This window comes from Dendrobates tinctorius, unplaced genomic scaffold, assembly GCF_039654945.1.
Source record: "Dendrobates tinctorius isolate UK_male_01 unplaced genomic scaffold, ASM3965494v1 ptg000113l, whole genome shotgun sequence".
Lineage (NCBI taxonomy): Eukaryota > Metazoa > Chordata > Amphibia > Anura > Dendrobatidae > Dendrobates > Dendrobates tinctorius.
In genome coordinates this window covers 15332041-15908756 of record NW_027361781.1, presented here as the reverse complement: position 1 = coordinate 15908756, position 576716 = coordinate 15332041, and the positions used below count along the sequence as shown (strand labels likewise).

General features: G+C 46.2%; 3 protein-coding genes across 8 annotated transcripts; 2 read left to right on the top strand and 1 right to left on the bottom strand.

Moving 5' to 3' along the window:
* The first annotated feature begins 136141 nt into the window (after positions 1 to 136141).
* Positions 136142 to 185632, top strand: LOC141101014 (aquaporin-7-like). The gene is made up of 6 exons (XM_073589805.1): positions 136142 to 136396; positions 169316 to 169442; positions 170429 to 170566; positions 172170 to 172288; positions 179222 to 179439; positions 185050 to 185632. Exons 1-6 carry the CDS (start codon positions 136289 to 136291, stop codon positions 185222 to 185224), a joined length of 885 nt encoding a protein of 294 aa, XP_073445906.1. The 5' UTR covers positions 136142 to 136288; the 3' UTR covers positions 185225 to 185632.
* Positions 174813 to 242265, bottom strand: TPGS2 (tubulin polyglutamylase complex subunit 2). 6 transcript variants are annotated; one of them, XR_012234850.1, is made up of 10 exons: positions 242184 to 242265; positions 224516 to 224606; positions 219516 to 219595; positions 213179 to 213266; positions 212767 to 212898; positions 206964 to 207068; positions 206077 to 206271; positions 196391 to 196601; positions 180350 to 180964; positions 174813 to 176821 (listed from the first exon to the last, which is right to left on the bottom strand). XR_012234850.1 is itself a non-coding variant. In XM_073589800.1 (9 exons), exons 2-9 carry the CDS (start codon positions 224586 to 224588, stop codon positions 180891 to 180893), a joined length of 927 nt encoding a protein of 308 aa, XP_073445901.1. In that variant the 5' UTR covers positions 224589 to 224606; positions 242196 to 242261; the 3' UTR covers positions 180786 to 180890. The 6 variants fall into 6 exon arrangements, 3 of the variants coding, with proteins under 3 accessions (XP_073445901.1, XP_073445903.1, XP_073445902.1); XR_012234848.1 differs by having other exon boundaries at positions 242196 to 242261; XR_012234849.1 differs by lacking the exon at positions 206077 to 206271 and having other exon boundaries at positions 242196 to 242261.
* Positions 242266 to 242497: 232 nt separating this feature from the next.
* KIAA1328 (KIAA1328 ortholog) lies at positions 242498 to 452633 on the top strand. The gene is made up of 11 exons (XM_073589787.1): positions 242498 to 242625; positions 252898 to 252933; positions 259658 to 259803; positions 287541 to 287638; positions 306903 to 307018; positions 342675 to 342781; positions 397569 to 398164; positions 402872 to 402967; positions 418610 to 418758; positions 424321 to 424417; positions 448744 to 452633. The coding sequence occupies exons 1-11, from the start codon at positions 242502 to 242504 to the stop codon at positions 448949 to 448951; spliced, it is 1773 nt and encodes a 590-aa protein (XP_073445888.1). The 5' UTR covers positions 242498 to 242501; the 3' UTR covers positions 448952 to 452633.
* Positions 452634 to 576716: the final 124083 nt, after the last annotated feature.

The following is a 576716-nucleotide window of genomic DNA, read 5'->3' as shown; positions in this document are numbered from 1 at the left end:
GGAGCCCCTTAGGGTCCGATTTTGTGGTTGGGGCCCTCAGGGTCCGATTTTGTGGGTGGGGCCCCTCAGAGTCTGATTTGGTGGGCGGGGCCTCTCAGGGTCCGATTTTGAGGGCGGGGCCCCTCAGGGTCCGATTTTGTGGGCGGGCCCCTGATGGTCCGATTTGGTGGGCAGGGCCCCTCAGGGTCCAATTTTGTGGGTGGGGCCCCTCTGGGTTCGATTTTGTGGCCGGGGTCTCTCAGGGTCCGATTTTGTGGCCGGGGCCCCTCAGGGTCCGATTTTGTGTTTGGGGCCCCTTAGGGTCCGATTTTGTGGTTGGGGGCCCTCAGGGTCCGATTTGGTTGGCGGGTCCCCTCTGGGTCCGATTTGTTGGGCGGGGCCCCTCAGGGTCCGATTTTGAGGGTGGGGCCCCTCAGGGTCTGATTTTGTGGGCGGGGTCCCCAGGGTCCAATTTTGTGGGTGGGGCCCCTCTGGGTTCGATTTTATGGCGGGGCCCCCCATGGTCCGATTTTGTGGTTGGGGCCCCTTAGGGTCCGATTTTGTGGTTAGGGGCCCTCAGGGTCCGATTTTGTGGGTGGGGCCCCTCAGAGTCCGATTTGGTTGGCGGGGCCCCTCAGGGTCCGATTTGGTGGGTGGGGCCTCTCAGGGTCCGATTTTGAAGACGGCGCCCCTCAGGGTCCGATTTTGTGGGTGGGGCCCCTCTGGGTTCGATTTTGTGGCCGGGGTCTCTCAGGGTCCGATTTTGTGGCCGGGGCCCCTCAGGGTCCGATTTTGTGGTTGGAGCCCCTCAGGGTCCGATTTTGTGGTTGGGGCCCCTCAGGGTCCGGTTTTGTGGTTGGGGCCCCTCAGGGTCCGATTTTGTGGCCGGCGCCCCTCAGGGTCCGATTTCGTGGTCGGGGCCCCTCAGGGTCCGATTTTGTGGCTGGAGCCCCTCAGGGTCCGATTTTGTGGTTGGGCAGCTCAGGGTCCGATTTTGTGGCCGGGGCCCCTCAGGGTCCGATTTTGTGGGTGGGGCCCCTCAGGGTCCGATTTTGTGGCTGGGGCCCCTCAGGGTCCGATTTTGTTGGTTGGGCTCCTCAGGATCCGATTTTGAGGGTGGGGCCCCTCAGGGTCCGATTTTGTGGTTGGGGCCCCTCAGGGTCTGATTTTGTGGCCAGGTCTACTCAGGGTCTGATTTTGAGGGCGGGGCCCCTCAGCGTCCGATTTGGTAGGCAGGGCCCCCAGGGTCCAATTTTGTGGGTGGGGCCCCTCAGGGTCCGATTTTGTGGTTGGGGCCTTTCAGAATCCGATTTAGTGGGCGTGGCCCCTCAGGGTCCGATTTGGTGGGCGGGGCCCCTCAGGGTCCGATTTTGTGGCCGGGGCCCCTCAGGGTCCGATGTGGTGGGTGGGGCCCCTCAGGGTCCAATTTGGTGGGCGGGGCCACTCCAGGTCTGATTTGGTGGGAGAGGCCACTCTGGGTCCGATTTGGTGGGCGGGGCCACTCTGGGTCCGATTTTGTGGCCGGGGTCTCTCAGGGTCCGATTTTGTGGCCGGGGCCCCTCAGGGTCCGATTTTGTGGTTGGAGCCCCTCAGGGTCCGGTTTTGTGGTTGGGGCCCCTCAGGGTCCGATTTTGTGGCCGGCGCTCCTCAGGGTCCGATTTCGTGGTCGGGGCCCCTCAGGGTCCGATTTTGTGGCTGGGGCCCCTCAGGGTCCGATTTTGTGGTTGGGCAGCTCAGGGTCCGATTTTGTGGCCGGGGCCCCTCAGGGTCCGATTTTTTGGGTGGGGCCCTTCAGGGTCCGATTTTGTGGCTGGGGCCCCTCAGGGTCCGATTTTGTTGGTTGGGCTCCTCAGGATCCGATTTTGAGGGTGGGGCCCCTCAGGGTCCGATTTTGTGGTTGGGGCCCCTCAGGGTCTGATTTTGTGGCCAGGTCTACTCAGGGTCTGATTTTGAGGGCGGGGCCCCTCAGGGTCCGATTTGGTAGGCAGGGCCCCCAGGGTCCAATTTTGTGGGTGGGGCCCCTCTGGGTTCGATTTTGTGGCCGGGGTCTCTCAGGGTCCGATTTTGTGGCCGGGGCCCCTCAGGGTCCGATTTTGTGGTTGGGGCCCCTCAGGGTCCGATTTTGTGGTTGGAGCCCCCCAGGGTCCGATTTTGTGATTGGGGGCCCTCAGGGTCCCATTTTGTGGGTGGGCCCCTCAGGGTCCGATTTTGTGGTTAGGGGCCCTCAGGGTCCGATTTTGTGGGTGGGGCCCCTCAGAGTCCGATTTGGTTGGCGGTGCCCCTCAGGGTCCGATTTGTTGGGCGGGGCCCTCAGGGTCCGATTTTGAAGGCGTGGTCCCTCAGGGTCTGATTTTGTGGGCGGGGACCCTCAGGGTCCGATTTGGTGGGCGGGGCCCCCAGGGTCCAATTTTGTGGGTGGGGCCCCTCTGGGTTTGATTTTGTGGCCGGGGTCTCAGGGTCTGATTTTGTGGCCGTGGCCCCTCAGGGTCCGATTTTGTGGTTAGGGGCCCCTTAGGGTCCGATTTTGTGGTTGGGGGCCCTCAGGGTCCGATTTTGTGGGTGGGGCCCCTCAGAGTCTGATTTGGTGGGCGGGGCCTCTCAGGGTCCAATTTTGAGGGCGGGGCCCCTCAGGGTCCGATTTTGTGGGCGGGCCCCTGATGGTCCGATTTGGTGGGCAGGGCCCCTCAGGGTCCAATTTTGTGGGTGGGGCCCCTCTGGGTTCGATTTTGTGGCCGGGGTCTCTCAGGGTCCGATTTTGTGGCCGGGGCCCCTCAGGGTCCGATTTTGTGTTTGGGGCCCCTTAGGGTCCGATTTTGTGGTTGGGGGCCCTCAGGGTCCGATTTGGTTGGCGGGTCCCCTCTGGGTCCGATTTGTTGGGCGGGGCCCCTCAGGGTCCGATTTTGTGGTTGGGGCCTTTCAGAATCCGATTTAGTGGGCGTGGCCCCTCAGGGTCCGATTTGGTGGGCGGGGCCCCTCAGGGTCCGATTTTGTGGCCGGGGCCCCTCAGGGTCCGATGTGGTGGGTGGGGCCCCTCAGGGTCCAATTTGGTGGGCGGGGCCACTCCAGGTCTGATTTGGTGGGAGAGGCCACTCTGGGTCCGATTTGGTGGGCGGGGCCACTCTGGGTCCGATTTTGTGGCCGGGGTCTCTCAGGGTCCGATTTTGTGGCCGGGGCCCCTCAGGGTCCGATTTTGTGGTTGGAGCCCCTCAGGGTCCGGTTTTGTGGTTGGGGCCCCTCAGGGTCCGATTTTGTGGCCGGCGCTCCTCAGGGTCCGATTTCGTGGTCGGGGCCCCTCAGGGTCCGATTTTGTGGCTGGGGCCCCTCAGGGTCCGATTTTGTGGTTGGGCAGCTCAGGGTCCGATTTTGTGGCCGGGGCCCCTCAGGGTCCGATTTTTTGGGTGGGGCCCTTCAGGGTCCGATTTTGTGGCTGGGGCCCCTCAGGGTCCGATTTTGTTGGTTGGGCTCCTCAGGATCCGATTTTGAGGGTGGGGCCCCTCAGGGTCCGATTTTGTGGTTGGGGCCCCTCAGGGTCTGATTTTGTGGCCAGGTCTACTCAGGGTCTGATTTTGAGGGCGGGGCCCCTCAGGGTCCGATTTGGTAGGCAGGGCCCCCAGGGTCCAATTTTGTGGGTGGGGCCCCTCTGGGTTCGATTTTGTGGCCGGGGTCTCTCAGGGTCCGATTTTGTGGCCGGGGCCCCTCAGGGTCCGATTTTGTGGTTGGGGCCCCTCAGGGTCCGATTTTGTGGTTGGAGCCCCCCAGGGTCCGATTTTGTGATTGGGGGCCCTCAGGGTCCCATTTTGTGGGTGGGCCCCTCAGGGTCCGATTTTGTGGTTAGGGGCCCTCAGGGTCCGATTTTGTGGGTGGGGCCCCTCAGAGTCCGATTTGGTTGGCGGTGCCCCTCAGGGTCCGATTTGTTGGGCGGGGCCCTCAGGGTCCGATTTTGAAGGCGTGGTCCCTCAGGGTCTGATTTTGTGGGCGGGGACCCTCAGGGTCCGATTTGGTGGGCGGGGCCCCCAGGGTCCAATTTTGTGGGTGGGGCCCCTCTGGGTTTGATTTTGTGGCCGGGGTCTCAGGGTCTGATTTTGTGGCCGTGGCCCCTCAGGGTCCGATTTTGTGGTTAGGGGCCCCTTAGGGTCCGATTTTGTGGTTGGGGGCCCTCAGGGTCCGATTTTGTGGGTGGGGCCCCTCAGAGTCTGATTTGGTGGGCGGGGCCTCTCAGGGTCCAATTTTGAGGGCGGGGCCCCTCAGGGTCCGATTTTGTGGGCGGGCCCCTGATGGTCCGATTTGGTGGGCAGGGCCCCTCAGGGTCCAATTTTGTGGGTGGGGCCCCTCTGGGTTCGATTTTGTGGCCGGGGTCTCTCAGGGTCCGATTTTGTGGCCGGGGCCCCTCAGGGTCCGATTTTGTGTTTGGGGCCCCTTAGGGTCCGATTTTGTGGTTGGGGGCCCTCAGGGTCCGATTTGGTTGGCGGGTCCCCTCTGGGTCCGATTTGTTGGGCGGGGCCCCTCAGGGTCCGATTTTGAGGGCGGGGCCCCCCAGGGTCCAATTTTGTGGGTGGGGCCCCTCTGGGTTCGATTTTATGGCGGGGCCCCCCATGGTCCGATTTTGTGGTTGGGGCCCCTTAGGGTCCGATTTTGTGGTTAGGGACCCTCAGGGTCCGATTTTGTGGGTGGGGCCCCTCAGAGTCCGATTTGGTTGGTGGGGCCCCTCAGGGTCCGATTTGGTGGGTGGGGCCTCTCAGGGTCCGATTTTGAAGACGGGGCCCCTCAGGGTCCGATTTTGTGGGTGGGGCCCCTCTGGGTTCGATTTTGTGGCCGTGGTCTCTCAGGGTCCGATTTTGTGGCCGGGGCCCCTCAGGGTCCGATTTTGTGGTTGGAGCCCCTCAGGGTCCGATTTTGTGGTTGGGGCCCCTCAGGGTCCGGTTTTGTGGTTGGGGCCCCTCAGGGTCCGATTTTGTGGCCGGCGCCCCTCAGGGTCCGATTTCGTGGTCGGGGCCCCTCAGGGTCCGATTTTGTGGCTGGAGCCCCTCAGGGTCCGATTTTGTGGTTGGGCAGCTCAGGGTCCGATTTTGTGGCCGGGGCCCCTCAGGGTCCGATTTTGTGGGTGGGGCCCCTCAGGGTCCGATTTTGTGGCTGGGGCCCCTCAGGGTCCGATTTTGTTGGTTGGGCTCCTCAGGATCCGATTTTGAGGGTGGGGCCCCTCAGGGTCCGATTTTGTGGTTGGGGCCCCTCAGGGTCTGATTTTGTGGCCAGGTCTACTCAGGGTCTGATTTTGAGGGCGGGGCCCCTCAGGGTCCGATTTGGTAGGCAGGGCCCCCAGGGTCCAATTTTGTGGGTGGGGCCCCTCAGGGTCCGATTTTGTGGTTGGGGCCTTTCAGAATCCGATTTAGTGGGCGTGGCCCCTCAGGGTCCGATTTGGTGGGCGGGGCCCCTCAGGGTCCGATTTTGTGGCCGGGGCCCCTCAGGGTCCGATTTGGTGGGTGGGGCCCCTCAGGGTCCAATTTGGTGGGCGGGGCCACTCCAGGTCTGATTTGGTGGGAGAGGCCACTCTGGGTCCGATTTGGTGGGCGGGGCCACTCTGGGTCCGATTTTGTGGCCGGGGTCTCTCAGGGTCCGATTTTGTGGCCGGGGCCCCTCAGGGTCCGATTTTGTGGTTGGAGCCCCTCAGGGTCCGGTTTTGTGGTTGGGGCCCCTCAGGGTCCGATTTTGTGGCCGGCGCCCCTCAGGGTCCGATTTCGTGGTCGGGGCCCCTCAGGGTCCGATTTTGTGGCTGGGGCCCCTCAGGGTCCGATTTTGTGGTTGGGCAGCTCAGGGTCCGATTTTGTGGCCGGGGCCCCTCAGGGTCCGATTTTTTGGGTGGGGCCCCTCAGGGTCCGATTTTGTGGCTGGGGCCCCTCAGGGTCCGATTTTGTTGGTTGGGCTCCTCAGGATCCGATTTTGAGGGTGGGGCCCCTCAGGGTCCGATTTTGTGGTTGGGGCCCCTCAGGGTCTGATTTTGTGGCCAGGTCTACTCAGGGTCTGATTTTGAGGGCGGGGCCCCTCAGGGTCCGATTTGGTAGGCAGGGCCCCCATGGTCCAATTTTGTGGGTGGGGCCCCTCTGGGTTCGATTTTGTGGCCGGGGTCTCTCAGGGTCCGATTTTGTGGCCGGGGCCCCTCAGGGTCCGATTTTGTGGTTGGGGCCCCTCAGGGTCCGATTTTGTGGTTGGAGCCCCCCAGGGTCCGATTTTGTGATTGGGGGCCCTCAGGGTCCCATTTTGTGGGTGGGGCCCCTCAGGGTCTGATTTCGTGGTTGGGGCCCCTCAGGGTCCGATTTTGTGGCCAGCGCCCCTCAGTGTCCGATTTCGTGGCCGGGGCCCCTCAGGGTCCGATTTCGTGGCCGGGGCCCCTCAGGGTCCGATTTTGTGGCCGGGGCCCCTCAGGGTCCGATTTTGTGGTTGGGGTCCCTCAGGGTCTGATTTTGTGGCCATGTCTACTCAGGGTCCGATTTTGTGGGTGGGGCCCCTTAGGGTCTGATTTTGTGGGTGGAGCCCTTTGGGTCCATTTTGGTGGGCGGGGCCACTCTGGGTCCGATTTGGTGGGCGGGGCCCCTCAGGGTCTGATTTGGTGGGGGGGCCCTCGGGGTCTGATTTGGTGGGCGGGGCCCCTCGGGGGTCTGATTTGGTGGGCGCGGCTCCTCAGGGTCCGATTTGGTGGGCGTGGCCTCTCTCTGTCCGATTTAGTGGGCAGTGCCCCTCAGGGTCCGATTTGGTGGGCGGGGCCCCACCGCTTCCGATTTGGTGGGCGGGGCCCTTCATTGTCCGATTTGGTGGGCGGGGTCCCTCTGGGTCCGATTTGGTGGACGGAGCTCCTCAGGGTCCGATTTGGTGGGCAGGGCCCCTCTGGGTCCGATTTGGTGGGCGGGGCCCTTCAGGGTCCGATTTGGTGGGTGGGGCCACTCTGAGTCTGATTTGGTGGGCGGGGGCCCTCAATGTCCGATTTGGTGGGCTGTGCCACTCTGGGTCCGTTTTTGGTGGGCGGGGCCACTCTGGGTCCGATTTGGAGGCCACGGTGGCTCAGCCTCCGATTTTAAGGCCGGGGTGGCTCAGCCTCCGATTTGGAGCCTGGGGTCACTCAGCTTTCGATTTGGCGCGTCGGCCCTTTAAGACTCATTTTGGTGCGCTGACCCTTTAAGAATCACTTTGGCGCTTCGGCCCTTTAACCTCTTCCCGACCGCCCACAGTAGATAAACGGTGCTTGCTGGGCTTTGTGCAGCACCGACGTTTATCTACTGTCGGCGGTTTTGTGCCCCCCGGGACCCCCACATACCTTACAACGCGGGGATCCCAGTGCACAATGCATGCTGGGATCCCCAACGTCATCGAGACCTGATTGGTTCAGGTCCTGATGACGTCAGCGTCACAGCAGCCAATGGGAGCGATCGCTGGGAAAGCTGCTTGTTTCCCGGCGATCTCACTCATTGTAACGGGGCTTCTCCCTCTGATCTCACACTGACAGATGATCAGAGGTGAAGCAGCGTTACTGTGTGACTAGATCGCTGCCTGGCACAGCTGATCGCTGCCTGGCACAGCTGTGCCAGGCAGCGATCTTGTCACACAGTAACGCTGCTTCACCTCTGATCATCTGTCATTGTGAGATCAGAGGAGAAGTCGCGTTATTATGTGCCAGGCAGCAATCTTGTCACATAGTAACGCTGCTTCTCCTCTGATCATCTGTCAGTGTGAGATCAGAGGAGAAGTGGCGTTACTATGAGTCAGATCGCAGGGCAGCGATCTTGTTACAAAAATAAAAAAAGTAAAGAAAAAAAAAAGCAGGTACACAGGTTAGGGCTAGGGCTAGGGCTAGGGTTAGGGTAAGGGTTAGGGTTAGGGCTAGGGTTAGGGCTAGGGTTAGGGCTAGGGTTAGGGTTAGGGCTAGGGTTAGGGCTAGGGTTAGGGCTAGGGTTAGGGCTAGGGCTGGGATTAGGGTTATGGGTGTGTTGGTGTTAGGTTTGTGGTTAGGGTTATGGTTAGGGCTGAGATTAGGGCTAGGGGTGTGTTGGGGTTAGGGTTGGAATTAGAATTGGGGGTTTCCACTGTTTAGGTACATCAGGGGCTCTGTAAATGCAATATGACGCCCGCAAACCATTCCATCAAAGTCTGCATTTCAGAACGCCACTACTTCCCTTCCGAGCCCCACCGTGTGCCCAAACAGTAGTTTTCTCCCACGTATGGGGTACCAGCGTACTCAGGAAAAATTGGACAACAACTCTTAGAGTCCAATTTCTCCTGTTACCCTTGTGAAAATAAAAATTGGGGGCTAAAAGATCATTTTTGTGGAAAAAAAATGATTTTTTTATTTTCACGCCTCTACATTATAAACTTTACTGAAACACTTGGGGGTTCAAAGTGCTCACCACACATCTAGATAAGTTCCATGGGGGGGTCTAGTTTTCAAAATGGGGTCACTTGTGGGGAATTTCCACTGTTTAGGTACATCAGGGGCTCTGCAAACGCGACATGACACCCGCAGACCATTCCATCAATGTCTGCATTTCAGAACTTCACTACTTCCCTTCCGAGCCCCACCGTGTGCCCAAACAGTAGTTTTCTCCCACATATGGGGTACCAGCGTACTCAGGAAAAATTGGACAACAACTCTTAGGGTCCAATTTCTCCTGTTACCCTTGTGAAAATAAAAATTGGGGGCTAAAAGATCATTTTTGTGGAAAAAAAATGATTTTTTTATTTTCACGCCTCTACATTATAAACTTTACTGAAACACTTGGGGGTTCAAAGTGCTCACCACACATCTAGATAAGTTCCTTGGGGGGTCTAGCTTCCAAAATGGGGTCACTTGTGGGGGATTTCCACTGTTTAGGTACATCAGGGGCTCTGCAAACGCGACATGACACCCACAGACCATTCCATCAAAGTCTGCATTTCAGAACGTCACTACTTCCCTTCCGAGCCCCGACGTGTGCCCAAACAGTAGTTTTCTCCCACATATAGGGTACCAACGTACTCAGGACAAATTAGACAACAACTTTTAGGGTCCAATTTCTCCTGTTACCCTTAGGAAAATAAAAATTGGAGGCTAAAAGATCATTTTTGTGGAAAAAAAATGATTTTTTTTATTTTCACGGCTCTACATTATAAACTTAAGTGAAACACTTGGGGGTTCAAAGTGCTCACCACACATCTAGATAAGTCCCTTGGGGGGTCTAATTGTCAAAATTGGGTCACTTGTGGGGGGTTTCCACTGTTTAGGTACATCAGGGGCTCTCCAAATGCGACATGGCATCCGATCTCAATTCCAGCCAATTCTGCATTGAAAAAGTCAAACGGCACTCCTTCCGTTCTGAGCTCTGCCGTGTGCTCAAACAGTGGTTTAGCCCCACATATGGGGTATTGGCGTATTCGGGAGAAATTGCACAAAAAATTTTGTGGTTCATTTTCTCTTTTTACACTTGTGAAAATAAAAAAAAATGGTTTTGAGGTAAAATGTTTGTGAAAAAAAGTTAAATGTTTATTTTTTCCTTCCATATTCCATTCATTCATGTGAAGCACCTGAAGGGTTAATAAACTTCTTGAATGTGGTTTTGAATACATTGAGAGGTGCAGTTTTTAGAATGGTGTCACGTTTGGGTATTTTCTGTCATATTGACTCCCCAAACTCACTTCAAATGTGAGGTGGTCCCTAAAAAAAATGGTGTTGCAAATTTTGTTGTAAAAATGAGAAATCGCTGGTCAACTTTTAACCCTTATAACTTCCTAAAAAAAATAAATTATGTTTCCAAAATTGTGCAGATGTAAAGTAGACATGTGGGAAATGTTATTTATTAAATATTTTGTGCGATATCACTCTCTGATTTAAGGGTATAAAAATTAAAAGTTTGAAAATTGCAAAATTTTTTAAATTTTCGCCAAATTTTGATTTTTTTAACAAATAAGCGCAGATCATATCTAAAAAATGTTACCACCATCATGAAGTACAATATGTCATGAGAAAACAGTGTCGGAATCAGTAGGATCCGTTGAAGCGTTCTAGAGTTATGACCTCATAAAGTGACACTGGTCAGAATTGAAAAAATTGGCCCGGTCACGAAGGCAAAAACAGGCTCGGGTGCGAAGGGGTTAAGAGCCAGTTTGGCTCACTGGGCTTCTAAATACACTTTGGCGCACATTCTCTCTCAGGGGCATGTGTCATGTGATGAAGCTAGATTTGCATTTGTGCTGTGGGTTTCGCTTTAAGAGCTGATATTATGTGGCAGAAGCTCTGTTCTGGAGATGACATGTGACGTTCGTAGGCGTTGGCATAGTAACTGGTTCTGCCTGCGCATATCAATGAGCGTAACTGCCATTTCAATCGCCTCAGGGCACGTCTTGCCATTTCCCCATTCAAATGCATTGAGACAATTCATTCTAATGACGGGAAAAAAAAATTTCTAACGCAAATTGCGCAAAAACTACAAATCTGATCGACACGAAAAATACTTAGCACACCTCTCATGGACGCTGGCTTCGAAACGGAGTCTGTGCGTGTAGCGGTTCGGGCTGTAATAATTGCGGAAATCAACTTAATAATAATAACTAGATGTGTATTTCCTGAAGGAAGTACAGATAGTGGTTTGAAATGCTGCCCGGGCTGCCCCTTTAAGAGAGACTTGCCTGCTGCACCTGCAAGACTTTCAACTCAGGATCCGTTTTAACTGTGGGTGCCTCTCAGGGGCCACTTTGGCCTCAGGGTCCGATTTTGTGGGTGGGTCCCCTCAGGGTCCAATTTTGTGGCCGGGGCACCTCAGGATCCGATTTGATGGGTGGGGCCCCTCAGGGTCCGATTTGGTGGCCGGGTCCCCTCAGGGGCTGATTTGGTGGGTGGGGCCCCTCAGGGTCCGATTTTGTGGCCGGGGCCCCTCAGGGTCTGATTTGGTGGTTGGGGCCCCTCAGGGTCCAATCTTGTGGCCGGGGACCATCAGGGTCCGATTTTGTGGGTGGGGCCCCTCAGGTTCCGATTTTGTGGCCGGGGCCCCTCAGGGTCCGATTTGGTGGGTGGGGCCCCTCAGGGTCCAATTTTGTGGCCGGGGCCCCTCAGGGTCCGATTTGGTGGGTGGGGCCCCTTAGGGTCCGATTTGGTGGGTGGGGCCCCTCAGGGTCCGATTTGGTGAGCGGGGCCCCTCAGGGTCCGATTTGGTGGGCGGGGCCCCTCGGGGTCCGATTTGGTGAGCGGGGCCACTCTGCGTCTGATTTGGTGGGCGGGGCCACTCTGTGTCCGATTTGGTGGGCGGGGCCCCTCAGAGTTCAATTTAGTCAGCGGGGCCCCTCAGGGTCCGATTTTGTGGGTGGGGCCTTTCAGAATCCGATTTAGTGGGCGTGGCCCCTCAGGGTCCGATTTGGTGGGCGGGGCCCCTCAGGGTCCGATTTTGTGGCCGGGGCCCCTCAGGGTCCGATTTGGTGGGTGGGGCCCCTCAGGGTCCAATTTGGTGGGCGGGGCCACTCCGGGTCTGATTTGGTGGGAGAGGCCACTCTGGGTCCGATTTGGTGGGCGGGGCCACTCTGGGTCCAATTTGTATGCCAGGGTTGCTCAGCCTCCTTTTTGTAGGCCAGGGTCTATCAGCCTCCGATTTGGAGCCTTTGGTCACTCAGCTTTCGATTTGGCGCGCCGGCCCTTTAAGACTCATTTTGGTGCGCCGGCTCTTTAAGAATCACTTTGGCGCGTCGGCCCTTTAAGAGCCAGGGTGGCTCACTGGGCTTCTAAATCCACTTTGGCGCACACATTCTCTCTCAGGGGCATGCGTCATGTGATGAAGCTAGATTTGCATTTGTGCTGTGGGTTTTGCTTTAAGAGCTGATATTATGTGGCAGAAGCTCTTTCCTGGGGTCGTCATGTGGTGTTCGTAGGCGTTGGCATAGTAACTGGGTCTGCCTGCGCATATCAATGAGCTCAACTGCCATTTCAATCGCCTCAGGGCATGTTTTAAGCTTCCCATTGACAAGCATTGGAGACAGTGCATTCCAGTGACGGGAAAAAAATTTTCAAACGCAAATTGCGCAAAAACTACAAATCCGATCGACACGAAAAATACTTAGCACACCTCTCATGGACGCTGGCTTCAAAACGACACCTCAACGGAGTCTGTGCGTGTAGCGGTTCGGGCCGCATTAATTGCGGAAATCAACTGGAAAATAATAAGAAGAAGAACTAGATGTGTATTTCCTGAAGGAAGTACAGATAGTGGTTTGAAATGGTGCCCGGGCTGCATCTGCAAGACTTTCAACTCAGTATCCGTTTTAACTGTGGGTGCCTCTCAGGGGTCACTTTGGCCTGTGGGGCCCCTCAGGGTCTGATTTGGTGGGCAGGGCCCCTCAGGGTCCGATTTGGGTAGCGGGGCCCCTCAGGGTCCAATTTGGTGGGCGGGGGGGTCCCTCAGGGTCTAATTTTGTGGGTGGGTCCCCTCAGGGTCCGATTTTGTGGCCTGGGCCCCTCAGGGTCCAATTTTGTGGCCAGGGCCCCTCAGGGTCCGATTTTGTGGGTGGTGCCCCTCAGGGTCCGATTTGGTGGGCGGGGCCACTCTGAGTCCGATTTGGTGGGCGGGGCCACTCTGGGTCCGATTTGGAGGCCAGGGTGGCTCAGCCTCCTTTTTGTAGGCCAGGGTAGATCAGCCTCCGATTTGGAGCCTGGGGTCACTCAGCTTTCGATTTGGCTCCCAGGCCCTTTAAGACTCATTTTGGTGCGCCGGCCCTTTAAGAATCACTTAGGCGTGTCGGCCCTTTAAGAGCTAGTTTGGCTCACTGGGCTTCTAAATCCACTTTGGCGCACATTCTCTCTCAAGGGCATGCATCATGTGATGAAGCTAGATTTGCATTTGTGCTGTGGGTTTCTCTTTAAGAGCTTATATTATCTGCCAGAAACTGGAGAGGTCATGTGATGTTCATAGGCATTGGCATAGTAACTGCGTCTGCCTGTGCATATCAATGAGCCATTTGAATCGCCTCAGGGCGCATGTTTTACCTTCCCATTGAAAAGCATTGAGACAGTGCATTCCAATGACGGGGAAAAAAAATTTCAAATGCAAATTGCGCAAAAACTACAAATCCGACTGACACGAAAAATACTTAGCACACCTCTCATGGACGCTGGCTTTGAAACAAAACCTCAATGGAGTCTGTGCTTGTAGCGGTTCGGGCCGCATTAATTGCGGAAATCAACTGAATAATAAGAATAAGTTAGCAGCATTCGGATTACAACATTAATACTAGATATGTATTTCCTGAAGGAAGTACAGATAGTGGTTTGAAATGGTGCCCGGGATGCCCATTTAAGAGAGACTTGCCTGCTGCCCCTGCAAGACTTTCAACTCAGAATCCGTTTTAACTGTGGGTGCCTCTCAGGGGCCACTTTGGCCTCAGTGTCCGATTTTGTGGGTGGGGCCTCTCAGAGTCCGATTTTGTGGCCGGGGCCCCTAAGGGTCCGATTTGGTGGGTGGGGTCCCTCAGAGTCTGATTTGGTGGCCGGGGCCCCTCAGGGTTTGATTTGATGGGTGGGGCCCCTCAGGGTCCGATTTTGTGTCCGGGGCCCCTCAGGGTCCGATTTGGTGATTGGGGCCACTCAGGGTCCGATTTTGAGGGTGGGGCCCCTCAGGGTCCGATGTTGTGGCAGGGGCCCCTCAAGGTCCGATTTGGTGGTTGGGGCCCCTCAGGATCTGATTTTGTGGCCGGGGCCCCTCAGGGTCCGATTTTGTGGCCGGAACCCCTCAGGGTCCGATTTTATGGGTGGGATCCCTCAGGGTCCGATTTGTGTCCGGGGCCACTCAGGGTCCGATTTTGTGGCCGGGGCCCCTCACGGTCCGATTTGGTGGGTGGGGCCCCTCAGGGTCTAATTTTGTGGCCGGGGCCCCTCAGGGTCCAATTTTGTGGTTGGGGCCCCTCTGGGTCCAATTTGGTGGCTGGGGCCCCTCAGGGTCCGATTTTGTGGGTGGGGCCTCCTGGGTCTGATTTGGTGGGCGGGGCCACTGAGTCTAATTTGGTGGGCGGGGCCCCTCAGGGTCCGATTTGGTGGGTGGGACTCCTCAGGGTCCGACTTTGTGGTTGGGGCCCCTCAGGGCCTGATTTTGTGGGTGGGGCCCCTCAGGGTCCGATTTTGTGTCCGGGGCCCATCTGGTCCGATTTTGTGGTTGGGGCCCTTCAGAATCCGATTTGGTGGGCGGGGCCCCTCAGGCTCCGATTTGGTGGGCAGGGCCACTCAGGGTCCGATCTGGTGGGTGGGGCCCCTAAGGGTCCGATTTGGTGTCCGGGGCTACTCAGAATCCGATTTGGTGGGCGGGGCCTTTTAGGGTCCGATTTGGTGGGCGGGGCCCCTCAGGGTCCAATTTGGTGGGTGGAACCCCTCAGGGTCCGATTTTGTGGGTGGGGCCCCCCAGGGTCCAATTTGGTGGTTGGGGCCCCTCAGTGTCCGATTTTGTGGCCGGGCTCAGGGTACGATTTTGTGGGTGGGGTCCCTCAGGGTCCGATTTTGTGGGTGGGGCCACTCAGGGTCCGATTTGGTGGGTGGGGACCCTCAGGGTCCGATTTGGTGTCCGGGGCTACTCAGAATCCGATTTGGTGGGCGGGGCCCCTAAGGGTCCGATTTGGTGTCCGGGGCTACTCAGAATCCGATTTGGTGGGCGGGGCCCCTTAGGGTCCGATTTGGTGGGCGGGGCCCCTCAGGGTCCAATTTGGTGGGTGGAACCCCTCAGGGTCCGATTTTGTGGGTGGGGCCCCCCAGGGTCCGATTTGGTGGTTGGGGCCCCTCAGTGTCCGATTTTGTGGCCGGGGGCCCATCAGGGTCCGATTTTGTGTCCGGAACCCCTCAGGGTCCGATTTTGTGGGTGGGGTCCCTCAGGGTCCAATTTTGTGGGTGGGGCCACTCAGGGTCCGATTTGGTGGGTGGGGACCCTCAGGGTCCGATTTGGTGGCCGGGGCCTCTCAGGGTCTGATTTGGTGGGTGAGGCCCCTCAGGGTCCGATTTTGTGGGCGGGGCCCCTCAGGGTCCGATTTGATGGCCGGGGCCCCTCAGGGTCCGATTTGGTGGCCGGGGCCCCTCAGGGTCCGATTTTGTGGGCGGGGCCCCTCAGGGTCCGATTTGATGGCCGGGGCCCCTCAGGGTCCGATTTGGTGGCCGGGGCCCCTCAGGGTCCGATTTGGTGAGCGGGGCCCCTCAGGGTCCGATTTGGTGAGCGGGGCCCCTAAGGGTCTGATTTGGTGGGCGGGAACTCTCAGATTCCGATTTGGTGGGCGGGGCCCCTCAGAGTCCGATTTGGTGGGCGGGGCCACTCAGGGTTCGATTTGGTGGGCGGGGCCCCTCAGGATCCAATTTGGTGGGTGGAACCCCTCAGGGTCCGATTTTGTGGGTGGGGCCCCCCAGGGTCTGATTTGGTGGTTGGGGCCCCTCAGTGTCCAATTTTGTGGCCGGGGGCCCATCAGGGTCCGATTTTGTGGCCGGAACCCCTCAGGGTACGATTTTGTGGGTGGGGTCCCTCAGGGTCCAATTTTGTGGCCGGGGCCACTCAGGGTCCGATTTTGTAGGTGGGGCCACTCAGGGTCCGATTTGGTGGGTGGGGACCCTCTGGGTCCGATTTGGTGGCCGGGGCCTCTCAGGGTCTGATTTTGTGGCCGGGGCCCCTCAGGGTCCGATTTTGTGGCCGGGGCCCCTCAGGGTCCGATTTGGTGGTTGGGGCCCCTCAGGGTCCGATTTTGTGGCCGGGGCCCATCAGGGTCTGATTTTGTGGCCGGGGCCCCTCAGGGAAAGATTTTGTGGCCGGGGCCCCTCTTGGTCCGATTTTGTGGGTGGGGCCCCTCAGGGTTCGATTTTGTGGGTGGGGCCCCTCAGGGTGCGATTTGGTGGGCGGGGGCGCACTTTGGCGCACATTCTCTCTCAGAGGCATGCGTCATGTGATGAAGCTAGATTTGCATTTGTGCTGTGGGTTTCGCTTTAAGAGCTGATATTATGTGGCAGAAGCTCTGTCCTGGGGGCGTCATGTGACGTTCGTAGGCGTTGGCATAGTAACTGGGTGTGCCTGCGCATATCAATGAGCTTTACTGCCATTTCAATCGCCTCAGGGCACGTTTTAAGTTTCCTATTCAAATGCATTGAGACACTGCATTCCAATGACAGGGAAAAAAATTTCAAACGCAAATTGCGCAAAAACTACAAATCCGATCGACACGAAAAATACTTAGCACACCTCTCGTGGACGCTGGCTTTGAAACGACACCTCAACGGAGTCTGTTCATGTAGCGGTTCGGGCCGCATTAATTGCGGAAATCAACTGAAAAATAAGAATAAGTTAGCAGCGTTCGGATTACAACATTAATACTAGATGTGTATTTCCTGAAGGAAGTACAGATAGTGGTTTGAAATGGTGCCCGGGCTGCCCCTTTAAGAGAGACTTGCCTGCTGCCCCTGCAAGACTTTCAACTCAGGATACGATTTAACTGTGGGTGCCTCTCAGGGGCCACTTTGGCCTCATGGTCTGATTTTGTGGGTGGGGCCCCTCAGGGCCTGATTTTGTGGGTGGGGCCCCTCAGGGTCCGATTTTGTGGTTGGGTCCCCTCAGGGTCCGATTTTGTGGTTGGGTCCCCTCAGGGTCCGATTTTGTGGCCGTGGCCCCTCAGGGTCCGATTTTGTGGCCGGGGCCCCTCTGGGTCCGATTTTGTGGCAGGGGCCCCTCTGGGTCCGATTTTGTGGGTGGGGCCCCTCTGGGTCCAATTTGGTGGGCGGGACCACTCTGGGTCCAATTTGGTGGGCGGGGCCTCTCAGGGTCCGATTTTGTGACTGGGGCCCATCAGGGTCCGATTTTGTGGCCGCGGCCCCTCAGGGTCTGATTTTGTGGCAGGGGCCCCTCTGGGTTTGATTTTGTGGGCGGAGCCCCTCTGGGTCCAATTTGGTGGGCGGGACCACTCTGGGTCCAATTTGGTGGGCGGGACCACTCTGGGTCCGATTTGGTGGGCGGGGCCTCTCAGGGTCCGATTTGGTGGGCGGGGCCCCACAGGGTCCGATTTGGTGGGCGGGGCCACTCTGGGTAAGATTTGGAGGCTGGGGTCGCTCAGCCTCCAATTTGGAGGCTGGGGTCATTGAGCTTCCGATTTGGAGGCAGAGGTCAAAGAGCCTCTGATTTGGAGGCCGGGGTCGATGAACTTCCGATTTGGAGGCCGGGGTCGATGAGCCTCCGATTTGGAGGCCGGGGTGGCTCAGCCTCCGATTTGGAGGCCGGGGTGGCTTAGCCTCCGATTTGGAGGCCGGGGTGGCTCAGCCTCCGATTTGGAGGCTGGGGTGGATCAGCCTCCGATTTGGAGGCCGGGGTGGCTCAGCCTCCGATTTGGAGGCCGGGGTCGATCAGCCTTCTATTTGGAGGCCGGGGTCGATCAGCCTCCGATTTAGAGGCCGGGGTCGATCAGCCTCCGATTTGGAGGCCGGGGTGGATCAGCCTCCGATTTGGAGGCCGGGGTGGCTCAGCCTCCGATTTGGAGGCCGGGGTCGCTCAGCCTCCGATTTGGAGGCCGGGGTCGCTTAGCCTCCGATTTGGAGGCCGGGGTGGCTCAGCCTCCGATTTGGAGGCCGGGGTGGCTCAGCCTCCGATTTGGAGGCCGGGGTGGCTCAGCCTCCGATTTGGAGGCCGGGGTGGATCAGCCTCCGATTTGGAGGCCGGGGTCGATCAGCCTCCGATTTGGAGGCCAGGGTGGCTCAGCCTCCTATTTGGAGGCCGGGGTGGCTCAGCCTCCGATTTGGAGGCCGGGGTCGATCAGCCTTCTATTTGGAGGCCGGGCTCGATCAGCCTCCGATTTGGAGGCCGGGGTCGATCAGCCTCCGATTTGGAGGCCGGGGTGGCTCAGCCTCCGATTTGGAGGCCAGGGTGGCCCAGCCTCCTATTTGGAGGCCGGGGTGGCTCACCCTCCGATTTGGAGGCCTGGGTCGATCAGCCTCCGATTTGGAGGCCGGGGTGGATCAGCCTCCGATTTGGAGGCCGGGGTGGATCAGCCTCCGATTTGGAAGCCGGGGTGGCTCAGCCTCCGATTTGGAGGCCGGGGTGGATCAGCCTCCGATTTGGAGGCCGGGGTGGCTCAGCCTCCGATTTGGAGGCCGGGGTGGATCAGCCTCCGATTTGGAGGCCGGGGTGGATCAGCCTCCGATTTGGAGGCCGTGGTCGATCAGCCTCCGATTTGGAGGCCGGGGTGGCTCAGCCTCCGATTTGGAGGCCGGGGTGGCTCAGCCTCCGATTTGGAGGCCGGGGTGGCTCAGCCTCCGATTTGGAGGCCGGGGTGGCTTAGCCTCCGATTTGGAGGCCGGGGTGGCTCAGCCTCTGATTTGGAGGCCTGGGTCGATCAGCCTCCGATTTGGAGGCCGGGGTGGATCAGGCTCTGATTTGGAGGCCGGGGTGGATCAGCCTCCGATTTGGAGGCCGGGGTGGCTCATTGTCCGATTTGGAGGCCGGGGTGGCTCAGCCTCCGATTTGGAGGCCGGGGTGGCTCAGTCTCCGATTTGGTGTGTCGGCCCTTTAAGACTCATTTGGGTGTGTTGGCCCTTTAACAATCACTTTGGCGCGTTGGCCCTTTAAGAGCTAATTTGGCTCACTGGGCTTCTTTTAAATCCACTTTGGCGCACACATTCTCTCTCAGGGGCATGTGTCATGTGATGAAGCTAGATTTGCATTTGTGCTGTGGGTTTCGCTTTAAGAGCTGATATTATGTGGCAGAGGCTCTGTGCTGGGGTTCAAGTGAAGTTCGTAGGCGTTGGCATAGTAACTGGGTCTGCCTGCGCATATCAATGAGCTCAACTGTCATTTCAATCACCTCTGGGCACGTTTTGCCATTTCCTATTGAAAAGCATTGGAGACAGTGCATTCCAATGACGGGAAAAAAAAATTTCAAACGCAAATTGCGCAAAAACTACAAATCCGATCGACACGAAAAATACTTAGCACACCTCTCATGGACGCTGGCTTCGAAACGACACCTCAACGGAGTCTGTGCGTGTAGCGGTTCGGGCCGCATTAATTGCGGAAATCAACTTAATAATAAGAAGAAGAAGAAGAAGAATAAGTTAGCAGCGTTCGGATTACAATATAGTGGTTTTTTCAAACCACTATAATAAGTTAGCAGCGTTCGGATTACAATATAGTGTTTTTTTCAAACCACTATAATAACTAGATGTGTATTTCCTGAAGGAAGTACAGATAGTGGTTTGAAATGGTGCCCGGGCTGCCCCTTTAAGAGAGACTTGCCTGCTGCCCCTGCAAGTCTTTCAACTCAGGATCCATTTTAACTGTGGGTGCCTCTCAGGGGCCACTTTGGCCTGTGGGGCCCCTCAGGGTCTGATTTGGTGGGTGGGGCCTCTCAGGATCCGATTTGGTGGGCGGGGCCACTCTGGGTCCGATTTTGTGGGTGGGGCCCCTCTGGGTCCAATTTTTTGGCTGGGGCCCCTCAGGGTCCGATTTTGTTGGTTGGGCCCCTCAGGATCTGATTTTGAGGGTGGGGCCCCTCAGGGTCCGATTTTTGATTTTATGGTTGGGGCCCCTCAGGGTCTGATTTTGTGGCCGGGTCTATTCAGGGTCCGATTTTGAGGGCGGGGCCCCTTAGGGTCCTATTTTGTGGTTGGGGGCCCTCAGGGTCCGATTTTGTGGGTGGGGCCTCTCAGAGTCCGATTAGGTTGGCGGGGCTCCTCAGGGTCCGATTTGGTGGGCGGGGCCTCTCAGGGTCTGATTTTGAGGGCGGGGTCTCTCAGGGACCGATTTTGTGGCCGGGGCCCCTTAGGGTCCGATTTTGTGATTGGTGGCCCTCAGGGTCCGATTTTGTGGGTGGGGCCCCTCAGAGTCCGATTTGGTTGGCGGGGCCCCTCAGGGTCCGATTTGGTGGGCGGGGCTTCTCAGGGTCCGATTTTGTGGTTGGGGCCCCTCTGGGTTCGATTTCGTGGCCGGGGCCCCTCAGGGTCCGATTTTGTGGCTGGGGCCCCTCAGGGTCCGATTTTGTGACCGGGGCCCCTCAGGGTCCGATTTTGTGTTTGGGCCGCTCAGGGTCCGATTTTGTAGCCGGGGCCCCTCAGGGTCCGATTTTGTGGCTGGGGCCCCTCAGGGTCCGATTTTGTTGGTTGGGCCCCTCAGGATCCGTTTTTGAGGGTGGGGCCCCTCAGGGTCTGATTTTGTGGCCGGGGCCCCTCAGGGTCCGATTTTGTGGTTGGGGCCCCTCAGGGTCCGATTTTGTGGCCGAGTCTACTCAGGGTCCGATTTTGAGGGTGGGGCCCTCAGGGTCCGATTTTGTGGGCGGGGCCCCTCATGGTCCGATTTTGTGGGCGGGGCCCCTAAGGGTCCGATTTAGTGGGTGGGGCCCCCAGGGTCCAATTTTGTGGGTGGGGCCCATCTGGGTTCAATTTTGTGGCCGGGGTCTCTCAGGGTCCGATTTTGTGGCCGGGGCCCCTCAGGGTCCGATTTTGTGGTTGGGGCCCCTCAGGGTCCGATTTTGTGATTGGTTGCCCTCAGGGTCCGATTTTGTGGGTGGGGCCCCTCAGAGTCCGATTTGGCTGGCGGGGCCCCTCAGGGTCCGATTTGGTGGGCGGGGCCACTCTGGGTTCGATTTTGTGGCCGGGGTCTCTCAGGGTCCGATTTTGAGGGCGGGGCCCCTCAGTGTCCGATTTTGTGGGCGGGGCCCCTGAGGGTCCAATTTGGTGGGCGGGGCCCCTCAGGGTCCAATTCTGTGGGTGGGGCCACTCTGGGTTCGATTTTGTGGCCGGGGTCTCTCAGGGTCCGATTTTGTGGCCGGGGACCCTCTGGGTCCGATTTTGTGGTTGGGGCCCCTCAGGGTCTGATTTTGTGGTTGGGGCCCCTCAGGGTCCGGTTTTGTGGTTGGGGGCCCTCAGGGTCCGATTTTGTGGCCGGGGCCCCTCAGGGTCTTATTTCGTGGTTGGGGCCCCTCAGGGTCCGATTTTGTGGCCAGCGCCCCTCAGGGTCTGATTTCGTGGCCGGGGCCCCTCAGGGTCCGATTTCGTGGCCGGGGACCCTCAGGGTCCGATTTTGTGGCTGGGGCCCCTCAGGGTCCGATTTTGTGGATGGGCCGCTCAGGGTCCGATTTTGTGGCCGGGGCCCCTCAGGGTCCCATTTTGTGGGTGGGGCCCCTCAGGGTCCAATTTTGTGGCCGGGGCCCCTCAGGGTCCGATTTTGTGGTTGGGACCCCTCAGGGTCTGATTTTGTGGCCGGGTCTACTCAGGGTCCGATTTTGTGGGTGGGGCCCCTAAGGGTCTGATTTTGTGGGTGGAGCCCCCTGGGTCCATTTTGGTGGGCGGGGCCCCTCTGGGTCCGATTTGGTGGGCGGGGCCCCTCAGGGTCTGATTTGGTGGGCGGGGCCCCTCAGGGTCTGATTTGGTGGGCGGGGCCCCTCAGAGTCTGATTTGGTGGGCGAGGCTCCTCAGGGTCCGATTTGGTGGGCGTGGCCTCTCTCAGTCTGATTTAGTGGGCAGTGCCCCTCAGGGTCCGATTTGGTGGGCGGGGCCCCTCAGGGTCCGATTTGGTTTGCGGGGCCCCTCTGCTTCCGATTTGGTGGGCAGGGCCCTTCATGGTCCGATTTGGTGGGCGGGGTCACTCTGGGTCCGATTTGTTGGATGGAGCTCCTCAGGGTCTGATTTGGTGGGCAGGGCCCCTCTGGGTCCGATTTGGTGGGCGGGGCCCTTCATGGTCCAATTTTGTGGGTGGAGCCACTCTGGGTTCGATTTTGTGGCCGGGGTCTCTCAGGGTCCAATTTTGTGGATGGGCCGCTCAGGGTCCGATTTTGTGGCCGGGGCCCCTCAGGGTTCGATTTTGTGGGTGGGGAACCTCAGGGTCTGATTTTGTGGCCGGGTCTACTCAGGGTCCGATTTTGTGGGTGGGGCCCCTAAGGGTCTGATTTTGTGGGTGGAGCCCCTGGGTCCATTTTGGTGGGCGGGGCCACTCTGGGTCCGATTTGTTGGGCGGGGCCCCTCAGGGTCTGATTTGGTGGGCGGGGCCCCTCAGTGTCTGATTTGGTGGGCGGGGCCCCTCAGAGTCTGATTTGGTGGGCGGGGCTCCTCTTGGTCCGATTTGGTGGGCGTGGCCTCTCTCAGTCCGATTTAGTGGGCAGTGCCCCTCAGGGTCCGATTTGGTGGGCGGGGCCCCTCAGGGTCCGATTTGGTGGGCGGGGCCCCTCTGCTTCCGATTTGGTGGGCGGGGCCCTTCATGGTCCGATTTGGTGGGCGGGGTCACTCTGGGTCCGATTTGGTGGACGGAGCTCCTCAGGGTCCAATTTGGTGGGCAGGGCCCCTCTGGGTCCGATTTGGTGGGCGGAGCCCTTCAGGGTCCGATTTGGTGGGTGGGGCCACTCTGAGTCTGATTTGGTGGGCGGGGGCCCTCAGTGTTTGATTTGGTTGGCTGTGCCACTCTGGGTCCGTTTTTGGTGGGCGGGGCCACTCTGGGTCCGATTTGGTGGGCGGGGCCCCTCAGGGTCCGATTTTGTGGGCGGGACCCTCAGGGTCCGATTTGGTGAGTGGGGCCCCCAGGGTCCAATTTTGTGGGTGGGGCCCCTCTGGGTTTAATTTTGTGGCCGGGGCCCCTCAGGGTCCGATTTTGTGGCCGGGGCCCCTCAGGGTCCGATTTTGTGGCCGGGGCCCCTCAGGGTCCGATTTTGTTGTCGGGGTCTCTCAGGGTCCGATTTTGTGGTTGGGGCCTCTCAGGGTCTGATTTTGTGGCCGGGCCCACTCAGCGTCTGATTTTGTGGGTGGGGCCCCTTAGGGTCTGATTTTGTCGGTGGAGCCCCCTGGGTCCATTTTGGTGGACGGGGCCACTCTGGGTCCGATTTAGTGGGCGGTGCCCCTCATGGTCCGATTTGGTGGGCGGGGCCCCTCTGGGTCCGATTTGGTGGGCGGGGCCCTTCAGGGTCCGATTTGGTGGGCGGGGTCACTGGGTCCGATTTGGTGGGCGTGGCTCCTCAGGGTCCGATTTGATGGGCGGGGCCCCTCTGGGTCTGATTTGGTGGGCGGGGCCCCTCTGGGTCCGATTTGGTGGGCGGGGCCCTTCAGGGTCCGATTTGGTGGGCGGGGTCACTCTGGGTCCGATTTGGTGGGCGGGGCCCTTCAGGGTCCGATTTGGTGGGCGGGGTCACTCTGGGTCCGATTTGGTGGGCGGGGCCCCTCTGGGTCCGATTTGGTGGGCGAGGCCACTCGGTCCGATTTGGTGGGCGGGGTCACTCTGGGTCCGATTTGGTGGGCGGGATCATTCTGGGTCCGATTTGGTGGGCGGGGCTCCTCAGGGTCCAATTTTGTGGCCGGGACTCCTCAGAGTCCGATTTGGTGGACAGGGCCCCTCAGGGTCCGATAAGGTGGGCGGGGCTCCTTGGAGTCTGATTTGGTGGGCGGGGCCCCTCAGGATCCGATTTGGTGGGCTGTGCCATTCTGGGTCTGATTTTTTTAGCGGGGCCACACTGGGTCCGATTTGGAGGCCAGGGTGGCTCAGCCTCCGATCTGGAGGCCGGGGTGGCTCAGCCTCCGATTTGGAGCCTGGGGTCACTCAGCTTTCGATTTGGCGCGCCGGCCCTTTAAGACTCATTTCGGTGCGCCGGCCCTTTAAGAATCACTTTCGCACGTCGGCCCTTTAAGAGCCAGGGTGGCTCACTGGGCTTCTAAATCCACTTTGGCGCACATTCTCTCTCAGAGCCATGCGTCATGTGATGAAGCTAGATCTGCATTTGTGCTGTGGGTTTCGCTTTAAGAGCTGATATTATGTGGCAGAAGCTCTGTCCTCGGGGCGTCATGTGATGTTCGTAGGCGTTGGCATATTAACTGGGCGTGCCTGCGCATATCAATGAGCTCAACTGCCATTTCAATCGCCTCAGGGCATGTTTTAAGCTTCCCATTGAAAAGCATTGAGACAGTCCATTCCAATGACGGGAAAAAAAATTTTCAAACGCAAATTGTGAAAAAACTACAAATCCAATCGACATGAAAAATACTTAGCACACCTCTCATGGACGCTGGCTTCGAAACGACACCTCAACGGAGTCTGTGCGTGTAGCGGTTCGGGCCGCATTAATTGCGGAAATCAACTGGAAAATAATAATAATAAGAACTAGATGTGTATTTTCTGAAGGAAGTACAGATAGTGGTTTGAAATGGTGCCCGGGCTGCCCCTTTAAGAGAGACTTGCCTGCTGCCCCTGCAAGACTTTCAAGTCAGTATCCGTTTTAACTGTGGGTGCCTCTCAGGGGCCACCTTGGCCTCAGGGTGTGATTTGGTGGGTGGGGCCCCTCAGGATCCGATTCGGTGGCCTGAGCTCCTCAGGGCTTGAATTGGTGGCCGGGATCCCTCAGGGTCCGATTTTGTGGGTGGGGCCCCTCAGAGTCCGATTTGGTTGGCGGGGCCCCTCAGGGTCCGATTTGGTGGGCGGGGCCTCTCAGGGTCCGATTTTGAGGGCGGGGCCCCTCAGGGTCCGATTTTGTTGGCGGGGCCCTCAGGGTCCAATTTTGTGGTTGGGGCCCCTCAGGGTCCGATTTTGTGGTTGGGGCCCCTCAGGGTCCGGTTTTGTGGTTGGGCCCCTCAGGGTCCGATTTTGTGGCCGGCGCCCCTCAGCATCCGATTTCATGACCGGGGCCCCTCAGGGTCTGATTTTGTGGCTGGGGCCCCTCAGGGTCCGATTTTGTGGCCGGGGCCCCTCAGGGTCCGATTTTGTGGTTGGGCCGCTCAGGGTCCGATTTTGTGGCCGGGGACCCACAGGGTCCGATTTTGTGAGTGGGGCCCCTCAGGATCCGATTTTGTGGCTGGGGCCCCTCAGGGTCCAATTTTGTTGGTTGGGCCCCTCAGGATCCGATTTTGAGTGTGGGGCCCCTCAGGGTCCGATTTTGTGGCTGGGGCCCCTCAGGGTCCGATTTTGTAGTTGGGGCCCCTCAGGGTCTGATTTTGTGGCCGGGGCCCCTCAGGGTCCGATTTTGTAGTTGGGGCCCCTCAGGGTGCGATTTTGTGGGTGGGGCCCCTCAGGGTCCGATTTTGTGGCCGGGGCCCCTCAGGGTCTGATTTTGTGGGTGGGGCCCCTCAGGGTCCAATTTGGTGGGTGGGGCCACTCTGGGTCTGATTTGTTGGGCGGGGCCACTCTGGGTCTGATTTGATGGGCGGGGCCACTCTGGGTCCAATTTGGATGCCAGGGTTGCTCAGCCTCCTTTTTGTAGGCCAGGGTCTATCAGCCTCCGATTTGGAGCCTTGGGTCACTCAGCTTTCGATTTGGTGCGCCGGCCCTTTAAGACTCATTTTGGTGCGTCGGCTCTTTAAGAATCACTTTGGCGCATCGGCCCTTTAAGAGCCAGGGTGGCTCACTGGGCTTCTAAATCCACTTTGGCGCACATTCTCTCTCAGGGGCATACGTCATGTGATGAAGCTAGATTTGCATTTGTGCTGTGGGTTTTGCTTTAAGAGCTGATATTATGTGGCAGAAGCTCTGTCTTGGAGAGGTCATGTGACGTTCGTAGGCGTTGGCATAGTAACTGGGTCTGCCTGCGCATATCAATGAGCTTAACTGCCATTTCAATCGCCTCAGGGCATGTTTTGTCTATAGCAAAATTTCCCCATTCAAATGCATTGAGACAGTGCATTCCAATGACGGGAAAAAAAAATTTCAAACGCAAATTGCGCAAAAACTACAAATCCGATCGACACGAAAAATACTTAGCACACCTCTCATGGACGCTGGCTTCGAAACGACACCTCAACGGAGTCTGTGCGTGTAGCGGTTCGGGCCGCATTAATTGCGGAAATCAACTGGAAAATAATAATAAGAAGAACTAGATGTGTATTTCCTGAAGGAACTACAGATACTGGTTTGAAATGGTGCCTGGGCTGCCCCTTTAAGAGAGACTTGCCTGCTGCCCCTGCAAGACTTTCAACTCAGGATCCATTTTGACTGTGGGTGCCTCTCAGGGGCCACTTTGGCCTCAGGGTCCGATTTTGTGGGTGGGGCCCCTCAGTGTCTGATTTTGTGTGTGGGGCTCCTCAGGGTCCGATTTTGTGGCCGGGGCCCCTCAGGGTCCGAACTGGTGGGCGGAGCCACTCTGGGTCTGATTTGGTGGGCGGGGCCCCTCTGGGGCCGATTTGGTGGGAGGGGACCCTCAGGGTCTGATTTGGTGGGCGGGGACCCTCAGGGTCCAAATTGGAGGGCGGGGCCCCTCAGAGTCCGATTTGGTGAGCGGGGCCCCTCAGAGTCCGATTTGGTGAGCGGGGCCCCTCAGAGTCCGATTTGGTGAGCGGGGCACCTCAGGGTCCGATTTGGTGGGCGGGGCCACTCTGGGTCCGATTTGGTGCGCGGGGCCGCTCTGGGTCCGATTTGGTGCACAGGGCCACTCTCGGTCCGATTTGGTGGGCGGGGCCACTCTGGGTCCGATTTGGAGGGCAGGGTGGCTCAGCCTCTGATTTGTAGGCCATGGTCGATCAGCCTCCGATTTGGAGTCTGGGGTCACTCAGCTTTCGATTTGGCGCGCCGGCCCTTTAAGACTCATTTTGGTGCACTGGCCCTTTAAGAATCACTTTGGCGCGTCGGCCGTTTTAGAGACAGGGTCGCTCACTGGGCTTCTAAATCCACTTTGGCGCACATTCTCTCTCAGCGGCATGCGTCATGTGATGAAGCTAGATTTGCATTTGTGCTGTGGGTTTCGCTTTAAGAGCTGATATTATGTGGCAGAAGCTCTGTCCTGGGGGCGTCATGTGACGTTCGTAGGCGTTGGCATAGTAACTGGGTGTGCCTGTGCATATCAATAAGCTTTACTGCCATTTGAATCGCCTCAGGGCACGTTTTAAGTTTCCCATTGAAAAGCATTGGAGACAGTGCATTCCAATGACGGGAAAAAAAATTTTCAAACGCAAATTGCGCAAAAACTACAAATCCGATTGACACGAAAAATACTTAGCACACCGCTCGTGGACGCTGGCTTCGAAACGACAACTCAATGGAGTCTGTGCGTGTAGTGGTTCGGGCTGCATTAATTGCGGAAAATTAACTGAATAATAATAATACTAGATGTGTATTTCCTGAAGGAAATGGTGCCCGGGCTGCCCCTTTAAGAGAGACTTGCCTGCTGCCCCTGCAAGACTTTCAACTCAGGATCCGTTTTAACTGTGGGTGCTTCTCAGGGGCCACTTTGGCCTCAGGGCTCTATTTTGTGGGTGGGGCCCCTCAGGGCCCGATTTTGTGGGTGGGGCCCCTCTGGGTCCGATTTTGTGGCCGGGGCCCCTTAGGGTCCGATTTGGTGGGTGGGGCCTTTCAGGTTCTGATTTGGTGGGTGGGTCCCCTCAGGGTCCGATTTGGTGGGTGGGTCCCCTCAGGGTCCGATTTGGTGGGTGGGGCCCCTCAGGGTCCGATTTGGTGGCAGGGGCCCCTCAGGGTTCGATTTTGTGGCCGGAACCCCTCAGGGTCCAATTTGGTGGGTGGGGCCCCTCAGGGTCCGATTTTGTGACCGGGGCCAATCAGGGTCCGATTTTGTGGATGGGGCCCCTCAGGGTCCGATTTTGTGTCCGGGGCCCCTCAGGGTCCGATTTTGTGGTTGGGGCCTTTCAGAATCCGATTTGGTGGGCGGGGCCCCTCAGGGTCCAATTTGGTGGGCGGGGCCCCTCAGGGTCCAATTTGGTGGGCGGGACCCCTCAGGGTTCAATTTGGTGAGCGGGGCCCCTCAGGGTCCGATTTGGTAAGTGGGGCCCCTCAGGGTCCGATTTGGTCAGCGGGGCCCCTCAGGGTCAGATTTGGTGGGCGGGGCCCCTCAGGGTCAGATTTTGTGGCTGGGGCCCCTCAGGGTCCGATTTTGTGGCCGATGCCCTTCAGGGTCTGATTTTGTGGCCGGGGCCCCTCAGGGTCCGATTTTGTGGGTGGGGCCCCACAGGGTCCGATTTTATCGCCGGAGCCCCTCAGATCCGATTTTGTGGCCGGGGCTCCTCAGGGTCTGAATTTGTGGGTGGGGCCCCTCAGGGTCTGATTTTGTGGGTGGGGCCCCTCAGGGTCCGATTTTGTGGCCGGGGCCCCTCAGAGTCCGATTTTCTGGTTGGGGCCCCTCAGAGTATAATTTTTTGTCCAGGTCCGCTCAGGGTCCTATTTTGTGGGTGGGGCCCCTTAGGGTCTGATTTTGTGGGTGGAGCCCCCTGGGTCCAATTTGGTGGGCAGGGCCACTCTGGGTCCAATTTGGTGGGCGGGGCCCCTCAGGGTCCAATTTTGTGGTTGGGGACCCTCAGGGTCCGATTTAGTGGGCGGGGCCCCTCAGGGTCCGATTTTGTGGCAGGGGCCCCTCAGGGTCCGATTTTGTGGCAGGGGCCCCTCAGGGTCCGATTTTGTGTGTGGTAACCCTCGGGGGCCGATCTGGTGTTCGGGGCCACTCGGGGGGCCGATTTGGTGGGCAGAGCCACTCTGGGTCCGATTTGGTGGGCGGGGTCACTCTGGGTCCGATTTGGTGGGCGGGGTCACTCTGGGTCCGATTTGGTGGGCGGGGCTCCTCAGAGTCCGATTTTGTGGCCGGGGCCCTTCAGGGTCCAATTTTGTGGGTGGGGCCCCTCTGGGTTCGATTTTGTGGCCGGGGTCTCTCAGGGTCTGATTTTGTGGCCGGGGCCCCTCAGGGTCCGATTTTGTGGTTGGGGCCCCTCAGGGTCTGATTTTGTGGTTGGGGCCCCTCAGAGTCCGGTTTTGTGGTTGGGGGCCCTCAGGGTCCGATTTTGTGGCCGGGGCCCCTCAGGGTCTGATTTTGTGGTTGGGGCCTCTCAGGGTCCGATTTCGTGGCTGGGCCCCCTCAGGGTCCGATTTTGTGGCCGGAGCCCCTCAGGGTCCGATTTTGTAGTTGGACCGCTCAGGGTCCGATTTTGTGGACGGGGCCCCTCAGGATTCTATTTTGTGGCCGGGGTCCCTCAGGGTTCGATTTTGTGGGTGGGGCCCCTCAGGGTCCGATTTTGTGGCTGGGGCCCCTCAGGGTCCGATTTTGTTGGTTGGGCCCCTCAGGATCCGATTTTGAGGGTGGGGCCCCTCAGGGTCCGATTTTGTGGCCGGGGCCCCTCAGGGTCCGATTTTGTGGTTGGGGCCCCTCAGGGTCTGATTTTGTGGCCGGGTCTACTCAGGGTCCGATTTTGAGGGCGGGGCCCCTTAGGGTCCTATTTTGTGGTTGGGGGCCCTCAGGGTCTGATTTTGTGGGTGGGGCCCCTCAGAGTCCGATTTGGTTGGCGGGGCCCCTCAGGGTCCGATTTGGTGGGCGGGGCCCCTCAGGGTCCGATTTGGTGGGCGGGGCCTCTCAGAGTCCGATTTTGAGGGCGGGGCCCCTCAGGGTCCAATTTTGTGGGCGGAGCCCCTAAGGGTCCGATTTGGTGGGCGGGGCCCCTCTGGGTTCGATTTTGTGGCCGGGGTCTCTCGGTCTGATTTTGTGGCCGAGGCCTCTTAGGGTCCGATTTTGTGGTTGGGGGCCCTCAGGGTCCGATTTTGTGGGTGGGGCCCCTCAGAGTCCGATATGGTTGGCGGGGCCCCTCAGGGTCCGATTTGGTGGGCGGGGCCTCTCAGGGTCCGATTTTGAGGGCGGGGCCCCTCAGGGTCCGATTTTGTGGGCGGGGCCCCTCAGGGTCCAATTTTGTGGGTGGGGCCCCTCTGGGTTCGATTTTGTGGCCGGGGTCTCTCAGTGTCCGATTTTGTGGCCGGGGCCCCTCAGGGTCCGATTTTGTGGTTGGGGCCCCTCAGGGTCCGATTTTGTGGTTGGGGCCCATCAGGGTCCGATTTTGTGATTGGGGCCCCTCAGGGTCCGGTTTTGTGGTTGGGGCCCCTCAGGGTCCGATTTTGTGGCCGGCGCCCCTCAGGGTCCGATTTCGTGGCCTGGGCCCCTCAGGGTCCGATTTTGTGGCTGGGGCCCCTCAGGGTCCGATTTTGTGGCTGGGGCCCCTCAGGGTCCGATTTTGTGGTTGGGCCGCTCAGAGTCCGATTTTGTGGCTTGCGCCCCTCAGGGTCCGATTTCGTGGCCTGGGCCCCTCAGGGTCCGATTTTGTGGCTGGGGCCCCTCAGGGTCCGATTTTGTGGCCGGGGCCCCTCAGGGTCCGATTTTGTGGTTTGGCCGCTCAGGGTCCGATTTTGTGGCCGGGGCCCCTCAGGGTCCGATTTTGTGGCTGGTGCCCCTCAGGGTCCGATTTTGTGGCTGGGGCCCCTCAGGGTCCGATTTTGTTGGTTGGGCCCCTCAGGATCCGATTTTGAGGGTGGGGCCCCTCAGGGTCTGATTTTGTGGTTGGGGCCCCTCAGGGTCTGATTTTGTGGCCGGGTCTACTCAGGGTCCGATTTTGAGGGCGGGGCCCCTCAGGGTCCGATTTTGTGGGCGGGGCCCCTCAGGGTCCGATTTGGTGGGCGGGGCCCCCAGGGTCCAATTTTGTGGGTGGGGCCCCTCTGGGTTCGATTTTGTGGCCGGGGTCTCTCAGGGTCCGATTTTGTGGCCGGGGCCCCTCAGGGTCCGATTTTGTGGCTGGGGCCCCTCAGGGTCCGATTTTGTGGCCGGTGCCCTTCAGGTTCCAATTTTGTGGCCGGGGCCCCTCAGGGTCCGATTTTGTGGCTGGGGCCCATCAGGGTCCGATTTTGTGGCTGGGGCCCCTCAGGGTCCGATTTTGTGGCCGGGGCCCTTCAGGTTCCGATTTTGTGGCCGGGGACCCTCAGGGTCCGATTTTGTGGGTGGGGCCCCTCAGGGTCCGATTTTGTGGCCGGGGCCCCTCAGGATCCGATTTTGTGGTTGGGGCCCCTCAGGGTCTGATTTTGTGGCCGGGTCTACTCAGGATCCGATTTTGTGGGTGGGGCCCCTTAGGGTCTGATTTTGTGGGTGGAGCCCCCTGGGTCCATTTTGGTGGGCGGGGCCACTCTGGGTCCGATTTGGTGGGCGGGGCCCCTCAGGGTCTGATTTGGTGGGCGGGGCTCCTCAGGATCTGATTTGGTGGGCGGGGCTCCTCAGAGTCTGAATTGGTGGGCGTGGCCTCTCTCGGTCCGATTTAGTGGGCAGTGCCCCTCAGGGTCCGATTTGGTGGGCGGGGCCCCTCAGGGTCCGATTTGGTGGCCGGGGCCCCTCAGGGTCCGATTTTGTGGCCGGGATCCCTCAGGGTCCGATTTTGTGGCCGGGACCCCTCAGGGTCCGATTTTGTGGCCGGGGCCCCTCAGGGTCCGATTTTGTGGCCAGGGCCCCTCAGGGCCCGATTTTGTGGTTGGGCCCCTCAGGGTCCGATTTTGTGGCTGGGGCCCCTCAGGGTCCGATTTTGTGGCCTGGGCCCCTCAGGGTCCGATTTTGTGGTTGGGCCACTCAGGGTCCGATTTTGTGGCCGGGGCCCCTCAGGGTCCGATTTTGTGGCTGGGGCCTCTCAGGGTCCGATTTTGTGGCTGGGGCCCCTCAGGGTCCGATTTTGTTGGTTGGGCCCCTCAGGATCCGATTTTGAGTGTGGGGCCACTCAGGGTCGGATTTGGGCCCCTCAGGGTCTGATTTTGTGGCCGGGTCCACTCAGGGTCCGATTTTGAGGGCGGGGCCCCTCAGGGTCCGATTTTGTGGGCGGGGCCCCTCAGGGTCCGATTTGGTGGGCGGGGCCCCCAGGGTCCAATTTTGTGGGTGGGGCCCCTCTGGGTTCGATTTTGTGGCCGGGGTCTCTCAGGGTCCGATTTTGTGGCCGGGGCCCCTCAGGGTCCGATTTTGTGGCTGGGGCCCCTCAGGGTCCGATTTTGTGGCCGGTGCCCTTCAGGTTCCAATTTTGTGGCCGGGGCCCCTAAGGGTCCGATTTTGTGGCTGGGGCCCATCAGGGTCCGATTTTGTGGCTGGGGCCCCTCAGGGTCCGATTTTGTGGCCGGGGCCCTTCAGGTTCCGATTTTGTGGCCGGGGCCCCTCAGGGTCCGATTTTGTGGGTGGGGCCCCTCAGGGTCCGATTTTGTGGCCGGGGCCCCTCAGGATCCGATTTTGTGGTTGGGGCCCCTCAGGGTCTGATTTTGTGGCCGGGTCTACTCAGGGTCCGATTTTGTGGGTGGGGCCCCTTAGGGTCTGATTTTGTGGGTGGAGCCCCCTGGGTCCATTTTGGTGGGCGGGGCCACTCTGGGTCCGATTTGGTGGGCGGGGCCCCTCAGGGTCCGATTTAGTGGGCAGTGCCCCTCAGGGTCCGATTTGGTGGGCGGGGCCCCTCAGGGTCCGATTTGGTGGCCGGGGCCCCTCAGGGTCCGATTTTGTGGCCGGGATCCCTCAGGGTCCGATTTTGTGGCCGGGACCCCTCAGGGTCCGATTTTGTGGCCGGGGCCCCTCAGGGTCCGATTTTGTAGGTTGGGCCCCTCAGCGTCCGATTTTGAGGGTCGGGCCCCTCAGGGTCCGATTTTGTGGCCGGGGCCCCTCAGGGTCCGATTTTGTGGCCGGGGCCCCTCAGGGTCCGATTTTGTGGCCGGGGCCCCTCAGGGTCCGATTTTGTGGTTGGGGCCCCTCAGGGTCTGATTTTGTGGCCGGGTCTACTCAGGGTCCAATTTTGAGGGCGGGGCCCCTCAGGGTCCGATTTGGTGGGCGGGGCCCCCAGGGTCCAATTTTGTGTGTGGGGCCCCTCTGGGTTCGATTTTGTGGCCGGGGTCTCTCAGGGTCCGATTATGTGGTTGGGGCCCCTCAGGGTCAGATTTTGTGGTTGGGGCCCCTCAGGGTTCAATTTTGTAGGTGGGGTCCCTCAGGGTCCGATTTTGTGGCCGGGGCCCCTCAGGGTCCGATTTTGCGGCCGGGGCCGGTCAGGGTCCGATTTTGTGGCCAGGGCCAGTCAGGGTCCGATTTTGTGGTTGGGGCCCCTCAGGGTCCGATTTTGTGGGTGGGGCCCCTCAGGGTCCGATTTTGTGGGTGGGTCCCTCAGGGTCCGATTTTGTGGGTGGGGCCCCTCGGTCCAATTTTGTGGGTGGGGCTCCTCAGGGTCCAATTTGGTGGGCGGGGCCACTCTGGGTCTGATTTGGTGGGCGAGGCCACTCTGGGTCCGATTTGGTGGGCGGGGCCACTCTGGGTCCGATTTTGTGGCCGGGGCCCCTCAGGGTCCGATTTTGTGGCCAGGGCCCCTCAGGGCCCGATTTTGTGGCTGGGGCCCCTCAGGGTCTGATTTTGTAGGTTGGGCCCCTCAGGGTCCGATTTTGAGGGTGGGGCCCCTCAGGGTCCGATTTTGTGGCCGGGGCCCCTCAGGGTCCGATTTTGTGGCCGGGGCCCCTCAGGGTCCGATTTTGTGGCCGGGGCCCCTCAGGGTCCGATTTTGTGGTTGGGGCCCCTCAGGGTCTGATTTTGTGGCCGGGTCTACTCAGGGTCCAATTTTGAGGGCGGGGCCCCTCAGGGTCCGATTTGGTGGGCGGGGCCCCCAGGGTCCAATTTTGTGGGTGGGGCCCCTCTGGGTTCGATTTTGTGGCCGGGGTCTCTCAGGGTCCGATTTTGTGGTTGGGGCCCCTCAGGGTCCGATTTTGTGGTTGGGGCCCCTCAGGGTTCAATTTTGTAGGTGGGGTCCCTCAGGGTCCGATTTTGTGGCCGGGGCCCCTCAGTGTCCGATTTTGCAGGCGGGGCCGGTCAGGGTCCGATTTTGTGGCCAGGGCCAGTCAGGGTCCGATTTTGTGGTTGGGTCCCCTCAGGGTCCGATTTTGTGGGTGGGGCCCCTCAGGGTCCGATTTTGTGGGTGGGGCCCTCAGGGTCCGATTTTGTGGGTGGGGCCCCTCGGTCCGATTTTGTGGGTGGGGCTCCTCAGGGTCCAATTTGGTGGGCGGGGCCACTCTGGGTCTGATTTGGTCGGCGAGGCCACTCTGGGTCCGATTTGGTGGGCGGGGCCACTCTGGGTCCGATTTGGATGCCAGGGTTGCTGAGCCTCCTTTTTGTAGGCCAGGGTCTATCAGCCTCCGATTTGGAGCCTTGGGTCACTCAGCTTTCGATTTGGCACGCCGGCCCTTTAAGACTCATTTTGGTGCGCCGGCTCTTTAAGACTCACTTTGGCGCGTCGGCCCTTTAAGAGCCAGGGTGGCTCACTGGGCTTCTAAATCCACTTTGGCGCACACATTCTCTCTCAGGGGCATGTGTCATGTGATGAAGCTAGATTTGCATTTGTGCTGTGGGTTTTGCTTTAAGAGCTGATATTATGTGGCAGAAGCTCTCTCCTGGGGTCGTCATGTGAAGTTCGTAGGCGTTGGCATAGTAACTGGGTGTGCCTGCGCATATCAATGAGCTCAACTGCCATTTCAATCGCCTCAGTGCACGTTTTAAGCTTCCCATTGAAAAGCATTGGAGACAGTGCATTCCAATGACGGGAAAAAAAAATTTCAAACGCAAATTGCGCAAAAACTACAAATCCGATCGACACGAAAAATACTTAGCACACCTCTCATGGACGCTGGCTTCGAAACGACACCTCAACGGAGTCTGTGCGTGTAGCGGTTCGGGACGCATTAATTGCGGAAATCAACTGAATAATAATAAGAAGAACTAGATGTGTATTTCCTGAAGGAAGTACAGATAGTGGTTTGAAATGGTGCCCGGGCTTACCCTTTAAGAGAGACTTGCCTGCTGCCCCTGCAAGACTTTCAACTCAGGATACGATTTAACTGTGGGTGCCTCTCAGGGGCCACTTTGGCCTCATGGTCTGATTTTGTGGGTGGGGCCCCTCAGGGCCTGATTTTGTGGGTGGGGCCCCTCAGGGTCCGATTTTTTTGGGTGGGGCCTCTCAGGGTCCGATTTTGTGGCCGGGGCCACTCAGGGTCCGATTTGGTGGCCGGGGCCCCTCAGGGTCCGATTTGGTGGCCGGGGCCCCTCAGGGTCTGATTTTGTGGCAGGGGCCCCTCTGGGTCCGATTTTGTGGGTGGGGCCCCTCTGGGTCCAGTTGTCCAATTTGGTGGGCGGGACCACTCTGGGTCCAATTTGGTGGGCGGGGCCTCTCAGGGTCCGATTTTGTGGTTGGGTCCCCTCAGGGTCCGATTTTGTGGTTGAGGCCCCTCAGGGTCCGATTTTGTGGCCGGGGCCTATCAGGGTCCAATTTTGTGACAGGGGCCCATCAGGGTCCGATTTTGTGGCCGCGGCCCCTCAGGGTCTGATTTTGTGGCAGGGGCCCCTCTAGGTCTGATTTTGTTCGCGGAGCCCGTCTGGGTCCAATTTGGTGGGCGAGACCACTCTGGGTCCAATTTGGTGGGCGGGACCACTCTGGGTCCGATTTGGTGGGCGGGGCCTCTCAGGGTCCGATTTGGTGGGCGGGGCCCCACAGGGTCCGATTTGGTGGGCGGGGCCACTCTGGGTAAGATTTGGAGGCTGGGGTCGCTCAGCCTCCAATTTGGAGGCCGGGGTCGTTGAGCTTCCGATTTGGAGGCCGAGGTCAAAAAGCCTCTGATTTGGAGGCCGGGGTGGCTCAGCCTCCGATTTGGAGGCCGGGGTGGCTCAGCCTCCGATTTGGATGCCGGGGTGGCTCAGCCACCGATTTGGAGGCCGGGGTGGCTCAGCCTCCGATTTGGAGGCTGGGGTGGCTCAGCCTCCGATTTGGAGGCCGGGGTGGCTCAGCCTCCGATTTGGAGGCCGGGGTGGCTCAGCCTCCGATTTGGAGGCCGGGGTGGCTCAGCCTCCGATTTGGAGGCCGGGGTGGCTCAGCCTCCGATTTGGAGGCCGGGGTGGCTCAGCCTCTGATTTGGAGGCCTGGGTCGATCAGCCTCCCATTTGGAGGCTGGGGTGGCTCAGCCTCTGATTTGGAGGCCTGGGTCGATCAGCCTCCCATTTGGAGGCCGGGGTGGCTCATTGTCCGATTTGGAGGCCGGGGTGGCTCAGTCTCCGATTTGGTGTGTCGGCCCTTTAAGACTCATTTGGGTGCGCTGGCCCTTTAACAATCACTTTGGCGCGTTGGCCCTTTAAGAGCTAGTTTGGCTGACTGGGCTTCTTTTAAATCCACTTTGGCGCACACATTCTCTCTCAGGGGCATGTGTCATGTGATGAAGCTAGATTTGCATTTGTGCTGTGGGTTTCGCTTTAAGAGCTGATATTATGTGGCAGAGACTCTGTGCTGGGGTTCAAGTGAAGTTCGTAGGCGTTGGCATAGTAACTGGGTCTGCCTACGCATATCAATGAGCTCAACTGTCATTTCAATCGCCTCAGGGCACGTTTTGCCATTTCCTATTGAAAAGCATTGGAGACAGTGCATTCCAATGACGGGAAAAAAAATTTTCAAACGCAAATTGCGCAAAAACTACAAATCCGATCGACACGAAAAATACTTAGCACACCTCTCATGGACGCTGGCTTCGAAACGACACCTCAACGGAGTCTGTGCGTGTAGCGGTTCGTGCCGCATTAATTGCGGAAATCAACTTAATAATAATAATAAGAAGAAGAAGAAGAAGTTAGCAGCGTTCGGATTACAATATAGTGGTTTTTTCAAACCACTATAATAAGTTAGCAGCGTTCGGATTACAATATAGTGGTTTTTTCAAACCACTATAATAAGTTAGCAGCGTTCGGATTACAATATAGTGGTTTTTTCAAAGCACTATAACTAGATGTGTGTTTCCTGAAGGAAGTACAGATAGTGCTTTGAAATAGTGCCCGGGCTGCCTGTTTAAGAGAGACTTGCCTGCTGCCCCTGCAAGACTTTTAACTCAGGATCCGTTTTAACTGTGGGTGCCTCTCGGGCCACTTTGGCCTGTGATTTGGAGGCCGGGGTCGATACATAATACATACAGAATTAACTTGAGTAAATATAACCTACTTTCAAATCTGCACACATTTGCAGCTATCACCCCCTAAGGCTGGAGTCACACTAACCTGCGCAAAATACGCTCCGTATTTTACATGCGTAATACGGATCAATGACCACAAAATAGTGGTCCGTAGGTCATCCGTAAGCAAGGTGAGGTCGCGTATTTTGCGCATGTGTGCCTCCGTATGTAATCCGTGTGGCATCCGTATGCAATCCGTATGGCGAGATTTTCTCGCAGCCTTGCAAAATGGACATTTAACGGTTTTGAGGCCTGCAAACTATTTAAATCATTAGCCTGCACCCTATTTAGACACTCAGAAATAGGTGGCTGCCTACATTCTGTACATTTCTCACCTTGCTTTCACGAGGTGTGTTGGTGTTCTTTGTGCAGCATGGCAGAGGGTCTGACATTCAATACAACCGAGCAGGTTCTCTTTACCTGGCTTTTGTCACGGCGCTTTGGCCAACCATATCCTGTGAAAGTGGATCAGTGGAGGAGGAGACGCATGTGGTTACATCCACTTTTGAGGCAACGACTCACAAGAGGTCATTTTCACCGCCTCTATTCGTCTCTGCGGGAGCATCCGGAAAAATTTTACCAGTACAGTCGAATGAGCATTTCCACATTTGATCGCCTCTTGGAGACAGTGCACCCTGGGATCACATTTCAGGACACTAGGATGCGCCAAGCCATATCTGCAGAGGAGCGACTTCTACTCACAATGTGGTATGTACTCCACAACCACATTCTCTATGTTCATAATGCGTGTGTTAATTTATGTTTTTTGGCCTTCTTGGACAATGTTTAATACCCTCATCTTACTCAAAATATGTTTCAACTGACACAGCAGAATGTTACATCTAATATGTCCTGCATATCACTTAGTCATTGTGCCACCAAATATGTGTGTGTTGTTCTCTCTCATTTCCTACCAAGTTTGGTCGGCATGTAACTGATTTTTTTTTACTTTAGCCATTCTAACCTGGACTATTTCTGTTGTTCTACAGCTTCCTGTCCACTGGCCTGTCTTATGCCGCCCTCCACCATGAGTTTCTCATTGGAAAGTCCACCAATTCAGGCATAGTGAGGTCTACATGTGCACAAATCTGGACAAGACTCCATCAGGTGGTCCTACCCGAGCCCAGGATGGAAGACTGGTTAAGGATTTCAAGGGACTTTGAGGAGGACTGCCAGTTTCCAAATTGTATTGGGGCCCTGGATGGCAAACATATCAGGGTGCGTAAGCCGCCGAACTCAGGGTCCCAATTCTTCAATTATAAGCAATACTTTTCTGTTGTATTGTTGGCTCTGGTAGACCCTCAATACAAGTTTATAATTGTTGACATTGGGGCCTATGGAAGGACGGGAGACTCTAGAGTCTTCAATACTTCCATAATGGGTCGGCGGCTACGCACCAACCAGTTTGAACTACCACCACCACGCCAGCTACCAGGCTCCCCGAACAATCAGTCCCTTATGTCCTTGTGGCAGATTAGGCCTTTCAGTTATCACGTAATGTCATGAGGCCATATCCCCGGCGCAACCTTGACCACAGGCGCAGAATTTTGAACTTGCGCCTATCACGTGCTAGGCGACTGGTGGAGTGTTCCTTTGGGATTCTTTGTGCCAAATGGCAGGTACTCCAGTCTGCCATTCAGTTGAGTGAGCAAAATGTGAATGAAGTTGTGAAAGCCTGTGTTGTTCTGCATAACTTCACCAGGATACATGATTGATCCTCCTCTGATGGTGTTGTGCGTAGGCCGGACAATGTGCGCAGAGTGAGACCACCTATCATCCCTCAACGCAGACCGCTCTCTGGCCTCAAAGTGCGTGATATATTCACGAATTACTTTATCTCACCTGAGGGGGCTACTTCTTGGCAAGAGAATGCTGTGTCTATGTTCTAATTATTTTTGGTTCAAAGTGTGTCTAAATATATATTACTCAAGCCTTGTTATGATTCTATGAGTGTTTCTTTGCATTGGTTGGTGTCTGTTAGTATGTTGTGAGGGATAGTGAGAAATCACACAGAGACGTTAACTAGAGTAGACAAATTTTTAGTTTTGCCTTTTGGTTTTTTGGTTTTTGCTTAAAGGCAAACATAATTTTGCCATCACACAAATTTGGCAATGGCCAAAATGACCCTTTGGGCCTTCGTTAACTTGATGTAACATTAACATAACAGAAAATAACTGCAACAAACATTATGCAATAACAACATTGCTGCATGCCTACATTAACCTGGATTAGGCAACAAAGGGTGAGCTCCATCACCAAAATAAAGTCAATAAGATAACACTCACATTTCCTCATAATGTTTTCCAAACATAGAAAGATTCCACCATGACAGGCAAGGCTACCTCACATCTTTCACACAGATATTACCTGTCTGTAGAACAGACAATATTTAAGCATGCTATACTGGAAAGGATGAAAATACAAAACTCACTTGTTAAGACATAGAGAGAGCGTGATATTGTGAATGCTGGTCGCCTCAAATTGGTTTACTAGAGAATGCTAATAACAAAGTTGACTACTTAACTAAAGGCAAGCACACCTTTCCTATGCATTAACAAGTGATTAGTGTATTTTCATCCTTTCAGGTAACAGTTTAGCGCATTTAAATATTCTCTTTTATACACACATGTAATATCTGTGTGAAAGGCGTGAGGTAGCGTTGCCTGTCATGATGGATTGTTTCATATGTTTGGAAAACATTGTTTACAAATGTGAGTGTTAAATTATGTTCTATATGTTGGTGATGGAGAACACCTGTTTTTTTCTCTAGATTAGAAGCACCAGTTACATGTCACTGGACATCTCCAAAGTTTGGATTCATAAATCCTCATATGTAGGGGATGGGGAACGGGGAGGAACAGCCTGGGGGTGCTGCTGGACATTGTGGCCAACATCGCCGTGTGGGGCCATACTGTTGCCCATGATGCTGTTGTTGTCCAGCCTCCTGGGCCTGTTGGTGATACTGCCCAGAGTAATAATGATGATGGTGTGGGGCTTCTTGTTGGCTATGGTAGGCCCGTGGATCATACCCACCAAGATAGCCAGATCGTCCCCAACCAGGTTGGGACCAGCCTCCAACACTGGGTGGGTATAAGTGGCCATATTGGTGGGGTTGGCTTGCTGAAGATATTTGGGGCTGCGGAATAGAAGGATGGGTAGGGGGAGGAAGGGGTTGAGGTGTTGGCCCACGTATTAGGGGCTGTTCAGACCCTGCTTGAGCAAGCATCTGTGTGGATGGTCTCATGCGCATTAAATTTCTTGGTGAGAGCTGCCACCTCTCCAGAAATTCAAACACCTCATATGGGGTATTGGGGGGGTGCTTGCATCAAGCAGGATCTGAATACACCCCCTAATACGGAGCCTGACCTCACGAGTAAGGGCACGGAGATAAAGGGTGAGGCTACGTGCATAGGCCTCCATCATCTGTAGTGACTCTGGACAGGTAATTCAGCACCCCAGTGTCCACATTGGTCCTGCTCTCTTGAATGGCGACCTGGCGCCTTCTTCTTATTCGCCGTGTTGCTAGAGCAGCCTGTGGGGACGGCCTGATCTGGGCAGTTGGGCTGCTGCTCAAGTTGCCCATCTCTTCCAGGATGGGTGAGGTTGCAGCTGCAGACCGTCCTGGTGGTGTGTTTTGTCGGGCAGCCATTGTGTGCTCTTGTGATGCCTCCTCTTCAGACATCCTTCTTGTAGGGGGAGAAGATGGGCCAGCCACCTCATCCCCTACAGGATCAATAATGGGCTCTGCCTCTGAGGCCGTTCCTCGATCCGTAAGGTTGGATTGAGTTCTGTTATGAAATAGAACAGAGGCAAAAATACATCAATATTTTTGTCCCTGTAAAGTATTTGTGTAATGTTTTTGTGTCATGTGGTGTGAGGTATGTACTTACGGTCTCAGAGCCAGAATTGGGGCGAGGAAGTTCAGCCGGTCATAATATATATATTTCCGCTTTACATGGCCAGCATCCCCACTCCTGGACCTCTGCTGGCGTTCCCGGCGGTATTGGTCCCGGATGCTTCTCCACCGTTTCATCACATCTTCAACTGCAATGTGACAGGAAAGATTGTCAAAATCACATATTTGAGAGGTCACATTTTCAAACAGTAGTCTAGGCATGGGGCCTTATGGGGTGTGCGTTCTACCCATGGTGGCATATGTAATTGGGCCGATACCCAGGGTCTCATTATCTCCCCTGAAAATAATTTTTGTGGCTAGGAGGATGAGGAGCTTGTGGCCTAACCCCTAATTATGGCTGTGTGAAGCCACGTGTCACATCCTAATGTAACGGCCTCATGAGGCTAAAATTACATGCCCAGGAAGGGGGGGGGGATGATTGTAGAGTCATTTTATAGCGCGCGCTAACGTTAATTATATTTTTATGGTTGCACTTACGAATTTTCTGCTGCTCCTCACGTGGTCTGTTACCGAAGTCATGGTACATCTGGCGACAGATGCGCCTCCATGACGCCTCCTTTCGTGTGCGGTTCGCATAGTTTGCGTCGCGTGGGTCCCATATTTCTGGACGCTCCTGCACCAGCACAATTAGCATCTCCACATTTATGTAAGTGGACGCCATGCTGTTGCTGTACTCCGTGGAGGCGTACTTCCTGGATGTCTGGAGTGCTTTTTGAGCTCATTTGCATGTCTACGCTTCCTGATGATGGATTGGCCCATTTCCTGTCACCAGCCAAAAGACCTGCGTATTGCTCGCAGGTCACACGTGTGGTCAGTGTGTAATCCGTATTTTTTGCACACCCATTGACTTGCATTGGCGTGCTACGGGCGTAGTACGCTGACAATCGCAGCATGCTGCGAGAGGCACGGAGCGTAGGATACGGAGGAGAAATATATGCCTGGTGCGAGTGACCCCATAGAGAATCATTGGTCCGTGTTTAATGCGTGCTTTTTGCGCCTCGCACGCACCCGTATTCCTCGCCAGTGTGACTCCGGCCTAATAGTGACCCCCAGGGCTTTCATTTCCCTCTGTCGCCCATTGATCCGCACTCCAATAGTTTGAATGCTGTTAGTCGGTATGCTCAGATCACCTAATGACTGTGTAATAAAACATCTGACAGCCGGGAGTAGCACTGCTCAGCTATGAAGAGCCCACTAATAAAACCAGCTATATATTAAAAACCCTTAGTGTCCACCTCATATATAGAAATAAAAATACACTGCATCTATTGCTGTCAAGAAGAGTACAGGAGAGCAGAGTGAGGGGCGTGCAGCACTGAGGAGAAGCAGGGTGCTTTTATGAAATGTAATTTTAGCAAATAAGGCTGGTTTCACATTAGCGCATTTTCAGCGCGCGCACGGCCGGGGGTAGCTCCGCCCCCGAGCCGGCTCTCTGCCCGGCGTGCCCGCCCCTTGCTTGTAGCGCCGCCTACTAGCGGACAGCGGCGCCTGCGATCGGCGCACCCTATCTTTAGCATAGGGTGCGCAGATCGTGCGCAGGTCGTGCGCTAGTTGCGCTTTGACCTGCGCTGCGCACTTTTGACGGTGCGCCGTGCGCGCCAAAATCAAACTTTTCGGATTTTGGCGCGCACGGCGCACCGTCAAAAGTGCGCAGCGCAGGTCAAAGCGCAACTAGCGCACGGCCTGCGCACGATCTGCGCACCCTATGCTAAAGATAGGGTGCGCCGATCGCAGGCGCCGCTGTCCGCTAGTAGGCGGCGCTACAAGCAAGGGGCGGGCACGCCGGGCAGAGAGCCGGCTCGGGGGCGGAGCTACCCCCGGCCGTGCGCGCGCTGAAAATGCGCTAATGTGAAACCAGCCTTAGAGACACTTTTTGAAGCTGGGTGCACAGAGGGGCGGAAGAAGGTGAAGAAAGACACAAAGTTACAATAAGTAAAATATAATGGGCTTGGTTTGCTTATTAATATCAGACATGCAGACACTGTGCTTTGTGAAAAATATTGCCAATGATGAGGAAAATAATCAATACAGCTATTGTAATCTATACTTTGCTCATATGTTATATTCCTTGTTACATGTCAGCTATACAAAATCAGCTTTCGTCAATTTCAGCCAAAGAATCCAGATGGGTCTGCAGACATCTTGGGAATGTTCAGTAAGTTATTTTTCTCTAGATAAAACGCACCAACAGAAATCGGTTGTCTTGATGTTTTTGGAGGCCAACAATCCTTGAAAATGATTATTTATATTTTGCTTGTGACTTTTTTAAAATTATTACTGATGTGCAACATTCTCTAATTTGGGCAGACGCAGAAACTCCATAGATGTGTCAGAATATTGACTTTAAGGCCAGGATCAGAATTGTGAGAAACTCGCACGAGTCTCGCACCTCAATACTCGGCACTGCCGCTCTGGCGCCCCTGAGGCTCAGTCGCCACAGAGGTACTGCACCTTCTCCTAAGGTGTGGTGCCCCACCATCCAGGTAAGTTGGAGGCTCCTGACCACGCTCCAACACTCTCACCCCACACAATAAAGTAGTTCAGCAAAACCACATTGCGGCTCCTTGCTTAGAGAGTAGCAGAGCACCTTTGGTGGTTCCCTGCTTGGAACACTAAATGTGCTGGGAGGTGGGTGGAGTTGAGAATACACATAAAAGAGCTCGATGGTTTAAGATTACAGGTCAGTCAGTCAGAAGGACAGTAGGAGAGAGGAAGCCACTCGGAGACGAGTGGGGATCCCTGGAAGAGGGATGGAGGAAGGAGTGCTGCAGCTGCCTCAGTGACCTGAGCCAGATGGCACGGGAAAGGAAAGAAGGAGAAAGACATTGAACTGAAGCCTGAGCTTCCATAGGAGATAAAGACAAGTACGGAACGTAGGAGTGAAAGGGAACACAGAGGACGTGGGTTAGAGGAAGAACCCTGCCTAGAAGTTCTAAGTGCAAGGCCGGGGCCCGATCCCCGAGGTTGTATGGACACTAATGGTTCTGCAGCAGACACCAGTGGAGTAATGGGCTGTAAATGCACTACTCCTATCTAAGACTTGAGGGCACAACAGCAACACGGATAGAGAGCCGGGACTCAGGAGTAGAGAGTCCTCAAAGCAGGCTACAGCTGTCTGCCGTACAAGTAGAGTTCTTGGGAACATCTGTCAGGAGGAGCTCCAGTGTAACTCAGTACTAGGAGATCTTCACACTTAAAGGCGCTATAGAGGAGACGTTCAGAAAAGGCACATAAGGTGGCAGAGTGTGGAAGGGAGCATTCCATCTTGCCTGGAGGTTGACTGAGTCCCTGACCCGGAGGACACGGCACAGAAGTGGGCACCACAGACAGTGAGTAAAGCTTTGGAACTACATGCCCTGGTGTCCTCCATTCCTTCCTGCGTCCATCCGCCTGGCACTGCTACATCCCCTGCGCCAAACACTACACCATCTAAGTGTCTCCACATCTACACTGCCCTGGTGTCGGGGTAGCTATTGAGGGAGGGCTAAATTAACCCTTCACGGTTGAGCCATTGATGTCCAAATTATTCCACAGAGTGTTGCTAGCAACTCAAATGACCACACGGAGACGGGGGTCTCTGTACGGGAGGATCGAGCCAGATCACTAAGCCCCTTTATTTTAGTCACTTCTTTTATAATCTTTTGCTTAATTATGCAAAGTTCTCAACTACCAATAGCATCATTTCACTTTATAAGCCAATAATATTGCAAGAAAACTGGAAACTGCATATATGTCTGTATCCAAATAGGAAATAGTATAATGGCATATTCTTCAGAGTTCTACACCCCTGCCTCCCTTATTTTGCACCTGATGGGAACAGTCTGGTTTCATGACAGTTTGAACTTTTACCTAATTACAAAATTTATCTTACAGCAACAAAAACGGAGAAATGAAACCTTCAGGAAAAATGGAGAAGTGAAACTTCAGCTCTGATTTTAGTATTAACCCTTCACATTCCCCCCTAGATAAATTTTGTTAACACATATGCAGCATCAGAGGTGCTATCCCAAGCTAACAGCTTGAGGGGTGCTGGTCTTCACATGACTGATGCCGTGTTACCAGTCATGGCTGTCACGGCGCACCCGTCCCCCTGTATACTGCAGTTCACAAATAACAATTTTTGATGATGGTGGTGGAGATCTTTTATAGGTAGCAATGTGCTTGGCTTCGACATCTTCATCAAGTAGCCTTTTGAGATCGGTGCAGAGAAGAGCAGGGGCAACGACGCCTTTGGTATCATCATTAGCTGGCTTAGTGTAGAATATCCTAATACATACAGAAATACACCAAAAAGCAAGTTTTAGTATCACATATACCACAATGACACAGGCAGCAATGTGTAACAAGCTCTGTAAGATCCCAGCTATCCAGCCCCCAATTCCCTTAAACCAATTGGCTAGATTGAGAAAGGAGAAGGTATCTGACTACCAACTGTCCTTATTACGATCATTGTCTTTATTGTATTGATCTCTGAGTCTTTGAATATCTTCTAAATTTAACTTTTATCTTCTACCAATAATAATATGAAAAATGCGAAAAACTAAAACATTATGCCCCCTTCATTTGCTATTGGCTTGTTGGGTGATGAGGAGAACTTGATAGGGACCGTCATACAAGGGTTCTAGTTTGTGCTTCCTGACATGCCTCTTAACGACTACCAAATCACCAGGCTTCAGGTTATGACAGGTGTCGGTTTCTGCTGAATCTGGAAAAGAAGAGAAAACTAGAGCATGGGTGTTAGCAAGATTTTTACTAAGCTGAATAACATATTGAACAGCACGGTCAGTTTCTTCTGATAACTGCTGAGGCTGGAAATTCGCAACTGGGGGCCTAGCACCAAACAATATCTTATATGGGGACAGGCCATATTTTACAATAGGGGTTTTATAAATATGGTATAGTACAATGGGTAGGAGCTCTGGCCATGGAGCCGTAGTCTCCTGCATTATTTTGGTCAATTGTTCCCTCAGTGTGCCATTCAGCCTCTCAACTTTGCCACTGGATTGTGGGTGGTACGGAGTATGGAGGGCTACAGTGGATCCAAGCATTGTCAGAACTTCATGGCAAACATGAGAAGAAAAGGCCGGGCCTTGATCACTTTCAACAACTTCTGGAACCCCATATTTGCATGTAACTTCAATCACCAGTTTCTTCGCTGTGATCTTCGCAGTCATGTTGGTAACAGGGAATGCTTCCGGCCAACTGGAGAACCGGGACCAAGTAGAATTTTTGCACCAGTGCGAGGGCCTGATTCTTTCCTCGATATATAGGTCCATGTGCCCATATGGCAATGGCAGGGTACATCCGCTTAGGGAGACACACAAGTCGGTCCCTTTTCCAGAGACCATTATCCATTTGTGCCCCATCAGTCTTCCATTGCTTCACCTCTTCCTTTAGAGACATTCTCTGCATCGTCATTAAGTGGTCTCGCGGGGTCCGACAGAAAACGTCTGTTGTAGATCACAAGGTTCTTGTAGGGTCAGTGCTTCTTGTAACTGTTTACGCTGAGAGCGTGTGGTCACCACAGTTGGTATGGTTGGTTCAACGGGTAAAAGAGCGGCGGCTTTTGCTTGCATATCCGCAAATGTGTTGCCAACAGTCTGTGGGCTGTTCCTAGGACCGTGCGCCTTAACTTTGATAATGGCCACCTGAGTAGGTAATTTGATCGAGTCCATGAGGGTTTTAACAGCTTCAGCATTTTCACTGGAGTTCCGGCAGTAGTAATAAACCCTCGATTGGCCGATAGAGCCCCAAAATCGTGATCAATACCAAATGCATACCGTGAGTCCGTGTATATATTAGCCCGTCTGTTCTTGGCCAAAGTACATGCAGTAGACAGAGCCTGGAGTTCTGCTTCTTGTGCTGACTGTGAGGGCGGGAGTGCAGCTGCGTGCACTACAGTGTCCTCTGTGGTAACAGCATATCCCGTGTGGAATCTACCAAACTCGTCAGCATATTTTGAACCATCCGTCTATAACACCAGATCAGGAATTGGGAGTGGGTTCTCACTGACATTTGGTGGAGTAGCTGTTTCTTCAGTCAGAAGTTGGGAACAATCATATTGGAGGTAATCCTCATCACTGCCATCTTTCCTTATAGTTCATTATACCGTCTTTCAAGGCACTGTAAAGAAGTTGCATTATGCGGGATGCATCCGGTATCCACTGACAAAAATAAGTGCATAGTCCAAGAAAACGCTGGAGTTCAGCTTCATCTTTTGGGAAAGGAAGGGAACTGACAGCTATTTTTCCTTCTTCTGTGAGGTGTCTGACACCCTGAAGGAGACAGTGACCCAAGAATATCACTTGACCAAGGCAGAACTGGAGTCCCGAGGCCGAAACCTGACAGTTCAGTGCTGCCAGATACTTAAGGAGGCTAACAGTGGCAGCAATGGCAAAAGACACCTGCTCATATTTTTTATTTTTTTTTTGCAAACTGGTTGGGACTGTTTTGGGCCCCTTGTGGCATCTGTGGGAAAGGCATGCAAAATACAGATTTCCTCACTGTCTTCATCTACATAGGGATTACATAACGTAAGAGCCATCTGACTATTATCTTGGAATTGTACTCTGGAGCGGAACTGTGATAATAAATCTGCCCCCTAGTAAATTTACTGGACATATGGGAGAGATTACGAACTGAGTAGTAACCTCGGGGAAGGGTTTTATGGGGTTTATAAAAGTAATTGGGTCTGCCATCAACTCCGATTAAAACAGCGGCCTGTATGACAATCTCTCTGAAAATGTCCGAATCGGACACAGCGCCAGAATTGCTGATGAGAATTAGCAGGGTTCCCAGTCATAGGATTGGAAGAGATATTGGAGCACGGGAGCTGGAGTTTGAGGGGGGAGCTGTGTGTTCACAGCTGCAGTGGGGGTGATGGGAGGGGGCTGGAGCAGCTACGGCTGCTAGCTTGTTTTTTTTTCCTTTTTCTGCTGAACAGAGCGGGTTAAAGTCTTCTGAAAACTTTTTTTTCTTTTTTTTTTCCTCTGGATCTTGTGAACTACTACTAAGGCTGGCGGCTGATGATAATAGGTACCGTCAGCAAATGTTGGGGCTGCTACTCCCAGTCTCCTTGTACAATTGTCATCTAGCAGGAAGACCTCTTCTTTCAAATCATCACTTTTAACTAGAGTTGAGCGACTTTTGGTTTTTTAGGGTCGCGTTTCGTTTCGTGAAACCCAACTTTTCCAAAAGTCGGGTCGAGCAAGATCGTCCGATTATAGGGAAAAGTCGGGGTCGTCCCGAAACACGAAACCCAATGTAAGTCAATGGGGAATAAAAGTCGGCAGTGAGAGGAGGACAGGAAACACACCTACAGTGCCCATTTGAATGCCAAAAGCATCAATTCTTCTTTCTTAAGCTTGTCAACCTTAATTAACTTCATATTACAAGTTACGCACTGAAAAATGGGGGTTATTTGGCTACAAACTGTGGGGGGGGAGGGCTGGCTCCAGGTTTTCATGTGCCCTGGGCGAAAGAGCGCCCCTTTAACACATACCACAACTCATCATGCTCCGATACGGCAGAGAAATAGCGGTATAGTACAATGAAAAAAACCTCACTTTTTACATCTCATGACGAGGCCCATCTATTTCTCCATACAGAATCATTGGTCCCATATAATGTTTTAAACAGTATATGATGAGCTCCACATAATGCTACAGTATATGTTGGTCCCCATGGATGAAGCTCCACTGTCTTATGGGCCCAAATAATGCTCCAAACATAATGGGCCCCATTTCTAATGCTCTAGTGTATAATGGGCCCTGTAAATGCTGCTCCAGTGTCTGATGTCCACCTTTGGAATGTTCCAGTGTATGGTGGGCCCCATCTATCATTCTCCAGAGTATAGTGCTCCCCAAAAATTGCTGTCCCAACATTGAAAACAATCAAATAAGTCTCCTCGCTAGTGAATCCCTTCCTATTCTGGACAGGTGCTGTAGCTTGCTTAACAGCTCGCCAGCCGTTCTCACGCCCAGTATGGATTGCACGTGATTGCACAAAGGTTAGAAAGGGTACCGTATCCCTGAATAGCATGTATGGATAGCGTACACATTCAAAATATATGTCTATACAGCATGAGGCAGGCTCAGACGGTGTTAGGCCCAGTATGGATTGCACGTCATTGCACAAAGGTTAGAAAGGGTACCGTATCCCCGGATAACATGTATGGATAGCGTACACATTCAAAATATATGTCTATACAGCATGAGGCAGGCTCAGACGGTGTTAGGCCCAGTATGGATTGCACGTCATTGCACAAAGGTTAGAAAGGGTACCGTATCCCCGGATAACATGTATGGATAGCGTACACATTCAAAATATATGTCTATACAGCATGAGGCAGGCTCAGACGGTGTTAGGCCCAGTATGGATTGCACGTCATTGCACAAAGGTTAGAAAGGGTACCGTATCCCCGGATAACATGTATGGATAGCGTACACATTCAAAATATATGTCTATACAGCATGAGGCAGGCTCAGACGGTGTTAGGCCCAGTATGGATTGCACGTCATTGCACAAAGGTTAGAAAGGGTACCGTATCCCCGGATAACATGTATGGATAGCGTACACATTCAAAATATATGTCTCAGGAGGCAGGCTCAGACGGTGTCAGGCACAGTATGGATTTGACGGCCCAGATTACACAGAGGAGGAGCAGGGAGAGGTAAAGATTGCAAATGCTGGGGCCCTGCCCAAGCAAGGGGGGCCCACTCGTGGGCGTCGGTACTGGCACTGGGCCCCTCATAGTACAGCGGTGTGTCTGACGGCGGGTGTGCACCACCGCCGTCAGAGACACTTGATTGCACTATGAGGGACCCTGTGCCAGTGCCCGCGCCCAAGAGTCGGCCTACCCACCTGTCCAGGGCAATGGCACTCGCACGGTGTCGTGCGGTAGGTGGTGACCCCGGCCATGGGGGGGGAGGCAGCACAGTTAGGGAGTTTTAGAAAGTGGCATATGTTGATGTTGGACATTCAGCTGATGCAAAAGGCGAAATAGGTGAAGTACCAGGAAGAGGTGGACCAAAGCAAGCCATTTTTCTGTCACCCTATGTGTCATCAGGGGAAGGTGGGACAAAATCCTTGGAAACCCATGCGTGGTTCATTTTAATGAAGGTTAGATCATCCACATTTTGGGTTGACAGACGGGTCCTTTTTTCTGTAAGGATTGATCCAGCTGCACTGAAGACTCTTTCCGATAGCACACTTGCAGCTGGGCAAGCGAGCTCCTGTAAGGCATATTGGGCCAATTCAGGCCAGGTGTCCAGTTTAGCGGCCCAATAGTCAAAGGGGAATGACTTGTGTGGGAGAACATCGATATGGGAGGAAAAGTAGTTTGTAACCATAGTTGACAACTGCTGTCTCCTGTCACTTTCCATCGATGCAGTATTACCAGTTGTGTGAGCGGTATTTGAAAAATCAGTCCACAACATTGTCATGAAACCCCTGTCTCCAACGCCACTTCTGCTGTGTGCACCACGAACACCTCTGCCAAGCTGCCCCCGGCCCGTACGGCTCGTGTGAGAACCATCACCGCTGCTGTGTGCTGGGAATGCCTCAAGCAACCGATTTACCAGAGTTGCTTGTTTATTAGCCAATATTAGGTCAAGGTTCTCCTGTGGCATGATGTTTTGTAATTTGCCTTTATAGCGTGGATCCAGGATGCTGGCCAACCAGTAGTCGTCATCGTTCATCATTTTGGCAATGCGGGGGTCCCTTTTTAGGATCCGCAAGGCATAATCTGACATGTGGGCCAATGTTCCCGGTGTCAATGATGCACTGCGAGTGCTGGGTGGAGGAGCACTTTCTGGCAAATCCACATCCCTCCAGTCACGCACAAACCCTGTACCAGACCTTGCCACGCCAACATTTTCACTTGCCCCACGAGATGCATCCTCCTCCCCTAAGTAATCATCCCCATCATCCTCCTCCTCCTCTTCTTCCTCCACTTCGTCCAGGAGAGGTCCCTGAGCAGACAATGGCTGAATGTCATCAAGGATTCCCTCCTCCTCTTCCTCCTCATCAACATTGGCTACAGACGCCTGCTCCTTAAGGTGCGCCAAAGTTTGCATGAGCAGACGCATAAGTGGGATGCTCATGCTTAGGATGGCGTCGTCTGCCGTGTGCATTCCTCAAAACACTGAAGGACTTTACAAAGGTCTTTCAGCTTCGACCACTGCACGCCTGTCAACTCCATGTCTGCTCTCAAAGTGCCTGGCCGTGTATCCTCCCACAAATGCATTATGGCCTGCCTCTGCTCGCACAGCCGCTCCACCATGTGCAGGGTGGAGTTCCACCTTGTTGCAATGTCGATAATGAGGCGGTGGTTGGGAAGGTGGAGCAATCGCTGCAGCTTCTGCATACGAACGGAGTGTACAGGCGACCGGCGGATGTGCGCGCACAGTCTTCGCACCTTCTGGAGCAGGGCTGTTAACTCCGGATAATTTTTGAGGAAGCACTGCACCACCAGGTTCAATGTGTGAGCCAAGCAAGGTATGTGGCTGAGTTTTGAAAGGGCTATGGCTGCCACAAAATTACGGCCGTTATCACTAACTACCTTGCCTGCCTCAAGATGTACACTGCCCAGCCATGACTCAGTTTGTCGCTTCAAGTACTCGGCCAGCACCTCGGCGGTGTGTCTGTCGCCCAAACACATCATCTGCAACACAGCCTGCTGACGCTTTCCACTAGCTGCTCGATAGGGGGACACATCATGTGCAACAGTGGCAGCTGCAGATGGAGTGCTCGTACGACTGCGCTCTGTGGACGAGCTTTCGCTTCTGGAGGAGGAGGAGGAGGAGGAGGGTCGAACGCCTACAGCCAACTGTTTCCTATACCGTGGGCTAGGCAGCACTGTCCCACCACCGCTGTCCCCTGTGGACCCTGCATCCACCACATTAACCCAGTGCGCAGTGATGGACACGTAACGGCCCTGGCCATGCCGACTGGACCATGCATCAGTTGTGAAGTGCACCTTTCCGCTCACTGACTGCTTGAGTGCATGGACAGTCTTTCACATGATGGTGGAGGGCTGGGATGGCTTTGCGAGAGAAGAAGTGGCGACTGGGTAGGTCATAGCGTGGTACTGCATAGGCCATGAGTTCGCGGAAAGCTGTGCTTTCCACCAACCGAAAGGGCATCATCTCAAACGAGATTAGTTTGGCAATGTGGGCGTTCAAACCCAGTGTACGCGGATGAGAGACTGAGTACTTTCTTGACCTACTCATAGTGTCTGGGAGGGTGAGCTGGACTTGAGAGCTGCATATGGTGGAAGTAGCGGTGGACTGGGCGGACTGAGAGAGGGTTGATGATGGTGATGGAGTTGGTGTTCTTTCTGATGGCCTAGAATCAGTCTTTCGTTGATATAACAGTGGGATTCCCTGACTGCTGTGGCCTTGCAACGACACCTCAACATTTGCTGCTGTGCTAACCGGTGGGCTTACAGTGGGGGAAACAATGTAGCGTTGCTGACTACCTTCGTTGTGATCAGTTGCACATGTGGCACTTGAGGTTTGGTGTTGTGTCCACGCTTGCAAGTGCATGCTGGTTAAATGTCTAAGCATGCAACTGGTATTCAAATTTTTCAGATTTTTCCCTCGGCTAAAGGTCTTTGCGCACTTCTTACAGATAACCTTGGCCTGATCATGAGGATTTTGTTCAAAAAAGTGCCACACTGCACTCTTCCTACTTTGGCAGACATTTTGCGGCCTAGCACGCTGTGATCTTTTGACCCTCTGGACAAGCTGTCCAGCAACTCTTTTGATGTTTGGAACCTGTCTTTGGAGTGCTCCGGGCCTGCCAGATAACAGCTGTTGCGATGTCGATGTCTGCTGTGGATGCTCCTCATCTGAGCTATTGGAAGCAGCACCCTCTTCCCCCAATGGATGCCAATCTGGGTCAACAACTGGGTCATCCATCACCTCCTCTTCTATGTCATGTGCACCTTTCTCTGTGTCACCGTGTATGGTGGTATAGTGTGCGGGAAGGGGCACCTGAGTCTCATCAGGGTCAAAATCTGGCTCTGTACACTGCGAGGACAATGTAGTGCTCTGAGTGAATGTACCAGCAGAATCATACATCAGCGGCTGTGCATCAGTGCACTCCATGTCAGATTCATCTTGGCCTGGGTAATTCACCATTTGACTTGATAATCCAGGCATGGTATGTGAAAACAGCTCCATGGAGTAATCAGTAGTATGGCCTGCGTCATCCTTCAATCTTGGTTGGGGTGAAGGACACAAGGAAAGGTGTGGTTCATGAACATGAGCCTCCAATGACGACTCAGTGCTTTTACTTTTTACAACTGAAGAAGAGGAGGCGATAGAGCTGGAGGCTGAGTCAGCAATGTAAGACAAAACTTTTTCCTGATGCTCTGCCTTTAAAAGCGGTTTGCCAACTCCTAGAAAACTAAGCGTTCGAGGCCTTATGTAGCCAGACGATGACGCAGGGTCAGCACCTCCTGCATTCGGTCCTATTTTGCTCTTGCCACTACCATCAGATCCACCACCAACACCATCATTACCAGCTGCCAACCCCCGCCCAATTCCACGGCCTCTTCCACCAGCCTTCCTCATTTTTGGTAGAAATGTAGACAAAATCCAACAAACTATATAGTAATGTAAAACAAGGTAAAAGGTGTCTATAGGACAGGGGAGATTTAGAATTTCTGCACACACTTGTGGACAGTGGACACTTTTGGATTGTGTGAGGCCCACTGATATCTGAGCGCTATGTGACACGCTCGATGGCACAGCTGCCTGTGACCAAAGTGACGAGAGGATAATGGAGATTTTGAATCTCTGCGTACACTTTTGGACACTGGACACTTGTAGATTGTGTGAGGCCCACTGATATCTGAGCGCTATGTGACACGCTCGATGGCACAGCTGCCTGTGACCAAAGTGACAAGAGGATAATGGAGATTTTGAATCTCTGCGTACACTTTTGGACACTGGACACTTGTGGATTGTGTGAGGCCCACTGATATCTGAGCGCTATGTGACACGCTCGATGGCACAGCTGCCTGTGACCAAAGTGACGAGAGGATAATGGAGATTTTGAATCTCTGCGTACACTTTTGGACACTGGACACTTGTGGATTGTGTGAGGCCCACTGATATCTGAGCGCTATGTGACACGCTCGATGGCACAGCTGCCTGTGACCAAAGTGACGAGAGGATAATGGAGATTTTGAATCTCTGCGTACACTTTTGGACACTGGACACTTGTGGATTGTGTGAGGCCCACTGATATCTGAGCGCTATGTGACACGCTCGATGGCACAGCTGCCTGTGACCAAAGTGACGAGAGGATAATGGAGATTTTGAATCTCTGCGTACACTTTTGGACACTGGACACTTGTGGATTGTGTGAGGCCCACTGATATCTGAGCGCTATGTGACACGCTCGATGGCACAGCTGCCTGTGACCAAAGTGACGAGAGGATAATGGAGATTTTGAATCTCTGCGTACACTTTTGGACACTGGACACTTGTGGATTGTGTGAGGCCCACTAATATCTGAGCGCTATGTGACACGCTCGATGGCACAGCTGCCTGTGACCAAAGTGACGAGAGGATAATGGAGATTTTGAATCTCTGCGTACACTTTTGGACACTGGACACTTGTGGATTGTGTGAGGCCCACTGATATCTGAGCGCTATGTGACACGCTCGATGGCACAGCTGCCTGTGACCAAAGTGACGAGAGGATAATGGAGATTTTGAATCTCTGCGTACACTTTTGGACACTGGACACTTGTGGATTGTGTGAGGCCCACTGATATCTGAGCGCTATGTGACACGCTCGATGGCACAGCTGCCTGTGACCAAAGTGACGAGAGGATAATGGAGATTTTGAATCTCTGCGTACACTTTTGGACACTGGACACTTGTGGATTGTGTGAGGCCCACTGATATCTGAGCGCTATGTGACACGCTCGATGGCACAGCTGCCTGTGACCAAAGTGACGAGAGGATAATGGAGATTTTGAATCTCTGCGTACACTTTTGGACACTGGACACTTGTGGATTGTGTGAGGCCCACTGATATCTGAGCGCTATGTGACACGCTCGATGGCACAGCTGTGACCAAAGTGACTAGAGGATAAGGGAGATTGGATTGCTTTTAAAAAAGCAGTTTGCGGAGCAGTGGGTAAACAGCAATGCCAGCGTGTCAGGAAGCCTTAGAAGGCAGCCCAACAACCAACACCACTGATACACCACAATATAGCCTCCCCTTGCACTGCACACACAGTGACTTGTGTGTTGTGCAGGCCAAATCGCTAGCAGCAGAAGCAGTTCTTTTGTCTTCTTCCCTGCCTAACGCTCTCCCTACAGAATCAGCAGCAACCTCTCCCTATACTAAGATCGGCAGAAGTAAGATGGCGGTCGGCGTGCACGCCCTTTTATACCCCCTGTGACGCCCACCAAAGCAAGCCAATCACTTGCATGCCCTTCTGAAAGATGGTGGTGACCCGTGCCTAGGTCATCACGTTGCCCACAGTGTCCGTGGATCCTGATTGGCTGAAAAAGAGCGCAAAACAAACTTTTGAAACGCGACTTTGGCGCGTAAGTCGCCGACCTCGTGGCCGACCTCATCCTAGGGTCGGGTTTCGTTTCATGAAACCCGACTTTGCCAAAAGTCGGCGACTTTTGAATTTTTTCGACCCGTTTCGCTCAACTCTACTTTTAACTATTTGTCTGCCTGACACATTAGTATCAATCTTTGTTCCTTCTTAACCAATCACTTTCTCACACCACAGTCACTTTCTTGAACCACAATATATCCTGTCCTTGCCATAATAATAGTCAATTTTTCCTTCTTCAACATAGCAGTAACAGAAATAATCAGAATTCACTTCCTCTGTTCTTCCTAATACCTTCGTCACACAATTCATGTGCCAAGCCACAAAATTCTTCTTTTCCTTCCACGGATTCTCTCATTTAGAGCTAAATATCCTTACTTCAGTTGTGCACAGTACTGGCGGCCGTATCAGTCTCTGTTCCACTGGGTCAACCCCATCTGGGAAGCCCAAAATTCAACGCGGTACTCAGTGAAAGGAGGAGGGCGTCTCAGACTATCCCTCCGGACACCTCTGGTTATATATATCTATCTATATCTACCTGAGATACGTATCCTACCCAGTCTTCGATCTCATCACCACGCCTGACTCTAACAGTGAATTCAGGATTTCAGGATATTTTGACTATAAAGAGAGTCACAATCACTGGTCAATCCGGGGTGTCCGTCCCTTATGAGGTACGGTTCGAGCACTGGGCCCCCAACGGGACTGTACCTCTATATGATTCCACCCATGAATCACCCCACCATCAAGGACAAACCTCAGATCCTCTTTGCAGCAACAAGCACAGGAAAACCACACCAACGGTCAGTCTGAACAGTATAACTGCCAACTTACCGTGGTTGTTGTGGGGGATGATCAGTCCCAATTTTCCAGCACCTGTGTCCGCTCCGAGGGTCCTTTGTCTTGTTGTCCTCCAGGGGCAGAGGCGTCCCTGCTTGGGGGCCCCACGTTGGGCTGCCAGCTGTCGGGGTAGCTATTGAGGGAGGGCTAAATTAACCCTTCACGGTTGAGCCAGTGATGTCCAAATTATTCCACAGAGTGTTGCTAGCAACTCAAATGACCACACGGAGATGGGGGTCTCTGTACGGGAGGATCGAGACAGATCACTAAGCCCCTTTATTTTAGTCACTTCTTTTATAATCTTCTGCTTAATTATGCAAAGTTCTCAACTACCAATAACATCATTTCACTTTATAAACCAATAATATTGCAAGAAAACTGGAAACTGCATACATGTCCGTATCCAAATAGGAAATAGTATAATGGCATATTCTTCAGAGTTCTACACCCCTGCCTCCCTTATCTTGCACCTGATGGGAACAGTCTGGTTTTATGACAGTTTGAACTTTTACCTAATTACAAAATTTATCTTACAGCAACAAAAACGGAGAAACGAAACCTTCAGGAAAAATGGAGAAGTAAAACTTCAGCTCTGATTTTAGTATTAACCCTTCACACTGGGACAACAGCCCTGCCTGTGGAGGGCTATAACATCATTGCTGCACCACACCATCTGTCCTGGAGGATCTGTCTACAGCGTCGGCTTAACACCTCCCTTGCCGAACACCACAGGTGGCGTCACGAACTATTCATCTAATTACATTCTACCATTCACATCTTCCTTTTACTTGGGCACCCAGGGCCATGGTCCGGGTCACCGCTGCAGTGACACATCACGCTGACACCGGCCCGGCACTGAGTACCCCACGGCCCTGGGAGGGCGACCCAACTTGGCATCACGAACAGGATGACGAGACCCGATGCCATCGGGTTCTGTGTGCCTAAGATTTGTTGGACTTAAAACTTTTGAGAATGTGCAGAAGACCCAATTTAATAGACTGTAAAATGAACATTAAAAATGGCCGTTGGTGTGGAGAAGAAGGGTGTGACGAGATGGGAGGTCCTAGGAAAAGACCGCGAACAGTCTTGGGCCTCCCCTGCCTGAATTACTATGTGACAGCAACATGGCCCACCCCCCGAGGGGTTCGTATACTGGCTTGGTATGGAGGCGCTGGAAGAAGACGCCGCCCCAAGAAGGAGGGGCAGAAGCCAGTGGCGGGAAAGGGGCCAAGAGAGGAGGGAGAAGAACGCCAGAATGCCATCTTGGAGAGAGACGGGAGGAGGCCTGCGGAGCGCGGGGAAGTGAATCTCCCCGGCGCCATGGCTGATGGCTCCAACCCAGTGTCCGAGAGGAACCGCCAGCAGCTGGAGGATGAAATTGCCCAGCTGACACGCAGCTTGCAACTGAGGCAGGAGGCCTTGTGGAGGCTGAACTGGCAGCACGCCCGGGAGGGGCCTACACCGGCAGTAACCGCCGAAGCTGCACCGGAGCTTCCCCAGGCAGATTCCGTGGAGCCTGCCGCCGCCATCACACCACCGGCAGCATCCGAAGCCCCTTGCTGCAGCCACAGGAAGACTTGTATGAAGCCCCAGAAGCCGGAGCAGAGGAAGAGGAGCTCCCGTCTGGACCTGACATGACTGCACAGGTCCCACCAGAGGCCCCCCGCGGACCCGGAGCCACCACCCACTGCCACCGGCCCACTTTCACCGGCACCGGAGCAGAGACCACACCGCCAGGAGGCTCCAGGTACGTCTGATGCCCCGACACCTGGGAAGGCCCTGGGGTGTACAACGGTCGCAGCCAGGTCGTGCTAGATTTGGTCTGGGACCGGGATACCAGTCCCCGGGGGGAACACCGGAACCCCTGGAGGTGGCGCCGCGGTACCAAACCAGCCTGGATCGGTCCCGGGAGGAGCGGGAGGATGATGAGAACTGGGCTAGTTGTCAAGCTACCATCCGGCAACTGGCAGCTGAACACCAGGAGAAGGAGCAGCGCCAGCAAGCGGTACTAGGCCCAGATTTGGACCGGAAGGAGCGGGTCCGTGCCGGTCATTGTGGTCCCAGAGATGCAGCAGGTTGGGGCCACATCCTGAATGTGAATCACGAGAGGGGGTTCGGTTTTATCCATGACCCTAGCCGAATCTCCGATCTGTTTTTCAGCCGGAGAGATGTAGAGCCACACTTGAGGAAGGGGCACCCTGCCAGGAACCTGAGCCCGGGAGATCACGTAACATTTACCAGGCACAAAGGTCTGAGAGGCTGGTATGCGATGAACATCAGGCGAGTCCCGGAGGATCTCATCAAGACCTGCAGGCAGAAATCACCTACTGCCCCCATGTGCCAAGGTGTGCCAAAAGCAAAGAAAACCACAAGTTTGACCCCACTGGAGGAGGAGTACCTGAGAACTGCCCATGCATTCCTTACATCTGGTAGCAGTTCCCATTAATCAGCTTCCAGAACCCCAGGAGGGGACCATCACTAGTAACCTATAGTAAACTAACTCTCGTTACCTAGGATTGTATTTGCACAGTTGTGCTTTGTTTTTCCATTATGTTTTAGTTTTGTTTTTCCAGTGTTGCCCTGTTTTGTTGGCAGCCTTTCCATTGAACTAAGGAGATCATGAACGCTGAATGGTCCAGAACTGCAATTGTAAATAGTTTGCACCTTTTTAGGTGTCCTCTCTTGGTTTTACCTAGGACACTTTGCGAAGATAATGTCTACCTCATTTGGAGCATGACTCCAATCAAAGGGCACTGCAAGAGATCCCGGCTGGGAGCGGTGTCCCGCACTTACAAGAATTATTGAAAAGTTTAATGTGAAGTATTTGATAATGATGTGTCTTATGAGAGTAAATGGCTTTTATATATAGAATGTTTAAATAAAGAGATAAGAGATTTGGATAGAGACACCATGGTTCTCACTCAGAGTTAAGAGAAAAGAAATGTGTTGATGAAGAATACTGAAGTGGTAGTGAGTAACAGACAATAGCACTTTGAATTAAGTATTGTATGGAAAATTGCACTTTTGACTTAGGATTTTAGGTAGTAATTAAGAATTGTTTGCAACGTTCAAGAATGAGTGCCTCTCACATTGGGAAGTTTAGTATAAGAAATGTTTGTTTAGCATTACAAAAATTTTGTGTAGTCAACTTTGCTTGCCTTGCAGCCTGCGGATATGCTGTGTTTAACAGGAGGGTATGTGGCACCCCTGAGGCTCAGTCGCCACAGAGGTACTGCAACTTCTCCTAAGGTGTGGTGCCCCACCATCTAGGTAAGTTGGAGGCTCCTGACCACGCTCCACCACTCTCACCCCACACAATAGAGTAGTTCAGTAAAACCACATTGCGGCTCCTTGCTTAGAAAGAAGCAGAGCACCTTTGGTGGTTCCCTGCTTGGAACACTAAATGTGCTGGGAGGTGGGTGGAGTTGAGAATACACATAAAAGAGCAGGATGGTTTAGGATTACAGGTCAATCGGTCAGTCAGTCAGAAGGAGAGTAGGAGAGAGGAAGCCACTCGGAGAGGAGTGGGGATCCCTGGAAGAGGGATGGAGGAAGGAGTGCTGCAGCTGCCTCAGTGACCTGAGCCAGCTGGCACGGGAAAGGAAAGAAGGAGAAAGACATTGAACTGAAGCCTGAGCTTCCATAGGAGATAAAGACAAGTACGGAACGTAGGAGTGAAAGGGAACACAGAGGACGTGGGTTAGAGGAAGAACCCTGCCTAGAAGTTCTAAGCGCAAGGCCGGTCCCAGTCCCCGAGGTTGTATGGACACTAATGGTTCTGCAGCAGACACCGGTGGAGTAGTGGGCTGTAAATGCAGTACTCCCATCTAAGACTTGAGGGCACAACAGCAACACGGATAGAGAGCCGGGACTCAGGAGTAGAGAGTCCCCGAAGCAGGCTACAGCTGTCTGCCGTACAAGTAGAGTTCTTGGGAACATCTGTCAGGAGGAACTCCAGTGTACAGTAACTCAGTACTAGGAGATCTTCACACTTAAAGGCGCTATAGAGGAGACGTTCAGAAAAGGCACATAAGTTGGCAGAGTGTGGAAGGGAGCATTCCATCTTGCCTGGAGGTTGACTGAGTCCCTGACCTGGAAGACACGGCACAGAAGCGGGCACCACAGACTGTGAGCAAAGCTTTGGAACTACATGCCCTAGTGTCCTCCTTTCCTTCCTGTCCCCTTCCGCCTGGCACTGCTACATCCCCTGTGCCAAACACTACACCATCTAAGTGTCTCCACATCTGCACTGCCCTGGGACAACAGCCCTGCCTGTGGAGGGCTATAACATCATTGCTGCATCACACCATCTGTCCCGGAGGATCTGTCTGCAGCATCAGCTTAACACGTCCCTTGCCGAACACCACAGGTGGTGTCACGAACTATTCATCTAACTACATTCTACCATTCACATCTTCCATTTACTTGGGCACCCAGGGCCACGGTCCGGGTCACTGCTGCTGTGACACATCCCGCTGACACCGGCCCGGCACCGAATACCCCACGGCCCTGGGAGGGCGACCCACCGCCATTACTCTGGACCGGAGTGTGGATCTGCATAGAAATACATGCAGCCGCACAGTCCGGTCCCGAGTGCCAGCAGCAGTGCCGGGCATTGAGGTGCGAGGTATCGCAAATCTGATCCCGACCTAATACTGCACCTTTCGCAGAAAGTCAGATCTGTCTCATACAAGCAGAAAAAACTCACCAGCACATCCCAACTAGTGTGAATGGTTGCCAGCTAACATAACAACTCTAAGAAAATAAAAAGCTGCACTCTGGATTGTTTAGACTGGTAAATCTAGAAAATTGGAACTGCATTACTGCCATAAAACACTGGTTAGGTGCTATGTTATGTACGTATGGAATTTTGGAAAATTGAAAATGCAATATTGCTATAGGAAAATTTACAGTAAAAAGAAGGTACTTAGCACATAGATTGGCCAATGTATATGAGCCCAACTGCAACGTCAATGCCTACCTTATTGTGGGGTCCCTGTCCTGATAAGACATCTCTCCTGTACTAAAAAGCCTACAATGTATGGGGCAGGAAGGAACCAGCTAGTTAAAACCACCTGAATCTGATGGAATTGGGAGTGTGAGTGCACATAAAAGGCCGGAGTCACACTACCGTAGAATACGGGCGAGTGCTATGCGAGAAAACATGGCGTAGCACTCGGACCACTGTTACTGTATGGGACAGCTCACATCACCGTATTTTTTCTCAGGCATATTCGATGTGCATGTAAAATTGCAGCATGCTGCGATTGTATGTGTATATCGTCCGAGACTCGCCAATGCAAGCCTATGGGTGCGAGAAAAACTCGGACACCACACAGACCCTGCGTGTAGCTTGCAGCAAATACGCACACGTTTTCCTCATTTCAGCCCATTGAGCCATTAAATTCAATGGGGAAAAAGTGAGAAATGTAAAGCCATACACACGTCATACGGATGCCTTACGGATACATAGGTGCGAGAAAATCGCGTCATCGCATTGCAAATGCATTACACACGGATGACCATATGGAGAACACTTTGCGACTCTCGGCAGGGAGATTTGGACCGATGTTCCATCCATTTAGTGTGACGCAGGCCTAATACTGTACCTTTCGCAGCAGATCAGATCTGTCTGATATTCATAGAGCTCTCCACATACTTACCTTGTTACCTTTTATCTCTTATCTTTATCCATCCATTTTTAAATTGTGATTCTTATTCTAAAGCTATTTATTTTTTATTCAAATCACCTGTAAAGACCAGATCTTTGCTTGTACAAGTTCCCATAACAGAATAATTCTGTACAGAATAAAAAAGTAAATAAATTTTAAAAAAAATGTTCCCAGCACATCAGCCGATTTCAGGCTGACATTCAGGGAGCAGTCAGATGGATAGCACTCGGCCCAATGTTTTACTATGCGGCAGAGCAGATCTGTGATTATTTTCTCATGCTGATTCGGCTTCCCCAATCTTGATTTAGTGCTACCAAAAAAAATTTGACTCCACACTTTATCATGACTTTCATATATATATATATATATTTTTTTTTTAAACTGGTGATGCTGGCATGACATTTAGAGTCAGGACAAGGTAGGACATGCAAGGGCAAATTATATAAGAACTATAAACATGGACACTCCTGTAAGAGAGAAACATGGAATCTTGCTGTGAGAGAGTCTGAAAAATGCCAATGGCACAACAGGAGCCTCATCTATACACAGTAGTCACAGCCCGTAATATAACAAATTAGCCATTAGTCACTGACTCCCAGACTGGTTCTCACAGCAAGCTGCTCGTAAAGCCGACACATTGCTCACTAAATATTCATTTTATTACTTATCGTGAGTATGTATGTATCAACCTCTACTATATCCATACACAGAATTATCCATTGTTTTATGTAAAAACTTGACATTGTGACACATTACAATTACTATCATACTGTCTCTTATGTACAATAATATAACTACTATAATACTGCCCCTATGTACAAGAATATAACTATTATAATACTGCTTCCATGTACAATAATATAACTACTATAATACTGCCCCTATGTACAAGAATATAACTATTATAATACTGCTTCTATGTACAAGAATATAACTACTATAATACTGCCCCTATGTACAAGAATATAACTACTATAATACTGCCCCCTATGTACAAGAATATAACTACTATAATACTGTCCCCTATGTACAATAATATAACTACTATAATACTGCTCCTATGTACAAGAATATAACTACTATAATACACCCCCCTCTGTACAAGAATATATAACTACTATAATACTGCCCCTATGTATAAGAATATAACTACTATAATACTGCCCCCTATGTACAAGAATATAACTACTATAATACTGCCCCTATGTACAAGAATATAACTACTATAATACTGCCCCTATGTACAAGCATATAACTACTATAATACTGCCCCTATGTATTTGGGCACCACATTTTAAAAAAGACATCAACAAACTGGAGCAAGTTCAGAAAAGGGCAACCAGAATGGTGACTGGTCTGCAAACCCTGTCTTATGAGGAAAGGTTGCAGGATTTGGGATTGTTTAGTTTGCAAAAGAGAAGACTGAGAGGAGACTTAATAGCTGTCTACAAATATCTAAAGGGCTGTCACATTGTAGAAGGATCAACTTTATTCTCATTAGCACAAGGAAAGACTAGAAGCAATGGGATGAAACTGAATGGGAGGAGACACAGATTAGATATTAGAAAAAACTTTTTGACAGAGTGATCAATGAGTGGAACAAGCTGCCACGAGAAGTGGTGAGTTCTCCTTCAATGGAAGTCTTCAAACAGAGGCTGGGCAGACATCTGACTGGAATGATTTAGCGAATCCTGCTTTGAGCAGGGGGTTGGACCAGAAGGCCCAGGAGGTCCCTTCCAACTCTACAATTCTATGATTCTATGATTCTACAAGAATATAACCGATAATACTGCCTCTGTGTACAAGAATATATAACTACTATAATACTGCCACTATGTACAAGAATATATAACTACTATAATACTGCCCCTATGTACAAGAATATAACTACTATAATACTGCCCCTATTTACAAGAATATAACTACTATAATACTGCCTCTGTGTACAAGAATATATAACTACTATAATACTGCCCCTATGTACAAGAATATAACTGCTATAATACTGCCCCTATGTACAAGAATATAACTACTATAATACTGCCTCTGTGTACAAGAATATAACTACTATAATACTGCTCCTATGTACAAGAATATATAACTACTATAATACTGCCCCTATGTACAAGAATATAACTACTATAATACTGCTCCTATGTTCAAGAATATATTACTACTATAATACTGCCCCTCTGTATAAGAATATAACTGCTTTAATACTGCCCCTATGTACAAGAATATAACTACTATAATACTACTCCCTATGTACAAGAATATAACTACTATAATACTGCTAATATGTACAAGAATAAAACTACTATAATACTGTCCTTATGTATAAGAATATAACTACTATAATACTGACCCTATGTACAAGAATATAACTGCTATAATACTGCTCCCTATGTACAAGAATTTAACTACTATAATACTGCTCCTATGTACAAGAACATAACTACTGTAATACTGCTCCTGTGCACAAGAATATAACTACTAGAATACTACTCCCTATGTACAAGAATATAACTACTACAATACTTCTCCCTATGTACAAGAATATAACTACTATAATACTGCTAATATGTACAAGAATATAACTACTATAATAGTGCCCCTATGTACAAGAATATAACTACTATAATACTGCCCCTATGTACAAGAATATAACTACTACAATACTGCCCCTATATACAAGAATATAACTACTATAATACTGCCCCTATGTACAAGAATATAACTACTATAATACTACTCCCTATGTACAAGAATATAACTACTATAATAGTGCCCCTATGTACAAGAATATAACTACTATAATACTGCCCCTATGTACAAGAATATAACTACTACAATACTGCCCCTATATACAAGAATATAACTACTATAATACTGCCCCTATGTACAAGGATATAACTACTATAATACTACTCCCTATGTACAAGAATATAACTACTATAATACTGCTCCTAGGTACAAGAACATAACTACTATAATACTACTCCTGTGTACAAGAATATAACTACTAGAATACTACTCCCTATGTACAAGAATATAACTACTATAATACTACTCCCTATGTACAAGAATATAACTACTATAATACTGCTAATATGTACAAGAATATACTACAATATTGCCCCCATGTACAAGAACATAACTACTATAATACTTCCCCTAGGTACAAGAACTACTATAATACTGCTCCTATGTACAAGAATATAACTACTATGATACTGCTCCTATGTACAAGAACATAACTACTATAATACTGCTCCTATGTTCAAGAACTTAACTACTTTAATATTGCCCCTATGTACAAGAATTTAACTACTATAATACTGCCCCTATGTACAAGAATATAACTACTATAATACTGCCTGTTGTGAACTCATTTTCTGGTCTGCCTCTGGTTTCTGGTGAGGGAGCTGGTTGTGCTGACAGAGGAGTTTTGAGTTCTCTTTCCGGGCTCCCTCTGGTGGTGGCAGGAGGTAGTGAAGCTGATCTAATTAACAGAGACCTGCCACCTGATAATGAGGAAGAGGAGTGGACATCTGGAGTCTCAGACTGGATTTAAGACAGCCGACTCCCTATTCCCATGCTGGTGATTTTTTCCTGCCTCCTGAGGTCTTAGTTTCCAGCTCAGTTCCTGCCATCTCAAGCTAAGTTGTCTTTGCTAATGTTCACATTTGATTTGGTTTGGTCTATTCAGTTTTTGTGTGGTCAGCCAGCCCCGGCTGGGGCTGTGCTGAATTTCCACACTTATGTCACTGTATGTGCCAGTTTGCTTTTTGTCCCTTATTAGATTGGCCTCTTTTTGCTCTATTCTCAGAATATGCCAGAGTGCTGATATAGTGGGAGAAGTCTAGTGACTTCAGGGTATTTTTTGCTATCAGAAGTGTTGGACATTTTTTCAGGGTTTTTTGACGTGATTGCAGACAGTATCTTTCCTTTCCTGTCCTTTCTAGCTAGTGTGGGCCCCATCGTTTGCTCAGCCTATTTTCATGCCTGTGTTCGTGTATTCATCTAGTCTCACCATCAATACATGTGTGGGAGCTGTCTATTCCTTTGGGGTCTCCTCTGGGGCAGTTTTAGATTTCCCCTTTTCTTGCTTTAGGCTTATTTAGTCCTCCGGCTGTGACGAGGCATCTAGAATCATCATAGGTACGCTCCACGGCTGCTGTTAATTGTGTGGTTAGGATCAGGGGTCTGCAATCCGCATAGTTACCAACCTCTCTGGTTTTCTTTCACTTGGCTTGGTCTTGTTTTCCTCCTCGGTGACCCATTCATAACAACTGCCCCTATGTACAAGAATATAACTACTATAATACTACTCCCTATGTACAAGAATATAACTACTATAAGACTGCCCCTATGTACAAGAATATAACTACTATAATACTGCCCCTATGTACAAGAATATAACTACTATAATACTGCCCCTATGTACAAGAATATAACTACTATAATACTGCCCCTATGTACAAGAATATAACTACTATAATACTGCCCCTATGTACAAGCATATAACTACTATAATACTGCCCCTATGTATTTGGGCACCACATTTTAAAAAAGACATCAACAAACTGGAGCAAGTTCAGAAAAGGGCAACCAGAATGGTGACTGGTCTGCAAACCCTGTCTTATGAGGAAAGGTTGCAGGATTTGGGATTGTTTAGTTTGCAAAAGAGAAGACTGAGAGGAGACTTAATAGCTGTCTACAAATATCTAAAGGGCTGTCACATTGTAGAAGGATCAACTTTATTCTCATTAGCACAAGGAAAGACTAGAAGCAATGGGATGAAACTGAATAGGAGGAGACACAGATTAGATATTAGAAAAAACTTTTTGACAGTTAGAGTGATCAATGAGTGGAACAAGCTGCCACGAGAAGTGGTGAGTTCTCCTTCAATGGAAGTCTTCAAACAGAGGCTGGGCAGACATCTGACTGGGATGATTTAGCGAATCCTGCTTTGAGCAGGGGGTTGGACCAGAAGGCCCAGGAGGTCCCTTCCAACTCTACAATTCTATGATTCTATGATTCTACAAGAATATAACTACGATAATACTGCCTCTGTGTACAAGAATATATAACTACTATAATACTGCCACTATGTACAAGAATATATAACTACTATAATACTGCCCCTATGTACAAGAATATAACTACTATAATACTGCCCCTATTTACAAGAATATAACTACTATAATACTGCCTCTGTGTACAAGAATATATAACTACTATAATACTGCCCCTATGTACAAGAATATAACTGCTATAATACTGCCCCTATGTACAAGAATATAACTACTATAATACTGCCTCTGTGTACAAGAATATAACTACTATAATACTGCTCCTATGTACAAGAATATATAACTACTATAATACTGCCCCTATGTACAAGAATATAACTACTATAATACTGCTCCTATGTTCAAGAATATATTACTACTATAATACTGCCCCTCTGTATAAGAATATAACTGCTTTAATACTGCCCCTATGTACAAGAATATAACTACTATAATACTACTCCCTATGTACAAGAATATAACTACTATAATACTGCTAATATGTACAAGAATAAAACTACTATAATACTGTCCTTATGTATAAGAATATAACTACTATAATACTGACCCTATGTACAAGAATATAACTGCTATAATACTGCTCCCTATGTACAAGAATTTAACTACTATAATACTGCTCCTATGTACAAGAACATAACTACTGTAATACTGCTCCTGTGCACAAGAATATAACTACTAGAATACTACTCCCTATGTACAAGAATATAACTACTACAATACTTCTCCCTATGTACAAGAATATAACTACTATAATACTGCTAATATGTACAAGAATATAACTACTATAATAGTGCCCCTATGTACAAGAATATAACTACTATAATACTGCCCCTATGTACAAGAATATAACTACTACAATACTGCCCCTATATACAAGAATATAACTACTATAATACTGCCCCTATGTACAAGAATATAACTACTATAATACTACTCCCTATGTACAAGAATATAACTACTATAATAGTGCCCCTATGTACAAGAATATAACTACTATAATACTGCCCCTATGTACAAGAATATAACTACTACAATACTGCCCCTATATACAAGAATATAACTACTATAATACTGCCCCTATGTACAAGAATATAACTACTATAATACTACTCCCTATGTACAAGAATATAACTACTATAATACTGCTCCTAGGTACAAGAACATAACTACTATAATACTGCTCCTGTGTACAAGAATATAACTACTAGAATACTACTCCCTATGTACAAGAATATAACTACTATAATACTACTCCCTATGTACAAGAATATAACTACTATAATACTGCTAATATGTACAAGAATATACTACAATATTGCCCCCATGTACAAGAACATAACTACTATAATACTTCCCCTAGGTACAAGAACTACTATAATACTGCTCCTATGTACAAGAATATAACTACTATGATACTGCTCCTATGTACAAGAACATAACTACTATAATACTGCTCCTATGTTCAAGAACTTAACTACTTTAATATTGCCCCTATGTACAAGAATTTAACTACTATAATACTGCCCCTATGTACAAGAATATAACTACTATAATACTGCCTGTTGTGAACTCATTTTCTGGTCTGCCTCTGGTTTCTGGTGAGGGAGCTGGTTGTGCTGACAGAGGAGTTTTGAGTTCTCTTTCCGGGCTCCCTCTGGTGGTGGCAGGAGGTAGTGAAGCTGATCTAATTAACAGAGACCTGCCACCTGATAATGAGGAAGAGGAGTGGACATCTGGAGTCTCAGACTGGATTTAAGACAGCCGACTCCCTATTCCCATGCTGGTGATTTTTTCCTGCCTCCTGAGGTCTTAGTTTCCAGCTCAGTTCCTGCCATCTCAAGCTAAGTTGTCTTTGCTAATGTTCACATTTGATTTGGTTTGGTCTATTCAGTTTTTGTGTGGTCAGCCAGCCCCGGCTGGGGCTGTGCTGAATTTCCACACTTATGTCACTGTATGTGCCAGTTTGCTTTTTGTCCCTTATTAGATTGGCCTCTTTTTGCTCTATTCTCAGAATATGCCAGAGTGCTGATATAGTGGGAGAAGTCTAGTGACTTCAGGGTATTTTTTGCTATCAGAAGTGTTGGACATTTTTTCAGGGTTTTTTGACGTGATTGCAGACAGTATCTTTCCTTTCCTGTCCTTTCTAGCTAGTGTGGGCCCCATCGTTTGCTCAGCCTATTTTCATGCCTGTGTTCGTGTATTCATCTAGTCTCACCATCAATACATGTGTGGGAGCTGTCTATTCCTTTGGGGTCTCCTCTGGGGCAGTTTTAGATTTCCCCTTTTCTTGCTTTAGGCTTATTTAGTCCTCCGGCTGTGACGAGGCATCTAGAATCATCATAGGTACGCTCCACGGCTGCTGTTAATTGTGTGGTTAGGATCAGGGGTCTGCAATCCGCATAGTTACCAACCTCTCTGGTTTTCTTTCACTTGGCTTGGTCTTGTTTTCCTCCTCGGTGACCCATTCATAACAACTGCCCCTATGTACAAGAATATAACTACTATAATACTACTCCCTATGTACAAGAATATAACTACTATAAGACTGCCCCTATGTACAAGAATATAACTACTATAATACTGCCCCTATGTACAAGAATATAACTACTATAATACTGCCCCTATGTACAAGAATATAACTACTATAATACTGCCCCTATATACAAGAATACAACTACTATAATGCTGCCCCTATGTACAAGAATATAACTACTATAATACTGCTCCTATGTACAAGAATATATCTACTATATTACTGCCCCTATGTACAAGAATATAACTACTATATTACTCCTCCTATGTACAAGAATATAACTACTATAATACTGCTCCTATGTACAAGAATATAACTACTATAATACTGCCCCTATGTACAAGAATATAACTACTATAATACTGCTCCAATGTACAAGAATATAACTACTATAATACTGCTCCTATGTACAAGAATATAACTACTATAATACTGCCCCTATGTACAAGAATACAACTACTATAATACTGCCCCTATATACAAGAATACAACTACTATAATGCTGCCCCTATGTACAAGAATATAACTACTATAATACTGCTCCTATGTACAAGAATATATCTACTATATTACTGCCCCTATGTACAAGAATATAACTACTATAATACTGCCCCTATGTACAAGAATATAACTACTATAATACTGCCCTTATGTACAAGAATATAACTACTATATTACTGCTCCTATGTACAAGAATATAACTAACTGCTCCTATGTGCAAGAATATACAGTTAGGTCTATATATATTTGGACAGAGACAACATTTTTCTAATTTTGGTTCTAGACATTACCACAATGAATGTTAAACAAAACAATTCAGATGCAGTTGAAGTTCAGACTTTCAGCTTTCATTTGAGGGTATCCACATTAAAATTGGATGAAGGGTTTAGGAGTTTCAGCTCCTTAACATGTGCCACCCTGTTTTTAAAGGGACCAAAAGTAATTGGAAAGATTAATTGTAAATAAAATGTTCATTTCTAGTACTTGGTTGAAAACCCTTTGTTGGCAATGACTGCCTGAAGTCTTGAACTCATGGATATCATCAGACACTGTGTTACCTCCTTTTTGATGCTCTACCAGGCCTTCACTGTGGTGGTTTTCAGTTGCTGTTTGTTTGTGGGCCTTTCTGTCTGAAGTTGAGTCTGTAATAAGTGAAATGCATGCTCAATTGGGTTGAGATCAGGTGACTGACTTGGCCATTCAAGAATATTCCACTTCTTTGCTTTAATAAACTCCTGGGTTGCTTTGGATTTATGTTTTGGGTCATTGTCCATCTGTAGTATGAAATGACGACCAATCAGTTTGGCTGCATTTGGCTGGATCTGAGCACACAGTATGGCTCTGAATACCTCAGAATTCATTTGGCTGCTTCTGTCCTGTGTCACATCATCAATAAACACTAGTGACCCAGTGCCACTGGCAGCCATGCATGCCCAAGCCATCACACTACCTCCACCGCGTTTTCCAGATGATGTGGTATGCTTTGGATCATGAGCTGTACCACGCCTTCGCCATACTTTTCTCTTTCCATCATTCTGGTAGAGGTTGATCTTGGTTTTATCTGTCCAAAGAATGTTCTTCCAGAACTATGCTGGCTTTTTTAGATGTTTTTAGCAAAGTCCAGTCTAGCCTTTTGATTCTTGATGCTTATGAGTGGCTTGCACCATGCAGTGAACCCTCTGTATTTACTTTCATGCAGTCTTCTCTTTATGGTAGATTTGGATATTGATACGCCTACCTCCTGGAGAGTGTTGTTCACTTGGTTGGCTGTTGTGAAGGGGTTTCTCTTCACCATGGAGATTATTCTGCGATCATCCACCACTGTTGTCTTCCGTGGGCGCCCAGGTCTTTTTGCATTGATGAGCCCACCAGTGCTTTCTTTCTTTCTCAGGATGTACCAAACTGTAGATTTTGCCACTCCTAATGTTGTAGCAATTTCTCGGATGGATTTTTTCTGTTTTTGCAGCTTAAGGATGGCTTGTTTCACCTGCATGGAGAGCTCCTTTGACCGCTTGTTTCCTTCACAGCAAAACCTTCCAAATGCAAGCACCACACCTCAAATCAACTCCAGGCCTTTTATCTGCTTAATTGAGAATGACATAACGAAGGGATTGCCCACACCTGTCCATGAAATAGCCTTGGAGTCAATTGTCCAATTACTTTTGGTCCCTTTAAAAACAGGGTGGCACATGTTAAGGAGCTGAAACTCCTAAACCTTTCATCCAATTTTAATGTGGATACCCTCAAATGAAAGCTGAAAGTCTGAACTTCAACTGAATCTGAATTGTTTTGTTTAAAATTCATTGTGGTAATGTCTAGAACCAAAATTGGAAAAATGTTGTCTCTGTCCAAATATATATGGACCTAACTGTAACTACTATAATACTGCCCCTATGTACAAAAATATAACTACTATAATACTACCCCTATGTACAAGAATATAACTACTATAATACTGCCCCTATGTACAAGAATATAACTACTATAATACTGCTCCTATGTACAAGAATATAACTACTATAATACTGCCCCTATGTACAAGAATATAACTACTATAATACTGCCCCTATGTACAAGTATATAACTACTATAATACTGCTACTATGTACAAGAACATAAATACTATAATACTTTTCCTACAGTGCCTTGGAAAAATATTCACATCCCATGCACTTTTACACATTTTTTCACATTGCACCCACAATGTATTTTATTGGGATTTTACGTGATCTATCAATACAAGGTAGCAATTATTTGTAAAGCATAAAGGAAATAATAATACATGGTTCTAAAATATTTTAAAATATGTATCTAAATATTGGGACATGCATTTGTATTCAGCTCCCCGTAGTCTGATACACCTAAGCAAACTCCAATTGTCTCACATAAGAAGTCACATAATTAGTACATTGAGTTCACCTATGTGAAATTTAGTCACAGTATAACTACAGCTGTTCTGTGAAGGCTGCAGAGGTTTGTTTGAGAACATTAGCGATCAAACAGCATCATGAAAGTCAAGGATCACACCAGATGTAATGTCAGTCAACGATTTAGATGAAGGAATTGAGGGTAAACTGATTAAATTTGCTGATGACACAAAGCTAGGAGGGATAGCTAATACTAGAGAAGAGAGAGAGAGGATTCAAAAAGATATAAATAAACTGGAGAAGTGGGCAGCAACTAACAGAATGGTTTTTAACAGGGAAAAATGCAAAGTACTACATCTGGGCAATAAAAATGAAAAAAGCATATACAGAAAGGGAGGAATAGGGCTAAGCAACAGCACATGTGAAAAAGACTTGGGTATACTAATAGATCACAGACTGAATATGAGTCAACAGTGTGATGCAGCAGCAAAATGGCAAATGCAATTCTAGGATGTATTAACAGAAGCATACAGTCTAGATCACGTGAAGTCATTATTTCCCTCTACTCCTCTTTGGTCAGACCCCATCTGGAATATTGTGTCCACTTTTGGGCACCACATTTTAAAAAAGACATCAACAAACTGGAGCAAGTTCAGAAAAGAGCGACCAGAATGGTGACCGGTCTGCAAACCCTGTCTTATGAGGAAAGGTTGCAGGATTTGGGAATGTTTAGTTTGCAAAAGAGAAGACTGAGAGGAGACTTAATAGCTGTCTACATATATCTAAAGGGCTGTCACATTGTAGAAGGATCAACTTTATTCTCATTTGCACAATGAAAGACTAGAAGCAATGGGATGAAACTGAATGGGAAGAGATACAGATTAGATATTAGAAAAAACTTTTTGACAGTTAGAGTGATCAATGAGTGGAACAAGCTGCCACGAGAAGTGGTGAGTTCTCCTTCAATGGAAGTCTTCAAACAGAGGCTGGACAGACATCTGACTGGGATGATTTAGCGAATCCTGCTTTGAGCAGGGGGTTGGGCCAGATGGCCCAGGAGGTCCCTTCCAACTCTATGATTCTATGATTCTGTGATTCTACTTGCACACCCCTAAACATCTGATAGCACTCATCCGATGAACACGCTTGTGTGAGTGAGCCCCTAATCGTATCCTCCACAACTCTTGCCTTTATGTAAGAGTGGTTAAAAAAAAGCCATAAGAAATCCTGTTTGCAGTTTGTAAAAAGTCATGTAGGAGACACAGCGAGCATGCAGAAGAAGGTGCTCTGTTCAGATAAGATTAAAGAAGAACTTCTTAAGTAAAATGTTATGCGTGGCAGATATCTAACACTGCATATCACACTGTAAACACCATACCCACCATTAAACATGGTGGTGGCATCATCATGCTGTGGGGATGCTTTTCTTCAGCAGGGAAACTGATCAGAGTTGATGGGAAGATGGATGGAGCTAAATACAGCCTGGAGGAAAGCCTTTAGAGGGTGCAAAAGACTTGAGACTGGGGCGTAATTTGACTTTCCAGCAGGAAAACGATCCTAAACATACTGCCAGAACTACAATGGATGGTTTAGATCAAAGCATATTTATGTGTATGAATGGCCCAGTTAAAGTTCAGACTGAAATCCAATTGAGAATCAATGGCAAGACCTGAAAATTGCTGTTCACAGATGCCTCCATCTAGTCACACTGAGCAAGAGGGAGTGTGCAAAGAAAAGGGAAAAATGTCACCTCTAAATGTACAAAGTTGGCAGAGACAGACCCCAAAGACTTGCAGCTGTAATTACAACGAAGTGTGTTCCTGCAAAGTATTGACTCAAGGGGGCTGAATACAAATGCACATCACAATTTCCAGATTTATATTTTGAAAATAATTAGAAAACCATTTATCATTTGCTCTACACTTCACAAATACTGTCTACTTTGTGTTGATATCACATAAAGTCCCACGAAAATTTATTTAAGTTTGTGGGTGTCATGTGAAAAATTATGGAAATTTCATGAGGTATGAATACTTTTTTAAGGCATTGTATGTAATGAATTCAGGCTTTTGCCTCAGCCCCATTGTCCCCTGTGTATAACCTTCGCCTCCACCCACAATACCATTTGCCTTTACTAACATGTGACGGAATGGCTGGTGGTGCAGAACTCACCGATACCAACGCGGTTCCGTAATAGGAGCCTCCGGGTTTACAAGTCCATTCAGGACATTTTGTTAGGGCTGGCGGAACGCACCAAATTATAAAATAATAGTAGGTGCGTTCGCAGCCCGGGGTCCACTGTGCAGAGGTGGTACACTGCTGCTAAGTAATGGCGGAAGAATAGAGCGGCGTAAAAACAGTCACACGTGGGTTACATCACCCAATGTGAACAGGTGCGAACTCTGTTAATGCACAGAGTCGCACAACCGCTGAACGTAAATGCCGGAGCCTGTTTAGCTCACAGAGCCCGGCCAACAGAGCGCACAGTGTACGGCCACAGAACTCTACCCCAAGGACACGGAGTTAGAGTCCCTCTAGGCCCACTGAGCGTGCGGCGTCGCTGCCGCGGCGCCGCTATAGATGCTGGCTATGAAGTGGAGCACGTGCACTGAGGCGTGCGGAGTCCCTGGTGAGGACTGATGCCTGACTCAACCTCTGTCCTACCTACACCTAAGCCTGGGCGCTAGCAGGCTAGGCTGCACAACACATGCATACCAAGGGTAGGGGTTTCTTAATGAGTCATTCACCAGAGACATTCATACGTGCATCCATCACTCACTCTACATAGTCTGTAAATACAGTCTATCCTAGCGCATGGCCGAGCGGCCATGCAAACCTTTTATAGCCACGAGCGTCCGGGACCTTCCTGGCTTCTCGGATGGGCCAATCTGAAGACGAGCAGGACCTGAGCACGTGACCTTCGATCTCCAATGGGAGATCACTCCACGGCCATGCTCAGTGGCCTGACATGGGGACTTAGTCCCTGGAGAATCTCGCTGCTGAGCAGCATGTCTTGCCATAGATGTGCCAGAGTTGGCAGCAGCAAGCAAACCCACGGAGCTGGTCTGGGCAGAGCGCCTGGACTGATGAGTTTGCTGAGCAACCTCCTTTGTGGCTGGAGAGGAATGGGAGACCGCTGGAAGTAAGGCTCGGGATTCTTGCTGTGCAGTGTCAGAAATCTGATGCCTAAAACATTTCTTACCTCCTAAATCTTCCCCCATCACCTGTGACTATCAATGAGATTTGGAAGGAACCACAAAGTGGTCATCATGTACATTACAGAATGGGGTCATTGAGTGCCAGGCATTGTGTGGAGTGCTGTAATATTACCCTGAGTGTTTAGGTAGTTGGAAATCATGCTACTACTTTGCCTGCATTAGCTTTGTTACATTTTCCAAGTGTGCTTCCTGACTACCCCAGCTCTGCTTCAATATTTGGCTCTGTACAACTTTAAAGGGGTATTTCCAATTTTGGAAGTTACCCTTTAACCAAGTGACAGGGGATAAGTTCCCGATCGCTGGGGTCCGTTCTTGAGAACCGTGTAAATGGGGATGTGAGCAATCATATGCACTGCCGCTCGATTCATTCTTATGGTAGTGCCAAAGGCCAGCTGAATGCTGCACTTACAAGGAAAACCAAGGTTACGAGAGTGCCGACTCACCTAAGGCTACTTTCACACTTGCGTTTTTTTGCTGCGCGTTTTTTCCGCACACAAACGCATGAAAAAAACGCATCATGCGTTTGTGTGCGTTTTTTTGCGGGTTTTGGTGCATTTTTTAAAAAAAAGCATGCTTTTTTTTGCGCATACGTGCGCATTACAATACGCACGTATGTGCACCCATAGACTTTAATGGGAGTTTTGCTGTAAAAAAAACGCATTGCGTGCGCATGCGTTTTTTTGGGGCAAGTCAGAAGCACAAAAAATGCAACAGGATGCATTTTGTGCGCCCGAGCGCACACTACAAAATAATGCATGCACATACAAATGCGTACAAACGCATGTGTATGCGCACATATGCGCACCCATGTTAAAGTATAGGGAAAAACGCATGCTTTTTTTGCGCTAAAACACAGCGCAAAAAAACGCAAGTGTGAAACCAGCCTAAGGTTGACATCAATGTGGGTGGTGAGTGGATTTTTTTTTACATTTTCTATGGGGAACTGTTTTTAAAAAGGAGGTTGTCCAAGTAGTGGACAAGCCCTTTAATGGTGTGCCATGATTCAGGATTTAAGGAGTAAAGTTTCTCATTATGGAGAGCACCATGTTGGAGGTGGGAGACCTAAAGGTCATGCCCCCCGAACAAGTAGACTCAAATTGCTACCTGAAATAGGAAGCACTAAAGTCCCAGTTCTCTTCCAACTTGCACATGAATTGGGATTGAAATGACGATGACCCACCTTTACCAAGGCAAACTTCTGCTTACAAAAATAAAACTTGGCCATAACATTTTGCTTTGTAATTCGATGTGTAGCCTCCTGTACAGATACAGTGGGGAAAAAAAGTATTTAGTCAGTCAGCAATAGTGCAAGTTCCACCACTTAAAAAGATGAGAGGCGTCTGTAATTTACATCATAGGTAGACCTCAACTATGGGAGACAAACTGAGAAAAAAAAATCCAGAAAATCACATTGTCTGTTTTTTTTTCATTTTATTTGCATATTATTGTGGAAAATAAGTATTTGGTCAGAAACAAAATGTCATCTCAATACTTTGTGATATATCCTTTGTTGGCAATGACAGAGGTCAAACGTTTTCTGTAAGTCTTCACAAGGTTGCCACACACTGTTGTTGGTATGTTGGCCCATTCCTCCATGCAGATCTCCTCTAGAGCAGTGATGTTTTTGGCTTTTCGCTTGGCAACATGGACTTTCAACTCCCTCCAAAGGTTTTCTATAGGGTTGAGATCTGGAGACTGGCTAGGCCACTCCAGGACCTTGAAATGCTTCTTACGAAGCCACTCCTTCGTTGCCCTGGCGGTGTGCTTTGGATCATTGTCATGTTGAAAGACCCAGCCACGTTTCATCATCAATGCCCTTGCTGATGGAAGGAGGTTTGCACTCAAAATCTCACGATACATGGCCCCATTCATTCTTTCATGTACCCGGATCAGTTGTCCTGGCCCCTTTGCAGAGAAACAGCCCCAAAGCATGATGTTTCCACCACCATGCTTTACAGTAGGTATGGTGTTTGATGGATGCAACTCAGTATTCTTTTTCCTCCAAACACGACAAGTTGTGTTTCTAAAAAACAGTTCCAGTTTGGTTTCATCAGACCATAGGACATTCTCCCAAAACTCCTCTGGATCATCCAAATGCTCTCTAGCAAACTTCAGACGGGCCCGGACATGTACAGGCTTAAGCAGTGGGACACATCTGGCACTGCAGGATCTGAGTCCATGGTGGCGTAGTGTGTTACTTATGGTAGGCCTTGTTACATTGGTCCCAGCTCTCTGCAGTTCATTCACTAGGTCCCCCCGCGTGGTTCTGGGATTTTTGCTCACCGTTCTTGTGATCATTCTGACCCCACGGGGTGGGATTTTGCGTGGAGCACCAGATCGAGGGAGATTCAGTGGTCTTGTATGTCTTCCATTTTCTAATTATTGCTCCCACAGTTGATTTCTTCACTCCAAGCTGGTTGGCTATTGCAGATTCAGTCTTCCCAGCCTGGTGCAGGGCTACAATTTTGTTTCTGGTGTCCTTTGACAGCTCTTTGGTCTTCACCATAGTGGAGTTTGGAGTCAGACTGTTTGAGGGTGTGCACAGGTGTCTTTTTATACTGATAACAAGTTTAAACAGGTGCCATTACTACAGGTAATGAGTGGAGGAAAGAGGAGACTCTTAAAGAAGAAGTTACAGGTCTGTGAGAGCCAGAAATCTTGATTGCTTGTTTCTGACCAAATACTTATTTTCCACCATAATATGCAAATAAAATGAAAAAAAAACAGACAATGTGATTTTCTGGATTTTTTTTTCTCAGTTTGTCTCCCATAGTTGAGGTCTACCTATGATGTAAATTACAGACGCCTCTCATCTTTTTAAGTGGTAGAACTTGCACTATTGCTGACTGACTAAATACTTTTTTTCCCCACTGTATCTTCTACACTAGAGTCCATGCCAATGGTGTAATATGGTAGACTTCAGGCCAGGAACTGTGAGACTATTAAGCGCCCATACACATTGGATTTAGGTTGGTCAAACGTACGGAATTAGTCAGGAATCACGGACAGTCTCATATGTACGGTGGATTCCTGACAAAAGAGAAAACGATCAGGTAGCTGGAATTGTCAAAGCTTTCTAATCTCCCAACATTAAAAAAACATGAACACGCAGTAGAGCAGTCATTTGTATGGAGTAGAGATGGTGCCAATCGATTCACTTGTCCCATTTGATCGGCTATGACAGTAATCTGTGGCTGCTGAATGGGAACCCTGAGAGCTGCCTATTACCCGCCATAATCCCTGGATCTTCTTTTCATCAGCCAGCCTGATGAGACATCATGGTTGCAGTTTGACTCACATGTGACAGTTTACCAGGCTGGTTATTGATGGAAGGATGCTGGGAGGTAAGAGAAAGGTCTCAGGGCTTATTGATGGCAGGGATGCCGGGAGGTAAGAGGCAGTTCTCAGGGCTTATTGATGACAGGGATGCCGGAAGGTAAGAGACAGTTATCAGGGCTTATTAATGGCAGGGATGCCGGGAGGTAAGAGACAGTTCTCAGGGCTTATTGATGGCAGGGATGCCAGAAGGTAAGAGACAGATCTCAGGGCTTATTGATGGCAGGGATGCCGGGAGGTAAGAGGCAGTTCTCAGGGCGTATTGATGACAGGGATGCCGGAAGGTAAGAGACAGTTATCAGGGCTTATTAATGGCAGGGATGCCGGGAGGTAAGAGACAGTTCTCAGGGCTGATTGATGGCAGGGATGCCGGGAGGTAAGAGACAGTTCTCAAGGCTTATTGATGGTAGGGATGCCAGGGTGTAAGAGACAGTTCTCAGGACTTATTGATGGCAGGGATGACGGGAGGTAAGAGACAGTTCTCAGGGCTTATTGATGGCAGGGATGCCAGAAGGTAAGAGACAGATCTCAGGGCTTATTGATGGCAGGGATGCTGGGAGGTAATAGACAGTTCTCAGAGCTTATTGATAGCAGGGATGCCGGGAGGTAAGAGACAGTTCTCAGGGCTTATTCATAACAGGGATGGTGGGAGTTAAGAGACAGTCCTCAAGGCTCCCATCCAGCAAATACATATTAAAGTCATGCCCAATGGACCAGGTCCGGTGAATCTATTCACACCTTCTCTATAGCGGAGAGATATCTGTCAGGTGATCATCCGACAGCCACCTATGGTGCATTGGCATTTTTACACCATATTATCCCTTTAAAATTCAGCCGATTGTCAGTAACAACGTCTCATCTTCATTTCCAATAAATTAATAAATTAAAAACAGCTATAAAATCCTGTTTACTCCACTCAGACCATTACACATGGGAAAACAAATGAGCTATTGATTTCATATGAAAGTGTTGGTGTATCATGTTTCACACAATTACAGACAAATTTGACATAACCGGAGCGATCACATATTGTCTCCAAGAAAAGAAAAGATGATAATGTTTTCTGCTTTTCTCTGGAGCCCTGAGATGTAGAGATGGAGGCTGAATCCGTTGTGGAATGAGAGGCCACGTGTTGCAGATTAGGTATAGTTAGTTTATCATAAACCTATAAATGTTCAACGTCAACTAAAAAATGCAAAGTAAACACTGACTGTCCATTTCTACATTTTCATTAAATTCTTATTTAAATAAATGCCCATTAATAACTTCAATAGCATGTGCATGCAGTGGATGACTGTCAATGGTGGCAGACCAGGCAGCTGCTATAGGGCCCGTGAGTCGGGGGCACTGGTGTCAGAACCGGCACTGCCCCCCCAATCGCACTTTTAACTGTATTGGCATCCTGGATGCAGGATGGTTGGTTTGAGTAGGGTTATCACTCTGCTATGAGGCCCCATGATTTCTATGTATGCCTCTGTGTACATGGCTATAGTGAGTGCATAGGTAATAATAATAAAAATATTTTTTTATTTGTATAGCGCTAACATATTCCACAGCACTTTCCATTTTAGAGGAGACTTATACAGACAATAAAGACATCACAGAATAACACATAAATCGACAATTACCAAAAGGAGTGAGGGCCCTGCTCGCAAGCTTACAATTTATGGGGAAAAAGGAGAGACAAGAAAGGTAAAAGGTGCTAGTACTAGTCAAATGTGTGGTCGGGCCATCGCTACAACAAATAGGGTAATCACATAGTGCTGCATGAAGCGGTAACCAGCCAGTATATGTACAGTACAGACACAGAGGGCTAATAAGTTATGGAGGGTGTGTCACAATTCATTTTTGGATCTGTCAGATTCGGGATTCTATGATATAAACTTTTTTCCTTTCAGGCCATCGGGGGTTAATATCAGTTTTTGCCGCTGGTGTTACTACATGTTTAGTCTGCTAGTGGAGACCACTCCCGCCTTCCTGTATAAGGTCTCCTGGTACACCAGCTAACTGTTGGTAAAAGCAGGTCCTTTGCAAACCAACCTTTGAGAAGAGGGGAGCTATCTGGAGCAGTTCTCTTTGCAGCCTATATGGAGCAGTGGTGTTTCTGCTGAAAGCTGAGTTTGGGTGCCTTACTCTGCTGCCTCGGAGCAATGGCAGCAGAGAAAGCTATGTTGTTTGTTTTTCCCTGTCCGTTATTTTCCCTTGTGTTGTATTAGTGCAGCGGTGGGACTAGTGTCCGCACTTACCAATTCCCTACTGAGGGATAGGTGCAGGGTGAGTGAGGGCTGAGGTATCCTGGTCGGCGACGATTTGAAAGAAGCAGTATAGGGACATCAGGCTAGTTCATGGACACAGCCTCAGGGGAGTGCAGGAGGTGTCCCTTTCCCCGTTCCCTATTGAAGGGCCCACCATTGTAATTGTGTCCCTGGTGTCCCCTTATTTTGTCTTGTTGTTTGGTGACCGACCAATCGTCAGGTCGCGTCACGCAGGGCCAATTCACAGCGTGACAGGGTGTTTGAAAAGATGAAGAAGGTTTTGTATGGGCAAACCAGGTATATTTACATAAGTGAGGTGAGGTGATAGGTCCATCTAAAGAAATATGTTTTTAGGCCACGCTTAAAACTTTGAATATTGGGGATTAATTGAATTGTCCTGGGTAGTGCATTCCAGAGAACTGGTGCAGCACGTGAGAAGTCTTAGAGACGGGAGTGGGAGGTTCTGATTATTGAGGGTGTTAGTCTTACATTATTAGCAGAATGGAGGGCATAGGAAAGGTGGCAGACTGAGTTGAGGGAGGAGATATAGGGTGGTGCTGAAGTAGGGAGAGGTTTGCAGGTGAGAGTGATAAGTTTATATTGAACTCTGTAGTGGATGGGCAATCAATACAATGAATAGCACAGGGTAAGAGTTACTTCACTCCTAGTGCTTAGAGGAGCCCAAATGTCCAGACACATAGGAACATGAGTATTAGAAATGGCACGTGGTCGATGGCGGGCACTGCTACACATTTTGCATTGGTGTCCATGATCTACAGGTTACACCTCTGCTTAAATGATCACCCAATCTATAAACAAGGGTTAGTTAGCAACACAAACTGGAGTGTATTGAGTCTAAAGACACTGCTATTGTATGGACAGGATACATGCACATGAGTTCAGCAGAATCATTGAATCATAGAATCATAGAGTTGGAAGGGACCTCCTGGGCCATCTGGTCCAACCCCCTGCTCAAAGCAGGTTTCGCTAAATCATCCCAGACAGATGTCTGTCCAGCCTGTTTGAAGACTTCTATTGAAGGAGAACTCACCACCTCTGGTGACAGCCTGTTCCACTCATTGATCACTCTGTCAAAAAAATTCTCTAATATCTAATCTGTGTCTCCTCCCATTCAGTTTCATCCCATTGCTTCTAGTATTTCCATGTGAAAATGAGAATAAAGATGATCCTTCTACAATGTGACAGACCTTGAGATATTTGTAGACAGCTATTAAGTCTCCTCTCAGTCTTGTCTTCTGCAAGCTAAACATTCCCAAATCCTGCAACCTTTCCTCATAAGACAGGGTTTGCAGACCGGTCACCATTCTGGTCGCTCTTTTCTGAACTTGCTCCAGTTTGTTGATGTCTTTTTAAAACTGTGGTGCCCAAAACTGGGCACAGTATTCCAGATGAGGTCTGACCAAAGAGGAATAGAGGGCAATAATGACTTCACGTAATCTAGACTGTATGCTTCTGTTAATACATCCTAGAATTGCATTTGCCTTTTTTGCTGCTGCATCACACTGTTGACTCATATTCAGTCTGTGATCTATTAGTATACCCAAGTCTTTTTCTTTTTTTTTTTTAAACCAGTTATTTTTATCAGGTTTCAAAAGATTTTAAACAATAAACAGTGGATATCAATATACATGTAACAATTCACATATCTTGTAATAATACAATCAAAGCCATCCCCACCACCCCCCTCCCCCAATACTCCTTATGCCGGGTATACTTGAGAGTCTTAGCAATCATATCACCGCCATCCAGGCGGACCATATTTTTTCGAAAATTCTTTCACCATGCCTTCGCCTGTAAATGCTTTCCTCTAAATGCATTACCATACGTGTCTGAGCAATAAATTCCCTCCTAGTGGGGGGTTCCGAATCCTTCCATTTTCGTGCTATTAGTTTGTGTGCCACATACAGCAACCTCGCTATTGCCACCTTGTAATGTTCTGAGACAGGTATCCCATCCACCTCCCCCAAAACACACAGCACTGGATTCCTGTCGAGCGTACATGCATAAGCTCTCTCAATTTTGTTGATAACGACCAGCCAGTATGCCACCAGCCGCGGACACGACCATAACATATGTAACAGTCCGGCCTGGTCTGTGCCACATCTAGGGCAGCTAGAGTCTCCCCTCAAGCCCGCCTTGAATAGGACCAGCGGTGTTTTGTATGTTCTATGTATTACATATAATTGGGAGAGCCGTGCCTGCTCGCTTAGAGAGATCTTCGGGACATATTCAAGAATAGCCTCCCATTGTTCTGTTGTGAGGGTACCCACCTCCCTTTCCCATTTACTCTTTGCAGTGAGGTGATTGTCCCCTAGATAAGAGTGTAGTAGATCATGATATATGCTCGATATAACTCCCCTCGTCCCTCCCTTCATACACACAAAGTCTAGTACTATGTCGCCCTGAACCGTCATGGCTCCCAATCTACACTGTGACCTCCAAGCATGTCGAAGCATATAGTATTGAAACCCCCATACTGAAGGCAAACCAAATTCCTCTCTCAATGTCTCAAAGGCCTTCAGATCCGTTCCACTCTGCAGCTGGCACACATATCTCACTCCTTTCGCCTTCCAATTGCCCATTTGACGCAGCTTATTAAGTTCCGGCAGATGCTCATTGTCCCACACCGGTGAGTACCTAGTCAGCTCATCCACCCCTCTGATCCTTTTAATGGTGTCCCATACCTTCTGAATCATGCCTATGGTAGGATATGGTGCTCCCAATTTCTTAAAGGTACCATCCTCTAGACCCTGGATAAGTGGGCGTCTCCCCGTCACATGTACCAGCACCCGGTGAGCTGCTCCTCCACAATCGAGCTCTCTCCACCCCCTGACATGCTGGCGCTGTACTGCCAAGAAATAGACCCATGGACTTGGTGCGGCCAGTCCTCCCTCTTCCTTCCCTTTTTTCAGAGTTCCAAATTTAATCCGTGCCTGCCTCTTGCCCCATATCAAGGATCTGAAGATAGAATCAATGCCCCGAAACCGTTTTTTTGGTAGCCATATCGGCGAATTGTGCAAAACGTACATTAGTTGTGGCATAAGGACCATCTTAATCAGGTTAGTTCTACCCGTTACCGTTAAAGCCAATTTGCACCATGCACTTATTTTCCCTTTAAATTTCTCTAGGAGAGAAACCAAATTCAGATCCGTGAATCGGGACAGTGGAAGAGCTACCCATATCCCTAGGTATCTAAACTGTGAAACTAGCTGGAGTTGTTTCCCCCTCTCATCTATCTCCTCCGCTTCTATTGCTCTATCCACAGCCATGACATAAGACTTGTGCCAATTTATCTCCAGTCCCGAAATGCTTCCAAATTGTTTAATTACATCCATCATTCACCACAGTGTCTCTCCTGCACTTTCCAAAAACAACAGGATGTCGTCGGCATACAATGATATTTTTTCTTCCAGCTTCCCAAATTTAAATCCGACCACTCCCCTCTCAGCTCTGATCTTGGTCGCCAGGGGCTCCACTGCCACCGCGAACAATAGCGGGGACAGCGGACACCCCTGCCTTGTGCCCCTATGCAAGTCAAACATCCCAGACTGTTCTCCATTCACCTTAACTACCGCCTTTGGGGATGAGTACAATAACTTCACCCAGGCCATGAACGCGGGGCCGAATCCCATCGGTTCCATGATTTTCCATAAGTATTGCCATTCCACGCTATCAAATGCTTTTCTAGCGTCCAATGACATCACTATTCTCCTGCCACCATTATCAGCAGGCAGTTGCATATTAAGAAATAATCTTCTTAAGTTAACAGCCGTGGAGCTGTTAGGCATAAAGCCCAACTGGTCCTCGTGTATAATGGTATGCGCAACCCCGGTGAGCCGGGTGGCCAGGATCTTAGCGAGTATTTTGACATCCGTTGTCAACAACGAAATGGGCCTGTACGACTCCGCATCCATGGGATCTTTTCCCTCCTTCGGCAGAACTACTATCACCGCTTCCTCCATTGATCTCGGCAGTGCCCCCGTCACTAAAGCCTCATCAAACACAGATTTCAATTTCAGAGCCAGCAGTTCCACTAACTCCCTGTACAAGCTCTCTGTGATTTGTTATTGGGCATAGACAGTATTGCACATTCCACCTCCTTCACACTCACAGGTTCTTCCAACCTCAACCTGTCTTCCTCAGACAATTTAGGTAGTGAAATGCCTTGCAAAAAATTCTCCACATCCCCCTCTGTGTCCCGTGCTCTCGAAGTGTACAGTGCCATGTAATATGTCTTGAAGACCTCCAGTATGTCCTTTATGTCTGTCAGAGTCGCCCCTGTTTGATCTCTCAGTTTATACACCCTGGAAGACTCCCTCTGTGCCACAGATATCACCGCCAACAAGTGACCCACTCTCTCTCCTTCTTCAAAGAATTGGGCTTGCTGAAATGCCCTTTTCCTCTCAGCTTGCATCATGTGCAGTTTATCAACTGCCTCCTGAGCCAATTTTAGTCTATTGTGAGCTTCACTCGTTGGCGCCAAAATCATGTCTGCCTCCGCTCTTGTCAGGTCATCCTTTATTTGTTGATCTGCCAATTTAGTTTTGGTCTTACACCTCGCAATCTCACTTATAAAAAGTCCCCTCGTAAACGCCTTCATGGCAACCCATACCGTTGTGGCCTCAGTACTCCCTTCGTTCATTTGGAAGAAGTGCTCTAGCTCTTTGGTTATGCCACCCATGTCCACCACTTTAAGCCACGTCGGGTGAAGACGCCAACCTCCCCTCTGACCCTGAGCAGATCTCACCAGAAGCGTGACCACCACAGGACCATGATCCGAGAGAGTCCTCTGTAGGTACCATCCCCACCATCCCGTCCATAGCGGTATCCCCCAAAGCCAGGTCTATCCTCGACAGTGTTCCATGTGTTGCCGAATGACATGAAAAAGTCCTCTTACCCTCATTTCGTACTGTCCACAGATCTACCAGCCCAAGTTCCCCTACATACGTGCCAAAGGCAGTCATCCTGTCCTGTCCAGCTTCCGTACCTGCCGGTCGTACTTTATCCCAATAATCATTCATAGTGTCATGATCCAGTGTTGGATCTGGCGGTATTAAAAGCACAAAGTGAACTTTTTTTACTTTGGTTGAGTTCAAAGGTGTTTTGACTGTCCCCGGTGGTGGTTAGTGGTATCGCACCTTAGGTTTAGGTTAATGTTCACTTAATTATGGATCAGGTGTGACTCCCTATAAAGGTGTGCTCAGGGTGTTCACTCACGGCTGGTGATATTTCTTGCTGAGTTGTTGGAGAGCCTGGTGGAAGGATGGAGCTGGATAGGAGTCCTGCGCAGTCAGCCAGAGAGAACGAGTGCCAGCTAATGGTGTCTGCAGGAAGGACTGGCATGGCCTGGTGGAGTCGCAGTTTATGGTGTCGGCTGGAAGTGCGTGCATGGCTTGGAGGAGTGGCGACTAGGAAGAGAGTTGCACTCGGCATGCGCGACTTGGTTGCTGAGAACTGGACTTGAGCATGCTTGGATTCTTGGCAGAGGCTGGACTCATCTTGGGACTCTGTGTACTGGACTGCTGCAAGTGGTGATGGACTCTGCTCCCAGGCTGCACGATGGTGATGAATCCAGTTATGGTGATGGATCAGGGTGGAGGAGAAGATGCACACAGGTGGTGGGCTCTGTTGCTAGGAGCGTACGCAACAGAGCAAAGATAAGTGGTGTTTCCCCTGTATTGTCTCTTTCCTCATGTGTGTTGTTAGTGCAGTGGTGGGATTAGTCTCCGCACCGACCTATTCCCTAGTGAGGGTTTAGGCTCAGGGCGAGCAAGGGCGTTAAGGTACGCGTGCGGCGACAGGTGCGGAGCCTGTTTAGGGAATGTGAGGAGTGCAGGGACACTGGCTCAGGGGAGTGCAGGAGGTCTCCATTTCCCCATTCCCTATCGCAGGGCCCACCATTGTTAAAGTTACCCAGGTTCCCCCCTTATTATTTAAATTCGCCGTACTGGAGGCGGTGTTTCCAGAAATGTATATGTTAACGTGTAATTCCTAAATTCGCCAGGTGGAGGCGGCGTATCCACCTGCACGTTCTATTATTTAAATTCGCCCCACTGGAGGCGGTGTATCCAGGGTCACGTGTGTTATGGGTTCACCTTGCGGCATCATCTGCGACCAGACACACGTGATCATGACATTATCACCAGCCCTACTTTTTTTTTCTGGTGAGCTTCGGCCATGTGGAGACCTGTGGTAATTGATGCCGGGCCTCACTGAGGAGAGTGGGGAGCGGCATGGTGTGTTAGAGCCGCTGCAGCAGCAGTTATCAGGGTCTGGGGCCTCTGCTCAGATAACCAGAGAAACAAAAATGGCGGCTGCGGTCTGGCAAAATCCCCTAGAGTCGCTGCTGGGGAGCGGGACTTGCTCATGCACGGGGAGGTACCCAGGCAGGTGGGAGGAATGGTGCCCCACGGAGCTGCCTGGTATTCCCCGAGGTGAAGGGGTACATCCCTGTGGTGAACAGACTAGGTATGTAGTCGCTGCTGGGGAGCGGGACTTGCTCATACAGGGGACGCACCCAGGCAGGTGGGAGGAATGGTGCCCCACGGAGCTGCCTGGTATTCCCCGAGGTGAAGGGGTACGTCCCTGTAGTGAGCAGATTGGTGAATAGTCCGCGGGGCTCATGCCAAATCTTCGATGCCGCCCCTCCTGGTCGTGTGGAGGCGACCAGCGAGTGTATATATTTTCCTCCATATTCCTGCGGCTATGGTACTAAAACCCCCTAGAGTCGCTGCTGGGGAGCAGGACTGGTTTATGCAGGCGGGCGCACCCAGGCAGGTGGGAGGAATGGTGCCCCACGGAGCTGCCTGGTATTCCCCGAGGTGAAGGGGTACGCCCCTGTGGTGAGCTGACTGGTGTGAAAGTCCGCGGGGTTTTACGCCAAATCTTCATACCATCGAAGAAGCCGCCCTCCTGGTCGTGTGGAGGCGACCAGAGAGTGTATATTTCCTCCATTTCCCGGTCCCCTTCTCCTCCTGATGTGTGCAGCAGGTGTGCTGCGGGGGAGTAGGGACAAATCTCAACCCTCGCCATTAGCCAACCCTAGGAGGCGCAGTCCTCATGGTGAAAGGGTTGGAGGGTGGTGTCCCTTGGTGAATAGTGGGGGTGTGAGTGAGGTGACACAGGGGGACGCCTCTGTTGTCAAGTCCAGAGTGAGTTCACCAAATTTATGACAAACGAATGTGTGCAATAAACGTTCAGGTCCGGACCTGTGTGTGAACGAGCATGTATGGGTGCCACCAAAAAACATCTTGGAAATGTGTTGTGGAGTCTGATCAGCTCTTAGCAAACATATACATACATAAACTCGTTCCCCAGGTCGGCGCTGTGGAGATGAGTGGTTTCTCCAAAAGGAACATATATTGCCAATATCAGCGGTGTTTGTCATAAACCTGAAGAGTCAGGGAATGGTGGGGTGAACTCGGGGGCTGGGCGTCCCCGCTGTAGGTGTTTCCCTAATGAGGGGTGGTCTTGAGGGTCCAGAGGCCCCTCATTAAGGAGGGGGTACTGTCATGATCCAGTGTTGGATCTGGCGGTATTAAAAGCACAAAGTGAACTTTTTTTACTTTGGTTGAGTTCAAAGGTGTTTTGACTGCCCCCGGTGGTGGTTAGTGGTATCGCACCTTAGGTTTAGGTTAATGTTCACTTAATTATGGATCAGGTGTGACTCCCTATAAAGGTGTGCTCAGGGTGTTCACTCACGGCTGGTGATATTTCTTGCTGAGTTGTTGGAGAGCCTGGTGGAAGGATGGAGCTGGATAGGAGTCCTGCGCAGTCAGCCAGAGAGAACGAGTGCCAGCTAATGGTGTCTGCAGGAAGGACTGGCATGGCCTGGTGGATTCGCAGTTTATGGTGTCGGCTGGAAGTGCGTGCATGGCTTGGAGGAGTGGCGACTAGGAAGAGAGTTGCACTCGGCATGCGCGACTTGGTTGCTGAGAACTGGACTTGAGCATGCTTGGATTCTTGGCAGAGGCTGGACTCATCTTGGGACTCTGTGTACTGGACTGCTGCAAGTGGTGATGGACTCTGCTCCCAGGCTGCACGATGGTGATGGATCCAGTTATGGTGATGGATCAGGGTGGAGGAGAAGATGCACACAGGTGGTGGGCTCTGTTGCTAGGAGCGTACGCAACAGAGCAAAGATAAGTGGTGTTTCCCCTGTATTGTCTCTTTCCTCATGTGTGTTGTTAGTGCAGTGGTGGGATTAGTCTCCGCACCGACCTATTCCCTAGTGAGGGTTTAGGCTCAGGGCGAGCAAGGGCGTTAAGGTACGCGTGCGGCGACAGGTGCGGAGCCTGTTTAGGGAATGTGAGGAGTGCAGGGACACTGGCTCAGGGGAGTTCAGGAGGTCTCCATTTCCCCATTCCCTATCGCAGGGCCCACCATTGTTAAAGTTACCCAGGTTCCCCCCTTATTATTTAAATTCGCCGTACTGGAGGCGGTGTTTCCAGAAATGTATATGTTAACGTGTAATTCCTAAATTCGCCAGGTGGAGGCGGCGTATCCACCTGCACGTTCTATTATTTAAATTCGCCCCACTGGAGGCGGTGTATCCAGGGTCACGTGTGTTATGGGTTCGCCTTGCGGCATCATCTGCGACCAGACACACGTGATCATGACACATAGTGTTGTTAACATCTCCCATAATCAACAATGGAGTCTCCCCTCATCTGCCCGTCAGTACCAGTAATGCTTGTAGTTTCTTTTTAGAGTAAGGAGAAGGGATATATAAAGCCACTAAAATCATTTTGTGTCCGAACAATCTGCAAGCAATCCATACATACTGCCCTTCACTGTCTACATGCACTTCCAACTCTTCATAATGTGTGTTTTTGTGTATTAGGACTGACACCCCCCTGGAGTACGAGGAAAAAGTAGAATGATATGTCTTTAGCATCCAGGCTCTTGACAACCAGTGCATAGTGTCTCTAGTGAGATGTGTCTCCTGCAAGCACGCGATCATAGGTTCACAGGATTTGATATGATTCAGAACAGCCGCCCTCTTAACCTTATCAGATATACCACGTACATTCCAACTTAACATCTGAACAGTACGGTTACTCATTGTGCATTATAAAAAACAATCCATCATCATCAAGTAACATCATTACATTGTGGTCTCAATCATACCCGGTCAAACAGAATGAAAACCCCCATCTCCCTACAAATCCGCCCCACCCACCCCCCCATCTCTCTCCGCTTCCCCTCCCCCCACCCTTCCCCTTTTGCAGTTGTCACTCTCTCCCCAACGTGAGAGTGGGAACTCAAAGAACCTGAGCAACCTCTCAGTATTCCGCACTTCAACATGCGTCGTGTCCTCCTCCATCATTGGCAGCCTCTCCGCCATATTGTCAACAGTATGCATAGACCCGAACCATTAGTCAAACAATTAACCATAATACATAGATCCCAATGGGGAGTTCTCCCCCTCCTCTGCGCTCCTATTTCGCAGAGTAAAGCAGCGCCACGACCCTGTCCAGTGATCAGTCTAGCAGGGTCATGTGGTCATATTGCCATTATCTTCTCTCAATTTGCTCCGGTTGCGCTCCAACCACGAAGCAGCCTCAACCGGTGACAGGAAAAAAATGACCTTTCCAAAAGCTTCCACTCTTAATTTTGCAGGATACATTGTAGAGTATTTCAAATGCAAAGAGCGGAGCTGTTTCTTCACTTCGCCATACCGCAGTCGTAACTTTTGCACCTCGGCTGAGTAATCCGGGTATATTTCGATTCGTTTGCCCTCCAGGTTAAGATCTGTCAACTTTCCAGCCTTTCGTAAGATAGTGTCCCTGTCTCTGCAATTCAGGATTCTAGCTAGCATCGTGCGAGGTCCATCTCCCGGCACTGGGGGTCTCATGGGTACGCGATGGGCACGCTCCACCGCAAACACTCTCGACAAGTTATCAGCACCAAACTTGTCCAGCAGCCAGGTTTCAATAAAGGCTGTGGGGTCAGCACCCTCAGCTCTCTCAGGGATGCCCACAATGCGCAAATTGTTCCTACGTGATCGGTTTTCCAGGTCATCATTTTTATTGGCTACTACCGTGATGCTCTGAGTGTGCTGTTGTTGTGTCTTTTGCACTGAGGTTAAGTGATCTTCTGTTACACCAACTCTGTCCTCCACCTCAGTTAATTTGGCTGTAACTTTCTGCATAGATGTTTTTATGCCTCCCATTTCCTCTTTCAGGCTATTCACCTGCTTTGTCAGAGCAGTTAAGGCAGTCTTGCAGTATAAGACAGCTTGGAATACATCCCGCAGGGTGGGCTCTGCTACATCTGCACTTTCAGCTGCCTGCACAGTGTCACCATCCCCCTCTTCCTGCTGCTCCAGCTCTGCATTCAGCACAGGCATCTCCTCATCGTCTTCCTCCTCATCTCTGTGCTTCTCACTCCCTCCATTTCCTTCTTCATCTGTCTCCATGCCCCTTACATACCTGTTCAGCCGGGCTGAGACTTCCAGCTTCTGTGCATAGGCTGTGTTTCTTCTTCCCGCCTCCTCCTCTCTCTCAGCGCCATCTTGGACTGGGGCACTGCTGCAGGCTCCGGCATCTTTCTGCCTTTTGCGGCCCATGTCTGTCTCTCTGAGTCTGGCAGAAGCTCACCCCTGACTCCTGGGACCTTCAGACATCTGATCCTGGTAAAGGAATTAGCTAGTTCGGGCTCTGTGCAGGATAATTGAGGCTAATGGCGGCAGAGAAGCACAGCCACCTGACTTCTCATATCAAGAGCTAGGCCCCGCCCCACCCAAGTCTTTTTCACATGTGCTGTTGCTTAGCCCTATTCCTCCCATTCTGTATATGCTTTTTTCATTTTTATTGCCCAGATGTAGTACTTTGCAGTTTTCCCTGTTAAAAACCATTCTGTTAGTTGATGCCCACTGCTCAAGTTTATTTATATCTTTTTGAATCCTCTCTCTCTTCTCTTGTATTATCTATCACTCCTAGCTTTGTGTCATCAGCAAATGTAATCAGTTTACCCTCAATTCCTTCATCTAAATCATTGATAAAGATGTTAAACAATACAGGGCCCAGGACAGAGCCCTGTGGTACCCCACTTGAGACATTCTTCCAACTGGATGTGCAGCCATTTATGACCACTCTTTGGGTCCGATCACTAAGCCAGTTATGAATCCACCTAACAGTTGCCTTGTCCATTCCATACATAGTCATTTTTTCAATAAGGATTGTGTGAGATACTTTATCAAATGCTTTGCTGAAGTCAAAATATACTATATCTACAGCATTTGCCTGACCCACCCAATCAGTGATTCTGTCATAGAAGGAAATTAAGTTAGTCTGACATGACTTATTAGTTACAAACCCATGCTGACTGTTTAATCACTTTATTCTTATCCAGGTACTTACATACATGTTGTTTAATAATTTTTTCAAAGATCTTTCCTGGTATAGAAGTCAGCCTCACCGGACTTTAGTTGCCTGGGTCCACCTTCTTCCCCTTTTTGAAGATAGGAACAACATTTGCTCTTCTCCAGTCTTCTGGGACTTCTCCTGTTCTCCATGAATTTTCAAAGATTATGGAGAGAAATTTCTTCTGCTATCTCCTTCAGTACTCTGGGGTGTAATTTATCCGGACCTGGAGACTTGAATTCATTGAGGTTAGCTAAGTGTTTCCTCGCTATCTTTTTGTTTATAGATATCCTGGATTCTTCTATTCCCTTAATATGACAGTGAAGAACAGTTGATGTTACATTTCCTTTCTGAGAGAACAGATGCAAAATAGGAATTTAAAAGTTCGGCCTTCTCAACATCCTGTCTTACCATTTCATCATTTTCATCCTGTAAAAATCCTATAGCATCTTTGACTTTTCTTTTACTTTTGACATATCACCAAAATCCTTTATTATTGCTTTTGACGTCTCTTGCAAGCCTCAATTTATTGTCAGCTTTAGTAATCTGATTTGTGCCCTGCAGGTTCTGCAGACAGCATTATATTCTTCTTTAGATATGCCTCCCTCTTTCCATTTTATAAACATTTCTTTCTTCCTTTTTAGCATGTGCTTAAGTTCTGTGTTTATCCATCCTGGTTACCTTAAATGCTTCCTATTCTTCCCTCTTTTCGGAATTGTTAACAATTGTGCTTTGAGAATTTCATTTTTCAAGATTTCCCATCCTTCCTGGACATTTTTGTCCTTAAGGATATCCATCCATTGTATCCCTCCAATTCTCTTTCTGAATCCCTGAAAATCTGCCTTTCTGAAATTTAACTTTGAAGTTTGAGTCTTTACAGGTCTTCCGCCTCTAGTTATCCAAAATTCTAAAATAGCATGGTCGCTACCTCCTAGGGTCCCAGCCACTTTTACCTCCTCAACCATTTCCTCCCTGTTTATAAGGATTAAATCCAAGGTAGCAGATCCCCTTGTTTTCTCCCTTACCTTTTGAAAGATAAAGTTGTCAGCAAGAGAGGATAAGAATTTCCTTGACCTGTTAGTTTTGCCTGAGAGAGATTCCCAACAAATGTCAGGATAGTTGAAATCTCCCATGACAACTATGTCATATTTTTTGGAGAACTTGGCCATTTGATGCATAAAGAGTTCATCCATATCTTTAGTTTGCACAGGCGGCCTGTAGTAAATGCCTACAATGGTGTCCTTTCCATTGTTCTGTCCTTGTATTCTTACCCAAACAGTTTCCACAGAACTCCCAGTCTCTGAAGCTTCAATCTCTGTGCAGATATATGCGTTTCTAACATACAATGCGACACCTCCTCCTCGTTTATCAAGTCTGTTTCTTGCAAATAAGTTGTAGCCTTCTAGTCTTGTATTCCAATCATGTGTATCGTCCCACCAAGTTTCAGTGATTCCAATGACATCATATTTCTTTTCCTGCGTTAGTAGTTCCAATTCTCCTTGTTTGTTGCCCATGCTTTGTGCATTAGTATAGAAACATTTTAGTTTGTGATTGGTTTCTCTTTCTCCAATATTTTTATTACTTAGATTCTTTTGTCTTTGTTCTTCCTTTCCACTTCTAATAGCAGAGTTCTCAATAGCATTTGTCAGGTGTTTGGCTTTTTCTGGCCTTTTGCTTCCCTTCCCGCATTGTTCTAGTTTAAAGCTCTCCTGATGAGTGTAGCAAGGTGACTTCCAAATACATGTTTTCCAGTCTTCGTAAGGTGCACCCCATCTCTAGCAAGTAGTCCATCATAAAAGTAATTCACTCCGTGATCCAGAAATCCAAATCGTTGCTGACGGCACCATAGACGTAGCCAGTTGTTCACCTGCAGAATATTATTCCACCTCCTTGTTCCATGGCCATCCACTGGGAGGATGGAAGAGAAGACCACCTGCGCTCCCAGTTCTTTCACTTTCTTTCCTAAGTCTTCAAAGTCACTGCAGATGGTTTCCAGGTCGTTTCTTGCGGTGTCATTTGTCCCCACATGTAGTAGCAGGAATGGGTAGTCATCTGTATGTCTGAAGAGTCCTGATATGCTGTCAGACACATTTTTAATTTTTGCACCTGGAAGACAGCACATTTCTCTTGAGGTTATATCCGGTCTGCAGATAGCGGCCTCTGTTCCTCTCAACAGGGAATCCCCCATGACCACCACTCTCCGTTTCTTCTTCACAACATTCTCTTCAGTACATGTCAGTCAGGCAGGTATTATTATTACTATTCAGCCAGAACACAGAACATGTTTCCATTGATACAGAGTCCAGTGGTGGCGGCTTTACACCACTACATCCGCTGCTCAGTATTGTGCTTGGTGATGTAAGGCTGACTGCAGCTGCTCGGGCATGAAGCTCCAGGCTTCAGTGCAGTGTTTGTGCTGATGTTTATACTAGGGGAGGTCTGGACTCTGCAGTTATGGAGTTAGCAGAGCGTGCTCCTATTATTTTTGTCCATATAATGTATATAACTATACAAATATTGGGTCTGTATCCAAGTTCTTGAAACAAAGTGGTTTAGTACAATTCAGTTGCACTAAACCTGCCACAGAATGTCACGTCATGCCACATTACAAAGCTATACAGTGCCCGAATAAGTAAAAAATATGCGGTCATAAGGCTGCGTTCACACGTTGCGTTTTTTTTTGCATTTTTGCGGCGATTTTCCGCTGCAAAAACGCTAAGAAAACGCATCCCATACAATCCTATGGGATTCCGCATTGCTATGCTAATCCCGCGGATTTCACCGCTACGGAACCACATCACGGTAAAATCCGCAGCATGCTCAATCTTTTTGCGGAATCGCGGCGATTCCGCACCCATAGGCATGCATTGATCCGCTTACTTTCCGCATGTGGCTATGCCCACCATGCGCAAAGTAAGCGGATCATGTGCGGATGGTACCCAGGGTCTGGAGGAGAGGAGACTGTCCTCCAGGCCCTGGGTACCATATCCCTGTAAAAATAGAATAAAAATAAAAAATAGTGATATACCTACCCCCGGCGGCCCCCGAGTCCTTCCCGACTCTCACCACGCTCCCGGCATCTTCCGGTCCCAGTAATGCTTTGCGCGAATGACTGCGCTCTCGCTAGCGTGACATCATCTCACCTCCTTCGCACAAAGCATTACTGGGACCGGAAGATGCCGAGAGCGCCGCAGAGCAGATCGGGGGCCGTCGGAAGGTGAGAATAACAATATTTTTTATTTTTTTATTATTTTAACATCCTACCTATCACATTCCAAGCGATGCGGAAAACGCTTGCAAAACGCCTGTTTTCGGCGGGAAAACGCACGCGAATTTGCATGCGTTTTACCAGCGGCGGGAGTGTGGAAATGATGACGAAATTTCCGCAGCATTTCTGCAACGTGTGCACATAGCCTAATGCTATCCAATAAAAGATGTCATAAATTGCCACATAGCAGTATTTAATGCCACATAATGCTGCAACATAGTGCCTGTATGGTAGTGCTATAAAGTGCTGAAATGGTAGCATGACAAATAGTAGCATGCAGTGATTAATAATAGTGTCATAAAAGGTCACATAATATCCAATGCAAGAGCACCTAGCATCCATGTACAGTGCCAAATAACAAAAAGTCAAATTATAATATCATTCAGTATTTATTTTACTCATTTATATTGCGCCATTAATTTCCACAATGCTTTAAAGACATCATAATCACTGTCCCCATTGGAGCTCACAATCTAGACTATCAGTATGTCTTTGGACTACATAATACCAACATGCGACACTATGTCTACTTATATGTCAGTGCCATACAACGCAGCATATTATGCACACACAATATTAGATATTAGTATCATACAGTAGCAAATACAATTACCATACAGCCAAGTAACAGTATCATACAATGACAAATAATACTCCATAGGCCTGTTTCACACTTCCGTTTTTGACCATCAGTCAAAATCCGCCGTTTTTGCAAAAAAACGGATCCGCCATTTTTTTTGGTGGATCCGTTTTTTTTCCCCATTGACTTGCAATACCGGCGGATCTTGACGGATGGCCATCCGTTGGATCCGTTTTTTTGCGGATCCGTCAATTTTTTTGCGTCCGCCGGCATGCCTGGACGGACCCTGCAATGTTTTTTGTACTGCAGGATCCGCATTTTGATACAGCGCATGCCCGGAGGAATGAAGTCAGGCGGAAATTTAACCCTGAAATCATTTCTGGCGTACAGAGAAAAATTCTCTCTCTCTCTCCTCTCTCTCTCTCTCTCCTCTCTCTCTCTCTCTCTCTCTCTCTCCTTCCCGGGCAGTGGTTCCTTTAAAATTCTTCATTCGGCGGATCCGTCAAAAAAACGGATCCGGTGTCATCCGTTCACATCAGTTAGGAACGGATCCGCTTTCCACCTTTTTGGCGGATTTTAACTGACACAAAAAACTGAAGTGTGAAACAGGCCATAGAGTTCCCAAATAGTGGCACTATACAGCCAAATAACAGTACCACAAAATGCCAAATAATGTTCCCATACAGTTCCCAAATATTGGCATCATAAAGTCATCTAACAGTACCATACAATGACAAACATTCACTTACAGTTCCAAAATAATGGCACGCTATAGTCAAATAAAAGTACCGCAAAATGACCGTAAAATACCTAGATATTGTGCCTAATAATATTCATACAATGCCTAAACATAACAGTCTGTGAGTACCTACACAATACCGTCATACAGCGCCCAATAGTCATGCCATATAGGGAGAGAATATATATATTTCTATTAAATGTTGCCCCTCCGTGATACTACAGTATGAGAGAACGCCAAGATAAATCCTCCATACACCGGGAACCTGCTGCTCTGCGTCTCCGCAGTGTTGTCCTCTTTCCTCAGTAGTATTTTCTTCATGAACCGCCCAGTATTTCCTATACAGCTCCACTTATCATAAAATCAATATGTAATTGCTCCATAAATGAGGCGTGCTTAATGACCCCATAGAAATAATCATATAGCCTCGTAATAATGTGTGGACGCAATAAAGAGTCCATTATAGGAGTGATAAGTCCACGATCGGGTCACAGGCGGAGGGCACGCTCAGACATTTACTGCTCCTTGTAGGACTGTGTACACAGCATCTATCGGGTACATGAAGCGGCTGCATTGTAACAAGTCAATATGGTTTTATGTCTTTATTGCTCGCAGTGATCTGCCATTTCCTGATTGACGTTCATTATGTGCAATGACTGCTGACATGTCGTTAATATCTACCACCTCGGGGTCAGACGTGGCGACTTGTCGCAGTCAGGCTGGAAAATCAATGTGGTTGTATCACTTTACGAGTAACTATTGCTTTAATTCTCGTGACATAAATCCATAGTAAACACATAAAAATATCGGAAAGAAAGGGGAAAAGTTCCGTCTTCCAATGGTGGAGATCCAACCATCTTTATTTAATTAAAAGTTCAGATCAAAATTAGTAAAGTGCAGGAGACTCAGACAAGCGATGCGTTTCGATCGCAGCCCAGCGTTCTTCGTCAGGCTCTGGTCTCTGTCTCCCTCACCTTACTAATTTTTATATCCACCGATCTCCACCATTTTACCAGAAGCTGGAAATTTTCCCCTTTCATTCCGATCATCGCCATGTCTGGTCAGAACGACATTCCCTGCACACTGGATTCCGATCTTCATCGGTGAGCTGGCGCTTTCTCCATATTTGTTCGTTGCACATAAAAATATGCAATAACGTATCAGAGAAATCTGCTTCTTTCACCTCCTGGACTCATCTATTACTCTCAATTCATGGATGAAATCTGTATCCAGTAAAGACAGACTTTCCCATTAGTGAGATAGGAGATGACAGTTGGTGCTTATAATATTCTGTGGAGGGGGAGGAGCTGGGGCAGATACAGAGATTCTTCTGCATGATCTCCTGAAATGACAGTTACTTTGACTGCCATATGGATATATACACTATACTAGTTCCATGTGCAAGGGGACATTACACAACCCATAGGATTTATCTTGTAGCAAAGGATAGAAGCACTTGCCGGCCCACACTGCAGTCACATCATTTCTTTAAATTGACTACATATCTATAATTTCTAGATGAACCCAAACCTTAATTCCATTGGTCATCCCCGTAAAGGCAAGCATCCCCTTTATTAAACATTGTCATTGTATCTGCCATTACAACCAACGGGTAGATCATCCTTTACCTTTACTGCTGTAACTGTAAAGAAGCCTTTCCTAGAATGATGTCACTTTCCTTCTACACATTATTGATGTGGCCAAGTCCTTTGTACAGTTCCGAGAATGAATAATGGGGGCAGTGTCACAGATTCGGAAGCCACAAAAACATGTCTGACTGCGTAAAGGGAGTTCATACGACAAAGCAAAAGGATAATGTGATGCCAACGTAAATCTCCAATGTAAGAATATATGGCATCCCGAGAAGAGCTTCCCTGCTTGCATCGTCTGGCTCTAGCAGATAAGTGTTATCATAGGGACACCAGGCTTTACATGATCCAATCAGAATCAAGATTTCAATTTCTTTTTACTCTTCTACCATTTGTAAAAAAAAAAACAAAAAAACAAAGAGAAGTGATGATTAATTAATTATAGCAACATTGGTTTGCCATGAAATAAAAGTACAAGAGGGGAAGGTGGACCCAGAAGAAGTTTATAGTCCATGATCTCCATCAACTCAACACTTGTGCCTAAAGCCAGTGTTGATGCCTGACGGATGGAGAAACATTCGTTTAATAAACTGTTCTTCTATTTCTGACCAATCCCTGATGTTCTTAACATGGATCCAGCTGGTTATGGTGCCGCTATGCTCCTCCGATGCTGCAGAGGCAAAGCTGTTTCAGCTTGTTGCTTTGAAGATTGCACAGTGGCACAAGGATGCTGCTGGAGTGGGCTGTCAATCAATCAGGAGAACTCCGCCCCCGGGAAGCTGAAAGCTGGGAGGCAGAGGAGGATCACGAAGAAAAATAGTGGGAAAACTGCTTTAATTACTAAATAAAGAACCATACATATATGCATACAGTATAATTATATATACAGTTAGGTCCATATATATTTGGACAGAGACAACATTTTTGTAATTTTGGTTCTAGACATTACCACAATAAATTTTAAACAAAACAATTCAGATGCAGTTGAAGTTCAGACTTTCAGCTTTCATTTGAGGGTATCCACATTAAAACTGGATGAAGGGTTTAGGAGTTTCAGCTCCTTAACATGTGCCACCCTGTTTTTAAAGGGTCCAAAAGTAATTGGACAATTGACTCCAAGGCTATTTCAAGGCTATTTGTCTCTGTCCAAATATATATGGACCTAACTGTATATGTGTGTATATATATATCTATAATATAACAGGTTAAGCGTCACTATGTCTGAAGCCTCTATAGAATGCGCAAGCGTGACGCGCCTGCGCACTGCGCAGTCTTGCTCCGGACAGAGTGACACATCCCCACAGAGTGATGCAGCACTGAACGCATACCACGATCTCTGCAAGACCTTACCGAGCCGGTGTTGCTGTTGCCGTGGGGTCTTGCGCCTTCATGTGACGTCAGGAGAGGGTGAGTTGTGGCACCGTAATCGCATGCGCAGTCCGTGCTTACCGCTGCCATTTTGTAGAAGACACTTCTACCTACAAAATGGCGGCGGAAAGCGAGGACTGCGCAGGCACCAAGTCCGGTACCACAATACCCCCACTGCAGACATGAATCGGCGCCTGCGCAGTCCGTGCTTACCGCCGCCATTTTCTTGAAGACACATTGCAGTGGAAAGGTGGGTGAGGGGACCATGCGTACCTGGATTGGGGGGTGAGAGGACCATGCATACCAGAATAGGGGGGTGAGGGGTACCATGCATACCAGGATTAGGGCGTGAGAGGACCATGCATACCAGGATTGGGGGGTGAGAGGACCATGCATACCAGGATAGGGGGGTGAGGGGTACCATGCATACCAGGATTAGGGCGTGAGAGGACCATGCATACAAGGATTGGGGGGTGAGAGGACCATGCATACCAGGATTGGGGGGTGAGGGCACCATGCATACCATGATAGGGATGAGGGGGTACCATGCATACCATGATAGGGATGAGGGGGTACCATGCATACCACGATAGGGATGAGGGGGGTGCCATGCATACCAGGATTGGGGGGTGAGGGAACCATGAATACCAGTATATGGATAAGTGGGTACCATGCATTCAAGGATTGGGGGGTGAGGGTACCATACAAACCAAGATAGGGATGAAGGGTGCAGCACATACCAGGATGGGAGACCATATACCAATAAAAATGCCCACCACCCGGGCGTAGAATGGGTTCATAGCTTATATATATATATATATATATATATATATATATATATATATATATTATGTTTGTGTTTTCTGCAGGCAGCAGGAATACTATGTGGTGAAAGGTCATTGTCTGTCACCAGCTGATAAGATTATTCTAAGGTCAGGTTTGGCAATGAGCGTGGTATGTTCTCTTTATCAGCGCTGGAAGGTCATTGTCTCAGTAATTAGTTTGTCTTCTGTCAATTAAAAAACAAACCCTTGTATACCTAGAGAAACTCTGATCAAAGAGCATTTAGGAAAAATTCATTAGTAAATAAATGTCAGATTCATCATCTCATATGATTGATTCTGTTCAGTTTTTACTCTACGCAAACTGCAGACTGGTTCTGTATTACAGCCAGTAGAGCGGCACGTGTGCAGACCTGTAGGGTATTCAGCTTTATGTAAATTAGGTATATAACATAACTGACGGGATGTGCACACACTGAGTATTTGCAGCAGGAAAAATTTCAGCATAAAAAACACTATTTAAAATACATGTGTTTTGTGTGCTTTTCTGATGCGTTTCTTCCTATTCATTTGAATCATAGAATGGTAGAGTTGGAAGGGACCTCCTGGTCCATCTGGTCCAACCCCCTGCTCAAAGCAGGATTCTCTAAGTCATCCCAGAGAGATGTCTGTCCAGCCTCTGTTTGAAGACTTCTATTGAAGGAGAACTCACCACCTCTCGTGGCAGCCTGTTCCACTCATTGATCACTCTAACTGTCAAAAAGTTTTTTCTAATATCTAATCTGTGTCTCCAGTTTGTTGATGTCTTTTTTAAAATGTGGCGCCCAAAACTGGACACAGTATTCCAGATGAGGTCTGACCAAAGAGGAGTAGAGGGCAGTAATGACTTCACGTGATCTAGACTGTATGCTTCTGTTAATACATCCTAGAATTGCATTTGCCTTTTTTGCTGCTGCATCACACTGTTGACTCATATTCAGTTTGTGATCTATTAGTATACCCAAGTCTTTTTCACATGTGCTGTTGCTTAGCCCTATTCCTCCCATTCTGTATATACTTTTTTATTTTTATTGCCCATTCTGTTAGTTGCTGCCCACTGCTCCAGTTTATTTATATCTTTTTGAATCCTCTCTCTCTTCTCTAGTATTAGCTATCCCTCCTAGCTTTGTGTCATCAGCAAATTTAATCAGCTTACTCTCAATTCCTTGTGATAAATGCTGCAGAAAGACTGAAGGAATTGACATGCTGCAGATCTGAAACTGCTTCAAATCTGCAACGAAAAAATAATCAACATCTGCATGAGACTTCAGAAATTTTATTCACTTTGCTAGTACTGTAAAACACGGCAAAAATGCAGTGTGTGAACAAGCCACAACTGTGCTTATCCGCAACTAGTCTTGAATTAGATGAGTAAGTACAAATCTGGAAGCTGCAGATGTTCCCATAACAGTGTATTATCCACAGATCCCCCAAAACAGTGTGTCTTTCACAGATCCCCCATAACAGTGTATTATCCACAGATCCCCCATAACAGTGAGTCATCCATAGGCCTCACATAGTCCACCATACAGTATAACGAGCACTATATATAGCTTCTTAAGGTATAACGAGCCTTATATATTGCTCCAGACAGAATAATGGGCCCCATATATTGCTCCATTCAGTATAATGGGCCCCATATATTGCTCCAGATGGTGTAATGGGGCCCATATAATGCCCATTTCAGTATAATGGACCCCATATATTGCTCCATTCAGTATAATGGGTCCCATATTTTGCTCTACGCAGTATAATGGGCCCCATATAATGCTCCATACAGTCTAATGGTCCCCACATATTGCTCCATACAATATAATGAGCCCCATATATTGCTCCAGATGGTATAATTGGCCCCATATAATGCACAATACAGCATAATGGGCCCCATATAATGCTCCGTACAGTATTATGGGAACTACAGAGTGCTCAATACAGAATAATGAGCCCCATATATTGCTCCAGTCGGTATAATGGGCTCCATATATTGCTCCATTCAGTATAATGGGCCCCATATAATTCTCTATACATTAAAATTAAACAAATACTCAGTTATGTCCATTCCCTGCTGCTGCTCCGGTCTCCTAAGCGACCTCTGACCCTCTGCACTGTTCAGCACAGAGGGCGCGCTGTAGTGGAGAGGGAGTGTTAGCACTGGTTCCAAGCCCCCCAGTCTCATGTGTCCCATAGCGGCACACTACTGAGTAGCCCCCCCAGTTTGTCCAGGGCACTTAACGGGTGCATCGGATAGAGACGCTGGCCCTGCACAGATCCCCCGATAACAGTGTGACATCCACATATCTCCCCATAACTATGTTATTCACAGCTCAATGATCGTACTTAAAGAGTGGTAATAACTGGTTGCACATCTTATTGGAAGAGTGTTTCAAGTTTGGTAGCATAAGGCTCTGTACTGGCCCAGTGTTGTTCAACATTTTTATAAATGATCTAGATAAGGAAACTGAAGGTAAACTAATCAAATTTGTAGACGATGCAAAGTCAGGAGGGATAGCTAACACTAGAGAAGACAGAGAAATGATTCAGAAGGATCTAGATAAGCTTGAACAATGGGCAGTGACTAATAGAATGGTATTTAACAAGGAGAAATGCAAGATTCTACACCTAGGCAAGAAAAACAAAGATTACATCTACAGAACTGGAGGAATAGAACTAAGAAACAGCATGTGTGAAAAAGATTTGGGCATACTTACTCATTTGCACATGGGTAAACAGTGTGATGCAGCAGCAAAAAGAGGCAAACACAGTTCTAAGATGTATTAAGAAAAGCATAGAGTCTAGATCACGAGGAACGGTTACTGGATCTGGGAATGTTTAGCTTGCAAAAACGAAGACCAAGATGAGACTTAATAGCTGTCTACAAATATCTGAAGGGTTGTCACAGTGTAGAGGGATTATCCTTATTCTCATTTGCACATGGAAACACGAGAAACAATAGCGTGAAACTAAAAGGAAGAAGATACAGATTAGATATTAGAAAAAAAACTTTTTGACCGTGAGGGTGATCAATGAGTGAAACAAGCTGCCAGTGCCACAAGAGGTGGTGAGTTCTCCTTCTATGGAAGTCTTTAAATAGAGGCTGGACAGACATCTGTCTGAGATGGTTTAGTGAATCCTGTATTGAGTAGGATTCACTCTCAACTCCAACATCCTATAATTCTATGATATCACCTAACATTGAGTCATTGACAGATCCCCCCTCATAAAAGTGTGTCATCTACAGATCCCCCATAACACTGCTGTCATCCACTGATTCCCCATAACAATGTTGTCATCCACAAATGTCTTTAGAATGGTATGTTATCCTCTGAAGAACTTTACTCAAAAGGAGGCAATTTCTGATGCAGCCTTGTATGGGACTATGGGTTAAGCTGCACATATGTAAATTGCTGACACAATTTGCTGTCAATTGCAACAGTGTGCAGGCAGTTCCCTAAGGAGCACATCTATTCCTTCTTTCTATCCCAGGAACTCTGCTAACACTGGCATTTTGCACTTGCAGTTTATTCTTCACTTACTCCTCACACTCAGGCATCAGTCCCCTTTCCATCTCTGTCACGGCACTCTTCTTCACACCAATGCACCATTTTCCACAACGCTTTGTTTTAGCCATCGTCTTGCCCCCTTACAGTTTGATGCGCCTCAATAAAGCAAAACAAATTAAAAAAACAAAGAATAAGCTTCCATGCAATTGTCACCCTTCTATTGGCTTTCTCCAGCACAGGTGGGCAGGTTTCCTCCACCCACGACAGATCTCACATGACCATTGCTCAGGTTGGACCTCTTCTTTGTTCCTGTTGGGGCCCTACATTTGGGAATGCAGACATGATGCTCCTGCTAGATGTTGCTCCCAGCAGTCAGCGGATGCAGCGCTGACTTCTGAGGAGTGTAACTGGTCTAGGAGGTGAGTCAATTTTTTGTGTCTCCCTCGGCCCATTAAAATGGGGTTGTCCAGTAGTGGACGGTCCCTTTAACTGAAACAAAAGAAAGCATAGAGGTGTTTTATACTTGGAAATGTGAAAACCTGCCCCACTTACACCCATTAGTGTGTAAACGATAGTGTGAGTACTGTATGGTGCACACGATTCGTCAGTTTATTGATAGTGTAAATCACAGATGACATGAAACACTTTACAGTGTAGCATGGATCTAATGCATCTGCAGGAGATCCAAATGGAAGAGATCCAAGGCATCGGAGGTTCCAATCAAATTCAAGCCAAGGTACACACCAGCTCTCTAACGATCAGCATTGTTAAGCATTTTCTCATGATTTGAGAACTTTATCCGAAATTTAATTTTTTTTTATTATTTGTATATTTTGGGTTGCACACAACTATAATAAATTCCACAGCTTCTGTTGCCACCTAGTGTTCATTCAGAGGTAATGCCAGATAAAGGTGTACAGAAAATTATATAAAAAGTTCTAAAACTTGCTAATATACTTTGTGTTTCAATTACTTGCATTTTACAAGATCTCTATATATTTATACAGAAGTGTAACACAAAAATGCTTAAATAATTGATGAGTTGCTGCACAGTAGCGTAACAGGAAGCTTGAGGGCCCCAATGCCAAAGCTTTAACGGGATCATCAATTATTGCAAATCTGTTATAGTAATGGTCTTTCATATGGGCCAAAGCGATCTTTTTGGCCCCCAAGGTTCCAGGGCCCGGATGCAATTTCAACCCCTGCACCTACTATAGTTACACCCTTACCCCCACATATTACAACCAATAACTTGGAGTCCTCACAGCAAGTCCTTGTGATTTACTAATATTTAGGCTTACCATATATTACCTTCATACCATCAGATCAATACTGCCAGATACCACACACATAATACTTCCATATAGTATACATTAACCTCTTCACATTCCATGACATACTATCATGGCATAAAGCACGTCAGGGACTTTACAGTGGGGAAGCAGAAGGCCGCTACACAGTGCAAATGCCAGCTATGTTTTATAGATCTTCCCAGTCTCCATTGCTGCTCTAGGTGCAGCACTCCTCAGGCCACTGCCACTAGCCCACAAGTGAGCAGCATAGATATGGTGAGGCTAATAGCTAAGTACATGATGAGTTTACTACCGGTGTTCAGTGGTTCAAGATGGTTGAGATTGAACGCTGTACTAAGCTTCATAATCTATTCATGTCCTGATGGTGGTTTTGGTGCTGTATTCGTGTACTGATTATTGTTCTGGTGATTTGTTCTATATATGCCAATAGTTTGCATTGCATTTGATCACTGCACCAGTATCAGCACAGGGCCGTCGACTGCCTGTGTTTTCATCGACCAAGCTGGCACTGTGCCTCTACAGTCCTGCACTGCCGCTTTCTGCCGGGGAGGAGATTCAATGAAGCACATAGGCCAGAAGGGAAACAAGCCATGGAAAGGTAAAAACACCCCTAATATGTGTGTATGTCTATGTTTGTGTATATGTCTGTTTATATAAATTTTTGTATATACAGTATGTCTTCAAATATATATATGCCTGTACATGCAGTGGGATACAGTGTGAGGCCACATCAACGAAGGTACAGTACACTGAGGAGGGGGTGTGATGAGCGCACAGTACAAAGACTGGTCAGTATATGGGGGACACAGTGTGAGGTGACAGTCTGAAGAGGAGTGAGGGAATAATTTATTTAGGGGCTCAACCTAAGGCAGATATTTTTATTCAAGAGCGTTATAATCACAATGATATTTTTAATGGCACCGTGTTGGGATGTGCCGCAGAAGACTGGGGATTATGGAAGTCTGCAGAGAAGAGCTGTAGGTGTGAAAAATCATCAAGCCATTTGGATAAGATGGGGATGAATAGATAGAGAATGTCTTCAATCAGAGACGGTGACACCTATAAGGTACCTGGATATAAATGTATATTTGTGATAATGCCTGCATCTCATCAGTGCTGTGGTTCTTCTATGGTCGCAGTCTGATGATGACTTGTAACTAACAACAACTCCCAGGACACCCAGACCATTTTTAAGGACATACTGGGAATTTGACTGACCTGACATTACAATGTACCATGTACTGATGATGGTTCAGGTGATGTATGCATGTATGTCTGTGTATCTGTGTTAGGGAATTTCACCTGCGGCTTCGCTACGCACACCTCATACATACGTGGCTCCGCACACCTCGTACACACACAGCTCTGCTCCATACACCTCGTACACACACGGCTGTACTCCGTACACCTCGTACACACACAGCTGTGCTTGTACACCTCGTACACACATGGCTGCGCTCCATACACCTCGCACACACGGCTGCACTCCGTACACCTCGCACACACGACTGCTCTCCGTACACCTCATACACACACGGCTCCGCTCCCTACACCTCGTACACACACGGCTGCGCTACGTACACATTGTACACACACCACACAGCTCCGCTCCGTACACATTGTACACACACGGCTGCGCTCCGTACACCTCGTGCACACATGGCTCCGCTCCATACACCTCGTACACACACGGCTGCACTCCATACACATTGCACACACACCACACAGCTCCGCTCCGTACACATTGTACACACATGGCTCCACTCCGTACACCTCGTACACACACAGCTCCGCTCCGTACACATTGTACACACACGGCTCCACTCCGTACACCTCGTACACCTCGTACACACACAGCTCCGCTCCGTACACATTGTACACACACGGCTCTGCACACCTCGTACACACATGGCTCTGCTCTGCACACCTCATACCCACACAGCTCTGCTACATCCACACTGTAAACCCCTCCTGACCCACACATAAACTTACCTCATCCATCACCATGACAACCAGTACAGCAGAGTCCTGCAGACACTGAGGCTTCTGATCATGTGACCCCTGACTCCTCCCCTCCTGTGACCTCATCACAGGTCCTGTGCACAGAACAGCCGCCTTCCCCCTGCACTCTGTAGTCACGGCGCTCCATGTGACTGGTCACAAAGAGGTGTTGGCAGCAGGTCTCATCCTCCATCACCTGAGACACTGGGTGGTGGAGTTCAGAGCTCAGGGAGAGGGGAGGAATAACCAAGTCCATGCTGGAGGAGGAGGCACAGGACGTGATAGAAGCCCAGGTCCCACATGAAGCCGGCTGCTTCTTTGCTGGAGTGAGCGGGCCCTAATTACTCCGCGTCCCCGCTGCCACTGCGACCTCCTGCAACCTCAGGAGTTACGCCCCTGCCTCTGTGCACCTTAACAAACATACCATGTGCTTGTATGGAGCAGGTTGAGGAACAGATGCTGGCTGTGATACATAGCCAGCATCTGCCTGTAACAGCAGTGATTAGGGATGAGCGGACCTGTGGAAGTCTGGGTTCTGGTACCCAACCACACATAGATATTATATTATATACAGCGCTGGACTGGGATGTCTTGGGCCCACAGGAGGAATTGACCCTAGGGGCCCACCCTACAGCTATATGGCAATAACTGTTAGCCTTTAGCCGTTTCATATTTCAGCATCGACTGTAAAACACAGGCAGCTCCTGCACATCTACTATACGCCACCATAACTGGGATGTATAATTACCGTATTTTTCGGACCATAAGATGCACCTAGGTTTTAGAGGAGGAAATTAGGAAAAAAATTAAGCAAAATATGTGGTCAATTCGGTTCTTAATATCTCCTATCTTGGTATATATGGTCCCCTGATCCTTATCCTGGTATATATGGTCCCCTCATCCACATCCTGATACAATGGCCCCCTCATCACTATCCTGGAATGCATGGATACCTCATCCCTATCCTGGCAGGAATGATCGCCCTCATCCCTATATTACTATGTATGGCCCCATCCCCATCCTGGTAAGCAGTGCCCCCATCTCGTCCTAGTATGCATGGCCCCCATCTTTATCCTGGTGCGCAGGGCCCCATCTCGTCCTGGTTTGCAGAGCCCCCATCTTGTCCTGCTATGTTCCAATGCAGCGTCCTGCTCCGGTGCCAGCAACTGCTTTATGCTTGTAAGCAGCGCATGGCAGGTGTTGTGAGTTCATTCTCTGGTTCACCAATTGTGAGTTCCCCTTCTGGACTCCCTCTGGTGGTGACGGGAGATGGTGCGCCTGGTTTAATCGGTGGAGATCTGCCACCTGAGAATGAGGATGACGATTGGATCTCAGGATTCTCAGATTGGATTTAATACAGCTGACGCCCTATTCAGTTGCTGGTGATTCCTTCAGGCTTGTCAGCTCTTTGTTTTCAGCTCTGTTCCAGTCATCTAAAGCTGTTTTTCTGCTAATGTTCACACTTGATTTTGTTGGTCTATTCCGATTTTTGTGTGGTCTGCCAGCCCCGGCTGGGGGCTGAGCTGAATTTCCACTCTTATTTATCAGTATTTTGCCAATTGGCTTTTTGTCCCTTCTTGTTCGGTCTCTTTTTGCTCTGTCTCAGAATATTTCAGAGTGCTGATATAGTGGGAGAAGTCTAGTGACTTCAGGGTTAATTTTGCTATCAGAAGTGTTGGACATTATTTTTGTAGGGTTTTTTGCAGGTTGCAGATAGTGTCTTCCCTTTCCTTTCCTGTCTAGTTAGTTTGGGCTCCATCATTTGCTCAGCCTATTTTCCTGCCTGTGTTTGTGCCTTCATCTTGTTTCACCGTCAATACATGTGTGGGGGCTATCTATTCCTTTGGGGTCTGCTCTGGGGCAGTTAGTTTTCCCTTTTCTTGCTTTAGGCTTATGTAGTCCTCCGGCCGTGACGAGGCGTCTAGGTTCATCGTAGGCACGCTCCACGGCTACTGCTAGTTGTGTGGTAAGATCAGGGATCTGCTATCTGCATAGTTACCAACCACTCTGGTGTTCTGTGGCTTAGCTTGTTTTGCTTTTTTCTCCTTGGTGACCCATTCATAGCAGAATCACCAGCTATACCGCAGATCCTAGGGTACTCAAAAGCAGGAAAGAATTGTTAAAAAAAAAAGAAAAAAAGTGTCATAATTTTTTTTTAGATGTATATTTTTCCCTCTTTTTCTCTGGGGCCATAGGAGGATTTTTTTTTTTTTTAAATGGAGATTAAGCAATTGTCTGATCGTGTGGAGCAGCTCACTGCTGAAGTGCGGGGAATTTCCGCCTATCTCACTCATTCACATGCTGCTGAACCAAGGATCCCTACTCCTGATGTGTTTTTTGGGGATCTGTGTAAATTTTTGAATTTTAAGAATAATTGTAAATTATTTCTTGCCTTGAAGCCTAATTCATCGGGGAGCTCTGCGCAGCAGGTTAAAATTGTCATCTCTTTGCTGCGCGGAGACGTCTCTCATATTATTTCTGTCTGCCCAAAACGAGAGAAACGTTTTGCACACACATTTGTTGTGGGCAGTATACAACCTAAGTTTCTTTTGGCAATTACTCTGATCTGCTCCTTATCCACGTTTTCCACTAAGGCTTTTGTGGATTCAGGAGCAGCGTTGAATCTGATGGATTTGGACTTTGCTAAACATTGTGGTTTTTCCATGACGCCTCTGCGGACGCCTATTCCTTTGAGGGGTATTGATGCTACTCCTTTGGCGGAGAATAAACCTCAGTTTTGGACCCAGGTGACGATGCGGGTTGCCCCAGACCACCAAGAAGATTGTACATTTTTGGTGCTGCATAATTTGCATGATACTATTGTTCTGGGTTTTCCTTGGTTGCAAACTCATAATCCAGTTTTGGATTGGAAATCTGGGTCTGTGGTGAGTTGGGGTTGTCAGTGTGTTCTTATGGACGCTCCTGTATTCTCCACCTCTCCTCAGTCTCATGATATTTCTGATTATCTAGCCGATTTTTCTGATGTATTTAGTGAGAGCAAGTCTGTGTCTTTGCCTCCTCATAGGAGTTATGCCTGTGCAATTGAGTTGATGCATGGGTGTAAGTTTCCCAAGGGTCGGCTTTTCAACTTATCAGTACCCGAACATGATGCTATGCGATCCTATATTAAGGAGTCATTGGAGAAGGGTCATATTAGACCATCCTCGTCACCTTTAGGTGCTGGGTTTTTTTTTGTGGCCAAGAAAGATGGTTCATTAAGACCGTGTATTGATTATCGTTCCCTTAACAAGATGACGGTTAAATATCAGTACCCGTTACCTCTGATGTCTGATTTATTCTCCAGAGTTAAGAGTGCCTGCTGGTTTACTAAGCTTGACCTCAGGGGGGCGTATAATCTTATTCACATCAAGCACGGGGATGAATGGAAGGCGGCGATTAATACTCTGGAGGGACATTTTGAGTACCTGGTGATGCCTTTTGGGCTCACTAATGCTTTATGAATATTTTCTGTGACTTTGTGGATAAGTTTTTGATCATCTATCCGGATGATATTTTGATCTTTTTTAGTGATTGGGATTCTCATGTGGAACACGTCCGGACTGTGTTCCGGATTTTGAGAGAGAATTCCCTGTTTGTTAAGGGATCGAAATGCCTCTTTGGTGTACAGAGGATTTCATTTTTGGGATTTATCTTATCTCCATCGACTATTGAAATGGACCTGGCCAAGGTACAGGCCATTTATGATTGGGTTCAGCCTACTTCTTTGAAGGCCCTCCAGAAGTTTTTGGGTTTTGCTAATTTCTATCGTAAATTTATAGGTAATTTTTCTGGTATTGTCAAACCACTGACTGATCTGACCAAGAAGGGCGCTGATGTGCTGAATTGGTCTCCTGAGGCTATCTCAGCATTTCAGGAGCTTAAGCAGAGATTTACTTCAGCTCCAGTTTTACAGCAACCTGATGTCTCACTTCCATTTCAGGTGGAGGTAGATGCTTCTGAGATTGGTGCAGGAGCTGTTTTGCCCCAAAAAGACCCTGTGACTTCTAAGATGAATCCCTGTGTCTTCTTTTCTTGAAAGTTCTCCCCATCTGAATGCAACTATGACGTGGGGAATCGGGAATTGTTGGCCATGAAGTGGGCATTTGAGGAGTGGAGACATTGGTTAGAGGGAGCTAGAGTTGTGGTCCTCACCGATCACAAGAATTTGATTTATCTGGAGTCGGCCAAACACTTGAATCCTAGACAGGCTAGATGGGCCTTGTTTTTCACGTGTTCTAATTTTGTGGTTTCTTTTCTTCCGGGCACTAAGAATGTTAATGCAGACGCCCTTTCTAGGAGTTTCTTTGCCGATTCTCTTAGTGTGACCGAGCCTACTACCATCCTAGGTGAGGGGGTAGTTCTTTCTGCCATTTCGCCCGATTTGAGACGTGCCCTGGAGGAATTTCAGAAGGATAAACCTGAGCGTTGCCCTATGGGAAAATTGTATGTTCCTGACCAGTGGAGAAAGAGAGTGATGTCTGAAATTCATTACTCCGCATTGGCTGGTCATCCAGGTATTTTTGGTACCAGAGATTTGGTGAGTCGGTCCTTTTGGTGGCCTGCCTTATCTCGTGATGTCAGGAATTTTGTACAGTCCTGTGGGACTTGTTCTCGGTCTAAACCCTGTTCTCGTTCTAGTGGGTTGCTGATGCCCTTGCCGCTGCCCAAGAGGCCATGGACCCATATCTCAATGGATTTTATTTCTGATCTTCCTGTCTCTCAGAGAATGACTGTTATCTGGATGATTTGTGATAGATTTTCAAAGATGGTCCATCTTGTACCACTCCCAAAGTTGCCATCTTCTGCTGAGTTGGTGCCCTTGTTTTTACAACAGGTGGTTCGGTTACATGGGATTCCTGAGAACATTGTGTCCGACAGAGGAGTCCAGTTTGTTTCCAGATTCTGGAAGGCCTATTGTTCCAATCTGGGAATTCAGTTATCCTTCTCCTCCGCGTTTCATCCCCAGACCAATGGACAGACTGAGAGAACAAACCAGACCTTGGAGTCTTATTTGAGATGTTTTATATCTGCTGATCAGGATGATTGGGTCTCATTTTTTCCCTTGGCCGAATTCGCACTGAACAATAGAGCTAATTCTGCCACTTTGATGTCACCCTTTTTCTGTAATTTTGGGTTTCATCCTCGATTCTCTTCAGGGCAAGTGGAATCTTCGTCCTGCCCAGGTGTGGACACTGTGGTTAAGAGAATGCAGCAGATATGGGACCAAGTGGTGGATAAGTTGTCACTCTCTCAGGAAAATGCCCAGCGATTTTCCAGCCGGCATAGGACCATTGGTCCCCAGTTTAAAGTGGGTGATATGGTTTGGTTGTCGTCTAAGAATATTCCTATGAAGGTTGCATCTCCTAAAATTAAGCCGAGATTTATTGGTCCTTATAATTTTTTGGAAATTCTTAATCCTGTTTCGTTTCGATTGGCTCTTCCAGTTATGTTCAAGATCCATAACGCATTTCACAAATCTCTGTTGAAGAGGTTTGTTTAGCCAGTGGTTCCTATGGCAGCACCTCCTGACCCTGTGTTGGTCAAAGGCAATGTGGAATATGAGGTAGAGAAAATATTGGATTCTCGTTTGGTTAGACAGAGACTCCAGTATTTGGTTAAATGGAAGGGTTATGGTCAGAAGGATAATTCTTGGGTCTCTGCCTCCGATATTCATGCCAGTAGATTGGTTTGTGCTTTTCACCGGGCCCATCCTGATCGGCCTGGTGGCGTGGATGAGGGTTTGGTGACCCCTCCTCAAGGGGGGGGTACTGTTGTGAGTTCATTCTCTGGTTCACCAGTTGTGAGTTCCCCTTCTGGACTCCCTCTGGTGGTGACGGGAGGTGGTGCGGCTGGTTTGATCGGTGGAGATCTGCCACCTTAGAATGAGGATGACGATTGGATCTCAGGATTCTCAGATTGGATTTAAGACAGCCGACGCCCTATTCAGTTGCTGGTGATTCCTTCTGGCTTGTCAGCACTTGGTTTTCAGCTCTGTTCCAGTCATCTAAAGCTAAGTTTTTCTGCTAATGTTCACACTTGATTTTGTTGGTCTATTCAGTTTTTTGTGTGGTCTGCCAGCCCCGGCTGGGGGCTGAGCTGAATTTCCACTCTTATTTATCAGTATTTTGCCAATTGGCTTTTTGTCCCTTCTTGTTCGGTCTCTTTTTGCTCTGTCTCAGAATATTTCAGAGTGCTGATATAGTGGGAGAAGTCTAGTGACTTCAGGGTTAATTTTGCTATCAGAAGTGTTGGACATTATTTTTGTAGGGTTTTTTGCAGGTTGCAGAGTGTCTTCCCTTTCCTGTCTAGTTAGTTTGGGCCCCATCATTTGCTCAGCCTATTTTCCTGCCTGTGTTTGTGCCTTCATCTTGTTTCACCGTCAATACATGTGTGGGGGCTGTCTTTCCTTTGGGGTCTGCTCTGGGGCAGTTAGTTTTCCCTTTTCTTGCTTTAGGCTTATGTAGTCCTCCAGCCGTGACGAGGCGTCTAGGTTCATCGTAGGCACGCTCCACGGCTACTGCTAGTTGTGTGGTAAGATCAGGGATCTGCAATCTGCATAGTTACCAACCACTCTGGTTTTCTGTGGCTTAGCTTGTTTTGCTTTTTTCTCCTCAGTGACCCATTCATAACAGGCAGGCATGTGATGTGCTGCTCACAAGCAGAGCACAGCTGCTGCATTACTCACTGGGACTGTGCGTGCTAAGAGCAGAGATTATTCATTGCTCTTCAGTAGTGCGCAGTGTCAGCCACCGGCTTCCTGCTGCAGCCGGTCGCTGACACTGCGCGCTACTGAAGAGCAATGAATACTCACTGCGCGTGTAACAAAGGCGACCGGGGGTAGTTATGGCCGAGTTATTTAAAGGCACAGTTCACAAAAAGAGTCCACTGAGCAATCGGTCAGTGAGCACCCCCGGCCCCTTGCACATAAATAGACAAGACCGACACAGCTTTTCCCACAGTTTACCTTGTTGTCTCTCTGGCCACGGTAGTCCAGGCGAAATAGAGTCCAATAAGGCAACTGTTGTCCAACAGGGAATAATGTTTAATGAACAGGGATGGAATAGAATGAAAAGAGTACAACACTGGATTTCCTGATCTCTCCCTGCACTCTCCATAGCCGCACCCACAGCAGCTGCAGCAGCCGAAGATCTGCAGTAGTCCGCAGAGACCTGGCGAGTATTCCGACAGCTGTGCTCTGCTTGTGAGCAGTGCATGACGTGTCTGCCATGAGCTGCTTACAAGCATAAAGCAGTTGCTGGCACTGGAGCAGGACGATGCGAGGGAGCGTGGGGTATGTAAGTGTAATGGTCTGGTTTTCTGATGGGGCCATGCATACCAAGATGGGGGTGACGGCCAATTATAAGGATGGGGCCATGCATACCAGGACCAGGGTTGGGGCCAATCATACCAAGATACTATTATTAAAGAGAAATGAATATTCATTGCCCTCCACGCACATGGGAATGGAATGCAGTGAATATTCATTTCTCTTTAGCAGCGGGAACAGGAGTTACCCGCAGCCACCGGCTCCTGCCTCCTGTGACCTGCTGCTCCGCCAATGCGGATCCCCCATCTCCCTACCACAGCAAGAGCCGGCACATCTGGACTATAAGACGTACCCCCCATTTTCCTCTGAATTTTTGAAGGAAAAAAGTGCATCTTATAGTCCGAGAAATACAGTACATTAGTTTGCATTAACAAAATCCTTTGGTTAAAAGACACCGATCCATGGGCTCCACAGGATATGTGATAACTTATTGATCATTTTGGGTCTGACCATTGACACATTCTGTACAAGGGAGAATTACCGCCACACCATGACCAAACCACAGATTACCAGCGTAAAGCAACCAAATAAGTCCACATACAAGGGAGAAATACCGGCACACCATGGCTGGACTACATAATACCACCACTTAGTGACAGAATAATACCACATACTGCTCAAGGGAGAATTACCACCACATCGTGACCAGACCACAAAGTGACCACATACTGTACAGATAGAAATACCGCTATACCATGACCGGACCACATATTACAACGTAGTGACCAAATATTGTAATACTGATCATTAATAAAAACCACAATACTAACAACACTGTTATTACCACCAGTTATATTATACACAGGATTTCTGTATACAGTATACAGTGTATAGTGTCAGTGTACAAATAAGCACATGTACAAGTAATGTCACATTTGCATGTAGCTAAAGTTTGGGCCCAGGAGTTGGTTACTGGTGGTCCCTTGACACCCCAGTCCGACACTGACCACCGGTGACATATTACACAGGAGCTCTGTACATAGTATACAGTGCAGTGTATAGTGTAAGTGTACAGGTAACACACTGACTTACCAGTGACATCTGTAGTTGAAGTCCTTCATCTCCGCTTTTCTACTTCATCCAGTGCAGACCACAATCACTTCTTCCAGCCAGGACTCATCTCTGCAGAAAATAACACACAGTCATGAACAGCTAATAGCTTCCAGAGAACATTCCCCACTTATTCCCTGTCTTATACACAATGCCAGATGAATAAAAAAGGCAACATGGTGCAGTCCTGCACAGTCACAGAACCCACCTTTTGTTCCCCCCATGGAAAACAGTATTCTATACAGTAAATTATATTATAGCAGTAATGTTCCCTAATTGGCCCCTACAGTAATTATGTGCATCCACTTGCCACTATAAACTCATAATGTAAGTTCCTCATTTTGGAATTTTACACTATAATTAAGTCCCTCAACCTGGCCCCTTTCATTAATAATGTCCCCCATCTTGGGCCCCCGTGTCCTTGGTCCTGGACCCATATAATGCATCCACAGAAGAAAAAAAAAAGATTTGTCTTACCTGCTTGCACTTCCGGCGTTCTCTCCCTTCAGATCCAGTTCAGTTGTGTTAACATGGCCGCCGACCTATTAGAAGCCGGCGGCTGACATCAGTATGCCTGTCAAGGTCACTTTCATGTGCCGCCTACGGCGGACGCACTGACGTCAGCCGCTGGCCTCTAATGGTCGGTGGCCATGTTAACTATTGTGGTGGAGACTGTCTCGGAAGCATATTCAGTTGAAACCATGTCCCCTCTTTGTCCCGCTCAGGGGCCCCCTGAGGACCCCGGCTCACCGGAGAATTGTCTGGTGTCCCTGTGCTCCAATCTGACCCTTATTATATACAGTGGGGGAAATAGGTATTTGATCCCTTGCTGACTTTATAAGTTTGCCCATTGACAAAGACATGAACAGTCTATAATTTTAAGGGTAGGTTAATTTTAACATTGAGAGATAGAATATCAACAATAAAGTCCTGAAAATCACATTGTATAAATTATATAAATTTATTTGCATTTTGCAGTGAGAAATAAGTATTTGATCCCTCTGCCAAACAAGACTTAATACTTGGTGGAAAAACCCTTGTTGGCAAGCACAGCATTCAGATGTTTTTTGTAGTTGATGATGAGGTTTGCACACATGTCAGAAGAAATTTTGATCCACTCCTCTTTGCAGATCATCTCTAAATCATTAAGATTTTGAGGCTGTCACTTGGAAACTTGGAGTTTTAACTCCCTCCATAAGTTTTCTATGGGATTAAGGTATGGAGATTGGCTAGGCCACTCCATGACCTTAATGTGCTTCTTTTTGAGCCACTCCTTTGTTGTCTTGGTTGTATGTTTTGGGTCATTGTCTTGCTGGAAGACCCGGCCACGACCCATTTTTAAAGTCCTCGCCGAGGTTGTAACTCAGGATTTTACGGTACATGGCTCCATCCATTCTCCCATTGATGCAGTGAAGTAGACCCATGCCCTTAGCAGAGAAACACCCTCAAAACATGTTTCCACCTCCATGCTTGACAGTGGGGACAGTGTTCTTTGGGTCATAGGCAGCATTTCTCTTTCTCCAAACAAGGCGAGTTAAGTTAAAGACTTCAATTTTTGTCTCATCTGACCACAGCACCTTTGTTAGGCATCGGGTTCCTGTCACTGCACAGCGGGAATCCCAAGCCTTGCCTACGGCGGTCTCCCATTCCTCTCCAGCCGCAGAGGAGGTTGTTCAGCACACTCGTCGGTCCCGGGGCTCTGCCCAGACTAGCTCCATGGGTTTGCTTGCTGCTGCCACCTCTGGCCCAACTATAGCAACGCATGCTGGTCAGCAGCGAGTCTTTCCAGGGACTAAGTCCTCCTGTCGGTCCACTGAGCATGCCCGTGGAGTGCTCTCCCATCGGAGATCGAAGGTCACGTGCTCAGGTCCTTCTCCAGCTCGGATTGGTCCATCCGAAAAGCCAGGAAGGTCCGGGAAGCACGCGGCTATAAAAAGTTTGCATGGCCACTCGGCCGTGTGCTAGTGTAAGCTGCATTATCAGACTATGAGGAGTGACTGTTGTATGCATGTATGAATGTCTCTAGTGAATTTCTCATTAAGAAACCCCTACCCTTGGCATGCATGTGCTGTGCAGCCTAGCCTGTTAAGCGTCCAGGCATAGGTGAAGGTAGGACAGAGTCAGAGACAGGCACCAGTCTCCATCAGTGACTCAGCATGCCTCAGTGCACGTGCTCTACACTCCGTAGTCAGTTTCTATAGCGGCGTCCGCAGTTGCGACGCCGCGCGCTCAGAAGGTCTGGGGCAGAGTTCTGTGACCGCTTTCTGTGCGCTCCTTGGCCGGGCTCTGTGAGCTAAACAGGCTCCGGCATTTATGTTCAGCGGTAGTGCGGCTCTGTGAGTTAACAGAGTTCGCTCCTGTTCACACTGGGTGACGTTAACCCACGTGTGACCTTTCCACACCGCTTTATACTCACGCCTTTACCTAGCAGCAGTGTACCACCGCTGCACAGGGGACCCCAGATTATTTTATAATTTGGTGCGTTCCGTCAGCCCTAGCAACCTTCTCCCAATCACTCACAGAATCATCCAGGTGTTCATTGTCAAACTTCAGATGGGCCTGCACATGTGCCTTTTTGAGCAGGGGCCTTGTGGGCGTATTGTGTTAGCAATAATTTTCTTGGTGACTGTGGTCCCAGCTGCTTTGAGATCATTAACAAGTTCCCCCCGTGTAGTTTTAGGGTGTGTGCACACGCTGCGGATTCTGCTGTGGATCCGCAGCAGTTTTGGTCCTGCAGATCCGCAGCAGTTTTTGCTGCGGTGTACAGTACCATTATATCCTATGGGAAATGGAAACCGCAGTGCAGACGGTGCAGATTTTTCCGCGCGGATTTGCTGCGGTTTCTAATCCGCAGAAAGAATTGACATGTCAATTCTTTCTGCGGATTCCGCTGTGGTTTACCATCTCCTCCATTGTAGAGATGATAAACCGCAGGGCAAAACTGCAGACTAATCCGCAGATAAACCGCCGGTCTTTTGACCTGTGGATTTACCTGCGGATTTTGCTAAATCCACGCGGATCAATCCGCAGCAGAATCCGCAGCATGTGCACGTACCCTAAGGCTGATCTCTCACCTTCCTCATGATCAAGGATACCCCAAGAGATGAGATTTTGCATGGTGCCCCAGATCGATGATGTCGATTGACAGTCATTTTGTATTTCTTCCATTTTCTTACTATTGCACTAACAGTTGTCTCCTTCTCAATCAGTGTCTTACTTATGGTTTTGTAGCCCATTCCAGCTTTGTGCAGGTCCTATGATCTTGTCCTTGACAGCCTTATAAAGCTCTTTGGTCTTGCCCATGTTGTAGAGGTTAGAGTCTGACTGATTAATTGAGTCTGTGGACAGGAGTTTTTTTTATAAAGGTGACTATGTAAGACAGCTGTCTTTAATTCAGGTAACGAGTTGATTAGGAGCGTCCTAACTGGTCTGTAGGAGCCAGAACTCTTAATGGTTTGTAGGGTATCAAATACTTATTTCTCACTGCAAAATTAAAATAAATTTATATAATTTATGCAATGTGATTTTCTGGATTTTATTTTTGATATTCTATCTCTCAATGTTAACATTAACCTAACCTTAAAATTATAGACTGTTACAAACGTACAAAATCAGCAAGGGATCAAATACTTATTTCCACACTGTATATATCATGTTTAAAGCCTGTTACATCTGCTGCTTTAATGAGTAGACTAAAGATGGGGCCCTGCAACTTAAGGGCCAATACTTTGTGCTTGCCCCGCCAGGCCAAAATTTCCCACTCAGCCCCTGGGCGTGGGGCACCATTTCAATGTTTGCCTCAGGCAGCAGAAAAGCTAGAATTGACCCTGACTTGAAGTAATAATAATAATACAATTTAGTTACATAGGTTGGAAAGACGCCGGTCATCAAGTCCAAACTTCCTTCCTCCACCAAGAGTACATTTTGTCACAAAATTAACTATTAACTATATAACCCACAATGTTATGTGTAATGAGGAAATCATCTAGTCCTTTTTTAATAGCTGTTATAGCGTCTGCTATTACTACATCTTGTGGTCGGCATTCCCACAGTCTGACTGCTCAAACTCTAAAGAGCCCATTCCAGTTTAGCTGCCGGAATCTCCGTTCTTCCACTAATAATGAGCCCCCCCCCCCCGGTCCTTAGTATGGTATTTGGAAGGAATAACTAGTGCGCCAGTGTTTTGTACTTCACACACATATATTTATACATGTAAATGAGATCTCCTCTGAGACGTCTTCTTTCTAAGCTAAATAAGCCCAACTTTTCAAACCTTTCATCATATGAGAGGTCTCCATCCCTTGTAAAAATTTAGTTACCCGCCTCTGACTGGTTCAAACTTCTGAATATCTGAATATTTTAAAACTTGGAGTCCAAAAGTGGATCCCATATTCTAGATGTGACCTCACAAGTGATTTATAAAGGGATATTAATACGTTGAGATCGTGGGATGTTTTCTCTCTTTTTATACACCCTAAAATCTTGTTTGCTTTTGCAGCTGCTGCTTGACATTGAGTACTGCTGCTCAATTCTCAGTACCCAAGAATTTCTCCTGTTCTGTTCTGTTCCATCCTAGGTGCATTGCTCTACAGTTACTGTATCTACATTAAACCTCATCTGCTAAATATTTGCCCATTCAGACATCTTATCCAGATCGTTTTGCAAAATTGTAATGTCACGGTCAGATTTTAGTATTCTACATAGTTTGGTGCTATCAGCAAAGACTGACACGTTACTCTCAATGCCATCCACAACGTCTTTAATAAAGAGAATAAAATATTTGGTCCAAGTACAGATGCCTGCGGTCCCCACTGCTCCCAGTACAGATCTCTGAGGTCCTCACTGCTCCCAGTACAGATCCCTGAGGCATAGCTCCCAACCATCCCAGATTCGGCTGGACAGTTCCGTTTTTGCCCCGCCCACCCGCTGCCCTACCCGGGACTCTATTTTTCCCGCACTGCAGGGAGATAAGCCGCACGCCCCCCCATGCACCCCATCCTCGCCCTCCCAGAAACACACCTCAGCCGCTCACAGTCTGCAATGACGTCGCTAGACTGTTCTATTCTGTGCGCACAGGACCTGTGATGAGGTCACAGGAGGGGAGGAGTCAGGGATCACATGATCAGGGGCCTCAATGTATGCAGTACTCTGCTGTGCTGTTCGTCATGGTGCTGGATGAGGGAAGTTTATGTGTGGGTCAGGAGGGGTTTACAGGGTGGAAGTAGCAGAGCTGTGTCTGTACAAGGTGTACGGAGCAGAGCTGAGTGTGTGCAAGGTGTACGGAGCGGAGCCGAGTGTGTGCGAGGTGTACGGAGTGGAGCCGAGTGTGTGCGAGGTGTACGGAGCGGAGCCGAGTTTGTGCGAGGTGTACGGAGTGGAGCCGTGTGTATACGAGGTGTACGGAGTAGAGCCGTGTGTGTACGAGGTGTATGGAGCGGAGCCGTGTGTGTACGTGGTGTACGGATTGGAGCCGCGTGTGTACGTGATGTATGGAGCGGAGCCGCATGTGCACGACATGTACGGAGCGAAGCCACGTGTGTACAAGGTGTACGGAGTGGAGCTGCGAGTGTATGAAGTGTATGGAGCAGAGCCGCATGTATACGAGGTGTAAGGAGCCGTGTGTGTATGAGATGTATGGAGCGGAGCCACGTGTGTACGAGGTGTACGGAGCGGAGCCGCAAGTGTACGAGGTGTATGGAGCGGAGCCGCGTGTATACGACGAGTATGGAGCGGAGCCGTGTGTGTATGAGGTGTACGGAGCGGAGCCGTGTGTGTTCGATGTGTATGGAATGGAGCCCTGTGTGTACAAAGTGTATGGAGCTGAGCCGTGTGTTTACGGAGCTGAGCAGAGCCGTGTGTGTACGGGGTGAACGAAGTACTGCTGCGTGTGTATGAAGCGGAGCAGTGTGTATGGAGTGTACGGAGCTGAACTGCGTGTGTACAAAGTGTATGGAGCAAAGCCGCATGTGTACAAGGTTTACGGAGTGGAGCCATGTGTGTACAAGGTGTACAGAGCGTGGCCACATGTGTACAAGGTGTATGGAGCAGAGCCGCATGTGTACGAGGTTTACGGAGTGGAGCCATGTGTGTACAAAGTGTACAGAGCGTGGCTGTGTGTGTGCAAGGTGTATGGAGTGGAGCCGTGTGTACACGAGGTATACAAAGTGGAACCGTGTGTGTATGAGGTGTGTGGAGCCATGTGTGTACAAGGTGTATGGTGGGGAGCATTCATACCTCCCAATCGTCCCGAATCCAGCAGGACAGTCCCGATTTTGAGTCTGCCCCACTACCCCGGCCGGGAGGATACTTTTCCCACGGGCACAGGAGTACACGGCGGAGCCCCGAGGAGCACTTTAAAATTCACACGAGACGTTCCACCACAAGTGACGTGCTGGAAGCTGACCAGAAATTAGGTCATTTCGGGAGGAGATTGTGACGGAATCATGGAGGCACTTCAGGGAATGCTTCAGATCCATCACCGTGTCCTCCTCCGACAGCACGGACAGCGGGATCACCTTGGACTCGGGGCCATGTGAGCGGATTATGATAGGTCCTGCATCAGGAGGCTCAGGTGAGCACTACAATGGGAGACGGTCTGCTATAATATCTTATAGAATCTTTCTTTCTCTCTCTTCTTTCTTTCCCCTCTTCCTTTCACTCTGTTCTTTCGCTCTGTTTTTTCTTTCTTTCCCCTCTTTCTTTCTCTCTGTTCTTTCTTTCCCCTCTTTCTTTCTCTCTCTGTTCTTTTTTCTGTCCCCTCTTTCAGCCTCTCTGTTCTTTCTTTCTTTCTCTCTGTTTGTTTCTTTCTTTCTTTACCCTCTTTCTTTCTCTCTCTGTTCTTTCTTTCTTTGTCTTTCTGTTCTTTCTTTCTCTCTCTGTTCTCTCTTTCTCTCTCTGTGTTCTTTCTTTCCCCTATTTCTTTTTTCTCTCTGTGTTCTCTTTTTCTGTCGCCTCTTTCTTTCTCTGTTCTTTCTTTCTCTCTTTCCCCTTTTTATTTCCTTCTTTCTTTTTTCTCTCTGTTTTCTTTCCACTCTTTCTCTTTCTCTCTGTTCTTTCCTTCGCTCTTTTCTTTCTCTTTCTTCCCCCTCTTTCTTTTTCTCTCTAATATTTCTGTCTTTCTCGCTCTAATATTTTTCTTTCTCTCTCTGTTCTTTCTCTCTGTTCTTCGTTTCTTTCTGTTCTTTCTTTCTGTGTTCTTTCTTTCCCACTTTCTTTCTCTCTGTTCTTTCTTTCCCCTCTTTCTTTCTCTCTATCTCTGTTCTTTCTTTTTATCCCCTCTTTCTTTCTCTCTCTGTTTTCTTTCTCTTTCTTTCTCTCTCCCCCTCTGTTCTTTCCCCTCTTTCTTTTTTCTCTCTCTGTTCTTTTTTCTATCCCTTTTCTTTCTCTCTCTCTGTTTCGTTCTTTCCCCTCTTTCTATCTCTGTTCTTTCTTTCCCCTCTTTCTTTCTCTTTCTTTCTCTCTCTGTTCTTTCTTTCTTTCCCCTTTCTTTTTTTTCTCTCTGTGTTCTTTTTTTCTGTCCCCTCTTTCTTTCTCTCTTTCTTTCTCTGTTTCTTTCTTTCTTTTTTCCCTTCTTTCTTTATTTCTTTCTTTCTGTTTTTTCTTTCTTTCCCCTCTTTCTTACTCTTTCTTTGTTCTTTCTTTCACTTTGTTCTTTCTTTCTCTTTCTTTCTCTCTAATCTTTTTCTTTCTCTCTGTTCTTTTTTTCTCTCTCTCTGTTCTTCCTTTCTTTCTCTCTGTTCTTTCTCTCTTTCTCTCTCTGTTCTTTTTTTCTGTCCCCTTTCTTTCTCTCTCTGTTTCTTTCTTCCTCTTTGTTCTTTCTTTCCCCTCTTTCTTTCTCTTTCTCTGTTCTCTTTCTTTCTTTTTCTCTCTCTGTTCTTTCCCCTCTTTCCCTCTCTGTTCGTTCTTTCTTTCTGTTTTCTTTTTTCTCTCTCTGTTCTTTCTTTTCCTCAGTACCAGTCAATGTGCCAACAGTACCAGCCACTGTGCCCATAATGCCAGCCACTGTACCCTCAGTACCAGTCAGTGTGATCAGCAGTGCTAAATGGGTGTGGTTGGGATATGGACATGGGTGTGACTAGTTGTGAAATGGGTGTGGTCGGGGTGTGGCCTAAAATTTGCTGCAGCCTTTATCCCTCTTTCCCTTCTTCAAAAGTTGGGAGGTATGCCTGAGGTCCCACTGCTCCCAGTACAGATCCCTGCGGTCCCCACTGCTCCCAGTACAGATCTCTGAGGTCCCCACTGCTCCCAGTACAGATCACTGAGGTCCCCACTGCTCCCAGTACAGATCCCTGTGGTTTCCACTGCTTCCAGTACAGATCCCTGCAGTCCACACTGATGACTATAACCCATTTAGAGAAGGTACCATTTATGACGTATCTTTGTTTCCTGTCATTTAGCCAATTCCTTACCCATCTGCATATACTTTACCTCAGTCCTTGCTTGTGTAGCTTCAGTATAAGGCCGTTGTGTTGTACAATATCAGATGTCTTTGCAAAGTCCAGAAAATCACATTAGCCGCATTGCCAATATTTTTTTAGTACTTACTTCCTCATAGAAACCCAACATGTTAGTTAGACAGGACTTATTTTTCTTGAATCCATGCTGGTTGTCAGTTATGATATTATTCTCTGCAGTACATTTCTGCAGGTCATTTCTTATGATGTCCTCAAAAACTTTGCACACTATTGATGTCAGGCTTACCGGACTGTAGTTGACTGTATTCACCTTCTTACCTTTCTCAAATATCAGTACCACATCAGCCATCCTCCAATCCTGTGGCACTGCCCCTGTTACAAGAGAGTCTAAGAATATGAGATACAGTGGTCTGGCAATTACTGAGCTCAATTCCCTCAGTATCCGTGGATGAATGTTGTCTGGGTCGGGGAATTTGTCAATGTTTAATTTGCTCAGATGTAGGTGTACTTCTTTTTGTGTTAAACTAGTTATATCAGGTGATGAACTTTGACTTTTGCCTTGTATCATTAAGATACATGGAGCAGTCAGTTCATTGGTAAACATGGATGAAAAGTGCCTGTTTAATATCTCAGCCTTCTTTTTCCTCTATAATTATCTTGTTATTATCAGCTTTTAAAGGGCCGATACCATCCATTTTTTTCTTTTAGATATTGATGCATTTGTAAAAGTATTTGGGATTTATTTTAATGTTGCTGGCGATTTGTTTTCTCCGTAGATAACTTTGCAGCTTGATTTCTTTTTTTATTTCTGCATTGCCGGTCTTCAATATATTGAATGCTCTTTGTTTTAGTCTTTTTAAACTTTGTACTGTCTTACAGGATTCTAGTAATATATCCTTAAGCATGCTCTATTTATGGTCGGTATCCTCAGTTATCATGAGATGGTCCAAGCCTAACAATTAAGCTCTTACCTTAATTTGTTGAAATCAGCTTTCCTAAAATTACAGGATTTCCCATTACCCCTTTTGAATGTTTGATTGAAAATTACATTGAAACTTACCATATTATGGTCACTGCATCTCAAATGCTCCCTGACCTGTAGATCTGAAATTGTATCTGGTTTATTTGACAGAACAAGATGCAGCAGATTATATACTAGAGTTTAAGCCAAGATTTTCAGCCCATGTTTTAAGGCTGAAAGTGCCCCCTCACAACTTATACTCGAGTCATATACGCCAGGGGATCGGCAGGGGAGGGGGAGCGTGGGTGCCAGATCATACTTACCCCCTGCTTCTCACACGGTCTCTGGCGCCTGTATTCAGCAGTCACGTGGTACCGTTCATTAAAGTCATGAATATGCGCATTCACTGGTAGAGCTATGGTGCCGGAGACCGTGGGAGAAAAAGGGGCTGCAGAGACACGCCAGGAAGGGGTAAGTATGACGGGGAGGATGGGGGGAGCGATGCGATATTTACCTGTCCCCATTCCACCGCCGCATCCTCTGGCTGTGACGTTCAGGTCAGACAGCACGATGACGTGCTTACTGCACGTCCTCTGCCTGAACAGTCACTGACAGAGGACCCAGAAGACAGAGCAGCACGCGGCGGTGGAACGGGGACAGGTAAATATCGCAGGTGTCGGGGCCCTGAGCCAGCAGCGACATCGTCACCTTGCCCCTATAGCGCGCTGGTGTCCCCGCCTGCTCAGGATACCGGCACCTGGCCCCCAGCAACGAGAGGTGAGTATGTCATTTTTTCTTTTTTATTCGCAGCAGCAGCATATGGGGTCATAACCTTTATTGAGCAACATATGGGGCATAATCTATGGAGCATCTTATGGGGCAGCATATGGGGCATAATCTGTGGAGCATCTTATGGGGCAGCATATTGGGCATAATCTATGGAACATCTTATGGGGCCATAACCTTTATGGTGCAGCATATGGGGCATATTCTATGGAGCATCTTATGGGGCCATAACCTTTATGGAGCAGCATATGGGGCCATAACCTTTATGGAGCAGCATATGGGGTATATTATATGGAGCATCTTATGGGGCCATAACCTTTATGGAGCAGCATATGGGACATATTATTCTATGGAGCATCTTATGGGGCCATTATTAACCTTTGTGCAGCATTATATGGGGCGTATTTTGTATGGCGCATCTTATGGGGCCATGAACTGTATGGAGCATTATATGGGGCTCCTGATTCAATATGGATATTCAAAAACATTTAACCTACTGATGTCTCAATTAATTTATTGGTATCTATTTTTAATTTTGAAATTTACCATTAGCTGCTGCATTTTCCACCCTAGGCTTATACTCGAGTCAATAAGTTTTCCCAGTTTTTTTGTGGTAAAATTAAGGGCCTCGGGTTATACTCAAGTTTATACTGGTTCATCTACCAGCTGAGAGAGGTAGTTGTCCTAAACTGTGGATAAAAACTTGTAGCTTTTAGCACAACTAGAAGATTCTATGACCCATTGAAGGTCTGGATAGTTAAAATCCCCCATAATGAGGGCCCTAATGTTATTTGCTGCCTTTTTAATTTGTTGCAGCATTTCTTCCTCTACCTGTGCATTTCTTCCTCTACCTGTTCAGCTATATTAGGAGGCTTGTAGCAAACTGCAATTAGCAGCTTTCCATTATTGCCATTCCCATGTGCATTTACTCATAGTGACCCTACATTGTCGCAGCTCCCCCCAATGTCATCATTGAGCACAGGTCTTAAGTAGTGTTGAGCATTCCGATACTGCAAATATCGGGTATCGGCCAATATTCGCTGTATCGGAGTTCCGATACCGAGTACCGATATTTTTACAATATCGAATACCGGAATCGGAAGTTCCAATAATGCAATGAGCCAGTTGTGTTAGCCATGTTAACTAATGGCATGGCTGTGATTGGCTGCTAAAATGATGTCATCATGATGTGCGGTCTGTGTGGGCCTGCCAGGGGTCTGTGCGGGCCTGCCGGGGGTCTGTACGGGCCTGCCGGGGGTCTGTGTGGGCTGCCGGGGCTCTGTGCGGGCCTGCCGGGGCCCTGTGCGGGCTGTCAGGGGTCTGTGCGGGCCTGCCGGGGGTCTGTGCGGGCCTGCCGGGGGACTGTGCGGGCCTGCCGGGGGTCTGTACGGGCCTGCTGGGGGTCTGTGCGGGCTGCCGGTGGTCTGTGCGGGCTGCCGGGGGTCTGTACGGGCCTGCCGGTTGTCTGTGCGGGCCTGTCGGGGGTTGTGTGTGTGTGTAGGCATCGTCCGATGGGACTACAAGTCCCATCGGGCTATGCCTGCTACAATGACAGTGATTGACACATTAGCCAATGATGGGACAGTAGAAGTCCCATCATCCGGCTAATGTGTTGAATGTAAAAAAAACAAAAAAAAACATACATACTACATACATACTACACATATACAACATTCATACAACATACATAATACATACATACTTCATATATACTACATCCATACAACATACATACATACTACATACATACTACATATATACTACATTCATACAGCATACATACTACATAATACATACATACTACATATATACTACATTCATACAACATACATACATACTACATACATACTACATATACTACATTCATACAACATACATACATACTACATAATACATACATACTACATATATACTACATTCATACAACATACATACATAGTACATACTACATACATACTACATATATATTACATTCATACAACATACATACATACTACATACTACATACATACTACATACTTACTACATACTTACTACATACATACAACATACAACATGCTACATACATACAACATACATACTACATACAATACATTCATACATTCATACAATACATACATATAGACATACAGTACATATAACATAGAGTACATACTCGCCATCACTTGTCACTTTGATCCCCGAAGCCAGCGTCATCTCACTGCAAAAAATATTAAAATAACAAACAACCGATATACTCCCTGATCCACAGAAATCCACGAGTGTCCCACGACGATCTCCTGCAGTGCATCACTGAGAAGTTACTATAGTTCACTGGTCTCACTTTATGGCAAAAGCTGCTTGGGAACTTTCTCACACAGCAATGCCAAAAGTGAGACTAGGGACTATTTTTTTACAGTGGCGGAGGAATACAGTGCGGAAGGATACCTACCTCCCGTCATTGTATTCCTGGTGCCCCTAGAGAGCGGTCGCATCAGCTGATGCTGCTGTTCTCCACGGGAGATCGTCGTGGGACACTTGTGGATTTCTGCGGATCAGGGAGTATATTGGTTGTTTGTTATTTTAATATTTTTTACAGATGACACTGACTTCGGGGATCAAAGTGACAAGTGATGGTGAGTATGTACTCTATGTTATATGTACTGTATGTCTATATGTATGTATTGTATGAATGTATGAATGTATTGTATGTAGTATGTATGTTGTATGTCTGTAGCATGTTTTATGTATTTTGTATGTCTGTAGTATGTATGTAGTATGTACTATGTATGTTGTATGAATGTAGTATATATGTAGTATGTATGTATGTTGTATGAATGTAGTATATATGAAGTATGTATGTAGTATGTAGTATGTATGTATGTTGTATATATGTAGTATGTATGTATGTTGTATGAATGTAGTATACAGTATATGTAGTATGAATGTATGTATGTTGTATGAATGTAGTATATATGTAGTATGAATGTATGTATGTTGTATGAATGTAGTATGTATGTAGTATGTAGTATGTATGTATGTTGTATGAATGTAGTATATATGTAGTATGAATGTATGTATGTTGTATGAATGTAGTATATATGTAGCATGTATGTATTATGTAGTATGAATGTAGTATGTATGTAGTATGTAGTATGTATGTATGTTGTATGAATGTAGTATGTATGCTTTGGTTTTTTTTTACATTCAACACATTAGCCGGATGATGGGACTACTACTGTCCCATCATTGGCTAATGTGTCAATCACTGTCATTGTAGCAGGCATAGCCCTATGGGACTTGTAGTCCCATCGGACGATGCCTGCACACACACACAAACCCCGGCAGGCCCGCATAGATCCCCGGCAGGCCCACACAGACCCCCGGCAGCCCGCACAGACCCCCGGCAGGCCTGCACAGACCCCCAGCAGGCCCGCACAGACCCCTGGCAGCCCGCCCAGACCCCGGCAGGCCCGCACAGACCCCCAACAGGCCCGCACAGACCCCCGGCAGCCCGCACAGACCCCCGGCAGGCCCGCACAGACCCCCGAGAGGCCTGTACAGACCCCGCTCGCACAGACACGCACAGTGTCCGCCCACGCACCGCCCACACTCTTCCCCCTTCCCGAACTGGATGTGCAAGTAAAGAAAGGGTTTATTTTCATTCCTATATTTGTGCCCATTGACTTGCATGGGTTTCCGGTATTGGAATCGGCGATACCCGATATTTTCGGGGTATCGGTCCGATCCAATCCGATCCGATATTTCCCGCTATCGGAAGGTATCGCTCAACACTAGTCTTAAGTTAGATTTAATAAAAATACACACACTTCCACCTTTTCTTTCTTTCCTGGTATTTCTGAATGTAGAGTAACCCTCTATGTTTGGCACCCAGACATGGTTTAGGTCCAACCAGGTTTCAGTAATGCCCATCACATCGTATTCTGTGACCAACATAAGGGTCTCCAGTTCATTCATTTTGTTTTCAAGACTTCTTACATTTGCCAGCAGACATTTTATACTATTAGCATATGTATTATTCCTTCTCACCTTCCTATGTTCCTTGCATGTCCCAACCCCTCTAAATCCTCATTGACCCGTACTGTCTTCCTCTATCTACTCTATCTATCCCCGTTTCAGCACATCTACCCTTCATTGAAGGTTTAAATCCCATCCTCGACAATATCTGTAAGGATATTCTCCCCGTGTTTGCGTGGGTGTTCTCCCACACTCCAAAGACATACTGATTGTGAATCTAGATTGTGAGCCCCAATGGGGCAGTGATGTCTGTATAGTGCTGCAGAATTAATGGCGCTATATAGATGAGTAAAATGAAAATAAATACTATGTTAAATACAAATAATATCATATCAGACTCACCTTGTAATTCAAAATTAATTCAGTCTCCACAATTAGTTATATCTCTAGACGGACCCCATACTCAGACTTCCTAATTACTTCATGCCCAAAGTACACCCGAATATGAATTCAGTCACCAAGACTGAGAAAGAACATTATTCATCCTGAGCACAGGCCCCCTGGATTTTACACCACCGTTCACTTCCCAAACTGCTAGAAAGGCAACTAATAATCTTCGAACAAGGTGTCATGTCAACAAAGTGTCCTGTAGCCAATTGTAAGTCAATTCCCAGTACCCAAATGTCAGTGTCAGGGTGTTGTCCTGTACCAAAAATGTCAGTGACATTGTTCTGTACCCCAAGTATCAGTGTTATTATCTTCTACCACAAGTGTCAGTGTCATTACCCCGTACCCAGAAAGTGTGCGATTATCCTGTACACCGCATGTCGGTGTCATTATCCTGCACCCAAAGTTTCAGTGCCATTATCCTGTTCCCTAAGTGTCAGTATCATTATGATGCACCCCAAGTGTCAGTGTCATTATCCTGTACCCCAAGTGTTAGTGTCATTATCCTGTTCCCCAAGTGTCAGTGCCATTATCCTGTACCCCAAGTGTCAGTGCCACTATCCTAGACCCAAAGTCTCAGGGTCATTTTCCTGTTCCCCAAGTGTCAGTGTCATTTTCTTGTACCCCAAGTGTCAGTGCCATTATCCTGTACCCCAAGTGTCAGTGTCATTATCTTGTACCCCAAGTATCAGTGTCATTATCCTGTTCGCCAAGTGTCAGTGTCATTATACTGTACCAAAGTGTCAGTGCCATTATACTGTACCCCAAGTGCCAGTATCATTATCCTGTACCCCAAGTGTCAGTGCCACTCTGCTATACCCAAAGTGTCAGTGTCATTATTCTGTTCTCCAAGTGTCAGTGCCATTATTCTGTTCTCCAAGTGTCTGTGTCATTATCCTGTACTCCAAGTGTCAGTGCCATTATCCTGTACCCCAAGTGTCAGTGTCATTATCTTGTACCCCAAGTGTCAGTGTCATTATCCTGTTCGCCAAGTGTCAGTGCCATTATCCTGTACCCCAAGTGTCAGTGTCATTATCTTGTACCCCAAGTGTCAGTGCCATTATTCTGTTCTCCAAGTGTCTGTGTCATTATCCTGTACCCCAAGTGTCAATGCAATTATCCTGTACCCCAAGTGCTAGTGCCACTATCCTAGACCCAAAGTCTCAGGGTCATTATCCTGTTCCCCAAGTGTCAGTGTCATTTTCTTGTACCCAAAGTGTCAGTGTCATTATCCTGTACCCCAAGTGTCAGTGCCATTATCCTGTACCCCAGGTGTCAGTGTCATTATCCTGTACCCCAAGTGTCAGTGCCATTATCCTGTACCGCAAGTGTCAGTGCCATTATCCTGTACCCCAAGTGTCAGTGTCATTATCTTGTACCCCAAGTGTCAGTGTCATTAGCCTGTTTGCCAAGTGTCAGTGTCATTATCCTGTACCCCAAGTGTCAGTGCCACTATCCTATACCTAAAGTGTCAGTGTCATTATTCTGTTCTCCAAGTGTCAGTGCCATTATTCTGTTCTCCAAGTGTCTGTGTCATTATCCTGTACCCCAAGTGTCAGTGTCATTATCCCGCACCCTAATTGTCAGTGCCATTATCATGTACCCCAAGTGTCAGTGTCATTATCCTGTACCCCAAGTGTCAGTGTCATTATCCCATACCCCAAGTGTCAGTGTCATTATCCTGTTCGCCAAGTGTCAGTGCCATTATACTGTACCCAAAGTGTCAGTGCCATTGTACTGTACCCCAAGTGCCAGTATCATTATCCTGTACCCCAAGTGTCAGTGCCACTATCCTATACTATACCCAAAGTGTCAGTGTCATTATTCTGTTCTCCAACTGTCAATGTCATTATCATGTACCCCAAGTGCCAGTGTCATTATCCTGCACCCTAATTGTCAGTGTCATTATCCTGTACCCCAAGTGTCAGTGTCATTATCCTGTACCCCAAGTGTCAGTGCCATTATCCTGTACCCCAAGTGTCAGTGTCATTATCCTGTACCCGAATTGTCAGTGTCATTATCCTGTACCCCAAGTGTCAGTGTCATTATCCTGTACCCAAATTGTCAGTGTCACTATCCTGTACCCCAAGTGTCAGTGTCATTATCCTGTACCACAAGTGTCAGTGTCATTATCCTGTACCCGAATTGTCAGTGTCATTATCCTGTACCCCAAGTGTCAGTGTCATTATCCTGTACCCAAATTGTCAGTGTCATTATCTTGTACCCCAAGTGTCAGTGTCATTATCCTGTACCCCAAGTGTCAGTGTCATTATCCTGTACCCCAAGTGTCAGTGTCATTATCCTGTACCCGAATTGTCAGTGTCATTATCCTGTACCCCAAGTGTCAGTGTCATTATCCTGTACCCGAATTGTCAGTGTCATTATCCTGTACCCCAAGTGTCAGTGTCATTATCCTGTACCTGAATTGTCAGTGTCATTATCCTGTACCCCAAGTGTCAGTGTCATTATCCTGTACCCGAATTGTCAGTGTCATTATCCTGTACCCCAAGTGTCAGTGTCATTATCCTGTTCGCCAAGTGTCAGTGATATTATACTGTACCCAAAGTGTCAGTGCCATTATACTGTACCCCAAGTGCCAGTATCATTATCCTGTACCCCAAGTGTCAGTGCCACTATCCTATACCCAAAGTGTCAGTGTCATTATTCTGTTCTCCAACTGTCAATGTCATTATCCTGTACCCCAAGTGCCAATGTCATTATCCTGCACCCTAATTGTCAGTGTCATTATCCTGTACCCCAAGTGTCAGTGTCATTATCCTGTACCCCAAGTGTCAGTGCCATTATCCTGTACCCCAAGTGTCAGGGCCATTATCCTGTACCCCAAGTGTCAGTGTCATTATCCTGTACCCGAATTGTCAGTGTCATTATCCTGTACCCCAAGTGTCAGTGTCATTATCCTGTACCCGAATTGTCAGTGTCATTATCCTGTACCCCAAGTGTCAGTGTCATTATCCTGTACCCCAAGTGTCAGTGTCATTATCCTGTACCCGAATTGTCAGTGTCATTATCCTGTACCCCAAGTGTCAGTGTCATTATCCTGTACCCGAATTGTCAGTGTCATTATCCTGTACCCCAAGTGTCAGTGTCATTATCCTGTACCCCAAGTGTCAGTGTCATTATCCTGTACCCGAATTGTCAGTGTCATTATCCTGTACCCGAATTGTCAGTGTCATTATCCTGTACCCCAAGTGTCAGTGTCATTATCCTGTACCCCAAGTGTCAGTGTCATTATCCTGTACCCGAATTGTCAGTGTCATTATCCTGTACCCCAAGTGTCAGTGTCATTATCCTGTACCCGAATTGTCAGTGTCATTATCCTGTACCCCAAGTGTCAGTGTCATTATCCTGTACCCGAATTGTCAGTGTCATTATCCTGTACCCCAAGTGTCAGTGTCATTATCCTGTACCCCAAGTGTCAGTGTCATTATCCTGTACCCCAAGTGTCAGTGTCATTATCCTGTACCCGAATTGTCAGTGTCATTATCCTGTACCCCAAGTGTCAGTGTCATTATCCTGTACCCGAATTGTCAGTGTCATTATCCTGTACCCCAAGTGTCAGTGTCATTATCCTGTACCCCAAGTGTCAGTGTCATTATCCTGTACCCGATTTGTCAGTGTCATTATCCTGTACCCCAAGTGTCAGTGTCATTATCCTGTACCCCAAGTGTCAGTGTCATTATCCTGTACCCCAAGTGTCAGTGTCATTATCCTGTACCCGAATTGTCAGTGTCATTATCCTGTACCCCAAGTGTCAGTGTCATTATCCTGTACCCCAAGTGTCAGTGTCATTATCCTGTACCCGAATTGTCAGTGTCATTATCCTGTACCCCAAGTGTCAGTGTCATTATCCTGTACCCCAAGTGTCAGTGTCATTATCCTGTACCCGAATTGTCAGTGTCATTATCCTGTACCCGAATTGTCAGTGTCATTATCCTGTACCCCAAGTGTCAGTGTCATTATCCTGTACCCCAAGTGTCAGTGTCATTATCCTGTACCCGAATTGTCAGTGTCATTATCCTGTACCCCAAGTGTCAGTGTCATTATCCTGTACCCGAATTGTCAGTGTCATTATCCTGTACCCCAAGTGTCAGTGTCATTATCCTGTACCCCAAGTGTCAGTGTCATTATCCTGTACCCGATTTGTCAGTGTCATTATCCTGTACCCCAAGTGTCAGTGTCATTATCCTGTACCCCAAGTGTCAGTGTCATTATCCTGTACCCCAAGTGTCAGTGTCATTATCCTGTACCCGAATTGTCAGTGTCATTATCCTGTACCCCAAGTGTCAGTGTCATTATCCTGTACCCCAAGTGTCAGTGTCATTATCCTGTACCCGAATTGTCAGTGTCATTATCCTGTACCCCAAGTGTCAGTGTCATTATCCTGTACCCCAAGTGTCAGTGTCATTATCCTGTACCCGAATTGTCAGTGTCATTATCCTGTACCCCAAGTGTCAGTGTCATTATCCTGTACCCCAAGTGTCAGTGTCATTATCCTGTACCCGAATTGTCAGTGTCATTATCCTGTACCCCAAGTGTCAGTGTCATTATCCTGTACCCGAATTGTCAGTGTCATTATCCTGTACCCCAAGTGTCAGTGTCATTATCCTGTACCCGAATTGTCAGTGTCATTATCCTGTACCCCAAGTGTCAGTGTCATTATCCTGTACCCCAAGTGTCAGTGTCATTATCCTGTACCCCAAGTGTCAGTGTCATTATCCTGTACCCCAAGTGTCAGTGTCATTATCCTGTACCCGAATTGTCAGTGTCATTATCCTGTACCCCAAGTGTCAGTGTCATTATCCTGTACCCCAAGTGTCAGCGTCATTATCCTGTACCCGAATTGTCAGTGTCATTATCCTGTACCCCAAGTTTCAGTGTCATTATCCTGTACCCCAAGTGTCAGTGTCATTATCCTGTACCCGAATTGTCAGTGTCATTATCCTGTACCCCAAGTGTCAGTGTGCTGTTGATTTTAGACTCCAAGAATGATCTCATGGCGGGATCCTCCACAGACTTAGATTTGTATAGTTAGGCTGTATGCACACGATGCAGATTTGCAGCGGATCCGCAGATTTTACCGCGCAGAAACGCTGCATATCCACATTGTGATGTACAGTAGCCTTAAAATCAATGAAAAAAAAAAAAACGCTGTGCAGACACTGCGGATTTTTCCGCACGGTTTTCCTGCGGTACAAAATCCGCAGCATGTTACTTCTTTTGTGCGGTTTTCCATCTCCCCTGTCACCAAATCCGCAGGGGGAAAACCGCAGTGGAAAACCGCACAAAAACCGCTGGATAAATGTAAGAAATCCGCAGGAAAAATGCAGGTCATTAGACCTGCGGATTTCTTCCATTCTGCACGGAAAAATCCGCAGGGCTAAAAAGTCCGTCTGCACTCAGCCTAAGACGCCTGATACCACTGATCACACGTGGTCGGCCAGGACCAGCAACTCTATATTTATACTTGTGCTGGATCCAGGAGGGAGTGATCAGATTCTGTCACCACGTTGTGTCATTAGAAATGCTTCCAAGTTGTGGAAAGCCTTGTGTCTCTGTGAATAGAAGGAGCGTTGAACCTTGGAGCTATCAGGAGCGGAGGGTGGAGCGTTACCGCCTGATCAGCAGATTGATTGCACTAATAATTTTCCTTCCAGTAACTCTTTAAGCAGCGCTGGGTCTTCTCTGCCGCACGTGTCCCAGTGTTTAACCAACACTGCAAGTAGGTATCAAAGTATAACATCAGTTCTTCAGCCGCCGCAGCGCCAGGCGTCACCATGAAGACTGGGAGCTTCATCGCCAACAAGATCCGCTCCGCTATATCTATCCGCAACCACTGGGTGCGAGAGGCCATGGCAGAGCTGCTGTCCACATTCATCATGATGGTAAGAAGCACGGCATCATTATCTCAGGGAACCACATGGTACTACAAGGCAAAAAGTGCTGCTGAGATGGCGTATCTAAGCCTGTCATGTCTGATGCTGTCTGATGAGAGAGTGTAGCAAAGCCTAATTGTATGTGATACTGTCTCCTAAGGCCTGTTTCACACTTCAGTTTTCTGGCGTCAGTCACAAGCCGTCATTAGCAGAAAAAAACGGATCCGACGGATTGCCGGTGTATCTAAGAATATTGTGCGTGATACTGTCTACCAAGCTGGTGTATCTAAGAATATTATGTGTGATACAGCCTGAAGAACCAGTGTATCTAAGCTCATTATGTGATACTGTATTGCTGAGCTTGGGTATCAAAGCCTATCACTTGTCATTCTGTATGATGAGCCAGCGTACCTAAGCTTACTGTGTGAGACACTGTCTATCAAGTTGGTGCATCTAAGCCTATTATATTTGATATAAGCTCGTGTATCTGAATTTATGATGCGTGATGATGTGCTGCTAAACCGATGTATACAAGTTTCTCCTGTCTAAGGAAGGCACTGTAGCTGCATATAACACATAGTATTGTTTCAGGCAATGTATCCAAGTCAATAGGTGTGATACTGTCCTGCTGAGCTGTTATATCTAAGCCTGCCATGTGTAATACTATCCAATGACCTTAGTGTGTTAAATCCTTTGATGCATGATGAGCTGGTGTATCTGACCCTATAACATGTCTGCTAATCAAGTATATCTTTGCCTATCATGTATCACACTATCTGCAGCACTACTCTACCTAAGATGTCGTATCTAAGCCTGTTATGTGTGATGAGCGATTGTATCTAATCCATGTATGATACCAAACTACCAGTGTCAGACTAAGGCTGGGGTCACACTAGCGTATGGCATCAGATACGAGAGCATCGGATACGATATGCTAAGCGGGAGGCCAGTGTCATGCGACTGTGCTCCGAGCTTCTCGCACAGAGAAGTTCGGAGAACAGTGTGGAGAAGGCGGAGAAATTAATTTCTCCATCTCCTCCATTGCCAGAGTCGGCGCATATCGCACATCACTGGCAGGATATCCAAGTGATGTGCGCGGTGTCACTCGCACCCATATGCTCATATGGGTGTGAGTGCACCGAGACTCAGCCGAATGTGATCAGCTCATATATTGTATTTTTCGGACTATAAGACCCACCGGACCATAAGACGCACCCCAAATTTTGGGGTGGAAAATAGCAGAAAAAAGATTTTTATGAGATGGGGGTCCATCTTATTGTCCGAATTTAAGGTATTTTACCTGAGGGCCAGTGGTGGTAGATCAGGGTCACAGGAGGCATGGTCCCTTCCTCAGGAAGCCAACGGTGGCAGTAGTGGGGCAATGCTGCAGTTCCGGGGTGCGATGCTGTGGGTCCGTTGTCAGCGGTGAGGCAGAGCACCAGAGCAGGGTCCCTTCCTCAGGATACTGGCGGCAGGAATGTGTCCACGGCGAGTGCATCACCGATTCCCCTGCGGCCATCTTCCTGAAGCCGTGGGCCACTGAAGGCTTCAGGAAAATGGCCCCCGGAGAACTCAGCGGCCATCTTCCTGAAGCAGATTGTCGCCGAGACTTCAATCTGCGCACACGCGGCCTCCGGCGGCCATTTTCCTGAATCCTCCGGCGGCCCACGGCTTCAGAAAGACGTCCGCAATGAAACGGTGATGCATTCTCCGTGGATACTGAACAGCAGCGTGGACAGCGGACAGCAGCATGGACACATTCCTGCCGCCGACATCCTGAGGAAGGGACCCTGCTCAGGTGCACTCCACACCGCCCACCTGCTGCCCCAACCCACTGGTAAGCCTGCGTTCGCACCATAAGACGCACCCCCCATTTTCCTCCCAAATTTTTGGCATAGTATGTGAAGGAAGATACGTGTCACTGCGCATACTGCTCTAAGTGCTGAGAGGGTTAATAATAACCTATGTTATGGGCTGGTTTTCGTGGACCTTCATAAAGTGGGTGGGCGGAGGACCACCTGTGAGGTCAAGGTCATGTGACCATCACATGGGTGTTAAATACCTGACCATGTGAGTCAGTGGGGTGTTGTGTAAAGGGAGAGCAGGAACTCCCACATAGCTCCTAGAGGAGCTAAAGGAGTGTTCGGGATAACTGCAGGTAAACCCTGCAGGGAATGGACTCATAAGGACTATGTTTTTGTTTGTTTTACTGTTATGCCAGCAAGGCTCTGTTTATTTTGCTGGACCCTGCCAAGGTTTATGCCATCCTCAATAAACCAGCAGGTGATTCTCTACCAGAATGGTTCCTGTGTCTACCTGAGGAAGCAGCCAACTGTGTCAATCCCTTTACACGTGGTGTTTTGAGTGCGGGCAGTGTTCCAGGAACAAGCTTGGAAGAGCTTGTGAAACATCTTGTCCAAGTAAAGCAGCAACATCAGCTCGCCAAGCGGCACAGTAGGAGACGAATAAGCTGTTAGCATGTAGGAGGAGCCGTCCCCGCTGTGTGTCCGTGTTGGAACCAAGGGGGCTGTCACCAAGGTTCCTAGGGAGACTGTTTCCGGGGGACAGAATTAGAGGACGGGACATAGAGAGTTTCAGAGAGGTTGGGGGAGGAGCCACTATAAAAAGGACTGAGTACGCCAGGAGGAGTGAGTCAGCAGAACGGGAGAGGAGGAGGAAGGAAGCCAAGACGCGCCAGAGAGCCAGAGCAAAAGCCAGAGCCAGAGCAGAGCGGGGAGAGCAGTGACCAGAGAGACTGCAGGGAGACTCACAGTGGACAAGTGTACAGCAGGGAGACGACACCGAGCTGTCCAACAGAGAGACAATGCCCGGCTCCGCCCCGTGGGTGTGGCCCGTCCGCTCCCGCCCGCGGCAGCCGCCGCCCGACTCCACCCCGCGGGTGCAGCCCGTCCACTCCCGCCCGCGGCAGCTGCCGCTCGACTCCACCCCGCGGGTGCGGCCCGTCCACTCCCGCCCGTGGCATCCGCCGCCTGACTCCACCCCGCGGCTGCGGCCTGTTTCCGCCCGCAGCCGCCACCGCCCCACTGCAGCCTGCTGCTGGGGCCTGCCCCTCGCCCTCAGTGGGACTCTCCGCACAGCCCCAGGCTGCGCCCGCGGCCTACCAACCGCCACTCCACATAACTGCGGCTCGCTGTGGTCTCCTTCATCCCGATAGCAGGCATAACCTCGCTGCCCTCACGGGGGATTGCTCCGCCAAAGGACTCGCCTAGGGCCTGTTGCGCCCCCACCTCGCCTGGGTGTAGGAACGCCCGAAGACGTCACCAGATCCTCGCCGGTTGGGCCCAGCGGCTGCAACACCAGAGCATAGCCGAACAACACTCCGCCGGACATCACAAAGATAAGTGACACATTGGAACTAAGGACCCGCAGTCGGCCATACCGCGGCCCTATAGTGACCGGCCTTTGCCGGGTTAGTCGTGTTCGCATTATCAGTGTATTCTTGTGATTGGTCCCTGCGAGGACAATTATTGTTAGCTTGTTTCTTGGTTGTTCAAGACAGCCCCAAAGGCATCTATAGATCTAAAAGTTACACCTTAAAGCCCAAACCGTCTCACGCCTCGTCACTGCATCCCCCGTACCTGTGATTACTACAAGCACAGCATCTTCAACACAAGCTGCAGCAGCAGCGACAGCAGCAGGATGCGCTAACACGGCAAATGGAGCTTCTCGCAGAGGTGATTTGTGTAAAGTCGGCGGTCTCCTCTCCATCTCCAGGTGATGAAGCGCACCTCCTAAAAGCCGTAAGATGAGCCTTACAGAAAATGACCACGGGGGATGACGTCAAAGCCTTTTTGACTGTGTTCGAGCGGGTAGCGGAGCATGAGAGGCTACCACCAGAGCAGTGGACAGAGGTGCTGGTCCCATATTTGACTGATGAACACCAAAAGGCGTATTACGACTTAGCCCTCCAAGATACTAAAGAGTATGGCAAATTAAAAAATTAAATTCTGGCACGCCTGGGAGTGACAATGTCTATAAGAGCTCAGTGAGTCCAATGCTGGGCGTATGCTGGCGACAAACCTCCACGCTCCCAGATGTTTGATCTGTTGCACCTGGTTCAAAAGTGGCTGCAGCCAGAGACTTCCACTCCAGCCCAAATGGTTGAGCGTGTGGTGATGGACAGGATTGTCCACTCCCTCTCCAGGCAAATACAGACCTGGGTTACCCAGGGCGACTCCCAGAATGCAGATAATTTGGTCGGCCTGGTTGAGAGATACCAACTTGTGGAGAAATCCCTAGGGAAACCAGACCTCATTATTTCCCCATACTGAGGGTTAGGAGTCACCTAAGCCTATTATGAAGGAAGTGGTCTGTTGGTGGTGTCACAATTCTGAAAACATTGCAAAGTGATGCAGGAGCTGGGTAGAGTCCTCCAGATTGCCCAGCTACGAACCTCCGTTTACCATCCGCAGACCAAAAGGCTGGTAGAGCGCTTCAACAAGACCTTGAAGACCATGCTCAAGAGGGTCGTTGAGAAGGACGGATGGGACTGGGACTATCTACTCCTGTTCTTGCTCTTTTCTATCAGAGAAGACCCACAGGCCTCCACTGGCTCCTCGCCGTTCGAGCTCCTGTATGGCCGACATCCACAAGGGCTACTGGACATCGCCAAGGCAACGTGGGAAGCCGAGGTCACACCCCACCGGGTGTCATTGAGCATGTCGCCCAGCTGCAAGCAGGATGGCACACGTAATGCCTATCGTAAGGGAACATCTTCTCCAGGCACAGGAGGCCCAAGCGAGGGCATACAACCCAGCGAGGCTAAAGCAATTCCAGCCCGGGGACCTAGTATTAGTGCTAGTACTTATCCCTACGGCGGAGAGCAAATTTTTGGCAAAGTGGCAAGGCCCATATGAGATAGTGAAAAAACTCGAGGACGTGAAATACAAAGTACACCATCCCGGTCGCAGGAAGCCGCACCAAGTATACCATGTGAACCTACTCAAACCTTGGCGGGACCATAAACGGGTGGGAGCTCCTTGCCTGGAGGCCTGTCCAGAAGCCAAGATCAAGGGGATAGTGATTGCTGAGATGCTAACGCCAGCCCAGAAGCAACAATGTCAAGAACTGCTGCAGCGGAACCATGACCTGTTTTCGGAGATGCCAGGGCGCACACAGGTCGTGGAACACGATATGTTAACAGCCGCATGTAAGGGTAAACCTCAAACCCTACAGGATCCCCGAAGCACTCCGGGGGATACTCTCCAAGGAGGTTAAAGAATGCTGGACCTCGCGGTGATAGCGGAATCAAAAAGTGTCTGGTCAAGTCCCATCGTCCTCATACCGAAGCCCAATGGCAAAAGACAGTTTTGTAATGACTACCGCAAGCTCAATGTGGTGTCCCGTTTTAATTTGTACCCGATGCCCCGCGTGGATGAACTCATTGAGTGACTGGGACCCACTGGTTACATCACAACCCTCGACCTGAAGAAGGGGTACTGGCAGATCCCCATGTCCCAGAGAGTATTCTTGATGCTGGATGAGTCTTTTCAGTACACCAGGATGCACTTTGGACTGCAGGGGGCCCCAGCTACCTTCCAGAGGGCAATAGATCAAATCATGGCTCTACATAAGAAATATGTCGCAGCCTACTTGGATGACATTGTCATCTTTAGCCCTTACTGGAGCTTGCACCTGCCCAAGGTACAGGTGATCCTCGATGCATTGAGGAAAGCAGGATTTACCATAAATCCAAAAAAGTGTGCCATAGGGAAGGAGGAGGCCAGGTCCTTAGGCTACATCGTCGGGAGAGGCAAGATCAAGCCCCAGCTGAATAAGATAGAGGTAATCCAGAAGTGGCCACAACCGCTTTCCAAGAAACAAGTGATGGCGTTTCTTGGGATTGAGGGGTATTACCGGTGATTTATCCCGAACTTTGCCATAATTGCCACACCGTTAATGGATCTCCTTCTGGGCAGCAAGTCGACGATGGTGAAATGGACTCCTAACACAGAGATGGCGTTTCAAGAATTCAAGCAGGCTCTGTGTAAGCACCTGGTTCTGATTGCACCAGACTTTAGTAAAGAATTTGTGGTCCAGACTGATGCTTTAGAGGTTGGGTTGGGAGCTGTGCTGTCACAGGAAATAAATGAAGAGCACCCCATCCTGTACTTGAGCTGAGAAGAACTACGCCATAGTTGAGAAAGAGTGCGTACCTATAAAGTGGGTCGTAGACATCCTGAAGTACTACCCGCTAGGTCGTAGATTTAAGTTAATATCGAACCATGGCCCTCTGAGATGGTTGAGAGACAAGAAGGGTAACAACGCCAGGGTGACTAGGTGGTTCTTAGCCCTTCAGGACTTCACGTTCCACATAGATCATAGGCCAGGGAAGTTACATGGCAGATGTTCTCTCCCAAATTCCCACTCTGATATCTGAACGTATCAAAACCCTCGGCTTTGGGCAGAAGGGAGAATATGTGACAGTGTCACTGGCATAGTATGTGAAGGGTGATACGTGTCACTGCGCATACTGTGGTCAGTGATGTAAAACCACAGTGTTTTTGCCTCCAGCATGCTCAGTGCTGAGAAGGTTAATAGGAATGTTATGGGCTGGTTTTAGTGGACCTTCATAGAACGGGTGGGTGGAGGTTCACCCTTTCTCTACATGCAGAGTCCTGACAAGACCTGTGTGAGGTCGAGGTCATGTGACCATCACATGGATGTTAAATACCTGACCATGTGAGTCAGTGGGGTGTTGTGTATTAGAAGAGCAGGAACTCCCACATAGCTCCTCGAGGAGCTAAAGGACTGTTCGGAAGAATTGCAGGTGGAATATTTCATTCAGAGATATCTAGGATGTGGTATTTTAATGTTCCTTTTATTTTTTTGAGCAGTGTATATACACTACATATACATGTGGCGCCCCTGAGGCTTCAGTCACCACAGAGATACTGCACCTTCTCCTAAGGTGTAGTGCCCCACCATCCAGGTAAGGTGGGAACTCCTGACCACGCTCCACACCTGCATTCCACACACAGGATAGTTCAGTGGGGCCACCTAACAGCTTTATGCTGGGGGTTAGCAGAGCACCCCTCGTGGAACCCTGCTTCGTAACACGAGATGTGCTGGGAGGCGGGTGGAGTAAGATGATACAAAAGAGTGGAAAGAGTGAAAGTTAGTTAGTTGGTTAGAGGAGAGAGAGGAGGGAAGATGGGTGTCTGAGGGACGTGCTGCAGCAGGTCCCAGTGATCTGGGCTGCTGGCACGAGAAAGACCACAGAAAGAGACTGATAAGATTGATAACCTAACCTTCCATAAGAGAGAGAGAACAGATCGGAACGAAGATTAGAAGGACGGTGGGAAGCAGGTTGAGAAAGAGAGAGAACCCTTCCAGTCCAAAGAGCGCAAAGGCCGGGGCCCGGTCCCCAAGGTTGATTGGATCTTTATGTCTGGCAACAGACACCGGAGGAGTAGTGAGCCGCTAACGCCTTGCTCCCATCATAGACTTGGGACACAACAGCAACTGAATGGAGAGCCGGGACGCAGTGGGGAGTCCCCGAAGCAGGCTACAGCTGTCTGTCATACAAGTAAAGACTAGGAACACCTAGAGAGAGGCATTCCAGGGTAACTAAGTACTGGAGTGCTTCGCACCTAAAGGCGCATTGGAGGAGTCGTTCAGTAAGGTACATGTTGGCGGAGTGTGGAAGGGAGAGTCCTATCCTGCCTGGAGGTGGCTGGAGCCCTGACCTGGAGAACACAGTACGGAGGCAGGCAGGTGTGTGAACTGCAAACAGTGAGTAAAGCTTTGGAACCGCATACTCTGGTGTCCTCCAGTTATTCCAGCACCACTACACCTGGGAACCAGCCTCCATACCATTCTGTGCCATTCTGCACCTCTCCTCATCCATTGCACCTACACTGCCCTGGGACTACAGCTCCACCTGTGGGGAGCTATACCATCTCTGCTGCACCACACCATCAGTCCCAGTGGATCTGTATGCAGCATTGGCTTACCATCTTACTTGCCAAACACCACGGGTAGCGTCACAAACTATTCATATAAACTTTAAAGGCCCCGTCACACTAAGCGATCTCGGTAGCGAGATCGCTGCTGAGTCACAACTTTTGTGACGTAACAGCGATCTCACCAGCGAGATCGCTGTGTGTGACAGCGATCAGCGAGCGGCCCCCCTGCCGGTATCGCTGATCGCTGGAAGAAACCTCTGGACATTTCTTTGGTCGCTGGTCTCCCTCTGGCCAGCACGCATCGCTGTGTGTGACAGGCGGGAGACCAGCGATCAGCTGTAAAAAAATAATAAAAAAAAATAAAAAATATAGTTATTCTCACCTTCCGACGTCCCGTTCAGCCATCCTGCCTCTCTCCACGCTCCGGTCCCAGTGATCCTTTGCACGAATGAACGCGAGACTTTGTTATACCTCTAGACCGTGACATCTCGCGGTCATTCTCGCAAAGGATCACTGGGACCGGAGCGTGGAGAGGCAGGATGGCTGAACGGGACGTCGGAAGGTGAGAATAACTATATTTTTTATTTTGATTCTATTTTTTACAGGGATGGCCAGCGATGCCGGGCGCTCGGCATCGCTGTGCTGATCGCTGGTGAAGCTGTCTGTAACAGCTCACCAGCGATCACATAGCAACTTACTAGCGATCCTGACACCTTGATATCGGTGTCGGGACCGCTGGTAAGTCGCTTAGTGTGACAGGGCCTTAACACCATTAACATCACCGCCATTGATATTGGGCGCCCAGGGCCACGGACCGGGTCACCGCTGCTGTGACACATTCCCGCCTTGACACCGGCCTGGTACCGAGGGTGTGCGAGGGCGACCCATACAGATACAGGCTGGTGACCGGACGATCTATGTACACTACATACACAGATACAGGCTGGTGACCAGATGATTTCTATACACTACATACACAGATACAGGCTGGTGACCGGACGATCTATGTGCACTACATACACAGATACAGGCTGGTGACCGGATGATCTATGTACACTACATACACAGATACAGGCTGGTGACCGGATCATCGAGCTTTACATGAATATCTGTTGTGAACACTTTGGACCTGACTTCTGACTTTGGGCTCTCTCTGGTGGTTGTTGTGGGTAATGGAGCTGGTCGGGTTGACCGAAGTCAATCACCTGAAGAGGATGATTGGAGGTCAGGTGTTACAGACTGGGAGGATTTAAGTGAGCAAGTTTCCCTCAATTGTTGCTGGTGATTTGGTTTTCTTCCTGTGCATTTTGAAGTCCGCTTGCCCCCTGCTTGGTCCTGCATCGTTCAGATAAGTTATTTGTTTGCTGTAATCTTTTTGCATTTGATTCAGTTTTTGCATTTCTCTGCTTTGCTGTGTGGGTTCAGCATTGTTCCCAGCTGGGACTGATGCTGGACCCCGTTCCATATGCCACAGCTTATGTCAGTCTGTTCAGTATTGCTAATCCCCTGTTATATCAGTATCTTTTGTTTTGCTTCCAGTTCACATCAGAATTCTGATCTAGTGGGGGATAAGTCGTGTGGCCTCAGTATTTTTGCATATCAGACGTGTTGGATTTTTCTTAGGGTTTTTTGCGTGATTGCAGACAGTATCTTTTCTGTCCTGTTCTATCTAGACAGTTTGGGTCACATCATTTGCTTACTCTATTTTCTGCCTGTGTTTGTGCCTCATCTTGTCTCACCGGCAATATATGTTTGGGGGCTATCTATTCCTTTGGGGTTCTACTCCGGGGCCGTTTAGCTTTCCCCTTTCTTATTTTAGGCTTAGTTAATTCTTTGGCTGTGCCGAGGCGTCTAGGGTATCGTAGGTACGTCCCACGACTAATTCTAGTTGTGTTGTTAGTTTTAGGGGTCTGCAATCCGCTAAGTTACCAACCTTTCTGGTTATCTGGTTGCCTAGCTTATTCCCCGGCTATCCTCCTCGGTGACCTAATCATAACAAATATCCCCCCTATTTATTATAAAATTTCCTATGTTTACATTATGGTGTCCCCTTCGGTTTCTTATGGATTGTAAGCTTTTGGGAGCAGGGCCATCACTCCTCTTCTTTGACTTGTTGAATTATTTGTTACTCTGTACTGTCTGATACTGTCTGTACATGTTGGAATTACATAAAACTATGATCACTGTCACCGTCTGTGCTTTCCGTGCTGGCGGGCCGTGTCTGCACTGATATCTTCCTTACATTGCTCTGTTATCTATTAACCTTTGCTTTCATTCTTTATATTGTTGCTCTCATCCTAAATTGTTACTCAGAGATAAATGTTTTTCCTGCAGAGTGTGTGTGTATAAACAGCGACTGTGACACGTGTGCTGCCGACCTGCAGGGAGACGTCACGGAAATCAGTGTCTCCTTATGGAGGTGACATCCAGACACGGAGATGGTTTTGGGGAGGGTTAGAAGTTGTTCTATATGATCACTGGGCGTCCTAACATGGGACCCCCCAGCGGGTGAGGACAGGACTGGGTATACATAGGTGATAACTCCTAAGCTTCTGAGCTGCAATAGAAAAATCAACAATAAAGCCCCTAATCACCACATGCCATTTATAGTACCAGGAGACCCATATGCTACAATGGAACGTTCAGGGGTAATGAGCCCCTCTGTGGCCCCCATAAGTTGGACTCAGTGTCAGACTGAAGAACATTGTGCCCGCCAGAGGATTTGATTCTGAGGGCCCACCTTTCTCCCCCACTCAAGAGCCCCAAAGCAGCTGCAAAGTTTGCACTATGAACTCTCCTGAAGGAGAAGGCAGGGCCCACCGGTGGATTCTCCAGTTCTCTGGTGGGCCAATCCAACCCTGGTTGGACTGCAAGTAACTGGAGAAGAACGAGATGAATGTAGCACATTTATCAATTTATAACCAGTTTCCAAAACTTTCAGGACAGAGTCTATGGTATGAAAATGATTGCTTTCAACAAATTAAAGGGGATGATATTTATGACACATACACAAGTTTTCCCTTCATTGACCGATAGATGGGGAGGTCACTGTTGGGCCCGCATCTATCTCAGGAACAGGTCCCTGTTACGTGAGATCTGCATTCAGACATCTGTGGCTTATCCTATCCTGTGGTTATGCAATCAATGTTGTAAAAAGGAAATAACCCTTTAAATTTGTTCTTTTAATTCATCAGAATTTTTTTTTTTATTTCAACATTATTCACAGTTCATATTTTTTATATTCTAAATTTAATATTTTTCAAAGTACTGAATGCATGTACAGTATGTGCTAAAAAAAATCATCTTTGCAATAGGGTTTTATAAAAAAAAAATTTAGAATGTTTGTTTTTTCCTCTATGTATCACTGTAAATAGCATGCTGCAGAATGGGTTACCTGTGACTCTGGCAGTGGGTGCTTTAAGTGGCAGAGTTTGTAATTCTTATCTTTCTCCCCCTGAACTCTACATAGGCGATATAGAATCATAGAATCATAGAATCATAGAATCATAGAATCGTAGAGTTGGAAGGGACCTCCTGGGCCATCTGGTCCAACCCCCTGCTCAAAGCAGGATTCGCTAAATCATCCCAGTCAGATGTCTGTCCAGCCTCTGTTTGAAGACTTCCATTGAAGGAGAACTCACCACTTCTCGTGGCAGCCTGTTCCACTCATTGATCACTCTAACTGTCAAAAAGTTTTTTCTAATATCTAATCTGTGTCTCTTCCCATTCAGTTTCATCCCATTGCTTCTAGTCTTTCCTTGTGCAAATGAGAATAAAGTTGATCCTTCTACAATGTGACAGCCCTTTAGATATTTGTAGACAGCTATTAAGTCTCCTCTCAGTCTTCTCTTTTGCAAACTAAACATTCCCAAATCCTGCAACCTTTCCTCATAAGACAGGGTTTGCAGACCGGTCACCATTCTGGTCGCTCTTTTCTGAACTTGCTCCAGTTTGTTGATGTCTTTTTTAAAATGTGGTGCCCAAAACTGGACACAATATTCCAGATGAGGTCTGACCAAAGAGGAGTAGAGGGAAATAATGACTTCACGTGATCTAGACTGTATGCTTCTGTTAATACATCCTAGAATTGCATTTGCCTTTTTTGCTGCTGCATCACACTGTTGACTCATATTCAGTCTGTGATCTATTAGTATACCCAAGTCTTTTTCACATGTGCTGTCACTTAGCCCTATTCCTCCCATTCTATATATGCTTTTTTCATTTTTATTGCCCAGATGTAGTACTTTGCATTTCTCCCTGTTAAAAACCATTCTGTTAGTTGCTGCCCATTTCTCCAGTTTATTTAAATCTTTTTGAATCCTCTCTCTCTCTTCTCTAGTATTAGCTATCCCTCCTAGCTTTGTGTCATCAGCAAATTTAATCAGTTTACCCTCAATTCCTTCATCTAAATCGTTGATAAAGATGTTGAACAATACAGGGCCCAGGACAGAGCCCTGTGGTACCCCACTTGAGACATTCTTCCAACTGGATGTGCAGCCATTTACGACCACTCTTTGGGTCCGATCACTAAGCCAGTTATGAATCCACCTAACAGTTGCCTTGTCCATTCCATACTTAGTCATTTTTTCAATAAGGATTGTATGAGAGACTTTGTCAAATGCTTTGCTGAAGTCAAGATATACTATATCTACAGCATTTCCTTGATCCACCCAATCAGTGATACCGTCATAGAAGGAAATTAAGTTAGTCTGACATGACTTATTAGTTAGAAACCCATGCTGACTCTGTTTAATCACTTCATTCTTATCCAGGTATTGACATACATGTTGTTTAATAATTTGTTCAAAGATCTTTCCTGGTATAGAAGTCAGACTCACCGGCCTATAGTTGCCTGGGTCCACCTTCTTCCCCTTTTTGAAGATAGGAACAACATTTGCTCTTCTCCAGTCTTCTGGCACTTCTCCTGTTCTCCAAGAATTTTCAAAGATTATGGAGAGGGGTTCAAAAATTTCTTCTGCTATCTCCTTCAGTACTCTGGGGTGTAATTCATCTGGACCTGGAGACTTGAATTCATTTAGGTTAGCTAAGTGTTTCCTCACTATCTTTCTGTTTATAGATATCCTGGATTCTTCTATTCCCTTAATAGGACAGTGAATAACAGTTGATGTTGCATTTCCTTTCTGAGAGAAAACAGATGCAAAATAGGAATTTAAAAGTTCAGCCTTCTTAACATCCTGCCTTACCATTTCATCATTTTCATCCTGTAAAAATCCTATAGCATCTTTGACTTTTCTTTTACTTTTGACATATCCCCAAAATCCTTTATTATTGCTTTTGACATCTCTTGCAAGCCTCAGTTCATTTTCAGCTTTAGCTAATCTGATTTGTGCCCTGCAGGTTCTGCAGACAGCATTATATTCTTCTTTAGATATGCCTCCCTCTTTCCATTTTATAAACATTTTTTTCTTCCTTTTTAGCATGTGCTTAAGTTCTGTGTTCATCCATCCTGGTTTCCTTAAATGCTTCCTATTCTTCCCTCTTTTCGGAATTGTTAACAACTGTGCTTTGAGAATTTCATTTTTCAAGATTTCCCATCCTTCCTGGACATTTTTGTCTTTAAGGATATCCAGCCATTGGATCCCTCCAATTCTCTTTCTGAATCCCTTAAAATCTGCCTTTCTGAAATCTAACCTTGACGTCTGAGTCTTCACAGGTCTTCCACCTCTAGTTATCCAAAATTCTAAAATAGCATGGTCGCTACCTCCTAGGGTCCCAGCCACTTTTACCTCCTCAACCATTTCCTCCCTGTTTATAAGGATTAGATCCAAGGTAGCAGTTCCCCTTGTTTTCTCCCTTACCTTTTGGAAGATAAAGTTGTCAGCAAGAGAGGATAAGAATTTCCTTGACCTGTTAGTTTTGCCTGAGAGAGATTCCCAACAAATGTCTGGATAGTTGAAATCTCCCATGACAACTATGTCATATTTTTTGGAGAACTTGGCCATCTGATGCATAAAGAGTTCATCTATATCTTCGGCTTGCACAGGCGGCCTGTAGTAAATGCCTACAATGGTGTCCTTTCCATTGTTCTGTCCTTGTATTCTTACCCAAACAGTTTCCACAGAACTCCCAGTCTCTGAAGCTTCAATCTCTGTGCAGATATACGCGTTTCGAACATACAATGCGACACCCCCTCCTCGTTTATCAAGTCTGTTTCTTGCAAATAAGTTGTATCCTTCTAGTCTTGTATTCCAATCATGTGTATTGTCCCACCAAGTTTCAGTGATTCCAATTACATCATATTTCTTTTCCTGTGTTAGTAGTTCCAATTCTCCTTGTTTGTTGCCCATGCTTTGTGCATTAGTATAGAAACATTTTAGTTTGTGATTGGTTTCTCTTTCTCCAATATTTTTATTAATTAGATTCTTTCGTCTTTGTTCTTCCTTTCCACTTCTAATAGCAGAGTTCTCAATAGCATTTGTCAGGTGTATGGCTTTTTCTGGTCTTTTGCTTCCCTTCCCATGTTGTTCTAGTTTAAAGCTCTCCTTACAAGTGTAGCAAGGCGACTTCCAAATACATGCTTTCCAGTCTTCGTAAGGTGCACCCCATCTCTAGCAAGTAGTCCATCGTATAAGTAGTTCACTCCGTGATCCAGAAATCCAAATCGTTGCTGACGGCACCATCGACGTAGCCAGTTGTTCACCTGCAGAATCTTATTCCACCTCCTTGTTCCATGGCCATCCACTGGGAGGATGGAAGAGAAGACCACCTGTGCTCCCAGTTCTTTCACTTTCTTGCCTAAGTCTTCAAAGTCTCTGCAGATGATTTCCAGGTCGTTTCTTGCGGTGTCATTTGTCCCCACATGTAGTAGCAGGAATGGGTAGTCATCTGTAGGTCTGAAGAGTCCTGATATCCTGTCAGACACATCTTTAATTTTTGCACCTGGAAGACAGCACATTTCTCTTGTAGTTATATCCGGTCTGCAGATAGCGGCCTCTATATATGACAACATCAGAGCGGAGTTGCACTTTGATTTGGTTATATGCCACCTCAGACGAATTCAGAAGTTGAAAGATAAGGGTTATAGACCCTTTACAAGAGCAAGCTCACCGATAACTCATTCTGCACTGTTCTGTGTATTGTGATACATAGAGGCTGTAGAAGACAAATTTTATTGAAACCAAATGCAAAAACTATTGTTAGTCAAAACGAATGTATTTAAGTAAAATAAATCTTCCTGAGGTGTTCCTTTAAAGTAGAAGCAAAAATAAGTTTTCCAACATTTTATTTAAGTCACTATCCCTGGATAACACTTATAATGTGTACTTCCTCAGTTTTGACTTATCAGTTTACTAATGGAGCATTCCTCAAAACAACTATGATCATAATAAACTTTCTCTTTCTCATCAGAAGTTTATATTTAGGTTGTGTCCTTCCTTCGTGCTTTACACTGCAGCTCTGCTTGCTTTGAACATGGAAAATGACAACCAATTATGGTAAATGGGGCAAAAGAGTATTTACTAAGGGGATAAATAGGGGCTACTTCTTCTGCACTAGTAGCAGTAAGACTTTCCTAGCAGAAGTTTGGAAACTGACAGAAGTTTTGAATTCATCTGTTTTAGTAAATATCTGTATTCTCTATAAGAGCAATTCTGTTGTGCCGTTCCTCTATTAACCCCCTGGAAGTGGTTGCCGTCACACTTTACAGAGACACACAACAAAAATGGTAGAGTAACACCTAGTTGTGCACTTACAAGTATTATTTCCAGGAGGAATAACAGAGGAAACAGCACAACTCACTGCGAAAATATTGCTCCACAATACATTGGATCGCAGGCATTTAATAAAACAGACACGTGGTCGTGTTCCCTTAGATGACAGTATGGACCCCAGTAACAGTAACCATTAATGCATGGCTAAATTACCCTGAATATGGACTTTAGATAATTGTTATGGGGAAAAACTTCCACTGACCACAAAGTGTCTGCAATGTGGCCTGAATATGTTTTGCTTAATCAAGAAATTAGTCCTTACCTTTCCCTTACCAAAAATGTGATATATGGGAGAGGGATTTTATTATTTTAAAGTGACTTTTAGGGGAGTTTAAAGAGTTAAAAATAAAGAAAAAAAGTTGCAACCCCTGCATGGTGGGATTTAGTTACTAAAAAGTGCCAGTCATCATGGATTCAGTGCAGGAGATGACTGGTGCCTAATGTGAGGATGTGTGATAACGTTATGTTAGGGTGTGGCCACTTATGCAATGCACTAATATGTTTTTTTTTTTTTCTAAGTGTCTACAAAGGTGAAGTTTCATTTTTAAGATCTGCTTTCATCCAAAAACATTGCCACGCCTGAGTGTGGTAGTGTAAGGCAGTGTCGGACTGGGGAGCCAAGGGCCCACCAGTAATCATCTCTAGGGTCCCACTTTTCAGCTACATGCAAATATGACATTATCCTCAATCACACATTTATAGAACAATGACTTGGTAGATTGATAAATGAATGAGATGCTGCCTGTGTCTGTACATAGTGATTCATGTATATTGTGCCCAGTACTTCTCAGATTAGAGGGTGGTGGCCTACTCTTGCAGAGGGGCCCACCGGAGGATTCTCCTGTTCTCCTGTGGACCAGTCCAAGCCTGGGCAGAATTGTAACTGGCACATTAAAGGGTACAGCTAAAAGCAGAATGGTCACTGAGCTGCAAATATAAGAGGCCAACTGTGGTGTAGAGTAATGTAAAAAAAGGCGCTGTTCAGAGCCGCAGTATTAGTGGTGGCACTGGCAGTGGATTTTCAGTGATACACGGGAGATATAATTACCTATACAGCAGAAAGGGGACCTATAAGTTGATCAGTGACATTATTTGCACCACTGCTATTTTCTACAATGTCCGGTGCAGATTGTCTGCGGTGTTCTATCACCTCCCCGTGCAGTTTCTCCTGTGCATCTGTCTGATCAGTGCATGTCTCTATATATTTAAAGGGAATTTGCCAGTAGAACTCTCCTAATCCATTTTATGGTTATAAAGGTCACAGAAAGTTGAAACAAACGATACCTTGATAATTGCAATCCGATTAATAGTTCCTGAGAAATCCATGATTTTTCTGATAGGCAAATGAGCTGAAAAGATCTCTGTGCCAGATTAATTTGCCTCTGGAGATCTTTTCAGCTCATTTGCCTATCAGAAAAACATGGATTTCTCAGGAATAGTGTTGAGCATTCCGATACCGCAAGTATCGGGTATCGGCCGATACTTGCTGTATCGGAATTCCGATACCGACTTCCGATATTTTTTCAATATCGGAATTCGGCATCGGAATCGGAAGTTCAGTTGATTGACGGCCTGACGTCATCATGATGCGCGGTGTGTGCGCATCATGATGCGCCGTCATTTCGGGCCTTCCGGGGGTCTCTGCCGGCCTGCCGGGGGGCTGTGCCGGCCTGCCGGGGGGCTGTGTGGACTGCCCGGGGTCTCTGCCGGCCTGCCGGGGGGCTGTGCCGGCCTGCCGGGGGGCTGTGCACCCTGTGGGGGTCTGTACCGGCCTGCCGGGGGGCTGTGCCGGCCTGCCGGGGGGCTGTGCTGATGTCCGGGGGTCTGTGCAAGCATCGTCCGATGGGACTACAAGTCCCATCGGGCGATGCCTGCTACCATGACAGTGATTGACACATTAGCCAATGATGGGACAGTAGTAGTCCCATCATCCGGCTAATGTGTTAAATGTTAAAAAAAAAAAAAAAAAAAAAAAAAATACTACATACATACTACATGCTACATACATACTACATATATACTACATACATACTACATACATACTACATACATACTACATGCATGCTACATACATACTACATATATACTACATACATACTACATACATACTGCATGCTACATACATACTACATACATACTACATGCATGCTACATATATACTACATGCTACATACATACCACATACATACTACATGCATGCTACATATATACTACATGCATGCTACATACATACTACATATATACTACATGCATGCTACATACATACTACATGCTACATGCATGCTACATACATACTACATACATGCTACATATATACTACATACATACTACATATATACTACATGCATGCTACATATATACTACATACATACTACATATATACTACATGCATGCTACATATATACTACATACATACTACATATATACTACATACATGCTACATATATACTACATACATACTACATATATACTACATACATGCTACATACATACTACATACATACTACATATATACTACATGCATGCTACATATATACTACATGCTACATACATACCACATACATACTACATACATGCTACATATATACTACATGCATGCTACATACATACTACATATATACTACATGCATGCTACATACATACTACATGCTACATGCATGCTACATACATACTACATACATACTACATGCTACATACATACCACATATATACTACATACATACAATACATTCATACAATACATACATAGACATACAGTACATATAACATAGAGTAACATACTTACCAATACTTGTCACATTGTTCCCCGAAGCCATTGTCTTTCCGGAATAAATATTAACATAACAAACCACAAAAATACTCACCCACGATCCGAAGCAGTCCACGAGTGTGTCCCACGACGATCTTGGGTAGAGAACTGCAGCATCAGCTGATGCTGCCGTTCTCTACGGGCTGCAGGAATCCAATGACGGAAGGTAGGTATCCTTCCGCACTGTATTCCTCCGCCACTTAAAAAAAAAAAAGTCCCTAGTCTCACTTTATGCCATTGCTGTGTGGGAAATTCCCACACAGCAATGGCATAAAGTGAGACTAGGGACTTTTTTTTTTTTTAAGTGGCGGAGGAATACAGTGCGGAAGGATACCTACCTTCCGTCATTGGATTCCTGCAGCCCGTAGAGAACGGCAGCATCAGCTGATGCTGCAGTTCTCTACCCAAGATCGTCGTGGGACACACTCGTGGACTGCTTCGGATCGTGGGTGAGTATTTTTGTGGTTTGTTATGTTAATATTTATTCCGTAGACGACAATGGCTTCGGGGAACAATGTGACAAGTATTGGTAAGTATGTTACTCTATGTTATATGTACTGTATGTCTATGTATGTATTGTATGAATGTATTGTATGTATGTAGTATATATGTGGTATGTATGTAGCATGTAGTATGTATGTAGCATGCATGTAGCATGTAGTATGTATGTAGCATGCATGTAGTATATATGTAGTATGTATGTAGCATGCATGTAGTATATATGTAGCATGCATGTAGTATGTATGTGGTATGTATGTAGTATATATGTAGTATGTATGTAGTATATATGTAGCATGTATGTAGTATGTATGTGGTATGTATGTAGCATGTAGTATGTATGTAGCATGCATGTAGTATATATGTAGTATGTATGTAGCATGCATGTAGTATATATGTAGTATGTATGTAGTATATATGTAGCATGTATGTAGTATATATGTAGCATGCATGTAGCATGTAGTATGTATGTAGCATGCATGTAGTATATATGTAGTATGTATGTAGCATGCATGTAGTATATATGTAGTATGTATGTAGTATATATGTAGCATGTATGTAGTATGTATGTAGCATGCATGTAGCATGTAGTATGTATGTAGCATGCATGTAGCATGTAGTATGTATGTAGCATGCATGTAGTATATATGTAGTATGTATGTAGCATGCATGTAGTATATATGTAGTATGTATCATGTAGTATGTATGTAGCATGCATGTAGTATATATGTAGTATGTATGTTGCATGTAGTATGAATGTAGCATGTATGTAGTATGTAGTATGAATGTAGCATGTATGTAGTATGTAGTATGAATGTAGCATGTAATTTTTTTTTTTTTTTTACATTTAACACATTAGCCGGATGATGGGACTACTACTGTCCCATCATTGGCTAATGTGTCAATCACTGTCATGGTAGCAGGCATCGCCCGATGGGACTTGTAGTCCCATCGGACGATGCCTGCACAGACCCCCGGAGCCTGCACAGACCACCGGCAGGCCGGCACAGCCCCCCGGCAGGCCGGCACAGCCCCCCGGCAGGCCGGCACAGCCCCCCGGAGCCTGCACAGACCCCCTGGCAGGCCGGCACAGCCCCCCGGCAGGCCGGCACAGCCCCCCGGAGCCTGCACAGACCACCGGCAGGCCGGCACAGACCACCGGAGCCTGCACAGACCCCCTGGCAGGCCGGCACAGACCCCCGAAAGGCCCGTACAGACCCCAGAGAGGCTGTACAAGGGCAGGAAAGGGTTTTTCTTATTCCGATACCGGAAGTCCCATAGACTTGAATGGGACTTCCGGTATCGGAATCGGCGATACCGATACTTTTTTTAAAGATCGGCCGATACCATCCGATACGATACTTTGAAGTATCGGATGGTATCGCTCAACTCTACTCAGGAACCATTAATCGGATTGCAAATATCAAGGTACAATTTCAATCAACGTTCTGTGACCTGCGTGCCCATATAGATGGCTGAGGAGGGTTATTTCTACTGACAAATGCCTTTTAATTTTCTGCGTCATCTTATGAAGTCTCTATAGTCTCCATAAGGGCTCAAAAAACTCAGGACTTCTAGGGTGAAAGGAAGAAAGACTAAGGGCGCAGTCAGATGGCTGTATAAATCGGACCGAAATCCAACTGCAATGCATGGGCTGACTTGTGACTTCCCGACCCAAACGTGACAGCTTTAGGGTATGTGCGCACATTGCGGATTTGCCATTTTAAAATTCCGTGCAGATTCTTCCTCTCTTGGCAGAAAACGCAGTTGAAAATCCACGCGGATTTGATACAGATTTTCATATGGTTTTCTCTGCGGATTTGAATGCGGATTTGCAGTATATATACAGTCATATGTAAAAGTTTGGGCACCCCTATTAATGTTAACCTTTTTTCTTTATAACAATTTTGGTTTTTGCAACAGGTATTTCAGTTTCATATGTCTAATAACTGATGGACTCAGTTATATTTCTGGATTCAAATGAGGTTTATTGTACTAACAGAAAATGTGCAATCTGCATTTAAACAAAATTTGACCGGTGCAAAAGTATGGGCACCCTTATAATTTTCTTGATTTGAACACTCCTAACTACTTTTTACTGACTTCCTGAAGCACTAAATTGGTTTTGTAACCTCATTGAGCTTTGAACTTCATAGCCAGGTGTATCAAATCATGAGAAAAGGTATTTAAAGTGGCCACTTGCAAGTAGTTCTCCTATTTGATTCTCCTATGAAGAGTGGCATCATGGGCTCCTCAAAACAACTCTCAAATGATCTGAAAACAAAGATTATTCAACATAGCTTTTCAGGGGAAGGATACAAAATTTTGTCTCAGAGATTTAACCTGTCAGTTTCCACTGTGAGGAACATAGTAAGGAAATGGAAGAACACAGGTACAGTTCTTGTTAAGCCCAGAAGTGGCAGGCCAAGAAAAATATCAGAAAGGCAGAGAAGAAGAATGGTGAGAACAGTCAAGGACAATCCACAGACCACCTCCAAAGACCTGCAGCATCATCTTGCTGCAGATGGTGTCACTGTGCATCGGTCAACAATACAGCGCATGCATAACGCCTTTTTGTATGACCAAACAACTCAATCTTTGTTTCATCAGTTCACAGGACCTTCTTCCAAAATGTAACTGGCTTGTCCAAATGTGCTTTTGCATACCTCAGGTGACTCTGTTTGTGGCGTGCTTGCAGAAATGGCTTCTTTCGCATCACTCTCCCATACAGCTTCTCCTTGTGCAAAGTGCGCTGTATTGTTGACCGATGCACAGTGACACCATCTGCAGCAAGATGATGCTGCAGGTCTTTGGAGGTGGTCTGTGGATTGTCCTTGACTGTTCTCACCATTCTTCTTCTCTGCCTTTCTGATATTTTTCTTGGCCTGCCACTTCTGGGCTTAACAAGAACTGTACCTGTGTTCTTCCATTTCCTTACTATGTTCCTCACAGTGGAAACTGACAGGTTAAATCTCTGAGACAACTTTTTGTATCCTTCCCCCTGAAAAGCTATGTTGAATAATCTTGGTTTTCAGATCATTTGAGAGTTGTTTTGAGGAGCCCATGATGCCACTCTTCATAGGAGAATCAAATAGGAGAACTACTTGCAAGTGGCCACCTTAAATACCTTTTCTCATGATTTGATACACCTGGCTATGAAGTTCAAAGCTCAATGAGGTTACAAAACCAATTTAGTGCTTCAGGAAGTCAGTAAAAAGTAGTTAGGAGTGTTCAAATCAAGAAAATGATAAGGGTGCCCATACTTTTGCACCGGTCAAATTTTGTTTAAATGCAGATTGCACATTTTCTGTTAGTACAATAAACCTCATTTGAATCCAGAAATATAACTGAGTCCATCAGTTATTAGATATATGAAACTGAAATACCTGTTGCAAAAGCCAAAATTGTTATAAAGAAAAAAGGTTAACATTAATAGGGGTGCCCAAACTTTTACATATGACTGTATAAAGATATACTATTTAACAAAAAAAAATTGTGATGTCATTTCCTTGCAAGCCTCTTCTTTTACATTCTCCATTGAAGACTATAATATCATTATACACCATGTTCAAATATAATGTTTCACACACAAAACAAATTAAAGTGAATATAATATACTGTATATACTCATGTATAAGCCGAGATTTTCAGCACATTTTAACCTCATCGGTCCACAGGACTTGTTTCCAAAATGCCTCTGGCTTGTTTAGATGCTCTTTTGTATAATTATGATGCTAAATTTTATGGTAAGGATGCAGGAGAGGTTTTCTTCTGATGACTCTTTCATTAAGGTCATATTTGTGCAGGTGTCTCTGAACAGTAGAACAATGTACTGAAAGTGAAAAATTACAGATTAGATATTAGAAAAAATCTTTTTCACATGATGATCAATGAACTGGCTGTCATGTGAGGTGGTGAGTTCTCCTTCAACGTAAGTCTTCAAGCAGAGACTGAACCGACATCTGTCTGAGATAGTTTAGTGAATCCTGCCTTGAGCAGGGTGTTGGACACGATGACCCTGGAGGTCCCTTCAAACGCTAACATTTTATGATTCTATGTACCACAACTCCAGAGTCTGATAAATCTTTCTAAAGGTCTTTTGCAGTCAAGTGGGGGTTCTGATTTACCTCTCTAACAACCCTACGAGCAGCTCTCACTGAAATTTTGCTTGGTCTTCAAGACTTTATCTTGACATCCATTGTTCCTGTTAACTGCCATTTTTTTAATACACACAAAACTGGGGAAAGGGCAACTTGAAAACGCTTTTCTATCTTCTTGTAGCCTTTTCCTGCTTTGTGGGCATCCCTTCACAATGTTCATTTTCAGAGTGCTAGGCAGCTGCTTAGAAGAATCCATGGCTGCTGTGTTTTTTTTTTTGACACAAGGTTAGAGGAGGCTGGGTTTTTATATACTGTACTTGGAAAATTTCCATCACCTGGCCTTTCCTAATGATAATAGTGAACTAGTCATAACCATAACAGGCTAATTAATGTCTGAAACCTTGGTCAAAGTTATCTGAGCACACAAATCTCCAAGGGTGCCCAAACTTTTGCACTTTCCCATTTTCCTTTTTGTAATTTTTAAATTAAAAAAATGACTATTTTTATGCCTGAAATGCAAAGGAAATGTGTCATCTTTAACTTTAGACCTTTTCAGAGATTATTTTATTTTCAACTTGCTCATCTGTTCACAAACTTTAACACTGATGACCTATCCTTAGGATAAGTCATCATTTTGACCAGGGGTGCCCAAAATTTTACATGCCACTGTATATAATTCTATGCTGCGGTAACACTTGGGTTGGGAGAGTTGCGGCCAGTTTGAGCACTGTGGTCCTATTTTATACGGCCATCTGACTGCGCCCTGACAGTGAGCCACAGACTGCACTTTTGGGTATTCGAAAAATGTTGCTCCCTACAAGCTTTGTGACATACAGTTTGTAGGTATCAGTTCACACTGTCAGTTTCTGCCCTCGCAATGATGTTAGTAATTAAGTTTATAAAAAAATATTTCCCATTATTATAAAGTCTTACAGGGCATGATGACATTAGATCTGGTGGTTGTCATGGAATGGATTTGTACTCACATTTGGCATGCAGTGCGGCTTATCATTTATTTCTAGGATCATGTGTTGTGGGTAAAAATCTGGCAGCAGAAAAAGGGCGATGGTAACCGACCACCTGTCACATACTGTTCCCGGTGTGACATAAGTGGAATATTGGACATCCATTCATGATTATTTATATAGAACACGTGGATGTAATGTGTGATGGTTTCCGCAGAGTAACTCCCGGATAGACTTTGAAATGCTGCGTACTTCATCGGAACATTGACCTTTCTTAGAAAAAAACAACAACTAACGTTAACCAAACCAACTAAGGAGGCAGCGGGCGATGCATTCCTTTGGAGGAAAATACAGTGTCAAGTTTCTTTTACAACATCAGTTCCCATCATTTCACATTGTGCAGCCCCTCTTATATCAGCTCTAGAACTATAAGTAATGGGTGTTACCATTCACATTGTCAAAGGGGTGTGTCCCTGCACAGTCTAGTACTGGTAGGTCTGATTGGACAAAATCAGTATATGCAGAAACACCCCCCCAAATGGTAACAACTAGTTGTCAATCCTCCTCCACAGGTCCCTGTGCAAATGAACCGGCTGCACATGCAGAATGCCTGCATTATCCAATGGCTAGCCTGCTCTGAACTGTAATTCCGCTCTCTCTGTTACTCCTGTATGCGGTTTGACAAATAGGAAAGCAGGAGCAGAGTCGAAGCTCCGCCTCCACATGCTGTGATCTGTCTACAAGTCTCGGCTGCTGGAAATGGATTATACCTGACAACAGGCAGTGGGCAGCAAGTTACATAGAAGGAAAACATCTAGTGGCAAGCACTTTGGAGGGATTTTTGTTTGGGGAAAGACAACATACTTATTAAAAGGGTTGTCCGAAACTTTAACACTGATGACCTATCCTTAGGATAAGTCATCAATATCTGCAGTAGGGGTTCGACAACCGGCACCCCTGCCGATCAGCTGTTCCCATTGGAACTGCTCGGTTGCGGAGCTGCACAGCACAGCTCCATCAGCTGTATAGTGGCCACGGCCAGGTACTGCACATTTTTCCCCCTATACAAATCAATAGGATGTGGATGTGCAGTACCCAGCCATGACCTTTAACCTCTATTCAGTCTACGGAGCTGTGCAGCTCCACAACTGAGCAGTTCCAGCCGCTGCCAACACCGGGAACAGCTGGTCCGTGGGGGTGCCGAATGTCGCACCCCCGCCGATAAGACATTACTGACCTACCCTAAGGATAGGCCATCAATGAATTTAACATTGGACAACCCCTTTAAATAAAATAATTTGATGATTGTCTATTTATCACATCAAATGAGATCAAGCTGTCTGAAAGGACAAGAAGCATTTAACTATAAAATACAGAAAATACATTATTTACACAGAAAAATGAATAATACAGAAAGTAGACTGCTTCTACCAAGGTCAGTGACAGGCCTCCAGCAACATGCCCGATTTGCATACATCTTCTACACTAGATTTCTTATAACTTGCACATCGGATCTCTGCAAAAGAGGTATAGACTTTATTGGGGGAGAAGAGCCTACACAGCCATACCCCTACTTGTATATGTAAAAATCTACTGACAGCTTCCCTTTAAGACACATTCACAAAAGTACACTGAAAAAGAAGAGATTAAAAAAAAACCTAGATTGTGGTTCCAATATGATCACTTTACACCTATAGTATTAGCGCACTTGAGGTTTGTACAACTGAAGAGCAAATGTCACACGGCTACACAATGTCATTGGAGTTTTGCTTTTCCTCCTGTGATTGAGTCCATTAACCTTTTCCCGAGATGTGTCATTTCCTGACATTTTTCTTCATTATCTGACAATATTTTACCCTTGTTATGATCTGCCTTCCCTGCTGGGACATGTTTTGTATTTACCTATATTTTACATAGCGCTCATTAGCTCTACTCTAGGTCTCGGAGTGCCGTCGTCTGCTCCATCAGGTGAACGAGCAAATAAAAGGTTTGCAGAAAAAAAAGAAGCGTCAGCGACGGCCGTCAAAATATATTCTTTACAAGTGAAGAACTCCGCTTGTCACTTGGGCACCGTGATAATAAACATCAGAAATGTATACTGGAAGATCATGTGGGGTTGGTTATACTGCCTCGTGTCAGATATTTCAATTTAATACAAAGATGTAATTTGTTCAAAAAATCAAGTTTGAACGATGTACAGTAAATATTTTGTCCTGTCTGACAGTCTGGTTCCTAATCGTACTCTTTTTCCATTGGCTTGACAGTCTCAAGGTACTCAAGACTTCCGCTCAGAGCAGGAAAAAGGACTTGGCAGTACTTAAAGGGTTAATCCAAAATAGAAAGTCCTGAATGGGGCGGTTGCACATGCTTAACCTCTGCTTCATTCATACTCTATAGAACTGCTGAAAACAAAGCTTGATAAGTTATCCCCTATCTTATGAATATGGATAGGAGATAATTGCTATTTTAGGAATACAACCCTTTAAAGGGAACGTATTTAATTTTATTTATTAGATGTGTTTTTCAAGGGATATTCCAGTCTGGAACATTTATGGCATGACATTTACGGAACATCTATAGGGTATTTATGGCATATATACAGATTTTATCCAAGTGCCATATTTTTCTAAGTGTCAGGACAGTTAGACAAGGCAGTTGGACAGGGCAGGAGATAGATAAGACATGCAAGACACACAAACAAACTTGCTTCCAGGTCTTCTGATTTGCAAAGAGCATTCACCATATGTATTTATATTCTGGCTGCTGCAATCACATCTACCGCCCTCTCACAAACTCGGCACACTCCATCCATATCAGCCCCTCTCTACTCTCTTCTATATACAGCTCTCATCACAATGCTAAACTGCACAGATCCATTAATTTCCACCATACACAACAGAAGAGATGCTCTCACAAATCACTCAACCATCAGCTCATGCTCTAGTTTCCTTCTCCTAGTCGCAGGAGATATCGCTCCTAATCCCGGCCCTTCTGGTGATAATAAGACTAAAGGGCCTGTCACACTAAGCGATATCGCTAGCAATATCGCTATAACGTCACTGGTTTTTGTGACGTTATAGCGATATTGCTAGCGATATCGCTGTATGTGATACTTACCTCCGATTGGCTCCCCCGCTGGTTATCGCTGATCGCGCGAGATCGTCCTGGACCGCTTCTCGTCGTCAGCTTCCTGTTGGGCTTCCTGTGGCGCCGACGAGCGACGCGTGGACGCAGGTGGAAGGACGTCAGGATCGCCTCGTCTGACAGGTAAGTAGCGACCCCCGACCCCTGCGATGTCGCTGGTGAGATCTCCCTGTGTGGCAGCTCACTAGCAACCACTTAGCGATGCACCAGCGATCCTGACCGCGTCATATCGATGGTCGGGATCGCTCGTACATCGCTAAGTGTGACAGTACCTTAACTCGTTCCTACTACACTCAGAAACCCTGCTAATCGTATTAATATTCCTTGCATGCCTGCTGTCTCTTTTAGTTGTGCCATTTGGAACAAGCGGTCAGCGTGTAACAAACTCTCCTACATCCATGACTCTTTGCTTTCAAATGAACCTTCTGGCTCACACAAACTTGGATCCAGCAGTCGGACACTGCTGCGCTCGTATACCCCGAGACCTGACAATAGGTCAGGTGGAGGTTTTTGCCTGCTTTCCACAAAATGTATTTTTCAGGTCATCCCCCAGTACCCTCCCTTCTCTTCCCTTCTTTTGAGGTTCACATTGTCAGACTCTTCTCCCTGCGAGTGGCGGTTGTGTATCGCCCTCTGGGCTCCTCCCGTCAGTTCCTTGATCAATTTGTTTCCTTGCTTCCCCACTTTCTATCCTGTGACATCTCCACTCTCATCATGGGGGACTTTAACATCCCCATTGGTGATCCCCTGTCCCCATCTGCCACTCATCTTGTATTGCTAACTACCTTCCTCATCCTTTCACAGGTATCTACCTCTCCAACGTATGAAGACAGGCATACTCTGGACGTGGTCTTCTCCCTACTCTGTTCAGCATATGACTTCACTAACTCCCCTCTTCCGCTCTCTGACCACAACCTTCTTTCATTCTCTGTCAAGAATTGTCATATCGCTCAGGACACACCCATTTTCCACATATGTAGAGATATACGTGCCATGAACACACAGAAGTTTATGAAGTAGCAGTCATCATTGGCCCCAGTCTCCTCCTTCTCATGTCCTGACTCTGCACTGAAACATTATAATGAGACATTGTCCTGGATGAAACTACACCTCCTACATTTAGCAGAACTCGGCATAGAAGGTGTCAACCCTGGAACATGCTGCTAGCACGTTTTCTCCAGCGGTGCTCCAGGTGCGCCAAACATCTGTAAAAAAATCCAATCTGGCTGAAGATTTAATCTATTATAAGTTTATGCTTAAAACATACTACTCTGCCCTTCACCTCGCCAAACAAACCTACCTCAACACCCTCATCACCTCACTATCCAATAATCCTAAACGACTCTTTGACACTTTTCATTCTCTCCTCAATCAAACAGTACAGGGCATGACCAACGACCTTGGCGCTAATGATCTGACCAATTATTTCAAAGAAAAAGTTGACCATATCCGACAGAAAATTTTCTTCCAATTCCCTAACGTAATGCATTCTCCTGCCTCCTGCACTGCACCTTGCTCACTTTCGGTCTTTGAAGCAGTCATGCAAGAAGACATTACCAGGGTCCTTGAATCCTCTCGCCCTACTACCTACACCAGTGACCCTATTCCCTCACATCTCCTACAGGCCCTTTCCCTGCTGTCACCACTCACTTAGCTAAAATATTTAATCTCTCCCTCTCATCTAGTATTTTCCCCCTCCTCGTTTAAACATGCCAGCATACATCCATTACTTAAAAAACCATCCCTGGACCAGAACTGTGCTGCTAACTACAAACCTGTCGCCAATCTTCCCTTCATCTCTAAACTCCTGGAACGCTTGGTCCGCGCCCATCTAACCTGCTATCTCAGATAACACTCTTTTTGATCCTTTACAATCAAGTTTCCGCTCTTTACACTCTACTGAAACTGCCCTCACTAAAGTCTCCAATGATATACTAACAGCTAAATCTAATGGTCACTACTCTTTGCTGATTCTCCTGGGTCTCTCTGTAGAATTTGACACTATTGCTGACCAGCTCCTCTTCGCTATGCTCCGCTCTATCAGTCTCAAGGGCACTGTTCTACCTCTCTGACCGCTTTTTCACATTGTCTTTTGATGGCTCCTCTTCCTCTCCCCTTACTGTTGGGGTTCCTCAAGGCTCAGTCCTAGGCCTCCTCCTTTTCTCCTTGTACACCACCCCTATTGGACAATCAGTAGATTCGGTTTTCAGTACTGTCTCTATGTTGATTATACACATCGTCTCCTGACATCACCCCCCCGCCTTACTGCAAAATACCAGTGACTGTATTTCCGTTGTCTCTAACACTGTCTCTATCTAAAACTGAATCCGTCAAAAAATGAACTCCTTGTGTTCGCACCCTCCTCTAACCTATCTAAGCCCGATATTTCCATTTCCGTGTTACTCCCCAGCAACATGCCCGCTGTCATGGTGTCCTCTTTGATTCAGATCTTTCCTTCACCCCTACATAAGATCACTCACTCATGTTCCCTACACCTCAAAAACATCTCTAGGATTAAACCATTTTTTTTACCTTTGAATCGCTAAAATCCTTTACTGTAGCTTTTATTCATTCTCGTCTGGACTATTGCAACTCTCTAGTAATCCTAGTCCTTCGCCAATCCGTCCTGAATGCAGCAGTCAGGATTATATTCCTCGACAAACGTTACACCGATGCCTCTTCCCTGTGCCAGTCGTTGAACTGGTTGCCCATCCAATACAGAGTTCAATATAAACTTATCGCTCTCACCCACAAAGCGCTCCGTGAGTCAGCACCAATCTACATCTCATCCCTCGTCTCAGTCTACCACCCTACCCTGACCTTCATTCTGCTAAAGACTTAAAACTAAAATCCTCAATACTCACAACCTCCCACTCCTGTGTCCAAGACTTCTTGCATATTGTGCCAATTCTTTGGAGTGCATTACACAGTAAAATTTGATTAATTCCCAATACCCACAGTTTCGAGCGTGGCTTAAAAATGCATGTCTTTAGACTGGCCTGACTTATCTAACTATCCCCTTTTGGCCCATACAAATTTTTCTTCAAAATTGGGACCCTCGTAGCATATGTTCACACTCCCCATGCACGTAATAGCCCTCTATATCTGTACTGTACATATACTGGATATGACCGGTTCATGCAGCGTTATATGAATACCCTATTTAGTATATTATGGCTGTATTGTACAAAATAAGCACATTTTACCATTTACCTTTCGTGTCTCCCATATTTCCTCGTATACTGTAAGCTTGCGGACAGGGTCCTCACTCTTTTTGATATTGGAGTTATGTTTATTCTGTAATGTCTATTGTCTGTACAAGTCCGCTCTAAAATTGTAAATTGCTGAACAAGCTGGCGCTATAAAAATACAAATTATTATTATATTATTCCTATCAATATGTTATCAATGACTCACATGGGTGGAGCCCTTTAAAGGGTTATTGCCATCTTCAGAAATGGGTATTGTCAGATAGTGCTGAATAATGACATTTGTCTGTTTTTTTTTTCCAATGTGAATAGTCATATTAAAAAAGGGTCTGTCTAGGTCATCAAAATAAGATCAGTTCGGTCTGATGACTGGAAATGAGCACTGTATGGAGCAGAACCGAACTTTGTTAAATATTTAATGGCTTCTACTGGGTACTGTGGTTTAACTCCCTTACAAGTGAATGATGAACATAAGACTTGCAGAATTTCGATTGGTGATCAGCTGATCGTCGCAGGTCAAGCTTCTTTAACCCTTTGCAATCAACTGTACTAAGACATAAATGTAGCGGCCTCTACAGGTGAAATGTAGCATTACATGATGACCATTGAAATGAATGGCAATCCATGTAATTCATGGACATACTGGTCGCTCAGTGCCATTCTGGTAAATAGAGGGGGATCCTCACCAGGGAAAGAGTGAGACAGCTCTTATAAATTGCTACTCATCTATTCATGAAGAAACATGAAGCTAGGACATTGAATGTTTACATAATTAGGGTTTGCTCACACTGGCGTGTAATACGGAGACGTGCACTGTGTGAAAATATTGCATTGCACTCTGTTATTAAATGAGTCCGTGCTCATCTGTGAGCTTTTCTTCAGTTATAATTGAGCTGAGAAAAAAAAAAAAAATCGCAGCGTCCTGCAATTGACTGCGTATATCGCCAATGCAAGTCTACAGGTGCGAGAAGAGGGGGGGGGGAAATCAGATGGCACATGGGCCAAGCGCATGCCGGCTGATTTTTATGCACACATCTCAAAGAAAACCTTTCCTCAGCCCAGTACAGTAATTTGCATCAAGAACCATCAGAATGGAGAGATGATAATATAGAATAGATATAATAGATGGACATCCTTTAGATGTTTAATGTCAAAAGCCTCCTACATATATTAAACTTGCACCCTATAATTTGTTTCATGTGGCGCTAGGGTGTTTAAGCCTTATTTCACCTATTAAATAATTGATAAATGACGTGGGGTCCCCCCTATTTTTGATAACCAGCCAAAGTAAAGTAGACAGCTGATGGCTTACATCATCAGGTTTGGTAGGTCCATGATTATTGGGCCCTTCCCTGCCTAAAAATACAAGCTCGCAGCCACCGCAGAATTGACGCATCACATGAGATCTGGCATTTTGCCCGGCTCTTCCCGATTGCCCTGATGCAGTGGCAATTGGGGTAATGGTAGTTTGGGCTGATAATAGTTGTGATTTATCAAAAATCACAGCAGCCATCAACCACTGGGGTTAGTAATGGAGATGTGTCTATCAGACGCTCTCATAACTAACTGAATAATCAAAAAGAAAAAACACACATAAAAAATAGCTTATTTGAATAAAGACTCCCCCTACACTATCCCTCATGCAGGTATGAAGTCATCCACCGAATACGAAGTCGTCCAGAAAAGTATACCTGAAAAACATAAAAAGACAGAAATAAAAACAATAGACAGTCCCTTGTTCACCAATTTATTACCTAAAATGTACCCATGAAGCTCTGGCGTAGTCCATGTTCGTTGAACCTGGCTCTGGCCTGTGTGAATAGCAGTAAAGTGATCGCTATTCACAGGCACTGGGTAGTGACGACAATGCTCACAGCCGACAGGTCTCATGTGATGCGCCAATTCTGGGGCGGCTGCGGGCTCATATTTTTAGGCTGTGAATTGCCCAATAACCATGGACATTCCCATCCTGATAATATAAGCCCACAGCTGTCTGCTTTACCTTGGCTGGTTATCGAAAATAGGTGTAACCCACGACTTTTTTTTTAATTTGGTTAAACCAGACTAAACACTAAAGTAATTTCATGTAGGCAGCTTGTGACATTAAATATCTATACAGGACATCTGCTGTATATATTATTTATCACTGTATGTATCTAATATCTATCTATAACTGTATATAACATTGCTATATTAGTTTGTAAACTAGCTTTAGGCTACATAGAGATTCACTGTATGTAAAAGAGGATGCTAATAATGCAATGAGTATGCATGTCACATGGATGCCAGGTGAGAAAAAAAAAACAGCACGCTCGCTTGACATACATTGAACCATATGGATTCCGCTTGTCCAATTTTTCAGGTGCAACATCGGAGCTATTTGTCAAATGCGAATGTGAGCGAGCCCTTAATCTACGATAGTTACGACCCTGTGCCAAATATGGAAAGCAAGGAAACTAATTTGCTCTTAGTAGATTTGAGGTCTTTAGTTTGCAGTTGTTTGAGAGTGGGATTATTTAATGATTGCTTCTGTCCATCTTCTCAGACATTCGGTTTGGGAGCGGTGGCGCAGGTGGTTCTCGGTAACAACGCATTCGGACAATACCTGAGCATTAATTTATCTTTCGGGATTGGAGTCACAATGGGTATCCACGTGGCTGGGGGAGTATCTGGTAAGTGTCACAATTATGAATGGGATCTAATACTACATCCGAGTGAGGCTCGCTCCACAGTGACCTGCATGACAGGAGGCGGTCACACCGCCTATCCCCCTTACTGCAGAGGATTAACTCCAAAACTTGGTATCAAGTACAATGAGGACCAGTAAATGCGATCTGTCTTTTATAACTAAGGGGATCTGTGACTCTGCAGTCCCTGCAAGAAAAGGTAACGACAATGTGTCCTCCAGCTCAGACCCGCAGTGATCAGCCATAATCTAGCGGGATGGGTACATTGCACATGATTTATGGCACAGTTTGGTAAGATCTTGCCGTTTATGATGCATTCTTCCTTACAATGAGTTTTGTTTTTTTTTACCACATTTCTGCAGCAAACAACACAAACACACTTGCCATAAAATACATAAAAAAAACGCAATAAAAACAGATTTATATTTGGAAAAAGACACTTAAAAGGACAAGACGCATTAAAAACGCTTTGAAAAAATGCGATAAGAGCAGGTTCACATAAAAGTATTTATTTTTTTTATATGGATTTTAGCATGGAATCTAAGCAAAATAAACATTAGAAAAATTCAATCAGTACATTGTCAAAAAAAATCCACCGAAAAATTTGGCAATGTTTACTGATATGGATTCTTTTTGCTTTAGCAGGCAAAGTCTTAGCAGTTTTTCCCTATGAAATGACAGGCTTATTTTATCATCATGGTTTCCCATTGAAATAAATAGTACGCTTATTCAAAGAGGATTTTAAGTGTTTTGCATGTGGATTTCGGAGCAGATTCTGCTCCAAAATTCATGTAAAAAATCTCAAAGTTAACAGCAGTCATGTAACGTCGATCAATCATAGTTTGAAATCTGCGGGTGTCACAGTAATAGGATATATAAACATTGCACATATCTCCCCACACTGAGCCCAAGAGTTAGATCTTCTGATGAAAGAAGTTCTACAATTATTTCCTGTATATTGTCTGTTTCAGGAGCCCATATGAACTGCGCCGTCTCACTAACGAACTGCATCCTGGGAAAACTTTCCTGGAAGAAACTCCCAGTGTACATGATTTCTCAAATTGCGGGAGCATTCCTGGCGGCTGTGATTGTATACTTCTTATACTATGGTACTAAAACGTGTTATGTCATGAATGTCACTTGTAAAAAAAAAAAAAGGCAGAGACAGCTATTTTTCAACTCTGTAAACCATTCTCTATGCACATATGAAAAGATTAAAAGATTTACAATGTCCCTCAAGGGCAGTATTATAGTAGTTGTATTCTTGTACATAGGGGCAGTATTATAGTAGTTATATTCTTGTACATAGGGGCGGTATTATAGTAGTTATATTCTTGTACATAGGAGCGGTATTATAGTAGTTATATTGTACATAGGGGCGGTATTATAGTAGTTATATTCTTGTACATAGGAGCGGTATTATAGTAGTTATATTCTTGTACATAGGGGCGGTATTATAGTAGTTACTGTATATTCTTGTACATAGGGGCGGTATTATAGTAGTTATATTCTTGTACATAGGAGCGGTATTATAGTAGTTATATTCTTGTACATAGGGGCGGTATAAAAGTAGTTATATTCTTGTACATAGGGGTGGTATTATAGTAGCTATATTCTTGTACATAGGGGCAGTATTCTAGTAGTTATATTCTTGTACATAGGGGCAGTATTATAGTAGCTATATTCTTGTACATAGGGGCAGTATTCTAGTAGTTATATTCTTGTACATAGGGGCAGTATTATAGTAGTTATATTTTTGTACATGGGGCAGTATTATAGTAGTTATATTTTTGTACATGGGGCAGTATTATAGTAGTTATATTTTTGTACATAGGGGCAGTATTATAGTAGTTATATTTTTGTACATAGGGGCAGTATTATAGTAGTTATATTCTTGTACATAGGGGCAGTATTATAGTAGTTATATTCTTGTACATAGGAGCAGTATTATAGTAGTTATATTCTTGTACATAGGGGGCAGTATTCTAGTAGTTACATTCTTGTACATAGAGGGCAGTATTCTAGTAGTTATATTCTTGTACATAGGGGCAGTATTATAGTAGTTATATTCTTGTACATGGGGCAGTATTATAGTAGTTATATTTTTGTACATAGGGGCGGTATTATAGTAGTTATGTTCTTGTACATAGGTGGCAGTATTATAGTAGTTATATTCTTGTACATAGGGGCAGTATTATAGTAGTTATATTCTTGTACAGAGGGCAGTATTCTAGTAGTTATATTCTTGTACATAGAGGGCAGTATTCTAGTAGTTATATTCTTGTACATAGAGGGCAGTATTATAGTAGTTATATTCTTGTACATAGAGGGCAGTATTCTAGTAGTTATATTCTTGTACAAAGAGGGCAGTATTATAGTAGTTATATTCTTGTACATAGGGGCAGTATTATAGTAGTTATATTCTTGTACATAGAGGGCAGCATTATAGTAGTTATATTCTTGTACATAGAGGGCAGTATTATAGTAGTTATATTCTTGTACATAGGAGCAGTATTATAGTAGTTATATTCTTGTACATAGAGGGCAGCATTATAGTAGTTATATTCTTGTACATAGGGGCAGTATTATAGTTATATTCTTGTACATAGAGGGCAGCATTATAGTAGTTATATTCTTGTACATAGCGGCAGTATTATAGTGTTTAGGATGTAAATCAATATTTGACCAGAATGCAATTCTTTTCTCTGACAGAGGCTCTGTACAACTATTGCAAAGGAAACTTTACTGTGACAGGTCCTCTAGAAACAGCCAGTATATTTGCCACCTACCCACAGCCGTATCTTTCCATAGGGGGTGGCTTTTTGGATCAGGTAAGTACAGTAAATAACCCATTAGGTAATTAGATTAACCTGATTTGCTTTATGTAGAAAGATCCTGTAGATGCCAATTTCTGATGCATTCATATAAAACAGATCCAAAAATGCCTCTACTGGTATGTGTGGGCAGATATCTAATATTTCACTCCCCTTGCTTTCTGGGAGATTTTCACACGTTCATTATTTGAGTGTTTTTTTTTCCAGCAACCAAAACGTGCTTCTTGGCAGTAAAAACGATGCCTTCAAACCCCCCGTTTTTCAGCGTTTTCTGGTGTGGATTACTTGTCTGATTGGTCTACAGTACATATCAAAATAGGAAAATGGTTGCACTAAATCATGTTAAAACATGTCAATGTGAAATACGTGAAACGTGAACGGCAAAACAGCTTTAGAAATTTAGGAAAATAACACGAGACGCTTTGCACAAAATTTGGCCAAATAATGTGAGCCCACCCACCATCGTCAAGGTAATCTCATGAATCGGGTGGGTCCCGGACCTCCCCTGTCCGGTGTGAACACTTACCCAAGGCTGGAGTCACACTAACCTGCGCAAAATACGGTCCGTAGTTTACTTGCGCAATATGGATGAATGACCACTAAATAGTGCTCCGTAGGTCATCCGTAAGCAAGGTGAGGTCGCGTATTTTGCGCATGTCTGCATCCCTATGTAATCCGTGTGGCATCCGTATGCAATCCGTATGGCGAGATTTTCTCGCAGCCTTGCAAAATGGACATTTAACGGTTTTGAGGCCTGCAAACAATTTAAATAATTAGCCTGCACCCTATTTAGACACTCAGAAACAGGTGGCTGCCTCTATTCTGTCCATTTCTCACCTTGCTTTCACGAGGTGTGTTGGTGTTCTTTGTGCAGCATGGCAGAGGGTCTGACATTCAATACAACAGAGCAGGTTCTCTTTACCCGGCTTTTGTCACGGCACTTTGGTCAACCATACCCAGTGATAGTGGATCCGCGGAGGAGGAGACGCATGTGGGTCCATCCACTTTTGAGGCAACGACTCACAAGAGGTCATTTTCACCGCCTCTATTCTTCTCTGCGGCAGCATCCGGAGAAATTTTACCAGTACTGTCGCATGAGCATTTCCACATTTGATCGACTCTTGGAGACAGTGCGCCCTGGGATAACCTTTCAGGATACAAGGATGCGCAAAGCTATATCTGCAGAGGAGCGACTTCTACTCACAATACGGTATGTACTACACAACCACATTCTCTATGTTCATAATGTGTGTGCTAAATTATGTTTTTTGCCCTTCTTGGACAAAGTTGAATGCCATCATCTTACTCCAAATATGAAGCACCTGACACAGCAGAATGTTAGATGTAATATGTCCTGCATATCACATAGTCATTGTGCCACCAAATATGTGTGTGTTCTTCTCTATCATTTCCTAACATGTTTGGTCGGCATGTAAATGATTTTTTTTTACTTTAGCCATTCTAACCTGGACTATTTCTGTTGTTCTACAGCTTCCTGTCCACTGGCCTGTCTTATGCCGCCCTCCACCATGAGTTTCTCATAGGAAAATCCACCATTTCAGGCATAGTGAGGTCTACATGTGCAGAAATCTGGACAAGACTCCATCAAGTGGTCCTACCCGAGCCCAGGATGGAAGACTGGTTAAGGATATTAAGGGAGTTTGAGGAGGACTGCCAGTTTCCAAATTGTATTGGGGCCCTGGATGGCAAACATATCAGGGTGCGTAAGCCGCCGAACTCAGGCTCCCAATTCTTCAATTATAAACAATACTTTTCTGTTGTATTGTTGGCTCTGGTAGACCCTCAATACAAGTTTATAATTGTTGACATTGGGGCCTATGGAAGGACGGGGGACTCTAGAGTCTTCAATACTTCCATAATGGGTCGGCGGCTACGCACCAACCAGTTGGATCTACCACCACCACGCCAGCTACTAGGCTCCCCCGAATAATCAGTCCCTTATGTCCTTGTGGCAGATGAGGCCTTTCAGTTATCGCGCAATGTCATGAGGCCATATCCCCGGCGCAACCTTGACCACAGGCGCAGAATTTTTAACTTGCGCCTATCACGTGCTAGGCGACTGGTGGAGTGTTCCTTTGGGATTCTTTCTGCCAAATGGCGAGTACTCCAGTCTGCCATTCAGTTGAGTGAGCAAAATGTGAATGAAGTTGTGAAAGCCTGTGTTGTTCTGCATAACTTCACCAGGATACATGATTGCTCCTCCTCTGATGGTGTTGTGCGTAGGCCGGACAATGTGCGCAGGGTGAGACCACCTATCAACCCTCAACGTAGACCGCTCTCTGGCCTCAAAGTGCGTGATATTTTCACTAATTACTTTATCTCACCTGAGGGGGCAACTTCTTGGCAAGAGCATGCTGTGTCTATGTTATAATTTGTTGCTTTAAGTGTGTCAAAATATATATTACTCAAGCCTTTATGATTCTATAAGTGTTTCAGTGCATTGGTTTGTGTCTGTTAGTATGTTGTGAGAGATTGTGAAAAATCACACAGAGACGTTAAGTAGAGTAGACAAATGTTTAGTTTTGCCTTTTTTTTTCGCTTAAACGCAAAATTTTGCCATAACAGAAATGTGGCAATGGCCAAAATGACCCTTTGTGCCTTCTTTAACTTGTTGTAAAATGAACATAACAGAACAAAACAGCCACAAATATTAGGCCAAAAAAACATTGCTGCATCACTAGGTTAACCTAGATTTGCCAACAAAAGGTGAGCTCCATCACCAAAATAAAGGCAACGAGATAACACTCACATTTCCTCATAATGTTATCCAATCATAGAAAGATTCCACCATGACAGGCAAGGCTACCTCACAGCTTTCACACAGATATTACCTGTCTGTAGAACAGACAATATTTAAGCATGCTATACCGGAAAGGATGAAAATACAAAAATCACTTGTTAATACATAGAGAAAGCGTGATATTCTGAATGCTGGTCGACTAGAAATTTTGTCCTAGAGATTGCTAACAAAAAAGGTGACTACTTAACTAAGGCGAGCACGCCTTTCCTAGGCGTTAGCAAGTGAGTAGTGTATTTTCATCCTTTCAGTTTACAGCATAGCGCATTTAAAGATTCTCTTTTCTACACACATGTAATATCTGTCTGAAAGGCGTGAGCGTTGCCAGTCATGATGGATTGTTTCATATGTTTGGAAAACATTATTTAAAAATGTGAATGTTACATTATGTTCTAACTGTTGGTGAAGGAGAACACCTGTTTTTACAATTAGATTAGGAGCACCAGTTACATCTGACTGGACATCTCCAACCATCAGAATCATAAATCCTCATATGTTGGGGAAGGGGAACGTGGATCAACAGCCTGTGGGTGCTGCTGGACATTGTGGTCAACATCGCCCTGTGTGGGGCCATACTGGTGCCCATGATGCTGGAATTGTCCAGCCTCCTGGGACTGTTGGGGATACTGGCCAGAGTACTGATGATGGTGAGGGGCTTCTTGTTGGCTCTGGTAGGCCCGTGGCTCATACCCACCAAGATAGCCAGATCGTCCCCAACCAGGTTGGGACCAGCCTCCAACACTGGGTGGGTACAAGTGGCCATATTGGTGGGGTTGGCTTGAGGAAGACATTTGGTGCTGCGGTATAGACGGTTGGGTAGGGGGAGGAAGGGGTTGAGGTGTTGGCCCACGTATTAGGGGCTGTTCAGACCCTGCTTGAGCAAGCAACTGTGTAGATGGTCTCATGCGCATTAAATTTCGTGGTGAGAGCTGCCACCTCTCCAGAAATTCAAACACCTCATATGGGGTATTGGGGGGGGGTGCTTGCATCAAGCAGGATCTGAATACATCCCCTAATACGGAGCCTGACCTCACGGGTAAGGGCACGGAGATAAAGGGTGAGGCTACGTGCATAGGCCTCCTCACCATCATCTGTTGTTACTCTGGACAAATAATTTAGGACCCCTGTGTCCACATTGGTCCTACTCTCTTGAAGAGTGACCTTGCGCTTTCTTCTTGTTCGCCGTGATACTACAGCAGCCTGTGGGGAGGACCTGATCTGGGCAGTTGGGCTGCTGCTCAAGTTGCCCGGCTCTTCCAGGATGGGTGAGGTGGCAGCAGCAGACCGTCCTGGTGGTGTGGTGTGTAGGGCAGCCATTGTGTGGTCTTGTGATGCCTCATCTTCAGCCATCCTTCTTGTAGGGGGAGAAGATGGGCCAGCCACCTCATCCCCTACAGGATCTATAATGGGCTCTGCCTCTGAGGCCGTTCCTCGATCCGTAAGGTTGGATTGAGTTCTGTTATGAAATAGAACAGAGGCAAAAATACATCAATATTTTTGTCCCTGTAAAGTATTTGTGTAATGTATTTGTGTAATGTGTTGTGAGCTATGTACTTACGGTCTCAGAGCCAGAATTGGGGCGAGGAAGTTCAGCCGGTCATAGTAGATATATTTTCTCTTGACATGCCCAGCATCCCCACTCCTGGACCGCTGCTGGCGTTCCCTGCGGAACTGGTCCCTGATGCTTCGCCACCGTTTCATCACATCTTCCACTGCAATGTGACAGGAAAGATTGTCAAAATCACATATTTGAGAGGTCACATTTTCTAACAGTAGTCTAGGCATGGGGCCTTATGGGGTGTGCGTTCTACCCATGGTGGCATATGTAATTGGGCAGATACACAGGGTCTCATTAGCTACACTTAAACTAATTTTATTGGCTAGGAGGATGAGGAGCTTGTGGCCTAACCCCTAATTATGGCTGTGTGAAGCCACGTGTCACATCCTAATGTAACGGCCTCATGAGGCTAATAAAATTACATGCCCAGGAAGGGGGGTGCTGATTGTAGAATCATTTTGAAGCGTGCGCTAAGGTTAATGATGTTTTTATAGTTGCACTTACGAATTTTATGCTGCTCATCACGTGGTCTGTCCCCAAAGTCATGGTACATCTGGCGACAGATGCGCCTCCATGACGCCTCCTTTCTTGTCTGGTTCGCATAATTTGCATCGCGTGGGTCCCATATTTCGGGACGCTCCTGCACCAGCACAATGAGCATCTCAACGTTAATATATGTGGACGCCATGCTGCTGCTGTACTCCGTGGAGGCGTACTTCCTGGATGTCTGGAGCGCTTTTTGCGCTCATTTGCATGTCTAGGCTTCCTGATGATGGATTGGCCCATTTCCTGTCACCAGCCAAAAGACCTGCATATTGCTCGCAGGTCACACGTGTGGTCCGTGTGTAATCCGTATTTTTTGCGCACCCATTGACTTGCATTGGCGTACTATGGGCGTAGTACGCTGACAATGCTGCGAGTGGCACGGAGCGTAGGATACGGAAGAGAAAAATATGCCTGGTGCGAGTGACCCCATAGAGAATCATTTGTCCGTGTGTAATGCGTGCTTTTTGCGCCTCTCACTCGCCCGTATTCCTCGCCAGTGTGACTCCGGCCTAAGGCTAATATCTGCATGCATGGTTAAATGTGGACACCTCTCTTGGCAAACCCTACATAGATGGACTCACATTATTTGGCCAAATTTTGTGCGAAGAGTCTCATGTGTTATTTTCTTAAATGTCTAAAGCCATTTTGCCGTTCACGTTTCACGGATGTCACATTGACCTGCTTTAACATGATTTAGTGCAACCATTTCCTATTTTGATATGTTAGTTGTATTTTGGTATGCACTTGTTCAGACTAGTTCTTGGTGTTTCAGTCAGTTTTCTTGTTATTTTGTCTACACTACAGTTAATAAAGTTAGTTTTATTCACCAAGAATGCTTAGTTGTGTATTTATCCTTTACTATTACTTTCTATGGGTGAAAAAAATGCTTAAAACGCTGAAAGAATTGACATGTGGCAGATTTAAAAAAAAATGCTGCAGTTTTCCAATTCAATTCTGAAACCTCATAACTTTTCCTGGTACTTTAAAAAGCAGCTTTTAATTTTCATAAAAAAAAAAAAAAATCTGTAGATAAGCCCCCAATGTAACCTGAAAGAGAAGTAAAAAAAGAGTTATATTATATTCACCCAGGGGCGGTCCCGGGTCCGGGGGGTGTCGCGGTCCGTTCCGGCGCCTCCCATCTTCATACGGTGCCGTCCTCTTCTTTCCTTTCCGTCGTGGCTCCGGCGCAGGCGCACTGCTCTGCCCTGTTGAGAGCAGAGCAGAGTACTGCAGTGCGCATGGTCAGAGGTCCGGCGCCTGCACACTGCAGTACTTTATTCTGCCCTCAACAGGGCAGATAAAGTACGCCTGCGCCGGAGCCACGACAGGAAGCAAAGAGGACGTCACTGTTACAAGATGGGAGGCGCCGGACCGGACCGCGACACCCTCCGGACCCGGGATTGCCCCTGGGTGAGTATAATATAACTCGTTTTTCTTCTCTTCCAGGTTACATAGGGGGCTTATCTACAGCATTACAGAATGCTGTAGATAAGCCCCTGATGGCGGTGCCGGCAGCTGATAGTCCAAAAATGGGGTGACAGATTCCCTTTAATATGATGGGTAAAGTTAGGGTGTGTGCACACGCTGCGGATTCTGCTGCGGTTCCGCAGCGGATTTGGCCGCTGCGGGTCCGCAGCAGTTTTTGCTGCGGTGTACAGTACCATTATTCCCTATGGGAATAAAAAAACGCAGTGCAGACGGTGCGGACTTTTCCTCGCAGTTTTTCTCCGGTTTTGAAACCGCAGAAAGAATTGACATGTCAATTCTTTCTGCGGATTCCGCTGCGGTTTACCATCTCCTCCATTGAGGAGATGAAAAACCGCAGGGCAAAACCGCAGAGCAATCCGCAGGTAAAACCACAGGTCTTTTGACCTGCAGATTTACCTGCGGATTTTACATAATCCTTTCGGCCAAATCCGCACCCCAATCCGTAGCGTGTGCACGTACCCTTATAGTTTTATGGGGCGACTGACATGTTCCTAGAAGTCTTTATCTTGTACTATTGCAGGTGATTGGCACTGGAGCCTTGCTGCTATGTATCCTGGCTATAAATGATAAGAAAAACAATAGCGCTCTGGACGGGACACAAGCTGTGGTTGTCGGCCTCCTGGTTACAGTTATTGGGATGTCTATGGGCATGAATTCGGGATATGCTATCAACCCTGCCAGGGATTTGGGGCCACGTCTCTTCACTGCGGCTGCTGGATGGGGACTGGAAGTTTTCAGGTAAAGACTAATCATATAAATGTAGCAGAGCTGAATTTATCATTGAGCTGGGTATTTTATGCAGAGTGAAAACCCAGAAGGGATAATGTTGTATGAATCATGGAAACTTATTTGCTGCTCCAGGTCATGTAAGAAACTATGAAAATGCTCTTAAAGAGGACCTGTCACCAGGTCAAAAGTGACCAGACTTTTCATTTTATTTGGATTCCTGCTGCTCCCCTAATTATTCCGTTTGCTCTTCTATAAATCCACCGTACAGTTCCAGAGCTATTGGGCTTTTTTTTGCTCAATTTTATCATCTTTACCAAGGGGTGTTGCTTATAGGTGTTAATAATGCAGCCTAAAGACACGCCCAAGAGGATCCTGTGAGTCACGCCCTCTTGGCAAAGATCATAATAACTAACACTAAAATAGGCCCATAGCGCTTTAACCATATGGTGGAATTAAAAAAAATAAAATAAAAAAAAAAATTAAAAGCATACTCGGGGGATCAATGAGAGGAAAAAAACTAGCGACTTTACCTGGTGACAGGTCCACTCTAAAGGTGCAATACCATCTCAGCATTAATGGATGAGACAGGAAGCAATAGGAGCCACGTTGCGGACTGAGACACACTTTTTCTGTAACTCCCACTGAGTTTTATTAAAGGCTGAGGCAGCCATACCCTTTTAATCAATAAAATCTTATTGTTTTGTGTACAGCTCCTATTTGTAGTTATGTGTTTCCATGGTAAAAGACGACTAAAAGCATTGTGTGGTCTGACCATGCAGTGCTAGTATCCAAATGTCTCTTTATAATTGCCAATCTACTAAATATATGTTCATAAGAATTAGGGGATAGAATGAAGGGAGTAAAGCCGCATTGGGTTTGTTTGCAGTCTGTTACCAAGAAACATGAATGTTTGTCTCACCTGGTGAGGTGGATCCTCCAAGCCCAAGGTCCAGGTGGGCAAACGGGCGTAGGTGCAGCAGGCAGGTGAGGCACAAGGAAAACAGGTAGCAGAGGTAGTGGAGACCGCAGGCAGACAGGAGATCGGGAACAGGTAGCAGAGGTCCTGGAGACCGCAGGCAGACAGGAGATCGGGAACAGGTAGCAGAGGTCCTGGAGACCGCAGGCAGACAGGAGACCGGGAATAGGTAGCAGAGGTCATGGAGAACGCAGGCAGACAGGAGACCGGAGAACAGGTAGCAGAGGTCCTGGTGAACGCAGGCAGACTGGAGACCGGGAAAAGGTAACAGAGGTCATAGAGAACACAGGCAAACAGGAGACCGGTAAAAGGTAGCAGAGGTCCTGGAGACCGCAGGCAGACAGTAGATCAGGAACAGGTAGCAGAGGTCCTGGAGGCAGCAAGCAGACAGGAGACCGGGAAAAGGTAGCAGAGGTCATGGAGAACGCAGGCAGACAGGAGACCGGTAAAAGGTAGCAGAGGTCCTGGAGACCGCAGGCAGACATTAGATCAGGAACAGGTAGCAGAGGTATGGGAGGCCACAAGCAGACAGGAGACCAGGAACAGGTAGCAGAGGTCCTGGAAATCAAAGCCAGACAGGAGATCAGGAACAGGTAGCAGAGGTCTTGGAGACCGCAGGCAGACAGGAGACCGGGAAAAGATAGAGGAGGTCCTGGAGGCAGCAGACGTCCTGGAGGCAGCAGACAGAGAGGGGAACAGTTAGTAGTGGTCTTGGAAATCGAAGCCAGACAGGAGATCGGGAACAGGTAGCAGAGGTCCTGGAGGCCGCAAGCAGACAGGAGATCGGGAACAAGTAGCAGAGGTCCTGGAGCCTGCAAGCAGTTATGACTCTGGAGGACCTAAAAGTTTTAATACCAAGACTCCGGTGTGTGTCTTGGTAGGACATATATAGGCCCAGGCAGACAATAACATGGGATCACGATAAATCATCTGCAAAGCCCGACATGGAACACAACACAGCTGACTGGGGCAAGGGGAGCAAAACCAGAATCTGTTTTCCCAACATTATAATAGATTTTCAGATTAATATTAAAAATATGAGATTTAATTCTTGATAGACTGGATCAATTAACAAAAATTGCAAAAGTAGTTTTCCCCCAAAATATACATAATCATCCTATTCCCTGTTCATCCTCAATTAGAAAAAAGCGATTGGGAGGCCATGAATACCACGGCTACCATTAAAAGTGGTGTTCGCAGTTACGTAAGAAGTCTCTGGCATTGTGATAACACTTGCTCTTAGTAAATCATGACTTTGCATTGTGTTTATTGGGCAGTTAATAACAATTACTTGAGTCCTCGGCATGACAGCTATTACACAGAGCAGGATAAGGAGTCCCGGTGCCTGCACCATGTCTGCTCCATGGATTTGCGGTCACGCCTGTGTTATCACACGTGTGATTAGACCCTGCCAGCAAAATATTGTGTTTCCATTAACTAGAGAAGGGTTGACATAGGTTTACTTTAAGGTGCTGTGATCACATCTAATATCATCCTCCATGAAATCGACCTGAGATAAGGAGGGTCTGATAGGAGAGGCGTAGGCACAGAGATATCACCGGATGGAGAATTCATGGAAAGGCACTGACAGGCCACTCATATCCAGGTGATGTCTCCAGGTCAGTCACATAGAACCACTATTATAGCTGCACCCAAAGTGGAAAATGCAGTTATTTTGGGGGACTTTCATAGGGTAAAAAGTTTCTCATCACTACCTTGAGAACGGGTTTCCCTGGCCCCTGCTGTGGAGAGGTGGACGCACATGCGCAGCTCTTCACATTGATTTCTAGAGTAGCTCCAAAATTAGCTGTTGAAAAGCCGCGAGACATGCAGCTACGGGGGTTCAAACATAGTTTTCGAGCATGCCAAAGACACTCTGTTATCACCCAAGCATGGCGGATAAAACCTTATCACTGCACGTTCGCTCATCACTACTCGTAACTACTAGTCTATGGGGCTGTTCACGTAAGTGTATCTTTGTGAACTGAGCAGTCTCCACAAAAAATATTGGAGCCATGTCCGATTTTGATCTGAACCTTGGATTAAACTTGTCAATGCAAGTCTATGTGAAAATCAGAACTCAGATGCGTTGTTTATTTTTCACAGACTGTTTATTATGCAAAGATTGAGAAATCTACAAAAAAAAAAATAATGAAACTCTAAAGCCTGAAGCACTGGCCAATCTCTGATGAAACCAAATGACTGTGACCGTATGAGAAAAATCACTGATGTGTGAATGAGACTTTAGGTGGGGTCCACACTACTACCCCGACCACTGTCAAGTTAAAGCGGTGTCGCCTAAATTCCAATTCTCAGACCAAGTTCACACGGCCTTATAAAAAATAACTAATTTTCATCCAGTAAAAAATGGATGACTTTTCATCTCCGTGGTCATCCATATGTGATCCATAAGGAATTAATTTGTATCCATCAGCGGTTAATAAAGTCTACAAAAACAAGTTAAGAGTTGCAGTGTTATGTGAAGGATCCTTATGGGATCCCATTATTTTGCGCTTTCGTAGACTTTGAATGGGTAAGTCTTATTGGAAGTATGGAAGTGACTAAGTGCATGCGGTGAGTTTTTTTCACGTGGGCATTTGGTCCAAATCTTAGCACGCCAACTGAATAACAACAGTCCGAGTGCGGTCAGCGTAGGATCATTTTTACCATGGACAGGGGGCAAACCAAAAACACGGTAGTGAGCATGTAACCCCCAAAGAGTAGCATGAGCATGTGCTGCATGGAAGAGCCAGAAGCAGATGAGAGCATTTGCTCATTTTACTTTCGGGCACAGAGCCGGGATTTGGGGTGGAGAGTTTCTTACCTTCTGCAGCTTCTAAGGCTAGTTTCACACTAGCGTTTATGAGCGCAGCGACGGCCTGCGCACGGCCGCCGCTAAGCCCCGCCCCCTGCTGCGCCTCCGCCGGTAGCTCCGCCCACCGGCGCATGACGCTGCATGCGCCCTGCGTCCCCTATCTTTATCACTGGGGGCGCAGGCCGTGCGCAGTATGTGGTTGACGGCGCATGCGTCCTTTTGACGGTGCGCCGACCTGCGCCAAACGCAACCTGCTGCAGTTTGGTTGCGTCGGCGCACCGTCAAAAAGGCGCATGTGCCGCCAAACGCATACTGCGCACGGCCTGCGCCCCCCTGTGATAAAGATAGGGGACGCAGGGCGCATGCAGCGTCATGCGCCGGTGGGCGGAGCTACCGGCGGGGCGCGGCAGGGGCGGGGCTTAGCGGCGGCCGTGCGCAGGCCGTCGCTGCGCTCATAAACGCTAGTGTGAGACTAGCCTAACCCTTTTATTACGCTCTCTACTTTGTACAATAAGGTTGCAGTCAGAGGGCCGTATAAATCGGACTGAGATCGGATCGCATTACTCGGACTGGCCGGCGGCTCTTCTGACTCAGTTGTGACAGATGCACAGAAATATATGAGGCTGTCACGCTTGGGTCGGGAGAATCTCGCCTACCAGTCCACACACTGTGATCCCATTCAGGCTGCACCCTAAAAGGAAGCAATTCGGCTTACATGGAGAGACGCTGTAACAAGCCCCGTGTCAGTCGCACAAGACGTACTTTAAGGCTGTGGGCCCAAGATGCGATTTTTAAGCGTTTTTGCCGCGATTTTCGGCGCGAAAATGTTTAAAAATCTTGTACATGACGCACCCCATGCATTCCTATGGCATTCCGCACATGCTGTGCTAATGCTGCGCTTTTTTCCGCGGCGGAATCGCATCGCGGAAAAAATCGCAGCATGCTCATTCTTTTGTGCGGAATCGCAAAGAATTGCAGCGATTCCGCACCCATAGAAATGCATGAGAATTGCTTACTTCCCGCATGTGGCTATGCCCACCATGCGGGAAGTTAAGCGTCTCATGTGCGGTTGATACCCACGGTGTGGAGGAGAGGAGACTGTCCTCCAGGCCCTGGGTACCATACCCCTGTAAAAAAAAAGAATAAAAAAAAAAAATCGGGTTATATTTACCTTCCGACGTCCTGCGCTGCATTCCTGGCCTAGCGTTCCCAGAAATGCCTTGCGGCAAGGTCCGGTGATGATGTAGTCTCGCGTGACTCTAGCGGTCTCGTGAGATCGCTATAGCAACGCGAGACCAACGTTATCACAGGTCTCGCAAGGCATTACTGGGAACGCTGAGGCCCGGGAATGTAGCGCGGGATGTCGGAAGTTAAATATACACCGATTTTTTATTTTTTTATCATTTTTTACATTCTTTCTTTTACAATTGATGCCGCATAGGCGGCCTCAATAGTAAAAACCTGGTCACACTTGTCAAACACTATGTTTGTCAAGTGTGACCAACCTGTCAATCACATTGACATTGATTATGATCGCGATTTTGCCGCGATTTTCGCGTGCGATATTCAAGCACTTTCCAAGCGATTTGAAGCATCGCTTGGAAAGTGCTTGAATATCGCACGCGAAAATCGCGGCAAAATCGCGATCATAATCGCGGTAAAATCGTGCGGAAAAAACTGCGTGATTTCTGGGAAGGAGTCCGGTTTTCAGTGTCCGGATTTAAACGCTACGTCGGCACATAGCCTAAAAGAATTTTCACATTCACTGACAGCAAGCAGAAATGAATTATGATTACCGTAAAAATAAAATGCTTGTCTATTCTTCCAGGGCTGGGAATTACTGGTGCTGGGTGCCAATTGTAGCCCCTATGGTGGGTGGCCTGACCGGTGCTTTCCTGTACAAGCTGCTAGTGGGGCTCCATCACCAGCCGAAAGTGGAGGAGAAGAAGCTATGTGAGATGGAGAAGGGGAATGCAGAGATGGAGGCCTGTGAATATATGTGACCTCCACTATAGCACTGGCAATAAAAAAAGGACACAAAAATCAAGTCAAAGGACCCCTTCTGGCACCACTGGATGACTCCAGCATTGTTATTACAGTTTTTATGTTTTATTTTTTCTAAACTTCACCACTGTGTCACTGAAGATCTAGTGAGACGAGCCACGTGGTGGGAAATCCATACAGAAGACTGATAATGTTTACCTGCATATGACTATTCTATTCTGTAAGGTGTAAAATACAATGTCCTCAAAGTAAATTCCAGTGTGCAGGATGTGCGGGGGCTTCCTTCACCGATATGTACCGTAAATTACCAATATTGGAGACAGTATAAATAACAGTTACTCACCTCTTTCGTCTACATTTCAACAACTTTTGTCTAATTTTGGTTCTAGACATTACCACAATGAATTTTAAACAAAACAATTCAGATTCAGTTGAAGTTCAGACTTTCAGCTTCATTTGAGGGTATCCGCATTAAAACTGGATGAAGGGTTTAGGAGTTTCAGCTCCTTAACATGTGCCACCCTGTTTTTAAAGGGACCAAAAGTAATTGGAGAGATTAAATAATTGTAAATAAAATGTTCATTTCTAGTACTTGGTTGAAAACCCTTTGTTGGCAATGACTGCCTGAAGTCTTGAACTCATGGACATCACCAGTCGCTGTGTTTCCTCCTTTTTGATGCACCGCCAGGCCTTCACTGCGGTGGTTTTCAGCTGCTGTTTGTTTGTGGGCCTTTCTGTCTGAAGTTTAGTCTTTAACAAGTGAAATGCATGCTCAATTGGGTTGAGATCAGGTGACTGACTTGGCCATTCAAGAATATTCCACTTCTTTGCTTTAATAAACTCCTGGGTTGCTTTGGCTTTATGTTTTGGGTCATTGTCCATCTGTAGTATGAAACGACGACCAATCAGTTTGGCTGCATTTGGCTGGATCTGAGCACACAGTATGGCTCTGAATACCTCAGAATTCATTTGGCTGCTTCTGTCCTGTGTCACATCATCAATAAACACTAGTGACCCAGAGCCACTGGCAGCCATGCATGCCCAAGCCATCACACTGCCTCCGCCGTGTTTTACAGATGATGTGGTATGCTTTGGGTCATGAGCTGTACCACGCCTTCACCATACTTTTCTCTTTCCATCATTCTGGTAGAGGTTGATCTTGGTTTCATCTGTCCAAAGAATGTTCTTCCAGAACTGTGCTGGCTTTTTTAGATTTTTTTTTAGCAAAGTCCAGTCTAGCCTTTTGATTCTTGATGCTTATGAGTGGCTTGCACCGTGCAGTGAACCCTCTGTATTTACTTTCATGCAGTCTTCTCTTTATGGCAGATTTGGATATTGATACACCTACCTCCTGGAGAGTGTTGTTCACTTGGTTGGCTGTTGTGAAGGGGTTTCACTTCACCATGGAGATTATTCTGCGATCATCCACCACTGTTGTCTTCCGTGGGTGCCCAGGTCTTTTTGCATTGATGAGTTCACCAGTGCTTTCTTTCTTTCTCAGGATGTACCAAACTGTAGATTTTGCCACTCCTAATGTTGTAGCAATTTCTCGGATGGTTTTTTTTCTGTTTCTGCAGCTTAAGGATGGCTTGTTTCACCTGCATCCAATTTTAATGTGGATACCCTCAAATGAAAGCTGAAAGTCTGAACTTCAACTGCATCTGAATTGTTTTGTTTAAAATTCATTGTGGTAATGTCTAGAACCAAAATTAGAAAAATGTTGTCTCATATATATGGACCTAACTGTATATTACATTACTGATCCTGTACTGATCCTGAGTTAGGCTACTTTCACACTTGCTTTGTAGCGCGTTTTTCCCGCAAAAAAATGCATAGAAAAAACGCATACAAATGCTGCGTTTTTTCAAGCATTTTTATGAGCATGCATGAAAAAAACGCAGCGTTTTTATGCGTTTTTAGTGCGTTTTTACCGCGTTTGCATTTTTTTCCAACATTAGTTGGCCCCTCACACGAACCCAAACCATGACTTTACTAACCCTAACCCTTAACCAAACCATACCCTAACCCTTAACCAAACCATACTAACCCTAACCCTTAACCAAACCCTACCCAAACCATACTAACCCTAACCCAAACCCTAAACCCCCTTAACTAACCCTAACTCTAACCCAAACCCCTTAATTCCATTGTCTAACTAATGGTCAACAAAAAAACGCATGCGCAAAAAAACGCATACATGAGCATGCCAATGCGCACATATGCGCACCCATAGACTTATAATGGGTGTCTTGCTGTAAAAAAACGCATTGCGCGCGCATGCGTTTTTTTGAGGCAAGTCGGACGCCCAAAAAATGCAACAGGATGCATTTTGTGCGCCCGAACGCACACCACGAAAAAACGCATGCGCGGAAAAACGCATACAAACGCATGTGTATGTGCACATAAGCGCATCCCATGCAAAATATAGGGGAAAAAAAGCATGCGTTTTTTAGCGCTAAAATACAGCGTTACATCCAGCGTTACAGCCTTACATCCTGTATTATACTCCAGAGCTGCACTCACTATTCCGCTGGTGCAGTCACTGTGTACATACATTACTGATCCTGTACTGATCCGGAGCTACATCCTGTATTATACTCCAGAGCTGCACTCACTATTCTGATGGTGCAGTCACTGTGTACATACATTACATTACTGATCCTGTACTGATCCTGAGTTACATCCTGTATTATACTCCAGAGCTGCACTCACTATTCTGCTGGGGCAGTCACTGTGTACATACATTACTGATCCTGTACTGATCCTGAGTTACATCCTGCATTATACTCCAGAGCTGCACTCACTATTCTGCTGGGGCAGTCACTGTGTACATACATTACATTACTGATCCGGAGTTACATCCTGTATTATACCCCAGAGCTGCACTCACTAATCTACTGGTGCAGTCACTGTGTACATACATTACATTACTGATCCTGTACTGATCCTGAGTTACATCCTGTATTATACTCCAGAGCTGCACTCACTATTCTGCTGGTGCAGTCACTGTTTACATACATTACTTATCCTGTATTGTATGCCAGAGCTGAACGCACTATTCTGCTGGTGGAGTACATGCATTACTTATTCTACTTCTACTTCTGAGTGACATCCTATACTTTACCCCAGAGCTGCATTCACAATTCTGGTTGGCTATTTGGAAACAGTCAGCAAGCCTGTTAATATCACCCATCAATGACTTGGCTTACAGTTCTTAAAGGTTTTGTGTAAATTTCAGTACAGTACAAACTGCAAATCCCCTGACTGAGCTCTATGCAGACACCGATCACTCAGGGAATATTGCCATACAGAATTACATATCAGGATACATATTATCAAATGAGGAACAAGATCATAGTTAATATATTTCAATTTTGAAATGCAATGTGAGACTTGTAAATATTTGTATATTGTTAGATGTAACGTCATATACTGTACGTGTATATAATATAGAAATAACACTGTGTGTAGCGCCTATATTGTACAGACAAATGTTATGATAAAACTATCTGTCTTTAGAGGCTGTTTTATATTAAAGTGGGGAGGAACTGATAAAAAAACAATTCCACTGTTTTTTGGGGTTTTTATTTTGTGATGTTCACTTTGAGGCAAAAATGACCAAGTAACTTTATTCTACCCGTTAGTACAATTTTTCTTTTTTAAGGAGTAAAGAAGAAAAAAAAAAGCCTACATTCTCCATATTCTCAGAGCCATAACTTTTTATTTTATGGTTTCAAGTTGCATCAGGGCTTGTTTTTCTTGCAGACAGTCCTAATGGTACTGCACTGTATTGTACAAAAGTCTGCACACCCTTGTTACAAATCAAGGTTTTTGTGAGGTTTAAAAAACAAAACAAAAACAAACATCCTACCAATAATCATTTCGGAACTTTTTTCCACCTTTATTGCCACTGATAATCTGTACAATTCAATTGTGTAATAAACTGAAATCTTTTCAGTACAAAAATAAAGATCTAAAAAGTTGTAGTTTCAGAAACATGCACACCGTGAAACTAATACTTGGCTGAAGAACCCCTTTGAATATATGACAGTCTTTTTGGGTAGGAGCCTATCAGCATGCCATCTAGAATTGGCAATCTTTTCCCGTTCTTCCTTGCAGTAGCTCCACATCTGTCTGATTGTGAGGGCATCTCCTGTGTAGCACCCTCTTCAGGTCACCCACAGATTTTCAATTAAATTCAGGCCTGGGCGGTTCCAAAACTTTGATCTACTTTTGGTGAAGCCATTCTTTTGTTGATTTGGAGGTGGTTTGAAAGGTGAAATTACTCACCTTCAGCTTTTTTAGCAGAGGCATGAAGGTTATGATGTAAAATTGACTAATATTTGAACAGTTTACAATTTCCTCCACCTTGACCAAAGCCTCAGTTCCAGCTGTTGAAAAACAGCCCTAAAGCATAATGATGTCTCCAACATGCTTCATTGAGGGTATGGTGTTCTTTGATGATGGGCACTGTTGACTTTGGGCTTAACATGCCTTTTGGAACTGTATCCAAAAAATTCCACCTTTCACTCACCAGACCGTAAAACATTTTCCCACATGCCTTTGGCAGGCCTGATATATGTTTTGGGAAAACTTAGCCGGGCTTGGATGTTTTTCTTTGTAAGAAAAGGGTGTGTTGTCACTCCACAAGTCACACATATGAAGAATACAGGAGATAATTGTCATATGCAGTACACAAGAATTACTTACCAAAAAAGCCTCCCAGACCAATTTTCTTCTTATATTTTCATCAATTTATCTGGGACATCAAGTTCAAGGTAAAACCACTATTGTGCCAAATTTAAGCCACTTCTTGATGACGTCTTCACAGTGAAGTGTGGTATATCGAATGCCTTGGAATTTTTTTTGTTCCTTTCTCCTAACTGATAACGTTCAACAATGAAATCCCTATGCAGTGTTGTCAGCTGTTAATGTGACCATAATACTAACTACAATTTAACGTGAGTTTAAATGTGATTGGCTAATTCTGAACACAGCCATGCCCCCAATTATAAGGTGGTGTTCAGCTACACTATTTTACTTCTGTTATTTTAATTTTCACCCCCTCAAAATGAACTTCAGTTTATTCCTCCTTATTCCTGTTGGCAGCAATTGTATGTTCTCCCCGTCTTTGCGTTGGTTTCCGCCGGATACTCCGGTTTCCTCCCACATTCCAAAGACTACTGATAGGGAATTTAGACAGTGATGATAATGTCTGTAAAGCGCTGCAGAATATGTTAGCGCTATATAAAAATAAAGATTATTATAATTTATATAGAGTGATAGTAAAAAGTCCTGCAAACCGAGATCTGGTTTTGGCTTTCATCCTAATTTATGTGACAAAGCTTGTCAAAGGGTTGACACTGACTTGTAGGATTGCTACTTCCAATAGGTGGCACTAGAGTTCTAGTCCTCTTCCTCTCTGAAGAGACAATTTGCATTAAGTAGTTCTGAAATGATTCGTCTTGGTATGATTTTTTTTTTTTTTACCGGACAAAAAAAACTAGCATTTTAACAGAGGTGTGTAGATTTTTTACATCCACTCTATGCTATCATGCAGATAAAAATATCACTTAAATGTTTAGATATAAAAAAAATATGAAATTCTCTTGTGTCTCACTTTTAAAGTTTCTGCCTTGTTTCTGTCTTGCTCTGGGGTAAAAGGAAGAGGAAGGAAAAGCAAAAAAAAAACCTATGGGAGACATCTAATGAGCCTGTCAGATGCTGGGTGACAAGGCCCACATTAATATCCTGGGTTGTCGGTCGAGAGATGACCAGACACACAGCAGAGAGGACGGAGAACTGATTGCTTTGAGCCAATGGATAACGACTATCGGCCCGGACAGCACAGCATGGACCCTTGTAACTCGGTCCATGCAGTATGTCCACCCCCTCATGACAATGCAGAGGTGGCAGCGGTGCCTGATCACCCTGCTTTGCTCGGTCTCCTGACACCTGTGGTGTATACTATTTCCGAGCCGCGTGAATTACACTTACAGCATTTTTTTTCTATGCAAAAATTCATGTTAACTCAAGGGCGCTCACCTGAATATTTGTCCAATATCCTTAGGTGACCAATGTTTACTATGATACGGTGGAGACGTCAGGGCCGAACAGTTATCAACGGGCAAATGGGTAAGGATAGAGACTCCTGTATGAAACCACTGGCGGCGTTCGGTTCTCTTAAAGGGCCACGACCTTTTGTTTTCTGGCAATGAGTGCAAGGAATATTTAACAGGAAGTATTTTCTCATTACTCATTCTAGGAGTAGTTCTTTGCTGAAAGAGATCCAGGAGGTAATGACACAGAAAAAACTTTGCTCCTTTTATGACATAATTTCAAGAGATTGGCAGGAACAACTGCATAAATTGAGAACATGTTTCAGCGCTTGATAACACCAGATGTCAAGACTTTAAAGGGTTTCTCCACCACTGGGCATCCTAGTCTTAGTCGCTAAACTGCCCATCAGAAAGTAAAAATACATCCTACATACCTCCTGGAATGGTGCCGTTAAGTTGATGGCAGCATGTGTTTCCTCGTGATCATGTAACGATGTTACGTCAAATGACCACTGCAACCAATCAATGGATCATTGTGTCGAGATGCACGTGACGTCGCACCAGCCTGGCTATTCGGAAGAAACGTCGCAGATGCCAGGTTAGTTCTCAGCGGCCAGAGATCCCGTGAATTTAAAATGCACCAACTCTACTAGTGACCGCTGCAGCCTATCATTCCGTCAGCAAGCAATGATATCCTGACAATTAGAAAAGGCTGCAGCCAATCAATAGCTGCAGTGGTCACAAGTAGAGTTGGTGCAAATCAATGGGATCAGTGTAAATCATGGGAGAAAAAGCCAGAGCCTCTGAAAAGTCAGAAGTGGATTTCGGCCTACCTTGGGCTCCACAAGACAATGCAACTAGGCTCTAGTCACTGATCATAGCTGTATTCTAATACGGAAGTGAAAAAAAAAATCCAGCTTTCACTGAAAAATATTAACAGGTCTGAACAAACCCCAATAGTGCAGAATCACGTCATTCACAACGGAGATGGATTTCATAGCTAAAGCTTTATGGAGAAAGATGGAAAACGGTGTCATTGCTCAGCAGTTAGGTTTATTTTCAGGTGCAATAAATAGAAAATAAATTAGAAAAAAAAAAGATGTAAAATTTACATCCAATAACCACAATGTATATACAAATCTAAATAAATAAGACAGAAAGTAGAAATGATGAAACGAAAAGTTGGTTTTTTTACATGGTGTGCATTATTGTAGGAAATCGAAAAAAAATCTGTGGGTTGGAAAAGAAAAAAAAAAAACAGTATTCCATTTTTTTTTGGGGGGTGGGGATAGATCGTTTTTTTCAGGGTTGTTTTTTCACAATGTTCCCTATGCGGCAAAAATGTCTTATTACGTGGGTCAGTAACATCACAACAATGCAATGATTATAAAAATCTTTGAAATGTTCTCTTATTCGTAGATAAAAAGGGAAGCTTTCTTAGGTGTCTCCTTATTTAGAGGGACAAACCTTAGTTTCTTACTTTTCCAGCAATGGATCAGTGTGATGATGTGTTTTACAGAAGGGTAAACTGCTATTTATTTTTTGCGGTATATGCAAGCTTTTGATCGCTTTTTAGTTTTACTATACCTGGAAAGAAAAGTGGCCACAAAAACAACAATTCTATCATTTTTCTTTCATGACATTCACCATGCAAGATGAATAATGTAATATTTGACTAGTTCTTACTTTTAAGGTCATGGAGATACCCATTTTTTTGTTTTGCTTTCCTATGTTATAAACGGGAACATTTTCATGTTTGTTCTTTTTTTAAAATTTGAAAATATGTTTGATCTCGGTTATAATACACTGTATTAGTCTGTGCTTTCCTATGAAGTCCTTTCCCCTGGATGAGCTTATTATTAGTACTATGATGGCAGAATTAAAGGTCTTTATTAGGTTACCAGCTGGCACTAAACGATCATGTTTCGCAGAGGCCAGATTGGTGACTGAAGGAGCATTCTCCTTCTGTCTGTTTAGATGCTGGGGTTGCTGGACTGTAGCACCTAAGGAGGTCAGTTGTATATTACAGTGGATCGCTCTGCATTTCAGTGAGTGCAGCGCCTGAGCGTGCTCCATAAAACTCATTTCGTTGTGAATACATGCTGAATGTAGAAATAAACTTAAGCTCAAAAGTTTACATACCCCGGCAGAAATTTTGCTTTCTTGGCCTTTTTCAGAGCATATGAATGATAACACCAATTGTTGTGAGCTCTCTTGATCCAACTTTTGAGGCAAGGCTCCCTCTGGTGGACACTGCTGGTAGTGGTGCTGGTCAACATGATGTTAACCCAACAGCTGCAGAAGATAATTGGAGGCGTGGTGGTAGTGACTGGGACTACATAAGTGAACAGACTTCTCTCAGTGACTGCCGGTGATACGCCTTTCTTTGCTTACTGAGGATTTCTGTCTCATGCCTGATCCTGCATTTTTTCAGCTAAGTGTCATTTGCTAAACCCTTTGCACCTGTTTTTCTCCTTGCTGCTGGCTCCTGCCCTGTATTTTTGTATCTTGTGTTTGTTTGCTCAGTCCCCTGCTGTATTAGCCTGTTGCTAGCCGCCAGTTCACACCTGAGTGCTGATAAACTGGGGGCGAGGTTGTTCAAACCTCAGTATTTTTGTACTTCAGTCGTGTTGGAATTATTAGGGTTTTTGCGTGATTGCAGGCAATCACTTTTCTGTCCTGTCTAGTCAGTGTGGGCCCCATCATTTGCTCAGTCTATTTTCTGTCTGTTTTTGTGCTTCATCTTGTCTCACCGACAATATATGTTTGGGGGCTGTCTATTCCTTTGGGGATCTACTCCGGGGCAGCTTAGATTTCACCTTTCTATCTTTAGGCTTAGTTAGTCCTCCGGCTGTAACGAGGCGACTAGGGCAACGTAGGAACGCTCCACGGCTACTGCTAGTTGTGTTGTTAAGATCAGGGGTCTGCAATCCGCTGAGCGACCAACCTCTCTGGTGTTCTGGTGGCATAGCCTATTGCGCTTTCCTCCTCGGTGACCCATTCATAACAACCTATATTTTTTCTCCACTCATGGTTAGTGATTGGGTGAAACCATTTATTGTCAAACTACTGTGTTTTCTCTTTTTACATCATAATGACAGCCCAAAACATCCAAATGACCCTGATCAAAAGTTTACATACCCTGGTGATTTTGGCCTGATAACATGTACAGAAGTTGACACAAATGGGTGTGAATGGCTACGAAAGGTGACATCCTCACCTGTGACCTGTTTGCTTGTAGTCAGTGTGTGTGCATAAAAGCCAAGTGAGTTTCAGGGATCAAGACAGACTCTTGCATCTTTCATCCAGCCACTGACGTTTCTGGATTGTGAGTCATGGGAAAAGCAAAAGAATTGTCAACGGATCTATGGGAAAAGGTAGTTGAATTATATAAAACAGGAAAGGGATACAAAAAGATATCCCAGGAATTGATAATGCCAGTCAACAGCGTTCAAACTGTGATTAACAAATGGAAAATCAGGGGCTCTGTAAAAACAAAACCACTGTCAGGTAGACCAACAAAAATTTCATCCACAACTGCCAGGAAAATTGTTCGGGATGCAAAGAAAATAACATCAGCGCTGAAATACTGGACTGTCTGAAAACTAGTGGTGTGGCTCTTTCAAGATACACAATAAAGAGGCACTTGAAGAAAAATGGGCTGCATGGTTGAGTCGCCAGAAGAAAGCCATTACTGCAGAAATGCCACAAAGTATCTCGCTTACAATATGCAAAACAGCACAGAGACAAGCCTCAAAACTTCTGGAACAAGAAGTTTTTGGCCACAACCATAAATGTTACATTTGGAGAGACAACAAGGCCTATGATGAAAGGAACACCATTCCGACTGTAAAGCACGGAAGTGGAACGCTGATGTTTTGGGGATGTGTGAGCTACAAAAGCACAGAAAACCTGGTCAAAGCTGAAGGAAAGATGAATGCAGCACGTTATCAGCAAATACTGGGGGCAAATTTGCAATCATCAGCCCAGAATCTGCGCATGGGACGTACTTGGACATTCCAACATGACAACGATCCAAAACACAAGGCCAAGTCGACCTGTCATTGGCTACAGCAGAACTAAGTGAAGGTTCTGGAGTCGCCATCTCAGTCACCTGGCCTCAACTCTGGGGAGATCTCAAGCGCGCAGTTCATATTAGACAGCCCTGGAATTTACAGGAACTGGAGGCTTTTTGCCAAGAAGAGTGGGCAGCTTTACCATTTGAGAAAATAAAGAGCCTCATGTACAACTACCACAAAAGACTTCAAGATGTCATTGATGTTAAAGGGGGAAATAAACAGTATTAAAAAATGGGGTATGTAAACTTTTGATTAGGGTCATTTGGATGTTTTGGGTTGTCATTATGATTTCTAAAGAGAAAACACAGTAGTTTGACAATAAATGGCTTCACCCAACCACTAACCATGAGTAGAAAAAAAGTTTTGGTGTTATTCATATTCTCTGAAAAAAGGCTAAGAAAGCAAAAATTCTGCTGGGGTATGTAAATATTTGAGCACAACTATATATAATGCTCCATCTAGTGTTGATTCCAGATATTCAAAATGTTAGGTTTTAAATCTATGTTTAACAGAAAGGGTCCAAGTTTGTTTTTTCTCCCCATAAAATATGCATCTCATTACCTTATAATGGAGCGGAGCAGGAGTTTCAGACACAACCAATGGACAGGTGATGTGCTTTTACGTAAAGAACACTTTAAATAACCCTTTGACTGAAAATTTTGCAGCCAACTTACATTTTAGATTGCACTGCCGATCATTTTAGATATAGAGACAGGTGAATTAACTCACAGGACTCAAGTCCAGAGGTTTTGTCCGTAGTCCGCCCTCACCGGAAAGGAGCCCTTCAAGCTGTCTTCTATCTACTGGAATCCCCGGCTTCATCATGTGTGTCACTCCAAAAATATGATGTCAAGCCTACAAATAAGAAGAGGCGACGGGGATCCCAGCAGATAGGAGGCAGGTCTCCCATCTAGTAGACACGGACTACTGATGTGACTGCTTGATCAGGGTCATGTGAATGATTCGTTCCTCTATTTTGCAACCATCTGGAACCCTTCATGATGAGGGGCAGGTAATGATCACTTACGAGGCACACCAGACTGTTCTGATTTTTTGGAGGAAGGAAGAGGATTCTTCTGATACCCTGTGGGTGGTCCTGGTAATTTCTTCTTGGTTACTGGGGTCTTGTTTTTGCCCTTGAAAATCTTGTTTGGGTCCAGTTTGTTGATGAAAGAGTCCGGCTCCTCGGACAGCTGCAGCGGGCAGAACGTGATGGGTTTGTATATGTTCATCCATTGCTGTCAGGAGAATGACAAAGTTCAGGGACAAATGATCAAAATCTGCACAAGATAAACGCTGGCATCCCTGTACTTATGGTCTCATACGCCAAAGGTTCACATAACATGCAAGGACCTAGTGATCCCGGATATCAGCCATTTCAGGCTCAGGAGAGAATATCTATCATGTTCTTCACCAGGGTAAGTGACTCTTCACTAAATTAACTGCCTCCACACTCTCTGAAGATGCTCAGATATAAACCAAAGTACACTACCGTTCAAAAGTTTAGGGTCACTTAGAAATGTCCTTATTTTTGAAAGAAAAGCACAGTTTTTTCCAATGAAGCTAACATTAAATGATTCAGAAATACACTCTATACATTGTTAATGTGGTAAATGACTATTCTAGCTGCAAGCGTCTGGTTTGTAATGCAGTATCTTCATAGGTGTTGTGGTGTAGTGACAACTGTGTCCGCTAGGGGGTGCTGTGTGGGTGTCCCAGGACGAACGGATAGCCTTGTCCAGAGTGGTAACAGGAGCAGGGTGCTTAAGGATCATTATGTATCAAGGTAGGTGGCCTTGGGATGGAGGCTTGCTTATGTGCTGATCAGCAGAGTTGATCTTTCGTTCCAATGTGTCAGGGAGAAGTCTCCAGGTATCTGGTGAGACGGGCAGGACCAGTTACCTACAAACACACCCAGGGGGTTTGTTTTAGAACGCTATTATAAAGTGTGTATGAGTGGTTGAAGGACCTGTGATGAGGACATAGCCATGTGACCCGGTGGGCGTGGCTACAGACCATATAAGGTGGCCAGGGTAGGTCACATGGAGTGAATGCTGGGACCTGGTTGGTCCGTTTTGGAAGGTCTCGTCTGGGAGAGATGGGGCTGTCTTCCAGACAGCAAGTGATCGCTGTGTTAATGGCTGCACGTGCCTGATGCAGCGTGGTGAAGTGGCCATGAAGTAAACCCGGAGAGGGGATATAACTGTGAGGCTAAGAGAGCCTGCGTATGGCATAATCTGTGTGACCACAGGCTTAACAGAGTGAAGCTCTGTCATGGACGCTATGCTGTTAATATGAACTTTATGTTGCTGGTCATGGTTTATGATACCTAAATAAACCGCATGGACTGTGATTGTTTTTATGGAAAACCTGTGCCGGATGTGATTTATTGGCTGCCAAGCGAGTATCCCCTACCCGAATGACAGCGCTACCATACAGTGTATAGACCATGTTCCAAATTATTATGCAAATTATAAGTTGTCAGTCAGAAACTCCATATACTTTGTAGAGGTCATTTTCACACCTTCAGGAACCTTGAAGAGCCCTACCAGCTGCTTCCCCATGATTCCGGCCCAAAACATGACTCCTCCACCTCCTTGCTGAAGTCGCAGCCTTGTTGGGACATGGTGGCCAACCACCAACCATCCACTACTCCATCCATCTGGACTATCCAGGGTTGCTCAACACTCATCAGTAAACAAGACTGTTTGAAAATTAGTCTTCATGTATGTATGGGCCCTCTGCAACCGTTTCTGCTTGTGAACACTGTTTAGGGGTGGCCAAATAGTAGGTTTATGCACCACAGCAGGCCTTTGAAGGATCCTTGAGGTTCGAGGGACTCCAGAGGCACCAGCAGCTTCAAATATCTACTTGCTGGTTTGTAATGGCTTTTTATTAGCTGCTCTCTTAATCCGATGAACTTGCCTGGCAGAAACCTTCCTCATTCTGCCTTTATCAGCACGAACACGGCTGTGCTCAGAATCAGCCACAAATCTCTCAGGCCTCTTTCACACTTCAGTCTTTTGCCGTCAGTCGAAATCCGCCCTTTTTGAAAAAAAAAACGGATTTTTTTTTGGCGGAATCCGTTTTTTTTTTTTTCCCATAGACTTACATTAGCAGCGGATTGTGACGGATGGTCGTCCTTTGCATCAACTTTCTCTCTCTCTCCCCTTTCAGAGTTCTGTTCCTTTAAATTTTCATACACTGGCGGCTGCAGCAAATCCGTAAAAAAAACGGATCCGGTGCATCAGTTTTTTGCTAAGTGGAAACATCCGTTTTTTTACACTTTGACGGTTTGCAACTGACGTCAAAAGACTGAAGTGTGAAAGAGGCCTAAACAGTACTATGATCACGCTTAAGTTTTCGGGAGATATTTAGTGTTTTCATCCCTTGACCAAGGCACTGCACTATTTGATGCTTTTCGGCAGCAGAGAGATCCTTTTTCTTTCCCATGTTACTTGAAAACTGTGGCCTGCTTAATAGTGTGGAACATCCAGTTTTCCTTTTATTGGGCTCACATGGCAAACTAATTATCACAGGTCAGGTCACAAATTTATTAATTCATCACATAAGACATTTTTTATTTAAAAATGTTACATAAAAAGGAAAATCTAAGCGAAGGACACACGACAATGGGTCTGACACATTTACACAAATATATGGACTTGGGATTCAAAGACCCTGGAAAAATATCATGATGATATAATATACTCTGTATGTATACATTACAACATTATCATAGTGCCAAAATAAAATCATAAAATGGCTATGGTTGTAGCAGGATCAAATAAAACTATATCACCATAAATATGGCCCCATAAACACCCTAAAGTTTCCAAAAGAACAAATCCAGCACTAAATAAAGTCTCACCCAAATCGGTCCAAGTAAGCGGTCAGAGCATGCAGCCCCAACGCGTGTTTCACGTGGGCTTCCTCAGGGGGCATAGCATGTTCTGACCGCTTACTTGGACCGATTTGGGTGAGACTCTATTTAGTGCTGGATTTGTTCTTTTGGAAACTTTAGGGTGTTTATGGGGCCATATTTATGGTGATATAATTTTATTTGCTCCTGCTACACCCATAGCCATTTTGTGATTTTTTTTTGGCACTATGATAGTGTTATAACGTATACACACAGAGTATATTATATCATCATGATATTTTTCCATGGTCTTTGAATCCCAGGTCCATATATTTGTGTAAATGTGTCAGACCCATTGTCGTGTGTCCATCACTTTGATTTTCCTTTTTATGTAACATTTTTAAATATTCTTCAATTTTGGATAATATGTCTTATGTGATGAATTAATAAATTTGTGACATTTTAAATGGGTATTTTGTACTCCTTTCCTTTTTTGTGAATATAGCCCTAATTGGAGTATACCTATTTTTATTAGTGTTAAGTTTTATTGATTTAACCCTTTTTCTGGATTTTTATTTATAATTATCATAGGTATCGGAGATTGAGTTCAGTGATCCAAAGAACCCTGAGACGCAATACCATCAATGGGTTTCATTGAAAAAAAAAACCCAAAAAACGCTATGACACTTAAAACCAATTTGCATATTAATTTGAAACATGGTGTAGAGGCCCATTTCCAACAACCATCACTCCAGTGTTCTTATGGTATTTTGTGTTTGCTAACTGTAAAAGAAGGTTAATGGATGGTTAGAATACCCTTGAATACCCTTGTTCAAGAATGTTATTAGCACAGCTGAAAACAGTTTGGCTGATTAGAGAAGCTATAAACCTGACCTTCCTTTGAGCTAGTTGAGAATCTGGAGCATTACATTTGTTGGTTCCATTAAACTCTCAAAATGGCCAGAAAAAAAAAAAAAGAACTTTCATGTGAAACTCAACAGTCTATTCTTGTTCTTAGAAATGAAGGCTATTCCACGTGAGAAATTGCCAAGAAAGTGAAGATTTCCTACAAAGGTGTGCACTACTCCCTTCAGAGGAGAGCACAAACAGGCTCTAACCAGAGTAGAATGAAAAGTGGGAGGCCCAACTGCACAACTGAGCAACTAGACATGTACATCAGAGTCTGTAGTTTGAGAAATTGACGCCTTACAGGTCCTCAACTGGCAGCTTCATTAAATAGTACATGCAAACTGCCAGTGTCAATGTCTACAGTGAAGAGGCAACTCCGGGATGCTGGCCCACAGGGCAGAGTGGCAAAGAAAAAGCCATATCTGACATTGGCTAATAAAATGAAAAGATTAATATGGGCAAAAGAACACAGACATTGGACAGAGGAAGATTGGTAAAAAGTGTTATGGATAAAAGAACACAAGTTTGAGGTGTTTGGATCACACAGAAAAACATTTGTGAGATGCAGAACAACTGAAAAGATGCTGGAAGAGTGCCTGACACCATCTGTCAAGCATGGTGTAGGTAACGTGATGGTCTGGGGTTGCTTTGGTGCTGGTAAAGTGGGACATTTGTACAAGGTAAAAGGGATTTTGTATAAGAAAGGCTGTCACTCCATTTTGCAACGTCATGCCATACCCTGTGGACAGTGCTTGATTGGAGCCAATTTCAGCTATCAGCTATTGACACGGTCGCCCCTCTGGTTCATGGCAGAATGCGACGTACCAACAGACAACCCTGGCACAATAACACCACTAAAAAGCTCCGGCAAGTGTCCAGGGCTGCAGAGCGGCATTGGAAGAAAACAAATTCGCAAGACGACTTCACTGCATTCAAACAGGCAACTGTTGTGAGTTCATTTTCCCCTTCATCGTCGATGTCTGATGAACTCCCTCTTCTGGTAAAGGAAGGTAGTGAGGCTGATTACCAAACACCTGATCTGGTAGATGATGACTGGGTAACGAAATTCTGACTGGATATAAGGCAGCCGACGCCCTTCTGAGTCGCTGGTGATTTCTCTGCTGGATTCATGGAGACCAGTCTGATTCCTGCTTCCAAAGATAAGTTTTTGCTCTGCTTTTGAACTTATTTGTTTTGTTTTCCTTGTTTTTTGGAGTTCAGCCATCCCCGGTCTGGGGTGTGCTGAGTTCCATTTTTGTCTCTGTTCAGTTTGTCTCTTTGCTCTGTCTTCAGAATTTACCTGAGTGCTGATATAGTCTTTTTGAAGTCCTAGCGACTTCAGGGCCTGTTTTTCCTATCAGACGGTTGGGACATTTTTTGGTAGGGTTTTTTACGGATTGCAGACAGCAGCTTTTCTATCCTGTCCTTTTTAGTTAGCTTGGGCCCCATCGTTTGCTCAACTTATCGTTCTATCTGTGTTAGTGTTTTCATCTTGCTTCACCGTCATTATAGGTTGGGGGCTGCCTATTGCTTTGGGGTCTGCTCTGGGGCAGTTTAGATTTCCCCTTTCTATCTTTAGGCCTATTTAGTTCTCCGGCTGTGATCGAGGGGTCTAGGGCATCGTAGGAACCCCCCACGGCTACTGTTAGTTGTTGTGGATAGGATCAGGGGTCTGCAATCCGATAGCTGCCAACCTCTCCGGTTTTCTGGACTTAGCTTGTATTTTTGTTTTTTCCTCCTTCGGTGACTCAATCATAACAGGCTACACTCGCTTTCAAATCTGCCCTCACCTCTGCTAAACAGGCCTACTTCACAACCCTCGTATCTTCCCTATCCTACAATCCAAACAGTTATTCAAAACTTTCAACTCCCTCCTCCGCCCACCACTGCCCCTTCCAACCTCCCTCATCTCTGCTGAGGACTTTGCCACACACTTCAAAAATAATATCGACCAAACAAGGCAAGTCTTCATTGTTCAACCATCACAACCCCTTTGTATACCAGACCAATGCCCAAACCCCATAACCTCCCTCTCCAACATCACTGAAGGGGAGCTTAATTGCCCCTTCTCTAAATCGCACCTCACAACCTGTGCACTTGACCGCATCCCATCTCCTCCCCAACCTCACCACCACACTAATCCCATCCCTAACCCACCTCTTCAACCTATCGCTAGCGTCCAGTACCTTCCCTTCTGCTTTTAAACATGCCACAGTCAGGCCTATCCTTAAAAAGCCAACCCTCAACCCAACCGCTATGTCCAGCTGTCACCCAATATCACTGCTCTCATTCACTTCCAAACTCCAGGAGCTGCACGTCCACGCTGAACTTTCCTCCCACCTCTCATCTAACTTGCTCTTTGACAATCTACAATCTGGTTTCTGCCCCCATCACTCCACTGAGACAACCCTGACCAAAATTACTAACGACCTACTTAGGCTACTTTCACACATCCGTTTTTGCTATTCCGGCGGCGTGCGGTGAAAAGCCGGAGTGCCGGAAGCGGCCCAGAACAGATGCACGGAGAGAGATGCATCTGAAGTTCTGGCGCTCTGTTATGGGCATGATGAGTCGCACTGAGGATGAAACGAAGTCGCGCAGTGCTGAACTGGGTAAGGAGAGAGAGAGAGATCCGGGCATGCCCAGAGGGAAAATGCCGGAAAGCGGTGGCCGGATCAGGCGAAAGACTGATCCGGCGGCTGGAAGTCCTCATTCGCTTTCATTGTGACACAGTGCCGGGAGTGCTGCATCCACGCGTGTCCGGCTTTTTACGCCGGACAAAAAAACGTTACAGCATGCGTTCTGTCCGGCCGCCGGACACCATGTTTTCGCCGGATCCGGCAAAAAACGGAACAAACGCTGGCACATGCGGCGCGATTCAGCGCATGTTATGATCTATGAGAAAAAACCGCACCCAACGGTTAAAAAAAAACGGATCCGTTTTAACACACACATGCCGGATCTCGCCTGACAGCGAGAACTGGATGTGTGAAAGAGGCCTTACAGCCAAAGCAAACGGACAATACTCTATACTCCTGCTTCTAGACCTGTCCTCTGCATTCGACACAGTTGACCACTGCCTCCTACTACAGATCCTCTCCTCCTTTGGCATCAAAGACCTCGCCCTATCCTGGATCTCCTCATACCTCTCAAACCGCACATTCAGCGTCTCCCACTCCCACATTACCTCCTCATCTTACCCTCTCTCTGTTGGAGTCCCCCAAGGCTCTGTTCTAGGACCCCTACTCTTCTCAATTTATACCCTTGGCCTGGGTCAACTCAAAGTCCCAAGGATTCCAGTACCACCTTTATGCTGATGACACTCAGATCTACCTCTCTGGCCCAGACGTCACCTCTCTGCTGTCCAGAATCCCGGAGTGTCTATCACCATATCCTCCTTCTCCTCTCGCTTCCTCAAGCTCAATGTGGACAAATCCAAACTCATCATCTTTCCTCCATCTCACAGATCTTCCTTACCTGACCTATCACAATTAATGACATCACGCTTTCCCCAGTACTGAAAGTCCGCTGCCTCGGAGTAATCCTTGACTCTGCCCTGTCCTTCAAACCACACATCCAAGCTCTTTCTACCTCCTGTAGCCTCTAGCTCAAAAATATTTCCAGAATCCGTCTTTTCCTCAACCCTCCAACTAATAAAATGCTTGTGCACACCCTCATCATCTCCCGCCTCGACTACTGCAACATCCTTTTCTGTGTTCTCCCTGCTAACACCCTCGCACCTCTCCAGTCCATCCTTAACTCTGCTGCTCGACTAATTCATCTCTCCCCTCGCTACTCCTCCGCTTCTCCCCTCTGCAAATCTCTTCACTGGCTTCCATTCCCTCAGCGTATCCAGTTCAAATTACTAATACTGACCTACAAGGCTATCTATAACCTATCTCCCTCATATGTCTCTGAACTAATCTCCCGATACCTTCCCTCACGTAATCTCCGATCTTCCCAAGACCTCCTTCTCTCCTCCACACTTATTCGCTCCTCACCCAACCGCCTCCAAGATTTCTCCCGAATAGCCCCCATCCTCTGGGATTCTTTGCCCCAACATGTCCGACTATCAACCACATTCGGATCCTTCAGACGGAACCTGAAAACCCACCTCTTCACGAAAGCCTACAGCCTGCAATGACCCCACTACCTCCTCACCACTACTGGAGATATCACCTCAACCTACACCGGAACTGCTGCAACCCTCCAACCTAATGTCTCCTTCCCCACCATCCTGTAGCATGTAAGCCCGAAAGGGCAGGATATTCTTCCCTCTCTATCAGTCTGTGATTGTAAGTTTGTTTACTGTAAGTGATATCTGTAATTTGAATGTTATCCCTTCTTATGTGCAGCACCATGGTATAAAATATAAATATAAATAAATAATAATAATACTAATAATAATTTCATCCTACAACAGGACAATGACCCAAAGCACACCTCCAAATTATGCAAGAACTATTTAGGGAAGAAGCAGGCAGCTGGTATTCTATCTGTAATGGAGTGGCCAGTGCAGTCACCAGATCTCAACCCCATTGAGCTGTTGTGGGAGCAGCTTGTGGAAGCGGCTCCTGGAAGTATGGGGGGAAATTTCTCCAGATTACCTCAGCAAATTAACTGCTAGAATGCCGAAGGTCTGCAATGCTGGAATTGCTGCAAAGGGAGCATTCTTTGACAAAAACAAAGTTTGAAGGAGAAAATCATGATTTCAAATAAAAATCTTTTTTTGAACCTTGTCAATGTCTGGACTAGATTTTAAATTCATTTGATTAATAAAAGTATGAGTTTTCATGGAAAACACAAAATTTTTTGGGTGACCCCAAACTTTTGAACAGTAGTGTATAGCAACTGTGCACACAGAAGAGGAAAGGATGCTTTATCACCATCACCGGGAAAAACAGTTGTGTCCCACTGAAAAAAAACACCCTGTATTATACTCCAGAGCTGCACTCACTATTCTGCAGGTGCAGTCACTGTGTACATACATTACATTACTGATCCTGAGTTACATCCTGTATTATACTCCAGAGCTGCACTCACTATTCTGCTGGTACAGTCACTGTGAACATACATTACTGATCCGGTACTGATCCTGAGTTACATCCTGTATTATACTCCAGAGCTGCACTCACTATTCTGCTGGTGCAGTCACTGTGTACATACATTACATTACTGATCCTGAGTTACATCCTGTATTATACCCCAGAGCTGCACTCACTATTCTGCTGGGGCAGTTACTGTGTACATACATTACATTACTGATCCTGTACTGATCCTGAGTTATATCCTGTACTATACTCCAGAGCTGCACTCACTATTCTGCTGGTGCAGTCACTGTGTACATACATAACATTACTGATCCTGTACTGATCCTGAGTTACATCCTGTATTATGCTCCAGAGCTGCACTCACTATTCTGCTGGTGCAGTCACTGTGTACATACATAACATTACTGATCCTGTACTGATCCTGAGTTACATCCTGTGTATTATACTCCAGAGCTGCACTCACTATTCTGCTGGTGCAGTCACTGTGTACATACATTACATTACTGATCCTGAGTTACATCCTGTGTATTATACTCCAGAGCTGCATTCACTATTCTGCTGGTGCAGTCACTGTGTACATACATTACTGATCCTGAGTTACATCCTGAATTATACTCAAGAGCTGCACTCACTATTGTAAGTTGTTACTGGAAGCAGATACATTTGTGGTTAAACACACAACATGCTGGCGAAGTTACTTTTTCTCACATCAAATTACTGTACGGTTCCTGGTGTAAAGGTGACGTTTACAAAATTGCAAAAATACTAGTACAAGCTCCTGTAAATTGGAGCATAATGCAGGCAGTAGCCCAGGACCACACAGGTAATGTCAGTGAGGACGTCATGTAGAATTATACTAAGCTCTAATCTCTGCATTAAGGACAAAATTACTTTTTGCACAGCGAGATAAGAGACTGCAGACCTTGGCAGTTGGACTCAGTCCGTAGCTGGTGAAGGAGTACTGCCACTGTGGTAGCCCCAGGTGACACAGAAGTAAGCGGTAATAAGCCGTAAATGTGTCTGTAAGGAAATGCCAGAAGAGCGCACGGTCCAGGAACCAGATGGTAGGCTCACATGTCGTCTGCCCTGGTGGAAGAAGAACACAGGACCAGATTCTGTGTGATCAAGCCCAAATTTACTGCTTCGTAGGCAAATGTTATAATACATTATGTAACCATGGATCTCTCAAATACGATGAGATGTTAGAATAGCTACATTACATGCCACCCCATTGGGGCACAGCAGGTCCCTCTTGGGGCACACGGACGTCTGGCCGCTACCCGGGGACGGAGCAGACGTCCGGCCGCTACCCAGGATGTCCAGTGGCTAAGTTGAAGGATCACTATAAGGTGATGCAGACCTTCCCAGACTACATACAGATATAAGCAAGATCAATTATACATGGCAATACAGATGTCCACTCATTACACAGGGTGATTTGCTCACTAGTTAATTAGGGGACTATGAACACTAACTGATTACAATAAGTGATACAGAGACCATTGAGTAGAGTGGGCGCACTACATGTGACAGCTGACTTCCGGCACTGACCTCACTCATCCTATGTTTCTGGAGAGGCACATGTTACCGCAGGTCTGTTGCATTAGGCACAAGTCCCAGCACAACCAGTATACAAACAACAACCAGAGACATTACAATGGGACGCGCTCATCATCTGTCATCAGTCCAATGACAAAATAACCCCAGCGATCGCCCCCCTCGCTGTGGAGATCAGGTCGTCTGTTATACCACACACACAATATGAAGCCTCTGCCAACCTGCTGCGTGTTTTTTGTAAACCAGACACACTTTCCCATTTCCATCACAAGAATCCAACTCAAAGATCATGTTCCGGGAATCAAAATGTGGCTTTTCCGAGAGCCCTTAAGGAAGAAAGGAGAAGAAAAGAAACATTAATAAGCTATTTATGTGGCAAAACTGAGTTTTACACTTAGTGTAGTTCTAAATGTGCTGCTGAATGATCACATAAGATGAAGGAGTACATAAATAGATAAAAACATCAGGAGAAAAGAGTCTAACAGACAGGAACGTCAACAGGACATGGAGCGTCACGCGACAGGTTAGATCATGTTCAAGCGGGTTACGGGACCAAAGCGTATTCACAAAAGAAAGTGTCAAGTGACTGGCGATCACGTCATTTTATCATTTAATCATAATTAATTGTTGTGCCATTTTGCATTTACATTAATATTATTATGCATTTATATAGCGCCATTTATTCCATGGCGCTTTACATGTGAAAAGGGGAAATATAGACAAGTATAGTAAACATGTGTAAGACAAGGGACACACAAGTACATAAGGAGAGGGGACCCTGCCCGTGAGGGCTCACAGTCTACAGGGGTGGGTGAGGATACAGTAGGAGAGGGTAGAGCAGGTCGTGCTGTGGTTCAGTAGACCGAGGATCATTGCAGGCTGTAGGCTTGTCGGAACAGGTGAGTCTTCAGGTTCTTCTTGAAGGTTTCCGTTGATGGCAAGAGTGTGATGTGTTGCGGCAGGGAGTTCCAGAGCATGGGGGAAGCACGGGAGAAGTATTGTATGCGGTTGTGGGAAGAAGAGATAAGGGGGGAGTAGAGAAGGAGATCTTGAGATGATCGAAGGTTGCGCGCGGGTAGGTACCTAGAGACCATGTCACAGATGTATGGAGGAGGCCGGTTGTGGATGGCTTTGTATGTCATGGTTAGGGTTTTGAATTGGAGCCTCTCGGCGATAGGAAGCCAGTGAAGGGCCTGGCATACGGGGGAGGCCGGGGAATAGCGGGGAGACAGGTGGATTAGTCGGGCAGCAGAGTGTAGGATGAACTGGAGCGGAGCCAGAGTGCTAGAGGGGAGGCCAGAGAGTAGGAGGTTGCAGTAGTCGAGGCGGGAGATGGTAAGAGCATGCACTAGTGTTTTTGTGGTTGAGGAATGAGTGGATCTGGGAAATATTTTTGAATTTGAGGCAGCAGGAGGCGGCGAGGGCTTGGATATGTAGTTTGAAAGAGAGCGCAGAGTCAAGGATCACCCCAAGGCACCGAGCGTAAGGGACTGGGGAAAGAGAGCAGCCATTGACATTGATGGAAAGGGCTGGTGGAGGGGTTGAGTGAGATGGGGGAAAGATGATGAATTACGATTTGTCCATGTTCAGTTTGAGAAAGCGAGCAGAGAAGAAGGCTGAGATAGCAGACAGACATTGTGGGATTTCATTCAGTAAGGAGGCGAAGTCGGGTCCAGATAGGTAGATCTGCGTGTCATTGGCATAGAGGTGATACTGCAAACCGTGGGATTCTACGAGCTGTTCCAAGCCGAAGGTATAGATGGAGAATAGTAGGGGTCCTACGACACAGCCTTGGGGAACACCGACAGACAGAGGGCGAGGAGAGGAGGTGATGTGTGAGAGGAAGACACTAAATGTTCGGTCTGTTAGGTATGATGAGATCCAGGATAGGGCCAGGTCTGTGATGCCAAGAGATGAGAGAGTCTGTAGTAGGAGGGAATGGTCTACGGTGTCGAAGGAAGAGGACAGGTCCAGGAGAAGTAGTGTCGCTAGCTCTTGGCGGTTAGTAAGTCGTTAGTGACTTTAGTTAGGGCAGTTTCAGTTGAGTGATGCGGTCGGAAGCCAGATTGTAACCGGTCAAAGAGGGAACAGGAGGAGAGGTGGGAGGACAGTTCAAGATATACATGCTGTTCCAGTAGTTTTGAGGCGTAAGAGAGAAGAGATATTGGGCGATAGTTAGACACAGAGGATTGGTCAAGGGAGGGCTTTTAGAGGGTGGGTGTGATTGAGGCATGTTTGAAGGATGAGGGAAAGACACCATTTGTAAGTGAAAGGTTGAAAAGGTGTGTTAGAGATGGGATGAGGACTGTGGCCAAGTTAGGGATGAGGTGGGACGGGAGCGGGTCGAGGGCACAGGTGGTGAGGTGTGATCTTGACAGAAGGGTGGAGAGCTGATTTTCTGTCATGGTGGAGAAGCTGGCTTTTACAGAACAGGGCTGAGCGGCTAACGGGCATTGGGGGCCGCGGGCCAAAGTTTTGTCTGATCGTGTCGATCTTCTGCTTAAAAAGGAGGCAAAGTTTTCGGCAGAAATGAGAGGAGGGGGAGGAGGTGCTGTTGGACGGAGTAGAGAATTGAGGATATGAGAGATGTGAAGTAAGTTTGTTTTGCGGCAGAGAGCGTGGACTTAAAGCTGGCAAGGGACTGCTTGTATGCGTTGAAGTGCTCAGTAGAATGGGTTCTCTTCCATCTCCGCTCAGCGGCCCTGGAAACCCGTCTCAGTTCTTTGGTCAGGCTGGTCAGCCAGGGCTGCCTGTTGATTGTTCGAGTTTTGCTCTGCGTGATGGGGGCAGCCGAATCAAGAGTTGCTGTTATTGTGGCGTTATAAAAGGTGGCAGCAGCATCTGTGTCATGAAGGGAAGCTATGTCTGTAAGAGGGAGAAGCGATTCAGAGAGTGATTGTAAATTGAGGTGTTTGAGATTCCTGCGAGGGTGAGCAAGTTTATGTAGCGGGAGTTGCGCTGTAGGAGAGGAGAGGGAGGAGAATGTTAGTAGGTTGTGGTCAGACAGGGGGAGGGGTGAGTTATTGAGATTAGTGAGAGAACAGAGACAGGTGAAGATAAGGTCCAGTGTGTGACCATCTTTGTGAGTGTCCGCAGAGGACCATTGAGTGAGGCCGAGGGAAGCCGTGAGTGATAGAAGTTTAGAGGCAGCCGGGGTGGAAGTGTCAATGGGGATGTTGAAGTCACCCATGATGATGGTGGGGATGTCAGCAGAAAGTAAATGGAGTAGCCAGGTGGTGAAGTGGTCGAGAAAGGTGGAGATGGCTAGTTCTGGGGGGCGGTAGATGACAGCCAGTTGGAGGTTGGAGGGGGAAGAGTAGTGGAGGGTGGCAAAGGAATTGGGGTAAAGGAGCAGGTATCAGACAGGAGCAAGCCAACTCCTCCACCACGTTTGTTGCTGGGGCGAGGGATGTGAGAGAGATGGAATCCGGCATAGGAAAGCGCAGCTGGAGAGGCTGTGTCAGAGGGAGTGAGCCAGGTTTCAGTGATGGCGAGGAAGGAGAGTTTGTTGGTGATAAAGAGGTCATGGATAAATGATAGCTTGTTGCAGACAGAGCGTGCGTTCCATAGGGCTCCAGGTAAGGGGGTTGAGGGCGTGGGGGCTGGATGAATGGGTATGAGGTTATCATGGTTGCAAAGACGTGTAGAGGATCGTGGCAGGGTGGTAGAAGTGAGTGTAGGGAGGTGTTGAGGAGGGCCAGGATTTGGGGATACGTCGCCAGCAATAAGGAGTAGTAGACAGAGCATTAGAAGGTGAGAGCAGGATAGGACATGATGTGGCCGTGAGTGTCTGGAGAAAAAGGATTGTATGTGGAGGAACAGTTGTGACGAAGCCATCTTGTTTGTAGTATCCTATTCCCAGCTGTGTGGGATGAAATGTGGCTACGTCTGTCAGCACGCCCAGGCCGCCAGCCACGCGACTATTGCTTTTCTGCATAGAGTTTGGTACCTTAACCCACTTTGACAGGATGGAATCTGTTACTTGGCACAGAAGACCTTCATGGGCATGCACCGGCTTCCTCCTAGTATCGGTGAATGACCTCTGGATATATGTGTTATTAATAACATTTGATTGGTTACTGCATGTTTCAGTTGTTTTGACATCAGACACGAGAGAAAAAGAGAAAAGGGAAGAAGGGACACACAGCCAACAACAACCCCAGGTGAGGCAATTGGCGAAACATGCACCAGCGTGTGTGTTGGTTTGTGATCCTTTGCATGCCATTTCTTTTTTTAGACTTTAATGTGTTGCTTATCTTTATTTGTTGCGGGTTGGTTTTTCAATTTTACAACTTTTTCAGGCAAGTCCTCTCTTTCCTCTTATCTACATTTTGCTGGCTTTGCGATCCATAAACCAAATACTGTTTCTCCATCTTTTCATTGGGCAACACAGGAACCATGGGTGTATGCTGCTGCCACTAGGAGGCTGACACCATGCACATAAAAAAGTTAGCTCCTCCTCCGCAGTGTACACCCCACCGACTGGCACTTGATTAATCAGTTTAGCTTAGTGTCAGTAGGAGGTGGACACGGGTCTTTCATTAGACCCTTATCTACCTCAGTGTGCGTCGTTCCCTTTCAGGTTTCCGGAGGGATACAGAGTGAATAGTCACATCTGTACTCCCACAAAGAGACTATGAGTACGGCGTGTACTGCCACCCCGTATCCTCATATGTCTACCCGGCAGGATCAAGAGCCCCTAACACGGATGCATGTCCAGGCGACCCAGACCGATCCTGGCGCCCGTCTCCCACCCACTCGCCCACCAGAGCCTGTCGGTCGATGGAGACACAGATGTCCACTAAGGGGGTTTTCTTATGGACGTCCTGATTTCTTCACCTGGATGATTAGGTACCTTCTTTTTGCCCGGCTCCAATTCATCCCTGGGAATGCTCCTTGAACAAACTAGACCTGGTCAGGGCGACGAGGGTCTATTTGGCTAGAACTGATGCGTTCCGGAAGACAGACTCCCTTTCCGTCATCCCAGATGGTGCGCAAAAAGGCCTGCCGGCCTCCAAGGCGTCTATTGCTCGCTGGATTAGATCGGCAATCTTAGAGGCTTACCGGGTCAAGAACAGAGTGCCCCCTCCTGGGGTTAAGGCTCACTCCACCCAGGCAGTGGGTGCTTCCTGGGCGATGCACCACAGAGCTTCTGCGCTGCAGCTTTGTAAGGCTGCAACCTGGTCTTCTGTCCACATGTTTGCAAAATTTTACAGGGTCCACACCTACGCTTCGGCGGACGCCAGCCTAGGAAGAAGGATCTTGCAGGTGGCGGTGGTGAGTCTGCTGACCTAATGGAAGTTTGCTTTTCCCTCCCCAGGGACTGCTTTGGGACGTCCCATGGTTCCTGTGTCCCCCAATGAAGCGATGGAGAAAACAGGATTTTGGTTGCTTAGCATAAAATCTGTTTCTCGGAGCCTTCATTGGGGGACACAGCACCCTCCCATGTTTAAACGTCTGTTATTTGTTCTGTGTATTATGGTTACAGTTGAGTTGTCTGTTTGTTCTCTATTCTATTGCTTCTCCTACTGCTTTCTCACTAACTGATTAATCGAGCGCTAGTCGGTGGGGTGTATACTGCGGAGAAGGAGATAACTTTTTTATGTGCACAGTGTCAGCCTCCTAGTGGCAGCAACATACACCCATGGTTCCTGTGTCCCCCAACGAAGGCTCCGAGAAACAGATTTTACGGTAAGCAACCAAAAAACCCTGTTTTTGTATCATTTGTCTTATTTAATCATTCAGCAGCACATTTGTCTCACCCACCTCTCTTTTTTTAGTGGTTGTGTACTTTTTTTTTTTTTTTTCCCCTTTTTTATACAAGCAGTTTTATGCATTTCTGAACTTCAATAAAGTAACATGTCTTTATTTTCACGTCATGCACATTGTTTATTGGTTTGGTCTGTTTTGCTGTGTGTGTAGTGACTGCCAAGTATCAAGATTCTGCAAGAACTTATCAGAGGTGGCAAAGGATCCCCAACCCTGGAGCCAAGAGAGAATCCACATAACCATTAGTTTCTGTACCTTCCTCGTCAGAGTCATCATCCAGGTCTGCGAGGGTCGGGGAATTGGGCAGTGAGTAGGATGAGGATCCTTTTAAGTGAATCAGATTGGAAATGCTATTGATTACCATCGAGCCAACTTGAACTGGGTTATCTGTCAGCGGGAAAAGGGAAAAGAAATCTAGATATTGACTCAAAAAAAAAAAAAAAAAAAAAAAAAAAAAAATCAATAATTCTCCAAAACTATGGCCGGGAGCACGACGAATGGAACAGAGGAGTAGACGAACGGAGCAGAGGAGTAGACTCGCAGAGCAGAGCAGTAGACGCGCGGAGCAGAGGAGTAGACGCGCGGAGCAGAGGAGTAGACGCGCGGAGCAGAGGAGTAGACGCGCGGAGCAGAGGAGTAGACGCACTGAACAGAGGAGAAGACGCACCGTCCAGCTTCACAGACCAGGACATGCGGAAGCCATTGGTCATCAGATAGAAGTTCTTCAGATCTTCCGGTAACATACAGGAGTATTTCTAGACAAGAAAAAGGCAGGCAATCATTATTACAGCAGTAATGCCTGCACACTGTGACGCATGATCAGCAGTGTAAGTTCATGGATTATAAAATACAATTTTTCTGTAAAAAGGTTGACCCCTCTTCCCCAGTTGTGGTGCGTTTTACTCACCCTCCTTGGGTCCAGTGCTGAGTCATCACCGCTGCTCCCAATGCCCGTTATTGTCTGCAGTGCTGATGTCAAGTCAGCAGCGCTGCAGACAAATCGTTGAGGTCAGCGGCTAGTGCTGTCTACTTAGTCCGAGCAACTGAGCTCAGGTATAGGCAGCAGCATTGTTGATGTGACACCTGGCAGTGGCAGAGACTCAACACTGGACCTGGGGAGTGTGAGTATAGGACACACATTGCAGCGGGGAGAGGTGGGAGCAGGGGTTTAAGTAATTGTAAAACACGGTCTCCATACAGACTAATAGGTTGTATGTGCAATGCAGGCAGGACGGCAGATGCTTTTTGTGACCTTCTCCACTCAGCAATACGATGCGGATCCTGAATGGGGACCTCCGCTCTACTGACTCCCAAACAGGGAACATGCAAAAAGGTTTTGTACATCCGATAACCCCTTTAAGATAACTCCTGAATAATGGTAGGCAGATTTAGTGAGGTCTGCCTGCGCTCTTGGTCGTCTCGCTGTGTGACTGACTCACACGGCTGGTTACACAATGGGTTACATAACCCTATAATCTCACTTTTGTTTTGCAGGTTCAGAGTCTAGTTTTCTTTGCTCACCTGCACCGAATTATACACTTAGGATTGCACACTGTAACAGAAAACCATCTGTCCGTAATGAACCTGATCCACTACTGCCACCTTGTGGTAGATTTTACACCATACAGTTGCATCCACTGACATGCCGCTCATCCGTACTGAAGAGAAAGATGGTAAAGGAATCCATTTACAAAGTTTTTTAATCAACCAAAAAAATAAACGTAATAGAAAAAAAAACCCTGATGGAACAGATGATATCCGATGCACGTGGCCATCAGCTTGAATTCTGCAGAAATGAATGGGATTAGTGTTTTATAAACTCAGAACTTCTCCTGGAGAAGGGGGGTATCATAGGTGATTCGGGCACGGACACAGAGTGTAAGCGTCCATTTACATCACACATCAAACTCTGGCCCACAGGGTGAATCTGGCCCACAGGGTGATTATATTTGACCAGCGATGCCAGCACGGCCCACCCGTTATAGAAGACTTTGTAGAGCCCATTATACCGTATGGAGGACTATGTTGGGCCCCTTATAGTGTACGGAGGACCATGTGGCGCTCATTATACTGTATGGAGGACCATGTGGCGCTCATTATACTGTATGGAGGACTATGTCGGGCCCCTTATAGTGTACGGAGGACCATGTGGCGCTCATTATACTGTATGGAGGACCATGTGGCGCTCATTATACTGTATGGAGGACCATGTGGCGCTCATTATACTGTATGGAGGACTATGTCGGGCCCCTTATAGTGTACGGAGGACCATGTGGCGCTCATTATACTGTATGGAGGACCATGTGGCGCTCATTATACTGTATGGAGGACCATGTGGAGCTCATTATACTGTATGGAGGACCATGTGGCGCTCATTATACTGTATAGAGGACTTTGTGGGAACCATTATACCGTACGGAGCACTACGTGGGGCCCATTATTCTGTATGGAGGACCTTGTGGGGCCCATTATTCTGTATGAAGGACTATATGGAGCCCATTATAGTGTATGGAGGACTATGTGGAGCCCATTATACTGTTTGGAGGAGTATGTGGGACCACTACACTGTATAAACCACTATGTGGGGCCCATTATACTGTATGGTGGACTATGTGGAGCCCATTATACTGTGCAGAAGGCTGAATTGGGATCACAGTTGGGGCATCATACTGTGTTGAGGTCATTTGTGATTATAAGTAGAGATGGGTGTGAAGACACGGGGGGTTAGCGGGTGCCCTGGTCCGCTAGCCGAAACCGAATGGACCAGGGATCATCCCACTGAACGCTTCCCTTCTTTTTATTGTGAGTGTAATGCAGGGTGAGGGTAGAACAGTGTGGCAATACTTTATTGAACCACAAAACAGGCAGATAAGACATAGAACAGTCCCAGCAAAATACCAAAGATGGTGCACATTACAGAGTGTCAACCTTCTGCTGAATACCCCACCTGTGGCACGCACAGAGAGGAGGTAACGACAAGCTTGAGAAGATGACAGTCCATTGAGGTACAAGGTCCGTTGACCAGAGGGTCACAATCTGGCTTCTCTGATCATCCCCATGGAGCCAGGTGACCGGCAGGTCTCATTCCTGGCCCCCACAAATATATCCATGGGGCTCAGGCGACCGGTGGGTCCAAATCCTGAGTACGCCCAAATGTATCCATGGAATTTGTAATGGTCAATGGAGTATATCTGTAACCTTCTAGGCGGGGCTGTGGTCGCCTAAACTGGCATCCTGTAGAATGACACATCTGTGTCCCTCGTGATGGAGCCATGATGTCTTGGCTGCTGTCCTGTAGAGAGTCTCTAGTTCTTTGAATGTTTGGATGTCTTAGCTGAATCTCTGTCTATGGAGGTATCTACCCTTTTTATAGTTAACAAATGTCCCCCAAGCCAGCATTCACAGTTAAAGGGGAAGAATGGTGATGAGGCCAACTTGCATTGTTTTATTAGATAATCAATTTGCATAGTTTTTCCGCCTCTGTTGAAGGCTATGTGCACACGCTGCGGATTGGTCTGTGGATTTTGCAAAATCCGCAGGTCAAAAGACCTGCGGTTTATCTGCGGATTAACCTGCGGTTTTGCCCTGCGGTTTATCATCTCTACAATGGAGGAGATGGCAAACCGCAGCGGAATCCGCAGAAAAGAATGACAAGTCAATTCTTTCTGCAGATTGGAAACCGCAGCAAAAACCGCGTGGAAAATTCCGCACCGTCTGCACAGTGGTTTTCATTTTCCATAGAAAATAATGGTACTGTACACCAGGGCTGTGGAGTCGGAGTCGTGGAGTCGGAGTTAGTTTTGGTTGGAGTCGGAGTCGGTAGAAATGTACCGACTCCGACTCCAGCTTAAAAAAAAATGTATTAATATTTCATAATTGAACTTTCATATGAATTTTATAAATGTTACTCAAATATATATGTTCTATCAAACTATGAACAACAGTGATAAGCAGTTCTGTTTGAGATACAGACATTTCTTACTTCTTGTGTGTCACTGTTCTCCACTGCCCTTATCTAATCTTATACTTGGTTAACCTCATGCTGCCCCAACCCCCCTACTTACAATGTATGAAACTGAAAGTGAAAATGTGTTGCAAATTCTTAGTAGTAAAGCTCCTCCTCTAGACTAGATCATACTAGGTGTGCGTCTTCCAAGCATCTCACAGCTGCCTGCTACTCAGAAGAGGAAGACTGTAAGAAGTATTATCCTTTCAACAAACTTTGCATCAGTTAACTGTGAGTACATGAGGAATAATAACAGTATTACTGACCACTATATCAGTTGTATGACCTGGCAATAATTTTGTACAATTGTTTTTAGGAAAAACAATTGTCATTTGGATTGTGAATGCAGAATTAAAAACCTGAGAATGTCAAAGAAGCATCACATTAAATCAGCTGTATTTGAACATTTCACCATCACTCAAGATAGAAAACATTATGTCTGTCAGTGTATGACAAATGATCCAGACGAAAACAAATGCTGTGAAGCCAAGATGAGTGCATATTCAGGCAAAGATAAAAATGCTCCTACCAGAGCTTCTAATCTAAAGAGACATTTACAGCGCTTTCATCCAGAAGTACTGAAAGCAGTGGATGAGAAAGACTGCATCCAAACCAATGAACCAGTGCCCAGCTCTTCCAGCCAAACAAAGGAGCAGAGAACTTTGCAGACATCAGTTGCAAGATATTTTGTCAGTGACAAAGTTACTGTGACAATGACAGTAGATACATTTAAAAAACAGATCATAGAGCTTGTTGTAAAGGATAGTGTGCCTATTTCATTATTTTCACGACCAGCTTTTATGTGTCTGAATGGGGAAATGGCCCGCAAGCTTGGTGTTTCTCTGGAGAGAGAGAGAGAATTAGAAAATTAGTAATCGAAGAAGCTTTTAAACAAAAGAAAGAACTTAAAAAAACTCTCAAGGGACGCTTTCTGTTTCTTAAAATGGATGCCTGCACACGTCACAGAGTGAACTATTTTGCCATCAATGTCCGATTTGTTTGTGACAAAAATGAAATAGTTACCAAGACATTGGCAGTAAAAGACACCAAAGCTCATCAGACCAGTGAGTTTCTCCAGGTCTTGGTGGAAAAGGTTCTGCAAGACTATGAACTTAAAAAAGAGCAAGTTCTTTCTGTCGTAACTGACAATGCTTCAAATATGATAAGTACTATTAAGCTAATGAATGAGAGTAATGATGGTGACCAGCAGCTAGATGAACATTCTGGGTCCACAGACACAGAAATGTTTGAAATAGAGGAACACAGTATTGTAACTGAGGAGCAAACTCAAGTTGCTTCAGATGAACAGCAACATGATAGTTTAGATGATCTTGTTGAAACTGTGTCAATATGTTCTTTCATTCATCACATGCGCTGTGTTGTGCATACGCTACAGCTGGCTATAAGAGACAGTCTGCAAGAAGGACATGCTGCTGCACTGATTGGCAAGGTGAGAAAATTGGCTACTGTTGCCAGAACCCCTAAAGTTGACTCAATTTTGAAGAGACGTGCTGGAAAAGGGGCAATTATTGATCAAGCCACACGATGGGGCAGTACTTACTTAATGATTCAGCGCTTGGTTGAACTGAAAACCTTTCTTGTAGACATGGCTAACCCTCAACTGACGCTAAATGAAAGTCAGTGGAATCAGGTGACTGAGCTGGAAAAATTGCTAGAGCACCCATTTACAGTGACTAAAAAATTACAAGCAGAGGACTTAACTCCAGGTATTTTCTTAAAGGAATGGAAGAACCTGATGTTTCGCCTGTCCCAAAGAGGAGGGTTAATTGCAAGTGGCATTGCTACATCAATGAAACGGAGAGAGGAGCTACTATTACAAAATAACATTCTTTTGGCAGCTGTTTATGTAGACCCAATGCATCGGATTCTTCTAGATGATCAACAGCTAAGTAAAGGAAAAGAAGCTCTGTTTGAAATAGCAGTAAGGATGAAAGGGTTGCAGAACAGTCAGGAGGAACAAGAAGAATTTGGTCGTCCTGCCACATCTTCACCCTCATCATCAACTGATGAAGAATTTAATTTCGAAAAATATTTGGATCACAAGGACCGTGCAAAGCGTTCCCGCATAGAAGAAGAGTCATCCCCATCAAGGAACACAGCCAGTACATTTCAGCAGAATTTTTCATGTGCACTAAAAGAAATTGAGAAATTTGACCGTTCATCAAAAATAACAGTGCAACAAGCGATTCCTCTGTATCCTGACATTGTCAGAGATGTTGCCAGAGTGGTTACTGCTTTGCCACCAACACAAGTTAGTGTAGAGAGGTTGTTCTCTGCTCTCAAAATAATTAGATCAGATTTAAGGGCATCCATGAAGGAGGATCTGACAGTGGCAATACTTTTTCTGAGGACAAATTTATAGATTTCTTCTTATTAACTGCATAAAAGTGTTTATTGCATATTTACTTACAGTTTAGAAAAGTTTATAAAAGTTATTTGCTATATTCTAATTGTATTCTAATAAATGTAGTTTTTGCTCTAATTGGTCTGATTACTTATATGATGGTGAGAAACTGAATAAGCACGATGTTTAATATTTTACAACAGTAAATTTGTTGTTATGAATTGGCCATTTATGAAGGAGCCGGAGTCGGAGCCGGAGTCGGAGCCGGAGTCTGATAAAATCCAGGAGTCGGAGTCGCAACTGTGGCTTACCGATTCCACAGCCCTGCTGTACACCGCAGCTAATTCTGCTGCGGATCCGCAGGGCCAAAACCGCTGCGGATCCGCAGCAGAATCCGCAGCGTGTGCACATACCCTTACAAGTCAGCAAATTGGCTGTAATGTCATGCATTTACAAAGTTCTGCTCCTTTTTCTGTAGGCTCCTTCTTTAGTTACACAACAGGAATATGCTGCTCAGAGGTGAGTGTGCCTTATTTATACAGTATCCAAGACCGATACACTTATTTTATCTCTGGAGTATAGTAAAGGATAAGTAATGCATTTCCATTGGTTATGCTGTATGATCTCGCTCACCTGCTCCCAAGAGACCAAAGTGTGACGCTCAGCAGGAGGCTTCTCCTCAATCTTCACATCAGTCACACCAGGAGAGGACTCTAGTAAATAACAACATCATGATTACTCGTCTCCACATTTACAGGAGCCCAAAATGCCACGATTCATGAAGAGACTGAAGACTGAGCCTTCCCAATGATAAGAAAACAAGGATGCATCAGAAGGCAACCAATATATTTATTCCCTTTAGCAGGGCTGTGATGTCGGTATAAAATGGACAGACTGCAAAAATATATAATAAGTTTGGCACAGTAGTACAATGCAGGATGTGCTGTAAATGTTTCATAATAATTTGGGAAAGTTATGAAATGTCCTATAAATATATGTTCTGTCCCTGATCCAAGGATCACAGCTTTTAGTGGAGATGAATTTGTGCTGCACTTTATGCACAAAAAAATATACAGTATAAAGTGCTCTCAGTGAGAGAAACAAAATAGGAATCTTGTGGGTATGATACCTTTTAATGGCTAACAAATAATAGTGAATGTTGTTACAAAGCAAGCTTTCGGGACTGCTTATGTCCCTTCATCAGGCTGCTTTGTAACAACATTCACTATTATTTGTTAGCCATTAAAAGGTATCATACCCACAAGATTCCTATTTTGTTTCTCTCACTGAGAGCACTTTATATATTTTTTTTCTACTGGCTAACACGGTACCAAACCACTTTTTTCGTTTTACTTTATGCACATGCTCAGTAGTGACCAGTGCTGTTGGGTTGGAGTTGAGATGAATCTGTGCTGCACTTTATGCACATGCTCAGTAGTGACCAGTGCTGTGGGGTCATAGATGAGATGACTCTGTGCTGCACTTTATGCACATGCTCAATAGTGACCAGTGCTGTTGGGTTGGAGTTGAGATCAATCTGTGCTGCACTTTATGTACATGCTCAGTAGTGACCAGTGCTGTGGAGTCGGAGTGGAGATGAATCTGTGCTGCCCTTTATGTACATGCTCAGTAGTGACCAGTGCTGTGGAGTCGGAGTGGAGATGAATCTGTGCTGCACGTTATGCACATGCTCAGTAGTGACCAGTGCTGTGGGGTCGGAGTGGAGATGAATCTGTGCTGCCCTTTATGTACATGCTCAGTAGTGACCAGTGCTGTGGAGTCGGAGTGGAGATGAATCTGTGCTGCACTTTATGCACATGCTCAGTAGTGACCAGCGCTGTGGAGTCGGAGTGGAGATGAATCTGTGCTGCACTTTATGTACATGCTCAGTAGTGACCAGAGCTGTGGGGGGTCAAAAAAAAAAAAAAAAAAATTTAAAGAAAGAGCTACTGACCAGAAGGCAGGGATCACCTCAATACAATAATTTTTATTAGGTACACATAGACAACACCATATAAAAACATTTAAAAAGTCATAAACATGACATATATACAAAACACCAAGGAAAGCTCATAATAAAGCTCTGAAGACACACCCCTAAGAGAGCAGTGATGATTATACTACAAATGGCCAAGGCTAGTTTCACATTTGCGTTTCAGGGCGCAGCGACGGCCTGCGCACGGCCGCCGCTAAGCCCCGCCCCCTGTCGCGCCTCCGCCGGTAGCTCCGCCTATTGACGCATGACGCTGCATGCGTCCCCATTAACACTGGGGACGCAGGCCGTGTGCAGTATGCGTTTGGCGGCGCATGCGTTCTTTTGACGGTGCGCCGAGCACAACCAAATTGCAACAGGTTGCGTTTGGCGCTGCTCGGCGCACCGTCAAAAGGACGCATGCGCCGCCAAACGCATACTGCGCACGGCCTGCTTCCCCAGTGATAAGGATAGGGGACGCAGGACGTATGCAGCGTCCTGCGCCGGTAGGCGGAGCTACCGGAGGAGGCGCAGCAGGGGGCGGGGCTTAGCGGCGGCCGTGCGCAGGCCATCGCTGCGTCCTGAAACGCAAATGTGAAACTAGCCTTAATGTTCAAAACAACATACGTACAAAAATAGCACAGTATAAAATATTATTTATGTGCAAATTGTTATAGAACACTTCATAAAGAAACTTGGCATACTTGGTAATAATGTATGACTATACAAGGGAAACCTGCATGAAAACTATTAGGACAACAAAGCCCATGAAAATGAATGGGCAATCGTGATCATTGACAATAGCCCACAAGCTCCCCCTATCTGAGCGGTATTGTATTGGGACAGAGAGTGCAGGACTCATTCATTTTTTTTTTTTTTTGAGATTTCTTTTTGCAGGCAATCCTTATTGGTGTCCTGATCCATTTCTATTGTGCCCTTCTCCTGCACACTGCACATATTTTTGACTGTCCATTTATGTCAATACCTGTGGCTCTTTTTTCATTATCTTGTTGGTCCAATCATTTTCATGGGCTTTGTTAGCATATGACATATGTCTGGGTATTTTCTACAAGCCTTTATTAGCATATGGTACTGCACTGGGATATTGTGTGCAGGATTTACACCTAGATTTTGTGTGATATATTTTTTGGATGACTCTCATTGGTGCCTGTGTCCATTCTCAGAGTGTCTTGACCTGCACATTGTGTTTTTTGGATATCACACCAGCACATTTGGCTATTGTCAATGATCACGATTGCCCATTCATTTCCATGGGCTTTGTTGTCCTAATAGTTTTCATGCAGGTTTCGCTTGTATAGTTATACATTATTACAAAGTATGCTAAGTTTCTTTATGAAGTGTTCTATAACAATTTGCACATAAATAATATTTTATATGGTGCTATTTTTGTACATATGTTGTTTTGAACATTAAGCCATTTGTAGTGTACTCATCACTGCTCTCTTAGGGGTGTGTCTTCAGAGCTTTATTATGAGCTTTCCTTGGTGTTTTGTATATATGTCATGTCTATGACTTTTCAAATGTTTTTATATGGTGCTGTCTATGTGTACCTAATAAAAATTATTGTATTGAGGTGATCCCTGCCTTCTGGTCAGTAGCTTTTTCTTCATATTTTTTTTTTGTACTTGTTTATACTGACTGCAGAAGTATCCCTATGTCTATTTAGTGGTGCCCTCCCTAGCTCATATTATCACAGCGCTGTGGGGTCGGAGTGGAGATGAATCTGTGCTGCACTTTATGCACATGCTCAGTAGTGACCAGTGCTGTGGGGTCATAGATGAGATGAATCTGTGCTGCCCTTTATGCACATGCTCCGTAGTGACCAGTGCTGTGGGGTCGGAGTTGAGATGAATCTGTGCTGTACTTTATGCACATGCTCAGTTGTGACCATTTTTGTGGGGTCGGAGTGGAGATGAATCTGTGCTGCACTTTATGCACATGCTCAGTAGTGACCAGTGTTGTGGGGTCATCGATGAGATGAATCTGTGCTGCACTTTATGCACATGCTCAGTTGTGACCAGTGCTGTGGAGTCGGAGGAGATGAATCTGTGCTGCCCTTTATGCACATGCTCCGTAGTGACCAGTGCTGTGGGGTCGGACTGGAGATGAATCTGTGCTGCACTTTAGGCACATGCTCAGTAGTGACCAGTGCGGTGGAGTCAGGAATATTGAGGGGTCGGAGGTTTGGCTTACTGACTCCACAGCCCTGCCCTTTAGTATTACTGGGAGACACGACCACACACAGGAGATAGGATCCTAGAAAACTGATGATGGCTACAATGGAGCAGGACACAATCAGCAGTGATCGTGGGAACGTCCTTTGCCATCAGTGATATTTGTACAGCAGCGATTTTCACTTAGGCAAGGAGCGAAAAGGGACTCGAAAAACGTGCAGAGGTGTAAGAGACAGAAATCAGAGTGGTAGATGCACTGGAACGCTTATTATTGGCTTTAGGGCCCTAAAAACGTTTCACAAATTTCCTAAAAAGTCTGAAATATGTCAGTCAGCTGTGTGGCATCTGTGGAGCAAAACTAACTGGTGGTCACATGTAGCAGCTCTGCCAGGAAGGCCATATTCTTTGCTTAGTAATGAAGGCGATCATCCCCATCCATAAAAAGGGGGTACTCCAGCAACATGCATTTATGTTATAGCCATGGGATATCTGATCAGTGGTGACTTGGTTTTTAGGTACCCAGGCAGAAATAGGAGGTGAGCAATCCACTCCTCTCATACAGGAAAATATGGGAAAAGTCACAACAGAGTGATCGTTTCTAATCCTGGAGAGAAGCGGCAATGGCAAAATTTACATACCGCTTATCTCTTACTGAAATAAAACAGGGCTCTGTCCAAACTAGACATATACATGGAAAGTGAGGTGGGGAAGTGATGTGCAGCGCTGGCTTCTCTTATGCATACGACTAACGTTACAGAGCATCCTCCATATATGCTGTACTGTGCAAACGTTTAAGGTGTGGTGAAAAATCTGAAAACTAAGAATGCTTTCAAAACATAGAAGTGTTAAAAAATAAAATCTTAACAATTAACAAATAGCAAAGTGAAAGAAGAAAAGAAAAAAGGATCTGTAAATCACATCGATATTTGGTGACCACCTTTTCCTTTGTCATCATTTCTTCTAGATACACTTGCTCACAGTTTTTGAAGGAACTCGGCAGGATGTTGCTCCAAACATCTTGGAGGACTGACTACCGATCTTCTGTGGATGTCACCTGTGCAGATCCTATCTTTTCATGTGATCCCAGACAGACTGGATGATGTGAGATCAGGGCTCTGTGGGGTCTGTATCATCACTTCCAGGACTCCTTGGCTCTTCTATACATTGATGGATGTTTGGGGTCATTGTTCTATGGCAGAATAAATTTGGAGCCAAACAGACGCCTCCCTGATGGTACTGAGTGATGAATAAGGGTTTTCCATCAAAAATGGAGTACAAGTGTAGCTAGGAGAACTGGAAATGTTTTGAAGGCAAAGGGATATTGATGTGATTTAGATTTCTATTTTGCTTATTTAATTGTTAATTCAAAATAATAAACTATTACCACTTCCATTTTGTAAACCATTCTTACTATGCAGCATAACTTTTGTTCAACACTGTAGGTCCGGCCGCACATGGTCACTCACCCAGAATCTTGCTTATTCCCAGGGTGATTTTCTCGATGTGAGAAGCCATTAGGTTTTCATTCTTCTCTCCCATCTGAACACAACACTGGACCTAGAGAGAACAACAGGGTCACTATTAGGAGATGAAGCTGTGTACACAAGGAGCGACTACCATCCTACCAGTAAGAGAAGGTCTACTAAACCCTTCCAGTCTCCTGTTTACCACAAGAGGTTTCCAGGATTTTAATATTAAAGAACTACAAAAAAGAATCCGAAAAACTGATGTCCAATATTGAGGAAAAAATGAATATTTTATTCACAAAATTGATTACATATAAAATGGCGGGAATACAAATACCAAGATGGAAAGAGCAGATGCTGAAACGCGCGTCGGGGTCGGGCGCATCCTAGGAATCCTGTATCACGGGCACCAGGTATTGATTGGGCTCTTTTTTAGTTATGAATCTTGATACCTTTTGATATAGCACTATGCATTGAGGCTTTGAGTAAGCAGCCACTGGGCCTGTAGCATATGAATTGCCACTTTATAATCTGGTATATCCTGCTGTGATTTATTCAAGCCCTATCACTACAGTGACAGATCACATTATATATATAGATCTCAACCTTTGAGACTATTGATAGTCTCTACTGGCACCTTATTGTATCTTGATACTTTTTACCTATAACGCTAATATAGAGGCTTATATTAACCAGCCACTGGGCCTGTATCATATGAGTTTATATACATTCAACATACAGTTCAATTACCCTTTTTTGCATTTGGCACCTTACTGTATATGCTAATATATTCAGCTGGGATCTATTTAACATGCATCTGGCACTTTATTGCTTATTTTAACACCGATTTGCTCTATTCACCAATTTTTTTGCACTTTGGCACCTTATCAGTTTATTTATAATTGCAGATCTCAAATTTTTTGGCTATTTTGTATATATATAAAATTTTTGATATCTATTTGTGATCACATATGGCCGCATTATTTATTATTTTCTCCTATGTGCAATATATTGGTGCCACGTGGATTCCTAGTTTTGACCTTTCCATCTTGGTATTTGTATTCCCGCCATTTTATATGTAATTAATTTTGTGAATATTCATTTTTTCCCTCAATATTGGACATCAGTTTTTCAGATTCTTTTTCGTAGTTGTTTTGCTCATTTCCGATTTGCCCTTCAACTCTGATTTTGTCCATTTGTGCACACAACTGTATTATATTTCAAATCTTACAACATATATATTTAGAAATAACATGCACATTTGCCTTAAATTTTTGCTGAATTTTATAATATTAAAGTCATATCTGTTTCTGTGTGACACCGGGCAGATCCATTAATCAGTGTGATGGTGAAGCACAGGGAGGTGAGGAGGATGGCGTTCACCAGCACTCGCTTCCATCAGCCAAGGTTCTTACTTCTCAATAATAAGGACCTCACCAAACATATTGGGGGTGCACTCCTACACCAGATGTCAGCATCAACAGTGGAAGGGTGAGGCTGAAAAGCACCGTTAATTGTGGCATAATAGTGAGTGCAGCTCTGGAGTATAATACAGGATGTAACTCAGGATCAGTAATGTAATGTATGTACACAGTGACTGCACCTGCAGAATAGTGATTGCAGCTCTGGAGTATAATACAGGATGTAACTCAGGATCAGTACAGGATCAGTAATGTAATGTATGTACACAGTGACTGCACCAGCAGAATAGTGAGTGCAGCTCTGGGGTATAATACAGGAGGTAACTCAGGATCAGTAATGTAATGTATGTACACAGTGACTGCACCAGCAGAATAGTGAGTGCAGCTCTGGAGTATAATACAAGATGTAACTCAGGATCAGTAATGTATGTACACAGTGACTGCACCAGCAGAATAGTGAGTGCAGCTCTGGGGTATAATACAGGAGGTAACTCAGGATCAGTAATGTATGTACACAGTGACTGCACCAGCAGAATAGTGAGTGCAGCTCTGGAGTATAATACAGGATGTAACTCAGGATCAGTACAGGATCAGTAATGTAATGTATGTACACAGTGACTGCACCAGCAGAATAGTGAGTGCAGCTCTGGGGTATAATACAGGAGGTAACTCAGGATCAGTAATGTATGTACACAGTGACTGCACCAGCAGAATAGTGAGTGCAGCTCTGGAGTATAATACAGGATGTAACTCAGGATCAGTAATGTAATGCATGTACACAGTTCCTGCACCAGCAGAATAGTGAGTGCAGCTCTGGGGTATAATACAGGATGTCAGGATCAGTAATGTAATGTATGTACACAGTGACTGTACCAGCAGAATTGTGAGTGCAGCTCTGGAGTATAATACAAGATGTAACTCAGGATCAGTAATGTATGTACACAGTGACTGCACCAGCAGAATAGTGAGTGCAGCTCTGGGGTATAATACAGGAGGTAACTCAGGATCAGTAATGTAATGTACGTACACAGTGACTGCACCAGCAGAATAGAGAGTGCAGCTTTGGGGTATAATACAGGATGTAAACTCAGGATCAGTAATATAATGTACTAGCTGAAGAGCCCAGCGCTTCCCAGGCATAATAACTAACTACGGTAAGTTATAACAAATTATTATGTATATATATATATATATATATATATATACAGAGAGAGAGAGAGAGAGAGAGAGAGAGAGAGAGAGAGAGAGAGAGAGAGAGATAGATATGAGGAAATGGGGATCCAGCAAAAGGATGAAAGTTCACCAGATTTGTAAAAACTTCTTCTTTATTAATCCATTATATCATAAAAAGTATAAGGAACTCCAATCAATTAGTAGCATTCCAGCAAGGGACTACATGTTTCAGCACTATGTGCCTTCCTCACGGTCCTATATATATATATGAGTGTAGATCCCCACCCATTCCGCATAGCCGCATTCACTATAATATCCCACACCATCCCGTCAGCCAGAGCTACCGGACTACTACCACTAATATCCCACATCATCCCATCAGCCAGAGCCACCGGACAACTACAACTAATATCCCACATCATCCCATCAGCCTGGAGTCAGAACCAGAGTGCTGAGTGGAACGGTCCTAACTTCCATACCGGGGATCCCTTTAAGAGAGGCCTGGCGTCAGAACCAGAGTGCTGAGTGGATTTGCCCTGACTTCCATACCAATGATCCCTTTAATAGAAGCCTGGGGTGAGAATCAGAGCACTGAGGGATTTACCCTAACTTCCTTACCGGAGATCCCTTTAAGAGAGGCCTGGGGTCAGTACCAAAGAGCAGAGCGGATTTTCCCTCACTTCCGTACCGAGGATCCCTTTAAGAGAGCCTGGGATCAGAACCAGAGCGCTGAGTGGATTTGCCCTGACTTGCATACAGGAGATCCCTTTAAGAAGGGCCTGGGGTCAGTACCAAAGCGCAGAGTGGATTTGCCCTAAATTCCATACCAATGATCCCTTTAAGAGACCCTGGGGTCAGAACCACAGAGCTGAGTGGAACTGTCCTAACTTCCATACCGGGGGATCCCTTTAAGAGAGGCCTGGGGTCATGAGATATCTCTTCCAGCGAGAGGGTGTATACTGCAGGGGAGGAGTTAACTTTTTTTCTGGTTTACTTAGTGTCCTCCTAGTGGCAAGCAGCATAACACCCACTGTCTGTGTGTCCCCCAATGAATGGCTCGGAGAAAAGGATTTTACAGTGAGTACACAAAAATCCCTATTTCTCCTACGCCTCATTGGGGCACACAGAGACAGTGGGACGTCCTAAAGCAGTCCCTGGGTGTGGAGCATACATCTGCTAAAACCCCATGTACCACTGAGTCAACACTGAGGTACTGCCGAGAGCTGAATCCGCAGAGGCCTGAGAATGAATTTGGTAATGTTTTGTAAAAGTATGCAGACTGGACCAAGTTGCAGCCTTGCAGACCTGTTCTGCCGAGGCCTGGTGCCGAATAGCCCAAGAGGCGCCCACTGACCGGGTAGAGTGCGCATTAATCCCCGCTGGGACAGGTGCGTTCCTGACACGGTAGGATTCCTGAATCGCTAAGCGAATCCACCTGGCTAGCGTTGCTTTTGAAGTGGCTAGACACTTCCTATGCCCCTCTGGAAGTATGAACAGGGCACCTGACTTGCGGAAGGGAGCCGTCAGCGAGATGTACCGTCTCAGCGCCGTAACCACATCCAGGGTGTGGAGGGCCTTCTCAATGCGATGGACTGGCGCCGGACAAGAGGAAAGAAAAACAATTTCCTCGTTGAAATGGAAAGAGGAGACAACCTTGGGCAGGAAGGACGGGGATGTCCTGAGAACTACCTTGTCTTGATGAAAATTCAGGAACGGAGAACGGCAGGACAGGGCTGCCAATTCCGAAACTCGTCTGATTGACGTAATTGCCACTAGAAAGACCACTTTCCAAGAGAGGACTGTTGTGAGTTCATTCTCTGGTTCACCAGTTGTGAGTTCTCCTTTCAGACTCCCTCTGGTGGTAACAGGAGGTAGTGAGGCTGATTTGATCGGTGGAGATCTGCCACCTGAGAATGACGATTGGACCTCAGGAGTCTCAGATTGGATTTAAGACAGCCAACTCCCTATTCAGTTGCTGGTGATTCCTTCTGGCTGTTCAGCTCTTGGTTTTCAGCTCTGTTCCAGTCATCTAAAGATAAGTTTTTCTGCTAATGTTCACACTTGATCTTGTTGGACTATTCAGTTTTTTGGTGTGGTCAGCCAGCCTCGGCTGGGGGCTGTGCTGAATTTCCACTCTTATTTATCAGTATTTTGCCAATTTGCTTTTCGTCCCTTACTAGTTTGGTCTCTTTTTGCTCTGTCTCAGAATATTTCAGAGTGCTGATATAGTGGGAGAAGTCTAGTGACTTCAGGGTTAATTTTGCTATCAGAAGTGTTGGACATTATTTTTGTAGGGTTTTTTGCAGGTTGCAGACAGTGTCTTTCCTTTCCTCTCTAGTTAGTTTGGGCCCCATCCTTTGCTCAGCCTATTTTCCTGCCTGTGTTTGTGCCTTCATCTTGTTTCACCGTCAATACATGTGTGGGGGCTATCTATTCCTTTGGGGTCTGCTCTGGGGCAGTTAGTTTTCCCCTTTTCATGCTTCAGGCTTATTTAGTCCTCCGGCTGTGACGAAGCGTCTAGGAACATCGTAGGTACGCTCCACGTCTGCTGCTAGTTGTGTGGTAGGATCAGGGATCTGCAATCTGCATAGTTACCAACCTCTCTGGTTTTCTGTGACTTAGCTTGTTTTGCTTTTTTCTCCTCGGTGACCCATTCATAACAGAATCACCAGCCATACCGCAGATTCTAGGGTACTCAAAAGCAGGAAAAAGTTGTAAAAAAAAAAAAAAAAAAGTGTCAGAATTTTTTTTTTTATATATTTTTTCTCTGGCGCCGTAGGAGGATTTTTTTTTCTTTTTCCTAATGGAGATTAAGCAATTGTCTGATTGTGTGGAGCAGCTGGCTGCTGAAGTGCAGGGAATTTCCACCTACCTCATTCAGTCACATGCTGCTGAACCTAAGATCCCTACTCCTGATGTGTTTTCTGGGGATCGGTCTAAATTTCAGAATTTTAAGAATAATTGTAAATTATTTCTTGCCTTGAAGCCTAATTCATCGGGGGAGCTCTGTGCAGCAGGTTAATATTGTCATCTCCTTACTGCGCGGCGATCCCCAGGTTTGTGCTTTTTATCTGACACCTGAAAATCCTATTCTGACTAATGTGGATGCATTTTTTCAAGCCTTGGGGTTGTTGTATGGTGAACCTAATGCTGTTGATCAAGCTGAGAGAACCCTGTTGGCATTAAACCAGGGTCAGGATTCTGCAGAGTTATACTGTCAAAATTTCCGAAAGTGGGCGGTCCTTACTACATGGAATGATAGTGCATTGGCAGCTCTCTTTCGGAAGGGTTTATCAGAGACCGTAAAAGATGTTATGGTGGGATTTCCTGTTCCCTCTGGTCTGGATGATTCTATGTCATTAGCCATTCAAGTTGATCGGCGTTTACGTGAATGTAAAACGACACGGGAGGCGCTGCCACCTTTTGAACAAACATCTGAACCTATGCAATGTGATGGGGTTTTGTCTAGGGCGCAACGTCAAGAGTTTAGAAGGCATAATAAGCTGTGTTTTTTCTGTGGAGACGTCTCTCATACTATTTCTGTCTGCCCAAAACGAGAGAAACGTTTTGAACACACATTTGCTGTGGGCAGTATACAACCTAAGTTTATTTTGGCAATTACTCTGATCTGCTCCTTATCCACGTTTTCCACGAAGGCTTTTGTGGATTCAGGAGCAGCGTTGAATCTGATGGATTTGGACTTTGCTAAACGTTGTGGTTTTTCCATGACGCCTCTGCGGACGCCTATTCCTTTGAGGGGTATTGATGCTACTCCTTCGGCAGAGAATAAACCTCAGTTTTGGACCCAGGTGACAATGCGAGTTGCCCCAGACCACCAAGAAAATTGTAAATTTTTGGTGCTGCATAATTTGCATGATACTATTGTTCTGGGTTTTCCTTGGTTGCAAACTCATAATCCAGTTTTGGATTGGAAATCTGTGTCTGTGGTGAGTTGGGGTTGTCAGTGTGTTCTTAGGGACGCTCCTGTTTTCTCCACCTCTCCTCAGTCTCATGGTATTCCTGATTATCTAGCTGATTTTTCTGATGTATTTAGTGAGAGCAAGTCTGCGTCTTTGCCTCCTCATAGGAGTTATGACTGTGCAATTGAGTTGATGCCTGGGTGTAAATTTCCCAAGGGTCGGCTTTTCAACTTATCAGTACCCGAACATGATGCTATGCGATCCTATATTAAGGAGTCATTGGAGAAGGGTCATATTAGACCATCCTCGTCACCTTTAGGTGCTGGTTTTTTTGGGGGGGGCCAAGAAAGATGGTTCATTAAGACCGTGTATTGATTATCGCTCCCTTAACAAGATGACGGTTAAATATCAGTACCCGTTACCTCTGATGCCTGATTTATTCTCCAGAGTTAAGAGTGCCTGCTGGTTTACTAAGCTTGACCTCAGGGGGGCGCATAATCTTATTCGCATCAAGCACAGGGATGAATGGAAGATGGTGTTTAATACTCTGGAGGGACATTTTGAGTACCTGGTGATGCCTTTTGGGCTCACTAATGCCCCTTCTGTCTTCCAGTCCTTTATGAATGATATTTTCCGTGACTTTGTGGATAAGTTTTTGATCATCTATCTGGATGGTATTTTGATCTTTTCTAGTGATTGGGATTCTCATGTGGAACACGTCCGGACTGTGTTCCGGATTTTGAGAGAGAATTCCCTGTTTGTTAAGGGATCGAAATGCCTCTTTGGTGTACAGAGGATTTCATTTTTGGGATTTATCTTATCTCCATCGACTATTGAAATGGACCTGGCCAAGGTACAGGCCATTTATGATTGGGTTCAGCCTACTTCTTTGAAGGCCCTCCAGAAGTTTTTGGGTTTTGCTAATTTCTATCGTAAATTTATAGGTAATTTTTCTGGTATTGTCAAACCACTGACTGATCTGACCAAGAAGGGCGCGGATATGCTGAATTGGTCTCCTGAGGCTATCTCAGCATTTCAGGAGCTTAAGCACAGATTTACTTCAGCTCCAGTTTTACGGCAACCTGATGTCTCACTTCCATTTCAGGTGGAGGTAGATGCTTCTGAGATTGGTGCAGGAGCTGTTTTGTCCCAAACAGACCCTGTGACTTCTAACATGAATCCCTGTGCCTTCTTTTCTCAAAAGTTCTCCCCATCTGAACGCAACTATGACGTGGGGAATCAGGAATTGTTGGCCATGAAGTGGGCATTTGAGGAGTGAAGACATTGGTTGGAGGGAGCTAGACATCAAGTTGTGGTCCTCACCGATCACAAGAATTTGATTTATCTGGATTTGGCCAAACGCTTGAATCCTAGACAGGCTAGATGGGCCTTGTTTTTCACGCGTTTTAATTTTGTGGTCTCTTTTCTTCCGGGCACTAAGAATGTTAAGGCAGACGCCCTTTCTAGGAGTTTCTTTGCCGATTCTCTTAGTGTGACCGAGCCTACTACCATCCTAGGTGAGGGGGTAGTTCTTTCTGCCATTTCGCCCGATTTGAGACGCGCCCTGGAGGAATTTCAGGAGGATAAACCTGAGCGTTGCCCTATGGGAAAATTGTATGTTCCTGACCAGTGGAGAAAGAGTGATGTCTGAAATTCATTGCTTCGCATTGGCTGCTAATCCAGGTATTTTTGGTACCAGAGATTTGGTGAGTCGGTACTTTTGGTGGCCTGCCTTATCTCGTGACGTCAGGAATTTTGTACAGCCTTTGGGTCTTGTTCTTCGTCTAAACCCTGTTCTCGGTCTAAACCCTATTCTCTTTCTAGTGGGTTGCTGATGCCCTTGCCGGTGCCCAAGAGGCCATGGACCCATATCTCAATGGATTTTATTTCTGATCTTCCTGTCTCTCAGAGAATGACTGTTATCTGGGTGATTTGTGAGCAATTTTCCAAGATGGTCCATCTTGTACCACTCCCAAAGTTGCCATCTTCCGCTGAGTTGGTGCCCTTGTTTTACAACAGGTGGTTCGGTTATATGGGATTCCTGAGAACATTGTGTCCGACAGAGGAGTCCAGTTTGTTTCCAGATTCTGGAAAGCCTTTTGTTCCAATCTGGGAATTCAGTTATCCTTCTCCTCCGCGTTTCATCCCCAGACCAATGGACAGACTGAGAGAACAAACCAGACCTTGGAGTCTTATTTGAGATGTTTTAAATCTGCTGATCAGGATGATTGGGTCTCATTTTTGCCCTTGGCCGAATTCGCACTGAACAATAGAGCTAGTTCTGCCACTTTGATGTCACCCTTTTTCTGTAATTTTGGGTTTCATCCTCGATTCTCTTCAGGGCAAGTGGAATCTTCGTCCTGCCCAGGTGTGGACACTGTGGATAAGAGGATGCAGCAGATATGGGACCAAGTGGTGGATAAGTTGTCACTCTCAGGAAAAGGCCCAGCGATTTTCCACCCGGCATAGGACCATTGGTCCCCGGTTTAAAGTGGGTGATATGGTTTGGTTGTCGTCTAAGAATATTCCTATGAAGGTTGCATCTCCTAAATTTAAGCCAAGATTTATTGGTCCTTATAAGATTTTGGAAATTCTTAAACCTGTTTCGTTTCTATTGGCTCTTCCAGTTACGTTCAAGATCCTTAACGTATTTCACAAATCTCTGTTGAAGAGGTTTGTTGAGCCAGTGGTTCCTATGGCAGCACCTCCTGACCCTGTGTTGGTTGAAGGCAATATGGAATATGAGGTAGAGAAAATATTGGATTCTCGTTTGGTTAGACGGAGACTCCAGTATTTGGTCAAATGGAAGGGTTATGGTCAGGAGGATAATTCTTGGGCCTCTGCCTCCGATATTCATGCCAATAGATTGGTTCGTGCTTTTCACTGGGCCCATCCTTATCGTCCTGGTGGCGTGGATGAGGGTTCGGCGACCCCTCCTCAAGGGGGGGGTACTGTTGTGAGCTCATTCTCTGGTTCACCAGTTGTGAGTTCTCCTTCCAGACTCCCTCTGGTGGTAACAGGAGGTAGTGAGGCTGATTTGATCCGTGGAGATCTGCCACCTGAGAATGAGGATGATGATTGGACCTCAGGAGTCTCAGATTGGATTTAAGACAGCCGACGCCCTATTCAGTTGCTGGTGATTCCTTCTGGCTGTTCAGCTCTTGGTTTTCGGCTCTGTTCCAGTCATCTTAAAGATAAGTTTTTCTGCTAATGTTCACACTTGATTTTGTTGGACTATTCAGTTTTTGGTGTGGTCAGCCAGCCCCGGCTGGGGGCTGTGCTGAATTTCCACTCTTATTTATCAGTATTTTGCCAATTTGCTTTTTGTCCCTTACTAGTTTGGTCTCTTTTTGCTCTGTCTCAGAATATTTCAGAGTGCTGATATAGTGGGAGAAGACTAGAGACTTCAGGGTTAATTTTGCTATCAGAAGTGTTGGACATTATTTTTGTAGGGTTTTTTGCAGGTTGCAGTGTCTTTCCTTTCCTCTCTAGTTAGTTTGGGCCCCATCGTTTGCTCAGCCTATTTTCCTGCCTGTGTTTGTGCCTTCATCTTGTTTCACCGTCAATACATGTGTGGGGGCTATCTATTCCTTTGGGGTCTGCTCTGGGGCAGTTAGTTTTCCCCTTTTCATGCTTCAGGCTTATTTTGTCCTCCGGCTGTGATGAAGCGTCTAGGAACATTGTAGGTATGCTCCACGGCTGCTGCTAGTTGTGTGGTAGGATCAGGGATCTGCAATCTGCACAGTTACCAACCTCTCTGGTTTTCTGTGACTTAGCTTGTTTTGCTTTTTTCTCCTCGGTGACCCATTCGTAATAGAGGACGGTCAATGATACATCCTGCAGCGGTTCGAAAGGAGCCTCCTGTAAGGCCCCGAGAACCAGGTTAAGGTCCCATGATTCCAATGGCCTTCTATAAGGAGGCGCCACATGGGAAACTCCTTGAATGAACGTCTTGACCTGAGGTTTGGTGGCAATTTTGCGTTGGAAAAACACTGACAAGGCCGAAGTTTGGCCCTTGAGCGAGCTAAGCTCGAGGCCTGATTTTAATCCGGATTGAAGGAACTCCAATATAGCCGGAATGGAGAACACCAGAGGGGATCGACCATGACCCTTGCACCATGAAAAGATTTTCCAGGTGCGGTGATAGATACGCCTGGACACAGGCTCCCTAGCACTAATCATGGTGGAAATCATGTCGTGAAAGAACCCAGCCTGTGCTAAAATCCAGGATTCAATGGCCATGCCGTCAAAGACAGGGCCCCGGAGTTCTGGTGGTAAATCGGGCCCTGAGAAAGCAGATCCGTGCAATCTGGAAGTAGCCAGGGGACGTCGGCAACTAGTTGCATTAGTTCTGCATACCATGCTCGGCGCGGCCAATATGGCGCGACTAGGATCACTGGTACACCCTCCGCTCTGATCTTCTTGATGACCCTCGGAAGCAAGAGAAGAGGGGGAAAGATGTACGGGAGCCGGAAAAGGTGCCATGGCATAACTAGGGCGTCCGCTCCGATGGCGCATGGATCGGGCAATGAAGCGAGACACCTTGTTGTTTAGTCTAGAGGCCATGAGGTCCAAATCCGGAGTCCCCCAACGATGACAAATCTGCTGAAAGACTTCCGGATGAAGAGACCACTCTCCCGAGGGAATGCCTTGGCGACTGAGAAAATCTGCCGCCCAATTTTCTACGCCCGGGATGTGAATTGCTGAGATGGGCGAATGGTTGGTCTCGGCCCAATGGCGGATGTGACTCACTTCGTGCATGGCCATCCTGCTCCGGGTACCTCCCGCTACAGCCATGGCATTGTCACCCCATCAGGATCCAATCCGACCTGCGAGGAGATGGTGGAAACTCCGTAGAGCAAATCTGATCGCTCGTATCTCCAAAATGTTGATGGGGAGACATGATTCTCGGGTCGACCAACGACCCTGTGCCGTGTGGTGACGAAAGACCGCACCCCAGCCGAGAAGACTTGCGTCGGTGGTTACTACCAACCATCTTACTGGGAGAAAAGACCTCCTTTGATTCAGGGAGGACCTCAGTGTCCACCACCTGAAGGCTTGCCTGAGCCGCAGGGACAGAAGGATCCGACGGTCCAGGGAGAACGGGTTCTTGTCCCAAGCTAACAGCAACGCATGTTATAAAGGACGGAGATGGAACTGTGCAAATGGAACTGCTTCCATCGCAGCCACCATCTTTCCGAGAACTCTCATGCTGAAACGAATGGAGTGAGAAGCTGGTCGGGAAAGAGTCCGCACTGCCTGTTGTAAGGCTTGCGTCTTTTCTGGAGGGAGAATGACCAACCCGTGGGAAGTGTCCAAGATCATTCCTAAAAAGGAAATCTGCTGAGCCGGTTTCGGGGAAGACTTTTCGAAGTTTATCTTCCAACCCAGGCGTCAAAGTGTATTTACTGTTATATCCACGGATTCCTTGCAGGCTGGAAGGGATGGACCCTTGATGAGCAGGTCGTCCTGATACGGTAACACCACTACTCCCCGAGAGTGGAGAATGGCCATGACAGCCGCCATGACCTTGGGAAAGATCCTGGGGGCAGTGGCGAGTCCGAAGGGCAAGGCAACGAACTGGAAGTGTTCCTCGTGAATTGCAAAACGCAGGAACTGCTGGTGGGACGGGCAGATCGGAATGTGAAGTTAAGCGTCCTTGATGTCGATGGATGCTACGAACTCTCCTTTTTCCTTGGAAGCGACAACTGATTGGAGAGATTCCATTCGGAATCGCCGTACCCTGACAAACTGATTTAACAGTTTGAGATCCAGAAAGGACGGGACGATGCGACCCATCTTTGCAACCACAAAAAGGTTTGAATAAAATCCTCTGAACCTTTCGTGATGAGGGACTGGAATGATGACTTCGTCCCTTAAGAGAGCCTGAACAGCCCGAAGGAAGGCTCTTGTCTTTCCCTTGGGGGGAGAGGAAAGGAAAAAGAGAGTTGGAGGGGGAGAGGAAAACTATCTTGTATCCAGAGGACACCAGCTCCCTGACCCACTTGTCATGGACGACCGCGAGCCAGGTGTGACTGAAGGAAGGTAGGCGATCGCCTACTCTGTTGGTGTCCTCCGGATACCACAACAAGTCATTGGGTAGATCTATGAGCTCTGGCTCCCCTAGATCCAGAAGCCCTAGGCTTGGGTTTCCAAGAGCGGTTAGGTCTGTATGAGACCTGGAGGCCTCTGTCTCCGTGCGGGGACGGACCTGATCCGGAAGAGAAAGTAGAGGAGGACCAACAGGAATTGTTGCGAAAAGATCGAAAGCGCGTCGGCTGTTGGTTGAGAAACGGCCGAACAGCCTTTTGTTGAGGAAGGAATTTACTTTTTCCCCTGGTAGAATCAGAAATGAGCTGATCCAGTTTCTCTCCAAAAAGACGACCCGTTTGAAAGGGAGAGAAGGCCACGATCTTTTAGATGTGCATCCGCCCGCCAGTCGCGGAGGCATAGGCGCTTCTAATGGAGATCGCATTAGCGGCAGTTTGAGCAGCGCAATTGGCGGCATCAAAAGAGGCCTCCACTACAAAGTCCGCTGCGTGAGTTATCAGCCTGGCGACCGTGGTTGCCTCCGGTGGAAGATTGGTGCCCTGGAAGGAAGTAATCAAGACTTCTGCCCAAGCGGCCATTGCCTTAGTGACCCAAATTGTCGCGAAAGATGGAAAAAGCGCTGCTTCTGAAGCTTCAAAAACTGAACGGGCAAGGTAGTCAATCTGACGATCGGAGTGGTTTCTGATTGAGGAACCCTCAGAAACAGATAGGAGCGTGTTATGAATGAGTCACCGGAGGAGGAAAAAACAAAAATACAAGCTAAGTCCAGAAAACCGGAGAGGTTGGTAGCTAGAGGATTGCAGACCCCTGATCCTATTCACAACAACTAACAGTAGCCACGGGGTGTTCCTACGGTGGTCCTAGACACCTCGTTCACAGCCGGAGAACTAAATAAACCTAAAGAAAGAAAGGGAAATCTAAACTGCCCCAGAGCAGACCTCAAAGCAATAGACAGCCCCCAACATGTATTGACGGTGAAAACACAGACAGAAAGACAGGCTGAGCAAACGATGGGGCCCTCACTAACTAGATAGGACAGGAAAGAAAAGCAACTGTCTGCAATCACGCAAAAACCCTGCCAAAAATAATGTCCAACACGTCTGATAGAAAAGGCCCTGAAGTCACTAGACTTCAAAATCACTATATCAGCACAGGTATATTCTAAAAACAGAGCAAAGAGATCAACTGATCAGAGACAAAAATGGAGTTCAGCCAGTTCCAACCAGGGCTGGCTGAACAAAAACACTAAGTAAACCAGACAAAATCTCATGGAACAATAGCAGAGCAAAAACTTAGCTTTAGTAGCAGGACTAAACTGGAGGCCAGAGCTCAGAGCAGAGAGGATCACCAGCAACCCAGCAGGGCATCGGCAGCCTTATATCCACTCAGAGATTCCGGATATCCAATCACACTCCACCTGTTCAGATGACAGGTTTTTCCCATCCAAATCAATTTCACTACCTCCTTTCACCAGCAGAGGGAGTTCATCGGACATCAAAGGTGAAGGAGAAAATGAGCTCATAACAGGAGCGTTTTTGAAGCAAGACGCGATACAGGAGGGTCCATCGGAGTGGACTGTAACCAATCATTCATTAGGTCTGGATCAAAAGGGTATTTAGCCTGAGTATACTTTTGCCCTGTGAACCGCTTATGCGGACGATCCCTATGTTTCTGGACAATTTCCTTAAAGTCCGGATGGCTGGTAAATAACCTGCGCACACGCTTGGTTTTCTTAAGTGAGATAGGATGTGCTGGAGCGGGAACATTATCCTCATCCAACTTCAGAATCCTGTTGACTGATTCTATAAGAGAATCAAGCGACTCTTGATCAGTTGGGGGATTCTGAGGGGCTGACGTGTCAGATTCAAATTCGGAGTCATGCTCGCTGAGAACTCCTGGAGAGGGAGAGAGAGAGAGAGACAGGAGTAGCAGATGCTGAGGCGCGAACGGGACTAGGGGACGCGACATGGGTCCGCTTTCTAGAGACCTGACCATCCCCTGAACGAGTACAGCCCCTGCTGGTGGACAGTTCCCGGCCGACGCCAGAGCCTTCCTGGGGGGGTAAAGACGCTTTCCGGCTTAAAGAGTCCTCCCGGAGGGAGAATATAGCCTGGGTCAGAGATTCCACCGACCCTGACAGGGGCGCAGCCCACTCAGGGGTACTAAACGCAGGAGGCTCGTCAGCAGCTGCGGCAAGGGACGATTGAGCGCAGTCCGGGGCGCAGTCCGTGCATAACGGGTTAGTCTGTGCACTGGGTAAGGCAGACTTGCAAGTGGTACGGTAAAAAACGCAGTCTGTTTAGCCTCCTTAGACTGAGACATAGCGCTCCTGAAAAAGTTAACGGCAGAGTGTCTGCAGCTGCAGGGAATGTGCCGGGAAGGGGTTAAGTGTTAATCGGAGGGCAGATGCAGCTTACCCGGTCCTGTGCGGTGTCCACCGGGAGGAATAGTGGTGGCCCTGCGGTGTCACCCGGAATCCGTCAGAATGCTCGCCTCACAGCTCGTGTCCAGAGCAGACTGAGGTAAGAAGACATGGCCCCCTCGTCTTGGCGCCTCTCACCCCTGACGAGACGCGCCAAGACGAGGGGGCAGCGATAATAGCGCGGGCGGCGCTATTCAAATTGCGGCCGGAAAAGCCGGGGGCTAAATTTTTGAGCCTACCCGCGGTAGGTGCCGGGGCGGCGCTATTGAAATTGTGGCATAGCAGGCCAGGAAAAGCAGGGGACTAAGTTTTTCAGGCTACCGCGGTAGCACCGAGAAGGGGGGGGGGGGGCGCGATGGGGGGCCGGTGCACCGCCGCTGACGCTAAGTCAGCGCTTCCCCCGGGGGCCAGGACCCGACCCCATACCTCAACTCCAGTGCTCAGCGCTGTCCGAGCCATCCATGCAGGCTCTCATCCTCCTGGGCTGATGTAGCAGAGCTGGAGGAGTTCTTAAAGAGGCATGCTCAATCGATCCTCCCTATGGTAGGGGGATGGAGAGCTATGGGGCTGATTCAGGGGCTTCGGAAGTGCGCTGTCCAGTCTTCTCCATTCGTACGCCTGCCCTCATATCCGTGGATTACCAGAACTTTTCCCCCTTTCGTAAGGATCATCGCCATTATTGCCAGAGGAATCAGCCCCAAACGTCACAGGAAAGTGTACAGGGAGGTATACTCTGCGTGCTTGCCTGTTGTTGGTTCGGGGGAGAGCGGGCCGTAGAAAGGAACCGTCGCCCCCTTCACTCCGTTAATTAAAAAATAAAAATTTACAGAAAATTAAAAAATAAGATAAAAACGGTGCGGTCTGAAACCAGACCCAAGTGCCTCCTACAGACACTAAATAAGAACTGGAGAATCTCAGCCAGCGAGAGGGTGTATATTGCAGGGGAGGAGTTAACTTTTCTTCTGGTTTCCTTAGTGCCCTCCTAGTGGCCAGCAGCATAACACCCACTGTCTCTGTGTCCCCTAATGAGGCGTAGGAGAAAAAAATAACACTGCCAGATTTACCACATTAATGCTAGATGTTGCAGGCGGGGGCAGACAATGCTGAAGTTGGTTTCTTACTCAGTTAATTATCTGTTTCTGTTTAATTTACAGGTTTAGCAACAAAAATTAAAATAATAAAATACAATGCAGCAAGGATCTCTGATGTGAAAACACTTAAAAGGCAGCTACAAAAATGATAAAACTGGCGCAAAAGAGGGCATCAAAGTGGGCACCGAAAGGCGCTATTGAAGGGTTTAAATAACTCTGGGCACTGATCTCACAATGCAGACACACAGATAGTGAGACTCCATATCTAATTCAGTCACTCCAGCCCGGCCTAAACTGGTTCCGGGCATGAGAACTGGCAACAAAGTGGGTAGACAGCCAATATTAACGATTTGAATAAGTAACTGGTGTTTTTAAGGGGATAAATGACTATAGGCCACTGATCTCACACTACCATCAAAAATAGAGATGGTCTGCATCAAAGTCAGGTCACTCCAGCCTGGCTCTAATAGCTTCTGGGCATCCGAACTGGCTTCAAAAGTGGCAAAATAGCCAACTCTCCCAGATTTTAATAAGTATCTGGTGTTTTTAAGGGGTTAAAAGACTTTGGGCCACTGATCTCACACCGCCATTGCATACATAGTGATGGCCGCAGCCTTTGCCCAACTTTGATGCCCAGAACACATTTGAGCCAGGCTGGAGTGATCTGAATTTGATGACGGACATCACTATGTATGTCATGGTGGTGTGAGATCAGTGGCCCAAAGTCATTTAACCCCTTAAAAACACCATATACATACTCAAATCTGGGAGAATTGGCTATTTTGCCACTTTTTATGCCAGTTCTGATGCCCAGAACCTATTGGAGCCAGGCTGGAGTGACCTGAATTTGATGCGGACATCTCTATTTTTTTGATTTGATGGTCATGTGAGATCAGTGGCCTATAGTCATTTAACCCCTTAAAAACACCAGTTACTTATTCAAATATCAGAAAAATTTGCCATTTGCTCACGCTGATGCCAGTTCTCAAGCCCAAAACTGGTTTGGGCCAGGCTGGAGTCACCTGATTAGATGTGGAGCATCACTATCTGTGTGTCTGCATTGTGCGATCCGAGGCCCAACGTCATTTAACCCTTTCAGTACCGCCTTTCGGTGCCCTCTGTTGGGCCAGGTTTAGCATTTTTGTAGTTGCTGATAAGTGTTTTCACACCGGCGCTCCTCGCTGCGGTTTTTTTATTACTGTGATCTTTTATTTTTGCTGTAGAAGCTGTAAAAAAAAAAAAACAGAAAAAAAAGGAAACAGGAAACCATTTTCAGCATCGTCAGGGGCAGCACAGGAGCAAAATACTGATGGAGCCGGGCCCCAATCCCCCCCCACCGGCCGTTCATGGAGGAGGGGGGGGTTGCCTTGGATTACCTATGCTCACAGATGAGGCTTGCATAGGGCGCTGGTCACACAGGTACGTGTGGTGCGTAGTGTCAGGGGTGCTATTAGTGACACCCAACATTATGTAAGTGCACCCAACAAGACAAAAGCACCATTTTACCCAACCAACACTGAGGATCTGACTGCATCCTGCAAGAGATAAAAACAATCCTAAAATACATGAGGTATCAGTTACAAAACACACCAGACCACTCACACACGTCCCCTGCCAGCCTGCAGCGTCTCCACTACCGTCCTCCTCTTCTGTAACCAGGATATACAACCCTACCGTAAAGCACGATGGGAGACGCAGTCTACACCCTGTCAACTCTTCTAAAGTTTTGCATGCCGGATATTGTAGTTTACACAACTCTTCCTTCACTAGGACCATAAGGTAAAAAGAACTTCAACTCCCAGAAAGCATTGCACCGTGAGCGTGACGTCAATAACGTCTACGTTTTCTCCTCCTATGTGTGATCTAGTTATGGACCAATAGAAAAGAAACTGGCTGGAACTGCAGCCAATGAAAAGGACAGGAGAAGAGGAGGGCGGAGTTTGGAGCTGGTTGCTGGGCGCCGTGGGTGGCGGGTGTTTGAAGATGGCGGATGTTGCCGGGGAAGAAGCCGCCGCGTATTGGAGTCAGGACGGTATCCTTTACCTGAGAGTGTGAGGAGTGGACGGGATAGTGGTGTGCGGACCGTAATGCGGGTGGAGGGTCGGTGTACCATGTACATATGTGTTATCAAATGAGAGACGGTGTCCTGTGTGTGTACAGCTGTTATAGAGAGAGAGAGACAGCGTCCTGTGTGTGTATACAGCTGTTTTAGAGAGACGGCGTCCTATGTGTGTGTATACAGCTGTTATATAGAGACGGCGTCCTGTGTGTGTATACAGCTGTTATATAGAGAGACGGCGTCCTGTGTGTGTGTACAGCTGTTATATAGAGAGACGGCGTCCTGTGTGTGTATACAGCTGTTTTAGAGAGACGGCGTCCTATGTGTGTGTATACAGCTGTTATATAGAGAGACGGCGTCCTGTGTGTGTATACAGCTGTTATATAGAGAGACGGCGTCCTGTGTGTGTGTACAGCTGTTATAGAGAGACGGCGTCCTGTGTGTATACAGCTGTTATATAGAGAGACGGCGTCCTGTGTGTGTATACAGCTGTTATATAGAGAGACTGCGTCCTGTGTGTGTACAGCTGTTATATAGAGAGACTGCGTCCTGTGTGTACAGCTGTTATATAGAGAGACGGCGTCCTGTGTGTGTATACAGCTGTTATATAGAGAGATGGCGTCCTGTGTGTGTGTACAGCTGTTATATAGAGAGATGGCGTCCTGTGTGTGTGTACAGCTGTTATATAGAGAGACGGCGTCCTGTGTGTGTACAGCTGTTATATAGAGAGACGGCGTCCTGTGTGTGTGTGTGTACAGCTGTTAGAGAGAGAGACGGCGTCCTGTGTGTGTGTACAGCTGTTAGAGAGAGAGACGGCGTCCTGTGTGTGTGTACAGCTGTTAGAGAGAGAGACGGCGTCCTGTGTGTGTGTGTACAGCTGTTAGAGAGAGAGACGGCGTCCTGTGTGTGTGTACAGCTGTTAGAGAGAGAGACGGCGTCCTGTGTGTGTGTACAGCTGTTAGAGAGAGAGACGGCGTCCTGTGTGTGTGTACAGCTGTTAGAGAGAGAGACGGCGTCCTGTGTGTGTGTACAGCTGTTAGAGAGAGACGGCGTCCTGTGTGTGTGTACAGCTGTTAGAGAGACGGCGTCCTGTGTGTGTGTACAGCTGTTAGAGAGACGGCGTCCTGTGTGTGTGTACAGTTGTTAGAGAGAGAGACGGCGTCCTGTGTGTGTACAGCTGTTATATAGACGGCGTCGTGTGTGTGTGTATACAGTTGTTATATAGAGAGACGGCGTCGTGTGTGTATACAGCTGTTATATAGAGAGACGGCGTCCTGTGTGTGTGTACAGCTGTTATATAGAGAGACGGCGTCCTGTGTGTGTATACAGCTGTTATATAGAGAGACAGCGTCCTGTGTGTGTACAGCTGTTAGAGAGACGGCGTCCTGTGTGTGTACAGCTGTTAGAGAGACGGCGTCCTGTGTGTGTGTACAGCTGTTAGAGAGACGGCGTCCTGTGTGTGTGTACAGTTGTTAGAGAGAGAGACGGCGTCCTGTGTGTGTACAGCTGTTATATAGACGGCGTCGTGTGTGTGTGTATACAGTTGTTATATAGAGAGACGGCGTCGTGTGTGTATACAGCTGTTATATAGAGAGACGGCGTCCTGTGTGTGTGTACAGCTGTTATATAGAGAGACGGCGTCCTGTGTGTGTATACAGCTGTTATATAGAGAGACAGCGTCCTGTGTGTGTACAGCTGTTAGAGAGACGGCGTCCTGTGTGTGTACAGCTGTTAGAGAGACGGCGTCCTGTGTATACAGCTGTTAGAGAGAGAGACGGCGTCCTGTGTATACAGCTGTTAGAGAGAGAGACGGCGTCCTGTGTGTATACAGCTGTTATAGAGAGAGACGGCGTCCTGTGTGTGTACTGCTGTTATAGAGAGAGACGGCGTCCTGTGTGTATACAGCTGTTATAGAGAGACGGCGTCCTGTGTGTATACAGCTGTTATAGAGAGAGACGGCGTCCTGTGTGTATACAGCTGTTATATAGAGACAGCGTCCTGTGTGTATACAGCTGTTATATAGAGAGACGGCGTCCTGTGTGTGTATACAGGTGTTATATAGAGAGACGGCGTCCTGTGTGTGTACAGGTGTTATAGAGAGAGACGGCGTCCTGTGTGTGTACAGGTGTTATAGAGAGAGACGGCGTCCTGTGTGTGTACAGGTGTTATAGAGAGAGACGGCGTCCTGTGTGTGTACAGGTGTTAGAGAGAGACGGCGTCCTGTGTGTGTACAGGTGTTAGAGAGAGACGGCGTCCTGTGTGTGTACAGGTGTTAGAGAGAGACGGCGTCCTGTGTGTGTACAGGTGTTAGAGAGAGACGGCGTCCTGTGTGTGTACAGGTGTTAGAGAGAGACGGCGTCCTGTGTGTGTACAGGTGTTAGAGAGAGACGGCGTCCTGTGTGTGTACAGGTGTTAGAGAGAGACGGCGTCCTGTGTGTGTACAGGTGTTAGAGAGAGACGGCGGCCTGTGTATACAGCTGTTATATAGAGAGACGGCGTCCTGTGTGTGTACAGCTGTTAGAGACGGCGGCCTGTGTGTGTATACAGCTGTTATAGAGAGAGACGGCGGCCTGTGTGTATACAGCTGTTATAGAGCGAGACGGCGGCCTGTGTGTATACAGCTGTTATATAGAGAGAGACGGCGTCCTGTGTGTGTATACAGCTGTTATAGAGAGAGACGGCGGCCTGTGTGTGTACAGCTGTTATATAGAGAGACGGCGTCGTGTGTGTATACAGCTGTTATAGAGAGAGACGGCGTCCTGTGTGTATACAGCTGTTATAGAGAGATGGCGTCCTGTGTGTATACAGCTGTTATAGAGAGAGATGGCGTCCTGTGTGTGTATACAGCTGTTATAGAGAGAGACGGCGTCCTGTGTGTGTGTGTATACAGCTGTTATAGAGAGAGACGGCGTCCTGTGTGGGTATACAGCTGTTATAGAGAGACGGCGGCCTGTGTGGGTATACAGCTGTTATAGAGAGAGACAGCTGCCTGTGTGCGTAAACACCTGTTAGGAGAGATGGCGTCCTGTGTGTGTGTGTATACAGCTGTTATAGAGAGAGAGACTGCGTCCTGTGTGTGTATACAGCTTGTGGCAGGGCTAAGGGTCGTCTAATCGATGGGCGTTGTCTCATAAATGGCTTATCTCCATAATGTAAGGCATAGCAAATATTGCTGTATTATTATTGTTTGAAGGTCCTGTGGTGAGGTCACAGTCATGTGACCAGTCAGCTGCTGGGTTCGTGGGTGTGGCTACACCCTTATAATGTGGCCTGCTCTTGAACCAGGCAGCTGAATGTGAGGGGGTATACACCTCCTGTGTGCGCTGAGGCTTGCGGCGTGTTATTTTGTTGCCTGAGCTGAAGGCTGTTTATTTTGGTGACGTGCTGTTTGGTTTATGACGTAATAAACCGCATGAACTTTAAGGGAACCTGCCTCCTGACTGTCTCCCGTCGCACCTAAGCGAGTAGAATTCCTATAATTGGTGATAGACGTGCGGGCAGAGTTCCCAGCAGAGATGTGAGACCGTTGCTGCATGTCCTGGGTAAAGTTTTCAGCGAGGCAGCAAGTTCTACCTGGAATAATGGAGGACCTGCTGAAACACCTGGTCCAGGCCCAGACACAGCAACAGGAGGCCAACAGGCTGTTCTTACAGCAGCTCCAGCAGAGCCAGCAGGAGCAACGTCAGCTGATGCAGCTTCTGGCAACCGCCATCCAGGAGGGCAGGACGAGCGCCCCAACCCCAGGTCCGGCTGATGCCACCCACGTCACGAAGGCGGTAAGACGCGCATTGCAAAAAATGACCCCTGAGGATGATGTGAAGGCCTTCCTGACGGTGTTTGAGAGGGTGGCTGAGAGGGAAAAACTTCAGCCAGAGCGGTGGGCAGAGGTACTGGCCCCATACCTAACGGGGGAGCCCCAGAAGGCGTACTTTGACCTGACTGTACAAGACGCCAGAGAGTATCCCAAATTAAAAGCGGAAATTCTCTCACGCTTGGGGGTAACAATGACTACCAGGGAACAGCGAGTTCATCGCTGGACCTATCACCGGGACAAACTGCCGCGCTCCCAAATGTTCGACCTGTTGCACCTGGTCCAGAAATGGTTGCAGCCAGAGACGTCTTCCCCGGCACAGATGGTAGAGCGAGTGGTCATGGATCGGTTTGTGCATTCTCTGCCGAGACCCCTACAGACTTGGGCGGCCCAGGGTCATCCCCAAAATGCCGATGAACTGGTTGGGCTGGTAGAGATATCAGGGGATGGAAGGTTCCTTGGGGAAGCAGCCCATTCCGTATTGGGGTCCCAGCAGGGGGCGGAGTCAGAAAAGGGTGGTGCGTCCAAGGTCAAAAGGGGCGGGGGAGGCGGTGCCCAAGGTCCCCTCGGGTGATATTATTTGCTGGGAGTGTCACAGGCCAGGACATATAGCTGCCCGTTGTTCCCAGACCACCGAGCAGATGGACTGCAGCATGGGACGCCGTAGTTCATACTACGCATATCCAGCTTGCAGTGTGAATTCGCCACCTAGCGAGGGGCCACATGCGTTTCCCGTGAAGGTGAACGGGCGAGCAGCAATGGTGCTCCTAGACTCCGGGAACCTGGTGACCCTTGTGAGGGCCAGTTTTCCTCTCAACATACTCCCGGGCGTGGAAAAAACGCAGGAACGGATTGTACAGAGGCTCTATTGGCCGGGAAATGGCAAACTATTGCAGGTCCTGCCTGACATGTCGGTTAACTGCCCCCACATCTCATTTTTGGAACCCTCTTGTGCCACTGCCCATTATTGGGGTGCCATTTGAGAGAATTGCCATGGTCTTGGTCGGTCCCTTAGTTAAATCAGCTCGGGGCCATCAGTATATAATAGTCATACTGGACCATGCCACACACTATCCTGAGGCCGTTCCTCTGAGAAACTCCTCTGCGAAGAGTATAGCCCGTGAGCTGGTCCATGTGTTTTCCCGGACGGGTTTGCCGAAGGAGATCCTGACCGACCAGGGGACACCTTTTATGAGCAAGGGGATGAGGGAATTGTGCAGAGTCTTGCAAATCTCCCAGTTGAGGACTTGAGTGTACCATCTGCAGTCAGATGGCCTTGTTGAGAGGTTTAACAAGACACTGAAGAGCATGCTGAGAAAAGTCATAGAGAAAGATGGTAGAGACTGGGATTGTCTTACCGTATTTACTGTTTTCTATCCGTGAAGTTCCCCAGGCCTACATTGGGTTCTCGCCCTTGGAGCTTCTGAACGGCTGGCATCCGCGAGGTCTCCTAGATATAGCCAAGGAAATCTTGGAAGCCGAAGTCACGCCCCACAGATGCGACATTGAGCATGTGGCGCTGATGCAGCAGAGGGTTGCGAAGGTGATGACCATTGTTAAAGAACTTCTCCGCCAGGCGCAAGAGGCTCAGGCCAGGGTCTACAACCGGTCAGCCAGAGTGAGGCAGTTCAATCCGGGAGACCGAGTTTTCGTGCTAATCCCGACGGTGGAGAGTAAGTTCTTGGCCAAGTGGCAAGGGCCATATGAGGTGGTGGAGAGGCAGGGAGACGTGAACTACAAGATCCACCAACCCGGAAGACGGAAGCCATACCAGGTTTACCATGTCAACCTCATCAAGCCGTGGCAAGATAGAGAGCCAGCAGTAACTCCGTGCTTGCTCGGCAACCTAGAAGGGGAGGTTGGAGCGGTTACCATAGCGGAGACGCTATCGAAGGCCCAGAAACGGCAGTGCTGGGAGTTACTCCAGAAAAACTGGGACCTGTTCTCAGAGTTGCCGGGATGCACGAAGGTGGTGGAGCACGAAGTTCTGACCGAGCCACATGTGCAGGTGAACGTGAAACCGTATCGTATTCCTGAGGCCCGGCGAGAGGTAATCTCCAAGGAGGTGCAACGTATGTTGAAACTCGGGGTCATTGAGGAATTCAAAAGCGGCTTGTCGAGCCCAATTGTCCTGGTCCCAAAACCTGATGGTGAATGGAGGTTCTGCAACGATTATTGAAGCTGAATGAGGTCTCCAAGTTCGACGCTTATCCCATGCCACGCGTTGATGAGCTCATCGAGAGGCTTGGACCTGCCAGGTACATAACCACCTTGGATCTGACAAAGGGATACTGGCAGATCCCCATGGCACAGGAAGCCAAGGAGAAGACAGCATTCTCCACACCAGACGGGTGCTTCCAGTGTGTCCGGATGCAGTTTGGCCTGCAGGGAGCTCTTGAAACCTTTCAGAGGGCTATGGATAGAATCCTTGCACCTCATAAGCTATACGCTGCCGCGTACCTGGATGATATCGTCATCTTTACCCCGGACTGGGAGTCTCACCTGTAAAAGGTCCAAGCCGTGTTTGACTCTCTAAGGGAGGCGGGGTTTACAATAAACCCGAAAAAGTGTGCCTTGGTTAAGGAGGAAGCCAAGTACCTCAGATATGTAGTGGGGCGTGGCGAGATCAAACCCCAAATCAATAAAGTGGAGGCAATTCAAACATGTCCGAGACCTCTGTCAAAGAAGCAAGTTAAAGCCTTCCTGGGGATTGTGGGATATTACAGGAGGTTCATCCCAAACTTCACCACAATGGCTGCACCTCTAACTGATCTGCTTCAGGGGACAAAGTTAGTGATGGTCAGCTGGTCCAAAGAAGCAGAGTCAGCCTTCCAAGAAATGAAGGGAGCTCTTTGTAAGCAACCCGTTTTGGTGGCCCCAGACTTTAAATTTGAATTTGTCCTCCAGACAGATGCCTCAGATGTCGTGGTAGGAGCAGTCCTTTCCCAAGAGATACGTGGGGAGGAGCATCCTGTTCTCTACTTGAGTAGGAAGTTGACTTCTTGTGAGAAATTACTCAGTTGTATAGGAGTGTTTGGCCATAAAATGGGCAGTGGATACATTACGGTACTACCTGGTGGGACGGAAGTTTAGATTAATATCCGACCATGCCCCACTCAGGTGGATGAGGGAAACAAAGGGTAAGAATGCTAGGGTCACCCGCTGGTTCTTAGCCCTACAAGACTTCAGCTTCCATGTAGAGCATAGGGCCGGGAAGCTACATGGGAATGCCGATGCCCTCTCCAGAATCCCTTGCCCGGTAGGTGAAAGTGCCAAGCCCCACGGTTTTAGGCAGAGGGGGGTGGAATGTGGCAGGGCTGAGGGTCGTGTAATCGATGGGAGATATGTGTCTCATAAATGGCTTGTCTCCATAATGTAAGGCATAACAAATATTGCTGTATTATTGTTTGAAGGACCTGTGGTGAGGTCAGTCATGTGACCAGTCAGCTGCTGGGTTCGTGGGTGTGGCTACACCCTTATAATGTGGCCTGCTCATGAACAAGGCAGCTGTATGTGAGGAGGGTATACACCTCCTGTGTGCGCTGAGGCTCATGGACTGAGCCTGAAGGAAAGGACATTTTGATGTTATTTTGTCTCCTGAACTGAAGGCTGTTTATTTTGGTGACATGCTGTTTGGTTTATGACGTAATAAACCGCATGAACTTTAAGGGAACCTGCCTCCTGACTGTCTCCCGTCGCACCTAAGCGAGTAGAATCCCTACAAGCTGTTATATAGAGAGACGGCGTCCTGTGTGTATACAGCTGTTATATAGAGATGGTGTGTGTGTGTGTGTGTGTGTGTGTGTGTGTGTGTGTGTATATACAGATGTTTATATAGAGAGACAGCGTCCTGTGTGTGGATACAGCTGTTATATAGAGAGAGACGAGCCGCTTGGTTATTAGGAAGCAGTCGTCATCCCCACATTGCTCTTGGATCATTGTGAGAAGTTCCTCTTGGAGACTGTTTAGATCTCATTCTTTATTCATGGCAGTTTCTTGGGTGACACTCAGCAAGCCCCCTCCATGGATGAAAAGCCCCAAAAACATGAAAAGTCTCGGGACGCTTTACTGTTGGCATCACACAGGACTCGTGGTAGCACTCACTTTTTCTTGTCCGGACAATAAATCTTACAGATGTCCCAAACAGTCTGAAAAATTCTTCCTCATAGGAAACACCACTTTACCCCCATTCTCTGCAGTCCAAACCCTGTACATCCAGCAAAATGTCAGAGTCCTTGATGTATTCTTGGAGAGAACTGGCTTCTGCCCTTCTTGGCACCAGCTTAGTCTTGCGCAGCCATAGAGTCGTTATAAAGATGCACTCACACCGGCCATTTCTGGGTAAGCTCTGATCTGCAGTTGTAACGATCTTGTAGCTGAATCGTCTTGTTGGACTTTCATGGGCACCATGAAGCCTTTATCGTAGCAACTCCGCCTCTCTAATGTTCAAGATGATCCTTTAAATGGTTAATTTAGGAGCAATCTCACAAGCAGAAATGCCCTACAAAGACTTCTTCATGCGAGGCAACCATGGTTAACGAAAGAGGGGATTGATTTCAAGCAGCAGTCTCCTTTTAAATCAACCAATCAGTAAAACAGAATATCAGCTGCCTTGTCCTGGTTAACACTTTCTCCTGAGCTAGTGAGAGGATCATTGATATTCAGATGTTACAGAAAATCTGCAACATCAAAACTCACCAAATACTGATTGTGGGAACGCATTAAGTGTTTGCATAAACTTGTATAAGTTAGTAAACGTAAAAACACTGAAGCAGCAAACTGAAAACCAAAACTTGTCACTTTTGGCCTCTGGTTTATATTATATAGAGAGATGGTGTAGAGTATAGTGAAACCTCTGTATAACCCCATGGCTTTGGGAAGACCTTGCCTTTGGCCATAGCCTGAGGGACACCGAGCTGCCATATTTATTGTCTCTAGGTATTGGGGTTTATGAAAGGGGTCAAATGTATTAAAAACGCAAATTTTTGTTCAAAAATTGTCTAAAATTACGCCAACTAGTTGGTACTGTAATAGAAGGCCAATTCCAGTATTCCGCATCAGTATTTGTAAGCCAAAACCAGGAGTGGGTGAAAAAATCCAGAAGTGATGACGTGTTTCTATTATACTTCTCTGATTGTTCTGTCCTGATTTTTGGCTTACGAATACTGAACGTGTGAATGTGACCTCAGTCAATCTAGTCATCCAGCAAGAGCAGCTGTCAGACATTCGCTGATGGCCTTGATGTAACTTTATAAGGTCAGTAAATCTTCCCCTCTGTCTTTATGGACCTTACTATGTGCACTGGCACAGTCATGCCGCACAGGAATGACTTTTCCCCCAATTGATGAGGCCATTGTCTGAAGGGCATTTTGCCCAGGGCAAGGACTGGCAGATCATGTGTTCCTGACCATTGTTTTATGTAAATGTTGACCGCCGATTTTATGCTAGCATAAAGATTATTGGCCAGCAGCATTTTCCCAGGTATACTCAGGTATGTGCTGCTGAAAGGAGTAGGGAACCAAGGATCGTCCTGAGGAACAGTCCTCCAGATCACCGCTACGTCTAAGTGACAATGGCCTCCTCTATCTTTGATCACTGCTTGTTAAAAGGATCCCGACTATAGTCTAACAAACTTTACCCTCCAGTGATACTCTAATGGCCGGTCTGATGTAATGTGTGCAGCGGGGAGACTACTGTGGCAAGTGTACTACGTTCACCAAGTATGATTCCTCCAGCTTTTCTCACTTCTACGTTCAGAAATGAGTGTCCCATCCAAGGATACCTTCCAGAACATGTATCACGCTGCTGTCCTATGCTGAAGTGGAAGTGACCAGAACTGGAGTAATCCTTTACTATAGATCATGTCCAAACCTGGAAAACTGCCCCATACCTCGATCCCTCCTCTGACCATTGTTACTTTCATTCATCACTCCAGGATCACGCTTCCACTGCTCCATAGTACAAAGGTTGCTTTACACCACTCCTTCTGACACTTGGTGCTGTCCCTGGTAATCTAAGGCTTCTGTGCATCCACCTGACCATAGATAGTCCTTTTATACTGCTGGATCATCTACATCTTCATGGCTGAACGTTTGTCTCCCCTTCCTCTTCTCAATAATAACTTACCGGTGATCATGGCCTATCTATCAAATCCCAATTTCACAAAGCGACCCATGTCTGTGCCGTGTATAAAAAGTCACCAAGCTTACCAGTGCACCTCATGCTACCAACATTGTTTGTGGGATTTTATGCATCTGCTTAGAATGTTTATTGATGCACCTCAGTTAAGAATGGGGTCCACATACTTTTATCCATACAGCGCATGAGTGCTCCCATGCTATTGGTAGTGGTCACGGCTGTCCCATTATTTAGGCCTTGCGCTATGACATGAGGGTGGGCCTCTTGCATTGTCAGTTTTCCTGAATATCTTCCAGAGTCTGATGTGGAGCAGCACATGGTCTACATCCCAGGTGAGTCTTCTCAGCAAGCGCTGCTGTTCATGTCCTATGGCCTCCTGGGTCAAGTGTCTGTGAGATCTTGCATAGCCATGCTGCAAACAAGGGCTTCCTTACTTTCTTGATCGTTAAGTGCCAGATGAAAGGGTTAGCATGAGGTTCGTGCTTTAATTCCTCACCAGATCTCTGCTTGCGGTCAGTAAGTTCTTGTTTAGAATTAGACGTTGGACACTGCTGATTTTACAGGGGTTGTATCATCACAAAACCATCTGAATAAGGAAGCTGCTGAAGAAAGACTTAGCCCACACAAATTGGCCAGTGCAAGCTATCAACAGTCACACATGGCATTGTATTGTGTGACTACCATTTGAAAACCATTAGAGTCAAAATGAGGACTGGCCTGTATCGACTGCCAAGTAGAGGTCTTCCTACTAATATTCCATATGGACAGAGGTTCCCTTGATTTGTATTTTCCAGGACGTCCACCTGACCGCACCATGGAGGACGTCCTCCTCCTCCTTACAGGGACAGGAAAGCACACGAGAGGTTAAAAGGCCATGTCCCACCCCCTTTCCCTCAGTGTTTTTCCTGTCCCTGCACGGAGGGACACGCGAGAGCTTACCGGAGGGGCCCAGGGGATCGTGCGGCCGGTCCAATCCTTCCCCTGTCAAGAGGTCCCGGGGCCGAAACTTCCCGGTGGGGAGTCCCTCGGCTCCAAAGGCCAGGAGCAGGACGACGCTCCTGGAGGGAGCCGTTCCTCCCGGTGGGGGGGCTCTCGGCTCCAGGACGGGTCGGCTCCCCGCAGGCGGCTGGCCGTGCGGGCACCGACAGAAGTGGGCGCAATCGGCCGCGGCGGGCCGAGTACCCGCAGGACGACGCCGACGGCTGGGCATTGGAGGCCGGAGCGCCATAGCAGGCGGGGAGGCGGCTCCCTGCACGCGCCGAGCGCGGTCGCGCGCAGATGCCCGGCAGGAAGTGGAGGCGCGGCTTACCAGCGTCACATGCGGTGACGTCAGACGCCGGTTTCAAATCCAGGGCGCGCGTGCTCCTGGACCACAGCGTTCTCCAGAGTTGTCACAGGTCGTTCCAGGCTGTGTGACTGCATCGGACGCCAGGGGATGGAAGGCAACACTGCATCTGGTGGAGGGGTAAGTGCGCATAGCGCAGACCACCCGTCCCCACAGCCCAGATCTGATGAGGTGCCCCTTATGTTATCAGGAAAAGGGAACCCCGGCAGAGTCCCCCTCGGGGAAGGACCCGGCGAAAGCCACCTCCAAATCAGTCAGATGTCCGGTGTGCAGAGTAAAGCTGCCAGACACCTATAGCAAGACCCTATGCGGTCCCTGTACCTCCAGGGTCATAGGCGAGGAACAGCCATCTCTACTTTCCTAAATGAGGTCGCTGGTAAGGGAAGAGATTCAGGCCTCTACAACCCGGCGTCGATCCCCCAGCCCTGGGCCAAGTCGCAAGCGTCCGAGGTGGGAACCAGTCCCAGTATCAGAAGCGAGCCCTAGCGAGGAATCCGATTTCCGGGACTCAGATCAGGAGGAAGAAGGCGAGATCCTGGGGGATAGTCAGGAGCAGAACAGAAAGTACCTATTCAGACTGGAGGATATGGACGAGCTGGTACACACGGTCAGAAATACCATGCAGATGGAAGAAGTCCCTAAGCCACAGTCCAGACAGGACTTAATGTTTGGAGGACTGGTGTCCCGCAAACAGGTGGTGTTCCCTGTAAGCGAGCACATCAAAGCAATGATCCTGGAGGAGTGGAAAGAAGCAGAGCGTCGGTTGACACTCTCCCGAGACTTTAAAAATAGACTGCCCTTCGATCCCGAGGAAACTCGGGCGTGGGAAGAAGTCCCTAAGATCGACGTCCCAGTCGCCAAGGTTACTAAGAAGTCGGCTATCCCAGCCGAGGACTCATCCGGTCTTCGAGACCCGATGGATAGAAAGGCGGACGTCTTGTTAAAAAGAGCATGGGAGACGTCGGCGGCCCTGATTAGAGCCAACATAGCAGCCACCTCGGTGGCTAGGTCTATGTTCCTGTGGTTGGGGCAGTTGGAGGAACACCTAACCAACAAGACCCCGAGGTCAGAGATACTAGCATCTCTTCCTCTCTTGAAATCAGCCACGGCGTTCCTGTCGGATACGTCGGCGGAATCAGTTAGGTTTGCGGCCAGAAACAGCTCCCTCTCTAATGCGGCCCGGAGAGCAGTCTGGCTTAGATCCTGGTCGGGGGATAACCCTTCTAAAGCAAAGTTATATGCCATCCCTTTCTCGGGTCTGAGGGTGTTTGGTCCAGCCCTGGATAATATCCTTGAGCTGGTGTCCGATAAGAATAAGGGATTCCCGGAAGAAAAGCCCAGGCGGTCCCAGTCCTTTCGGAGAGGCTCCTTCTTCAGAGGACAGTCAGAGTTTAGGGACCGGGCGAGGTCTAATAGAAGCTCCTTCAGCCAAAGTGGGAGGAACAGAGGTCCCCCATTTGCATCGACATCTAGATCGAGGAGACAATGACGCCATAGGCATTGGGGGGAGACTTCGCCACTTTGCAGCAAACTGGTCACGAGTCACCAACAATCAGTGGGTCCTCAGAACCATCAGGGAAGGTTACAGGATAGAGCTCTAGTCTCCTCCCCCCGACAGATATATTGCCCCCACTGTCGTCCGGGAGGACTCCGCAATGTGGTCGGATCTTCAGGACATGTTACACTCAGGGGTCATAATACCAGTTTCACCGTCAGAAAGAGGGAAAGGGCACTACTCTTCCCTGTTTGCAATCACAAAGAAATCCGGCGAGGCCCGCACCATCATAAACCTGAAGCCACTAAATACTTGGGTCAGATACAGGAGGTTCCGGATGGAATCAATCCAATCCGCAATTCCTCTGATAGACAGGGACGCAGTTATGTGCACCCTAGACCTAAAAAAGGCATACTATCAGGTTCCTATTCATCCCTCATCCCAAGGCCTACTAAGGTTCGCGATCAGTTCACCAGCCCGGACCTGCCATTTCCAGTTCCAGGGTCTTCCATTCGGGCTGGCCTCAGCTCCCAGGATCTTTACAAAGCTGGTTGTAGAGGTGGTGGCCTACCTGAGAGATCAGGGTATTGTGATTGTGCCGTACCTGGACGACTTCTTACTGGTGGCAAGATCCAAAGAAGCGCTCATCCGAGACAGGATCCGAACAACTACTGTGATGGAGTTCCTGGGCTGGGTGATCAACTGGGAGAAGTCTGACCTCACACCAGACACCAGAAAGGTATTCCTGGGAGTCCTCCTAGACTCAGCCGACAGAATATCCTGGCTACCTGAGCAGAAGCAGAAGTCCATTCAGGCCAGAACCAGAGGCCTGTTGAAGCGTCAATGCTCCATAAGGGAAGCAAAGGAGGTCCTGGGCCTCAGGACGGCCTGCATCCAGTGCGTCCGTTGGGCCCAATTCCACTCGCGGTTGTTACAAAGAGAGATTCTCGCGAGGTGGGACAGGAGTCAGGCGTCGCTAGACAAACCCCTAAGGCTCTCAGGACGAGTAAAGGAGTCCCTTCGCTTGTGGTTACAGGCCAGGAACCTTCAGGTGGGCGTGCATTGGACAACCTCTCCATACGTGGTAGTCGCCACAGACGCAAGTGCGTGGGGATGGGGAGCCCACATAGAAGGGAAGATCTTCCAGGGGAAGTGGCCAGCAAGCATCAAGGCCAGATCCTCCAATTTCAAGGAACTCTTCGCGGTCTGGGAAGCGTTGCGGAGAAACCGGTCGGTACTAAAGAGTCGTCATGTTCGCATTTTATCCGACAATACGACAGTGGCATTCCTGAAACACCAAGGAGGAACCAGACATCAACCACTACAGGCACTGGCGGAAAAGATATTCACGTGGGCAGAACGGACAGTTCGATCCGTGACCGCGGTACATCTAGAGGGTTCCCAAAACGAAGTGGCAGACTACCTGAGCAGACAACAGATCCACCCGACAGAGTGGGAATTGAATGTAGAGATCTTCGACCAGCTTTGTCAGCGCTGGGGGACCCCCAGTATAGATCTCTTTGCAAGCCGGAAGAACTCGAAGGTTCCCAGATTCTACTCCCTAAATCCGATGGACCATCCAGAAGGCGTAGACGCCCTGAGTCAGACTTGGGGAGAATCCCTCTTATGCGTTCCCACCACTGGCCCTCATACCGGCAGTGCTCAGAAAGATACGCGAGGACCACGCAAGAGTGATAGTGATAGTGCCATACTGGCCGAGGAGAAGCTGGTTTTCCCTTCTGGGAGCCATGGCAGTAGAAGATCCAGTCGAGCTGCCCTTGTGGGAGAACATCATCCACCAGGGCCCGATCCACCACCCGGACCCAGCAAGACTCCATTTATCGGCTTGGATCCTGAGAGGGACATCCTGAAGGCAAAAGGATTGTCGGAGCAGGTCATATCCACCCTACAGGCCAGCAGGAAGCCGGTGACGTCGGCAATTTATCGGAAGATATGGAAAAGATTCTGTCTGGAGGGTGGCAGGTCCGAGCTCGTGGCAGGCACCCCTGATCTCCCTAACATACTAGGGTTCCTGCAGGCAGGTTTTAATAAAGGCCTCAAGCCCAGCACTCTAAAAGTCCAGGTTTCAGCTTTGAGCGCCGCCTTCGATTATCAGTTAGCTGCACATCCCTGGGTGATAAGGTTTATAAAAGCCACACAGCGCCTGCGCCCCACGATTAGGCAGCTCACCCCGCCATGGGACCTGGGCCTGGTACTTCGGTTCCTCAGCTCGGACACTTTCGCCCTTAGTGAGAAGATAGCCATCCCTGCTCTCACTCGTAAAACGGCCTTTCTAGTAGCCATTACCACGGCCAAAAGAATAGGGGAGATCCAGGCCCTATCCACTAAGGATCCATACCTCCAGATAAGAGAGGATAGTATAATCCTAAGGTTAGACCCGGCATTTACCCCGAAGGTAGCCTCTACAAGAAATCTGAACCAGGAGGTAGTGTTACCCTCTTTCTGCGATAATCCCCGAAATGAGAAGGAGCGGCGGCTCCACTCGCTAGACGTGAGGCGCGCAGTTATAGAATACCTAGAGGCCACCAATAGTTGGCGTGTCGACTCGAACCTGTTCGTTCTCTTTGGAGGTAGGAATAAAGGAAGAAGGCCTCTAAGGCGTCCATCGCACGTTGGATTACCTCAGTAATCTCGGATGCCTACCAGGCTGAAGGCGCCAGCCCGCCTGATTCCTTAAAAGCCCACTCTACGAGGGCGGTATCGGCCTCATGGGCCGAGCGGGCGGGGGCGTCAGTTGATCAAATTCGTCGAGCGGCAATCTGGGCTAGTCTTAATACATTCTGCAAACACTACAAACTAGATGTGTTAGCTGGCCAACAAACCGCATTTGGGAGAAAAGTTCTCCAGGCAGTAATCCCACCCTGAGGAGGTGCTTTGGTACTCTCCATGGTGCTGTCAGGTGGACGTCCTGGAAAATAGGTATTAGACCTACCGGTAATGATGTTTCCAGGACTCCATCCTGACAGCACGGGTAGTTCCCTCCCTGTTATGTTATACTATGTTGTATTATGTTATGTCATATGCTGTAATATGATTGTTTCATTAAACCGTTACTAGTATCATCCACCTTGTGGTACTTGTCAAATCACTGAGGGAAAGGGGGGGGGACATGGCCTTTTAACCTCTCGTGTGCTTTCCTGTCCCTGTAAGGAGGAGGAGGACGTCCTCCATGGTGCTGTCAGGATGGACTCCTGGAAACATCATTACCGGTAGGTCTAATACCTATTATTTTTTTTTTTCTGTCAAGTATGGGAAATCTAGATGCCGGTGTGTAATAGAGATATCTCTCTATCTCTCGTTTTGCATTGCTTTTCTATGACCAAAGCATACAACTGGTTGGTTCATATGTCCCCTAAGGCTGTGTACCCACGTAAGCATTTTTGAAGCGTTTTTCCCAGTAAAAATGCTTCAAAATCGCATACAAGAAGCATCCCATTCTTTTAAATCTGCAATTTTTGGGCACATTGATGTGTTTTTTACCATGAAAAAAAACGCATTGCGGTAAACGCTGCATGCTCATTAATTTTGCGGAAAAATCCGCATTTCTCACTATATTCTGAGCAGGAGGATGCACCTGTAAAAAAAAAACAAAAAAAAACCAAAAAAAAAACGCGTTTTTCCTGGGAAGACATCGGGTTTTTTTTTCTGCATATGTGGGTACATAGCCTTAAAGAGTTTTTCCAGTCTCCAAAAAAATTTAGATCAAGTTGTTCCTACCACCAGGATTTTTCCTGATAGCTGGAAATGGGGTCTCATCTCCTGTGTTGCCTTGGTTGCAGGATTGCTTCCAGTTGCACATGCGTCCTGTCGCTCCATTCTTTCCTTATGGAGGTGATGATTCTAGCGCAGCAGCGAGCGTGTGAGATTGATCGCTCCTGTCCATGGTCGGGGAAGAATTACAGAATTACACCTGCATCATGGAGACTTCTGGTCCTTTGCTTGTCAGTCCTAAGTATGGGGAAGTAATCTTATGGCATCATTCAGATGTCCGTGCAAATCGGTCAGATATCAGACAGCGATGGACCGTCTGGCCATGGGTCTCCCTACAGTGTCATGTATTTCTTTGAACCTGTCCTGACCCGAGCACGAGACCCACGGGCAGTCTTTGCATTATCAGACAGATATGTACACATGCCTGAATGCACCTCATTACTGAGATGTTTTCTGATTTCTTCCTTTTTTTTTCATTATACAGGACTCTGTCAAGAAGGAAACTACAGACCGGCTCCTAAGACGAAGCGCTCAAAAGCTACCTGTGCTAATCCAGGGAACACACAATCAAACCCTGCTGCAAGAATGGATTTATTATCGGGCTGGGGGCAAAATCATTATGATCCGCAGGTAATGTGAGCAATTGTACTGGATATATCCATCTGAAATGTGGGACCCTATACATGAGGTCTTACAGAGACTTGATCACTAAGTACATCCTTCTACTGTCACAAGTGTTTCAAAGCGGTTTCCACCACTTCAATATTGATGACCTGTCATGAGGATCAGCAAAACGTGTATGGAAACAGGACACCGCTGCTACATACACTGTGTGGAGTGATCTTGTGAACTCAGGTTCTGCCACTCGGCTCCTGTTCACTATAGCAGGAGTTATGATAGTCTGGTTCCTTACATTGGTTACGTCTGGCTGCCTTGGAACCTGCAAACAATCTGATTGGTGGGGATGTTGGGTGTTTGACTCCCAACGGTATGATATTGATGATCTTTCCTAAGGATAAGTTGTTAAAGGTAATCCGGCTATGATCACTGCCACATTGGAGAGTGAGCAGGGCCGGTGTAATCACGTGTACAGATATCTGCTGTGTCTTGCTCCTCAATTGCATGGATCATGTACCTGTGCTAGCCTGGGGAGTGGGACATGTGCACCATACCTGCTGTTGTACAGGTGTTAGTGCATTGGTCATTCATCCATTTGACGCCGTCAGGACCGACAGATTGCAGACTACATTGCTCGGCTATACATTGACGTTTCGCAGGACCCCTTCTTTCAATGTCTCTTCAAAATAGGAACCCCAGAGATCATACATTTATGGGGCTGTGATCTCCAAATCTCCGCGGACATAGCTGAGTGACACGTAAGGTGAAGCCATATCCAAAGATTGAGACCTGTTGCTTAACCCCTTCCCGATAGCCACTTTTCATCTTCCTGACCAGGACAAATTATTTTACATCTGACGTTGTGTTGTAATTAGCAATATTTCTGCGTATCCCAGTGATTCTGATTATTTTTTTTTTTTTTTTCATGGCACATTGCACTTTAAGTTTGATGTTTAGGTTATGAATTTTACAAAAATATTGAAAAATGATTTTAAACTTTGAATTTTTATGCCCTTAAATCACACGGTCACACCGCACAAAATAATTAGTAAACATTTTACCATATGTCTATTTTTGTCCATGTATTTAATTTTCACAAGGGTAACAGGACAAAATGGACCCTACAATTTGTGTAATTTCTCCTGAGTAGTGCGTATGCCTGTAACCCAATTTGTGGTCAGAAGCAGTTTGAGCCACAGCTCGTTATAGAAGGGAAGTTGCGCTGTTGGATTACTGGCATGCAAATGTGTCTGGAGTAGCGTGGACGCCATGTTGCACTTGCAGAGCCCATGATATGCCAAAATGGAAGAAACCTGCCTCTACCCTTACAAGTGACCCCATTTTGGAAACTGCACCTCTAAAGGAATTCCTCTTTGAGTGTAATGAGCATCTTGAGGTGCGTCACAGATTTGGTCTGTGAAAGTGAAATATGCCAAATATGTTGTTGGCCACCAAACTTTTCATTTTCATAAAGGTAAGAGGAGAAAATGGACCATACAATTTGTGAAATTTCTCCTGAGTATGCCCTTACCCCCCATATGTGTTAACAGGTTAAATCTAGTAACCCATTCATGTGTGCTTGATTTTGAAAGTCTTTTATGCACAAGATAAGTTTTTCGGGGCAGGTGTCCTACGGGCCACTGGTTGTCCTTTCTTGGTCCTCTTTTGTAGCGCACTCTACACCTTCCTCTTTTTTTCTTCTTTGTGGGTTTCACCGGGGAAATGTTGCTTTGGTACCATACAGGCACCTTCAATTCCAAAAGTACTGGGACCGTCCTCTTTCTGACTTCTAATTATTAGGCTGAGTTCACACGTGGCGTTTTTTTCGCGTTTCCGCGGCGGTTTTTACCGCGAAAAATAAGCATCCCATGCATTCCTATGTGATTCCGCAATGCTGTGCTAATGCTGCGGTTTTTACCGCGGCGGAATCGCTTCGCGGTAAAAACCGCAGCATGCTCATTAATTTGCGGAATCGCGGCGATCCCGCACCCATAGGAATGCATTGTTCCGCTTATTTCCCGCATGTGGCTGTGCACACCATGCGGAAAGTAAGCAGAACAATTGCGGATGGTACCCATGGTCCGGAGGAGAGAAGACTGTCCTCCGGGCTTTGGGTACCATATCCCTGTAAAAAATAGAATTTAAAATAATAAATATTGTTATTCTCACCCTCCGACGTCCCGCGCAGCCTTCCCGCCTCTCTCCACGCTCCCGGTCCCAGTAGTCCTTTGCGAAAATGCTCGCGATGGCGTCCCTTCTCGCGGGATCGCGAAGTCTCGCGGTCATTCGCGCGACGTCATCGCGAATTACCGCGCGACGTCGCGATCCCGCGAGAACGGACGTCATTGCGGCCATTTTCGCAAAGGATTACTGGGAACGGATGCGCGGGATGTCGGAGGGTGAGAATCACACCATTTTTAATTTTTTTTTTTTTTTTTACATTTTATCTTTTACTACTGATGCTGCATAGGCGGCCTCAGTAGTAAAAAGTTGGTCACACTCGTCAAACACTATGTTTGACGAGTGTGACCAACCTGTCAATCAGTTCTCCAAGCGATGCTACAGATCGCTTGGAAAACGCTAGCATTCTGCAAGCTAATTACGCTTGCAAAATGCTAGTTTTTCCGCGGGAAAATCGCGGGAATTTAAAATGCGATATATATATATATATATATATATATATATATATATATATATATATATATATATATATATATATATATATATATATATATATATAATTTTTTTTTTTTTTTTTTTCCTGCAGACTGAAATACCGGAATTCTCGCGGTAATTTCCGCGAGAGTTCCGGTACGTGTGCACTTAGCCTAAGGGTCTTGATCACTACCTCCTGGAGCTGTAAGAATGTGTCGGTTTGGCCGGATCATCGTTATGGCATGTGCATGGCCAATTTTTTTTTTTTTTTTTTTTTTTTTTTTTGTCAAGCTTGTTTTGTGCATGGCTTTGTGGGGCTGGAGGACTTGATCAGAGATCAACTTTTTCCATGTTCTAATTGTACCCCAGAACTTGGTCTGGCTTTGGGGACCTGTCTAATGATATACACGGGTGAGGGTGCTGCCATCTCCATGCATTGTGGTCAGCATCCCTCCATTTTTTTTTTTTATACTCTACCACCATCATGTTGTCGCTGCATTGGGCTCTGCTCTCACCCATGCTGAGCAGCTGCCCAATTATCCACCTATGGAGCCTCTCTGATTTCTGCGCACAGTACTGCATGCTGCGTTAGCTTGGGCAGAGATGGTCGTGAGGGTGTACGCTGAGGTACACTTGCATAGTTTGTACATTTTGGATATGTACCTGGCCCTCTTGCGGGGTAGGAATTGCTGGAATTCAAGTCCTTTGGGGAATGAAGACGTCAGCAATCTTTTTGCTGAAGTGATCAGGACTGAGAGTCTCTTTGAAAAGTTGATCAAAAATTGGCTCCTCTCTGGGTGGACACTGTGCACAATCATAATGCAAATACTTGAGTGTCTGGTTGACGGCCATGTGGAAAACCAGAGTATAAAATATCAGCACTCATTTTTTAGCTGAAGTTCTGGCTTCTTCACTGTCCCCATGAAGAGGGCAAGGCCCCAAAACTTCATCATTTCTACCCAATCTATAGGGTCCAGTTAGCAAATGGTGATGTGAGGTTTTGAGCAAGAAATAGTTGGGCATATAAACTTTTGCCTGGGCCACTACAAGGTTTACGGAATACTCTATCAAACTGGGTCCCTGATCTGCCACAAAATCAAGAATCTGAGGCTCATAATCTTCAGTGAGGAGGTCCATGGGCTCTGCCTCATCTGCAGTCCTGGGGTGTCTACGTGGGGGTTATTTTTACTGGTGAGTGAGGAGTGGTAAGAATAGAGGCACAAGACATCGTCTCAATCACCATTGGTGTCAGAGGTAAGGAAGGTGTATTCCTCCTCCTATCTGAGTACAGTTTTTGGGATGATTTGGCCATTTTTCCACAGGATAGTGTTTTATCACTTGTATTGTGCAATTTAATTTTACTCAAGCATGTTTAGGATGTACTTTTATTAGATTTCCATTAAAAGAGCAAAAGGAGAAAAGAGGAAACGAATAGTGATGAGCGGTGGTCCTCATCACTCGAGTTTGCCGAGGGTGATCGGGTCTGCACTGAGTATTGCGGGTGCTCGAGCCCGCATGCTTCGGGGCTGTTAGACAGCTAGAAAACACGCGGGGATTGTTTTACAAACACGGTCAGTCCCCTCCTGTTTTATGGCTGGCTAACAGCCCTGTAACATGCGGCCACGGAGACTTGAAGGACATGTCACTCGAGCACCCGCTCTACTCGGGGCATACGTGAGCACCCTCGAGTATGGAGCACTTGCGCTCATCGCTAGAAACAAACAAAATATAAAATTTAAATGTAAGATGTACTCGGCAAACATCAGTACAGACAAACATCAGTACAGACAATTACTGAACACTCACAACTAACTGGTGTTGACCGTGCTTCTTTGAATTAGTGGGAAAGAAAACTAGTAAAATAATTACCACTGTAACTTTCTGAACATATACTAAATACAATTTACTATGAAGACATCAGTATAAACAATTACTGAATGCCCGCAACTCACACGAACTGTAATTCTTCACAAAAACATACCATAGTATATGCGAGTTACTACAGTAAATTTGGATTCTGCTGTAAATATGCCTAAACCTATTTAAAGGGAGTCTCACCCCAAAATGATATTTAAACTGCCTAAAACATTTGTATAGGGCACTTGGTCCTATGTAAATCCATACAAGGCAAGTATAGCTTAAGTTAATTAGAAATCCAATTTTATTTAATATGCGAATGACAGCGCTTTAGTGCATGCTTGGCCTATGCCATAATAAAGCTGGTACTTTACTTTGACTTTTTTCTCTCAGGCCCAGAGTGAACACTGTGTCTCCTGCCTGCACACTGACACCGGATGATCGCGGTGACATGCACACACACATGCTGAGGGTGTGCTCACTTCGGGTATAGCGAGTGGCGACCGCAGGGGCCAGACATCAAATCGAGCCTACACTGAGCGTGCCGCCGATCACTCTGGTCACTGATGTCACACATCCGCTCTGCATGTTCTTTGCAATGGAGACGTGCAGATTGCGGATCAATATTTCACTCCTCACGTTTTTCTGCGATTGATCTGCAGCACTAGGGCATCTGCGGCAATACTTTTGATTAGCTGGCATGACATCAAATGTTGCACCACAACAGTTGCACTTTGCTGGCTAATAGAGAGAGCTGCGGATGATGCCAGGTAAAAGATGGCACTCCTGATACACCGTATTTCACATCTGTGTTTCTCAGTCGCTGACAGTCATTGACAGCCGCATTTAAATGGATTGTGCCTGCATGGCTGCACAGACTTCTATCGGGCAGCATAGCTAGAAAGTGTCTGCCTGTTCAGACATGTTTTTTTTTTTTTTTTTTTTTTTTTTTTTTTTTTTCCCTCCTTTCCTTCTAGCATTTACCATACTGATAATTTTATAACTTCACTTTTACAGATTTAATTCAAACGTCTATTTTTCCAAAATTTTTTTTTTTTCTTTTTTTTTCCATATACCGGTAGTTCTTTTGACGTTAAACTTGTGATCCATTAGTTCTGTAATTCACTATATAGCAAAGCTGGCCATCTCCTGTGAAGCTTGGCCAAAGGCTGTACTCTATAGGAGTACACTCCCTGACTGAAGTTATGTCGCTTATCCATGTTGCTTAAATAAAAGCTTATAACCTGACATTAAATTCATCCTTTTGGTTGTATAAATTATTCTTTTGAAAGCTGAAACCCTCCGAAATGTGGTTTAAGTTAAGAAAACTAATTGGCATCAATGCACAAATATTGATCATTTAATGGACACAGACTGGTCAGATTTTGGCAAGGCAAAAGTTTTGTCGCCTGGTCATATAATGCACCGAATCCTAGTTTACATCCTCACCCGTGCTCAGTAAATGATCGGTTAATTAGTGGGTGTGTATAAAAAGAAACCCAGCACCCCAGACCTTCACTTGAGCTCTGACAACATGCCAAAAATCCACCCTGCGACCAAAGCCTGGATTATCAAGAGGCTGAAGACCAGATCCACTGCAGAGGTGGCTAGCACCTTTTAATGTGTGTTAGCATCAAGTACAAAGAATTAAAAAAAGATTCAAAGAGATTGGAGATGTGTTTGACAAGCCCAGGTCCGGCAGACCCCGCAAGACATCTGCTCAGGAGGAACGTTTGTTGGTTAGAAAATCCAAAGAAAGCCCCTCTTCCACTACAGCAAAGCTCCAACAGGCCTGGTCACCTCAAGTCCCTGTGTCAACTAGAACACTTTGTAGGATTCTGTCTCAAAATGGCCTCCATGGTCGAATCCGTGCCCAGAAGCCAGCACTGAACAAAAGGCAAATAAAAAAATCGTGTGGCATTTGCAAAGTCCCACAGCCTGCTAAACAGATGGAAGCTGGAAAAGTGGTAGAAGGTGGATTTCTCTGATGAATCTTCAGTAGAATTACACTACAGCCGCTGCAAGTACTGCAGGAGACCTACTGGAACCTGTATGGATCCAAAATACACTCATTAAACCGTTAAATTTGGTGGTGGAAAGATCATGGTCTGGGGTTACATTCAGTATGGGGGTGTGCGAAACATTTGCAAGGTGGAAGGCAATATCAATAGCCTAAAATATCAAGAAGTATTAGCTACCTCTTATATGCCAAATCATAAAAGGGGTCAAATTCTGCAGCAGGATGGTGCTCCATCTCCTACATCCATCTCTACAACAAAGTTCCTCCAGGCAAAAAAGATCAAGGTGCTCAAGGACTGGCCAGCCCAGTCACCAGACATGAACATCATTGAGCATGTTTGGGGTAGGATGAAAGAGGAAGCTTGGAAGACAAAACCAAAGAATCTAGATGAACTCTGGGAGGCATGTAAGCCTGCATTCTTTGCTATTCCTGATGACTTCATTAATAAATTGTATGAATCATTGTTGAACTGCATGGATGCAGTCCTTCAAGCTCATGGAAGTCACACAAAATATTAAATATGACTCTAATAGCACCACAACTTCATTCACCAATGTTATGCAACATATATTTGTATTTTAAGTTAATTATTTGTTTGAATATCACATTACTTTCTATGGCCGACAACACCTTTGTCTTGCCAAAATCTGACCATTCTGTGCCCATTAAATGATAAATATTTCTGAATTGATGCCAATTTATTTTCTTAACCTAAACCACATTTCGGAGGGTTTCTGCTTTCAAAAGAACAATTTATACAACCAATGGATGAATTTAACGTCAGGTTATAAGCCTTCATTTACATAACATGGATAAGCGACACAACTTCTGTCAGGGAGTGTCTAAAGATGGCGTCAGTGGAGAAACGGGGGCTTTCAGTAGGGCCCATGGCTGCCAACCAGCACAGCACTCCGATATTGTGTATGTGTATGTGTGTGTATGTATGTATGTGTGTATATATATATATATATATATATATATATATATATATATATATATATATATATATACACACACTTACAGTCCATTTCCTTATGATCCTCCTTAAGATGGTTCTACTCCTTCATTGGAGTACAGCTGTGTTTAATTAAACTGATAGGACTTGATTTGTAAAGGCACACACCTGTCTATATAAGACCCCACACCTCACAGTGCATGTCAGACTAAGGCCTCTTTCACACTTCCGTTTTTTACAATCAGTCACAATCCGGCAGGTTTTGAAAAAAACGGATCCTCAATTTTCTTTTGAGGATCCGTTTTTTCCCCTATTGACTTACATTAATGGCGGATTGTGACGGATTGCCGTCCGTTGCATCCGTTTTTTTTTGAGGATCCGCCAAAAGTTGCTGTCTGTCACGATCCTCAAAGATTTCAAAACGGAGCTTGCAACGTTTTTTTTTCTGGCGGATCCTCCAGAGACTAATTTAACAAGAAATTCTTTCTGGTTGCCGGACAAAAAAACTTCTCTGCCTTTTTGGCGGATTTGAACTGATGCAAAAAAAAACTGAAGTGTGAAAGAGGCCTAAATGAGAATCATGAGGTCAAAGGAACTGGCCATGAAGCTCAGACATAACTGTGGCAAGGCACAGATCTGGCCAAGGTTACAAAAGAATGTCTGCAGTACTCAAGGTTCCTAAGAGCACAGTGGCCTCCATAATCTTGAAATGGAAGAAGTTTGCGACCACCAAAAGTCTTCCTAGACCTGGCCGTCCAGCCAAACTGAGCAATCGTGGGAGAAGAGCCTTGGTGAGAGAGGTAAAGAAGAACCCTAAGATCACTGTGGCTGAGCTCCACAGATGCAGTAGGGAGATGGGAGAAAGTTGTCTATGTGGAACTATCACTGCAGCCCTCCACCAGTCGGGCCTTTATGGCAGAGTGGCCCAACGGAAGCCTCTCCTCAGTGCTAGACATATGAAAGCCCGCAGAGTTTGCTAAAAAAAAAAAAAAAACACATGAAGGACTCCCAGACTATGAGAAATAAGATTCTCTGGTCTGAGATGAAGAGACCTTTTTGGTGATGATTCTAAGCGGTATGTGTGGAGAAATCCAGGCACTGCTCATCACCTGCCCAATACAATCCCAACAGTGAAACATAGTGGTAGCAGCATCATGCTATGGGGGTGTTTTTCAGCTGCTGGGGCAGGACAACTGGTTGCCATTGAAGGAAACATGAGTGTGGCCAAGTACAGAGAGATCCTGGATGAAAATCTTTTCCAGAGTGCTCTTGACCTCAGACTTTGCCTAATGTTCACATTCCAACAAGATAATGACCCTAAGGACACAGCTAAAATAGCAAAGGAATGGCTTCAGAACAATTCTGTGACCATTCTTGACTGGCCCAGCCAGAGCCCTGACCTAAACCCAACTGAGCATCTCTGGAGACACCTGAAAATGGCTGTCCACCATCCAGCCTGACGGAACTGGAGAGAATCTGCAAGGAAGAATGGCAGAGGATCCCCAAATCCAGGTGGGAAAAACTTGTTGCATCATTCCCAGGAAGACTCGTGGCTTTACTAGCTCAAAAGGTTGCTTCTCCTCAAAAAAAATAAAATATATATATATATATATATATATATATATATATATATATATATATATATATATATATATATATATATATTTTCTAATTGACCCTAAACTTTTGAACGGTAGTGTGTAAATAAATATATACACATATATAATGTGTGTGTACACTCACCGCTTTGAAGAAAACCAGGAATAAGTCCAGCCTGTGGTAGCAGTTCGCACGGAAAACGGATTGGGATAAATCCTTGCATGTAAAAGAAATGGTATGGTTTCTCCAGCGATCAGTCCAATGGTGGGGTAAAATATATAATTTTTTTTTTTTTTTTTTCCCATTAAAAAGGTTCCATGTTTCTTCAGTAACAATTTTGCATATAGCCAATCCCTTTTGGACCATAAATATATAACAAAATAATGGAAACGGCTAATGTTTTGGCATCATAATTTTCAAACATCTTATAAACATGCAAACCGTGACATATAGTAATGTTTTGTTGTTGGTTATTTGGGTTATGGGATATGTGTATGTAAATTAACTGTTTGTTTTGCAGAATTGTAAGAACATTGATGAAAACCTGATACCAATGGCAGACCTCTCGGATTTTCAAAGAAGCCAAATTGTTGATGCTCCTATGGCAGGCGCTAGTGTAACAAAGTGCCCGAATGCTTGGCGTGTCAAGAGGTACTGTCTCCAAAGTAATGACTGCGTTTGAAAGAGAAGGAAAAATGTCCGCAGCGCAGCACGGGTCCGGCCGAAAGTCGAAGTTGACAGAGACCGTCGGACTCTAAAGCGAATTGTGATAGAGGATCGCAAGACCACAGCTCTGAAAATCACTGCTGCGCTCAATGAACATCTACAGAACCCAGTTTCTATGAAAAATGTTCGTCGGGAGCTGCACAAATCTGGATTCCAAGGAAGAGCTGCAATTCGAAAACCGCTGCTCTCAATGACAAATGTTTCCAAGCACTTAGAGTAGTGTAGAAACCTCCAGAAATGGTCCCTCGAGCCATGGAAACATGTGATGTTCTCAGACGAATCAGTTTACCCTATTTCCGACCTCCAGCCGAGTGTACGTTTGGAGACAGCCGAAAGAAGCATTCCATCCAGACTGCCTTCTCCCAACCGTAAAACATGGCGGAGATTCTATGATCTTGGGTGCTATTTTGTGGAGATCCGCCAGGCCAATGATATCCCTTCATGGAAGAATTAACAGCCGAGATTTGGGCATTTTGGGCGACCAAGTGCATCCTATGGTTCAAGCACTGTTCCTGGAGGGGAATGCCATCTTTCAGGATAATGCAACAATTCATACAGCTAGAATCGTTCAAGCATGGCACGAGGAACATTCTAATGAAGTTGAGCATCTCATCTGGCCCCCACAATCCCCAGACCTCAACAATATTGGGCATTTATGGCCGATTTTAGAGATTCAAGTTAGACGTCGATTTCCGCCGCCATCGTCGCTCAAAGAACTGGAGGGTGTTTTAACTGAAGAATGGGCTAAAATTCTTTTGGAAACAATTCACAACTTTGTATGAATCCATACCTCGGAGAATTGAGGCTGTAATAGCTGCCAAAGGTGGACCTACACCATATTCAACAAACTTTTGTTGAGGTTTCCATTATTTTATCCAACCCGTGTGTGTGTGTGTATGTATGTATATGTATGTATGTATATGTATGTGTGTGTATATATATATATATATATATATATATATATATATATATATATATATATATATATATATATATATATTATACACACACTATATATTTGTGTGTATATATTTATTTACACACTACCCTTCAAAAGTTTAGGGTCAATTAGAAATTTCCTTTCTTTTTGAAAGAAAAGCAGTTTTTTCCAATGAAGCTAACATGAAATGGTTCAGAAATACACTCCATACATTGTTAATGTGGTAAATGACTATTCTAGCTGCAAATGTCTGGTTTTTAACCCCTTCACGACCCATGACGCCTACGTCATGCTATAAATAGCCCCCCTGCGGGTCGGGTGAGCGGGGTTAATGAAAGGTCACCCGACCCGCACACAAAGGACCCTTTATGCTTCACCACAGGGGGGGTGGCTTAGCCCCCACGTGGCTACGATCGCTCTGATTGGCTGTTTCACTTTCAACAGCCAATCAGAGCGAAAGTAATATTTCATCAATGAAATTTGATGAAATATTACAATCCAGCCATGGCCGATGCTGTAATAGCATCGGACATGGCTGGAGACACTAATTTAACCCCCCCCCCCCCCACACACACACACACACACACCGGCTGGCAGGGGCGATCGGCCCCCGCCACGGACTGACAGCAGCGATGGGCTGCTGCTGTCACGATCTGCCCCCCCTCACCATCCCCGGTACTTGTCGTGTCCCGCCGTCCCTCCTGCATGGGCGCCGCCATCTTTGAAAATGGTGGGCGCATGCGCAGTACGATTGCAATATTTCACCAATTAAATTTGGTGAAATATTACAATACATCCATGGCCGATGCTGCAATAGCATCGGCCATGGCTAGAGATGGCAATCAGATCCCCCACCCACCGACTGATGGCGCCGATCGGCTGCCGCCAACGACTGACGGCAGCTGCAGTCATCATCAGGTCCCTCTCTCACAGTGATCAAAATAAAAAAAAAGTAAATAAAACCACCCTTTATCACCCCCATAGGTAGGGACATATAATAAAATAAAGAAAATATTTTTATTTTTCCATTAGGGTTAGGGCTGGAATTAGGGTTAGGGGTGTGTTGGGTTTAGGGTTGGAGTTAGAATTGAGGGGTTTCCACTGTTTAGGCACATCACAGGGTCTCCGAACGCGACATGGCGCCACCATTTATTCCAGCCAATTTTGCGTTTTAAAAGTCAAACAGCGCTCCCTCCATTCCGAGCCCCGAAATGTGCCCAAACAGTGGTTTACCCACACATATGGGGTATCAGAGTACTCAGGAAAAATTGAACAACACCTTTTGGGGTCTAATTTCCCCTGTTACCCTTTGGGAAAATAAAAAATTGGGGGCTAAAATTATTTTTGTGGAAAAAAAGATTTTTATTTTCATGGCTCTGCGTTATAAACTTCTGTGAAGCACTCGGGGGTTCGAAGTGCTCACCACACATCTAGAGAAGTTCCTTGGGGGGGTCTAGTTTCCAAAATGGGGTCACTTGTGGGGGGTTTCTACTGTTTAGGCACATCAGGGGCTCTGCAAACGTAACATGACGCCCGCAGACCATTCCTTGAAGTCGACATTTCAAAACGTCACTACTTCCCTTCCGAGCCCCGACGTGTGCCCAAACAGTGGTTCCCCCCCCACATATGGGGTACCAGCGTACTCAGGACAAACTGTACAACAACTTTTGGGGTCCAATCTCTCCTGTTACCCTTGGGAAAATAAAAAATTGTGGGCTAAACATTTTTTGAGGGGAAAAAAATATTTCTATTTTCACGGCTCTGCGTTATAAACTTCTGTGAAGCACCTGGGGGTTCAAAGTGCTCACTATCCATCTAGATAAGTTCCTTGGGGGGGTCTAGTTTCCAAAATGGGGGAATTTGTGGGAGAGCTCCAAAGTTTAGGCACGCAGGGGCTCTCCAAACACGACATGGTGTCCGCTAACGATGGAGCTAATTTTTCATTCAAAAAGTCAAATGGCGCTCCTTCCCTTCTGAGCCCTACCGTGCGCCCAAACAGTGGTTTACCCCCACATATGGGGTACCAGCGTACTCAGGACAAACTGGACAATAACTTTTGTGGTCCAATTTCTCCTGTTAGCCTTGTGAAAATAAAAAATAGTGGGCTAAAAAATCATTTTTGAGGGAAAAAAAAATATTTTTTTATTTTCTCTGCTCTGCGTTCTAATCTTCTGTGAAGCACTTGGGAGTTCAAAGTGCTCACTACACATCTAGATAAGTTCCTTCGGGGGTCTAGTTTCCAAAATGGGGTCACTTGTGGGGGAGCTCCAATGTTTAGGCACACAGGGGCTCTCCAAACGCGACATGGTCAAATGGCGCTCCTTCCCTTCCGGGCCCTGCTGTGCACCCAAACAGTGGTTTATGACCATATATGAGGTATCGGTGTACTCAGGAAAAATTGCCCAACAAATTTTAGGATCCATTTAACCCTGTTGTCCATGTGAAAATGAAAAAAACTGAGTCTAAAAGAAAATTTTTGTGAAAAAAAAGTACTTGTGAAGCACCTGGGAGTTCAAAGTACTCACTATGCATCTAGATAAGTTCCCCGGGGGTTCTAGTTTCCAAAATGCGGTCACTTGTGGGGGAGCTCCAATGTTTAGGCACACAGGGACTCTCCAAACGCAACATGGCAATGCTAAATATTCCAGCATATTTTCCATTCAAAAAGTCAAATGGCGCTCCTTCCCTTCTGAGCCCTGCCGTGCACCCAAACAGTGGTTTATGACCACATATGAGGTATCGGGGTACTCAGAAGAAATTCCCCAACAAATTTTAGGATCCATTTTATCCTGTTACCCATGTGAAAATGAAAAAAAATGATGCTAAAAAGTTTTTGTTGGAAAAATTAAAATGTACATTTTTTTCCTTCCATGTTGCTTTAGTCGCTGTGAAGCACCTGAAGGGTTAATAATCTCCTTGAATGGAGTTTTGAGTAGCTTGAGGGGTGCAGTTTTTAGAATGGTGTCACTTTTGGGTATTTTCTGCCATATAGACCCCTCAAAGTGACTTCAAATATGAGGTGGTCCCTAAAAAAAAAAAAAAAAATGGTTTTGTAAATTTCGTTGTAAAAATGAGAAATCGCTGGTCAACTTTTAACCCTTATAACTTCCTAACAATAAAAAATTTTGTTTCCAAGATTGTGCTGATGTAAAGTAGACATGTGGGAAATGTTATTTATTAACTATTTTGTGTCATATAACTCTCTGGTTTAACAGAATAAAAATTGAAAATTGCGACATTTTCAAAATTTTCGCCAAATTTCCATTTTTTTTTTCACAAACGCAAAAATTATCAACCTCAATTTACCACTAACATGAAACCCAATATGTCACGAAAAAACAATCTCTGAATCGCTAGGATGTGTTGAAGCGTTCTTGAGTTATTACCTCATAAAGGGACACTGGTCAGAATGGCAAAAAATGGCCAGGTCATTAAGGTCAAAATAGGCTGGGTCATGAAGGGGTTTATGCAGTATAACCAGTGTTCTTATGGTACTTTTGTTTGCTAACTGTAAGAAGGCTAATGGATGGTTAGAATACACTTGAAAACACTTGTGCAAGTATGTTAGCATAGCTGAAAACAGTTTGGCTGAGTAGAGAAGCTATAAACCTGACCTTCCTTTGAGCTAGTTGAGAATCTGGAGCATTACACTTGTTTTCATTAAACTCTCAAAATGGCCAGAAAAAAAAAATTAAAGGGTTGATTGTGACTTGTAGGATCGCTACTACCAATAGGTGGCGCTGTAGAGTAAAAGTCCTCTTTCTTTCTGAAGAGGCAATTTGCATATTATTTTCCCAGAGGAGCATTGCACGGCGAATAAGTCTCCTTACCTTGACAAGCCACAGCTGGCATGTCACTCTCCGCAAGGAGAAACCTTACTTCTTAGACCCTAGTCCAGAGCCTCTCACCTTGCCAAATCAGATCTCATACTTTGCACTGACGAGAGCCAACAGCTCGAAACACCGTGTCTGCAAATTGAGATTCTGATTTGGCTTGTATCCTAAGTCATACTACAAGACTCGTTAAAGGGTTGATTGTGACTTGTAGGATCGCTACTACCAATAGGTGGCGCTGTAGAGTAAAAGTCCTCTTTCTTTCTGAAGAGGCAATTTGCATATTATTTTCCCAGAGGAGCATTGCACGGCGAATAAGTCTCCTTACCTTGACAAGCCACAGCTGGCATGTCACTCTCCGCAAGGAGAAACCTTACTTCTTAGACCCTAGTCCAGAGCCTCTCACCTTGCCAAATCAGATCTCATACTTTGCACTGACGAGAGCCAACAGCTCGAAACACCGTGTCTGCAAATTGAGATTCTGATTTGGCTTGTATCCTAAGTCATACTACAAGACTCGTTAAAGGGTTGATTGTGACTTGTAGGATCGCTACTACCAATAGGTGGCGCTGTAGAGTAAAAGTCCTCTTTCTTTCTGAAGAGGCAATTTGCATATTATTTTCCCAGAGGAGCATTGCACGGCGAATAAGTCTCCTTACCTTGACAAGCCACAGCTGGCATGTCACTCTCCGCAAGGAGAAACCTTACTTCTTAGACCCTAGTCCAGAGCCTCTCACCTTGCCAAATCAGATCTCATACTTTGCACTGACGAGAGCCAACAGCTCGAAACACCGTGTCTGCAAATTGAGATTCTGATTTGGCTTGTATCCTAAGTCATACTACAAGACTCGTTAAAGGGTTGATTGTGACTTGTAGGATCGCTACTACCAATAGGTGGCGCTGTAGAGTAAAAGTCCTCTTTCTTTCTGAAGAGGCAATTTGCATATTATTTTCCCAGAGGAGCATTGCACGGCGAATAAGTCTCCTTACCTTGACAAGCCACAGCTGGCATGTCACTCTCCGCAAGGAGAAACCTTACTTCTTAGACCCTAGTCCAGAGCCTCTCACCTTGCCAAATCAGATCTCATACTTTGCACTGACGAGAGCCAACAGCTCGAAACACCGTGTCTGCAAATTGAGATTCTGATTTGGCTTGTATCCTAAGTCATACTACAAGACTCGTTAAAGGGTTGATTGTGACTTGTAGGATCGCTACTACCAATAGGTGGCGCTGTAGAGTAAAAGTCCTCTTTCTTTCTGAAGAGGCAATTTGCATATTATTTTCCCAGAGGAGCATTGCACGGCGAATAAGTCTCCTTACCTTGACAAGCCACAGCTGGCATGTCACTCTCCGCAAGGAGAAACCTTACTTCTTAGACCCTAGTCCAGAGCCTCTCACCTTGCCAAATCAGATCTCATACTTTGCACTGACGAGAGCCAACAGCTCGAAACACCGTGTCTGCAAATTGAGATTCTGATTTGGCTTGTATCCTAAGTCATACTACAAGACTCGTTAAAGGGTTGATTGTGACTTGTAGGATCGCTACTACCAATAGGTGGCGCTGTAGAGTAAAAGTCCTCTTTCTTTCTGAAGAGGCAATTTGCATATTATTTTCCCAGAGGAGCATTGCACGGCGAATAAGTCTCCTTACCTTGACAAGCCACAGCTGGCATGTCACTCTCCGCAAGGAGAAACCTTACTTCTTAGACCCTAGTCCAGAGCCTCTCACCTTGCCAAATCAGATCTCATACTTTGCACTGACGAGAGCCAACAGCTCGAAACACCGTGTCTGCAAATTGAGATTCTGATTTGGCTTGTATCCTAAGTCATACTACAAGACTCGTTAAAGGGTTGATTGTGACTTGTAGGATCGCTACTACCAATAGGTGGCGCTGTAGAGTAAAAGTCCTCTTTCTTTCTGAAGAGGCAATTTGCATATTATTTTCCCAGAGGAGCATTGCACGGCGAATAAGTCTCCTTACCTTGACAAGCCACAGCTGGCATGTCACTCTCCGCAAGGAGAAACCTTACTTCTTAGACCCTAGTCCAGAGCCTCTCACCTTGCCAAATCAGATCTCATACTTTGCACTGACGAGAGCCAACAGCTCGAAACACCGTGTCTGCAAATTGAGATTCTGATTTGGCTTGTATCCTAAGTCATACTACAAGACTCGTTAAAGGGTTGATTGTGACTTGTAGGATCGCTACTACCAATAGGTGGCGCTGTAGAGTAAAAGTCCTCTTTCTTTCTGAAGAGGCAATTTGCAGAAAAAAAAAAGAACTTTCATGTGAAACTCGACAGTCAAGAAGGCTATTCCATGTGAGAAATTGCCAAGAAACTAAAGATTTCCTACAATGGTGTGTACTCTTCCCTTCAGAGGAGAGCACAAACAGGCTCTAACCAGAGTAGAAAGAGAAGTGGGAGGCCTCGCTGCCCAACTGAGCGACAAGTACATTAGAGTCTGGAGTTTGAGAAATCGACGCCTCACAGGTCCTCAACTGGCAGCTACATTAAATAGTACACGCAAAACGCCAGTGTCAACGTCTACAGTGAAGAGGTGACTCCGGGATGCTGGCCTTCAGGGCAGAGTGGCAAAGAAAAAGCCATATCTGAGACTGGCTAATAAAAGGAAAGGATTAATATGGACAAAAGAACAGAGATTGGAGAGAGGAAGATTGGAAAAAAGTGTTATGGACAGAAGAATCCAAGTTTGAGGTGTTTGGATCACGCAGAAGAACATTTGTGAGACGCAGAACAACAGAAAAGATGCTGGAAGAGTGCCTGATGCCATCTGTCAAGCATGGTGGAGGTAATGTGAAGGTAAAATGGATTTTGAATAAGGAAGGCTATCACTCCATTTTGCAACGCCATGCCATACCCTGTGGACAGCGCTTGATTGGAGCCAATTTCATCCTACAACAGGACAATGACCCAAAGCTTACCTCCAAATTATGCAAGAACTATGTAGGGAAGAAGCAAGCAACTGGCATTCTAACTGTAATGGAGTGGCCAGTGCAGTCACCAGATCTCAACCCCATTGAGCTGTTGTCAGAGCAGCTTGACTGTATGGTACACAAAAAGTGCCCATCAATCCAAACCAACTTGTGGGAGGGGCTCCTGGAAGCATGGGGGGAAATTTCTCCAGATTACCTCAGCAAATTAACTGCTAGAATGCCAAAGGTCTGCAATGCTGGAATTGCTGCAAAGGGAGCATTCTTTGACAAACAAAGTTTGAAGGAGAAAATTATTATTTCAAATAAAATTCTTTTTTGAACCTTTTCAGTGTCTGGAGATTTTAAATTCATTTTGGCAACTCATTTGATAAAAGTATGAGTTTTCATGGAAAACACAATTGTCTGGGTGTCCCCAAACTTTTTAACTGTAGTGTGTGTGTGTGTGTGTGTGTGTGTGTGTGTGTGTGTGTGTGTGTGTGTGTGTATACTAGCTGAACAGCCCGGCGTTGCCCAGGCATAATACAATGCCTTGCGAAAGTATTCGGCCCCCTGGAACTTTTCAACCTTTTCCCACATATCCTGCTTCAAACCTAAAGATTCCAAATGTAAATTTTTGGTGAAGAATCAACAAGTGGGACACAATTGTGAAGTTGAAATTAATTTATTGGTTATTTTACATTTTTGTGGAAATTCAAAAACTGAAAAGTGGGGCGTGCAATATTATTCGGCTCTTTTTTACTTTCAGTGCAGCAAACTCACTCCAGAAGTTCATTGTGGATCTCAGAATGATCCAATGTTGTCCTAAATAACTCATGATTATAAATATAATCCACCTGTGTGTAATCAAGTCTCCGTATAAATGTACCTGCTCTGTGATAGTCTCAGGGTTCTGTTTGAAGCCCAGAGTGCATCATGAAGACCAAGGAACACAACAGGCAGGTCCGTGATACTGTTGTGAAGTTTAAAGCCGGATTTGGATACAAAATGATTTCCAAAACTTTAAACATCCCAAGGAGCACTGTGCAAGCGATCATATTGAAATGGAAGGAGTATCATACCACTGCAAATCTACCAAGACCCGACCGTCCCTCTAAACTTTCATCTCAAACAAGAAGACTGATCAGAGATGCAGCCAAGAGGCCCATGATCACTCTGGCTAAACAGCAGAGATCTACGGCTGAGGTGGGACAGTCTGTCCATAGGACAACAATCAGGCGTACACTGCACAAATCTGGCCTTTATGGAAGAGTGGCAAGAAGAAAGCCATTTCTCAAAGATATCCATAAAAAGTGTCATTTAAAGTTCACAACAAGCCACCTGGGAGACACACCAAAAATGTGGAAGAAGGTGCTCTGGTCAGATGAAACCAAAATTGAACTTTTTGGTGTAAAGGCAACACAGCTCATCACCTTGAACACACCATCCCCACTGTCAAACATGGTGGTTTCAGCATCATGGTTTGGGCCTGCTTATCTTCAGCAGGGACAGGGGAGATGATTACAACTGATGGGAAGATGGATGGCATCAAATACAGGACCATTCTTGACGAAAACCTGTTGGAGGCTGCAAAAGACCTGGGACGGAGATTTGTCTTCCAACAAGACAATGATCCCAAACATAAAGCAAAATCTACAATGGAATGGTTCACAAACATATCCAGGTGTTAGAATGGCCAAGTCAAAGTCCAGACCTGAATCCATTCGAGAATCTGTGGAATGAGCTGAAAATTGCTGTTCACAAACGATCTCCATCAAACCTCAGAGCTGGAGCTGTTTGCCAAGGAAGAATGGGCAAGAATTTCAGTCTCTCGATGTACAAAACTGATAGACATACCCCAAGTGACTTGCAGCTGTAATCACAGCAACAGGTGGCGCAACAAAGTATTAAGTTAAAGGGGCCGAATAATATTGCACGCCTCACTTTTCAGTTTTTGACTTTCCACAAAAATTTAAAAACCAATAAATTTCGTTCAACTTCACAATTGTGTCCCACTTATGTTTGAAGCCTGCTATGTGGGAAAAGGTTGAAAAGTTCCAGGGGGCCGAATACTTTCGCAAGGCACTGTAACTGTGGTTATTTATAACAAATTATGATCATATTGCACATTAAAAACATTTCACATCATATATTCAACACTACAAATTTGCAACACAGTGATTTTGTATTTTCTTTTTTCTTTTCAATGTTCTTTTTATTAAATTTTTAAAGCATGACATCAAATGTAATAGAACAGTATTACATTTTCAAGTTTCAGCGCTTAACATATATACATACATTTAGTTGGCTAGTCAAAACCATTGTAATACACGTCATTTACTTATGGCTAGCATTATGCAGCCAAATTGAAGAAAGTGGTTTGACAACTGAAGAATTCAAAATACAATAATGCATAGTATCGAACTAAGAGTCCCAGGTTCAATCCAACACTTGGCCTTTTCAATATAGCTATCTGGGACAACAGCGAACCAATTAAGAGATAGTTAGAGTAAGAGAAGAGAAATAGGACAGACAGAGTGAGAAGGGATGGAGGGGGGGGGGGAGGGGATGAGTCTTCACTGTGTGGCATCCTGCGTAGAATCCGAGTGGATGTTTGATCTGAAAAGAATCCAAGGTTTCCAGGAGTCCTGGAACAGCGTAAAAGAGAGATTCACGTGTGCCACCAACTCAGCCGTGTGATACAGTTGATCTATCTTATGGAGCAATTGCTGGCGTGTGGGGTTATTCTCAGTTTTCCAATACGTGGGTATTAAAAGTTTGGCTGCCGCTATTATGTTGTGGACTAATATGGATAATTTCTTGTTACCCGGCCACACCGGAAAATTCAATAGTGTTGTTTCAGGCGCTAGAGTTACTGTCTTTCCAGTTACCTCTTGAATGACATTTTCAGTGAGTGCCCAGAAGCATTTTATAACTGGACAGGACCACCATAAATGGAGGTAGTCACCATCTCCAGTACCCCATCTCCAGCATTTCGTGTGGTGATTCACCCGCCAGGCCTGGTATTGTGTTTGTGAGATGTACCATCTGGACACTATCTTATAGGAGTTTTCTTGGGTTTTAACGCATTTAGTCGGACTGTGGGAGATTTGTATTTTATTTTCAACTCATTCAAGAACCTTTTGATTAAACATTTTTGGTTTTTCCTTTCGGTGCAAAGATTAACAGATTTTTGGCAGTTCCAACTGTTGAACAGGCCACGTAAATTTAACCATGAGAAAAGCATGGAAATTGCAAATTGATCCCTACTACTTTCAAGAACTGTCCCTGAGCCTTGTTAATGGACATTGCAAATGCCAGTCGAACTACAAACTGGAGGCGTTTAAAATCAAAAGGCAAATCAGATGGAAGGAGTGGAATTCTTGGAATGAAAAATGTCCTCTCCTTTGGCACATCCTGTTGCTGAGCTGTGTATGTAATCCAATCCTGTGTCATAATGGGCTCCCCCTGCAGTCTGTCAGAGGGTGGTCTGTCGGCACAGTAATTATTTCCAGCTTTACTGAAGGACGATAACACCATATAAATAAGAATAATAGGCCTTAGTTACAACAACTGTCTGCAAGGAAAACTGTTGCTCATAGCAAGCAATCACAGCTCAGCTTTCCTCTATTAAACAGCTCTGGTGAAATGAAAAAAAGCTTAGTGATTGGTTGCTATGGGCAACACAGGCAGCGTACCTGGTGTGGTCAAAAAGATGTGCCTATGGGAATATAGGATGGAGGATGTGTGATGGGTATATGGGCACTGGACTATGGGATGGAGGAGAGAAGGGGGGGATTCATTTGTCATGTACTCTCTGCTCCTTTCTGGGGGGCAGACAATGGCTGTGAGCTCATGTTTCTTGGGATGATAGATTTCTCCCGCCCAGTCAGTGTCTGCTGAGTTGTTGTGGAGTGGGAAAACTGTTGCTCATAGCAACCAATCACAGCTCAGCTTTCATCTATTAAGCTTTGGTGAAGTGAAAGATGTTTAGTGATTAGGTGGGGCTATGTGGTGGGTCTGTCTGATAACATATATAATTTATAATATCTCCGTAATTATAGAATATAAGTTTTTCTCCCCCCATATGATGGCACCACAGAAAGAGGGGATCCGCCCATCAAGGACAGGAAACCTACAGATAAAAAGGTGGTACCTCTCCTCTCTCCCGCATCAGTTTCCTGCTCCAGATGGGGAACCTACAGTCGACACTAGGATCATACCTAAGGATCGTCTTGGGATGCCAGCCCAATCCAGGCAGTGGGGGTTCCCTGCCTCGGCTGGCGCTGTATCCTGAGGCGCCATCGCTGGGGTTAGTGGACCTTTAAGGTGTGCGGGGAGAGGTGACAAAGAGGCTTGCATGCTGCCTTTCCCGGGATGGTCTCCGGAGCAGCTCCAACCCTGAGACTCCGGGACTTTTGGAAGCTAGTGTGCACACGTGGCGTGGGCGCGCGCCCTATGACGCGAGCAGATGCCACGGTGCATAACTGGGTAATCCGATCTGGACGCACGTCGGACTCGATGTGGAGGCGCCGCGATGCATGACTGGGTAATCCAGTCGTATCAGCCGTGCATCGGTTTCCTAAGCCTTCCTTGGTGGTAACAGTGGAAGTGGGCATTTGGGATCCCAGCGCAGCAAGTACTCCAGTGTGGCGTCGAGCGAAAGAGGGTCCATCTAGGAGACTGGTTCCTCCTTTAAGCCCCCTTCTGTCAGGATGGTAAGTGATCTACGTGAAAGTTCATTTTGTAATTGGGTTCCCCTGTTCCTTTTTTTTTTTTTTTTTTTTTTTTTTTGTTTGAAAAGGTACGGGCAAAACTAAGCAAAGGATCTGTGCACTCTGTATGGGAGAGTTACCCACTACGTGGGGGAAAAAAAGACGACTCTGTAACTCCTGCATAGAATAGACAATCTTTGAAGAGACCCTGAGATTTGCTTCAGATCTTAGGTCTTTAATTTAAAACGCAGGTAGGAAACACCTTCAGGTCCCTTCAGGATGCGGGGAAGAAACGTTGTAAAACCAGACACAGGTCCCCTGAACCCGGGTCCAGTCGTTCGGAGAGTGAGGGAGGGGTCTCAAATACATCCAGTTCATCATCGTCATCTTCGTCATCATCCGGGGGTAGAAGTGGATGCAGCTGTTTTCCTTTAGAGGAAACTGCCTCATCAAGGCGGTCAGAGCCACCGTGGGACTGGTAGACTCTCGCCCCAAATAATCGATACAGAACATTGTTTGGGCTAGAGCACAAAAAAAAAGGTCCTTTCCACTAAATGAGAAAATCTAATCCCTAATTAAAAGGGAGTGGAAAAAGCCAGAAAGGAAGAGCCTTCATGCCCTGAAAAGGAAATATCCATTTGAGGACCCGGTGTGATCTTTTTGGGACCAAAACTAGAAGTTGCAATGGTCAAAGCCTCCAAAAGATTTGCCCTTCTCTTTGACGATATGGGGGTGTTAAAGGATCCCATGGACAAAAAAAGCAGATACGTACCTGAAGGCTTCATGGGAGGCTGGCAGGGGAGGGCTAAAACCTACTGTAGCTGCCACCTGTACGGCCAGGTCTCTAATGGTCTGGCTGGACCAACTGGAATAACAGCTGTGGGAGAGAACCTCTAGAGCATGGGTCCTCAAACTACGGCCCGCGGGCCACATGCAGCCCGCCAAGGACTTTTATCCGGCCCCCCACCAGGCTGACAGTGAACTCATGAACTGCACTGCAGTTCAATGCCGGCGGGCTCTGTAATCGCGGGCGGGACGAGGCGCCGAGGAAACCGTTACGCAGCCCTCCGTATACAGCAGAGCACAGTGCACACAGACGGCGTGACAATCACCCCGCCTGCGCGGCCTGATGACGTCACGCCGCCTGTGTGCCTGTGCAGGAAGAAGACTGAGATGAGCGGGCGCCTCTTCAGAGTAGCGGGGGACATAGGTGAGGTTTTTTTTTTTTTTTTTTTTTTTTTTAACGCCGGGTCCCATTGGGGACATTTACCTGCCAATTTGGGACCTGTGCTGCCTAATGGGGACATTTACCTGCCTATTGGGGACATTTACCTGCCAATTGGGGACCTGTGCTGCCTAATGGGGACATTTACCTGCTTATTGGGGACATATACCAGCCTTTTGGGGACCTGTGCTGCCTAATGGGGACCTGTGCTGCCTATTGTGTGCACAGGAATTTATTCATAATTTTTTTTTAAACTATATTTCGGCCCTCCAACGGTCCGAGGGACCGTAATCTGGCCCCCTGTTTAAAAAGTTTGAGGACCCCTGCTCTAGAGACACTGTATTGGGTTCTATACCTTTTAATGAAGGGGGCTGCTGCCTTTCTGATGGACGCACCAGCGGGCTCGGTCTGGCTAGCTGCTACATCAGCAGCCTTCTCCAGCGCAGCCCGGTGAGCCCTCTGGCTTTAAATGTAGGCCTGGAGATCTCCAGACGAAGTCACAGTTGTGCTCCATCCCCTGAGAGGACGAGTTCTTGTTTGGCCCTACTCTGAATGATATTCTGGATAAAGCTGGGGACAAAAAGAAACTCTTCCCTATCCTCTCCAATCCATCTTACAAGAGGTCCTTTCAGAGTAAGAAGTTTATTTGGAGAAAGCCCCCAAGAACCCAGAATAAGTGGGAAGATAGGAGTAAGAACAAGGGATTCCTGTTCATCAGGGTCCCTAATGACAATAAAAAGCCATCCCAATGACTATTTTCCCAGGTGGGGGGTTATCTTTCTCCCAGCCTGGGAAAAAGTATCCATCAGCTCATGGATATTGAACCTGATAAAATCAGGTCTAAGACTTTGTTTCCACTTTCCTCCCTGTCCATCTTTCATAGTGACACCTCGGAGATCCTAAAATGAGGAGCAGCTAGCCTTAGAACAGGAGATTCTGGGTCTGGTACTTAAGAGAGTTCTTCAGGAGGTTTCTCACCAAGAAAAAGGTGAAGGATTCTAGAAACCCCCCCCCCCCTTTTCCTGAGGAGAAAATCGGATGGGACGTTCAGAACAATCATAAATTAAAGCAAACTGAACAAGTTTCTGAAGGTTCAAACCTTCAAGATGAAAACAATAAAGACATAAGTGAAAATGCTGTTTCCATTCTGTTTCATGAATGTTCTGGACCTAAGCGACACATACTATCACATCCCATCCATAAAGACCATCGGAAATTCCTCAGGGTGGTGGTCCCAATACAGGGGGTGATAAGACACTCGGTTCACAGCCCTTCCATTTGGTCTAGCCATAGCTTCACCGGTATTCACCAAGGTAATGGTGGAGGTGGTGGCACATTTAAGGTAACAAGATATCCTGATTGTCCCTTATCTAGACTATTTCTTGATAATATTCAACCCCCATGTCTTTGCAAGACCCACTTAGAGAGAGTGATGAGTTCCTTAACCAACTTAGGCTGGCTTTTGAATCTAGGGAAATCCAAAATTGTGCCGATCCAGGTACAGGAATATCTAGGTATCCTACTAGATTCAAGCAAACAGGGGTGTCTCCTCCCGACGGAGAAGGTTCAGAAAATCGTAGGGCTGGTATCTCGAGCATGGGACCTCCCCTCTTCAACTTTGCAGAAGGCGATGTCCCTCCTAGGGTCCATGACATCCTGTATTCTGGCCATTCAATGGGCTCATGTAAACACCAGAGAGTTACAGTGGGAAATATTGTGAGCAGAAAACTCTCTAAGGAAATTTACCAGGTCGGTTAACCATGTCATCAAAAACGGCACTCTCGCTAGAATGGTGGATGAGGATACCGCTTAACCTGGGGCATTCCGTGGGTAATTCCAATCTTTCAGGTCTTTAGCACGGACACAAGCCCCAGGGATTGGGGTGCTCACCTGAACGACCAGATAGCTCAGTGGGTCTGGACAGAGGAATTACGGTCAGTATCCTCAAACAAGATGGAACTATTTGCAGTGAAGTTTGCCCTCTTAGAGTTCTTGAGCATCCTTTAGTCTCACCATGTGAAAATATTCTCAGACAACCGGGTTGTGGTAGCTTATTTAAATCGCCAGGGAGGAATCCGGTCCCACCTGCTTATGGAAGTAACAAGGTCCATTTTCTTGTTAGGACAACTTGGGGTCTCTGACTGCACTCCATATAAGGGGGGTAGAGAATCGCAGTGCGGATTTCCTGAGTCGGACCCAGCTGCGACAGGATGAGTGGGAACTGAATCAGGCGGTATTCAATCAGATTGCAGAAAGGTCGGGGTACCTGGCCACATATCTGCTTGCCAACAGTCAGAACAGGAAGGCAGACGCTTTCTGCTCAATAGACCCCATGGGGAACCCTGTCGCATTGGATGCCTTCATGATTCCATGAGACCACCATCTTGCATATGCCTCTCCTCCAATTGCCCTAATTTTGGCAGTTCTGAGGAAAATGCAGGAGGACAGATCTTAATAGCCCCCTTCTGGCCAAGGAGGACATGGTTTTCTTGGCTGAGTATGCCGTCCATCTCTGACCCTTGGGTACTTCTGGAGCTTCCAGGCCTTCTTTCCCAGAGGCCGGTGCTTCATCCTCGGGTATCAAACTTGCTCATGACTGCCTGGAACATTGAAAGGGCTCTCCTGAGTAATAAGGGGTTTTCACCAAATCTAGTCTCCACTTTGCTACAAAGTAGAAAGCCTGTGTCCACCAAACTGTATGGGAAGACCTGTAGGAAATTCCGTTCAACTTCAGTCTTCAAATTAGAAGGGGGGGGGGGGGGGTTCCACTAACAGCCATCTTAGAGTTCCTTCAGAAGGGATTGGAATGGGCTGGCCATCAGTACTTTAAAAGTTCGTCACAGCTTTTAGGGGCACTTTACAATTATGACCTGGTTGAGAACCTGTGGATATCCAGGTGTTCATCAAAGCGTTGGCCAGGTCTAGACCCATCCCCTCAACGTGTACTCCTCAGTGGGTTTTAAACTTGGTCCTTACAGCCCTAACCAAGTCTCCCTTTAAACCCCTGTCAGAGGCTTCAGTGAGAGTCCTGTCCCTTAAAACATCACTTCTTGTAGCTCTCGCATCAGCTCGTAGGGTCAGTGACATTCAGGCTTTATCTTCCTGCCCTGTCTTCAGACAAATTTTAGAGGATAGGGTTATTCTGAAAACTGACCCGGCCTAACTTCCAAAAGTGGCATCACGATTTCACAGATCTCAGGAGATCTCCCTCCCTTTTTGTTCCAATCCCAAAAATGTGGAAGAAAAAATCTTGCACACACTAGATGTCAGAAGGTACCTAATCCAGTACTTAGCTGCCACACGGTAGTGTAGGAAGGATAGGTCTGTGTGTTTTCAGGTCCTTGAAAGAGGCAAAAAGCTTCTAAGGGCACACTGGCAAGATGGCTAAGGGACGCCATCACCCTGTCATACTCCTCGTATGGGGTGGCCACACTGGAGAAAATAAATGCTCATTCAACAAGAGCGGTAGCAGCCTTCTGGGCAGAAGGAGCCGGTGCCTAAATTGAACAGATATTTAGAGCCGCTACCTGGTCTCTCTCCCCCCTACATTCTTTAATCACTATCGGCTAGATCTAGCCTCTTCAGACCTTACCTTTGGGAGAAGGGTTCTGGAAGCGGTGGTCCCTCCCTAATGTACAATCTCTGCAATTCTCTCCGTGGTGCCGTCATGGGGGAAAGAGAAAGACGTAGTTACTTACCTTTAACAGAATTTCTCAGCCCTTGATGGCACCAGTACATTCCCTTCCTTCATGTGTGGGTGTGCACGCTTAGTTTCGTTAACGTTATTACTTGGAGGTATTGTCACGTGGTGGTTCTGTAAAGCTTTGTAGTAATGTTAAATATTTGTTATTAATCTTGAGGTCCTCTCGTGCTCTGTAAACAACTGATGCAGGAGAGGGGTACCGCTTTTTTATCTGTAGGTTTCCTGTCCTTGATGGGCGGATCCCCTCTCTCCGTGGTGCCGTCATGGGCTCTGAGAAATCCCGTTAATGGTAAGTAACTGCGTTTTTTTTTTTTTTTTGTTTTACCTTTTGCCAAACTGAAACAAAAGGATAATCTTATCTGGTGATTTTAGAGGTGCCTGTATAATCCATGGTGTCTTGCGGTCTGTTTTACAGCTGCCAAGTGTGACGCTGATTTTCTAGCGACTGAGGCTTCTTTAGCCTCCTTCTTGCAGTCTCTCATAGCAGTTTTTATCTTGGAGGATCACCCCTGCTGTCTTATGTCTGCTCCCTCATTCAGGTGACCCACAGCCTCGCTGATGATTGTCCTCTCACCTCCTTTTTCCCCAGGTGGTGCAGCCAGAAGCCGGGATAAGAAGTGCATCTTTGAAGGATTTGTGTCCGGAAGACAAGAGACGAATTGCAAATCTAATCAAAGAGCTTGCGAGGTGAAACATCCCCCCTCTACCGCCTGATCTTGCCGCTTAGCCAGATTTTACACAGCGTTCTAGGGTACAAGGATCAACAAGCACATTTATATCAGATGGAGATGGGGGGGATACAATGGCCACACAGTGACTACGTCTTCTAGATGAGAATCCGTCTTATGTTTTCCATTAATGAGAATCTGAAGCACTGCAACAAACGAGATGTTGTACCTGATATTTTAAAGTAAAACCCAGAAAGATATAAGAATAAGTCTACAAACCTCCTAGATCCTCCACACATGGATGTTGTTTGCTTCAGCATCCATTACTAATTCTCAGTTAAAGGGGTTACCCATTACTCGAACAACCCGTTCTCATACCAGGTAAGGGGGCACCCATAAAATAATAAAACCCATACTCTCCTCCCGTGCCGGCACCGTTCCCGCTGTATCGGCACTTGCTGTCCCTGGGGCTCTCGTGGTGGTTGTGAAGTGACCCCAGGACCCAATTAGTGCTTGTGTCATTCGCCCGCCTTCGAAGAAGTTGTCCAATTAGTGAAAACTGTACAAAAATGATTGAACCCAACAGCAAAAATGATTTTTAGCTTAAAAAAAATACATGGGTTTTAATTTAAAAAAAAAAAAAAAAAAAAGTTATTTAACTTATCTGGGCAATTTACTAATTAACATACGATACACTTTACTGATCCCAGGGGAAATTACGGTATTACAGCAGCAATACAAACAGCAGTACATAAAATATTAGGACACAAAACATGAAGCACAGAGATGTGCACAAAATTGTAGTTGCCCTTAAACGACACATTACCTGTCTACAGGATAGATAATTTCTGACGGGCTATCTGGCTGCTGAAACTTCCACCGATCACATGAAAGTATGCATGACTGGAGCAGTTCTGGGCATGTGTGACATTGGTCTTCTAGCTGTCTAGAAAAGTGGCAGTCACATACGCTCAGTACCAGTCCATTTACACAAGCACCTTTGCGATCCCAGATCTTGTGATCAGCTGAAGGCTTGGCATCCAGATTCCCCAACCATATGTTTATCATCTGATGGATATCTGTGGATAGTGATAAATGTTTTGGGACTACCTCTTTAAAAGTTTTACTTCCATCTTTTTAAGTTTCAAAGTTTAAAAAAACAAAGCAGCAAACCTTAAATTATTACAGGGGCAATCTGGCTCTGCTCACTTCGTCATGGAGAGGCGGGAAGGTTGCAAATTTCCCGGCCCGCCTCCCCCGTGTATCGGGTCTATAGATAGCTGCCGCAGATGCGTTTACGATCAGCAGGTGTCACGCACCTCTCCGATTGTAACAGAACACTGCAAGATACCTGCCAATTGCACTCGCATCCTGGCAGGTATCGGTAGATGTGATGTCCCACCACTTGCCTCTTCATTCAGAAGTGAGGGGTGATTTTGTGCTACTAATGCTTTTAGCTCATGCAGAAGTTTCTTGCCTAGCTACAATTGTAGCAAATCCTCTGCTGTGAGTGGTATTGGGTTTTTGCCAGTTTTCAGCTTCTAGGTGTTTCACTTCACTGACTGCACATGGCTACGTGAGGAATTGGAAGCCTCAGCATGTAAATAAAAAGCAATCCGTAAAAGGGCTGTACTTTGAGACAGGGTGACCTGCACATTTTGTTTTGAGCTGCAGTTATGGCCACGTGTGCTCCTGTGCTAAATGTGACTCCCATCGATCACCTGTAATGTGCGTATAGGTTGAGAGAATGCTGGGAGTTGTAGTTGTGGTTTTTTTTTTTTTTTTTTTTTTTTTTTTTTGAAATTCTTTATTTTCAAATTTAAGCCGCACCATTAAGCACAACACCATTTCACAGATATATCTAGCAAAGTATTGAATAGGGGTTGGTTTAGGATGGAAGGGGAGGAAAGAGGGGAGGGAAATGTGGGTAGGGGAGAAAGAAGGGGAGGGGAAGGGGAGAAGGGAATACATAATAATGAACAGTATCAACAAAATGTAGCTGATGGCATGGGCATGAGCATTCAATGGGTGTACTGTAGAAAATAACATGGGTGGACTTTCGTGTTGGAGCAGTGGGGCCAGGTACACTAGCATAAAGGCTGTCAGGTCAAGGAAGACTTCAAATGACACTAAATTTCTCTCAAGGAGGATTGTCTTCTAGATATTTAGTCCACGGGGCCCAGGTCGACACATAGGATATATGATTAAAAATATCCCAGCTAGACAGCTCCTCTAGACGAGAGATTTGATTTATCTTAACGGCCATTCCTCCATTGTGGGGAGGGGCTACATCTTTACAATGTGCAACTATTAGCTGTTTCGCAGCGCTTAGCATCAATGGGAGAAGACCATGCTTTTTTGGTAAGAAATCTTTTGACGGGCATGAAAGGAGAACTTCTGTATCCCTAAGATTAGCCTTTATTAGCTGTAATTTTTTGAGAACTACCTCAACACCATCCCAAAAATTTCTCAGTTTAGGGCAGTCCCAGAATATATGGGAGTGGTGTCCTCCAGAGTTGAGGCATCTCCAGCAAGCATCATTATCAGCAAGACCCATCTGAAAGAGCCTTGCTGGAGTCAAATGCCACCTGGTTAATATTTTATAGGAATTTTCCTGCAGGAGTACACACCTGGAAAGCCCCGAGCACTGGATAGCATTCTAGATATTTGGTCCTCTGTGAACGTGGTGTTAAGTTCCATTTCCCAGGAGTAAATAAGCGAGGGTTTAAAATCTGTGTTCAGAGAGATAAGATGTGAATAAATGCGAGAGAAAATTTTTAGCCACGGAGGTGGAAGTTTGATCATAATATCCAGCCAGGACCAATTGGATTTAGTCGGAAATTTCTGTCTAAATTGTAAAAGTGTACGTCGATTGTGTTGGCTTTGAAGAAAATTTGTTGGTTGAGCTGTTGCACTTGGTGGCCAAACCCCTCTTTGTAGTATTTTATTACCATAAGAGCTACTCAACGTTTTTCTAGGTAGGGTAGACCATAAATTATATGGATCCTGAAAATCTAAATCTATTAGATAGGGTATTGAGCCGATCGGTGTCAACGTCGAGGGGAAAAGTGTCCACAGGAGTTCCCCCAACACCAATCTTTTAATACGCAATGTAGTTGAAGTTATCTCATCTAGCCTAAGAGTGGTGGTTTAGCTTTAGTCCAGAGATGGGGTAAACCCCTCGGGCCCAATAGAGCCAGGTCAACACCATCTCCCTCCCCACCCTCAGCACAAGGCACCACTTTTAACCATCTACTGAGATGAATAGCTTTGTAGTATAAAAGGGGATCTGGTACCCCCAATCCCCCAGAGGAGACCAGGGTAAGAAAGAAGCCTATATGGCAACCTAGCCGGTTTTGATTTCCAGATAAATTTTCCTATTAGTGATTTTAACGATCCAAAAAAGGTCAGGGGTATCTGAATCGGGACCATGTTCATGGCATACAATACGATAGGCATGATATACGCCTTGAACACATTAATGCGACCCATCCAGGATAATGTGGGTAGGTTATATTTATGCATCAGGATTTTGATCTTTTTAATTAAAGGAATGAAGTTACTTTGAAATAAGTTAGTGGGGTCTCTAGTTATTAATATTCCCAAATATTTAATAGTTCTTAGCCCAAGAGAATGGAGTCTGTGTACGAATGATGGAGATTTGAGAGTGAGGGAGAGTAATGTTTAACGCTTCAGATTTTGTTAAATTTAATTTTAAAATTAGAGAGGAGGCCAAATTGGTGAAATGTTTGAAGGATGATCGAGAATGCCTGAGACGGGTTGGAAATAAGGAAAAGCAGATCATCTGCGAAAGCTAGTGTTTTGAGTGACCCCCGGACCCACTGACAACCCCTCTATGCGTTGTTCTTGTCTGATGCTTTGTTTCAAAGTTTCTATAACTAAAATGAACAAGGATGGTGACAAAGGGCATCCCTGCCTAGTCCCATTGTTAATCTCAAAACTGTTTGACAGGGTGCCGTTGATCCTGACCTTGGCCGTCAGTTGAGAATAGAGAGAGAGAACTGCTGTTTTATACTGAGGAGGGAAGCCAAACTTAATCATTACCTGTTCCATGAACCTCCAGCTCACTCTGTCGAAAGCCTTCTCGGCATCCGTTGACAGGAGTACTAAGGGAACATTTCGGGTCTTGGCAAATATTAGACTGTATGGCCTTAGTGGAGTTGTCCTTTCCTTCCCTGCCCCTCACAAAGCCCGCTTGATCAGCATGGATTAGTTTGGGTAAAAAATTGCTTATTCTGCCTGCTAATATTTTAGCCCACATTTTGATGTCTGCGTTAAGCAGAGATATCGGTCTGTAGCTGGCGCACAAATTGGGGTCCTTGCCTTCCTTCGGGAGAACTGTGATATAAGCCTCCAAGGATTGCTTAGGGGGGAGCTGGCCCTCCAAATAGGAATTAAACAAAGACACCAGGTGGGGTAATAATGATTTTATGAACTTTTTATAATATACAATGGGGAGACCATCTGGGCCTGGGGCCTTTCCGTTTGGGATTGTAGAGAGAGTATCTAAAATTTCTTTAGGAGTAACTGGAGCGGTCAGTAGAGATTGGCCTTCAAGGGTTATTTTAGGGAGATTTAGTGGGGTCAGGAACTCTTTGATTTTTCCTATAGCTGTTGTTGGTTTTTGCATGCTATCCGGTATGTTTAAATTGTATAAACTGTCATAAAAGGATCTAAACTCCTCGGCAATATCTGCTGTCTCAAAAACTGAAGAGCCGTCTAAAGCTTTGAGTTGTCTAATAAACGTCTTGTCTTGCTGCTTCTTAAGTAGTGATGACATAAGCTTACTACTTTTATTGCCATGGAGATAGAACCTCTGTTTACTTCTCATATAAGTTTTGGCCGATTGAATATTTAAAAGATTCTTTAGTGAGTTCCTTAGATCTGTCAGTTCAGTTTGTATCTTATTTACTTGAGATCTCTTGTGTAATCTTTCAAGGGAATTAATTTGGTGCAATATAGACACAATCTGTTTCGTTCGTTCTTTTTTGAGATGGGAACTCAAAGCTATAAATTCCCCCCCTCATTACTGCTTTGAGATTCCCACACCACAGGTAAGGGCGGGCCTGAGTGTAAATTAGTTTGGAAAAAGAAATCAAGAATGCCCGCCAGTTTCGCAATGTGGGAATCAGAGTCTAATAATGTCTCGTTAAGTGACCATGACTTGGCTGGCCGCGGTAGAGTTACGATGCCTATTTCGAGAAAAATAGGAGCGTGGTCCGAGAGAGAGATGATGTCTATAGTCGCATTTTTGACTAATGGGAGCTTGGCTGTTTGTGTCAATAAATAGTCAGTTCTGTGATAGCTACTGTACGGGTGGGAATAAAAAGTGTAATCTCTGGCCGAAGGAAAGAGTGTTCTCCAGGGATCTATCAAATGCATTTTTTGTAAAGAAAGGTGAAATTTTCTCAACGCCCTTTGAGAAAGGGCCGACCTGCCCGTTCAGGTGTCTAGGGATGGATTAAGTGATACATTAAAATCCCCCCCCCCCCCCACCAACAACAAACCCTCAGTAAATAGCTTTAGGGTATTCATTGTTTTGCACAGCCGTCCAATCTGGTTCCTATTTGGGGCATATAGGTTACACAGGGTAACCTCAGTGTTAGCCAAAAGGCCCTTTATTATGATAGGCAATCGCGTAAGACAAAAGGAGCATTTTTTTTAATAGCAATGCTCACTCCTCTAGATGCCGAACCACCCGTACTATGGTACCAGGTCGGGTAACGGGATCTAGACATGTCTGGGACTCTCCCCTTTTTAAAATGTGTCTCCTGCAGGAAGACTATACTAGACTTTTTTGAATGCAAAAGGTTCATTACCTGGCTTCTCTTACACGGGGAACTTAAGCCCTTTACATTATATGAGGCCACTACCATAGTGGCGAAATTAACGTTATCACCCATAGCTTAATAAGGGGAGCAAAAAAGGAGATGTATGTGTGTTCCATGCCAACGAACCACGAAAAGTAAAAAAAAACCCCTAAGAATTACTAAAATAAAACCACATATATAATAAGAACCAACTACCTGCCTGCGGCAGAGGTAGGGGGTCGAACGTACCTCCCATAGCAGAACAGGGAATTACATTGCGAATACACGAGTGGTATATGTTAGCTTATAAGGCAGTTAAATGAAGTCAACCACACATAAGCAAGTACCAATCAAGTCAAACCAAAGTGATCTAGAACATGTCAGAGTTAAGCGAAAATTCCGGATCCATAGGTGATGAAATACGGCTAGAAGGAGCACAAGAGAGCTCAGGGGGGGTATCTCTTTCCTCGCCCCAGATTTCCCTCGTTTGGGAGGCGTGTGTCTCTTCACTGAGGCCCAGTCACCCTGTCCTCCAGCATAGGCATTGACAGGGGGAGGCGTACGAAGATCCATGTCTAAAGGTAGCCATGAAGGAATATCAATAGGGGCGATGTCAAAGGATCCCATACTTTGGCTAAATCCTCGGGACTCCTTACCGTTATTTGTTTGCCGTCTCCATGTATGGATACTCCAAACGGAAATGGCCATTTATAAAGGATTTTACGTGAGCGTAACACCTCCAGGAGGGGCCTTAGGACTCCTCTTTTTGCAAGGGTCGACGGCGCAATGTCCTGATAAAGTTGGATAGCAGTTCCCTCATAGAAGAGATTTTTAACGTCTCTTGAGGCAGACAAAATAATATTGGTGTCTAAATAGCTCAACAAGCCGCAGATCACGTCTCTCGGGGGTTCAGAAGGCTTAGGCTTGGGTCTGAGCGATCTGTGAACCCTCTCTATTACAATTTGTTCGCATTTTTCTTGTGGGATTAAAAGGGCAAAGATCTCTTTCGTGGATTTTTCTAATATTTCTGTAGAGACACTTTCAGGCAAACCTTTTATCCTTATGTTTTTTCTGCGACTCCGATTTTCTTGATCTTCTAAGGCCAAAAAAGAGTTGTTAAGCTGTGTTCTGTGGTGGTCCAGATGATCTCTCATGGCGTTGGAGTGGCTAATGAGAGAGGACTGGTATGATTCCAAAGATTCCACTCTATTACCAATATGTAACAAATCTGCTCTCATACCAGATATCTCAGTGACCAATGGTTTTATAGCTTGAGCTAGTAATTTTTTGAAGACTGATCTAGATAGTTTCCCAGAGTCCGATTGGGTAATATCACTGCCCGAAGCATCATCGCTTGAGTCCGATTCCTCGACATGTTCCTCCGCAGCAGCATTTGCATGAAGCTATTTAGGTGTGGACCTAGCCGACACTGATTTGTTTTTCAGAAATGTTTCCATTTCACTTTGCCTGCCTTGATATACACCAGTAGCCAACGGTTTTGCATGCTCTTTATTAGATTTAACCATTCTGCATAGTTGAAGCGTGTGTTTAAATCACCACTTGTGCATTCAGGAAAAGTCTATTAATGCATGTTCATATATGGAGATAACTCCATGCGGCTTGAAAGATGATGAGCTGACATATGTAGATATCTGTGGGGATAGGGTGGTATCAGCGCTCTAATGCGGTGCACTAGGTGAAATGTCCCCCACTTCCGTGGCACAAGTTTAGGCAGGTTTCAGCACCTCTAAGAGGGGAGAGTGGCACCCCCAGACCCCAGGCAGACGTCTCACTCAGCGAGACAGAGGCCCTGCAGTCACAGGTAGAGCTAATGCTCGCTTCTGCGTGCAGCAGGAGCGTCCACCGCAGGCCCCTCGGGCAGTGCACCGGAATCGCCTAACGACGTGGTCATCCCCCCCGCTTACCAACCGGGCAGAGTGCTCTTCGGGTGTCACCGCTGATCCTCAGTGTCCCACCAGTGCGCGTGCGACCGGCTCACCTCACTCTCCTCCGGTAGGTGAATCCGCTCCTTACTCAGCGGCCTCTCTTCCACCAGAGGCCACGGTCCTCCCACCGCTGTCGAGGGCCTCCTGCAGTCTGTTGTCCGGGCCCTGACCGCAGGTACACCGGGCTCTGAAGTCCTCCGTCCCGGCAGCCCGAGTAAGCACCGCAGGGAGAAGGAAAGATGGCGCCTGTCCCCTGTTGGCGCCAAGGCACTCTCCACGAGACTGCTCTGTGTCCCGGTGCCTGTGCAGAGAGCAGTGATTCTCCTTCTCCACGTCCCTCACCCCCTCCTCCAAGCCCAGCTCTTTGAGGGGGTTTTATCGCTTTCACTGGGGTCAGAAGGGGTAAATTTTGTGGCAGGCAGCGGGAGCTGGAGCGAGGCATGTCTTCCCTGTATGCGATCCAGGCCACCGAAAAACTTGTTACTTTTTAGCAGCTGAGGAGTGACCGCTTGAAGGTTGCTGGAGTGGGAAAAGCAGCGCAGACTGGTGACTGGTGGCCACGATGAGTTGGTGGCAGCTACATGCGATTTATGTAAGGATTGAGGAGGCAAGAACTGCTGAAATAATCACTATATGGCGGTGGGTGATATTGATCTGATCGTTGTTTCTGATGTCTCCTTTCATGTGAGATAAGATGTCGTTACCGTCCTCCTCTCCTTCCTCTCTGTATTGTGATTTGGGTGCAGAGGAGGTTTATTAAGATCCCGGTGAACTCTGTGCTGCCGAGAATATATTTACCTCTTTGCCCCCCGGGGTCATCAGGTAAATTAGCTGTTGCCCTCCCACAACGGAAACCGAGCGTCTCCAGCCGTTAGCCCAGCTCCCTGCTCTTATCTAAGGGCGACATTGCTTTAATGCCGGCATTGAGAGGCTTCACCATCCTCCGCTGAGAATGTAGAGTCGCGTGAAAGATGCCGGGTTTAGATTTTTTCATTATGTAAATTTCATGCGCAAATTATGCAGATTCCTACCTGAATAATAGGGGCTGTCACTTCAAAGTGATGCTTCATCCCTCCTTGATATTTAGATACTTTTTTTAGCTGCATGAGTCTATAACTATACCCAAAGTGATCCGGGGAAGGACAACGGCTCATTGAAGTACATGGAGAGAAAAGTCTCTCGTACAAAGGATCTACTACAGCACAGGTTGCTGAAAAAATAGCTAGTGGCTATAATATAAATGTCAGGACACGCAGAGTATCACAGCTTTCTGGAGTTAGGATTGTGTAGCTGGGCTACCACCAGAAGTGCCTACAACGGCTGAGGGAGCATTCAAGGCTGACCATGAAAAAAGACAGCTGGGTCTCATCACCACTTTTTTCCTCTTCGCCACGACAGCACCCACTGAGAGAGGGGATCCGCCCCCGGAACAGGAAACCTACAGAGAGATAAATGGGGCGGTCCCCCTCGCTCCCTCAGTTTGGTTTCCTGTTCCTGGAAAGGAACCCGCAGAAGAGGATGCCTGGTCTGGTAGCCGCCTGCGTGCAGAATATGAGCAGCAGGGGCCCCAGGACCGGAGGCAGCGTCGGGCGGAGAGGTGTATTTCCCCCCCCCCCCCAGAGCTGGTGTAATGCAGGTGAGGCTGGAGGCGGAAGTGGTGCCAAAGCTCACTGGGGGCATGACTATACGCAAGCCCCCCCCCCCCGAGGGGGGTAGACGCATTACAAACGCCATCGGGCGTACTGAGGCCGCGCCCCCCCCCCCCCCCCCAGAGTGACAGAAGGGCTTGTGCGGTGTGTGCTGAGCGGCGCTGCTGGGAGTCATACCTGCGGCAGGAGAAGGCGTGGAGGGGGGGCGCAGACGTGCGGTATCGCCGGCCGCATTTTCATTTGCGGTGACCCAGCGCTCCAGGAGAGGCAACCCGGAAGTGGAGGAGGACTTCCGGGATCAGGCCGAAGGCAGAGACCGCGGGACAACGCCCGCGCATGCGCAGTAAGAAAAAAAAAAAAAAAAAGGAGGAGCAGCTATAGCAAAGGCTTTAAAAGGAAGCCACAGACACAGCGCTAGTGCGCAGTCATGTCGTCCTTAGATGACTCAGCTTCGCTCCCATTAGGTCAGCTAGTGGTATCCCCACTTGGCAGTAGACAGAGCAGTGCTACGAGGAGAACCAATAGCACCAGAAGAAGTGGCAGCTCTAGGAAGGAATCCATTGGGCCTTCCAGGCAAGATGAGCCGTTAGAGAAGAAACATAAGGAAAAGAAGTCGTCCCATGCCTCGCCTCAGCCTGGGTCCCGGACACCGCAGCCGGTAGTTACTGACGAAATTCACGGGTGAGTGTTTTTTGGTCAGGTTAGATAATTGATAGCCTTCTCTTTCTGGTCCATACCCCCTTTAGGATAAAAGAACAGAGAAGGCGAAACATAGAGAGTGTGCCTTATGTTCGCAGCCCCTCCCGGATGGCCACCCAAAGAGATTATGCCAATCATGTGTGGAGGAGGCCTTGCAGGAGGAATCCTCACGAAAGAAGGAGGATATCCGGGCAATGATAAGAGAGGAACTACGGGCCTTAGGCGGTTCCAGTAGTCTAGGGGGTCACTCCTCCGTGAGAGAAATACGTTCATCTAAAGGAGGAGTCTCGCTGGCGTCAAGGTCGCCGTCAGATACCGGAGAACTAGATTCCGATAAGTCCCAGGAATACCTTTCCTCAGAGGACGAGGATCAGACGTGTTTCCCCACGGACAGTGTCAGTAATCTTGTGAAGTCTGTCCGAAATACCATGGGGTTGCCGAAGAGTAAGGACCCCAAGACCCCTCAGGACATAATGTTTGCGGGTATTTCCCGTAAAAAGGTCCGAGCATTCCCAGTGGTCCCAGCTGTAAAAGACCTAGTTAAGAGGGAATGGGAGAAACAAGGTCAGAGGACCTTCCTCCCCTTAACGTCAAAGCGTAAGTATCCCTTTGACGATGAGGAGTTAACGGCCTGGTCGAGAGCCCCCAAGGTGGATGCGGCAGTGGCCTCTACCTCCCGTAGATCCTCCTTGCCGGTGGAGGATTCGGGAACTTTGGCTGATTCTTCGGATCGTAAGACCGATACATTCCTCAAAAGATCTTGGGAAGCTTGTACGGCAGCCTTTAAGCCCGCAATAGCAGCTACATGTATGGCAAGATCTATGTTGGTGTGGCTGAACGACTTGGAGGACAATATTAAAAATGGAGTAGCTAGGAGTAGGCTTCTTTCCTCTATGCCCCTCATTAAGGGAGCAGCGGCCTTCCTCTCTGACTCCTCCGCGGATTCTCTCCGGTTGTCGGCTAGAGCCGCGGGACTGACCAATGCAGGCAGGCGGGCCTTATGGTTGAAGGGGTGGAAAGGAGACACACAAACAAAAACTAGATTGTGTGCTATACCCTGCCAGGGTAAGTACCTGTTTGGTACAGAGCTGGATGAGATTTTGACAAAAGCGGGGGAGAGGAAAAAGGGGTTCCCTAACCCGTATGTTCCGTTCAACAGGAGGGCCTACAGGAAGCCGCCGTTCGGTAAAAAGAAAGACTTTAGACCCCAGGACCGCTGGGGAAATAAGGACCCCAAGCAAAGAGGCAACCTATTCGGGAAACGTCCCTTCAGAGGAGACAGATCCCGATAAAACCGTTACACCGGTAGGTGGCAGGCTATTAAAATTCAGCCGCCAATGGATGAAGGTGACATCAAACCCGTGGGCCCTAAGTATTGTATCATCAGGCCTAAAATTAGAATTCATTCGGTATCCACCGAACTCCTTCTTATTGACTTCTATGAAGTCTCGATCTCAGCAGGAAGCACTGGAGATGGAGATTGCGGTACTGCTAACTAAACAGGTCTTAGTGGAGGTCCCAGACGACGAAACAGGGATGGGCTTTTATTCTCCTCTATTCTTAGTCCCAAAACCAGATGGCTCTTACAGGACTATAATAAATTTAAAGAAACTTAATACCTTCCTAAGACTAAGGTCGTTTAAAATGGAGTCGATTAAGTCTGCAATAAAGCTTTTGTTTCCCAGGTGTTATATGGCGGTCTTGGACCTAAAGGACGCCTACTACCATCTCACCATATATCGAGGGCACCAGAGGTTCCTGCGGGTAGCAGTCTGGTTCAGAGGTCGGATTCAGCATTTCCAGTTTGCGGCGATGCCATTCGGGCTATCCATGGCTCCTCGGGTATTTACCAAATTAATGCTGGAAGTAATGTCATATGTAAGGCTGAATGACACCCTAGTTGTCCCTTACTTAGACGACCTACTCATAGTGGGGAATTCTGTTTCACAGTGTGAAGCAAGAATAGCTAGGATTATCTCGTCCCTACAAACACTGGGTTGGCTAATTAACTGGGAGAAATCCAGACTAGAGCCAGTGACCTGTCAAAGGTTTTTGGGCCTGCAAGTAGACTCCGTAACTGAGGAGTGCTTTCTGCCAAACGCCAAAGTAATGGCCATAATCGACAAAGTACAGAATGCTACAGGAAGACCCGTAATATCATTGAGACAGGGCATGTCCTTGCTGGGGTCACTGATATCATGCATTCCAGCGGTGCAATGGGCTCAGTTCCACTCTAGAGAACTACAGTGGGCTATTCTGCAGGAGATAGACTGCAGGGGCGGCTGGAAGGGAAGATGTCCCTATCGCCCGAGGTGGTTCAATCCCTAAAATGGTGGTTAATTCCTTCCAATCTATCGAAGGGAGTACAGTGGTGGGTGACTCCCTCCAAGATACTCACCACGGATGCCAGCCCCTTAGGTTGGGGAGCCCACCTAGAGGAGCACATGGTACAAGGCTGGTGGCGGGAGAATGAAATAGAGGCCTCCTCTAATGTAAAGGAGCTAACAGCGATTTTTTTATGCGATATCTCACTTCCTCCCGCAGTTAAGAGGCGCCCACGTAAAGATCCAGACAGACAATACCACCGCAGTGGCCTATATAAACCGGCAAGGAGGCACGCGGTCAATGCCACTGATGTCTATCGCGGGAAAGATTCTGGAGATGGCCGAGGTCCATCTTCTCTCCTTGTCAGCGCTCCATATAAGAGGAGTGGACAACTCCCGAGCAGACTATCTCAGTCGCCAGGCCCTATACCAGGGAGAGTGGGTCCTCAGCAGAGACTTCTTCGAAATGATAGCGTCAGAATGGGGCAGACCGGAGATAGACCTATTCGCAACCAGAGCCAACAGGCGCGTAAAAAGGTTTGCTTCTCTCTACAGGTCGGACAACCCAGATATTCTAGATGCCCTCCAAGCACCCTGGGCATTCCAACTAGCCTATGCCTTTCCTCCGATGGTGCTACTACCAACAGTAGTCAGGAAAATAAGACAGGAGAGGGCGAGGGTCATCTTGATAGCCCCGTTTTGGCCAAAAAGACCGTGGTTTTCATGGCTGAGAGCCATGTCGGTAACCGACCCGTGGATCCTGCCGCTGCACCAGAATCTTCTCTCGCAGGGACCCTGCTACCATCCACAGGCCAAAGCCCTGCACCTAGCGGCCTGGAATTTGAAAGGGAGCTACTGAGGCAGAAGGGTTTCTCAAGGAACCTAATCAATACCCTGCTACAAAGCAGGAAGGAGTCCACGACAAAAATATATGCTAAGGTGTGGAGGAAGTTCCTGGCCTTTCACCCAACAAAACTAGCTGGTGAAGTACCCATTACGGCCATTCTAGAGTTTCTACAAAGAGGCCGAGAACTTAGACTCTCCGTAAGCACTCTTAAGGTCCACGTGTCAGCCCTAGGAGCCCTGTTTAACTATAACGTGGCAGCAAATAGATGGGTGACTCGGTTTATCTCGGCCTGTCAAAGAGCAGAACCGGTGCATGTGCCTCGACTTCCAGCGTGGAACCTTACTCTAGTTTTGGATGCCTTCACTCAGGCACCATTTGAGCCCATAAGCTCAGCATCAGTAAAGTGCCTCTCATTGAAAACGGCTATGCTGGTGGCCTTAGTATCGGCCAGGAGAGTGAGTGATCTTCATGCTCTGTCAGTAGACCCACCGTTCCTGTTAACAACACGAGACAGTCTCATTTTAAAGACGGACCCGTCCTACCTGCCCAAACGGGCAACTAAATTTCATAGGTCTCAAGAGATATGCCTACCTTCATTCTATGAGAACCCGTCAACACAGGACGAGGAGAAATATCACACCTTAGATGTGAAAAGAGCCGTGCTAGCCTATCTAGACAGGACCAGTCCCTGGAGGCAGAGTAGGTCTCTTTTTGTCTCCTTCCAGGGCAGCAGGAAGGGGTCTGCAGTTACATCAGGCACGATATCCTGATGGATTAGAGATGCGATCACAATGGCGTATCTGACAAAAGAAGACCCTCCACTGGGGATTAAGGCGCACTCTACTAGAGCCATATCATCCTCCTGGGCCGAGAGGGCGAACGTCCCAATTGAACAAATATGTAAGGCTGCAACCTGGTCTTCTCCGTCTACCTTTTATAGTCACTATAGACTAGATTTGTCCTCTACCGAGGATCTAACTTTTGGTAGATCAGTCCTTAACACGGTGTGCCCGCCCAAGTGATTATCTCTGGAAATCTCTCAGTGGGTGCTGTCGTGGCGAAGAGGAAAAACCGGATTACTTACCGGTAATACTCTTTTGTAGAGTCCACGACAGCACCCGCTCACTTCCCTCCCGTAAGAATTTTTTCACACATGGGTCTCCTTGGTGGTGGAGATTATGATTTAAGTTAGATATGTGATTAAACTTAGTAAGCTTAAAACTGCATAGGGGTAAGATAGATGAATCGCCCAAACAGTTTGACTAAAACATGTATGGCGGTTCCTCCGTTGTTCTCGGTAACACAAACTGAGGGAGCGAGGGGGACCGCCCCATTTATCTCTCTGTTGGTTTCCTGTTCCAGGGGCGGATCCCCTCTCTCAGTGGGTGCTGTCGTGGACTCTACAAAAGAGTATTACCGGTAAGTAATCCGGTTTTCTTTTGTCATGTGTATGGCCAAGTGCATAGATCACTTATCTGGGGGAGAGATGGCACCAGGTGGCTCTATAGGAAGAAGACCGGCCAGCGGAGGCCGTGTGATGGGGCAATATCCTGCTGGGAAGCCTTGTGTCCTGGCATCATGTGGATGTCACCTATACCACCTACCTATTTGATGTACAGACCAGGTACCCTCTTCATGCCAGTGGGATTCCATAATGGCAGGGCCTTTTTCCACCCGGGTTACACCTCTGCCACACTACAGGAACCGTGTGAAGAACGTGACTAAGATCAAAGTGGTGACTTGTCTCCTCGTTCTCCAGATCTCAGTCCGATCAATTATCTTTGAGATGAGCTAGAACCATTAAACGGCATGGAGGCTACAAAAAGCAATGGGCAGGATGTAGAGGATCTGCTGCTGACGTCTTGATGCTGATACACCGCAGGACACTTTCATAGATCCTATGGAGTCCATGCCACCATGAGTGACAGTTTTGGTTCAAATCGATTTGCAGGACTCGATCCATCGTCCACTTCGGTAATCTGTGGCTACTGGATGTGATCCCTGAGAATTGCCTCCCATTCGATGGCAGCTGTGGCTTTTTGGAGTAGCTGGCCTGGCTTGACTTTATCCCCCCCCAAAAAATCCTTGGATGCCATTGGGTAAAAGGTGGTTCTCCGGGCAGCCTTCCAGCGACCACGGATTACTGACGTGGCTGGCTTACTGGGTCATGTGAATCGATTCGTATAATTTCTAATGATAGCTGGTATTGTGGTATGATGGGGAACTGCACAATATTTGCATGTGGTTAATATTATGGCAGATCGACTTGGATCCTGCATCATGACGGAGGGCACCGTACATTTTATAGTGCCACAAGTTGTAGACTGAAAGTTTTCAATTTGTCCTCTCGGGTTCTCTTGTGACCAGCGTCCTGTGAAAGATTGTCTGGCCCCTAGGAGCATAACGATGACCTAGATCTGGGCAAAGATGTCAAATAACACATTAGGTTCCTAATATTGGGCTGTCAGAAGAGTAAGACAGGTTGCTCTTTCGTGCCCATATTTAGCACATAATTGATCTTTTTCGCACGCGCTTTGCTGGAACAGGTGGCGAGAGGTAGCGGCCGTGATGGATAACCCTGCTTAATACGCTCCCTGAGTTATGTGCTTCCATGTTGGATACAGAGAGGCGCAGCCGAAATGATCTCATTTAGACGAGGGAGTTCGGCAGAGCATCTACAGCGCAATAGATTGTGCGGCGCGGCCATCTCTCACGCTATTAACTCCGCGCTTAATATTTAGTTAGCAATAAAATGCACCATTAAGTGACATGCGAATTCCATAAAGGACTCATTGCTTTGTGCGAGGCTTTAGCATTCAGATGCCCTTCTCCTGTGCTCTGCGCCAGGTGCTGCTAGGAAGCGTGTTGTGCAGATGCATGCAGTCATTAACCTCTTCCCTGCTGGCTGTGTAGACACACGAACACCGGCTCCGGGAATGGAACCAGTAGGAGACGTTTGCTGGTAGTTAGTCTTGTCGAGTCTTTGCATGCTTGCACAATCTGGCATAGATGCAGCGGATCGTCTGCCCGCATTTTTCAAGCTTTGTGCTATCCTAGCAACACTGAATAATTTCTTCCACGCCTAGATGAGAAAAATTTGCCGACTCGAAATACGCAAAATGGCAACTTGTGCTACAGGTTTCATCACACAGAACAAAGCAAATTTCCAGAGTTTCAATCACGAAAAATTCAGAGGTACGGCATAAAAACTACATCTTTCTGGTAAGGCCCTGACAAAGCCCTCTGCCTGGTGCCGCTGCTCTGCTCTCAGCCCCTTGTCACCCACCAGTGTTGTGACTCAATGTCAAATGTACACATGAAAAAACAGACCAATGTTGCTCAGGTGCAGTACCGAACCCAGCCAACAGTGAAGAGGAGTGGTGGGGGGGTGAGACAAAAATGAGACCCGGTCTTCTACCATCGCACTTATCACCTGCTGACAGGTCCACTCTAAGAGGCACAGTCCTAACTATGAAGCATGACGCCAATTTTTGTTCTGGGAGTTTTTGGTTTTTGGGCTCTTATTATACTTTTGGTTTTGAAGCTTTGTTTTAGTAGGAAAAATGAGAATTTAACCCCCTGATAGAACCTGAAAGTTAGAGTTGGGCATCGGTGATATTGATCTACATGCTGACGTATTTAAAGAAGGTTCATACTGCCTAATGCGATGGGGGAGGAGCAGGGTGGTGGTCCGCTGATGAGCGACCGACACTGGGGGTTTGTAAATGGAAGATGCTGACCGAACTGATGTAAATGCAGAAAGTTTGTACGATACGTTTACATCTGGCATTGCTGCCCTGGTGTTTAGTGAAGTGGTCTGTGCTTCCTTTGAGTCCATTTTGATCTTTTAGGAAATACAGGGCACAGACACACTGCTGTACCAGATTCTGCAGGGTTTTTTTTTTTTTTTCTTCATTCTATAACAAACCATCCACAGTTTACTCGCCCTCCTCAGGTCCAGCGTGAAGCCTACCCCGCTGCTTCCTGCATCTGATAGCTGCTGTAGCGCTGACCTGACGTTGGCAGTCAGTCTCAGCATCTCTGCCCGAGTAGACCTATTGCCCCGCTCAGTCACTATGGTCACTTATTGGCTGCAACACTGTGGACCTGTCCTCCGCCCTGCAGACTATAACACAGAGAGCAGCAGTGGAGAGGAGACTCTGAATTTGGGGAAAAATAGTAAAGCGTTTTGTTTTTTTTCTTACAACAAACTGCTCCCCGTGATTGGTATTTTGTAAAAGATGACATCCCCATTAAATTATATAATATCTCACATAGAAGTGATATACAGCTAATAAATGCTGTGGTTTTTTTTGTTTTTGTTTTTTTATTCTGTCTCTAATGGGAGAGGATGCAATTTGGCTTTTTTTTTTTTTTTTTTTTTTTTCGGTGGCTGGTTCATGTGTTACTTGCCATACTGGGATAGGGAGCAATAAATTCATCATCCTGTTTCAGGTTGTTACTCCTCCTCATTGTAAAGCATGAGATTTTAGTTGGCTGTATGAGAGGCTTCTGACTGATTTCTGAGGCTGTGTGCACACGCTGCGGATTTTGCTGCGGTTCCGCAGCAGTTTTGGCCGCTGCGGACCCGCAGAAGCTTTTGCTGCGGTGTACAGTACCATGATTCCCTATGGGAATCAAAAACCGCAATGCAGACGGTGCGGAATTTTCCGCGCGGATTATCTGCGGTTTTCAATCCGCAGAAAGAATTGACATGTCAATTCTTTCTGCGGATTCTCCTGCGGTTTGCCATCTCCTCCATTTGAGATGGAAAACCGCAGGGCAAAACCGCAGAGCAATCCGCAGGTAAAACCGCAGGTCTTTTGACCTGCGGTTTCACCTGCGGATTTTACAAAATCCGCGCGGATGAATCCGCACCTAATCCGCAGCGTGTGCACACAGCCTAAGGAGTATCGTTTCTCCTTGTCTAGAGTGGCATGCCAGTGTAAGGAGCCAGGCATGTCACCCCTTAGATATTAGTCAGTAGCCTCTCATACAGCCAAATCAGATCTCATGCTTTGCACAGAAGAGGAGCAATAATCTGAAACACACTGTCTGCAAATAGAAATTTTGGTTTTGCTTTCATCCTAAGTCATCCTGTGGTAAGGTTCGTTTTAAAGGGTCGTTATTGACTTTTAGGCTTGCTACATCCAATAAGTGGCACTAGCATTCAAGTCTTCTTCCTCGCAGTATTAGACAACATGAACAGTCAGCCTGTCCGTGCTAGAGCACAGTGACCGTGCCAGCACTCTGGAAAAACAATACTGCAGAGCACATTCCTTCTACACTGCAGGCGCACCAGTTCTAATCACGGGAAAATGCCATGTTAGTGGCCTGACCCGGACAGAGAGCCTTCCTTGGCAGTGCAGACCTTTTAGCCTTCCTCGGAAATACTGTTTCTTCATTGTGCAGAAATCTGTGTAACTGGTGCTACAGTCTGGAGGAGCTGCAGACTACTGGGCCTGCAATCAGCCCGATACTTACCATGCCGGAGAGGGTTCCACCATCGTGCTCTCTGCAGATTGCCCTGACCTTGTTTCTTGTTAGAAATATGGCCCTAACAATAGTGAGTGCAGCTCTGGAGTATAATACACGATCAGTAATGTATGTACACAGTGACTGCACCAGCAGAATAGTGAGTGCATCTCTGGAGTATACTACAGGATGTAACTCAGGATCAGTAATGTAATGTATGTACACAGTGACTGCACCAGCAGAATAGTGCGTGCAGCTCTGGAGTATAATACAGGATGTAACTCAGGATCAGTAATGTAATGTATGTACACAGCGACTGCACCAGCAGAATATTGAGTGCAGCTCTGGAGTATAATACAGGATGTAACTCGGAATCAGTACAGGATCAGTAATGTAATTTTTGCCGCTCTGTACTGTCGCCATCTCCATGTATTCAGTGTCTACAGAGTGATCTGCTTTGTAGTCTTTGCACCTTTTGTGCGTCGTCTCTAACCTGACCCATCTCCTTACAGGGTGAGTGAGGAGAAGGAGGTGACGGAGGAGCGATTAAAGACGGAGCACGAGTCGTTTGAGAAGAAGATTCGACATTTGGAGGAGCAGAACAACCTCATTGCTACAGAGAGGGAAGATATCCTTTTTGTCTTCGTATATTTCCTCCCCTCCACACCCAGCGGTTCTCGTTTTCACTCTGCTCTGAGTTATAATTGTACTAATTTATGGAGAGGAATAAATCTGCATGTGTTTCCATTCAGTAGCCTGACTTATCAGCATGGGATGCTGCCTGCGTTCGGCTGGAAGCGGCTTTCCAGCTGTTCTCTCCATGCTTCCCTTCTATGAAATCTACATTTGTCAACATGAATTTCCCATTCCCGCCTGCTGAACAGGAACACTTTCCATAAGGATAGCGGCAGCAGAATCGCTCTGCATTGCCTCGTTTTAATCAGATTCTCTGGTACATTCACATAAGGCCCCGCAGGCTGCCAAGTGTTAATCTGATTAACTCTTACGCGGCAGGTCCACAGCCCAGCATGGCAGCGACAGGCCTGCGGCTCTCCTGGCACTTTATAGCAGCTATTACGGCTGACCGTGACCTGGGAATGTTTTACTGTAAATCACAGGACACTTTACTGGGAAGCCGATGCTTCTAGGCATGTTCTATGTGTGCAGTTGACCATGGACTCTCCTGACATGCTGGTTCTGACCAGCTGCGTCTTTGTGTTTCTAGTTAGTAGTGGGTGCTATTCGGGAATTGGTCTAATCATTTTTATTTTCGAAATATACACCTATATAGTAATATAGAAACAGTAAATTAGAGGGAACCTTTTATTGTATCTATCGCTCTTACTATTGGATGATATACATTGACCCTTTAAGTAGCCATGCTACTTAATATGCAGCCAAACAAGACCACACTTACATATAGCTGTTTCTGGCTTCTTGCTCCTCATCAGTGCAAAGTTAGAAAACTGGCTGGCTGTGAGGGAGACTTCAGTTGCCAAAAAAACGGTGACTATTCACAATCTTTAAAACAATGTCTCAAAGGGTTATCCTGTGAAAACAAACAATCGCCGACCCTCTAGATGGATCATAACTTGTTGGACCCCCCCACGATTAAGTGCTGGGATCTGCACCAATCGGAACTTTTATCCCTGTAACATTGGAACTGCAGTAAACATGCCGCTCCATTAATCACCTAGAGAATGAAGGGAGAGCCCGTCAAGCTTATAATCTGCTGTTAAGTGTTGGAAAGTGCTCCGTTTGGGACAAAATTCCTAGTTCTGCTGATCGGTGCAGGTCCCAATGGTCAGGCTCACAATGATTAGTAAGGTATCGTATGTCTGGTGGACACACAGATTCCGCTATCCTGCTTGTTGACTGTTTTTGAGTAAATCAACTTTTACAGTAAAACAAACTTCCGAGAATGCTGGATTTTGCGTTTACAGTTTATATTGCTGGAAGTTTTTATGAGCTGGTGTATGGTAGTAGATCTATACAGTCATGGCCGAATGTGTTGGCACCCTTGAAATCGTTCCAGAAAATTGAATTATTTCTCCCAGAAAATTATTGCAATTACACGTTTTTGTTTATTTCGTTTGTGTGTATTGGAGCAAAAATAGAGAAAAAAGGCAAATTGGACATAATTTCACACAAAACCCCAAAATGGGCCGGCCAAAACTGGCCTCTTTCAAAATTTGTGGGTAAACTTGTTTCAAGCATTTGTTGCTTGTTCAAACTTGCCTGTGGCAAGTAACCGGTGTGGGCAATATGAAAATCACACCTGGAACCAGATAAAAAGGGTTGAAGTTAACGCAGTCTTTGTATTGTTTGTGTGCGCCACACAAAGAGAATTTTTGTTTTATTTCTCAGCTGCATCCTAAGAGGTGAATTTATTAGACTGCTGTAGTCCATAATGCTGATTTTTTTAAAGAAGACAATTTTGTTTTGTTACAAATTTCTAACTTTTTTTGCTTGTTTGTTACACTCTCCACTACTTTGCACAAATACAAGTGGGGCTTCTAGTTAAAGTTTCTCCTCCCTGATGTAATTTGCATTAATCTGTCAAACTGGTATAAATTTTAACGCAGAGCTACACTTGCGAATAGCAAAGACGTGACCGATTTAGAGAGCTGTTGTAAAGTTCATCTGACTGCTATGGCCCCCTGATAGACACTCGAGTGCTCGGCAATGCATTTCGGTGCTCTCTGAGACAGCCGCTGCCAGATCCCTCATCTGCTCAACGACCGGAAGGATCAGGCTTTGGAAATCCACCAGGTCTGATCCTTTCTCTCCACTAACCTCATCCATGGAGGAAGAGTTGGGCCGCTCCCATGTACATCAGACCTGTGGATTCTCACAATTTTAGTTTACTATATATGGGCGGGCTTAAGAGCTTTATTGTAGCGCTAGTTTAAGTAAATGTGTCTTAGGCTGGGGTCACACTTGCGAGAGACTCGCATGAGTCTCTCATCTCAATACCAGTCACTGCCGCCGGCACTCCTGACCGGAGCGCTCAGTTGTATAGAAGTACATGCAGCCGCACACTCCGGTCCCGAGTGCCGGTCGTGTGAGTTTCTCATAAGTGTGACCTCGGCCTAATGAAAGAGCCGCTGTCTGGACTTTTCCCCTCCCAGACAGGGGATGTTCCAAAAATCACCTCCTACCCTACCCCCTCATTTCCTTTTACAAGAGACACCATTGCTTTCCTTTTGTATTTTTTTTTTTTTTTTTTTTTTTTACACCCCAGATGCTAAGTGTGCTGTCTTCCATGCAGATTTCTCCATCCTATGTACGTTTCAGCAGTAACACCCCGAGTTGCCAGACGCTAGCGAGTCGCTAGATAGATGCTGCATGCTTACATTTCCTCACCGAGCCTCGAGTATTTCATTTTTCTTTTTCAATGATCTTTTTATTGATAGCTTAAAAATATAACAACACCAATCAAGAAGTATTCAGTTTTCATGCACAAGTGTACAGACGGTGTAATACCAGTAACAAAGAGATAGAGAGAGAGAGATATATATATAATTTTTTATTTTTTTTTTGCAGCAGCAAAAGAAAAATGGACAGAGAAATAAGTAGAGAGGGAGTAGAGGAAGCAGTAAGGGTATACAGGAGGGGTCTGACAATATCACAGGTTGAGTTTCGTGCGGGTCATGGATTGAAGGAGGATCTGTATTTGATCCATAAGCGCCAGTTTTCTTCGAAGGAGCGCTGTGAATGATTCACCGAGGCAACAACTTCGGTCATATGAAACGATTGGTCTACCTTTGGCAGCACTTGGTGGAGAGTAGGAGTTTGGATTGAACCCCAATAAGTGGGGATTAAAAGTTTGGCCGCAGCAATAATATTAAGAATTAGTATGGAAGTCCCCTTCTGCTTGGAACTCAAAGGGAGGTTTAGTAAAGCTGTTTCCGGCGTTGGCGACACTGAGATCTGTTATGTCACTAACAAGTTTCTCTGTTAACGCCCAGAAGGGTTGGATGGCAGGACACGTCCACCAAATATGTAAGAAATCCCCCTTACTCCCCTCACAGCGCCAACAACTGTCCTGCGCCCCAGATCGCCAAACGCAGGTCTGCGCTGGTGTAGTGTACCATCGTGATACAATTTTGAAAGCATTCTCTTGAATTTTCACACAGCTCATTGGGCCATGAGAATGCGCATAGATGTGATCAATTTGTGATTGTGAGAGTTTATAGCCCAAGTCTTTTTCCCAATGTGCAATGTAAGCTCTCTTCGGGGGCAGATCTTTAAATAGAAGCATCAGGTAGATTGTTGATAGGACCTTAGTTGGCCTAGACGATTTAGAGCAGAGGGTTTCATATGGTTTTAGTTTGCGTAAGGTGTCTGGGCAGTAACATATGTGTTTCAATAGCTCTCTCTGAGTTATTTTGTAGAAAATTAATGCTCGAGGGTGTCAAGAGGTCGTTCAATTCCGATAACGGGAGGAGCGCCCCCACCAGTCATAATCTGGTCAATGGAAATATGTCCCAGTCTCCACGCTAGGTCCCCTCCCTCCCTCAGAAGGAGTATCAGGCTTTTTATAAGGTTCTTCCTCCCCATCCATGACAGGAAAGGATCTCTCCATGACCTAATAGAGGTCTGAACTCTGTCCAATAAGGGGAAATAATTGAATTGGAAGATTTCTTTATCGGATCTGGCTATTTTAATACCTAAATAGGTAATACTTCTACTGGGCCAAGTAAATGGATATACTTCTTTTAACTTATTCAACGTGTGGGCGGGTATATTTAGGTCTAAAGCTTCAGATTTTGACGCGTTTACTTTAAAGTTGGTGAGGTTACCATACTCCTCAAGGATTCCCATCAAATCAGGAAAGCCTCGAAGGGGGTTCGTCAACAAGACCAACAGGTCGTCGGCAAACGCCGCAGTCTTATGGTGGATTTTACCTATTGTGATGCCCTCAATCTCCAAACTCTGCTGAATTGCACATAATAGTGGTTCCATTGTTAAGATGACAAGAATTGGCGAGAGAGGGCTGCCCTGTCTTGTGCCATTTTTAATAGCGAAGGTGTCAAGGAACCATTGATCCCAATACGTGCTGAGGGGTCTCTGTACATCTTCATTATGGCCGAAATGAGTTGGGAGGGGAAGCCAAAGCCGGCCAACGTCTCACCTAGCTAGGGCCAGTCCACCCTGTCGAGAGCCTTTTCCGCGTCTGTCCCAAGAAGCACCAAGGGGAGGTCTCTCTGCTTCACAAAATGCATAAGATGAAGAATTTTTTGTGTATTCTCTACCCTCAACAAAGCCCGTTTGGTTTAATGAGATAAATTCTGGTAAGAATTTAGCAATTCTTCGTGCAACCATACTAGCGAACAGCTTTAGGTCAACATTCGGCAATGAAATCGGACGGTAGCTGCTACACAATTCGGCATCCTTGCCTTCTTTATAGATTAACGATATTCTGGCTTCTAAAGCCTGACTAGGGAAAGAGCCGTCCCCTAGTATAGAATTGCACATGTTTAATAGACGAGGGAGGAGAATCGAGGGGAAAGTCTTGTAATAGATGGAGGGGAGTCCGTCTGGGCCTGGTGCCTTACCTGACGGACAGCCTGACAGGGTGGATCGGAGCTCATCCAGACGAAAAGGTTCAACAAGCCATTGCCGCTGCGAATCCGAGAGTTTTCACAACTTTAAACGGGTCAAGAAAGACTCAATAAGCTGCCTTCTCTTGGCCCTCTCCTGGGACGATTCAAATGGGCGTAGGTTGCAGAGTTGTTTATAATAGACCCTAGTGTATTTCAGTACCCCAACATTTTTATTTTTTTGTTAAAGAAAACTGTTGAATAGGGATCCATTTTTTTTTTTTTTTTTTTTTTTTTTTTTTTTCCTGTAGCCCCCACACCATGAATGAGTCTCATTTTCATTATCACCAAATAATTGATGGAGTTTCGCTGACTTGCCGCAGTAATGAGGTCTAAGCGTAATAATGCACTCCTTTCTAATAACTGAGCGCTGCTGGCGTTTAAAAGCCTCCTAAATCAGTAGCTTTACTATGAATTTATTAGGGGTTTTTTGGCATTAGCTTTAATAGTAGTTATTTACATAAGCGTACATCCCATTAACCGCCATCAGGGCTCGAAAACATGCTGAACTGTTCATATTTTCATATAATTATTGAACATAATGGTTTCATTTGCATTTCTAAACCGCGATGCCGCTGTCAGGCTTCGGAAATAGTGCCTCGACGCAGTCCCTATTTCACAGACGCTTATTTGACATCATTACATTTTATGCTAATCTGCATCCCTTGGATCCGATCAGGACAGATGCTGATACTGTAATATATGGCTCCCTCGTCCCATTGCCCCACTGGTACTCTGAGGGCGATGAGCGTCTCTCAAGTTCTTCTACCTGCGTCCAAACGTGAAGTGGATTGCACTGCGCTCTGACCGGGACCGGAGAAGGAAAACCCGCTATTGTGCTCGGCTAGGAATATGTAGTATGGGAGTTCAGGACGATTCTTTTAAGGGTTGTCTTGTGACCAGTGCCATAAAGATCCCGATGTCTGCCATTAATCAAGAACCCTTTTGTAAGAGGTACTCCTGTTACAGCAGAGCCTGCGTGTATAGACTACGTAAGTGCCTTGTAACGACTAAAGCTAATGTTGTAGTAGCCCAACCTGCTGCGATCAGTGGGTTCATGAAATTTCAGTTTTTGTCTTCCTTTTAAACAGCTCTCCTTTAACTTCACAGATTGAAGGTTGAATGTAGACTTAAATCCATTGAATTCAACCAGTACTCTAACGCAGGGTTCCCCAACTCCAGTCCTCAAGGTCCACCAACAGATCATGTTTTCAGGATTTCCTTAGTATTGCCCAGGTGATAATTGCTTCACCTGTGCAATACAAAGGAAATCCTGAAAACATGACCTGTTGGTGGGCCTTGAGGACTGGAGTTGGGGAACCCTGTTCTAACGTGTTAGAGGAAGGTAAAACCCTATGATGCAGATTCTAATAGCTCCTTATTAGGGGAAAAATTCCTTCCCGACTCCACATATGGCTATCGGACTAGTTCCTTAGAATGTCCCATCACAAAATCTAGTGCCCATAACCTGCTATATTATATCTTTTTTAAAAAGGCATCCAGGCCCTTCTTTCCCTTTTTGTACTGAATTGACCATTACGACTTCACGTGGCAGAGGGTTCCATTGTCTCACTGCTCGTACAGTAAAGAATCCATAGCCTCACTGCTCTTAGGCTGGTTTCACATTTGTGGATGGCCGAACTGCGGAGGGCTGCGAACGTCCTCTGTGAGGCCCCGCTCACTGCCGCACCTCCTCCGGTCAGCTATGCCTACGTCTGCATGTGGCCTGCGTACCTATCTTTAACATTGGTGTCACGGGGTCCTTCTCTGGTATCACACAATCAACAGAGCAAGCGAAGAGTGAACAATTCCAAGACATTTATTCAGGCAAAAATACGAAAAGGTCCATATTCAGTCCACCACACAAAGTCTTGGAATTGTTCACTCTTCGCTTGCTCTGTTGATTGTGTGATACCAGAGAAGGACCCCGTGACAACTGGTGGCAGCAGTGAGATCAACAGAGCGTAACCCAATGGAGAACCACCCACAGAGTGAGTACAGAAATTGGACTGTATGCAGTTTACAGGAGAGAGCCAGTAGATCGATTAAGGCCTCTTTAGCCAGAGACCTGGGCTTGCACTACCAGGGACTGACTAAAGAGGCCTTAATCGATCTACTGGCTCTCTCCTGTAAACTGCATACAGTCCAATTTCTGTACTCACTCTGTGGGTGGTTCTCCATTGGGTTACGCTCTGTTGATCCCACTGCTGCCACCAGTTATCACGGGGTCCTTCTCTGGTATCACACAATCAACAGAGCAAGCGAAGAGTGAACAATTCCAAGACATTTATTCAGGCAAAAATACGAAAAGGTCCATATTCAGTCCACCACACAAAGGATAAGATAGTCCAGAATAAGAATGCAGTCCAGTATCAGGATAAAATGTCCAGGGAAACGAGATTCCAAAACTCTAGCACCAGAGGATAAAATGGGTCCTTCTCTCTGAAATGCAGCCTTTTCACCATTATGTCTATACCGGAACTGCACTGTCCAGCTGCCGTTCTTCCCCCACCCCCTTCCTTGTCCAGGGGTAGTCAAACAAGTTGCCTCCCAGAGGAGAACAAAAGGCCTTAGGGATTAATGCACTACAGGGGGTCATCAAGAGACAGATACAGTGAGGCTGTAGACTTACAATGTAATAAGAAAAACACTATGAAAATAACTGGAATTGTTAAAAATAGGAATATACAAAAAATGACATCCACATAACATATCACACCATCACAACCGGGTACGCAGGCTGTGCGGATGTATGCGGATGCCTCGGCATGCGTCGTTTTGATGATGCCGTTACCCGCGTCGAAAGCAACATATTGCAATTTGATGCGGCCGTCGCATCGTCAAAACGATGCATGCGAAGGCATCCGCACACATCCCCACGTCCTGCGTACCCTATGTTAAAGGCTGCATGCAGACGTAGGCGGAGCTGACCGGAGGAGGTGCGGCAATGGGTGAAGCTTCACAGAGGATCTACACAGCCCTCCGCTGCTCGGCCATCCGCAAATGTGAACCTAGCCTAACAGTACAGAATCCATAGTCTCACTGCTCTTCCAGTAAAGAATCCATAGTCTCACTGCTCTTCCAGTAAAGAATCCATAGTCTCACTGCTCTTCCAGTAAAGAATCCATAGTCTCACTGCTCTTCCAGTAAAGAATCATTTGTGATTATGGTTAAACCTTCTTTCCTCTAGACATAGAAGATGCCACTCTGTCACCTTCACAGACCTATGTGTAAAAAGATCTTTATACAAATCTCTGTACTGTCTCCTCATATTTACATACATTGTAATAAGATCGCCCCTCAGTCTTCGATTCTCCAAACTGAATAACCCCCAAGTCTGACAACCTGTCCTGATCTTGCAGGTCACCCATTCCCACAATAACCTTGGTTCCATTTTCTGCACCTGCTTTAGTTCAGCTATGTCATTATACAGCGGAACCCAAAATTGTACACTGTATCTGTGTGGCCGCACTAGTGATTTATGTAGAGGCAAAACTATGCTCTCGTCATGCGCATCTAGGCCTCTTTTAGCGCACCCCAAAATGTTATTTCTTTGCAGCAGCTGCCTGTCAGTGGTCACTAAAGTTGAGTTTGCCATCCACCCATACACCCAAATCTTTCTCGGCTTTACCATTTAATACATAAGTATACATTGTATGTCCTCTGGCCTTACATTAATCTACATTACCCTTTAATTGATTGGGTTTGTTGACTTCCTCTGATCCTTTTTGTTTTCTTGTGAGGTTACAGTACACCAGAGTATTCTGGCTGTAACTTCCCTCTTTCCATTTGCGTTACCGAGCCCCATTCACGTAAACACCAGACACAACCGGGTCTGGTTCTGTAAAAGGTGATATAAGACTTCCAAAGATTTTACGATGAAAACCCAACTGTGCGACCATTATACTGCTACACCAAACCCTATAGGTGACGCAACTCATTCGGCCTTGACATATTGTCCAAGTGTCTGTTTATTCACTTTGGCCCCTCTGACAACACGTGTCTCTGCTCCTCTCCAGTGTTGCTGGCTTTACATCACTCCAGCTGCCACCTGGCATTGTCTGTGGCTCCAGTGCAGCTGTTTTGTGAATTACTGTTCACATTTCTGCTAGAATTTTCCACTTTCTGGTGTGATTTATAGTGAATCTGCTGGGACACGGTTGGACACACCTTTCCAATAAGTCCACCCCCCCCCCCCCCCCCCAAAAAAAAAAAAAATATTTGTAATTGAGTTTGAAGTAAAATAACCTTTTAAAGGAATTTTTGGGTGTAAATATGTTATTACCTAGGTCACGGATCAGTGGGAGACCTTCATCATTCTTTACATTTGTTTTCGTTTTTTTTTTTTTTTTTTTTTCCTCCCATGGTACAAAATTGGTTCACAGGTTGGGCACCCAACCACTCTGCTCCATTCATTCTCTGAGCGGCCAGAAGATCTAGGGCGCAGCGATCAAGCATGTGCACTGGCGCTTTGTTGTAATGGTGATAAATGTCACCCGGTCTGCCGTTCAATGTGGGTCCCAGCAGTCATCAGCCACTTTATTAAGTTGTGTCCTATCCTTTGAGTAGATGAGAGGTTGTTTTCAACTAACAACCTCTTTTAAGTTTGAAAAAATTATATTTAATATCTTGGGTCAATTCACGCAGCCCAAATTCAGATACTGCGCCTACAGGTGATCATGATGGCACTTGGAAGACAGAACTTTCTCCAAACTGACTTTTGTATAAAAGGTGACCGCTCGTGGCCCCCTACTACACATTGCTGGACTGGAAATATGTGGTGCAGGAGTCTACTGCCATTCCAGCTCATCTGAATACGGCTAAACTAGATTTAACTAAGAAATATATATTTCTTCAACAGATTGACAGAAGTGGTCTGCTAATGATGCCTTTTTTTTTTTTTTTTTTTTTTTTTTGCACTTGAAAAACTTTAGATGGTGTATTTTCTCCTAAGTGCTTCCTACTATATACTGCTTAATCTTTAGAACAGATTTATATGTGGTAATGAGGCTGTCGTAGAGAACATGGGTGGGTGTCTGATGTACCTGTGTATGGAGTTTGGGTAGTTAGCTGTCAGCCGAAAGATCGTTTGTCCGATAGCTAATGTGTATGAGTGCCTTAGCCCCTCTCCATCTGTTGTAGTTTGGGGATGAGGCTAGTGCGCTATTTCACCTGTGGTAGTGGCAAATCTGGCGATAGATGGCAGCGTTCTCAGTTGGAGCATTGATGCTTCTTGTTTACGACCATTTTAGGTCACAGCTTGATTGGATGTTGCAGCGTCGCGGCTTCCTGCTTACTACCGTCTTGCGTCACGGCTTTATTGGCTGGTGCACCACTGTCTCTTCCTGCTTACGACCGTCTTACGTCATGGTTTAATAGGCTGGTGCAGCGCTGCCGCTTCCTGCTTACGACCGTCTTGCGTCACGGCTTAATTGGCTGGTGCAGCGCTGCCACTTCCTGCTTACGACTGTCTTGCGTCACGGCTTAATAGGCTGGTGCAGCGCTGTTGTTCCCTACTTACGACCATCTTTGCATCATGGCTTGATTGGCTGTTGCTGCGCTGCTGTTCCCTACTTACGAGCAGCGCTGTCGCTTCCTGCTTACGACCGTCTTGCGTCACGTCTTGATTGGCTGGTGCAGCGCTGCCACATCCTGCTTACGACTGTCTTGAGTCATGGCTTGATTGACTGGTGCAGCGCTGTCGCTTCCTGCTTACAACCGTCTTGCGTCCCGACTTGATTGGCTGCTGCAGCCTGATGATCTGATTTTAGTTCTGGCAGCAGTGGGACACAAACTATGAGAAATTCCTGTTGAGAACATGTAGCAAAGATTTCTTGATGGAAAATATCATATTTTTATTTTTATTTTTTTTAAAGTAAAAAATTAGTGCTTCCCTCTCTCATCACTTTCCTGAGGGAATGCCTTTTGCCATCAGGTATTTCGGTTGCAGGTGAAGTTAAGTATTACTTGGCTGCCATCTAGACTAATGTCTGGGTTTGAGTCCGCCAGAATACAAAGTGCTCTCATACAGTGGCTCCGTTCTGGAGGGAGGGATCCTGACACACATAGCGTCCATGTGCCATAGTGACGCAAATAAACATGGATTTTCCTTATGAGACAACCACTTTTGTATTTTTCCATAAGGTCATTTGCTGAAGGCTTTATCTTGGGAATCGCAGACACACCGATCACAAGGTGGTTTCACCAGTGAGGTCTGACAGGCCGGTTGATGTCCCCATATAATGTCCTTCGTTTTTTCGCCAGTCCTGACTGGTCTTTTTTTCTGAGCAGTGCAGAGTATGGCACCCTGCTGTAGCAGAGATATGCGTGCGGCTGCGGCCTCGCACGGTGTGTACACGCCGCTCGCTCACCATGGTGCTCGGCCCACAGCTTTATCATCGTGACTGCAGACTTAACAAGTGACTCGCTGGCGTTAAGTCCACATGCCGCACCTCCCAGTGTAAGTTGCTCGGAGCAAAGCTTCAAAGGGGATTGTGCCACTTTGAAGATTGGAGCTTAGAATACGACTTGAAAGATTTGTGATGGACCTACTGTGAAACGGGAGTGCAGTCTAATTTCCTTTTTTTGTAATATGTTTTTTGAAACTTTTTTTTTTTTTTCCAGCGTCCCTTCCTTCCCATCTCTTCACTTTCTTCCAAGTTGTTCATGTAATTGGTGGGAAAGACTTTTTGCTTCAAAAGAAGCTTTTATCATATTAACTTCTGCCGCTTGGGGAAAATGTACGTGGTGATTCATGTCTTCTAAGAGTCGAGTCCTGCAGATGTCCTGCCATGCACCAAGCTGCTAATTGTTCAGCTTTTCTTAGATTTTCTCCATTCTGGAAAATGAGACAAATGGGAAGGCATGTCCTGAAATTGATGCTAGTGCGTGGCCCCCCTGTACTCCAGATATTGGTGTTAAAGCATCCCGTGACATAGCACAGAGGGGTCTCAAACTCGGCCGGGTAAATGGGCCGTATATGGGAAAAATGTTACATTCACTGGCACGTTCCTAGGAGGATGTGATTATTTTTTCAGTGATACCATTTTTTTTTTCCTTTTCCCTTTGATCAGTTTTTTTTTTTTATTTCAATTTTTATCTGTAATGAAAAAGCTACAATTATTTATTTATTTATTTTTTTCTTGTGATCCGGGGGGTCAGCACGTTACTGGCAAGGTAGATTGTCCCCAAGAGCTCGCAGTGTTACTGAAAATAAGCCAAGTAAAAAAAGTGGCGCAGTATGATTCAAAATTGGCTGTCAGGTGCTTTACGTATAATACATGGCACAACTTGGAGCATTGCATGCATATATAATAGCATTGGCCGTAAATACAGTAGTAGTACACTGTAATTGTGGCATAACCATAGCGAGTTGTTTAGTCACGTTTTTTCCGCACCCCCATCAATCGGCCGTTTGCATCACCCGCCGCAGCAGCGTGTACAGTGCCGAAACGGCACAGCATAGCACTGTATAGTGTAATGCAGTCCTTGGGTACTGCTCCCCTTCAAATTATGGTAATCTGAGTTGCAGTACCTGAGAATGGCCACTATACGCTGCAAAGAGCAGCACTGTTTCCGCCACTAGGAGAGCTGCAAACAGCTGATTGGTGGGGGTGTTTGACCTTCACCGATCTTACATTGATGATAGCTCATAGTCCCAGCCTAGTGGTGAGTGAACATGCTTGTATAAGATGTTATCTGAGCATGCTCATGTGCTAACAGTGGCTTCAGCATGCTTTGAAAAGATGTTCGAGTCCCCACGCCTGCATGTCTCGCGGCTGTTCGACAGCCCCAACACATGCAGCCTCATGGCCTCAAACATATTTAGTCCTTGCTCTGCTTGGGGTGCAATTCCTGGCCTTACTGCGGGTCTCCTGACCTTAACTGTTCGTTCTGGTAAGGAGACCCTCAGTGGTGCTGTGAAGAGAAGAGCAGAGAGTTGAAACAATCACAAGTAGTGCTCGTTAAATATTCCTTACGCAGCAGGACAGCCTGTTATACAAAGGAGTTGCACATAATTCACAGCATCAGTGTTATGGGATTTTCATTGAAGACTATTTCAAAAGTTGATTAATTTAAAATTTAGAATAGTAAACAATAAAATATTAAAAATATCCATCCAAAGGTGTTAGTAATATATTTGTGTACATAAAATTTACAGAGTTTTGTACTACTGATCCGTATATTCAGTTTTAGTATTTCTCATTTTTGACCGTGTAATCAGGAGTAATGCTTGCACTAATCTTTATTGCCAATAGTGACTTGTACAGCTCTGGCAAAAATTAAGAGACCACTGTAACATTTTCAGTTTGTCTGATTTTTCTCTTTATAGGTATATTTTTAAGTAAATTGTAAATTGCTTTTTTATTCTATAAACTACTGACAACATGTCTCCGAATTTCCAAACACTAAATTTTGTATTTATTTTCAGAAAATGAGAAATGGTAAAAAGAACAAAAAAATGCAATGCTGGCAGACCTCAAATAATGCTAAGAAAACAAGTTCATAATCATTTAGAGACAACAATACTAATGATTTAACTCAGGAAGAGTTCAGAAATCAATGTTTTGTGGAATAACCATGATTGTTAATCCCAGCTTTCATGCGTCTTGTCATGCTTTCCACCAGTCTTTCACACTGCTTTTGGGTGACCTTATGCCACTCCTGGTACAGAAGTTTAAGCAGTTCTTCTTTGTTTGGTGGCTTGTGAATATCCATCTTCCTCTTGATTACATTCCAGAGGGTTTCAATGGGGTTCAGGTCTGGAGATTGGGCTGGCCATGACAGGGATTTGATGTGGTGGTCCTTCATCCCAACATTGATAGACCTAGCTGTGTGGCATGGCGCATTGTCCTGCTGGAAAAACCAGTCCTCAGAGTTGAGGAACATTGCCTGAGCAGATGGAATCAACTGTTCTTCCAGGATAACCTTGTATGCGGATTGATTCATACGTCCTTCGCAAATATTAACCTGCCCATTTCCAGCCTTGCTGAAGCATCCCCACATCATCACTGATCCTCCACCAAATTTCACAGTGGGTGCAAGACACTGTGGCTTGTACGCCTCTCCAGGTCTCAGTCTAACCATTTGATGACCAGGTGTTGGGCTAAGCTGAAAATTAGACTCAGAAGATTACCTTACTCCAGTCCTCTATGGTCCCCAATCCTTATGGTCTTTGGCAAACTTCAGCCTGGCTCGCCTTTTCTTCTCATTGATGAAAGGCTTTTTTTTTTTTTTTTTTCCTTTACATGACTTGAGCCCTGCCTCTAGGAGCCTGATACGAACTGTTCTTGCCATGCACTTCACCCCAGCTACCATTTGCCATTCCTTTTGTAGGTCACTTGATGTCATCCTGCGGTTGCTGAGTGACCTTTGAATAAGATGATGGTCATCCCGGTCAGAGGAGAGTCGTTTTCTCCCTCTGCCGGTCTGTAGCTTTGTTGTCCCCAATGTCTGCTGCTTGACCTTGTAATGGACTGCCGTTTTAGAAATTATAAGGATGGAGGCAACATGACGCTCACTGTATCCCTCTGCTAGTAAAGCCAGAATTGAGCCCTTCTTTTCCTCACTCAAGACTTTTCTTTTCAACTCCTTTGGCATGGTTAAAAGTTATTTTTTTCATTCCTATTACTTTTGGGATATTACTAGCACTTGTTTTGCCATCCAGCTTGTTCTATTGCAAGAGGATTGTGAACACCATAGCAGGGTTTTTTTAATACTTTACTTCTTTAGATAAGATTTGGTTCAGGTGATCACCTAATCAGAAGCACATTAAGTAGAATGAGGTGTACTCTGGTTGGAATTCAACTGATACTGGAATGGAATGGCTGTCTGACATTTAGAGACGCTGATTTTTATAAAACTGTGCAGTGGTCTGTTAGGCCTGTTTCACACTTCAGTTTTTTGTGTAAGTTAAAATCTGGCAAAATGGTGGAAAGCGGATCCGTTGCTAACTGATGTGAACGGAAGCCACCGGATGCGCAGCCCAGGGAGGAGAGAGAGAGATTTTTCTGTTCGCCAGAAATGATTTCAGGGTAATATTTCCGGCTGACTTCATTCCTCCGGGCATGCGCAGTATAAAATGTGGATCCTGCAGCAAAAAAAGTTACATGGTCCGTCCAGGCATGTCGGCGGACGCTAAAAAAATGACAGATCCGCAAAAAAACGGATCCAACTGATGGCCATCCGTCAAGATCCGCCGGTAATGCAAATCAATGGGGGAAAAAAACGGATCCGTCAAAAAGGCGGATCCGTTTTTTTGGCAAAACGGCAGACTTTGACTGGTCAAAAACGGAAGTGTGAAACAGGCCTTAAGCTGTATGTTGCTGTTTTGGTCTTGTCCTTGTTTTCTGCACTTTCAGCATTGCTCACCTGCAGTTGCAGCCTCTGGGCAGTAGAGGGCAGTCTAGCCTCATTTTTGGTGGTTTATTTGGTCACCAGTGTTGCATTTGGTGCATATCTTGGCCTACGTCTAACAATCAAGCAGTGCCTGGCCTTCGCTGTTTGGTCTGTTCCAGGATCCCAGGAGTTAATGGGCTCATTGTGTGTGCTGCGGGGACCGTGTGGACCTGCTGCAGCTGTGAGGCTCTTTTGAAGCTTTCTGTATCTGTGAATGGAGGAAGGGGGGGTTATAGATGAAGTAATTTAGCCGCAGCTGAAGGCTTTCATGTCTGCTTAAAGCCGCGTCTGAAGATGCTCGTCCTGCCCTGTATAATCACATCCCGCTCCTCGCCCCACTCCTCAAAGCCCACTCTTCTTAAGAAAATAATTTCATGCACACCCGCTAATTCGCACCGCGCAGCCCACGGGTCCCTTTTTAGATGAGATCTGTTTCTCGAATTTTCTTTTATTGTTGTTTATCTTTCAAGGTAGTGCCGTAAACGCCTGTGTAATCCCGAAGATGAAGGTAAACCATGACCTAAATAGGACATAAAGGGGGGGAAAAAGAGCGTGCGCCGAGCAGCTGGAAGACCAGAAGTGGATTTAGTTCTGTGTAAACTTTAGTTTTGTACAAACACCTGGAGCTGCGGGATGGGGCGATCTAGTCTGAATGTGATGGGATTTCAAGGAAAACTGCGCTCAAGCTTTTGTATTTTAGGGGAGCAGTGTGAGGGTAATGAAAGGGGCTTGTCCAATCAATATCGACGCAGTCGCTTCAGACTAATGTGCCTCTCTTAAGAGTTTACGTCTCCTGCTGGCCGGGGCTCCTTGATGGCTGAAACAGAGAGGAGACGCAGCACTGGACATGTCGCCTCCACCGGGTTGGTCGTGGGCTCACGACAGGCCCAAAAGGAAGAGGCAGATCTGTTGTACCAAAAATTGCCCCCGATTATTGGCCAATTAAAGGCCAGAAAATTGGCAACTGACCATTTATAAGAATGATGATCCCTGATAATCGGCTTGTGTTACAGCGCTGCCAATCGTCTGATGAACGAGTAAGATGCTTGTCTGATCGGATAATTTGTGCTGGCATAAAAATATGTATGTATGCCCCGTGTGAAGAGTGTGTGCTGCTCACAATGTGCAGGCTGTATGGGCATTAACCAGCTTTTTGCCCCCCTTACAGCTTGTGTGAACCGAGCCATAAACCAGCATCTTTTGACGCTCCTCTATGGCCAAAAGTTGGCCCGTCTAAATGTTGTAATTCTTTCCACAATACACAGCTGTAATGACCAGATTGAGATAGCTGAGTAGCAGAGGTCTAAGGACACGTGTGGCAGGGCTGTGCGAGCGAGGAGTAGGGCAGGGGTGGATCCATTTTGGGATCCTGGGACCACCATAGCAGCAGCTTTGCCTGCACCATTGGATGATACATACAGTGGGGCAAAAAAGTAGTCAGTCAGCAATAGTGCAAGTTCCACCACTTAAAAAGATGAGAGGCGTCTGTAATTTACATCATAGGTAGACCTCAACTATGGGAGACAAACTGAGAAAAAAAAATCCAGAAAATCACATTGTTTTTTTTTCATTTTATTTGCATATTATGGTGGAAAATAAGTATTTGGTCAGAAACAAAATTTCATCTCCATACTTTGTGATACATCCTTTGTTGGCAATGACAGAGGTCAAACGTTTTCTGTAAGTCTTCACAAGGTTGCCACACACTGTTGTTGGTATGTTGGCCCATTCCTCCATGCAGATCTCCTCTAGAGCAGTGATGTTTTTGGCTTTTCGCTTGGCAACACGGACTTTCAACTCCCTCCAAAGGTTTTCTATAGGGTTGAGATCTGGAGACTGGCTAGGCCACTCCAGGACCTTGAAATGCTTCTTACGAAGCCACTCCTTCGTTGCCCTGGCGGTGTGCTTTGGATCATTGTCATGTTGAAAGACCCAGCCACGTTTCATCTTCAATGCCCTTGCTGATGGAAGGAGGTTTGCACTCAAAATCTCACGATACATGGCCCCATTCATTCTTTCATGTACCCGGATCAGTTGTCCTGGCCCCTTTGCAGAGAAACAGCCCCAAAGCATGATGTTTCCACCACCATGATTTACAGTAGGTATGGTGTTTGATGGATGCAACTCAGTATTCTTCCTCCAAACACGACAAGTTGTGTTTCTACCAAACAGTTCCAGTTTGGTTTCATCAGACCATAGGACATTCTCCCAAAACTCCTCTGGATCATCCAAATGCTCTCTAGCAAACTTCAGACGGGCCCGGACATGTACAGGCTTAAGCAGTGGGACACGTCTGGCACTGCAGGATCTGAGTCCATGGTGGCGTAGTGTGTTACTTATGGTAGGCCTTGTTACATTGGTCCCAGCTCTCTGCAGTTCATTCACTAGGTCCCCCCGCGTGGTTCTGGGATTTTTGCTCACCGTTCTTGTGATCATTCTGACCCCACGGGGTGGGATTTTGCGTGGAGCACCAGATCGAGGGAGATTATCAGTGGTCTTGTATGTCTTCCATTTTCTAATTATTGCTCCCACAGTTGATTTCTTCACTCCAAGCTGGTTGGCTATTGCAGATTCAGTCTTCCCAGCCTGGTGCAGGGCTACAATTTTGTTTCTGGTGTCCTTTGACAGCTCTTTGGTCTTCACCATAGTGGAGTTTGGAGTCAGACTGTTTGAGGGTGTGCACAGGTGTCTTTTTATACTGATAACAAGTTTAAACAGGTGCCATTACTACAGGTAATGAGTGGATGAAAGAGGAGACTCTTAAAGAAGTTACAGGTCTGTGAGAGCCAGAAATCTTGATTGCTTGTTTCTGACCAAATACTTATTTTCCACCATAATATGCAAATAAAATGAAAAAAAAACAGACAATGTGATTTTCTGGATTTTTTTTTTCTCAGTTTGTCTCCCATAGTTGAGGTCTACCTATGATGTAAATTACAGACGCCTCATCTTTTTAAGTGGTGGAACTTGCACTATTGCTGACTGACTAAATACTTTTTTGCCCCACTGTATTTCGGTGTCGGTTTTGCTGGTGCACAAAAAAAAAGCTTCTCCTTCCCATCAAACAGTAAAGGGGCAGCACTTGGGTGACGCATAGACAGCGTCACTCTGCAGTCTGTGGGTTTGTTGTGAAACTTGCATTGAAAAAAGCAACATCGCCATTTATCCTCATTTGTTAGTTGATTAACGCCACGTTTACAAGGCTGAATGATAATTCTTGCAAAGTATTGCTTGGTCGTGCCTGAAAATGGATGTGAAAAGGATTTACCATATTTCTCAGGAACCAATAAAGATTTTGTTCTTGATACCAGATGATATTTTACAAAATGAGGTGACTGGAGGGTTTCATTACTGAGAACAGGCATCTACGAGTGACCGGGTGACAGATGCAACAGCACCACGAGAGCCAAGATGGGGAGGAGGGGGTGTCGAGCGGTGACTTGTCCGTAAAATTCAAAAGCCCGGAGTCTAGGCAGTGTCATGAGACTTTTACCGTTTGGCCGCGCCAAGGGTGTATCGAGCATCTGTGCTTGGTTTGCACAGTCATTTTGTGGTGACAGACTCCCTTGAAGGTTAAAAAAAAAAGACTGACTTTTCTAAGCACAGCAAGGTGGTGGTTCCTAGAGACCACTTTTGGGGGAGAGTGCACTATTCAGATGTGAGTGGTGTTTTTTTATTATTCGTTGTCTGCGCTGCAGATACAATACGGTGATGACTTGTTAGCCTGGTCATAATCACTTCTGCGCTGTCCGTGTGCGCTCCTCGCGGCTCGGAGGTGCAGTCGGGCAGTAAGATGAGGCTTGCCCTGACGCTGGGGGCCAGTGTTCCCAGCAGGAGATGGATGCCACTAGATTAGTTGCCTCTCTGAGGTGGGAAATGTGGTTTGTACACCCTTAACGGCTATTTTTTCTTAGGCTGGTTTCACATTAGCGCTTTTGTGCGCAGCGCATCGTGCGCACCCGTGCGAATGCGCACCTATGTTTAACATGACGTGCGCATGGTCTTGCGCACACTTGCGTTTTTGTGCACATGCGTTTTTTTGTCTTGCGCGCCAGACGCAACATGTTGCATTTTTTGGTCCGCCCTGTCTCATCAAAAAAAACGCTTGCGCACGGAATGCGCAAAAACAACACATTGAAGTCTATGGGAACACATGCGTGTGCATGGTCTTGCGCACGCTTGCGTTTTTTTGCACATGCGTTTTTGAGGTAAACAAGTCTGGAATGTGGTCTAGACAATGGAAAAAATGTCACACCTAAAAACGCATGCGCATAAAAAATGCAAACGCATGCAAAAAACGCAAGCAATGCTGCGTTTTTTTGACGCATCAGCGTACGCATGACGCTAAAAAAACGGGAAACTAGCCTTGTTTTGCGTTTTTCTTTGCGTTTTTTATGCGCTGCGCAAAAAACGCTAATGTGAAACTAGCCTTACTGAAATGCAATTTATTTTTTTTCAACCCCTTAGTGACGGGGCCAATTTTTAAAATTCTGACCTTTGTCAGATTTTTTTTTTTTTGTGGCACATTATAATTAATGATAATGGTAAATTTAGGTCGATATGTTTTGTTTTTATTTATAAAAAAAAAAACCAGAAATTTGACAAATGTAAAAAAAAAATTGCAATTTTCAAACTTTGTCCCTTTTAATCCAGATAGTCTGACCACACAAAATCATTAATAAATAACATTTCTCACATGTCTGCCTTACATCAGCACCATTTTTAAAACGCTAATTTATTTTGTTAGCCTTTTAGGAGGTTTAACAATATAGCAGTAATTTTTCATTTTTTCAAGGAAATTTACAAAATTTATTTTTTTTGAGGGACCTATCAATGTTTGAAGTAAATTTTGTTTTGCTATATATTGGGAAACCCCAAACATGATACCATTTTAAATAATGGCACCCCCTGACGCATTAAACACTGCTGTCTGGTAGTTTATTAACCCTTGAGGTGATTTTCAGGAATGAATGCAAAGTGGTATAGCAGGAATGAAAAAGTTTGTTTACCACCTAAATGTCGCTATCTTCGGAACTACCCACTATAGCTGGGAGACTATTGGCCATGAACTGTTATGGCAAACATCAGGACCACACAATCATGGTCTCTGTGTGTCAGATTAAAGCGGAAGCCCCCACAATCTGTTAACCATTTATTTGATGTAGCAACTAAGGGGTTAAACAGATATGGACGGTGCCAACACTGATCGTTTGTGGTACAGCAATTTGTCAGCTATAGTGGACAGCCGACAGCTGGTGGATTGTCACCTGTGTGGGGATGATATTCTCTTATAGCTGAGGTCAGTTAAAAGACGTATTGGCTGTCATTAAGGGGTTAAGCTAAAATCCTTTTTGGATTCTGATGCTGTTAAAGTTTCCATGTTTGGTTTCTACAGCCTCTATGTTGCACTTTGTGTTGCTGAATAACAGAGGAGTTAACTGAGAATTCATCAGTGAGTGCGTTCTGACTGTCCAGTGGGCAGGTTTCTAATTTGTGGAAATCGGCTCAGTGAAAGGCTGATGACCGCAGACCACATCAAAATTGTATGCACAGGAAATCAAAATCAACATTTTTAAAGAAACCACTTTGCAAAAATTTGTTTTATAGTCTTGAATGTTGTATTGTAGAAATGCAAAAAAATGATTTTATTGACATCCGCTTTAAACGGCACCGACGAGAGAGACTCTCTAGTAGCCCCCTCCCCTTACCTCACTACTCCCGTACATGTAAACCTTTTGTGATAATGGCCTTATAGAAAATTCACAGGGCCTGGCGTCGGTCGGGGTTAGGTTGCCCGCTGTCGTGGCCCGGCTTAGGTTGCCCGCTGTCGGGGCCCGGCGTCGGTCGGGGTTAGGTTGCCCGCTGTCGGGGCCCAGCGTCGGTCGGGGTTAGGCTGCCGCTGTCGGGGCCCGGCGTCGGTCGGGGTTCTGCTGCCCGCTGTCGGGGCCCGGCGTCGGTCGGGGTTAGGCTGCCACTGTCGGGGCCCGGCGTCGGTCGGGGTTAGGCTGCCACTGTCGGGGCCCGGCGTCGGTCGGGGTTAGGCTGCCACTGTCGGGGCCCGGCGTCGGTCGGGGTTAGGCTGCCACTGTCGGGGCCCGGCGTCGGTTGGGGTTAGGCTGCCACTGTCGGGGCCCGGCGTCGGTCGGGGTTAGGCTGCCGCTGTCGGGGCCCGGCGTTGGTTGGGGTTAGGCTGCCGCTGTCGGGGCCCAGCGTCGGTCGGGGTTAGGCTGCCCGCTGTCGGGGCCCGGCTTCGGTCGGGGTTCTGCTGCCCGCTGTCGGGGCCCGGCTTCGGTCGGGGTTAGGCTGCCACTGTCGGGGCCCGGCGTCGGTCGGGGTTAGGCTGCCACTGTCGGGGCCCGGCGTCGGTCGGGGTTAGGCTGCCACTGTCGGGGCCCAGCGTCGGTCGGGGTTAGGCTGCCGCTGTCGGGGCCCGGCGTCGGTCGGGGTTCTGCTGCCCGCTGTCGGGGCCCGGCGTCGGTCGGGGTTAGGCTGCCACTGTCGGGGCCCGGCGTCGGTCGGGGTTAGGCTGCCACTGTCGGGGCCCGGCGTTGGTTGGGGTTAGGCTGCCCGCTATCGGGGCTTCTTTTTCCTTTTTATGTTGCCTGCCCTGTAAATGGAAGAGGAGATGTGAACACATTTCATTAATATCGGTTTAGTCTGCCTTTAATAACCCAGCATGGTCACAGGAGTTTATGGGCACGCGGCCTCTGCCGCTGCACCGCCGGCCTCTCTCCGAGATGAATAGTGTAATGAACTTGGCATCCCTCACACAGAGCAGCGTGAGCTAAAGTGCTGTGTGTGCTGGCGTTATCTGCTGGCAGTAATAGAAAAGATTTACTCCAGGTTCCACTCCAGTGACCGCTGCGGCCATCACAGTCAGCGCACTTTGCATAGAGTTAGAGAATGGCAAATGCCTCCTGATAAACGCCACAAACTAACAAGAATCAGTCTACGCAGTTGCACATTTCTCCATCCGTGGAGTTAATGGAACCGAGCAGATCCTGCTCATACAGACCGAGCTGTCTACAGCGATGTCGGGTTCCCGATGCGGGGTGCAATCGCCCACACACCCCAAAAGTAAGGACAGAGTTCGGAACTTGGTTCCCTCTAGTGGGCAAATAGTGTATTACAAGTAGCTGAGCGAGACCCCTCTGACTCAGAAAAAATGAATAATCACCAACCAGGAGCTTGCTGTAATGTGGACCCGTGTAGAAAAAAAAAATTGTGCCTTCTATTTCATTGTTTTAATACCAATTTCGCTATCTTGGATTTTGTCATTTACTTTGAATATTATAGGTACTTGTTCACATTACTTGTGGGCCTTTTTTTAAAGCTGTGTTCAGGTGGTCTTATGTACAATGTTTTCCATCCAGAGTGAAAAAATGAACTGTTTTTCATCTATATGGCATTGGTTTTATTCAGAACATGACTTTTTTTTTTTCCCCTGTAATTGCAATGTATCCATAAATACTTAAGTCCCAGATGGCGTCCATATGGCATCTTTGTTTTTTATTTTTTTATTTCCCCCCCCTTCTTAAAACGCACCTAGTGTGCCTTATGTGCAAGTCTGGTGGGGACAATCATGTGAACTACGCTATTGACTAGTGCGGCTCCACATCTCTAAATGTGCCCTTACTGTGCCATGGGACGGTGTTTTTGTTTTGTTATTTCTTGTTCTAATAATTAGTGATGAGTGATCCTACTCTGATAAGGCACTATCCGACCATGCTCGTTTGCTAACAGTGTCTTCGGTGTACTCGAATAATATGTTCGAGTCCCTGCGGCTGCATATCTCGAGACTGTTCGACATCCACAACACATACAGGGATTGCCTAACAAATGGGCAATCCCTACAGGTGTTACGGTTGTCAAACAGCCGCGAGACATGCAGCATCGGGGACTCGAACATATTGTTTTAGCATACTGAAGATACTTGGTGAGCACACGAGCTTGGTCGCTCATCAGTATTAATAACCCAAAAAAAAGAAAAAGGCCTCTTTGGACACATTCACAAGCTATGGAGAAGATTTGTGCAGATTTTGCACAAAAAAAACCCTCGAAATAAGACTATTGAATTGGGCTAATCCTCCTGCAGATCCATATATACCCACCGCACCTCCGCGGACCAATCTGTGCATCCGCCTGGCATTTCTGCCACAGATACTCCTGTGAGCAAAAATCTGATTTTGTCTTCTAGGCCAAATGTTTGACTATCGCCTTGTTGGCGGACCTGCACAATAGCAGGAATCTGGAGAACAGCAGAGGGCGCTGTAACAAGCCATTGTCAGACAATAACCCGGATCGCCGGGGGGGGGGGGGGGGGGGGGGAGTTGTCCGTGGGTGAGGTGTTGCCGACCGGGAGGTTGGTGCAGCACCGTGCAAGCTGAGACCTCTTGGGCAAATGTCTCCTAGACGACACGAGGTCCCCTGTCTGCGCCCGCTGGGGGTTGCAGGAGCGCCCTACCGATGAGCGCCGGGACTTGCTTCCGGGTCTGCACACGTACCGGGGACGCAGGAGGAAGCTGACGTGTCCTGGGGCCGAGTGCGCTGGGAATCGAGGCCGCCTGGGTCTGCGCGGGACTTGGGATGAGATCTGGCGCTTCCTGATGAATGCTGGGAACTACAGTGGCCATCCGGGACTGCACAGTGCTAATGGGATCCTTGCACACAGCGTGCCGAAAACTTCAGGAGATGGAGCCAGAAGTGGGCGGGCAATCTGAGATTTAAGGGAAGTGCTCAGAAAGATGGTGGCATTTTCTGCGGCTATTCAGACCATGGATGAACTGCAGCAGAGACAGCAGCAGCATCGCCCGACGCCACCACAGCAGCCGCTACCACTATCTTCTCCGCTGCATTCAACACAGGAGCCTTTTCAGCGCCACCAGCAGCATCAGCAAGGATGCAGCGATAGCAGTCGTATAAGCAGCAGGACCAGCTTGAAAAGCAAGGCTGGTCACGAGCCCACCTCCAGGGGGAGACTTTCTTCTTTGGAATCAGTTCAGCCTCCGTAGATTGTTCAGCTGAATGGTGAGTGATTTACACGAAAGTGCACTGTATTAAAACAGGTCCCCTTTCTTTGTATATTCCTTTACTAGGGAAGGCCCCTGAAAAGTAGTTCAAAGCAGAACAATAGGGAGTGTGCCCTGTGCAAGGGGCATTTACTGTATACTTATGGTAAGAGACCCTGCCCAGGGTGTATACAGCAGACGGTCTCAGAAGATATCCCAGGGTTCTCTATGGACCTGAAGACCATCATTAGATCGGAGGCCCTGGAGTCCTTAAAACACTTGATGGCGCAAAGAGAAGAGGGGAAGCCAGAACTAGGGACATCAGTCTGAAAGATCAGTAGAGTTTAAGGGGGAGGATTTGGACCTGACTGATTCATCCTCCTCTGACGAGGACACAGAGGGTAGACCCTGCTTCCCAGCTGATGATACTGGCAGGCTGGTCAGACCATTAAGGTCCCCACTATGGGCATATCTGATCCCAAAAGTACCCGAGCAGTTCAGTAGGAAGGGTCCACTACCATCTTCAAAAAGGAGATATCCTTTAGATGAGGAAGAGGTGGGCATATGGGAGAAGACCCCAAAGATCGATGTTGCATTAGCTAAATTGGTCAAAAGATCTACGTTGCCCTTTGAGGACCTAGGGACTCTTAGGAATCCCTTAGATAAGAAGGCAGAGGTCTTCCTAAAACAAGCCTGGGAATCATCGGCAGGCTCATTAAACCTGGCAATAGCGGCAACCTGTGCGGCAAGGTTTATGATGGTGTTGCTACAGCAGCTTGGCGACCATCTTGGAGATAACACCTGAGAGAAAAGATCCTGACTGATTCTCCGCTGTTGCAGGGAGCAGCTTCCTTTCTGGCTGATTCTGTTAGATTGGCAGTAAGATCGGCAAACCTGTCTGCCTGCAGAGCCCTATGGCTCAAAAGCTGGCCAGGAGATGCCCAGTACAAGACTAGGCTATGCGCTATCCCGTGTGAAAAGGAAATGTCTTTTCGGTCAGACCCTGGACGATATACTAGACAAGGCAGCAGACAAGAAAAAAGGCTTTCCCAGTGTGTCCCATCCCCAGTTCAAGAGCTCCTTTCGTAGGAAAAGGTATAGCAGGAGTAGACCCTCCAAGGAACAGGGCGATTGGAAGGATAAGAAACCCATGGAGCAAGGGTTTCATGTTCGAGGGTTCCTTGATGAGGAGCCGAAAATGCTCCAAGTGATGTGCTGTCCCAGGTAGGAGGATGGTTGTCCCACTTCTAACCTGCCTGGGATGAGATCTCAGCCAATGCCTGGGTACTCCAGTATAATAACATCAGAGCTGAGACTAGAGTTCACATCGACCCCCAGGCATAGCTTCAGGATCTCATCCCCCAGATCCTGTAAGGAATAACAGGCCCTGGAGGTGTTACTTTTGCTTCAAAAGCGAGTACTAGTGGAGGTGCCTGTTAAGCAGCAGGGCAAGGGGTTTTTATTCTCCCCTGTTTCTGATACGGAAGCCCGACCAGTTATTCATGACCACTATCAATCTGAGAGGCTTCAACAAGTTCCTGGTCTACAGACCGTTCAAAATGGAGTCAATAAAGATCTTGTTCCCAGGCTGCTACATGAGTGTCTTAGACTTGATTACCATGTCCCCATTCATCAGGAAGACTAGCAGTACCTAAGGGTAGTGGTGTATATAGACAGACAACTCAGATATTTCCAATACAGGGCTATGCCCTTTGGTCTGTCCATGGCCCCGAGAATCTTCACCAAAATAGTTCTGGAGGTAACTGCACATTTGCGGGGGAAAAAAGTGTTAATAGTGCTATATCTGGACGATTTTTTAGTGATCGGCAGAACAGAACACAACTACAGGTCTCTACTAAACCACATCCAAGCCACTATGTCAGAACTCTGATAATAAAAATTGAGAAGTCGAGGCTTCAGCCCCTGAAGGTTCAATCCTTCTTAGGGCTTATTTTGGACTCAGAGAGGCAGGTCTGTCTCCTACCAGAGGAAAAAGACAGAATTATAGCCCTGTTGTCAGCAGTATTATCCAACCTGGTTATATCCCTGAGGAAAGCTACGTCCCCACTAGGATCAATGACGTCATGCATCCCAGCAGTACAGTGGGCCCAGTGTTATTCCAGGGCCTTACAGCAGGATGTCCTAGAGGGAGAAAGGAAGCTTGCTGGATGCCTAGAGGGGAAGATTATGCTCTCCCAAGAAGCGGTAGACTCCATGACATGGTGGTGGGATCCAAGAAATCTTTTGCAGGGTATTCCATGGTCCCACCAGATATCAGACGTGATCGTGACAGATACAAGCGCAGAAGGATGGGGCGTGCATCTTAGGGGCCGTATTATCCAGGGTATCTGGTCAGAGGCAGAGGCTGGTGTTTCTTTAAACTACAAGGAGCTGCTGGCAATAAAGAAGGCAGTAATAGAGTTCCTTCCCCATTTAGAAGGAAATCATGCTCGAATAATGTAAGAATTGAACTTCAGTTGCCTATATCAATCATCAGGGGGGCACAAGATCCCGACCCCTAATGCGGCTAGGTCGGGAAACTCTCCAAGTTCTGGAGGAACATCAGCTACAACTATCAGACCTACAGATAATGGGAAAAGAAAACTAAGCAGATTTCCTTAGCAGGACAACCTTAAAACGGAATGGGAACTGGATCAGTTAATTTTTCATCGGAATGTGGATCTTTGGGGGTAGCCAGAGATAGACTTGTTTGCCAACAGAACAGGAAAACAACATTTTTCTGCTCTCTAAACACAAGAGAAAAACCATATGCAGTGGACGCACTACAGATTCCTTGGGGTTTCCAACTGGCTTATGCCTTGTGCCCGTTAACGTTGATCCCGGCAGTTCTGAGGAAGGTTCGGGAGGAAGGAGCAGATGTCATCCTCATTGCTCTGTTTTGGCCCAAGAGACGAGACAATGGCTCTCATGGATGAGGAGGATGTCCTTGTCGGATCCCTGGATTCTCCTGTATGTTCCAGGTCTCCTTGAGCAATGCCCAGTGTCACATCCTCAGAACTCAGGTCTACATTTGACGTACTGGATTTTCAGAGGCCCTTACTAGCACAGAAAGGGTTCTCTCTTGCCGTCGTAGCTACCCTGATGCAGAGTAGGAAACCTATAACAACTAGCTGGTTATCGCTGATCGCGCGAGAAGCTCCTGGACCGTTCCTCGTTGGCCACTTCCTGCTGGGCTTCCTGTGGCTCCGACGAGCGACGAGTGTGGAGCCGGGCGGGAGGACGCAGGATCGCCGCATCTGACAGGTAAGTAGCGATCCCCGACCCCTGCGATGTCGCTGGTGAGATCTGCCTGTGTGGCAGCTCTCTAGCGACCACCTAGCGATGCACCAGCGATCCTGACTGCGTCATATCGCTGGTCGGGATCGCTGGTGCATCGCTAGGTGTAACGGTACCCTAAAAGCCCATTCCTCCAGGGCCATGACGACCTCCTGGGCTGAAAAAGCGGAGGTGTCTATCAACAAGATAGGTAAGGCGGCCACATGGAACTCCCCTTCTATAGACACTATCGCCTCAAACTGTCCTCCTTCGTTGACCTTTCCTTTGGAAGGAAGGTATTGCAAGCGGTAATTACCCCCCCCCCCCCCGGGGTGCTTTTGATATAATTAAATCTCAGGTGGTGCTGTCATGGGAGAAAGGAAAAAAATCTGAGTTACTTACCAGTAACGGGATTTTACAGAGCCCATGACCTCACCCTTATATTCCCTCCCTCGCTTTGTCACTTGTGGTGTGCACTTTTAAGGGTGTTAAGATGTATTTGGTGATGGTTATGTTAAGCCCCCGTTACACACTGCAATATCGCTGTAAAGTCAACGATTTTGTGACGTAGCAGCGATATTGCTGCATGTGATACTTACCTCCAAACGGCTCCCCCGCTGGTTATCGCTGATCGCGCGAGAAGCTCCTGGACCATTTCTCGTCAGCCACTTCCTGCGGCGCTTCCTGTGGAGCCGGGCGGGAGGACGCAGGATCGGCGCGTCTGACAGGTAAGTAGCGATCCCCGTCCCCAGCGATGTCGCTGGTGAGATCTGCCTGTGTGGCAGCTCACTAGCGACCACCTAGCGATGCACCAGCGATCCTGACCGCGTCATATCGCTAGTCGGGATCCCTGGTGCATCGCTAGGTGTAACGGTACCCTTACTGTCTGGAGGTCCTCTCATGCTCTCAAACCAAACTGATGTGGAGGAAAGGTGCCGCCTTTTTATTCAGTAGATTTCCTGTCCTGGTGGGTGGATACCCTCTCTCTCAGGTGGTGCTGTCATGGGCTCTGTAAAATCCTGTTACCGGTAAGTAACTAAGATTTTTTTCCTTGCAGAAATATTGCATATTTTTCACACGTCTTTTGCTATGTGAGTGGAGACGTCCACAGGAAAAAGTGACTAATCCACAGCGGCGCTTGTTACCCTGCAGTTTCCACTGGATGGAACTTTTCAACTTCTCGTCCACAGTGCTGGAAATGTCAGTTTGTCCACCTGCGCTGCAGATATACCCAGTGTGCCTTGATCCCCTTTATCTGATGGTTGTGACATGCGGTATATAAACTTTTCTGCATCTGTAAGCCTTGATGGTACAGATATGTTGACTATACCTGGCAATGTCATATGCTGAGCTTACCTTGTGGACATTTCCTGTGATTGCCAGTAACACAATAGCTCTATCATACTGATCATGCCTTTATTCGCTTCCCACCATTCTCCTTATTGGGCACATTGATTATTGCAGGGCTGATTGACATCTAGTGTAATGCACCATTCACACCCAAAGCTGCATCCTGCAGTTGGCTTTCAAGCCCCACACCATCTTACATCTGACAAATGGCTGTGTCTGTAGGGAGCATGCTCCCTTGTGGTGCATTATAGAGAAAATGAGAAATTTTACAAATGCCAGAAAAGAAATTAATATTGGAAATATAAAGTGAAGCCGTCACATATTATAGGAGGAGATGAACAGATTGAGGTACGGTTTTGTGGAAAGAGATTCCATGCAATCTGAGGATTTATTTACGTGAATCTCTGCTATTTTTGCACTCTGGAGTCCAGTAGGCGGGGTCTAATCGATGTTTGGCGCCGAGAGAGGTTGAATTTTAGCAGCATTGCATCTAGAGGCATACGTCGTTCAGTCTAGCAGCAGCTTTGTGAATGCAGCTCTGGAGTATCAGAAATGATGGAAGTCATAAAGGAGTGGTATTTTATATGTATTTTTTTTTTTTTTTTTTCCTGTACTGTATACGTTCCCCTTTTGTGACTGAGCAATATCTGCTTCTAGCGCTGCTGTCCCTGTATAAGGCTTGGGCCGGCTGTAGAGCAGCTTATATGGAGACGTGTGGTGTAATGCTGCATCCAGACCTGCACGGCTCGTCCTCCTCATCATTACGGCAGACACCTGCCAGCGAGATCCTTCACTCCTGTCTAAGATGTAAATGTAGCCGGGGATTATTGTTCCCGCCGTCCTGTATCAGCCGGAGACTCTGGGCCATTCTGACTATAATACTCTGCAGGTGTAGAGAGGAGATTAGCGGCGTCCATCTCTCTCCGCTCCGTCCGGAGGGAATGTGACAGTAAACACTTCCATGAATACTAAGGAGTCGTGTCACTTTCCTCAGATGAATTGAGCGCTTGTTCCCGGCTTTAGGTATCACCATATGGAAACACGTGCGCACCCTGGCGAGGACCCCCTCATCCTCCCCGCTGAGATCTTTATCTTTAATGGGACCAATCTACTGAATGCAAAAAAAAAATGACTTTGCATCAATAATTTACTAGTTAATTACTTCATTATGAATTTTTCATTGGGATGCTGTGAAATGCACCGACCTACTGGCTGATATGGAGCAACTGGCAGCAGTGTGTGCACCAGCGGAGTGACTGGTCTGAACACGAGCCAAACCCAAAAGATGAGAAGTGGGGCTAGATATCTGTGCAGAGGTGGATTGGGGGCTAGTCTGTATATCCTGAATGTGTGGCACAAGGATCGGCCGGACTCGGTAACATGGATTACGTCCTGACAACGGAGCCTGCCTGGTGGCATCTGTCAGGAAGCACGTCAGCTGTGCGTGCAGGAAGTTCTTGGAAGCGGAAATTATGAGCAAGCAGGAATGACTGACAGGCACTTTTAAAATGACAGTGTTGTGGTGTGTTCCCAGTATAAAGCGGGGCTTGTGAGTGTGGTCCCAGGCTTGTAGGTGTGTTTCCGGTATGCAGCGGGGCTTGTGGGTGTGACTTCCGGTATACGGCGGGGCTTGTGGGTTTGTTTCCGGTATGCGGCGGGGCTTGTGGGTGTGACTTCCGGTATGCGGCGGGGCTTGTGGGTGTGACTTCCGGCGTATGCAGCGGGGCTTGTGGGTGTGATTTCCGGCGTATGCAGCGGGGCTTGTGGGTGTGATTTCCGGCGTATGCAGCGGGGCTTGTGGGTGTGATTTCCGGCGTATGCAGCGGGGCTTGTGGGTGTGATTTCCGGTGTATGCAGCGGGACTTGTGGGTGTGATTTCCGGTGTATGCAGCGGGGCTTGTGGGTGTGTTTCCGGTGTATGCAGCGGGGCTTGTGGGTGTGTTTCCGGTGTATGCAGCGGGGCATTTGGGTGTGATTTCCGGTGTATGCTGCGGTGCTTTTGGGTGTGATTTCCGGTTTATGCAGTGGGGCTTGTGGGTGTGTTTTCCGGTATGCAGCGGGGCTTGTGGGTGTGATTTCCGATATACAACGAGGCTTGTGGGTGTGATTCCGGTGTATGCAGCGGGGTTTGTGGGTGTAATTTCCGGTATGCAGCGGGGCTTGTGGCTGTGATTCCGGTGTATGCAGCGGGGCTTGTGGGTGTGATTTCGGTGTATGCAGCGGGGCTTGTGGGTGTGATTTCAGTGTATGCAGCGGGGCTTGTGGGTGTGATTTCCGGTGTATGCAGCGGGGCTTGTGGGTGTGATTTCCGGTGTATGCAGCGGGGCTTGTGGGTGTGATTTCCGGTGTATGCAGCGGGGCTTGTGGCTGTGATTTCCAGTGTATGCAGCAGGGCTTGTGGGTGTGGTTCTGGTGTATGCAGCGGGGCTTGTGGGTGTGATTTCTGGTGTATGCAGCGGGGCTTGTGGGTGTGGTCCCGGTATGCAGCGGGGCTTGTGGGTGTGATTTCGGTGTATGCAGCGGGGCTTGTGGGTGTGATTTCGGTGTATGCAGCGGGGCTTGTGGGTGTGATTTCCGGTGTATGCAGCGGGGCTTGTGGGTGTGATTTCCGGTGTATGCAGCGGGGCTTGTGGCTGTGATTTCCGGTGTATGCAGCGGGGCTTGTGGCTGTGATTTCCAGTGTATGCAGCAGGGCTTGTGGGTGTGGTTCTGGTGTATGCAGCGGGGCTTGTGGGTGTGATTTCCGGTGTATGCAGCGGGGCTTGTGGGTGTGATTTCCGGTGTATGCAGCGGGGCTTGTGGCTGTGATTTCCAGTGTATGCAGCAGGGCTTGTGGGTGTGGTTCTGGTGTATGCAGCGGGGCTTGTGGGTGTGATTTCTGGTGTATGCAGCGGGGCTTGTGGGTGTGGTCCCGGTATGCAGCGGGGCTTGTGGGTGTGATTTCGGTGTATGCAGCGGGGCTTGTGGGTGTGATTTCGGTGTATGCAGCGGGGCTTGTGGGTGTGATTTCCGGTGTATGCAGCGGGGCTTGTGGGTGTGATTTCCGGTGTATGCAGCGGGGCTTGTGGGTGTGATTTCCGGTGTATGCAGCGGGGCTTGTGGCTGTGATTTCCAGTGTATGCAGCAGGGCTTGTGGGTGTGATTTCCGATATACAACAAGGCTTGTGGGTGTGATTTCCGGTGTATGCAGCGGGGCTTGTGGGTGTGATTTCCGGTGTATGCAGCGGGGCTTGTGGGTGTGATTTCCGGTGTATGCAGCGGGGCTTGTGGGTGTGATTTCCGGTGTATGCAGCGGGGCTTGTGGGTGTGATTTCCGGTGTATGCAGCGGGGCTTGTGGCTGTGATTTCCAGTGTATGCAGCAGGGCTTGTGGGTGTGGTCCCGGTGTATGCAGCGGGCCTTGTGGGTGTGGTTCCGGTGTATGCAGCGGGGCTTGTGGGTGTGGTTCCGGTGTATGCAGCGGGGCTTGTGGCTGTGATTTCCAGTGTATGCAGCAGGGCTTGTGGGTGTGACTTCCGATATACAACAAGGCTTGTGGGTGTGATTCTGGTGTATGCAGCGGGCCTTGTGGGTGTGATTTCCGGTGTATGCAGCAGGGCTTGTGGGTGTGATCCCGGTGTATGCAGCGGGCCTTGTGGGTGTGATTCTGGTGTATGCAGCGGGCCTTGTGGGTGTGATTTCCGGTGTATGCAGCAGGGCTTGTGGGTGTGATTTCCGGTGTATGCAGCGGGGCTTGTGGGTGTGGTCCCGGTGTATGCAGCGGGCCTTGTGGGTGTGATTCTGGTGTATGCAGCGGGGCTTGTGGGTGTGGTTCTGGTGTATGCAGCGGGGCTTGTGGGTGTGGTTCTGGTGTATGCAGCGGGGCTTGTGGGTGTGATTTCTGGTGTATGCAGCGGGGCTTGTGGGTGTGGTCCCGGTATGCAGCATGTCTTGCAAGGGGGCTGTCCCCTTATGCAGTAGTTCGTACCTACAGGGCACCAGATGCATTGATGCTCACGGGCAGTGAAGCCGTCTGCTGGGTCGCATCCCACAGAAGAGCGACTATAGCACAGATTGCCGCACAGCCATTGCTGGACCCTTTAGACTCCTGTGCAGTCTCTGCGGCTCAGAGCGAACTGCTTGATGATTACATAATGTTAAAGGGTTATTCTCACACTTAGGTGTTATCTGTTATCCATAGAGGGTGGTCTGACCACTAGGACCCTCGCAGTCCTGAGAATGGAGCTCTGAAATGACCCATCCGAATGGCTCTGCGCTGGACATGTGCACCGCTGCTCCATTCATTCTCAATGGGTCCGGCGGAGTATAGCAGCGCCCAGCCCGCTAGTGACAGCGCAAGCTGCACACCCAGTAAGTGATTGATTTTTCCAACTTGCTAGCAGACTGTTTAATACCACGGTTTTGAAGCCTGGTTCATGTTTGTTTGGTTACTCTTCCCCCATGCTCCATTTATGTCCATTTTTTTTCTTTTTACTTTGAGTTTCTCTTGTTTATGTAGATGGATATCCCCAAGGTTTACACTGTGAATTCATAGAGCGTATGTAGCCCCACATTAGTGATGCCCCCAGTGTAAGCATGGTTGCCTGCCGTACCCTTGTCCGGCCACTAGAGGGTGTGCTCGCCTCACCTTCCGTGACTCTTGACCAGTCCTCACTGTGCAGATGCACATATGGCGGAATATTATCTTTTTATAGTTACAATTATGAGCAATTGGAGGAATTGACGGCCGAATCATCCTGCACTTGTGTTATTTGTTTTACTTTTACATTCTAAATTTGGGCAAATCCAAACATGGAATTAACATGAGGCGTTGGGAGGCTGCGCTCACCTTGGACCATTCCCAGCACGGCCACATACACAATGACATGCCGTTTACCTCCGTGTAGCAGTCATGGCCTCTATTTTACTTGTCACATTTCTGAAAGGCAGAAGCGCCGCTCGCTCTGTGATTTAGCCTTCACAGGTGGAACGTGTCCACCAGATCAGATGGTGTTTTATTCCTGCTCGCTTTCAATGCAGCTTTAACTTCGTTGGGAAAATGAAAACCATGCAGCAAACTAGAGCGGAGCACGGCCAAGGTCCCAATTACATTAGTGTCCTGAGAGCGCCCCCATACGTGAATCCGGCAGCTACTGAGTGACGAGTGCGGCCTGGATTATACCATGTCGTCCCATAGATTTCTATGGGGCCAATCTGTAATATGTCAGGCACGTCGTCCCGTAGTGGCAGCAGCCGTCGTATTCCTGGCCTAGTAGACGGAGGGCGGTCATGGGGTTTCTGCAGTAAGAGATGACTCAGAAGAACCTGTGTTTTTTTTTTTTTTTTCTGTCCTAATTTGATTCCTAAAGAATCAGCCTTGGCTTCCTGTGCTTGGGGCGGCAGCAGAGGGCGCCCTTGGCTTCCTGTGCTTGGGGCGGCAGCAGAGGGCGCCCTTGGCTTCCTGTGCTTGGGGCGGCAGCAGAGGGCGCCCTTGGCTTCCTGTGCTTGGGGCGGCAGCAGAGGGCGCCCTTGGCTTCCTGTGCTTGGGGCGGCAGCAGGGGGCGCCCTTGGCTTCCTGTGCTTGGGGCGGCAGCAGGGGGCGCCCTTGGCTTCCTGTGCTTGGGGCGGCAGCAGGGGGCGCCCTTGGCTTCCTGTGCTTGGGGCGGCAGCAGGGGCCGCCCTTGGCTTCCTGTGCTTGGGGCGGCAGCAGGGGCCGCCCTTGGCTTCCTGTGCTTGGGGCGGCAGCAGGGGCCGCCCTTGGCTTCCTGTGCTTGGGGCGGCAGCAGGGGCCGCCCTTGGCTTCCTGTGCTTGGGGCGGCAGCAGGGGCCGCCCTTGGCTTCCTGTGCTTGGGGCGGCAGCAGGGGCCGCCCTTGGCTTCCTGTGCTTGGGGCGGCAGCAGGGGCCGCCCTTGGCTTCCTGTGCTTGGGGCGGCAGCAGGGGCCGCCCTTGGCTTCCTGTGCTTGGGGCGGCAGCAGGGGCCGCCCTTGGCTTCCTGTGCTTGGGGCGGCAGCAGGGGCCGCCCTTGGCTTCCTGTGCTTGGGGCGGCATTGCAGGGGGCGCTCTTCCCGTCCTGTTACTTGGGGGGGCATTGCAGGGGGCGCTCTTCCCGTCCTGTTACTTGGGGGGGCATTGCAGGGGGCATTACTGTAGTTTCTGTATATTCTTGTATTTCAGTAGTATTTCCCTTTCCTAATTTCTAAACGAGGCGGCAGTGAAGTTGCTCTCTTGCGGTGTCGATTAGCAGCTCTAGTATTACTGAATCTCCTGTAATAAACATGGTGCAGCGCTAGGGGGCGCTGCTGGAAATATTGCCTTTCTTGGCCCTATCTGTACTTGTTTTCTAAAGCCGCGATTCTGCCTCCAGCGGTCCTGGTCTGATAATGGGGAGCGCTCCTACAGAATCCGGTAGAGGCCGGGACCTGGCTGCTTTTCCTGCTATGGCCATGGTGCAGCTGTGGGGGGCGCTGCTGCTGCAGAGCCGGGGTGTTGCCCTGTGATATTTTGCAGTGTTCTTCCCCCTTCTTCTACATTGTGAAGAGCTGAGATCTCCGCTCTGCTGCTCCGGGGCTGAGTTGTCAGGGCAGTGACACGCTTGACATGAAATATGTTCCCTTTTTTTGTTTTCTTTCTTTTAAAGTATAAGAAATCCCTTAACGAATATTTCCACCTCTACAACAGCAGTACCGGGAGTGCCAGGAGCTGCTGAGCTTGTACCAGAAGTACCTGTCAGAGCAGCAGGAGAAGCTGAGCCCCGGGAGCGGCCGACCCCAGCAGGTGAGCCACGTCGTGCCCTCTCCTCACCCCTCCGCCCTGCAGAGCATCGCTCTGTACCGCTGCTCTGCCCCCCATCTCCTGGAATGAGGCCTGGGCTCTGTATCGCGCAGCAGGGTCCGGGGGAGCCCGTTGTTTGTTTTCTAATGAAGAGCAATTAGTGCACTGTATATTTTCTAATACAGTCGGAAGGACATTTTAATGGGAGAATCAATTATGCAAATTGTCTCGCCTCTGCGGAGGTGCAGATAATGTGTGTTGGACACAGAGCAAAGTCTATACAAATGTTGAGAGCGGACGGGAAGGGCTTTCAGCCTCGGCTCACGTGTTGCTCATGCCAGAGATTAAATCCATATTCAGAAAATAAAAATACAAACTGTATCAAACGGGTATTTTACATGGGGCTGTCAATGCAGCAGAATAAGGGGTCGCTCACCTAGTAATCGTCACTGCAGTGGTGAGCAGCCATCTTGCTGTCTCTTTGGAGTGTGTAGAGATGATCAAAAAGATTTGCAGGTTGCTAATCCAGCAGCCATGTTGGTAGTCTGTGGCCTTCATCTCGGAGCACTGCAATTCTCCTCCGACCTGCCTGCCAGCATGCCTGTCCCCGGAGGCACATATGCCCGGCCCCGGAGGCGGGTTGGGCATAAGCGCCGACTGGACTAATGATCAGGTGCCAAAACGCAGTGTGACAGCACCCTTATTTAGGACCATCACATGAAACTAGAGATACCAAACATGGAGAAAAGAAGTGTCCTACCCTAATACATTACCAAATGTATCCCTTATCTACAGGATGATCGATTGCTGACGGCTCCCTTGTGGAGACAGGCAATGATCACTAGGTCGGGGGTACTGAGCTCCGCATTGCCTATTGACTGCACACTCATACTGCCACTTCATTTACAATGTATAGGATTTACGTGACGGCACAGTATAGTGCCTTTTTGTTTTCATATATACTTTTCATATAAAAAGATGCATGTTTTTAATAAATTTGAGGCATATACATTCTCCAGGAGGGTGTAAAAAGCAAAATAAAAATAATAAATTTGGCTCTCCCACCAGGTTCTGGTATCTTGGTTCATTTTACTTAGACAATATCCCTTCTATGCACAACTGAAAGCATTTCCTTTCTTATACAGTGCCAAGTATGTATATAAGGATGTGACAGAAGTAAACAAAAACAGTACATACGGCAATATTATGTCCAACAATGCGAGCTCACCTGTATAGAGGGCAGTCCACATAGTCTGTAGCTGAGACTCAACTCTAGTAAAGATCTTTCCACCTCCCACAACCAGACATTCGGACATTTTTGAGGCAACTCAGCTGTTGCCTGTTTTATATAGGATGCCTAGCCTAGGAGGATGATATGGGAGCAGCCAGTCCCACCCAGCTGTTCTAGCTGATCATAAAACCCGGACCCAGAAATTCAATCCCTTTTTAAAAAAAAAAAATAAAAAAATTCAGCAACCTAATGTTGCTGGAACCTGCTCTCTGGGCTTCACTTCAGAGGCTATCCACCTTGGTAACACACATCTCCTGTCCAGCTTTGCGAGCAAAATCTTTTAATGACTCTGCTGGCCGCCTACGAAATTCCATGGTAGTGAATACTAGTGTAAATTATTACGTTGTAATGTACTTCAGCACTGGCTATTACTGGAGCATAATATACAAGGTTTTGTGTACCATGTGTATACCTGGTTTAGTTAACGCGCCATGTCTGCATTCTCGTTTTGGCACGTTATATTTTATGATAATGGTAAATTTAGGTTGATGTGTTTATTTATAAAAATATCAGACATTTGACAAATTTCAAACAATTTGCAATTATCAAACTTTGAACGATTATCCCTTTAATCCAGATAGTCACACCACACAAAAAACATTTATAAATGACATTCCCTCCTGTCTGCTCTACATTAGCAACAGATGATTTTTTTTTTTTTTTTTTTTTGTTTATAGCAGTTTAGAAGGTTGAAAATTGTAGCAACATTTTTTGCAAATTTCCTTGAAAAAAAATTCTAACATACAGTACGTATTCAGTTTTGAAGTGACTTTTGGAGTTCTGTATATTGGAAAACCTCCAATTGATACCATTTTAAAAACCGCATCAGTCAACATATGTGAAACTGCTGTCAGGTAGTTTATTAACCCTTCAATAGTTAATGCAAAGTGGCAGGACACAAATTAATTTTTTTTACCACCTAAATCATGTTGCTGACTTCTGAACAGGTCACTATGTCTGGAAGACTCTAACACCGTGAATTGCCATAGCAAACCTCAGGACCACACAATCATAATGTCAGGGTGCCCATGGGAAAGAGGTAAGCCCCCACACTACTAGCCATTTAGATGCTGTAGTCACTATTGGGGTGGAGAACCTTTTTTATTTTACCAAGGGCCATTTGGATATTTATACCATCCTTCAAGGTCTGTACAAATTGTGCGACTTCTCTGCCCACAAAAGAAGCCCTGACGCTGGCACTGGGGTCAGAGCATAATCTTTCATTGCACGTGCTTCAGGGTTTAGTATTAAACACTGTATGCGTGTGCTCACAGTGCAAGAAGAAATTTAAAGCGCCTGCGGTTGTCAAAACACAGCTGGGGTTCCTGGGAATCTGCCCAGGGCCAAGAAAGGGCTTTGGGGGCCCGTAAACTGACCGAGGGCCTTAGGTTCCAAAAACCTGCCGACCTAAGGGGTTATACGGCTATTATATCTCAGGTCAGTAAAAAGTCAGCCACCAATTGTGCAAGTTCTCCCACTTAAAAAGATGAGAGGCCTGTAATTAACATCATAGGTAGACCACAACTAGGAGAGTCAAAATGAGAAAACAAATCCAGAAAATCACCTTGTATGATTTGGCAAGATTTATTTGGCAAATAATGGTGGAAAATAAGTATTTGGTCATTAACAAAAGTTCATCTCAATATTTTGTTATATATTCTTTGTTGGCAATTACCGAAGTCAAACGTTTTCTGTAAGTCTTCACAAGGTTGGCCCACACTGTTGGTGATATGTTGCCTCATTCCTCCATGCAGATCTCCTCTAGAGCAGTGATGTTTTGGGCCTGTCGCTGGGCAACACGGACTTTCAAATCCCTCCAAAGGTTTTCTATGGGGTTGAAATCTGGAGGCCGGCTAGGTCACTCGAGGACCTTCATATGCTTCTTACGAAGCCACTCCTTTGTTGCCCTGGCGGTGTGCTTGGGATCATTATCATGCTGAAAGACACATCCTCGTTGCATCTTCAATGCCCTTGCTGATGGAAGGATGTTTGCACTCAAAATCTCACGATACAAGGCCCCATTCATTCTTTCATGTACACAGATCAGTCGTCCTAGTCCCTTTGCAGAGAAACAGCCCCAAAGCATGATGTTGCCACCCCCATGCTTCACGGTAGGTATTGTGTTCTTTGAATGCAACTCCGCATTCTGTCTCCTCCAAACACGACGACGAGTCTTTTTCTACAAAACAGTTCTACATTGTTTTCTTCAGATCATATGACATTCTCACAGCACTCCTCTAGATAATCCAAATGCTCTCTAGCAAACTTCAGATGGGCCCGGACATGTACTGGCTTAAGGAGGGCGACACGTCTGGCACTTCAGGATCTGAATCCCTGGTGGCGTAGTGTTTTACTGATGGTAGCCTTTGCTGCGGTGGTCCCAGCTCTATGCAGGTCATTCACTAGGGTGTCCCCCCCCCCCCCCCCCCCCTCCCCCGTGTGGTTCTGGGATTTTTGCTCACCGTTCTTGTGATCATTTTGACCCCACGGGGTAAGATTTCGCGTGGAACCCCAGATCGAGGGAGATTCAGTGGTCTTGTATGGCTTCCATTTTCTTATTGCTCCCACAGTTGATTTCATCACACCAAGCTGCTTGCATATTGCCGATTCAGTCTTCCCAGCCTGGTGCAGGGCTACAATTTTGTTTCTGGTGTCCTTCGACAGCCCTTTGGTTTTCACCATAGTGGAGTTTGGAGTGTGACTGTTTGATCTTATCAGTATAAAAGACACCTGTCCACAACCTCAAACAGGTGCCATTACTATAGGTAATAAGTGGAGGACAGAGGAGCCTCTTAAAGAAGAAGTTACAGGTCTGTGAGAGACAAATCTTGCACGTTTTTAGGTGACTAACTACGTACTTATTTTCCACCATAGTTTGCTAAATAAATCTTACCAAATCAGACAAGGTGATTTTCTGGAATTGTTTTTTCATTCTGACTCTCATAGTTGTAGTCTACCTATGATGTCAATTACAGGCCTCTCATCTTTTTAGGTGGGAGAACTTGCACAATTGGAGGCTGACTAAATACTTTTTTCCTCACTGTGTGTGTGTGTGTGTGTATATATATATATATATATATATATATATATATATATATATATATATTTGTGTGTGTGTATATATATATATATAATATAATGTATTTCCATTTTTTTTTTCCTGCTAAGTGAACCCCATGAAAAACAACGGGAATAGATCGGTTTTTCATCAATTCAAATTTAACCACCTACCGTCGGTGCCATTTTGGATTTTCCTGACACTTGTCTCTTTATTCTTTATGCGGTACTAACGCCAGAGTGCTGCTTCCAGTAATAGCGATTCTGAGACTATTTTCCATGACACTTTGTGGTCCATGAATGTGGGGAATCTAGGTCAAGATGACTTAATTTTGCTAAACTTTCATAAATAAAAACTTATTTCAAAATGCACAATTTTTCTGCCCCAATAACAAAATAGTCATGCAACACTAAATAACGTTTCTCTTTCGTCTCATTGGGGGACACAGGAACCATGGGTGTGTGCTGCTGTCACTAGGAGGTTGACACTATGCATGAAAAAAATGTTAACTCCGCCTCCGCAGTATACACCCCTCCGACCGGCTGTAGGACAATCAGTTTTGCTTGGCGTCAGCGGGAGGTGGACAGAGGTCTCTCGCAGACCCATGCCTACCTCAATGTGTGTCGTTCCTTTTCAGGTAACTATGGAGGGATGCAGAGTAGATATGCTACATCTGTATTCCCACACGAGGATCATGAGTACTGCCACCCCGTATCCTCATGAATCCCACGGGCAGAACCCTATCCCCTAACACAGAACTCGTGTTCAGGTGGCAGCTCCTGGTCCTGACCTTTGTCTCCCATCAATCCCCCACCAGAGCCTGATTGAGAGAGATGCCCTGCAGAAAAGGTTTGGGACAGCAATCTTTTTCATGCAGGTAAACCGACCTCTGTTACAGGGTGAACTGGAGGTAAGAGACTACAGCGTTGTATGATCTGCTCACCAGCCGCTCTGGCTGAATGTGACCGCTGTAATCAGCACTCGGGCTTGCAGCCCAGGGCTCTATACTTATGTTAAGAGCCAACACTTAGTTTCAAGCACGCGGTGCAGCGCGGTTCGAGCCTCCTCCCGTGGCAGCGTTATGACCCTTGGCTCCAGCAGGAGCCCAGCACGGCCGACGCCAGATTCCCGGCAGGCTCCACCCCCGGTTTCCTCTTCCAGTACCAGCGCCATCTTGGTGCTCCAGTAGACCATAGCAGGGCCTCGCCCATCACTTCCGTGTAGGGATTTTCATAAGGCTTCTAGTCAGCGGCAGGGCCGTTCACCTCGCGCTCTCTCTCTCTCATCAGCCTTCGGGCGGCAGCTGCGGCGGGGACACAGGTCGTGGGTATGTGAATACTGCACTACAGGTTGCTCCCTCACTCCGCTCTCTACCCCCGACGGTCGGCACCAGGTAAAACCTGTCAGTATGCCCAAGGGAGAGCAGTCCCACTCCTCCTCCTCCTCCTCCTCACCGCTTCAGTGACCTTGGTCAAATATTTTGTATGTACCAAATGCAATGTCATGCTTCCTTCAGGTCAGTCCTCGCCACTCTGCTCAGATGGCGGCAGACCTACGGTGTCACCTACGCTAGGGAACAGATGCAGCCCCCCCCCCCCCCACTTTGCCTGTCAGAGCTCCCACATTACCCCTGGAGCAGGAGAAAGCCACCTACCGCCCAGGGGCCATCCAACGGGAGACAGTGAGTGTCCAGGATGGGCCTCATCCTTATCTAAGTCCCTGGCCGACCTTACCAAGGTATCACAGACATTGGTATCGGTGCTTAACAGATTGCCACTTCAGACTCCAGTGGACACAGGAGCACCAAAGGAGCCTCGTTTTGGGCCTTCTAGAGGCCGTAAAAGGTTTAGACAGGTCCCCTTCTCTTTCCATCTCACCGCCAGAATTCCTCTGGCTGTCTGCCTCCTCCCAGTCCTCATCCCCGGAATCAGGCAAGGCATTATCAGAGACACACTCAGAGGAGGGTTCTGAGTACGGGCCAGAACAGTCCCAGGTCAAAGATATGGTTCAGCGCCTCATTGCTGCAGTTAATGAGACTTTTAACATTGGGGACACCACATCAAAACCTAATGATCAGGTTTTTTCATTTAAGCGTCATAAGTCTGCCTCTAGGGTCTTCGCCTCCCACAAGGATTTTGAGAAAGTGTTGGCCAGGGAAAGGGAAAACCCAACCAGGCAGTTTCAGAGAGGGAATCGTTTTGGGATTCTATATCCTTTCCCTCCAGATCTCACCGCCAACTGGACCGCCTCCCCTTCGGTGGACCCACCAGTGTCCAGACTCTCTACCAATACAGTCCTTCCACTCGCCAGTGGGGCAGCCCTAAAAGATCCCATTGATAGGAGGATAGCATCCCTGGCAAAATCCGCCTTTGTGGCAGCACCCGCTACATTGTGTCCAGCCTTCGCCTCAGCCTGGGTAGCCAAGTCTGTTACAGAATGGGCCAAACAGCTTAGACAGGGCATCACCAGCGGAACTGGCGGAGTTCGCAGATCAAATCTCTCATGCTGGGAGTTTTATGGTATCAGCATCCCTAGATGCTGCATCTTGCGCAGCTCAAGCATCAAGTAACATGGTAGCCGTCCGGCGGGCTGTCTGGCTAAAGGCTTGGCAGGCTGATTTGTCCTCAAAGAAATCACTGACCAATCTGCTGTTTCAGGGCAACCGGCTCTTTGGGTCAATGTTAGATCAAATCATTAAGGATGCAACGGGGGGTACAAGCTCCCTTCTCCCTCAGGCCAAACCTCGTCGATATGTTTTCAAACGTAGGGCTCAGCCCTTTCAGCCTTTTCGTCATACCCCAGCGACAGGCACTTGTGCTCAGGGCCCGCAGAGGTCGCAGGCACCGAGAGATAGGAGGAAGGTATCATTTCGGGCCACCCCGTCATGGCATTCCCGCAGTTCCAACAGCAGAGCTACCAGGTCAGGGCCGGGCAGAAGAGGCACTTTAGCCTGACGCCAGCAAGGGAGTCCAACTCCCTTCCCAGTACCTCTCCCAGACTAGGAGGCCGCCTTCTCCTCTTCAGAGACGTCTGGCAGAATTAAGTAGAGGATATCTGGGTAAAGGAGGCAGTATCAACAGGATGCAAGATAGACTTCATCGCGCTTCCACGAGATCGCTTCTTTCTGTCGCAGCCACCAAAAGACGCTGCTATGGCTCTAGTGGTTTTTTTTTTTTTTTTTTTTTTTTTTTTTTTTTTTTTGCGGCAATCGACTCTCCTTAACGCAGGAGTAATCGTCCCCGTTCCCGAGCAGGAAAGTTTTACCGGCTTTTACTCAAACCTGTTTGTGATACCAAAAAAAAATGGCTCAGTTCGTCTCATACTAGACCTCAAAAGGCTAAACAGATGGGTCCGCTTACGCCATTTCAGGATGGAATCGATTCGGTCGGTAATTACGTCTATGGAGGATCAGGAATTCCTATGTTCCATAGATAATCCGGGAAGCCTACCTACACGTCCCCATTTTTCAAGGACATCCGAGGTTTCTGCGTTTTGCTGTCCAAAAGCAGCATTTCCAGTTTGTGGCCCTGCCATTTGGGCTGGCAACAGCCCCCAGAATTTTTACAAAGATTATGGCAACGATGGTATCTATATTAAGGGTCAGAGGCATAATATTGGTACCATATCTCGACGATATTCTCGTCAAGGTGCCCTCCTTCGCTCAGGCCCAGGAAATTTTAAACACTCTCCCGGTTTGATTGGATCATAAACAGGGAGAAATCCCACCTAACGCCAACACAACGCCTAGAATTCTTAGGAATAGTAATCGACACCTGCCGCTCAAGGGTCTTCCTCCCAGAAAGAAAGTGGATTACCCTCCAGCAGGGAATTCACTCTGTTGAAATTCCGGCTTCTATCCTTTCGCGCTGCCATGAGAGTCCAGGGAAGAATGGTGGCAGCTTCAGAGGCAATACCCTTTGCCCTGTTCAGTTCCAGGATACTGCAGAGGAACATCCTCCTTCAGTGGGACAGGTCCATCTCTTCGCTGGATCGCCCCTTCCTCCCTTCCATTCAGACCAGGGAGTCCCTCAAGTGGTGGCTGACCTCCCCCTTGTTCATCTGGGACGGCCTTTTCCCCCTGTCCACTGGCAGGTAGTAACTACAGATGCCAGTCTCCTGGGCTGGGGTGCGGTATTCCGCCACCTGACTGTCCAGGGGCGATGGTCGAGGCAAGAATCCTCACTGTCTAGCAACATTCTAGAACTGAGGGCAGTCTTTCTAGCACTTCCACATTGGGAAAGATACCTCAACAACCAACCAGACCGGATTCAAACGGGCAACGCCACGGCGGTGGCATACATCAATCACCAAGGGGGAACCAGAAGTCCCTGGGCACTGGCCGAGGTATCCAGAATCTTCAACTGGGCAGAAACCGCAATTTCGGCAGTTTACATTCCCAGCACAGACAACACGGCCGCCGACTTCCTCAGTCGGGAGGGGCTCGCGGCAGGAGAATGGTCCTTACACCAGGAAGTGTTCCGTCAGATATGCCAGCTATGGGTGACTCCAGATGTGGACCTCCTGGCATCGCGACAGAACAGAAGGGTCCAACAGTTTGTCTTAAGATACCGTGATCCTCTAGCAATAGGGGTCGACGTGCTGGTCATTCCCTGGACACAGTTCAGGCTCCCTTACCTGTTCCCTCCTCTTCCTCTCCTGCCCAGGCTGCTAAAGATCAAGGCGGAAGGGGTGCCGGTCATATTGATCGCCCCACACTGGCCCAGGAGGGCCTGGTTCGCAGAAATTGTCAATCTTCTCACAGGCACCCCCTGGAGACTCCCCGACAGACCAGATCTCCTGGCTCGGGGGCCGTTTTACCACCCGAATTCTCGGTTGCTCAATTTGACGGTATGGCCGTTGAAACCACAATACTGAGAGCAGCGGGTTTTTTGGACTGAGTCATTAATACAATAATCCAGGCTAGGAAGCCTTCCTCTTCCAGGGTCTATTATTGAGCCTGGAAGGCCTATTTTGGCTGGTGTGAGTTTAATCATGTCACACCTATGCCCTGTTCCCTGCCATCTGTGCTAGCTTTTCTCCAGGCAGGGTTAGATGGCGGTCTGGCCCTAAGTTCCTTGAAGGGCCAGGTATCTGCTCTCTCCATTCTTTTTCAAAAGAATTTTGCCTCCTTACAGGTTAAGACCTTTTCTGCAAAGTGTGGCACATGCGGCCCCGCCTTACAGATCCCCTGTGGCTCCATTGAATCTTAACTTGGTCTTGGAAGCCTTGACAGGTTCACCCTTTGAAGCCCTACAGGAAGCTCCCATGTCTTTGTTGTCCTGGAAGGTGGTATTTCTTGTAGCCATCACCTCTATTAGGCGGGTTTCAGAATTAGCGGCATTGTCCTGTCGTCCTCCATTCCTAATTATGCACCAAGACAAGGTTGTTTTGTGGCCTCCTCCTAACTTTCTTCCCAAGGTGGTATGGGCCTTCCACCTGAACGAGGATATAATCTTTCCGTCATTTTGTCCCGCTCCAACCCATCCTCTGGAGCGTTCTTTGAATAAGCTAGACCTGGTCAGGGCGATAAGGATCTATCTGGCCAGGACCGCTCCTTTCAGGAAGGTGGACTTGCTCTTTGTTATACCCAATGGGGTTAGAAGAGGCCGGCCTCTAAGGCAGCAATTGCCCGCTGGATCAGAATGGTAATTCAATTTTGGAAGCCTACCGGATAAAGGACAGGGTGTCCCCTGCTGGGGTCAAGGCCCATTCAACCCGGGTGGTGGGCGCCTCCTGGGCGGTACACAACAGGGCATCAGCCATGCAGTTGTGCAAGGCTGCCACATGGTCATCCTTGCATACCTTTTCAAGATTCTATAAGGTCCATACCTATGCTTCAGCGGACCCTAGCCTTGGCAGAAGAATCTTGCAGGCGGCACTGGTGAGTTCTCCGACCTGAAGGAAGTTTGTCTTTTCTCACCCCAGAGACTGCTTTTGGACATCCCACGGTTCCTGTGTCAACCCCCCCCAATGAGACGAAAGAGAAAACAGGATTTTGGTTGCTTACCGTAAAATCTGTTTCTCAGAGTCTTCATTGGGGGACACAGCACCCTCCCATGATTTTATTACGTGTAATGAATATATGATGACTTACATAATGATGTCTCCTTCTACTGCTTTTTCACGAACTGATTGTCCTACAGCTGGTCGGAGGGGTGTATACTGCGGAGGCGGAGTTAACTTTTTTTTCATGCATATTATCAACCTCCTAGTGACAGCAGCACACACCCACGGTTCCTGTGTCCCCCCCCCCAATGAAGACTCTGAGAAGCAGATTTTACGGTAAGCAACCAAAATCCTGTTTTACGCTAGGTCTGCTTTTATACTGCATATTTTCTGAAATGTCGTTTTTCTTTTATTAGGATTTTTGAAGGGTTAAAAGTTTTAGAAACTTTTTTTATTTTTTTTTTTAAACAAAACCTTTTCAGTTTTGAAGTTACTTTTAGGGGCCTATGTGTTACAAAAACCCTGAAAAGTGATAGCATTTTAAAACTGCACCCCTCAGAGTATTCAAAACTGCATTCAGGAAGTATGTGAACTCTTCAGGTTCTTCACAGTGATTCATGCCAAGTGGAGAGAAAAAATGAGAAATGTTTTGGCTTCAAATTTTTTTTTTTTTTTTTTTTATCCTAAACTCTAATGTGAGAAAAATTAACCCAAAATGTTGTTATGCAATTTTCTAGTGAACCCATGTGTCATCTGAATTTATGGTTTGGGCACATGGTGAGCACAGAAGGAAAGGGGTGCTATCTGACATGTGGAACACTACTTTGGCAGGAATAGATTGTAGTTGCTATGTTACATTTAAAGAAGCCCCAAAGAACCAGAACAGGAGAACCTCCTACACACAACTATGCACACATGACTGCATTTTGAAACTTACCACCCCTCAAGGAATTCATATAGGGTTGTACTGAACTCTTTGGACTCGCAGGTGCTTCACAAAATGTTAGAATGTTGGGATGTGAAAATCAAAAAAGAAATGTTAATCTAGCCCAATATTTTTCACTTTCACAATGATACCAGGAGAAAATGGACTGCATAATTTGTTTGATTTCTCTGGAGTATGCAGATACCCCACATGTAGTCAGAAATTACTTTTTGGACACACGGCATGGCTCCAAAGATAAGGAGCCCTATTTGAATTTTGGTGCTTAGTTTTCGCTGGAATACACTACAGATGCCATGTCTCATTGGCAGAGACTGAGGTGACAATTGCAGCTGAAATCCCCCATAATTGACCCCATTTTGGAAACTGCACCCCTCAAAATCATCTAATGTTCCTCCAAAATGATTCCTTAGCCCCTTAATTTTCATTTTGTCATAAAATGATGGGTAATAGAAATGCAATTTTTTTTCTCCATTAAATTGTGCTAGTATACTTTCCTTATTTTCATAATAAATCTGTAATTTGTAAAACCATTTCTCACGAGTGATGACATGCCCAATGTGTGGTCAGAAACTAGTGTTAGTGAATCTACCTTTTATGGCCACAGCTGTAGCCACAATTTTGGCTTTTGGAGTAAAAATTTGGCTGTAATTTGTGGGCGTCACTTTCAGAGCGCCCCCGGTAGATCTAGATAAAACTATTTAATCTTTACCTATAAGAGGAAAATTGCCCCCTTCATACATTATTACACAATTTCTGCTCGGATTTTACCTGGAAATTCAATTCTCGGAGAATTTATTCTCTGCAAATGTAATGTCCCTTATTATGCTTTGGGGGTTTCCCAATATTTGAAAAATTTAGAAATGGTTGTTTCTACTCCCCTTACTGTTCACCTCTCCAGTCCATCTGCTACTCTGCACCAGCAGTCCGGACCACACCGCATCTTCTGATCCCACGCCACTTGTGGTGGAATTTTTGAGCCACTCATACACTGTGCTGGACTTCATGGCTGTCATATCACCCCGGAGGTATCTGCACCAGCGCACGAGAGGTCAATGGTGTTATGACTTCTCACCATGTGCCATGATCGTTCTCACATTCAACCAACCCTTCCAGGCACCATGACGATCCCAACGTGAGGGATAAGAATGAGGAGGACCGGACAGATGGCGGCGGTCAGTGTAAGGTTTTAATTAACCTTTTGATGGCCCATTATGTGTCGGCAAAATGTCAGTCCGCACCATTTTGCTTAATCCACATCGGAGCGAATTAAAAAAAAAACTTGTCAAATGCTGATTTTTCTAGTCTGATTCAACTACACTCAAATGTATTCACTCATCTCTAATCATCAATAACTAGATCATAGAGCAGGGTTTCCCAACTCCTCAAGGCACACCAACAGATCATGTTTTCAGGATTTCCTTAGTATTGCTCAGGTGATAATTGCTTCACCTGTGCAATACAAAGGAAATCCTGAAAACATGATCTGTTGGTGTGCCTTGAGGACTGGAGTTGGGAAACCCTGCCATAGAGAATCCGTTTTTAACCACTTACTGACCTTATCCATTCGTCCTTGTTGGGAAGGAATTTCCGACCTTTGATGTATGGATACGACATGACATTTTGCCAGTTGTTCAGCGAATCTGACAGCTGACACTCGGCTCTCACTGCCAGGAGTGGTGCCCACACCTCCCTTCAGTTTAACACTCTAAATGCTGCGGTCGATATCCCCTCCGATCTGTGCTCCTCGACATATCATGAGGGCCCGATATTTGCCACGGCGACCTGCGGTCGTCATGACATCCGTGTCACCAGGCTAGCAAGCTTGATAGACCGTGCTCAGAGCATGATCTAACTAACTTGTGTGTCAGTACAGAACTGACATGTATAAAGCATTGCAAGGCTTTATACCAGCGATCAGACTAGTAAAAGTGAAATCCTCATAGGCTAAGGAAAAAAGTAGAAACAAATTGTAAAAATGCAGACATGGGAGACTGTGGTTCAAATCCCAGCTCCGCCCTGTGTAAAATAAGTTAAATTATATACCAAGTCTCCTAACATTATAATTCCTACCTTAGGTAGCTGTTAAAGGGAATCTGTCACCCATTTTAAGTGATGATATGTAAAGATATCACCCAAATTGGGCGTCCCATGATAAAATACCTTTTTTATCTTTATTTTTTTATCTTGGTGGAGATGTATGGAAATCGCCGTGGTCTGGTCTGATGGGCGGGGCTTATTCGACTTCTTCCAGCCCCCGCCCCCTCGACTTGCTGAACGTAATCTTCATCTGTGAATATCACAGATGCCGTAGTTTTCCGCGCTTGCACATTGAAAGCATGCTTGGGCAAAGCATACTGCGCAAGCGCAGGAGGCCTTTTCAATGTGCAAGCGTGGAAAACTACGGCATCTGTGATATTCACAGATTAATATTACGTTCAGCAAGCCTGGGGGAGGGAGGCGATTAAGCCCCGGACAGCGACAATTTCCATACATCTACACCAAGATAAAAAAGGTATTTATGCATCAAAGGTGCTGGGTCGGGGGGAATCAAAAGTCCTAATAGAATCCTTATGGGACGCACAATTGGGTGATATCTTTGCATGATATCACTAAAAATGGGTGACAGATTCCCTTTAAAAGGGGCACAACAACCAACATGGGAGACAGAGGTTCAAATCCTGGCTCTGCTCTGTTGGAAATAATATATCAGTAGTGGCCCTTGGGCAAGACTACGAACACTATAGTGCCTACCTCAATAAACATGAGTGTCACGAATAAAGAGTCATGCCGCCTCGGTTGTCGCCTGGATTAACAAGGGTCCACGTCAGATGTCAAGGACAATCTGATGATAAATGGGCTACTGGACCAAACCATACATGGACAAGAGAACCTGGATCTGATGAAATGCTACTATAGGAGCAGACCAAATGAGAGAGGATATATGAAGTGTATGTGGAAACTCTGGATGGATGCGAGACTTGCATATCCACTGACTGAGAAACAACTAAAGTTTCAATGTCATAAAGAGAAAGAGGTTATCACAACTTCAGATGGATCAATTGCACTGCCGATCCACCCCACATGAAAAACATGTGCAACCCCCTGAAGATCCTGAGAGCGAGCACTGCAGCGGATCTGAAACAGAAGATCTTAGATAAACACCATCAATACCAGAGATCGACTGTAACCGTAAAAAGAAAGCATTTAAACTACTAAAGCAGGATGGCTCCCGTTGAAGCTCTAAAAAAACTATAGGGAGAAAAATACTTTATCTAAAAAAAAACTAATTAAAGTTGCCAAAAAGGAAACAGAGAAGCACATTGCTAAGGAGAGTAAAACTAATCCCATGCTGTTCTTCAACTATATCAATAGTAAAAGAATCAAAAGTGAAAGTGTAGGCCCATTAAAAAATTGTGAGGAAAGTATGGTTGTGATGACGAGGAAAAAGCTAATATATTAAACACCTTCTCCACTGTATTCACGGTGGAAAATAAAATGCTAGAAGAAATGCCAAGAGACAAAGAAAACCCTTTATTAAGGGTCACCAATCTAACCCAAGAAGAGGTGCAAAACCGGCTAAATAAGATTAAAATAAATAGCATACACCCACGAGTACTAACAAACCATTATTTATTATATTTAGGGACTATTTAGGGGGTCTGTTCCACAGAACTGGCGCATAGCAAATGTGGTACCCCCAAGGGTGGTTTTGCACGTTCATGACAGACCAAATTTTACAATTCTGACCACTGTCAGGTGAGGTAAGAACTCTGAAACGCTTAATCTTTAATAATCTTTATTTTTATATAGCGCTAACATATTCCGCAGCGCTTTAGTTTGCACACATTTTCATCACTGTCCCCGATAGGGAATTTAGATTGTGAGCCCCATCAGTATGTCTTTGGAGTGTGGGAGGAAACCCACGCAAACACGGGGAGAACATACAAACTCCTTGCAGATGTCCTTGGTGGGATTCGAACCCAGGACCCCAGCACTGCAAGGCTGCAGCGCTAACCACTGAGCTAACGCTTCCATGGATCCTGGTGGTTCTGACACTGTTTTCTAGTGACATATTTTACTTCATGTTAGTGGTAAAATTTCATTCATATAACTTGCGTTTATTTGTGAGAAAAATGGAAATTTGACGAAAATTTTGCAGTTTTCCAACTTTGAATTTTTATGCCCTTAAATCACAGAGATACGGCACACAAAAAACTTAATAAATAACATTTCCCACATGTTTACTTTACATCAGCTCAATTTTGGAACCAAAATTTTTTTTTTTTTGTTAGGAAGTTAGAAGTTGTAAAAGTTGACCAGCGATTTCTCATTTTTGCAACACCATTTTATTTTTACGAACCACATCTCATTTGAAGTCACTTTGAGGGGTCTATATGATAGAAAATACCCAAAAGTGACACCATTATAAAAACTGCACCCCTCAAGGTGCTCAAAACCATATTTAAGAAGTTTAATAACCCTTCAGATGCTTCACAGGAATTTTTTGAATGTTTTAAAAAAGAAAAAAAAATATAACATTTTAACTTTTTTTCACAAAATACTTCAGGAACAATTTTTTTTAATTTTACCAAGGGTAACGGGAGAAATTGGCTGCCAAAGTAATAGTACGCTGATACCTGATATGTGGGGGGGAACCACTGTTTTGGTGCATGGCAGAGCTCAGTAGGGAAGGAGCTCTGTTTGACTTTTTCAATGAAAAAATGGCTGGAATTCAGATCGGACGCTATGTCACGTTTGGAGAGCCCCTAATGTACCTAAACAGTGGTAACCCCCCACAAGTGACCCCATTTTGGAAACTAGACCCCCAAGGAACTTATCTAGATGTGTGGTGAGCACTTTGAACCCCCAAGTGCTTAACACAAGTTTATAGCGCCCGGGCGTGAAAATAAAAGAATTATATTTTCCACAAAAATTATATTTTTGCCCCCAACTTTTTATTTTCCTAAGGGTAACAGGAGAAATTGGACCCCAAAAGTTTGCAATTTGTCCTGAGTAGGCTGATACCCCATATGTGGGGGTAAAACACTGTTTGGGCGCATGGCAAAGCTTGGAAGGAAAGGAGCACCATTTGACTCTTTCAACACAGAATTGGCTGGAATTGAGATCAGATGCCATGTTGCGTTTGGAGAGCACCTGATGTGCCCATACAGTGGAAACCCCCAATTCTAACTCCAACCCGAACCCCACACAGCCCTAGCCTTAACCCTAGCCCTAATGGGAAAATAGAAATAAATACATTTTTTTAAATGTTATTATTTTTCCCTAACTAAGGGGGTGATAACGGGGGGTTTGATTTACTATTTATGGCGGGTTTTTATGTTTGGCGGCTGTCACCCGCTAAAAGATGCTTTTTATTGTAAAAATAGTTTTGCAGCACCACATTTTGAGAGCTATAATTTTTCCATATTTTGACCCACCGAGTCATGTGAGGTCTTATTTTTTGCGGGACGAGTTGATTATTTTATTGGTACCATATTCGGGCAGATGACATTTTTTGATCGCTTTTTATTCCGATTTTTGGGACGCAGAATGAACAAAAGCCAGCATTTCAACAATTTCTTTTGGGGGGGTGCGTTTACATCGTACTGCGTGCGGTAAAATTGATAAGGCGGTTTTATCTTTCGGGTCAGTACGATTACAGCGATTCCTCATTTCTGTTTTTTTATGTTTTGTCGGTTTTATGCAATGAAAACTATTATATAAAAAATTATTTTTGCATCACTTTATTCTGCAAGATATAACTTTTTTTTTTATTTTTTCACTGACGCTGTGTGGCAGCTCGTTTTTTGCGGGACAAGATGACGTTTTCTGAGGTACTATGGATATTTATATGCGTCTTTTTGATTGCGCGTTATTGCACTTTTTGTTTGGTGATATGATAATGCATTATTTTTTGCTTTGTTTTTTATTTTTTTAGGGGTTCGCTAAAGGGGTTAACTAATGGGACAGTTTTATAGGGCGGATCATTACGGACGCAGCTATACTAAATGTGTACTTCTATTTATTTTTTTTCAAAAAAATGACTTTATTAGGGAATTTTTTTTTTTTCAATTTATTTAGCTTTTTTTTTTTTTTTTTTTCTCATTTTTACTTTTTTTTTCTTATACTGTCCCAGGAGGGACATCACTGTCATGTGTGAGGTCGCTGATCTGACACATCACAGATCGCGGTGACAGATCAGCGATCTCACAAAAGCAGTGCAGAAGGCTTCCTCATGCCATATTGGTTCCGGGGACCTGCAGGGAAGGAGGCCCCCGCAGCAGCGCGATGTGCAGCGATGGGAGCCCCCTCCCTGCAGATGCTTCCCTTTAATCCCCGGTACACTGCGATCGTGTTTGATTGCAGTGTGCCAGGGGTTAACATGTCAGGGGCGGTCACGTGATAATCAGCTGACACCCAGCCACGATCAGCGGCGCTCACCACATCGCTATGATGTACTATCCCGTCCTTGGGAATTAAGTCCCAGGGCATATGGACGGGATAGTACGTCATGTGGCAGAAAGGGGTTAAAAGTGAACCTGGAAATTATAGGCCAGTAAGTCTAACCTCTATTGTTGGTAAAATATTTGAAGGGTTTCTGAGGGATGTTATTCTGGATTATCTCAATGAGAATAACTGTTTAACGCCATATCAGCATGGGTTTATGAGGAATCGCTCCTGTCAAACCAATCTAATCAGTTTTTATGAAGAGGTAAGCTATAGACTGGACCAAGGTGAGTCATTGGATGTGGTATATCTTGATTTTTTTCCAAAGCGTTTGATACCGTGCCACACGAGGTTGGTACACAGAATGAGAATGCTGGGTCTGGGGGAAAATGTGTGTAAATGGGTAAGTAGCTGGCTGAGTGATAGAAAGCAGAGGGTGGTTATACATGGTATATTCTCTAACTGGGTCGCTGTGACCAGTGGGGTACCGCAGGGGTCGGTGTTGGGACCTATTCTCTACAACATATTAACGATCTGGTAGAAGGTTTACACAGTAAAATATCGATATTTGCAGATGATACAAAACTATGTAAAGCAGTCAATACAAGAGAAGATAGTATTCTGCTACAGCTGGATCTGGATAAGTTGGGCCGAAAGGTGGCAGATGCAGTTTAACAATGATAAATGTAAGGTTATACACATGGGAAGAAGGAATCAATATCACCATAAGGCCTCTTTCACACTTAAGTTTTTTGCATCATTCAAAATCTGCCAAAAGGACGGATGGCGGATCCGTCTTAGTACTGATGACAACGGATGCCACCTGTCCGTTTTTTTGACGGATCCGACAAATGAAGAATTTTAAAGGAATCGCAGGCGAGAGAGAGAGAGAGAGAGAGAGAGAGAGAGAGAATTTTTTTTGTCCGGCACCCAGAAAGAATTTCGGGTTAAATGAGTGCCTGGAGGATCCGCCAGAGAAAAAAAACGTTGCAAGCTCCGTTTTCAAATCTTTGAGGATGGTGACGGACAGCAACTTTTGGCGGATCCGCAAAAAAAACGGATGCAACGGACGGCAATGCGTCACAATCCGCCAATAATGGAAGTCAATGGGGGGAAAAAAACGGATCCTCAAAAGAAAATTGAGGATCCGTTTTTTTCAAACCCTGACGGATTGTGACTGATTGTAAAAAACTGAAGTGTGAAAGAGGCCTAACACACTGAATGGGAAACCCCTGGGTAAATCTGACATGGAGAAGGAGTAAATCTGGGGATTGATTCTGACAGAATACAGGCTGAACTGGATGGACAAATGTCTTTTTTCGGCCTTGCTTACTATGTTACTATGACTGCCAAGGCACAGACAGTATACTAGAAGATGCCAATAGAGCACTTTCCTCAATACCACCACCTTAACTCAAACTAATAAACTGATCTATGATACTGTCTCAGTAATCATGGAAAAGACGACTGGAGACAAAGATCAAGATTGGAAGTCAGCCAACTAACAAATACAGAAGGGTGTAAGGATCAAGAATACGACCCAGCTGGACAAGTACAAAGGCCTGACCCAAACTGAAACCCTAGAGGCTGCTAAACAAAGGCTCACAGCACTTGCTGCAAGACTAGGAAGATACACTAAAGAAGCTGAGGCCAAGAAGATAAATGCCCTTATACCGTGTGTGTGCATTTACCTGAGGACTGTGACTCTAACAGGCTCAGCCTTTTGTATGTTTTTGTTGCAGTGCCTCTGTGTGAACAGAGCCCGCTCTGCGCACTTCGGGTGAAGTTGAACCTGTGTGCATTATATCGCCATATTGCTCGTCTGCCATTACTCAGTAGCAGTTGTAACACCTACTGCACGGTGGACCCCCGAGCGGCGAACGCACTTTATTTTATTTAGTGCGTTCCGCCGTTCCTAACATTATACTAGCGCCATGGTCTGGCTAGTGATGGCAGATCAGCAGCAACTCCTTCAGTGCATTCGCCAGCTAGAGGGCCAGTTGGCTACTCTTGAGTGTTATCGCAGCGGCAAAGTCTTCGGAGGCTGCTGTACAGGCTATCGCAGAGGCGGTTTCTCATATGTCCACGTCCTCCCACGCACCGACAGTTACCCGCCTCCCGTTGCCCGCTAAATTTTCTGGCGATGGCGCCTCCTGTAGGGGTTTCGTCAGCCAGTGCTCTATCCAGCTGGAGTTACTGGCTGCGGGCTGGCTGCGCGATTCCCTACGGAGCGGGCCAAGGTGGGGTTTATTTTTTCCCTTCTGTCGGGCAAGGCGTTGGAGTGGGCTACGCCACTATGGGGCCGTGGTGACCCAGAGGTTCGGACCGCTGCTCCGTTTTTAACAGCTATTAAGCAGGTCTTCCTGGGACCACGGGTCACGCACGACACCTCTCTACAGCTACTGGCTTTGACTCAGGGATCCCTCTCTGTTAGTCAGTATGCCGTTCGTTTTTGGACACTGGCTTCCGAGCTGGAGTGGTCTGACAAAGCCCTCATCCCTGTGTTTTGGAGAGGTTTAGCTGAGCATGTTAAGGATGCTATTTCTACCAGAGAGGTTCCTGCAAGTCTGGAGGAGCTGATTGCCATTGCCACCCGTATTGATCTCTGTTTTCGGAGTGCGGGCTGGAGCGTGCTCAATCCAGACGGAAGGTTACTCCAGCTCCCAACCTCATTGAACCTCTGGAATCACCCGAGCCAGAGTGTTCACTCCCAGAACCCATGGAGGTGTCTCGAGGCGCGTCCGACACTAAGTTCTACTTGCGGCTGCCACTGTCAGCACTCTGTTCACCAGGATAACGGGGCCCCACAATGGCCAAACTCTGTGCTGCCGGGCAAGACCTTTGTCCCCCCTTGCCTTCGGCCGAAGGTCCTCGCATGGGCACACGTGTCCAGGGCGGGTGGTCACTGTGGCTACATGCAGACTACAAAACTCCTGGCAGGGTCGTATTGGTGGCCACACAGGGCTCGGGACATTGAGAAATATATTCAGGCATGCGCCTCGTGTGCTCGGGTAAGCTTCCTTAAACGGAGAGTGAAGACGTTTGCTGACACACTGCGACGTCCCAGTTCAACTTATGCTCCGGGCGGTTTTGCTGCTCCCGTTGTCTGTGTCCCTTCTTAAACCTGGCGATCTTGCCATCTCTGATACCTTCCACGTATTCCGTTTTTTTCCGTGTCACCTACCGGGACATCAGACTTGCCTTCGGACGAGTCTGAGGCCTATGCCTCTGATGGGCACAGGGTGGTGGATTGGAAGGCTCAGAGAGGAGGGGACCCTAGGAGGGGGGGTAATGTTAGGAGTCAGGTTGCTGCGTCTGCTCTGCAGGAATCCAGACCCTTACATTCTGCGGTCTCTTGCTCTTTATCTACTGCAGAGGAGATTGCCTTGCAGCAAATCTCTCCAGGGGCTAAGTCCCTCTGTCCTCCTACTGAGCATGCTCATGAGACGGTTTCCCATTGGAGATCGGGAGTCATGTGCTCAGGTCCTGCTCCAGATCTCATTGTTTCATCTCGGAGATCTGGAAGCTTCCGGAAGGTCCCGGCTGCTATAAAAAGCGTGCATGGCCGTTCCGCCATGCGATAGTATAGACTGCTATGTGTGAATGGTGACGGATGTATGATTCTGGTGACTGACTTATTATGAAACCCCTTCCCTCTGATATTACGCATGTGGATAGGGAATTAGTTCAGTAGTCTGTGCCAGTCTGTGGCAAGGCTTAGGCAACTGTGCACACCGCACCTCTGCACTAGCGTCCGACATAGCGCCTGCTTTGTAGCTGTGTCGTCCAGCGGCAGTGTCCTGTGCCGCACTGCAGTTGCAGCCCTTCTTGGCGTTCGCAGTAGCGACGCCGCACACATGGTAGGTCTAGACGGACGCAGCCCCTCTGCCTTAGTTCCTGCTCCTGTGACCTTATACCGTGTGTGCATTTTCCTGAGGCCTGTGACTAACAGGCTCAGCCTTTTTGTATGTTTTTGTTGCGGCGCCTCTGTGTGTGAACAGAGCCCGCTCTGCGCACTTCGGGTGAAGTTGAACCCGTGCGCATTATATCTCCATATTGCTCGTCTGCCATTACTCAGCAGCAGTTGTAACACCTACTGCATGGTGGACCCCGAGCGGCGAACGCACTTTATTTTTTTTTTAGTGCGTTCCGTCGTTCCTAACACACACATGGATCTGTGAATTCTTGGCTCCATACAATGTCAACAGGAAACTAAGAACCTTCCTTAGAAACTCAATATGGCTATGGAGAACAACATTGAAAGTCAACTCAAGACATTTAGCATAAGTGACCATCAAATGCGGCATATGCCAAGGTGATGCACTGTCCCCATTGCTGTTCTGCATAGGCTTGAACCCCCTCAGTCAGATAACTACAGAGTCTGGCTATGGATACAAGTTCAAGAGTGGAAGCACCATCAGCCACCTCCTCTACATGGATGACATCAAGCTGTATGCGAGAAACGAACGAGACATCAATTCACTGATCCACCTGACAAGGATCTACAGTGAAGACCTCAGTATGTCCTTTGGACTGGAGAAGTGCGGCCGGTTGGTAAGAAAGAGAGGCAATGTAGTCAATACTGATGGAGTGGAATTACCAGCAGGACACATAGCAGATGTACAGACATGCTACAAGTACCTTGGCATCCCACAGGGTATCTGATAACTGGCAGGGCATATGTACTGATGACGCAGATTTTTTTTCTTCTCATTGAGCTGTCTTACCCTTTCATGGTATTTGGATGTTGTTGCTTTCCTTGCCTCCTCATCATGGTTACCGTATCCTTGTGGGATGCCGAGGTACTTGTAGCATGCCTGTACATCTGCATGTGCCCTGCTGGTAATTCCACTCCATCAGTCTTGACTACCTTGCCTCTCTTTATTACAAACCGGCCGCATTTCTCCAGTCTGACGCACATCAGAATGGCATCTCTGCAGATCCTTGTAAGGTGGATCAGTGAATTGATGTCTCATTCGTTTTTCACATACAGTTTGATGTCAGCCATGCGTAGGAGGTGGCTGATGGTGCTAACTTATATATGTGTGTGTGTGTGTGTGTGTGTGTGTGTGTGTGTGTGTGTGTGTGTGTTTTAGTGGGGAAAAAAAGTATTTAGTCAGTCAGCAATAGTGCAAGCTCCACCACTTAAAAAGATGAGAGGCGTCTGTAATTTACATCATAGGTAGACCTCAACTATGGGAGACAAACTGAGAAAAAAAAATCCAGAAAATCACATTGTCTGTTTTTTTTTTTTTTTTTTTTCATTTTATTTGCATATTATGGTGGAAAATAAGTATTTGGTCAGAAACAAAATTTCATCTCAATACTTTGTGATATATCCTTTGTTGGCAATGACAGAGGTCAAACGTTTTCTGTAAGTCTTCACAAGGTTGCCACACACTGTTGTTGGTATGTTGGCCCATTCCTCCATGCAGATCTCCTGTAGAGCAGTGATGTTTTTGGCTTTTCGCTTGGCAACACGGACTTTCAACTCCCTCCAAAGGTTTTCTATAGGGTTGAGATCTGGAGACTGGCTAGGCCACTCCAGGACCTTGAAATGCTTCTTACGAAGCCACTCCTTCGTTGCCCTGGCGGTGTGCTTTGGATCATTGTCATGTTGAAAGACCCAGCCACGTTTCATCTTCAATGCCCTTGCTGATGGAAGGAGGTTTGCACTCAAAATCTCACGATACATGGCCCCATTCATTCTTTCATGTACCCGGATCAGTCGTCCTGGCCCCTTTGCAGAGAAACAGCCCCAAAGCATGATGTTTCCACCACCATGCTTTACAGTAGGTATGGTGTTTGATGGATGCAACTCAGTATTCTTTTTCCTCCAAACACGACAAGTTGTGTTTCTACCAAATAGTTCCAGTTTGGTTTCATCAGACCATAGGACATTCTCCCAAAACTCCTCTGGATCATCCAAATGCTCTCTAGCAAACTTCAGACGGGCCCGGACATGTACAGGCTTAAGCAGTGGGACACGTCTGGCACTGCAGGATCTGCGTCCATGGTGGCGTAGTGTGTTACTTATGGTAGGCCTTGTTACATTGGTCCCAGCTCTCTGCAGTTCATTCACTAGGTCCCCCCGCGTGGTTCTGGGATTTTTGCTCACCGTTCTTGTGATCATTCTGACCCCACGGGGTGGGATTTTGCGTGGAGCACCAGATCGAGGGAGATTATCAGTGGTCTTGTATGTCTTCCATTTTCTAATTATTGCTCCCACAGTTGATTTCTTCACTCCAAGCTGGTTGGCTATTGCAGATTCAGTCTTCCCAGCCTGGTGCAGGGCTACAATTTTGTTTCTGGTGTCCTTTGACAGCTCTTTGGTCTTCACCATAGTGGAGTTTGGAGTCAGACTGTTTGAGGGTGTGCACAGGTGTCTTTTTATACTGATAACAAGTTTAAACAGGTGCCATTACTACAGGTAATGAGTGGAGGAAAGAGGAGACTCTTAAAGAAGAAGTTACAGGTCTGTGAGAGCCAGAAATCTTGATTGCTTGTTTCTGACCAAATACTTATTTTCCACCATAATATGCAAATAAAATGAAAAAAAAACAGACAATGTGATTTTCTGGATTTTTTTTTTCTCAGTTTGTCTCCCATAGTTGAGGTCTACCTATGATGTAAATTACAGACACCTCATCTTTTTAAGTGGTGGAACTTGCACTATTGCTGACTGACTAAATACTTTTTTTCCCCACTGTATATTGTGTCAGTGTCCAGCTGCAGCAATGAGACTCATGGGTCTTTCCCACCTGGTAATCAAGTACCTGCACGGATTGGATTAGGAGTAGATCCTTCAATAGGAGAACAAAAAGGAAATCCAGCAAGAACTCAGCAAACCAGGGTTGGAATAAAATGATGCCTTTCTTTATTTCTTCAACAAGGTAAAAAAACGACCCACAAGGATCAGAAACCAGAGTGCATGGCAGAAATAAACACAAATGGGACTACGCGTTTCGGCGGCCTAATCCGCCTTCTTCACGGTCCAAACCTTTTTTACCTTGTTGAAGAAATAAAGAAAAGCATCATCTTACTCCAACCCTGGTTTGCTGAGTTCTTGCTGGATTTCCTTTGTCTGATAGAGATATATATATATATATATCTCTCTATTTATTTTATATTAATATAATTTTTTTTTAAATCGCAAAATAAAAATACAAGAATATATTGTACCCATAACTAAAAGTATTTCTATGAAATAAAGTAAACATTTGGTATCGCCGCTTCCAGAATGACACGACCTATAAGTGTCACACTTGTTAACCCCTTCAGTGAACACCATAAATTAACTATTCTACGAGCCGAACAAAAAGTAGAAAAAAACTCGTTCAAAAAACAAATGTAGACAAAATGGTATATCTGAAAACGTCATCTTGTACCTCAAGCCTCCATACAGCTCCATCAGAAAAATAAAGTTAAAGCTCTCAGAATACAGCGCTGCAAAAATAATTTTTTTTTCTATAAAATAGTTTGTGTAAAAGCACTAAAGCTTAAAAAAATATATAAATGTGTTATTGCTGTAATTGTACTGACCTGAAGAATAAAGCTGCCTTATCAATTGTGCCACACGTGGAGCGGCATTTAAAAAAAATTAATCCTGAACTGCTGGTTTTTGTTCATTCTGCCTCCCAAAAATGCTACCAATAAAAACGTCAACTCATCCCTCAAAAAAGAAGCCATCACATGACTGTGGGCCAAAATATGGAAAAAATACAGCTCTCAAAATATGGTGATGCAAAAACTAGCTTTTGCAATAGTCTATTAGTATGTGACAGCAGCCAAACCTAAATTCCCAATGTAAATCTGGAATTGCTGTAATCGCACCGACCCGAAGAATAAAGATGTCGAATCACTTATACTGCACGGGGAACAGCGTAAAAAATGAAGAAAAAAAACAATTCTTCACCTGCTGTTAATTTGTTCTTTCTGCCTCCCAAAGATTGCAGTAAGGCTCGGCTCACATTTATTCTGCACTCTACGCTGAGCATAGATGGAACTCCTGGTAAAAGATTCCCTATAATGAGGCAGATGGAGGCACTGTGGATGCCGTCTGGCAGCCTATGATCCGGTGGTGTCCGCTATTTTAAGAGTGCATAAAAACACCATCTGCAAGTTTTGTGTTCTCCTGGGAAAAAAAAAAATCGCTGCGCAGAGGCCACACGGAGTCCAGAGTAGCTCTGCTGGCTCATTATAGTGAATGGATCCCTCGGGAGTTTCATATGAATCGCGTCACTCAGACTTAGATGGAAACCCCAATGTAAGAGCTCAATGTAGTGCACAGGATAAACATGTTCCCAAATGTTATGTAAAATGTTTCCACTAAAAGCTTCAACTCAATCCACAAAAAAGGCAAGTCGCCACTCAGGTCCGTCATCTGTAAACGGAAATATAGGGGCTTTCCACGTTACTAGTAGTACAAAGGCTCTGGAAAAACAAACAAAGCACGGAATGAAAAATGTGCAAAAATACCTTGCAGTAAGACATATAATAGTAGTCAGCAAGTGCTGATAAAAAGATAACAAATACAGGGTATTTAGTCGATAAGTTTTTTTGCAAAAAAAAAGTATGCCAAGCTGCTCCACAACGTCAAGGTAACCCCTATCGAAGCAGTCCCTATCTAATATATTTAAAACCTGAACATGTGAACAGTGTCTAAATGAGCAGGATTAAGACAGACGCTTACCTGTATGGGCTTGTGGCGTGAGACAGCTCCTTTTGTGCATGTCACACAAGAGACTAGTAGTACAAAGGCTCTGGAAAAGTACGATGGCTCCTCACCCCCCCAAAAAAAAAAAATACTATGAATTCTGCAGTTTCAAATCAAATTGCCCCCCCTCACTTCTGTGCATCCACACGTTTGGCATTTTGGTAGCGACCAGAGCCTGCCTAACTTACAAGTGTGTGTCTCCAGAAGCATGAGCTTTGCACTGCAACATACTGGGCACTACAATAGTAGATCTGCAATTTTCACTCCACAACATCCACTGTTTCTTGAAAATACCCATGGAGTTAAATCATCACTACTCCTGCACAGTAGATAAATTTCCAAAATGGGGTTACTTAAGGGGAGAATCTATTCTAGCAGGGGCTCTGTATATGGAGACTGCAAACTATTCTAGCAAAATCTGTGCTCCAGGAGGCAAATACCACTCTGTGCCTCCCAAGTCTCGCCGTGTGGTTAATCAGTACTGTACACCGACATATGGGGTATTTCCATTTTAAGCAGAAATTGTGACAAATCTTGGTGCAATTTTTACCCATTTTCACTTGTAAAATTTAAAATCTGTGACTAAAACTTTTTTTTTTTTGTAAAATAATTATTTTTTCTTCGCTTCCCAATACTATATAATTCTGTGACACACCTGTGTTGTCAACATGCTCCCTGCACCCCTAGATGAATTCATTGAGAGGTGTAGTTTATAAAATGACGTCACTTATTGGGGGGTTCTGCCAATGTGACATGGCATCCTCAAACCATTCCAGCAAAATCTGCACTGCAATATGGCTTTCCTTCCCTTCTGAGCTTTGCACTGTGCCTCAAAAGTAGTTTTCGACCATACATGGGGTATCTGCACTCGGTAGAAATTTATAAACTTCTGTGAAACACCTGGGAGCTCAAAGTGCTCACGACACGACAGTAAATTCCTTGAAAGGTCCAGATTCCAAAATAGCATCACTTGGAGAGGGTTTCCACTGTTTAGGCACATCAGCGGCTCTGCATGATGTCCGCAAATGATTCTAGCAAATTTTGTGATCAAAAAGTCAAATGGCACTTTTTCCCTTCTGAGCACTGCCGTGTGCCAAAGCAGTAGTTTTTCTCAATTTGGAGTATCTGTGTACTCCGGAGAAATTGCATAACAAATTGTGGTGCATATTTTCCTGTTACCATTGTAAAAATGCAAAATTTGGGACTAAAAGAACATTTTAGTTGGAACAATGTGTTTGTTCTTTTTTCTTAATCTTCATGGCTCTAAGTTATAAACGCCTGTGAAGCACCTGGGGTTTAAAGGTGCTCACCACGCGTCTAGTTTGAGGGATCAATTTTCCACAATGGGGTCACTTGCAGGGGGGTTTCCACTATATAGGCAAATCAGGGGCTGTCCATACACTACATGGCTTCCATTAATGATTCCAGCAAATTTTGCATTAAAAAAAATCAAACTGCTTCTTCCCCTCCGAGCACTGCCGTGCGCCCAAACAGTAGTTTTCCCCCACATATAGGGTATCTGCATACTTGCAAGAAATTGTACATCAAATTTTGAGGTTCATTTTCTCCTATTACCATTATAAAATAAAAAAATTGGGGCTAATGTAACTTTTTTGTGAAGGGGGGAAAAAGTAAAATGTTAATTATTTCCTTCCAGATTGCTTTAATTCCTGTGAGGGGTTAATAAACATCTTGAGTGAGGTTTTAAGGGGTGCAGTTTTCAGAATGGTGTCAGTTTAGGGTACTTTGTCATGTGATGTAGTTCCTAAAAAATAAATAAATAAATGGTTTCTAAAAAGGAGAAAATCGCTGGTCAACTGTTAACCCTTCTAACTTCCTAACCAAAAGAAATTTCAACAATGATGCTGATGTAAAGTAGACATGTGGGATATGTAGTTTATTAACTATTTTGTGTGACATACTTAAGGGCATAAGAAGTAAAAGTTTGAAAACTTGCAAAATATTCAAATTTTTTGCCAAATTTCCAATGTTTTCACAAACGCAAGTCATATTGAATACATTTTTACCACTACCATGAAGTACAATGTCTCAGTATGTCAGTAAAAAAACAAATCGGATCCATTGAAGCGTTCCAGAGTTATTACCTCATAAAGTGACAGTGATCAGAATTGTAAAAATTGGCCTGGTCAGGAAGATGAAAACAGGCTTTGATGTTTGAAGGGGTTAAACTTCTAGTAACATGGAAAACCTCAATCTTTCTGATGACCGATATGAGTATGGGCTTGTTTTTTTGTGGGATGAATTGTCTATTGGTGCCATTTGGGGTTCCATAACAGCTTTTTACGTGCTCTTTATTAAGATTTTTTGGAAACAAATGGAACAAATGACCATTTCAGGAATTCTCAATGTGTTTTTTTGTCTTTGATTTTAACTACACCGTTTTTTGCTTATTTTTTTTTTTACCCTGTGGTGGTCTTTGAGTTAAGTAACGGGACGGTTTTATAAACCAGATCTTTTTGTCTGCAATGTTACCAATTATAATCAACACTAGATGGAGGCAGGCTTTGCAGCGTTGATGATCTCCCCTCCCATGTGCTCACCCACCTATCCACTCTCTTTCCCCATGTGCTGACTTCTCCCATCTGTGCTTTTTTTTTTTTTTTTTTTGCTGTCTCTCTCCTTCCTGTGCTGTGTTCTCCCCTCATGCGCTGTCCCGTTTGAGCTGTCTCCCTCCTGAGCTCTGTCTCTCTCACCCCTCTGTCTGACCGTGTACAGGACATACCACAGCTCCTGGGCAGGGGAGGAAGCAAAAGACAATACTGACATTACAGCAGGAGATCGCAGAGGATGCATTTTGTGAGGTAAAATATTGTTTAAAAACAGTCAGTGAAATATTTGACCTCACAAAATGTATCCTCTGTGATCCCCTGCTGTAATGTCAGTATTGTCTTTTGCTTCCTCCCCTGCCCAGGAGATGTGGTATGCTCCGTACACGGTCAGACACAGCCCATTTTTAAAATTAACTTTCATTTGTGGGCAAACCCCTTTAATGTGACGGCTTCCTCTGCCTGTAGACACGTCGCGCATCTGCCGCCGGGATCAGCCAAATGATTCATTGCGTCTGTGCGGAATTCATGCGGGCGCAGTGCGAAGGTGTTCTGCTGGTGGTACCGCGCAAGAGGTTGGTATCAGCAGCAGTTTCCATATTGAGGCACCCATCACTTGGGTGTCCCAATATGGCGGTCGTGAACTTCCTCTGCTTGGAATTCTGGGATACGGTGACATCTGGACCGAACAGGAAATGAAAACCTTACAAGGCAATTATATAAATAGCTAAACACAATTTTTGGTGCTCAAACATTATATTTTCATACTTGGTTTTGATTTTAATTTTTTTAATCATATATTTACAAATTTTATTGGACCTTTTTTTATTTTTTATTTTCATCCCAGTATGAGTCTTAGCTTGCACTGGTTTTATTGCTGGTCTAATATCCTGCAATACTTCTGCATTGCAGGGTAATTTACCTGTCAGTTTCACACTTAATAAAGGCATGTGAGACCCTGATTGTGGCAGGTCCTAACGGGCCCACTGTGGCAGGTTAACACCCCCCCCCCCCCGCTATTATTTGGCCTGGGGTCACCACGGCAACAATTGGCACCGCACCATCACCATTGCGGGGTACCAGTTGGCTCCTCCCTCAAATAGCCATCTAGATGCTGCTGTCAACATTGACAGAGGCAGGGTAGGGGTTCAGCAGCCATGATTGGTGCTCGTACTGATCACAGGCCTTGCAACAGGGTGTCTGCACCCATTGCTGATTGTCGACTCTGCTTGCTCTGCGGGAGGCGAGTTTTGGGCGGCGGAAACCAACTTGGGCTTGCTTCGAAAAAATTTCAAAAGGATTTTCCTGGAATTAAGGATGGGACAGTCAAGACCATCTTACTCGCACATCTGAATACACAGATGATAACTCGCCTGTAATAAACCCCAGTAATCTGCCATCTGATAAAATAAAAAACCAACAGTTATAACCTCAGGAGACAAAAAAAGCCAAGAGGAGGCGGAGGTTTCAGTCACTGAGCAGCAGGTCCCGGCGTTCCTCCTCCTTAACAAGCCAAGCATCTCCAAGGAAAGTGTAAATGTTCCTACTTCAATCTCATTTTAATGACGCACTCGAGCCCGGGCCCCGAAATGTCATCCTCTGTATTGTAAAACCTTTTGCAAAGTTGAATAAAGCTTACACATAAGAGCAATCAGCGCTGATGGCGGCAGCAGGCGAAATATCAGTCTACGGGAATAAATTTTAGATGAATCTGCTCTCCAGACAATTTGAATTTTAAATGTTTTTAAAAAATGTGACATCTTCATAAAGCTGAGCACGAAAGAGCGAGAGAAACACTAAAACCTGAATTTGTTGCGCTTTTTTTTTTTTTTTTTTTTTTTCCCCTTCTTAATTTTTCCGTCTGTCTCCCCAATCACCTACTGACTACAGAAGACACCAACTAAGTAACTTTCCGTTTTAATAATTTACTGCGCTCATGACCTATTAGCAGAAAATTGGTTAAAAGCTCTAACCGGAGCAGATGTGTTTCTCCGAGGGGTTTTTTGCTGTATGGTTTAAATACCTCATGTATAGAGGTTGAATATACCTGAACATTTGGAAAACTGCAGTGTTACTTTCCCCCAGAGTTACACTGATGATGCTCGATGATATCTCTGCTGCTACTCTCCTTCTGTCCTTTTGATTCTGGCACTTCTTTCCATTAGGTGTTTTTTTTTTTTTTTTTTTTTTACTTTGAAAGTGGATTTTACTACTTGCAAAAATTTAACAAATTGGCCCATGGTGCTGAAAAAATTAAGGCCAACTAATAGATGACTTTAATCTCTGATCTCGGTATCTCCCCCTCTCTTATGCTGCTCTTAGAAGACAGGATAGACCCACCTAAAACCTACAAATATGAAGAATGTGACAAACGCATTTTGTCCTTGGATAGTCCTCATAAAGTAAGTGACAGATAAAGCATGCTGCTTTTTTAGTCTTTGTGGTTGGTGTATACACCTTTACTGATCAGGGGAACCTCTCCTTCCTCTTCGCTTTTTTTTTTTTTTTTTTTTTTTTATGCTCTTGGTCTTGTGGCTCATCTGGTAAGGCGGATTCTCTGAGCTGTAGATCGGAATCGACAGCCTAAACGGGAGGCATTGGTCCAATGTAGAACAGCTGAACTGGAAAGGCTGGGTAACACCGTGGAGCGAAGAACAGCAGAGCTGATTGTGCGACTCGATGTTACCTTCCATGTGGAACAGCAGAGCAGAGCGTGCAGGACCGCACCTTAGAACAGTAGATCCGAGTATGTGGACAGATGCATTAGAATAGCAGTGAGGTTTGTAGTAGATCCCAGTCGAGTAGTGGAGCTGTGTATGATATAGAGGATACACAATCCAACAATGAGGTGGCGGCGATAATGTCTGAAAGATCAAAAAGCGTATCGCCGCGTTAGGTGACATCAAAGACGCCCATGGGTGCAGAGAGCCAGCAGTCGGGGAAGAAAGAAGCAGAGCACGGTGTTGGAGATGAGAAAAGCGAAGAATACTGGGTTATAAAATTGGTTGTGCCAAAGGATCAGCTACTAATGATGAAAACTTTTCATGAAGCCTGTAGGCTTTGTGACGAGTTCAGCAATATAAACTTGTCATCTCACGTGAAGTTATCGCAGGTTCATGGAGTAAATGCTGCATCGGGTGGTGGTCTGCACAGTCAGCCGCTACACCTGTAGTATTCAGCAGCCACGAGCTCTGTGTTATGAGTGCTTGTGCCAGTTTCTCGCATTTACTTGGGCTTCTCCTATCCGTCGTCATTGCCGTGAGTCGTGGCTGCCAGCTGTGGCAGCCACTACTTTGTTGCTATCGGCAGAGAACAATAATTCTTCATGTGTGTAATATCCCTGCATTGAGATAGGAGAAGGCATAATGTGTTTTTTTTTCTCTGTGTGGTAGAGAATCGGCCTTTGGGGGTAATTTCGGAAGACATTTAGCCAAAGAAGTAACAAGATTCATCCTTCCTGTTTCAGTCCAGAAGGTTTCAAGTTCTTGATTTTTGAAGTGGCTTATGGCAACTTAAGATGTCGTGTTTTTTTTTTTTTTTTTTTTTTTTTTTTTTTTTTTTTTTTTATTCTTCTGACAAACACACTGAAAAATCCTGTAAAAAAAAAATATAAAATATCTTAATCTACGGTATTTTCTGTAAAGCAACACCTCTGTTGTACTAAAGACTCCGAGTACCTGAAGAAACAGAGGAATGGAGACAAGTGACACAGAGAAGCAGGAGGATCAGGAGGCAGTCAGCACCCATACTTCTCAGGAACCAGTACCAGGCTCTAACGCAGGAGAACGATGAAGAAATACATCAGGATAAGACTTTGCCCACAAACAGCAACCTTGTACGCCTTCAGAGTCCTCCTTGATGGAGAAAGAAAAATGTTGTGAAGAAGAAACGGAGAGTGGTGGTCATGGGGCATTCCCTGTTGAGAGGAACAGAGGCTGCTATCTGCAGACCAGATATAACTTCAAGAGAAATGTGCTGTCTTCCAGGTGCAAAAATTAAAGATGTGTCTGACAGGATATCAGGACTCTTCAGACCTACAGATGACTACTAGAGTTGAGCGAAACGGGTCGAAAAAATTCAAAAGTCGCCGACTTTTGGCAAAGTCGGGTTTCATGAAACGAAACCCGACCCTAGGATGAGGTCGGCGACTTACGCGCCAAAGTCGCGTTTCAAAAGTTTGTTTTGCGCCCTTTTTCAGCCAATCAGGATCCACGGACACTGTGGGCAACGTGATGACATAGGCACGGGTCACCACCATCTTTCAGAAGGGCATGCAAGTGATTGGCTTGCTTTGGTGGGCGTCACAGGGGGTATAAAAGGGCGTGCACGCCGACCGCCATCTTACTTCTGCCGATCTTAGTATAGGGAGAGGTTGCTGCTGATTCTGTAGGGAGAGCGTTAGGCAGGGAAGAAGACAAAAGAACTGCTTCTGCTGCTAGCGATTTGGCCTGCACAACACACCAGTCACTGTGTGTGCAGTGCAAGGGGAGGCTATATAGTGGTGTATCAGTGGTGTTGGTTGTTGGGCTGCCTTTTAAGGCTTCCTGACAGGCTGGCATTGCTGTTTACCCACTGCTCCGCAAACTGCTTTTTTAAAAGCAATCCATTCTCCCTTATCCTCTAGTCACTTTTGTCACAGCTGTGCCATCGAGCCTGTCACATAGCGCTCAGATATCAGTGGGCCTCACACAATCCAAAAGTGTCCACTGTCCACAAGTGTGTGCAGAAATTCAAAATCTCCCTTATCCTCTAGTCACTTTTGTCACAGCAGTGCCATCGAGCCTGTCACATAGCGCTCAGATATCAGTGGGCCTCACACAATCCAAAAGTGTCCACTGTCCACAAGTGTGTGCAGAAATTCAAAATCTCCCCTGTCCTATAGACACCTTGTACCTTGTTTTACATTACTATATAGTTTGTTGGATTTTGTCTACATTTCTACCAAAAATGAGGAAGGCTGGTGGAAGAGGCCGTGGAATTGGGCGGGGGTTGGCAGCTGGTAATGATGGTGTTGGTGGTGGATCTGATGGTAGTGGTAAGAGCAAAATAGGACCGAATGCAGGAGGTGCTGACCCTGCGTCATCGTCTGGCTACATAAGGCCTCGAACGCTTAGTTTTCTAGGAGTTGGCAAACCGCTTTTAAAGCCAGAGCATCAGGAAAAAGTTTTGTCTTACATTGCTGACTCAGCCTCCAGCTCTATCGCCTCCTCTTCTTCAGTTGTAAAAAGTAAAAGCACTGAGTCGTCATTGGAGGCTCATGTTCATGAACCACACCTTTCCTTGTGTCCTTCACCCCAACCAAGATTGAAGGATGACGCAGACCATACTACTGATTACTCCATGGAGCTGTTTTCACATACCATGCCTGGATTATCAAGTGAAATGGTGAATTACCCAGGCCAAGATGAATCTGACATGGAGTGCACTGATGCACAGCCGCTGATGGATGATTCTGCTGGTACATTCACTCAGAGCACTACATTGTCCTCGCAGTGTACAGAGCCAGATTCTGACCCTGATGAGACTCAGGTGCCCCTTCCCGCACACTATACCACCATACACGGTGACACAGAGGAAGGTGCACATGACATAGAAGAGGAGGTGATGGATGACCCAGTTGTTGACCCAGATTGGCATCCATTGGGGGAAGAGGGTGCTGCTTCCAATAGCTCAGATGAGGAGCATCCACAGCAGACATCGACATCGCAACAGCTGTTATCTGGCAGGCCCGGAGCACTCCAAAGACAGGTTCCAAACATCAAAAGAGTTGCTGGACAGCTTGTCCAGAGGGTCAAAAGATCACAGCGTGCTAGGCCGCAAAATGTCTGCCAAAGTAGGAAGAGTGCAGTGTGGCACTTTTTTGAACAAAATCCTCATGATCAGGCCAAGGTTATCTGTAAGAAGTGCGCAAAGACCTTTAGCCGAGGGAAAAATCTGAATAATTTGAATACCAGTTGCATGCTTAGACATTTAACCAGCATGCACTTGCAAGCGTGGACACAACACCAAACCTCAAGTGCCACATGTGCAACTGATCACAACGAAGGTAGTCAGCAACGCTACATTGTTTCCCCCACTGTAAGCCCACCGGTTAGCACAGCAGCAAATGTTGAGGTGTCGTTGCAAGGCCACAGCAGTCAGGGAATCCCACTGTTATATCAATGAAAGACTGATTCTAGGCCATCAGAAAGAACACCAACTCCATCACCATCATCAACCCTCTCTGTCTGCCCTGTCCACCGCTACTTCCACCATATGCAGCTCTCAAGTCCAGCTCACCCTCCCAGACACTATGAGTAGGTCAAGAAAGTACTCAGTCTCTCATCCGCGTACACTGGGTTTGAACGCCCACATTGCCAAACTAATCTTGTTTGAGATGATGCCCTTTCGGTTGGTGGAAAGCACAGCTTTCAGCGAACTCCTGGCCTATGCAGTACCACGCTATGACCTACCCAGTCGCCACTTCTTCTCTCGCAAAGCCATCCCAGCCCTCCACCATCATGTGAAAGACCGCATTGTCCATGCACTCAAGCAGTCAGTGAGCGGAAAGGTGCACCTCACAACTGATGCATGGTCCAGTCGGCATGGCCAGGGCCGTTACGTGTCCATCACTGCGCACTGGGTTAATGTGGTGGATGCAGGGTCCACAGGGGACAGCGGTGGTGGGACAGTGCTGCCTAGCCCACGGTATAGGAAACAGTTGGCTGTAGGCGTTCGACCCTCCTCCTCCTCCAGAAGCGAAAGCTTGTCCACAGAGCGCAGTCGTACGAGCACTCCATCTGCAGCTGCCACTGTTGCACACGATGTGTCCCCCTATCGAGCAGCTAGTGGAAAGCGTCAGCAGGCTGTGTTGCAGATGATGTTTGGGCGACAGACACACCGCCGAGGTGCTGGCCGAGTACTTGAAGCGACAAACTGAGTCATGGTTGGGCAGTGTACATCTTGAGGCAGGCAAGGTAGTTAGTGATAACGGCCGTAATTTTGTGGCAGCCATAGCCCTTTCAAAACTCAGCCACATACCTTGCTTGGCTCACACCTTGAACCTGGTGGTGCAGTGCTTCCTCAAAAATTATCCGGAGTTAACAGCCCTGCTCCAGAAGGTGCGAAGACTGTGCGCGCACATCCGCCGGTCGCCTGTACACTCCGTTCGTATGCAGAAGCTGCAGCGATTGCTCCACCTTCCCAACCACCGCCTCATTATCGACATTGCAACAAGGTGGAACTCCACCCTGCACATGGTGGAGCGGCTGTGCGAGCAGAGGCAGGCCATAATGCATTTGTGGGAGGATACACGGCCAGGCACTTTGAGAGCAGACATGGAGTTGACAGGCGTGCAGTGGTCGAAGCTGAAAGACCTTTGTAAAGTCCTTCAGTGTTTTGAGGAATGCACACGGCTGGTAAGCGCAGACGACGCCATCCTAAGCATGAGCATCCCACTTATGCGTCTGCTCATGCAAACTTTGACGCACCTTAAGGAGCAGGCGTCTGCAGCCAATGTTGATGAGGAGGAAGAGGAGGAGGGAATCCTTGATGACATTCAGCCATTGTCTGCTCAGGGACCTCTCCTGGACGAGGTGGAGGAAGAAGAGGAGGAGGATGATGGGGATGATTACGTAGGGGAGGAGGATGCATCTCGTGGGGCAAGTGAAAATGTTGGCGTGGCAAGGTCTGGTACAGGGTTTGTGCGTGACTGGAGGGATGTGGATTTGCCAGAAAGTGCTCCTCCACCCAGCACTCGCAGTGCATCATTGACACCGGGAACATTGGCCCACATTTCAGATTATGCCTTGCGGATCCTAAAAAGGGACCCCCGCATTGCCAAAATGATGAACGATGACGACTACTGGTTGGCCAGCATCCTGGATCCACGCTATAAAGGCAAATTACAAAACATCATGCCACAGGAGAACCTTGACCTAATATTGGCTAATAAACAAGCAACTCTGGTAAATCGGTTGCTTGAGGCATTCCCAGCACACAGCAGCGGTGATGGTTCTCGCACGAGCCGTACGGGCCGGGGGCAGCTTGGCAGAGGTGTTCGTGGTGCACACAGCAGAAGTGGCGTTGGAGACAGGGGTTTCATGACAATGTTGTGGACTGATTTTTCAAATACCGCTCACACAACTGGTAATACTGCATCGATGGAAAGTGACAGGAGACAGCAGTTGTCAACTATGGTTACAAACTACTTTTTTCTCCCATATCGATGTTCTCCCACACAGGTCATTCCCCTTTGACTATTGGGCCGCTAAACTGGACACCTGGCCTGAATTGGCCCAATATGCCTTACAGGAGCTCGCTTGCCCAGCTGCAAGTGTGCTATCGGAAAGAGTCTTCAGTGCAGCTGGATCAATCCTGACAGAAAAAAGGACCCGTCTGTCAACCCAAAATGTGGATGATCTAACCTTCATTAAAATGAACCACGCATGGGTTTCCAAGGATTTTGTCCCACCTTCCCCTGATGACACATAGGGTGACAGAAAAATGGCTTGCTTTGGTCCACCTCTTCCTGGTACTTAACCTATTTCGCCTTTTGCATCAGCTGAATGTCCAACATCAACATATGCCACTTTCTAAAACTCCCTAACTGTGCTGCCTCCCCCCCATGGCCGGGGTCACCACCTAGCGCATGACACCGTGCGAGTGCCGTTGCCCTGGACAGGTGGGTAGGCCAACTCTTGGGCGCGGGCACTGGCACAGGGTCCCTCATAGTGCAATCAAGTGTCTCTGACGGTGGTGGTGCACACCCGCCGTCAGACACACCGCTGTACTATGAGGGGCCCAGTGCCAGTACCGACGCCCACGAGTGGGCCCCCCTTGCTTGGGCAGGGCCCCAGCATTTGCAATCTTTACCTCTCCCTGCTCCTCCGCTGTGTAATCTGGGCCGTCAAATCCATACTGTGCCTGACACCGTCTGAGCCTGCCTCCTGAGACATATATTTTGAATGTGTACGCTATCCATACATGTTATCCAGGGATACGGTACCCTTTCTAACCTTTGTGCAATCACGTGCAATCCATACTGGGCCTAACACCGTCTGAGCCTGCCTCCTGAGACATATATTTTGAATGTGTACGCTATCCATACATGTTATTCAGGGATACGGTACCCTTTCTAACCTTTGTGCAATCACGTGCAATCCATACTGGGCCTAACACCATCTGAGCCTGCCTCATGCTGTATAGACATATATTTTGAATGTGTACGCTATCCATACATGTTATCCAGGGATACGGTACCCTTTCTAACCTTTGTGCAATCACGTGCAATCCATACTGGGCCTAACACCGTCTGAGCCTGCCTCATGCTGTATAGACATATATTTTGAATGTGTACGCTATCCATACATGTTATCCGGGGATACGGTACCCTTTCTAACCTTTGTGCAATCACGTGCAATCCATACTGGGCCTAACACCGTCTGAGCCTGCCTCATGCTGTATAGACATATATTTTGAATGTGTACGCTATCCATACATGTTATCCGGGGATACGGTACCCTTTCTAACCTTTGTGCAATCACGTGCAATCCATACTGGGCCTAACACCGTCTGAGCCTGCCTCCTGAGACATATATTTTGAATGTGTACGCTATCCATATATGTTATCCAGGGATACGGTACCCTTTCTAACCTTTGTGCAATCCATACTGGGCCTAACACCGTCTGAGCCTGCCTCCTGAGACATATATTTTGAATGTGTACGCTATCCATACATGTTATCCAGGGATACGGTACCCTTTCTAACCTTTGTGCAATCACGTGCAATCCATACTGGGCCTAACACTGTCTGAGCCTGCCTCATGCTGTATAGACATATATTTTGAATGTGTACGCTATCCATACATGTTATTCGGGGATACGGTACCCTTTCTAACCTTTGTGCAATCACGTGCAATCCATACTGGGCCTAACACCGTCTGAGCCTGCCTCCTGAGACATATATTTTGAATGTGTACGCTATCCATACATGTTATCTGGGGATACGGTACCCTTTCTCACCTTTGTGCAATCACGTGTAATCCATACTGGGCGTGAGAACGGCTGGCGAGCTGTTAAGCAAGCTACAGCACCTGTCCAGACAAGTACAGGGATTCCCTAGCGGGGAGACTTATTTGATTGTTTTCAATGTTGGGACAGCAATTTTTGGGGAGCACTATACTCTGGAGAATGATAGATGGGGCCCACCATACACTGGAACATTCCAAAGGTGGACATCAGACACTGGAGCAGCATTTACAGGGCCCATTATACACTAGAGCATTAGAAATGGGGCCCATTATGTTTGGAGCATTATTTGGGCCCATAAGACAGTGGAGCTTCATCCATGGGGACCAACATATGCTGTAGCATTATGTGGAGCTCATCATATACTGTTTCAAACATTATATGGGACCAATGATTCTGTATGGAGAAATAGATGGGCCTCGTCATGAGATGTAAAAAGTGAGGTATTTTTCATTGTACTATACTGCTATTTCTCTGCCGTATCGGAGCATGATGAGTTGTGGTATGTGTTAAAGGGGCGCTCTTTCGCCCAGGGCACATGAAAACCTGGAGCCAGCCCTCCCCCCCCCCCCCCCCCCCCACAGTTTGTAGCCAAATAACCCCCATTTTTCAGTGCGTAACTTGTATTATGAAGTTAATTAAGGTTGACAAGCTTAAGAAAGAAGAATTGATGCTTTTGGCATTCAAATGGGCACTGTAGGTGTGTTTCCTGTCCTCCTCTCACTGCCGACTTTTATTCCCCATTGACTTACATTGGGTTTCGTGTTTCGGGACGACCCCGACTTTTCCCTATAATCGGACGATCTCACTCGACCCGACTTTTGGAAAAGTCGGGTTTCACGAAACGAAACGCGACCCTAAAAAACCAAAAGTCGCTCAACTCTAATGACTACCCATTCCTGCTACTACATGTGGGGACAAATGACTCCGCAAGAAATGACCTGGAAACCATCTGCAGGGACTTTGAAGACTTAGGCAAGAAAGTGAAAGAACTGGGAGCGCAGGTGGTCTTCTCTTCCATCCTCCCAGTGGATGGCCATGGAACAAGGAGGTGGAATAAGATTCTGCAGGTGAACAGCTGGCTACGTCGATGGTGCCATCAGCAACGATTTGTATTTATGGATCACGGAGTGAATTACCTTTCCGATGGACTACTTGCTAGAGATGGGGTGCACCTTACCAAGACTGGAAAAAATGTATTTGGAAGTCGTCTTGCTACACTTGTAAGGAGAGCTTTAAACTAGAACAACATGGGAAGGGAAGCAAAAGACCAGAAAAAGCCATACACCAGACAAATGCTATTGAGAACTTTGCTATTAGAAGTGGAAAGGAAGAACAAAGACAAAAGAATCTAATTAATAAAAATATTGGAGAAAGAGAAACCAATCACAAACTAAAATGTTTCTATACTAATGCACAAAGCATGGACAACAAACAAGGAGAATTGGAACTACTAACACAGGAAAAGAAATATGATGTCATTGGAATCACTGAAACTTGGTGGGACGATACACATGATTGGAATACAAGACTAGAAGGATACAACTTATTTGCAAGAAACAGACTTGATAAACGAGGAGGAGGGGTCGCATTGTATGTTAGAAACGCGTATATCTGCACAGAGATTGAAGCTTCAGAGACTGGGAGTTCTGTGGAAACTGTTTGGGTAAGAATACAAGGACAGAACAATGGTAAGGACACCATTGTAGGCATTTACTACAGGCCGCCTGTGCAAGCTGAAGATGTGGATGAACTCTTTATGCATCAAATGGCCAAGTTCTACAAAAAATATGACATTTGTCATGGGAGATTTCAACTATCCAGACATTTGTTGGGAATCTCTCTCAGGCAAAACTAACAGGTCAAGGAATTCTTATCCTCTCTTGCTGACAACTTTATCTTCCAAAAGGTAGGGGAGAAAACAAGGGGAACTGCTACCTTGGATCTAATCCTTATAAACAGGGAGGAAATGGTTGAGGAGGTAAAAGTGGCTGGGACTCAAGGCGGTAGCGACCATGCTATTTTAGAATTTTGGATAACTAGAGGAGGAAGACCTGTGAAGACTCAGATGTCAAGGTTAGATTTTAGAAAGGCAGATTTTAAGGGATTCAGATAGAGAATTGGAGGGATCCAAATGTCAAAAGCAATAATAAAGGATTTTGGGGATATGTCAAAAGTAAAAGAAAAGTCAAAGATGCTATATGATTTTTACAGGATGAAAATGGTGAAATGGTAAGACAGGATGTTGAGAAGGCCGAACTTTTAAATTCCTATTTTGCATCTGTTTTCTCTCAGAAAGGAAATGTAACATCAAGTGTTCTTCACTGTCCTATTAAGGGAATAGAAGAATCCAGGATATCTATAAACAGAAATATAGTGAGGAAACACTTAGCTAACCTAAATGAATTCAAGTCTCCAGGTCCAGATGAATTACACCCCAGAGTACTGAAGGAGATAGCAGAAGAAATTTTTGAACCCCTCTCCATAATCTTTGAAAATTCTTGGAGAACAGGAGAAGTCCCAGAAGACTGGAGAAGAGCAAATGTTGTTCCTATCTTCAAAAAGGGGAAGAAGGTGGACCCAGGCAACTATAGGCCGGTGAGTCTGACTTCTATACCAGAAAAGATCTTTGAACAAATTATTAAACAACATGTATGTAAGTACCTGGATAAGAAGGAAGTGATTAAACAGAGTCAGCATGGGTTTGTAACTAATAAGTCATGTCAGACTGACTTAATTTCCTTCTATGACGGAATCACTGATTTGGGTGGATCAAGGAAATGCTGTAGATATAGTATATCTTGACTTCAGCAAAGCATTTGACAAAGTATCTCATACAATCCTTATTGAAAAAATTACAGTATGGAATGGACAAGGCAACTGTTAGGTGGATTCATAACTGGCTTAGTGTTCTAGTGTTCGGACCCAAAGAGTGGTCATAAATGGCTGCACATCCATTTGCAAGAATGTCACAAGTGGGGTACCACAGGGCTCTGTCCTGGGCCCTGTATTGTTCAACATCTTTATCAGCGATTTAGATGAAGGAATTGAGGGTAAACTGATTAAATTTGCTGATGACACAAAGCTAGGAGGGATAGCGAATACTAGAGAAGAGAGAGAGGATTCAAAAAGATATAAATAAACTGGAGAAGTGGGCAGCAACTAACAGAATGGTTTTTAACAGGGAAAAATGCAAAGTGCTACATCTGGGCAATAAAAATGAAAAAAGCATATATAGAATGGGAGGAATAGGGCTAAGCAACAGCACATGTGAAAAAGACTTGGGTATACTAATAGATCACAGACTGAATATGAGTTAACAGTGTGATGCAGCAGCAAAAAAGGCAAATGCAATTCTAGGATGTATTAACAGAAGCATACAGTCTAGAATCATAGAATAGAATCGTAGAGTTGGAAGGGACCTCCTGGGCCATCTGGTCCAACCCCCTGCTCAAAGCAGGATTCGCTAAATCATCCCAGTCAGATGTCTGTCCAGCCTCTGTTTGAAGACTTCCATTGAAGGAGAACTCACCACTTCTCGTGGCAGCCTGTTCCACTCATTGATCACTCTAACTGTCAAAAAGTTTTTTCTAATATCTAATCTGTGTCTCCTCCCATTCAGTTTCATCCCATTGCTTCTAGTCTTTCCTTGTGCAAATGAGAATAAAGTTGAGCCTTCTACAATGTGACAGCCCTTTAGATCACGTGACGTCATTATTTCCCTCTACTCTTTGGTCAGACCTCATCTGGAATATTGTGTCCAGTTTTGGGCACCACATTTTAAAAAAGACCAACAAACTGGAGCAAGTTCAGAAAAGGGCAACCAAAATGGTGACCGGTCTGCAAACCCTGTCTTATGAGGAAAGGTTGCAGGATTTGGGATTGTTTAGTTTGCAAAAGAGAAGACTGAGAGGAGACTTAATAGCTGTCTACAAATATCTAAAGGGCTGTCACATTGTAGAAGGATCAACTTTATTCTCATTTGCACAAGGAAAGACTAGAAGCAATGGGATGAAACTGAATGGGAGGAGACACAGATTAGATATTAGAAAAAACTTTTTGACAGTGTGATCAATGAGTGGAACAAGCTGCCATGAGAAGTGGTGAGTTCTTCTTCAATGGAAGTCTTCAAACAGAGGCTGGACAGACATTTGACTGGGATGATTTAGCGAATCCTGCTTTGAGCAGGGGGTTGGACCAGATGGCCCAGGAGGTACCTTCCAACTCTACGATTCTATGATTCTAAGCCCTGTACAATCAAATGCCTTCATGCAATTATGCATCAAAGTGCAGTTTTGAGAATCTGACTATGGATCTAAAAACATTACACACCCATGATAAAATGTTAGTAGTTTTTTTGTTTGTTTTTTGACTTGTAAAAAAAAATCCCACAAAGAATAATTTTAGGACTTTTTCCACCTTTTAATGTTGCCTATAATTTGTACATTTTAATTGAATAATAAACTGAAATGTTTTTTGGGTAGGAAAAGAACTAAAAATATGGTTGCATAAATATACACACTACTAATTCTTCAGTTAAAGTGCTCTTTCTTTTTCTGACAGTGTTCAGTCTTTTTAGGCAGGAGTCTATCAGCATTTCACATCTAGTATTGGCAATCTTTGCCTGTTCTTCCTTGCAGTATCTCCAAATCTGTAAGATATGTGAAGGCATCTCCTGTGTACAGCACCCTCTTCAGGTCACCCACAGACTTTCAAATGGTTTCAGATCTGGTCTATGGTGATCTTCTAGTCAACTGAAGAATGGCTTCTCCAGGTTGATTTGCTATAGGTCTTTGTGCTGAAAGGTAAAATTTCTCTTCATCTAAAGCGTCTTTTTTTTTTTTTTTTTTTCTTTATCTTAACATAAGCCTGAAGGTTTTGTTGCAAAATTCACTAATATTTGGAGCTATTCATAATTCCCTACACCATGACTAAGGTATCAGTTCCTGAAAAACAGCACAAATTATGATGCTGCCTCCACCATGCTTTGAGGTGGGTATGGTGTTCTTTTGGTGATGTGCAGTGTTGGCTTTGCACCAATCATACCGTACCTTTTTGGTATTGTGGAAAAAAAAAAAATCATCTTTTGTCTCATCAGTCCATAACACATCTTCCCACATGCTTTTGGCGGACTTGATGTATGTTTCGGATGTTGCAAGACTTGGATCATGTTCTTTGTAAGAAATGGCTCCTGTCTTTCAACCTTCCCAACAGGCCACACGTATGAAGAATATGGGATATTGTCACATGCTGTACACAACTAGTACTTGTCGGAAATTCCTGCAGCTCCTTTAATGTTGCTGTAGGCCTCTTTACAGCCTCGTAGACAAATTTTCTTTGTCTTCATCAATTTTTGAGGGACGTCCAGTTCTAGGTAATTAGGGATTGACTATTTCTGAACACCACCACACCCCCAATTATGAGTGTGCTTATGCAACCACATTAGTTTTGTCCAAATGATTTCAGCTTTTCTCAAAGGATTTCTATACATTGTAGTTGACATTTAAAAGTGGAAAAAGTTTTGATTTGTCTTGACAAAACCTGGTATTTTAACAAGGGGTGTGTAGCCTTTTTTTTTTTTTTTTTTTTTTTTTTTTTTTTTTTTTCCTGCCTCCCATGATGGCATCACAAGAGATGAGATCTGCCCTTCAGGGACAGGAAACCTACAGACCTACATTTGCAAAAAAAAAAAAAAAAAAAGAATACATATATTCGAGCAATAAAGATGAAGGTCTTATCAGAGAAAATGCCTCTTTCCACACTCCTGTCACTAATTCTCTCCTGAATTGATCATTCATGCTCAAAAAAAAAAAAAATGCCTAAATCTGCCTACAGATCTGCCTTTATTGGGGTGACTCAAATCACACCAGCTGCCTAATGAAGTCTATGGAAAGAGGTGAGAAAGATGCAGAGCAACCCACAAGAAGCTGCAGTAGTTCTAGTGTCTAATCCCTGCAGGGGAAACCACAGAATAATGAGCCAAGTCTTATAATTGCCAGAATTCGTGGTATCCCTCCTGTGCACACATGATCTCTTTATCCTGAGAAGTCGCATGGTTTCACCTGCACGGTGTCGACAGTAGCCGTGCACATGTGTGGGATGCCCCAATATCAGCGCGGGCACAGGTTAGCCTTTTTTTCCAGGAGTTGGCCATCTCCCTGTTGGGCACATGCGCTGATCCTGGGGCTATCGTGCAGAATTAAGTTACCCAGCGCTGTTGATCAGGTGGAATGGGGGAAAGAGCTTGGCGGCCCTATAAGACAATACGTAACCACCGGCATTAGAGAGGGGCAAATATATTTAGCCTAAATCCTCCACTCACCTTCATGAATGCTCCCGGGAGCGGTAAGTGAAGTGCATCCCATTTACATTATTGCTTGATGAGAGCTTTTCTATCACTTTAATTACATATAGGAGTCACCAGCCGAACAAATACTTTAATTATTTGATTTTGACCCTGAGATGTTGCGGTAGGAAACTTATCTGTATTTGCAGGGAGCTGCAATTTATCATGAGCCGTATAATGACTTTTAATAGATGCAGGAGGATTATAATTACTGGGTGTCCAGCTGTGATCACTCTGCACCTCCATCACTTCCCAGCCCCTCGTGAGGCTTCGGACACGTGACATGAAAGGCAGAGTGTTTTTTCTTTCTTTTCCCCTCTCTTTAATAGGTTGTTTGAAAGTTACACCTTGAGGATAAGATAAGAATTTTAATGTATAATGGGTGCAGCGTGATGAACCTCTGGTGTCGATTCATTGAAGCAAATTGTGTAAGTTAAAGGGCAAATTCACCAGTAGTGTGGAATCGTTTGTAAATTTATGAAAAATGTGTAGATTTAAGTTGTGAAAAAAGCAAAAATGTTGCTCAGCACCCCAGATGTGGTACCCACTTCCCCCACATATGCCTCCTTTATTGCTCCTGATCATCTTTCGCACATCTGACACCCAAATGTAAAAGCTGGGATCAGATTGTCAGTAGCAACTGCAGCAACCAGTGATTCCTACGAAAGGCTCAAAATACAGCCCCTGCAACTTGGTCTTGGGGCGTAAAATTCCTCCCAGGTCCTTCCCTTCTTCCAAATTTGTTTTTTTTTTTTTTTTTTTTAATTATTACAAAAATAATTGGTAAAAGTTTCTAGTGGAACAAGTGGAAAATTGGTTCAAGAAACAGCTGTGTAAAATGTATTTCATTAAAACATTTGACATGAAAAGGATAAAACTGGAAAAAAACACATTTTAAACTATTGTAATCATGATGACAAAGAATAAAATGCGACTTGTTCTGTACCCTCCGTAGTTGTATCCCTTTGCCAACTGGATAGCTTTCTTCGAACAGTTTAATTGTTAAGACCATTTTTTTTTGTTCTCTAAAGGCTGTGGACACCTTTAGGAATGTTTAAAATTGTTTTCTATTTTTATATACGCTAGTGGTTACCTCTTTGATTAATAAAATTGTGCTAAGTTCATCTGCAATCTTAATGCCTGCATTCAATTTTCAGACTGAGCCTGATATTCAATTTGCGGCTTGAGCTGAGCTTGATTTTTCTCTTGTGAGAGTGTCTCTTCCAGTAATATAGGCTGAATGTGAGATCTAGGTGTAGCCCAGTGCGCGGCTGTCTGTGTTCACTTTCATGCATCAGCACATCTTCTGTACTGCGCTTATTTCCTCTCCATTCACTCATGCATCAGCACATCTTCTGTACTGTGCTTATTTTCTCTCCATTCACTCATTCATCAGCACATCTTCTGTACTGTGCTTATTTTCTCTCCATTCACTCATTCATCAGCACATCTTCTGTACTGTGCTTATTTCCTCTCCATTCACTCATGCATCAGCACATCTTCTGTACTGTGCTTATTTCATCTTCATTCACTCATTCATCAGCACATCTTCTGTACTGCGCTTATTTCCTCTCCATTCACTCATTCATCAGCACATCTTCTGTACTGCGCTTATTTCCTCTCCATTCACTCATTCATCAGCACATCTTCTGTACTGTGCTTATTCCTCTCCATTCACTCATTCATCAGCACATCTTCTGTACTGCGCTTATTTCATCCTCATTTACTCAATCATAAGCACATCTTCTGGACTGCGCTTATTTCATCTCCATTCACTCATGCATCAGCACATCTTCTGTACTGTGCTTATTTCCTCTCCATTCACTCATTCATCAGCACATCTTCTGTACTGCGCTTATTTCATCTTCATTCACTCATTCATCAGCACATCTTCTGTACTGCGCTTATTTCCTCTCCATTCACTCATTCATCAGCACATCTTCTGTACTGTGCTTATTTCCTCTCCATTCACTCATTCATCAGCACATCTTCTGTACTGCGCTTATTTCATCTTCATTCACTCATTCATCAGCACATCTTCTGGACTGCGCTTATTTCATCTTCATTCACTCATTCATCAGCACATCTTCTGGACTGTGCTTATTTCCTCTCCATTCACTCATGCATCAGCACATCTTCTGTACTGTGCTTATTTCCTCTCCATTCACTCATTCATCAGCACATCTTCTGTACTGCGCTTATTTCATCTTCATTCACTCATTCATCAGCACATCTTCTGTACTGCGCTTATTTCCTCTCCATTCACTCATTCATCAGCACATCTTCTGTACTGTGCTTATTTCCTCTCCATTCACTCATTCATCAGCACATCTTCTGTACTGCGCTTATTTCCTCTCCATTCACTCATTCATCAGCACATCTTCTGGACTGCGCTTATTTCATCTTCATTCACTCATTCATCAGCACATCTTCTGGACTGTGCTTATTTCCTCTCCATTCACTCATGCATCAGCACATCTTCTGTACTGTGCTTATTTCCTCTCAATTCACTCATTCATCAGCACATCTTCTGTACTGCGCTTATTTCATCTTCATTCACTCATGCATCAGCACATCTTCTGTACTGCGCTTCCTCTCCATTCACTCATTCATCAGCACATCTTCTGTACTGCGCTTATTTCCTCTCCATTCACTCATGCATCAGCACAGCTTCTGTACTGTGCTTATTTCCTCTCCATTCACTCATTCATCAGCACATCTTCTGTACTGTGCTTATTTCCTCTCCATTCACTCATTCATCAGCACATCTTCTGTACTGCGCTTATTTCATCTCCATTCACTTATTCATCAGCACAGCTTCTGTACTGTGCTTATTTCCTCTCCATTCACTCATTCATCAGCACATCTTCTGTACTGCGCTTATTTCATCTCCATTCACTCATGCATCAGCACATCTTCTGTACTGTGCTTATTTCCTCTCCATTCACTCATTTATCAGCACATCTTCTGTACTGCGCTTATTTCATCTTCATTCACTCATTCATCAGCACATCTTCTGTACTGCGCTTATTTCCTCTCCATTCACTCATTCATCAGCACATCTTCTGTACTGTGCTTATTTCCTCTCCATTCACTCATTCATCAGCACATCTTCTGTACTGCGCTTATTTCATCTCCATTCACTCATGCATCAGCACATCTTCTGTACTGTGCTTATTTCCTCTCCATTCACTCATTTATCAGCACATCTTCTGTACTGCGCTTATTTCATCTTCATTCACTCATTCATCAGCACATCTTCTGTACTGCGCTTATTTCCTCTCCATTCACTCATTCATCAGCACATCTTCTGTACTGTGCTTATTTCCTCTCCATTCACTCATTCATCAGCACATCTTCTGTACTGCGCTTATTTCCTCTCCATTCACTCATTCATCAGCACATCTTCTGTACTGCGCTTATTTCATCTTCATTCACTCATTCATCAGCACATCTTCTGGACTGTGCTTATTTCATCTTCATTCACTCATGCATCAGCACATCTTCTGTACTGTGCTTATTTCCTCTCCATTCACTCATTCATCAGCACATCTTCTGTACTGCGCTTATTTCCTCTCCATTCACTTATTCATCAGCACAGCTTCTGTACTGCGCTTATTTCATCTTCATTCACTCATTCATCAGCACATCTTCTGTACTGCGCTTATTTCATCTTCATTCACTCATTCATCAGCACATCTTCTGGACTGTGCTTATTTCATCTTCATTCACTCATTCATCAGCACATCTTCTGGACTGTGCTTATTTCCTCTCCATTCACTCATTCATCAGCACATCTTCTGTACTGCGCTTATTTCCTCTCCATTCACTTATTCATCAGCACAGCTTCTGTACTGCGCTTATTTCATCTTCATTCACTCATTCATCAGCACATCTTCTGTACTGCGCTTATTTCATCTTCATTCACTCATGCATCAGCACATCTTCTGTACTGCGCTTCCTCTCCATTCCCTCATTCATCAGCACATCTTCTGTACTGCGCTTATTTCCTCTCCATTCACTCATGCATCAGCACAGCTTCTGTACTGTGCTTATTTCCTCTCCATTCACTCATTCATCAGCACATCTTCTGTACTGTGCTTATTTCCTCTCCATTCACTCATTCATCAGCACATCTTCTGTACTGCGCTTATTTCATCTCCATTCACTTATTCATCAGCACAGCTTCTGTACTGTGCTTATTTCCTCTCCATTCACTCATTCATCAGCACATCTTCTGTACTGCGCTTATTTCATCTCCATTCACTCATGCATCAGCACATCTTCTGTACTGTGCTTATTTCCTCTCCATTCACTCATTTATCAGCACATCTTCTGTACTGCGCTTATTTCATCTTCATTCACTCATTCATCAGCACATCTTCTGTACTGCGCTTATTTCCTCTCCATTCACTCATTCATCAGCACATCTTCTGTACTGTGCTTATTTCCTCTCCATTCACTCATTCATCAGCACATCTTCTGTACTGCGCTTATTTCCTCTCCATTCACTCATTCATCAGCACATCTTCTGTACTGCGCTTATTTCCTCTCCATTCACTCATTCATCAGCACATCTTCTGGACTGTGCTTATTTCATCTTCATTCACTCATGCATCAGCACATCTTCTGTACTGTGCTTATTTCCTCTCCATTCACTCATTCATCAGCACATCTTCTGTACTGCGCTTATTTCCTCTCCATTCACTTATTCATCAGCACAGCTTCTGTACTGCGCTTATTTCATCTTCATTCACTCATTCATCAGCACATCTTCTGTACTGCGCTTATTTCATCTTCATTCACTCATTCATCAGCACATCTTCTGGACTGTGCTTATTTCATCTTCATTCACTCATTCATCAGCACATCTTCTGTACTGTGCTTATTTCCTCTCCATTCACTCATTCATCAGCACATCTTCTGTACTGCGCTTATTTCCTCTCCATTCACTTATTCATCAGCACAGCTTCTGTACTGCGCTTATTTCATCTTCATTCACTCATTCATCAGCACATCTTCTGTACTGCGCTTATTTCATCTTCATTCACTCATGCATCAGCACATCTTCTGTACTGCGCTTCCTCTCCATTCACTCATTCATCAGCACATCTTCTGTACTGCGCTTATTTCCTCTCCATTCACTCATGCATCAGCACAGCTTCTGTACTGTGCTTATTTCCTCTCCATTCACTCATTCATCAGCACATCTTCTGTACTGTGCTTATTTCCTCTCCATTCACTCATTCATCAGCACATCTTCTGTACTGCGCTTATTTCATCTCCATTCACTTATTCATCAGCACAGCTTCTGTACTGTGCTTATTTCCTCTCCATTCACTCATTCATCAGCACATCTTCTGTACTGCGCTTATTTCATCTCCATTCACTCATGCATCAGCACATCTTCTGTACTGTGCTTATTTCCTCTCCATTCACTCATTTATCAGCACATCTTCTGTACTGCGCTTATTTCATCTTCATTCACTCATTCATCAGCACATCTTCTGTACTGCGCTTATTTCCTCTCCATTCACTCATTCATCAGCACATCTTCTGTACTGTGCTTATTTCCTCTCCATTCACTCATTCATCAGCACATCTTCTGTACTGCGCTTATTTCCTCTCCATTCACTCATTCATCAGCACATCTTCTGTACTGCGCTTATTTCCTCTCCATTCACTCATTCATCAGCACATCTTCTGGACTGTGCTTATTTCATCTTCATTCACTCATGCATCAGCACATCTTCTGTACTGTGCTTATTTCCTCTCCATTCACTCATTCATCAGCACATCTTCTGTACTGCGCTTATTTCCTCTCCATTCACTTATTCATCAGCACAGCTTCTGTACTGCGCTTATTTCATCTTCATTCACTCATTCATCAGCACATCTTCTGGACTGTGCTTATTTCATCTTCATTCACTCATGCATCAGCACATCTTCTGTACTGCGCTTCCTCTCCATTCACTCATTCATCAGCACATCTTCTGTACTGCGCTTATTTCCTCTCCATTCACTCATGCATCAGCACATCTTCTGTACTGCGCTTCCTCTCCATTCACTCATGCATCAGCACATCTTCTGTACTGCGCTTATTTCCTCTCCATTCACTCATTCATCAGCACATCTTCTGTACTGCGCTTATTTCCTCTCCATTCACTCATTCATTAGCACATCTTCTGTACTGCGCTTATTTCATCTTCACTTTCCTACATCAGCACAGTTTCAGTACTTATTTCCTGTCATCAAGGACAGGCGCTATGACAGATGTGGATCAGTTTTGTAAAAGCAGGCATGCAGATAGAGGACTTACTAACACTACAACAACAAAATGGTAGAAAAAACTGAATTGATGACTACTTAGAAAGTTGCTTATCATAAGAGCAACCACCTTTTTTTTAACTTTTATTTAATAAATCAATGGTACAAGTGAAAATACTGGTAAGCAACTTTGTAACTTATCTGATCAGAGAAGTCTGCTTCTTCCTCCTCCTGTGCTGATCTATCTCTGAATTCATAGGTAATGTGTATTCGGTAAAGACAGAGCTTCCCATTAATGAGAGAGAAAAAGACAGAATTTTATAGCCTCCATGTAGAATTAGCCAGAGGCTGACAGAAGTCCTGCTGCAAGTTCTCCTGAGAGGAGTTGGTTCTCCATAGAACTTTATGAGCACCAACTGGGGTAATCTGTATTCACTGCAGCCAGACTTTTTACCTTCTGAATTGAGAATTCTGAGAATGTGAGATCAGTCCTGGAGGAGAAAGAAGCCGATTTTAATATAAAATGTCTTATTTTCACATATACTATTGTTGAATTATGAATAAAAATATAGAATGATGGATACTGGTTTTAATATTTATGAAACAGATTAACTCATGGTAGAGTTTTCCAAAATTTTCCTGTCTGAAAGGGTAATTCCCAACATTAAAAGTGATCTCCTCCTCCCAATAGAAGTGTTAATTTTGTGATTGGTGGAGGTCCAGCCACTGGGCCCCCCACGGATCATGTGAACTAGGCACTAAAATGCTCTGCTCATTGAATATGGGACCGATGGAGATTGCCAGGTATGATGCTCTATTCCAACAAGGCATTTAAGAGCCCTGTCATCCTTATGGATAGGTGATAACATTTAACTCTGTTTGTGTCAATCATTTATCTCTAAGGTATATTTTCCAGGTCGAAAAAGACCCAAGTTTTTTCAATCCTCGTATTCCATATCTTTTTACTGCGTACAGCCCATATTTAAGATTAAGTTTTACAAAGAATGAAAGGGAATGTGTCAGTCAGCTCAATCCTCCTAAGCCGTCTACGGAATATGTTCATACAGGTCATTGGAAATGTCACCTTTTATCTGCGACCTGATGTCTAATTCCAGAGAAGCCTACATTTTTCTTAATATGTTAATGAGCTGTTAAGATCTATAGGCCGGACATAAGCTCTAGAGGCAGATTCTCAGAGAGATCTATCATAAATGAATGGGGGTATTACCAGTGTGAGACATGTAGATCAGGAGAGCAGACTGTCAGTCGTTATATGTCTCACACTGGTAATGCCCCCTTTTGTTTGTAATAAGCTCTGGAGGCAGATTCTCTAGATAGATCTATGTCCAGCCCATAGATCTTAACAGCTCATTGAGATATTAAGAAAAATGTGGATTTTTTTTCTGGAATAAGATATCAAGGTGTCATTTTATTCGTCTTTCTCTTACCTGCATGGCCATAAAGACGCCTTGGGAGGGTTGACCCTACTGACAGATTCCATTTGAAGGGTTTATGATCCCTTCATTGGATATTCCAGAACTGTTTGACCAGGGTGAATGAATGGAGAGTGGTGCGCAGACACATCTTTTTATTTTTGGCCTAGATTCAGTAGCTGGTGGCCTCCTCCGTGGTAAGTTGAAAGACCCTTGCCTTGGAGATGCCTCTTTTGGGACCTGGATCTGTCCGACACTTATGACTTATTGCCCCTCCTTAAGAATTACAGACTGTACATGCTTTCAGGAATGATGAATGTTCGAGGCTTGCCAATTCCTCTGCTTGGGACCCCCTCTTGGCCTTTGCAGAGTGCAGCTACACACATTGGCTGTGACTTTGGGGCTTCCGGCCTGTCCGTTCCTGGGATGTGTCCGTGTAGAAATGGCTGACCTCTGCCTGCAGTTCTGTGTCTAGACACAGATTTCATGTAAAGTGATTCTCCTTTCCCTTCCTTACCCCCTTCTTCCTACGTCTCTTCTTTTTGAAAAAGCTCCTTGCTAATAACCTTAATTTTATTTTGGATACGGGGAGCAGGAGCGGCGCGCTGTTCCCGGAGGAACGCCTAAGAACTTATTAAAACATTGCAAGTGTTTTCCTTCTCGCTGTCTGTTCCAGCAGCAGCCTCGGAGCTTAAAGCCGAGCAGAGCAAACCCCCAGGGCCCATTAGCTTTAACTTGTTTACCGCACTGATATCTATATGTTAAACGACAGGAGAGTTCAAGTTATTGAATAATTTAAAATTCCGCTCTAATTGGTGTCATATGACCCGCAAAAGGCCATGGATGACGCCGCGAGCACGCTGCGAAGCACTCATGAATAATTCATCGGCGAGATCATTCATTTGCTGCCGCGTCTTGTTAAGAGGCAGAAGTTTGTATGTAATAAAAGATAATGCAACACCTGTAAGTATTTAGTTCAGAAACTCGAAGGTAATCTACCTTGATGATCGCCTCGCGAAAGACGCCGGCGTGCACCACGTAATTATACAGCGGAGATTGCGGGCCATTTATACGGAGCGGGACGTTGGCACCGTTCATTGTGCAGCTGTTACAGAACATATTCCACTTCTCCGGGTTCTGCCCTTCATATAGTGAGGTAGCCGTACGATATAACGGCCACACCAGGGTTTATTACACTTGTCATCAGGGGGAGACGGTGTCAGAAAATGACCCATTGGTTGAATCATGTTGGATGTTTTTTTTAAAAAAAAAGAAAAATGCAAAAATTAATTTTTGGTTCCAACCACCCAACGCCCCCGACTCTGGACGGTGTTCATAGGAAACCGTGATGTCTGCTATATACAGCAGAACCGTACGATAAGCGATCAGATGAGCACCGGTTCAGGCCCCCTAAAGGGAGTAACATAAAGTTGAAAAAAAAAAAAAAACTAAAAATTAGAATTCACCTTTCAAAAATTAATGACCTTCACAAAAACGCACATGGGATATTGTAGTGTCCATAAAAGTCCTATCAAAATAGAAAACTAACCTAATTGGTTAAAAATAAACTATAAAGAGAGATGTCACAATTGTTTGTTTGTTTTTTTTGTTTAAGGGTTCCAAAATTCTGCAAACAATACAATAAGTTAATTATGTAGTAGTGACCGTATCTCCTTCTAATGTTGGATTATAGTTAAGGTTGAATGCTTGGATAATTGTTTTTGGTAACTTTTATAATTTTTTTAAATTTTTTTTTTTTTTTAAGGTGCCTAAAACCCCACAACGGCCTACAGCAAATGAGCTGAACGGGTCCTACCTCGCCCAGCAGAGGCCACAACAAAGCAGTGAAAGCCTCTGCCCCATTGTACCCCAGCCGCTCTGCAGAAGTGACCCCACACCTCGAAATGTTTATCAGTACACCTCCGATAGATGCTCTTCCGAAAACGGTCTCCAGAGTACATGCCTCAGTGCCCAGTTACCGTGCATGCATTACACAGATTGCCCCTGCAGCCATCGCTGCAGCAGTGCCTTAATGCAGCCAGTATCCCATTGCTGCTTACACCCTACAGTGCATGATGGCACAGGAAGAATCCCTCCGGATATTTCACTGGTACGACCTCCAGAAGACTGCTCGTTCTCCAGATCCTCCACCAGGTCTGGCGTGTGCGCCGGAGAGAAAGCGAGAATGAAAGATCTGGCCACTGGCAAAGGAATATCGGAGCAGCGGAAACAGGAGCTTCTGCTGCAGAAGCTGGAGGTGGAGATAGAAAAGGAGCGGTTGCAACAGCTCTTGGCGCAGCAAGAGGTCAGACTGCTGGAGAAGCAGCAACAGTTGCAGCAGACGCGACTGGAGGCAGAAAGGTGAGGATTCCCTGCACCAGCTGGCGGCTTCTTAGTAATTTTTACAGACTTTATTGTTTGTTCTAGTCTCATGGCATTATTGCAATGTAAATGGCTCAGCACAGCTAATATAACAAGTGGTTTCTCCAAATGCATCACAAAATGCCACTTTTACTGACTCGTACAGGCTCCATATTATTCCCAACTTCATGGCAAGAGATTTTAGCAGCCCATTTTTGGCTCTTATGACCTGCTACAAACGTGATTCATCACCCGACGCCAGTTTCTTGTGTTCCTGAGGAATTGATTCGTTCCTCATGAGTAACGGCTTCCAGTTCACTAATATTCCTCGATTTACATGGTGCAACCTTCATCTTCAAATCCCACCAAAGTTTCCCCCCCCTCTTCTTCTTTAATGATAATCATTGTAGTCAAATTTATTGGTCATTACAGAATATTAGAGTATTTCTGAAGCCAAGCCTTGGTGGACCTCGGGGTATGCTTTGAGTCTTTCTCCTGTTGGAAGGTTCAGTTCAAGATTTTTTTTCTTAGGATTTCTTGATACATTCTTGAATCCATCTTGCACTCCACATACTGCAAGTTCCAAGTGCCAGGGATGCATTGAGCATAACCGAGCCACGGGTCCATGAGTCACTCTAGGCAGCACAGAACTACCACCATGCGTCACTATAGGTAGCCCCTAACCACCACCATGCTTCACTGTAGACAGCATAGAACTACCACCACGCTTCACTGAGGGCATCGCCTAGCCACTGCCATGATTCTTTGTGGGCATGACCGCAAGCTACCATCATGCTTCACTTTAGGCAGCTCTAAGCCACCACCATGCTTCGCTTTGGCCGTCACTGAGTCATTGCCAAGCTTCAATGTAGGCAGCACAGAACCACCACCATGGTTGACTGTAGGCAGTTTTTTTTTTTTTTTTTCTCCTCCAAACATACTGTTGGTCCATAAGCCTCAAAATCTCCAGTTTTGTTTCATTGTTCCACGAAGCAGAATCCCAAACCTTCTATGGCGTGCTTATATTGTTTTGGGTATATTGTAGTCAACTTTTCTTGTACTTTTGAGTAATTGGTGGTGAATTTATGGAATTTGGGCATGGACACAGCATTGAGTATACTTATTACTGTGTAAACCAAAACCTGAGTGCCTGCTACCTCATCTTGCTGCAGGTCTTTTGCAATCACTTTAGGGATTTTGAGCACCTGCCTCCTCAGGAAACTGATGGCAGCTGGTGACTGCTTCCTTCCTCTCCCTGCCACGTTCAGGTACCATAACCCGTGTTCCCATAACTTTGAGCTTGGGAGCTGTGCTTCCAGCTGCATCTCTAGGAACGTCCAATGTCTGCGTTCCTTAGTATCATTATTTGTAAAAGGCAGTAATTTTTTCTTAGGACTTTTTGGGCCAGTGTTCTGACAACCCAAGTATATTATTCTGAGCAATAATTCTGAGACTGCAGTTGTCAGTAAAGTAGCCATTTTGTGATGAATTGGGGGAAACCACTTATCTTTTTCCTTGTTTCACTTGTGAATTGCAAATGGCATGAAGTCAGTAAATGATGCTAATAAACCTTACTTGCAATAGGGAGGTGTTGAATCCTTTTCATTGCACTTTTCATATGTTCAGACAAGATTATTACACATAATGTGCTCTGCTTGTCAATCACTGAACACAAGCGTCTGGCGAGTGGCAATGCTCCTGGGAGAGAGGTTATCACATCTGACTTGCGCATTAATTGTGATGCTTATGATCACTACGTAGCATCAACAATTATAGAAATTGACAAGTCTTAGAAATTTACCACTTTAAAGGGCTACAAATCTTGTGTCAAAATTGTAATCATTGTAAAAGGAAAAGTTTTCCAGCTTTAAAAAGCCATGCTGCTGCAATAATTCATGTTTCAATTCCTCACTTGCTGTAAGTGAATAATTCTTTTATTCAGAGGTTGAGGATCGGTAAAGATCTACAAAAGTGCTCTCACAGCATATCGGAAATGCTCTGTGAGCTAAACATCAAAGATGGCACTATTCACAAAAGAATGCCAGGCGTGCTGGGAAACAGAACCGCACAAACAACTGGTTCTGGCAAGAGACGCAGTGGGCACCTGTCGTCTCCTTCTCTTCTGCCTAGTGAAGTCATGGCCAGCCAATTGCCCAGCAGAGGTTCTCCATTCTCTCACATATCGGGGTCCTGATTAAGGATTTTGGAAAATCTTACTGGATTCCTGCATTCTATAAGCTCAAATAATATGTTAGAGGGTCTCTAACATCATACTGACTGTAATACAGCCAGTAAAATAGTGAGTGCAGCTCTGGAGTATGATACAGGATGTAACTCCGGATCAGTAATGTATGTACACAGTGACTGAACCAACAGAATAGTGAGTGCAGCTCTGGGATATAATGCAGGATGTAAGTCTGGATCAGTAATGTAATGTATGTATACAGTGACTGTACCAGCAGAATAGTGAGTGCAGCTCTGGGGTATAATACAGGATGTAACTCAGGATCAGTAATGTATGTACACAGTGACTGCACCAGCAGAATAGTGAGTGCAGCTCTGGGGTATAATACAGGATGTAAGTCTGGATCAGTTATGTATGTATACAGTAACTGCACAAGCAGAATAGTGAGTGCAGCTCTAGAGTATAATTAAATGTATTTATAAAACTTTTTATGTAGACTATTCTATATATAAACTCTAAACTGCTGACTAAAGGTGAAGCCGCCCTTTATAGTAATAAAGTGATATCTTGCAGAGCAGATTGGGTTATATACTTGGTGAGGACACCGATTTTATATATTTTCCATCGCCAGTAAAGAGCAAGTTAAATGTTTCTGTGCTCAGAAGTTCACTGTTTCCCGTCCTCTCATGGCTCCCATCTCCGGCTCGTTGTCAGGAGCGTTACGGCTGCATTGCCAGGTCTTCGGTGCGTCGCCTCTGTTCCATTTCTGGGTTCTCGGTGAGATGTGCCGGCGACGCTTCCGTGCCCTGGACTCTCCCTGGAATCAGCGAACCACAGAATCTTAGAAGAAATGATAGACAGGAGCTTATACCGATGTTTAAGACCTTCTCTCAACCAGAGTTCATTCAGCTACAAAATGTTCTGTATCGAGCTGTTTGCTACAAAACTTATGGTTCTTTCACCTTGTTTTGCTCAGCCCTCCATTACCAGTATATAGGGGGCACATCTAGCTATTTTAATTACCTGTACTTTTTTGACAAAAAAAATCATGATTTTTTCTCTCTAAGTGCTTTTCCCTGTGCCAAATAATTTTCTGTGTATGAGCTTCCACTTCCAGGAGGCGCAGGGGAAAGGACGTGACACTGAGGCCATTTTCAAAGTACGACTACAGACTGAGACATCCGGACTGGTCATTGGTCTTCTGTCTTGAGCTCGGCAATCATGAGTCTGATGAGTTTGGGTCTGGAGACCTGCAGCAGGTCCATACTTTAATCATAGATATTAGTCGTATGAAGCCGGCCATAACAAGGTGACGAGGGGCCCTGATGATCTACACCGGGGTGATGAGGGATCCCGATGTTATACACCGGGGGCAATGAGACTAACTTACAAACCTGAATTTAATGATTAAGGTAGATTATGAAACTGAAAGTAAACTAATCAAATTTGCAGATGATGCAAAGCTAGGAGGGATAGCTAACACTAGAGAAGACAGAGAAATGATTCAGAAGGATCTTGATAAGCTTGAACAATGGGCAGCGACTAATAGAACGGTATTTAACAGCGAGAAATGCAAGATTCTACACCTGCGCAATAAAAATGAAAAGCACATCTTTAGAATGGGAGAAATAGAACTAAGCGACAGCACATGTGAGAGAGACTTGGGTATACCAATAGATCACAGACTGCGCATGAGTCAACAGTGTGGTGATGCAGAAAAAAAAGATGGTGAGCGGACTGCAATGTATATCCTATGAGGAATGGTTAAAGGATCTGAGAATGTTTAGCTTGCATAAAAGGCTAAGAGGAGACTTAATAGCTGTCTACAAATATCTGAAGGGATGTCACAGTGTAGAGGGATCATCATTATTCTCATTTTCACAAGGAAAGACTAAAAGCAATGGAATGAAACTGAAAGGGAGAAAATACAGATTTGATATTAGAAAAAACTTTTTGACAGTGAGGGTGATTGATGAGTGGAACAGGCTGCCATGGGAGGTGGAGTTCTTCTTCAATGGAAGTCTTTAAACAGAGGCTGGACAGACATCTGTCTGAGATGATTTAGTGACTTCTGCAATGAGCAGGGGGTTGGACACAATGACCCAGGAGGTACCTTCCAAAGCTGATATTCTATGATTCTGTGTGTGTGTGTCCATTTACCATATATACTCATATAATATAAGGAGCCATGCATACAGGGATGGGGGAGCCATGCTTAACAGGACAGGAGATAAAGAGCCATGCATACAAGGATAGGGGATAAGGAGCCATGCATAATAGGACAGGGATGAGGGGGCAATGCATACCCGGCTTATACTCAAGTCCATAAGCTTACCCAGTTTTTCATGGCAAAATTAAGTGCCTCAGCTTATACTCGGGACGGCTTATACTCGCGTATATGCGGTACTTGTCCAGATAATGGATCTCGTTTTGGCTGACATGTTCCTTATCCTTAAGGTAATACAGTAATTCACACGTGTCGTTGCTAACTTTGAAATTTAATTTTTCTTTGCTTTATCTAGAAGTCGTCCAAGACTTGAAACCCAGAAGAGAGAGATGACCGTCATGTCCACACCTTTACCTGGTGCTGTCACGTCAGTGAACAGCTCAAGATTCAGGTAGCCGCCTTTTAATACTCTCCTCCCGCACTACTTCTATTCCAGCTTTTGGCATCAGAGGCCTCCATTCACTTGCTGTACAAATGCCCAATATTTGGGGGTGTATTGGACAACTGCTCCCCCCTTATTGTTTCTTTGCAGTGTGAGTGGTACCAGTTGTATCTTACAGCGTGTGCGATATTGATAAGTTTGCACGACTCGCTGTTCCTTTGTGATATCCATTTTATGACTTGTGCTTTGTAATGTATTAATGGGTTCTGCATCTTTCTTTTAAGATGTGCAGCTTCTCCTGTCGCTTTCATACATAATCATCCTCTTACCGGGTGCTGAGTGTTCAGCGCAGGAACAGGAGATTCTGCTGCCGGTATCTGCACTAGACACAACGCAAAGGAGAAAAGTAGCAATAAAATGTCCACATCATTAAACGCTCCTCCGTGAACATGATTTTTCAAAATTCACGATAAGACGTGACTGTGTTCAGCCACCAGCAACTGAGCGGTTAAGGCAGTCACTGTGTTCCCGCGTAGATGTCTCTCATGGGCTCTTGAGCGTATAAAGATCCTTTACCGCTGAATGAAAGAGTGAAATATATATATTTACTTGTCCTTAGTCTTTCAGGCCTCTATTAAAAATTACCATTTCTGTGGTGTCTGTGAGCAAGAAAACGAGTCTCCCGGGGCCTCCTAAAATAAGCTTCTTATCCCCAGTAGGAATAGCAGAACATTCACGGCGGGACGGAGGCAGCTGCTGCTGGAGTCATGACAGGGCAGCAGTGAAGCAGAAACGCACCGACTGCCTGTGAATTAGCTGCAGATAATTCCACATTTCACATGCTGTCAGGTTAAGGCAGAAGGTTTACTGTGCAAGAGCTGCAGACATTGCTGCTGCCAGCACTCACATGTAGTGCTCTGCGCCATGGCTCCTGGGGAGCGGATTCTGGGCTCTGCCAGCGCTCATGTGTAGTGCTCTGCGCCATGGCTCCCGGTGAGTGGTTTCTGGGCTCTGCCAGCACTCACATGTAGTGCTCTGCGCCATGGCTCCTGGGGAGCAGATCCTGGGCTCTGCCAGCGCTCACATGTAGTGCTCTGCGCCATGGCTCCTGGGGAGCAGATCCTGGGCTCTGCCAGCGCTCACATGTAGTGCTCTGCGCTATGGCTCCTGGGGAGCAGATTCTGGGCTCTGCCAGCGCTCACGTGTAATGTTCTGCGCCATGGCTCCTGGGGAGCAGATCCTGGGCTCTGCCAGCGCTCACATGTAGTGCTCTGCGCCATGGCTCCAGGGGAGCAGATTCTGGGCTCTGCCAGCGCTCACATGTAGTGCTCTGCGCCATGGCTCCAGGGGAGCAGATTCTGGGCTCTGCCAGTGCTCACATGTAGTGCTCTGCACCATGGCTCCAGGGGAGCAGATTCTGGGCTCTGCCAGCGCTCACATGTAGTGCTCTGCGCCATGGCTCCAGGGGAGCAGATTCTGGGCTCTGCTAGTGCTCACATGTAGTGCTATGCACCATGGCTCCAGGGGAGCAGATTCTGGGCTCTGCCAGCGCTCACATGTAATGCTCTGCGCCATGGCTCCTGGGGAGCAGATTCTGGGCTCTGCCAGCGCTCACGTGTACTGTTCTGCGCCATGGCTCCTGGGGAGCAGATCCTGGGCTCTGCCAGCGCTCACATGTAGTGCTCTGCACTATGGCTCCTGGGGAGCAGATTCTGGGCTCTGCCAGCGCTCACGTGTACTGTTCTGCGCCATGGTTCCTGGGGAGCAGATTCTGGGCTCTGCCAGCGCTCACGTGTAATGTTCTGCGCCATGGCTCCTGGGGAGCAGATCCTGGGCTCTGCCAGCGCTCACATGTAGTGCTCTGCGCCATGGCTCCAGGGGAGCAGATTCTGGGCTCTGCCAGCGCTCACATGTAGTGCTCTGCGCCATGGCTCCAGGGGAGCAGATTCTGGGCTCTGCCAGCGCTCACATGTAGTGCTCTGCGCCATGGCTCCAGGGGAGCAGATTCTGGGCTCTGCCAGTGCTCACATGTAGTGCTCTGCGCCATGGCTCCAGGGGAGCAGATTCTGGGCTCTGCCAGCGCTCACATGTAGTGCTCTGCGCCATGGCTCCAGGGGAGCAGATTCTGGGTTCTGCTAGTGCTCACATGTAGTGCTCTGCACCATGGCTCCAGGGGAGCAGATTCTGGGCTCTGCCAGGGCTCACGTGTAGTGCTCTGCGCCATGGCTCCTGGAGAGCAGATTCTGGGTTCTGCTAGTGCTCACATGTAGTGCTCTGCACCATGGCTCCTGGAGAGCAGATTCTGGGCTCTGCCAGCGCTCACGTGTAGTGCTCTGCGCCATGGCTCCTGGAGAGCAGATTCTGGGCTCTGCCAGCGCTCACGTGTAGTGCTTTGCGCCATGGCTCCAGGGGAGCAGATTCTGGGCTCTGCCAGCGCTCACGTGTAGTGCTCTGCGTCATGGCTCCAGGGGAGCAGATTCTGGGCTCTGCCAGCGCTCACGTGTAGTGCTCTGCGCCATGGCTCCTGGGGAGCAGATTCTGGGCTCTGCCAGCGCTCACGTGTAGCGCTCTGCGCCATGGCTCCTGGGGAGCAGATTCTGGACTCTGCCAGCCCTCACGTGTAGCGCTCTGCGCCATGGCTCCTGAGGAGCAGATTCTGGGCTCTGCCATCTACAATGGAATTATATTTACCATTTTTATTATTTTCATGATTATATTTTGTTCTAGTCATATGTTATAATTATTTTGCTCTTGGGCATTGCACGTTACAAATGCACCATTTCTTTTCTTCAACTTGCTTGTTGAGATGTATCCCTGAGCCCTTGACAATGGTACCACTGCCCTGGTCCTTTAGTACTCCTTTTTTTTTATTTATTTATTTATTTTTTTAATCTATCTATCTTGGTTACTCTTTTATGTTTGACATTTTCAGGCTGCACTTCTTGCCTTCATTCCCTTGATTTTTGAGTTGAGCAGTTCCACTTCTAGAGCATTCTGCCAGCCTAGTAGGTGCCGGAACAGTCTCATTTTTACCAGCATGCTTTGCTCTTTAAATTAACTTGTCTTCCAATAGTTAACATTTCTGCTGATGGATAAGAGAGCAGTAACAGAGGAGCGCTGCTCTTCTTGTACAAATACACAATATTCCTGCACCCATTTTTGGTAAAACAAAGACCACCCCCCCCCCCTTATTTCCCATAATCCTCCTTGTTGTTTTGGCTTCTGTAGACTGACATTCATTACCTGTTGCCATGTGTAAAGTTACTCAGAAGGGGCCACCTAGACCCCAATTAATCACCATCTTTGCTCCTGTTTTTGTTTGCCTCCATTTCATTATTCTATTTGCACCTTTTTTTAAGTATTTTATATGTTCTCCTGTGTTTTTTGTTTTGTATTGTGTTTTTTTGCGTTGTAGGCAGAGTCCTAACAATGCTAGATGTTTTTGTGATTCATCGGTTTAGAATAAAAAAAGTTTTAAAATTAGGAGAAAAATTGCGCCAATCTCCCCATGGTGTAGTCAGCGTGTGGTCCGAGTGTCATCAGTTTTACTCGTACTTGGAGAAAATGAAAATTTGTTTTCTTCACCTTTTTTCTTTTCTGAAAGCCTGTGAAAATCAGACCACACTCAGATGTAAATTTTTTTTCTTTTTACAAACCCATCCTTACATTGCCAATTTTGATGCGACCTAGTCCGAGGGGAAAAAATTAGACGTGAACAATCATGTAGAGAAAAGCTGGCATCTGAGTGAGCCCTAAACCTGTTTGCCAGACCCGTGTGGTAGGCAGCAGACACATTGATTAGTAATATTTTCCTCTTGCTTCCACAACAGTCTGGTAATAATTGGTTGTGGGTGGGGGGAGGCTCCTGCTGCAGGAAGTTGTCTTACAGCCAGACACAAGGCTAGGGAGGTGGCTGATGTACTGGGAGAAATGCATAACATTTATTTCTATGTTTCCTTGCTCTGATTGCAATATATTATAAAATAGAATCCAAGGTAAAGGGATGAATAGGTTTTAGAAGTTTTCAGGTGACCTGTGCGTCTGCTATATCCCCGCCATGCAGGGATTTTCTCCTCTTCCCGGTGCTCTGCGTGCTTCTTGTACTTTTTTTTGCCCTTTTATAAATAGACGATGTGCAGAGTTAAATAATCCGCAGAGCTTATTTACACTTAAAAATCTATCGCCCTCGCGAGTCACCAAGTGATTAATAGGGCTAACATTTAAGAGATAAATATCCGTATACACAGCAACATTACCGTGCATCCATTAAATATCCAGCACATACGTACATGGTTCCACCAGCAGACTCCTGATTTCTGCCTTTGTCAGATCCCGGGGACTGTGACAAGAGACCTCATTAGAGTTGGTGCATATATTGGAGGGGAAAAAAGCCATCTCCGAGGCTGGGTTTCTAAAAGGCAATTTTTCATCATTGCTCGACTAAAAATGTTGATTATAGTAATTGTGTGAAGAGGGACAAACGATGGATCTCTTGCACTCCTACCGCGGTGTGACCTGCATCACAATCAGGGTCCGTGCCGCAGGATTGTGTAATTGGGGCTCCCCATAAAGGAGAGATTTGGATGAATATTTGTGTTCTGGTTTTGCTTAATGTGAAGCTGCGAAGTACATCTCAATGATACGTTTTCTAGTGGTCGCCAAACTAGGACGTTGTTCCAGCTTTTTGGTAAAACAGGAGTCGTAGTTTCGCAATAGTCTCGTATGACGGCCCAGCACTCTTGCAAAAATGTATCGGCAATGCCTTGCGTTTTAACGTGCTAACTTGGGACAACCCATGTTCTCCTATACTCGGGGTAGGCGATAACCTGCCGACAGCTGGGACCCCCACTGATTCTGAGGCTGGTCATACGCATTAGCTTGCTGTGGGCTGATCAGCCCACGGCAATCTCGGCCACAGGAGCTCTTTTTCGGCCGAAAGCTTGTGTTCTCCGGGAGAACGGTCCGAAATCAGACATTCGTGATTGACCTTTCCCCTGACCATTAGTTGTCTTGTATCCCCATACACACCACACCATCAGGAGAACCTGTCGACATCAGTGGGTTCAGCCAACATTGGTCTTGTATATGGGTCCATTTGATGCCCAGTTGAGTGGAGCAGAGGCCAAACCTGTACCTTACCACTCATGCTTGACCCTCCTCCCTTAAAACTAAACACCACAAAGCCCTGATATCATCTAGATCATCCGGTGTCAAAGCAGTAGGATGACCTGATATTAGCAAATTCCATGGATATTGTTTTTGGAAACCTCTTGTAAGATTTATGTTTAACTTTTCATTCTGAAGCTATTAGCCCAAGATGAGCCAGTTCGGGGGTCTGTGTCTCGGGGTACACCGTCAGACTGCGCTGTATGGTAATTACTTATCCAGTATAACCATGTTATTTCCCCACTTTTATATTCTTGGCAGCTGCTGCAGTGATTTCTACAGGAATCCAAGTAGGAGGTGAAGTTCTCATCTTCCTGCCTTACTGATCTTACCTTTATGGGGCGTCCATATGGGGCACAAAGGCCGCAGGAAAAACCTGTGGCGGACTCCGTTAAATTGGTGTTAAAATATAGAGGATCTTGCGGCAGATTTTGTTGCAGATTCTTCTCACTTTTTGAAAAATCCTCAACATAAATTGATCTCTTGATTAAAAAATCCACACCCCAGGTTATTTTATACACAGATTTGGTAAAATCTTATCCTCTTGTTGCTGCTGTAATGCACTATGAACTTCCTGCCCAGGAAAGTTGTTGGAAAATCTGTTCTGTATCCACCCTGTGTGAACACAACCTTAAAGTACATCTAAAGCCGGGATCACATTACCGTGTGTGATGCGAGACGCTCGCACAAGTCTCTCGTATCAACACCCGATACTACCGCCGGCACTCGGGACCGGAGCTGCGGCTGCATAGAAATACATGCAGCTGCAATTCCCCGGTCCTGAATACCAGCGGCAGTGCCAGGTGTTGATGCGAGAGACTCGTGCGAGTTTCTTGCATCTCACACGGTAATGTGATCCTGGCTTTCTAGTCAGAATGGGATCAGGGAGTGAGACTCCTACCATAACTGCCGGATAGTCCTGGGACTATGACTATATGAAGCTTCTCAGTGACTGGGGCTGGGGGCAGAAAAGGCTGATGCCTGACGGCTCTCCGCTCTATTCTCCAAGAACCAAGATGTTGGGGGTCCCAGCCGATTCCCAGTGATCAGCATGTTATTTAAGATCCATACTGGAGTCACTGATCGTCCTGCGGTGACCACCTGATGCCTGCGGTGAAAGAGGAGGCAAGGTGACTGATGGGGGACACCGGAAACAGTACGAAGGAACAGCGGTGGTCTGGTAGGGAGTGTATATGGTTTTATTTTTAATTAATATACAACCATCATAGAACTATTTTAAAGAATATTAAACGACTTGGACAACCCATTTAATACTTTCTTTAGACCCAAATTAATATTCTGCCATTATATTAGTAACCTATTCCCAGACTATGCTCGTTTATGAGCACCGTTCCAGAGTAATGTTTGATAACTTCTCCACGGTGCAGTCTTCTCCGCTTTACCTGCCTTCTCCTTCTGATCAATTAGATGTTTCTTTAATTATTAAAATCCCATCTTCACACTTTTCAGCTACATTTGTTTCAAGTCCTGCTTTTAACAATCTGGTGTGGACAGGTTTATTGTGAGCCGAGGCCTCTGTCCACCATGTGGGAGAGCCATCCCGGTGTAGATGAGATGGCCACTTCTATAGCTTCAATTACCCAGTACCTCGACAATCACTCACAGCAGCCGGAGGCGTCTTATTACAGGGAGCGCGCAGCCTTGTGTGATTGTACCAGGGTGTATTTGTGCCGAGTATGAAGCCAAGAAAGTTTGTGGCTGCATTTAGCTTACAATGATTTATTTATTATTATTTATAGCGCCATTTATTCCATGGCGTTTTACATGTGAGGAGCGGTATATATAATAACAAGTACAGTAACCTTAAACCATGCAAGTCACGACTGGTACAGGAGGAGAGAGGACCCTACCAGTGAGGGCTCACAATCTACAACGGGATGGGTGAGGATACAGTAGGCGAGGGTAGAGCTGGTCTTGCAGTGGCTTGGTCAATCAGTGGTTACTGCAGGTTGTAGACTTGTCAGAAGAGGTAGGTCTTCAGGTTCTTTTTGAAGGTTTCCATGGTAGGCGAGAGTGTGATATTTTGGGGTAGAGCGTTCCAGAGTAGGGGTGATGCGAGGGAGTAATCTTGTATGCGATTGTAGGAAGAAGAGATGAGGGGAGTACAGAAGGAGATCTTGTGAGGATCGGAGGTTGCATGCAGGTAAGTACCTGGAGACTAGGTCACAAGTGGATGGCTTTGTATGCCATGATTAGGGTTTTGAACTGGAGTCTTTGGGTAATGGGGAGCCAATGCAGGGATTGACAGCGGGGAGAGGCCGGGGAATAGTGGGGGGACAGGTGGATTAGTCAGGCAGCAGAGTTTAGAATAGATTGGAGGGGTGTGAGTGTTAGAGGGGAGGCGACAGAGCAGGAGGTTGCAGTAGTCAAGGCAGGAGATGATGAGGGCATGGACTAGGGTTTTTGCAGATTCTTGGTTGAGGAATGTACGGATCCATGGGATCCATGAAATATTTTTGAGTTGGTCGGCAGGAAGTGGAAAGGGCATGGATATGTGGTTTGAAGGTGAGATCAGTGTCAAGGATAACCCTGAGGCAGCGAGCTTGTGGGACTGTGACGAGTGGGCAGCCATTTACTTTAATGGATAGGTCCGTTGGGGGGGGGGGGGGGTCGAGTGAGATGGGGGAAAGATGATGAATTCTGTTTTGTCCATATTAAGTTTTAGAAATCTAGTGGAGAAGGATGAAATAGCAGACAGACATTGTGGGATTTTGGTTAGTAGGGAGGTGATACCTGGTCCAGAGATGTAGATCTGTGTGTCATCAGCATAGAGGTGATCCTGAAAGCCATAGGACTCTACGAGCTGTCCCAGGCCGAAGGTGTAAATGAAGAAGAGCAGGGGCCCTAGGACTGAACCTTGCAGGACTCCGACAGATAGGGGGCGAGGTGAGGAGGTGGTGTGCGAGTGGGAGACCCTGAATGTCCGGTCTGCTAGGTATGACGAGATCCAAGATAGGGCCAAGTCTGTGATGTCAAGAGATGAGGGTCTGTAATAGGGAATGGTCCACGGTGTCAAAGGCAGAGGACCGGTCCATGAGGAGGAGGACAGAGTAGTGTCACTTGGCCTTGTCGGCTAATAGGTCATTGGTGACCTTAGTTAGGGCAGTTTCAGTGGAGTGGTGCGGACGGAAGCCAAATTGTAAGCGGTCGAAGAAGGAGCAGGAGGAGAGGTGGGAGGACAGTTCAAGATGGATGTGTTGTTCCAGTAGTTTTGAGACATTGGGGAGAAGTAATATGAGGCAATAGCAAGATGCACAGGATGGGTCGGGAGATGGCTTTTTGAGGATAGGTGTGATTGAGGCATGTTTAAAGCAAATGTATAGCAGAAACCTTATGAATAATACTTGTCACAGATGTATGGCGCTTGTCCATACAGGAGTACAGGGCAGTTGTTTGGGGTGTGCTGTATGCCGCCTTACCTTTCCCCCTGTGTGGTCTCTGAAGTGTGAGCTCAGAGGATGTAATTAAATGGGGGTTGTTTAGGGATAAAAATAGAGTAAAAAAACATCCCCACCATGTCCCATTTCTGTGCTTACCCGGACTTCACTGTTTGTTTGTTTTATTTTCCTGTCTCTTCTCTCGATACCGGAAATTCCCATTCACTTTCCGCAACGTTAATTTGCTTCAACCAGCTTTGTGGGAGTATTTTTTTTTTTTTTTTTTTTTTTTTTTGGAGACCTGTCCTTTAGCATTTTTGACATTCAAGTTCCTAAATATGATCTGATATTGTAGCAGTCATTTTCCTTAGTAAAAGGCTTGCTTGGTAACGGGCAGACTCCCCAAACACACTGATTTTTGCCAAGGGAAGTTGGTGTTCTGCTTCTTGGAAAGTGAAGTATTACAAGTGGCCGTTCACTTGCATGGGCTTGTTACGACTTGTAGGCTGCGGGCGTCCAACTACATATTTGTAATGATGGAAATAACGCTGATCAGTTATCCTGCTGATATGATACTGTGTAACCCAACTTATATTCTGCTGTATGTTGGAGAACTAGGTGACACCCCTAGTAAGGCTGCATTTACACCCACCAACTGTGGTTATTAAATGACCCACTGATCAGCCTTTTAATAGCCTGTTTAGTCTGCACACCCATGGACCCATAACGACCGTGAATACGATATCAGGATGTGCTACCAAGAAGACTATTTTTAAGCAGGCCTAAAAATTATCGCACCTGATGAACTAAGGTTTTTCTCACTCATGAACAGATGTTTGACCAGCCCAATAATCTGGAAACAGGCGATCCTGGGAATGCTTGCTCCCAATTATCAGATCGTGTAAAGAGACGCACTGACTGCACTATTGTACTTAAAGGGAACCTGTCATGTTAAATAGTATCTTGTCTGCAGGCAGGATGCTATAGAGTAGGAGCAGCTGATCAGATTGATATACAATTTTTGCATGAAAAGTTTCGGTAAACCTTACATTTTATTGAAATCCCTGGTGTTTGTATATGCAAGAGTCTAGTGGGTGGTCCTAATAAGTGACTGTCTTCCCTGTATGACGGCCTGCAGAGAGCTGTCAATCATTGAATATGACCTCCCACTGGACTCGTGCTTGTAACGCTATGGATTTCAGCGACTAGTTTGTGAAACTTTTCCAACAAGCCCATCTTTCTGCTTGGCTTCTCCTCGTCTTCGCCGTGCAGTCCACAGATCAGGCTGCATGTACACCGGACAGGTTCCCCTGAGTACATATCTATAGTAGTAGGTTTTTCTGGCTGAGTGTCAATCAATAGGTCAGTCCTTATAACTCCGAGCGTCTGTTCGGATGTAACTGGTATGTCTGGTTCATATTCACTGCACTGTATATCCCCGTTTGGCCTCATCCAGTATTTCCGAGTAGTGAGTCTGCTCCGGTGTAGAATAATGGGGATAGGGGGATATGTATATTAGCGGATACCTAGATTTCATCTCGGTCCCCAATCTGAACCTGCTATCCCATCCTGTTTTATAGCCTTCTACCTTTCCTTCACCTTCCTTTTTATTTGAAACTTACATGAGAGCCGCCTTATCTGTACAGGTTGGGGTGGAAGCCCTCCACTAGAGACTAAATGTTTGTCGGGGCCATTTATGCTGCATTTTTGTACCAAGAAAGTGTGTGATAAAGGCTGACCATCAGCCGGTACTTATTAATCTGCTATTTTTGGACTTTTTTTTGGGGGGGGGTCAAATGATGTAGTAAAAAAAAAAAAATCATACTACAGATCTGTAACCCATCAATGGGTGCCAGGCCGCACATCACAACTGGTCGTTCCATGGCATTGACGTTCAAGACGACCACGCACCCAGGAGTGACCAGTCACCCAGAAAACCAGTCTGGAGTCCCCTCATTGATGACTGCATGACTCTTGCATGTTCAGTTGCAATGCTCCTATACATATCTATAGGAGCTGATGTACAGGTTTCCCCTCCATCAGCATATATAAAGCCTCCACAGCCACCCTTTCACCCTCCGCTCACGCAGCGGCCGACCCTGTGTGGATGTGAGGAGAGGAAAGCTTCCCGGTAGGTTTTGTCCCAGTTGCACCTGCTCTGTTTGCAGTGCATGTCGGCTATAGAAATGAGAGCTATTCCCCTGTGATGTATGGCTGTCACGCATCAAGCTGGAAGACTCGTATAAAGGCAGGACATTACCGCCATGCAATGTAATAAGGTAGGCTCAGCGGGGTGCAAGATTGTACACGGAAGGTATTGTATAAATAGCAGACATTAAGGACGGAAATGTCATTCAATAAATCAGACTCAAAGAGCTATTTTGCACTTCTAAGGAAGAAAGATTTTTTTTTTCCCCCTGTTCTGGCTGTAAGTAAAGTGTAGAATGGGCTCTTTAATGGTGTAGTTTGATTAGTCTCCTCCTTAAAGAAAAATAAAATAAAAAATAAGGCACACCTGGTAATGTAGGATCCCAAGCCAGTGCATAGGAACAACTTTGCACTTGGAGCTTATCGATTTTTCTTTTTTTCCTTTTTTATTGTAGTGCAATCCAAACATAAATGACATTTCAGCCTAACAATAGGACCTTCACCAGATGCTATGCACTATGATTGCATGGGTCCCTGAACATCCATTAAAATACCTGTTTTGTATGAATCTGATGTGCCAGAAAACACATGCAAGCTAGCTTTTAAGTGCGTTGGGGCGGGGCAAGTGCACTCAGCGCACAATCAAAGTAATTTGCATATGGCTTCAAAGCTTAGTTATCCGGAACCATTTTTGTTGTGGCAATTAGTGTCCTTTAATCCCTTCCCAGCCTTTGACATCCCTCTCTAACAGTATTGAGTAGAGATAGCTGTTCACCATCTCAAATGCCTATCCCAGGTGCTCGCTATTTGGGGGCAACGATCGGCATCTCGTCGCGAGCCATGGGTTTCCGTGTTAGGAGGGATCCTGCTGAAGACCCCCGTGGCAGTCACAGGCCTTAGCATTGGCTATATACTGCAATACTGTGACACTGCTGTACAGAGGACTAAAAAAAAATGAAGTACACTCAAAAACGGAGAATTGTAAAGTTGGTTGCCTTCACTATGGCTGCCATCGTAGCTTCCGCTGGTGACGGCACTGGCTTTTCTGCCTAGTACATTTGCAGGTCTAGTAACGCATTGTGCATTTTATAGCAAAGTTTGTGGATTTGTAAAATAAAAAAAAAAAAGTCAACAGAAGATTCCTGCAACGTCTGGACATTTTGTTCAGTTGTAGGTTTTGGAAAAAGTAATTGCACCCCCTTCAGTGGTTTCTCTATCCTCTCTTCAGGGTTATAGGGCTCCTTCACCTTTCTGAGCTCTCAGGTATTACATAAATCTGCCGTGTGATTTATGTAAGCAGATCTTAAAGTAAACCCTGTGACAAGCGTGAAGGATTTGGTGTCATTTAGTTAAATTCCTAGCAGCAGAATGGATTGCTCTGCCTCACCTGTACATACGTCTTCTCAGGATCAAATTTTTTTTTCCGGCTGGATTTTTTTTTCTCCTTTTTTAATGTGATATATGTTCCGAAAGATGCCATAAAGCACGTCAGTCCGGTAATATTGTGTGATGCATCGGCAGCCTCGACTGTAGCCACGGGGCTCTGTGATGTGTCGCGGTGCACCATCCACCGCATCGGCTGTGTGGTAAGGTTATAATTCGCCCTTTAGCAATCAGTGCAGTGAAGTCAAGCGAGAAGGACCCCTAATGTTCCCCCATCACTTGGTTAGGACCCCTAATGTTCCCCATGACTTGGTTAGGACCCCTAATGTTCCCCATCACTTGGTTAGGACCCCTAATGTTCCCCAACACTTGGTTAGGACCCCTAATGTTCCCCAACACTTGGTTAGGACCCCTAATGTTCCCCAACACTTGGTTAGGAGCAGAGCCACCACTTGGAACCTCATGGTGTATTTGCAAGTGCCGATTTTGGCCTGTCAGTGCACCTTAACAAGCTGAGATTAACTATTTGCAAGTCCATCCTGTTTACACAGGCAACCGAACAATTCTGTTGATGGAGCGATTGCTTGCGAATTCATGTGGTCAGCGGCACCTCAGCGAGTGTCCTGAGTTTATTAAAAAATTTTGCACAGCTTACTTTTTCTTGCCTCTGTGTTGCAATGTCTTTTGCTGGCTGCAGAACGAGTTGACTGAGAATCTATCAGTGAGCTCGTTCTTTTGATCTGATAGCATTTGCAACTCCATTATTTGTTTTTGAGCTGATTTATGACCACAGTCCACATCATTTGAATGTGCCTGGAAACAAAGAGCCTGAAAAAAACAAATGATGTAACATTTTTAATGAAGCCCAGTTACAAAAATGATTTTGGCTCCAAATACATGCACTTACTGTACATGAAAGACAAAAAAAATATATATATCATACATATCCATCGTGTGTATGTATATACGTACGTACGTACGTGTGTGTAATAAAAATATATATATATATATATATATATATATATATATATATATATATATATATATATATATATACACACTGTATGTCCCAAAAGGTGGACAGCCACTTTAAATTGAGACAGGCAAGCCACTGAATCATGGCAGGAGCAATGCAGACTAGAAAGGAAGAGGAAGTTCCAGCACTTATAGTGCTTGCAGGCTGCTGCTATGAAAAATTCGCCCACTACAAAAAAAATCACTTTATATATAAAATGAATACAGAATTAAATCATATTTGTGTTCCACAAACAAAGTGCAAGCTATTGTCTGAAATAGAACAGGGACCTCATACAGGTGTGCAAATGAAATAAGGCTATGATTGTCTAAATGTGGCCAGATGGAAAACAAAGGGACTTGGGTTCTTAACACCCCCCCACCCCCCCCCCCCCCTCAAAATGTCCTGCTTCAGAGCAGTTTAGTGGCTTGCTTGGTTTAGGAGCAAAGGGCTACAATGAGCACCTCCTGGCTCCGGACGACCCTCACATTACACAGACAACCCATAGATTGCAACGGGAGGTATGTAATGCTTTTATTTTTCCTGTGGTGGCGCTACAGGCAGAAAAGTTTCCTCAGTCGTTCCCTTTAGGATCTGAGCTTCTATGGAAGTGAAGGAGCCTTGTGACACAGGTGGGTTAAAGTGTACAGTACAATCCCTTTTAAGGGGAAATTTCAGAGTTCTTGATGGCGGCACCGAGATCGTCCTACAAGCCGGAACCGAGTCTTCGCCTGATCAGACTTGGATCCATCGTGCTTTTTTGAGTTGCCCGTAAAATCATAGTTTAATTTCAGGCAAGTTTCTCCACTTACACTTTGAAAATTAATTTTAGTTGTCTCTTAATGGACGTTTGCTTTTATCGTCTGCAAGACACGGCGGCTGCTCCGTTAAAAGCGCTTTCTACTGCCGAGACGCCTCGCCTAAGCCTAAAGAGGAGTAAATAAGACCCATTAGAAGTCCTCCGATTGCGAGTAGCATGGGTCCCAGTAGCCCTTTGTAATGTCCATTAATGCCTTTCCCGAGGATCCGCATCTCATTTTCCAGAGCCATTTAGTCAAACGTGCGATTATTTAGAAAGTTAATTCATGCATGCCGAAATGTAGCTTAAGTAATGCGAGGGGCGGAAGGTAAAGCTCTACGGAGACCGCAGTCCTTTTTGTTATTTAATGATCAGCCATAATTAACTTGCAAACTTGAAATAATTAAACAAATTAAAGGTATTTAACTTCCCCATCCCTGAAGAAAAATTCAGATTGCACCAAACTCGTCTCTAAATTATTCACAACGTGGAGGTGTTTGCTTCAATGTTCTGCTGCTTTATGGATATTCTGATAATACCAGCAATCTGCTGCCATCAGCCTCATCAGATCTGTTATCCCGCATTAGTACAGAAATGATTGCAGTGTGTGATCTTCACAGGTCTGAATGTAGAGTGCTACAGGACAGACGGACACCGTGTGCGTATAGGTTGTAAGGAAGGCCACAAAAACGGACACAGTGTGTTCATAGGATGTAGAGAAGGTAGCAGGGTAATGTCTGAAAACGGGCACAGTGTGTACATAAGCTGTAAGGAAGGAGTGCTGCGGGACAGACGGGCACTGTGTGCGTATTGGTTGTAAGGAAGACCGCAAGGCAATATCTGATAATGGGCACAGTGTGTTCATAGGGTGTAAGGAAGGCCGCAGGGCAATGTCTGAAAATGGGCACAGTGTGTACATAGGATGTAAGGAAGGCATGCTACGGGACAGACGGGCACTGTGTGCGTATAGGTTCTAAGGAAGGCCGCAGGGCAATGTCTGAAATAACTGGCACAGTGTGTACATGGGATGTAAGGAAGGCCGCAGAGGAACGGGCACAGTGTGTACATAGGATATAAGGAAGGCCACAGGGTGGTATGAGGGAGGGACAAAAAGACGGGGACAGGTGTGGGAGTGAGACGGAAAGAGGGGGGGACAGCTGGATGGAGAGATGGAAAGAGGGGGACAGGAGTGGGAGAGAGAGAGAAGATGCAATGTGGAGAGGTGAGACTGTTATACAAAATGAGAGAGGGTAGGGGACTTTAAGAGTGAGCGCTAGATCTGCGTCTGGAAAAGCTGAGTGTCCAATATGGCTGCCTTGTTCATTAATGTACATACGTATATGTCAGGGAATTTGGAAAGCTAGATAGTTGTCATTGCTGGTGATTTGGCGTCAGCCTGCCGGTCCCAGGACCCAGTTCTGTAATTAATGGCTATCTGCCTCTCCGTTTTGCTGGGTAACCCTTGTATTTTTGGACTGTGTCCTCCCACAATGTATTCCTTAGCAGCTCTCCTCAGTCTGTGGGTGCCAAAGCCATGTTCATCATGTTTCTAGGGTATTACTGGCCATTTGCTCAACAGATTTGCAAGTTGTAGATATAACCAAAGCAATTAAAGACTGTCCACTTCCTGGCGTGTGGCAGTGTCGGCTCTCTATGTTCAGGGCCATTGTTCCTGAACTGCTGCAGATGAAATGATTTTTGCTTGCTCCTGGTAATTGAATGGTTTCTCTTTTTCATTGCAGCCCAGTGACCCCGACTCCTCCATCCAGTAAGAGCAGAAGAAAACTGCAAAGTCCCAGCAAAAACACGTCCGAAGTAAGAGCTTCTGGATTAGATGTCGATGGTCAGGAAGACGGGTCGTCTGTCCGGCCACAGGCCTCTGTCAGTAAAGGTAACAAGGTTCACAACGTAATCTAAACGGAGAATTTTTAATCTGGAGTTTGAGATTATTGGATTATCAGATATAAATGGAAAGATGACGTTCCAAAAAAATCAGAAGAGACGCCGGGGTGCTGAGATAGTAGGAGGCTTGCCGTGCTCTGGTTTGGCGACCGCGGACTACAGAGAAGGGTCTTGCAAATCTTTTTGCTCAGGTCTGCTTTTAATCCTCTGATTGCTACGATCAGCATAGATCACGGCATTCACAGTCAGAGGCTACCCATTAGCTTGCGATCCAGTCCAGTTGAGACATTAAAAAAAAGTAAAATGGTGCTTGCCCTTATGATAGTGTTGATGTCTGCATTACACCACGTCTCTCTTTATTACAGGACAAGGCAGTCACTGTGTAGTTAGCACACAAAGGGTGGGTGATTGTCACTACGAAGTAGAAAAATCGGATGAGCTGTGCTACAGACATCACCATCCTTTTACAGCTCTTATGTTGGAGTAATCGCTATTTTTTAACATTTTCTTAAGATATATTACAAAATTGCTTATTTTCACATGTATTCGTGATTTATATTATCAGAGAAATCTGCATCTTTCCCTTACTGAGCCGATTGATCATTTTCAAAAATCTCATTTCACAGGCAAGATCGGTGATCAGTAAACACAAATATTTCCATTACTGCGCTAAAAGACAATTGGTGTTCACAGTTACATTTCCCCATAGAACTTCATGATCTCAGGCATGCCAACAGCAGAATGTCTGGATTGGCCTCTAACTCCTCCCCCTTCCAAAGACTTTCAGAAGCACCAACTGTCATCTATCTCATTAATGGGAAAGTCGATCTTGACCGAATACATATTTTACCCATGACTTGAGAATAAAAGATCAGTCCAGGAGGAGAAGGAAGCAGATTTCTTTGATAAGATATATTACCAAGTTTCTTATTTTGACATGTACTGTTGGTTTATTAAATAAAAATTGAAACTATGGTCATACTTTTAAATGATATCCTGGCTGCTGAATTTCTGGCAATGCACTGTGGCAGTACAGAATAGTGTACCCTGATCACCGCTCCACTCCAACATGGCGGACACTCCAGGAGCAGGAAAGGGGCCACTTGCCTTTGGCTGGAAATCATCTACTTCCGCTTATACGATCTGTCTGTGGACGTGGCGGGACACATGAGAGGCGCCTTGCTCAGTTCTTACTGATCCTATAGAGCATTTTGATGCTACTAGACCACTCTGGTAAAAAATGCCTGTGCAAAGTTAAAGTTTTTTTTTTTTTTCTTGTTAAAGATTACATCTTGTAGTCCCATAAAATACAAAAAATAAAACTATCAGGATAATCAAAGTAGCACTATGGCTCTAAAGGTCGTACGACAATAAAAACGACACCTGTCTTATAGTAAAGCGATGTACGAGCACCGAGAAAGCAAACTTTGCCTGGAAGTGCATTGGAGGTGTGTTCAAGAACTTGGAGTGTACACGCCCAAAATGCATTTCCTAGCTAATTTGCATATAGGCTGAACGCTCCATTTCGGATTATTACAGGACGGGTATAATTTTTATTGTAGTACTACAATGTAAGGCGTTAAATCGTCCTGACCGATCCTATTTAAAAATACAGGAGAACATTTTTTTTTTTTTCTGCATTATTGCATATAAAAAAATTCTATTACTATTACTTTCCAGAGTTATTTTTTACCGTGTTGCACGATTGTCAGAGCCCCGTAGTCCTTCATGAAGGCTGTGAGATCTCATTGCCTCTTTTTTGCTTTGTGCACCTTCTGTTGCTGGCACCATACAAATAAACACAATACTAAGAAATTGCAAAGATTTGATCTGGAAGTAAAGAAATAACCCGTGACACCCGGCCAGACCATCCTTGCATTAAAGAGTTTTTTTTTTTTTGTTTTTTTTTTTGCTCTCACTCCAAGCAGTGTCGGCAGGTTGAACCCGAGCGGCAGGCGAGGTTAATCCCTTTCACTGCACAGCGACAAAAGCTCCGAGTCTGCAGGCGACCGGTGTCCGGCAAAAATCAATTTCTAATTTGAAGCAAAATCAGTTTTGACTAACAGGGGTTCAGGCCCTATTACTGGGGCTGTATAGTCCGCTGACATTTCAGCGCTTTGTGTTGTGCTCATTGAATTCACAGTCATTTTCGGGCTCTTCAGTCTGGGATGAGGCAGCGCCGATCAATGCTTCTCGGAAGATTGCGCTTTCTGCCAGTAAACTTTCTGAGCTGTGTTTATATGATGCCCCTTCACGGTATTAATGACAATATTCAGCATTGTCTTTTTTTTGCTGTAATTTTCTAAAATTGCTGTAAGAATTTTTACCAACATTTCTTAAAAAATAAGCATGATCACACCACGTCACCATACTGCCAAAGACAACAGCGAGAATCTGACTGTAGGACAGGTGGAGACCATCTTTGTTCCCTGGTTTCAGACTGAGGATCAGCTGACTTTCACAGCTAATACAGCGTATCGCTGCCCGTTTCAGGCAGAGGTGCATATGAGGATGGTTCTGCATTTATACTGCAAGATGATCGTGAACGGGATTTCTTTTTAAAAAAAAAAAAACGCTCGTTTCTCGATTATTTTCCAGTATAAACAGATCACCCGACAAAACGCTTCTTCGTGGGGTTAATGATCTTTGGTGCAGCACATTAGATCATTGTTCTCGGTGGTGCATCGTCCTGTACCGAGAATTATGACAGATCACTCAGTGTGCATCGTTTACTATGGTCCGCCTGTGCAAACAGGAAGATTAATCGCCCTTCCGGTCTTTCCGTATAACTGTTTGATTCACGATGAACAAGCGTTCTTGGGCACATCGTTCAGTCGCTCAACCTATTCACATTACAAAATTATCATGAAGGATGAGTCGTTGGCATTAGAACCTGACGGATTACTGGCCACCGTAAATGCGCCTTTACAGTTTCCAGTATGGCATAAGTGACACTGCTCTCAGAATACACCCGGCTAGGGATGAGCAGACCCGTGGAAGGTCCGGTTCGACTGAACTTTAGTCCAAAGTTCAGGTACCAGAACCTTTACCCGACCTTTAACCAGAATACAAATCCCATTGTCCCAAGTCAATGAGCACCTGACCTTTAGGTGGGCCCTCTTCCTCTCCCAAAACGGAGTTCCGGGAGAAGTCCAGATTTGGCAAATCCGGATTTCGGTGTCCGGTACGAACCCCCAAATTTTACAGTTCTGGTTCGCTCACCTCTACTTCCTGCTCCTGTGGTCATACTTTGTACAGACTTCCAACTTTAAAAGTTGTCCCGTTTATTCATATCTTCAAAAGACAAAAAAAGTAGCAATTTTTTTTTTTTTTTACTAAATTTTCTAAGCAGCATTTCTAACCCTTGTTAGTCTGTGTTGGACTCCCAAACAAATGGTGCCCCAAGAAAAGGCACTGAATCTTTCCATCCACTACAATGTGGCCCCCATAAAGTATAACACCGCCAGACTCCGTATTATGCCGTCACAAGCCAAGGCCAAAAGAAGTAGATTTAACAGGAAAAGTAAAATTAAATCATCTATACTTCGCCTTCCTGGAGATGGATTCACTTCGGATGGCAGAAAAAAAACTGCGTTAAAAACTTTTGACATTTCTCTGAAAAGAATTAAATTAAAAACGTAAAATGCTGTTTGAAACTGCACTTCAAGTAGATATATTCTTGTACATAGGAGCAGTATTATAGTAGTTGTATTCTAGTAGTTATATTCTTGTACATAGGGGGCAGTATTATAGTAGTTATATTCTTGTACATAGGAGCAGTATTATAGTAGTTATATTCTTGTACATAGGAGCAGTATTATAGTAGTTATATTCTTGTACATAGGAGCAGTATTATAGTAGTTATATTCTTGTACATAGGGGCAGTATTATAGTAGTTATATTCTTGTACATAGGAGCAGTATTATAGTAGTTATATTCTTGTACATAGGAGCAGTATTATAGTAGTTATATTCTTGTACATAGGGGCAGTATTATAGTAGTTATATTCTAGTAGTTATATTCTTGTACATAGAGGGCAGTATTATAGTAGTTATATTCTTGTACATAGGAGCAGTATTATAGTAGTTATATTCTTGTACATAGGGGCAGTATTATAGTAGTTATATTCTTGTACATAGAGGGCAGTATTATAGTAGTTATATTCTTGTACATAGGAGCAGTATTATAGTAGTTATATTCTTGTACATAGGAGCAGTATTATAGTAGTTATATTCTTGTACATAGGAGCAGTATTATAGTCGTTATATTCTTGTACATAGGAGCAGTATTATAGTAGTTATATTCTTGTACATAGGGGCAGTATTATAGTAGTTATATTCTTGTGCATGGGGCAGTATTATAGTAGTTATATTCTTGTACATAGGAGCAGTATTATAGTAGTTATATTCTTGTACATAGGGAGCAGTATTATAGTAGTTATATTCTTGTACATAGGGAGCAGTATTATAGTAGTTATATTCTTGTACATAGGGAGCAGTATTATAGTAGTTATATTCTTGTACATAGGGAGCAGTATTATAGTCGTTATATTCTTGTACATAGGGAGCAGTATTATAGTCGTTATATTCTTGTACATAGGGAGCAGTATTATAGTAGTTATATTCTTGTACATAGGAGCAGTATTATAGTAGTTATATTCTTGTACATAGAGAGCAGTATTATAGTAGTTATATTCTTGTACATAGGAGCAGTATTATAGTAGTTATATTCTTGTACATAGGGAGCAGTATTATAGTAGTTATATTCTTGTACATAGGGAGCAGTATTATAGTCGTTATATTCTTGTACATAGGGAGCAGTATTATAGTCGTTATATTCTTGTACATAGGGAGCAGTATTATAGTCGTTATATTCTTGTACATAGGGAGCAGTATTATAGTAGTTATATTCTAGTAGTTATATTCTTGTACATAGGAGCAGTATTATAGTAGTTATATTCTTGTACATAGAGGGCAGTATTATAGTAGTTATATTCTTGTACATAGGAGCAGTATTATAGTAGTTATATTCTTGTACATAGGGAGCAGTATTATAGTAGTTATATTCTTGTACATAGGGAGCAGTATTATAGTAGTTATATTCTTGTACATGGGAGCAGTATTATAGTAGTTATATTCTTGTACATAGGGAGCAGTATTATAGTCGTTATATTCTTGTACATAGGGAGCAGTATTATAGTCGTTATATTCTTGTACATAGGGAGCAGTATTATAGTAGTTATATTCTTGTACATAGGGAGCAGTATTATAGTAGTTATATTCTTGTACATAGGGGCAGTATTATAGTAGTTATAGTCTTGTACATAGGAGCAGTATTATAGTAGTTATATTCTTGTACATAGGAGGCAGTATTATAGTAGTTATATTCTTGTACATAGGGGCAGTATTATAGTAGTTATATTCTTGTACATAGTGGCAGTATTATAGTAGTTATATTCTTGTACATGGCAGGCAGTATGATGATAGTAATATTCTTGTACATAGAGGGCAGTATTATTCTTTTGTCATATCTCCTCTACTTGTTCCAACAGAATTTAGAAAAGTTGCCACTACCTCGCCTGCAGTGAAGAGTCCCAGCACGGAGATGAAAACCGCAGGGACATCACTCGAGCATAAACACCCCTACAGGTAATAGTAAAGGTTGATTATATCCTGTTTTCTGTACGGTCTGTTTTGTGACACTCCACATAGGACACTGCTTTAATATCGCTTTAGTCAAACGTCCAAAACTAATGTTACTACCAAAGAGAAGATGCCTGGTCGGAGGGTCTCCGCCTTATTAGTGTAATGACATAATAACTGAGCCGTTTTTGTTGCATTTGCTTCCTCTTCCCTCATCCTGTCAATCATAGTTGCGGTTCGTTGCGGACCCTCGGCAGAGTTTCCTTTTACATGTCCTAGTCCAATTTAAAAGTAATTTGGGTCAAGGTCACCAAAATGTGGCATAATTTATACAGAGCGTGATAATGAAAAAGGTCTAGGACGTATATCAATATTCAGCGACTCCATTTCCAGAGTCGGCTCTTTCTGTCATCCATGAACGACTAGGTAGGGAGAAGGTGAGAGAAGGGGGTCTCTGCCTATAAATCTATTTGTTTATTGCCTGTCACTAGAAATCCTCCGTAATTGAAACTTACCTGAAATTGAGACGTTCTCCCCGTGTATGGAGCAAAAAAAAAACCCCTTCTTTTGAATATAAATTGAAAATCAAGTCTCGGTAATTGACAGGAACAGTTACCTCGATCCCATAATCCTGCCTTATTGGGATTGGCGTCTGAGGCCGTTTCGAGGCATTTGATATAAATTTAAATGCATTACTTTTGAAATGGGGCATAATTATATTCAGGAATATTATTTCTTGCTGGTGGCAGCTTTTTTTTTTGCCTCTTGCCTATTTTCATCAATATTTCATTCCAAAACGGGATGAGAGGCAAAATCCCCCGAAATTGAGACTGAATGAACCCTCTCCGGAGCAACTAAATGCATTAAAACAGAGGCGGTCGCAATCATTCTCCTCCGTCTGCATAGAGAAGATTGTTAAAAGAGAATTATTTCCCGGCTGAACATCTGATACTGTCACGAGTGTTACAGCTGTATGTACGGGGAGCAGTGAGACGGCCATTATAGTAACATGCAGTAAGTGTTGCACTAATGATACAGCTACTTTCTTACAAAGGTTAACGTGTTTTGGGTCCAGTAAACGTGACCTGAAACGGTTCACGTTTGTGAGGAGCACCTTGTTGTGGTCGGTTTATGGTGAAATTTTTTTTCCACTTCCACATTATGTCCCCAACAGTTCTCACTGAAGTATTCAGTAGTTTAGAAATTCTTCTGTACCCAATGCCATCAGTATGTTTTGCAACAATAAGGTTGCAAAGGTCTTGAGACAGCTCATTGGTTGTACCCATCATGAGATGTTTTCTGTGTGGCATCTTGGCAATGAGACATCTTTTTATAGATCAGATGATCCAGCTGATATTATTTTTCACTACGTGGTAGGATTGCTTTCTAGTTACTGATAGATTTGATTTCAGCTGGTGGTATGACTTTCCGTGGCTTTTTACACTTCTCTTTCTTTATGTGTTCAATATTTTTTTTTTTCCCGGTGTTATTTCTCATTATTACACATTTTAATTTATGGACATCTATGGTTTGATTTCTCTGCCTTTGCTGATTGGACGGGTTGTTACCGACATCTGGTGAGAATGTCATATCAATAGCACCTTTAAAAATATATTTACTCACAAAATTGGTGACTTGTTCAATATTTATTTCACCCGTTCGCTGTATATATAATTTATATATTTTATTTCATATTTTATTTTTTTTTTTGCAAAATTCTTTTTCTATTAGTCAATACACTTTTTTTTTTTTGCAAAATTTTCCTTCTAAAGTCATTGTGCTGCTGGATGTAGAATGAGTTGACTGAGGAACTGTCAGTGAGCTCAATCTGACGGAAGCGTTTATAATGGACCTCCTAGGTAATTGTCAACCGATCGATGGTTCAATCAACGGTCGTCTCTTCTGACTTTTCCATGCATCGGTGCGCTCATACTGCCGACCAAAAGGAATGGCAGCCTGATATCAGACATGCCAAATCCTTATCTCCCCCTGACCTAATCCCGTACACATTAGTCACAAATGTCTGGTTCGTCTGACGTTGGATACTAGAGGTAAGATCTGCAATACGCATTAGTCTGTTTTTTTCTTTTTTCTGAGCTCCTCTAAGCAGATTTCTGATCTAAAGGCCCCGTCACACTAAGCGACTTACCAGCGATCCCGACACCGATATCAAGGTGTCAGGATCGCTAGTAAGTCGATATGTGATTGCTGGTGAGCTGTCACACAGACAGCTTCACCAGCGATCAGCACAGCAATGCCGAGCGCCCGGCATCGCTGGCCATCGCTGTAAAAAATAGAATCAAAATAAAAAATATTGTTATTCTCACCTTCCGACGTCCCGTTAAGCCATCCTGCCTGTCTCCACGCTCCGGTCCCAGAGATCCTTTGCACGAATGACCGCGAGATGTCACGGTCTCGCGGGATAACAAAGTCTCACGGTCATTCGTGCAAAGGATCACTGGGACCGGAGCGTGGAGAGAGGCAGGATGGCTGAACGCGACGTCGGAAGGTGAGAATAACTATATTTTTTATTTTTTTTATTTTTTACACCTGATTGCTGGTCTCCTGCTGTCACACACAGCGATGCGTGCTGGCCAGCGGGAGACCAGCGACCAAAGAAATGTCCAGAGGTTTCTTCCAGCGATACCGGCAGAGGGGCCGCTCGCTGATCGCTGTCACACACAGCGATCTCGCTGGTGAGATCGCTGTTACGTCACAAAAGTTGTGACTCAGCAGCGATCTCGCTACCGAGATCGCTTAGTGAGACGGGGCCTTAAGTCTGTACAGGACTGATTCAATGTGGATTATCGGCATTCGCAAGGAGGAAATGATCAGCAAGAATTGACATTCTGCTGCGTCTGTACTTTATACTCCTTTTTCCTACTTGTTATGCTTGGTCACTTTGCTAACAAATTTTGCTATTTTTGCTTCTCTTGTCCTAAAAGTCGATGGAATATGTGGAGATGCTCATAAAGAAAAATTCACAGTTTACAAAAAAAACTAAGTGTAATGAATAATAGGTATTATTGTTTCTGTATGATTTCACAGCACGTTTCATTTCAACACTAGTATTGTTGTATTCTGCTCATTTTTTTTTTTTTGTGTGTAAATGCATAGATTTTTTACTGAATCATTTTTGCAATTTGGTTTTATTAAAAATTTTGCATCCTTTTATCTTGTGTTGCGCGGCCTATTGCTGGCAGCACAATGAACAAACTGAGGATCTGTAAGTGAGCTTGTTCTGAAGTTTATAGCGTTTATCTTCTGAGCTCCACGTGAGCTCTGTGATCATAAATCCGTTCTCAGGAGGAATACGCAACAGAACACGAAATATATGATGTCTGGAAAGCGCTGTATATAAGCAAATAAAAAAATAAATGAAAAGACGTAGTGTGCACATACCCTTGGGATAATAATCTGTTCCTATCAGAAGAGCTCGCTGACTGATTCTCAGCAGCCAACAATAGACAGTGCAACATAGAGACACTATAGAAGGCAACCAGTGCGTTTATTCCCCTACAGCCATTTATGACTGTGGTAGCCCTTTAAAAGGTAAACAAGTCTGTCTCTTTATGTCCCCAAAGTTCTTCTCAAGCAGCAAGAAATCAAGTTTTGAAGCTGTTTGGAAGTGCATTGGGGCAGAACGATGCACTTGCCACGCCTCGGCCTTCTCTGTATTCCCGAACCAGCTATTAACCACCAATCAGCAAACCAGTAGCTGCACTATTATTATTATTTATTTATATAGCACCATTGATTCTATGGTGCTGCACATGAGAAGGGGTTACATACAAATTGCAGATATCACTTACAGCAAACAAACTAACAATCACAGACTGATACAGAGGGCAGAGCGGACCCTGCCCTTTAAGGCTTACATGCTACAGGATGGTGGCGAAGGAGACAGTTGGTTGGGGGGTTGCAGCAGTTCGGTGTTGGTTCAGTGCTGCAGAGGCATATGTCTCATGTAACAGCGTGGGAGCACAAATATGGAGATCAGAGAGCAGCAATATCTCTGTTCTGAGTTGTCAATCAGGACTGCAACCCCACCCAGCAACCAGGGAGTCCAGAGGCAGAGGAGTGGTGTGCTCCTGAGGAAAAAAGATAGAAATAACACACTTTAATATTTCAGAATGAAGGGGCTACAGCCCTGAAGTAGCAATCTTGGAGTGTTTTTTCTCTGCCAAGTGTCCCTTCCGACCATGCACTGTACAGGTACAGCTCTACCCTTTCGGATGGCTCCTAAGGGAGACGGATGATTCTGAACTCTTTATTACATATTGTACCCCATGATAGCATATTGTAGAAGTTCTTGAGAACTGGGGTCGGTTAGTGTCAACGGACCTTAACGTGTAACCATCGTTTTAATTATTATTTCTCAAATCCATAGTACAAAGGAAAATAAACAGCTTTGCAATATATCGTCTAAGAGAAATCCACTTCTTTGTCCTCCTAGACTGATTAGTCATTTTCACAATCCTCAATTCACAGGTGAAATCTGTATTCAGTGAAGACAGATTGATACATTAAACTGAGAGGAGATGACAGTTGGTGCAGAAAAGATTCTATGCAGACCAGAGGGGAGGAGCTCCACTTTTAGCTCCTCCTCTCCATTGCATAAAATCCTGTCCGCACCAACTGTCCTCTCCTGTCTCAGTAACGTAGCAATCTGTCTTCACTGAATACAGATTTTACTTGTGAATTGAGAATTTTGGATACGTTTTGCATTGCACGGTGTACAATGTTAAATGGCTGTCTATCAGCAACAAAGTCTGCTGGACATTTAATAGCCAATTTAGACAGGCCGACCCCGCTTCAGATGCACCCAGATCAATCCGTAATATATGGTTCAGTGGAACAAATCCAGCCAGGCATGTCACTGGAAAGAAGGATCACCAAGCTACAACTTGTCTAATTTGAACACATGATATGAAGAAAGCAATCACTGAAGAAGGACATCATGGTTGGAAGAGCAGAAGGAACAAGGCAAAGATGAAGACCAGCAACTCAAGGCTTGATACCACCAAGATCATGGTGGAGAAGACCCTGGTGGGACCTATCTAGGCTTGCACAAGATCGGTCTTCCTACGGTGTGTTCATCTATGAAGTTGCCATGGCTCGAGATTGAGCTGAAGGCCGTTAAATAATAGTGCATAGGCTGCCATCTTTCTCGGCAGCAGAGGTCCTGTATGCAAAGAATGATGCGCTGCTGAGAATGATGATCGTGTAGGTAAACGAAAGATCATTTCACCTGAAGAACGAGTGCATTGCTCAATTATCGGGTGATTAGCAGGCTGCCAAGACGGCACAATTATCGTGAAAGGAGTTAATCATACCGTGAGTTTTCTGTGGAGCCTATTATAGAGGTCTCCATTGCGGTGGTCTGATGGTTGCTTTCATTATGTTAGTGCAACAGATGCTGATGGCATCTGTAGGTCTGGCTCCCTGTTTTTTGGTGGATGAGTAAATCATGAAAATCAGAAAACAAATAAACATTGAAGTATACATGACTGATGCATTCCACCTAATGACTGGAGATGTGGTTGCTCTATGGCACACAACTATTGCCAAAAATCCTGTCTTAACCTGTGCGTTTCATGTGACTTTGCAATCACAGAGCCTAATGAATGTTATGCAATTCGGACAAGTCACAACTCTATGCTTCTAGTTTGAGTGGCTAGCAAATTACATGTACAATATGTTTTGGTCCTGCAGTGTGTTTGAAACTTGATATCTCGAGATCAAAGTCGATGCATAGCCTTAAGCTGGCCGTAAACATTACTTATGTCTGCCAATATGAACTGGTTTGACCGACGGTCTTGTGATTGGGAGAGATGTCAATCTGGTATGCCAATCGCATTGTCCTCCAGGATATAAGCTGTCGGCCAACATGTCAATCAATGGCTTTCTCATGGAGAACAAAGGAACGCTCAGCCGTACCAGCATTGCTGCATTTGGGAGAGGCGCCTGAGATGGCTGTCGGCTGAATGATCGTTCGGCTAACAGCTGTCTGTGTGTGGCCATCTTTAGTCTTGCGCTGGAGATGTTGGCCAAACAAATACTTTGGTTGACGGCTTTCATCCCGGACTACCCCAGTAGAGAGACACTGTCTGAAATCTGTCAGCGACTTACCTCCCCTGAAATGTAGAGGATCTGCGTGACGGGAGACCACCATACACAACAGGGGAAAACCAGGGGAAGAGTCTTGAGGAGATCATTTGCATATTCCCAGTGCCTTCTGGGATAAGTGAAGAGTCTCCGCGAGCTCAACGATCACTTGGTTTTGGCCGTTGCAGGTGAAAAGAGGAAATCGGAAAACCACGCCGCTCATCTTTCATCGTTTTTAAGAAATCTCAATATGGAAGAGGCCAGGAGCCATTTGGTGAGCTGCATTTCTTGCTACATGTTCAGACTTACCAGTGGAAAAGCCAAACTTCACATGCCACAAATGCAAGCTTGTGTCCCTGTTGGAGGAAAAGTTGCAAAATCTCGGAGAGAGGTTAGCTACGTTGAAGATCATTAAGGAAGGTGAAGAGTTCTTAGACAGAGCAGAATTATCTCTTCATGTTACAGAAAGAGAAGAAATTCGAAGTGCACCTGAAGAAACAGAGGAATGGAAACATGTGACCCAGAGAAGCAGGAGGATCAGGAGGCAGTCAGCACCCATACTTCTCAGGAACCAGTACCAGGCTCTCACGCAGGAAAACGATGAAGATATACATCAGGATAAGACTTTGCCCACAAACAGCAACCTTGTACGCCTTCAGAGTCCTCCTGAATGGAGAAAGAAAAATGTTGTGAAGAAGAAACGGAGAGTGGTGGTCATGGGGGATTCCCTGTTGAGAGGAACAGAGGCCGCTATCTGCAGACCGGATATAACTTCAAGAGAAATGTGCTGTCTTCCAGGTGCAAAAATTAAAGATGTGTCTGACAGGATATCAGGACTCTTCAGACCTACAGATGACTACCCATTCCTGCTACTACACGTGGGGACAAATGACACCGCAAGAAACGACCTGGAAACCATCTGCAGAGACTTTGAAGACTTAGGCAAGAAAGTGAAAGAACTGGGAGCGCAGGTGGTCTTCTCTTCCATCCTCCCAGTGGATGGCCATGGAACAAGGAGGTGGAATAAGATTCTGCAGGTGAACAACTGGCTACGTCGATGGTGCTGTCAGCAACGATTTGGATTTATGGATCACGGATTGAATTACCTTTTACGATGGACTACTTGCTAGAGATGGGGTGCACCTTGCGAAGACTGGAAAACATGTATTTGGAAGTCGCCTTGCTACACTTGTAAGGAGAGCTTTAAACTAGAACAACATGGGAAGGGAAGCAAAAGACCAGAAAAAGCCAAACACCTGACAAATGCTATCGAGAACTCTGCTATTAGAAGTGGAAAGGAAGAACAAAGACAAAAGAATCTAATTCATACAAATATTGGAGAAAGAGAAACCAATCACAAACTAAAATGTTTCTATACTAATGCACAAAGCATGGGCAACAAACAAGGAGAATTGGAACTACTAACACAGGAAAAAAAAATGATGTAATTGGAATCACTGAAACTTGGTGGGACGATACACATGATTGGAATACAAGACTAGAAGGATACAACTTATTTGCAAGAAACAGACTTGATAAACGAGGCGGAGGTGTCGCATTGTATGTTAGAAACGCGTATATCTGCACAGAGATTGAAGCTTCAGAGACTGAAGATATGGATGAACTCTTTATGCATCAAATGGCCAAGCTCTCCAAAAAATATGACATAGTTGTCATGGGAGATTTCAACTATCCAGATATTTGTTGGGAATCTCTCTCAGGCAAAACTAACAGGTCAAGGAAATTCTTATCCTCTCTTGCTGACACCTTTATCTTCCAAAAGGTAGGGGAGAAAACAAGGGGAACTGCTACCTTGGATCTAATTCTTATAAACAGGGAGGAAATGGTTGAGGAGGTAAGTGGCTGGGACCCTAGGAGGTAGCAACCATGCTATTTTAGAATTTTGGATAACTAGAGGAGGAAGACCTGTGAAAGACTCAGACGTCAAGGTTAAATTTCAGAAAGGCAGATTTTAAGGGATTCAGAAAGAGAATTGGAGGGATCCAATGGCTGGATATCCTTAAAGACAAAAATGTCCAGGAAGGATGGGAAATCTTGAAAAATGAAATTCTCAAAGCACAATTGTTAACAATTCCGAAAAGAGGGAAGAATAGGAAGCATTTAAGGAAGCCAGGATGGATGAACACAGAACTTAAGCACATGCTAAAAAGGAAGAAAAAAAAATGGAAAGAGGGAGGCATATCTAAAGAAGAATGTAATGCTGTCTGCAGAACCTGCAGGGCACAAATCAGATTACTAAAGCTGACAATGAATTGAGGCTTGCAAGAGATGTCAAAAGCAATAATAAAGGATTTTGGGGATATGTCAAAAGTAAAAGCAAAGTCAAAGATGCTATAGGATTTTTACAGGATGAAAATGGTGAAATGGTAAGACAGGATGTTGAGAAGGCTGAACTTTTAAATTCCTATTTTGCATCTGTTTTCTCTCAGAAAGGAAATGTAACATCAACTGTTCTTCACTGTCCTATTAAGGGAATAGAAGAATCCAGGATATCTATAAACTGAAAGATAGTGAGGAAACACTTAGCTAACATAAATGAATTCAAGTCTCCAGGTCCAGATGAATTACACCCCAGAGTACTGAAGGAGATAGCAGAAGAAATTTTTGAACCCCTCTCCATAATCTTTGAAAATTCTTGGAGAACAGGAGAAGTCCCAGAAGACTGTAGAAAAGCAAATGTTGTTCCTATCTTCAAAAAGGGGAAGAAGGTGGACCCAGGCAACTATAGGCCGGTGAGTCTGACTTCTATACCAGGAAAGATCTTTGAGCAAATTATTAAACAACATGTATGTCAGTACCTGGATAAGAAGGAAGTGATTAAACAGAGTCAGCATGGGTTTGTAACTAGTAAGTCATGTCAGACTAACTTAATTTCCTTCTATGACGGAATCACTGATTGGGTGGATCAAGGAAATGCTGTAGATATAGTATATCTTGACTTCAGCAAAGCATTTGACAAAGTATCTCATACAATCCTTATTGAAAAAATGACTAAGTATGGAATGGACAAGGCAACTGTTAGGTGGATTCATAACTGGCTTAGTGATCGGACCCAAAGAGTGGTCGTAAATGGCTGCACATCCAGTTGGAAGAATGTCTCAAGTGGGGTACCACAGGGCTCTGTCCTGGGCCCTGTATTGTTCAACATCTTTATCAACGATTTAGATGAAGGAATTGAGGGTAAACTGATTAAATTTGCTGATGACACAAAGCTAGGAGGGATAGCTAAAATATATATATATATATATATATATATATATATATATATATATATATATATATATATATATATATATATAATATTTATTAATTATACATGAACTGGAGAAGTGGGCAGCAACTAACAGAATGGTTTTTAACAGGGAAAAATGCAAAGTACTACATCGGGGCAATAAAAATGAAAGAAGCATATACAGAATGGGAGGAATAGGGCTAAGCAACAGCACATGTGAAAAAGACTTGGGTATACTAATAGATCACAGACTGAATATGAGTCAACAGTGTGATGCAGCAACAAAAAAGGCAAATGCTATTCTAGGATGTATCAACAGAAGCATACAGTCTAGATCACGTGAAGTCATTAGTTCCCTCTACTCCTCTTTGGTCAGACCTCATCTGGAATATTGTGTCCAGTTTTGGGCACCACATTTTAAAAAAGACATCAACAAACTGGAGCAAGTTCAGAAAAGAGCGACCAGAATGGTGACCGGTCTGCAAACCCTGTCTTATGAGGAAAGGTTGCAGGATTTGGGAATGTTTAGTTTGCAAAAGAGAAGACTGAGAGGAGACTTAATAGCTGTCTACAAATATCTAAAGGGCTGTCACATTGTAGAAGGATCAACTTTATTCTCATTTGCTCAAGGAAAGACTAGAAACAATGGGATGAAACTGAATGGGAGGAGACACAGATTAGATATTAGAAAAAACTTTTTGACAGTTAGAGTGATCAATGAGTGGAACAGGCTGCCACGAGAAGTGGTGAGTTCTCCTTCAATGGAAGTCTTCAAACAGAGGCTGGACAGACATCTGACTGGGATGATTTAGCGAATCCTGCTTTGAGCAGGGGGTTGGACCAGATGGCCCAGGAGGTCCCTTCCAACTCTGCGATTCTATGATTCTATTCTGATTCTATGAACAGGTGGTCGACCTGTTGACCGTTTTGTCCGACTTTTGCCTGTTGCGCCCGTAGGCTCGGTATGACTCCTAGATCCGTATAGAATAGGTAGAAGCAAAGCATTTACCCGGTTGCTCCGCTCTTTATGTAGATTGATGCTTCAAAGTGATTAATAAATCAGCATCTTGGTTTTGCAGGAAGGAGTTTCCTCATTTCTTCCGAATACCAAATTTCGTTTCACACTTGGCAACCTTCACGTAGAGATAATTTATAGTTTCGAGGAATAGAAGAGGGAAAGAAAAAAAAAAACCCTCTACAAACCATGAACTTTTCTTTAGTCCAACTTTTCCTTAAAGGTGGCTGAGCGGGGGGAGTGGGGGAGACTGTGACATTTGCAGTCCTGACGCGTTGAAGGGGGAATGTCAGATTAAACTTGTTTCTTTATTTTATTATCTCTTCAGTGAAAAGTGCAAGTAGCCAGAATTGACCGGTGCGGCTCCATATGCAGGTGATAAAAGCCGGCATCGCTAAATTAATCTCCCACTTACTCCAGGAGCAGGTCGTTAATTGTCCTCTCTGCTTGCTGTCGATATAATGTGAAAATTTTCATTCCCCATTCAAGACAGGGGGGGAAGGTTGTAGCCGAAAATGTTAGCATTTGCATTTTTATTTGTTGATTTATATAAAGGACAGCCTCTCCCGGCAATCCATCACTGCGGTGACACCCCGAATATGAATAATGTATTGTGGATTTGGTGGTTACAATCTGTAATAAGCGCCGGGGACTCGGGCAGAATCTTAACTAACCCGGCAAATGTAATATTTATCGACTCATAAACTTTATTGCTTTCGAGGTTCAATAATACTGACCATAGGACATTAATATCACTTATCCCAGTTTTATTTAGGGCAGTTCTGCAAAATAACCAGTCTATTTAACGCTTACTAGAAAATAATTTGAATTTACAGCATCCGGCGAGCGACTCCGAAAAGCGTTTAATTGTCGAAAGAGCAGGCAGAATCGCCTTCCTGCCGCCCGGGCACCGAACGGGTTTCCTAACATTTCTTCATTAGACTTGAATGAGTGTTAATGTACTGAGAATGTGTCTGAGAGGTTTTATGTGGATTCTCCTCCCTCCCCAGTTTTGTTAGCATTGTGAATCATAATAAAGCATTTTTGTTTGCAATGCTTCATAATAGATTTCTGTAGATTATATACGATGTCTGGGAAGTCAAGCTGGCGGAATTCAACTTTGTGTCAGGCTAGTATAGCGGAGGTCCCCCTTACAACGCCAAAAAATTATCATCGAGACATGGACTTGCAGCACCATGGTCCACTGGCCATGTTGGTAGTTTGTGGCCAAAGGACCAGAGCCCCTGTGGACCTTACTCTTCCTGCTGGCATATTCTTTTTCTGATTAGTAGGTCTAGTGCGACATCACAATGATGTAGTGCTGGTCCTACTAATCGGAAGAGGCGCCAGAAGATGCCGTCAGGGTGGAGAAGGTTCCCAGAGCACTGGTCCTGCAGACTATGGACTTGACCACTAAACCTTAGTCCTGCAGTCTTTTTACTCTACTCTAAGGTTCTTTGTGGGATCTGGCACAGACGTCGGCAGCATATCCTTAAGGGTGTGTGCATTACTTGGACAACCCCTTCTCAATTACAATATTCCTCAATGTAAAGTATCAGCCTGGGGCCGGGGCTCATGTGACATCAGCTGTCACTCACATGACCTAATAATCAGCGGCCGCTAGTGGAGTGCTTCACGCTCACTTTCTTTGGATGTAACTTGCTCCCGGGTGAAGTCTGCGAGCTGCACTAGCTCTTGCTTTTTCCAGAATTGTCCATTTTATTCGAAGCATGTGATAGTGAAGCAGCTTACTAGTGGCCACTGCTCATGGGACATATAACGTCATGCAAGCCCCTGCTCCGAAATCGACACCATAGGTGAGCACAGGCCGTTATTTTGCATGAGAGAATATAGTAATTGAGACTGGGTTGTCCGAGTAGTGGAAAACCACTTTTAAGTCCTATATGTTGCTCGGTTCAGCCTCCGTGAATCCAACTTTTTTGCAGCACATCCCACAGATTCATCACAATGTGTCAATGTGGATACTAGTCATCACCTCAGGCTTTGTTCCTCACTATTGCTGAACAGATCTTGCAGTGTAGCAGAGGCACTATCCAGCTGGAAAAGACACATTTATTAGGGACTAGGTGGGTATTGTGTCACACTGACAGGACACAAAGCTTCCAGGAGAACATTGCTCTATCGCACCGCCTCTGCCGGTCATCTTCCCATAAAGCATCCTCTCATCCTTCTCTTCCATAGGTAAATGACACATGCACCATACCATCATTGCTCTCCATCAGACCAAACCACCTTCTTCCATGGTCCAGTTCTGGTTGTCAAGTGCCCCTTGTAGGTGCATTTGATGAATTACAGGGGTCAGCATGAGCCCCCCTGAGTACCCTACGACTACCCAATGCTACTTGCAGAAAGCTGTGATCCTCTGTGTGTTCTGATAAATTAATGTCCTAGCCAGATGGAAGTTTCTTCAGTTCGTGATGCATCACCTCTTCTGTAGGATCAGAAAGAGCAGATAACCTTTCCTCCCCCATTGTATCATGTTCATCCATGACCCTGACACCAGTTGTCCTTCCTTGGACACTTTTGGTAGCTACTAATCACTGCAGACTGAGAACATCCCACAAGACCAGAACCAGTCAGCTGACCATCACAACTTGGCCCTTGTTTCTCACATCCTTACGATTGCTAGTTTTTACTACTGCCAATACATCCATTTCAAGATTGTTCACTCTCTTCCTAATAAATCCCATCTCCGGTGGGTGCCATTGTCACACAGAAGCCAGTATTACTCACTTCACTTAAAAGAAAGATCTTCATTGGTGGTCTCTCTGGGTGGTGAAGCACGCAGAGATCCAGTTTGCACAGAAGTTAGTTATCATGTAGCTTGTACATCACTGCGCCAACTTGTCAAGTGATAAGTTTAGCTGTGTTACATCTATAAATATTAGTCTCTGCATGTACAGCACTCTCAGAGATCTGATCATCTGCACCTTGTGTGTCCACGTTAGTCATTGATGTAGCGTATATCCGGGAGAGTGTGGTCTGTATGTTACTGTGTGATAAGAGTCACGGTAGAGAGAGAGGTCACAGCCCCTGATGATGTGGGAGGGAGATACCACAACCTTGATCGGAGAATGCGTTAATGTATTAAAGAAATAAAATTTTAAATTTAGAATCTGGTCACAGTTGATATATCATCAAAGGTTTCAAATCCATCAGTGTGAGTGTTAAAGAAAATGTGCTGCATGAATGAGTCTGACCGGGGGCAAGACTAGTCTTTCTCAGCCCCCGGCCAGCTTTTTAAAGTGCCATTGCAGGTGATTGACAGTTGTCTCCCATAGCAAAAGACCTGTCTATCACCTAGAGTGACGCTTGGTGAGTTCCACCATGACAGGTGGTGAACTAGTCTCCTCCCCGTCCAGATCTTCTAAGTATATTTTCTCTAAAAATGCTGGAGAAAGATGGATATATCTGGCTGCATTTGTGCATCCAGGCCTAGATTCATGCTGCCTGCCGTTTGGGTTTGATACAAGTAGTTGTGCTGTTCAGAGAAGACTTCTAAGATGGAGATGAGTTGGCAGTGACTGAATATGTGATTCCAGATGTTGGCTCAACGTAAGAGCTGGGAGGTGAGTACATGAAAATGTGTGAGGTCTGTAGAGGCCTAAGGAAAGCCTCCTCTGCAGGACAAGACCTGTATTCACACCACAGGATCTTGCCTTTCTCCTCACGATCTATGTTGAATTTTTTCAGAGCACTTCAGGATTATTATAGGACTTTAGAGAATGAAACCACGTTTTGGACTGGCACGTCAGAGAACTGTTGAATCCGACAGGGTCCATTCTGCTTAAAGAGCCCCTAAAACAAGAGGGTCCTAAAAGTCCAGCAGAATACGATCAAATTTGGAGTTGACTTTGGTAACAATCCCTTAACACAAAGCTATACATGTTAGGTTATTTGTGAATCATCCCACATTTGACGTGATTTGGAGGATGTCCTAATCATTCTTCTGATAGACTGCAGTGTATCCCAACTATATAGACATCCTGTGTGGTATATCTTACTGTACACCTTTGTGTGGAATAGTGTAGTCTAATATGTTCCTTGCTCCGGAGACAATGGTTCTCTGCCGGCTGATACTGTGAGGTGAACTACATGTACTGTAATAACTACAATGAAACAGAAAATGACCTCTGTAGATTGAGCATGGACCACTAGATGGTTTCCTCTGGCCCAATGCTGGTGAAAACCCATACAAATCTAGTTCTGGTTCATATTCACGGAAACCCATCAGCGTCCATCTAATGCCTTAAGTTTCCGTCTTCACCATAACCGGAGATGAAAAGTGAAGGATACTGGCCGGTGCGGCCCTCTTGAAGCCAAGAAACAGGCTAGTGTTACTATGTTCCTGCCTACTATTAGTGGTCAAAGGTGTGCAGTAAACCATGTGTTTTGGGGATGTGTTGGTATTCTTTTACCTGATGAAGGGAATAGTCCATCCCCAAATACTGCTTACTGCACACCTAATGAAGTCAAGAAACGGAGCTTTTTTTCTTTTATTTCCTGTGATATGGAGAATTCGATGACCGAACCGCCGGTGGTTATTCGAGAGGAGGAGGTATGGCAGTGACTTCAAGTTCACTCCTAGTGTGAGGGCATCAGAAGGTCTTGTGCTCTAAACTCAACCCCACATGGAGGCACATATCCCAGACTAACATTCTTATACCGTCTCTTTATCGCGCTCTATGACCAGTTTGTAGTGTAGATACTTTAGGTTCCTGTCTTCCCGGTGCCTTTGCATTTTGTTCTCGGCCTCCAGTTCTGGCTTTTGTAAGGTCTTTGCTGGAATTTTGGTAAAGTAGTGACAAATATTTCAGTAAGACTCAGAAGTTTCCGTCCTGTAGAGGGGACCTGTTTATTGAGGGCCCCTTGTTATGGGCAGTTCTGACTATTGTGAGGGCTGATTACAGGACGCCGCTCGGTAACGAATGCAATGTCTTCATTAATGGAAAATGAAAATGTCTTTCATGTGTGATTAGGAACTCTTAGCCTGGAAATGTTGCTTTCCACGTTACATGTGTAAGTGCCTTTCCTGTCATACAACATCTGTGTACCAAGGCAGCGAGTGCATCCAATTTATTGTTCTGCCGCCGCTTTAATCTTTATCGGCTGCTCGCATTCTTCGCCGTTGCGCTCCCGCTCTTTGTTCGCCGGCTTTGAAGATATTTTTACAGCCTCCTTGTAATTTACGATTCAAGTCACAATTAGTAAGAGGTGGCAGCAAGATGGAGCAAAGAGCTTTAAATTAGCTGCTTATAGCACAGATCATAATCGCTTTGGTAAAATAATTAACTCTTGTCTGTCTCCTCACACACCGCTGACACGTTCATGATGCTGTTCATGATGCCGCAGACGCTGGAAATGCCAGATATTTAAAAAAAAAAACACAAGCATTTAGCAGAGCTGCATATGGGCAAAAGTGTTGGGACAGCGACAAGTTACATTCACAAGAGCTTTCCCGGCCTCTTTCTACATTCATACACATTAATATGGAGTTGGCCCCTCTGCCAATAGAACGGCTCCTGCTCTTCTGGAAAGACTGCCTACAAGATTGTGGAGGAGTCTGTGGGGATTTTTGACCCTCCATCCAGAAGGTCAGACACTGATGTTGGGGAGAGGCTGGGCTCACAGCCTCCCCTCCAGTTCATCAGGTGTAGGATGGGGCTGAGGTCGGGTCTCTGTGCGGCCGGTCATGTTCTTGCACCAAACTCCCGCCACCATGTCTGTATGGACCTTGTGCACTGCGTGCAGTCATGGGGAACAGTAAAGGGTCTTCTCAAAACTGTTGTCCAAAATATCTTGTAAGCATGAGCATTAAAGGGGTTGTCCGCTCTAAAATAAGTCGGCAGTCACTCTGTGTGACGGCAGACTTGTGAATCCCCCCGCCCCAGCGCGCGCACTGTGAGCTGCGAGGGTTCATCGTCTCTGAGCCGGGAATGGCTGTGATGTATGCTATATGCATTCTCCCGGGCGGATGCCGTCCAGTGGGCGAGGTCTTGCTCCATACAAGTGTATGAAGTAAGGGTGTACGTGGGGCTGTCCAGTGGGCGAGGCATCATTCATTACACGTGTATGGAGTAAGGGTGTGGGTGGGGCTGTCCAGTGGGCGAGGCCTCACTCATTACACGTGTATGGAGTAAGGGTGTGGATGGGGCTGTCCAGTGGGTGAGGCCTCACTCATTACACGTGTATGGAGTAAGGGTGTGGGTGGGGCTGTCCAGTGGGCGAGGCCTCACTCATTACACGTGTATGGAGTAAGGGTGTGGATGGGGCTGTCCAGTGGGTGAGGCCTCACTCATTACACGTGTATGGAGTAAGGGTGTGGATGGGGCTGTCCAGTGGGCGAGGACTCACTCATTACACGTGTATGGAGTAAGAGTGTAGGTGGGGCTGTCCAGTGGGCATGGCCTAACTCATTACACGTGTATGGAGTAAGGGTGTAGGTGGGACTGTCCAGTGGGTGGGGCTGTCCAGTGGGTGAGGCCTCACTCATTACACGTGTATGGAGTAAGGGTGTGGATGGGGCTGTCCAGTGGGCGAGGCCTCACTCATTACACTTGTATGGACTAAGGGTGTAGGTGGGACTGTCCAGTGAGCAAGGCCTCACTCATTACACGTGTATGGAGTGAGGGTGTAGGTGGAATTGACCATTGGTTGGGCTGTGCAGTGGGCATGGCCTAACTCTACACATGTATGGAGTGAGGGTGTAGGTGGGACTGTTCAGTGGGTTGAGCTGTGCAGTGGGCGTGGCCTAATTCATTACACATGTGTATGGAGGGAGAGTGTAGGTGGGACTGTCCAGTGGATGGGGCTATGCAGTGGGCGTGGCCTCACTCAATACACGTATATGGAGTAAGGGTGTGGATGGGGCTGTCCAGTGGGTGAGGCCTCACTCAATACACGTGTATGGAGTAAGGGTGTAGGTGGGACTGTCCAGTGGGCGAAGCCTCACTCATTACACGTGTATGGAGTAAGGGCGTGGGTGGGGCTGTCCAGTGGGCATGGCCCAACTCATTACACGTGTATGGAGTAAGGGTGTAGGTGGTTCTGTCCAGTGGGCGAGGCCTCACTCTACACGTGTATGGAGTAAGGGTGTGGGTGGGGCTGTCCAGTGGGCGAGGTCTCACTCATTACATGTGGATGGGGCGCCTCACTCATTACACGTGTATGGAGTAAGGGTGTGGGTGGGGCTGTCCAGTGGGTATGGCCCAACTCATTACACGTGTATGGAGTGAGGGTGTAGGTGGGATTGACCATTGGTTGGGCTGTGCAGTGGGCGTGGCCTAACTATACATGTATGGAGTGTGTAGGTGGGACTGTGCAGTGGGAGTGGCCTAACTTATTACACGTGTATGGAATGAGGGTGTAGGTGGGACTGTCCAGTGGGTTGGGCTGTGCAGTGGGCATGCCTAACTCATTACACACGTGTATGGAGGCAGAGTGTAGGTGGGACTGTCCAGTGGATGGGGCTATGCAGTGGGCGTGGCCTCACTCAATACACGTATATGGAGTAAGGGTGTAGGTGGGGCTGTGCAGTGGGCGTGGCCTAACTTATTACATGTGTATGGAGTGCGGGTGTAGGTGGGGCTGTCTAGTGGGTGCAGTCTCGCTCAATACATGTGGGAGTATACAGTGTATGGAGCGAGGCCACACCCACTAGACAGCTTCTGCCCTGGAGAATGCATATCGCAAACATCACCGCCATTTCCGGCTAAGAAACTGGTGAATCCTCACACTGCGTGCCCAGCGGGTATTCAAAGGTCTGCAGTCACACTGAGTCACTGCAGACTTAATTTAGAGCGGACAAACCCTCGTGACGAGGGGCCGAGGGACTAAATGAGAAACCAGATTAAGGCATACATCTGAATACTTTTGTCCATATTGTGGATCTTTGTTTGCTGATAGTACAGTGAGTTTTTCTGCAATAACCAGCATTAACATGTCCATGTCTACTTACCGCTAATGCAGCGCTGCATCGTTACCGATAGTACAGGGCCTGCTGGCAGGGCACATGAGCCAGGAGAGTTGAATACTGGGAGATTGCCGATTTTGTTCTGCTTCACCATTCAGAGTCCATGGCACCGAAGATGTGACTGTAGCTGAGCGCCAAGTTCTTCAATGCCGCAGACCAGAATTAAGAGGCCGAACAATTGCAACCATCACTCTGCTGCACAGCCTTTGCTCTGCTGTACAGCCTGCTCGTTTCCTGTTGGCTCAAAAACATAAGTATCCAAGGCACCAGATGTCTTCCTAAAAAAAAGTTTTCTTTATTGATTACAGCATTCAAAACTTACAATGTTTCCTATTGACTGCAGCGTTCTTTCTTTACTGATTGTGTAATATCTATAGCAGTGGTTGTGAAAGTGTGGCTCTCCACCTATTACAAAACTAAACTCCCAGCATTTCCTGTTGCCACAGGTAGCCTTGGAGTAAGATGTGCATAATTCATTAAAGAGGACCTGTCAGGATGGTAGACCCCTAGGAGTGATTGTAAAGTCCCTTTCCTGCTTATTACATTCGTACCTTGCTTGTATTATTTCCTTGAGACATTTTAGAGAAATCCATACAGCCATCCTTAATTATTAATCACAAGTGCAGTGGGGCGTGCGCTCTGAGCTCTGCACTGCTCTGACTAGGAGCCCTGCGGCGCTCGGGCCTATGAGCCCTGCGGCGCTCGGGCCTATGAGCCCTGCGGCGCTCGCCCTTGTCCCTCACCCTCCGGTCCTTGAGTGTTCATTCTTGTCTTAGTGACCGGTCTCCCCTGTCCAGGCGCAGTCAGTGCCTGTGTTTATTGCATTAGCCACGGTAGATCTTGCTCAGCGAGTGCTAAATGACAATAATGGAACCGGTCCGTCGATCTCGCAGCACATCCGCCGCCCCTTCTGATGAGACAAACCTTTGCAATGCCTGTGCAGGGGGAGACGGATCGCTAAGAGAAAAGTGATCTCTCGAAGAACTGAGGCCGGCAGCGGTTGTTACAGTTTTGTCCAGTCATTTAGAGACTGTCCTTTTTTATTTTTATTTTTTTTATGTAACCTCGAAAATAATGTCCCCACAAATGTAATATATAGCAGCGGGAAAGGCCCCTATGGTAGTTTCTTTAAAGGGTTAAATCGCCTGTTAACCAGGCTGCTATCTCCTTATGGGATGTCGTGCGTCCCTTTTTTTTTTTTTTTCTGGCTGTGATCTTATCCGTACATGTGACCCATGTCAGCGACGGACCAGCCTCAGAGCCGACCGTAAATTGCAGAGCTGCGCGGCGTAACCCCTGACACTGCGGCGCTCGGTACCTGCCAGGCAGCCGGCATTGTTTACCCCGGCTCCAGTCTTGGCCTCTAATTGGCCGCTCACTCATAAAGCGTAGCCATCTGTCACATTGCTTAACCCGCATGTGAGGTTAGATAGCTGTGTGTGCTTTGTGGAAATGCCATGGAGCAGAGCTGGGTGCATAATAAAGGACACGTTATCAGCCATTTACAAAAAAAAATAAGGAATGACTCCCCAGACAGGTGCACGAGCGGCCAACTCTCAGTCACTCCGCGCAGACAGCGCTCGGGGCTCTCAAATTAAGGAGAGTCTGTGAACGACTTCTCCGATGTTTATGGCATCTTATTAGCAGGAGTTGACAGTCCGGGAAGGGGGACGGCTGCGTCATGTCCTTCTGGTACCATAACCCTGGCTACAGGGTGCTATACCCCTCCCGACACGCTTATCTAACGATTTTAACTGAGTAGTACCTGTGGAATTTTTAATGTAGTTTTTTATTGGTTTTTTTTTTAAATGATTTCCAAAAATGTAGAAAAATGTCCTGTTCTTGTCTATAAACGGTGCCCTGTATTGAAGTTCATCACTATTCACATACATATTCTGAATGACCCCTTTAAATTTCAAATGAGCGCTCCTCAGAGGTTTCTAGGGGGGCGTACAGATAACTCCCCACAGCTGCCGGACATCACCGTGATGGGGTGTTAGGTTTATGACCTCCAAAGAAGCGCACAGTGCTTCTGTCTCGGGGCCTGGCTACATCACTTCTGTGAACTTAAAGGGGTTGTACCAGATTGTAAAGCATGGCACCACAACAGGTTGTGTGTTACGGCCGCTCAGTCCCATTCACTTACATAGCGCCGTACTACAATCCGAAACGCAATCTCTTAACAGATGTGATGCTGTTTCTAGAAGGAAGCGGTAATTTTGTACAGCACCTTTACGTATTGAATCCCAGGCATATGTAACATCGTCTTGCAGCGATGTTGTTCTACCTGACAGTAAAGGTCATGTGCTGCACATGTAAACAGTACCGCCACCACAAGTGATTGGCTGCAGCTGTCACATGAATGATGTAAAGCACGTGATTGGCAGCAGCGGTCATGTGTATGATGTATGACATGTGATTGAACCATAAGTCACCAGACCTGCAGCAAGCATTGGCCTTCACATCTCCTCCAGTCCCTTTACCCTGCTGTCACCACTCGCCTAACTAAAATAGTTATCCTCTCTCTCTCTTCTGGTATCTTTCCCTCCTCATTTAAGCATGCCATCATACATCCACTACTTAAAAAACCATCCCTCGACCAAAACTGGGCCGCTAACTATAGACCTGTCTCTAATCTTCCCTTCATCTCTAAACTCCTGGAGCGCCTGGTCCACTCCCGTCTTATCCGCTATCTCTCAGATAACTCTCTTCTCGACCCTCTCCTATCCGGTTTCTGCTCTTTACATTCTACTGAAACTGCCCTCACTAAAGTCTCTAATGATCTACTAACAGCTAAATCTAACGGTCATTACTCCATGCTAATTCTCTTGGATCTCTCTGCAGCATTCGACACTGTGGATCATCAGCTCCTCCTCACTATGCTCTGTTCCATTGGCCTCAAGGACACCGTTCTCTCCTGGTTCTCCTCCTATCTCTCTGACTGCTCCTTTACTGTATCTTTTGCCGGTTCCTCCTCCTCTCATCTTCCCCTTACTGTTGGGGTTCCTCAAGGATCAGTCCTAGGCCCCCTCCTCTTGTCCTTGTACACTGCCCCTATTGGTCAAACAATCAGTAGATTTGGTTTCCAGTGCCATCTCTATGCTGATGACACCCAATTATACGCTTCTTCTCCTGACATCACACCAGCCTTTCTAGAAAACACCGGCGATTGTCTAAACGCTGTGTCTAATATCATGTCCTCACTATACCTGAAACTGAACCTGTCAAAGACTGAACTCCTTGTGTTTCCTCCCTCTACTAATGTACCTATACCCGACATTGCCATTTCCGTGTGTGGTTCCACTATTACTCCCCAGCAACATGCCCGCTGTCTTGGGGTCATACTTGACTCCGAGCTTTCCTTTGCCCCCCACATTCGATCACTGGCTCGCTCTTGTCATCTGCACCTCAAAAATATTTCTAGAATTCAACCTTTTCGTACTTTTGACTCCGCAAAAACTCTTACTGTTTCTCTTATTCATTCTCGTCTCGACTATTGTAACTCTCTTCTAATCGGTCTCCCTCTTACCAAACTCGCCCCTCTCCAATCTGTCTTGAATGCTGCAGCCAGGATTATATTCCTCGCCAATCGTTACACCGACGCCTCTACCTTGTGCCAGTCCTTACACTGGCTACCCATCCACTCCAGAATCTACTACAAACTTATTACCCTCACCCACAAAGCTCTCCATGGCTCAGCACCACCCTACATCTCCTCCCTTGTTTCAGTATACCACCCTACCCGCACCCTCTGTTCTGCTGATGACCTGAGGTTAGCATCCTCAATCAGAACCTCCCACTCCTGTCTCCAAGACTTGCTGCTGCACGTGCTGCACCAATTCTTTGGAATGCACTTCCCAGGTCAATACGATTAGTCCCCAATCCCCACAATTTTAAGCATGCCCTGAAAACGCATTTATTCAGACTGGCCTATCGCCTCAACACATGAACCTAATCTTTCCCTCTGTGGCACAGTCAAAAGTTTTACCATAACCAGGTTCCGCGCATCATGTTCCCACATGCTTTATGCATCTATTAGCCCTCTGTGTCTGTACTGTTACACACTTAACATTATGGCTGGTTCATACAATCAGGGCAACTGTTACCACCCACCTTTCGTGTCTCCCTTTTTTTCCTCATAGATTGTAAGCTTGCGAGCAGGGCCCTCATTCCTCTTGGTATTCGTTATAATCTACTGTATGTGATTATTGTTATGCTGTAATGTCTATTGTCTGTACAAATCCCCTCTGAAATGTAAAGTGCTATAGAAATAAAAATTATTATTATTTGTGGTGATGTTTGCCATGTAACCTGACAGCAGAGTGGTGTAGGGGCAGATACCCTGATTCCAGCGTCACTTACAGGGCTGCTTAGGTGCAGTTTCGATACAACCCACGTTTTCTCTGCTGTAGATGTAACAGTGCTCTGAATGCTGAGCTGGGTGTAACCCCACCCACACCACTGATTTGCAGCTTTCGGTGTGTACTGTGCTTCTTGCGGGGTTGCACAAAGCAGTGGACTAGGAGGCACGAGACACCTAGTCCTTGAGTGTTAATCTCCTGCTGATAAAATATTTATTGTGTTGAACCTACAGCAAGTTGCCATGCAAGTGACACATCCCTGGAATCGTGCGCTCTGCCCCTACATCATGCTGGTCTCGGATTGTATAGCAAAACCTGCAGACACATTCTCCCTTCATTGTTTGGTACATAACCTGAGTGCAGCTCTGGATGTGACTGGAGTCTGGTAAATCAGTGCCTACATCCTTTTTCAGCTATATTCCAGGATCCTGCCTTTTTATCCGAGCATTGTGTTTTGTTTTTAATTTTCCTCTCGGCTTGGAGCTGACAAGGCCTCCTCGTCCTCCCGAATCCCTGTATGAAGTGAGGCCATCATATTATTCAGTGACAATGGGAGCGCTCTGCAATTCTGCTTCAGCCACTTTGCACAATGTGAAGAGATTGCAGTGAATGCCGCCCCTTAATGTGCTTGTGCTGCCCTCCTTATCATTGTAAAATGACGGTATTGATCTGTGGGATCTAATATACGGGCTGAAGGGCCTGTCCCTATTTCTTAGCACGGCGCCATTCACTGCTCTTTCATTAAATAACACCCCCCTCCCTTCACAGCTCATTCATTCTGCGCATTGAGCTGCCAGGTTATTGCCTCTGCCAGTGCCAAGACTTGGGGGCCATAAGAAGTTATTGCTACCCCACATCACATAGTGGTGGTCGCTTCTCGGGTCACCTGCTTTTATTATTTTTCCTATCCTGTAAAGTTCGCGAGCCGCAAAATGAAGTGTCATCAGGCCAGAAAGAAAAGTAGCGGATATTTCTAGAAGAGTCTAGGTTGAATTCTAGGAATCTTTTCATCATCATTTACATATTAGATTATTTGAAATGTTCATTTTGCCCTTGTAATTATCTTGTATAGAGTTTGCATACGTTTTAGGGCAGGGATCATCAATCTGCAGACCACAGCTCCCAGCTTTCCCGGACAGCTGGAGTAACATTTTGCCCCATCCCCTGATGGAGCCGCAGTAACAGCGAAACATGGTGGGGAAGGACTCTAATGTGCTCTTCCGTTTTAACCAAGCGCTATTGGTTAGACAGCTAATATTTGTAGGGCGGCAATCCTGAATGTGCTGCATTTGGATTTTTACTTCTTACAGTGTTCCTAAAATTACATAATTTAATGTATAAAGTTGGGTCACTGCTGGAAGGTTGGCACAAGGCAGGAGAGGTCCTCCTCGGGGTGCATTGTACGTGCTGGTAAATTTGGCTTTTCCATTAATCTGGCACTTGTGGGACCACCTGTACTGTGTGCACTGTTTATACCAGCACACGACCACTTCAGCTTTGCTACATCAGAAGTGTCCATTCTCATGGTCTTATCTGATGTGGTGGGATGTCCTGCATTCATGTGTTTTTTTTTTTGTTTTTTTTTTCCTCCATTACCTCCAGGTACGAGACGTCTCTCATCGACATGTTGGAAGCAATCAGCCCAATTTCTGCAGAGAGACGACATCCTAAGCATCGGGAGCCACATGACTTGGGAATCCTCAGCCCGACCCCTAATGGCGGCTCCAAGCCACCAGCCAGACGGCGTGAGCCCCCTAGTGTGGATCCAGAAGAAAGAGCGATGCTGGAAGAGATCTTCTTCATCTGCTGATGGGCAGCAGGGCATAGACCACTAATCAGACTGATGGCTGCAGTCACATTGCACCCCGCTATGCTTTATAGACTTTTCTGGAGGCCACGGGCATCCTGCAGACCAACATGGAAATTACAAATGTATTTTTGATCGATTTCAGGAGGGTTGGTATGAGGAGCCACAATCCTAGCGGTGCCTTAAAACTCCCAAAAGCCTCTCATAATGATGAACTGGTATGGAGCCTTGTGCAACTTTTTTTTTTCTTTTTGTTCTTTTTAAATAATTTATTGAGTAGAATTTTGCGTGTGAACACGTTGATATTTACGGCAGTAATTTGCTGCTAAGCTGCATTTTAATGTGAGCCACAGATGAGCTTTCTACAAGCTGGATCATCAAGCCCATTAATCCAAGATCAATATCCTGAGCGATTTGCACAGACCCAGCAGAGGTACATGGAATTAAAGTATGCATACACATGAAAAGCTCATGTAGAAACTGTCATTAATGGGTTCACTTTTTTTTTTTAGATATTTTATTTTTACAGGTTTTACCATTCATCTGGCTTTTACCTTTACATCTTGTGTTGTACTGAAGAGCTGCAATCACTATTCTGCTGGTTAAGTCACTATGCACATACGTTACATTACTGATCCTGAGTTACATCCTGTATTATACCCCAGAGCTGCACTCACTATTCTGCTGGTGCAGTCACTGTGTACATACATTACATTACTGCTCCTGTGCTTATCTGGAGGTATATCTCGTATTATACTCCAGAGCTGCACTCACTATTCTGTTTAATATTGGAATCTGCCTACTTGCCATCAGCATAGCTGAACTTTTACAAGCAGTTTATTTTATGTGCAGATGTTGAAAACACCTGAGCAGCCATTGTTCATGTACCTTGTATCCGTGCTGCCACACCATACGGTTTGTGATCTTTGCCCCCATGTTTTGTTCAATAATTGATACTTCTGTGCATTGGATCACTGTGCAGGATCTGTACAACACTTTCCAGAATGTAGATAGTAAAGCAGCTTGGAGATCTCGGCTCTGAAGCCTGAAGGATTATAAATGCAGCTCTCCAGTGAAATGCAGGCTGTAATCAGAAAGTGATGTAACTTATTTAGCTTCACTCTGCCAAAAATGTTTCAATGGGGAGAGAGGATAAGCAGCTGCCAGACCCTACTGGCGGTTGCTTATCTCATGGGAACAAGGTGTCCGGCCAAACCAATTCTGTGTTCTGACCTTTTTGTTTCTGGGCATTGAGACTTAAAGGGGCCAATGACACTCGCTCTTCCCTTCAGCCTCATGTATAACAGTGATTTTGCCTTTTTTCAGGAACCAGTGATTTTATTTTTTTTTTCCATTCCACCCCCGAAAGCTGTAATTTTCACAATTCTTGCTCTCCCCCTCCTGTCTAATTACACAGCGGCTGCATTTATTTCCACAATGTGAAGCTTTCGTCCACCAAACAATAACAGATTCTACAAATCCGTACCCAAACTGTAATTAAATCCGGCAAATGTAAGGGGGGGTTCATACATGTCGCACACAATTACCGAGCTTCCATGTGAATTACCATCCAACAGCGCGGACGGGACAGAAAACCATTAAAGCAGTCTCTCATCTCCGGATAATCATCGTCCTCTTATGGCCTCATTCAGACAGACGTCGTGTACAGTACAGTCTGCGTCGTGGATGTAACATCCCTTCCCCATCCCTCCGGGGATGGCCTGAAGTGAACTGTTTTGCTACTTACATTCTCTTTTAAACAAATGGTTAATGATTAGAAAAACATGGCTGCTTCCCCCTGTCCGTGGGTTGTGTCTGAGCTGCCATAAAGCGCACAAGGTGTGGTGCTGTTTTCACTACTAGGCCGCCATGTTTTCTATTCTTGCTGAAAGTGCACCATGTAAGTCAAATATCCGCACAGATATTTTGGTGTCCTGGGTGTTAGCAGCTCCACAATGTGACTAATGCTATGTTTGGAGGTGACTGTCCAACTAGGTTATTTCAATAGCTAAGCCAGCCCCCTTCAGCAAATGCTTAAACAGAGGAGGGGAGTGGCTCGCCTATTGAAATGAGCCAGTCCGCCATCCCACTTCTCTAAAACAAGTGCATAGACAGAGGAGGGGAGTGGTTCGCCTATTGAAATGAGCCAGTCCGCCATCCCTCTTCTGTAATACAAGTGCATAGACAGAGGAGGGGAGTGGCTCGCCTATTGAAATGAGCCAGTCCGCCATCCCTCTTCTCTAAAACGAGTGCATAGACCGAGTAGAGGAGTGGCTCGCCTATTGAAGTGAGCCAGTCCGCCATCCCACTTCACTAATACAAGTGCATAGACAGAGTAGAGGAGTGGCACGCCTATTGAAATGAGCCAGTCTGCCATCCCCCTTCACTAATACAAGTGCATAGACAGAGGAGGGGAGTGGCACGCCTATTGAAATGAGCCAGTACTCCATCCCACTTCACTAATACAAGTGTATAGACAGAGTAGGGGAGTGGCACGCCTATTGAAATGAGCTAAGCAGCCATCCCCCTTCTCTAATACAAGTGCATAGACAGAGTAGGGAGTGGCTGAGCTGTTGAAATGAGCCAGTCCGCCATCCCACTTCTGTAATACAAGAGCATAGACAGAGTAGAGGAGTGGCTGAGCTATTGACATGAACCAACCACCTTAACACGCACAGCACTGATGACCTAACGACACTGGAAATGCTCCTCTGTGTCAAACCCCAGCTAGATGTGGAGCTACCTCTGACCAACGCTGATATTGGAAGATTGGAACTTTTAGGAAAAGTGCATTTATTTATTATTTTTTTTTTTTTAAATTGGGAACGCACATAGCCATTTTTACATTTCATCATTCTATAAGCCACTTTCACATGTTGTCGCGGTATAAGTACGGCCAGACCTGAACTAAACCGTTTCATATGAGCTTATGAGGCTGTGATGATGGGGTCAGGAGACCTTCGGCCGGTATGGGCAAACGCGGTCTGTAAAAGTCTGATGTGTGATGAGGGACTTAAGCACACAACATTATTCCCACACAACCCCCTTCCACGAAAATTTGATATCTGTTTAATCCAAGAAACTTTTTTTTTTTTTTTTTGTCTCCGACAATGAGCAGAATTTTATTTTTAGGTCTAGATCTTTGCAGAATAATTCCATATTGCCTATCTTTGAGGGCTGAGCCTCGCTCTTCCTAAAGCTCTCTGTCCCCTGCTCATTTTTGCCTAGCTATTGAGTTCAGAGAACATTCTCAATTTCTGTAGTCACCACTAGGGGGAGCTCATTGTGTACAATCATCAATGAGATCCTTATTAAATCTGTCCTTTAGATGCTCCCCCTAGTGGTGGCTGCCGGTATTGTCTGGGAATTTGAAGCTTTTTTTTTTTTTTTTTTTTTAAGTTAAATTGCACCACTAATATAACCACTGAATATTTCTTTGTGCAACCTCCAAAGCTTCCAGTGCTCTCTGTCCTATTAACAATTTAACAAACAGGGGTTTTTTTATTGATTTTTACTCTTTTTTTTTTTTTTTTTTTTTTTTTGCATATTTCTTACATTGTCTGATATCAGTGGTTTTAATTATGTGTTGACTTTACTTGTATGAGATTGATTTATAAACATTAACATGTGATCTGGCATGATTGATGTTGTGACTGAGAGGCAATAAATCTGGTGTTGGACTGTATTCCTGTCTGATTCTATCCTTTATCTTAATTTTAAATGTAAATGATTATTATCCTGGTAATTTACATATTTGTGGCTGCTTTCAACCTAAAACTGTAAATGTGCAAATAGCCTCTTTAACCCCTTAACCCCCAAGGGTGGTTTGCACGTTCATGCCCGGGTCAATTTTTACAATTCTGACCACTGTCCCTTTATGAGGTAATAACTCTGGAACGCTTCCATGGATCCCGGTGATTCTGACATTGTTTTCTCGTGACATATTGTACTTCATGTTAGTGGTAAAATTTCATTCATATAACTTGCGTTTATTTGTGAAAAAAACAGAAATTTGGCGAAAATTTTGCAATTTTCCAACTTTGAATTTTTATGCCCTTAAATCACAGAGATACGGCACACAAAAAACTTAATAAGTAACATTTCCCATATGTTTACTTTACATCAGCACAATTTTGGAACCAAAATTTTTTTTTTGTTATAAGGGTTAAAAGTTGACCAGCGATTTCTCATTTTTGCAACACCATTTTATTTTCACGGACCACATCACATTAGAAGCCGCTTTGAGGGATCTATATGATAGAAAATACCCAAAAGTGACACCATTCTAAAAGCTGTGGGCGCCGCTGATCGCTGTGACGTACTATCCCGTCCCTGGGGATTAAGTCCCAGGGCACATGGACGGGATAGTACGTCACATGGCAGTAAGGGGTTAAAGTGGAAGTGAACTTGAACTCTACTGCCACCTATTGGATGTATCAATAGTAAAAGTAAATATTGACCCTTTTAACGAGCTTTGTCGCATGACTTGGGATAAGAAGCCAAACCAGACCCTCCATCTGCAGGCGTGTTTCGGGGTGTTTGCCCTTCTTCAGTGCAATTTGTCTATGGGAGAGGCCTCTGACTGGGGTCTAAGGGAGAACTTCTGTCCTGGAGAGTGCCAAGCTGTCATAAGGAAACTTATAAGGCCAATCAATGCACCTCTGGGAATTTTAAATATGCCCCCAGTTAGATGCCTCCCTTACAGCCAAATCGAATCTCATGCTTTGCAATGAAGAGGGGTAACACCCTACAAATGGGGTTTCTGGTTTGGTTTCTTATCCATGTGGCAAGGCTTGTCAAAGGGTCAATATTTAATTTTAGGATTGCAACATCTTACCAGGGTTGCTATAGTCATCTTCCTCTATGAAGAGGCTAATTACATACTTAAATTCCCAGCGGAGCATTGCATGGCCTGTAAGTCTCCATACGACAGCTTGGCATTCTCCAGGAAGGTCTCCCTTACTCCCACAACCTTGAGTCCAGCGAGTTCAACCTATGACCTAACCCACTACTCTGTGTATTTGGGTAGCATTTTGTGCCCGACTTTACCACGCATTGATTTTGAGGGTTCAGTCAGGTCTTTGCCCTTCTAGGGCACTAGTCGCACTCCTATTTTTTTTTTTTTTTTTTGCTAATCTTTCTATTTTGCACAGTTCTGAGTGCGGCCTTCAGTGTAAAGAATAGTTTGTTTTTTTTTCCTCTGGGCCTTATGGTAACATCCACTGCAGTTTTTTTATGTCCAATTCTGGTGACAGCTTCTCGGTTCCATCAGATATTTTTCATTCATCATCTATCGGGGGAGAAACCAAATGTGCCAATTTCAACTTTTATCTAATGTGTATGGGAGCTTGGATACTCTGGTGATTGCAGTCCTCAATCTGCCCTTTTCTCATTCCACACCACCATACTGACTGTTTCTCTAGTCACCTTCCATGACAGCAGCATCAGAGGATGTCTCTCCGCCCTAATGGGGTCAGGAAACACAAAGAGGTTAAATACTCCTCCCCTTCCTATAACCACCATTGTTTTTCCTGTCCTCTATTTGGCATGAAGAGGTTTCTGATGGTGCTGCCGTGGGCTAGGGATCTAGAGCAACATACGCTTACCTACTCCATGCCGGGCAGCCAAGGTCGGGAGCTCCGCTCTCCTCCTCCATGGGCTGCTCCAGTCTCCATGATCCTCGTGTGACTCGGGACCTTCTCCCGCCCTTCCTGCGCCTCCTTGGGGGGTAAAGCGGGGCGGTGATGTGCAGCCAGGGTCTTTCTGTAGCTTCCTGGCATCCTCCCCTCCTCATGCCGGCTGATGCCGGAGGTCGCGCGCACTGGAAGTGATGATAAGCGAACCTCCAGTTCACTTTCTGGTGCGTTCCATGGTGGAATGCACGCCTTCGTGGCTGGTGTCAGGCTACTGCGGAGCTGCAGGCATGATTGGGGGCGTTCCCTTCGTGGTCCTCCCCCCTGACGACCTGGGGGAGGAGGGGCACAGGTATATAATCCTGGTTGGGGGATGCCTCCAGGTAAGGCCCATTGTCTGTGTCCCTCTGTGACTGACCATGGTTGGCGACAAACCTTCTCTGCTTCTGCAGAACCCAGCGTCTACCCTCCTACTGTAAGTAGTGGATGAAGGTCCCTTGCTATCTGGCTTATGGCCCCATGGGAGACTTAGTCCACTTTTCTCTCTCCCTTTAGAGAGACAAAGTCCCTGCCCCTAATAAGGATAAGAGGGCCCTGCCGCAAATGTGGTGTATGTGCTACCAGGCTTCCCGCAGCATACAAGAAGAAGCTTTCCCAGCACTGCACTGATGTGTTGTGTGCCGAACAGCCCTCCATGTTGGACAGCATCAAATATCTCATCAAACAGGAGGTTCAATACTCTGTCCGCCTTTTCCTAGGCCCCAGTACCACAACCCCATCCTTCTAAGAAAAGGCAGATGGCACCTGTGGATTCTGATTCAGACTCGGGCGAAGTCAGCACTTCTGGTTCGGAGGATATTTGGGATAATGAGGGTTCCACTTCAACCCCTTAAGGCTGGGTTCACATTTGCGGTTGTGTCCGCAGCATTTGACGCATACATCCGCATGCGTCGTGTTTTCCTATCTTTAGCGTTGTGGGCGCAGGTACATGCGTTTGTATGCGTTCAACCGCGTTTTCCTACGCATGCGTCGTTTCGGGGTGTGCAGCGGGGCACGGCTAACGCAACATGTTGCAATTTTGGAGGAGGCAAATTGTCCGCATGCTGCCTCCAAATGCATGCGGACGCTTGCGGAAGGAATGCGTCTAAATAACTCATTACAGTCTATGGGAACGCATGCGTATGCAAGCACATGCGTACGCTTTGCGTTTGCATATGCAAGAACTTACATAAGACTCGCTCATTGGGCGTGGCTTGTGTAAATTCAAAAATTGGCCGGGAAAATAGCACTTGCCAATCGTCCGCAAACGCATGCATGCGGTTGCGGACGATACGCTGTGTACTCAACCGCAAATGTGAACCTTACCTAAGTTCGATAATAAAAATTAGTTTTTCCTCCGAGGATATGGAGGAATTGATTAGTATGGTGAGAAGCACCATGTTAGTTGAGGAGGAGGAAGTGAGATTCTCAGTGCAGAACGAGATGTTTGGGGGATTAAAACCTAAAAAACAAGTTTTCCCATTCATGAGAATATCCAAAGCCTTATCCTTCATGAGTGGGACCTCCCTGAGAAAGGGCTTAGTGTCCTATCAGATTTAAAAATCGTTTCCCCCTAGATGGAAACTGCTTTTTATGGGAGATTCCCAAAGTGGATGTGCAGGTGTCCAGGGTGGCTAAGAAAATGGCTCTTCCTTTTGAGGACTCGTCTCAGCTCAAAGATCCCATGGATCATAAAATCGAGAGCTTGCTGAAGAAATCCTGGGACACCTCCACTAATCTGTTCAAAACAAATGTGGCTTCCACCTGTGTCGCCAGATCTCTATTTTGCTGGCTCCATACATTAGCAGACCACCTTACTCAGGGAACTTCTAGGGAAGAGATACTTGACTCTTTCCCTTCAGAATGCATGAGGGTTCCTTGCCGTTGCTTCTGCTCAATCGGTACACGTAGCAGCGAAGTCCGCAGTCCTCTCCAACTCAGCTAGGAGAGCTCTGTGGCTGAGGTCATGGAGTGGCGACATCACCTCTAAAGCTAATCTTTGCCCCATTCCCTTTCAGGGACACTGTTTTTGGTCCAGATCTAGATGAGATCTTAGAGAAAGCTGCAGATAAAAAAAAATCGCTCCCTGAACCGAAAACCCCCAAAAAACTTTCATCCCTCCCGGGATCAGTCTTTTCAGAGGGAATACAAAGGGAAAGGCAAATCGGCCTGTTGGAGTTATCCCAGGGTGGTAAGGTCAAAAAAGAGCATCCTTCTTGTCCAGGGATCGTCAACTCTATCTTTTTCAGAGGAATGGATGCATTTCTTGTGAGTAACAGTATAGAAGGTTACGAATAACAGAATATTCTAGGTAGATGGTTGACCCAGCTTAGGGGAAGGAATTTTGTCCCTATGGAGAAAATTGGCTTCTCCTCTGGGTTTTTTGCCTACCTTAGGATCAACAATGCAGAACAGCTGCACTAAAAATAGGCTGAACTAGATGGACATAAGGTCTTCTTTCAGCCTTCAAAACTGTTACTATGTTACTATGATCTCCAGGTTCACAGACGAGAGGGCTCCTACCCTGAGGGACTCAATGTCTATCCTGGGATCACTGACATCATGCATCCAGGCAGTTTCCTGGGCTCAAGCCCATACAAGTCCCTCCAAACTCTAGTTCTTTCATCTTGGGACAGGCATCAAAATTATCTGACCAGGAGAGTTTCACTTCCCGGTATGTGAAGTCTTCTCTCTCGTGGTTGCTAAACTACTGGAAACTCCAGTGGGGAGTCAGCTGGGACCAACTTCCCCTGAATATACTCACTTCAGACACCAGTCAAAGAGGCTGGGGTGCTGTGGTAAAGAGCCCACTTCCAGTGGTTATGCGGCCCAGACATCAGATCCAGCTCCTCAAGGAGGAGGAGGTGTTGAAGGCCGCATCTGCCCTTGTCCAATGTCATCATGTACGTGTATATTCCGACAATATGACCACAATGACCTACCTCCGGCACCAGGGAGGCACGAAATACGCCAGTTTGAAATAGACCGCTGGAAGAATTTCTTCCTGGGCAGAGAAACATCTTGTGTCCATCACAGCAGTTCATCTAAGGGGGTCCGCCAATGTCCTGGCGGACTTCCTCAGCAGAAAGGACGTCCATCCGGGAGAGTGATGCCTAGACCAGGCAGTCTTTCTATCCCTTGTGTCAAGATGGGGGATTCCAGATGTCGATCTATTTGCCAATGGCCAGAAAGCAAAGGTGAAGACGTTCTTTTCCCTCAGTCCTGCGGAATGAGCATGGGGAGTAGATGCCTTTTATCACCCATAGAGGTTCAACCTGACCTATGACTGCCCACTGATCCCAATTCTAGTAAGGACACTACAGAAGATACGGTCTGATCAGGTCACCACGATTCTAATCGCTCCCATGTGGCCGGGAAGAAGTTGGTACAGTGCTTTAATGGACATGGCACAGGAAGGTCTGCAACCTCCTTCTCCAGAGTTCCCTGTTACACCCGATCCTTCACAGGTTGAACCTTGCAGCCTGGCTACTGAAGCCAGAATCCTAAAAGCTAAAGGGCTTTCAGATGAATTAATACTAACTCTCCAGAAGAGTAGGAAGCCAGTGACCAACGCCATCTATGGCAAGGTATGGAAGAAATTCTCGTCCTGGTGTTCTCCGAACATTCTTGATCCCTTTCAACTTAACATTGCGGATTCTGGATTTTCTTCAAATGGGGTTGGATCTAGGTCTTACACCTACTACCCTGAAAGTACATGTGTCAGCGCTTAGCACCTTTTTCCTGGATGTCCACCTGACAGCACCATGGAGGACGTCCCCCCTCTTCCTTACTGGGACAGGAAAAGCACACGAGAGGTTAAAAGGTCATGTCCCACCCCCTCTCCCTCAGTGTTTTTTCCTGTTCCTGCACGGAGGGACACACGAGAGACTGCTGTGAACTTACCGGAGGGGCTCAGGGGATCGTGCGGCCAGTCCAATCCTTCCCCTGTCAAGAGGTCCCGGGGCCGAAACACCCCGAGGGGGAGTCCCTCTGCTCCAAAGGCCAGGAGCAGGATGACGCTCCTGGAGGGAGCCGTTCCTCCCTGTGGGAGGCTCTCGGCTCCAGGATACACCGCCATAGCAGGCGAAGGTCGGCTCCCCGTAGGCGGCTGGCCGAGCGGGCACCGACAGGAAAACAGCGCGGTCGGCGCAGGAACGGAAGGCTGCCTTTCAACTCCAGCAGTCTGCCATAGCAGGCAGGATTTGGCTCCCCGCAGGCGGCTGGAGAACAGGCGCAGCCGGGCAGGAAGTGGAAGGAGGCGGCCTATCGCGAGAGTTTGCGCGTCATGTCCGGTGACGTCTCACGCCGGGTTTGAATTCCAGCGCGCGCCCCAGAGGCCCACATCGCTCTGGAAACACAGATCGCGCAGGATGGAAAGAAACGCTCCGGCAGGTGGAGGGGTAAGTGCGCCTGGCGCATACCACCCTCCCCATACCCATTTCCGTAGCCCGGGACTGAGACGGTTAAGAGCTCTTCTCTCCTCCCCCGACAGATATATTGCCCCCATCGTTGTCCCGGTGGACTCCGCAATGTGGACTGATCTTCTGGTCATGGTCAAAGCAAAAGTGATAGTACCAGTTCCCCCGATGGAAAGAGGAAGCGGGCATTACTCTTCCCTGTTCTCTATCGCAAAACCATCCGGCGAGGCCCGCACCATCATAAACCTGAAGCCACTAAATGCCTGGGTCAGGTACAAGAGATTCCGGATGGAATCAATCCGATCCGCAATACTCCTAATAGACAGGGACACAGTCATGTGCACCCTAGACCTAAAAAAGCATACTATCCGGTCCCTATCCATCCCTCATCCCAGAGGGTACTAAGGTTTGCGGTCAGTTTGCCAGCCTGGACCTGCCACTTCCAGTTCTAGTGTCTTCCATTTGGGTTAGCTTCAGCTCCCAGAATCTTTACGGAGCTGGTGGTGGAGATGGTAGCCTACCTGAGGGATCAAGGTATCATGATCATTCCATATCTAGACGACTTCCTACTGGTGGCAAGATCAGAAGAAGCGCTCATTCGAGACAGAAACAGAGCAACGACCGTAATGGAGTCCCTCGGCTGGGTGATCAATTGGATGAAGTCGTACCTCAGGCCAGAGACAAAGGAAGTATTCCTCGGAGTCCTTCTAGACTCGGCCAGCAGAATATCCCGGCTACCCAAGAGGAAGCAGAGATCTATTCTGGCCAGAGTCGGAGACCTGTTGAAGCGGCAAGGCTCCATAAGAGAGGCAATGGAAGTTTTGGGCCTCATGACGGCCTGCATCCCATGTGTCCGGTGAGCGCAGTTCCACTCGAGATCATTAGAGGGAGATCCTCGCAAAGTGGTACAGAAGGCAGATGTCGCTCGACAAAACCCTATGGCTGCCAGAACGGGTGAAGTCCTTACGGTGGTGGACACAGCCCAGAAACCTTCAGGTGGGCGTAATATGGAAAACCTCTCCATACGTGGTAGTCACCACAGACGCCAGTACGTGGGGATGGGGAGACCACATAGGAGGGAAGATCTTTCAGGGAAGATGGCGAGTAGACATCAGGACCAGATCCTCCAATTTCAGAGCGCTCTACGCAGTCTGGGAAGCACTGCGGCGAAAACAGGCGGTACTAAGGAATCGTCATGTTCGCATATTATCCGACAATGTAACGGCAGTGGCATTCCTGAAGCACCAGGGAGGGCCCAGACATCAACCACTGCAGGCCCTGGCGGGAAGAATATTCGCTTGGGCAGTCAGATCAGTGACCGCAGTACACTTAGAAGGTTCCCAGAACGAAGTAGCAGACTACTTGAGCAGACAACAGATCCACCCAACGGAGTGGGAACTGAATGGGGAAATCTTCAACCATCTCTGTCAGCGTTGGGGGACCCCCAGTATAGATCTATTCACAAGCTGAAAGAATTCAAACGTCCCCAGATTCTACTCCTTGAATCCGGCGGATCACCCGGAGGCCGTAGACGCCCTGAGCCAGACTTGGGGAGAACCCCTCTCTTATGCGTTCCCACCACTGGTTCTCATACTGGCAGTGCTCAGGAAGATACGCGAGGACCATCATTCACCAGGGCCCGATCCACCACCTGAACCCAGCAAGACTCCACCTATCGGCTTGGATCCTGAGAGGGACATCCTGAAGGCAAAGGGGTTTTCGGATCAGGTCATATCCACCCTACAGGCCAGTAGGAAACCGGTGACATCCGCAATCTATCGAAAGATATGGAAAAGATTCTGTCTGGAGGGTGGCAGGTCCGATCTCGTGGCAGGCACCCCTGACCTCCCTAGCATACTAAATTTTTTGCAGTCAGGGTTTAATAAAGGCCTTAAGCCCAGCACTCTAAAAGTCCAGATCTCGGCCTTGAGTGCCTTCTTCGATTACCAGTTAGCTTCCCATCCCTGGGTAATAAGATTCATAAGAGCCACGCAGCGCCTGCGCCCCACGATTAGGCAGCTCACCCCGCCTTGGGACCTGGGCCTGGTACGCAGGTTTCTCTGTACAGACCCCTACGCCCCCAGCGAGAAAATAACCATCTCTTCTCTTACTCGTAAGACGGCCTTCCTGGTAGCCATTACTACGGCCAAAAGAATAGGGGAGATCCAGGCCCTGTCCACTAAGGACCCATATCTCCAGATAAGAGACGACCGTATAATCTTAAGATTGGACCCGGTATTTATCCCAAAGTTAGCCTCTTCTAAAAAATATAAACCAGGAGATAGTGTTAACATCTTTCTGTGATAATCCCCGTAATAAAAAGGAACAGCGTCTTCACTCACTGGATGTGAGGCGCGCAGTCCTAGACTATCTTAAGGCCACCAATAGTTAGCGCATTGACCCAAATCTGTTCATCCTTTTTGGGGGTAAAAATAAAGGGAAAAAAGCCTCTAAGGCGTCCATCGCACGATGGATTACCTCAGTAATCTCTGACGCCTACGAAGGCGCCAGTCCGCCAAATTCCGTAAAGGCCCACTCTACGAAGGCAGTATCGGCCTCATGGGCCGAGCGGGTGGGGGCCTCGGTCGATCAAATCTGTAGAGCAGCAACCTGGGCCAATCTTAATACATTCTGTAAGCACTATAAGCTTGATGTGTTATCTGGTCAACAGACCGCATTTGGGAGAAAAGTTCTCCAGGCGGTAATCCCACCCTGAGGAGGTGCTTTGGTACTCTCCATGGTGCTGTCAGGTGGACGTCCTGGAAAATAGGTATTAGACCTACCGGTAATGATGTTTCCAGGAGTCCATCCTGACCGCACGGGTAGTTCCCTCCCTATTTATGTTGTCTTACGATTATTTCTTGTCATATGCTGTAATATGATTGTTTCATTAAAGTGTAACTTGCATTATCCACGTTGTGGTACTTGTTAAATCACTGATGGGTGGGACATGACCTTTTAACCTCTCGTGTGCTTTTCCTGTCCCTGTAATGAGGAGGGGGACGTCCTCCATGGGGCTGTCAGGATGCACTCCTGGAAACATCATTACCGGTAGGTCTAATACCTATTTTTGACCAGAACGTAGCTAGTCATTGCTGGATAAAACATTTCATGATTTCAGCTGCTAGAATCCGACCCAGGCTTCATAGACCGATTCTCCGCTGGGATCTTAATCTGGTACTTAACAGTTTAATGGGAATCTGTCACCCTTTTTTTGCACTATTAGCTGCCAGCATTGACATCAGGGGCTTATCTACAGCATTCTGTAATGCTGTAGATAAGCCCCCGATGTAACCTGAAAGAAGAAAAACATGTTAGATTATGTTCACCAGAGGGGGCTGTCCGATGTGTGTCTTGGCCCGGTCCGACGCCTCCCATCTTCATACGATGTCGTCCTCTTCTTCCCGTCCTGAAGTGGCTCCGGCGCAGGCACACCGCTCTGCCCTGTTGAGGGCAGAGCAGAGTCCTGCAGTGCGTAGGCGTCGGGAGAGGTCTGGCGCCTGCGCACTGCAGTATTCTGCTTTGCCCTCAACAGGGCAGAGCAGTGCGCCTGCGCCGGAGCCACTTCAGGATGGGAAGAAGAGGACGTCATCGTGTGAAGATGGGAGGCACCGGACCGAGACACCCATCGGACCGGACCGTCCCCTCTGGTGAGTATAATCTAACGTGTTTTTCTTATCTTTCAGGTTACATCGGGGGCTTATCTACAACATTACAGAATGCTGTAGATAGGCCCCTGATGTCAATGATGGCAGCTGATAGTGGGAAAAAAAGGGTGACGGATTCCCTTTAACCAAAGATCCATTTGAACCCCTGTCATCCATGAGTTTAAAAAAACCTTACCCATAAAACTTCGTAGCAATTGCTACCGCTAGGCGTGTGGGAGAGCTGCAGGCCCTTTCAATACAAGAGCCTTACTTAACAATTACTGCTGATAGCATTATTCTCATATTAGATCCCTCCTTTATGCCTAAGGTAGTCTTGGACTTTCATAGAGGTTAGGATATTGTGCTACCCTCATTCTGCCCAAACCCTTTCAATACAAGGAAAGAAGCCATTCACACCCTTGATGTTTGCAGGGTGGTTCTCTATTACCTCTATCAAACCGCGGGTTGAAGGATTGACCAAAATTTATTTATTTCTGCCCTCAGGGCGAAATAAGGGCAAGAAGGCGGCTAAGAATATGCCAATTGGATCAAACAAGCTGTCTGGCATATTCATCATAGAATCTATCTCTTCCTGCATCACTGAAGGCTTATTCTACACGATAAGTATCAACATTGTGGGCAAAGAGAGGGGACGCATCTACTGAGAAGATATGCACGGCCGCCATCTGATCTTCGGTCCTTAAGTTTACCAGACACTACAGACTAAGTTTTAATAGGGATTTAACATTCAGCAGATGAGTTTTGCAGGCTGTGGCTCCTCCCTAAGAAATTAGTTGTTGGTATTACTCTGATGCTGCTGTCGTGGAAGGTGACTAGAGAAAGCAGAATGTCTTACCGGTAATTCGTTTTTTGGGAACCTTCCACGACAGCACTAATTTCCCTCCCTATCCGATGTTCTTATTGGATGATTCCTGCACTTTGGTGGTAACTATTCATGCTAGCATGTCCAGAAAAAACACTGGTAGTTATAGGAAGGGGAGGAGTATTTAACCTCCTGTCCCCCATTAGGGTAGGGAGACATCCTCCGATGCTGCTGTCCTGGAAGGTTTCAGGAAACCGAATTACCGGTAAGACTAATTCTTTTTTCCATAACATAATGAAACTAGGTGCACTACATAAGAGGATTAATGAAAGGAGGTGCAAAACCAGTAGTAATAAATAGGCAAATGAAAAAAAGGAGGCGAAAGCACCACTGTAATTACGGCGATAAGTGTGGGGCCACTTCTCTGGGTCCCCACTTCTGGCCCTACCGATTTGGGTTCTTTTGTATGGATAGGACTGTGTAAACGGAGCTATCACATGATCCCATGAGGAATGTTAGAGACTGTATAAACTCTGTCACAGACTATACTACACGAGGCATAATAGACATCAAAACACGTGACTTTTTGACCAAAACGGATCCCATCACCCCAATATTTTACATTCTTCCGAAGATTCATAAGAGATTGGAATGTCCCCGGGCCGACCCATAGTGGCGTCAACAGACTCTATTCTGTCACCATTATCCATACTCTTGGAGAAAATCCTAACCCCCCTTACACGACAAGCATCTTCTTTTTTATTAGACACAGGAGATTTTCTCAAAGTCCTACGCAACTTAGGTCCTGTCCCCGGGGATTCGCTTTTAGTGTCCTTTGATGTAAAAGACTTGTACACATCAATTCCACATGAACTGGGAATCGACTGTGCAAAAAGATGTTTATTAAGATCTGACATGGATAGCAACATGATCAATTTCTGTATTGAATTATTGACACTCGTACTCACCAAAAACTATTTCCTTTTTGGAGATACGTTTTATTTACAGACCAAAGGGACCGCGATGGGGTCGAACGTCGCGCCCCCTTACGCAAACACATTTATGGCAACATTTGAAGACGACATTGTTTTCCCGATCCCCTTTTCAAAACTCACTGTATAGTGTGGAAAAGATTTATCGATGACATTTTTTGCATCTGGACAGGGCCTGCTGATACATTCCACAACAAGTTGAATATGGCCTGGCCAGGTTTATCCCTTACCATTACCAGAGATAGACATGAAGTGAGTTTTCTAGATACAAGGGTCATCAAGAATGAAGAGGGGAAATTAAGTACTGATCTATATGTTAAAACTACAGACTGAAATATTTGTTGCACCCCTCCTCCACTAAGAGATCTATACCCTCATCACAGTTTAGGTGAGTTGAACGGATTGTTTCGGATCCGATAGTCTGTAACATCAGATTGGACGAGATGTACAAGAAATTTCGAACAAGAGGCTACCCTTCAGATCTATTAGACCAAGCACGACACCCTCCCGCCCCAAACCGCAGTGGGGTATCAGGACGAATACCCTTTGTCCACACATATCACCCATATGTTCAGATCTTACATCGCTCCATACGGAGACATTGGGGCATTTTGAGGGAGGCACATCCAGAGGTCACGGAATTCCAGCACAATTTTCTACCATGTTATAAACACCCCAAGAATATCAGGGACACCTTAATTAAAGCCGATATAGGCCCAGGAGTGAGATTAACGACACAAAGATTTCTCTCCACACCCAGAACAGGCACTTACCCGTGCTTACACTGCAATCAGTGTGGCAATGTATTGAAGGGTGACCATTTTTACCACCCACATTCTGGGAAACGTTACAAAATCAAGGACTTTACCACTTGCGATACGTCGCATGTGTTATACCAGATCAAATGCCCATGCGGTCTTCTATACATCGGGGAAACTACCCAGTCTATCAAAGACCGCATAAGCAAACATAAATCCACAATTAGGTGTGGAAATACATTATTACCCTTACCGCACCATTTTATTACAGTCGGACATACTATCCCACAGTTAAGATTTTCTGTTATTGAACATGTTTCCTCCCCCCGGAGGGGTGGCAACCGCATCCTACTCCTGAAACAGAGAGGCCTTTTGGATACATGAATTACAAACTCTAGCACCAAAAGGTCTTAATAGAGAGTATGATCTATTGTCTTTTATATGATGGGTCTAGATCGGTCTATCTGTGATTTCCACATTTTGTTTCCATTACAATATTTAGATGGAGAAAAGTTTTTGTCAATAAGTTGATGTGTTATTATTGCAGGATTACTAACATATTGTCTTAATTTTACAGAGTCGTCAATTCTGAACTACACGCAATTGTCACCGCCTTTTCTTGTTCCTCCCTCGGACTTCCCCTCCCTGCCTCCTACAAGCTCATCTGTGTATATATCTTTCTATAGATTCTACTTTTCAGCATTTAATTGTGTCTCCTTTTACCTCTAACATCAGTGGATATATATTCCACATTATCTTTCGGTAGTAATCTATAATAGAATCCCCTTCAGGACTAGATAATCACTGAATGACATTATAGTAACATTTTACCCCGTCTACAAAGATTACCTTACCACAATGATACCTTTTTGTTTAATTCTTCTCACAACGCTTACTCTGTGTAAGCTTTACATATTAGTACATTCATTTTCCCATCAACAACTTCTATTTCAATGTCCCTCCCTGTGTTATAGTCTGATAAATATGGGCGATATTCTGCACACTGGTAGATGACGTGCGCTCCAGCGCCACCTCCCACAAACACGCCCCCTTCATTTATCTATCATCAACCGCATGAATACATGGAAGACAACGTCACTTCCGGTGACGCAATCCAGAGTAGTCCTGCCTACCGCCTATTTAAAACCCACGTCACAAGCCATGGACACCCGGGACACAAGCGGTGGATACCGCGTTCTTCAGGGCATATCACGCCGCCACCCACCAACGGTAAGCCGACTTCCCCTCACTCCATTTTGATACACGAGTGCCTTATAGCAACCTTAACTCCTCATGCACTATATATCTTTTGATACAGCCATTATACACAGCGTGGCAACCTTGATCTGACTCCCCATTTACTCTCAAATGAGTCCTGGCCTGGCACTAAGTGAGTAACTTCATTATGAGCATGAGGGACTATTCATTTTCGGTTATATAGATTAACAAATCTTTTTTATCACCACCAGACCTTTTACACAAAGTCTCTCATGGGATTTCAACCTGTTATTCCATTTATTAATTACAACAGGTCAGTCTATATAGTAATTCACCTGTACTCATTATAGTATCAGGACGCGTTTACATTTAAGACTTCTGTCTTTTATCTATATTATATTTTCTTCATTTTTTTTCTTTTATAAAAAAACATATAGATCTTTGCATACTAAATCATTAAGACGGATCATACTACCTACACCATTGCCCTAGTGGTGGCTCTATACCGAGTGAGTAAGTTCCATATCAATCACTAACCCACCTTATTTACATTATTGGGCACAATTACAACATCTCCATATTTTTTCCACTTTAGATATACCGCAAACCTTTTCATAAGAGCAGTCTGGGTAGGTTACCCCCTTGTTTCTATATATTTTTTTTCTATATTTTCTTATTTCTTTACACTTTTATTTCCCATTTCATTCCCTTATACCTCAACCCGTCCTTCCCATCACTATTGCACTCATGAAAGTTTTTTTCTGGTGTCTACCGGATGTTTTTATTCACATATGATTTTGACTGTACAATTTGTAGCATCTGACTTGTACTATGTATATTTGTATCAAACTTGCAGCATACTGATGAAGGCTTGTCTGTATGAGCCGAAACGTCTAGATTTGAGACTGCAAATAAAAATCTTCACTTTGCAACAAGTTGAGTGCCAAAAAATTTTTTCATTATCTTTTGTATGGATGACCTTATTTTGGTAATACCATGATGCTCCATATACCTTTTGGGCTGCTTTCATCTGGACATTGGTCCATTTTATTAAGGGCAATGCTTTCCTATCTCATCTATCATGCACTGGTCTTTTACCTTTGTTCCAGTGAGATACATTAGTCCTATAGTCCTATGTACTATATTTTGTGGCATTGCATCTTCAGCCCTTTGGGTTGCGATTCTCATTTAGGTTAATTATATATATGGTTTTGGTTCTGGTCTACTTTTCTATATTACTATCAACCTCTAATATTTCTCTTGGTTTTTGCATTTTCCCTCATGAGCCAGTTCTTTGCAAGGTGTTTAGATTTGTACATTCAATATATTATATATTTCATATATGCCTTGACTGAATTCGTGCTTTTGGCAGGTCACCCTGAGTGGGTTTAACCCTATGTTATTATTTGTTTTATCTCACTTTTCTGTTATTGTGTGCCAATAAAGTTTTTCATATGTTTTCTATATAAATTGGTGTGGTGTGCATACTTACAGTAGTGCTTGCTCCTTTTTTTTTTTTTATCATTTGCTAATTCTATTTTATTCGGTCGTCCATGACAGCACCACCTGAGAGAGGGGATCCTCCCTTCAGGAACAGGAAACCTACAAATACAAAAGGGTGGCACCTCTCCCACGCATCAGTTGGTTTCCTGTTCCTATAGGACGGGACTTCCTACAGATGGTCCATCATGGAGTCGTCGAGGGATTCCCAGGCCGGCTGACCGACCCAGGTAGCGGGGGGGTCTCCTACCTCGGTCAAGCTCGGGTCCCTGGAAGCGCCACGGTGGGGCCGGGTAGGTCACCACGGCAGTGGTTGGAGCAAGCGGAGCAGAGGGTCCGATGGACAGCAGTCTCCATAGGGCCGGCACAAGGAGGTATGTATGACCCCCGGGACCCCTCCTGTTGCATTCACCCGGTCTCCGCTTGCTCTTCTCTCTCTCGCCGGGGGCTGGCGGTCGCGCCCGTTCGGCGGGCACAGGTCGGCGCATGTGGGAGCGGCGGGCATTCCGGAGCCGGGGGCGCCGTGCCGGCTCCTTCCCGCGCGCTCCCGCGGTCTCGGACGCGCGGCGGAAGTGACGCAGCGGAAGGGGCGGGGCCGGGAACGCCGAAACTGGAAGTTGGATGCCGGCCGGCTTTCCGGGATGCGCCGCCGGTGCACGGCGGTCTGGGGCGGCGCACGGTACCCGGGGGGAGGGGGACGGAGCATGTGGGGGAGGGGAGTCGCGGGGGGAGGACCCGGGTGGGAGGTGCCGCTAGAGCCCTGCTGACCTGGACGCTGTGGGAGGCATTAAAAGCACAGGAGGTGGCGCTGCTGGGGTGCTTCTGAAGGCCCAGCAATGGATACGACAGAAGCCCCCACAGAGCAGCAGGACGAGGTGCAGGAGCGCCCAGAGAAACAGGCCACGATAAAACCTCATGCGAATGGCCAGCAGAAGAAACAAACGGACGAGCGAACAAAGCCACAGGAGTTCCTCCAGAATAAAAGACCCTCCTGCCTCCCTCCGTGAGCCGGTACCTGCCTCATCTGCATGGGTAAGAGATCTCCGTGAATGTACCCTGATGCAGTGTTTCATTTTGTTCTTTCGCAGGGAAGGAAAGCTACGGGGAAGCAGAAGCACAGGGAATGTGCCCTCTGTAATTGCCCTTTGCCAGACGGCCACCCTAAAAAGTTGTGTCAGCCATGTGTGCGACAAACGGTAGGGGTTGGATGGGGACGGTGACCTAGGGGTAGATTGACAGGCCCTTACACTCTCCCCCGTCCATACAGGTAGCGGAAGAAACACTGGACTTCACCACAAGCCTGAGGAAGATAATCAGGACAGAAATGAAGGCCCTATCTAAAAAAGACTCCTCTAGGGGAAGAGAAGTTAGTCTCTCTGGTTCAGAGTCCTCGGCCGCACCTGGAAACGATGACTCCTCAGATTCCCCGGCCTCCACTTCATCTTCTTCAGAGGAAGACTCGAGCCGTTTCTGCTTTCCCTTAGACCAAATGGATAAGTTAGTTAAAGCAGTAAGGTCCACCATGGGGGTAGCAGACACAAAGCCGGAACTTTCGGCACAGGACGTGATGTTCGGAGGTCTAGATCCCAGAAAGCGCAGATCCTTCCTGTTGAATGATAAAGTCCAGAATCTAATAGATAGGGAATGGAAAAGGCCAGAAAAAAGAGGTTCTTTGCCACCTGCCTTCAAACGAAGGTACCAGTTTGATGACCCAGTGGTAAACAAATGGGACAAGGCCCCTAAGCTGGACGCGGCAGTGGCCAAAGCCTCCAAAAAGTCCTCCATACCTTTCGATGACATGGCCTCCTTAAAAGACCCGCTGGATAAAAAAGCGGATTCTTTTCTGAAAGGAACATGGGAGATGTCAGCGGGTGCCTTGAGACCAGCGGTAGCGGCCACATGTACAGCCAGATCCATGATGGTCTGGCTAGATCAGCTGGATTCCCAATTGAAGGATGGAACCTCAAGAGCATCCATTTGAAAAACTTTACCAGTTATCCAAAGTGCTGCTGCTTTTCTGGCTGATGCATCAGCAGACTCTGCGAGGATGGCGGCTAGGACCGCAGGTTTATAAACGCAGCTCGAAGGGCTCTCTGGTTAAAATGCTGGCCAGGAGACATCCAGGCCAGATCTCGACACTGTTCCATTCCTTGTGAGGGCTAATACCTGTTTGGCCCCGTCCTGGATGAACTTTTAGAGAAGGCCGGGGACGATAAAAAGAAGTTCCCCAGTCTGCCGAACCCCTCTTATAGACGCCCCTTTACCAGGAAAGGATATTTCCGTAGGAGGCCGTCCAGGGATCAGGGCAGATGGGACGACAAAAGGAGAGGTACAGGATTCATGTTCGGAGGAGGGGGGCGCCAGGAAGGTCCAACACGGGACACCAAAAAGCCGCCCCAATGACTAGTTGCTCCGGTAGGGGGGAGACTAGCTGCCTTCTACCCGGCCTGGGCATTAATCTCTAATAGCAACTGGATACTGGGGGTGGTAGCTGCCGGTCTACGACTAGAATTCTCCCGGGTTCCCCAAGATCGATTTAAGGTCACCCCTCTTAGGTCATCTACATCAGAACAGTCTGCCCTGGAAGCTGAAGTTCGGGATCTTTGCCATAAGAAGGTCCTAACTAAAGTTCCAGAGGGAGAAAGGGGGAAAGGTTTCTACTCCCCTTTGTTCCTGGTCCGCAAGCCAGACAGCTCCTTTAGGACCATAATAAATCTTAAATCCCTCAATGAATTCCTGGTCATACGCCCATTTAAGATAGAAACAATTAATTCAACAATAAAATTACTGTTTCAAAACTGCTTTATGGTGGTGTTAGATTTGAAAGATGCCTACTACCATATACCCATTCATGCAGATCATCAGAGTTTTCTCAGAGTAAAGGTTCAGTTAGATGGGTCAGTTCAACATTTCCAGTATGCGGCTCTCCCCTTTGGGGTGGCAATCGCTCCCCGTGTGTTTACTAAAGTAGTAGCGGAAGTTATGGCCCATCTACGTGAATCAGACATTTTGGTAGTCCCCTACTTAGATGACTTCTTGATTGTAGGGAAAACTGCTAAGCATTGTTTGGAACAGCTACAAAGGGCAATGTCTGCCCTAGAACGGTTAGGATGGCTGCTTAACATTAAAAAATCTTGGTTTCAGCCGATGAGAATCCAACAATTCTTGGGCCTGATCCTGGATTCTGAGAAACAGGAATGCCGTCTGCCCCCGGAGAAGCTGGTTCGCCTACACTATCAGGTCCTGAACGCTTCCAATAACCCGACCATGTCCCTCAGGAAAGCCATGTCCCTTCTAGGTTCACTTTCCTCCTGTATCCCGGCGGTCCAGTGGGCCCAGTTTCATTCAAGAACTCTACAGGGCGAGGTCTTAAGGCATCAAAAAATGCTTGGGGGTTACTTAGAGGGCCAGCTAACCTTGTCCCGAAACACAAGGGAGTCCCTAGAATGGTGGCTAGACGAGAATAATTTATCCAGAGGGGTTCCCTGGGAGTATGACATATCCCGCATAATCACCACGGATGCTAGCCCTTCCGGTTGGGGGGCTCATATGGGGGAGATTCTGGTCCAGGGCCTATGGGAGCATCATCAGATAGAGATGTCATCTAACTTGAAAGAATTGACAGCAGTAGAGCTGGCAGCTAAGGAACTGCTTGTGTACCTACAGGGCCATCATGTGCGAGTGTTCTCCGAGAATCTGGTCACCGTGGCGTATATCAACCACCAAGGCGGGACCCATTCCAAATCCCTGATGAATGTAGCAGAACGGCTGTTCCAGCTAGCAGAGCAGCATTTTCTATCATTAACAGCTCTACATATAAAGGGGAAAGAAAACACCACGGCAGATTTCCTGAGCCGCAATCTCTTAAGGCAAGGATAATGGTCCCTAAAAAACTCTATCTTCGACCTGATTGTACAAAAGTGGGGACAGCCAGAGATAGATCTCTTCGCCACCAAGGAAAACAGGAAAGTAAGGCAATTTTGCTCACTAAATCCCAGAGAAGACCCCCTGGCGGTAGACTCCTTGCTGATAAAGTGGGATTTCGGGCTAGCCTATGCCTTCCCTCCCCTATCGCTATTACCTCTGGTGGTGAGGAAAATCAGGAGAGACAGAGCAAAAGTTATAGTGATCGCTCCGTTTTGGCCCAGGAGGGCATGGTTCTCGTGCCTCAGGACCATGTCAGTGTCCGATCCTTGGGTCCTGCCGGAGATCCCGGATCTCCTATCCCAGGGCCCAGTCTTTCATCCTCAGGTGGCTGGCCTACATCTGACGGCGTGGAGTTTGAACGGACACTGCTGAAAGATAAAGGCTTCTCCCCAGACCTGATTGACACTCTACTTAAAAGTAGAAAGATCACTACTACCAAGATCTATGTCAGAATTTGGAAGAGATTCCTTCAGAACTCTAGAATAGTCGCTGGGGGTTCGGCTCCTATAAATCAAATCCTAGAATTTCTTCAGAAAGGTCTAGAAATGGGGCTCTCCACTAGTACCCTCAAAGTACAAGTTTCAGCCTTGGGGGCCCTCTTTAGCTGCAACATCGCGGGTAATTACTGGGTCAGTAGATTCATCAAGGCAGCAGGTAGATCCAGGCCAGTAGTGAAGGATAGATTCATGCCACGGGACTTGAACCTAGTCCTCACAGCTATGACAGAAGCTCCATTCGAACCCATCTCATCAGCCTCTATAAAAAACCTGTCCCTCAAGGTAGCCTTCCTGGTAGCTCTAACCTCAGCTCGTAGAGTAAGCGACATCCAGGCATTATCTAGGCGTCCTCCTTATATACAGTTTAAGGACGATAGGGTAATACTCAGAGCTGACCCGGCGTACTTACTGAAGGTAGTTTCTAGCTTTCATAGAACACAGGAAATAGTCCTTCCATCCTTCCTCCCTAATCCAGCTAATGAGAAGGAAGAGAAATTACACACCTTAGATGTTAGAGAATGCCTTAGAGAATATCTGGCGGTTACTGATCCCTGGAAGAAGGAGAATGCCCTATTTATCTCCCATCAAGGTCCCAGGAAAGGCTGTAGAGTGTCAAAAAATACACTAGCTAGGTGGATTAGAGAGGCTATTTCAATTGCATACACCTCAAAGGGCAGACCGGCACCTGCAAAACTGAGGGCGCATTCCACCAGAGCCATGGCGTCCTCGTGGGCCGAGAGATAAGAAGTCTCCATTGACCAGATGTGTAAGGCGGCTACTTGGTCCTCTCCGAGCACCTTTTATAGTCATTATAGGCTAGACTTGGGTGCTTCCACAGACCTCTCTTCCGGTATAAGGGTACTGCAGGCTGTAGTCCCTCCCTAAATAGTTATTACTCTCTGTAAATCTCTCAGGTGGTGCTGTCATGGACGACCGAATAAAGTCTTAGTTACTCACCGGTTAAAGGTATTTTTCGGAGTCCATGACAGCACCCGTATATTCCCCCCCTTTTTTAGTTTAAATTTGGATATGCACTTCTTTCTCTTATATGTACACTAGTAAGGAATAGTTGTATAAAAAACAGTGTATAAATTTTGCTATTAACCATTGTGGTCCTCTTGTGCTCTGTAATCCAACTGATGCGTGGGAGAGGTGCCGCCCTTTTGTATCTGTAGGTTTCCTGTTCCTGAAGGGCGGATCCCCTCTCTCAGGTGGTGCTGTCATGGACTCCGAAAAATACCGTTAACCGGTGAGTAACTAAGACTTTTTCAATCTTTGCACCTTTGGGTGAATTCACACGGGTTGTAGTTGTGTTTTAATAATTCCAGAAAAAAAATGGATGACTTGCATGTGGATTTTGATGCTTATATGCCACAGGATTACTGCGTGTGAAATGCTGAAGGATAATCTACTTGTAAGACTTGCGGATTTAGCATCAGATCTGTCAGGGGTGTAAAATAGCAAGCAGCCAATGAGAATCCATCCTTCCAGGACAAAAATTTCTTGTGTACATCCTAAAAGGGATTATCCAGAATTAGGCCTCATTCACACATCCGATTTTCTGGACTGATTATTCTGACAAGAGTTTGATCAGTGTAATTCGTTCTCGTACATGGAGGAATTAAAAAAAAAAAAAAAATCCACCTTCTTTCTGTCTGTGAAAATTGAACTGCACTCTGATGTAGTCAGAGTGCAGTCCCATTTTTGTTTTTTTTTGGACCCATTGCTGATTTTGGATCAAATTCGGACATGTGAATGGTGCCATAGAAGGGAACAAAGACATCACAGGTGCGACTACTATCTGTGAAAACAGGTATAGCGCTTGTATGTGAAATTAGACCTCTGAATGAGCCCTTAGAAAAACATGGCTGTTTGCAGAAACAGCGCCAACACTGATTATGGGTTGTAAATGGTATTGTAACTCCGCCCCAGAAGTGAACAGAAATGAGCTGCATTATCATGTAGAACAAATAGTGAGTGGTGGTGCTGTTTCTGAAAGAAAGCAGCCACGTGTTTGCATTTTTGAACTACCCCTTTAGGTTTTGGTGCAGTTCTTTGATTTTCACTACAATTTTTTGTGTAAATTATGGTATATGTGTAGAGTTACCGGATGCTACTCCAGCTAAACCCCGCTCACTTTTCTGGACAAGAGTGGTGCAGTTCAGCCAAAATACTCTATTGTGCAAACTTACTAATGGTTCTTGCAGTTTGCAGTGCTGCAGTTAGGGGGCAGGAGCGCGCAGCCATCCGCAGGTGTCTTCTATGCACCATCACTCACCTGCTCATCTCCCCTGGAGGTTCCTCATTTTTGTACACCGAAGCCACTGAAAGGTTCTTAAAGTTAATTTCTCCTTTTCCCGATGCCTATAATCTCATTACAAGACGGCAGCAATAACCTGCGTTCAGCACAGGTGGGGCTTCAGGGACGGCGGCGTAATAACGCGCCTGATTATTTTTGTCTCCGATTCCTCGTTTTGTCAGAGGCAGGGAACACTTAAGACGCTGAACAATGGATTGGAAAAGGCATCTTCTGAAACAGTCTTAACAAGCCACATCTGCTCATCTGGCACCGAAACGCAGCACTTCGTGCCAACACGAAGAAGGCGACGGCACTTTCCCTTTTTTAAACTTTTTTTTTTTTTTTTTTAGTTTTTATTTTTGTGGCAATTAAGCTGCAATTATTTTTTATGCCTAAACTTATGAAACTGATCATTAACACCTCGATGCGTCCTCATGACTCAAACTTTAATATGTTCCTGTCATTTCAAGGGTCCGCTTGGCTCCTCATTTAGACGCAATGCGTAAATCCGATTCCTGATGGTATGGGGGGGAGAAAAGAAACAGTGGAGATTTAACCTCCTGAATAATATTTCTCATCATAGTTAGATCGCTTTTATCAGTTGTGCTAAACTTTGTCCCATCGCTTCGTGCGAAAAAATACAGTAACTCGCTAACGGCGTCATTAATGAATCACGGTACGCCCCTAATCCCGTCCTAAGAGATGACTTCATTAGGGTTTTTTATCTTGAGTGGCTGCTGCTCCTTTACCATCCTTTCATCTGGTTTTTGCCAGATTTTCAAATGACAGATTGTTAGAAAATTAAATAAAAGGACGCAGCCCATAATTCATACAATTCTTCCATACCTCCACAAATATTAAGAGTAAATTCCCTGCCGTCTCAGGAGTTACGAAGCGCCTTAACTGCTGGTCTACAAAAATTACTCTGGCGGGGGGATATCCCCAGTTCCAGAAATAGAGTGCGGAACACGACATTATTCACATGCGTTTCTAATTAAAAAAAAAAAAATGGAACACACAGGATGATGATAAATTTAAAACCTCTGAATATGCACGTGAAATACAAGAGGTTCAAGATGGAATCGTTAAAAAGCAACATTCCATTGGTAAGTCAAAACTTTGTGATGGCGACTATAGACCTTCGGGATACTTGCGGTCACATCCCCATTCACCCAAAACATCGAGATATCTGAGATTTGCAGTAGTTCAGTGATGGCAGGTACGTCATTACCAATTCAATGTCCTCCCATTTGGCATTTTTTCGACACCACGAGTCTTCACCAAAATAATGGCAGAGGTAATAGCGGCTATCCGAAACAGAAACATCTGTACCGTGCCTTATCTGGATGACCTGCTACTCATAGGTCAATCAGAAGTGGTCCTCAAGAGCTAAATTTAGGAAGTCAGCAATTTCAGCACTAAGACTCATGACCTCCTGCATTCCAGCGTAGCTTCGGCCCAGGCCCATACAAGATGCCTGCAGTCCCACAGTCTAGCTTGCTGGGACGGTGTCCCGGGATCACTGAACAACACCATTCGCCTGCCAGGACGAGTAAAAGCTTCCATCAGCTGGTGGCTCAAACCTAAGATTTTGGCCAGGAGATCAAAACCCCCTTTGAACTGTCAAAACAGATGCCAGTGGGAGAGGATGGGGAGTCACGGTCTCCCATGCCACATTCCAAGGGATAAAGTCCCAGGACGTTCGTCTTCGTTCTTCCAACTTCAGGAAGCTGAAGGCGGTAGATGAAGCTCTAAAACCAGGGGAAGAGTCTTGAGGAGATCATTTGCATATTCCCAGTGCCTTCTGGGATAAGTGAAGAGTCTCCGCGAGCTCAACGATCACTGGGTTTTGGCCGTTGCAGCTGAAAAGAGGAAATCGGAAAACCGAATTTTGGCTCATCTTTCATCGTTTTTAAGAAATCTCAAGATGGAAGAGGCCAGGAGCCATTTGGTGAGCTGCATTTCTTGCTACATGTTCAGACTTACCAGTGGAAAAGCCAAACTTCACATGCCACAAATGCAAGCTTGTGTCCCTGTTGGAGGAAAAGTTGCAAAATCTCGAAGAGAGGTTAGCTACGTTGAAGATCATTAAGGAAGGTGAAGAGTTCTTGGACAGAGCAGAATTATCTCTTCATGTTACAGAAAGAGAAGAAATTCGAAGTGCACCTGAAGAAACAGAGGAATGGAGATATGTGACCCAGAGAAGCAGGAGGATCAGGAGGCAGTCAGCACCCATACTGCTCAGAAACCAGTACCAGGCTCTCACGCAGGAAAACGATGAAGAAATACATCAGGATAAGACTTTGCCAACAAACAGCAACCTTGTACGCCTTCAGAGTCCTCATGGATGGAGAAAGAAAAATGTTGTGAAGAAGAAACGGAGAGTGGTGGTCATGGGGGATTCCCTGTTGAGAGGAACAGAGGCCGCTATCTGCAGACCGGATATAACTTCAAGAGAAATGTGCTGTCTTCCAGGTGCAAAAATTAAAGATGTGTCTGACAGGATATCAGGACTCTTCAGACCTACAGATGACTACCCATTCCTGCTACTACATGTGGGGACAAATGACACCGCAAGAAACGACCTGGAAACCATCTGCAGAGACTTTGAAGACTTAGGCAAGAAAGTGAAAGAACTGGGAGCGCAGGTGGTCTTCTCTTCCATCCTCCCAGTGGATGGCCATGGAACAAGGAGGTGGAATAAGATTCTGCAGGTGAACAACTGGCTACATCGATGGTGCCGTCAGCAACGATTTGGATTTCTGGATCACGGAGTGAACTACTTATACGATGGACTACTTGCTAGAGATGGGGTGCACCTTACGAAGACTGGAAAGCATGTATTTGGAAGTCGCCTTGCACTTTAAACTAGAACAACATGGGAAGGGAAGCAAAAGACCAGAAAAAGCCATACACCTGACAAATGCTATTGAGAACTCTGCTATTAGAAGTGGAAAGGAAGAACAAAGACGAAAGAATCTAATTAATAAAAATATTGGAGAAAGAGAAACCAATCACAAACTAAAATGTTTCTATACTAATGCACAAAGCATGGGCAACAAACAAGGAGAATTGGAACTACTAACACAGGAAAAGAAATATGATGTCATTGGAATCACTGAAACTTGGTGGGACGATACACATGATTGGAAAACAAGACTAGAAGGATACAACTTATTTGCAAGAAACAGACTTGATAAACGAGGAGGAGGTGTCGCATTGTATGTTAGAAACACGTATATCTGCACAGAGATCCAAGCTTCAGAGACTGGGAGTTCTGTGGAAACTGGGTAAGAATACAAGGACAGAACAATGGAAAGGACACCATTGTAGGCATTTACTACAGGCCGCCTGTGCAAGCTGAAGATATGGATGAACTCTTTATGCATCAAATGGCCAAGTTCTCCAAAAAATGACATGGTTGTCATGGGAGATTTCAACTATCCAGACATTTGTTGGGAATCTCTCTCAGGCAAAACTAACAGGTCAAGGAAATTCTTATCCTCTCTTGCTGACAACTTTATCTTCCAAAAGGTAAGGGAGAAAACAAGGGGAACTGCTACCTTGGATCTAATCCTTATAAACAGGGAGGAAATGGTTGAGGAGGTAAAAGTGGCTGGGACCCTAGGAGGTAGCGACCATGCTATTTTAGAATTTTGGATAACTAGAGGAGGAAGACCTGTGAAGACTCAGACGTCAAGGTTAGATTTCAGAAAGGCAGATTTTAAGGGATTCAGAAAGAGAATTGGAGGGATCCAATGGCTGGATATCCTTAAAGACAAAAATGTCCAGGAAGGATGGGAAATTTTGAAAAATGAAATTCTCAAAGCACAGTTGTTAACAATTCCGAAAAGAGGGAAGAATAGGAAGCATTTAAGGAAACCAGGATGGATGAACACAGAACTTAAGCACATGCTAAAAAGGAAGAAAGAAATGTTTATAAAATGGAAAGAGGGAGGCATATCTAAAGAAGAATATAATGCTGTCTGCAGAACCTGCAGGGCACAAATCAGATTACTAAAGCTGAAAATGAATTGAGGCTTGCAAGAGATGTCAAAAGCAATAATAAAGGATTTTGGGGATATGTCAAAAGTAAAAGTCAAAGATGCTATAGGATTTTTACAGGATGAAAATGATGAAATGGTAAGACAGGATGTTGAGAAGGCTGAACTTTTAAATTCCTATTTTGCATCTGTTTTCTCTCAGAAAGGAAATGTAACATCAACTGTTCTTCACTGTCCTATTAAGGGAATAGAAGAATCCAGGATATCTATAAACAGAAAGATAGTGAGGAAACACTTAGCTAACCTAAATGAATTCAAGTCTCCAGGTCCAGATGAATTACACCCCAGAGTACTGAAAGAGATAGCAGAAGAAATTTTTGAACCCCTCTCCATAATCTTTGAAAATTCTTGGAGAACAGGAGAAGTGCCAGAAGACTGGAGAAGAGCAAATGTTGTTCCTATCTTCAAAAAGGGGAAGAAGGTGGACCCAGGCAACTATAGGCCGGTGAGTCTGACTTCTATACCAGGAAAGATCTTTGAACAAATTATTAAACAACATGTATGTCAGTACCTGGATAAGAATGAAGTGATTAAACAGAGTCAGCATGGGTTTGTAACTAATAAGTCATGTCAGACTAACTTAATTTCCTTCTATGACGGTATCACTGATTGGGTGGATCAAGGAAATGCTGTAGATATAGTATATCTTGACTTCAGCAAAGCATTTGACAAAGTATCTCATACAATCCTTATTGAAAAAATGACTAAGTATGGAATGGACAAGGCAACTGTTAGGTGGATTCATGACTGGCTTAGTGATCGGACCAAAAGAGTGGTCGTAAATGGCTGCACATCCAGTTGGAAGAATGTCACAAGTGGGGTACCACAGGGCTCTGTCCTGGGCCCTGTATTGTTCAACATCTTTATCAACGATTTAGATGAAGGAATTGAGGGTAAACTGATTAAGTTTGCTGATGACACAAAGCTAGGAGGGATAGCTAATACTAGAGAAGAGAGAGAGGATTCAAAAAGATTTAAATAAACTGGAGAAGTGGGCAGCAACTAACAGAATGGTTTTTAACAGGGAGAAATGCAAAGTACTACATCTGGGCAATAAAAATGAAAAAAGCATATATAGAATGGGAGGAATAGGGCTAAGTGACAGCACATGTGAAAAAGACTTGGGTATACTAATAGATCACAGACTGAATGAGTCAACAGTGTGATGCAGCAGCAAAAAAGGCAAATGCAATTCTAGGATGTATTAACAGAAGCATACAGTCTAGATCACGTGAAGTCATTATTTCCCTCTACTCCTCTTTGGTCAGACCTCACCTGGAATATTGTGTCCAGTTTTGGGCACCACATTTTAAAAAAGACATCAACAAACTGGAGCAAGTTCAGAAAAGAGCGACCAGAATGGTGACCGGTCTGCAAACCCTGTCTTATGAGGAAAGGTTGCAGGATTTGGGAATGTTTAGTTTGCAAAAGAGAAGACTGAGAGGAGACTTAATAGCTGTCTACAAATATCTAAAGGGCTGTCACATTGTAGAAGGATCAACTTTATTCTCATTTGCACAAGGAAAGACTAGAAGCAATGGGATGAAACTGAATGGGAGGAGACACAGATTAGATATTAGAAAAAACTTTTTGACAGAGTGATCAATGAGTGGAACAGGCTGCCACGAGAAGTGGTGAGTTCTCCTTCAATGGAAGTCTTCAAACAGAGGCTGGACAGACATCTGACTGGGATGATTTAGCGAATCCTGCTTTGAGCAGGGGGTTGGACCAGATGGCCCAGGAGGTCCCTTCCAACTCTACGATTCTATGAAGGGTATGTGCACACGCTGCGGATTTGGCCTTGCGTATCTGCAGCAGTTTTCCAAGGGATGTACAGTACCATGTTATCCTATGGAAAACAAAAACCGCTGTGCACATGCGGAAAATTCCGCTCGAAAACACAGCGGTTTATTTTCCGCAGCGGTTTATTTTCCGCAGCATGTCAATTCTTTGTGCGGATTCAGCAGCGTTTTTACACCTATTCCATTCTAGGAATCCGCAGGTGTAAAAACGCAGGCTAAATACGCAGGTAAAACGCAGGCTTTTTGACCTGCGGATTCTGCAGATTCCGCGCGGAAAAATCCACAGACCAATCCGCAATGTGTGCACATACCCTAAAGGTGGTGGTAGACTTGGTGAAAGGGACTCGTACAAAATTCTGTTCAGACAATATGACCACAGTGGCACGCCTTCGACACCAAGGAAGCACAAGACACAAAAGCCTGAAGACCATTTCAGCCAGGATCTTTGCTTGGACAGAGCAACATGTGTTATCCCTGTCTGCATTCCATCTAAAAGGATCAGCCAATATGCAAGCAGACTTCCTCAGAAGGAAAACGATACATCCTGGAGAATGAAGTCTAACTGCCAGAATCTTTCAGGGTCTAACAAAAAAAAATTGGGTCCCCTGGAGGTAGACCTGTTTTCTACTAGTCTAAACACAAAAGTAAACAGATACTTTTCCCTAAATCCAGACGACGCATGCATAGCGGTGGAATGCTTCCGCCCACCGTTGGAACTTCAAGTTGACATATACCTTTCCTCCAATTCCTCTTCTACCTGGGATGTTACAGAATCATAGAATCGTAGAGTTGGAAGGGACATCCTGGGCCATCTGATCCACCCCCTGCTCAAAGCAGGATTCGCTAAATCATCCCAGACAGATGTCTGTCCAGCCTCTGTTTGAAGACTTCTATTGAAGGAGAACTCAACACCTCTCGTGGCAGCCTGTTCCACTCATTGATCACCCTAACTGTCAAAAAGTTTTCTAATATATAATCTGTGTCTCCTCCTATTCAGTTTCATCCCATTGCTTCTAGTCTTTCCTTGTGCAAATGAGAATAAAGATGATCCTTCTACAATGTGACAGCCCTTGAGATATTTGTAGACAGCTATTAAGTCTCCTCTCAGTCTTCTCTTTTGCAAGCTAAACATTCCCAAATCCTGCAACCGTTCCTCATAGGATATGGTTTGCAGACCGGTCACCGTTCTGGTCGCTCTTCTCTGAACTTGCTCCAGCTTGTTGATGTCTTATTTAAAATGTGGTGCCCAAAACTGGACACAGTATTCCAGATGAGGTCTGACCAAAGAGGAGTAGAGGGCAATTATGACTTCACATGATCTGGACTGTATGCTTCTGCTAATACAAATTCAGTCTGTGATCTATTAGTATACCCAAGTCTTTTTCACATGTGCTGTTGCTTAGCCCTATTCCTCCCATTCTGTATAAGCTTTTTTTCATTTTTATTGCCCAGAGGTAGTACTTATATTTTTCCCTGTTAAAAACCATTCTGTTAGTTGCTGCCCACTGCTCCAGTTTATTTATATCTTTTTGAACCCTCTCTCTCTCTTCTCTAGTATTAGCTATCCCTCCTAGCTTTGGGTCATCAGCAAATTTAATCAGTTTACCCTCAATTCCTTCATCTAAATCGTTGATAAAGATGTTGAACAATACAGGGCCCAGGACAGAGCCCTGTGGTACCCCACTTGAGACATTCTTACAACTGGATGTGCAGCCATTTATGACCACTCTGAGTCCGATCACTAAGCCAGTTATGAATCCACCTAACAGTTGCCTTGTCCATTCCACACTTAGCCTTTTTTTCAATAAGGATTGTGTGAGATACTTAGTATATCTTGACTTCAGCAAAGCATTTGACAATGTCTACAGCATTTCCCTGACTCAACCAGTCAGTGATTCTGTCATAGAAGGAAATTAAGTTAGTCTGACCTGATTTATTAGTTACAAACCCATGCTGACTGTGTTTAATCAACATCCTGTCTTACCATTTCATCATTTTCATGCTGTAAAGATCCTATAGCATTTATGACTTTTCTTTTACTTTTAACATATCCCCAAAATCATTTTTATTGCTTTTTACATCTCTTGCAAGCCTTAATTTATTGTCAACTTTAGGTAATCTAATTTATGCCCTGCAGGTTCTGCAGACAGCATTATATTCTTCATTAGATATGCCTCCCTCTTTCCATTTGATAAACCTTTCTTTTTTTCCTTTTTAGTATGAGTTTAAGTTCTGTGTTTATCCATCCTGGTTTCCTTAAATGCTTCCTATTCTTCCCTCTTTTTGGAATTGTTAATAATTGTGCTTTGAGAATCTCTAATTTTTCAAGATTTCCCATCCTTCCTGGACATTTTTGTCCTTAAGGATATCCAGCCATTGGATCTACCTTTCTTAAATCTAACCTTTGAAGTTTGAGTCTTCACAGGTCTTCCTCCTCTAGTTATCCAAAACTCTAAAATAGCATGGTTGCTACCGCCTAGGGTCCCAGCCACTCTTACCTCTTCAACCACTTCCTCCCTGTTTACAAGGATTTAGATACAAGGTAGCAGTTGAAATCTCCCATGACAAATGTCATATTTTTTGGAGAACTCGGCCATTTGATGCATAAAGAGTTCATCCATACCTTCAGCTTGCACAGGCAGCCTGTAGTAAATGCCTACAATGGTGTCCTTTCCATTGTTCTGTCCTTGTATTCTTACCCTAACAGTTTCCACAGAACTCCCAGTCTCTGAAGCTTCAATCTCTGTGCAGATATACGCGTTTCTAACATACAATGCGACACCTCCTCCTCGTTTATCAAGTCTGTTTCTTGCAAATAAGTTGTATCCTTCTAGCCTTGTATTCCAATCATGTGAATCTTCCCACCAAGTTTCAGTGATTCCAATGACATCATATTTATTTTCCTGTGTTAGTAGTTCCAATTCTCCTTGTTTGTTGCCCATGCTTTGTGCATTAGTATAGAAACATTTTAGTTTGTGATTGGTTTTTCGTTCTCCAATATTTTTTATTTTTTAGATTCTTTTGTCTTTGTTCTTCCCTTCCACTTCTAATAGCAGAGTTTTCAATAGTATTTTTGTCAGGTGTATGGCTTTTTCTGGCCTTTTGCTTCCCTGCCCACATTGTTCTAGTTTAAAGCTCTCCTTATAAGTGTAGCAAGGCGACGTCCAAATGCATGTTTTCCAGTCTTCGTAAGGTGCACCCCATCTTTAGCAAGTAGTCCATCGTATCAGGAGGGACAAGACAAAGACCATACTGGTGGCGCCTCATTGGACGAAAGGAGCTGGTTCGGTGCCCTGAACAGTTTAAAGATCGTTGGCCCCATTGGTTCTCCCACCAACCAGCAACCTTCTCCACTAGGGGACCGATTTCTCACCCAGATCCTCAAACCTTACAGCTTGCAGCATGGCTTCTGAATCCATCATCCTGAAGGCAAGAGGTCTCTCGGATATGGTGGTAAAACACTGCAAAAAAGCAGGAAACCAGTTACCAATGCCATTTACAACAAGGTATGGAAAACCTTCATATCCTGGTGCAGATACAACCCACCAAATGTGTTGCGTCCAAATGTGGCACAAATCAATTTTTTTTTTTTTTTTTTTTTTTTTTTATACAAAATGGGCTAGAGAAAGGTCTAAAGCCTAGCACTTTAAAAGTTCAAGTCGCAGCTCTCAACCCGTTCTTTGATCAGACCCTGACTGACCATCGCTGGGTGAGAAAGTTTATGATTGCAGCATATTGTCTACAACCTAGAACTCCAAATCTGGTCCCAGCCTGGCATCTAAACACATTTCTTAAAGGCTTCACAGTACCTCCATTTGAGCCTATAGAGACTATAAGTTTGGATAAATTATCTTGGAAAGCAGCTTTCCTGGTGGCCATCACAACGGCGAGAAGGGTAGATGAACTACAGGCCCTCTCTATCAGAGAACCCTACCTAAGAATCTTAGAGGACAGAATTATTTTCCGCCTAGATCCATCTTTTTTTTACCTAAGGTCTCCTTGGAGTTCCATAGGTCCCAAGAAATCATACTGCCGCCTTTTTGTCAAAACCCATCCAATGCTAAGGAAACAGAGTTCCATACTCTGGATGTACAAAGAACAGTCCTTCAATATCTTCAAAGGTCAAAACCCTGGAGGAAGAACCAGAATGTCTTCATACAGCACTTTGGGAAAAATAAAGGGAAAAGTGCTTCCAAAAGCACGGTTGTGAATTGGATTAAAAAGGCCATTTGTGGAGCTTAGGGAAACCAAGGAAGGATACCGCTAGAAAAGTTTACAGCACACTCCACCAGAGCTATGTCAGTTTCATGGGCTGTGTGGGCAAGCGCTTCCATCGAGCAGATCTGTAGAACTGCCACCTGGTCCTTGGTCCATACCTTTTTAAAACATTATAGACTTGCTGTAATGTCTAATACCGATTTGGCCTTTGGAAGGAAGGTTCTCGTGGCCATTGTCCCACCCTAAAATGTGATTCTTTGGCATTCCTCCTATGCTGCTGTCATGGAGGGTGACTAGAAAAAAATAGATTTACCGGTAGTTTCATTTCTTGGAACCCTCCACGACAGCAGGGGTAATCCCACCCTTTTTGTTAGTTTTATTTGAGGATGTAAATAAATTTTGAAGCATTCATACTGGTGTGGACCTTTATAAAAACACTGGAGAGAGGAAGTGGGGCTATTTAACCTCTTTGTGTTTCCTGTCTCTATTAGGACAGGGAGTATCCTCCTTTGGTGCTGTCGTGGAGGGTTCCTCGAAATGGAATTACCAGTAAGTCTAATTCTATTTTTAGTCATTTGTGATCAGGCAGACCATTCTTTGCAGAACAAGGACTCAAACTGACAGTGTCACCGTCAGAGGTAACCTCATCCTGCTGTGACTGAGACGTGTGAAATCCGATATATTTCATAATGCCCACCACTTTCTCCAAACTACGACAAGTGCTGGAGGCCTGCATTTGATACTACTGCCAGATCAGCTGGTAGTGGTGGTGGTGGCGGCATTTTGACTGCTGTTAGCAGCTCCCGTAATCTTAATTGGGGTATATATTTTCATTTACACTACACCTTCCATTGCCGCTATCTATTGTACCATACATTTTGTCTGGAGTATTTGTCCATTGTTTTAGGTCTTCTTTTTTTCTCTCTATTCCTTAGTTGCGAGTTCTAATTTCTCGCTTTATACTAAATCACTCTAAAATGGTTGCTGCATTCCCTGCCTCTGGTTTTAATCTGCGCCATCATAGCCTGTATATCAGTAGGGACCATGTCATGTGATGTGAAAGCTGCAAGGCATTATGAGGAAGAACAAATGGACATGTCTGAGGTCATGTGAGCCTTTTGCGGCTGATTCAGTCTTCTGCTATGTGTAAAAGTTTTCATTTCAGACAATTCGTGCATTTGCTGGGATCTGCAAATTTTGATAAAATTAGACAATGACATGAATTTGATTTATATCAAATCAACTCGCTCATTTATAGGTACAACCACAAGGGTAAATGCAGGACACTGTTGCATTTTTAACCTCACACTCAAATGAGGCACAAAAGGTATCTAACACGAAGCCCGTACTATAGTCCTGTCCATTAATCTTAATATCCTCCCCCCTATCTATTCTCTAGTAACTCCAAGGTAACACAAGAATGAGGCAACTGATGGAGATTGCTCCTGACTGGCTACTGTTTGCTAAGGAGCAGAAATGGTGGCCATGCTGTGATTCCTAAGAAGGAGGGTTGTCACCTTTTACAACCAAAAGCATACAAATTGTATTTACAAATGGCATGAAAAACTTCACCAAAAATATTAATGGTTTATGGGTAATGAGAACGTGATGTGCTGCTACAAATCTCTCATTCTAAAAAACCTCGGTGCGCTAGAGGCTGGTACTGTACGAGCAACATGTCCAGCTACTGAATGTGTCTCTGGTTGACTGCTGCTTTACCCTCTGCAATCGTCTACTGACACTACCTCCATTCATGATCTAGTCCTGCCGATGTTCCTAAATTAGGTGACCTGTCAATGGAGGAGTAACCAATCCAGGTCAAAAGTATCATAACTGCTCACTCTTATGTAAAAGTAATGGACCTTGATATTGCTGATAAAGTTAAAAAATAAGTAAACCCTACTAAAAAGAGCCCCCATTGTGACTACTGGGGAATTGGTTCGGCGACTGATTTGGCTTCATTGGAAGGTTGCTGGTCTGGTATGACTAGTGTGTTGCAGATGGAATTGCTGTGATTATTTGGTAAGTAGGGGTCCAGCTGTGACTACTGGGGAAATAAGGAGAAGGCTGTTTTTATTTCCTGGGGAAATCAGGAAATTGTTGTGACTTTTATGGAAATGAAGCAAGAGTTTCTGTGTTTACTGAGGAAGAGTTGGTGGAGTGCCTGCCATGACTACTGGGGAAGTGAAGGGGCAGTGTCTGGAACTAAAGCGGAAGGGTGGTTTGTACAGCTGCTGTACTTAAGATGGATGTGGGGAGCAAGCTGTGACTACTGAGGAAGTGATGTTAGGACTGCTGTGACTACTGAGGAAGTGATGTTAGGTCTGCTGTGACTATTGTGGAAATGATAGGACTGCAGTGACTACAGGGGAAGTGATGGGAGTACTGCTGTGACTAATGAGAAAGTGATGTTAGGACTGCCATGCCGCCTTGGGATGACTACTGGGGAAGTGAAAGATGAGTGGATCACCCCCAGGGCCGTGGGATTACTCGGTACCGGGCCGGTGTCTCAGATGGATGTGTCACGACTGCGTTGGCCCCGGTCCGTGTCCGTGGGTGTCCAATGTAAAAGGGGTTGAATGGAATGGATTAGAGTTTATAGTTTATAGGTAGTTCGTGACGCCACCTCTGGTGCTCGGCAAGGAAGGTGTTAAGCCGACGCTGCGGTGCAGATCCTCTGGGACAGATGGTGGGGTGCAGCAAAGATGTAATAGCTCTCCACAGGTAGAGCTGTAGTCCCAAAGCAGTAGTAATAGGTGTTGAGGTAGATGGTGTAGTGTTAGGCACAGAGATATAGCAGTGTTGAGTGGGTTGCGCAGGAAGAAGGCAATGACATAGCTGAGTACAGTTCCAATTCTTTTACTCACTGTGCCCGCTTTAATGCTGCACCCTTCAGGTCACGGACTCGGCCAACACCCAGGCACATAGAATTAACCCTTCCAGCACTCCCTTTCGTGTGCCTGTTCTGAACATCTCCTTTCTAGCGCTAATCTGAAGTACTTGCAGTTCTGAATTACACTCAAGTTCCTCCTTCTTGATGTTACTTAAACTCCACTCGTATGACAGGTGGCTGTAGCCTGCTTCGGGGACTCCATCAATCATGTCCTGGCTCACGCACAAGTTGCCACTGTCTTTGAGTCTTTGGTGGGAATAAAGCAGTGTCAACTCCTATTCCTCCGGTTTCTGCTGCAGGATCATTAGTATCACAAACAGCCTCGGATACTGGCACCCAGCCTTGGTGCAATGAACTTAGGGAAAGGCTCTGCACTAGCCCCAGTCTCTCTCCTCCTCACGTTCCGTTCTATCTTCCTTCTGAACAACTGATCTTTCTTCCTTTTCTTCCCTTGCCAACAGCTCCAACTTACAGGATGCTGCTGCAAACACGTTCTCTCTCTATCCCTCCACCGGGGATTATCACAGTCGAGAGTTCTCTCCGCTCCCCCCTGCGGGGAACCTCTGCCTTCCGCCCCCTCTCAGGGGATTCTGCTCACACTTCCTATCAGCTTTCCCCTCTTAGTGTTTCTAAGCTCCACCCAGCACCCTTCATGAACCAAAGCAGCTGCCATAAAGGGTGCTCTGCTGTTCTAAGGTGTCTGTGCTGGATGCAGGTGTTGGAGTCTGGTCAGGTGTTCCCATCTTACCTGGGAAGTGGGATACCACACCTCAGGAGGAGGTGCAGTACCTCTGTGGTGACTGAACCATCAGGGGCGCCACATGAACGGCTGTTACTGCTGCGGAAGAGTTGATGGTACAGCTGATTTGGAGATAATGCTGTGACTATTAAGTGATGTGAAGATTGCTATGACTGAGGAAGTGATGGGACGACGGCTGTGACTGAGGAAGAGAATAGGAGGACTGCTCTGACTATTGGGGAAATGATGGGAGGACTGCTCTGACTACTGGAGAAGTGATGGAAGGACTGCTATGAATATTGAGAAAGTGATAGGAGCACTGCCGTGATTATTGGTAGGTGATAGGACTGCCATGCCTCCTGGGAAGGTGAATGAAGAGGGTTGGGCTGTACAGCTGTTATACTTACAAGGGATGTGTGGAGCCTGCTGTGACTATTGAGGAAAAGATGGGAAGACTGCCGTGACTACTGGGGAAGTGATGGGAAGACTGCCGTGACTACTGGGGAAGTGATGGGAAGACTGCCGTGACTACTGGGGAAGTGATGGGAGGACTGCTGTGACTACTGGGAAAGCAACAGAATAAAAGTAGCATATTTTTTACTATTTATTTTTCAAGCACCATTGATTCCATGAGGAGGGGTTACATACCAATTACAAATATAAATTACAATGAACAAACTAACAATGATAGACTGGTACAGAGGGGAGGGGGGTCCCAGTGCTTGGGGGCTTACAGTCTAAAAGATAATGAGGAAAGACACCATAGATTGGGGGGCTTTCAGCAGCTCCGCTGGTGGTGAGGAGGCATTGGGGTCATTGCAGGCTATAGGTTTTCCTGTAGAGTTTTCAGGCTTTGTCTAAGGTTGCAAATGTTGTAGAGAATTGGGCGTGCTGAGACAGTGAGCATGGGGGACGCTTGGAAGAAGTCTTAGGGAGTATGGCAGCAAAATCTTAACACGTGGACCTGCCTTTATCATTGATGCTTCTAGACCTGGCTTTACTCAGGCCTGACATACCCATACATGACTGGATTCCCACCAGGGCGAGATCAGTTCATCATGGATGTTCTTTGTCAGTGACTGTCTCTTTAGTGGAAAGTTTTGTATTTGCTTGTCTTCCTTGCACTCAGGGACCGACACTAGAAAATAAATGTGAGAAAATGTTAATTAAACAATTTGCCAATGGAATTAAAATGTGCAATGTTCCCTCATTGTCAGGAATGATATAAAACATGCATGAGGTGAAATGAGCTTAATGATAAGCGCTTGCCAAATGTGCTTGTAGGGTGCGCTTCCAAGCAACAATAATCATACACGTGGGTTGTGTACGGCGGCAGCGCTCTTCTCCTGCCCTCTGGTGCCCCCCAATGTGACGTCTCTGGAGGGTTTCATTTTAATTAATCTGTTTGCACAGTTGACTAATTATCCAACATGCCCCAAGAGAGAGGAACCTCACAACGTGACAGGGTGGGGGAATCTGAAGACCCTTGTGGAGCAGATCATCTGCTGATGACTACTTCTGTGCACTGACCCAAGTCTGTACTTTGTCCCTGTCTAACCCTAAGCTTTTTTTTTTATAGGACACCCTGACCTCTCTTCTGCATCACATCTTGTCAGTGTGCAGATTTTATCATAAAGTTGAAACCAGATGTTTACATACACTTTATAAAAAGACACACCTGCATGTTTTTCTCAATATCTGACATGAAACCAGAATAAACCTTTCCGGTTTTAGGTCAGTTAGGATTACCATAATTATTATTTGCCAAATGCCCAAATAACGAGAGAGAGAATGTTTTAAGGCATTTTTATTAGTTACTGCAAAGTCAAAAGTTTATATACATTTCATTAGTATTTAGTACCATTTCCCTTAAACTGAATAATTGGCTCAAACGTTTGGCATATCCTTCCACAAGCTTCTCACAATAGTTGTTTGGAATTTGGGCGCATTCCTCATGACAAATCTGGTGTAACTGATCCAGAGTTGTAGGTCGCCTTGCTCACACCGGCCTTTTCAGCTTTGCCCATAATTTTTCAATACGATTGAGATCAGGGCTTTGTGATGGCCGCTCCAAAACATTGGCTTTGTTATCCTTAAGCCACTTTGTTACCATTTAGGTCATTGTCCATTTGTCCATCCTGGCTGATGTCTTGAGATGTTGCTTCAGTATTGCCACATAATCTTCTTTTCTCATGATGCCATCTATTTTGTGAAGTGCACGAGTCCTTCCTCCAGCAAAACAACCCCACAACATAAAGCTGCCACCCCCATGTTTTACAGTTGGGATAGTGTTCTTAGATTTACAAGCTTCCCCATTTTTCCTCCAAACAAAACCATGGCCATTATGCCCAAAAAGTTCAATTTTAGTTTCATCAGACCACAGGACATGTCTCCAAAAAAGTAAGGTCTTTGTTCCTGTGTGCATTTGCAAACATTAATCTGACTTTTTTATGTTTCTTTTGGAGTAATGGTTTCTTCTTGGCAGAGTGGCCTTTCACTCCTTGATACAGTACTTGTGTGAGTACCAGCTCCCGACATCATCTTCACAAGGTCTTTTGCTTTTGTCCTCGGGTTGTTATGCACATGTTGGACCAAAGCACGTTCATCTCTGGGACACAGAACCCGTCTCCTTCCTGAGCTGTATGATAGCTGGACATTCCCATCTTGTTTGTAATTGCGTATAATTGTTTGTACAGATGAATGAGGCATCTTCAGGTATCTTGAAATTGTACCCAAGGATGAGCCAGACTTGTGCAATTCCACAATTCTCTTCCTGATATCTTGGCTGATTTCTTGAGACCTTCCCATGATGCTACACAGGGAAGCAGTGTGTTTCAGGTGTGCATTAAAATACATACACAGGTGTGTATCTATTTAACTCAGATGTTGCCAAAAAATCAGAAGCTTCCAAACACATGACATTATTTTATGGGCAGTCCAGAATTGTTTAAAGGCATGGTAATCTTAGTGTTTGTAAACTTCTGACTTTGCAATAAGTAATAAAAATGCCTTAAAACATCCTATCTCTCTCTCATTATTCTGGCATTTGGCAAATTATTATGGTAATCCTAGTTGACCTAAAACGGGAAAGGTTTATTCTGATTTCAGATATTGAGAAAAACATGCAAATGTGTCTTTTTATACAGTGTATGTAAACTTCTGGTTTCAACTGTACTAGAGAAAGACAGCGAGGAGTGCCAGCCTGTCCGATGCTGGATTAAAGGAAGTGTACCTTTTTTTTTCTTGGAGTCAAGCAGAAGACTGAGGTCCACCATAATTCAAGGCTATGCAGTGATATAGGAGATATTGAAGACGGGTGATGATGATCCCTGTGGGATCTGTGATAGTTACCAAACTTTCCCAGAAAAGTGTAACTTAGAAATGGACTCCAAGACCCCTCTACCACAATGCTTAAACATTGGTATGATCTGCTGTGTTTTCATCACACGTCGAGCAGGTCATTATAGCCAAACAACTGCACTTTAGTCTTGTTTGTCAAAAGGAAATTATTCCAGAAATCTTGTGGTTTGTTCTCAAACTTTAACCTGTTGCCATTATCTTTTTATTTATTTTTTAAGAAAGGCCAGGCTTTCTACTGGCAACTTTTCCAAACCAGCCATTCTTGTTCAGTCTCTTCATTTAGTACTGTCGTGAACTTAACATTTAACATGCTGAGGCCTTTAGAGTCTGAGCTGTAGCCCTTGTAAATTTTCTGGGTCATCATCCTCTTTTGGGAAGATTGTCAGCTGTCATGAACTTTTTTTTATCTTTTTAATTGTAGAAAGATCGACTTAAAGTTGCATGTCGCCCTTTTCATATTGACAGGCAGCAATTTCTTAACTAACATTATTGCTGATGTTTTTCCTCCTTGACATTGTGTGCACACAAATCTAAAAGCTTCAGACCAACAAACTGCTTAAACTTCTGCTTTTATAGGGATGGTTACATCAGCTGTCGAACACTTAATTAAGGGCATTTAATTAAAGGCTCACGGTTGCTACCTGCACTCTTAATTCCTATGGGAGCAGTTAGGGGGTACTTCATTTTTCATACACACTTTCTGCATTTTGAACTAGTTTTTGTTAAATAATGACATGGTGTAATTTGTCACCTGGATTGTTTCTACTAAGTTTTCAGACCTAAGAACTAGATTTTTTTTTTTTATGTCCTAATATCGAAATCTATACTAATTAAAGAGGGTGTACTTTGTTTTTCTCATGACTGTATGTAAACTTAAAGTCGCAAAATTAGAATGGATAGATATAGTGAACGCTTGCCACACTAGTGATCAATATCCCAGATGTATCTGTCCTGTGGACATCATACAATAGCTGCTGTCAATGGTCCTGGATATAAGAGAAAGTGATGAGAGAGATCTCTCCTTTTCAGTTTTCGTGCACTTCATACATAGACCGTGTTTTTGCATTTTACAAAGGTTTTGCTCTTCATTTATTTGTACACCAAGGCACTGATGACTAGTAGCTAGGGATAGTCATGATTAGAACATTATTAGTATTGGGACACCTCCCCATCACACCTTCAGGAGCTTTTATCATCTCCCATTCTACATTCATAGACATCAATATGGAGTCGCCCTCTACAACAGCTCTCGCCTTGCTGCAAAGATTTTCTATAATATTTTGGAGGTGTGGGAATTTTTGCCTCTTCAACCAGAAGAGCATTTGTGAGGTCAGACATTGATGTTAGGGAGAGGACGGGCTCATAATTTCCACTTTAGTTAATCTCAAAGGTGTTGGTCCAAAGTTCAAGTCTGGGCACTTTGCGGCTGGTCATGTTCTTCCACCAAACTTCCCGAACCATGTATTTATGGCCCTTGTGGGAAGTCATTGGGAACAGAAAACTGTTCCCACAAAGCTGGAAGCTTGAGTTGTCCAACATGTCTTATTTGCTGAAGCATTAAGATTTTCATTCAGTGGGAGTAAAAGGACAAGGCAGACCCCTGAAAAACAATCCCATGTTAATATTATTCCAAATAACCAAACTGTGCAGGGGGCTCAATGCAGTCAGGTAAGTACCGTTCTCCTGGCATTTACCGAACTCAGACTCGTCCATCACATGCCAGATAGAGAAGTGTGATCCATCACTGCACAGAACACGTTTCCTCCAGAAACCGGTGGAGGCGACTTCACAGCACTCCCTCTGACGCTTGACATTGTGCTTGGTGATATAAGGCTGCATGCAGCAGCTCGGCCATGAAGCTCCTGGCGGGGGGAGGGGACGCAGGGTTTGTTCTGTTATCACCAGAGGAGATCTGGATTCTGCATTTACGGAGTCAGCAGAGCGTTGGTGACTTTTCTGCTCCTCAGCACTCAGTGACCTCGCTCTGTAACGTTACGGGGTCTCCACTTTGTGGCTGAGTTGCTGCGGTTCCTTCCTCTTCTCGATAATATCACTTACAGATGATGGGGGAAGATTTTGGGGGAAGAATTGTCATGACCTGACGTGTTACCCCGGTGGCTCCTGTTACAGGACCGCACTGGTATCTTTGAGCTCTTTACCACCTGCCATTCTGTCACGTCAGTAAAGGCAGACAGCATGGTGGGAGACCGGAGGTTATACACTGAGGCAATGGTACACTGTATTATATACTGGGGGCAAAGCGACTGAATGAAAAATGGAATTCAATGATTAAGTGTATCCCAATAGCTGTGTCCATATAGTGTAGATTTAGAAAGGTTAGCTTAGATCTCAAAGCTCTAATAATAAATCTTCAATCCCTCTCCTTTTACATCCCATGGACATCATGTATGGACAGTACTCCTGCAGTGGCTGCTCGCCATGGTCCTGTGACTAAGGCAGGAGTGATAGGTCCTTAATAGTGATGAGCGAATGTGCTCAGATAAGGTGTTATCTGAGCATGCTCGGATGCTAACAGAGTGACTTCGGCGTGCTTGAAAACTATGTTCAAGTCCCCGCAGCTGCATGTCTCACGGCTGTTCAACAGCCACAACACATGCAGGGCTTAACAAACGGCCAATCCCTGCATGTGTTGCATCTGTCTAACAGCCATGGGGACTTGAATATATTTTTCGAGCATGCCGGAGACACTCTGTTAGCACACGAACATGCTCGCTCATCAATAGTCCTAAATCTAAGAAGAATGTCTTTTTGTTTTTCTTCTCTTTCTCCGAAGAGGTTTAAGGTAGATACATAAAATGAAAACAATGGGGATAGGGGAAAATGTGTAGGTGGGTTAATGGCTGGCTCAGGGATAGGAAACAAAGGGCGGTTATTAATGGAGCACACTCAGACTGGGTCACGGTTAGCAGTGGGGTACCACAGGGGTCAGTTTAGGGCCCGCTTCTTTTTAACATATTTATTAATGACCTTGTAGGGTGCATAGAGAGTAGAATTTCAATATTTGCAGATGACACTAAACTCTGCAGGGTAATCAATACAGAGGAGGACAATTTTATATTACAGGAGGATTTATGTAAACTAGAAGCTTTGGGCTGATAAATGGCAAATGAGCTTTAATGGGGATAAATGTAAGGTCATGCACTTGGGTAGAACGAACAAGATGTATAATTATGTGCTTAATTGTAAAACACTGGGCAAAACAGTCACTGAAAAAGACCTGGGTGTATGGGTGGACGACAAACTCACATTTAGTGGCCAGTGTCAGGCAGCTGCTGCAAAGGCAAATAAAATAATGGGATGCATTAAGAGGCATAGATGCTCATGAGGAGAACATCATTTTACCTCTATATAAGTCACTAGTGCGACCACACTTAGAATACTGTGTACAGTTCTGGTCTCCGGTGTATAAGAAAGACATAGCTGAACTGGAGCGGGTGCAGAGAAGAGCGACCAAGGTTATTAGGGAACTGGGGGGTCTGCAATACCAAGACAGGTTATTACACTTGGAGTTATTTAGTTTGGAAAATCGAAGGCTTAGGGGTGATCTTATTACAATGTATAAATATATGCTGGGACAGTACAAAGACCTTTCTAATGATCTTTTTACTCTTAGACCTATGACGGGGACAAGGGGGCATCCTCTACGTCTGGAGGAAAGAAGGTTTAAGCATTCTCACAGACGCGGATTCTTTACTGTAAGAGCAGTGAGACTATGGAACTCTCTGCCATATGATGTTGTAATGAGTGATTCCCTACTAAAATTTAAGAAGGGCCTGGATAATATTACATGGTATATACACCAGTTTCCTTAATATTGCGTTGATCCAGGGAGCTAGTCTGATTGCCGTATGTGGAGTCGGGAAGGAATTTTTTTTCCCCAATGTGAAGCTTACTGTTTGCCACATGGGTTTTTTTTTGCCTTCCTCTGGACCAACATGTTAGGGCAGGTTAGGATAGGATATGGGTTGAACTAGATGGACTTAAAGTCTCCCTTCAACCTTAATAACTATGTTACTATGTTACTATAATAGTGATGGATGGGTAGATAATGTGATCCATTACTAGAATAAATTATGATGAGACATAAATAAATATTAGATGATATTGATGGGAAGGGACAGGTAGACACGGATTATCTTCAAACTGAGAAAGAGGATATACAGGTGGATAAGTAGATGAATGCATTTTCTCCATTTTGTGTTTAAAATCTTATAAAAGTTTTATCATTCATGTACTGGCTTCACCAAGTCTGTCACCTCATAATAAATCCGCTACTAGAGAAGTTTGAGATAGATATTAGATACAGGTGCTTCTCACAAACTTATATCATCATTAAAAAGTTAATGTATTTCAGTTCTTCAATACAAAAAATGAAACCCATATATTATAGAGTCATTACAGAGTGATCTATTTCACATGTTTATTTCTGTTAATGTTGATGATTATGGCTTACAGCCAATGATAACCCAAAAGTTATTATCTCAGTAAATTAGAATACTTTATAACACCAGCTTGAAAATTGATTTTAAAATCTGAAATGTTGGCATACTGAAATGTATGTTCAGTAAATGCACTCAATACTTGGTCGGGGTTTCTTTTGCATCAATTACTGCATCAATGCGGCGTGGCATGGAGGTGATCAGCCTGTGGCACTGCTGAGGTGTTATGGAAGCCCAGGTTGCTTTGATAGCAGCCTTCAGCTCATCTGCATTGTTGGGTCTGGTGTCTCTCATCTTCCTCTTGACAATACTCCATAGATTTTCTATGGAGCTAAGGGCAGGCGAGCTTACTGGCCAATCAAGCAAAGTGATACTGTTGTTTGTAAACCAGTTATTGGTACTTTTGGCAGTGTGGACAGGTGCCAAGTCCTGCTGGAGAATGAAATTTCCATCTCCAAGAAGCTTCTCCACAGAGGGAAGCATGAAGTGCTCTAAAATTTCCTGGTAGATGGCTGCTCTGACTTTGGTCTTGATAAAACACAGTGGACCTACACCAGCAGATGACATGGCTCCCCAAACCATCACTGATGGTGGAAACTTCACACTGGACCTCAAGCAGCTTGGATTGTGGACTCTCCACTCTTCCTCCAGACTCTGGGACCTTTATTTCCAAATGAAATGCAGTTTAATCTGAATACAACACCTTGGGCCACTTAGCAACAGTCCAGTTCTTTTTCTCCTTGGCCCAGATAAGACGCTTCTGGCGTTGTCTATTGGTCATGAGAGGCTTGACACAAGGAATGTGACACTTGTAGTCCATGTCCTGTATGCGTCTGTGTGTGGTGGCTCTTGAAGCAATGACTCCAGCAGCAGTCCACTCCTTGTGAATCTCCCACAAAATTTTGAATGGCTTTTTCCTAACAATCCTTTCAAGGCTGCAGTTATCCCGATTGCTTGTGCACCTTTTTCTACCACACTCTTTCCTTCCACTCAACTTTCCATTAATATTCTTGGATACAGCACTCTGTGAACAGCCAGCTTCTTTAGCAATGACCTTTTGTGGCTTACCCTCCTTGCGAAGTGTCAATGACTGCCTTCTGGATATCTGTCAAGTCAGCAGTCTTCCCCATGATTGTGGAGCCTAATGACACAGGCTAAGGGACCTTTTTAAACTCTTAGGAAGCCTTTGCTGGTGTTTTTTGTTAATTATTCTGATTTACTGAGATAATGACTTTGGGGTTTTCATTGGCTGTAAGGCTAATTTCACACTTGCTTTTTTTTGCAGCGCGTTTTTCCCGCAAAAAAACGCATTGAAAAAACGCATACAAAAGCATACAACTGCTGCGTTTTTTTCAAGCATTTTTATGAGCATGCATGAAAAAAACGCAGCGTTTTTATGCGTTTGTATGCGTTTTTAGTGCGTTTTTACCGCGTTTGCGTTTTTTACAAACATTAGGTGGCCCCTCACACTAACCCAAACCATGACTTTACTAACCCTGACCCTAACCCTAACCCTGACCCTAACCCTAACCCTAAACCCCCTTAACTAACCCTAACTCTAACCCAAACCCCTAAATTCCATGGTTAACAAAAAAAACGCATGTGCAAAAAAACGCATACATAAGCATGCCAATGCGCACATATGCGCACCCATAGACTTATAATGGGTGTCTTGCTGTAAAAAAACGCATTGCGCGCGCATGCGTTTTTTTGAGGCAAGTCGGACGCCCAAAAAATGCAACAGGATGCATTTTGTGCGCCCGAGCGCATACCGCAAAAAAACGCATGCGCGCAAAAACGCAAACGCGTGTGTATGCGCACATAAGCGCATCCCATGCAAAGTATAGGAAAAAAAACGCATGCGTTTTTTAGCGCTAAAATCCCGCGAAAAAAAACGCAAGTGTGAAACCAGCCTTAGCCATAATCGTCAACATTAGCAGAAATAAACACGTGAAATAGATCACTGTCTATATAATATATGAAATTCACTTTCTGCATTGAAGAATTGAAAAATTAACTTTTTCATGATATTCTGATGTGAGAAGCACCTGTAGATTTGGGATGAATAGTTACATATTATTAGATATGTTAAAAATCTGACATTAGAGAAACAGATTGTTATACGTTAGTATGGTATGAAATAGACTAGAGATGTACACTATCTAACTTGCAACACCGAAAAGGAAAAGTTGTGGAATTATAGAAATCACAGGATAGATAAACATGTTACTCATGCAAATTATGAAGAAATAGAAGCAAATTTTTCAAAACATCTTGCTTTATTCAGTATTGACTATGAGCACTACGTGCAGAAATCCTGGAACTTACAGCCTTGGCTGCGATCAGTGAGGTTACTAATGGTTATGTGAGGAGTGTTGTGCCACACTGAATGCACTTGGGCAAATCATGAAAATCCACTGTTGGCAGCTGCCTTTGCCGACCAATGACGGATGACGTCCCAGATATGCTCCGACAAGTCTAGAGACATTGCAGGCCATGGTAGCACGTTTAGACCATGGAGGCTGCTCACAGTAGCATAAGCAACATACAAAAGGCATTGTCATGTTGAAGAAACTTCTCCTGGGACACTTTCACGTTCCCTGGTGAAGGCTCCTTCATGGCATTGCCAGCATGGTTCGTTTCCAGACCAATCTCCGGATGTGTCTGTGTCCAAGACAAAAGCAGGATTTACCAGTGAAGGGGATAGACCTCATTTCCAGCCTTCTATAATAGGTAGATTATAGATAAGTATGAGATATTTAATAGATATACTGTAAGATATGACATATCTATAATATAACGCTGCAGTCTGGCTCCAGACAGAATGAGGCAGCGCGGTGAGGAGAGTGTATGGCGTCGGAGATGGCGGTACGCATACACACTGCATACTGCTATGTCCGGCGCCATACTTACCTGACCGGGAGGAGCGTTGCCTCGGCGCTTCTCTTCGGCCGGAGACTGGGGCGGGAGTGCGGCCGGAATCGCGCATGCGCATAGCGTGATCCGGCGCCATTTTACTGAAGACACACTTGCAGTGTGTCTTCAGCAATATGGCGCTGGACAGCGCTATGGGCATGAGCGTACTTCGGAGCCAGACTCCTCCCCCGGCCTCCAGCAGAACGTGGTGACAGCGCTGGAGCACAGGAAAGAAGGGTGCATACCAGGATAGGGGAGGTGAGAAGACCATGCATACCAGGATAGGGGAGGTGAGAAGACCATGCATACCAGGATAGGGGAGGTGAGAAGACCATGCATACCAGGATAGGGGAGGTGAGAGGACCATGCATACCAGGATAGGGGAGGTGAGAGGACCATGCTTACCAGGATAGGGGAGGTGAGAGGACCTTGCTTACCAGGATTGGGGGATGACAGGACCATGCATACCGGGATTGGGGGATGAAGGGTACCATGCATACCAAGATTGGGGGATGAAGGGTACCATGCATACCAGGATAGGGATGAGGGAGTACCATGCATACCAGGAATGGGGGGTGAGAGGACCATGCATACCAGGATTGGGGGGTGAGGGGACCATGCATACCAGGATAGGGGGTGAGGGGACCATGCATACCAGGATAGGGGGTGAGGGGACCATGCATACCAGGATGAAGAATGGGGTGCCAAGCATACCAGGATAGGGGAGGTGAGAGGACCATGCAAACCAGGATTGGGGGATGAGGGGTACCATGCATACCAGGATTGGGGGATGAGGGGTACCATGCATACCAGGATTGGGGGATGAGGGGTACCATGCATACCAGGATAGGGGGGTGAGGGGTACTATGCATATCAGGATTGGGGGATGAGAGGACTATGCATACCAGGATTAGGGGATGAGGGGTACCATGCATACCAGGATTGGGGGATGAGGGGTACCATGCATACCAGGATTGGGGGATGAGGGGTACCATGCATACCAGGATAGGGGGGTGAGAGGTACCATGCATACCAGGATTGGGGGATGAGAGGACTATGCATACCAGGATTGGGGGATGAGGGGTACCATGCATACCAGGATAGGGGGGTGAGGGGTACCATGCATACCAGGATTGGGGGGATGAGGGGTACCATGCATACCAGGATTGGGGGATGAGAGGACTATGCATACCAGGATTGGGGGTGAGGGGGCCATGCATACCAGGATATGGGGTGAGGGGGGCATGCATACCAGGATGAAGAATGGGGTGCCATGCATACCAGGATAGGGGGGTGAGGGGTACCATGCATACCAGGATTGGGGGGATGAGGGGTACCATGCATACCAGGATTGGGGGATGAGAGGACTATGCATACCAGGATTGGGGGTGAGGGGGCCATGCATACCAGGATATGGGGTGAGGGGGGCATGCATACCAGGATGAAGAATGGGGTGCCATGCATACCAGAATTGGGGGGGGTGAGGGTACCATGCATACCAGGATAGGAATGAGGGGTGCCATGCGTACCAGGATAGGAGGGTGGCAGCACATACCAGGATGGGAGACCATATACCAATTAAAATGCTCACCACCCGGGCGAAGAACGGGTTCATAGCTAGTAGATAATATAATGGTCCAAAGTTGTGTATGTGCATTTTAAGATGTAGCAGAGCTGGCAGCTACCTCATTAGGTTTCCACAATGTTCATATTTCCCTTTGCAGATAATGAACCTTAGAATTCAGTGCATAGAAGTGGTGCACAGGGGCCCGAGAGATATGGTGGCCATTTCCACCTCCTAAACAGGTAAAATTGTGCATTATGATGAGTAATTGGACTGCAAGGGGCCCATGTATTTTTCTTGTATAGGGGCCCTCTTCTGTCTGTGTCCACCAGTGCTTAGAAGTCAGTACATAGAAGTGGGTTATATATGTACAGAGGGATGGATTTATGTTCTTCTATGAGGAGGTTGAGTTAATAAAGCAGCCCTGCTTTAATGTATGGCCACAAGGTCACATGGTAAGACCACATGACTGGGTCCTAGGCTTAGGACTGAGAGACAATGAGACATTTTGTGTGCAGAAGCCTCCATAAATGTTATCACCAGCAATGTATTAGCTGTTCCTCAGCAAGGTTATTGGGAACCTACAGTAAAAATTGGCAAAGCAGAGGTCTAATTGTTGAAATATGAATTGACTCTGGCTCCATCTAAAGACAGAGAAGTGATCCAGAGGACCATCTGCCTACAGTCATCCCCAAAAGTTTTGAGAATGACACAAATATTAATTTTTACAAAGTCTACTGCTTCATTTTTTCTAATGGCAATTTGCATATACTCCAGAATGTTATAAAGAGTGATCAGCTTAACAGCAATTACTTGCAAAGTCAATATTTGCCTAGAAAATGAACTTTATCCCCCAAAACACATTTCAACATCATTGCAGCCCTGCCTTAAAAGGACCAGCTAACATCGTTTCAGTGATTGATCTCCAGCCCTGTCCTCATCAACACCCACACCTGTGTTAATGGAGCAATCTGTCATGATTAAGTAAGAATGACACCACTGGACACTTTAAAAGGAGGCTGGTGCTTGGCATCATTGTTTCTCTTCTGTTAACCATGGTTATCTCTAAAGAAAGACGTGCAGTCATCATTGCACTGCACAGAAATGGCCTAACAGGGAAGAGTATCGCAGCTAGAAAGATTGCACCTCAGTCAACAATCTATCGCATCATCAAGAACTTCAAGGAGAGAGGTTCCCTTGTTGCCAAAAAGGCTCCAGGGCGCCCAAGAAAGGCCAGCAAGCGCCAGGACCGTCTCTTAAAAGTGTTTCAGCTGCGGGATCGGGCTACCAGCAGTGCAGAGCTTGCTCAGGAATGGCAGCAGGCAGGTGTGAGTGCATCTGCACGCACTGTGAGGCGGAGACTCTTGGAGCAAGGCCTGGTCTCAAGGAGGGCAGCAAAGAAGCCACTTCTCTCCAGAAAAAACATCATGGACAGACTGATATTCTGCAAGAGGTACAGGGAGTGGACTGCTGAGGACTGGGGTAAAGTCATTTTCTCTGATGAATCCCCTTTTCGATTGTTTGGGACATCTGGAAAACGGCTTATTCGGAGAAGACGAGGTGAGCGCTACCACCAGTCTTGTCTCATGCCAACTGTCAAGCATCCTGAAACCATTCATGTGTGGGGTTGCTTCTCAGCCAAGGGAATGGGCTCTCTCTCAGTCTTGCCTAAAAACACAGACATGAATAAAGAATGGTACCAGAATGTCCTCCGAGAGCAACTTCTCCCAACCGTCCGAGAGCAGTTTGTCGATCAACAATGTCTTTTTCAACATGATGGAGCACCTTGCCATAAAGCAAAGGTGATAACTAAATGGCTCAGGGAACAAAACATAGAGATTTTGGGACCATGGCCTGGAAACTCCCCAGATCTTCATCCCATTGAGAACTTGTGGTCAATCATCAAGAGACGAATGGACAAACAAAAACCTTCAAATTCAGACAAAATAAAAGCATTGATTTTGCAAGAATGGTCTGCTATCAGTCAAGATTTGATCCAGAAGTTGATTGAGAGCATGCCAGGGAGAATTGCAGAGGTCCTGAAGAAGGGTCAACACTGCAAATATCGACTTGCTGCATTAACTCATTCTAACTGTCAATATAACCTTTTGTTACAGAAATATAATTGCAACAATATTATGAGTATGTGATAAAAACATCTGACAAACACACATAAAAACCAGAGGGCAGCAGATCATGTGAAAATATAATATTTGTGTCATTCTCAAAACTTTTGGCCATGACTGTACTGCATGGGCACCAACGGTTTGCTGGCCCAGATGGACCCATCAGTATGGCCGGGTGGTGAGTAGATGTCCTATCTTTCTACCCACAGGTACTGAAACTGTGATCTGGTGCAAAGCACAAATAGGACTACGACATCAAAACTATGATGTCCTGGTAGATATGATCCCTCTGAACGGTGAAGTGCCCGTTCTGGTCACATGGAATCTTACTATGATAACCAGAGGGAGAGTCCCTATTTGTTTTCTGAATCTGTGATCAACAGGTGAATTTGAGAAAGTACTGTGCCGTTGCCAAGCTGTGAAGTGTCCTTCCAGGATATCATGAAACAAGAGACCCTGAACTGCCAGCAAAGTGTCCAGACAGAGGTTAGTCCTGTAAAAACTCCTGAAAGCCCATGGTGGAAACAAACCAGACAAGTGGAAGAGTGGAGATCTGAAGGTCATGAAAGAACACCATCAAGCCTTCAGTAAGAATTCCATGAACTTTGGTAAAGCAGAAGTCATTCAGCACACCATTACCACAGGTTCACAGCAACCTATCGGGCAAAGACACAAACCCATCCCTCCATCAATGTACCAGCCAGTTAAAAAGTTGATCCAGGATATGAAAAGCACAGATGTCAACAGAGACAGTCACAGTCCCTGGTCAGCACCATTTGTCCTTGTGAGGAACAAAGACTGGAACATCTGCTTCTGTGTGGACTATAGGAAATTGACCCAAAAAGATGCCTACCCCATATCACATATTGAGAAAAGACCCTCCTACTATATGCAAAAACTTTAATCCAGCTGGACTCTCTTCCAGATAAGAGTGATGGTGTATTTTTTAAATACTGAACACAGTATATAAAACGTACACCATCACTCTTATCTGGAAGAGTGTCCAGCTGGATTCTTCCTTCATATGCATGAATCACCTGATGATCCCCTACAATTAGGGGAAAACGTGTAGGCATGAATATCAAAACATCAATAAGGATAAGTATGCTATAGATTTTATTTTTGTGTCTTGCTCTGGGCTATTAATTATATGTTCCTGTGGGTCTCTGGATGGCTTTGGAGTGTCTTCATTATTAACCTTAAGCTTAGCATGCCATTGGGCATGTGCATTAACTCTGTGAAGGTTTAATCCTTCTTTTAAGCAATTGGGCAGGTGCAATAGATTCTTTGTTTTTGATTGAGTGTCTACACACTTTCCGTATATTGGCATGATCTTAGTGAAGGCTTTATTCTAATAGAATGGCCAAGGAAGGCCAGGCTCTCTCAAGGGGTAGCTTGGAATCATCAGTACCATGCAACTTAAACCCCCTTTTTTCATACGCTTTCAAGGGACCTGTAAAGAAAAGGATCTGTGATTCACCTTATCTATTACCTACTTTTATTTTATGGAGGTTTGTGTGAATGTGACTGACATACTCTGAGAGCTTTCTTTTACCTATAAACTACTAACATTATTGTTTGAGCCTTTTTCCACAATTATCTACTTTTATTATTTGGGTGTCTGTAACACTCTCCTCCCACAGTGATAGTTGGGCTATCAACCTATTTAATAGCCTGTATACTAGTAGTTTTCCTACACCCGGCTAGGGATTTTTAGGGTCACGAAGGGTGAGCCCATGTTGAGTGGGAGCGCTATTTTGATTTCTAGGGTGCCAAGTTCCACAGCAAGGTAGGGTGATTATCAGAATTCAATATATGGTGACTATCCCGTTTACCAACTATTTCCCTGTGGCGGTATTCCCTTCCATCACTATGCTCAGTACCTAAAGAGATTGCTGAGTACTGTTCACCAGAAAATACCCTTGTGACATTAGTAATGCTCTCGTCTGTGTTTTTGTGTGCTTGCTGTTTATTTTTCACGTTGGTGCTATTCTTTTGCAGGGTGTAACACAGGGTCAGTGCAGGAAAGCCGACGTTGAGCGCCACTTTGTTCCCCTTTCGCGCCAACCTCCGCGGAAAGGTAGGGAAATCATTAGACCTTATTAGGGTCGACATCCCTATTACCCATTTTCATCATACCTACCTCTGCTTACAAACCCCCCCTTTTTATATATTGATCTATTAAAGTTTTTTGTGTATAGTAGGAGGGTCTGTTCTCAACTGTTTTTGTCTGTTTTTGGGACCTTTATTAGAATTTTTTGTGTTTTTTATTCAAGTACTTGTAGCCCTAGAAGACCAAGAGAAAACAGCTTTCACAACACCTATTTGAATTCACTTTCATGCCATTTGGACTGAGCAATGTCCCAGGAACTTTTAAAAGGCTGATGGAACATTGCCTAGGTCACAAGAACTTTGAGATGGAATTTGTTGGGAATCTCTCTCAGGCAAAACTAACAGGTCAAGGAAATTCTTATCCTCTCTTGCTGACAACTTTATCTTCCAAAAGGTAGGGGAGAAAACAAGGGGAACAGCTACCTTGGATCTAATCCTTATAAACAGGGAGGAAATGGTTGAGGAGGTAAAAGTGGCTGGGACCCTAGGAGGTAGCGACCATGCTATTTTAGAATTTTGGATAACTAGAGGAGGAAGACCTGTGAAGACTCAGACTTCAAGGTTAGATTTCAGAAAGGCAGATTTTAAGGGATTCAGAAAGAGAATTGGAGGGATCCAATGGCTGGATATCCTTAAGGACAAAAATGTCCAGGAAGTATGGGAAATCTTGAAAAATGAAATTCTCAAAGCACAATTGTTAACAATTCCGAAAAGAGGGAAGAATAGAAAGCATTTAAGGAAACCAGGATGGATGAGCACAGAACTTAAGCACATGCTAAAAAGGAAGAAAGAAATGTTTATAAAATGGAAAGAGGGAGGCATATCTAAAGAAGAATATAGTGCTGTCTGCAGAACTTGCAGGGCACAAATCAGATTACTAAAGCTGACAATGAATTGAGGCTTGCAAGATACGTCAAAAGCAATAATAAAGGATTTTGGGGATATGTCAAAAGTAAAAGAAAAGTCAAAGATGCTATAGGATTTTTACAGGATGAAAATGATGAAATGGTAAGACAGGATGTTGAGAAGGCCGAACTTTTAAATTCCTATTTTGCATGTTTTCTCTCAGAAAGGAAATGTAACATCAGCTGTTCTTCACTGTCCTATTAAGGGAATAGAAAAATCCAGGATATCTATAAACAGAAATATAGTGAGGAAACACTTAGCTAACCTAAATGAATTCAAGTCTCCAGGTCCAGATGAATTACACCCCAGAGTACTGAAAGAGATAGCAGAAGAAATTTTTGAACCCCTCTCCATAATCTTTGAAAATTCTTGGAGAACAGGAGAAGTCCCAGAAGACTGGAGAAGAGCAAATGTTGTTCCTATCTTCAAAAAGAGGAAGAAGGTGGACCCAGGCAACTATAGGCCGGTGAGTCTGACTTCTATACCAGGAAAGATCTTTGAACAAATTATTAAACAACATGTATGTCAGTACCTGGATAAGAATGAAGTGATTAAACCGAGTCAGCATGGGTTTGTAACTAATAAGTCATGTCAGACTAACTTAATTTCCTTCTATGACGGAATCAATGATTGGGTGAATCAAGGAAATGCTATAGATATAGTATATCTTGACTTCAGCAAAGCATTTGACAAAGTATGTCATACAATCCTTATTGAAAAAATGACTAAGTATGGAATGGACAAGGCAACTGTTAGGTGGATTCATAATTGGCTTAGTGATAGGACCCAAAGAGTGGTCGGAAATGGCTGCACATCCAGTTGGAAGAATGTCTCAAGTGGGGTACCACAGGGGTCTGTCCTGGGCCCTGTATTGTTCAACATCTTTATCAACGATTTAGATGAAGGAATTGAGGGTAAACTGTATTAAATTTGCTGATGACACAAAGCTAGGAGGGATAGCTAATACTAGAGAAGAGAGAGAGAGGATTCAAAAAGATATAAATAAACTGGAGAAGTGGGCAGCAACTAACAGAATGGTTTTTAACAGGGAAAAATGCAAAGTACTACATCTGGGCAATAAAAATGAAAAAAGCATATACAGAATGGGAGGAATAGGGCTAAGCAACAGCACATGTGAAAAAGACTTGGGTATACTAATAGATCACAGACTGAATATGAGTCAACAAATATCTAAAGGGCTGTCACATTGTAGAAGGATCATCTTTATTCTCATTTGCATAAGGAAAGACTAGAAGCAATGGGATGAAACTGAATGGGAGGAGACACAGATTAGATATTAGAAAAAACTTTTTGACAGAGTGATCAATGAGTGGAACAGGCTGCCACGAGAAGTGGTGAGTTCTCCTTCAATGGAAGTCTTCAAACAGAGGCTGGACAGACATCTGACTGGGATGATTTAGCGAATCCTGCTTTGAGCAGGGGGTTGGACCAGATGGCCCAGGAGGTCCCTTCCAACTCTACGATTCTATGATTTAGGCCACATAGTGAATGCTGAAGTTGTGTTTCCAGATCCTGAAAAGATGGCCGTTGTCTAGAAGTGGCCTGGCTCTACTATTTTCCATGAAATCGGAGGCTTCTTAGGATTTGCAGGATACTACCGCCACTTCATCAAAAATTTTACGCAGACTGCTGCACCCCAGAAAACTGTTGAGGTCAGTCTGAACACCAGACAGGAAGGAGTCAATTGATCACCTGGAATGAGGAACTAAATGTCTATCAAATCAGCTGAAGAAAATGTTGACTGAGTCTCCTATCCTTTCATACCTTGACTACAACTTTATACAGATGCTAGCAAGAAAAGACTAGGTGCTCAAGTTCACGATGGTAAGGAAAACGTAATTGCCTATGCGAGTTGTGCCCTCAGACCAACAGAGCAAAATTCAGAGAACTACAGTTCCTTCGAGCTTGAATTCCTCGCATTGCTGTGGGCAGTGACTACTCCTTTCATAGCCTTCACAGTTGTCACACCTGAACACAGCCCACCTGGGAGCCATAGAACAGAGATGGGCATTACGACTGGCAAATTACAGATTATCTATCAAATACAGAGCAGGAAAATCTAACACCAATTCTGAAGCGCTGTTCCGGCATCGTACGGGTAAAGAGCCTGAAGGTGATGAATGGGAAGAAGTGGAAATGCAAGGTTTTCACCCATTTTCTGTAAAGCAAGGAGCCCATGTGATGAGGTGTAATATTCAGCCTTTGTCTGACCAGCAAGAGCAACAGTTGCAAAGCTGCCGGTATCCAAATTATCAAAGTCCAGGAAGAGAGTAGAGTGCTGAATACTCTAAGGAACATCCTCACTACAAAAAAAGTACTCCATAGAGACCAGGGCAGCTACAGGAACATTGAGTAAAGTAGACTCTTGAGACAATGGAAATGGTTATTCTTTGAAAGAGAACTGCTGGTTCGAAGAGCCATTGACCCAATTACCCATGAGCGAGTAATCCAGATCATTGTACCAACACAAGGTGCCAACATTGTCTTGGAAGCCTATCATAACCAATCCAGACATTTTGGTTGCCACAAGACTGAGGCCAACATTCAAAGGAGATTCAATTGGATCGGGATGAAAAATGGTGCCGTGAATGTACCGCTTGTACCTTGAGACATGGAGGAAGTTCTGATCAGAAAGCACCACTGCATCCAACAGTCCGTCACAAGCCATTGGAGTTGGTTGTATTGGATCACGTGAAACTACAGCCTAGTGCCGCTAGAGTCTCCTATGCCCTGACTAACATCGACCCCCTATACAAAATTTGCTATGGCATTGCCAGTGAAATACGTTACAGCGAAAACAGCCAAAATCTTCTGGAAGACTTTTTTTCAATCTTATGGATATCCAGAAAAGATCCTAACTGTTAGAGGTGCCAAATTTGAATCTGAACTGTTCCAGAAACTGTGCACCTTCTTTGGCTGTAAGAAAGTGAGAACTACTGCATATCATCCACAGAGTAACGGCCTGTGTGAGTGGATGAACCAGACTCTAACTGACGTGCTGGGCCAAACCTGCTGAGCAGAAAACTGGCCACATCTACTGTCAGAATTGGTCTACCTAGCTAATCCAATTGTGGAGGAGAGAATGAAAGTCGTTCGTCAGAGACAAGAAGAAAACCACAACTTAAATGCCAAAGCAAAACCCATGACAGTCGAAGAACGAGTTTGGCTTAAGAGGAATGACGAGGTATCCCATGACGAAAGGTCAGAAACCGCTTCAGAATGTGAAAGTAATAGGTTTCCTGTTGGATGGCCATTTGGTCCTTCCTTGCAGTTGTCCATCCCACAACCTGATTACCCACAGTAGGAACTTACTGACTCTCAGCAACACCCCACTGAATATATTGACTATGAATCCCCTGAGATTGAGCCCCCATCAGATATCACAAGTGATCATTAAGGAGGTCAGAGAGTGACCAATGGCCATGTGCCAGCAAGATACCTTGAATGACTGAGTTAATGTGTTATCCTATGTACTTTAATTGGGACTATTGAAAGAGAAAATAACCCACTGCAAGAAACTGATGCAACAGCCCCATATTCTTCATTTCCCCCCATTTGTATGCAACGTTCAAGTGACATACCTTCAAAGACATTTTTGACTCATTTTATATTAGTTCCAGGTTACAGCACTTGTACAGAGACTCGTGGACTCATGATATTTCACCATTTCCATTTTGTGGATGTTTCTCTTATAGGTTCTCCTAGAACACGGTAAGAAGTTCCAGATAAATGGGGACATGTATGACCATACCGTGACATGGTTACACCACATGACCAGGTCCTGGTTTAGCACTGAGAGAGAAGGAGACATTTTTTGGGCAGAGTTTGTATTGTAGGGAAACTGAAGGAACAGGTAGGAAGCAGCCAGAAACTCTTGTAAAAGAGAAACCACAGCTTCAGCTCAGATATCTGTGTGATCAGGACTGTGCATATAAGCAGAAGATGAGACTCGGGAATCACTGCACCATTGTTATATCTGCATTACTATACTGGAAAGTAACTGTGATTGCTGCATTGGAATTGAATCTCTGTTACACTGTCGTTTATCTGGATGTACCTGGGTATTCATGCCGCAAGTAAAGTTTATCAATAGCCCCTTTGGCCTCACTGTTTCCTGGACTATTTGGAGTGCACCACGTTACATCACAATGCCAGGAAACAAAGGTTAATTAAGAACACCCTGTCGTCACGAACTGTGTGTTCTTTTATTTTTGTCCCTGCCATAGTGAAGTGGTAACATCCGCACACCACATGGTGCGTGACCTATGTCATAGTAGTGCATCATGGCATTACAGTAATAGGTATGATTTATCATAGATTATAGATAGTTATGATATATGAAAGATTGTAGATAGGTGTGAGATATGACTGAGATTATAGATAAGTTTGAGATATGATGGATAATAGGTATAATATATATAGATAATATGTATGAGATGATATTACAGATATGATAGATTATTGATAGGTATGATAGATAATTGATTATAAATAGATGGATAATAGATGGGTATGAGATATGATATACGCATATATAGGTAATATGTTTGAGATATGATAGCTTATAGATAGGTATGAGATACCATAGAGAGAGCTTTCTTCTTGGAATAGTTTTGCTTTTGCTGTCTTGTTACTCTTGTATAAGGGTAGGAATCACACGGCTGCGCAGGACATAAAACTTCGGGCGTCTGTCTCGGTGCGCCATTTATATAACTGCATATTAAGTTGTGATGTGACTGTTTTGGGCAATGTTCCTTCCTGACTGGCGCTCTGAGATTCCCGTCCGATAGATTTATATGACGTGGGGAAATGGTAAACTACATTAATTGGCTTTGTTTTCAAGAAAAAGGTCATTTATCAAGAGGCTTTTCTTATGCCCGCTCAAGATGCCTTAAATCATTATAACAAATTCATGATATTTGCTGCTCTAGGGTCGGCAATAAATTTGCTTTGAACATGAATGAGGAGAGACACGGTTTTCTCAATATGCTGTTGCGTATTTCTATCCTGAGTGACATGCTGCAGTATATCAGGAGGAGCTGTCATACACGATCCTGAGCGCTGCGCTGTCTGGGGACCTGGCCACGCTTCTATTGGTGGCGTAACCCTCTCATTGCTGGCGATGGAAGAAACTTCTGCTGCAATTGTTCTTATTAAACAGTGAGGCTAATATTGCACCTTACTGAGATGAATTTATCACCCGGCCATGGTGTTCAAGGTTTTACTACATTATAAAGAGTCTACGATAAAACTGAGGATATTAAACTGCTGAAAATGTCGTCTTGTCTCCAATCCGGCAACCAAATGACATCCCATCTGGTCTCCGGTAGCTCACTGGAGGCACTGGTCCTTCTTACCGGGTTACTGTTGCAGTGGCCACTAGAGGGTGCTCACTGCAACAGATTTATACAGCTCCCATTCAGTTCAATACCCCTAGTGGTGGCTACAAGCAGCCAAATTGGTATATTTCATATGTGACCCTAATACATGGTTAGTAGTAGATAAGGAAGGGCAACTTGTGTCAGCCCTTTCCGTCCTAAAATTGTGGTATGGTGGCAAAATGCCAGCTGTATGTACACTGTAATGCCCTCTTTCATCTGTGCCCCCTGTGCATCAATGCCAATAGCCTCTTCAAGGAGGAAGAGAACAGGGTCTCTCGCATCACCTATTGGAGGTAGCAGTCATGTAAATCATTGTATCAATGTATGTATCAGTGAACATCCTGTGTATGGTACCTATAATGACATCTTCACTTTCTCTATTGCTATAACATAAGTACAATCTTGTCGCACCATCCGATTTCCTGCATGTTAATCCTTCCTGATATTTTTTTCTCTCGCTCAATATTGAGTTCTTATTTTCCATAGTCTTTCAACACAATGGGGCAGATTTATGAATCATTTCTAATTATTCAACAGACGAAATAGCCATAAAATGCACCAAGTTTATCGCCGTGACTCATGATGGGTGATACTTTTGGTGATTTTGCTTATCTAAGATTAGACCACCTCTCGGTTGGCTTACTATTTGGCGCAATGTGGCACACTTCAGATCATGCCCGTTTCTTGTCAAGCCACGCTCCTTGTTGAGCGAGTTGCAGAAAATACATAAATTCAAAATAATACATCAAAAGACAAGCGCTAGTTTTCATTTGACATAAATTAAGCCAGAATTCTGGTTCATTTATCGTAAAGGGTTCTTCTCAATATTGTAAATAGTTAAGACATACCTCCCACCCATCCCGATTCTCACGGGGCAGTCCCGTTTTTGCCCCCTCCACCGACATCCCGCCCGGGACTCTATTTTTCTCCCGTACTGCACCCCTATACACCGACCCCCATCCTCGCACTCCCGGAGAGATCCACCTCAGCCTGCAATGATGTCGCTAGGCTGTTCTGTGGCCTTTTCGCACAGGACCTGTGATGAGGTCACAGGAGGGGAGGAGTCAGGGGTCACATGATCAGGGGCCTCTGTGTATGCAGGACTCTGCTGTGCTGCTTGTCATGGTGCTGGATGAGGGTAAGTTTGTGTGGGGTCAAGAGGGATTTACAGTGTGGATGTAGCAGAGCTGCGTGTGTACGAGGTGTGCGGAGTGGAGCTGCGTGTGTACGAGGTGTGCGGAGCGGAGCTGCGTGTGTACGAGGTGAGCGGAGCTGCGTGTGTACGAGGTGTGCGGAGTGGAGCCGCGTTTGTACGAGGTGTGCAGAGTGGAGCCGCGTGTGTACGAGGCATACAAAGCGGAACCGTGTGAGCATGAGGTGTGCAGAGCCGTGCGTGTACAAGGTGTATGGTGGGGAGCATTCATACCTCCCAACCATCCCGAATCCAGCGGGACAGTCCCGATTTTGAGAGTCTGCCCCGCTGTCCCGGCCGGTAGCTTACTTTTCCCGCAGACACAGGAGTACATGGCGGAGGCCTGAGGAGCACTTTAAAACTCGCACATGACTGTCCACCGGAAGTGATGTGCAGAAAGCTGACCAGAATTGAGGTAATTTCATGAGATTGTGACCTAACCTTGGATGCACTTCAGGGAATGCTTCAGATCCATCACCATGTCCTCCTCGGACAGCGGGGTTGCCTTGGAATCGGGGATGCCAGCCATGTGAGCGGATCATGATATGTCCTGCATCGGGAGGCTCAAATGGGCATTACAATGGGAGCCGGGCTGCTATAGTATCTTTATAGCATCTTTATTTCTTATTCTCTGTTTCTCTGTTATTTCTTTCGCTCTCTGTTTCTCTCACTCTGTTCTTTCTTTCCCCTCTTTCTTTCTTTTTTTTCACTTTTCTTTCTTTACTTCTTTCTTTCTCTTTGTTTTTTCTATCTCTCTGTTCTTTCTTTCCCCTCTTTCTTTCGCTCTGTTCTTTCTTTCTTTTCTTTCCCCTCTTTCTTTCCCTCTCCCTGTTTTTTTTTTCTGTCCCCTCTTTCTTTCTCTCTGTTCTTTCCCCCTCTATATTTCTCTGTTCTTTCTTTCTATCTGTTCTTTCTTTTTACTTTCCCCTCTTTCTCTCTCTGTTTTTTCTTTTGCTCTGTTCTTTCTTTCCCCTCTTTCTTTTTCTCTCTGTTCTTTCTTTCTCTCTGTTCTTTCTTTCTATCTGTTCTCTCTCTGTTCTTTCTTTCCCTTCTTTCTTTCTCTGTTCTGTTTTTCTGTCCCATCTTTCTTTCTCTCTGCTCTTTCTTTTCTGTCCCCTCTTTCTCTGTTCTTTCTTTTATGTCTCGTCTTTCTTTCTCACTTTTCTTTCCCCTTTCTTTCTCTGTTCTTTCTTTCTTTCCCCTCTTCCTTTCTTTCACTATCTTCTTTCTTTCCTCTCTCTCTGTTCTTCCTTTCTCTTTCTCTGTTCTTTTTCTCTGTTTATTTCTCTCTCTGTTCTTTTTTTCTGTCCCCTCTTTCTTTCTCTGTTCTTCTTTTTTTCTGTTTCTCTCTGTTCTTTCTTTCTCTCTGTTCTTTCTTTCTCTCTGTTCTTTTTTTTTCTGTCCCCTCTCTCTCTGCTCTTTCTTTCTCGTTCTTTCGTTTTCTCTGTTCTTTCTATTTTCTGTTTTCTTTCTCCTCTTTCTTTCTTTCCTTCTTTTTCTTTCACTCTGTTCTTTCTTTCTTCCCCTCTTTCTTTCTCGCTCTGTTCTTTCTTTCTCTCTCTAATCATTCTTTTTTCTTTCTCTGTTCTTTCTTTACCCTCTTTCTATTTCTTTCCCCTCTTTCTTTCTCTCTGTTCTTCTTTCTTTACTACTTTCTTTCTCTGTTCTTTCTGTCTCTCTGCTCTTTCTTTCTTTACTTTATTTCTTTCTCTCTATCTCTATTTCTCTCTATTTCTCTCTATCTCTATCTCTATTTCTCTCTATCTCTATCTATGATTCGCTGTTCTTTCTTTCTCTCTGTTGTTTTCTGTCCCCTTTTTCTCTTTCTGTTCTTTTTTCTGTCCCCTCTTTCTTTCTCTGTTCTTTCTTTCTTTCTTTTTTCTGTTCTTTCTTTCCCCTTTCTTTCTCTGTTCTTTCTTTCTCCCTTCTATCTGTTTTCTTTCGCTCTGTTCTTTCTTTCCCCCTTCCTTCTGTTTTTTCACTCTGTTCTTTCTTTCCCCTCTTTCTTTCTCACTCTGTTCTTTCTTTCTCTAATCATTCTTTTTTTCTTTCTCTGTTCTTTCTCTCTGTTCTTTCTTTAGTTCTTTCTGTCTTTGTTCTTTGTCTCTCTGCTCTTTCTTTACCTTCTTTCTTTCTCTCTGTTCTTTCTTTCTCTTTCTTTCTGTTCTTTCTTTCTCTGTTCTTTTTTCTGTCCCTTTTTTCTTTCGCTCTGTTCTTCCTTTCTTTCTCTGTTCTTTCTTTCTCTGTTCCTTCTTTACTTTCTTTCACTGTTATTTGTCTCTCTGCTCTTTCTTTTTTTACCTTTCTTTCTTACTGTCCTTTCTTTCTCTGTTTTTTGTCCCCTCTTTCTTTCTCTGTTCTCTTTCTTTTTCTCTGTTCTTTCTTTCCCCTCTTTCTCTCTGTTCTTTCTTTTGCTCTCTTCTTTCTTTCCCCTCTTTCTTTCTCTCTGTTGTTTGTTTTCTTTCTCTCAGTTCTTTTTTCTGTCCCTTTTTTTGTCTCTGTTCTTTCTCTGTTCTTTCTTTCTCTGTTCTTTCTTTCTCTGTTCTTTCTTTCTCTGTTCTTTCTTTCTCTGTTCTTTCTTTCTCTGTTCTTTCTTTCTCTGTTCTTTCTTTCTCTGTTCTTTCTTTCTCTGTTCTTTTTTTCTGTCCCCTTTTTCTTTCGCTCTGTTCTTCCTCTTTCTCTGTTCTTTTTTTCTGTCCCCTCTTTCTTTCTCTTTGTTCTTTCTTTTTCTTTCCCCTCTTTCTCTGTTCTTTCTTTCCCCCTTCTTTCTCTGTTTTCTTTCTCTCTGTTCTTTCTTTCCCCTCTTTCTTTCTCGCTCTGTTCTTTCTTGCTCTGTTCTTTCTTTCTCTCTAATCATTCTTTTTTTCTTTCTCTGTTCTTTCTCTCTGTTCTTTCTTTCCCCTCTTTCTATTTCTTTCCCCTCTTTCTTTCTTTCTCTCTGTTCTTCTTTCTTTACTTTTCTCTCTTCTTTCTGTCTCTGCTCTTTCTTTACCTTCTTTCTTTCTCTCTATCTCGCTGTTCTTTCTTTCTCTCTCTGTTCTTTCTTTCTCTCTCCAATTTTTTTTCTGTTCTTTCTCTCTGTTTCTTTCTTTACCCTGTTTCTTTCTATTTCTTTCCCCTCTTTCTTTCTCTGTTCTTTCCTTTATTTCTGTTCTTTCCCCTCTTTCTTTTTCTCTCTTTTCTTTCTTTACTTTCTTTCTTTACTTTCTCTCTCTCTGTTCTTTGTCTCTCTCTGCTCTTTCTTTACCTTCTTTCTTTCTTTCTCTCTCACTGTTCTTTCTTTCTCTGCTTTTTGTCCCCTCTTTCTCTCTGTTCTTTCTTTCTCTCTGTTCTTTCTTTCCCCTCTTTCTCTGTTCTTTCTTTCCCCATTCTCTGTTTTCTTTCGCTCTCTGTTCTTTCCCCTCTTTCTTTCTCGCTCTGTTCTTTCTTGCTCTGTTCTTTCTTTCTCTCTCTAATCATTCTTTTTTTCTTTCTGTTCTTTCTCTGTTCTTTCTTTACCCTCTTTCTTTCTATTTCTTTCCCCTCTTTTTTTCTTTACTTCTTTCTTTCTCTGTTCTTTCTGTCTCTCTGCTTTCTTTGCCTTCTTTCTTTCTCTCTATCTCGCTGTTCTTTCTTTCTCTCTCTGTTCTTTTTTTGTCCCCTTTCTTTCTGTTTCTTTTTCTCTGTTCTTTCTCCTCTTTCTTTCTCTGTTTCTTCTTTCTTTCTCTGCTCTTTTTTTGTCCCCTCTTTCCTTTTCTCTCTGTTCTTTTTTTTCTGTTTTTTCTCTGTTCTTTTTTCTCTCTGTTCTTTTTTCTATTTTCTTTGTTTTCTTTCTCTCTCCAATCATTTTTTTTCTGTTCTTTCTCTCTATTTCTCTTACTTTACCCTCTTTCTTTCTATTTCTTTCCCCTCTTTCTTTCTCTGTTCTTTCCCCTATTTCTTTTTCTTTCTTTCTTTCTTTACTTTCTTTACTTTCTCTCTCTCTGTTCTTTGTCTCTCTTCTTTCTTTCTTTACCTTCTTTCTTTCTTTCTTTCTTTCTCACTGTTATTTCTTTCTGTTTTTTGTCCCCTCTTTTTCTCTGTTCTTTCTCTTTCTTTCTTTTTCTCTGTTCTTTCTTTCCCCTCTTTCTCTGTTCTTTCTTTCCCCTTTCTTTCTCTGTGTTCTTTCTTTCCCCTCTTTCTCTTTGATCTTTCTTTCCCCTCTTTCTTTCTCTGTTTCTTTTCTTTCTTTCTCTGTTCTTTTTCTGTACCTTTTTTCTTTGTCTGTTCTTTCTTTCCCCTCTTTCTTTCTCTCCTTTCTTTGTGTTTCTATCACTGTTCTTTCTTTCTCTCTGTTCTTTCTTTCTCTCTCTGTTCTTTCTTTCTCTGTTCTTTTTCTCTCTCTGTTCTTTCTTTTTCTCTCTCTGTTCTTTCTTTCTCTGTTATGATTGAGTCACCATAGGAGGCAAAAACAGAAATGCTAAGTCCTGAAAACCAGAGAAGTTGGCAACTATCAGATTACAGACCCCTGAACCTATCAACACAACTAGCAGTAGCCGTGGGGGGTTCCTACGATGACCTAGACCCCTCGATCACAGCCGGAGAGATACATAGGCCTAAAGAAGGAAAGGGGAAATCTAACTGCCCCAGAGCAGACCCCAAAGCAATAGGCAGCCCCCCACATATAATGACTGTGAAGCAAGATGAAAACACTTACACAGACAGAAAGACAGGCTGAGCAAAGACGGGGCCCAAAAACTACCTAGATAGGAACGGATAGGAAGGCTGCTGTCTGCAATCTGCCAAAACCCTATCAGAGACAAAAGCCAACAAGCTGATATAAAAAATGGCCCTGAAGCAACTAAGCTTCAAAAACTAAATCAGCACTCAGGTACCTTCAGAAGACAGCTCACGGAACACTGCACACTCCAGCAGGGAGTGGCAGAATCCAAAAAGCAAGAAAAACAAAAACAAATCTTAGATGCAAAAAAGGCAAAACAGAAAACTTAGCTTTAGGAGAGCAGGAAGATTCAGACTGGTGTCCAAGAGTCCACAGAGAAATCACCCGCAGGGCAGAAAGGGCGTGGGCTGCCTTAAATCCAGTCAGTGACTCCACTCAGCCAATCGTCTTCATTAGTCCCAGGTGTCTGATAATCAGGCTCACTACCTTCCTTCACTAGAATAGGGAGTTCACCAGGCCTCAGTGACGGAGGGGAAAATGAACTCACAACAGTACCCCCCCTTGAGGAGGGGTCACCGAACCCTCAACAACGCTACCAGGGCGATCAGGGTGAGCCCGATGAAAGGCATGCACCAATCTTTTGGCATGAATATTAGAGGCAGAGACCCAGGAATTATCCTCCTGACCATAACCCTTCCACTTAACCAAATACTGGAGTCTCCGTCTAGCCAGACGGGAATCCAGAATTTTCTCTACCTCATATTCCAAGTTACCTTCAACCAATACAGGGTCCGGAGGTGCCACCTCAGGCACAACTGGCTGAACAAACCTCTTCAACAAGGACTTATGGAACACATCATGGATCTTAAATGTGACAGGAAGAGCCAAATGAAAAGAGACCGGATTAATAATCTCCAAAATCTTGTAAGGTCCAATAAATCTAGGCTTAGACTTAGGAGAAGCCACCTTCATAGCAATATTTTTGATGATAACCACACCATATCACCAATCTTAAACTGGGGACCAATGGTCCTATGTCGATTGGAAAACCGCTGGGCCTTTTCCTGGGAGAGAGATAACTTATCCACCACTTGGTCCCAGATCTGGTGCATTCTCTCCACCACAGTGTCAACACCTGGGCAGGCAGAAGGCTCCACCTGCCCTGAAGAAAATCGAGGGTGAAAACCAAAGTTACAAAAAAAAGGTGACATCAAAGTGGCAGAACTAGCTCTATTATTTAAAGCAAATTCGGCCAAGGGCAAAAATGAAACCCAATCATCCTGATCAGCGGAAATAAAACATCTCAAATACGACTCCAAGGTCTGGTTTGTTCTCTCTGTCTGCCCATTGGTCTGAGGGTGAAAAGCAGAGGAGAAGGACAACTGAATTCCCAACTTGGAACAGAACGTCCTCCAAAATTTAGACACAAATTGAACTCCTCTGCCAGATACAATGTTCTCAGGAATCCCGTGCAAGCGAACCACCTGTTGCAAAAACAGCGGCACCAACTCAGAGGAAGATGGCAACTTAGGGAGTGGTACAAGATGAACCATCTTAGAGAACTTATCACAAATCACCCAAATAACAGTCATTCTTTGAGAGACCGGCATATCAGAGATGAAATCCATTGAAATATGGGTCCATGGCCTCCTGGGGACCTGCAAAGGCATCAACAACCCACTAGAGCGAGAACAAGATTTAGACCGGGAGCAAGTCCCACAGGACTGCACAAAATTCCTGACATCATGAGACAAGGTGGGCCACCAAAAAGAGTGACTCACCAGATCTCTAGTACCAAAAATACCTGGATGACCAGCCAATGCAGAGCAATGAACTTCAGACATCACTCTCTTCTTCCACTGGTCAGGAACATACAACTTTCCACTGGGGCAATGCTCAGGTTTGTCCTCCTGGAACTCTTGCAGAGCAAGTCTCAAATCGGGCGAGATGGCAGAAAGAACTACCCCTTCGCCTAAGATGGTGGCAGGCGAATCAGCAAAGAAACTCCTAGAGAGGGCGTCTGCCTTGACATTCTTAGTTCCAGGAAGGAAAGAGACCACAAAATCAAAACGTGTAAAAAAACAAGGCCCACCTAGCCTGTCTAGGGTTCAAGCGTTTAGCCGACTCTAGGTAAATCAAATTTTTGTGGTCAGTGAGGACCACAACTTGATGTTTGGCTCCCTCCAACCAATGTCTCCACTCCTCAAATGCCCATTTCATGGCCAACAGTTCCCGATTCCCCACATCATAGTTACGTTCAGATGAAGAGAACTTACGGGAAAAGAAAGCACAGGGATTCATTTTAGATGTTACCGGATCCTTTTGGGACAACACCGCTCCTGCACCAATCTCAGAAGCATCCACCTCTACCTGGAACGGGAGTGAGACATCAGGTTGCCGCAGAACCGGGGCAGAGGTAAATCTACGCTTCAGCTCCTGAAAGGAAGCAACTGCCTCCGGAGACCAATTCAACACATCCTCACCCTTCCTGGTCAGGTCAGTCAATGGTTTGGCAATACTAGAAAATTTTGCTATAAATTTCCGATAAAAATTAGCAAAACCCAAAAACTTCTGGAGGGCCTTCAAAGAAGTGGGCTGAACCCAATCATAAATGGCCTGTACCTTGGCCGGGTCCATTTCAATAGATGACGGAGACAAAATAAATCCCAAAAAAGAAATTCTCTGTACTCCAAAAAGGCATTTTGATCCTCTGACATACAGAGAATTCTCTCTCAAGATCCGGAACACAGTCCGAACATGTTCCACATGAGAATCCCAATCCTTGGAGAAGATCAAAATATCATCCAGATAGATAATCAAAAATTTATCGACAAAGTCTCGGAAAATATCGTTCATGAAGCACTGGAAGACAGAAGGGGCATTAGTGAGCCCAAAAGGCATCACCAGGTACTCAAAATGTCCCTCCGGAGTATTAAACGCCGTCTTCCATTCATCCCCCTGCTTAATGCGGATAAGATTATATGCCCCCCTGAGGTCAAGCTTGGTAAACCAGCAAGCACCTCTGACTCTAGAGAATAGATCCGAAATCAGGGGTAACGGATACTGATATTTAATAGTAATTTTATTGAGGGCACGATAATCAATACAAGGCCTTAAAGAACCATCCTTCTTGGCCACAAAAAAAACCCGGCACCTAAGGGTGAAGAGGATGGTCTAATATGACCCTTCTCCAACGCCTCCTTAATATAGGACCGCATAGCCTCGTGCTCGGGTACAGATAAATTGAAGAGCCGACCCTTAGGAAATTTACACCCCGGGTTTAGTTCAATTGCACAGTCATAACTCCTATGAGGAGGCAAGGACGCAGACTCATTCTCACTAAATACATCATAGTAGTCCGCCAAATAGTCAGGAACCTCATGCGACTGAGGAGAGGTGGATAAAAACGGAGGTAAAGGTACACCGGCAACCCCAACTCACCACAGACACAGACTTCCAATCCAAAACTGGATTGTGAATCTGCAACCAGGGAAACCCCAGAACAACGGCATCATGCAGACCATGCAACACCAAAAATCTGCAATTTTCTTGGTGGTCTGGGGCGACCCGCATGACCAACTGGGTCCAAAACTGAGGTTTATTTTTAGCCAGAGGGGTAGCATCAATCCCCCTCAAAGGGATAGGTGTCTGCAGAGGTGTCAACGGAAATCCACAACATTTAGCAAAATCCAAGTCCATTAGGTTTAGCGCTGCTCCCGAATCCACAAAAGCCTTGGCGGAAAATGTGGACAGGGAACAGATCAGAGTAATCGCCAAAAGAAACTTAGGCTCAACCCCACCAACAGAAAACGTGTGTGCAAAGCGTTTCTCACGTTTAAGACAAACAGAAATAACATGTGAGGCATCTCCACAGAAAAAACACAGCTTATTACGCCTTCTGAATTCCTGACGTTGCGCCTTAGACAAAACTCTATCACATTGCATAGGTTCAGACGTCTGTTCAACCGGTGGCAACACCTCTCATGTAATCCTGCGTTCACGTAAACGCCGATCAACCTGAATGGCTAAAGACATAGAATCGTCCAGACCAGAGGGAACAGGAAATCCCACCATAGTATCTTTTACGGCTTATGACAAACCCTTCCGAAAGAGAGCAGCCAAGGAACTATCATTCCAGGTAGTAAGGACCGCCCACTTTCGGAACTTTTGATAGTACAACTCTGCAGATTCTCGACCCTGGTTCAATGCTAACAGGGTCTATTCAGCCTGATCAATAGCATTAGGTTCGTCGTACAGCAACCCCAAGGCTTGAAAAAATGCGTTCACATTAGTCAGAATCGGGACATCTGGTTTCAAAGAAAACGCCCAATCCTGGGGATCGCCGTGCAGCAAAGAGATGACAATTTTAACCTGCTGCGCGGGGCTCCCTGACGAGTTAGGCTTCAAAGCAAAAAATAATTTACAATTATTTTTGAAACTCAAAAATTTAGATCGATCCCCAAAAAATACATCAGGTGTGGGGATCTTTGGTTCAACAGCATGTGAATTAGCAAGATAGGCGGAAATTCCTCGCACTTCAGCAGCGAGCTGCTCCACACGATCAGACACTTGCTTTATCTCCATTGAGAGGAAAAAAATTCCCCCTACGGCCTCAGAGATAGAGGAAAGAATATACACACACCTTTTTTTTTTTTTTTTTTTTTTTTTTTTTTTTTAAACACAATTCTTTCCTGTTATTGAGTACCCCAGGATCTGCGGTTTGGCGGGTGATTCTGTTATGATTGAGTCACCGTAGGAGGCAAAAACAGAAATGCTAGCTAAGTCCTGAAAACCAGAGAAGTTGGCAGCTATCAGATTGCAGACCCCTGAACCTATCAACACAACTAGCAGTAGCCGTGGGGGGTTCCTACGATGACCTAGACCCCTCGATCACAGCCGGAGAGATACATAGGCCTAAAGAAGGAAAGGAGAAATCTAACTGCCCCAGAGCAGACCCCAAAGCAATAGGCAGCCCCCCACATATAATGACGGTGAAGCAAGATGAAAACACTTACACAGACAGAAAGACAGGCTGAGCAAAGACGGGGCCCAAGAACTACCTAGATAGGAACGGATAGGAAGGCTGCTGTCTGCAACCTGCCAAAACCCTATCAGAGACAAAAGCCAACAAGCGGATATAAAAAATGGCCCTGAAGCAACTAAGCTTCAAAAACTAAATCAGCACTCGGGTACTTCAGAAGACAGAGCTCACGGAACACTGCACACTCCAGCAGGGAGTGGCAGAATCCAAAAAGCAAGAAAAACAAAAACAAATCTTAGATGCAAAAAAGGCAAAACAGAAAACTTAGCTTTAGGAGAGCAGGAATCAGACTGGTGTCCAAGAGTCCACAGAGAAATCACCCGCAGGGCAGAAAGGGCGTGGGCTGCCTTAAATCCAGTCAGTGACTCCACTCAGCCAATCGTCTTCATTAGTCCCAGGTGCCTGATAATCAGGCTCACTACCTTCCTTCACTAGAATAGGGAGTTCACCAGGCCTCAGTGAAGGAGGGGAAAATGAACTCACAACATTTCTCTGTTCTTTCTGTCTCTCTCTGTTCTTTCTCTCTCTGTCTCTCGCTGTTCTTTCTTTCTCTGTTCTTTCTTGCTCTCCTTTCTTTCTGTTTTCTTTTTGTGGTTGGGTGTGGCCTAAAATTTGCCACTGGGCACGCCGCAGCCTTTGTCCCTCTTTCCCTTCAAAAGTTGGGAGGTATGGTTAAGATTGCAAAGTGCTTCTAACTACAAGCAGCTTTTCAATTTACTTGAAAATCCTCTCCGCTCTAAAAAAAAAAAAAAAATTTTAGCCTACTGACAAGCTGTCATTTATCAAGAGTGACATTTCTTCGATACGACGAGTGCAGTGCTTACAAGCTCTTTGATATAGAAATGGAGAGCGCTGCTCTGCAGCATGCAGTGTCACTGTGTCCATCCAGCGTCCTCCCTGCATTCCTTATATGCTTCTGCAGGCTGTACTGGAGAACAATCAGTTCAGATCAGCAGCTCAAACATACGACTATTTTTTGTCTTAAAAATGTCTCCATGCTCCCTAATGATCGTTTGGCATATAACTTAAAGATGCTCCTCTACGAGATACTTATTCTATGATCTATCCTACATGTTATTTTTATTGTATATATTTGTCTGATTTTTATTGTATATATTTTATTTTTCCAGCGACTATATGATAAAGGCCGTTGTGAGGCCGAAACGTCAAAAAAGCTGTCTCTTCTTCACCGTCCAATAGAAATAAAGATTTTCCACTTTTGCAAAAATCCACGTGTGCAGTGAATCTATATTTGACTCAAACATACAACTGGTCAGAACTGTCAATATTCAGTAAGACCGCCCTTTACTCCACCCTCGGCAAGCAGGAAGCTGGGATTTAGAAGAATAAGGCTATGTGCACACGTAGCATTTTAAAACGCTTACTAAAAACCGGACTCCTTCCCAGAAATCGCGCGTTTTTTTCCGCGCGATTTCACCGCGATTTTACCTCGATTATGATCGCGAATTTGCCGCGATTTTCGTGTGCGATATTCAAGCACTTTCCAAGTGATTTGAAGCATCGCTTGGAAAGTGATTGACAGGTTGGTCACACTCGTCAAACATAGTGTTTGACAAGTGTGACCAGGTTTTTACTATTGAGGCCGCCTATGCGGCATCAATAGTAAAAGATAGGATGTTAAAATGCTAAAAAAAATAAAAAAATCGGGGTATATTTACCTTCCGGCGTCCCGCGCTGCATTCCCGGGCCTCAGCGTTCCCAGTAATGCCTTGCGAGACTTGTGATGACGTAGTCTCGCGTGACTCTAGCGATCTCGCGAGACCGCTAGAGTCACGCGAGACTACGTCATCACAGGACCTTGCCGCAAGGCATTACTGGGAACGCTTAGGCCGGGAATGCATCGCGGGACGCCGGAAGGTAAATATACCCCGATTTTTTATTTTTTATTCTTTTTTTTACAGGGGTATGGTACCCAGGGCCTGGAGGACAGTCTCCTCTCCTCCACACCGTGGGTACCAACCGCACATGAGACGCTTAACTTCCCGCATGGTGGGCATAGCCACATGCGGGAAGTAAGCGATTCTCATACATTCCTATGGGTGCGGAATCGCGGCAATTCTTTGCGATTCCGCATAAAGAATGAGCATGCTGCGATTTTTTTCCGCGATGCGATTCCGCCGCGGAAAAAAGCGCAGCATTAACTCAGCATGTGCGGAATGCCATTGGAATGCATGGGGGGCGTTCGGTACACGATTTTTAAGCGTTTTCGCAGCGTTTTCGTGCCGAAAATCGCGGCAAAAACGCTTAAAAATCGCTACGTGTGCACACAGTCTAAGTGCATTTCTGAAGATTGAAGATGAGAACAATCCTTTAAATACACTTTATGTATTCTTTCACAATAGTAGGGTAATAGTTATATTCTTGTACATAGGGGCAGTATTATAGTAGTTATATTCTTGTACATAGGGGGCAGTATTATAGGAGTTATATTCTTGTACATAGGGGGCAGTATTACAGTAGTTATATTCTTGTACATAGGGGGCAGTATTACAGTAGTTATATTCTTGTACATAGGGGGCAGTATTACAGTAGTTATATTTTTGTACATAGGGGCAGTATTATAGTAGGTATATTCTTGTACATAGGGGCCGTATTATAGTAGGTATATTCTTGTACATAGGGGCCGTATTATAGTAGTTATATTCTTGTACATAGGGGGCAGTATTATAGTAGTTATATTCTTGTACATAGGGGACAGTATTACAGTAGTTATTTTCTTGTACATAGAAGCAGTATTATAGTAGTTACATTCTTGTACATAGGGGGCAGTATTGTAGTAGTTATATTCTTGTTCATAGGGGGCAGTATTGTAGTAGTTATATTCTTGTTCATAGGGGGCAGTATTGTAGTAGTCATGCTTTTGTTTAGAAGAGGCCTTGTTACAATCTTTAAAAGTAACAAATTTAACACCCATTTTGTGAAGTGATAATATGCTCAGAGTATTTTTCTTCCCTTTCCCCATTTCTCTTGATATCTGATACATAATACAGTACCTTGGAAAAGAATATGGAATCTGTATTTTGTTGTGACGAGTGTAGGAACATTAACTAAATCTGAACCCTCTGTGCGCTCCATGTATGCCCAAAGATGATAATGTTTTGAAAAGAATGTGATACCTTTCCCAAATTCTGTAGTTTATTGGAGCTGTAATTTTTACAGTTGCATCTTCCCCTTGGCTCTTCATAGTAGAAATCAATCCAACATTTCTTATAAATGTTTATTTTGTCTCGAGCCTCCCCGTAAAGTCATCGTATTGAATTAGCAGAACGCACAGAGAAGGACTCTGTTGGAGAAATCTTATTACCACGATCTCCAGCACAAATTAGACTTGACATTTCAAAGCTCGGAGTTAGCAAAGCATTGAGGCCAAGCAGTGTCCGCGTGGGAGAAAACACAGCAACATGCCAATTATCACCACACTGCCCTGCACAAGCAGCTAGACTTGGGTTGCAATCAGAAGCCAAGATGGGACCTATGGATAGACAAGAATCACTAACGAGAGGGTGCGTCCGACGGTGAAGACATTTTCCGGTAAATGTTACTGTGGCTCAAATTCATCACTACAAAAGGTTTAGTTTATGACCAAAGAAATATAGAGGAACAATATCTATGCAGTTGTAATTGCCCATTTCTGGCTTAAGTCGCACAGTTTTGAGACAAGGTATTCTGAAATATGTAATAATGATCCAGTATGCTCTATTCACAAGTGCCATCCTACAGCTTTGTGTCAAACTCTGAAATTCTGCACAATTTGCATAAAGCTTTTGAAGCGAGATGTACAAAACCATCTGTAACGTATAGAATTCACTACTAGTTTATAAGAATTTCAGTTTGTATCAAAACCTAAATTTTTGATAATCATTTCGCACAAATCGAGCAAAATAGCAGCTGGCTGGCTTCCATTTTGTAATCTAAGTAGCTACCTGGCAGTCTAAAATTGAAAATGGCGGAGGCCCACAAAGCAGGGGAAGGTTATAAAAAGATAGCAAAGTGTTTCCAAGTTGCCCATTCCTCAGTTCGAAATGTGATTAAGAAATGGCAGCTAACAGGAACAGTGGAGGTCAAGATAAGGTCTGGAAGACCAAGCAAAATTTCAGTGATAGCTGCTCGAAGGATTGCTGAAGAGGCAAATCAGAACCCCTGCTTGACTGCAAAAGATCTTCAGAAAGATTTAGCAGACTCTGGAGCTGTGATACATTATTCTACTGTTCAGAGAAACCTACACAAATATGGCCTTCATGGAAGAGTCATCTGAAGAAAACATCACATGCGTCCTTACCATAACATTCAGAGTCAGAAGTATGCAAAAGAAAATCTAAACAAGCCTGATGCAATTTGGAAACAAGTCCTGTTGGTATCGATGAATTTAAAATTGAACTCTTTGGCCACAATGATCTAAAGGTATGTGTGGAGAAAAAAAACAACTCAATTTCAAGAAAAGAACATCTCGCCAGCCATTAAGCATGGGGGTTGATCAATCATGCTTTGGAGTTGTGTTGCAGTTAGTGGCACGGGGAACATTTCAAGGGTAGAGGGTGGCTTCTACAAGTGGGTAATGATCCTAAACACACATCAAAATTCACAATAGATTTCCTCAAAGGCGCAAGCTGAAGCTTTTACAATGGCTCTCTGTCCCCTGATCTGAACATCACTGAAAATCTGTGGTATGAGGCAGATGACATAGCTCCCCAATAGAGATGAGCGAGTATACTCGTTGCTCAGGTCTCATAGTATTTGGAAGTGCTCAGAGATTTAGTTTCGGTCGCCCGCAGCTGTATGATTTGCGGCTACTTGACAGCCTGAATACATGTGGGAATTCCCTAACAAACAGGCATTCCTCACATGTATTCAGCCTGTACAGCAGCCAAAAATCATGCAGCTGCGGGGACAAAAACTAAATCTCCGAGCTCTTCCAAATACTCGGAGACCACCCGAGCATGCTCGCTCATCATTAATAATGATCCTAAACACCTATCAAAATCCACAATATACTACCTCAAAAGGCAAAATCAGTAGGTTTTACAATGGTCCTCACAGTCCCCTGATCTAAACATTGTGAGGAGCTGACCACTTACTAAACTCTATTGGACCAATGCACATAGAGTAGAGTCCATGGCTCTAAGGCTGGTTTCACATTTGCGTTTCGGTGTGCAGAGTATTATCTGCATGCATCATGCATACAGATCTTTAACAAGACGTTCACAGGAACATGCGGATGCGTACGCATGCGTCACTTCGCGGTATGCAGCAGGGTGCGGGGAAAGCAACATGTTGCATTTATTGAGGCGTCAAAAATCAGTCAAATATGCGCAGGCATGCGCATGCATATGAGTGCGTAAAAACAACGTATTACTGTCTATGGGAACGCAAGGACAAGCGTACTTCAGACTGAACCTGTCCAGGAAGTTGTTTTCAGCCACACCTCCAAAAAAGGGGTGTAAAAGGTGGTGAGGACATGGCAAGTTCATTCCCCTCAAGACTCTGGATCCTAGCACAATACACTGGATGTAAGTATAGAAGCTTTGAAAATGTCTGTCTTTCCATTCTGTACTCTGTACTAATTTTTCGTTCTGTTCCTTGTAGACTGTTTAATGATCCGGTTCTGAGCTGCCGTCCTGTTGCAGCCGAGTGCAGCAGCCTAGCCTTCCACTTCCACCACGCAGCCGAGTTCAGCACCCCAGGAACAGGAAAAAAACACTGAGGAACCAGCAAAACGAAGGTCAGGAAAAGAAAAGTAGTGACTAATCAGTACCCACCCCCTCCACCCTCGCCTCTGTATGTGTCTCCGTTGCCAGGTCTCTCCCCACCTTCCCTTGGTTCTATCCCATCCAATGTGTCAATCCCTTCCAACTTGTATTCCACTCCTAATGTGTACTCTTCCCCCAATGTGTCCTCCGTCAATTGGAGGATTGGGTCAGAAACATTGGCAGCCACTTCCCCTAGAACAACTTCCCCAACCACTCCTAGCCTACCTTCACAGCCCGACACCCCCCAGGTCCACAATGTAATTCCCTCCTGCAGATCCCAAAAGTAAAGCCCCCTTTTTTTGTCTTTTTTGTCAAATTTCCTCTTTGGTGTTATGTTTAATAAAAATTCTTATGGTTCACAATACCTGTTACCCTGTGTTTTCTTTATCTCTTTATTTAACCCCTTCACCCCAAGGGTGGTTTGCACGTTCATGACCGGGCCAATTTTGCAATTCTGACCACTGTACCTTTATGAGGTTATAACTCTGGAACGCTTCTATGGATCCCGGTGATTCTGACATTGTTTTCTCGTGACATATTGTACTTCATGTTAGTGGTAAAATTTCATTCAAATAACTTGCGTTTATTTGTGAAAAAAACGGAAATTTGGTAAAAATTTTGAAAATTTCGCAATTTTCCAACTTTTAATTTTTATGCCCTTAAATCACAGAGATACGGCACACAAAAAACTTGATAACTAACATTTCCCACATGTTTACTTTACATCAGCACAATTTTGGAACCAAAATTTTTTTTTGTTAGGAAGTTATAAGGGTTAAAAGTTGACCAGCGATTTCTCATTTTTACAACACCATTTTATTTTTAGGACCACATCACATTTGAAGCCACTTTGAGGGGTCTATATGATAGAAAATACCCAAAAGTGACACCATTCTAAAAACTGCACCCCTTAAGGTGCTCAAAACCACATTCAAGAAGTTTATTAACCCTTTAGGTGCGTCACAGGAATTTTTTTGAATATTTAAAAAAAAATGAACATCTAACTTTTTTTCACAAAAAAAATACTTCAGGTTCAATTTTTTTTATTTTACCAAGGGTAACAGGAGAAATTGGACTGCAAAAGTTATTGTGCAATTTGTCCTGAGTACGCTGATACCTGGTTTGTGGGGTTGAACGACTGTTTCGGCGCATGGCAGAGCTCAGAATGGAAGGAGCGCCGTTTGACTTTTTCAATGCAAAATTGGCTGGAATTCAGATCGGACGCCATGTCACGTTTGGAGAGTCCCTGATGTACCTAAACAGTGGAAACCCCCTACAAGTGACCCCATTTTGGAAACTAGACCCCCCAAGGAACTTATCTAGATATGTGGTGAGAACTTTGAGCCCACAAGGGCTTTACAGAAGTTTATAACGTACAGCGGTACAATTAAAAAATCATATTTTTTCCACAAAAATGATCTTTTCACCCCAATTTTTATTTTCCCAAGGGTAACAGGACCCTAAAAGTTATTGTGCAATTTGTCCTGAGTATGCTGATACCCCACATGTGGGGATAAACCACTATTTGGGCGCATGGCAGAGCTCGGAAGGGAAGCAGCGCCATTTGACGTTTTTTGCTGGAATTGAGATCGGACATCATGTCGCGATTGGAAAACCCCTGATGTACCAAAACAGTGGAAACCCCCCACAAATGACACCATTTTGGAAACTAGACCCCCTAAGGAACTTATCTAGATGTGTGGTGAGCACTTTGAACCCCCCAGTGCTTCACAGAAGTTTATAACGCCCGGGCGTGAAAATAAAAAATTCGTATTTTTTCCACAAACATGATCTTTTAGTCACCATTTTTATTTTCCCAAGGGTAACAGGAGAAATTGGACCCCAAATGTTGTTGTCCAATTTGTCCTGAGTATGCTGATACCCCATATGTGGGAGAAAACTACTGTATGGGCACACGTCGGGGATCGGAAGGGAAGTAGTGACGTTTTGGAATGCAGACATTGATGGAATGGTCTGCGGGTGTCATGTTGCCTTTGGAGAGCCCCTAATGTACCTAAACAGTGGAAACCCCCCACAAATGACCCCATTTTGAAAACTAGACCCCCTAAGGAACTTATCTAGATGTGAGGTGAGCACTTTGAACCCCCAAGGGCTTCACAGAAGTTTATAATGCCAGGGCATGAAAATTAAAAAATCGTATTTTTTCCACAAACATGATCAATTAGTCCCCAATTTTTTTATTTTCCCAAGGGTAACAGGAGAAATTGAACCCCAAAAGTTGTTGTCCAATTTGTCCTGAGTACGCTGACACCCCATATGTGGGAGAAAACTACTGTATGGACACACGTCGGGGCTCGGAAGGGAAGCAGTGCCATTTTGGAATGCCGACTTTGATGGAATGGTCTGCGGGTGTCATGTGCGTTTGGAGAGCCCCTGATGTACCTAAACTATTGAAACTCCCAACAAGTGACCCCATTTTGGACACTAGACCCCCCCACGGAACTTATCTAGATGTGTGGTGAGCACTTTGAACCCCCAAGTGCTTCACAGAAGTTTATAACGCTCGGACGTGAAAATAAAAAAATCATTTTTTTCCACAAAAATGATATTTTTGCCCCCAATTTTTTATTTTCCGAAGGGTAACAGGAGAAATTGGACCCCAAAAATTGTTTTGCAATTTGTCCTGAGTAGGCTGATACCCTACATGTGGGGGTAAAACACTGTTTGGGCGCATGGCAGAGCTTGGAAGGGAAGGAGCACCATATGACTTTTTCAACTCAGAATTGGCTGGAATTGAGATCAGACGCAATGTTGCATTTGAAGAGCCCCTGATGTGCCCAAACAGTGGAAACCCCCAATTCTAACTCCAACCCGAACCCCAACACACCCCTAACCCTAATCTCAGCCCTAACCCTAGCCCGAACCCTAGCCCTAGCCCTAACCCTAATGGAAAAATGGAAATAAATACATTTTTTTAATTTTATTATTTTTCCCAAACTAAGGGGGTGATAACGGGGGGTTTGATTTACTATTTATGGCGGTTTTTATTTTTGGCAGCCGTCGCACGCTAAAAGACGCTTTTTATTGTAAAAATAGTTTTTGCATCACCACATATTGAGAGCTATAATTTTTCCGTATTTTGACCCACAGAGTCATGTGAGGTCTTATTTTTTGCGGGACGAGTTGACGTTTTTATTGGTACCATTTTCGGGCACGTGACATTTTTTGATCTCTTTTTATTCCAATTTTTGGGACGCAGAATGAACAAAAACCAGCGTTTCATGAATTTCTTTTGGGGGAGTGCGTTTACACCGTTCCGCGTGCGGTAAAATTGATAAAGCGGTTTTATTCTTCGGGTCAGTACGGTTACAGCGACACCTCATTTAGGTCGTTTTTTTATGTTTTGTCGGTTTTATGCAATGAAAACTATTTTATATAAAAAATAATTATTTTTGCATCGCTTTATTCTGCGAGCTATAACTTTTTAATTTTTTCGCTGATGATGCTGTGTGGCAGCTCGTTTTTTGCGGGACAAGATGACGTTTTCAGCGGTACCATGGATATTTATATGTGTCTTTTTGATCGCGCGTTATTACACTTTATGTTTGGCGGTATGATAATAAATCATTATTTTTTGCTTCATTTTTTATTTTTATTTTTTAAGGGGTTCGCTAAAGGGGTTAACTAATGGGACAGTTTTATAGGGTGGGTTGTTACGGATGTGGCGATACCTAATATGTGTACTTTTATTGTTTTGGGGGTTTTTTATTTTCAAAATATGAATTTATTGGGGAATATTTTTTTTTTTTTTACTAATTTATTTGGCGATTTTTTTTTAAATTATTTTTACACTTTATTTTTTTTTTACTTTATTACATAGTCCCAGGTGGGACATCACTGTCCTGTGACAGATCGCTGATCACATAGTGCCGGGTGTCAGCTGTGATAATCAGCTGACACCCGGCCGCGATCAGCGGCTCTCACCACGTGGGCGCCGCTGATCGCGGTAGACATACTATCCCGTCCATGGGCACAGGGGCCCGGGTCCCATGGACGGGATAGTACGTCGGATGTCAGGAAGGGGTTAAACATGTGTGTATTGTTGTGTGAAATATTAACGGGTGTTACAGTAAAGGTGTTTATTATTAAAGTTAGTCAAGGTGTTAGTATTAAAGTCAGCAAACATTACAGGTACATTTTACTTAGTGGCTTAAACCATTTCGTCTTGCCATGCCACACATCCAATATTCAAAACAAAGTAGGCAGCAAATGTATTCCTCATTTGGACAACTTCTACTGTAATCCTTAGAGGGTGATCTTGGTAGCCCTGCAATATGGTATGAACAGGTTCGTCAAGTTGTTGTCACTCTTTCACCAGGATGTAATTGTGCAGAACAACACATGCTTTCACAACCTCAACAATTGTCTCTATATTTAGATTGATGGCTGTTCCCAAAATGCACCATTTAGATTCCAGCAATCCAAAGGCACACTCCACAGTTCTTCGTGCCCTAATCAGTCGGTAGTTGTGGCTGTGGAAAATTGAAATTATTATTCGGTCATCCATGACAGCACCACCTGAGAGAGGGGACCCTCCCTCCAGGAACAGGAAATCCTACAGATAAATAAGGGCGGCACCCCTCCCATGCATCAGTTGGTTTCCTGTTCCTGGAGGACAGGATTCCCTACAGATCATGCCATCATGGATGAGGAATCCCCAGGCCGGCTGTCCGACTCAGGTAGCGGGGGGGGTCTCCTACCTCGGGCAGTGCGGAGTTCCCTGGAAGCGCCACTGTGGTCCGCGCAGGGTTCCACGTCAGTGTGTGGAGCAGGTGGGAGCGGGATCCGGCGGATGCCTGTCTCCTGGGCCGGCGCCGGCCAGTAAATATGGCCTCTCCCCTGATCTCGGTCCTCGTTCTGGCCGGTGCGGTCCCCCTCAGCCTGGATCGCGGTCGGGGGCATGCGGCTGCACCTCGGTGGCGTCCAGGGGGCGCTGTGTGTCGGGCGCCGCCATGGCGCTGGTGGTCTGCGCGTCCTCACGCGCCCTTACCGGAGGGGATGCGGTGGGGGGAGGGGCCGGTAGTGCTGATGGTCTGCGCGTCCTCGCCAGCGTCTGGACCGGAAGTGACGCGGCGGGGCCGGTGGCCTGCGCGTCCTCGCGTGCGCCCGTACCGGACGTGTCACGGCGGGGGGCTGGGCCAGCGGCGCCAGACCGGAAGTCGGGTGCCGGCGGTTTTCTCCCTCCCCATGCTTTGCCGGGCGCCGGCAGAGCGGTAGGGGAGGGGGCGCGGCACGGGAGGGAGGGAGCAGAGGGAGCGACGTCGGGGAAAAAGGGCACAGAGGCACTGACGAGCGGCTTCAGCTCAGATGCAGGATGGACGAGCAGAAAGCTCCTGTGCCCCAGCTGGACAAAGAGCAGGAACGTACCTCAGAGAGGTCCCAAACCAGCTCCCAGCAAAAGAAGAAACGAACTGGACAATCCAGCCACAGAAGTTCCTCCAGGCCGAAGGATCCAGCTCGCCCCCGTGATCCAGTACCTACGCCTTCTGCTCAGGGTAAGAGATCTTTGTGAATGTACCCTGACGCAGTGTCACCCTTATGTTTTCCTCCTATAGGGAAAGAAATGTACTGGCAAGGCAAAAAACAGGGAATGCGCCCTTTGCAAATGCCCCTTGCCGGATGCCTAAGAGGCTGTGCCAGTCATGCATACGGCAGGCGGTAAAAAAAAAAAAAAGGGGGGGCGTAGTCCCTAAAAATTACAGGCATACTTCCTTACTCTGTCCCCCTCCTGTAGGTGGTGGAAGAAACCCCTGACTTCGCTACAAGTCTAAGGGAAATAATCAGGACGGAGATTGAAGCCCTAAAATCCGTACCCCAGCGGGAGTCGTCTAGGAAGAGAAAGAGGGCGAGTTTTTCAGGGTCAGGCTCTTCAGCTGACCCTAGAGGGAATGAAGAGTCCTCAGAGCCCTCCACCTCTGCATCCTCTTCAGAGGAAGACGCCAGTCGTTTTTGCCTAGGTCTGGAACAAGTGGACAAACTAGTCAAGGCAGTTAGAGCTACCATGGGGGTAACAGACACCAGACCTGAACGGTCTGCACAGGACCTAATGTACGGGGGTTTAGATCCCAGGAAACGTAAGTCGTTCCCGTTAAACGACAAGGTCCAAAATTTGATTAACAGGGAATGGAGGAAACCTGAAAGAAAAAGCTCCCTACCACCAGCCTTTGAACGGCGATATCCCTTTGAGGACCCTGTGGTGAATAAATGGGATAAAGCCCCGAAATTTGATGCATCCAAAAAATCCGCTATCCCCTTTGATGACATGGTCTCGTTAAAGGATCTGCTGGATAAAAAGGTGGACTCCTACTTGAAAGGCACATGGGAGATGTCAGCTGGCGCCCTGAGACCGGCAGTCGCAGCTACCTGCACAGCCAGATCTATGATGGTCTGGCTGGACCAGCTAGAAATGCAGTTAGAGGACAGAGCCTCGAGGGAATCTCTTAAAAACCCTACCCACCATCCAGGATGCAGCAGCCTTTTTAGCCGACGCTTCGGCAGATTTCGCAAGAATGGCGGCCAAGGCCTCAGGGCTATCAAATGCAGCCCAACTGGCTATATGGCTAAAATACTGGCCCGGGGATATCCAGGCCAGATCCCGGCTGTGCTCCATCCCGTGTGAGGGGGAATATCTATTCGGACCAGTCCTAGATGAACTCCTGGAGAAGGTTGGCGACGATAAAAAGAAATTCCCTTCCCTGCCCACCCTTTCCTATAGACGTCCCTTTGTTAGGAAGAGATTTTTTCAGAGGAGGTCATCCAGGGACTGGGGCAGATGGGAAGATAAGAAGAGGAAAGGTACCGGCTTTATGTTTGGAGGGGGACGCCAAGAAGCATCCTGTGAGACCAAGAAACCTCCCCAATGACTAGAGGCCCCAGTGGGAGGTAGACTATCGGCCTTCTTCCAAGCCTGGTCACGGATCTCGAACAGTAACTGGATCCTGGGGTAACTGGAGCTCTGGCCTAAAGCTCGAATTTGCCTGTGTCCCCCAGAACAGTTTTAGGGTCACCCCGCTCATGTATTCCTTGGCAGAACAGGCTGACCTATAAACCGAAGTTGTTGACCTATGTCAGTATTGATAAAAGGTACCAGAGGTGGAGAAGGGCAAAGGCTTCTACTCCCCCCTATTTTTGGTTCGTAAACCAGATAATTCCTACAGGACCATAATTAATCTGAAAGCACTAAACAGATACCTGGTCATTCGGCCTTTCAAAATGGAAACGATCAGTTCCACAATAAAGTTGCTGTTCGAAAATTGCTTTATGGTGGTGTTGGATTTAAAAGACACTTATTACCATATACCCATCTATGCGTCTCATCAGCGTTTCCTTAGAGTGGCAGTTCATTTGGAGGGGTCGTTACAGCATTTTCACTATGTCGCCCTTCCCTTTGGTATAGCAGTCGCCCCCTGGGTGTTCACTAAGGTTATAGCGGAAGTTATGTCCCATCTACGGGAGGCAGACAACCTAGTAATCCCCTACCTGGATGACTTCCTTATTGTAGACAAAACAGCAGTCTATTGTCTGGATCAATTGCAAAAAGCAAAATCGGCTTTGGAACGATTAGGGTGGCTATTAAACATGAAAAAGTCCCATCTACAGCCCATGAAGGTCCAGCAGTTCTTGGGCTTAATCCTAGATTCGCAGAATCAGGAATGTCGTCTTCCACCCAAAAAATTAGTTTGCCTTCCTGAGACATGGTAGGGTTATTGGAGGCGTTTAAGACCTGCTGACGTAGGAGATGTCCCTCCTGGGTTCTCTCTCATCCTGCATCCCCGCGGTCCGGTGGGCCCAGTTCCACACAAGGGGGCTACAGGGCGAGGTTTTACGCCATCAAAAGATCCTGGGCGGTTATCTAGAAGGCCAGTTAACTCTATCCCAACACACTTTGAGATCACTTGAATGGTGGCTAGACAAGAACAATCTAGCCAGAGGGGTACCCTGGGAATATAACATAACCCGAGTAGTCACCACAGACGCAAGCCCTACGGGTTGGGGAGCCCAAATGGGGGAAATCTTGATCCAGGACCTGTGGGAGGGCCATCAGTTGGGAATGTCCTCCAACCTGAAAGAGCTAACAGCCGTAGAGCAGGCAGTTGAAAACCTTCTTGTGTATCGACAGGGTCGCCATGTTCGAATATTCTCCGACAGTCAGGTCACCGCGGCTTACATCAACCACCAAGATGGCACTCGGTCCAGGCCCCTGATGGAGGTAGCAGAACGGCTGTTCCAGTGGGTAGAGCAACATCTCCTATCTTTTACAGCTCTGCACATAAAAGGAAGGGAAAACACCGCAGCAAACTTCTTAAGCCGCAACCTTCTAAAGCAAGGGGAATGGTCCTTAAAGCGTCCATCTTCAACCAGATAGTACAAAAATGGGGGCAGCCAGAAGTGGACCTCTTCGCCACCAGAGAGAACAGGAACGTGCCTCAGTTCTGCTCTCTGAATCCCAGGGAGAACCCTCTGGCAGTAGATGCTCTTCTAATCAAATGGGACTTCAGCCTAGCATACGCCTTTCCTCCCCTGGCTTTACTACCCCTGGTGATGAGGAAAGTCAGGAAGGACAAAGCGAGGATTATAGTGATCGCCCCGTTTTGGCCCAGGAGGGCATGGTTCTCATGCCTCAGGACCATGTCGGTATCCGACCCTTGGGTCCTACCAAACATCCCAGACCTCCTGTCCCAGGGCCCAGTTTGCCATCCTCAGGTAGCTTGCCTACATCTGACAGCGTGGATTTTGAGCGGACACTTCTAAAAGAGAGAGGTTTTTCCCAGGCCCTAATTAACACCCTGCTTAAAAGCAGAAAGCCGGTTACAACCAAAATCTACGTGAGGATCTGGAAGAAATTCCTTCAGAGCTCAGGGGGTAGTAGCTGGACAGTCCACTCCCATAGCACAGATCTTAGAGTTCTTGCAAAAAGGTCTGGACATGGGACTCTCCACCAGCACCCTTAAGGTACAGGTGTCTGCTCTAGGGGCACTGTTCAACTGCAACATCGCCAGTAACCATTGGATCAATAGGTTTATTAAAGCAACAGGCAGGTCCAGACCGATAGTGAGAAATAAATTTATGCCATGGGATCTAAACCTAGTCCTTACGGCCATGACAGAGGCCCCGTTTGAGCCTATTTCATCAGCTTCCACGAAAAACCTGTCCCTTAAAGTGGCTCTCCTGGTAGAGTTGACATCAGACCGTAGAGTGAGTTACATCCAGGCGCTATCTAGACCTTCCTCACATACAATTCAGGGATGACAGGGTAATTCTTACACCCGATCCAGCAGTTTCCATAGAACTCAGGAAATAGTTCTTCCATACTTCCTCCCTAATCCCACGAACGATAAGGAAAGGAAATTACACACTCTAGACATTAGGAGATGTCTCCTAGAGTACCTGACAGTTACCGACCCCTGGAAAAAAGATAATGCCTTATTTATTTCCTACCAGGGCACTAGAAAGGGCCTTAGGGCTTCAAAAAGTTCGCTAGGAAGATGGATTAGGGAGGCCATTTCTTTAGCATACACCTCAAAAGGCAAACAGGCCCCTGGCAAGCTGAGGGAGCATTCCACCAGGGCCATGGCAACCTCTTGGGCAGAGAGATCGGAGGTCTCTATCGACCAGATATGTAAGGCAGCTACTTGGTCCTCTCCGAGCACCTTCTACAACCATTGTAGACTAGACCTGGGTGCTTCCTCAGACCTCTCCTTTGGTGTCAGGGTTCTGCAGGCTGTGGATAGGGATAGTGGACTGAGTCTCACATGCAATCCAAGGTGATGGGTCTAGGCCTGAGGAACATACCTTCACCAATGCACAGTTAGCTTTTGGGGGATTGGTTCCCTAGGGCAGGGCTCAATTGTGGGGAGTGGCTTTTGTTGCCAGCTAGAGAGGGTTTAAATGTGCTATAGTTGTGATTAGAGTTGAACGAAACGAGTCGGTCAAATTCATAGTTGGGTTTCATAGTTGGGTTTCAAATTCTAAAGTTGGGTTTCATGAAACAAAACCCGACCATAGCGTGAGGTCGGCCATGAGGTCGGCAACCAGAGCGCCAAAGTTGCGTTTCAAATGATGCTTCCATCGCCCTTTTTCAGCCAATGATGGAGGATGCACACTGTGGGCAACGCGATGACATGGGCAGCGGTCACCACCATCTTTGAGAAGGGCATGCAAGTGATTGGCTTGCTTTGTGTGGCGTTAGAGGGGCTATAAAAGGGCATGCACGCCGACCGCCATCTATCTTCTGCCAATCTTTGCATAGGGAGAGGTTACTGCTGCTGATTCTGAATAAGGGAGAGCATTAGGCAGGGAAGAAGAAAAAAAACTGCTTCTGCTGGTAGCGATTTTCACTGTACAACACAACAGTTTGTGTGCAGTGACAGGGGAGGATATATTTTTGTGCATCAGCTCTGTTGATTATTAGGCTGCCTTATAAGGCTCCCTGATAGCTGCATTGCTGTTTGCACACTGCTGTGCAAACTGCTTTTTTAAAAGCAAAAATACTTTTCTGCACAGTTACCAAGCGTTCATTTTTCCACACTTTTGTGTGCAGCAGTCCTGCTTATTAGGCTGCCTGCTGCCATACTTGGACTGAGACCATCATTGTCAGCCTCCTAAAATCTCTAGGGAGATTCAAATTCTCCCCAATACTATAAACACCTTGTACCTTCTCATACAGCAGCCAATTTCAGCCTGTTAAATTGAGGTGTAATCTATAGTGGGCCTGAGATAATAGTTCAGCCTCCTAAAATCTCTAGGGAGATTCAAATTCTCCCCAATCCTATATACACCTTGTACCTTGTTTTACAGTACCATATAGCTGGTGGTATTTTGAGTACATTTTCCCAAAAATGAGGAAGTATGGTGGAAGTGGGTGGGGGTTGCGAGCTGGTACTGGTGGTGGTGGTGCATCTGCTGGTAGTGGAAAAAGCACAATAGCAGCTAAGGCATGAGGTGTTTAGCCTGCGTCATGGTCTGGCTCTGGAAGGCTACCTTTTCTGGGAATAGGTTAACCGCTTTTAAAGCCGGAGCATCAGGAACTGGTTTGGCTTACATTGACAAAACAGACTCCAGCTAATATGCCCTCCTCTTCTGAAGTTTCAAAATATGCAAGCACTGAGTCGTCAAGTGCTGGCTCCTGGTCAGGAAGAACCCCTTTCCTTGTGTCCTTTACCCCCACCAAAAGTGAATGATGCAGCAGGCCACACTTCACATTAGTCCATGTAGCTCTTTCTCACATGCCATGCCTGGGTTATCAAGTCAAATCATGAATTCCCCAGTCCAAGATGAATCTGACATGGAGTGTGGGTCGCCAGCTGGGGCAGTGGGGTTAATCGGTACCGGGCCGGTGTCTCAGAGGGATGTGTCACGGTGGTGGTGACCCGTTCTGTGGCCCTGGGCGTCCATGCAAAGGGGTGAATAACGTTTATAGGTGAATGATACGTGACACAACCTGTGGTTTCTGATCAGATTGACCAGTGCTGCAGTGTCGCTTCTCTGGGACAGATGTTGTGGTGCATCTAAGATGTAGAAGCCCTGCACAGGTAGGGCCGTAGTTGCAGTGCACATGAAAGAGTTGGTAGATGGTGTGCAGTGCAGGATGTAGCAGAGCTGTGTGCCAGGCGCAGGAGAAAGATGGTAGAAACTGTTGCAGTTCCTTTACCTGTACTTGGTAAGTGCCGTCCAAGATCCAGAGTACAGATGGAGAAGGAGTTGGTCAGCCTGGAAGCAAATTAGGAATTCTCTCTCTGCAGCTAGGTAGTGTGGCCTCCGTTCTAGTGCTTATCTGAGGTACTCGCAGTACTGCGTTCACTGAAGTTCCCCCTGTTGACTCTCTCTTGGAACTTTCTCGTATGGCAGGCAGCCGTAGTCTTTTCCTTCTGGCTCCCACACATCACTGCTGGGGCCTCCTAGCCTAAGTTGGGAACAGAGCATTTACAGCTGCTACTTCCTCCGGTTTCTGCTGCAGGATCTTCAGTGTCCCTACAAACTCGGAGACCGGAATCCTGACCATACGCTCCAGCTAGGAGTGAGCCTTAACTCTGCTCATCCTCCAGCTCCCCTTCTCACGTCCACACACTTCCCCTTCCCTTCACAGACTGTCCTAACTTCCCTCCTCCCGACCACAGAGCAGCTCCTCAGTAGTCAGGTTCAGAGCTCTCCCTGCTGGCCTGGAGTGGGAACTGTGTTGTGTGTTAGTTTAACTGCTAGAGAGATCCTTCGTTGCTTCCAAGCATGACATCACACTCCCTAGGAGGAAGGTGATGCCACTGTGGCGACCGTACTCCTTCTGCCACTCATCCTCTCTCTTGGGACATCCACACAGCACCCCCTAGCGGACACAGTAGTAATTACACCACATACCCCGCCCCTCTGTTCAAACTTGTGGGGTTGAACACACAATCTTACACCAGGATCTCGAGACCGGGCACTCATTACACCTTGCCCCCCAGGTCGAGAGAACCGTCTCCATCTGTCATACGGCCTCATCTCTGCGTTAGGCCTCCTCCGCCCCCAGCGGTCAAAATATCGGTCATTGTCTTTGACCCTCCAGTTGCAGTCTGTCTGCGTCATCAGACACTGTTTAGTCACCACCCTCCTAGAGTGCACTTCGTCGCCTGACCGTTCTCCCACTGACGCTCTCCCAGTTGGTACGGTCATCAGTCCTAATCGGCCCTACTGTCTGGCCTGAGTCTGACTCATTCAGCGTCTCACAGGAACTAATGTCTCTCAGCTTCGCACGGCCCATCGAACTGCCACTTGCTGACATTCTTCGGCCATCTGCCCTGTCACTTCTTAGAATCATAGAATCATAGAATCGTAGAGTTGGAAGGGACCTCCTGGGCCATCTGGTCCAACCCCCTGCTCAAAGCAGGATTCGCTAAATCATCCCAGTCAGATGTCTGTCCAGCCTCTGTTTGAAGACTTCCATTGAAGGAGAACTCACCACTTCTCGTGGCAGCCTGTTCCACTCATTGATCACTCTAACTGTCAAAAAGTTTTTTCTAATATCTAATCTGTGTCTCCTCCCATTCAGTTTCATCCCATTGCTTCTAGTCTTTCCTTGTGCAAATGAGAATAAAGTTGATCCTTCTACAATGTGACAGCCCTTTAGATATTTGTAGACAGCTATTAAGTCTCCTCTCAGTCTTCTCTTTTGCAAACTAAACATTCCCAAATCCTGCAACCTTTCCTCATAAGACAGGGTTTGCAGACCGGTCACCATTCTGGTCGCTCTTTTCTGAACTTGCTCCAGTTTGTTGATGTCTTTTTTAAAATGTGGTGCCCAAAACTGGACACAATATTCCAGATGAGGTCTGACCAAAGAGGAGTAGAGGGAAATAATGACTTCACGTGATCTAGACTGTATGCTTCTGTTAATACATCCTAGAATTGCATTTGCCTTTTTTGCTGCTGCATCACACTGTTGACTCATATTCAGTCTGTGATCTATTAGTATACCCAAATCTTTTTCACATGTGCTGTCACTTAGCCCTATTCCTCCCATTCTATATATGCTTTTTACATTTTTATTGCCCAGATGTAGTACTTTGCATTTCTCCCTGTTAAAAACCATTCTGTTAGTTGCTGCCCACTTCTCCAGTTTATTTAAATCTTTTTGAATCCTCTCTCTCTCTTCTCTAGTATTAGCTATCCCTCCTAGCTTTGTGTCATCAGCAAATTTAATCAGTTTACCCTCAATTCCTTCATCTAAATCGTTGATAAAGATGTTGAACAATACAGGGCCCAGGACAGAGCCCTGTGGAACCCCACTTGAGACATTCTTCCAACTGGATGTGCAGCCATTTACGACCACTCTTTGGGTCCGATCACTAAGCCAGTTATGAATCCACCTAACAGTTGCCTTGTCCATTCCATACTTAATCATTTTTTCAATAAGGATTGTATGAGAGACTTTGTCAAATGCTTTGCTGAAGTCAATATATACTATATCTACAGCATTTCCTTGATCCACCCAATCAGTGATACCGTCATAGAAGGAAATTAAGTTAGTCTGACATGACTTATTAGTTACAAACCCATGCTGACCCTGTTTAATCACTTCATTCTTATCCAGGTATTGACATACATGTTGTTTAATAATTTGTTCAAAGATCTTTCCTGGTATAGAAGTCAGACTCACCGGCCTATAGTTACCTGGGTCCACCTTCTTCCCCTTTTTGAAGATAGGAACAACATTTGCTCTTCTCCAGTCTTCTGGCACTTCTCCTGTTCTCCAAGAATTTTCAAAGATTATAGAGAGGGGTTCAAAAATTTCTTCTGCTATCTCCTTCAGTAGTCTGGGGTGTAATTCATCTGGACCTGGAGACTTGAATTCATTTAGGCTAGCTAAGTGTTTCCTCACTATCTTTCTGTTTATAGATATCCTGGATTCTTCTATTCCCTTAATAGGACAGTGAATAACAGTTGATGTTACATTTCCTTTCTGAGAGAAAACAGATGCAAAATAGGAATTTAAAAGTTCAGCCTTCTCAACATCCTGTCTTACCATTTCATCATTTTCATCCTGTAAAAATCCTATAGCATCTTTGACTTTTCTTTTACTTTTGACATATCCCCAAAATCCTTTATTATTGCTTTTGACATCTCTTGCAAGCCTCAATTCATTTTCAGCTTTAGATAATCTGATTTGTGCCCTGCAGGTTCTGCAGACAGCATTATATTCTTCTTTAGATATGCCTCCCTCTTTCCATTTTATAAACATTTTTTTCTTCCTTTTTAGCATGTGCTTAAGTTCTGTGTTCATCCATCCTGGTTTCCTTAACTGCTTCCTATTCTTCCCTCTTTTCGGAATTGTTAACAACTGTGCTTTGAGAATTTCATTTTTCAAGATTTCCCATCCTTCCTGGACATTTTTGTCTTTAAGGATATCCAGCCATTGGATCCCTCCAATTCTCTTTCTGAATCCCTTAAAATCTGCCTTTCTGAAATCTAACCTTGACGTCTGAGTCTTCACAGGTCTTCCGCCTCTAGTTATCCAAAATTCTAAAATAGCATGGTCGCTACCTCCTAGGGTCCCAGCCACTTTTACCTCCTCAACCATTTCCTCCCTGTTTATAAGGATTAGATCCAAGGTAGCAGTTCCTCTTGTTTTCTCCCTTACCTTTTGGAAGATAAAGTTGTCAGCAAGAGAGGATAAGAATTTCCTTGACCTGTTAGTTTTGCCTGAGAGAGATTCCCAACAAATGTCTGGATAGTTGAAATCTCCCATGACAACTATGTCATATTTTTTGGAGAACTTGGCCATTTGATGCATAAAGAGTTCATCCATAGCTTCAGCTTGCACAGGCGGCCTGTAGTAAATGCCAACAATGGTGTCCTTTCCATTGTTCTGTCCTTGTATTCTTACCCAAACAGTTTCCACAGAACTCCCAGTCTCTGAAGCTTCAATCGCTGTGCAGATATACGCGTTTCTAACATACAATGCGACACCCCCTCCTCGTTTATCAAGTCTGTTTCTTGCAAATAAGTTGTATCCTTCTAGTCTTGTATTCCAATCATGTGTATTGTCCCACCAAGTTTCAGTGATTCCAATGACATCATATTTCTTTTCCTGTGTTAGTAGTTCCAATTCTCCTTGTTTGTTGCCCATGCTTTGTGCATTAGTATAGAAACATTTCAGTTTGTGATTGGTTTCTCTTTCTCCAATATTTTTATTAATTAGATTCTTTCGTCTTTGTTCTTCCTTTCCACTTCTAATAGCAGAGTTCTCAATAGCATTTGTCAGGTGTATGGCTTTTTCTGGTCTTTTGCTTCCCTTCCCATGTTGTTCTAGTTTAAAGCTCTCCTTACAAGTGTAGCAAGGCGACTTCCAAATACATGCTTACCAGTCTTCGTAAGGTGCACCCCATCTCTAGCAAGTAGTCCATCGTATAAGTAGTTCACTCCGTGATCCAGAAATCCAAATCGTTGCTGACGGCACCATCGACGTAGCCAGTTGTTCACCTGCAGAATCTTATTCCACCTCCTTGTTCCATGGCCATCCACTGGGAGGATGGAAGAGAAGACCACCTTCAAAGTCTCTGCAGATGGTTTCCAGGTCGTTTCTTGCAGTGTCATTTGTCCCCACATGTAGTAGCAGGAATGGGTAGTCATCTGTAGGTCTGAAGAGTCCTGATATCCTGTCAGACACATCATTAATTTTTGCACCTGGAAGACAACACATTTCTCTTGAAGTTATATCCGGTCTGCAGATAGCGGCCTCAGTTCCTCTCAACAGGGAATCCCCCATGACCACCACTCTCCGTTTCTTGGCGGAACTCTTCGGGTCCTTTCATCTTGTTGGGTTGCAGGCGGCCGCCACCTGGTAATCTGTACTTCTTTATTAATTCGCTGACGGTCCAGCCTCAACTGCTCAATTTCTCGCAGGTACCCCACTCGATACTCCACGAGCATCCGAAAGTCTCTTAGGCTCTCCAAGGAGCCAACCACGATGATGGGAATTCTACCCACTTCACTGGATACCTGGTCTTCATCATCAGGAGGGATCCTCACCCTCACCACACCGGAGATATTCACGAGGTCTTGCATCACCTTCCCGGATCTTCCAATGATTCTCCCAATCAGAGCTTTTGGTACCAGAACCACATCTTTCCGCAAACCCTGCCGATCCATAACCTCTCTTGCTATCTCTAGGCGTCGAGTAACCTTCACGTTACTCTGCATAACCAATTGCTTGACACGTAGACACTGCAAATGCATCTCTTTCAGGACAGCTACTCTGATGTATCTTCTCTGGCTGATACTATCACTAACTGCCGAGTCTCAGGTGCCCAGTGCACCTCACATGCCTTGACTGCTTCTTTGAAAGCCTCATGTACACCTTCCTCTGCACAGGCTTCTTGCATGTCTTCTGGAATGTCAATCACAGTCTTGAAGGACGTGGTCTTGCTCTCTTCCAGGCCAGGAGGCTCTGGCCTTACCATGGACACTTCCTTCACTACAGTTGACCCGACCGGGTGACTGTCTTCTTCAGTTCTTAACTCATCAACTTCACATGACTGGATCACCCCCTGACCCTTGGCCACTATGGCTACTGACAGTTCTGTCTTATCATGCACGCTCACCCGCGGTAAGTCTTCGTCCAACTTCTCTCGCAGAAGACTTTTTACTACTCCTCTGAGTTCCTCCATCTCTTCCTTGAGGTTCTTGTTCACACTTTGCCAGGTGGACAGGTGACCTCTGAGCTCCAAGACTTCTTTCTCGAGCTCCTCGACCCTGTGCTCAGCCATTTGTCTCAGGACTCTCTCGTTTGACATGTTCATCCACCTCTTCTCTGAGGGCCTTATTCAGTCCTTGCCACGTTACCATGTGACCTTTTGAGCTCAGAGACTTCTTTCTCTAGCTCCTCTAGTCTGTGCTCCCTGTCTCTCTCAGAGCCACAGTCACCCCCGGAGTCTGAATCACCCCGACCTGCCGAGTAATCCTTCCAGCTACCCATTAACCGTGCGACTACTTCAGCCATCTTATCCACCATGTCAGCGTCAGTTTTGTCACGAGATGTCTGGTCCGTCCGTTGGGCTGACGTACCCCTTTTCCCGGTCACTTCCACCTCTGACCTTTCTACGTCAGGAGCCGTCACCGTCTTCCTATTGGTTAGCCCAACAGTAGGAACGTCTCCACCCTCGTGGCATATATCATCAAACCTGACAAAGTCCCGGCCCACTCTAAGGCATACACTAAGTCTGATGGTATACTGCCCCCTTGGCACTCACTGCCTTCGAGCGCCTCAAACATTATTCTGTCTACCGCATAGTTCACCGTGACCCCATGTTTACAGCGAACCTTGACCATTTTTTCGGTCAGACAGAAAGTGAGAGGAGTTCCTACCAGAGTCACCTGAATTTTGAGTCCAACCGTCCCGAGATTCCTTCCCGGTGCAGCATCACAGTACACACTTGCGGCCAGTCATCACTCGAAAAGAATATCCCACATTCTGGAAATGACATACATGAACACTGCGGTTTCCCAGACGTACCCACTGAGCCAACCAGTGCTGCCATTTCTTCAAACTCGGCCCCTTTCTGGACCACCACCCCAATCTGGGTTACCGCCCCCCTCTGGGACTCCACCCCCTTTGGGGACTCCACCTCTTCTGGGCTACTACCCCGATTTGGGTCACCGCCCCCTTTTGGGACTCCACCCCTTTTCAGGATCTCCCCATGTCCGTTATACCGGTCTTCTCAGACCACAGTTCACACCACACAGTTTCTCTTACGATACCAGACAAGTCCTTGTTGGCACCACCACAGCTCCTGCTGTCACCGATCACCGGCACCACCGGCTACTGTTCACACACACACAGCGGCTGAAGTCACTGCAGCTCCTGCTGCGCCGTCTTCGTTGACCCGCCGATCCACCGGAAGCCGCTTGTCACCTTCGTGGCCCCACTGAGCCACATCAAGCCGCTTCTTCTTGACTCCCACTGAGCCTCTGCAGGCTGAGTCGAGAAAAAAGAAGAAAAAACACACCACAAAAAACTCAAAAACTCACGTGTCCTGACTGTGTGCTATTCAGGACGCTCCCGTCTCCACCTGAGACCGTCCAACACACAGGGCGCACCAGGTACGAGTCAGGGAGCGACCCTCCTCCGAGGGTCTCCCCACACACCAGCCTCACCAGGTCCAGGGGCTCGGCGGGTGCTCTTCAGGACATCTGTCTCCGCCTGAGACTGCCCAACACTCGCGGCTCACCAGGTCCAAGGTCACACCACGTGCTCCTGTGATCCGACTCTGCTCCCAGGGCTGACCCTCCAGGACCTTTCCTCACTGAACCCTCCAGGAACACTGTCTTCCTCACTGACCCAGGTCAGTGCCACACGAACACCTGTCCGATACCTGTGTCGGCCACACGGGTCACAGTTTTACTCATTGACCCAGGTCAGTACCGCACGAACACCGGTCCGTTTCTCCTGTGTTGCCCACACAGGTCCTCGGGTACCTCTTCTCCGCAGAGGCACCCTAGCAATCACCAGTCTCTTTCTCCTGGAGAAGCAGCCGCACTGGGCTCTCCGATCCGGACAGTGCCTTACTCACTAGGCCGAGCGACAGCCGGACAGTGGCTTCCCCACTTGCAGGCCGTCACAGGCTCTGCTCACACGTGGCCGGTCAGCAGCACATCACCCAGCTTCCACAACCGTCAGCCCTCGTGGCTCAGCGTTGCTCTTTGCCACCAAATTTTGCCGTCCTTATCTGTTGCTCCCAGCAACAAGGCTACACCACTGCCCATAGCTTCTCCACCAATTGTGAGGTAACGCTGTCATCCAAGGTTGGGGAACTCTCGCTTGGCAGCAAATAAATCACATCCGGTACGGGTTTTCCATAAAACCATATCATAGTCCTTGCGGTTTATTCATCATCATAGAGCCACAGCAGCACTATACAGCTTATATCCGTAGCATAATCCAAAGCACTTAACAAAGTTCACCACAGCATAGCGTCCATTACAGAACTTCCCTCTGTTAATCCTGTGATCATACAGGCTATTTAGGAGGCTTTCTAGACTCATTTATCTCACCCAAGTCAGGGTCTCCACATGGTTCCTTCATTCAGGCTGCAGACGTCCATATCCCTCCAGGGAACTCTCAAGCTCTGGCAGCCATTACACACACAGCCACACACAGGCTGTTCGCCAGGAGACAATCCTGCGCACGGGACCTTCCGCTCTAGACCAACCAGGTCCCTGCATTCACCACATGTGACCTACCCTGGCCACATTATATGGTCTATAGCCATGCCCACCGGGTCACGTGACTGTGACCTCATCACAGGTCCTTCACATACTCACATAGCCTTTTACAATAGGTGTTATCAGACACACCCTTGGGTGGATTTGTAGGCAGCTAGAACCCGCCTATCTCTCCAGCTGCCTGAAGGCTTCTCCCTAACACATAGGCACGAAAGATAATAATAATAATAATTTTTATTTATATAGCTCCAACATATTCCGCAGCACTTTACAATTAAGCGGGGACATGTACAGACAATAAATTCAATACGAGTTAAGACAATTCAAACAGTGACATTAGGAGTGAGGTCCCTGCTCGCAAGCTTACAATCTACAAGGAAATGGGGGGACACAGTAGGTGAGAAATGCTTGTTAATTCAGGTCTGGCAATTATAATAGGGATTTTCATATAAAGCTGCATGATCCGGTCATCAGCCCTTGTGTTTAAGTGCAATAGTCAAGTATCAAGTGCAGTTATCATGTGCATGAAGGGTGTGGAGACAGATGAATAGTAGGGTGCAGATTCAGAATAATATTTGGAAGGAGGGAACAGGGCAAAGTTAGCTTGCTGAGTAGTTGATGTGGTAGGCTTGTTTGAAGAGATGGGTTTTCAAAGCGCGCTTGAATAGGTCAGGGCTAGGTATTAGTCTGATCGTCTGGGGAAGTGCATTCCAGAGAGCTGGAGCAGCACGAGAGAAGTCTTGGAGACGGAGGTGCGAGGTTCGGATTACGGGGGATGTTAGTCTTAGGTCATTTGTAGAACGGAGGGCACGTGTAGGGCGATAGACAGAGATGAGAGAGGAGATATAAGGCGGTGCAGAACAGTGGAGAGCTTTGTGGGTGAGAGAGATGAGTTTATACTGGACCCTGTAGCGAATAGGTAGCCAGTGTAATGACTGGCACAAGATGGAGGCATCGGTGAAGCGGCTGGACAGAAATATGACCCTGACTGCTGCATTCAAGATGGATTGGAGAGGAGAAAGTTTGGTAAGAGGGAGACCGATCAGAAGAGAGTTGCAGTAGTCCAGACGAGAATGAATAAGAGCGACAGTAAGAGTCTTAGCAGTTTCAAAGGTGAGAAAAGGTCGGATTCTGGAGATGTTTTTAAGATGCAGGTGACAAGAGCGACTGAGTGATCGGATGTACGGAGTAAAGGAAAGTTCAGTGTCGAATATGACCCCAAGACAGCGGGCATGCTGCTTGGGAGTTATGGTTGAACCCTCCAGGGTTATTTCTATGTTAGGTAGAGTGAGGTTAGTAGAGGGGAGAAACACAAGAAGTTCAGTTTTAGAGAGATTTAGTTTCAGATAGAGGGAGGACATGATGCTAGAGACAGCAGACAGACAATCCTTGGTATTTTGAATTAGGGTAGGGGTGATGTCAGGGGAAGAAGTGTATAATTGGGTGTCATCAGCATTGAGATGATACTGGAACCCAAATCTGCTGATTGTTTGTCCAATAGGGGCAGTGTATAAAGAGAAGAGGAGGGGGCCTAGGACTGAGCCCTGCGGGACCCCGATAGTAAGGGGACGAGAAGAGGAAGAGGAGCCGGAAAAAGATACAGTGAAGGAGCGGTCAGAGAGGTAGGAGGAGAACCAGGAGAGGGCTGTGTCCTTGAGGCCTATAGAGCGGAGCATAGTGAGGAGGAGCTGGTGATCCACAGTGTCAAATGCGGCAGAGAGATCCAGGAGAATCAGCAGGGAGCAATGACCTTTCGATTTAGCTGTTATTAAATCATTAGAGACTTTAGTGAGGGCAGTTTCAGTAGAGTGTAAAGAGTGGAAACCAGATTGTAAGGGGTCGAGAAGAGAGTTATCCGAGAGATAGCGGATTAGACGGGAGTGGACCAGGCGTTCCAGGAGTTTAGAGATGAAGGGAAGGTTAGAGACAGGTCTGTAGTTAGCAGTGCAGTTCTGGTCCAGGGATGGCTTTTTAAGTAAAGGGGTTATGATGGCATGTTTAAATGAGGAGGGAAATATACCTGAAGAAAGAGAGAGGTTAAATATTTTAGTCAGGTGAGTGGTGACCACTGGTGAGAGAGACTGCAGGAGCTGTGAAGGAATAGGGTCACTGTTGCAGGTTGTAGGCCGAGCAGAAGCGAGGAGCTTGGAAACTTCTTCTTCTGAAACAGGCTCAAAGATGTCTAGTGAGCTTGAGGTGCGGCAGGGAAGGGGATCCAGGCACTGAGGAGATAGGGCTGAGATATCCTGATGGATGTGGTTGATTTTTTCTAGGAAATAAGTGGCCAGATCCTCACCGCTGAGGTTGGTGATGGGGGCCTGTACTTTAGGTTTCAGGAGGGAGTTTAAGGTTTCAAAAAGTCGTCTTGGGTTGTTGGATAGTGAGGTGATGAGGGTGGTGAAGTAGGATTGTTTGGCCAGATGAAGGGCAGAGTTATAGGTTTTGAGCATGAACTTATAGTGGATGAAGTCTTCTGCTAAGAGAGATTTTCTCCACTACCGCTCTGCACACCTGGAGCAGCGCTGAAGAAAGCGTGTTTGCGTTGTGTGCCAGGGCTGCCGTTGTCTGTGTCGGGTTTTTCTGCGTATAGAAGGTGCTGCTTCATCTAGGGCATTCTTCAGTGTATTATTGAAGTGTGACAATGCTATGTCTGGACAGGAGAGGGTGGAGATGGGGGCTAAAGATGTGTGGAGATTGTCCCTAAGCTGTTGGGTATTAATGGTACGTGTATTCCGATAAGTGTGGTAAGTGGGGGTGTCCCGGGTGAGGAGACAATTCTTTACAGAGAAGGAAAGAAGGTTGTGGTCCGAGAGCGGGAGAGGTGAATTAGTAAAGTCATGCAGCGAGCCGGGACGGGAGAAAACCAGGTTAAGGGAATTAGAGAGAAAAAGATCGTGAATGTAAGTCAGTTTGTTACACACAGACCGTGCATTCCAGAGAGCACATTGGAAAGTGAGAGGAGAAGGCATGCACTGAATGTTAATAAGATTAGCAGGGTTTCTATATGCAGCTGGAGGAGAGTAACGTATGCTGGTGGAGGGAGGCCCAGGGTTGGGGGAGATGTCACCTGCATCTATTAAAAGGAGAAAAAACAGAAAAAGCAGGTGGTGGGATGATTGGTATGAACGTTTTGAGTGCTGCATGGAGGTTTTGGATGGTTTGGTGTGGGTAAGAAATGTCAATAGAGCCTCAGAGTTAAACATGGGAGAGGGGAAAAGGGAGGGGTGCATATGCAGAGAGTGCACAGAATGTGTAAAAGGGCAGGCGAGTTGTTAAAAAGCAGAAGTGAAGACAAATAAGCAGCAGGTTGATATGATCAATGCATATGTAGTACGACTGACCAAGAAGCAAGCGTGCATGAAAAACTTATGCACCTTACCTGTCTTCTGCCCTGTCCAACCGCATTGTCTAACTGCAAAGCACTTTATCCTGTTGCACTTAATATCTGTTGCACGCGTGAGCCCGCACGCGTGCTATCCCAGCCAGAGCTAAATATATATGAAATGAAATGTCTGCTAGCTTCAGCCACCAAAAGGCCACAATCTGTAATTAACCAATTAGCACAAGGCCAGAGCAGGCATTACTATGCAGGGTAAATAACTAACGCTGGACAAGGCCATCAAACAGAGAAAGGGGAAAAAAAAACCTTTCTACACTTCAAAGCAGAAACCAAATAGATAAAAAATAAAGACCCACCACAGGAGTGATGGAATGAAATACCATAAAAATATCTGGCAATATATGATGCAGTTCACACTTGTCAGACAGCACACATGGATGATGGAATGAAATACCATAAAAATATCTGGCAATATATGATGTAGTTCACTGCATTTCACTGCATATATGATGCAGTTCATGCAGTTGATGCAGCTCTGCTGATCAGCACATAGCCAAGCCTTCATCTCAAAGCCACCCACTTTGAGATACACAATGGCCACTCAGTATTCTGCCACTCATCCTCTCTCTTGGGACATCCACACAGCGCCCCCTAGCGGACACAGTAGTAATTACACCACAGCCCCACCCATCCTCCCTATGTTTGGCATGAGCCCCACGCAGCCTCCCCATGTGCGGCATGAGCCCCACGCAGCCTCCCCATGTGCGGCATGAGCCCCACGCAGCCTCCCCATGTGCGGCATGAGCCCCACGCAGCCTCCCCATGTGCGGCATGAGCCCCACGCAGCCTCCCCATGTGCGGCATGAGCCCCACACAGCAGCCTCATGTACAGCATGAGTCCCACACAGCCTCAGCATATACTGCACGAGGACCCACACAGCCTCCCCATAAACTGCATGAGCCCCACACAGCCGCCTTATATATATACAGCATGAGCCCCACAGTCTCTCCATATGCTACATGAGGCCCCACACAGCCTCCCATATACTGCATGAGGCCCCCACAGCCTCCCCATATACTGATTGAGCCCCACACAACCTCCCCATGTTCGGCATGAGGCCCAGTTTCCCCATATACTGCACGAGGCCCCACACAGCCTCCCCATAAACTGCATGAGCCCCACACAGCTTTCTTATATACAGCATGAGCCCCACAGTCTCTCCATATACTACATGAGGCCCCACACAGCCTCCCATATACTGCATGAGGCCCCACACAGCCTCCCATATTCAGCATGAGGCTGCCACTGCCTCCCCATATACTGATTGAGCCCCACACATCCTTCCCGTATATTGCATGACAGTATACAGCCTTCCCTTAGCCTCACCATGTGCAGCATTGTCACCCTCCATTGCCTCACCATGTGCAGCATTTCACTCTCATAGCCTCCCCGTGTGCAGCATGTCACCCCCATAGCCTCCCCGTGTGCAGCATGTCACCCCCATAGCCTCCCCGTGTGCAGCATGTCACCCCCATAGCCTCCCCGTGTGCAGCATGTCACCCCCATAGCCTCCCCGTGTGCAGCATGTCACCCCCATAGCCTCCCCGTGTGCAGCATGACACCCCATAGCCACCTCGTGTGCAGCATGACACACCCATAGCCTCCCCGTGTGATGGATGTTTACCACCATAGGATCCACATGTTCACCCCCCTCATAGAATCCCCATGTTCACCCCCCTCATAGAATCCCCATGTCCACCCCTGCGGTGCTTAGTTACCCGCTGTTTACCTTGGATACCAGCTCCCAGCACGAGCACACTGGTATCCAGGATATACAGGGGGTAACTAAGTGACGCACGCGCTTAGTTACCTGCTATTTACCGTGGATAACAGCTCCCAGCATCTGCTTACAGCGCTGGGAGCTCACTGATCGTTGGTCTCCCGCTGCCACACGATGCGTGCTGGCCAGTGGGAGATCAACGATCATAAAATGGCCCTGCACGATCAGTGATACCCGGCAGGGGGGGGCGGTCGCTGATGCGTGCAACACACAGCGAGATCGCTGATGCGTCACAAAATCGGTGACACATCAGCGATCTCGCTAGCGAACTCGTTTAGTGTGAAGTACCCCTAAGCCTGATTACAGTATGGTCCATGTGTACAGGCTGGGGGTGATACTCTGTTTCAACCCTTCCCCCCTCAGGTAATGTACAGACAAGTGACCTCAACAGGTCGCTTGTCAAGTACACGTAGGCATGGCCGACATAACTCATGGCTCCTGTATGGACAATCCATCAGCATTTGTATTGACTGCCTCATATTTATTGTATGGGGAAGTAGTAGGGTTGAAGGGCAAGCTCTATTTTACATCCTCTTTGACCTAAACTCTGCTTCCTGCACTCACAAATCGACATTGTGGCTCTCCTACATCATTTCCTAGGACAATATCTGCATGCAGGCCCCTCATCACCCCAACCACGCATTGCTTGATTCCAAAGGCAAAATCCAGTTCTACACTTGCTTTTGGGATATTCTTCCATTCACCTCCAGCTAATTCAATGGTAATCCCAGGTTCATGCTGTATTGCCGAACCACTGGGATCAGCTATGGTGAGAAATGCCCCAGAGTAACAAAACCAAGAACTCTCTGACCGTCCAGCATGACCTCCTGTAAGTACTTTCCTTAAGGATTAAAAGAACTTGTGGCTGTGGCCCGCACCCCATAAACCTCTAATGGTGGAACATGGGTTTCTGAGCCATTAGGCAAGTCAATTTGGAGGGGTGGCACCTCTTCTTTCATTGTATTTGGCAGTAAATAATTGGCCAATTTGGTGTAGGGTCACTCCTCTATTGACCCTGAGGGCAGGTGTCTTGCAGACGTCCAGGCTGCCCACATCAGTAACATCTGTGCTGTATCGCACCTCTTCCCATTTGCCAGCTGGGGAAAGAGGTAAAGGAACCTGGAGCCTGATATCCATGTAAAGATGCATGAGGTGGTTGTTGGTGATGAGATCGACTTCTTCTCCACTTGATAGCTGGACACATTCCTGCAGATGCCCGGGATGGCCACATCCTTAACACCTGCGTTCTGCTCCTTTCTTTCCTTGTCGCATTCCAGAGGAAGAGGCAGGACTAGCTTGAAGGTGAGTCGCATGGGTATTGTAGGAGAAGTCCCTGCTGTGTGTCCGGGCCGAAACCAAGGAGGCTGTCACCAAGGTACCTAGGGGGACTGTTTCCGGGGGACATAATTAGGGAAGGAAAATGGAGACTTCTAGACAGATTGGGGGAGGAGCTAATATAAAAGGGGCTGAGGATGCCAGCAGAGGGCAGTTGACAGAGCAGGAGAGAAGGAGCAAGGAAGCTAGAGCACTAGAGTCAAAGCAAGGAGAGCAGAGCAGCGACGGGAGAGACTGAAGGGAGACAGCACTGAGCCGATCAACGGAGAGGCACCAACCGCCTGCCCTCGCTCCCAGCGGCCGCCACCGCTCGACTCCTGCCCGCGGATGCAGCATGTCTGCTGCCGCCCGCGGTCGCCACCACCCGACTCCACCCCGCGGGTGCGGCTTGTCCGCTGCGGCCGCCACTGCCGCCCGACTCCAGCTCGTGGCTGCCGCTGCTCCAACCCAGCCTGCGGTTGCGGCCTGTCTGCTCCCGCCCGCGGCCCCCGCAGCCCGGCAGCCTGTTTACCGTCACCTGCGGCTGCCGCTGCCTGTCCCCAGCTTGTGGCTGCGGCCTACACTGTCCGGACCCTGGGCAACGCCGTCCCACCTCCGCTGGGAGGTGCGACGCAGAGGAACTCTTCAGGGGCCTGCTGTGCCCCCACTTCGCCGGGGCATAGAAACGCCCAAAGTCCACCAAATCCTCGTAGGCTGGGCCCAGCGGCTGATACGCCGAAGCATCCTCGACCATCGCTCTGCTGGACGTCAGAGAGGATAAGTGACACGTTATAATTAACATTCTGGATCTGTAGTCTGCCATACCGCGGCCCTATAGTGACCGGTCTTTGCCGGGTTAGTCATGTTTGTGTCACCAGTGTATTCTTGTTTTGATCCCTGCGAGGATAACTGCTGTTAGCTTGTTTGGTTGCTCGAGATAGCCCCTATAGGCATCTATATTTATATAAAAGTTACATCTTAAAAGTTCATCCCATCTCCCGTCTCGTCACTGCATCCCGCGTACCTGCGATTACTTCATTTGGCGTAGTCGGCAGGATGCAGTCTCCAAGCGGAGATGGTGTGGGCCAGGGGGGCAACGGTGCGCCCCTATCCTTGGGGGGCTATGCTGAGCAATCTACCCAGGTTCTCTGGCAGCAATACTATGCTGTGGAGCTGGACGGAGCGAATGCGAGTGATATATTTAGGATGCATCCGCTGACCCCTGACCTGGAGGCAGAGGTGGCCCTGATGGCGTTGGACGGGGAGGCCCGAGATTCTTTAATGTTGAGGCCCCCGGGGCAGGGAAACACCTTTTTCAAGGTGTTACAGATCCTAGAGGAGACCCATGGGGACCCGACTGATGTGGGAGAACTGCAAACCAAGATGTTTATGATGAGGGGGAAACAGTGGCGCAATATATGAATACTTTGCAGGAATTGTTTGTAGCCATTGAAAGGAAGGACGGAGTCGGTGTGGGGACTGTGGACGTAACACTATGTGACCTTTTAGTGACCGAGCTACGAGACACCCTGACGAAACAGGTTCTGCGAGAGCGGGTGCGAGTGGACCCGCATCTGACCATTTCGGAGATCGGAAAGGAGGCACGTGTTCGGGAACAGGAGCAAGGGGTGACAGTCCCTGTGGGGATTGCTCAGAGTGTCGAAGCGTCCGTAAGCGCCCTGGAAGAACCCCACTGGGTACAAGAGATGAGGCAAGAGCTACAAAGTATTAAAGGTGAATTGGTCAAAGCGAAAAAAGAGGCCACAAGAAGTCGGCTGGGGCCGGGCAGAGAAGGCACGAACCATCGCGGCCCTCACCAGAGTCGGTTCCCACGACCACTCGCCTGTTACGATTGTGGAGGATTGGGACACTCCGCCTGAGAGTGCCCACACTGCAGGAGGAACCTGCCCCGCCAGCCATTAAAATCAGAGGACCCTGAGCTGGGGGGACGCCGCTCGGGACCAGAGCCCACCACACGGGGCGGTGTAAGTCATGAAGATCTGATCGCGCAGTGTCCAGTGGTATGGGCAGAGGTCGAAGGCCGTGCCGTACGATGCCTAGTAGATACAGGGTTGCAAGTAACGACCATGCCAGAGACTTATTTCCGGCAGCGTTTTCCCGAAGCAGTGAGACCTCAGTGGCGGTCCGTGATAAAGTTGGTAGCCGCCAACCAGCTACCGGTTCCTGTCGTTGGAGTAGTCTGGATGCAGATTTTGCTATGCGGCAAATCACTCGGCCGCCGAGGAGTGATCCTGACCCAGGGAGACGCAAATGACAAACATCTGGTTACCCTGGGTATGAGCATACTGCGAGAGTTCGGCAACCTACTCATTGAGCCCACGCAAGAGACTCTGAGCCAGTGGGGCTCCCGCATGCCCCAAGGGCGGGTGTTCCAGCAGTTGGTGCAGGAGGCGCGAGTCCTCCAGGACTGCCAGGAGGGCGATGTACTGGGGAATGTGATCGCGCCGGCGGCTCCTCCACTCATGCTGCCGCCCTGGCAGACAGTAGTGGCCTTGCCTACCTGTGCCCCTGAAGGGAGTGGAGATGCAGGTGGAGCCGTGCTTCTCGCAGCGCCTACCCCCTGGGGTCCTGGTGGCCCGCACCTAGGCCACCGTGCGGAAAGGGACCGTCCTGGTGCGCTGCGTCAACCTAGAAGACCAAGACATCATCCTGAAACCACGGGCCAAAATGGCGAAGCTGGTGAGACCTTTGGAAGAGGTGCTTCCGACCCCTGCGTTCCAATTAAAAGTGCAGTCAGGGGACGCTTTGGCGGTATCTATCCGGTCTCTTCAGACCACCAGGTCCTCGACTGAAGAAAAAGGCCAAGCCATCCTGGAGAGAATGCGAGCCGAACTCTCTGGCCTTACCCCGGCCCAAATCCTCCAGGTAGAAACGCTTTTGGGTCAGTACCAGGAGGTATTCGCCAACTGTGAGGATGATTTTGGATGTACCAAAGCCATCACGCATGGCATCCCCACTGCAGGAACGGCTCCCATCAGGGAACGATATCGACAGATTCCCCCACAACTATATCAGGAGGTAAAAACATTACTGGGCCAAATGCTGTATAAAGGAGTTATGGTCCGCAAGAACGATGCCACCTTGCGGTTCTGTGTAGACTATTGAAAATTGAACACTTGTACCATCAAAGATTCATACTCGCTGCCTTGGATAGAGGAGTCCCTATCCGCCCTGGGGAAGGCGACATACTTCTCGACTCTGGATCTGGCCAGCGGGTACTGGCAGGTGCCAATGTCAGAGGAAGTCCGAGCCAAGACCGCGTTCATCTTACCCATGGGACTGTTTGAATTTAATCGCATGCAGTTCAGGCTGGCCAATGCCCTCGGGACCTTCCAATGGCTGATGGAGCGGTGTCTGGGAGATCTCAACTTTGAGGCCACATTGATATACCTGGACAACATCATCATCTATGCCGCCACATTTGAGGACTACCTGTGGCGGTTGGGGCAGGTGCTCGGGTGGCTGCAGAAGTACGGGGTGAAGGTAAAGTCCCAGAAATGCCATCTGTTTCGTACACAGATCGAATACATGGGACATACCGTCTCCGCCGAAGGCGTTATACCGTCCGTGGAAAAGGTCACCGCGATCCAAAGGTGGCCTACTCCCGAGATGGTAAAAGATGTATGAGCCTTCCTGCGGTTGGCCGGATATTACCATCGTTTTGTAAAGAACTTCGCACGTCGAGCCCGAGCCTTGCAAGACCTGCTGAAGGGGGCCCCTGCCAGAGCAAATGGATGGAAGATTCAGTGTTGAGAACCACAGGAGGGGCCTTCTGAGATCTCAAAGCCACACTCTTGGACGCCCCGTTGTTAGCTTATGCGGATTTCTCGCAGCGGTTCATACTGCACAATGACGGGAGCCTACACGGGCTAGGAGATGTATTGTCGCAAGTCCAAGACGGCCGGGAAAGAGTGATCGCTTATGACAGTCAATCCTTTAAGCTTGAGCTCCTCGCAGTAGTGTGGGCCATGACGGTGCGGTTCACAGAGTACCTGGCAGGCTCTGAGGTGGTGGTACGAACTGACAATCCGCCGGCCCACCTCGAAAATGCCAAATTGGGGGCCCGGATGGGTGGCCCGAATGGCCAAGTTCAAGTACAAGATCATCTATAAAAGGGGAACGGAGAATGTACATGCTGACGCCCTCTCCAGGATTCGACATACAGCCCCGGGGCACAGTCGAGACGACGAACTGGAAGGAGAGGAGATGCCGTTCACTCTGACCCCCGCTGGACTCACTGCCACGACCCGAGAACAATCCCACATAGGACTCACTAGAGGCATGCTAGAACAATCCCGGGACAAATGGATCCAGCAGCAACAAGAAGATGGAGAGATTGGGGCCCTGCACAAAATGGGTAGCCACTGGCAAAATACCTAACAGTCAGAGACAGACTTTGACTCAGGACACTTTGTTAATGCTACGCCAATGGGAGAAATTGGTAATCAAAGGAGGACTATTGTACCGTAAGGTGGTATCGCGGACGACATCAGCAATAGCTTGGCAGTCGTGGTAGTCGTACCAGGAGCCCAACTTAATGAACTAGCTCGGGAGGCCCATGAAAAAGGGGCTCATTTTGGGGCTCAAAAGACTTTTCCGTGGTTACAACAAATAACTTACCATCCTCGCTTGCAGACTGCAGTGGAAGAAGCTTGCCATGCGTGCCGCCTATGCGAGCTAACTAAACCACCCGCACAATGGACCCCAGTACAGACAATAGTAACATCAGCACCCCTCGAACTTTTGATGATTGACTATTTGGCTATTGGCCCCACGCACCAGGAGTATGAACATTGTCTCGTCATGGGGGACCATTTCACCAAATTCGCCGTGGTAACCCCTAATCGAGATCAAACTGCAGAGTCGGCCGCCTACGCGATTTGCAAAAACTTTATCCAAATGTATGGCTGCCCCAAACGGATACATTCAGATCAGGGTGCGTGCTTCCTGGGAAAAGTCATGGAAGAACTACACCGTCTATATGGTATCGATAAATCCCGGACCACTCCATACCACCCACAAGGGAATGCAGCCTGCGAGCGATTTAATCGGACACTAATCCAAATGTTACGCACCCTGGAGAGCAACCGAAAGGCCCGCTGGCCTGAGTACATCCCTGAACTGGTGTGGGTTTATAACAACCGGGTACACAGTGTCACCGGTTACACTCCTTACTCGCTGCTATTTGGCCGGGAAGGCAAGGGGATCACAGAGGTGGAATTAAATCAGGAAGAGCAACAACCATGGACAGGGGTCTCCTCGTGGGTCCGGAACCACCGGCATCGACTACAAACCCTGCACCGAATCATCAACACAAAACTCCAGGACCTTGAACATCCAGGGGGGACTCTTCCTCAATCCACCGACCTCCGGGCCGGGGATCGGGTACACGTATGAGATCAGCACCCTCAAAACAAGCTGGAACCCTGCTGGGAAGAGACTCCATATTGAGTATTGCGCCGAGTAAGTCCCGATGGGCCGGTGGACGAAATACAACCCAAAAAAGACAGGGATCTCCCTACCCGTGCCATGTACCATAATATGTTACGGCCCTGTACTTCCACCGACCCCACACGACCCGAGGCCACTCCTCAGGTCTCAAACTCAGCAGTAAGGGATGAGGACGATGAGGAAGACCTCCCAGCAGTACAAGCAGACACCTCGAGACATAATATTCCAGCGGACCAAATGGACCCACCAGTCCCGACGACCCGCCATCTTCCACCACCCCAGACGACTCCATCACAGTCGAACCACGGCGCTCCGAGTGGTCAACAGCTGAAACCCCCGAACGCTACGAACAGGACCAGTTTGTATGGCAGAGGAAATTTTCGTCTCGAGAAGCCGGCCCAGGCCTCCCCAAGCCCTCGCCCAGGGAGGGTAGGAGGAGGAGTCCCCGCTGTGTGTCCGGGCCGGAACCAAGGGGGCTGTCACCAAGGTTCCTAGGGGGACTGTTTCTGGGGGACATAATTAGGGGACAGAACACAGAATTCTAGAAAGGTTGGGGTAGGAGCTAATATAAAAGGGGCTGAGGACGCCAGCAGAGGGCAGTCGAAGGAGCAAGGAAGCTAGAGGGTGCCAGAGCAAGGAGAGCAGAGCAGCGACTTGAGAGACTGAAGGGAGACGGCACCGAGCCATTCAATGGAGAGGCACCGACCACCTGCCCGCGCTCCCAGCGGCCGCCGCCGTCCAACTCCAGCCCGTGGGTGCGGCCTGTCCGCTGCCGCCCGCGGCCCCCGCAGCACAGCTCCGGCCCGCGGCTGCGGCCTGTTTACCACCACCTATGGCTGCCGCTGCCCGTCCCCAGCTGGTGGCTGCAACCTACACCGTCCGGTCCCCAGGCAACCCCGTCCCACCTCGGCCGGGAGGTGCGACGCAGAGGAACTCTTCAGGGGCCTGCTGTGCCCCCACTTCGCCGTGGCGTAGAAACGCCCAAAGTCCACCAAATCCTCGTAGGCTGGGCCCAGCGGCTGATACGCCGAAGCATCATCGACCATCGCTCTGCTGGACGTCAGAGAGGATAAGTGACACGTTATAATTAACATTCTGGATCCGTAGTCTGCCATACCGCGGCCCTACAGTGACCGGTCTTTGCCGGGTTAGTCATGTTTGTGTCACCAGTGTATTCTTGTTTTGATCCCTGCGAGGATAACTGCTGTTAGCTTGTTTGGTTGCTCGAGATAGCCCCTATAGGCATCTATATTTATATAAAAGTTACATGTTAAAGTTCATCCCATCTCCCGTCTCGTCACTGCATCCCGCGTACCTGCGATTACTACAGTATCACCATGAGGTGGTGGTCTAGTGGGAAGGCAAACTTTGGGGACTGAAGGACAAGGGACCACTGGTGATGGGGTGCTGATAGTTTTTACTCCATCCACCAGTAAATTTTTCCAGTGAGGCTTGATGGTGAGAACCTCATCAGCTAATGGGGCAGCTTGTTCTACTGTTAGGCTAAGTGCACACGAAGCAGAAAATTTCTGCTGAAAAACCTGACTCCCTTCCCAGAAACCACGCGTTTTTTTCTGCGCGGTTTTTGCGCAGAAAAACACGCGGTTTTTATGCGTTTTTTCCCACATGTTTTCAAAACGCATAGAAATAGCCAGAAACGCGGAAAAATCCGCGAAATTAATGAGCATGCTGCGTTTTTTACCGCAATGTGTTTTTTTTTCATGGTAAAAAAACGCATCAATATGCACAAAAAGTGCAAAATGCATAGAAATGAATGGGAAGCTTATTTTTAGCGGTTTTATAGCGGTTTTATTGGAAAAACCGCTAAAAAAACGCAGTATGTGAACACAGCCTTACTGGTTTCCTCTCACGCTCCCATTCCCGGATCTCAGCGGGGCATTTGGCGTAGAACTGCTCTTTTAGTATGACCTGGAGGAAAGTACCCCTAGTTAAGGTCCCTTCTCCCTCCAGCCAGCGATGATATACTTGTTTGAGCCTGTGGACATACATCTTGAAAGACACTTCCCCATCACAGGCTAAGGAGCGGAACTGAGTCCTGTAAGTCTCTGGGGTTACGGCATAATGTTCTAGAATGACCTCTTTTACCTCCCCATACTCCGTACCACCGGGGGGTCCATAGCTCTGTAGGCTTTGGTAGCTCAACCCTCTAAGAGCCCCACCAGATGTCTGACTTGCTCTCTTTCCGGGACTTGCATTGATCGATATTGATGTTTGAAGTCCTGGAAGAAGCCCTCAATGTCTCCTACAGCCTCATTAAAAGGCTTAAAGTCCTTGCGGGGAATTCTCTCATGGTGGATGCTGTGGATACAGTCTGGGTCTTTCAGCTGCTCTCACAGTGAGCTGCCTTTCCAGCAATGCCCTCTCTTGAGCTCTACGAATGGCCTCCATCTTATATTCTATGGTGACCTCCTCTCCAAGCAATGCCATCTCCTCCTCATACCATACAACCCTCTGACTTTTTTGGGTATTTACCTGCAGTTCCTTTCTTTCCTCCCTTTGCTGTCGGAATCCTTCAGTGCCATCTTGCAGGCAAGCTCCTTCCAAAGCCTTAATTAGTTGTTCCTTGGTCAGTCCTTTGTAGCAGGCTCCTAATTTACGGGCCTTTGTTTGTAGGCGCCTCACAGTCCAGTTCCTGCATCCTGAGGCCGCTGTCCTTCATTCTTTATGCTCTGACCCCACTGCTTGCTATCAGTTTGTGACAGGGTATGCAACAGAGCAGGAAGAGACACCAGGCCGATAAACATACCAACGAGATTTATTGGAACAGGGAACTGGGCAGCGCAAATGAGGGTAATGCTACAGCGTCCGTAATGAATCCACACAAAGGGAGCTGACCCGAGGGCACCACCCGGTAATCCGACGCCAAGGAATCTGCAACAACAATCTCTAGATTCAGTCCTTAAATCCAGCTGGGTTGTAAGACATCACAATCCCATGTGGCAAATGATCTTCCATCTTCAATCATGACACTGAACCTGGCCGCAGCTGCAGATCCTTCCTTCCCAAGACACCGCATAAACTAACTGAACATGTGGCTTATTGTCCTACCACTCTTGGGATCAGCCCCCTTGTTGGGCAGAGATACTAACACCCACCCCCTTAAACATAGCTCCAAGGATTTAGAACGATCCAGAAACCCCTGCAGCCTGTCTACATGTATTGGAGATGCCCCCTACAGAAGGGAACAAAGACAATCAAGCGCCCACCAAATACAGGACAAGGGATGCTAATGTAAGCCTGATTACAGTATGTTCCATGTGTACAGGCTAGGGTGACACTCTGTTACACAGACCCTTTGCTCAGTATTGAGTAGAAGCACCTTTTGAGCTAGTACAGCCATGAGTCTTCTTGGGAACTATGCCACAAGTTTTTCACACCTAGATTTGGCAATCCTCTGCCATTCTCCCTTGCAAATCCTCTCCAGTGCTGTCAGGTTGGATGGTGAACGCTGGTGGACAGCCATTTTCAGGTCTCTACAGAGATGCTCATTTGGGTTTAGGAAAGGTCTCTGGTTGGGCCAGTCAAGAATGGTCACAGAGTTGTTCTGAAGCCATGCTTTTGTTATTTTAGCTGTGTGTTTAGGGTCATTGTCTAGTTGGAAGGTGAACTTTTTGCCAAGTCTGAGGTCCAGAGTACTCTGGAAGAGGTTTTCATACAGGATATCTCTACTTGGCTGCATTCATGGTTCCTTTAATGGCAACCAGACGTCCTGTCTCTGCAGGTGAAAAAAACCCCCACAGCATGATGCTGCCACCACCATGTTTCACTGTTGGGATTGCATTGGGCAAGTGATGAGCAGTCCCTTGTTTTCTCCACACATACCTCTTAGAATTATCACCAAAAAGGTCTATCTTCGTCTCATCAGACCTAGGAATCTTATTTGTCATAGTCTGGGAGTCCTCCTTGTGTTTTTTTTTTAGCAAACTCTATGCGGTATTTCATATGTCTTGCACATATGAGGCTTCCGTCGGGCCACTCTGCTATAAAGGCCTGACTGGTGGAGGGCTGCCGTAATAGTTGACTTTGTGGAACTTTCTCCCATCTCCCTACTGCATTTGTGGAGCTCAGCCACAGTGATCTTGATGTTCTTCTTTACCTCTCTCACCAAGGCTCTTCTCCCACAATTCATGGGATTGGCCTTTTCAGTTTATCATCCGTGCGCCTTTGACCCCAGTGGCTCTTAAAGTACGTTTTTCTCTGTAACACCGCAGCATTTGAGTCATACAAACTTGGCTGAAATCATACAACCTTTGCCTGATACCGTGAACCACGGGCAGCATGTTTCTGCTGTCAGATTCCCTTTAAAATTGCAAACATCTCATTTTACCATTTAGGATCCTGAGAGGAGGAACACATTCTCTTCTTGGGCTTATCTTACGGTCGCATTTCAGGTCTTAAATAGTATACATTTATTTTATGCCATCCTGATTAATAAATTCTTACATTCCACTAACCTAACAAGGTCCATTCCTCTTTCTTCTCATGTCCATCCGTTCCCCTCTTTCGCTGCAGAAAGCTCATTTGTCCATGGAGATCATATTTTTCCATCAGGCGCTTGTGATTTTGTCTCACAAAGCTGCTTTAACTTGTTCAAAAGCCCAAAGACAGAATGGTTATTTTATGAAATATGTAGCAGGGTTTGTTCTGTTGGCGCCGGCAAAGTTCAGATCACTTACAAGTCGAGCGTTTTCCCATTCTCTCTCATCCTGATTTTTTTTTTTTTCCTGTTCGCAGTTTTATCCTATTCAAAGACTAGCAGACAGACTTTGAAGAGCGCTCAAAGATTCTATTCTACATTTTTTTTTCCTTCACACTCTCGACTTGAGATTGAATGAGTCGACGTAGAAGAAAATATTCAACCCTGTGGTAATTTATGATACTGAAATTATCTAAGAATACAGAACAGTGAACTATTCTTCTTATATATGACGGAGGCATGAATCCGAGACAAAACTGATGCAGACTGATCCACAGGATAACTTTTAGAGAGAAATTAAGGCGAACAAGCCAATTTTTACATAGAATATTGCTACTCGCTCTTAGCTCTGAATGGGTATTTTTACCTGATCCATCGAAAAAGCATCACTTTCTTTTGTTGAAAGGCCTGGGTCCATATAATATATGATTGATGTTATAGTTCTCTACTGTGTGGACCATCATCGGATCAGATTTGACACTCTGGATTACTGGAACTTTAACAGGCAATGGGGCTGACTCATCAAAGCTTTTATGCAAAAATAATGCGTAAGAGCTTTGAAAAGTCACAGATTTGTGACTTTTGGTGTTTACAGATAAGTTTGAACCACTACCACCAAAATGGGTGGATCTGGGAAAGAGCCATGGCGGGAAGGGTTGTGACCACACCCACTTGTCCCATTCATTAAAAGTGCCAGTGTTTGTTTTGTATGCCAAAAATTCTACTGGAGTATCATTCCTAGCATGGCACATACCACTCAGAAGATGAGCCAAATTCATTAAATAGCGTGTCTGATGCCAATCTTAATGAATAATCCCCAATGCCTTTATCAGATAACTAATTAGTACTAAAATCAGTCCAGGTCAAGTCACGGTGCACATATATTATGTCACTTATTCTATACAGCTAATGGGTGCATTATACTACATTTACATACTGATCCTAAGTCACATCCTGAAGATCTTTTATTATAAAAATGAAAAACATAATAATAACAGAAACATAACAAGAAATCAGCCAGAAAATAATCCATATGCTGAACACTTGTCCAGCCGCTCATTCTCTCCTGTCACACATATTATATGCAGATTAATAACGAATAATAACTTACGCCTTTTGAATCGGTCACCAAACAAGCTAATAACAAACAATAAAATAAACAAAGGCCGACATAAATACTGTATATACATAAACATTTTTTTTAAATATATATATATATGAAATAACCAAACTATACAAATATATACAAGACTAAACTAAACACCCCGCACTCAAGCCCACCATTCCCAACCCCAGCACTGACCTGAGAGCTGGTCCTGCGTCTCATGCCTCATTCCATGTCCAACGTCCATAGGCCAGATCAGGCAGTGCCGGTGTTTCCCCAAACACCCCAGTGTCCCATAGTCCCACAAGATAAACCCACCTCCCCCCTTTTCCCACCACCCAACCTAACACCTACAGCCAAATCTATATCCCTATATACAATATATACAGAATCAAGCAACTATATCTACAAATCACAAAGCCCAAGTTCGGCGCCTGCAGCCCTACATCACTGTATACCGATCACAAAACAAAAATCTACAGTGTCAGCAGCAGCCCACCACCAGGAAAGGAGATGACCAGACTAGGGCACACTAAAAGAAAAGCCCCTCCAGAAGAGAGCGGCCCTATGTGTGCCCAGTCTCTCATACTCCAGAGAGGGCACCTTCACCAGGTCACAGAGTATGGTCCTAAACACAGACCACTGGGAGGATTTTCCGTTGCGTCGATACTAAGCACCGTGCGTTCCACTGTGATACCTAACCACTGCGCTAACTAGAAATATGGTGCAGCGGTCCTGGCCACCAAGGTCTCCGAATGCTCAATAGGCCCATTCAGCATAGGAGAGACCGGCCATCCGAGACCAGTCAATGGAGGCGCCCACTCTGTTGTACACCTCTGTGTTGAAGGGACAATGAAGCAGGAAATGGTCCATGCTTTCCAACATGGTACCACAATGCTCCTGAGGACAGTTCTTGTCCTCAGAGCTCCTACACTTCAGATTGTCTCTCACACACAGTTTCCCATGGAAGCAGCACCAAGCCAAGTCCCAAAACTTCAAAGGGATCCTGATAGAATTCAAAAGATGCAAACCCACCCCAAGATCCTGACTTGGGCAATCCCAGAGCACCAGAGGCCTCTGGAAATGGGTCAACAGAACCCTATTGTCAAGGAGTTTTCTTGGCAGAGTCCTAATCTCCCACATTCCCAGACCCCACCGGCGAATTACCTTCAGAACCAAGGTAGTGTAAGCCGGAAGATGTACATGCGGTGTGCGAAGATCCTTCACTTGCCCTCCTGTCTCCCATTCCTGGAAGAAAGGCTGAAACCATCCCCTACAGGAGAATACCCACAGAGGAGCCCTCTCTTTCCAGAGGTTTGCAATATTGATCTTAATGAAGGTATCCACAAGGAATACCACAGGGTTGACCATACCCATCCCTCCTAGTCTCCTCGTACGGTAAGTAACCTCCTTCTTGACCAGGTTCAGTCTATTCCCCCATAATAGTTGGAAGAACAAACTGTAGACCCGAGTCCAGAGAGACTCCGGCAAGATGTACACACTGCCCAGATAAATCAGTAAAGGGAGCAGGTAAGTTTTGATCAGGTTTACCTTTTCCCTGAGGGTCAAAGACCAACCTTTCCATTGGTTCACCTTCTGAGTGGCGATCTCTAGCCTGCTGTCCCAATTTTGTTTGGGGTAATCCCCCTGGCTAAATTCGATGCCAAGGACTTTTCAGAGACTTTGGGTCCTGGAAGGGTGTCCGGGAGATCAAAACTAGGATTTCCTCCTCCCAGCCAGAGACTCTCACACTTATCCCGGTTGATCTTGGACCCGGATGCCTCAGAGTAGTGATCTACCTCTGACATCAGCCACCCTGCCCCCTCATGAGAGGAAACAAAAACAGTGACATCATCGGCATGCGCCACCATCCTCAGAGTGGCTTCCGGTGCTGCCCGGTCCATCCCGGCCAACGGTCTACGCACCACCCTCCTAAGAAGTGGGTCAATCACAAACACGTACAGTAGCGGGCTCAAGGGGCAACCCTGGCGAACACCAGATCCAACCTCAAAAGAGCTGCCAATCCAACCGTTCACAAGCGGGAAACTCTCTACCCCACCGTACAAGGTTTTAAGCCAATCAACAAACCCCCCCCCACCGGCAGGCCATATCTCAGAAGGACAGACCAGAGGTACTCATGATTAACCCAATCAAATGCTTTTGCCTGGTCCAGTGACAGCATGTACCCCTTCCAGTGACCAGCCCTACCCTGCTCCACCACCTCCCGGACACTGAGCACAGCACTAAATGTGCTGCAACCTGGAACAGAGCAATGCTGGGCCTCCGAAAGGAGTCGGGGTGCAAATTTCACCAGCCGATTAATCAGCACCTTTGCCAGAACCTTCCTGTCTGCATTGAGAAGCGCTATGGGACGCCAATTCTCAATGCATGATGGGTCCTTAACCTTTGACAAGATGATCAGGGCAGACCTCCTCATTGACTTTGGCAGAGTGCCCGAGGAAAGACACTCTTTGAATACCTCAGTCAAGAGGCGAACCAAAGCGTCCTTAAAGGTCTTATAGAACTCAGATGTTAAGCCATCTGGACCGGGTGATTTTTTTTTTTTTTTTGGGCAAGCCCTTCAATCGCTAACTTAACTTCCTCTTCCCTGCTCATCTCTGTCAAAACGTCAAGAGAGGGGTCTACCCCTGGTTCGGGAACGGCTGCTGCCAGAAAAGCCGACATCTCATCCCAATCCAGATCCCTCTTCCCCAAGAGGTGCGAGTAGAAGGATCTGACAACCTCCAGGATCCCTGATCTGGATCGCCTCTGGGACCCCGTAGTGTCGACCAGTCCTGTAATCACTTTACTATTCACTGACATCTTGCAGTTTCTGTAAGGGTCGGGCGAGCGGTACTTCCCGTAATCCCTCTCAAAAACCAAAGATGCATGTCACTCGTACTGACACCTCATGAGCAAAGATTTCACTCTGGAGATCTCCAGTTGAGACAAGATGCTCAAGTTTCCTCCTCAGACCCTGATACAGGCAGTACCTGTTCAGACTCCTGAGGCTTGAGAGCTGGCGGAAGAATCTTGCCACCCTTTTCTTGAACATCTCCCACCACTCTGACTTACTACTACAAAGATCCAGTAAGGGTACCTGGCTCTGAAGAAAATCCTCAAAGGACTGTCTTATATCCGCTTCTTCCAAGAGAGATGAATTGAGCCTCCACAAGCCTCTTCCCATCCGAAGAGTCTCTGTAACATTCAGAGAAAACAAAATTAAACAGTGGTCTGAGAACTCCACCTCAACAACAGACACTGCTTAAGAGACAGCTTCTTCCTTTAAATAAAACCTATCTATTCTGGACCTACAGTTACCTCTGATAGGTGAACCCCTCGTGGCCTGGGGTGTGTACTGAATGTGGACATCCACCAGGCGAGCCTCACTAGCTATACAATTAAGGGTGACGCTATCATCATAAGTCAGCTTGTCTCTGGAACCTCCTCTATCTCGGGGCCTCGTGACAGTATTGAAGTCCCCTCCAAAGACAACCTGCCGACTTGTAAAAAGGTAGGGCTTGATCCTCATAAAGAGACACTTCCGGTCCCACTTAGATTGGAGACCATAGATGCTAATGAGCCTGAGCTCTTGTCCCTTCATGAGGACATCTAAGATCAGGCACCTCCCCATTTCTAACTCAACCCGTCGGCATTCCACCGGTGCGGTCAAAAGGACCGCCACTCCGCTATACGGCTCAACCGCAAGAGACCAGTAGGAGGACCCGAGTCTCCACTCCCTTTTGGCTTTGAACACATCTGCCATGTTTAGCAGTCTTGTCTCTTGCAAAAAGAAAATGTCAGCTTCAACATGGCTGAGAAAATCAAAGGCTGCAAATCTGGCTGTATTTGACTTTATGCTGGCGACATTAATAGACGCCAGCGTCAACGGAGTGGGTACCGCCATCATTGGTGATTGAGTTAGATGGCTTTCTTCTTGCCACTCCCCTTATCCTCTACCTCAGAGGAGGAATCCTTCCCCCTCTTTAATGACACAAAGGGGTCCATTCCCACCTGATTTTTCTTTTTGTCGTCCTCGTCTCCGGACTCCGGGCCAGTCCATCCCTCCAGGGACCTTACATTCCCAGATGAAGGAGACTCAGCACCCCCTGTAAGCTCTGCCAAAGCCAGAACCTCAGCCTCCTCCTCAGAGGAAGAGATATTCTCAAGGGCTTGGAACCGGTTAGAAAGACCAACCAGAGGGGAGTCAGTTTTTCCTTCCTTAGGTACCTTGGTCAGAGCGGGAGAAGATGTTTTATCTCCCTTCTTTCTCTTCTTTTTGGTGCCGAGCTTACGCTTGTCCTCTAGCCACTGCTTATCCTCATCCATACTTTCATAATGGGAAGATTTGGAGGCAGTGGCAGTTTTCACCCTGTGGATCCTCCTGACCTCCTCATCCAACTCATCATCCCTGGGGGCCTCAGCAGCAAGACTATGAAAAATGAGGATGATTGACCTCATGGAGATCAACATCCAACACTGCGGAGACACCATCACGTGTTTCTCAACGCAGTGATTCTAGAGCACTGCCCCCATCCCTTATGGGAAATATGCAGAAGCATGCAAAACAGAAGCCGCGGAGACACCATCACATGTTTCTCAACGCAAGCAATGACTAGCCAGGTCTTTCACCGGGAAGGAACAACCACGGGAAGGGCAGTCTCCAATGAAGGAAACCACCTATGCCAAAACATGGTATCCATCCACAGACAGCTGTTTCGGGGTATTTGCCCCTCATCAGTGTGGAGTAGGAAACTGGCTAGTAGGAGCAATGCCTAGTAGAAGACTATGAAAAATGAGGATGATTGACCTCATGGAGATCAACATCCAACACTGCGGAGACACCATCACGTGTTTCTCAACGCAGTGATTCTAGAGCACTGCCCCCATCCCTTATGGGAAATATGCAGAAGCATGCAAAACAGAAGCCGCGGAGACACCATCACATGTTTCTCAACGCAAGCAATGACTAGCCAGGTCTTTCACCGGGAAGGAACAACCACGGGAAGGGCAGTCTCCAATGAAGGAAACCACCTATGCCAAAACATGGTATCCATCCACAGTGTATGCAAATACCCCGAAACAGCTGTCTGTGGATGGATACCATGTTTTGGCATAGGTGGTTTCCTTCATTGGAGACTGCCCTTCCTGTGGTTGTTCCTTCCCGGTGAAAGACCTGGCTAGTCATTGCTTGCGTTGAGAAACGTGATGGTGTCTCTGCGGCTTCTGTTTTGCATGCTTCAGCAGCAAGACTGGCATCCAGGACAGGGGTCACCGCAGTAGCCCGGGGCTCACCCAGCTCCCTCTCCTGTCTGGGCTTGTCTAGACGCTTCAGCCGGGCAGGCGTCTTTTTATTGCTTTTCCTCCTTGGCCCCTCAGCTCCCTCACCCCTGCTAGTCCCTTCCCCAGGAGAATCAGCCTCATGGCTTTCTCCCACTGGGGTCACGACTGCATTAGCGAAAGAGCAAGGACAATGGCTGAATGGGTGACCTAAGTAACCACACAGGTGGCACCTAATCTCCACACAAGATGAAGCAAGATGGCCGATATCCCCACACAAAGCACATTTCAGTTTGCACTGAAGTGTGTGGGGACGCCGCACTTGTGACAGAGCTTCGGTTGCCCCTGGTAGAAGACCTGAATACCATCCCTACCCAGGATGGCAGATGATGGAATGTGGGCAACCGTACCACCTTAACGCTTAAGTTTTACCATAAATGTCCAGGCCCCTGACCAGATACCATACTCATCATGGTTTTTCTTTGTCATTTCCACCACTTCTCCATATCTGCCAAGCCACGTCATGATGTCATAACAAGAAAACGACTCATTACAAGTCATCACGGTCACTTTCTTGACTTGATTTTGGCGAGACACCGCCTGGATGGCAAAGTCTCGCTAGCCGGGCTCATTTTTTGCCAACTCATAATTCAACCAGAAGAGCTCAACCCCTCTGGCCGAACAAAGCTGACATCAAACTCAGGCGTGGAATAGGGATGTATCAAAGCGTAGATGTCAGTAGCCTTGAAGCCAATCTTCAGCAGGAGCTCCACAACCTTAGACCTTGGAGGACACGCATCACTGTCCCTCCACCGAAGACGGACCACATTCCTACGCACACTACCTGGCCCAGCTGTCGGAAGGGACCACGCTGTATTTCCCCCATTTTGCTCTTGGAAGGCTCCGAGGCCATGCCACTCTATCCAGAAGGATAGGTCAACCTCTCGACCCTCTACCATTAGTGATCTCTCCCCCTTCTTTAGAGCCTCCAGGAGATGCCGCTGCAATATGCCGTTCCCAGAGGCCGGAGACGAGGAGGATGCCCTATTTCCCCCGGAGGTGACAGCGGCATAACTACTAACGGGTACTGCCACCACCGGGGGGGCAACCGGACCAGTGACCACAGCAACACCAACAGTATTACTATTACCCACCTCCATAACACCCTCACTTGCCACCAAACCAGCAACCACACCACTAGACAAAGAAATTTCCTCATCCACACCTCCCACCACATTCTCTCCTACTGGACCAGTGACAATAGGGGGTGACATTTTGACCTCCGCATCATCAGGCACAAGGGGCTCAGTCTCCTCCACAGAACTGGAGGCGACCTCACCCTTGGACTTACGGGTGCCCTCCGCATCATCGGTTGGTAATTTCTGCTGCTTCACTAGGCACCGCTGATCTTTTGCCGCCGTGAGGCACCGCTGTTCCTTCATCCTGCGTGCACTTATCTGTGTGCCAGCTGACACCTGGAAGTCTGCTGTGGTGCTCTGCCTGACGCACGTTACCCTGCGCGCCCACCGATATGAGTGAGTCTCTCACATAGCCGCCCTGTTTCTGCATGCTGCAGCATATCCCCCTCACTGCTGCCATGATCCGCATTGTCCTGGCAGGATATCTACCTGCATTCCCACGAAACCCCTTTAAACTTACTTCCCCTTGCCATGCCCCCTTCACCCAGGTTATCGGCTCTCTTCATCTGCAATTTCACTCCCTCCAGCAACGGGAGGTTCAGCCCCAGCAATTCCGGACCCAGCGCTTCAGCGGCCCTTGCAGCCTAGTCCTCTCTTCTACACTTTCACCAAATGTTTCCTATTAAACTGGACACAGTGGCTCTAGAGTGGAATAAGAATATATATTTTTAACTTTGTCACTCAGAAGAAAATGCCCCACCATAGCTTAGAGCAGGTTTCTCGGTGTGTGATGTAATGATACAGCTGCGATCTTCTGGTCTAAAGGCCCTTTTACATTTAGCGATGCACCAGCGCTACGACCCGGTCAGGATCGCTGGTGCATCGCTAAATGATCGCTAGTGAGCTTCCACACAGGAAGATCTCACAGTGATGCAGCAGCGACGCAGCGCACGATACTCACCTTTCACACACAGCGATCCAGACGTCCTCCCGCCTGCGTCCAGCGTCGCTCGTCTCACACAGCAGGAAGCCCAGCAGGAAGCAGATGATGAGAAATGGAGCCGTCCGATCTCGCGCGATCAACGATGGACAGCGGGGGAGCCGGTCAGAGGTAAGTATCACACATAGCTATATCGCTAGCAATATCGCTATAATGTCACAAAATCAGTGACGTTTTAGCGATATTGCTAGCGATATCGCTATGTGTAAAACCCCCTTTACTTTGTAGATGATTAGATTTTGCTGGAAGGAGAGTACAGGTAACTAACACTTTTTTCAGATAAGGTCCCAGCAGTCAGTATAGGGGGAGGGGCAGCACAGCTGAGTTTAGTTGTCACACTACAAATCCTTCTATCGGGTCCCCTCTCATAGCACTGTCACCTCTGCTGTAAAGCTCCACTTCCAACACTGTCTGTTCAGAGATGTGTTAGTAATCACATTGAAGTCTGTTGTGTTTAGGTAACTTGTACTCCGTTTGCAGTGATATCAGAGCAGGATGTCATTCAGTTGCGTAACTAGAGTTTGATTTGACTGATGCTAAATTTGGACCTGAGCCCCCAGCAGTGTGTTGGTCAGATGTATGGGCCCCTAAAGCATTCTACAACCTATTAAAACACGCTTGTTCGCTCCCTCATCAAAAAAGACTACAGATAAAATATATAAATCTAATAGAAAACATAGCAATAAGATTATTTTCTAAATAGCATACAGCTACCAAATAGTAAATATCACCGTATTTCTACTGAACAAGTCTGCTATGCAAAAACTAATATACAAATAAAACTCAACAAAAATAAGATAAATACTGCCACACAATAGACATATATCACTACAACATATACAACATATTGTCTGAGTATAACCACTACCCTGAGGAAAACCCACTTCCCCAAAATGAATAAATCAATACCACATATAAACATAAATGCCGCTACATCATTGACTGTCATGTGCCGGAAAGATGCTGTCTTTGGGGAGGATACACGACCTATGATGTACCTACAGGGGTTGGACAAAATAATGGAAACACCTAACGTTTTGGCATCATATAGTCCAGTCAAAATGCGGTTTGACCTGGAACAAATTCCAAGAAAGTGTTTTATGATTTTTTTTTATTACTATTATATGTGGGGAACAACATATTAAAAGTTTTCCAAAAATTGATCACCACAAAGGTCCTAACTATGACGTCATAAGATGATGACAGCCATCACACTAAAAATAACGAATATTTCCCTTTTTCAAAGCTGTAGCTTTAGGTTACAGAAGAGTTTGCATTTTGCATACTATATATTTTCATATAACAATTTTTATACAAAGTTTTATACTAAGTACATGGACAGGCGAGGTCATGACGTCATCAAGGACAGGCGACGTCATGACATATATGTACATTTCTAGAAATTATAGAATTAATACACAGTGCATTTTAAGACCTGCTTCATCACTGAATAAGCGTGTCAGGTCAATAGTCACTATTTTCATCATCAGACACTGCTTCCTGACTCATATTGTCATAATGCCCTTCTTGACATGGTCCGCATACCCGTGAACAGGCAAGTCCGTGTCTTTTGCAAGTGCACCGAAGTGTACTACAACCACGAGAACAATTGCAGTGAATTATTTTCAGAAGTGTTTCTGGCGCGGGTGAAGTATCCATCACTGGAACTAGACTGTTGTTCTGCAATTCCCATCCCCATTCAGTAGTGTCCATGGCCTCACCATTGTCCATCCAAAGCATCACTTGGAGGTAACTCAGAAGGGCATGATACTTCGTTGCAGAGGAGGTCGGTGGCAGTCGTTCAGGTGTAAGAAAGATTTTGGCTGAACCAACTTTTTTGCAGAGAGTAGAATACCTCATTGCAGACAGATTGTCTCCAGGTTTGCCCCCCAACAATGCCACCATCGCTTTACACCCAGCGTCTTCAATCTCAGCTCTGTTTTTGTTAGGTGTGGAAAAGATTTTAGCACAGCTATTTAAGACCGAGTCTCCCTTCAAAACCTTGTGAAGACCGAGTTTTTTTCCGATTCCAAAAACTGCGGGAGTGGTATCGCAACCCGTGAATGCATGAAGGAACAGAAGACTGCTGCAGACATGGTTTCCCAGGAACTTCTTCATAACCTTAATCTCATATACTGTTGCAAGACTCCCTTTATCCGGGTAGAAATAAAGCTTGTTGCCATCGTTGGTTGACGCGTGATGAAGTAACAACACCAAAAGATCTGTGTCTTCGCCAATGACACTAGTACTTTTGTTGGATGACATTGACACTGCTGCCTTAACAATCTCCACATCTGCATCCCCCTCTGATTGTATTACATGGCAACCTCTGTCATTCATGTGCTGTGAAACGAGATTGATAAGAGACTGTTTGTTCTCCACATTTGAGAGGAAGTCCTCCTTTTTCCCGACAAATTTCGTTCCTTCAGCAATGTTCACTTTGTTACTTGTTCGTTTTTTGCGCCGTCGCTGATGGGTAATGTCCTTAGTGTTTGGTCCTCCAATGTAACCATCAAATACTATCGTAGCCTTACCATAGTGCTTTAGTGTGAAAGATGCGTAGTCTTCAGCGATTGAACAATATGTCTTTCCTTCTGACCACTTCAGTCGATGGAGAAGAGAACCTCCGTCAAGAACATAATGTTCCACTTCTGGTACATCCTTGAGTACTGCATCATCTGAACTCTGTTCTTTTATAGCAGCCACCAGTTGTGCTTTGTTTGGTTTGCGTAAGAGATGTTTTGCCTCAAAGAGGGATGGTGGGTATGGTGAAAGTTCATAGGCCATCACCTCATCAAGGGAAAGATCAGCAGTTTGAGACGCCAAAAGAAACCTTTGGAACAAAAGAGCGGGGTATATTGTTTTGTCTTTAGCAACGTCAATAGCCTCACTGGATGCCAGGGTCTTGACTTTCATTGACCGCTTGTACTTAACTGAAAACAGTGATTGACCCTCCATTGTTGCCACTATTTCTCTGCCAATGGTGAACAGGTTATGGACATTCACATCCTTATTTGCATTGACACCGGTGATAATGTTGCGAAGAGACACTTCATCAGAGAAAGGTGAAAAGGTCTTGAGTTTATCTGCAATTTTCTCCAGGTCTTCACGATCTCTTCTCGTCCTTGACGTTCTTGCCTCCTTGTGGTGTTCACTGGTGACAAAGCTCTGGCGAGTGAAACCCTGCATTGCATCACTGTAGGAAGAGGACACTGGCACAGACAGAGTCCACAAGGCCCTCTGATGTTCGGACAGTCCACTTCCTCTGGGGAGTCCTCCTGCAGTTTTAGGGAGCGCATCAGAGCTTGCTCGATGACTAGGTCGCAACCCAGGCCTGCCCAGTACTGATCAGTCCGCCTTACAACATGCAAACCATTCATAAATCTATGGAAGACTGATGGCATATCATCTTCCAGAGTGGTCATTCACTGGAGGTAAAGGTAGGCGGCCTTCACATAGTTCCCATGCCCAGCAGCTGCAAGAATGGGCAAACATTCGGCTACACCATGAAGGTGCATCAGCCAGGATCCTGTACGATCGGCCTCGATAAGCTCCCTTGCAATTCCAACCATCTGTTTGTAATTCAGCCATAGTTTACTGCTGCGAGAGTGAGCGGATAATCCGTTTCTTTTGGTGGACAAGAGGTGGACAATTTCACTAAGGCAGGTAGAAGTGATGACCGAATTCAAGTCACTCTCCCCTGTCAGTGTCCAAGCATACAACTGCTCAAGTTCTTGTAACAGGTCTGCAAAACCGGGATGGTCGCAAAGTACTTTGTCTGCAACTTGCTGAGTAAGACACTGATCAAGGAGGAGATGGCCATGAACTGCACGCTGAACTGCCTTTCCAGTCATGATGTGTTGCACAGCATAGTCACCGTAAATTGTTCCC

Bases quoted from the DNA above. Each gene is read 5' to 3' on its own strand.
- LOC141101014 (XM_073589805.1), top strand. From the start codon at position 136,289: ATGAAGACTGGGAGCTTCATCGCCAACAAGATCCGCTCCGCTATATCT. The intron at 169,443-170,428 runs GTAAGTGTCACA...TGTCTGTTTCAG, and splicing joins CGTGGCTGGGGGAGTATCTG to GAGCCCATATGAACTGCGCC. The intron at 172,289-179,221 runs GTAAGTACAGTA...GTACTATTGCAG, and splicing joins GGGGTGGCTTTTTGGATCAG to GTGATTGGCACTGGAGCCTT.
- TPGS2 (XM_073589800.1), bottom strand. From the start codon at position 224,588: ATGGGAGAGAAGAATGAAAACCTAATGGCTTCTCACATCGAGAAAATC. The intron at 206,272-206,963 runs GTTGGCAGAGGC...TTCTTCCACCAG, and splicing joins TTACAAAAAACACGCAGCAG to GGCAGACGACATGTGAGCCT. The intron at 196,602-206,107 runs GTCTGCAGTCTC...TTCTCCTGACAG, and splicing joins GACTGAGTCCAACTGCCAAG to CAATGGATGAACATATACAA.
- KIAA1328 (XM_073589787.1), top strand. From the start codon at position 242,502: ATGAAAAGGACAGGAGAAGAGGAGGGCGGAGTTTGGAGCTGGTTGCTG. The intron at 398,165-402,871 runs GTGAGGATTCCC...TGCTTTATCTAG, and splicing joins ACGCGACTGGAGGCAGAAAG to AAGTCGTCCAAGACTTGAAA. The intron at 402,968-418,609 runs GTAGCCGCCTTT...TTTTCATTGCAG, and splicing joins GTGAACAGCTCAAGATTCAG to CCCAGTGACCCCGACTCCTC.